This window comes from Ciconia boyciana, chromosome 2, assembly GCF_034638445.1.
Source record: "Ciconia boyciana chromosome 2, ASM3463844v1, whole genome shotgun sequence".
NCBI classification, from domain to species: domain Eukaryota; kingdom Metazoa; phylum Chordata; class Aves; order Ciconiiformes; family Ciconiidae; genus Ciconia; species Ciconia boyciana.
The window spans coordinates 143,281,943-143,856,240 of record NC_132935.1 but is presented as its reverse complement, the minus strand read 5'-3'; the positions used below and the strand labels follow the sequence as shown (position 1 = coordinate 143,856,240).

Here is a 574,298-nt window from a genome sequence, read left to right as displayed (position 1 = left end):
CAGAGTGAACACTACAGTACTATCAGCATATATTCTGTCCACTTTTAATTCAACAAAAAGTTTGGCAAAAGTGAGACTGCTAGGCACAAGTAAGTTTGCCAGGTGGAGACACTCTTCCTCTTCAGTTGTGTTTGTGAGAAAGTGTTACTGTTTAAATGAGAAAAACAGGTGAACCAGTTTGCAATCCTTCAGTTGAAAATATATAACCTTTTTCCAAAGATGCTTATGCCAACACAAGAGGAAAGAGGAAAATAATACATGAGAGGTGAAATCCTGCTTCACTAGAGGTCAGCAGCATAAACTGTTCTGAGTTCAGAGAAGTCAAGATGCATGAGTCGGTGAAGCTGGCAGGATTCACGTTGCTTTCACATTAAATTACATAGCCTTCCCAGATTCCCAAATGGAATGTAGGTATTTTTAAAATTCAAAATATTTAATATCTATTTGTGCCATGCCTGATGTAACAGTAATGTTTTGGTCCTTGAAGTCTGTCTTGTCTTAGGTTTTTTTAAAAATCTCACCCCATTTCTCTATATCGCAGTGCTTGTTTTACTGAGTGTTGATACTATGCTAACAGCTGGGGCCCCGAACTTACACCTTTGTCCAGCTGTACCTTGTACTGTACAAAAGTGTAATTTCTGTCTACTGTGACTTATTGCATTTCCTTACAGTAATAAAGATCAGTGTGAAAGTCCCCCTCAAATCCATACCACCCAATGATCTGAACACTGTGTTTTAATAGTACAGGCAGGTAAATCCAGATGTTGGAAGCTCTGTTGACTTCACAGGTTTAAGGTTGAGTCTACTGCCAGCCACTTCACAGGTCTTTTCTTTTTCCTGTGGATATCAAACACAAGAGGTCTGGCAGGACAGTTCTTCACTTTCCTGTTCCTATGCCCTCCCTTCTTTTTCCCCTTCCTACTGACCAAAAAAAGAAACAATGAAAAGGAAGACAAGGAGTCAACAGACCAATTCTTAGAAAGACTCTGATTTCTGTACTATAAAGAGCTCAATGTCATATTTGATAAACAGGGCAGGTGGCTTTGGAAAAAGTCTACAGGTTCAATACAGCCAAGGAAGGGACATCACTTGGCTAGGGCTGAAGACCCCCAGTGCAACACATGAAAAGTGTATCTTGTACTGAATAATAGTCCTTCAAGAGCTTGCAACCTATTTTGTAAGACAGCAAATACAGAGCGGTAGAGGAAATAATTCACTCAGCAAAGTCAACAGGAGATTAATGGCAGACCTAGATATGGAGCCTTGATCTTCTCACGTGCAGCTGTGTCCTACATGTTTGACTACACAGTCCTGTAGTTTTATGAAATTTAACTTTACCTCAAGAATAGAGTTTGCTGAAATGTCTCTTCACACCAGAGATGTGTCCTCAGTCAAAAGAGAAATCCTCTCGACATCAAGTCTACTTTTGAAACATATTTCTTAGCATTTGTAAGACTTAACATTTAATATGTGTGAATTAATACTCTCAGAAGTAAGGTATTATAGCCTTGATGTCTCAAATGTTATTTGTTACCAACAGAAGAGGTAGATGTGATAAAAATATAATATAAGCCTGTTTGGGGCAGAAAACTGTTAAGTAAATATTTTCACTGTTGATTGCAGGTTTTTGAGGATGGACATTTGCCATTTTGCCAAGGGCAGCAGAATCCCTGTAGTCAAATTTGCACAGTGTAGCTTTCATCCTAATTTTTAAAAGCTTCATTTATTAAGAAGGTGCACAGTGAGCAAATGGAGTTCTGCAATATGATCTTTGGAACAGTCAGCCAACAAATGGCATGTGACCTAAGCTTATAATTTACAGACTCAGTTGCCCAATTTAGGTACGTCCTCTATACATTTGTCATTCAAGACACAAGCAACAGAACTTAAAACCACTTAAGCCACAATAGTAAATTTTAGTGGCGTTTTTTTTCATAAGCTTAAAAACTTTGAATACATACAACTTCAGTAAGTATCTGGGCACCAAGTAAAAAAATACATAATCCAGTTTGTTCAGCACTAACTGCTTGCAGACCTATAAGCATTGTCATTACATAGTATCTCAAATGCGTAATAAAAAATCTTGTTCCATCCAGTGTAGGCCCAGATACAAGACAGCCACTGAGAATGTTCACAGAAACAAATGTTTAAGTAGAACACGGAAGGGCTAGTAAAATGGTTAGAGGAATGGAGAGATGTGTGTACATGGATGGATGAAAAGCGTCAAACACCAGCTCCAAGACTGGCAGCTGCATCGCCGCATTAGGTGAATGCACTATAATGTCCTACAGGTCCTGCCTTTGTATGACCTGTGTTCCTATGAATGCAACTCAGCATGTTACGGATGTCAAAGTGGTCATTGCGTTTTCCAAATTGGAGTCCCGTTCTGTGCTAGGCTATATTTCTGCTATCGTTTTGGGGTTGTATACAGGATGAGCTTCTACAAAAGGCAGAGTGTGGATGGGTACATGCGATATTGTGTATTTTCCCTTTGATGGAAGGAGAACTGTATAGCATATGTGAGTACTAAACATGATACGCATCTTACTTATTTCTGAAGACGGCAGGTATGAAATGGGAGGGGTGTAGCATGCAAGCTGGGAAGAATGAAAATAAGGACTGTGTTGGTTATAGTTGGAGCCATAAAGGTTTCTGTCTTGTTTCTGTTACCAATTACTTCTTTTCCTGTAAAAGCTGCCTGGACATTCCAACAGCTACCTTAGCATTTAATAAATTTATTCACGTATTCAGATGTTTCTTTGGAAGTTAAAAATTATTTGTTAATGAAAACTGAGGTTGATATCAACAGTGCCTGCAGTCAAAGACTTGGGATATGTGCATATCCAAAGTTGCATATGTGCAACTTGTCCAAAGTGTATCCAAATCTTGCGAAGGGCAGCTGAAGTGAGCAGCCCCGCAGAGTGCCTGTGACCACACAACGAAGTGTCACCTTTTGCTGCAGCCACTTCTGGATACCCAGCTCTCTTCCTCCAGGCATAATTCCAGCAAAGGGCCTGGTGTTCCTGGACAGTTTGGCGTTGGCAGGCTCAGCCACACTCCCATCCTGGAGACCGCGTTTCAGAATACGACTGCATGCCCATTAGGTGTATATGTATCCCCCCATAGGAGCAGCTGTGCTCGCAGCTGAGGGATGCCATAGCAAACCTAGGGATGAAAACTGTGAGCAAGTAGAAAATATCCAAATCCCCTTATGCTTCTGTCCCTGCCTTTATTCTCTTTCCAGGCATTAGTCATCCATTTTGTATCAGTCTATGCAGAGAAAAGGCTCCTTTCCCCATCTTCTGCACAGCCAGGCTGCCCCAGACAGGGCTGTCCCATCTACGCTAGCTTTCATCATGGTGGTCTCTCATGGTGGATTTTTTCATGATGGGAAGTTACAGATCGACCAGCCTCTCTCCTCCAGCTCCCCTGCAAGTGGCAAAAGCTCAGCCTCTGCACTGCACATGGGTGGGGAAATGGCCTCCTTGCTGAGGAAGCAGTTTATAACAGGGCACAAAATGGAATTACTGGTGGGGTGGCGGAGGGTATAACACACGGGGGTCGCGGCAGGGCTGCAGAGGTGTAGCACCGGATGAGGCAGGAGGGGCAGGACTGGGGCCTGCAGGCCGCGGCGGGGCAGGGGGCGCGCAGCGGGCCGGGCTCCCGATACCCCGGCGATCGCCACAGCCCGGCGCGCCCCCCGCTGCCCGCCGCCCCGCGGGGGGTGCCGGCAGGCGGACTGGCCCAGCTCGGCGGGCGGGGGGACACCCGCGAGGCCGGTGCGGGCCTGGGCCCCGGCGCCGGGAGGTGGCGCCGCCCCGCTCCCATGGCAACGGCGCGGGGCCGCACTGCTGCCGCGGACGGACGGGCGGGCGGGCACCATGTCCTCCCTGGCCGAGGCCCCCGCCTCACGGGCGCCTTCTCGCTCCCCGGCCCGCTCCCCGGCACTGTCGCCGGGCCCCGGCCCCTCTGGCTGTGGCGGGGAGCGGCGCAGGAACGCCTTGGACGCCGGCGCGGACCTCGGCGCCGTCCAGGTGAGCTTACCCGCAGCCAGGAGTCACCCGCCAGCCCCGCTGCCTGCAGCCGCCGCCGGCCGGGAGGCGCTGCCCTGGCCTGGCCTGGCCTGGCCTGGCCTGGCCTGGCCTGGCTTGGCTTGGCCGCTACGTCGGGCTGAGAACAAGCCCAGGTTTGTGCTCCACACACAGCCTGGATTTACCCGCCCGTGGCTACATTCATGGTGGTTCCACGCAGCACTTTTACATTTTAAGGCTTAAGCACTTTTTAAGCACAGTCTAAAAAAAAAAAAGCTAAAAGTGTGACTTTTCCAGGATACACAGTTAAGATCAGTGGATCTGAATCACGTCATCAGACTACTCGAAGATTCAGACTCAGTAAGTAAGCCTGATACCTCATTATTTCAGTTACACAGGTAGTAATGGGGCTTAGAAAAATGTTTGATACAATTAGTTTAGTGCCCGCCCTAAATAAACCAGATGGCACTGGTGGCTGGGGCTACAGAGCACAAGGCTGAAGTATTTGTTCTGGTATTTGAACACTTTTTCTAAAGATGGACATTGTAATAGAGAATGGTATAAATTATGTTTTTATACTAAAAAAAAGAAAAGAGATATATATATAACCCAGTACGTCCTCACACAGGCACTTGTCCAAAAAAAAAAAAAAAAAGACAAAAGCATGTGCATTTAAAAACTAGACATGTAAAATTTCTAGCTTATCTGGGAGGTTTTGAGTGCTGAAACCTACAGCTGAGAAACAGAAATACATACAGAGTTCCTGAAAGTATGTCAGGAATTTATGTAATTGCCCAAGTTAACTGCTAACATTTCTCCAGGGAGGTGATTTTAAAGGAAGGAGAAATATACAAAACTAGTTTTGAGGAACAAATATGACTACCTAGGCACAGACGAGAGCGTAATCTCATGGACTTCCACAGACTGTTTTTGGTCTCCACAAGAAGATTTTGCAGACTAAATTCACTAATCCATCAATTATTTTTGATCTAAAAACCTAATAATTTATATTCTTAAAACAAGAACTCGATTAAGCATACCACATTTTAAGTTAATGCCCCACAGAGAAGTAGTTCATGTCCTTTTTTTCCCCCTTTTGATACAGAGCTGATAGAATAAAGTTACTGACTGAAGAAAAATGTGCTGGATGATATTGTTTTACTGCTTCTCTAGAGAGTATAAGATACATGATAAAATGCCCTTAGGATTCTGGGCTTGTAGATTCCTGAAACAACTTTTTGGCCTGCCTCAAGTTGCAGTGCTCTTGCCCAGCGTGGAGGTGCTCAGAAGAGCTGGAATGAATGTTGCGTATCACTGACACACCCTGACATATCCTCACTTCAGTTGTTTTAACTTTGAATTTGCAGACTGTTTCCTAGTGGTGGCAGAGCTCCACTCTAAGCCGCTTAGGTCTACATTTTTATGTATTTATGTCACGAGTGACATAGGTTTGGTTTTCTTAGTTGTCTTACACAGAATCCCAAATAATTTAAGAGAAAGAGCCCACACATTTGAACAAAAGATAGAGTTTTTAAAAGCCTCTTCAGTTACAAGAGTGCAGACTCCATACTTAGAAATGAGGCTTGATCAAGGCGCTAATCCTGCTGCAAAGCACTTTCAGAATTTCATTGGGTCTTGTGATTTTTTAATCTGGTTTCCACTTTCATTTAAACTTGAAAGGGGATAAACATAATCATTTAATGTTCTACAGCAAACTGCAATTAAAACCTGCTTTTCATTCTTTTACTTAAGAAAGATTTGGAAAAAGAGCAGCTGAAAACTCTCAAGAAGGTAGTTAAGCGTTTTGAAAACGGGCTTGTATCCTTTTTGCCACTGTAGAATTCTGAAGTCATCGTGTTTTATGTATGATAATACTCTCACTTTTCAGCAAAGCATTTTATGATGTGCTGTGCTTCAACATGGAGAGCAGTGATGGTCCACATATGTTCTCATCATTGGCCTTGTGCGTACATAGCCAAGGCTGGCAGGTTAGCAAGATTCTTGGATGCTAGATTAATTTGCTACAAAATTCAATAGAGGGATCTCACCTGTACGGTGGTTGAAAGTATTCAAAATGTAATTAGTGTACTTTCAACTCAGAATAGACAAGCATAATAATTGTAACTACTTAAGAAGCAGCAGATAAAATAGCAGTGACTTCTAGTGAGGAGACGTTTTAAAGAAAAATAAAGTCAGACTAATTTATCTGAAACTTTTTTCATATTTACAGTACAAATTGAAAGGCTTCCAATAATCAGAAGTACTAGGGAGGGTGAGGGCATATGGAAAAATGTGATTAATTTTGTACAGTTTAGCTAATTGCCACAGAGATTTAAGCTATCACATTAATTCACAATTGAGTTGTGGCTAAGTACTTACAGGCAGTTTCCATGAGTCAGTGGATTGGTAGTAACTTCTCAGTCTCAGTGATCTGTTCAGTTTTGATCTTGTGCCTCTACCCTAAATTAGATAATGTCAACATGTGTTTGGGTCCAGATTTTCAAACTTTAGTTAGTCACTTGGGACTAGAGTAGGAAAGAATTTAAATACCTCAAGGCCGTCTCAGAATTTAGATAGGTAAATCTGACGCTAATGTAAAAACTTTTCATCCTGTATTTTTAGATATTCAGTACTGAACTTCCATTGAGTTCAACTGTTAAGAAAGCTAAATCAGATTTGCAAGAGTTGTACTTCTGTAAAAGTAAGGCTGCTTCGAAAAGCCTAAGTATTGACTCATATGCTTCATTTTAGATATCTAGCTTTGAAAGTATTGGCCTTGTTTGTTCTTGGTTGTGTCTTTGAAGTATGATGAATACAGGTTTCAACTTTTTCTTCTGATTCATAGCAGTACAAACAATCTGATTTCCTTAACTTTAAATTAAAAGCCCCTTAAGGATTTAGCACAAGTAATTGAAATTCTTAACCTGTGTGCGGAAAAAATGAGTGAACAAGAAGCTTTCACTGAGCCTTTATGTGAACTTATTAAATTATGTGGGTAAGTACTTCAGCCCTTCTTTTAGAGATTTAAACACTGCTTATTAACATGTTCATACATTTTCTAAGGCAACTGACATATCCATACAGCATCTATCTACAAGGCATCTATATCTGCAAGGCATCTATTGTATCACCCTTCCTTTTCATGAACTGTGTTTTCCTTGAGTCCAATTTCTGTTGGCATGAAGGAGGGACCCATTTTAGCAGTTCAGTATCTGTAGAGCTACATATTACATCATTCAAAACTGTATTGTAATTGTCCCCAGCTTGCTTGGAAGCAAGATTCCCCAAGGTGTCTTATTGCCTAGCATAAGTTGTTCTGGGACTGCTGGCCTCAAAAGATTCAGCAGCTAAGTCCTGCTGAGGTACGTTTTGCTGTTTCAAACAAGTTCTCTAAGTGAGTTTAAAAACCTGAGGTGACACAAAGACACTTTAATACCTGAAAGTAAGCTTTACAAAATGACAAGCCGTATTGCAGAAGAGAAGGAACCACAACAATTGGAAGATTTTGGATTTATTATTAATTTAAAAACATATTGCATGAAGTTTTGGGCATCTTCATTGTCACACTGTACTTTAAATTATTTGTGGAATAGAATTCAGGTGTTATCCACACTTGTCAGTAGTTTTCTCCTCCTCAATAATTTAATAAAGTTACTTATGGAATGCTTGTAACTACAGTTACTCCTGTATTTAATTATAACTGGAGAGAATAAGGAAGAGAAAAATTATGCCAGACAGAAAACGTGTCGCATAGTAAAGCAGATATTCAAATACATTTTTACATAGCTTCCTCTTGGCTGTTAGGTTTAATAAACATAGAACTTCACAGCTGAATCTTTTCGTTCCCTGAGCACCATCAGCTGTACTGCTTTCCTTTGCTGCCACACAGTGGAGAATGAGAAAATACATCACGAAGTTTCATTTTCTTCGGTGTTTGGCAGAAGCGTGACAAAACTGAAAATAGTGTAGAAAATCGATAAAATGTAGTTGTGAGTAAGACTTGTCATCTCTTTACAGCAGTTCAGCAATAATTGTGGTTTCTGCAATGAATATCTTTTGGAAGATTGCACCCTTGGGTTTTGCTTTAATTTCTGTACTATGAAAGTTCCCCCACAATTCACTACTACTTCATATGACAGAAGCCTATAACTAGAGGGAGGGGCTGTTATTTAAAACTCCCTTTCAGATACTAGAACTCCTGTAGTAAAATTTTCCACTCTTTCATAACTGCTTCTGTTTACTTGTCTTCTTCCCACTTTTTTTCAGTGTCTGTTTTCTTTTTTTCCCCCCATTTATTCCATTATTTGCTCTCGCCTTTGTTTTTCTCTGGCTATGTTTACAGAGGTAAACCTACCAGAAAGCTGATTGTACACTATGAGCTGCAGAGACCTTAGCATAATGTTGTAATGTTTACTGTTAGAGAATTTTTAGCACTTACATGTTTATGTCATATCTGGATATTTTGCAAATGTTATTGAATATTTCTTAATATCCTGTTTTTAAAAATAAATTTCTTGTTGGGCTATTTGGAGTCAGTTTACTGGTTTTATTCTTAGCCATTTCAAGAGGTCTTGCCCAGGGATATGATCCTTTTTTTTCCACCTCTGTACATGTCTATGCATAGGCTAGCTCTGCAATAGCCTGATAGTGCCTAGGTTCCGGGATTTAATCTTCCACATTTAAATGGCATTTGTTTATTCAGTATTTCTTATTGCATCAAATATGAATTATGAAAATATTATCTCTGAATATGTACCACTAATTACTAAAATATAATTGCCAGATTATGGAACTGGACCTTTCAGTGTAGAATCAGCATTGCAAAGAATGTGTTTGTCCTGGGAAAAGTGTCCTTATTTGCAAAAAATGTCAAAGAAGAAGAGAAAAGCTATTGAGCTTTTCTGGTGACTTGATTAAAATGTTCTCCTGCAGTGTTTTAAGCATAGTTGTAATATTTTTTAATTTCATTTTGCAGGTTACCATTTCAAAAAAAGAAATTATCTGATGAAGTAAGCTATTCCGTGGCAGTTTCAAAATCAATTGCACAACTGGGTGAGTGTAAACTGATATGCCACAATAAAATAATTATTATGCCATAATAAAATTAACAGTACTATTAGCATGATTTTCATTTCTTGTTACTTCCTTAGTAAATGTAAGTAATTTCTTTCAATTATTCATTCAGTCCTCTGTGCTTTTTAGTATTAGAAACCATTCTTATTTTGCTGTGCAGCTAACCTGCAGATTAGCTAGCAGAATTACCTATTTGCCAATGTCAGAAGCTACGTGAGATAACTTTATCACTACAGCTGAAGAACTAAACCTGTCTATAGCCTGTTTCATTTAATTTTGCTGTGAGAAATTGGTGTATTACTATAAACACTGAAGCCTGGGATAAGGGGAACATGTATCCTTCCTGCTTTTTTGAAACCCAATGGAAGAAACAAGTGAGAAACAGTTACTCCTGACTCCTAGCTCAAACCTTCGAAACCCAAAAACCTGAGACCTATCACCTACAAAGGCAAAATACAAGTCAGTTTAGTGCCATGCTTTACTAGGAGTAGGAGTTCCTGACTTCAGCCTCCCGCTGCATCTCAGCCATGAGCTTCTATCTTTCAGAAATCTGTTTTAAGAGAGCTGTTGAGGAAAAGGTGTCAAAGTCATGTCTGAATGTCACTGGACCTCTTAGTACCAAAATATCTTTTTACGACCTTGCATGTCACATTTGTGATTTTCAAAGAAAATACTGCAAGCACTGTAGGTCAAAAATGATTCAGAGTAGAGCAGGAGTGATATATCAGCTCACTTAATGATAAGATTTAAATGGTAAAGAGGTAGCACAATCAGCCTGTCACACATGAAAAAAAGATTATCCTTGAAATGGGTGAGAAAAAAATTTTTTTTAGAAGTCTTTATTTTCACAGGTCCAAGTAGATAGCAGAATGGCCTCCTGGTTTCAGACAGTTCCAGATTCTCTTTAGAGTAGCATGTCCAAAAAGACACTAAACTCTAAAAGATTGTTTATATTATCCATGTTAGGCACTGGTAGCTCTCAATGGAATTCCCTTTATCTTGTGGAAAAGGATATCTTTCTGTGCTCCCTTTGTGTCATATCATGTCTGCTAGAAGAAGAATTTTTGACCTGGTAATGATGGCAACAGCCTAGTGTAATAGCTTCCTTCTGAATTCCACAACTTCTGGAATAATATCCAGTCTCTTATAAGGGTCTGTAGCCATAAAGCAGAGGAGGTCACTTTTTGATTAACCTTATGCTACTACTCCAAGACACCTTGGTTCTCTTCAGTGTGGGAGTCCCTATGCCTTGAGTATTTTATAATCAAACTTTGCATGAAATGACAGATTTGTAGGGCGTATGACCAAAGGAAACACTAAGTACCGTAAATAGAAGTGTTAAGATTACTTTCTAAAAAAATTATAAACTTTGTAAATTACATTTTTTTTCTGTTTCTGACAGGTTATTTGATGAGGGTGCCAAGCTGTCAAGTTAGAATCCAAATCTGTAAGTGTGTTGTTAGCTTTTATAATATGGAGCTACCAAGAAAACAGCTTTCAGGTAAAGCACAGTATTTTCAAGTGTCACAAGAAATCAAGTGTTTATGATCCCAGCTACTCTGAAATGGCTGTTTTAATTAGCTATGGATTAATTTTTATTTATAACTATAGTTACTGTATCTCATATATTAAATATATAGCACTGGCAAACATGCAATTGACATGTTTTTCTAGAAATGCATACTCAAAATCTGAAATTAGTTCATCAGTGTACAAGACATTAATTATTACATTTACTGGATTAGGATTAAATGGTATCCGGAAAATGTGAAGTGGTCACAAGTCCTCTGAAACATGGATGATGGAGGAAGAAAGTGTAGTTAGGATCAGAATTGTAGGAATGGAAATGTAATTTTCAACTTCGTATATGTAGCCTGGAGAGAAGCAGCTCTGGTTTCACTTGCGTTGCTTGTGAGGAACAGATCCAAGCCCATCTAAATTTGATTGAGTTCAGATTATATGGACACATTTGAGCATAGGCTTTGAATAAATTGTGTGACTTGTCTCTGCAGAAAGAGGCTGATGATGCCTGCATATGAGCTCAAGCATGATCCTCTGGTGTTATGGATAGGCATGCAAACTGTCATCAGAATCCACTACTATTTATTCCTTTGACCCTTATGATGGTGCCAGAGGCTGTTACCAGGCAAAGTCAGTCATGGATCCCCTCCTAGAGGGGCACAGGATCACGTGCTGTGAGACAGCACTAGATTTATAGGCAGCCAAGCTACAGACGAACGTTGTCACAATGTGGATCCAGAGCGCAGGTGGGGGAGCATGCTGGATGTCAGTGTGCTCCCTTGCTGTGTTCCTACAGCGTGACACTAGTTCCTGTGCCCTCTTGCTAGTTTTCATTATTTTAGGAGGCCTAAAGAAGCTGCAGCTGCAACAGCCCTCACAAGATTCTAGAAATATGAAAGCATATAAATCTGGTTTTACCTTACAAGCAAGACTCAAATCCCGCAAGCAGCTATGTGTGCATTTAGTTGTGTATCTGTAAATAATCCCATCAAGATAGGTGAATATTAAATATCGAGGGATTTTATTCTTCTCCTCCAGATTTAGAAAATAAGATATGTTTTCTCAAAAATGGAGAATGTATTTCAGTCTGATTTTTTTAAGTCAAATTCTACATCTCTAAGCTTATATGTAAATCTTGTGGAAGTTTGATCCTGCAGAGTTCTCTTACCTATGAAGTAATACCAACTTAAAGCCTATCAGAGTTTATGCTTAGTTAAAACTTGTTTCACTGTGTGCATACCTGCATTTATCAATCCTGCATTTCATGTCATTTGATATATAAATTTTTTAAGGTATTTAAGATAAACTTTACTTTCATGAGTTAGCATATATAAATATAAATTTCTTTTCTCAATGCTTCCCCTTTCCCCATAATTCAGTAATGAAATACAGATTTGCATATGCATGGACAAAAGTGAAAGCAGGGACACATTAGAAAGTCAAGATTATAAATCAAAGGTTAGATTCACGTATTTTAAGTAATACAATAACAGAAAGCATTAATTCTTTAGTGAATAGGCTACAGAAGAGAACTAGGTCCTGCACCAACTTATTGTGTGACCTGAAGAAGGTTTTTCACCTCTCTATAACCCTGCTTGTTATTGCATTCTGTAAATTCTAGGAAGGAATTAATTTTTTTATATAGCATTTTAGTCTTCTTGAGGGTAAGTCTGTTGGATATGCTTTAGGCACTTTATTATTTTTTTTCAATTGGTTTTAGGACTAAGGAAATATGATACTTGGTTATCAATCCTTTCTTGAGAAAGGATGAATATTTTGTGAAGTAACCAAAATTCTGAATATTTACTGCATTATAACTAAAGCTATTGTATGTGCAGGTTACCAGCCAACAAGCGCAAACTATAAAATTCAGATGGCTGAATTAGGAGGATTAGCAGAAACTCTCGTTTTGTCACTAGCATTAGTTGAAAATAAACTTACTGAGAAATTGTGGGTACTTAAAGCTCTCCAGCATCTCTCCAGCTCTGGTTAGTACAAACTGTTCTTTCAACAATCTCATTACCTCTGATCTTAGATCATTTGTTCTCTGAACATGCCTAAAACAATTACTGCCCTACAGGGAATTAATTATTCAGATTTTCATAATTTCAGGAGTAAATTGCAGACTTATGATGAAGGCCCAAGCAGCCAGCAGACTCTGTTTGTATCTAAACGGCGTTGATCCCTCAGGACAGCTGGTGTTCCGCTCCTCAGAAATCCTATGGAACCTGTTAGAAAACACCTCAAAAGAAGAAGTTGTTAATCAGCTTAGTAGCTTGGAATGTGTACAGTAAGTGCAGGGAAGCATTTTATGAATTAATACTGTAATTTTGGAGACATATAAAGCATTGCTATTGTGTAGCATTTTGTTTGAAATGAATCGAGAGAAAATACGAACAGGGAAAGGAGGTCTCTCATTAAGTCCTCATTAAGTTTTCAGTATTAACACGTCTGATTCTCCGAAATGGAAGCACTACTGGATCAGACCTCATAGCCAAGCAGCCCATGATTTAGAGCCCTCAGGCATCTGTTTCTGTTTCAGCAAGTTAGATAGCACTGTGGCCTGTGAGATGCCAGGAAATTATATATGATCCAAGAGGTGTCTGCCAGGTAGCTTATAAACTCAGTGGCAAGAGTCCAGCTAAAAGCACACCCAGTCGACTTCAAAACTATTTCATTGTCAAGCCTTTCTTTATTTCATGAACACAGCGATCCACCACTAGTTGTTTCTGTTACAGCACAAGAGGGAGATCAAGGTGCTCTGCTGCACAGTGCAGGAGGTATAGCCCTATCTATTGCTTTGTATGATTGAAAAGTTAATTGCACCATTTTCAAGCTCACATGTTAGGCTCGGTAGGCCGTATTACTGCACTGGTGAAATGCTTATGTTATAAAGTTAGTAGGAAATTCTGTGCTATGATATACAAGGCTTAGTTCTGGATCCTCTGCTGGAGTAAATAAGAGGTTCTCCCTTAGTAAGTTAAACTGCTTTAACTATTTAGAATTAGACCATTTCTTCTCAATAATCTTTCAACAACATCCAATTCCATGCTTGAGTAAATATTATGTCTTTCTATTAATTATTATAACACATAAAGTGGAAGGTGCAATTTGTAATACATGCACCTTGCGTATATGCTTAAATTGGATATCTAGTGGTACACATAAGAATCCATTTCGTAATAAAGTTTTAAGTTATTTCTCTTGCAGTTAAACCCTAAGGCTTTGAAAAGTATGATGCTGAATGAGGATTCATATACCTAGAGCTGTCTAAAATTAGAATATGAAAAGAAAAGGTAAAATGCACTTCACTTTCTTTTAAGTGCTTTGAAAGAAGTGTTTGTAGACCTTCTCATGCATGGTTTCGGGCATTATGATCGTCAGCTACGGAATGACCTCTTGGTGATTGCCACATTACTAGCTGAAAACCCTGCAGCACCTATGATTGTAAGTATTTATAGTTATATTCGAGAGAGTAATAACTTCTCCTTTGCTATTATATACTCAGTATTTTTCCCCATTCGGGTTCTAATATTTGTTCTACTCTGTCTCCAGTGCTTTCCTCTTTCTTAGATTTGCTGAGCAAGAAACCATTTTTCTTTCTGCAATTCCCTTTACCTCAAAGAGACTTCAAATCTGTAGGTCATTAGCCTGGAGTACTAGCGTCAGCCTTATTTAATACTTAGAAAATTACACTAACACCTTTAATGTGCAAAAGTTAACATTAACTCCTGTATTCTTGTACAGATTCTCAGATGTGCCATTCTGTTACAATGAGTTTTGCACTAAATCTCATTTGTTGTTTGAAGATGTAGGAGTACAGGCTATATCCAGATGGCCCAAATTCAACTGAAGTATCTGTGCCTCATAACCAGGGTCCTCCAAAAATCATCTCAGAAGCACTAAATCAGATGCTGAGAAAATAATTACTTAGATCTAGTTAATAAGAGGCACATAAATTCTTTCTAAGAGTAGGTCACATAAATGTAGTTCAGAATGCACTATCATGACTTGCCTAAAAAGTAGATGACTCATTCTTCTGTAATATTCCAGAATTTTTATGAGGAAACTGCAGAGAAGTTAACTTTTTATAGATCTTAATATTCTTTTACTCTCTTGTTTTGCAGTTGAGATTTAGGACTTTAAATGAAGTTGTGACATACATACTGAACAATTAAGCAATCAAATTCCTGTAGGTCTATTGGCTGTTCAGGAATGAATTACTTTCAGGGAATTAATTTCTCACCTTGAGTAGAAGTTTCCCAATTGTCTGTATTACTAAGTAGATTTTATAGTCTGTAATGAAGATTACGGATTTTTCATTCAAGCTTTCCATTTTATCACTAACCATTATGAAATATCTGTTATACTGTTGCAGCAACATATTTGATGTCTAAAACATTCAAATTGTTTATCTGGCTGTAGAAACAAGGCAGTTTTTTCCTTCAAGATAAATAAACAGGACACATATTTTTAATTCCTTATACTACAAGGAAGAAAAATTGTTTCAATGCGAGGAAAAAATGAAAATGTTTTAATTTAGATTCTGTATTCTCAGCTTCCCTGGAGATTTTACTTCACATGTGGAGATAAGGTACAAGGTATAAATATCAGGTAGACAAAAACATTAACATTACCATTGAATCCTGCCTTGTAGATAATACCAGAGAAATTTTCATCAGAATGTTGTCTTTTTTTCTTAATATACTATCCAAGCAACTTCGGAAAACTCAGTCTTGTATTTAACGTAATTCAGAAATCAGCATAGGAATCTCAGCCTCTGAAACGGAAAATCATTTTCTCACCACAAGTAAACTGGAAAATATGTGTAAAGTAAAACTTATAATGGTATTAATTATGATTATCTCTGTGTTAGAACAAAACTGTCTGTTTGGTAATTGCTTACTGGTTTCCATCAGAATTTAGTGCTGCATTAATCAGCAAGGAGAAAACATTAATAAGTTTTAATGTTGTTTTTTATTTAACCACTTTGCAATGGCTTTTTACAGATAATATAGATACCACAGAGACAAAAGCTAATAGGCAATTTAGTTGTGTACTTCAATATTTTCTTTAAAATTACATTTGCCATCTTCTTCTGATTGTTAAAATCATTTGGGCGTATGCTACCTTCCAAAGCTAGGCCAAACAAATCTGAGCCCAGCTTTTTGGGGATGCATCTAAAAAGCTGCTGCAAAACTAATAGAACCGCTTGATTCTGTGGAGATGTCTGGGCAGTGTTCTGTGAGCTCTGCTCCTGTTGGGAGCTGGTGGAAAGCTCTGTGGTGGCTTTGCCTGAGTACTGAGGCCAAGCTAATGTATTTTGTTGCTCAAGAAGAGCAATGTCCTGGTAACCATGGCTTCTAATCACCTCAGAAACAAAGCTCTTTTGCCTCTAGTGTGCTGTGTAGACATGCCCTGGCCTTGGTCCTATCAGTGGTTATATTAGACATAATTGTCATTCTGTTAGCTCTCTAGGAGCTTTGAATTACAAGATTTTATTTTCTGAATTTTGAATATGTAATATTTGTAAATGCATGTTGCTCATACATGCAGTTTTAATGTGCTTACTTGTAAATGCACTGAAGTTGAATATAAATGTATCAGTACGCACAACTGAAGGCACAAAACTGTATGTACTGATGACCCGGATGTATAAACTTACACATGCACAAATGCATTTTAAAAAAACACAACTCTAACAGTACTTTATGGTTTTCTTGTGTGGTAGATTATAGTAGTGAATACATGTGTTTGGGACTTCCACATACAAGTTCAGACTTGTACTGAATGAGACATGGGTTTAACTAATTGTACCCTTAGGACTGTACTTAGTATTGTACAATGTCCAAATGGTTGATCTCTTCTTTGATAAAATTCTGTTTATTCTTCCATAGGATACATTAAAATCTGTGTTCTGAAGAAAAAAGCAAAACTAAAATTAAATCATAAGTCTTAATGTCACTGCAATTTAATTTAATTAATGTACATTTTTTGAATGCCTATTAGGAAAGTGGATTTGCAAAGCTGTTAATAGTACTTGCAACATTTACTGAAGGTAAGAGATTTCATACTGCATAATTACACTATTTTTACTTTTAATGATGACTTTTTGTAACTTATCTGCAATTTCCTTCATAGTTAAAATTCCCAGTCCCTTGGTAAAAGGTCTTAAACTTACCTACTGCTATGAGGACTTCGAGCTGAAGAAGTTACTATTTAATGTAATAGGAGTCTTATCTAAAGACCCATGTGCTGTACAAGTAAGTTGTAACAGAACAGAAGATAAAGTAATCAAAACAAAAAAAAGTCAAAAGAATCACAGGAATATTATTTAGCTGTCCATCTGGCATAGTCCAGTAGACTGAAATCAGTTGTTCTCTAAATCAAGAATTCATACATAGCTTCAGACCAAGTCCTGCTTTTTGAAAGCAGGGTACAGCTTCTATTTTAGAAAAGTTGCAAACCTAGACCATGCTAGGAAAATTATCTGACCAGTGACTGCAAAGCATTATTGAAATACATGTGAAGAACATAATGAAGTTTAACAAACCACAGTCTGTGGGAATGCTACAGAATAAAAACAGAGTTTGTCTGTACTTGTAGCATTCATGACATACTTTCTCAATAAAAAATAATTTTCTTAGTGTAGGACAGATGAAGTTGACTCATTGCTTTAGATTTTTCTTATTTGTATGTGAAACCTGTAAGCTGTCTCTCTTTGTCTTGACTCTGCAGCTTCTCAGTGAAAATGATGTGATGCCAGCTTTGCTTTATTATGTAAAACCAAATCAAAAGCCTGGATTTCATGACTGGTCTGCTGCCCAACATGAAGAATTACAGCTTCATGCAATTGCTATTTTAGCTTCAGTGGCTCCCTTGTTACTAGATAAATATTTGGCGTGCCAAGCAAATACTCTTCTCCTTCTCTTTCTAGAATGGTGTATAGGCCAAGGTCAGTAGGTGCTCATGGCTTTCATATACAGTAACCTCAAAACACAACTCAACTGAACTCACTTTCTTTGACAGGATGGAAAAATGTAGAACTCATGAGGTCAGAATGATTCTTTTTCAATAGGTCACTTAGGAAACTCATCTTTCTAAAAAAAACCGACCATAATATTTTTTTTCTACTGAAGGATAAGCTGGTGCACCATTCCCTGTGTACCACTATACTGATATTCCTTCAGTTGTGCAGGCAGCCACACATCTCTACTGCCTATGTTTTAAGCTAGTCAGATACACTTATTGCGGCAACAAGTCCAACCAGTAATTCCTGCCATGAGGCAGGACGCATTAACTCAAACTCAGAGCTGTGCAGACTAAGACAGCTTCCAGACTAAAGCTGGCTTGTGGCCATCAGCTAAGAGTATGGGCTAAGCAAAAAGATAACTAACTCCACCCAATTTCATGGACTGGTTTTCTGAGGATAGATGGTTTTCATAATAAAATTGATAAGTTTTCCTAGGAAGAATTTTTCATTTGGGTCTAATGGAGATCAAAAGGTTGATATTACATGTCATGCTAGAGAAGATATTTTGAGTTTTGGAGACTGCTCATTAACCTAGTAAGGTTAAAAAAATTGTAACAATTTTAAATGTTCACCAAAATCATGCCTTCCTTATGAATGTAAAAAGTATAGCCCTACATAGAAAGGCTTATTACTAGATGGTTTTAAACAAGAAGCCTTTGTAACATTAAGGGATTTGTTTGTTTGTTCTTAGCTTACACTTATAAGCCTTTTTTTTTTTTCCTGATCACATTATTATTCTGAACATACATGGTCTGCCAAAAAAATTACTCACTATGATTGCTCCACAGATCCTTTCTTTGGTCAAGGTAACAGTTTCCATGGAACAGGTGGTCGTGGCAACAAACTTGCACAAATGCGCTACAGCCTGAGAGTGCTGAGGGCTGTTGTGTCCCTTTATGACGATGCTGTGAACCTTAATTTGTGTGACCAGGGAGCAATTAGCCAGCTACTGGGTAAAGCACAATTTGTATTGCTGTACTTAAATTAGTACATTTCTGTTGATGCTAAGAATGTTCATGCTTTTTTGTGTGCTGTGGTTTTAGTGTGTTACTCCTTTGACTGCTGAAAAACTAAAAAAACCTCAAACAATTAATCCAAGATGTAATTGATTTGATTTTGAATTTTGTTACACTTTAACACACAGAATTGAACAAATTAAGCAAAACAGACTGCTGTAAAAGCCTGGGTGTTTAATTTCAGAGTGAAAGCTGCCCCTTCTCTCTTTATAATACTGCATTTGTTACATCTTATTTTCATTGTGGTAGCCCCTAGGAACTCCAGCCATGAGTCTTGTTCTACCTAAGTCTATTATGGTGTCGCTTTCCAAAACTCCTCTTTAGAGTAGAAGAAAATTAATAACAATGTACTTTTATATGAATAACATTATGAAGAATAAAAGCAGAATAAAACTTCTTAACCACTGCTCCTGCAATTTTAGAGCATTTTCTTGTTCAGTAACACATACCTACTGTTACATTTGGGTTTGAGTTCCAATACACACTGATTTAAGTTCTTTTGTTACAATAATAAAAAGTTTCCAGTACTCTGACAGAGTAATACTGGAAGAAATAAAATAGGTAAGATCCTTTGGAATTCGAAGAGTATGTTCTAATAGAAAGCCTAGAAATAAAAGTTTTTATATCCTCAGTTGAAAGTTGAAGTCCAGTGAAAACTCTGTGGACAAACTTACAGATTTTAGTGAAAGCAAAATTAACACTAAACCTTACATATCAAATTCAAGTAACTTTTCTTACTTTGGGGGAGTTCTGTGTCTGAATGTCCTCTTTCACATAGTGGTTCCAAGGCTGATTTTCTCAGCAGTGCTGGTATTCTATGTCTCTCCCACATTTCCACTATCAGTACAAATGTTTGTGAAGCTGTAGAGTAGAGCAAATCAGTAAGTTCATTGTCTTTTTCTAAGAGTTCCTTAATTCTAAGAGTTCCCTGAATTCATTGCACTGGCACAATACAAGGGGCAGCACAGAGACTGAACAAGGAAGAAGTCAGTGCAAGCTGCTATCATTAACTCTGTCACCAAGCGTAAAGTCCATGAAACTACAGCATCAGAGTGCTGCACTTCTGTAAGCTATTATAAAACACAGGAGATAAAACTGAACAGCATAAGTAGATTCCTTTAAAAATCCCTTGGTGTAAATTTGATTTTTTTTTAAATCGGCAGCTGTAACAGAATTCTGACTTGTGTATAGGACATTCACATGTATAAAATATATTAATTTATAGACATCCTAAAGTATGCAGCAAACAAATCTAAAGAGAAAGAAGATGCCATTCTACTGGAAATCCAAGCTGATATATTATTTATTTTGTCTGCTCTCTGTGAAAATGATCTCCACAGAAAGGTATGTATCTTTCTACCTCATACTGTGCAGAAAATGTCAAAACATGGTATATTTTCATTTTAAAGATACTGCTTTTTTTTTTAATTCAAAAGCAGATGTCAACTGTAGTTCATCGCTAGCAAGTCAGGTCTGATAACTGGTTTCTGTGACAGTGGCAGTTAAAATGCAAAATCACTCAGAAATCCACTAGGAAGTGTCTCACCTATTTAATTGCTAATTTACATGATTTTTAAATTAATATATGGGAGTGTGTTAACAAATGAGATTACCAGTTTGGAAAAAATGAACATCTCTTTTTCTCATGTATATCATAAGGAATATATCCTGCTCTAACAAGTGGGCCAAAGTTATTACAATATAAATATTTAAATTTTTCAATTTCCTTTGTATTTTCTTATATGTAGCTATTTAGTAAATATTATTTAAGAACATATTGCTTTAATTAATGTTTCATCAGGAACTCTTCAGCTATGAAGGAGTGGATATACTTATCCCATTCATTCAGATGGATCCAAAGAAGTTATGTAGTGGATTAGGCCACAATTGTCTCCTCTTCACTGCACTCGACTGCTTGTGGTTAGTAAAGTATTTTAGCAGCAGTAACTCTTAAAAATGTCAAATCTTGTATTTTTTAGGTCTGCAATACTATAGCCTTTCTCTGCACCTATAGGCCTTTCTTCTATTTAAAATGTATAAAAATCCTTCGTACAATTTGACTAATTAAAAATGATACAAAATAAATTGAATGTTCTGCATGTATTCTCTTCTAAATAGGGGTTCAGTATGACAACCTAACTCCCTACACAGCAGTCTAACTCCCCACACAGAGTGACCTCCTGACGTGCAGAGTTACCTAAGACTTTCTAAGAGAGGTGTATGGTTAGAGTCTGTAAATAACTTCAGAGAAGTAAACAGAAGGCAAGAATAGACCAATATTAGCTAAAAATTGTGTAAGCATAAGAAGTGTTTATAAACTGGCTATATTGGGCTAGAAATATTTTAAAGATTGCTATCAATAGAATATGCCAATACATAGGAGGATAACCAAAAGTTAATTTGTTTTAAGGCAGAGGTTGATAAATACATTGAAAACCAAATTATATGTTTGGGAGAAAAGACTGATGGAGGAGATTGCTTCCGTTTCTGTGTTAATGGCCATAAGCGAGGAAACAAGAAAGGAAGCAACAGCAACATGAATGCTGGTTTTATGATCATTTTAAGCTGGGAGAAGCAAACACTGTTGCCAAAAATATGGTCTTGCTTGTCTCACCCCCTTGATTCTGCTGGCAGAAATATTCACACAGCCTTGCAATAAGCCACATCAGGGGCATGATCTAGCGAAATTTCAGCCTCTTTTACTGAGTTAGTTTTAGTTCAAATCCATATTCTAATCCAATTCATTGTGAACCTGCCACATTTCTTGGGCTGCTACAAGGAAGGTGTGCCACCTGCAAGAGAATAAAGAGCAGTCAAGTAGGGTATATTTAGTTAGACAGTGTAAATGAAAAGGCATGTGAAACATGATTTTTCTACTCCCTGAAGGTATGAAGCGTATTGCATACCAAATATATTTATGCAATTCAGTAAAATAAATTAGATGCTTGTAGAATGTTCTAAAGCATAAAAATGTTTCTACATAGTGAAATTATTTCTGTTTAAGGTCCTGTGTCATTGGATGTTACATTGCAGAGGATTATTTTCTTGAAAAACAGGGCATTTTTCTCCTTCTGGATTTGTTGGCAGTAGGTATTTTTATTTTGTTACAGAATTAAAGAGTAGTAAAACAACATGGAAAACTGCATTATTTTTGTTTACAGTATGTCCTATGACTATTATAATAGTCACAAAAAGATCAGTGTATGTAATTCCCTGAGACAGGAAGGTAATCACACACCAGGATGTCAGCTCAGAAATGACTGAATGGATTTTTCTATGTATCTTTTTTAAAAATAAGTATGCTACAGAGGGAGTTTTAAATTTACCAAAAATATACTCTTTTTAAAAAGAAAACTCGAACTATGCTCTTATTTTGGATGACATCTCTGTTTAGAAAAGCACCTCGGCTCTTACTTCATATTGAAGTTAGTAAGAGCAGAGTTATTATACACTTCAAGGCTTTAAAAGTTTTGATGTTTAAAGTTACTTTGTACATGTATTTTGTATGTATAGCTACTTCTGTGGGTCTTGGACATAGAGCTGGCACAGGCATTTCACCTCTCACAAAATAAGCATGCACCTTCCTTGTTTCATTCCCTCCTCATTCTTGCCAGTCGTACTGCCAGCCTCTGATGCCCTTGCAGTGCAAGGCTGCAGGCCCTTCCGTACTCTCAGCTGCTGCTAAAAGATCTGGCCACAAAATAGAACAGGTGCTGTGTGGTACCGCTCAGCCACTGCCTTCAGAGTCTGTTTCTTATAAATCTTGGTAGTAGTACTGTCTCCAGCATGTGAGCCTGGAGGCATGTATACAAAACCTATTATGTAATTCTACACACAGGTATGTGCATCTTACACGATCCTACATTCATTCCCTCATGTTCCTTGATTTATGGAACTTTGCATAGCAGGGTTCCAGAAACTTGAAAGATTTACAAGTTTATACACCAGTTTTATGCAAATAGTTGTGATGAAAAGCTTGCAGTTACTTGATTACATATTACACAATTTATCTATTTTTTGAAGGTAGACATCACTGTGTTTTGAACAGTTTAAAACATTTTTTCCTTTTCCCTTCACCAAGTTGAAGCAAAAGAACCTGTGCAATATAATTCTCGGAATCTTGGCTGAATTTTGTGACAACCCTAAAACCACTTCACACATCAGCACCTGGCGAGGGGAGAAAGATCAAACAGCAGCTAACCTTCTAATACAGTTATGGAGACAGGAGGAGCTGGAGCTAGGAGTCAAACGTGATCGATATGGAAGGATTGTTGGTAAGTTTTATGACGTATGTGAAACTGTGAGCAGTTCCACGGAATAAAGTAAAACAAAGACAGTATTTGCTTTTGCAGTCTGAATCCTGATGAAAGTAAATTACAATATTTATAGCTTTACGCTGTAGTTCTTACCAAACCCAGAATACCTTCTATCTGTTTTGCTTAGAGTCTGGCCACTAGATGGCATTTTCTACATCAGCTGGGAATGAACCAGGTAATGAACAGAACCATGACTACTATCCTGAACAGCTTTTCTAATGCTGCACAGTTAAACTACTTAATTTCTTCCACAAAAAGCATTGTGTTTTGTTATATGTTGTAAAAAGAAGTAAGGAGAGTGCTATGTTCTCGCAAATCTTTAGTCATGCTAACTAATATTTCCTGGCCCAAATTATGTTCAAATTCCTGGTCAAACTATCAAAATTATTTACATAATGTCCACAAAGTAAGGTGGAACTGTCTTCTTTTGGAGGAGGCATCACAGAAAAGAATGTGTCCATAGCTGCCTGCTAAAGATCCTCATACTTCATTACATAGACAGAATTTCTTCTAAGTTTAATAGCTTTGGGAACATACTGCCTCTTCATTCTTCTACTCTGGTTTTGTGTTTTGAAATTATTAGACGTGAAGACACCTATTGCTAGCACCTTCCAGAAACAGCAAGAGGTCATCCCCATGCCTGCCAACTGTCCCAGCTTTGCCATCACGGAAATTTCAGAAAACATACGTGCAAAACTTTATTCATTATTGTGCAAGCTAGGTAAGACAAGTGAATTGCCTTGTCAATGTCATATTTGTCATTAAACTGAACTTGTTCACTGGCAATCAATAAAGTCACTATAAAAAAAAAAAAGGTCAAAGGAAACTTTGAGATGCATCATCAACACTCTTATTAACAGATGCTTGTTCATCCTGTTCTTAAAAGTCCCTATTGATGGGTTTTTCAAGATTTCCCCAGTACTTTGCTGCCCCTACGATTAGGAGTTTTCCTAGAATTAAACCTAAGATTTGCTTGAAATTTTCTGTAATTTGTTTTCCCACACACAATATCTCTTTCACATATTTTAACACTTTTACATTTAATTTTATTTCCCTAGATTAAGAAATACTACTTTCTGCAGATGTTACGCACCGATCTCACTTTCTAGCATAACCTCTAATTATTCGCATTGTTTCTTTCCTGAGTCTTTCCAATTGGTTCACATTCTTCTTGATCTGTAGTGTCCCAAAACTGAACACAGTACTCCAGCAGAAGCCTCACAGCCAAATAGAGCTACATTACTCTACTCATCTTGTAAATAAACATTCTGACATTAATATAACAATTGCTATATTCATAGTGGCATGATATTGTTTGTTCATTTGACTTAGGATCTTGTACAGTCATCTACCGTCCTGGATTTGTACAGATGACTATTCCTACATTTAGAATGTTTTATTTGTCCTTACTGAATTATATTCTGTGGTTTTAGATAATTTTTCAGATTGGCAAGATTAATTTGCATTCTGATCTTTTCCTTCAAAATGCTGCAGTCCCTCCTGATTCTATGTTCTTTGCACACTGAATATGAATACTTATTACACCCTTGTCTAAAAACCTAAAGTGAAGTCAAGATATATGATAAACTCTTCCACATCCATAAGATTTCTTATCTGGCTGTAGACAAAAGCTAGGTCTTAGTTTTTACTTATTCATGTTGGATATAAGTGTTTTCACTGTAACCATTTAGCTGCATACACATTATTTGTTTAATTATTTGTTTCAGTCTTTTTTCAGGAACTGAACTGAACCAATATTATCTGGCTTGTCCTTTTCCCCTTTTAAAAATAGGCATTAAGTTTGTTTTTTCACGTCCATCCTCCACAGGTTCAAAGATGATCAATAATTGTTTTGAGATGGCTTCAACCAGTTCCCTGGATAACCTAGAGAGCCAACTGGTTTGAAAACATCCTTAGTTTCTCTAATAAACTATAGCTAGTTCTTCCTCTGTTGTAACCCAGGTTCTTACTAATTTTTATTAGTGTTAATTATGTTAAAAGTTGGATCACAGCTAAATTCTTTATTAAAGCAAAAAGGCATGAGATTTTGTTCCAGCTTTCTCCTATATTCACACATATGTCTTATGTTAGTTATATACATTGTAATGTCTCCTGTGAAGTACTGAAATGACGTGAAAGTGGATAATTAAAAAATGGAAAGATTTTTATAGTCTTGTCTCAGCATCTTCGTCTTACTGTAGTCATGCTCCATAACAGCCTGTAACATGGTGGTCTAGAAAACCAGTATTAATTGGTCTTTATTTATGGTGTTCGTTAACTTCAAAACATGATGTAATTATACTCTAATAGATAGACACTACATTTCCAGTTACCACACAGATGGTATGATGAAGTCTAGAATGAGATTTGATAGGCTATATAAAGATAGGATTTTTAAAAAAAATCAAGTATAATTAACATTCAGCATGCAAAAAATGAGGCATAGTCTCAGCAACCATACTTCTCTACCTTATTCTTTTACACATATTGTAAACATACTTTTTAAAAGATGGAGTCGTGATGCTCAAGGCATTATGCTGAAGGCTCAAGCCTATGAGATGGAGGACACCCTCATTACACAGCTTTGAAACAAAGTACTGGTCACGCTGTAATATGATTCTCCTGTTGGCTACTTCACAGCTAAAGCAAACTCTGTTTGTGCTGAATTGCATCTTCAGAAACTGGGACCTGTGGACTCAACTGTTTGTCTCCTTTAACAGAATATCAAACCCTTACCACAAAAGCATAGCAAATGCAGTACTATCCTGGCTTTCCAAGTGGTTGGAAGGTCACTGGAGCCACTCATAAGTAAAGAGTTAATATAGAGTGAATTTATTACAGAGAAAACAGGTTTTTTATCACCAAAAGCCTGCTCAGGATTTGAAGAGTGACTGACTGGTATATGTGGATGAAGAATTTGCATGTGATTATATGATAAATAAGATAGTGTCTTTTTTTAGAATGTTATATTTTAAGATAAATTCATCATGCTGTTAATACTGACCTGATTAATATTCTTTTAGGTTTTGAAAATTTACCTGGCTTATCTGCTAAGGATTTTGTCACACTTGCTATCATACGGCATTATATTGACTTTAAAGTGAGTATTGTGGAAGAAAATATTACTACTGTATCTGTGTTTGCAAAAATAGCAAGTATATCTCAGGATACAACAAACAAATAACCCTTCAAAAGCTGTCATCTATGTCACAAGTCACCTATAGTTTCACAGAGAGTGTAAGGCAGTATTTACCATCAAAAGAAACAATCCTACCTCCATCATTGCAGCGCTCCTCAGACTCTTCCTTTGTACTGCTACAAATGTTTGTGACTGCATAGAAAATAAGACTAGAAACCAATGATAGTTAAAAATAACTCAGAAAAAAATAGTTTTAACTCTTTGCCAGCTCAAGAAACAGGAATGCGCCAGGACAGGAGTAAGAAATTGGGGAAGGGCTGGAGAGTAGGACGGCCTCTTTGTGCGTTAAGGTTAGTTTAGGGGAGGATGGTTTGCTATTAAAAATGACATTAAATACACATTCTGATAAAGGTTTTTCTGTGCTTTCCCATCTTTGTCCCCACATGCAGTAGCCATCCATACTGTCAAAAGTTAAGAATGATGTGCCTATAGGAAACAAGAACAGGATAACAAGCTTTGTGGAAGCCATCCTGCTCAAAAGATGCTTCAGTTTATGCCAATTTTCTGCTTAGGAACAAAGTCTGTGAGAGCTTGAAGTGTTCAGAAACTAGCAAGACTCGATCTTTAGTTGATAATTCCAGCTTCCGTTTTTGTGTCATATTGCAGTTTGCTCTGATAATGTGTGCAATTTGAGATTTTAAGAAGCAGCCAGTAGGACACAACACTTCATTCTTGTAATTTGGTATGTTGCAGCTATCTGTATTTCTTCTGAGTTTCCGTAGTTATCACCATTCCTGTTACTGCTCTGTGGAGTCAAGCTTGGGCTTGGGAAGGCTTAGGGAGGATTATCATGAATGAATTTGGCATAGCATTACTGAAGTCTAATCTTGCATAAAAATTCTGGGAAGTGAAACAACAATAAGGAGAGAGATTGTTGCTGTATTATATTTTGAATAATTGGAACTGAAAAAAAGAGACAAATATCAAATAGCGTGGTGTGTGTTTCACACACAGGTTGGAGAAGTTTGGAGTGAACTGCATGCAGAACTAAAAGAAGAATTCAGGCCTGTTGCAACAGATGAGGAAGCCTTGAAAGTTATTTCAGAGATATCAGAGGATACTGGAAGAATGGTTGCTGCTCTGCAGACTGAAGTGCTTGAAAGTCAACATCACCAAGAAATCCAAGAGGAGGAAAAAACGTATACAAAGGTTAGACAATGAGTATTTAATCAAGTAAAGCCCATGTAAAGCTTTTTTGTCAACTTAGATGAAGATTTTCTTATTATATAATGTTGAGAATTCTGTATGTGTACACTGCTTGAAGATATTTTAATCTCTCAGCAGTAAAATTTTAACTTTAAGTTAACCTCAGTTCTTCCAATTTGTATAATTTTGCCAATATTTAGAGAGTAACATGAAAAAATGAAGTAGTATCATCAGTGATGCATCAGCAATGGTGTAATGAGAAATGATCATTATGTTACTATTAGAGTTGCACCTGTGTTCATCTGTAGCAGGTAACAATTTAAAGTACCTATTACAACTATATCTGCTTCTTAAAATGAAACATAAGCCTCTGTTATAAGCTCCCTTGGCTGAATATTCACAAAGCTTCATTACTTCACAAAGTAGGGCTTTGTGCTTCCCAGCGTGCTGAGAGTGAGCTGGTATAGACATTTTCCAGCTTTGGTTATAAGGCAAGCATTTGGCATTTTTGCTTATCTACTGTCTCATCCTCTCCTGCTTTCTGAGAAGTAAGATCAGTTGGTCCAGCTGTCTAAAATCTCATGCTATTGTTTTTGAGGGATTGTCATGCATTATGATGCCTGCACTTTTGTCACCAGAACTGATTCCATCTCTGTTGTTCAGCATTTGAGAGTGAGAACATAGAGAAAGTATTCTTGAAAGAGTTGGGGCTCTTCCAACTGTGTTGGAAGAGGGGAAAATTTGTTTGCAACAGAGAAGGTAAGCCTTTTTTTTTTAAAGGCAGTGCATAAGTGAAAGGACAAGTACCTTAGTACATTATCGTGTCATCTCAAGTGAGAGGGATGAGCTAAGGTAGCCAAAGGGGCATAGGTGAACATACTATCCAAACAGCACAAGGAAAGAGTTCAGGAAAGCTCATGAGAATAGGATTGTGTCACATCTTGTAAATCTCATTTATATGACAGATGCAAGCTATCCATAAGCAGAGAGAAATGGTAAATAAATCTTGGGAAAATTTCTTGACTCGGACATCAAACTATGAGGCATTGAAGGTAAGAAATCTGAGTGATGAAGCAAAATTTACATTCACAGTGTAGTTATAAGAATTGGGAAGTTCCAAACACATTTCTGAATGAATTATGAGGATATTCAAGTAGAAGTTACAGTAAATTTTATATTCACACAGACATAGAAGAATGAACCATAAGATGTATTGGCAAAGCTATGCAATCTTTGATTCTTCTGCTCTTCTATGATTCTATGATTTGCTCTTCTGATTACAGTCACAAATTGGGGATCAACATCATTTATGCACTTGCAATTGGTGTCTCTCTCTCTGCCCGCCCCCCCCCCCCCCGAAACTAAAAGTCTGGTCATTCTTTATTTTTTCTAATACTTCATTCCCTATTTTTAATACGGCAGACATCTTTCAAGATGGGAAATATTTTATGTTGAAAGGAGTTTCTTTTAGCAATATTTGCGCTTTTCCAAAAGAACATAAAAAATATTGGAGTCCTGGTTAGGCGATCAGACTAAGTTGGAGAATGAATGAAATCACACTTAAAATAAATGCTTTGGCAGCTGAATTTAATTTTTCTTCCTTTCCCAAAGGAGACGCAAAAGAGAACAATTTTCTTCATGTGCAAGCACCTCACTGGCCTGTGGTAAAGATCTATGCTAGAATTAGAAATTAAAAAGGGCCAGAAAAAGGATTTGGAGAACTACAGGCTGGTTAGTTTTAACTGAGTCCCTGGAAAGCTGTTTTAGGCATATGAGGGACAAGAAGGTGATTGGAAATGGCTGTCATGGATTTACCAAGGACAAATCATGCCTTGCCAACATGGTTGCCTTTTGTTATAAAATTATTAGCTCTGGAGAAGGAGGAAGATGCATGTGATTTCCCTTGGCTTTAGCAAGGTTTTCAGCACAGTTTTGTGTAGCATCCTTGTAGGCAAATTGGGGAGATATGGACTGGACTACATATAGGTGTTGACCACTACAGCTGGACTACAAGTTGGATGAAAAACTGGCTGGACTGATGGGCTCAAAGGACAGTGGTCAGTGATTAAAGTTTAACTAGCAGTCAGTTTTGAGTGATATTCTTCAGAGTTAATTATGGGGTTGATACTGTCATTACTGAAAATGATACTTATCATTTTCATTCGTTACTTAGATCAGTGTGCAACCTCATCACGTTCATGTGTGACACTGAGCTGGAGGAAGCAATGCATATGCTGGGAGGTAGGGCTGCTATTCAGAAGGACCTTGACAAGCTGGAGGGGAGGTAGGGCTGCTATTCAGAAGGACCTTGACAAGCTGGAGGGATGCGCTAACCAAAAGCTCATGCAGTTCAGGAAGAGAAAATGTGAAGTCATGCATCTGCGATGTATGAAGGTTGTCATGCATCAGAACAGCCTGGGGACTGACTGGCTATGTAGATGTGTACTATGTACGGGGTGACAAGCTGAACATGAGGTAGCACTGTGCTCTTGTGGTGATGAAGGCTAACAGCATATATGACTACATTAGAAAGAATATAGCCCACAGGTCATAGCAAGTGAGTATTCCCTTCTTGCCCTTGTGAAGCCATGTCCGTTCATTGTGTTTTCAGGTCCCCAGTACAAGAGAGAGTCACAAACCAGAGGGAGGGTACTTACAATTAAAGGCCAATAGAATTACCACCTCATTTATTTTGTCATTTTGTTTGTTTATTTTCTAACAAGTGCAAATGATACAATTCATTCTGATTAAAACAATTTTGCCTTTTTTCTAACTATCTTTAGAAAGCAAAAAGGCTTCAGGAAAAATCAATAGAGGCTTCCAGATCTAAATTGAAGACTCAAAATGGAGCAGTCCATTCTACTGATATTAAAGGCCTTGGTACAACAGTAAGTAATCCCTAATGACACTGTTTTATTTTCATTAATGTGCAAGTGGTTTGGGGTTTATTCTGGCTGTATATGTGCTGCTGCTTACTCTTTCTTTAATAATGTTTATGTTGAAAAGCTCCAAGTATGTAAGAAAGAATCTGTATCTCTTGCAAAGCACCACTTCCCCTTCCGACATATCCTCAGACAACAGGTCAGAATGGGATTCAGATCCAATTACTCATAAAAAGTGTGGGCAAGATGGTCCCTATGCCACTTGATACGTACCTCTTGTGGGACAGCCTTTCATGAAAACCTTGCTAAGGTCAAGACCTCCTTCACTTATTGCTGGGTAAATCTTTTAATACGATTAGATTTAAATCCCTAATACGTTGGTAGATGTGTCCTTTGTCAGTAAACGTGTTCCTGACTGTCTGCAGATAAGCCACTTGTTGCATCTGCAGAAAAGATTTTTTTTTCTCATTTCTATCAGTTAACTGAAGTGTGAGAAAATAAAAGCCATTGTTAAGATCTTATTCAGGCATAACAGCATATTTAGATGTTGAGTTTTGACAAGCTGGGGTAAGACGTGGGAGAATCTCCATTCCAGTCACTAACTGCTTTTGAGCTAGCTGGATGATTTCTGTGTAAGCATCACAGCTAAGGAGGATTTTAGGGGGAGGGATAGCTTCTTGGTTGCTTATAAGTTACTCTTACATGTAAGGAGAAGCAAGGAAGAAAAAACATGAGGTGCTGTTTTCAAACTTGCACAAAGGCAAGAGATTGTATTATCATGGGCTCTCTGGCATGAATGAGTAACGACAACTAAGGTGGCTGCATCCTGAAAAAGAAAAGAGGCAGTTCATGTTTAATGTGATGAAGAAAGGAGGAGCTTAATAGGAAGCAAGGGGATGGTCTTAGAATGCTGAACTAGGATTTTTATCAAATTATCTTTGCCCTAAACTTCTGAAAGATATGGAGGGACGCATTATGAATGCAAGATGAAGTGGGCTGGAAAAATTATTTAGTTACATGCATATATCAGTGAGACTGTTAATCAGCAATATTTTGCAGAAAGTATCTGAAAAATTTAGATATAAACATGAGTATTCTAGAAATTGTTAGTAGAGAGAAATGCATTGTAGATTTTATTTTAAAGACTTGGACCTCAAGCCAAGATTATTCATTTCTTTGGAGGGAAAGGATTTAACAAGAAAATATCTTCATGGTTCTATAATCAATATTTCAACAACTGTCAAAAAAAAAAGGAGAAGATTAGTCCATCTTGCAGAATAAGTTAATTAAGAAAGTGAACACATCAGCAACATCAGATAAAATTCCTTGGGTACATTGCTTAGAAGAATTACAAATGACAGATATGGCTGGCAATTTTTTTCACGGAACAATCTTCTTCCCTCCTCTCTGCCAAACACCTTCAGTAGGGAGAGATGAAAATTAAGCTAAAAGATGGTTGTTGCAAACCAGTCAAGATCAAGTGATCAAACATGTGAGCCACATGCACTCAGAGAGCTGCATTGTTTGTTTTAGTAGGTCATGGTTAGAAGATAGAGGTGTCACTCAGGGATTTTTATTCAAAGACCTGAACCTATTCATTATAAAGACTAGTAATGAGACTGGAAAGTATATGTCTCTTTGAGTCTTGGAGTTTTCCTGGAGCAGTAGTTATAGGCAATTGCATTCTGAGAGAAGCAGGGTATGTTCCCTTTTTTTTCTTTGAAGTATTAATGTATAGTGAAATTCTGAGGACAAAATCTGTGGCGAATATTATATACAAATCCAAATAACATTGCAGAACAAACTTCTATTGTAATAAAGGCTTGATTTTCTTTTCCTCTATTTGTAAGATCAGACATGAAAGCAGAAAAGCAGAGTACATAAAGGTACCTGCTGAAAAACCACTCTGTCTTTTCCTTTGTATTGATGGGAACAGTTTGTGAATTTAGTATAAAGGATAGTTTGAGCGGACCTCGGAAACCTCAGCATGCATCTCCACCAGCTGAATAATATTTTTGAAAGACAATTCATGATTTAACTCTCATCTCATTTTAAATGCTAACATGAATGTCAAGCAATGCATTTATTTTCTTTTTCAGATTGGATCTGGTCGCTTAGTAACTGTCGAAAGTACACCTCCTCAATTAATCAGAGGGCCACTGGCTGTAACAGACCTTGCTCTTAGAAAGCCCTCTGTTTGTGAAGGAGCCTTAAAAAAGATCAAAAGAGTTAAAACGTTGGACTCAGTCAAGAAAGATTCAGTACCTGTAGAATAGATAGTGTTCTGAACAGTGCTTTTAATATTTTAGTTAACTGTCTGTCTATTTTATTTACAAGATAAAATCTGTTTGTAATGCTTTGATGAATTGCATAGAACGTCTTGAGAGTAAAATTATATTTTGTCTTAACTAATATAAACATGGGGATGATTTATTAGTAAAGTACCCTGTACAGTATGGTACAAAGGTGTGTTGAGTCTAATAATTTTGTGTGCTAGTGTCAGGTTACCCTGATCCACTATCAGTAGGTCCACTATTTAGATTTCCATCTCTTGTTGACACATTCCACACATTGCAGTTTAAGTATCTCTTTCTTTGAGCAGGGTGATGAACCTTCACATAAACACATTCAGTTCTTCATTTTCCTGGATATCGTACCCATGTGGTTTTTGTCCAAGTCCATTTTGTTTCTTGAATTGCTGCCTTTAGCATCAGGGCTTCTGATTTCTATTCTCTCAGTTTTCATCTAAAGACTCACTAAGAAGCTTGTCTATGCCAACAGTTCCTCTGAGCCTGTTGGAGAGACATGCTGACATGTCCTGCTCCTCATGGGTTTCTCACAGCTCTTGAACTGATCTTATTGTTCTAATTATTTCTTGGGTTATTGCTCATATTGTCTCCAATTAGAACTCATCCTCTTCCACCCTAGCACCTCTAGAATACCAACACAAACTTGTGAGCAGCAGACCTTTTTGTAGATGACTCAACTTCTAAGCTATTGTCTCCTTTCCTAACTTGGGCAAAGCCAGAATTTGCTATATTACAATAGAGCAAGATTCCCTGAGGCTGTTACTTCATTTTAAAACCAGTTGCTATCCAGTGCTATGGCATAAATTGCTGTGACATTGCAAGGGGTTTTGTGACATACAAGCTCTGGCACATAGTCTGTCATTTTTGCCTGTAAGCAGCGTTTTGAGAAAAGTACAAGCTTTCACTTTGTTAAATGCCAACTTGAAAAATGGAAATAAATCTGAGCTAAACAGGTAGAACTTAGTTTCCAACTCCCTTTTTTATTTCCTGAAAGAGGGATAGGGGGAGGTGTGTGTGTATAAGCGTTTCTTTAAAATCTGTTTGTCCTTGTAACAAGACATAGCACTGCTGCCATTAAAAATGAAGGCAGAGGTTTTTGTTTAAAAATTGTCTTGTTAAATTCTATAAAAAGGAGGACCCGAGGAAAATAATGAAATAAAACAAATGAGTCATATGAAATGGTACTTAAACTTTAGAGAAATCTCCACATTTTTAGTTTTCAACAATCAGAAGGTTTTTCTTATGGGCAGCTCTGTTAAACATTACATTGTAGACTAAGACAGTCATCTAGTATTTAAAGCTAGAGAAATTAGATCAAGCTATGCTAATTTAATTTTTGTGCTGGCCCTTTGCTAACTGATAATTTCTAAGTATAATCTGGTTTCATTACGACATTTTTTCCCAAAATTATCTACATAAAGTTTAAGTATGTTTTATTAAACAAGCCTGTACGTATATTTCTTGCCTACCTGCAAGAAAGGTAAGTTAAGGTATATAGAGATTATCTAACTAAAGTCCTCTGTGTCAAGTAAAGTCTTGCTCATTTATTTATGTTTGTATTTCTCTGACAACTCTTCAGCAGCTATGCTGCTTTTTTCTGTTTTAGAGAATGTGACACACTGGGGCCACAAAAAGTATGCTCCATTGTCTTTTCACAATTAAAACCAAACAATAAATATTTGACTAGGAGAACAAAGACTGTGACGTTTAGAGTTTTTTTATGTACTTGCATATATGTGAATGTGTGGGTGACTCACTACTACTGGCAGCAAGGCACTGGCCCATTTTTTCCAAAAAAACAGAGAGGACTCATGTAAGTCCTTCCAGTTTCTAAGCAAAAGCTACAGCAGTACAGTGTAGTCAAGGTATGGATATAAAAGATCTCTTAACTGGAAATCAGTGTATTTTTATGCTTATGTAAAAACCTTAAATCAGGCACAAAGTGAGCCCCACAGCATTCCTCCCCCAACTGCATTGTGCTTCTGCTACAGACACTCCGATGTTGCAGACAAGTAGCTGCAAATGCTCGTTAATTGTAATAAAGACTGGCGGAATTTCCCAAAATGCTTACATTTATACTTAATAAATTAATACTAACACAAGGCTTCACAGCAGCATAGACAGCATCTGATTTTGCCAGCCAGCCATGGACCATGGTCTGGCAGTCAGGGGGAAACCCAAGAAAACTGGGCTTTCTGTTCCTGCTGTAACCCAGGGATGGAAAGAGAGGGAGTGCTGAGTACTGGTGGGGGAAGAGATCATCCCATTCACTATTAATCCCTCTTGTAGAGACCCCAGGAGTAGCCAGGTGGCTTTCCATGGCTGTCATAGACAAAACAGGTATGTCCCCCTGGAATTTGTTTTGCTGCTGCTGCTTATGGTGCTGTGTTCCTGTTGTTCACAATCACTCGCCCCTTTGGCAGACTCCGCAGGGTGACTGTAGCAATAGATTGTTCAAGCATTCTGGAGCCAGTTATGGTAGATGCTAAGCACCTTTGTCTCCTACAGAAAACTAATTAAAGATTCACAGTCTGAGGAAAGATGGAGCTTTTAAAACTGCACAGGATACCTTGCTCCGGCATTCAATTAAAAGATCACTAATATAGGAAGCATTACCTTTAAAATGTTATTATAGTTTTACACTTCTGTAGGTGATGAATAAAATTATTTGTAGGTATGAACAAGGGGAATTTATTTATCTGCTTTATGACAGTTAAAACACTTTATTTGTTGCAAATGCAATACAATACACAGCTTTATAAACTGGATATTGCTGGAACAGATTAGACGATGGCTCTCAAATAGCTGCTCATCATGCTGTATCAATTCCTGAAAGTGGTGGGTTTGGGTGTGTCATGACTCCCTCTCTTTGCTCAAAAGAAAAGGCGTATTTAAAATAGTTTTTGTATCAGGAACTTACAGTGATATTCATGGGTAAGAGAAATTTCTCACTGCTTTTGTACCCTCTCCAGAATACTGTAAGAGAAATATTTTACAAGATGCAGTTCAATATTGTATTTACCTAAATGAACATTTACAAATCTATGAGAATTGTTGGATATTTTACGAACTACATATGAGCTAGGCATTAGGTGGGATGGATTTCTTGTTACTTATGAAGCTTTATATGCTGTTACTGTGTAAGTACTGTTTCCTACAATAATTAAACCCAGTTGGGATCTTATAAAAGGCTAGAACACAACAGGGACTGAACAAGCTGCATTGCCCAAGGAGTAAAGCAGAGAACAGTTAGCATCTCTAAGTGTTCCTATTTGTTCTCAGGCTTTCTGTGCTCAGGAGAAATGGATTAAATAGATGGTTAATCTCCCTGAATTAGCTTACCCATGCTGGATGGTTTCTTATAATGGGAGCAATAGTCAAGCCAGTCTCTCACTCTTTCAAACCCCTTGATGCATGGGTCTCTTCTCCACTGTGATGTTGCCTGCTATGACAGGGATGGATTGTATCACCTTATTTACCTGTATGAATGTGTAAATAAAGAGCAGTCTTGTGTAAAGTACTGATCTTAATGTAATGTAGTAGTGAGTTTGCAAATAACATGCTAATAGACAAGAAAATGACTACTATTCAGACCTTGCTGCATAGAAAAATACTTTAATTAATCTATAGCCAAGACTAAGCAGTGATAAAATACAAAGTTTAGACTGCACAGGACATTACAATGAGCATAATCATTCCCTTTAGCTTGATGTCACACTTCTTTGCAATTCTTAAAAGTAAAGTTGACTGTATGTGCAAGACACTGTATAAAATATGTTTGTTGACATTTTCTCCATTGCTTAAGGTGTAAAAATATATTGGGTTTCCATCAAAATTAACTTTTAAAAAAGAGAATTATTGGAAACGATGAGCCTCTACAAAAATATGACACTGGTTCAGACTTACAAGCTTACCTGAGAGAACAAAGGTGTTGACTCAAAACACAAATGCATTCACACATGCAGTGGGAAGAAGGCAACCTTGGTAGAGTGCAAGACAGGAAAGCAAAAGTGACAATGTGGGAGCTCACGTACTTATCAGTTTAGCAGTGGTTACGTACTTTATACAGAGGGAAAAACAAAAGGTGGAACCATGCCAATGGATTTGTCTAAGCATCTACAGTACATGCTGTGCTTTTGTGCTCCTTCATTTTGATGTTGCCTTGCTGAGGTATCTTCATTTTCTCCCCTTTTGGCCTAAAATGGGTTGGTGAAAGCGGGCCCTGCAAGATTATGAAAGAAAGCTAGTTATTTTCCAAGGAATATGGTTAGGAATGATCTCCAAGTTCAGTCCGGAAACCTAAAACATCTGACTGGGTACATCAGAAAAAAGTCTATTGCCAAGGAGGAAGGAAGCACACAGATCTAGGATTGGTTAATAAGATATAAAGCCAATCACCTATATGATCTCAGTTCCGACTCATCCCAGACCTTGATGACCAGAATTTGTCACTGTTTGATGATTCACACTGACCATGAGATCACATTATGTGTCAATAGTTTTAATGGGAAGAACAGGGTTCAAGCCATCAGGGATTTGAGCTTCCCTTCTCACAGAGGGATGATTCCCCAAAGTTGAGACTGAAGACCAAATACCAGGAAACTTAGTATTGTAATGTCATTTATATGCACACGGTGATAAACAGAGAATGCAGCATCCATTTCCACACACTCCCACATGCGTACCCGACATTTTTTACACTTTGTTAAATATAGACATGAAGTACCGTAACTACTTTTGACTCGCGTATTGTGAAAGTAGCTACCATTGAAAGATGCAAATACTTTTACCAAGTAGAGACAGAAAACTGGAAATTACTATCTTGAGTTGTGTAGACAATCAAGGACGAGGATGGGACAGTGGTTCAGTTTAATGTTAGTACATAACAGACTAACACCATATCCTGTAGTTACCTGCTAAAGTTCTTTGTGAGTATGTGGAAGAATATTTGGGAGATACTAATTGTCTTCTGCCCATTCCATGGGATCTTGAGAGCACACAGTCTACATACATATCCCAGAAGTTCTGGGCTAAATCATTGAAGAGTTCATTGTGCTTGGGCTTAGGTGATTCCTTTAAGAACATCATGAAGTCCCAGAGAGCAATGACCGAATCTGCTACCTTGAGTTTCTTCATTTCCACCAGCCTGTGGGATGACACCTCCCAGCACTGATGGTCAATCTGACCCAGGCTTGGAGGAGTTTCTTTTTGATAGTCTAGATTGGCATAAACCAAATTCAGTATCAATATACAGCCCAGCTGAAGATACCATCTTCTTTTCCATACAAATTCCATACTCCAAGAAGATACCTGAAAGAAAGTGTATAAAAATCACAGTGATTCTGTCATTATGTAGTTCATTCTCACAAAACTTTCAAGGATACCTCAAGAGATGATTTATGCTTTGTGGTTCTGCATAATACTTAATTCTTACAGAACAATATTTCTTATCAAACCATGGAATAAATACCAGTCAATGAACCCTAACACTGGAGCTAGGTTTGCACCTAGAAGTTGTTAATGCTGTTTAGAACATGAAAACCTGAAGCAGAAAGTTTGAAGTGATCGTAGCCTATGTCAGAACTGATCCTTGAGCTCAGGACATCTTCCCTTAAACTCACGTGCTTAGATCATAAGTAATATCAGATTAACAGCAGATGCTGAAAGAATCCTAGTGGTATTCCATTTTAAATTATTGCAAACAAGTAACAGAGTTATAAATAGCCAGTCTTTCATGCAACAGTCCAGCTCGGAAAGGTGGTAATGAAGGAACAGTAAACCGGAGCATTACACTGTATTGGATGAGCGTAGGCAGGTTACAAACTCATTCAGTAGCTGTTGCAAGACCAGAAAAAGGCATATTCCTTTCTGGCTTATGTTAGAAAATTAAGCAAACTTTTGGCAGTTACTGCTAGCATATATGCAAAACACAGAAACTATCTGGAGAACTGGAGATGGAAAGAGTAATAACACAGGAGGCATAATGAGAACTTCAAATGCTACAGAACATGTAGTCATTATTATACATGGATTCCCTCTGGGAAAGCTGCAGTTTTCCTATGATGCATATTCCTTATGCTCAAAGCAGGTTTAGACAGAACATTACTAAAACACCTGATAAATTTTTTTCTCAGTCCTTCTTATCAAGATAAAGTGCACTGGAAGAGGAAAGTAAACATAAAGGGGAAAACAAACCAAAGAAAAGACAAGTTCACACAGGAAGAAGTCTGAAGAAAAAGGTGACAGTCAAGACTCTCGGATAGTGCCCCTTATTTTGGTGTCCTAAATCAATTCTGTGTCAAACAGTTGGTGCCATGCCCATTCCCACAGTTTCCAATCCCCTTGCCAATTCAGAATGAAAAATACAATTTCAAAATGATGTGAGGTTTTGTGCAGATACAAGGCAATGTTTTAGGCAACTGTGCAAATTTTACTGGGAACTTGGCCAGAATTGCAAGTGTGCTCTCCCATTCAGAATATCTTTGGGCACTGGCAATACGAAAAGTTAGTCTATGATGTCTTCAAGGTGTTAACACACTGATGTCCTCTCTGCAACTCCTAGTGATGCAATTAAAGATAGGATAATTCACAGGTAATACAGCATATATATGAGCTAACTATAAGAAGACAGAGTTGAGGTGACACCATGGAGTTCACAGTCATACCAAGCTGGGTCAAGAAACAGGACAGCCTGAAATAGGCCCTTTTGCTGTGGCCTCAGGGTTCTGGGATGATTTTTAGTTTGAATGTGCCATTACACTACTGCAGCCGTCTGAGGTCCCTAAACTCATGTATTCCTTTACCTCACCTTCAGGACTCAAGGGAATGAGACAGACAGATACCCCCCAGCCTACATCCTTTCTAAAACTTCACTTGCTAGCTACATTTCAGCAGGCAGCAGGATTACCTGCCTCAGCATCCCAAGAGCTTATGAATATGCATGAAAGGTTCTCTTCCTTGGGTTGTTAGATGTGCTGGTTTTGACTGGGATTAATTTTCTTCACAGTAGCTAGTATGGGGCTATGTTTTGGATTTGTGCTGGAAACAGTGTTGATAACACAGGGATGTTTTCGTTACTGCTGAGCAGTGCTTACAGAGAGTCAAGGCCTTTTCTGCTTCTCACCCCACCCCACCAGCGAGTAGGCTGGGGGTGCACAAGAAGTTGGGAGGGGGCACGGCTGGGACAGCTGACCCCAGCTGACCAAAGGGCTATTCCATACCATATGGGGTCATGCTCAGCATATAAAGCTGGGGGAAGAAGGAAGGGGGGGACGTTCGAAGTGATGGCATTTGTCTTCCCAAGTAACCATTACGCGTGATGGAGCCCTGCTTTCCTGGAGATGGCTGAACACCTGCCTGCCCATGGGAAGGAGTGAATGAATTCCTTGTTTGGCTTTTCTTGCATGCATGGCTTTTGCTTTACCTATTAAACTGTCTTTCTCTCAACCCACGAGTTTTCTCACTTTTACTCTTCCAATTCTCTCCCCCATCCCACCGGGGGGGAGTGAGCAAGCGGCTGTGTGGAGATTAGTTGCTGGCTGGGGTTAAAACACAATGTTAGAAAACTGGCTCCAGCAAACAAGCAGGGATGGAAATGCTTCTTTTCTCACTTCCACTTCACTAGGCACCAGCATTTAGAGAAAGGACACATCAGCAAATTAGCTTCAAAGTAGGAAAACGGCAGCCAGGAAGCCACCAATATTTTGAGTTGTTTTCATTTCATGTTTTAATCCAGCTAAGAACTAAAATGCTAAGGGTCCATTTGAACACCTCAAACAGGAGCAGGGACCACAACAAGCCTCACAGAGACTTTGAACTAACAACTCCTACTATTCAGTACAAAACATATGAGTTTCACAAAGGCAATAACTAAAGAGCCACAGTAGAAGTTATACTTACAGTGTTTCTGTGATGAGATGAAAAACAGTTGCCTTGAAACAACAGTAGTCAGTCACTTGGAGAAAAAGAAAGAAATTCCTGAATGGGCTGCAAGTGCCCGGCAGCTGCTGGATGCTCCGAGGATGCCGGGATTACACGGCACAGGGACGGCTGCCACTGGCAAAGCAGCAGCAGCAGGATGAACTCAGGTCAGTGGGAAAGGCGGGAGGGAGCCGTGGCTGTGGCAGCCCCACCTCTTTCTGCAGCAGGCACTGCCAGCCCAGCCTGGGCTGGGGTCTCACCTGGAGAGACTGCGTTTGTATGGGTTGGTGGGTGTGTTTGGTGGGGGGGGGAGAGGCAGAGGGCTCTCAGAGGGACAAAAATACAATGGATAGCAAATCTTTCTCCCAATCAGTAACATGAATGCTCTCGCCATTTTGTAAACCCTGGTTTCCATCCGCAATCCTGTCTGCCCACCAGAACATACACCCATCAAAGACATTTCAAAATAATGGAAAACGGATGTACAGCCCAGGATTTATAGGCACAACGTGCATCCACTTTTCCAGTTCCCTTTTTGTAGGAACTCCCTGACTTGAGATCAATTTTACACTATTTTTTAAAACCTCCTGTAACTTGGTTGCCAGGGAGGTTTTCGATGCCATTTTATTAGTACTTGACAACATCTGCTCCAGAGGCTGGTGCTGGCACCCGCGCTGCATGCTGGAGTTCACGTCCCGTGTCTCAGAGCCAGCAGCAGCCCAGCTGTGCCAGTGGTTAAAGACTCTTCTGATGTTTTGTTTCTGGCCAGTTATTTTCTATGCTAAGGAACTAGGCTCACATTTAGAAGAGCTCTGTTTCCTCTGAGAGGGAGAAGCTTATGAAGGAGCTTACTTAGATTTCTAATTATTTCTTCCATACATTTTCTTATGATACACCAGTTGTGATGTCTCATCAGATACTGAATTGTAAGACCAAAAATAAAGAGAGATGGTTTCTTGTTCCAGCTGCTGTGGATTTTCCATGTGTCTATATGTTGTGGGTTAACAAAGCCAGACCTAGTACACTATATAAAATAACTTCTATATCCTGCTAGTAAAATGAGGTTAAAACTACCGTTCTAATTGACAAGGGTGCCAGGGAGCCCAGAGCATTAAAATTTGTAAAAGGCCTTGAGATCCTTTGATGGAAGATGATCTGTTAGTGCAAAGTCTGCTCCTAAGGGCAGACTTCTTTCCATAAATTTTCAATTCTGTTTCTCCCTCAGTCCTTCCAACTCCGCACTCAGCGAGCTGGAGTTCTGGACCCTGTTCTAGGTATCTGTTGTGCCTAATTCAGGACAGGTTGCCCAAAATTGAATTCTATGAGGATGAGAATTATTACAGCTATCTTGTCTTACATAATTAAAGCTTAGATTTCTCAACGTGTACATTCAAATCACCTCTTAGATCACTGAGGAAAATGGACTGGGTCATATTCTGAAACACAGATTAGTTTTGAAAGAACTCCTCATACATTGCATACATGCTTTTTAAACTCTCCAAGGAGACTTTTGCTTTCAAGGAAGGTCATCCGTCTTTCACCTTCAAAGGCACTAGAGTGTATTCAAAGTCTGTCAAAGTAAAACCATCGGCAGCCAACATCATTAAACTCGAAGCATTTTTGCAAATACACTGAAATTCTCTGCTTCTTTCTAACCTGCTGCGGTTCGATGTCATTATAACTCTGTATGTAGCTGCCTCTCTTTATGTCACAAATTCCTACAGCTGGGGATATGCAACAAAATCAGTTATGAAAAATGGCAATGCTATCAATCACGCCTCAGAAATGTTTCAGGATTCCTGTGCCCACTTCTGCACTAAAGGACTGGATCTGAAACACTGAAGTCCCCCACTTCACTGGTGTCTCAGTGCAGCTCATCACTGTGCAAGGGAAGAGGAGTTCGTAGCCTGACAACTACTGCATGAGGGATGTCCCAGCCCTCTTCCTATAACATATAATGGAAGGAAGTTGTTGTACTTTCCCCTTACCTCCTGAAGGCTGGAAATGGCTCTCGCCAAGAGAAAAAGGCTGGGAGTTCCTGTGGCTCAGTGCCAGTGGTACCACAGTGGTACTTAAAAACAAGGGCTCTGAATGTCATTGGTCTGGTGACTGCCTCACCGAAATTACATCTTTGTAAAGGCTGTTCAAAGGTTCACAGCAAATGTCAGATATCTGAGCCACTGGCAAGACTTGGGCTCCCCCACAGCTTTGGTCCTTCTCTTTAAAGACATGAAATCTCAAAAGGCTACTGTTCAAAGTACAAGGAAAATGCTGCATCTGGCACACAGCAGGAAATCACTTCACTCAGCAACACTGGGTCCATGTAGAAATCAAACCCCACTGAATCTATGCACAAAAGCAACAGCTGTCTTCCAGGTTGTGTATATAGTTCGACATCAGAAACTTCCTGCATGAGATGTTGCCTGAAGGAACACGGTCTCCTCTACAGCAGGAGAGGGCTGATGTAACGAAATTGCAGCTGCTCCTTTCTTAAATTCAAGTGTCACCCAACAGCTCAGGACTATAATTTAAACTTTCTTTTTCTGTGCAGTACATTACCACATATGAAAAATAACGTACCCGGAATTGTGATGTCTGAAGCACTTAAGCATGTAAAACTGGTAACAGTCCCAGTTCCAGAGAACCTCCTCTCTCTAAAGGAAGGCATGGCTGATGAGAACATAAGACAAATGTGTAGTAAAATTGGGTCTATTAGAGTTTCACAACATGCTTTGGTGGAACACAACATGACAGGAACAGCCTGTTCTTTCAAGTGGAAATGTAGTAATTTCTGTCATGAAAACAATGTATACAGTACTGAAAGGCAAACACAAACCTGCTCTGAAATGACAACATTCAAAATAACTAGCTATCTCCTGGAAGCCTTTCCAGCTAAGCAATGTAAACACTGCTTCAAAATCTTGTTTCAAAAAAATAAGCCATGTTTGAACCTACACAGCTATATAGAAGAAAACATCTGGAAGACTGGCATGTAGTCACCTTATCTCTGAAACTCTCTGTATCATTGAAAGGAGCTAAAGCTGTATTAGATGTTAATTACTCCTTGACATTCTAAAGCAGCATTCATAACCAAGGAGATGAAAGCGTTAGGAAGGCTGTACAAGGAACCTACCTGTAAGAAAGCTCCTTCATACCCTGAATCAAAATAGCTTTCAGTAAGCTTTCAAGTTAAGAAAAGCTTTTCCTCTTTTTGTTTGCTTTCTGCACTATTAAATTTATTAGTGTGATTAACCTCACAGTGAAACAGCCAAAATTTCAAAGGCATTTAAAGGCGTGTAAAGAAGTGGGTAGTTGCATAGCTGCTTGGCCACTGCATCAATTCCGTCTTGTCATTTCATTCCCACTTAAGGCATCTAGGTGTAGTAGCACAGGATACTGGTGCAAACACAGTGATTTCATTCTACTCCAGCAGCCACTGATGGCAGCTCTCAATCCCTTTTCTTCATCCTACAGATTTATTTTTATCACGCTCTTCTTGCTTTTCCTCATCTAGTTAACAAATTCACTGTTTTTAATCTTAAAATGAGGTATTGCCAGAACACGACTTTAGAAATCAAAATGCTAAGGAACAGATTTTTCTTAGGAAAATCCCTTCAAATAAAAAAATCCCTTTTTTAAAGTGCCACCTCATCAACAATGTTCTCTTAAGAATCTATTTATGTGAAAATTCTTTGATAATATCTGAAAATTCACCTCCCCAAGTAAAAACGGTTCTGAAGGCTGACTTTCATATTTCATTTTCCTTTATGGTATTATGCATCTTTATCAGTCAAGCACTGAGGGAGAATGCCACCTGGAACAAGGATGAACCCATGAATTTAAATTAACAGAGATCAAAATTATCAGTAACTAATAATCCTGCAGGATGTTACATGACAGTTGTAGGATGGAAGCACCATGAAGAAAGACACCGGTCACGTTTATTAGGTAAGTATTGTTATTACAATTTCTATTTCAGAACAGGTAAGGTCAAGGAAAATCAATCTGTGACCATCTTCATAAATCTAATGTACCTGAAAGCTACATAAAAGCTTGGGTTGTAGGTGAAAGCCCTTAAAACTGGAGAGCCTGTCCGCATACTTGGGAAAGCAGATTTTTTTTCAGTTGGTGACCAAATATAAATGGGATTTAGAGAAAAGTTGTGTTGCGTTCTCCAGGAAGATTCAGGAAGATTCAGGAAGAATTCCAAAGATGCAGCATACACCATGTGTAAACCCACAGCCTCCCGCACAGCCATTTCACACAGTAAGTTTGGGATTAATGACAAAAGTGGCTATTTCTGGGATTTTGAGTTTTTTAATTGATAACCAAACTTAGGCAAAATTAAATGTTTCCCTCAAAATTCTTCCAACATTGATAGTTCTTCTATAGCATAAGTTTTGAACTGTTGTACTCCAGCTTATTCTTTTTGTTATTGCAGTTGAGGTACCTCCATCTAGTGGCATTTTATTGTACTGAAGAGTGTGCCCTTGGGATCGATTAAATCTCTTTAAATTTTTTTTTTAAATAAAACTGTAAAAGTAATACATAATTTTTTAGAACATCTGGACCTTGGATATGTTGGTGTAGTTATTTCTTTCAGCTACAAAGACCTTTATGCCAGCTTCCCAGCATTGCAATGAACCACTGTGTGCATGTTCAGAAAGGCAAGGAAAGAAAACTGACTTGCATTTTTTAATTATTTCAACTCTACTTTAAAATAAAGCTATGTTGCTAAAATATTTTAGCTTAATTTTAAAATATTTCCACCAAAGTTACTTCTTCTCTAGACTGAGAAAACCAGCACATCAAGTACGAATTTAAAAAAACTGCTGCTGGAAGCTTTAAAATTGTTGTGGAAAGAGATTTTATGGCTTCTTCTTGTTAGAGTTGATGACAGCGCACTACCTAGTGATTTATATCATGAGAGAAAAGGAACAGAGTGGTAAAACCATCATTTGATGAAGCAGTACCCTTGTGATTTTCAAGCTATCATACAAGTATTTGAAGTACACAGTGAGAACAGAAAGAGCAGGAACTGAAGCATTATTTAGCATGAAACTCAGAATATGCATTGACTACGTATAAACCAGTTTGGAGAGTTTTAAAACGCTATCAGCCTTTTGTATGACTGAACTATAGAGATCTCTGTGACTACACATCTGCACACTCTTACGTAAACAGGATTCACTGAAGATAAAGAATTGATTCACCCTCTGCATCACTGATTAGCAGCATCTGAAGTAAAGAAATAACAGAATGATGTAATACAATCATGCTTGACAGTGAAGTACTCACAGCCCTGTTACTTAAGTTCAAGTACAGCACACCCACTAGTGATCAAACAGCCAACGCAAATCAAAAGGAAAAGATGATAGAATCAGTGCTGCCCTGGCAAAATAGAGTGTCTCTTCAGGTGACCAGATACATTTCTGAAGCAAAGTATTTAGAAAATAAACCATCTAAATATCCTCAAACTTTAGAGTTTTAAATGATTCTGTTCCAGTAATTTTTAGCATCCTGTATGCGTGACCATGTACTTACTGCTATAAAAGGTTCCAGAAAATGCACAATGGCACATTTCAAATGAAATGTTACTTAACTCCCTGCTGGTACGAGCTTGTTGGCATGAGCTTGCTCAGTGCTGAAATAAATCTAGTGTTACGTCAACCCACAACATACATAGGAGACCAGTTTTTCTTTATTTCTCGTTTCTGAGGTTGAGTCGTGGATTGATTGCATGAGTTGAATTAACATTAGTTAGTAGCTCCACTGGCTTCTCTGGACCAGTCTATACATTAACCCGTTGTTGGATTTGACCTCCTGCTGTGTGTTAAGGAAGTTCAGCGCACTGAATGTAAGGCTCTTCTAAGTCGACAAGCTACAGACTCTGCTGCTCTCAACACCCTGCTGCTCTCAACAGTCGTGACGATTCAACAGTACTAAATTCAAACAGTATGCATTGCAAAAGCAGAACAAAGCATGAAAACATGGGGTAATTTGGTATATACTTGTATTGGTATCCAAGGAGAGCTCAGGGCCTATGACTATACTTGAAGAACTTTGCTGATAACCATTCTTGCCATCTGCAACTTCCCCGCGCTTTCTTCATCTCACTTAAAAGTTCTTTTGCTTACCTCCTTTTCTATATAATGGTGACATTGTATGCTTTACTGAAGTCACAGTAGCACAATCTAACTTTTGCACATGTAAGGACTTCTGAACCTTGCCTACTATTCAGATCAGACTGACAAGTCCTTCCCATATTATGAACCATAAATCTGGACAAAATGTTCTGCTATTTGTACTACGAATTGGCATGGTAACACAGAACAGAAAGGTCCTCCTGAATGATAGGGCCTAGTTCCCTGCCGCTACAGAAAGGTCTGTTGTACAATCGCCTCATAAATTTATCAAGCGCCATATTAAAAACAGGTATATTTTTGCTCTCACTAATTCCATGGAAAAGCTGTTTCAGAATTTGATTGCTGCAATGACTAGAAACATTCTTCTAATTTCCTGATATATTTATTAATGAATGGTACATACCTGTTTGTTCTTGTGTCAACATTGCCCTGCAAATTAAATGGTTTTCATCTTTCATGTTTACTTTCCTGATATATTTATAGACAGCCCTCGTATCTCCTCTCTGGTTTTGTTTTATTGAAGTAAACAAGCTGAGCCATCCTAAGATGTGTTTGTACGAAAGGCTCTCAAGCTCTCTGGTGATGCACCTAATCTCCCTCTACCCCTCTTTCAGTTCAACCTTAGCTCAGCTATGAACAATTAATTAGACATTTTCACAGTTCCCCAAATGAGACTTCACCAGGGCCTTAAAGGATGACATAATACCTCCCTACTTTAAATGAACATACATCTCCTGAGATACTCTCTGTACTTACGATGATTCCTAAGTATATATCATTACCAGATTTCATCAGTATGCTCTTACTGATTTTATCAGGGCTACTACAAAAAATATCAAATAAGACCATTCTAAAACCAACCCTTTAGGTCTGACATCTGGTTTTGATGTGGCCTTTTCAACCTTAGTTGTGGCTATCTCACTTCACAATTTCTCTCCTAACCCCCATATTCTCATTCCTTTCCAGGTGACACCATATCAAAAGTTTTACCAATAAGATATTGATACGGCAAATTTGAGGTTTTCCAAAGCTTTGCATGAGCTTGAAACCAGGCTTCGGGGTCTGTGATTGGCCAGGTCACTTTTCTTCTTTTCAAAGATAAGCAATTACAGTCCAGGTTAAGCCCACCTAACTTCAAAGGCTTAACAGAGAGAGATGGGGATCCACAGGGAGCCATTCATGATGTGGCTTGTTCTCTGGAGACACCTCTCACCACTGAGTATAGAGGGAGTCTCAGCCAACATGCCTCTCAGCTAGGAGCCCTCAGCTAAATGCCTCAAGTACAAGGCAAGACCCACGTTTGCTATTTGCCAGTCATCTAACATTCCTAACAGGTCTGTTCAAAAGACTTGCTGCTAGATTTTACGTATTGCCTGTTTCAGAACTGCAGATGTAGTCCCCATGATGTGAAAGCATGACATGGAGTTTTGCACTGTTTGCTGTTGTAATAATTTCTGTTTTGCCATTCACACGATCCATCTTGCCTTTCTCCACGTGGTGAAACTACTTTGGCACTGAGGAAAGGCATACTTCGAATTTGGGGGATTTAACTTAGGCTCACTAGATGACAGTCACATCTTCTCCTGCTCTCCCATTTGTATCACTGAAAAATCTTCTGCTCTAAAAATTCTGTAACAGTATGATACAAGCATGTCCAGTGGTAGAAATTAGAAGTATTTTTAGCTGAAACAGAATATGTAGTTGATTGGTAAAAATAACACGGAACAGCAGAAAAATCAGGTCAATAATATTCAAGAGAGTGAAAAGCTTTTGAATGTATTTTTTCCGTATATGCAGGTGGAAAGAAAAGGTTCATAAAGGGGAGTAAGGCTTTCTAAAAATACTACTAAAAACTCCCATGGAATATGACACTTCAAGACACAGAAAAAAAACATTTCGTACTGTAGTATCTTGTAAAATTGTATTCCGTTGAAGTATGTTATTATTTTATTCATTCGTCAAGATCATCAAAAGCCATCAGGAATAATCATTCTGAATGACAGCCACGCTTCTTCTGTACCTTCTTCTGAATAACCCAGTTGCAAAATAAAGAGTTTGCTTTTTTAAGTCAGAGAGAGAAGTGTGGGTCAGCTGACAAGCACAAGATCAGGAATTTGGATTTTGTATTCATTCTTCCCTGACTTCCTTCAAAAATAGGTTTTTATCCTAATTTATGTCTAAAAATATATAAAATTGAAGGTTTCTTTACCCTAATTAACTAATGACCACGTAGAACTATATATAGGTAGGTTTTTTAAATGTAGGTATTGGCCTAACTTTTATAGTGTACAAAATAAAGCAAAATTACAGCAAACACAAAGACCAAACAATAATACGCAGAAGATTCTAAGTATGTAACTACTATTTTGCATATATTTTGTAAATCCAGTTTCCAAATCTGGTGCCCTAGGCCATGAAGCAACTAAGAAACAAAACTAACAAACAACTAACAAAAACAAATTTACATTCTTAAAAATGGCACTGGACAACTCACATGTTGCAATACATCCTGGATACTGCTTAAATGTTCTGTTGGGCCATTTAGCATGTATATGGCACAACACTTTTCTAAATTGTTTTTTTTATTATGTAACAGATAAAATCCGTTGGTGAACTTATTTTTAGTATTAAATTACTGTAAATGGCAATGATTCTCTTCAGGTAGCTAAGAGCTGCAACTGACAATGTATGACCTTGTGAAAAGGCTGTAAGAAGGAATAGAAGAATATTTACTTTTTCATGAGGATTTGCGCTTTTTAAAAAACAGTGAAAATATGCTCATACTGTCTGAAAAATACTTATCTACAAAATACTTATGAAAGAACTAACTTAGGGGCATTTTTTCACGAATTTTACCCTTCTGACCTTACTAATGTCATGATTAACAAAATAATTTCTCATTTGTGCCCATTTAAGAAAGGCAAAGCACTATAAGCCTTATTAAAACCATGTACTTTGAACACAGTCATCCTTATCCTGACAATTAGCCTCGTTGAAAGGTCACGTCCCAATCTCTTGAGGAAGAGCACATTAGCAGTACGACCAACATACTTTAAAGGGTCCAACCGCACGGGCAAAGCCAACAGTAGATGCTGTATCTAATCAGCATACATCTTCCAGGGAGAACACGCTCCTGGAGATTGCGGATCTTGCCCGGCAGCGCCGGCAGCCGGGGCCCTGCTCTTCCCTCAGGCGCCCCTGCCCACACCTCGGCCCGAAACGCCCTAGCGCCTCTCGGCTTCATGCTCTGGGGACGGGGAGGACTGGAGCGAGGAGCTGACACGCTGCAGCAAACCAGGCGTGCCCCTTGCCGTACCGGCGGCTCCGGGCGGACTGGCCCCGCGGGACCGCCCTCCCCACACCGCGGCGGGGGGACGCCGAGGTGCCACCACCGCCCCGCCCCGCCGGGGGCGGGAAGGGCCGCGCATGCGCACCTACGCGGGACACGGTCCCGCCTCGCCTCTGCCGCGGTTGTCATGGCGGCCGCCGGCGTGAGGGGAATGGCGGGTAGTTGTTCGCCTCCCTCCGCGCTCCCCCGGCCGGCAGCCAGGCCCCCGGGGCCTGGGCGTTCACCCCGCCCACCCTCTTGCCCTGTCCTCTCCACACAGCCCGGTGGAGCCGGGCCCCGCCCACCCCGCGCCTCAGGGGCTGCCGCCGCCGCCCCGCCCCGGCCCGCCTCTCCCGTGCCGCCAGCAGCCGCAGGCCAGGCCCGGGCGGAGGCGGCGGCTCCCGCCATGGTGCGGTGCGGCAGGGCGGTGCTGCGGCAGGTCAGTGCGCCCGGCCCGGGGAGCGGTGGGGACGGGCCCTGCGTGCGTGCAGGCCCACGCAGGCAGGGCTCGGGCGGCGGGAAGGGCTGGCGGGGAGCCGCGGCTCCGCTCCCGGCCCCGCGGCCTCTCCGGGGCCGGCTGGCGGATCGCTCCCTTCCCCCGGGCTGACCCGCGGCCCGCCGGGGCCGCCGCGTTTCCCTGCCTGCACTCCCCAGGCACCGTCTCAGCGAAGCGGGCTCCTCGCAGGAGGCCTGTACGTGCCGGGGCGGAGGCACGGTGCCGGGCAGGGTGCGCAGTGAAGCACCGCGACGGTGGCACGCGTGTCTCCGTGGGCGCCGGGGCCCGGCACAGAGGCAGGGCCTCGCCCCGACCCTCTGCCTGGGGCTCTGCAGGCCGGGCAGGCGTGCCGTGAGGAATCGCTGCCGGGGAAGAAACGTCAAACATTTCTCGTACTAAAAAACATCTTGGAGAGTTACATGTCCGTTTTCTGAATGTGCGTTACTGCCATCAGAGAACAGTTCTATCCAAGCAGTTTTAGCCACCTTGTTTCTAATGACTCCAGAATGAAATAGAAACAGAACGTAATACTGATATGAAACTACTTGTTCTATTAGTATGGCAACTTCATAGACGATTTACGGCTCTATGTGCGAGGAGGAACTGGTGGAATGGGTTATCCTCGTCTAGGTGGGGAAGGAGGGAGAGGCGGTGATGTCTGGTTCGTTGCCCAAGAAAGAACTACCTTAAAGAACATAAAGGATAGATATCCCCAGAAGCGCTTTGTAGCTGGAACAGGAGCCAACAGCAGGTAAGAGTCTGTTTGATGAAAGTTGTTACATACATCTTTTCCAGAAAGAAAGTATCAGCTTAAGTTACTAAGCCTGGTTTAATTTTTCCCAGTGTTAGAGCACTAAAAGGTGAAAAAGGAAAAGATTGTGAAGTTCATGTGCCTCTGGGAATTTCAGTTCTTTGTGATGATGGCAAGCAGATTGGTAAGAACTTTTGCTTTCTTTTAATGTATCTAGTAGATACTGTCATATTTATTGATAGCATCTAGCAGACTTCTAACACTAGGATGTTTTAAGGTTACACATCTCCCAAAATATGTGTGTGTTTTCCTTTGTTTGGACAAAGAGTTGACAAAAAATACACTGTAGAAATTGTTGGAAAAGCAAGGACCCCTTCCAGAAATTAGCAGTAGTTAGTTTTTATCACTATATGCAGCAGAAAGACAATCGCTCTTGCAAACAAGTGTTAAAGGCTGGAAGCCATACTGATCCTCCATGGAATCATTAATGACCTTACATAAATTACAAGTCCATAAACTCAGGTGAGTATCCCTATAACTTTACTGAATTATGACATTGGTTAAAAGATAAAGATCCTTGCTGAATGTCAACATTTCAGGTTATCTAAAATACTTACCTGTTTTTTACTCTTTTTTAAAAGAGTGGTACTTGCTAGTAACCAGGAAGATCTCTTTCAATACAGTGCTCTTGGAATAGCTCTCAATGGTTCCTTTGCAGTTTCTCAGAGTTTTTCTTCTTGTGCTGTTCGGAGTTCAAACTAAGTTCACAAATTACTCTGATTTGGATGTTTAACAAAATTGGATGTATGGCAAGAACTAGTTATGATGTAGGCATGTCAGTGTCTAAAGGTATCCTTGAATTATATACTCAAATGTTGCACTTTTATTTTTTAAATTATTCTAACATTCTAACCCTAAGGGAAATATTATAGCCTGCATCTTAATGAAAAAATATGGAACATCTGAAGAGTTTGCTGTAGCCACATCTCTATCAATGAAGATTTTTCCTTGCATTCTTGAATTAAAGTATTGGAAGCTTCAGAACTACCATCTTGGCCATACTTTGCCTGCCTGTACTTAGTACTTTTCTTGAAGTGACTAAATATATGTCAGAGGGGACTACTGGGGTGTGATTGCTCTCATTTGTTTCCAAAGAAAGAAAAATACCATGACACTGAGTGCACAGCTCTTGCAAGAAAGCATACAGAAAATTCTCTCTTCACTGAAGACAGATTTAAGTGGAAAATCACAACTGAACTTCTGCAGGGGATTGTGCTTTTTCACTAGTGAATTTATTTTCAGGAGAGCTTAATGCAGCAGGAGAGAGATTCCTAGCAGCTCGCGGAGGTCTTGGAGGCTCTTTGGCCACAAACTTTGTGCCTTGCAAAGGTCAGAGGCGAATTGTGCGTCTTGATTTGAAACTTATAGCAGATGTCGGCTTAGTTGGGTAAGTACTGTAGTTTGAGAACTGACATTAGAAAACAAAGTAGTAAATTTCAAATGAGAGTTCAAAGAAATTTGGGAGTTTGGAGGATGAGCGTTACTGTACATTTCTATTGCTTAGATTACTTGCAGTGAAAGGGTTAAATCCCTGACTAAGACATAGACTTGCATTTTTTTAGTTTCACTCACATCCTTGTTCTCTTTTGTCCTCTTCCCCTGCAAAGATAGTTTTGGTTACCTGCTGAGCAGAGTTGATGGTGGGACATTTCCTGTGACTTCTTACCTGATAGGACTAAGCAGGCCTTGAGCAAGCTCGTTAGGCTTCCTAATTAAATCACTGATAACAGGAACTCAGGAGGATTGTGCCAAAGATAAGCACCAAAGAACTAGCTTAAATCGACCCCCTTGTAACATTCTGAGGACTGATGAGCTAACTCAATGACTATATATGGACAAAGGAAGTCCAAAGTTCAACTAGTGGACAACGTGAGGAAGACTATGGAAGACCACCGGGAGGGTGAAAAGACCCTAACCCTAATTTTACCGTGCATGCTTGGACTATGTAAATGAATTCCGGGAACTCATCACCATAAAACTGCCCTTTTCAGGAAACCTGATGAATATGTATGATTTTTCTGTATATGAACTGATGTGTTGTGCTAACCTGGCGGAGCACTTGTGGCAGAGCGATCCCCAGTGCTGCCCAGTGCTGCAATAAAGAATACCTGCTTAATAGTCATCCCGACTATTGAGTCCTGATTTTGGCTTTTTACGGCAACAGCAGTTTGCAAAAATCAGAGTTTAAACCTATTAAAATTAATTTTAAAATTTGGAAAAAATTGGTTATGCTTTTGTGGGTGAAAGGCTTCATGAATCAGGGTAATATATAATTATTAATATTATTGAATTTAGCAATTGCAGTGATTATCAAAATACTATTAGCTAATATTTATGAAGTAAGTAGGAGGTGCAAAACAGAGTCAAGAACACTATCCATATTGCATCTTTGACTTTATGGTACTGGCACAAGTGGATCCTTTCAGTAGTAGTTTTAAAGAGAGTTTCAAATGGTACATAGCCTACTATTCCAAATAAACAGCTTGAAATGTTGGAAGGAAGTAATTAGCAACTAGAACAGTAGGACTTGCATTTCAATGTTGCTGCTTTATAACAATGCAGATTTTTTTTTTTTTTTGAAAAAGCTTTCAACAAACTACAATTGTAAAAGTATTGGTCTACTCAGCATCCACTACCACCCACTCCTGCCCCATGGTCCTTATTAATAAAAATCATAGGAAACATAAAATGATGAGGGGTTTGAGGTGGAAATAGTCTAATAGGTATATATCATTAAAGAATGGAAACTTGAAGACAGCATGGTTTTCTACCTACATTTTTATTTTTTCCGTGTTAGAAATAGTTCTGTTAATATCAGATTTGTCTAAAGTTATATAATTTTCAAGTGGTCTTCAGTAATTACAAGATCAAGAATTTTTTTCTTGTTTTAGAGTGTGTGAAAATATAGGAGTTTTATGACATCAGTGCTTCTTCAATCTTGCATTTTGGCTTGTATTTTAAATTATGGTTTCCCTTTAAAATAGATAAAAATAATCATTATCAGTTAATTAGAGGAGAATATTATTTTCTTGTTGAGGGTATGAATCAGCCTCTGATAGTTTGTGGTTGTACTTTGATCTTTTTGTGTTTGTTGTTTTTACTTCAGTAATGTGCAAGTGGTTTGCTATTAGATTAGGTAAAAAACATATAGACCTGAGAAAGGCCCATCAGGTTTGGGTACAGGTTGTGATGTGTAGTGTAGGTTGCAATTTAAACTTCAAAGAGCATATTGTACCTCAGTGGAAACAAAATACTCACTTGAGGAGATGACCAGAGTAACCTTCCAGAATGTCTTTAAGGCACCTTTCAACATCAGAGCGCATTAAAACTACCTTCATTAGTTTTCCTGTTATAAGAAGAGTCATTATGTCTCTTTCTTTTTCAAGGAAGCCCTGTCTACAACTCCTTTATAAAGCCCTTAATGTAATACTAGTCTTGTTTTTCATTAGCTCATGTTCTTATTAGTTGTCCCTGTTAACAGGTCATGATTCTGTGTGTATTCAAGTGGAGAGTATATAGTTTTCTGTGTGACATGTGCCTTTGTATCTTGTGACCAATATTCAGTTGCCTGTAGGCACAGTCTTGTTCGATCACCGTTGCACTGAAATGTTGTGCTGAATAACTCCCTGTGAATTTGGCTGGAACACAAGTCTTGTGTGGTCTCCCATATGGAGCAGGTGCTATGAATAAGGACTGTAGTCTAATCCTCTGATGTCAGCATTAGCTTCAAGTTTGACATGGATCAAAGCTATTGTGTCATTTACAGCTCAGATTAATGTTTAAAATAAGCATGTGTTATAGTTTAGGTTTTTACATCTACGCATTGAAATGAAAACCTATGTTTTCTGTGAAGAAGCTTTTGTAAATGCTACCGTATCCCTTAAGGAACGTTTTCGTTGTAGTATGCAGGTATAGCTTCCCTCATACAGGGGAAAGGTTACAACAGTCAGGTCTGCACAGACCAGCTCCTAGGGCTTCGCTGGTATTCTTTTTGGTGTACTTGGTAAGAAGCATGTTAGTCCTAATTTCAGGATCCCTCATACAACTTTGTTGCCTTAAACACACGCAAACTGGTCATGTGTGTGTCATATATACAAATTCTCTCTTTTGCTCTTCACCCCATCCTGTACAGATGTATTTACAGAGTTTACATATGCTTTGCTACATTAGCTAAACTGTAGCATAGATACCATTAGTACTTAAATTGTAGAATGTTTAATTAACCATGATTTGTATACCAAAAGACTGTAAATCCAACTGATAAGATGCATTTGCATGACAGGTGTTTAGAACGTAAACGTAGTTTAAAAAATTATCTATAGCATGTGAAGGCTGAATTCAAGTAGACCTGGATGCCTATGCTGTATTTCCATCCAAGTGACTTTGAAAGATTTCCCTTAAATCTGTTACAGTGTATTTACGTACCTCTCCTGCCTGCATCCTTGGGAAGCATTGTTGGATTTAGAAAAATTATTCAGATTTTATTTAAAAAAAAAAAAATCATAACGATCTGGGGTTTGTTGGTTTTCTTGTTTTTTAAGTCTGAGTAAATGAGTCTGCAAAAATGAGTTGATAGCATTGAATTTGACTAAGGTAATATAGTGTATTTGGTAGTAAAATATACAGGAATCACATGTGTCTATTCAATGTATAAATCCTGACTTTCCTTCTAGGTTTCCAAATGCAGGAAAATCATCCTTGTTGAGCAAGATTTCTCATGCCAAACCTGAGATTGCAAATTATGCGTGTAAGTTCATACTCTTATTTTTAGAGCCCTAATATTTCATGAGAGCAAGAAGTCTTTTCTCTGACTTGGTTTGCAGGTTTATTATAAAGAATAGGGGATAACCATGTTGCCTGCTAAATACACTGCACAGATTTTTAATTATAAGTAATACTCTGAAGAGAGACTTGCTATTTCAGTGTCCAGTTCCTTTAGCCACCTCAGTGTTTCATGAGTACACCCTCATAATGCTTCAACCTGTTGATTCAGGGTCTCTTTAACATTTATTTTAGTCTCAGCCCATTTTATTGCATCTGAGATTCTCTGTGGTGTGTAATATCCTCAGTCTACTGAATATGCACCATCAGGTTCCTTTGCATAAACATCTTGTATGCTTTGGAAATAGCTACCACCTGTTCTTGCAACAGGGTAAGATTTTGGTTTTAAATCTGTCCACTGAAAAATGGACAGAAAATTTTTATTATTTTTCTATCAGTAAATGAGAATTAGTTGTGTGATCATTCTTTAATTAAAAAGCAAGAGTACAAGTACTGATAATTTCTACCGACCTTCTTGCGGCACTCCTGATTCTCTACAGCCTTTTTATATTTTTCCTCAGTTTGAAGAGTGCTATCTCACTTTGCCTTTCATTATTTTTCCCTATTTGGAAGCTATTCCATAGTCTGGTTAATCATTTTTGTGTCTGAGACTTCTCTAGCTCCTCTATTCCCTTTTTGAGATGATGGGAACAGAACTGCAGACAGTGCCAAGGTTTGGTGAACCACTGGTTTTTCAAGTGGTCTAATTTTGTTCTTTCTTGTTTTGCTTTTTCTTTATTCCTTTTTCAGTAATTCCTAACATCCCATTTGCCTTTTTTTCTGCTACTGAACATTTGTTTCATTTAAATATGAAGTGAGAAAGTCCTGCAACATTTAAATGTTTTGTAACATTAACATTTTTTAACATGTTTAAAACAGTTTTGTTTTCTTCCCCTCCTCTTTTTTTTTCCCTTGTCATAGTTACAACAATACAGCCTGAACTAGGAAAGATCATGTATGCAGATTATAAGCAGGTTGGTATGAAAGTTCGTTCTGGTTGTTCATTAAAGTTGTATATAATGATTAGTTATGTTGCTTAACATAATTTCAGAAAGAAAAAGGAAACTTGTAGTTTTTTTCATATGTGTATCTATAATGTATACATATAAAATGCAATTCCATGGACCTAATGAGACTTGTGGAGAAAGTACTATCTTTATGAAGTAATAAGAAGAGAGCTTTATAGCCAAATGTGGTAATATGACGTTGAACTGATTTCAATAAATGGCTTCTCATTTTCCTTGTCGCCTTTCTGTGGTTCTAATCCTGCTTTATAATCTTAGACTTGTGAGCTTGTGTATGGAATTGAGATCAGTGCGTCCTAGTATAGTCTTGTTAAGTTTAAGACTTGAAAAAAATTCATTGTTTCAAAGAATAACCTGTTATTTTTATTTAGAAGAGGCAAATTTTCTGCAAGTTGGCTATACAGAGAGCTCTGGAGTGAATGAGTTATTTTCAGAATGGATTTTACAGTGGCAAATTTGTCCAATAGCTGCAGATCTGCAGTAGTGAATGACAGGGAATTTAGTGAATATAACCCAGTTACCATAACTTACTGTTCTGGCTTTCTAGGTTGGCTGCTCTAACTTCCTTTTGTGGTTTGGTTTGGGTTTTGTGTTTTGGTTGGTGGTGTTGTTGTTGTTGGGTTTGTGGCTTGTTTTTTGTTTTTTTTTTTTTTTTTTAATAAAAACCTAAAATAGTATGAAGTGATAGTGATTGCCTGAACAGCCAGGATAGTGCACTACCCAAGAGGTGAGGTACCTGGGTCCAGTTCCTTTCATGGTAGGCTGTAGCTCTGGAGGACTGGTGGAGTTACTGCCACGTTAATTTTTGTGAACCCAATTCCACCCAGCTTCTTTAGGTAAAGTTGTCAGATGATTGTGTGGTCCCTGGAATCCTTTCTACAGTATCCACTGGGGGGAAACCAATGCTAAGTGAGACTCTTACTAATAGATTTTTGGACCCCAAGTTCAAGGTTACAGCAAACATTTTGATTCCTCAAGCTTGAATCTTTGATGTGCTTTTATTTTGTTTTTGAAGTGTATGATACATGCAGTACTGGACTCATCACTTCCAAGATAAAAGGCGAATGCATAAAAGGGTTTCAGATGACTTAACCAGAAAAGCATACTTCTCAGATATGAAAAGACAGAAAGCTCCTCTTCACTTTCAGAAGAAATAATCTTGGGGGCATTCAGTAGCTGATGCTTGAAACCTTCATTTAACACACAGTTTTGTTAAAGGTTGTTAGAGGAAGTAAGTCTAGTTTGTCAGGTTCCCTGTAGAGATGCACACATCTAAGGGAATTTTTTTGTATATTCATTTTATCTGCTAGTTTAGGGTAACTTATCCTAGAAAGCTGTGCTGCAAATAACAGGATTGTTTATAGCCTTTTAAAAAAAACTAACTATCTACTGTGAATCAGGACCTCTTGCTCTTACTGCTGTATCTTTCTCCAGCAGAACTACTCACCCTCTTGGCTTTCTTTTCTACAGTCTGTTTCACGTCATAGCCAATGACCCTTATTGTTGGCTGTTTCTGCAGTTCATGGTTTTTATACTACAGTGTTGGGTGCTATATAGGAACTATATGGACAAAATATCTCTCTTCTAAAATCAAGACAACTAGTGATTGTGATCATAGGGAGCATGTGTGAGTAAGAGGAAGTACTTCAGCTCTCAATATTGCAACTGCTGGAAACAAAACAACATAAGCAATTAAGAGCAATAATTGAGGTGACTGTCCTGTATCACTCAAGGGAGACTGGCTCATTTTTTTTTTTTTTTTGTACAGAACATTGACATTTTTAAGGAAATATGTAGCAATTTGCTTATTTTATCTTAGTACATTATAAAGAAGAAAATACATGCAAGTTACCTGGTGCTGTCTGTCATTACTACTTGGAAAAGAAGAGACATAGAAGTAGAGGATATGAGCATGAGTCTGGATTCAGGTCTTAGTACCAGATCCTGGAAACTAGCAGAAGCATTTACATTTTCTACCAGAATATCTGAACCAAGTGCTGTTTTGAGAGAATATTAGTTTCTTTATGAGCTCTGTAAAAAAAATTATTTGAAAGAGAACTAAAGTTGGGGAAAAAGGTGATGATGATGGTACTACAGCACCTAAACACATCACACCAGGAAGTGGATGTTTCTGTTCTAACTCTCTAGTTATTCTCTCCCTGTTTCAGTTACTCTCTCCCTGTTTCTAGTTACAAGTCTGTTGTTCATCCAGCTGCATCTCATGTCTCTGTAGACAGAAAATTCTGAAGCAAGGCTTCAAATATTTAGGAAATGCATAATGGTTAAAAGTTAGTGTGACACATGAGTGGGAGTGTAACTCACACAGCAGAAAGCCCCCTTCTGCAATAGGTAGCACACTGGAAATTTTATTGTGTGCTGGCTTTGGGCATTGCTTAATTGAATCCATGTGCTGTCTAAATGGGTATTAGATTTGAAGTCCCTACTTTTGCTCTTCCTTGCTTCCCTATCTGTCTTAGCTTTCTGTGAGTTAATTAGTAGATATTGGGGAGGTTTAGTATTCTGCTCTTTTTTGGTCTGTCTCAGCTCTCCTTTACAACTGTGTACAACCCTCTCAACCAGCAGAGAAAATGACAAGATCCCTGTCCATTGTGGCAGTCTTTGCTGGGCTCTCGTTGGAAGCTGATATAATAATCAAAATCTCATTTCAGTTGAAGAGCAGAAGACAAATTCTTGGAGCTTCTCATGCTCAGGGGAACGATGTTAAGTGGATTTGCATTTGGAATAATGATCCTCTGTAGCAACAAGAAACAGACTTTGTTTTCTGTTCCAGTGACAGTTTGAATTCTATACAACCGTGATAGCCTAATCTTCTGCCTTTCAGAGTGTTTTATTCTCAGGTAATAGGTAAATTTTGCAAGATCTCTGCTGAGGTGTTATTACCTTCTATTTTCTACTTTGCAGACAGCTATAAATAAATAGACAGGGGAACATGAAGAGCACAGTGTCTGTGTAATAGTAGCATTTTGTTTAAATCTGCTTTTGATGATAGATTCTAAATGTATTGAAACAGCCAATGCATACTGCCAGAGAACTGATCCCCCGCACAATTCCAAGGAATACACATAGTTGTAAAAGGAGTCTCTCAAAATAGATATTCCTGACATTCCTTTGTCTGGGTTCTTTTTTTTATATGAAATGATAATGGTTGTTGATAGTTTAAAATCACCATTTTTGCTTGTTGGAAATCTTTTGTTTGAAACTTTTGTTTTCCTAGATTTCAGTAGCTGATCTCCCAGGACTGATTGAAGGTGCACATGCAAACAAAGGGATGGGCCACAAATTTCTCAAACATGTAGAAAGAACCAAACAGCTGCTCTTAGTTGTAAGTTAAATAAAATTTACAGCTTATTGAAATCAAAGGCAGTGCAGTAAATAAAATGCGTCTTAATTGCAGTTTAGTTGGAATTTAGGAAATCATTTGTAATTTGCTTTTTTTATGATAAATATAGCTGTAACACTTTTCAGAATGGAACGCTCAAAGGACTGATGATAAATTAAATCCTTAAGTTGAATTTATCATTAAAATTTGCCAATTAATTTAGAGCAGTGAAGTGTTCCAAGCATACTTAAAGCATGGCATGATTCTTTTTTTCTTTCTTTTTTCTGTAAGATCTCCTTAAAGAGGTTTAAAAATCAGACCTTTGAGAAACACTGTATCAGAACCAACCAGTTTGTGCTTCCAGCGTCTATGGTGTTGCTTTGGTGTATAGTTGCCCTCTGTTATTTGCCCAGGAATGAGGGCATGTACGTCGACATTTTGCTGCAAAGTAGTTGATGGAGAGTACCTTGATGCTGTAACATAATTTACGACCACAAAGCTTGTTTTTGTGTCACTTTTTCAGGTTGATATTTCTGGGTTTCAACTATCTATTAAGACTCAGTTCAGAACAGCCTTTGAAACTGTATTGCTTCTAACAAAGGTAAGTTCTCATCTTCCCAATTGACAGTTGTAGTTACGTGTTGAGCCAAGAAAGAGGCTCAGTTTTGATCAAGAACTTTCAAATGTTAGTGTGTCTTCTGGATTTATAATGTAAGGCTAGTTAACAAGCTTAGGATTCTCTGAAATGATGAAATCTTTATTTTTAACTGTCCAGGTGAAACTGCTCTATTTTATGTTGGGCACAACTGTTCCTTCATTAATCTGTGCAGCATATGGAATATTTCTTACAGTCAAGTAAAGGTGAAAAGACACATCATTTTCAGTTCCCCAGTCTGGTAGCATTTTAGGAAGTAGAAATACATGGGTATAGTTAAATCCCTGCCTTGATACCCTTACTGCATAGCCTAATGGAGATGAGACATCAGGCCCCAGCTTTGCGGACATTCAGTATTTCCATCTCTTACCATTGCTTCTGATTAAAATAATACATTTTATGTAATTTCAAGTTTAGCAGCTGTTCTCTCTCTAGCTATATGACTTAAGATGATGAATCTTCTGCATTTCAGCCATTGCTGTTTATTTTTAGCTTATTCATGGTTGCGATTTTATTTCTGATATTAACCATAGTCCATTAAAATGCTTAAGAATCAGAAAACTCTCCAAATAATTTTCTTATATGTTTTACAGATCTGAACTTTTTCTGAAATGTATTTTTTGTTTGTGGATATCAGAAAAACAAAACCAAAATGTCATTCTTTTTACAGGAGGCTGTTTTAGAATCGGCCAGCCTGTTTACCTGAAATACCTGTGTTTTGAGCAAAAAAAACCCCACTGAATTACTGAATATTATTTTCTTCTGTCAGACTGCTTTAATACATCAACCTTGAGCACCTGAGTCAATCTCACAGCTGCCTAGGCATGAAAGACTATTTAGGCACTGAAACAATGAGAGAGGAGATGTAGAATTAAAGTAGCACTTGTTAAACTACAAATACTTATTAAGGCAAATTTACTTGTCTGTTAAGGAACTGGAGCTGTACAAAGAGGAACTTGTAACAAAGCCTGCACTTCTTGCCATTAACAAAATGGATTTGCCTTGTGCAAAGGATAACTTGAATGAACTTATGAAACAACTACAGAATCCTCAAGGTAAATGAACTTTCAACAATTACCTTTGACAAAAGTAGTAATAAGATTTCATCAGGGGTAACTCTGCGTTGGCAAGGAGTTCTCTGAAACTGAAGTCAGCTATTTAAATTTATTATTTGAACATAAGTTTTAAAACCACTTCCTGCATTTAGAGATCTGTTTATATGCATTTGTAGTGCTGGCTTCACTGTTGGGGAGATATTTTAATAAAAGAGAGATATCCTAGAAGATCTTTCCCATCTTTGATATGGAGAGTAAATTTCCAGTCTAGGTATCTCTGATAACAGTAAGCTCCATTGAAGGTCCTCTTACAGGCATTGATGTATATACAATTTATTATGTGACTTTGGCCAGAACACATGAAAATTCTGGACAGGCCTATGCAGGGGTTTACTTCAGTTTTGCTGTTACATTGGGGTGAATTTCTTCCTGTTTCCTGGAGTGTGTAAGAACCAGGAAGTCTTAAAACCATCCATCACCCATGTTCTACAGCTTTGGATTTCTTTGTACTCATCTTAAAGGAAGGGTATAGAATCTTCTTAGGAGGGTGTAAGTATGGTATAACTTCTATGTTAGTGCTTGTCTTCTGAGGCTTTAGCTATTTTCTTAAAGATTAATTAGGCAAATAATACTTCTATATTAATTGCAGTTATGTTTACTGTAATTTATTGAAATTTATTTTCTAAATTTAATGGGATTTTATGGGCTTTGTAGTGATACACTGTTTGGGGGTTGTACTAACTCTTTCAATGTGATTTTTCAGACTTCTTACACTTACTACAGGAAGAAATGATTCCTGCAAGTACACTTGAATTCAAAGATATAATTCCTATATCTACATATACTGGAGAAGGAATTGAGGAACTAAAAGCATGTATAAGAAAATCTGTAGATGAGGAAGCAGAGCAGGAGAATGAAGAATATCGGAAAAAGCAGCTACTACTTTTACAAACTTCAGAAGAAGAACAAATGAATAGAAGCTAGCATTCTTGGCTGGATCCAACACATTTTAATATTTTTAGTATGTACATGAACCCCTTGCTATGCAGACCTTCCATGTAATTTTTGTTCCTTCTACCACCACTGCCCAGTTTTCCTGCCCCCCACCCTCCCCCGTCTCAATTTCTTTTGGCACTTGGGTAGAGCACAGGGGGGAAAAGAGCATGTTTTTCTGATTTATGTTGGCTACTGACTCAACCGAGTAAAGACTAAAGTGCGTGCAACTCAAAGCACTGCTTAACAACTGATGATCCCTGGAGTATTTTTTGTAAAATGGGATTATTAGAAGGAATATAACTGCAGAGGTAGCAAAGGAGCAAGTTCAGCCTCTCTATATCTTTTGCCATGGACATCAGAAGTACCCAGGGAAATTTCTGATGGAGCAATTTTCCAGGGTCTAGTGCTTCTGAGGTGAACCAGTTCTGCTATTTTGAGAGGCACCGGATTGTGGGGTTTTTTTGTTAAAGATCTAAAGGAAAACACAAATGGCTGCAAGGAAGTGACTTGTAGGAGCATGAAAATGCAAGGCTGATGTGTACTGTTTGTTTGGGTTTTTTTTCCATGCCTGCTGGTGTCTGCTGTCATCCTCTTGATCATATAAATCCTGATTCCAAATTCCCAGACTTAATTTTGGAGTCCCTCTTTTCATGGAGTTGTGGGTATATGTTGCTCTTTGAAGAAAATGATGACTGCTTTTCAACGGAGCTATACATTTTTGGGAATAGTTAATGTTGCAGGTTTTGTATTACAAGCAGGCGCACTTACATTTTACTTCTTAAAAAAAAAAATTAGAAGCCCTTTATTGTACAGGGTGTTTTCTACTTCAAAGCTATTAAATGGATTGCGAAGCAAAGTAAGACTGAATACATCAAAGGCTTCTCAACTTGGTCTTGTTTTCTTTTGTAAGTATACTTATCAAACCCTATTTCTAAATTTTGTTAAAGCAGTCACTGGGAAGAAAGCTATGATTTCTCATAATCTAATTATTTTATTATTAGTGTTGGTTCTCATTCTGATTTTCCTCTAATTTTATTGTGTTTGGGGCTAACATGTTTTCACCAAAGCTAAGTATGGGCTGTCAACAATTTTTGATGTTCCATTTATTTCATAGTCAAAATAACTTTCTTTTTTTGGTCAGACTTCTTGAACACTGGTCTTAATCTCACACATAAAGGGGGGGGGAGTTTGAAACAAGAGCCTGCTTGGCTTTATTTCAGCTGTGTCTGAAGAGTTATATGAGCTTCAGCAATGAATGGATAATGAGCAAGTGCAACACTGAGCCACTCTTAAGAGCTGTAGCTTGCAGGGCTAGTACTGGCCTCTGCAGTTCTTGTGGGGTTGACCCAGGCCAGCAGCTAAGCATCCCCACAGCTGCTTGCTCACCAGGACAGGGGAGAATCCAATGAGAAAATGCAAAGTAACTTGTGGGTTAAGGAAAGAAGTTGCTAAAAAAACAACCAACAACAACAACAAAAACGTGCAAAAGCAATCACTTAACCACTACCAGACATACCCAGCTGCTCTCCCAGTGAACGGCTACTTTGGGAAGACCAAACCCCCACTTTTTACTGCTGATGTGATATGGCCTGGGATATCCCCCGCTCCTCCTGACCAGTTTGGCCAGCTGTGCCCAGTTAGCCAGGTGCCGGGCAGCACCTGATGCTGAACCCGGTGCCGTAGGGCGAGTGCTGAGCAGCCGAAAGCAGCAGTGCAAGGCGCGGGGGGGGGAAAGGGATCCCCCGAGGCAAGTTAAACACAGCAAGGGGCTGTATGGTTCCTTCAGGGCCTGAAAATAAATTGCTCCTGAGACTCATCGACAGCTCACGCAGGATTATAAAGAGTAAGTTTTGTTCGATGCCGCATAAAGTGCTGGTGAGTGTAACGGCGCCGGCTCCTACACTGAGGAATGTATTTTAAAGCGGGGCTGCGTGCGAATCGCAGTCCTTAAAAACCGAGCGGCCGGCTCGCCCCCGCGGAAGGGCCGTGAAGGTCGGCCCCGGCCCCGCAGGAACCCCCGGCCCCGACGGAGCCGCCCCTCCCAGCGGACGCCGGCTGCGGCGCGGCGCGGCCCGGCCCCGCCCTTGCGACTCGGCCCCGAGCACTGCCCTGAGGGGGCGCCGCAGGGGACGCTGGGAGTTGTGGTGCGCGCGGGCGGCGCGGGGCTGGCACTGCGGCGGCGCTGGACTACAGCCCCAGAACCCTCCGGGCGTCCCGCGGCCTCCTGAGAGCCTGAGGAGAGGAGCGGAGCGGAGCGGAGCTGCTCCGGCGGGCGGGGAGCGCGGCGGCGATGGTGCCTTTTCTGTGTGCCCCCGCGCCCTGACAGGAGGGTAAGCGGCGAGAGCGGGCGTGTGGTGTTGGGGGTGGACGCGGCTCTGGCTCCATCCCAGCGGCGCCCGGCGGGAGCAGCCCGCGGCCGCCTGGCCCTGAGGAGGGGGCTGCCGGCCCGGCGCGCTGCCGCTGGGGGGGGCTGTGCGCGGGGGCTGCCCGCTTGCGCTCCCCGCTTGCGCTCCGCCCGCCGCCGCCGTTAGGCCGGGGAGAGGGGATGGTTTCTGCGGCCCTGGCCGGTTTACCCGGGCTCCCCTGCAAGTCTCGCTTCGCAGCGCGACCGGTTCCGTGCGCTTTGGTTGGGAGTCCGCTCCCTGTGAGCGGGTATCGGCGGTGCTTGGCGTGTGCCGGGGGCACGCACGGCAGCTGCCGAGCACCTCGGGGGAGTGCGTGTGTGTTTTCTGCTTCAGCGTCGGCTGTGCGTCGTCTGCTTTTTCCAAATCAGTCGGTAAAATAATTACCCGTGCCACAAGTTTTTCTTGAAGCTCTTAATGTATTAGCTAGGAACATTAATTCTAATCCTTTATGTCTGGATTTGATTTTTAATAGGAGTTTTGTAGAACTTGGAACTGTGTGTTTGATTTCTAGAAGAAAAAAATTGACTGGTGGCACTGATTCTGTATCAGTTACTTCCAGTTATCTTGAGGCAGGACAGGTGTTGGTCTTCTGTTTCTGGTGGTCGGTTATCCAAAATTCATAATAATTGTTTAAACTGATAATACTGTTGTGGATAGTTTCAGAAAGCATTTGTTTATAAATTGTACTTACTGTGACCTCCCTCCTGCAGGGCTTTACAGAACAGCGGTGGTTCCCAGACCATGGTCTTCTCAAGGCCATGCAAGGGAACAGAACTGGCTTTACTTGTCACTGGATTATGTCTCTAGTAAATGCCTTTTTTTCTTTTTCTTCTTTGCTTTATTTTTTTAGCTTGTGGGCAGTTAATGATTTACTAGCTTTGACCAGCATCTCTTGTTACAGCAATGTGGATCTTTAGAATAGGAGCCATGGTAAAATCTGTCCCTGAAGTTTTATTAGGACTGATAACTTTTGTGGATCAGATATAAGAGCCTTGAGTATTACACAGCTGTAAAATGCCTGGGGTGTAAGAATCTTGAGTCTAGAATCTAAGGCAAGACAGGGTTTCACCTATCCTGGCCAAAGTGTGCTTGGACTGTTTCCGTTGGACAGCTGGTTCAGAAGTGGCTGAGGTCCCTAGTTGTTCAACACCACCAGTGATAGAGAATAAAATCAGATGGACTAAACAGCTAGAGGAAAAGAAACTCCGTGTCTGCAGAAATGGAGGGCTTTCTGACTTGGCTACTGTAGAATATTCCATACCTGCTCTGTCTCTGTTTATTACAACAGCTGGTGGCCACAGGTTTTCATCATTTAATGGGAGGGACTCCTGGGCTGGGCACAGCTCCCCTTCTGACAGGTTTGTTTGCCAGTACTAATTTTCTACTTAATTACGGTTGTTACTGAACACTGGCTGGTATTTTGGGGTGTGAACCTGTAGAGGGATCTGTATGTTTACTTGGCTTCAGTTGCTGCTAAATACACAGAAAGCTTAAAAATTGCTCGAAATGTTAGTGAATAAAAACAGCTGCTCTGAGCTGTGCAGTAATACTTTTTTGTTTTTGTTGTTCCAAACTCAAAAAAAACCCCAACCCCAAAAAAGCTGCTACTTCTCCTCCAAATGCAGTTTAACATGTTGACACTGATCTCTGCAGCCCTGCATAGTTAGTTTGTCCAAATTGCTGCATTTACTCATAGCAGTCCTGGTTGATTTACCTGGCAGTGGAAATCAGTGAGATACTTGCTTTGATTGTGCCTGCATTTCTGTGTCTTATAGGCAATAACATTCATATTGGAGGACTCTAGACTTGGAAATTGGCTTTCTCATTTAGTGAAAAATTTGAGTTGCATGAGTGTGTGCTGTAATGTGTCTCTCTTACCTAGATGGTTTGATAGAATAATTTCTTCGATGTTGCGCCCTGGGAGACTATGTGCATATAAATGTTATAATATTTCAGGTTTTGATATAGGTCATTTAGAATAAACTCTGTGTCCTTGCACATGTTAGTGCAGCAAACTCAACTTTAGGTTGTAGCTCTTAACAGTCACATAATGACATGCTTGTAGGTCTGACACTGATAGAAAAGCAATTTTCCTATTATGACCTGCAGAGCTGCTCTTGGGACTCAGTGGTGTGGGTCCTAGATGTGAGCGTAAAGAGAATCCACAAGAGGATCCCTTCTCTTCCTCTGGACAAGCTGGACAGCCATTGAAAAGGCACCACCAGTACTTCCTGCCTTTCTCCCTTTTCCTTCAAACCTTTGTGTAGAAGCCAGGAAGGAATAGAGAACCACAAGTATATAAACAGTTCAGAGTCTGTGTTTTGTTCTCTGACACTAAAAAATCATTGCACCTCTTCCTCCTGGCTGTTTAAGCACAGCCTGGAACCTAACACCTGAAATAATCATTTTGTATTACTTTATATAGATTTTTTTGCTAGAAACATAAAATTCAGCATGTGAATATCTCCATGTCGTGGAACACCCATAAGAAAGGGAGTCTTTTGCACCCTTCCTGTCTATTGCATGAAGACAGAGATGAGTAGATAGGAAGAGAACATGCTCTGGGGAAAAATCCTGGGGGAAGAAAAAAAAAAAAGTAGTTTGAGTTTTGAGTTTTAAATAAGAGGAAATTGTAGAAAGGTGATGGAGTTGGCCTAATGTAAACATACCTAAGATTCCTTATTTCTGAATTACAGTGTAAACACTGTTGCTGGAATTGTGTGAAACAAATGTGATGTTGACTCTCTCCTTGTTCTGTTTCTTAGATCCAGTAACACCTTTTTTCCTACTTCTAAAAGTTGCTAAGGTTTCTCTTCATTTGCACATACTGCTGGTAAGTACACTGGATCCATCTTAATTAAGACAACATCTGTTTTGTTACTGTCTTAATCAGGGATCTGTAACTGAATCTATAATTACAGCTATAAAGCTAGCAGTATTTGCAGGATGGGAAAAGTTTCCCCTGATGGGGGGAATCAGGGATAACTTACCTACAAATTCACTTTCCCTTGTTACCCTCTAATGGGAAAATGAGCTATTTTCTATGTCTTTCCCTTCCTACCCCAAGAGAAGCACTAAGGACTCTTTTTTTTTTTTTTAAGCAAACAAAAAAAACCTCAAAAACCAAATACCACCACCAACCAAAAAAACTAAACCAACCCCAAACCAACGAACCCACCCCTAAAAACCAACAAAACCCGACCAAAAAAACCACCCTTGGTGCATCTGCCAGGAATGGCCAGCAAAAACAAGATACGCAGGATAGCCTAAACGTGCCTGGCAACTATAGGATGAACTAGAGACTAAAGTCTTCTGTCCATGTAACTGGTACAGCAGAGGTAATAGAAAAATACAAATTTCCCCATGCTGTCCTAAGTCCTGGCTGCGTAGTTGTTGTAGTTTAACCCCAGTCAGCATCTAAGCACCATGCAGCCACTCACCCTCCCCCCCACCTCCGGTGGGATGGGAGAGAGAATCGGGGCGGGGGAAGTAAAATCTGTGGGTTGAGATAAAGACAGTTTAATAGGACAGCAGAGGAAGAGAAAATAATAGTAATAATAATAATGATAAAAGAATGTACAAAAGAAGTGATGCACAATGCAGTTGCTCACCACCCACTGACTGATGCCCAGCCCATCCCCGAGCTGCGATCGTTGCCCCCCTGGCCAGCTCCCCCCAGTTTCTATACTGAGCATGATGCCATATGGTATGGAATAGCCCTTTGCCCAGTTGGGGTCAGCTGTCCTGGCTGTGCCCCCTCCCAGCTTCTTGTGCCCCTGGCAGAGCATGGGAAGCTGAACAGTCCTTGACCAGTGTAAGCACTACTTAGGAACAACTAAAACATCAGTGTGTTATCAACAATATCATGCTAAATCCAAAACCCAGCACTATAGTAGCTGCTAGGAAGAAAATTAACTCTATCCCAGCTGAAACCAGGACAGTAGTCCTTGCCATAACTGTACTTTGATAATGTAGAAGGAAAGAAAATACCCCATTTTTTTTCTTCCACCCTCTTGTGTTAGAGAATATGGGTGAACCTCACATCACTTCTTGCCCACCCTGCGTTAACTCTGTCCAGATTTTCACCATCTACTGTTGCAAATAAATTTGCAGAAACAGTGGATTTCTGAAAACGGTCAGTCTTGTGCTTATTCCAGCTGCTTCTTATAGAGCTCTGTATTGGAGTACGCCCTGCCTGCATGGAAGCTTTATCCAGGCAAAGGCAGGCTCTTTATGGAAGAGCAAAAGTATCAAGCTTGAAGAGAACAAAATTTGATGCTATATTAGATTTACCCCTCAAGCTCATTTGTTATAGTTCTGTTTCCTTGTAAGTTGGTTGTGTTGACCTTACTGAAGCTGAGGTTAAGCATAATATTAAATCAATTATGGTGGAAATAAGTCTTTGGTCCTCCTACCCAGGGGGTATCCTATTAATGACCTGCTATCTAAAAAGGTTACTGCCATGAGAACAATAGCTTGCCCACGCTCAGCTATTCTTAGCAAAAATATAATGCCATCTTTTTGACGAATAAGGTGCATTTTTAGCATAAATGTGGTTGTCATTATTTCTTTTCAGCAGTGCTTCTTTAAAAGAGTATGATCAGCACTTAAATGGTACCTACGTACCATTGCAATCCTTCAGGGTTAGATGGCATAAAAAGTAAATAAATGCCTAATGCTTTCTTATGAAACAAATTGGGCTTTATTTATTTGTCTATAAATCAATAAAATGCTGGCTAGCTGTATAGCTTGGTAATGCTTGTAGTCTGCTTCCAGTATACATGAACATTCCTTATCTGAAAAGTTCCCTGGGCATATAGTGTTTGCAGGTGTAGAAGGATAGTGAGGGTTCAGATCCTATTTCCTCTTTGGTTGCAACCATGTCTGTAACCTTTCTGAGATACAGATATTCCGTTATTTGTATATGCGTTGGGTAGAACTTCTGGTACCTAAATAATTGTTTTGTGACTTTAGACAAATAAGCACAACGCAGTATAATGATTTGGAAGAAATTTCAGTAGGAGTTTGAGTGAATGGTGCTCAGTGAGAATTTTCAAAGTATCTGCTCTTTTTTAGGTACTATAATTTTTAGTGTCCTGCTTCAAGTACACTCTGGCGTGGGTGTTCAGTGCCTATTATATATTAGGCTTCTTTAAAGTATCTCAAGCACCCAGAGAAGGGATTACTGAAATTGAGGGGTTGTTTGTTTGTTTGGGGTTTTTTTAATTTTTTTTTTTTTTAAAAGACCCATCATTGAGGCTGTTTCCCAGGATCTCTGCAGGCAAGAGGCTATGCTAGGTATGCAGACAGTGGTTATATTGAAAAGGAAGCAGTGTTCTTTAACACTTGCTCTGAAAAGGAAAATGTGAAAGCTGAGAAGCCATCTGCTTTCTGGAATTGTTCGTGTGCTTGGACAGCTGGTTTTGAAAGGCAGAAGTAGTGTGGAAGAACTGTTAATTGCTTTTGAAAAAAATCATAGTAAATTGCTCAACAGCACCTGCTCTACTAGCTTGCAGCTCTCATCAATAACTTGGCCTATGTAAAATGTGGATAACTGCCTACACATGCATTCCTTGTCCAGTCTAATGATGCTGGTTTTAAGCAATTCCCTTTCACTCACGCAGCAGCGTGGTAGGACTGAACACGCACTCTGATGTTACATCGGAGCTAAAGAGAGAGCAGCCAGTTGAGGAGAGGTAAACTTAAATCACGCTCACTCAGTGATTCACCTTCTCCACTCAGACTCTGTAAAAGTCCATGCAGTGACACAAGGTGAAAGGCTGTGTAGAATTTCATGTTAAAGTGTTCCTTTTTGATCTTGAACACAGCGAATTTAGCAGTCTGTCAGCTGAGCAATCATAAGTCTGTGAAATAATCTGAGGTTTCATTAAAGCGTGAACTTGGTAGTGTTACCTCCACATAAGTGTGTAAGGCAAAGAAGGTGCCAGAGAGTTACTGCCTACCAGCTACGACGCAAGTTTACTAACTTGGCATAAGCCAACTGTATTCAGTCCTATGTCCATAAACTTTCACATAGTGATTTTTAAATTTTTTTTTTTTATTTTTAGTTACAGGAAACGACTTCTGTGGGCAAGAATGGGCTGCCGGGATGTTCATGCAGCAACAGTACTGGCCTTCCTCAGTGGAACAGCCTCAGTAGCTGGACTCCTTGCAGCAGTTCTGCTTCCAAACTGGAGGCAAATGAGACTGTACACATTCAACAAGAATGAGAGGAATGTGACCGTTTACACTGGACTCTGGATTAAGTGCGCTCGCTTTGATGGGAGCAGAGACTGTGTGATATATGACCCACAGTGGTACACTGCTGTCGATCAACTGGATTTGCGTGTTCTTCAGTTTGCCCTTCCACTGAGTATGTTAACTGCTGTCTCAGCTCTGTTTCTCTGCTTGATTGGCATGTGTAACACAGCCTTTGTATCGAGCGTGCCAAACATCAAATTGGCTAAATGCCTTGTAAACAGTGCAGGCTGCCATCTCGTGGCTGGCCTCTTGTTCCTGCTTGCGTGTGCCATTTGTCTCACTCCGTCAGTCTGGGTCATTTTTTATAACAATTATCTGAACAGAAAATACGAGCCTGTCTTTAGCTTTGACATCTCTGTATTTATTGCCATTGCCAGTGCTGGTGGTCTGTTTTTCACTTCCGTTCTGCTGTTTCTGTGGTACTGTGCATGTAAAAGCCTACCTTCTCCTTTCTGGCAGCCCCTCTATTCCCATGCCCCTAGCATGCACAGCTATGCCTCTCAGCCGTATTCTGCACGCTCTCGCCTCTCTGCCATAGAAATTGACATTCCTGTTGTGACACATGCATCTTAAGAAGACAGAGTCTTGGAAGCCAAGTTCTTGAGCTCATTCAAACCGTGAAAATCACAGTCTTGATTCTCTCTGCTGCCTTGCACTGAGCATAATCATTTGTAAGGTCAAGTTTCCCAAGGTGCAAAGCAATGGACACCCGAGTTCAGCAAGTCCGTTGCTGTTCTCGTGTTATTTCCTGACCAACTTTTTTTTTTTTTAACTCTCAGCTCACTACAGACAAAATTGCTGCTAATGCTGGGACAGTACACTAACAATAGTATCCATTCATCCTTCTGCTTACTGAGATCAAAGCGGGTCTGAACCTCTTTGCCACTTTGATAAGCTATTATTAGATTCTGATCCCATTGCAAGAGCTACATAGGTGGACCCTTGCACCCATCCGTTATCCAAATGCAGGCAGTGGAACTGGGTGCAGGGGGTTCACTGAGTTTCTTGTTCATCTAGACACACATATTTTAAGATGTGATGTCTGAAAAGGGTATTTGGCAGACTAATTCAGTTCTGTAGCACTGTTCTTCGTTTTCCACTGCATACACAAAAAGCTACCCACTTATGAACTTCTATAATAGAATTAGTGTCAAATTACCCTTTATTTTCAAAGTAGCTATCAGAAGAAATAAAACTGATTTAACTAATAATGTTCTTCTGTACTGTAATAGCATTTTGTGAATTACTGGAGGCTAGAAATTTTTTTGTGAATTTTATTTCTAGTCTGTTTTTTAAGTTAGCAAATTCACTAGATCTATTTTGTGATTAAAACAAAAACCACTTGTATTTAAAATTCTGTTTAGAAGCTTGAATATTTTATTTGAAGGCCGTCTTAAAGATGGATTTTCAAATAGGCTTTAAAGTATTATTCAGTTCTGGAGAGAAATGTCACTCACTGCAAAATGGATTAGGAAAACCATGAAGAATTCTGAAGGCTATGAAAGATTCTTTTGGAACACTGTACACAAGCTGTAACAACATCTCTCTAGGAAGGGGATTATAACCCTGGGGAGAGATTTTTAAATCTAGATTTATTTTTTTTAATGTATATACAAGTAACAATGAGCTTGTGTATTTTTCAGAGTTGATCTTTATGGTTGTTGGACTTTTCATGCTGTAGCTTATTTAATTACTGATTAAGACTTAACCTTTTCAGCCTTGTTCTTCAACACCTTTCACGTTGAGCTATTTTAAAATCCAGTTATTTCCTATGCTGCCACCTCACAACTGGAGAAAGTTTCCCATTCCTATATTCTGTAAGATGAGGTCTTGAATAACTTGTGAACTTCTCCTTGTAGCTCCACAAGGTTGAGGAGGGATTATAAATTCCCAGCCTGGGATGTCTTTAAATTGTTTTTTTCCTTCTAAAATGCAGAGCAGGTCAGCCCTAAGGATCAAAGCTTTTCAGTATGGGCTTTGAAATTACTTGGAAATTTGACGACAGTGAGTTGAAGAGTGTTATAATCAAGGCAAGTATTTGATTTTCTCAGATTTTGGCAAACTGAGATCTTGTGTTTAAGATTTCATTGCAGTAAGGATAGTTATTTTGATTGGTGGCATTCTGGAGCTTAGTGGATATTTGTATTTCATTAATCCCAGAACAAATTTGCTTCGCTAAAAAATCAAATAGAGTTCTTGAATTCCAGTTCTGTAAACTCCTCCGAGGTCCTGAAAGTCAGTTTGTTTCCTTTTCCGTGCATTAGAAATAGGAACAAATGCTGTGCTGAGCAAATCTTGTTCTGTTACAATCTGTGCAATAACAGTGTATTAAGAGAAATCGTTGTGTTTTAGCTGGTAGACCTCGGACTTCAGTGGACTGAGTGAGGAAGCTGATCTCTGTCGTAAATTCCCAGCATAGTCAGTAAAGTGATAGGCCTTTCAGACAGAGTGCTTGATTAGATCACTGTCTAAGGAATTAACACTGTAGATGATAAAGAATACTTAAGGAGATAAGCCTCTAAAGTTACATGAATTTAATACCCTTGTAGGTTTACAAGGTATGATGTTAGATGAAGTATCTTTTTTTTTTTTTTCCATTCTAATCAGGTGATGACTTGTGTGGGATTAGAACATGTATAATGACATGCAAGCCAGCTTTTTTTCTTCAGAATTGAACTTTGCTTTGCAGTTACTCTGGTTGTCCAACCTTAGATCCTATTGCTGTTTCAGCTGCCCATATCCATAGATGATTTGTCAGGTCAAAGCAAAGGGACCGCTGGTTTGTGATTTCATGTCAGCTTGCTTCCCTATCATGCCAGTGTTCTTTCTTCTTTGTGCCTTGCTTAAGTTATGAGTTGGCCAGTAAATGTTAGTTTACAGTCAGCGTCTGGTATGCTTTTTGAGCCTGAATTTACAGCATTTTGATGATTTTAGAGGGATGATGAATACATCTCTCCGTGACTTTAAAAGGAGCTGAATCTTCAGCATCTCCAGAGCAAGAAAGGCAGCCTGGCAAACCAATGTTTTCTTACGAGAGAGTAAATGCAGCCAGTGTTTTGTTCTGTACACTTTAAATAGCAGATGTCTCTGATGGCTCTTTTCTGTTCTGACTTTGATTTTTATGCACTAAACTTTCAATCAGTATTTGCTGCTGCCTAAGCTGATAACTTGTTGCTTTGAAAATTGTGTCTTTTCAAAATCCAAGATGGATCTGAGTTATGAAAAACGGGAATCCAAAAGTTAGTGGATTCCAGCGTAGGTTTTGCTTAAGGTCATCTTTATCAAAAGGACTGTTGCATCATGTTGTATCACTGAAGCACGGCTGGATTTCTTCAAACAGTGCTGTTAATGTAAGTTTCTGCTGGATCCTAAGTGAAATTAAATGGAAGTGCTGTGCTGTGTTTCTCCTTCTTTACAGAAAGAGGTGGCCAACCTGTGACACTTGAGCTGAGTGCCACTCCAGCATTTCTCTTGCTAAGGTTACCATCGTGCCCAGCGGCAGGGCTGGGGAGTGACAGGCCTCCCTGGATCTGGGGAGAACGCCGCCTGTATCCTGCATGTATCTCTGCCAGGGAACAGCCGCTGGAGCGGTTAGCACCCCTGCCTGTGATCAGCTGCTCCTTCCTGGGCACTTTGCTGTGTGCAGGACAGGCACTCTGGGTCTTGAACACAGGAAGATTTTAATTTTCAGTCAAAGGTTGGGTGCTCTGGGATTACGGGAACCTGTATTTTTTCAAGTAGTTCCTGTCCAACTTCTTAAGTTGTGTTTAATTACAGTGTTGGTTCTTTTTATGTGAAACAGAAGATATGTATTTTTAATAAAACATTCTCATACAGATGCAGTTTGTTTTGATTAATTTTGTGGAAAACAGTAACTGCTAGAATATGAAAGACTTTACCTGTTTTGATATTGATCGCCAGACTGTTTCAGATGCCTTAACAGGCTTAAAATGTTGTGTACTCTGCATTTTAACTCCCTAATTTTATAGGACTCCTGCTTTAAACAAAACAAAAAACCCAAACCAACCCTTCTGCCACCTTCTGAAACTTCCCTGTTATTTGTAAGTTCCCTTTATTGTAAGCTAGTCCGACGAAGTACTAGGATTCTTTTTTCCTTTAAAAGGTGGAGAGTGATTTCCCTTAATCTAGAGGGTTCCCTTTCTCTGCCTGTGGCCAGGATGTGGGCTGGGGGCGAGGATCTGGTTCAGCCCCACAGCAGAGCCAAATTATCAGTGTGACATGGAAAAGAGCGCAGTCCTCACCCTGCACCCAAAGCCTTGTCTCTTTCCCTCTGTCAGTTCTGCCCCATTGCTCACCCGTTGCTTCACCAGTGCAACTTGCTAACCCCGCTGAGAACTTCTGTGCTGGGTTAGTTTTTTCCTAGACTGGTAAGATTTGCATTGTGTTAGTGCCACACAAGAAAGGTGGTGGTGGCATTAGCCATCATCCTGCCCTCTTCCCTCTGCTGTGCTGGCTGTGCTGCCAGCTGGAGAATATGTTACAACCTTACATGTGAAAGTTGTTTGGGCATCCCAGGGACTTGTGACAGTCCAGAATGACAGTAATGGTTCGTGATGCTTCGTTTCTGCTCTGTGCTGCTCCTGGCAACTGCAGCTCAGCAGCATTATGGCGACTCAGTACCGAGCCTTTCCGCATTGTTAGGGGGCAAAATACAAACTTTGAGCATTAGAAATGCTGATGCTGTAGTGCAAGTTCACAAAACAGTCTGGATTATTTATGCATAATATGATGAGACTCTGGTAATTCCTCTGTAGATTTCTAGTATTCTAAATTGGCAATCTAGTAAATTGTTTTTTTATCCATTTGGGGAAGTAGTGTTTATATGAACAATTCTCATGGAGTAGGCACAGTATGAAGCAGTTGTTGCCAGTACTACAACTCACTTGAGGGGGTGGAAAAATGATTTTATATTCTCTGCTTCTGTGGGTTCATTTCCTCCTTTGCTGTCACTTTAAGACAGGCCTCCTGTCTCTGAGAGCTGGTATAAACCTAGGGGTTAGTTGGGTGTTGACATAATGTGATGCAGAGAACTCAATTGCTCCCAAAACATGGAAGTGGCTCTCTTCTTTTTTTTTGTATTAAAATTCCTAAAAAATACTACCCCATGTATTTGTGATCGTTGAAAACAAACCTCTTGGCAGATTTTCCCATTTTATTTCACAGGAATTGAGTTCACGTATGTGGTTCAGCAGGTATGTAATGTTACTTATCCCTTCCTGTATCTACTGAGCAGGCAGGTAACACACCTTAGACGCAGCATAAGCTTTTTTGTATGTTTTTTGTTCCACTGCTGCATCAGGATTCATCAAGCTGGACATACAGAGACCTCATCGAAGGATAAGAGGGTGGTTTCTGATTTCAAAACTGCTTTTTATCTGTGTTCCAAACAATTTGCTCATTCAGGAAGTAGGCTGCTAGGGATGGGGGCTTTGTCTTTTGGGTGTAGCAGCTTCAAGGAGATTTAAAGGCTGAGCACAGGGCAGTAGAAACTGTGGTGAGCTGGAGGGTATGAGTGGTTAAGGCTACTTTGAGGAGAGAGACTAGAAAGCTGGACTGCAAGGGCAGGGTGGCTGTCCTAGTTTCTGTTCTAACGAAGAGAAAAATACGTAATTAAAGCTCTAAGTATTTGAATAAGCTTCACTCGGCACCGAAGACTCCCAGAATATAAGCAAACTTTGAAAACACAGCGTATGAGTACTGCCCAAGCAGTATGTGTCCTTGGGAAGCACAGATGTTGACCCAAGTGCTGAGTACCACTTCCCAGCTACATGCTATGCCAGAAGCTGCTGTGTAGCCACCACTGCCAAGGGTGGCATTTTAGCACCAAAGCTTGGCACTCTGTAGTCTCTCTGTAGTCTCACTAGCCTGTATTACAGCACTTCCACCAGTTAGAGGGTGTGTAACCATTGATACTGCACTAGTTTTCTTCCCAAAGCCACAACATATTCATAGACAAATATGTAAGATAATTTACAAATTCACATTGGAGTTTAAGTAAATACTAGCAGTTACGTCAAAAATAAGTGTTTCTTAAAACAGGTCCTGGATGTAGCTTAACGTACTGCAGACACTTTCTGACCTACTATTCAAAAGGCTTCAGCATGTGATTTTTTGGTGGGCTTAAGCAGATGTAAATATTGTCTGCTACCAGAGGATGAAATCCCATCTTCTTGCTCCTTTTGCTATTTATCTTCTTCTCTGCTTATTTAGTTTTCAGCCTCCCGGGTGGCTAATCTGGTCTGCCTCCTAGTCACGAGCTCTACTGCCAACACAACAGAGGCAGCAGGAATATGTCAGTGGAAGTAGAAAGGCAAGATGGCAGCCTTAGGTTGATTCTTCATGAAGCCTTTCTTTGAGTCCTTTGTTTTCTCACTTAATGAGTAATTTACATAAGAAAGACTGTGTTAATTTGAATTATTTTTAAGCTGGGTTGTGTTTATTAATTGTAGAAGTTGTTGAAAAATGCTGCATTTCAAGAAAAACATTGAACGTTTATTAGCAAGGCAAAAAATCATGTTTCAAAATGTTTTGAAGTTTGTTCCCTTTTCTTTCACATCATCCTAATTCACTTAGAAAAAGAAGGTATGGTAAGGAAAAAAGGTAATGAAGCATAAAAGAGAGTTGACTTTTTTATTGAACTTGAAGATTACGCTGCTTTAAACTATGTATGTCTTAAGAAGTCTCAACTGATAATGATATTAATAAGGAAAAGAGCTAATTTTTTAATAGATGAATACTGCCAAATATTAAGATATTTGCATTAGCTTATAGGTTAGATCCGAACGGTTTAGTGTTATCTCCGTTTGAAAACTCAGCATCATGGATGACGACTATTGCACTGTTTTGACTCTTTAATCAAGTCAGCAACAATAAAATGCTCAGGTTCTTTCTACTGCTGTGCTAAGGTGTTCTACAGACAGGTCAAATTTCCTGGTAAAAGTATCACCTCAGGAAGCATCTGACAAGGAATTGTGTGCTCACCAAATAGGCTCAGTGGGAGGGCATATTTTTTTTTACAGTACAGCTGCAGATAAACCAGACTGCACAAATTTGGCTGCCTTCTGTGGCTGCCTATTCTGCTTGATTCAATTATACATCTCCCAGAGAAGGCCTTGAGAATACAAGCCCAGTCATAAAAAAAAAAAAAAAAAATCACCTTTCTGTTCTTTCTTAGGCTTGCGGGGCAGGCACCTTCAGATCTGAGTTGCCATCTGCAGCTCTGACCAAATGCTGTTGACCTCCAAAACTGCAGAGATGAGGACATTTCTCTTGCAAGTAATTGGGAGAGTCAGCCTAACAACTGGGAAAGAGCTGTCTCTGCAAGCTTGGTGGCACATAGGCAGCCCCAACACATGAGGTTTCTGGCATTGCGGCTTAGCAAATGCTGAGTGCTGGATGGGGCTTTCAGCAGTTCTTTTGTCAGCTGCCGCTGGGTTACAGACTTCATCGTTCGTTATGGTACATCAGTTGCAGTTAGTTTGCATGTACACTTTCAAATGCCATGTGGCTGCACCTTAATTAGCCAAGGAGTTATGAGAACCTTGAGAACCACTAATCTTAGCAGCTGATGCCTGTATGCCTCACTTGAGAAGTCATCTGAGAGCTATAATTCTCACAGGCTCTCAGCACTAATCTGCTTAGAGCTCCTGTAGGAGATCTTGAATGCTGGGCAGAACAGAATTTGCTTGGACTAGATTTCAGTACTCACGGTAAGATTCAAACACATCACAGAGACTTGTTGGTTTGAAACACAGGAAAATAACTCAAAACGGTCTTATTAGATAGATAACATGAAAATAACATAATTTGATGAAATATGCCTCTGAGCTGCTTGTGTATGCATACTGAAGTACAAAAAACCCTGCAGCTTTTGAGTTTGACTCTCAAGTCAGCTAAGTAAATTACCATTTCTTGAGAAGAAAGGTTGCCTTTGACAGTCTCTGTCCCTAGAAAATTGTGCTTTTCTTCTAAGACCCTTTCTATGCATCATAGCTGTCTTTGTTTCATGGGCAGCCCCATTCCCAAAAGAATTCCAGGCTCTTCTCCCTGCTTTCCTAGCCTGGGCAAGCCAGTTCTCTGGGTCCAGATTTCCACAGCAGCCCTCCAGCAGGCATCTTTTACAAGACAATGTCTCAGGTGACACCTGCTTTTTTTTTTTTTTTTTTTTTTTGCAGGGCACCAGAGATGGCATGAGTGTCTGTAGAAGCTTCTGTATGGTCTGTCATAGATAACACAGCCCATGACTGAATTCGCTTGAATACTATTGCAAATTAGCAAACTAAAATTGATCATGCTTCCTGGGTTGGTCCTGGAAATTATTCTTTCTCACAGCTATTTTTACAATGTTTTGCATTTCATTTTGCTATTGATAATCATCTACTGTAGCAATTTAACGCATTTTCTTTGGTCTATTTCTGTGCCCAGCTGTCACATCTTTCTCCTAACAGGAATAAACACAAGTTCCTAATGGCTGAAAGCTATTCATTTGTTTTCTTGAGCTCTTAAACTTTCCTATATGGCTTGAAGTGATTATTATATTTCCTGAAAATATTGTCTGTGTCCAAGCACCATGCATTTTGTGTCTCTTGCTGCATAACTGTGACTGAACGTAAGAAGGGAGAATGTAGAGAAGGCAGGACTTCCTCTTCCATTGGCACAAGTATGGAGGAAAACACCAGAAATTTGGACATCAGGGTTAAATTGAAAATCGTCATTCAGTGTGTGATTCAGCAGTAAAGAAATCTGTCACCTGCTGTTTAGAAAGCAATGGTCTGTAAATTGAAACAAAGATTTGATCAGAGTTGTTTTGAAAATGTCTGGTGTGTAAAGGCAGACATTTGTAAAATCCCGAATTCTCGACATCACAGATCCATACCACAAGCAAGGAGATTTGGGCAGGATGCTGTGTCCCATGGAACACTTGTAATACTACTGCTTTGTGAAACAGTAGTTCTCTGCTTTGGATAATACAGCTGAGTCTATCTTGTGAAACTTAGTAACATGGTAATCGACACTAACTTCTCTGTATCTCAACTTCTTCAAAGGAGCAAGATATAAGTAATTGCTACAGTCAAGATTCCACGTTAAGTAATTCTGGGATGTGTGCTGGAATGATACATTCCTATTTTTAAATATGGGAATTTTGTATTGCATATGAAAGAAGAATAGAAGGGATTCCTTTTCTGCAATGGTGTAGAAGTGATACTGCACAAAAATCCTGGAAAATAACTAGATACAGATACAATTTCTTCTTAATTAGCCTGAATTAAGATGATGGAGAGAGGAAGATAGATCAAAGCTACAGCAAGATGTCTTGGTATTAGGATTCTTGAATTACTTCAGTTGATTCAAGGAGCAAATTATATTAGCACTTTATATTGAAAATAATCAGAACAGAGATATGTGAGATGTCAGTACTACAGTGTTTTCAAAGCTATATAGCATTCTGAACCAAATCTGAGTCTGCAGCAGGGGGAAGAAAAGCTGAAGTGATGACAGGCCAGGAAATACACAGTATCAAGAAAAAGATCCAGTGTCCAACTGAAACAGTTTGTTAACTTATATGATATAGATTGTGAAATGCCAGGAGAAAATCTGGTCCCCACACAGTTTAGCAAATGGACTAAATAAGAGCAGCTGTGTGGGTTAATACTTCTCCCATACTTTGGCATTAATCGTTAGCTGATCTTTATCAGTTTTAACAAAAGAAATCTTTCAGAAGTTAGATAAGGCCTGGGAAATAGCAGCCAAAGGACATTTTCTGCCAGTTTGTTAAGCCAATAGCTTCAAGCAAGTGGAGTTATTAATTGCTGGAATGCAACAGGACCCTTCTTTTATTGGGCTGTTCCATTTTGTGACTCTCCTGTTTACCCTACCCCAACTGACTGCAGCTCTACAATGTCTCTCTTGCCCCAGCTATAACTGAGGAGATTTAATAAGGCAAAGCTAATGATAAATACAAAACATGCAATTAATTCTCATTACATTAATTCATTCTAGGGGAAAAAAGCAGAATCTTGGAAACAGACTTCTCTAAAGAGTGACAGCAATTTTAAACAGCAGAAAGCAAAATAGCGTGATCCGTGTGGCATTATAGCCATGTTCCCAGGGAAAGCCTGTGCCTGGTTAAACCACAAGATGAAGGCAACCCGCAGTAAATCACGAGTTGCCTACCTTATTTCACAGCGAAATGAATGCTGTTCAGCACGGTTTTAAATTACAGAGGTGCTGTGGCAAGAGCTGTGGAATTTAAGTTTCATGAGACATATGGATGAAAGTCAAGTCATCCTTTAGTTATAATTGTGGTGTAGCTGGGTCTTAGGGATGTCCCTGTGTGCAAGCTCAGTGCACTAAACTCATTAACTCCCTGGGTGGTCCAGGAACTCCTCAGCTAGTCTCTGCACAGAAGAGACACTCAACTGAGCAAAGACAAAGTGACAGACCCAGCTTCTCACCACCTCCACAACAAAGGATTTGATTAACTCTTGCAGGAGACCTTCAGGTGGGTATTTCAGACAGTCCTGAGGATTCCTCACAGGCAGCTTCTGCTGTGCCAAGACAAATTTCTATGCCTAAATGTATCATTTAACATCCTGGGTGGATAATGTGGCCCTTCCAGAGAGTCCTGGTGGTTTCTGCTGCAGAACTGACCAGATTGAATGCAGATAAGATGCTTGTAAACAGTCTGTAGGAACCATTCCTGTAGATGCAGAAATGGTCATACAGGACAATATTTTTGTACATAGTTAATACAGTAAGATGTTTTAGTTTAAAATAATCTATAGCAATGGATAATGCATGTGCTGAAGTAGTCATGCAGGATCAGTGGCCAGCTGGGATGTGAGAACTGAGCAGAGAAGCGGTTAGGGGAGTCTCGTCTGATCCAGCGACTCAGGTCGCTACCCAAACTGCAACCAACCGGCCTGTTTGGCAGATCTGAACAACACCCTATGCCAAGGTCCCAGTCATTATTTTTCTTAAACAAATATTCTGTCCATTTTTTGTGCAACACTGCTCAGCCAAAAAACAAATCAGCCCTTCCATCCAAGAAACGCTGCATTTAACAATTAGTCTTTGTCTAGATAAGTCCAATGGTTTTCAAAATAAATTAGTTAGCCCTGCTAGAAGTGATCAGCTCAGTACATGTCATATTAGAAAATTCATTGCTGTCCCTTGTTTGAAATATTAGAGAGGACTAAATGTTAACAGCTGTTTATGCATTGCCAGATTTTAACAAAATACAAGTTTTGAAGCACTTGGCTTGTCATTTTGGTCACAGTAGTATTACAATAAATCTAACAATAGAATATAATTCAATTAGACAGTGATTCAGTACTATTAACCATTCTGCAGAACAGTGCGCATAGCAGTGCTATTCACAACTATTCCTTCTAAAAAAAAACCTCACATGTAACATGAGCTGTGAGAGTCAGAAGGCAAAAATTTTCACTATATGCCTTTTTTGATGAGACTAACATTTTTATCTCTCAGTATAGCCACAAGATAATTGAGTAATTATGTAGATACTCTTTGAACAGTATGTTTACTCCCTAAATATTAAGTGTGTGGTCACCTGAGTATTGTGCAATGGCAAACAAAGAAAATCAGCTGCTATTTACCACCACTCTTAGCAGAGATACTGAACTGATCCTGTATATTCCTCTAGGCTCTTTCTTTGCAAGTCAAAAATCACTGTGGGTGCAAATCTTATTTCCATGACAGCAAGGGCCCACATCAATTGAGAAGACTGACTTACTTTAGCTGTCCCAGTAGTATTCAGCTGATCATGCCTGAATTTATTAAGGCCATTTAACAGCCAGTTTAATCTCTGGTTTAATCTCAGGGTTTACTTGAAAGATGAAATTGGGCCATTGTATTTATAGCAAAATTGCAAAACCTTGAATAAAGTATATCATTTCCCCTCTATACTGCATTGTTCTAATCCCTGCAAATATTTGCTATCTGTGTATTCACAGGACTGGAGCTAATCTGTTTATGATACTTACCACTTCTAATTATTAGGATCTCTAGGAGTTCTGTTTCAGTGAAGATTATTTATGGAAGGGTGGTTATTATACAACAGAAGGTGGATATTGACCTGGAAGATCTAATTTTCTTTATTTGACCTTGAGAAATAGCCTGAAGTCATGGCTGCACGTTTTCCTCTATAAAATGGCATTATTAATACTTTGAATTTTAAGAAGATAGTTGTAAGAGCCAATTTATTAAAATCTGAATACACCCTTAAGGATGACTATATAAAGGTGCATATTCTTACTCAGCAGATCTGTTCCCTGTAGGTATTTAATCACAGTTAGTACCCCACTGTAACAAAGTACTAGACCTCACACGTAGCCTCTTGCATGACTTCAGCAAAGCCTTAGTATGAAGCCAACATGCATTTAAGCTGGTCCTGCAACTGAAAAAAAAAAAAAAAAAGGTCCTCCTTCTTACCTGGGATACTAGTCATGTCCTCACAATTCCTCCTCTGCTGTGCCAGCACAAGAATTTGGTCCCCTGCTCAGTGACCCAGCTAGCGTATCACTGATCTAGCTGAAAAACAAACTTTCAGCTGCATCAGTTCACTATAGGACTGCAGAAATGTTTTTGTTCATATACCACAGTGTTTGTTGGATGCAAGAACAAGCATTCAGGGAGAGAAGCACAGACTGCTTTTTGTGGGAACGCTGATCTAAGTACACATCAAATTGCAACCTGAAGATACATTGATGCTCCAGCCAGCCACAAACTAAAACAACCTTTTTGAACAATGTATTGCTGCGGTAAAATGCCTTTTACCAGGGCCTATATTCGTAAGCCCAACACAGCAAAGCAAAAAAGTGACATTCTAATCACTTACATGACTTATCAGCTGAATTATTTATGCATATTGTAATCAGGCAAGCTGGGTAAACTCATTCATGGTGATGAAGTAATACTGTCATTAAGGGAATCAACTGAACACACACAGACTTTGTAACTCATATGTCACCTTTGAGATTGTTAGCACTGGTAATAATGAAAAATAAACCAGCTAAAAAAAGAAGACAAGACTCTGTCAGCCAAATCCACTCTTTGTTCAGCTAGCCAGTGAATGGCTCATTCAGCTGTTCTATCACAAGGGAGGAGCTGGAGCAGAGGTGAGGAAAAGGGACCCTGGCCAGAGCTGCTGCTGAAAATGTACAAGTAGAAACACTGTTAAAAGCCCCAGGCAGAATCTACAGAGCTGGCAGAAAAATTCTTGTTATCATTTGAAATGAATATGGAATTATGATAGAAAAAAGCAAAATCTGTTTAAGTTCTGAGATTTTCTTTTTATTTGTAATCTTAATACATACTGCTTGTTCCAAACCCAGTTTCTTGGTAGATCACTTTTTCATGTCTTCTACACTCCATTTCCTGGGAATTTATGTCTGCTGAGGGAGTGGTTACCTAATCAAGAAAAAAAGTGATTCATTACTGTAGGTATAGCTATTGTGAGAGAATTAACATAGCTGTTCATAAATTATATTAATGTTTTTGTCCCCCAAAGGAATAACAAAGCTAGATCAGAGAAGATGGATGTAACCATACTTCCAAAGAGCTCTTAGCAAATTCTTTTTTTCCATCTCTTCCATAACTCTTTGCTCCAGCTAAAAGATACTTCCTTTAGAATAACCATGCTAGAAGCAAATCAAGGAAAGATCACAAACTCTGGCTTGGAATTTGAGCTGTTTTATAAGTCATTCTTCACTGAACATATAAAACCATCCAAACTAAGATACAAAAAATTAGCTAGAGGACTTCCCCTCTGCCTCAAACATAATTCAGTACATTTAATCAAAATAATGTGGAATACAACATAAGCTTTTGAGAAAAAGAAAATTAATGAGAACAGCTATATAAAGTCATTTCAAGGACACTTTTAGCCTAAAATGGCAGTCAACAACAGATGCCTAAAGAAGAATGTCAGAATAAAGCAATCATATAATGCATCTTCCTTGGCAATTGCACACAGCTTCTGGCAGTGTGGTTCAGGGACTTTCTGAACCAGAGGTGATATCTTGGTATTTAATAACTGTTAGAGACATACTCATGGAAAAAAAAAATCCAATCTTTTTGGACTAATCTAAACTTTTTGTGTCTTTAATATCACAACTTAGCTATACTTTAAGCACTTTATTTTCTTCTAAGTACTTTTGTTTTCAATCTTCCACTTGATAGTTGTGTTCAATGCCCTCTAGGTCTTGTATTACAAAAGGCAGTCATTCCGTGTTCACTTTTTCTGTGCCACTCATGACTTTATACATCTCTGTGGTATGCCTCCTTAGCTATAGTCTATTGAATTATTACTATCTATGTAAACAGTTCCTTATCTTTGCTAGTCTTTGTCACTCATCTGTGTGTCTTTACTATTCCAAGAGCACATCCCAAGAAAAAAAGAAGTGTTTCAGAGCATAAAGATTTATAGACTTGAACACATGGCAACACCTGGTCTTCAGGTGTCCCTGCTCATTGCAGAGGGGTTGGACTAGGTGACCTTTAAAGGTCCCTTCCAACCCAAACTATTCTATGATTCTATGATTCATCCAGCTGAAGAAGGCTGAAGTCGTGAGTCAGTATTGTCCTACATTAAGCTCAGGGAAAAACATCTTGTTTTCCATACGGCCCATACACCCACACTTTGACTTTATTTTTCTAACACTCCCTGAAAACTGAGAGGCAGGGACTCTAGTGCTGCTGGCAAAAATCCAAAGATGATATAGGCAAAATGAAATGTAAATAACTTTTTAATGCACAGGTTGAAACTTCATTTAAGGTAAGAGCACCTTCCAATCAGCCCTTGCTGAAAGTGCCAAATCTCTCACAAAGCCATCCTGGTGCGGTATAGCACTCTATCAGCTTTGAAGGCCAACAGCCTTAGAACCAAGCAACAAGACTCAGCTGTGTTCCCTTTAATTTTATGCACTGGCCTAAGTCGCCAGAGTTACCAGCACTTATCCTAATTCCCTCTGAACTTTCCTGGAGCTACTCATCTCTTACTGTGTGGAATTTTAGGGAGATTAATCTCTGCAGTAAGGTGAATCATGTGTCTAAAGTTAGATAGGATGGCAAGGTCAAGCACTGTGAAGAACATTAATCTTATTCCTCATTAAGGCTCAAGTGCATTTGCAAAAGCATCTCAAACAGCGAAAAGCTGCTCTCCCTATGCCTGCAAACCAATCGCAGTACTTTCAATAACAACAATGATGTCATTACACAAGACTAATAAAAGTGGTCTAAATGCTGCCATGTTTGAGAAGGAAGGTCACAAGTAACTGGAGTCACTGCTGACTGAAACAGTGCCATACTTGGAGGGAGTGTTTGCTTCCTACTTGAAGCAGGGTTGTTCAGCACTAAAAAAACCTGCACCAGTACTTTGGCCATTGATTGCCCAATATCAAACTTCCCATTCCTGAACATGATCACAGAGAGGCTAACAAAGCTCAGCTATAGGATGACTTAATTAAAGCAAGGCTGGCTGTCAAAGCATAGCAAGGTATCTCACTTCATTGGCCATTAAGGACTTGATTCAGCACCTAACCGCAGTCATCTAGCGCCATTGAGATGCCCACAGTTTCCTATGCATCCTTCCCCTGCCATCTCAGAGGGCTTGGGGTCTATTTCTTTCATTCCCGTGTCATACCTTGCAGCCCTATCTGGGTGTTTTGTATACCCCCGGGCACTTCAAAGAGCACTACATGCTTCTGCAAGGCCCTAAGAGGTGGGTCACAGCAGAAAACCAACAGCTCATTAACCTTTTAAAATGGGAAGGTCATGGCAAATTTTCACCTCTGCCTCTGTCTCTTTATTCCTTTCTCTGGCCAGCCCTGACTTGCAGTACCTTTGTTGGCTCTACTGGCTTTGGCAGCCTGCTGGCCATCCTCACTGAAAGTCACCAGCAAGCAGGAGACAGGGCAAGGGATCCTCGCCTCCTCCCTGCCCTCACAGGGACCGGAAGAGTCGACACAGCAAAGATAGGAAAAAAGAGGGTCAAATAAAAAAAAGAATAAGCCTTGAAGGAGGGGGAAAAGGCCTGCTATATCACAGAACTGAGCCTACAAATGACTGTGAGTGACTTGCAGCCATGGCTCGGCCGCTCGCACAGGTGGCCAAAGGGACGCTGACACCACAGGCACACCCAGCGCAGGCCGCCCGCACCGGGAGCTCACGGAAGGTGAAACACCCGGTCCCGGCGCCTGCAGGGCGAGACCCCGGCCTATAAAGCCGGCTCCCCGCTCCGCGCCCTACGGCCGGCCCGCTGTGAGACGCGCTGCCTCCGCCCGCCCCGCCCCCCGCTGGGGGCCGTTGCGCCTGCGCGCGGTCTGTTCCTGGTGCGAGCGCGGCCCCTGCCCAGCGCGGCGATGGAGGCGCCGCGGCTGTGGCTGCTGGGCTTGGCGCTGGTGTGGGGCCGCGCCGGGGTGGGGCTGGCGCACCTCACCGCCACGGCTCCGCCAGCACCGGTGCAGGGTAAGAGAGGGGCGGGGAGCCGTGGGGCAGCGCGGAGCCGTTTCCTTTCTCCTCGCGGAGGGGCTCGTCCGGGGGTGCGGACTGTGGGGCCTTCCCGCGGTGTTTCTCTCTGGAGGGCCGCGCTCTCCCCTGAGCAGGGCTGCGGGGGACACGGCGGGAGGGACGGGCAGAGGCCTCTGCTCGCCCCGAGGCCTGCAGGCGCCGAGCGCCGCCCGGCAGCGCCTTCTGGAGAGTTGGCGGCGCTCGGGGGTTTGCCTTAGTCCTCGTCCCCTGCCTCGGACCGGGCTGGTTCCGTGTGGCGGGAGGGCAGCCGCCCGTGCGGCTTCTGGCTCGGCTGCCCTCCCTCGCCGCTGCTGGGACAGGACAGGCAGCCTGCTCCCGAGGGGCTGGCTCCAAGCTTCCGGCCAAAGGAAGGGGCGATGGCAGGAGGGCTTGTACTGCTGGCTGGCTTGTGGGGCCGTGGGGTTATCAGGAGTTTTGCTGCAAGGAGACGGCAGTCGCCTAGGTTTTCTCTGCCCTGACTGATGATGAGGAATGTGGCTTGGAAGGAGAAGCTGGCGGAGATGCTCTTGCCATCCTGTTTGCTCTGTTGGAATCGTTTATCTCATAGCTGCTTTTGGAAAGCAGTTGGTGAAGCTCGTCCTTAAATTTGGTTGCCATTAGCAGCTGTGACCAGAAAGGTACATGTCGGGTTAGTTTGCATTAAATTAGGGTATCTCAAGTGGATGTTGGCATGTGTTTTTAGAGTCCAATTTGAGGTGTTTCATTTCTTTTATGGAAGGGTCTATATTTGAACAGGAGGTATCCAACTTTGTGAGACAACTAACTTGAGGCAGAAGAGCAAGGGAACTGTCAGTGTTTCTCAGAGGAAAGAATAAAAGGTAGACCTGCTAACAACTGCAAGTTGATCAATGTCTTTCTAGTAGTTCTGAGAAACATAGGTGAAACCAAAGGGTTTGGTTGGAGCCAAAAATTGGGCTGAATTGGTAGTGGAGTTGCTTATGGATTCCCTAGGAAAGAACTTTTCACATACTGTTATTGTTATGTGAGTTTAGCACTTTGCTCATGACACGAAGTTGGGTGTTGATATGGAGGATCATGATACTATGCAGAAAGATGTGGGTGACCTTTAAAGAATAAATATTAGAAATAAGATTCAAGTGAAAAGTAAAAAATGGATTGTTATGCCATATGACTAGTATTATAATTTTAATCTTAAATTAAAATAGTTGGAAAAAAGTAGGGAGGTAGACTTGTTAACTATTAGATGCATACCAGTTACTGAAGTGATGCTTTTGTGAAGAGAGAGATGGCAGTTTTACAGTAGTTCTGCAAGACTGTGGGACCTTGTATGCCATCCTGTTTAAATATTCTGCAGGTTCAGCACCTGTGTTCAACAGAGTTGGACTAGCACAAAGCAGGGCTAGAAAGGTTGTATTTTTCCCTGCTTGAAAAAAATACCTAGAAAAGTATGGCTTTACTTGCTGGAGCAGAAGGAAGGCTGAGGGGGAATAAGAGTACTTGGTTGAAAGTAGGAGGGAAGTACAGTAGGAGGTAGTACAGTAGGAGGGAACAACTATTTAAGTTGAAGAACAGTGTTGTCCTGAGAATTGGGGCAGAGAACACATTAAAATAAACTAGCTATGAAGAAGCTTAGTGTAGGTGTTGAAAGGCTTCTGACTGAGCAGTCTCACTGTTTGTTTTTTTTCCAGTGGAATAGCAAGAGGCCCCCCCCCCCCAAAAAAAAAAGTCACTGATCTTAAGGTTGTATAGCAGTCCTCAGTCCTTATTGTATGCTGGTCTAGAGCACCATATTCCTTTAAAAAAACCCCTAAACATATATCTCTCTGCATATGCTACCTTCATGCACATATACATATTAGAAAGGGGAGAGGGGAAAGCTGTTTTTAAACAAAATAGAGCTTTATTGTCAGTGCTGTTCTGTTTTACCTGTATTTTGTGGAGGAACAGCCTTTGTTCTGTATTTGTGCAGTTATCCTGATCCATGAGTGTGTCTCCTAGAAAGTGAGGTCATACAGATAATTTGTGTATAATTAACTATAGTACAATTCCTGTATGTATGGGCAGAATTCTAGTCATTAAAAAAATAGTGCATGAACAGTGATAGCTTTTTGTTATCTAGTGAGAGTATAATCTGCATACAGCTACAGTTCACTGTGTGCAAGGTGTTGGGAAAAGTTACACCACTTATCAAAGTAATGCTTCCACTGCTTGGTAAACCAGGCTTCGTATGTAAGGATGATTTATCATTTTATTACATGTTAGATGATTAATGCTGATGTTATGTGCCAATATAGAAGGAATGGTTATGCTTGATAAATACTCTTTAAAATACAATGTGGATTATTGTTGGTAGTGGTGCGATGGCTCAAATTTTTTTTCCCCGATAAAGATAATCTAGTAGTCCCTTGACATATTACAATGAGATTGTCAACTTGATATCCTTTTGAATAAAAAAAATTTCAAAGTTGTTTTTGTTTAGTGTGCTGGTACACATACTGCTTTAGCAAGGTGGATTGGTGGGGTTGGTTGTTTGGGTTTTTCTTCTTTTTCAGTTTGAGAGGTGTTTTGTTCTATCCTCTGTTCTTGTGGAGAACACCGTAACTGGTGGGAAATATGAATATCTTTGTAAGTTATGTGACCCAGAGAAATACATAAAGCAGAATGGAAAAAATATATTTTTTTTAATCACTCATGGTAATGTTAATTTTGTAACAGCAGTACATAAAGATGTTTTGATTTTTGAGAAATATGTTGTGGTTATATATTTTGAAGTATTTTTCATTAGGACTCTTCTATACTGTTCTTTAGAATAAACATAAATAGTAGAAGTCTAATTTTTTTTATAATTTAAACCCCAATCTTTTGGTTGTATGTCAATATGTGTTATCTACTATAATATGTTGGTAGGAAGGCAGTTAAAGACGACAAACAGCATGAAAAGCTTGTGAGATTACCTCCTTTGATAAGAATCTAAGGAACATTACATTTCTTCATTTTGCTGTAGATGATTCAGTTACTGAAAATGTAACCTAAACCATGTTTTTAGAAGTCTTTAATGTACTTGCAGACTTCTGACCATACCTTGTTACTTCATGTTCAGAAAGCTGATTTGTTTAGGTGTTTTAAATCTTAAATTGAAAATATAATGAAGTATTTTTATAATAAGCATGGTGGTACTCCATGTGGCATTATTCCATTTGAAAATTTTTGAGTTTAAACTGAGAACTATTTCTAAATCTGCTTTTCATGTTTTTTTTCATGAATTGGTATATGGACCCTACCGCTTAGGCTGTTTCTCAGTTAACTGGTACCAGTACCCATGTTAATTGGCAATGGATAAACTAGTAAGTGTTTTTTTCTAAACCAATATATTAAAGCTAAATATACTGGTACATAAATGCATTTAGTGTAAGAATTAGTACCAGAAAGGTATAATATTGAATTATGAAAAGAGAATATTGAAATATGTAGTTATCCCAAAACATGCCAAGAATTTAGGTCAAATAGATAACTGCTTATGACTAATACACTGTTATTCATTGAAAGTGGAATTGGATTCCTGATTCAGAGAGATTCTGCACTCATATTTATATGATATATGTGGAAATAATTTAGAATGGACTTAGGCTATTTCAGTTGGAAGGGACCTACAATGATGATTGAGTCCAACTGCCTGACCAATTCAGGGCTGACCGAGTTCAAGCATGTCATTAAGGGCATCAAAAGTTAGTTTCATTAAATAATATTAAAAATTATCATAGGAATGACAATAATTGGAAGAAAATCCAGGTTCAGACCAGAAGAGGAAACTTCCTCTCATCTGTCAAGTAGTTCATCTAGGCCAAGACTGTGGCATGTACATGGTCCTGTGGGTGGCAAATTATGTCTACATTGTAGATAAAAAAAGATCAGTGTTAAGATTATAAGCATGCAGTACTTCTAAATGAAAGTCATAGCCTTTGGCTGGAATCCTCTGGGAATGTGAACACCAGTAAATATTTTCTTTTTTTAGGATAGAAGATGTTTTTTAAAATCCAAAGAAAATATTAATTAATGCCTTCCACATCACTTGGATTTTCAAACTTCTGTCAGAGTTCTTGTTGACCTCTGAACAAAATAACTGTGTCCCCTGTGTTTGGAAATATTGTTTAAGTGTTATTTAAAATCATGTTATTTGGAGAGCTTTGTTTTCTTAAACATTTTCCCCAGAAAAAGGTTAATATCTATGGAAGGGGGAGAAACCCTACATGAAGGTCAGCCTTTGCTAGGCTTCAAAAGCTGCAAAACTTGGAATGTTCTCTAAAGGGAAGTGTAAAAGTCTTAGAACTTCAGCAGAGATACAGGGAGGCTCTTGCGGGTTTTTTTTCTCCCGCATTGTCCTTGGACAAAGCAAATTGAAGTTACAAGTAAGCTTAAATTGTTTCCCTAACTATGTCAGAGGTAAAACTTAAATGCTTTGTATCTCTGTTTGCTACAGTTCTTCTGGAATGGAAATATTGAACTTTCATTGCTTTGATCAAAATTGTTGCTTGTATCTAGAAGTAGAAAAAATAAAAAGCTAAATATTGTGTTAAGTGCTTGATGTTACTGAAGAAAAATATATAATCTCTGTGTGTTTTGGTTTTTTTTTCTAGCATGTTCAGAGTTTTCCCAGAGGTCCTGTGAAGAATGTCTGAAAAATGTTTCGGTAAGATTTTTAACATCCTTTTTGACTGATAATTTGGTGATTTTTTTTTTTGGTCTGGATTTTTTTTTCCATTTAATATGAAGTCAGATTGTTGGAGTTGGTTTGGCTGTTTGTTGGGGGTTTTATTTTGTTTTTAATGGTGAATCTAGTCAAACTACCCTTAAGAGGAAGTCTCTGTTCTTATTTAAATGGTAGGGTCAACAGGTGTGCTGCTTCACCTCTGTCACACTCACATGTGACATGCCAGTGTGCTTTTGCTTTGCCAGGGTTGCTCCATGATTTGGTCACTCAAGGTATTTCTCTGCTTTATCTGGAGAGGACGGACAATGTAGAATCCAGGCTTCTAGTTTCAGCGTGTGCTCAGTGCTTTCACAGCGCAGCTGAGTGAGTTGATATTGTTGTTAGATGTTGCTGTGAGTTGATGTTAGACTTGTCCTCATTTTGCAAGCAGCACTTATTTAAATTTCCATCTTATACAAGGGCTAGATAAACTAAATCTTATGTGGCTAAAATGGCTTGTATTTCTTGTATGCTGAATAGGAGAACTGGGAAATTAATGTAAATAAACTAGAGATGCCCCAAGCAATGCATTTAACTGAGACAGACTGTATCAGTGCTTTGTAGATGTTCAGATATGTTGGCCCCGTCCACTGACTGCATCAGACTGTAAGTGCTTAAGACTGCCAGGCTAGATCTCCATTCTGGTAGCAAAGATTTCCAATGAGATTGCAGTAAGGCAGACATTTAAAACAATAGAATTTGTTTCTCTGTTCTTTGTTCAAAACCTTTTTAGCTCCACAATAAGGATAGTGATAAGTATGCAAAGGTGTCTATCCCTGCAGAGCAGAAGAAACTTCCATATTTAAAGTGAGAGATTGTTTTGAATTCTAACTTCCGATGTCACTGAAAAGAAATATTTCATAAGTCTTTAAGTTACATAAGTTACTGCAAAACTTCTTCAGTAGGGAAAATTGAGAAATATCTAAACTTCCCTGTTTTATGCTTGTCTTATGCATCTTTTGTCTTTTTAAATGGAAAAATATTAATTGCCTTGTATTGATGTGGTTATTGTGTGTTGTCAAACCTGTATATTTCTTGTCATAAGCATGTCATTGTGTAAAGAACTCTTCATCTTCAAAGTATAAAGTAGAAAATGGAAACTATGGGTCATTAAAGATGAAATGTTCAGCACTACCACCGGTGTGACTGTCACTTCAAATAAGTGCTGCCACAGATAGATGAGCACAACTTCTGTTAACCTGAGAGCTGTGTGTTCACCTTGTGAGAGAAATAAATCCTTTAGCTATGTTTGTGTACTGAAGACACTAAGAGTTGTAGATACATTATTTTCAGACTCTGTCAAACCAGTGACAGTGTCCAGGCTTGTTCTGGTGACAGAATGATGGATTATTCAAGGCAACTGCTTCAATAGCATCAGTGTTAACCCTGAAGAAAGGAGTTTAGACTTGATTCAGACAATTCGCACATACATTAAAAAAAAGGCTACAGAACAAAGCCATTAGCATTTGCGTAAGCAAAGAATTGCTGAAATTACTTTAACTGCTTCAGTAGAAAAAAAAATCAGGTTTTCATATTGGTGATAACATAGATAGCAGCAGCAGATAAAAATGAAAATTAAACATTTGGTGAATAGATAAAACCAATTCCAAACAAACCCTAAAAGGTAGTAATTTAGTTCAGTTAAATAGAATTATAATTCAAAATGCTCAGATTTTGTTTATCATAATTATAATTGGGTTGGTCTTTTGGGTTGGTCTTTAGAGTTCATGAATACCTATTTTCTTGTGATTTTTATCAATGAGTTTTGAGTGGTAATTTTATAGATATGCTGTTGCATTTCATCTTATTCCTTACAATATGGTACAGTAAAAAATAAGACATAAGGGGTTTGATTAGAGCTGCTGAATCCTGAAATACAATTTACTTTGAAGACATATTTACCGCTATGGCTAGCAGATTACCAGGTGTATTAAAATTTGAGAACTTTATCTGTTACCAGATAATGTGTAAATATCTATTGATTAACCTCTTGAGAGAGTTTTCTCTCCATGTTTCTAACTCCATATGACAGGGTGTAAGACATAATACGTAATGCAAGCACGAGTTAAAGGTAGGACTACATTTTAGAATCTGTGTGCATGTGTAGAGCCTCAGCATTCTGGAGAATTTTCCAAAGTCTCACTTTTAACTTCTGAGTAGTCTACCAACACACTTTTCCCCTCAGCTATTTATTTTTGTCATTCTCATCTTTGTCCTAATAACAAATGTACGGAATCTAAATGCTTGTGGTAAGTGGATTTTAGGCAAGGTAGGCATTAAAAAAAAAGAAGCTTAAGAACAGCTATAGGAAATTATATGATCAATAACTATAGCCAATTTTTTTCTGAAGGAAAGGTGGGGATAACTTGCATACGTCTATCTGATTATAGAGGAAGAAGCATTAATTTTGTGTTTGTAGTTGCTATCTTATCTCTTAATACTGAGAATGTGCTCTTAAAATGAGTGTGGACTGAATTAATGATGTTGCACTTCATTATCCATGTGAGACTACTAAAATAAAGTCAGTGATATCCATCAGAGTGTGAATATGGTTCCTAGCATACTCTGCAAAGGATATATGATTTACCTCTAAATAAAATCTTTTCAGTCTTTGTTTTTAGGTTATATAGATGAGAATCGAAGTTAAGGAAATGTTTCAGCCTTGGGTGTTTAGGCTTTTTTCTTTTTTCTAACTTGATTTTTACAGTTAGCTCAATTTTTAGCATTGGGAATGAGTCAGTTGAAATATTTTCTTACTTCAGCCTCTGTACCAATCAGTAGCTGTACCAGGTATTGCCTTTTGGGCTACACACATTTTTAATAGTTACAGGCAGTAGTCTCCATCAGAGCAATATAGTTGACCTTTTTGTGCTCCTAGTTGTCACCAGCAGTATAGAGTCATTCAGGTTAGAAGACACCTCATGAGACATGTAGTCCAGCCTCCTACTCAAAACAGGGTCAACATTACATTCAAACAAGTGTAACAAAGACTTTTAGTTTGCCCCCTATTAGTCATTACTTTTGAACTGTTAATTCTTATTAAATAATTGATCCAACAAAAATAAACATGTTCTTATCTAACATCCTTGGATTAAAATTAAAATTTAGGAGGGCAGTTTTTTTGCAAAGATTATTCTGCCTTCTCAATTATTTTTGTTGATGTGTCTTTATGGGTGTGTTTGTCTTGTACAGTCTACCAACTACAAAATATGAATAAGCTTTTCTTGTCTCTTTCTTCACTTCTTTCAAGAGAGCAGAATCTACTACAAACAGTTTCCTTTGTATTTAATGTTTTCTAACCCTTTAGAGCAAGGTAACAGACTTTGTGCAATTGAGGATGTATGACAGAGACGTTCTTGATAGTACTGTTAGATAAAGCGGATGAGCTCTTTCTGGAATGAATCCTAAAAAAAACCTGTTCTGTCAAGGATTCCTTTTAGTGTCACCCAAAACTACTTCACTGGTTGAGTTGTGTGGTAAAGGAATTTTGAATGAGTACCTATTTTAACAAATTAAAAACAAAACTTAAGCTTGATGCTTAGCAGTGACATAAAAAGCAGAAATGTTGTGCTGGTATTGTAACTATAATACATGTAAGAAATTTTAAATTTTAAAAATATCCAGATATGTAAGTGTGCACAATTAAGGTACCCAATGTACTTTGCAACACGGATTGGATAAGGCTGTATCTTTTATTACCTTGCAGCAAAACGTCCTGTAGAATTGTAAGGGTTCATTTTTTTTTCTTTCTGTTAATAGTCAAATATAGGGCTGAAGTAAGATTATAAGTGTATTTGTATTCATCAAAGATACCAGGTGTTTTAAAATTCTGAACAGTTGGCTTTCTGGTTTTGTGTTTGTCGTTAATTTCAGTAATTCGAAACCCAAAGCCATTTTATCCTCAAGTATAATACAGAGTAACATACAGAGTACCTCAGTATGTTCCCAAATATTTTCAGGCTAGTTTAAATATTGCCTTTATTACCTATAAGTACAAAATGTACTTATTCACAATTCAGTTTAGGCTTACTTAGGAATTGTACCAGGTTTTATACTGTAGGTTTTATCTGTAGGTTTTATACTACAAAGTACTTTCAATATAACTGTACAGTGCTGTACGCACTTAAGAATTCTGTCTGTGGAGAGGAGCACTAAACTGTAAACTGTTTTTGAAGATCAATAATTTTGGTTTTTTTATTTTTCTTTTGCACAGTGCCTTTGGTGTTACACCAACAACACTTGTATTGATTACCCTGTAAGAAGCATTCTTCCACCATCTTCGTTATGTTCACTCTCAAATGCTCGATGGGGAGTTTGCTGGAGTAGGTACTAATTTTACGTTTGCTGTAGAGAATTATTTATGAGTATGATTAGATTAAAATAAGACTAACACTTACTAGAGCTGTTTCCTGGTAATTTATTTGGAGGGGTGGGAGGAGGAGGCAGTGCTTATGATTTGAAACCATGATCCCTAATCTTACAAAACAGTCATTGCTAAGGGTTCTTTGTGAACAGCCAGGATAGTTATGCTGGTCCAATGGCTTTAAAACATTTACTGTGTAGTGAAGTTCTGTTGATGCTAAAGCCTAGGCTGGGAACCAGTGATGTTGGAATGTTCAGAGTATTTTATGTATGCAGTCAGGATTCACCTGTTTCTTAAACCATACTTCTGAGGTACAAAGAAGTAAGATCACTGCCTGTTGACAAAGGGCAACCATTCTTACCTTTTTAAAAACTTCTTAAAATGTTGGATGATATGCCTACATCCACAGTTTTTCTAGTATATTCCAGTGGCAGCAGTGAACCAATACCACAGGAATGGAGCCACCCAAAAAATCTTGAATGCTGTTTTTGCTTAAACAACTGAAAAGACAGTGTGGTCTGTGGGTACTGAAGGCAATGCAGTTAAGGTTAAAAAGGAAGCTGCAGAGTGCCACTGTAGATTGTAGTGCTGCGTCATTTCATTGTTCTTAGATTTCCGTTTGCTTTGCATTTTGTATTATAAAATACAGTACAGTGCTTATGCTGCCATTGGGGTGAAATCTTTGGAGCTATTTGTGCAATACTGTGTATACAGATCTAGAGTCAGAATAGACTGGAACAGAGAACAAATAAGACATTGGAAAGCTTGTTGTATGAAATAAGACTACATCTTCAGTCCAGCAGAACAAGGCTTGCTGCTTTCTATGTATTTGCTTTCTCAGAACACTGGGAGGCTAAAGGACAAAAACAAGTGGGGATAACTACCAGTGACTATGTTAACTCTAAATTAGAAGAAATTTATCACACTTAAAGCAGTGAGATTGTGGAGTAGTCTTTAAATGAGAGTAGCAGAGGTAGAAGGTGCAGGTTTCTGAACGCTACCACTTCATATAATCTCTGCAGACCGAGGGACTAGATTGGACAGTACAGGAGAACTTTACCAATTCTTTGTCCTTACAAGAAGGGCTCTGTGTTTTGTGAGATAAAGCATTTATGGTTAGACTTTTGGAGTTTTTCTAGAGCTACAGAAGTTATATCATTTCACTGATAAGGCACACTTTTAAGGAAATTGGGCTTTCAATATTATAGTAAATGCTGTTACTATGAACTGTTAAGCAAACTTTTTTCTGGAAGTGTGGTGGGTTGACTCCTGCCAACAGCTAAGTTCCCACACAGCTGCTTGCTCCCTCTCTTCCCTGGCCCCAGTGGGATGGGGGAAGAAAATAGGAAGAACAAAAGCAAGAAAACTCATGGATTGAGATAAAGACAGTTTAATAGGTGAAGGAAAAATGGGGAGAGGGGGGAAAAAAAACCCAAGCAAAGGAAATCACTCTCCATCTCCCATAGGCAGACCGATGCCCAGCCAGTCCCCAGACAATAGTCACCTTGGAAGCCAGATACTCCCTCCACTTTTTTCCTTTACCTCAGGTTTTATTGCTGATCAGGGTATTATATGGTGTGGAATATCCCTTTGGCCAGTTTGGGTCAGGTGTTCTGGCAGTGTCCCCTCCTTACCTCTCTGATCTCTTGCCTACCTCCAGCCCTACTCACTTGGGGGAACAGGGCAGGTGGGGAGAGAAAATCTTTATGCTCTTCAAGCCTCTTCAGTAACAGCCAAAACATTGGTGTGTTATCAGCACTGTTTTAGCCAGAAATCCAAAACACAGCATGATACCAGCTGCTGTGAAGAAAGTTAACTCTGTTCCAGCCACACCCACAATGGAAATGCATTTGTGCTGTGTCCTTTTGCAAAGCAGTGATTACTGGTATCTGTTGATACTAAGTATCAGTGTTCTTGGTGTTTACTCCTGCTGGTGTTCTTGGAAGTTTACTCCTGCTATAGAAATGGCTTCTAGCTTTGGTGCCATTTGTATTTCTAGATTGAAGGCAGCTTAAACAGAGATGGAGCACATTCTCAGTGAGAAAGGTAAAAGTGGAAAAAGAAAAAAAAAAAACCAAAACAACAACCAAAAAATCCACATATGCATTTCCTTAATAGATTTTTTACAAATTATATGCTGCAACATGCCATGGGGACACATTAGTCTTATTGAGACTGTCCCCTTCAAGACACAGCAGGAAAACTAATTACCTTGTGAGTGTGGTGGTGTTTTTCCTTTTTGCAAATAAAATGAAGGGATGAGTTTTGGCTCAGTGTTGCTGAAAATGAAGCTGAATGTTGCAGCTCAAAGTCAAAAACAAATGACTGGCTTCCAGTTACAATTTTTATGGAATAAGACATGTTGACAGATTATTAACCAGCAGTGAAGAAAAAAGAACAGTATAGAAGCAATGTAATACAAAGTAGCTTAATTGTATTGTTTTCATGAATAATAAGCAAATGAAATGGATAGTGGAGACAGGAATGCAGACTGAAAACTGAGAATCTTTTTCTGCACTTTGTTAATAGGTTCAAAATATTTTTTTGCTTCAATTAAATGGCATTTAGAAAAGTAAATATATACTTTAAAAAAATTAAATGGAGATTAAAACCAAAAGTTTTTACTTCAGAATGAAGTATATTTAATTGCTTGTAACTTGTAGGGGAGTAACGGAATGAGAGATGTGGTATGGTAAAATGTGTTACTTTCAAATTTACATGTTCAGGATTTACTTGTGTATTGTAACTAGAAACTATGTATTATAAACTGTACCCAGTAAATTATAACACACAAGCAAAAATGTTTCCTGGGATCTAATCTCTGGCAAGATCTGTTAAGTATATTCCTTGGGCAGATGTGAGTTGGTGAGATCTGTAGAGAAGTAACAGACTCTTTGCCTTGTGCATGTGATCTGAGAGGATAGACCCTCTGAACTTCACTTGCTAAATTTGACTGTCTTATCACCAGTACCCTGAAGCAGTAAAAAGTGCATGTGCAGCTTCTTTGTGTTACTGCAGCAGCATAAAGCTGCTGAATCTGGCAGAGTTCAGAGGGATTTATGTGGGAGAGAGGAGGAGACAACTTCCCTGCCCCCTCCCCATCATGCTTTAAAATAGACAGTGTGGGGTATGTGTGGGGAGAGGTGTTTAGTTTTTATTATCTTTGTTGGTACAACTTCCCTGACTGATTTAATTTTGTCCTTTGTTAGGTCCTTTAAATAAAACTCCTCAAAGTTGTGTCTATAGTGTTGCTTATATCACCCCTGTTTCCTTTCTTCTTGGGCCTCACTCTTTTCCAGGACATCAGGTTTCTGATGCAGCTACAGTTGTTATAGTGTATGCAGTTAAAATAATACACACACCCCCATTTGTTAATCACTCTTTGGATGTAGAAGATTACTCTCTGTGGACATAGAAGATGACTTAGGAAGTTTTATGGAGAGTTTTATATTGGCTCCTTCAAATCCTTTGATATTGTTGTCTTATTTAATTTTAGTCTTTCTCTAACTGCTGCATGTAATGTTTGTACATTGATGCTGCATCTATATGACTTTTTTTGTTTGTGCTGTACATTGGCTAAGATTGTGATTGGGAGGACAGAACTGTGGAATCACACCAGTAGATATATATTATATAAAGTATTACAGGATGGCTTTTAATTATTTGGTATATGTAAAGAGCAATTTTACTTAATGTCTGTTTGGTGTGATTATGCATAGTAGCAAAATTCTAATGTGATATCATGAGTTTTAACTGGGGTAGTTGCACAGAGCTGTGGTTTTGATTTTATTTTTTTTCATACAGAGGTGAAAAAATGCTTGGGAAGGAGGGGAAGAATTATCAGAAAGACAAATGTTAATGCTGGAGTCTAACAAGTTGAATATATTCATATTTTTCAGTAAACTTTGAGGCTTTAATTATTGCCATAGCTGTAGTAGCTGGACTCATTCTGGTGTCCATAGCAGTCTGTTGCTGTTACTGCTGTTACTGCAGAAGGCGTTCCAGGAGGTAAATACATATATTTGTTTCCTTTACTAACTTTGGGTGCTCGTCTTCCCTACCTACCTACAATTTTCACTCTCCAGTATACTAAGAATCTTTTTGTTTGGAAGTAATTTTGGTCATTTTGTTTTATTTGAGACACAACCAAAAAAAGAGGTGTTTATTGACAGGCAGTATGACACTAGAATTGATGCTGGAATGACACTGAAGTGATTGTATTAGTGGTAGCATCACAGAGATGTTCTTTATGTTCTTCTACACTTCTACATTCTACAGTTCCTTATTAAGATTGGACACAAAATATTTCAGTGGCCAAATAAATACTTGCTTCTTGTGATAACAGAACAAATAATTTCCTTCAAGGCAAGCTCATGGTACAGCAAAAACGGACCAAGTGGGTAACAAGTAACTGGAGTGACAATGTCCCACAGCACTTGGTATCCATGCTTCAGAGTTTGCTCTAGGATCTGTCAGCAGACAGTCAGTATCTAAGTGATTAGCTGTCTTTGCTAATGCAACAAAATATTCTAAATGTAAGATGATACTTTTTTGCTCTAAGATATTAAGAGTGACTGGCTTATTTTCAAGTAAAGTAATACTGCGAAAAGTAAGTGTTTTAGATCTTGGAGGACTTGTAAAACTTCTTTTTTTTCTACTGGCTTACTTCTTTAATTGGCTAATATCCTTCAAAGGGAGGGAAATAGTTGATGAGCAGCTAAAATAGGTAAGCCAGTGCTTCCATGGGAACTGATCAGTGCTTATTCCCTAATGAAACACCTGGAAAGCCTTGTTTATTGGGACAGCACAATATGCTTCCTTGTGTCACTCAGCTCAGTTTTCTGGACAGTGTAGCTTCAGCTAGCTCTGTTCCTTTTGTCCTTGAGTGCCACTCATGTGAACAAAATGTGGACCTTATTTCTTGATCTGAAATAATTTCTATACGCAAGTACATGTAATTCATTGTTCTTGTTTGAGGGTTGTTCTTTTAAAGAATATATGTAGCTGTACAGTGTTTAGTGCTGACCTTCAAGCCAGAGAAATATGGTATATCTGTGGCTTTCAAAAAAGGAGAAAACAATTGTAAATAACATGTCATTCCCTTTTCTTTTCCCTGAGGAAGATGCGTGCACCTTTTCTGCTGGTAGATTGGTCTACCAAATCTGTCCTAGTGCAAAAATTGATAACTCTTTAGCCCTGTGCTGATAAGCCCTGAAGATGTATAGAACTGTTTTAGATTTTATGTAAGATCTGCCAACTTCCTCTGCAGAAGAACTGAGTAGGCCCCTGTCGCTGACATGCCAACAAATGAACCTTGATTCCTGTGAAGAGAGAGATTTGTGCCAGACTTCAGTTTTAGTAGCTAAGTCATCAATCAGTACTGTAACATCTAATTCCAAAAATAGAGGGTTAGTTGAGAGTCATCTTATGCCAGAACTCCAAAGGTGTCAAGCTTAATCTTCTGACAGAGGATTTAAAGGCCTTGTCAGTGGGGTCCAGCTTATTTCAGGAGGATTCAGAATGTATTATTACACTGGAGCCTGATATATTACTGGCTTTAAACCCACTGATTCTCAGCAGGAATTCTTTTGCTGTCTGCTCCCTCAGTTTGGGGACTCCTTTTCCACAAAAGAAACTTTTTTTAATGAATTGAAGGAAGGAAAATTTGTAGAAATGTAGTATTAGATCTATTTTACTGACTTCTTACACCTGAGATCTGAGACAATACATGTAACCTTGTTTTGCAGAAGCATCAGTATTCCTTCTGGGAATTTTTAAGCTGTGGGGTTTCAATGTTTAAGAAGCCAGCACTTATATTTGCCTTGAACACAGAGAATACTTAGGTGCATTAATTGCCACATCAGTAATGCAGCTGGCTCACCTGAGTCCATCCCTGCCACAGGAACTATTGGTGCATTGTTTCAGTTCATTATTTTTATCCTGTGTTTGGACTTTAAAAGTCTGGTTCCATGTACTTGAGAGATAACTTTTCATGAAACTATACTAAATAGACTCTCTTGAACTTCTTCTGTTTAACAACCCCTTTTTAAAATTTTTATAATTTCAGACTTTCTGAGTTTTGAAGAAAAACCTCAATTCCTTCAAAGTGTCTAGAAAACAGAAGATATTTAATGCTTCTTTTAATTATAGGGAAGAAATATATTTTCTGAGTCCTATACCAGCATTTTATTGATTTGGTGGGTTTGTATTTTGCAACACCAGTGTGAAGTGAATAACTATTACATAGTTATAAGACAATGGAGTCTTCAATAAACTAGTTTTGCAGAAGGATGCCCAAGAATGGGAGCTTCTAGTCTTCCTGGACATGCTAATATGGGGAATTGATTAGTTTGAAAAAAGGGTCTAACATAGTTTTCCAATAAAAGTGACCTGTTGTATGCATTTCCTGCTGCTAAACTCCCCCAAGATTTTTCTAACTCTTTGTATGGAAACAAAAAAGGAGGAACTAGAGAATTTGTATGTAAAACATTACATGGATTCTGAATTACTGGATTGTATTTAAATGACTAAGATGTTCAAAGACATGGATGGACTGATTGAGCAGATGGAAAAATTGAGTTCAGATTTCCAATTCTGGTATTTTAGAGTTTTGTATCTGTTAAAACATTTGACATGCTATAATTAACCACTGGATGTCACTCTTGCTTAACTTGTACGTTGGTTGCTGCAGATGTGTGGTACTATAACTATCCATTTCTCTATTGGCACATGCGTTAATATTGTAAATATTAATATTGAACATCTTCAGATAGTGCATTCAATTTGAAAAAGGATTAGCACCTGGAAAAGCATGGCAGGTGTCCATTCACTAATCCTGAAGAATTGTCATTAATTCTGTCAGAAGAAAAACCCAGACAAATATTGTTTGGCATTTGATTTAGAGTTCTACAATTCTTATATGGTATATCTGATGGCAAAGTGAAGCTGAGCTTTCTCCAAGGCAGGTCACAAAGCTTAAGTGCATGCATTCAGTAGAGCATATCTGCACATGCACAGCTCGGATGTACTGTGTAGGCTCAGCATTTCCCAGAATCACACAGCTGATGTGCTCAGGTAAATCGTTGCTCATTCCAGAACAGGGAAAGCAGCTGCCAAGACAGTTCATGGAGACTGCTTTCCTGGGGGCAACTTGAGATTGGATAGTGATGGTTGTTGGAAAGATAAATTGTTCTGGCATCAAAGGCTATGAACCATCAATCTTCTTCCAGGGAGCAACAATGGACTTAACTATGCATGTGCAGTATGCTTACTCTAAAATGGGGTGTGACGTGTGAGGGAAATGGCAAGTAGGACTCCTGCTTCTGGAACAGTCTTCAACCTTTTCCTAAGAGACTTTAAATTGTCCTGTGGAGTCTGAAGCGCACAGTGCTACAGTGGGTGAAGCATTTGGGTATTATAAAATGTGAAAGGGTAGTTCTACAAATTTGTCAATTACACTTATTCAGCAATGAAATTTTACATGGCTGTGAAGAAGTATCTCAGTTCAGACTATAAATCCTTTTTGAAAATAAGTCAAATGACTAAACAGGGATTGCCTAGCACTGAAATTGCTTTTTCTTCCTCTTACGCTTTCCTTCCCTCCTTACTTTTCTAGTAGACCAGATGAAGAAGAAGAACGGCTAGCTAGAAAGAGAGAGGAACGAAGACTACAGTCTCTTCAGAGGTAAGTCTTGACACTTTGATATATAGCTATACGCTTCCTGGTGATATAGGAATATTCTGCCCTTCTAAGAAATACACGGAGTACTCAACAGAGGCATTATGGAGTTAGACATGGCAATGTCAGGTTTTTACAAAACGGGGCTTATTGTGAGATTTGCGAACCTGATTAGGAGCCTGTATTTCCATAAGTGAACAGGGAGTGAATAGGTTGATGCTCACTGTGGCAGGTACAAGTGCTCTGTGCCAGCCAAGAGCAAACAGCAGGGATGCGTCTGAAGTCTTGCCTAGTCTCTCCTGGACTGCTGCCTGTCTGTGGCATGAGTTAATGCCTAAGTGAGGCTGGGATTCAGAGGCAAAAATCACTTTTTGAATTCATTTGGTAACTCGTTCTTCTTTTAAAATCTGGCTGGGAAAGGGAGAGAAGTTGATAGTGAGATACCTACTAGAAATCTTGCTCAGGAAATGGAAAACTTTGGCTCAGATCTCACTTTAAACTTAATCCCACATTTCCATCCTTTCTGTTAAAGCTGTAGCACAGTGTAGAAAGAAGTGCAAGAGTCAGCAGTGATACAGTGCTGCTCAGTGAGAACAGCATTCCTTCAGATGTAGGTTTTTATAGCTCAGTTCTCCAGTGACTCTTCATAGTTTTTACATTATTCTTTAGATAAACAGTTTTTATAGGTAGGACAATGATACCTGGTACAAGCCCAGTGTGCCTTTTGAATCATACTTCCTTTCATGGTCTTTATTTTGGAAATTAACAGTGAATTAGCTTCAGCAAGACAACAGGAGGGTCCTAACCAAACTAATGCTAGGCTTGGAGCTGTGCATTCAAACCTGGTGTGGGTTTGAATCCCCATAGGCTGTCAAGGAAATTGATCCTAGGTTTGCCACTTCCTGGTTATGTTCTTTAAATACTCAGCTGCTAAGTAACAGGTAGGAACCTTCACTGCCTTGCTGGTGCCTGCTGTTTTCTCCTGAACTCAGACTCATTGTCAATATGAGCAGGGACTGCAGGGAGCAAGGCATACTTCCAGATGAGGCCACTTGGTGAGCTTTTGCATGAAGACATTAAGTTTCTCTATTACAAATGTGCATAAGAAGACGAGGTAGGTGGGCAAAATGCTTGGTTTGCTCAAACATGTTACGTTTCTGACTGGGCACAAAAGTGAGAACCAGTAAGGTTCTCTTATAGATGTACCACTGTTGCTCATGTCTCTGACTGGCAGGAGCTGAGAGAATTGCTCGTCTTAACTCCATGCAAATGTGTTTTCTGATTCTGAATGGCCAGGTTATATAAACAACTACAGCAACTGTTTGCCCTGAATATGACAATGGTTATGGCTCCGAAGCAGGCATTGTGATATTAGGAAGCAGATTAGATTCTTTTGTAATGGGTTAAATTGATCCTTTGCCTTGTACAAAATTCCTAAACTTGTTGGCAATAGAAAGAATTAGAATAGGATACAATGGGGATGTTTAGCAAGAAAGAATTTTTCAGGACTTGAGTTAGTTCAAAGCTTGGATGGTTAGTTTTGTTTTTGTGACTTTGGGTTTTTCTAGAGTTATTACATATTGGCAGTTTAATATATCTATTTCATATTTCTGCTAGCTGTGTAATACAGTTTAGTAGCTTTTAAACTTACTGAATTGTCTTTGTTCTGCAAAATTTTATTTTTCAGAGTTACTGTTGCAGTAATGTGTATTCTGCATTTGTACTTATTTAGGAAAGTATAAGCTTAAAGGTAACTTTCTGCAGAGGGAAGATGAATTAGATGTCTCGTAGTGTAGCTGAGCTAAAATTACTGTTTTGAAAATATATGTTTTTAAGTGTAATGGTAATTTAACCCTTTAGATTGTGTGTAAAGGCATTCTACTTCTGATGTAACTGCGAGCTGCTGATGGAAACAGCATTCTTACTTTTCTTTCATGCCCAAGGCACAACATTCCTTAGCTTTATGCTATGCCAAATTTATTTTGCAGAGAGCTATTCATGTTTCTGTGGGGTTTTTGAGGTTTTTTTATTGTTGGATGAGTTCAGTGAGCAGTCTCAGCATGTATCCATAAGATTGCTGGGATCCACAGGATGCAAGGACAGCATGAATCCAGGGATGAGAGAAAAGCAAAGAAAGCATTTATTTGGTGACAGAGTAGAAAACAATACTTCCCTTTTCACCATTACAAGGTAGTGTCAAACTTTATCCGAGAAGAGAATGGATGCAAATTTGTTTTCATAAACGTCTTAATTCATGAGCTGAAAGTGTCATACCTGAATGTGCATAGAAGGGTAAGAAATAGGTGGCCAGTTTAGGAACTATGCTCATGCATAGTCGTACCACACAGTTTCTCAGATAAGTGATGTTGAAGACTTGCAGTGGATCAGAAAAAAGGGAAGTTTTCCACCTGTTAATCCACTTCTAACTAGTCATGGCACAATAGGCAGAGTGCTAGTGTGAAGGTGATGCTTCTCCTGTAATGCTTTTGTTCTCTTCTAAAGAGAAGGGATTCCGTGAGGAATATCAACATTTTGTTTTATGTCAAAACCATGTGCCTTGTCATGGTGAAATGTACATCCTTAATATGCTACATTGTTCAGTTAAATCAACACTTATGTTTATAATAAAGCAAAGGCTCATGACCAATGCACAGGGGTTGATTGTGTACCATAACCTTTCCACTGTGACTTGTGTATTGACTTTAAATTCTTGGTACAGTTAATCTGTAGGAAGTCTGATACTTCTGGAGTGTAGGGTTTTCCGTGTGCACACAGAGTAAGCGGTGTTGCACCAGGCAATTAGCAACACAGAGCTAAGACCAATTCCATTCCTGAATTAAGCCTAGGAACAAGGATCACTGGGAGCAGACTGTTCCACCAGAATTATTGCTGCAGCCTTAGAGCAGCAGCCCTCTTTTCTAGCTTGTCTCAGGAGTGTGTCTGTGAAACAGAGAAGCTGTTCTAATTGCAGGAGAGAGCTTAGCAGCAGCCCTGGGGTATTTCCCATGTTCTAAACATGCATACCTATTGTGTGGCTGGGGAGGGATTGGTTGGGTCATGGGGAAAACATGAGGAGTAGGCCACTTCCAGCAACCAGAACACCTCAACCTACCCACTGCTTGCTTCCTGTAAGTCCTTAGGGGGACGAATTGCTGGCTATAGAACAGACTAATATCTCAATGAGCCATTTTTGACCAGCAAACTGCAGAGGAAAACACTGTATTGTGCTGTGTGGTCTTTCCTTTCTACAACTTGTGAAGTTTTCACATAGTTTCTGAAAACAGCTGGATAGATACTCAGATAAATAGTGTGGGAGGAAAACAGGCACAGCATTGACCTTGTCTGTCTTTTTTTTTTCCTGTCACCTTATATTTCTTTTCTGTGGGATACAGCTATCTTGTATATAGCTGTTCAGATCAGTTGGCAATGGAAGGAGAACAGGACTAGCCTGAGCTTCATTTCATGGTTCCATTAGTGAATGGTAAAAACAAAGTAAGGCGACCCAAGTTGCATAGCATGTGATTTTTTTTTTGCAAGCTTCAAGATCCTTGGAGCACCTAGTATTTTCTGGCTTTTCAGGTACACAGCAAAAGTCTGCTTTGTTTAAAATTTGTGTTAAAATTCAGTTTATTACAGATAGTTAGGAAGTACCTTTTGGAATACCTAGATGACTGAGAGTGAAGAGTAAGGGTAATGACATTGGCCCTCTGCTTGTCTTCAAAAGGAAGAAACTAGCTGTCACATCACTGAGAAGGTTGAAAATCACTGATGATATGTAGAGTTTGCACTTAGTGAGGGGCAGGAGGGGAAGGAAACCTGGAATTCAGTTTTTGACTAATGCTGAAGGAAAACAGGTCATACTAAATTGCATAGCTTTAGTCCTTTATTTGACTTCATGTCATCCCTACCATGAAAAATAATTTTTAAACATAGTATCAAGTAGTGAGTCTCTTTCTGTACACTCATTTAACTATTTACAGCTGCAAATGCATGGTACATTTATATATTAGATTTATATAATTTATAAACCGTTATTTATGTGTTGGAAGTTGATAAACCAATGAAAAGCAATGAGATCTTGAATGAGATAAACTGTCGAGTATAATTTGGTAGTGTTACTGGAAAGGGAGGGCAAGGAGGAGGGACAGGGAAAGAGGATTGCAGTTCATTTGTGAAGAACCAAGTATGGAAAACTATGATGTGAATTGTTAGTATTAGGAAAAATACTTTCTCAGCTTACAGCAGTGGGGACAATTTGCATGAAGAGCCAAGAACTTAGTATACAGAAGATGGAGTAATAGCAGTAGTATTAAGAAACAGAACCAACTCTGACTGTAAGGTGACTTCAGTTGATCGTAATGTAAGATGTGAACGGTGCAGCAAGCCACCTCTGGGTGGCTGATTCAGTGACTACCTGTTCAGAATTGCCTGATTCTTCTCAGATATACCTAAGCCTTAGTTACTGTACAAGGATTTAGTCATAGGTGATATGATATAGTTGTGGCTGCCTGTCAAAGTTCAAATGTTTCACAAATATTAATGGTTTTACCCTTCAAACTTAAACAGTGTAAGAATTTTAGATGTTTCGTTTGTTTTGTATAGCCTAGGGAAGTATCCTAAAGTTGTTCTGAGGTTTAAAGCCTACACAGCCTGATTCCCCCCTCCCCCCCTTCTTAGGCAGATACCTAGTGCTTTCTGTGTTCAGGGCAGATTCAGACTGACTGCTGAAGTACTGAGATTTCAGTTGAAACTGCAGCAGTGAGTCTTCATTATTTCAGACAGGGTATGCAAAACAATGAAGAACATGCCATTAGTACTACCAGTAAAAAACCCCTAGTTTCAGGTCCCATAATATCACTTGGAAACTATACAGAAATAAGGACTGGCTTTATTCAGGATAAGGCTGCTTTAAGCAGAATCTATTCTGTTCCTGAGATCCCTTGCCTCATACAATGTCTTCCTCTTATGCAACACAGAAAGCAGGAATCCTGTGGTCACGTTACCATCAGTAGGTAAACTTGGCTCCTCTTCTTCCTGTTCTTTTCAACCTCTCAGTCCTGACTTTCCTCCTCTACATGAATTTAACTTCATCACCCTGATTCCCCAGTTCCTCCTCCTCCTGCAGTTTGGCCAGGTTGCTTTGTTTCCTATGCTGCCTGGGCGGAATAGTGGAAAGGGATATAAGGGAGATAAGTATCTTGGAAATAGTAGTGGAAGGTTTTGAGTCAGTCTTTCTTGGTTTTCTCATCATGCTTTATCTCTGCACGCTTTCCAGAAGTGTAGTTGCAGGGAAAGGTCGGTTCAGCCCTTCAGCTCTGTAGGAAGCAGGATAATTGCTTCTGAGGACACACAGGATCTGATTAGCAGTAGGAATTGTTTGGAGGTGGAATATGCATAGGGCAGATGAGATCTTTGGTGAATTAAGCTGTCAGTGCTTAACAGCTTTCTGCTGAATATGTGCAAATTAGAATCAGGTGAAAGTCACAACTTGTCTAACTGGGTTGAATTTTGATAGGGGCGACAAACAGTGTGGGTTTTTTCATGTTAGAGGAACATTGTTTTGCCAAATTCTATGTCCTTTCCTCAAAATATACGGATCCTGGATCATCCTAGTGAAACAGTTGTGTAGAAGCTTTTTTGTTTGTTTTTAAACTAAGCAAAATAGATGTTCCCTTTGAAATATAGGAACATTATCTGAGGAATGATGGAACAATTTCCATTTAAAATTCCTTCATTTTTCCACCTTCACCTTTGCAAAGGGGAGGAAGGGGAATAAGAAATTGACTTGTCAGACACTTGGTTTATGTGAATAATTAAAGTTTGGCAATATTACATAGTCTTAAACAGTCTTACGATTAGACAACATAGAGGTATCCAATTTTTATATAGCACAATATTTTAATTTATTCTCTGCCTGGATGCCATGCTGGATTTTAGAAACTAGTAGTTTTTACTTACAGTTGCTGTACTGCTTAAAACAGTAATATACCTTGAACTATTATATTGAGTTAGGATTCTGAAACACTGTATTCACAGCTAAATTTTACCGTTGTGCTCCCTGCTGGAAAGCATTAGGGAATCTTCCAATATTGCGCCTTGCTTCTTATGTATAGATGAATACCTCTGTGTCTGTATGTGTACATATATGTGGACACATTATGTATAGAAAAAAACAATTTTTTCTTTATGCTTGCAAATATATCTTATTTTGACATTATTGATTAGTGAGAAGTTATAGGGAATCTTATGGATACATAAAGTGTATACAGAAATATAAGATTATATAACTGATTAATATGTTTTTTTTAAAATTTGTAATTGCATACTAATTTAAAAAATGCTGTCATCTCTTCCAGATGTAATTATCATATTTTGCTTACAGCTCAAAACAGTCTGAATGTTCTTCTGATGCCTTTATTTGTTGCAGGAAACATGAAAGAAAGCTGAAGCATGATGAAATACGTAAGAAGTATGGTATGTGGTAATCTTGTTTTGATACTCAGTATCTAAATTGATTCCTTTTTCCTAATTATTATTAAAATTCACAGCAGAAACAAGCTGCTTTATGAGCAGCAGATGTAATCAAGCCCAGTTTTTCCTACTGATGCATGTCTTCTGTCACCTGAACACCTGATCTCATCACTGTTATGCCTCTGTTCTCTTCCTGCACTGACTTTGCCACTGAGCAAGAGACAATGTGCTGGATGGGGTGTTTGCTTGGGGTGGGCATTTAAATATATTGATTAAAATAAGTAGTTCTTTCTGTCTCATAATAAATAAGAGTACTGATTTGGGGGAGGGGGGTTTTTTTCTTGAACTTGACAAACCAATCTAGTCGAAATTGGCTAGTAGACTTATGGTTATTGAAGGAGGATAGACTGACTAGCAGATAAAGCTTTTTAAATCAAGCTTAAAAAAGAAGGATGGGGGATGCAGCCTAACATAGGGATTAAAATTGTTGGTTTTTCTTTGTTTTTAAGTGGAGCTGTGGTCCAGTAGGAGAAGCATATCGCAAGACTGTAGGACCTGCTGTGTTGTATAGGAGGCTCTTATCTAGGCTTGTCAGTGCTTGCACTTCTCATTTGATTTGTTCATAGGGTTAATAGTACTGTGTATTCAGAGACAGATATGCTAAAACTGTGCTGCACTTTTTATTATGCAAATTGCAGTAATGTCAGAGAAGGTGATTCTAGGGGTCTGAACAGTCACTCAAAACTGTTAATTTTCATCCTCTTGTTAAACTGATTGGCAGAGTCTGGGAATGCCTTCATGAATCTGCAGCCGCCTGCCCTTTGGCTGATGCAGAAGTGATACAGACAATCTCTATAGGGAATTCTCTGCCTGGGGAACATTTGCAAAAGTATGCTCCTTTGCTGGAATGGAGGACAAATTCACTGAAGCTTGAACTGCAGGAGGAAGAATGTTGTAGAAACTAGAAGTAACTTTTGTTAAACATCAGTCATGAACTTCAGTCCTGTGGTATTTTATAGGATAATTGACCCTGTATCCCAACCACAATTCAGTTTCAAGGGGTTGGTTTGAGTGGTTGACAACAATAGTCCAGATTTTAAAAACCAAACAAAATCCAAACAGCATAAAATAACACACAATTTTTGTGTTTGTTTCTCCTTAGAAGAGACCTTAGAGTCAATCTCAACAAATTTGAATCATTGGGATAGATCTGGTGAAGAACTTAAGACAATGGCTATGTCTCCAAAATAACATGCAGCACTCTGTACAGATATACATATAACTTTGCATCTCCTTGAGGCAGTGCAGCAGGTCCTGAATTCAGTATAGCAGTTAGTGTATCAAAGCACTGCACTGGGGTTAAGTGATGTTTCAAAAGGCTGTATTGAGTTATATTCTGCTTGTGAAACTAGTTCACTTGTCTCTGGATAGTCCTACATTTTAGTGAAGACAATTCTCTCTTCAGTGCTTAGCTTTCAGACCTTTGTGGAATGCTTTGTTGGATCTTGTTGGAGTACTTGAGTTTCCTGAGGAATATAACTGTAATTCTGTGCTTCTGGAATACATACAACAAATTCAACAAATCTTGCTTGTAGCTATGCTATGCATACAGTCATATGAGAGCTAATGTTATTTTGCCTCCACTTGAAGCATGTTAGTCTATCAATGACTTAATTAGAAACAAGTTCATACATTCACTGTGTTAATGGAAGGTGTACCTTCTTATAAGGAGTAAGGCATATTCATTTCTTCATGCAGTTAAGTTTTGTAATGCAGATTACCTGCAAAAGATCGTAATTCAACTATAAAACTTAAATTTCAATAGCACACTTCTATAATAAAGTTTATTTATTAACAGGTTTGCTTTATTGCATATTCAAAGATTAATTTATATTATCAGATATATCTATTTGAGGCCTGGATTCTCATAATTCATTTTTGTCCTAAAGAGAAACCTAACTCTTACATGAATAGTTGGCACATACTGAAAGGATGTATGTAACTGAGGAAAAATGAAGGACAAAATATGTATAAATTCTGAAATCCCTAAATATTGTTGCTGATGTATATAGTTTATATTCTGATAATATACAGACAAGTGGTTGTCAAAATAATTCAGGGAGACATAGAGTAAGTCTTGCTATAGCCTTGGATCTTCTGTCTTCATTTTTCACTGTCTAGTAAATACATATGTTAGCATATTAAACATAATCTAATAAAAATTGCTGCAAATAATTATGGAGACAGTAGATGATTTTACGCTCTTACGCACTGCAGAGAGGGTTCTCAGTTAAGTAGGCATGGATGAGCAGCAGAATGACAATGACTTTGTTAACCTGACTCTGTAGATTAAGATGATCATGCCTGAAATTTCAGTATTTGGTTGGCTTTAAGGGAATGCCTTTTCCCATTTTATCCACCAGCTTTCCTTACCCCATTTAAATGGTAATTACACATTTATAATGCATTGCAGGTGTCACTCTAGCCAGAGTCCTTTGGGAGCATTGGAAGCAATAGAGAGCTTTAGCAACCAGGAATACACACTTTGAACTGTTGCTTTGTTGCACAATTTGATAGTATTTTTCATTTGCTCACATATGAATGCAATATGATTACACAAATTATATGTTGACTGTTAGAAAATTTTAAAGTAGAATTCAGAGTACTTTGCAGCTTGTGTAGTATACAAAGGAACTACAATTTAATTGCTGCTGCATTTGCTGCTATTGTATGTTCGGTATAGCATTACTGAGAAGCTGCTTGCTTTATTTTAGGATTTTGCCTGGTATTAGTGGAAGGATTCTATCTCTTCATTTTAACAAAATCATTGCCTTTCATGATTTTGGGCTTTCACACCACTTTGCTTCAGTTCTGCAAAGGTTTTGATCAGCTAATTTAATGATATGTAATCCTATCTCCTTTATTTTATGTGAGACGTTGATTTTTATATTCAGTAGTTTGTCACAGTAAATGTTCCTTCTGTTCAAGATAGATGTTTTATCCTGACCTCCTTTAGTGTTCTGAATGCAAAGCAGGGAAACTTTGTATTGCTATACACTTAAAGCTATTTAGTTTGTATGTTAAGAATAGAGTTGTTAATTTGAGGGTTAAAAATAAAGAGGAAAAGTGTAATAAGGGGTGAAGATACACAGCATATCACAAACTAGTTAATTTTTTTTCAGTGTATATGGTTTCTTCTAAGTATTTCACTTGCTAATTCTATTTTTGGGCAGTGCTGATATGTGATGAGGGTCAGATCTCAATGACTGAGAAGCTGCATAGTTAGCATAGTATATAATATAAATTAATATGCTGGAAAGATATATTAATTTCTTACAATTGCATTGCCATTTCATACATATTAGGAGGCCTCATTAGTTCATACAAGCTAATGAAAGATACTTGACTACTATACCTCTCAAATTTTTGAGTGTTTCTTAAATGCTGCTAAGTAGGTCAAATATTAACCTCAAAATGAAGGTAAATAGAAGATATTAGAAGTTCTTGTAAGTGTTCTGTGTGTCAATATTCAAGTTCAGCAGTAACATGTTAATGGATTTTATTGCAAATAAGACTCCTGAACCTACAAACATCTAGTTTCTCTGAACCTGTAACTGTAAATTACAAGTTGGGTAGTAGCTCTCGTGTCAAATAGGAAACAGTCAAGAGTCAACTCATGTCTGGTTCAAGGCAGCACATGAGCTTTAGTTGAACCAGACATGCTATCCAATTAGCATAGGCTTGCAGCTCCTCTGAGTGTCACAGCTAAGAGCAGCTGTGGCAGCTGACAGGAGCTTTTTGTCATGCTCCTTTTTTTGGTATGTATCTTGATTGCTTTTGTCCACTTACTGGAGCCTGATACAACTTCTTCAGTAAGAATTGGTGCAAGCAATGAGCTGCTGTGTCCTTCTTCTCATTTAATGTAATCTTACGATGTACTTAGAATACTGAGGATAAAAGAAATTTAAACACTGGATGCAGATTTGAGAGCAAGGTCTATCAAATGTTGTAACCTCTGCGGTTATCCTCATTTAGAAGGAGGGCTTGCCGTTTCTCTTGGAGTACCTTCTTTCTGAAGTCATGACCACAAATACTCACACTGGATTGACCCATAGTTCTTAAGGCCTGTTTAGTTCCAGTATTGTACAATAAAACAGATCAGAGAACTTTAAGTTAAACATACTAATGCATGATTGGTGGTAATTCTATCTGTTCATTCCTAAACATAATTCAGTAAAACTAAAGCAAGTACTACTGGGAATGGCATTTGCAATAACAAGTAAAAATGACACATTCACTTGAAATATGGGGTCTAGTTATATAAAATGGCTTTTGGCTGTGTGTTTTGGGGCAGGGGCAGATAAAAGTATATTTGCTCCTCAGAATGGTATAGGACAAGTTTATCAGGAGTCTTACACCATCCTCTGATTAATTTGAAATTGGCACTACTGGATGTAGAACACTGTTTCCATTGGATTTCAGCTGTTTAAGCTGTAAGAGAACAGTGTCTAGTGTTTTACTGTGCTGCTTTCAGACCTATGAAGTGTCAAGTATGCATCTTGAATGAAATATAAGACATAATAAGCACTTGCCAGACTATATAGGGAGAAGTATGCAACATAAGTTAATTTTGTCAGGGAACCTGGTACCACCTCTTGCCACTTCGTGCAAAATTTTTTGAAGTGTGGTGTCTTGATTTCTAAGTGGAACTTAATGAGTGCAGGGAGTTTATGCAATGTCAATTGTAATAAAAACATGTTCATTTCTAGTACTGTTGCTAATTTTCTGTAAATGTTGTGTAGATGTATTTGGAAGGGGTGAAATACAGAGGTACTACAAAAATTTTTGAAAATTGGACTACTCGGTTGTCTTTCAGGTAACTAATATATTTAGGATCCATAGATCCTAGCTGTTGAAGTATTAACATGTCTGGAGGAAGGAGGAGGTGGTCTGGAAATAAAGTAAATGTTTCTTCTCTGTATTTGGATTGGGGTTGTATTAATGCAGGAATGCTACCTGAAGGCACTAAAGGTTGAATGGTAGGCCAAGGATTAGAGCTTTTTTTATTGTGTGTTAACTTGTCAGCTAGAGTAGACTTAGCAAAGAGTTGTAATGTCTGTTTAAATGTGTGAAAGGTAAAATTAAAATTTGAGAAGTAACTGCTATATAGAAGTTTAAAAATATAAAATTCAAGATCTCAAAATGTTCTAGATAATTCTTGACAATGCTGTCATCTAACCATATTCTTATTGCACAAATGCTTAAAAGATTATTTTTTTAAAAGCAATTACAGAAAGGAGTAGTACCTTTGATGCTAGGTACTATACCAGGTAAATAGACTGTATGTCATGTTACCTGGCTGAAGCTTTATAAATGTGACTGGTTTACCCCTTCTTTGACAAGTAAGTGCCATTACTTGAGGGCTGGCTTGAGGGCTGGTTTTGATTTTTTTAACTTTTTACAAATTGACTGCTTGTAATCTTGTCAATTTGAGCAATTACAGGATTTTTTCATACTTACTCCTTAATATTTGCTGTTCCCTATCAGGTAGTTAGTTGCAGTTACTGATATAATAATCACCACTAAGCAGTTGTACTTCTTGATTGACATCTTAAAATAACCTGGTAGTTCAAAAGAAGTGCAACAACTGCAACAAGGTAGACAAAAGTATAGTCTGTCTTCAGTGCCATTAGCTTTTGAGTTTTGGATGGAACAGTTAATGTTCAACATCTGTGCACAGGTGCATGTGAAAAAGAGGTATAGTATGAAAAGGTCTGAGGGGAGTTCTTACAAGATTTGGCAGTGACTAGAGTAATCTTTCTCTTCTGCTATTGTGAATCTGAATATTTGTGAATTGGAGTTGTTTGGCTTGGCTGTCTTCTGTCTCCAAGCAAATGAGGTAGAGAAGAGTCCAGGCCTGCCAGATGTCAGTATAAAAATCTTGGTAGAAAAGATAGCGGTAGTGTTCCTGTTCTTTCACAACAAAAGGTCAGCCTCTGGACTCTTATGGGACTCCTTTATTTTCAGTATGCACTTCTGCCTAGCCCAAATCTGGTGTGTGATTTAAAGTCTCTTTGAAATAATTGCTGTATGGAACAGTGATTGCTCAACTAACCCTTACAGAAGATGGTATGAGTATCCAGACACTCAGCATAATTGGATGGCTTTGCAATACTTTCTGTGGCAGTATTCTGGTAAAGTCATTAAGAATCTTCATGATGGAAACATACTGCGACCTGGATTAAATGATGCTCTTGTTCTGGTCCCCGGAGGTTTTAGTGCATGTAGAAGTTATCTTCATTTGTTCTTAGAGATTATTGTCCTGTTGCAGAAATGCTGTAAGTGGCTGAACGTGACAGACAGTTGTGTATAATCGAAGTAGAACTAAGAGTAGCAGCATCTTACATTTTAGAAGGATGGTGATCTTATAATAACTTGAATTTATAAACTGGCCAGTCTGAATCTGGTCTTCCTGAGCCATCTCTATGCTTAGACTTTTGTAGACGACTCTCTCTCAAATGCATTTTGTAGGGTATACCTCACAATTGAGAAATGGTTTTTCCGTAAGAATTTTTCGTAGAGAAATGTTGTCTCCCTGCTAAATCATGAAATACCTATTCATGATTACAGTCTGAGAAATGAGTGCTTAAGAACACTTTCAATGTATTATTATACTTGAGCATTTGGGTAATAGAGCAACTACTACAAGACAAGAATTGCCTTTTGGTTTTGTTATATGGAGTACCCATTGGAGTGAGGTCAGTAACTCAAGGGTTTTTGTAATACTGGTAAGAAAATGATAAATGCAGTTCTGTTTTGTTTTACAGGTCTTCTCCAGGATTCTGATAATCCATACAGCAGATTTGAGAATGAATAAAGCTGAGCACCTTCCACTAGAGCTGTAACTCCAGAATACAGGAAGATAGTTTGTTTTCATTTGCCATTCAAGCTCTTTTTTTTTTCCCCAAAGGTTTTTTCTTGGTTGTAAAACTAGGAATGGATAAAGACTTCATGAAATACATGTTTCTGTCTTCTTCTACCTATATAGAACTAACTTTTTTATAAATGCTTTTGGTTGTTGAAATGTTTACTGATTTTTTTTTTATGGTGACATTTAAGTGTGAAATACTATCTTTCCTCCTCTTAAAACTGTATTTTATTACTTGATGTAGACAGCTAATGGTTTCACAATCATGAGTTTGAATTCAGTCTTAACTGCCACTTAAACAGTTGTTCCCAGGTTCCTAAATAAATATTTTTCCTTACTGTATCTTTTTTTATAAAAACAAAAGGCAACATGGAAGCATAGCTTCACACAGCAGAAATAACTGATGTAGGTATTGATGAGAAAATACACCAGGCACATTCATCTGTATTCATATGTGAGAACTGGGTGGAGTTTTTTTGCCTCTGAAGAAAGATCTTCAAGAGTGTAATGTCTAAGGGTTGAGAGAGGGGAATATATTTGTTTTTGAAAAATTCAGCTCAGTTGTGGAAATGTTAATATGTACTTTGGATATATCACTGATGTGAAAAAAATTACTTCAGTTAGCAAAATTGGAAGGTCATTCTTGAAATAAAGTTATGTGTGCCTAGATTTAAGAAGAAACATCAGCCTGTGACCACTTTCTTCTGTAAGCTTAATCTATAATTAACACCCCCACACCCCAAAACGTTGTTAAGATTCTGCAGTTTACCAGGGTTGACCCTGGTCAGCAGCTAAGTTTCACCCAGCTGCTTGCTCCCTCCCTCCCTACAGTGGGATGAGGGAGAGATGGGAACAGCAAAAGCAAGAAAACTCTTGGGTTGCGATAAAACTTTAAGTGATGAAAAGGAGGGCGGGGGAACAACTCATGCAAAAGTAATCACTGGACCTCTGTCCACCCTCCCCTCAGTTTTTATTGCTGAGCTTGATGTATGGCCTGGAATATCCCTTTGGCCAGTTCTGGCCAGCTGTCCCACCTGTGTCCCCTCCCAGCTTCTTGCCCTCCCCTGGCCTACTTGCTGGAGCAGGCAGAGTGAGGAAAAATGAAACCTTGATGCTGGGCAAGCAATGCTCAGCAAAACCCAAAGTGCTGGTGTGTTATCAGCACTGTTGTAGCCACAAATCCAAAGCAAAGCATCATACGGGCTGCTATGAAGAAAGTTACCTCCATCCCAGCCAGACCCAGTAGAGTAAGAAAGCAGTATTTTTTATCCTTTTGTTGTTCTTTTGATATTTCCATAATGTGATTTATTTCCTCTTTCTTCTCAGAGGTGTTTCATTGAACACTTTTACTAGCTTACCAGTATGATGCAACAAAGAGCTCTCCCCCAGTCTAATGCAAGTTCCCATTTATTCTGTACACTTTAAATAACCTCCCTTGCTGTATATTATCTATTAAACAAATGTACAGTATTGAAGATGTTAATGTTATTTTTATCAATGTTCCTAAAATAAACACTTCAACATCTTTAATTTGGTTCTGTTTAGTTCTGTTCCGTACAATTTTAAATTAACTTATTTTAAAAGTAGTGATCAAGTATGAGTTTAGGAGAAGGGAAAGGATGCATTTTTGCTTTTGCTGTTTTTCTGACAGAAGAATAAAATCTTAACAGGACATAGGTATGGTGGGAATTAAATCTTGCCTGTGGCTGATGAAGTGAATTGCCATTCCTTCCAGTGCCAAAGAACCTGCCTCTACTTAAGCTTTAGTAACTATCACTTACCGCTGATTTTGGTACAGTGTTCACTGCCATTCTTTCACTGTGTTTATCTCTGTAAACAGTTTCTCTATATACAGTTTCTCAGGAATTTATATTAAAATTTTCCCAGTTCCTGAATCTGTGTTGTAATTAGTGTTAATGGAATAATGGTCCAGTTTCCCTTTTTTCTTTTTTTCCTAACTCATATTTAGCACTTTGTTAGCAGGCACTGTGTTTAATTTCATATGTTTCTTCATCTGTCAGCTGTTGTCAAGTCTGAAGTATTATTCAAATGGCTGTCTTTGAAGAATGATGGTCTGTGATAAAAGTGAGTTGATAGTGTGGAAATAAAACATGCTGATGGTTTTCCCTGGAGATAACTTTTGCAAAAATGATGAAGGTCTGCCTGCTGTCTCACGACCCAAGTGGTGACATTCCTGACTTAATAGAAAAGCATTTTTCTTCAGCACCTGCTACAGTATCTGAAGGGCTGTCACGTATTCTAACAAAAAGGGGGAGGAGGGACAACCTTTCTTACAGTTTCAAAGATAGTGAAGTACTTGGAGAACCAAAATATTTTGAGAATATGGAATGTGTTGCATTGCTGGAGGGTAGTTGTGTTACATTTGAAGAGAAGGTTGAGTGAAATCTGTGCAATCTTACACACCATGTTGGCTTGTCATTCCTACGCCACAGTTGTGGGCATCAAAGGGTAACAACTGTGGTCAAATTTATCTTAACCAGACTTACCATATACTAAGCGCTAACTTTATAGGGTAGGCTATAATTTATACAAAATGTCAAGCTGGACATCTAATACTGTATAATTTTGCTTACACATTTAAAGACAGGACTTAATGAGACTATTGTGAACAGCAGCCTTAAAGCTTAATAGAAAATGCAAAAATCCCCAAACAATCCCCAGACTTTTCAGATTATTTAACCTTTTTTTGCTATGTTCATTGGAGCAATTAATTGGATGGAAAATATCCTTATTTCAATATATTAATTGCGGCCTTCTCTGCTTTCTTGTATGTCACTATTTCTTACTTTTACAGAAATACTGGATTTGGCTTATCAATAGAAAGGTTGCTAGGCTTTGTGTTTCAGTGTAGCCACAGCTGGGAAAACAGCCGTAGAAAGAGGTAGCATTGTATCTTTGGTTCTCAGGTGTGTGCACAAAGGCATTTATCATTGTCAGTATGAGCTTCCCCTCCTCCATGCTTTTTCAACGAAAGAGAGAGAAGGGGTGCAACACATAAACAAAATGAAAGTAGGGAAACAGCATAACCTAAGCCTGAGCGCCATAATATCTCTGCTAATCATCTGGTTTTCTCAGACTTCCCTTGCATTCACATGCTATTCTCTTTCTTCTGTCTTTACGCTTTTTATTTGAGCGGTTTTGGCTTGTTAATTTTAGTAGTGAAGGTATTACTGTCTGAAAAGAAGAGCAATCTCGGAAATGAAAAAGTTAAAATGTGTGTTTATCTTTCCGCAGAACAGAACTTCCAGTACTGAAAACTCAAGTGGGTCAGCTTTAAGAGTAATGTTGCTGGGAGTAATTTATTTATGTAAAGAGAATTTTAGTAGATGGAAGCATGCTCTTGTAACTTATATTAATGCAGGAACATACTTTTTGCCCCTTCTGAAATCTTGGATTTGATTATAAGTCCATTAAGTTTTCTGCACCATGTTTTGCTTAATTGCTGTTTGATTATTAAGTAGGCATATGCAAATACTTTTGAAAAACAGTCAACTTTCTGTCTTTTTTTTTTTCTTACGGTATCTTTGTTTCAGACTCCCATACATAGTTTTCATCACCTATCCTTTCAAAAGATCAGTGTGCCAAACTGCAGTTTCTTATTACACCACGTAAGTGCCTGAGGAGTGGCTCTCAACTGCATGCCAGTGCCTTGCAGCCCTAGGATGTCCCCAGCGGAACTGCTGAACATGCAGTTCTCTAGATTTTTTAGTTGGTCCAGAAAGAAGTGGGAGAGAATCAGCTACCATGCTTTTCTTCCTCTCCTTCTTCTGAGTGTCAGGGGCCAAACAGGAACAGAGAGAAGAGGAAAAAAGACACTTTGAGAGGAAATGATGGGGAGATGATTAGGGCGGGAGTGGGGAAGTCAATAGTCTGGGGAGATGATGAAGGCAGCAATTGCACATGGCTGTGCCCCCAATTTCTGCCTGTCTCTGCGCTTGATCACCTTTGGTTTTGGTGCTGTAATCAGCCAGCGTCTCTGACTGCCCTGTGCTTCAAAGTGTGAATCGGGGAGGTTACGTGGGTGGAGGCTTTTCAAGGCTCACGTGTGCTCTCATCTTTCCTAAGACAGCAGGGCCAAGCTTGCTGTTGGTTGACTGATTTATCCATTCTGTTGGCCTAGTCCTAGAACAGCCACTTGGAGGACAGAGAGGAGGGGACACTTGTTAAAGTAGGTAGAGAGTGGCATTTCATGACTGAAGTATCATTATCTCCAGAATATTCCTAAAGCTGGGATTCTGCTTGGTGACACTTGACAGAATCCTCTGAGATCATTCCCCAAATGCTGCTTCACCCAAAACGTAAAAGAAAGGGTCACGATTCTGATACCCTCAAACAAAATCCAAAACCTATAGATCTTCATTTATTTTGATGGCTTCACATGGTTTATACTCAATCTCTGGCTGAGCAAACACATTTAGTCTTTGTTGTGGCATCATTGAGGCTTTGGACTTGGCATGAGAGGCTCAAATGTTTAAAGGTTTAGAAGTGTGCGTTGGCCCTCAAGCCCAGAGCTCTATTTTGTTAACTCTTTCATGTCCAGGTGGTCTTGTCATGTATCTCTGGTTATGTGAGAGTTCAAATGCATTTATCCTCAACAACACACTTCAGTTATCAAAAAAACAATCTCTGCTTTCTTTTCTGATGCTGAGTTCCTACAACAGATACTAAATGTCAGAGATGAAAACAAAATTCTTTGTTCCACTCTGACTTCGTTGCTGCTTTAACCCATGGCAAAGTGGTGAGGGCTGGGCAATGTGCAAGCAGTGAATGAACCAAACCATCCATGAACGGGGAAGGTTGTGAAGGGAGGCAAAAGGGAATAGAGAGTGGGGAAACAATAGAGCAGTGGTCAAAAAAGGTGTTTACTTTTGCACATCTTTGATGAGACTTGCTTTTGTATTTTGTTATGTCCTGTCATCTTAAATAGAAATCAAAATACACAGCTACATTATATTGCCATATCAAACATTCCCAGGTTGATTCACTTGCTGTATCAATAACCAGGCTTACTTTTTATAGGAAGCCTGGCTGAAAATCACGAACTTTCCTGACCTGACACAGTTTACAAAGAAACTATTTAGTGGTGTCTTACGTGAGCTTCCACAAAGCAGGAAGGGCAGAAGGTAAGTCTAGACCTAGAGAAGACTGCCAGTGGATTTCAGCAGCTTAACAAGTTTATCAGTCTTCTGACTGAATGTCTCGACCATCAGTATGTATTATTAATCAAATGGAGTGACTTTTCTCTTGCTGATATAGCAATTGCTTCTAAACAAGAAAAAGTAATAAGAGGGCAGAGTTTTTGAGCTGTCACTTTGAGTCAAGTGCTTGTGTGGCAGATAAATGGGTAATAGAGTAAGCAAAGTCACTTTGAGAACCATGTAAGCTTGAATCTGTTTGTGTATTAACATGATGAAGTAAGATGCAGGATGAAGATAAAGTTATTTGCAGTCAGTCCAGAGACATGGTTTTTTTCTTTTTTTTAACTTTGACCTTCAGTCCAATCTGTGCAAGGAGCTGTCAAGTACCAGCACAGCAAAAAGCATTAGGAAATGTTTAATTACCCCAAGTTGAGGGGATTTTCATAGCGCTGTTTCTGTCACGGTTCCTGAGCTCACTACATCTCTGACCTGCATCTCAAGGGCAACCTTTCTCATAGCCCTACTTGTCACCTGGCTTGAAATAGAATCAGGCACGTCGTGTTCTCAGACCAGCCCTACTTATTTCCCATGCATCAACTCAGGAGTCACACACACATACCAGTCTTGCCCTCAAGGAGAGTCCTTCAAGCTCCCATTACTTCTTTTCATTACTTCTTTTTTCCTTTGTATGAACTTGGCACTTCTTATAGCCCTGGCAAAACAGGGTTTGCAACTTTTGAAGGTGGTAATCTCCAAGGTGACAATTTTGCCTGTTGTATTCCAGAAGTACAAAAGTTTGCTTTAATGCTGCTCTCTTCTTCCTGTATGTTCTTGAAGTTCCACTAATCTAGAGCACTAAGAGTGAATTCAGATCAGTTAAGCACTGGACAAATGAGGCTGGTATGGAAAAGAGTCAGCATGGCATCTGCAAAGGGAACTCCTGCCTCCCTGACCTCCTGGGTTCTAGGAAGGTGCCAGTGAGCACACAGATAAAATCCATCTAGTGAGTATGATACAGCTGGATTTTCAAAAAGTCTTTGACAATATTGCACACCAGATGTAACTTAAGAACCAAATTTGTCTGAAAACTTGTTAAAGGATAGAGAGCAAATCATTTTTCAGAATGGAAAAGATGAGCCGAAGGGGGTGTGTGATGAGGTCTCCAAGTCTGCTGATGATAATGCAGGACCAGTTGTGAAGATGTCTGTGGCAAGACCTCACAAAACAGAGTAGGTGGGCAGATGAGCCTCCGTGTAGACAAACGTGAAGTAACGCAGCTGAGGAAAAATACCATGTCTATGTGATGCCGAACGTGGGACTGGCACCTGCAGTTCAGGAGAAAGATCCGAGAGTCATTACTGACATTTCCCTGAAATCATATGGTGGCCAAAACAACCCTAACAGAATACGGAGTGTCAGGAAGGGGGTAAAGGGGTGTCAGTTTGTTGCTACGTGAAACTTTTTGCTTTATGAGGAGAGTCTAAAGGGCTGGAGCTCTCCAGACTTGAGGGAGAGAGACTGAGGAGAGAGAGATGAGTGAGGTTTACAGAAATCAAGGCGGTGGATAAGGTGAGCACAGAACTGTAATCCCACATTACCAGAACTAGGACACACTCAATGAAACTAGTAGGAGATCGGTTTAAAACAGATGAAGTCTTTCTGGAGCTAGCTGCTGCTGGGCTATGGAGACAGACAGTATTGGAAGGTTCAAAAATGAATTACACAAACTCCTGGACAGCCAGTTGTCTTTAGTGAAAGAGCTCCTAAAAGGACTTTGCGGACTCTGTGACATCATTAATAAAATTGTGGATCAGGGACAGTATGAGAGGACTGGACTGCAGCGTTTGGATTTTCTCCCTAAAAAGCAATTCCTTTTGCCACTGACTTCTAATTAACTTTCTTTACAAGCACTGAGTAGCTTATTTTAAAAAGCATGTTTTGTGGCAGAGCTGACACTGTTGCCACAGACCAGTGAAGTGCTTTGATGCTTTATTTGAACAGCACACGGCCAGAGCCAGCAGGACAAAGGCTTCCCTCTGCCTCAGCTCATTTTTGGGACGTGGGTTGCTGGTACAGCTATGCTGCTTTCATTGCAGTTACAAAGCAAGAGGAAGCACATGGGCATCTGCATGGCACCATTTTGTCATGGTTGCATTTCTGGGCAAGCTGGTGAAGAGACAGCTCACTCATGCCTCCACACAGATGCAATACCATGTGCAGAGTGGGCTCCTGCCAGAGCTGCTGGTCTGGAAAAGTATTTCCATCCTTCAGTACTCACCAGTGGGGATCAGGTGCCGTGGACTAGGAGGGACAACTTCTTTCTGAGTTTTAGACTCCCACAAGGGTGATTGTCTGTCTGATGGACATTTTGCAAAGATCCAAATGTCAGCACGGCAGTGTCAGCCTCCTGGATGTCCCCAGGCAAGGGGAATACTGGCCAAAGGGGCCTTTGATCTGACCCAGGAGAGAATTTCTTGTATTTCCAAGGCTGCTTCCCATTCCTCTTGTCTGAAACCATTTGTGTGAGAGTTACAGATGATCCCTTCCACTGTACAGACAACCAGAGCTAATCTTAGCCCATGCATGTCAGAACACCACTAACTGGTGAGAAACTCTTCAGAGAGCAGAAGTCAGTGCCTAAGGTCAGGGAGCATTCTGCAACACATAGAAGACTACATAATCTGCTGTAACTTCTACTTTTTTTTCTGCATCATCTTTCCCTTTCCCTGTTTACCACTTATTGCATCTACTTATTTGCTTGCTTGCTTAAGAGACTTGAAGTCTTTCCTGCTGCTGCAAGGACCTCTTATCTCCCATTTGTTCTGAAAGTTTGCTTCAGATCTTGAGAGATCTCCCCTGTCATGATGTGGTGTGATACCTTCACACCTTTTACTTTCTAAGACATTAAGTAATCCTTTCAGTTGGGCTGAACTTGAATTTCCTGACATGTATGTTCAAGAATTTAATCTCTGTTTATACATATGCCATTAATTTCTACAAGCTGTGGCCTTCCACCTCTTCTGCTTTTCCATGGTGTTTCACGCATATTGCTGCACTCTTGTCACATATAACATGGCATGCAGCTTGCCCCATGATACGCAGCTTACTTTTTCCTCCCCCTCTATATTGTTTATGGGCATAAGGTTCATAGTAATCTATCTAGGCTGTGCAAATTGTATGAATTTGTTTGATTTCATCAACTGATTTTATGAGCAGTTGGTGAGAAAAGAGGCAGAGAAGTGTGTAGAAAATCCAGTTCAGAGCTACCTGGTGTAAAGAGTGAGAGGGTTTGATGTCCAGTAAACTCTGCTTCTAGTATGTCTCTCTAAAGCACATAGTGAGGCTGAGGCACTGCTTTTAAATTACTGGGAGTCAGCACTGTCCTACATGTGCTGTTGGTTTGACATTTGAGGCCTCATTTTTGTGGAGGGTTCAAAAACAAAGAGCGTGTGACCAGAAGGCTCAGCAGCGAGGCCAACTGCAGAGCCCGTGCTGGAAACCACTGAGCTCGTACGAGTTGAGCTGATGGAGACGGGGGCCAGAAGAGCTAATGTGTGCGAGGAGCTCTCCCAGCCTGGTGGCAAAGGAGTCTAGCAGACACTGTAATCAAAATAAATATCTTGCCATTTTCAGAGATTTCAGTTTCAATTTGCACTTTTCATTCATTAATAGCATTGGAGGCACTTTCAGAAATCCCCTATCAGGACTAATTTCTTACTTCTTAATGTGCTGTTACACATATGGTAATGGGATTATACCTGAATAACAATTATACCTGAATAACAAAAACACAACGCAGAGTAAAAACATTTAGGAAGATATTTTTAAAAAAAGAGTGACTAAACATCTATCCTGGGGTACTAAAGGCACGACTAGCTGTATGCTCTGATTAGCTCCTGCTTCTGCTGAAGCACACACTTCACTTCAGTGCTCAGCTCTGTCCTTGAAATTAAGGTAATTCACTGGAGACTAAAACTGATTGTAGGTTGATATGGTGAATTTGAGTCAGTGAGGTCAGCTGGACTACGACTTCTAAGGGGAAAATATATCCCATATACCCAAATTAGGCTGAGGTAGTCAGGATCCAACCTCATTTCCAATTTCCCTGTAACCAGAATTGGTATGTAGAGAAATGTAACTGCTATTCCCATCTGTGGGAAAAATAATATTTTTTTAAAAAGTCGTTTGTAAAAATGAACGGATCAACATAGGAATATCTGCATAAAGCAGAACCTCTCAGCCATGATCACTGTTGTCTTTATTAAACATCCATGTTCTAGGAATATCAGAAGCACCAGCTTCATCAGACTGTAATGTGCTTGACCTTGCCAAAATATGTTAATAAATTGTCCCCTACAGCTTATCATGCATACATATGGGCATCTATGTCATTTTAAGAGGGTGTTTAAGGCTCAAACACGGGGCCAGGAAACTGAAAAAGGAGAGTATTCAAGGCTATCCTGGTGCTGAGCTAGTCCCCTCATCAAACGTAGAACATGATGGTTAGCCAAAGCTGCCCAGGCTGATGACATTCCAAAACCGGCAATAAAATGGTTGGATGCGGAAAATCCTCTAGCACAAGGGGGTTTTGCCTCTCAAAACTGAACTAAGAGTAAGGGACGGTATAAACCCCTGTTTCTAGAGAAATTTGGAGAATCCCTTTTTCAGTGGGTTGATTTTTGACCAGCTGCACTTTGTTCAGGAGCTTTGCTCTGGGCGGCAGCGCACTGTGCCGGCCGTGCCTAATTCTCAACTCTGGATTTCATCACTCTGTGTGTGTGTGTAAAAATGTTGCTGTCCTTTTAGCTAATTTCTTTTTACATAACTTGCAATAGTTCCAGTTACTCACCCTGTATTTCTATAAGTGGCATGAAATCCCTAATTGCCCAATTAGAATGTGTAATGATATTGTAAAAATCCCAATTAAACCGAGCAAAGGAATATTTAAAAAAGCTTTTAATAGTAGTCACCAGACATGATAGTAGAAGAGGGAGGATAGATACATGAGGTTTATTACATGCAGATAACATGGTACTTTCGAAATTGAACTTCAAAGGACTATGCCCAGTTTATTAATGTAATTACTTATATGAAAAATTATCAGAATATAATGAATAAATTAAAAATGTTATCTATACAGTATGTTATCAGTCTAGTTCTCAGACTGGAATTAAAACCACAAAGAATTACAAGAATTTAGGCTCTCACTTATTTTCACATTCACATGGCATTTACAATACTTCTAGATCCTTTGTTAAAGTGTGTTATAAATCAGATTTAGATAGAGGAAGATAGAAATCTCTTTCATTTGGAAGAATACACCAATTCAGTAATGTTTTCAGACATATATTGCTGGATTTGGCAACTTAAACACTAGATTCCTCTCTCAGAGAATAAATCAAGAGTTTAGAAACTATTTGTGAGGGGATGGTAAATAAATGAAATCCTTCAACTCCTTTTGCTTGCCTACAGTTCAAGGTAAGTTTTACCATGTATGAACCACGAGGCAGTGTTCTCCTTTCGCCACCGTCTATATTGCTTTGCCTTAAACTATTCCAGGTTCATTAGCATGCCTATTAGTAACAAGCGTGCCCTGGCTGGGCCTTCCTCTCTTCCCGATGTCAGCAGCAGAAGAGGGGAAGGCCGTGTGGTATGTTAGTACAGAGCCTTCAGCTGGCTGAAAACCACTTTAATTTTATTAATTTCCAGCGGAATCAGCTCCTGAAGTGGCTCAGTGAGCAGGCTCACCAGCCCCAGGGCCAGCTGGCGCGGGAGCCGAGCGTGCAGCTGGGCAGGCTGGAGCTGCAGCTGCCTGCACGTGGCCGGGCTTCGCTACCCGGGGCCGAGGCCATGTGAAGAAAAGCACGGTGCTGGTTTAATTTTAATTCACGAGGAAAGATTTTCTTTCAAAAGAAAAGATTTTTTAACTTTGGAAAACGTGGATACATAAACTCTGCAAATACACACAAAGATATCAATCAGGGAAGGTATTTAATGCCCCCAGGCTAGACACCACCAAATCTGGTGATCAGACATCCTATGATGGACTTGGATCTTGAATATGATGGCATTGTTCTACAGTGTTGGTTTTAATCATTGCATTAGTTATTACTTTTTTAAAATGAGTATCACAAGGGAACTGTCATTTGAAGGAGTACATAATTAGGTTAGGATATGAAGCATAAAAAGGAGCCATAAACTTATGTCTTTTATTACAAATTTCATTCCTTACATTCTTTTCAGTACGCCAAACAGATTAAAAAGACTTTAATTTTTTCCTTTTATCTCCTAGTTGCATCACCTGATGAACTCTTATTCTGAAATACACATACATTACTTCAGCCAAATTAAGACAGACAAAAATATACTTAATGAAGGAGCATACTGAAGCATCAAGGAGCATAACTTGGGAATTGCAGAAAGAAACAAAGTATTGGGTGGCTTTTTAATTCATTTTGAACACAGTAAAGCAAGCCTTCTCTTCAAGTCATTTTTGGAAGATCTATGATACAAACCTGTGCTCATTTACTTAATATGAAAGCTGCTCAGCTGGACAGGCGGCTAAATGCAGCCTGAGCTGTTTGTCATTACTGGGACCAATGTTCTTGTTGACATAAAACACAGACCATGAATCAAAACAGCTGAATTCCCTGTTTGAAAAGATAGACGATCTTCAGACAACACTGCACCACAGAAAGCCCTGCTAGGTCACTGGCTATCACTTTCCAAGGCCAACCTCTAATCCTCAGTGTAAAAGGTGAAAAAAAAATAGAGTGATGCTGTGGAATCATCCTGTTTCTAGTAGACAATAAAAAAAGCACATTTAGACACCACCACCCAAAACTCAGGTTGGTTAAATGAGAGAAAATGTCCATCCCTGTACAATATCTGGAGCTGCAGAATCCGATGAACCCGCTGAGAGCAGCAGGAGGTCTGCGTGGTTGCTGTGCCTTGGAGCACACTGGAGAAGGGTCTGGCTTGTAGCCATGGTTGGGCACTACAATGCTGCTGGTTTGAGAGTCCAAAACAATCAAGAATCTAGAGAGAGCCAGCACCAGGAGTATCTCTGTCATGTAGTAAATAAATAGCGAGAAGTTACCTGAGAGGTATATATCACTGCTGAGGAATCATTTTCTTCACTCTGATGCAGCTAACTATTTGCAGCTGAGGATATCTTCCTGTTCCTTGAAGGACCATGTCCTTTGCCTCCTAATCTGTTTCGTCCTGAAGAATGTTCAGAATATACTCCCTTCTCTTCTGCTTGATAGTCTTTTTTCTCTGCTGTTGCTCCAGTACCAAGGAGCATTTTGTGAGGACCTGGGTTATTCTGATTTACTAGCTTTCCATGTTTCCACTTCTTGTAATCCCTAGCAATTGAGAAATAGAGTGTTAAATTTTCATACGATATAAGGTTCTTCTATGGCAAAGTAGCTATCTATGAACTGGAGGAACTAGGTGAAAAGATGGGTCTAAGGCAATAGAGATTTTGTTTCATTTAATTGGGGTGGAGGAATGGGGGCTTAGTGTCACCTCCTTTGGGATGCTTGGAGCACAACATGCAATTATGAGGGCCTTGTTTTTTGAACTCAGGAAGCTGGAATTATCAGGGGCTTTCCTTAGGACTATATAACACACAACCTTTTTTTCTGAAAGATATTTTTCTTAGCAGAGACTCTGTCAAGCGAAGCTTTTGCCAGAAAAAATTACCTTGCAGGGAATTTGTCTTGTGGATTGCTCCTCAGGGACCTTTTTCCCTGGGTATATGCACTTATTTATATTGTGTATTGCTTTTTATAAATCTTAGCGATACATCCATTCTGGATGATCGTAACTGCAAGAGGAATTTCAGAAATATTGTAAATACTTTACCAAGTAATGTGGGATTACTTACTTTCTAAACGCTTACTATAGTAAACTGAATCACACTGAAAGTCCTGTCCATTTGATCACATTTTATAGGTGTCTCCTTATAAAGGAGAAACATAAAATACAAATTCTGGAAAATTCTATACAAGTAAATGAAGTCCTGGTAGAGTACCTTGCAACTGGTGAATTTTTCTTATATAAACTCCGAAATAAAAATGGGAATTAGTCCTGAATCGCCTACTTATTTTCATCAATTAAAGAGTTTAGGTACTTAATTTCAAGCTTGAGGTTAGCTGACATGAATGTATAGTAGGCTTGAAATCCGTGGTTTTAAAATTTGATCTTTAAATTCTCAGTAAGAGAAATAATAAAAATTTATAAACTTTGAATAAAGTTAGTTGCAATATTGCATGTGTTTTGGGATCAATTCATTACTGATGCAAGCAGATGTATCTTGTAATAATCCATGTTTACCTACAGACCAACAACAATAATGAATGTGACAGGTCAGCGAGGTACTAGGACCTCTTAGTATCACAAAATTCTGAAGCCACCGTGCAGTTCTGGCTGGCACCTTTGCAGGGATGGCCCATAGGTCTTCCTCTCTGTGCCAGACTGCCTTCCTTCTGCTCGGATCTCAACCTGCTTCTCTGTTAACTCCTCTTGTGTGTCCAGCCTAACGGTCCCAGTCCACTGCCTTCCTCCTCACGTCATCTTCTCACCCACCCCTCTCTGACTTGCCTCCTTGCCTCCAGCTCTGGTACCTCAAAAATGCATGTTTTGAACAGACTGCTCGGCCCTTTGAGAGCACTCTCCACGCAGCACATCTGCACAACATGTGTTCATGATCCCATTCTTTCATCACCTATGGAGAGCTGTATGTTTTAAGAGGTTCTTCCAAGAGGCAGCGGGATCCCAGTGGGGACTGTTGCTGTGCAGTACTGGTCACCCAGTGCTCAGGCAATGGATAAAATGGACTCTGGGATAGCACGGGCCACCAGCAGTGAAATGAACCAAGGCGCCATTAAATCTTATGCAGATGCTCTCTGCTGTGACTGGTTTCTTGCTAGTTTGTATGAAAGACACTTCATTAAAATAACTTGTGTTGTCACCTGGCTTACAGGTCAGCCACCAAGAGTTTTCACAGCACTGTCCTGACAAGACTGTCACAAGTGCCATAATTAGTTGGTAAGCCTGGAGTCCATCACAAATTTACTACAGTAACCCGGGCTTTTCTCCTCCTAATTTAGCATTTGCTCCATGCATTATTTTAAAAAATACCGAGAGAATTGTCACATCTTATTTTCACAAAGGTCCAGGCTCTTTAAATCTGGCAGCTCCTTCTTGTCCAGTGTGGCTTTTCCTCTTCCTCCATGCAGCTAAAACCCTCTTCATCTCGCAGGCTGGCTGCCACAAGCTCCTAGCCTTCAGTTTTGACAAAGGTTCTTTATCCTGCTTCCAAAACCTGTTTTATAGGTCATCTTTCCAGCTTATCATCCTGAGTATTTCTTTCCTGCTTTCTTTCTGCTGCCTTTCCATCTTCTGCTGCATCAAACACCCCCACCTTTTCTTTCCTTTTAAAACTCCTAATTACATAAATCCATGCACTTCTTAAGTTCTGCTGTGGCACCAACCCCTGCCTCTAATTAGTGTCGCCAGCTCCTCTTCAGTCGAATTTTCCTTAGAATGTCTTTATACTTTCTCCCTAACTCCTGGAAGCAGGGCTTTAAACAAGCACAAAGCCTCTCTTTCATCTTCCCCAAAACCACATCTTTCCTGGGAAATATACTCCATAGTGGCCAATTTGCTGTGCCTTGTGCTTCTGACTCATTTTGCAGATGATGGGTACTACCGTTCTCCTACTATCACGTCTACTGTGACAGTCGTCCACTGTAAATTTTGACTGCAACACTTATGTGACAGAGACTATATCTGCGTGACCTGCATGGATATCACTTCTGTAAGGCCCCTTATCACTATATAAGGCCCCTCAACAGCAACCAGAGCCTATACTGCTACTGCATTCTAAGAGAGACCTGGACTGAGAGATCTGGAGCACTGACTTGTGCTCTATGACTCTATGAAGACCAAATATATTGCAAGCTAGTAGTGAAGGAGAGTACTCAGTTGTGATTTTGTGGTACTTAATTTTGTGCAGTGCTTCGTTACCACAGTGATAGGAACTAAATAAAACTGTAAGATACAGTTTCTGAAACCTTCCTTCAGCGGAGAGTGGCATGTGGGCTGAACTGTTTTTAACTGGCTTAGGTGCTGATTTTGGGATAGAGCTGAGTGGAAAGAACAAGCGATGTTTGAATACATGCCTGACGTCCATCTAGATTTTCACGTTAAGAGGGTAGATCTCCATTTTGACAAAGCAGCCTTTCATGTATAACCCTTGCAAAGGTTTTGTATTATTTTTGAGGGAGAGTTTCTCTCTCCATGGGGAGGTAACATTCCCATTATGCTCTGTCCTACGGAGTCGAGCAGTCCAAAAAGGAACAGCAAGCTCTGAATAAACGGTGTCCATCCAATACGCTGCTTCTCTAACATGCTTCTCTAATATGTCTGGTGTAAATGATAGTCATTGCAAATGACTAAACTAGACAAGAAATGGGGAAAAAAATCCAAAAGCAAATCAACAAAAAGTTGGAGAGATCTTAGCAATAAAGTAGGGTTAATATTTCAAGCTTGTTTTCACGAGATATCAGCATATGGGTTTGTAATTTTACGTGGAGCGCTTAAATATTCACACCCAGAATCAACTGTGTTTGTGTGCCTATGTGTTTTCAAAATCATGGGTTGCCTACGAGACGATCCTTGCTCTAGAGAAATTTCCCCTGGCTGTGTATGCTAAATATCATATTTTCCCAGCCCAATCAGTTGGGCTTTGCATGCACAGAGGCACAGACCTTCAAGGTGTACAAATGGTGCTACAGTTCTGGTGATAGCCAAGGATTTTGGTGCAAAGAAAAGTCATGATGTTACAGTAAACACCCTTCATTCAATATTTATGATAAAATGACGTGATTCACACATGCTTTTTGAGTGCATCTAAATGGATCAGCCTCAGCCCTCCTGCTGTTTCATTTTGCATCATTTTCATCATGAGAGTATTTGTTGAACATTTCAGTGACTTCAAAACATTGGGATCTGATACTACAATGGTTGAGGCCATTATGTTTTAAATCCCATTTTCCCTTTTACTAGACTTTTTCAAGATGGCACAAGAAAATGAGCTCGTTAAAAGGTTTTTCCACTTATTTCACAGGAACAGCATTAAGCATCAATGCTATGTTGCTAGGTAGCCAGGTGATCTTAAACTGGAAAGCATCTCAGCTCATAAATTCCTACAAATCTAATGTATGTATACTTGCCCAGCAGAATCTCTGAGATTACACAATTTATACAGCAGCATAGATTGTAAAAGCTGCAGGTTTATAATCAATACTTACGTTACTTTGTTAGTTTGAAGTATGTAGGTTTGATACATTGTCATTCATGATTTTTTTCCCTCCAGTCTGTATCCTCAGTGTGATTTCCCTCCATCCGTGTGTACTAGGTCTGGCTGGGATGGAGTTAATTCTCTTCATGGCAGCTCGTATGGTGCTGTGTTTTAGATTTGTGACCAAAACGATGCTGACTGATAACACGCTAATGTTTTAGCTGTTGCTGGGCAGTGTTTGTACAGCATCAAGGCCGCCTCTGTTTCTCATGCTGCCCAACCAGTGAATAGATTGGGGGTGCACAAGATGTTGGGAAGGGACACAACCAGGCAGATGACCCAAACTGTCCAAAGGGGTATTCTATGCTATATAACAGCACGCTCAGCAATACAATGGGGAGGAGTGGAGTTTAGGTAGGTTACCCAACTTTTGCTCAGGAACAGGCCGGGCATCACTCTACCCGTGGGAGGTGGTGAGCGATTGCCTTCGCAACACTTGTTTATTGTTTTCGATCTTCTTCCACTTCTCCTTTGCTTATAAAATTATCAAACCACGAGTTTTCTTGCGTTTGCTCCTCCTTTTCTTTTCTATTCTGGGGGTGGGGGACCTGACCAAGCAGCTGTGCAGTGCTCAGCTGCCTGCCGGGGTTCACCCATAACTCTGCATCATGGCCAAACCAGAAAGACCTCACACTTCCCTAGGAATGAAAGCGTACTCGCGTATGCCATGAGGAAGCTGCCTAACAGGGACAGAAACTACAAGCATCAAAGTTAAAGATGCTGTGTTCCACCGTAGACATTTCACCCCTGATGTGATGGTATAAAGTAAGAATGAAACAGAAAACAAGTGACCCCACACGTTAGTACATGAAATAAAGTGACCACGAGAGGGTACCGGAGGCGTAAAACCACGGGTGGTTCAGCGGCTCACCTCTAACCAGCAGCCGGCCATAAGGCACCAGGAAAACCACGCTCCTCCCAGCATGCCTTTGGAACCATGTGGGAGCCCTAAGTCATCCCCTCCTACCCCATGGAGCAGGGTCTGGCAACGGCAGCCAGGCTGGAGAGGCAACACCTGAGCCTGCTTGCCCTCCATTCATCAGCAGGGACGCACGGAATATCAACAGGGGAAATTTCCACAGGTTAATAAAAACTGGGATCTAAGAACAATCACCAATAAGGCAATACACGATACATTAGCTCTGAGAGCTTTCTGGGGGAACAAGTTATGATGTGGATGTAGATTACACAGGTACTATTCTGTTATTGCTGAAGTTTAATTTTTGTCACATGCATTTTGCTAGCAGAGCTTAAAGGTCATGTCCCTAAGGATACAGTACCATTTGTGTTAGCAGAGTCCGGCTTTCTCTTTGGATAACAGTCATCTTGGGTTGAGTATTACTAGAGGACAAGTGAAAGTGAGATTGCGGAGGGAGGGAAAGGAGGGGGGCGTTATGTGGCTTTACATCCATCTTCATCACCGGAGGGTCACGAAAGGATTGCTGTGTTAACAAGCAACACAGCTCCTAGCGCTCGGGTCCCAGACACTGCGGCAGAGAGAGACCTTTTCAAGGTGAGCAGATTGGCCTAATGGAGACCGTCTCCAGCCAGGGAGATTTATGAAGATCTACTTTATAGTGGCAGCAGAAGGCCTGGCAAGACTCTGCTCTCCCCGGAGGAGTTACGCTGACTATTTCGTCCCCCCAGAGAGCCTTGCTGCTCTCCTCGGGCAAGCCACTTGAGGCGAGGGCTTACTCTGCTCACATAACACTCCAAATCAACGGCATTAACTACCTCTTCCACAAACACACACTACTTGTTTATGTGCTCCTAAGGTTTCTGAAATTCAAACACTTGGCCCAGGAATGTAACTTAAGTACGCTGCCTTTCAAGAGCCCCTAAGGAGAAATGTTGGGGGAGACGACAAACACTTGGGTTTAGAGAGAGCTCAGACCACAGAAAATCACTCCGTAAAATCAACAGCAAATGCCCTGAGATCTGGAAAGAGCACAGCTCTGCATTACACCCTGAGCCACCATCTGCACCACGCATCACGGATTTATTTTTTGTCGTCTCATCTTACCCTGCAAGTAATGAATAGGGCAACCGTGGCTGCTTCATCTGCAGCAAGGAGACTGCTGGCACACCCTGTGCTCCAGGCCCACGACTGCACTGCTTGTAGCCTCAAACAATATGTTATTTTACACAATAATGAACAAAATGCCAGCCCTGCTGTCTCCCCTTCTTCAAAAATAACAAAGCCAACCCATACCTCAGTGCGAAACATTTAAATTACAAGGCTCGCTGGCTCGCATGATGCACGGAGGCAAATGTTTCCTGTTGACCAACTTGCAAGTGATATCTTAGCAAATATTTTTCCTGCACTTGATAATCCTTACATTTGCAGAGTGATTCAGCATGACTCAGTGGCAGTGGCAGAGGTCAGGGTTTGTAGTGAATTCTTACCAAAGCCAGGCAAGGACATGCTGGGGCCATAAAGTAACTGCAAGCAGGTTTTTATTTAGGGTCTATCTTTGGGGAGTTGATGTGAGAAAGGATGCTGTAAATAAAGTGCCCGGCTTTTTATAATCCAGATGCCCCATTAAATGCAAACATGCTTGGTAGAGGGTTGTGGAAGAAGGCTGCAAACAGCAATATAATTTAGCATTTTTTCCATGTTAATTTTTTTACGCCATGAATCGCAAGACTTAAACATAAAAACAGAGCTGAAAGCCTGCCCCTACAAGGAAGCAAAACGCCATCATTAGAATAGCTGCTATCTCTGTGGTTTGCTAATTGCGTGCTTCTGCTTTACTGGTTTCCTGAGATGGGTGATGGAAACACAAAGAAAAATAAGAATCACCAGCTTATGAGCTTGATCAAAGCTATGAAAGTGATTCCACATTCCTGAATTAAATGAATTTTCAACACTACTGCCCTTGGAAACAGAAGAGGTTTGGGTGGGAAAGAGAACAAAGAAGGCCTTTAACAGAAATATTTCTGTCAAGTAAAGACCACCGAGGGAAGAATAACACAAATTGCAGCATGCAGTTTGAAGATCTGTGTGCAGCTTCAAGCTTGTCCTTCCTCTAGTGGAGACAGCCTGTGTAACATCTCTGCGGACTGAGGTTGTACAATTTTCAGAAGACAAGGCCTGGGTTTCTCTTGCTGGCACCACACTGATGTCTAATTTAGGCAAAATTTTCATTGATTTAGAAGACCCTGACATATGCTTGTAGATCACTCACAAGCAGCTGCAAAGCCAGATGCTTGTCAGAAATTCTAGTTTGCCTGTTCTTCTGTCAAAGAAAGCTGAACCCACTGCAGTAGCCTGGCAGAGGCTCGTCCTTCACAAGTGATAAAGTCATAGTTTACCTAGAAATAGGGGGAAAAATGGGAATACAGTTCCAAATTGACTAGGTGCTAGCATCTAGGCTAATTCACTAGGTAAGACAGCATCTATCAGTTAGGCATGGTTAATTACAGGTTCCTCAGAAGCTCTCAGAAACGATATCCCTAATTGCTGAAAGCAAGCCGCAGACTGAATTATAGCAGTGTTGGTACAAGTCTCAGCCAGGCAGCAGGGCTGCCCGGCGTAAATGGTATGCACGGAAAGTGCAAAGGGCTCAAATGCTAAACTCAGTTTCAGCTCCTGGACCAGAATATTTTATTTATGATGATGGCATTTTCCCCTCCACTCAGAGGAGGAATGTTCACCAATACTAACGTCAGATTTAAACAAAGATGAAACTATCAACTAGTATTAAGGACTTAAACATCATTTTTTGCAATGACCGAATAAAATATCCTTAAGTGCTTGTGTCCTCCCTCCCTTTCTCCTTCTAGCCCCCTTGTCTGTTTCTTCCTAATTTTTGGTTCTCCTCTTCTTCCCTGCATTGTTCTCTGCAACGTTTCAGTTTCCACCCTTTCTCAATTTCCTTCCATAATATGACATAGCCAACATTAAAAATGCCATTTTAGCTCCTATTTCAAAGATGCTAACAGGGTCAACAGGATTCACACTTCTGAAAGCCTTTTTATCAAACTGTCTGTAGGTTCAGGGGTTGTGCATAAGATATTTTACCCGCATTATTGTACTGCTATGTAGCAGGACGACTCCCCATTATCTCGTACGCCACAAGAGGCACATGCATAAGCACATATAGTAGATTATAGTAGGCAATAGATAGATTTCTACCTTGAGATGCTACGTACTTGCCACCCCGGCTGCATTCTAACAGAAAGGTCCGATCCCAGAGCTTAGAGTTGTAGATGGCTTGAACCCAACTCACCTTGTCTAGACAAATGTGCTTCTAAAATTGAGTTCACAACTCTTAGCTTGGACACCGTCTAATCCCAGTGAATTGCGTTAGCTAGCCTCATTAAAACCCAAGTTCATTTTAACCAGATAACATGCATTAAAATACAATTTGAACCACGCAAACCTGGGCTTTAAAATGTGTTACCTAACATGTATTGTTCTCGAAAAGTACCCACTTTATATTTTAGACTAGACATGGCCATCCATCTTGATGGGTTAAACTGATTTATTTTTCAATAATGTTGGTTCAATTGAGTTAACAAGATCAAAAGCTCCCAACACTCATTATGTTGCAGGCTAACGCACTTGAAGGCATATTATCTGGCTGTGCTTCGAGATGTAAGTGGAGAGGAGCCCAAGTTTCAACTTGAAGGGCTGGGTGCGTACTTAGGCAAGGGCAAGGTGCCTTTTTCCTACCAGCCTCACCACAGCTACTGGGGTAGCATCCCACCCGACGCCCGCCCAGAAATTGGGCCAGGAGGGCGCCTTCTTCCATCGCAAAACCTGCACAACTTGCACGGGCCTTCAAAAGCGGCGGTCCAAAGGGGAGCAGAGGGTTCCCTCGGCCAGGAGCAGACCTCCACCCGCCTCGGCGTGCCCCACGCCGGCGGGCACGGTGACTTCTACCGGCTCGGGTGACAACGAACCCATCCCCAGGCGATGGGGCGCAACAGCTTGGGCCGCCGACACCCCTGGGCGGACGCGCTGCATTCGTTCTCCCCTCCAAACGCTACCACAAGCGTCTTCCGTGCTGGCCCCGTCCTAACAGCTCCCGGCGGGGACTGCCGTACCGCTCTCTCCGCTCGGGACGCGCCCGGAGAGAGCCCGCGTCCCTCGGCCCGGCCCCAGCTCTCCCGCCTCCCCCCTCACGCCCCCGCCGCCGCCGCCGCTTCCTCTCCCGCCCGCCTCACCCCGGCAACGGCCCGTCCCGCCGCCCGGGAAGGGCGGGGCGGGGGCGGCTGTGGCGCGGGCCGGGCCGGGCGGGGGCGCCGGTGGTGCTGCGGGGCTGACGGGAGCCCCGCTCCGCTCCGCTCCGCTCCGCCGCCCACCAGCGCGGGCAGGACTGGCCGCCGCCCCCCGGCCGCGGCGCGGGGCTCCCCTGCCCTCCCAGGCTCCGCCTCCTCCTTTCTCTCAGCGCTCCGTCCCTCCCTCCCTCCCTCCCTCCGCCGGTGCCCGCAGCCCCTCGGCGGACTTTCCCCTCACTCCTCCATCTCTCCTCGGCGCTGCTCTGCCCCCCGCGCCCTCCCCGCCGCGTCTGGCTCTGCCGGGGCAGCCCGGGGAAGGGGGGGCGGGACAGGGCTATGAGCCGGGCGGCGGCGGCGGCGGGGGGCCGAGCAGCAGCAGCAGCAGCCGCCGCGGCGTAGGGCTCCTTCCCCGGGCGGGGCCGGGGCTGTCCCGCTGCGCCCGGCGGCTCCCCGGGACAAGAGGGGAGCCCCGGAGCCGGCGCGGGGGTCTCTCCCCGGGAGCCAGAGGAGCGGGGGCGGCGGCCGGGGAGCGGCGGGGGTCGCCCCCCATGTGTGACATGATCGACTCGCAGTCCGCCGAGAAGATCAGCAGGATGAAAAAGTTGCGGAGAACTTTATCGGAGAGCTTCGGCCGAATAGGTGAGTCCCGCACCCGGACGCCGACGGCGCTGCCCGGCGCCCCGGTGGGGTCCCGGCGGCGGAGGGCGGGGGTGGCTGCGCTGTCGGGCAGCCCCGTGCCCGCCGCCGCCGGGCAGGGGCAGGGGCAGGGGCATGGGCATTGGCGAGGGTGCCCGGCGGTGCCGGGTGAGGGGCTCGCTCGGTGGCTTGTGCGGCGGCGGGGCGGGAGGCTGAGCGCCCAAGGCTGGAAACACCCGCGCCGCCGCCGACCCCGAAAAACGTTTCTCGGGAGGAACGCTCAGGAAAATAATAGCTCTTTCCCAGCAGTGCATGTGCAGCCCAGGCAGTGCTGCATGGGTCTGTAATGGAGTTAGCCCAAAATAGGCTAGAAAAAAACAAACTGTAAATGAGAGTTGGCTAGCACGCCTCCATCGCCAACGAGAAACCTTGGCAAAAAGCAAATGGTTATTTTCGTTTCGTTGCAAGTCTGGTAATTTATTTTTTGTTCGGGCCGCACGTTGTTTTAAGTTGAGGCATGAGATGCTGAAGCAGATAACGGCAGCCCGGTGATGTAGGAGGCCAGACAAAAGAAGTCTGTCTGTCATCTGCTGCGAAGTCTTGTCGTTCTTTCACTGACATAAAGCATCCTGAGGTAGCGTTATCTGAACGCTGCTGCCGAGCATGTTATCTCCTGGTATCACCACATCGCGTTTGGTTTTGACACCAGTTTATTTTGCAGTTGAATTTGTTACCGAGAACAATGCTAAAGAGTTCTGGTGTGCTCGGACTGGTGTTTCTCTTGGTCTTTGGCACACTATGTTGCTTAATTCACCGTTTAAAGCATTATTTCCCACTGACAGCATCAACACGCAGCTGAGCAGGGAGAGAAGGTGCCTTGGAGGAGGTGCGAGGTATCCCCGAGCTGGCTGGGCAGAGCAGCTGGAGGTAGTGCCGGAAGGCCGGGCAGCGGCCGGGATGGGCGAGTGGACGCAGCAGCCCCCGTCCTTGTGGACCCGCTGTAAGGGCCCTTCCACAGCCCACACCCATCGGTTGTCCCACTGGGACATTTTTCCTTACAGTTGGTCTGGCTGGCGGACATGGGTCAGCTTTCAGAGTTGCTTTGTCCCAGTGAGAGGATGTGAAGTGCCCGTTCTGCAGCTGTGAGCTGTGGCATTTGGTTCTCCCTCCATAGCCCTACCAAGGAGGTGCACTAAAGTACGTGGGCATTTACAATTTTTCATGTGTTGCGTGTGCATTCAATGTATTACCTTTAGTTTTTAAGGACTGCAAACTTTAAATGTAGGGTAACGTTTGAAATCAGGTATCTTTTATTGTCCTACTGCAAGATGAAAAAGACTGAGAAAAGCTCATTCATATTTGTAAACCAGGAGTTTCAAGGGTAAATGCCAAGTTTCAATTGTGAAGCAAATGTCAAGTCACGGTTATAAATCTCTCTGTCCCCATATGAAAATAGCTTTTACCTATCATAAGTCTTAAACTTGTAAAATGCATTTAACTTCTTTTGATTAGGAAAAAAAAAAGCAGTGAGGTGTTTGGTCTGTCACATGTCTGTGTGCATGTATATATACACAGAGAGACACTCTTATACAGAACTGTGGAAAGGTTTTACTAATAGTGGAAGTCATTAACAAAGAAAATACTTTGAATTAAGATGCTGCTTTGTTGTAACAGTGACAGTCCCGTTAATGCCTTTTAGGGAGCATGGCCTCTCCGGCTGGTAATTTCTGCATGTTTTAGTTGTCTCTGTTGGATTATCATCTCTTTTTGTCATTTTTCACAAATTAAACCACCTTTTAGTTTCCTTGGGAGCTTTGGCCTGATTTTAGGTACACAGATTGTTATGTCTTCCAGCTCCTCCAGTTCTTTGTGCATGTGCGCAGCAGTGTAGGAGTGTGGTCGGGTGCCTGGTTTGTTTGTTTGTTTGTGGTGGTTGCTTTGTGATTAAAACTGAGCTGCTACCAGCAAGACTGTTCAGTCTTCAGATGCTCAACTGTTTTGACCCTCATTCTGGTAACTGCACTTTGAGCAAAAAAACTTCTAATTTATCAGTATGAGGTTTGAACATAGTCCACTCCCTGATACCCAGAGCCACAGATAAGCCCAAGCAAAGCACGCCTATGTTTAAAAAACTCTTAACTTGCATACCAGGAAATCCTCTGTTAAAACACATGCTGTACTTAACTCTGATATTGAAATGCAGGAGAGAAACCCAAAATCTCATTAGAAGAGGTCTTTCTGGGTATTTGTCACTCTGGTTTTACAGCTCTTTTTGGAAAAGCTGGTTCCTTGGTGAGATTACCGAATTACTAATTTAATATGTGTCTAATCTGGAATTTTGTCAGTCATCCGTTCAGTTGTGATTTATTATCAATAACTATGATGATCTTTTAACTTTCCCTGTTCCGCTGCAATTTACACGTTTTCAAACGTTTAAGGACACAGTATAGCATCATGAGCATAACTATACAAATGATACAAGAGTAACGTGGTGGTTGAGACAATTAGCGAGTCAAACTTCCACGTGCTGCAGTAGGGAACACCTGATGGCTGTTCTTGGAATGGTAAGACACTGCTAGGCCTCCCCCCTGTGTTGGCAGTATCCCAGCTGCCAAATACAATTCTTCCAATACTACAAGACCCCTTCATTTTGATACCAAAGTTTATATTAGCCTGTTGGATAAGAGCGATGGAAATGTATCCTCATTGTCATTGTCAGTGTTTTTTTTTGTTTGTTTGTTTTTTGTTTTTTGTTTTTTTTTCCCTAGGGCTTCCAGGTTAATACTCAATAAACTACATTCAAGACCACCTTCTCCCCACAAAGTAATCCTCTCTATTTGAGAGACTATATCAGTAATGAATTTATAAGGTGATTTTTTTTTTTTTTTTTACATTGTGCCACAGTATGTTAAGCAATTTTTGAACCTATTTTCCCCAGCATCTTTAGAGAAAAGAGGAGGTAGTCTTAAAACCAGCTTAGTTATCCCTGGGGCACAACCGATGATAGCCTCAAGTAGACTTGGCCCATCTTCTTAACTGTGAACTGATGCTTTCCAGCCACTACACCCAGATGAAGATCTGGCTGTATTATACATACTCATCCTGTAAAATTATGATCCAGCCCATAACTGTTAGAGTACCTGGTACTGAGAATGTTTATTTTGCTGAGCTGAAAAATGTGATGTGTGAAATTGTCTATCTCTGAGCCTTCACCCTGAGCATTCCCTTTGTGCTATGTGCAAGTCTGGTAAAGGGCGATACGGCACCACGATGTGTTGAAGGAAATGCGTATGGCCTATGGTGCAAAACTGAAGTTAATATTCTAAAATAGACAGGATGGCTTTTTACTGCAGAAATTATATGCTCACAGTTCTAGAAAAATGAACTATCTTTGCAGCTGAGGCATCCTTTCTCCTGGCAGAAGTTTTCTCAAGGAGTGTCCCTCATAAAATTTAGCTCATCATAAAGGACTTACATTACTAAGAATCTGAAAAATTTACAGAATTCTTTTTATTGATAGGTTGCTGGCAGCCTATCCATTTTTATACAAACATCCAAATTAGTTTAAAAATTCTGATTTCCTTGCTTATATACTGTGTTGTCCTTATAAACAAACACATGATACTGTATGTTAACCAACTTCTTGAGATTCAGTTGACTCACTGTTTATTTTAGCATTTAAACCTTTATTAGGTTTGGTTCTTAGTTTTATGCTTTGATAATTATGTAATTAAAATTAATAATGAGTAATTTTATAAAAGTATCATCATCTTTTAGTTATGTAAAGAGTTCTTGGCTATGCATTTGTTGAAGTTCATATAGTACCAAAATCATATTTGAGATCTCTTCAGCTTACGCCACTTCACTTCTGTTTTCTTATGCAACCTCTTTAGGCAAAAACTAACACCAGGGTAGAAGGGAGGGAAGAAAGAAAGAAAGAAAGAGAGAAACATTGCTGAGGTTGCTCACAATGCACTGAAAGCAGTCTGTGGGCTTCTCAGCATCCCTGGGCTTTGTTACCAGCTCCTCACTAATACAAAGGTTATCTCCACTAATCTCCTCCAATGTACACTCACATAGCTCACATACCTGAGATAATGAGAAGTTCATTTGTAAACAGGTTATTTTTTTTAAGTTCAGCAAAGCTTTTTTTAATGGTTTAAAAAGGAAAGGATTGCACTGATGAGGAAAAAAAACCGGTTCAACTATAATTTGTTGTGTAAAATATGCTAGTTTGATGATTTCTTTTGAAGGTGCTATGTAGTGAATTGGTTGAGAGTGAAATTATTATTAAACAGAATCTGATTAAATGAGTAGCCAGAACTCTCATATTCTTATTTTTGGAGATTCTTAAAAAACCTCTTTTAGTCAAAGGTAGAAGTTAAGGTAAAGACAAGCCAAAAATATGCAGTGGATCACAGATTCCCCATTTCTTGTTGTTCTGTTACGTTGTGAATTTTGTTTGGTTATCTGTTGCTTTGCTATTCCTGGAATGTTTTGGTCATGTGAAAATCTTGTGTTTTGTTAAGGGAGAAAAGCTTGTCAGTGTGACCTAGGTGTGTCATATACTAATTTATAGCTTGTATGTCATTGTGACCTGAAAGGTAAATGAAAAGATTAAAAGTGTGTTCTTAAAACATATTCTACATGTCAGGTTTTTTCTTTCTTTCTCCCCCCCCCCCCTTTTTTTTTTCCTAATGTCCTGACTCATAGTTCTGGATACTTGGGATTGGCAGTCTGAAAACATTTTGTCTGGCCTTCAAAACCATAAAAATGCATTTCATGATAAAAATATACAATGTGTGCCTCAAATCTCCTCAGCAAAATCCCAGTTTGTTTGTTTGTTTGTTTTGTGTTAGTGAGCTGAAATCTAGATGAGTAATTGTAACACAGTAATCTTCAAAGATTTGAGGGAAGACATATTTCATGTCTGAAAGAAATGGGAATTTGAAAGGAAAGGAAGGCTGGACGATCCCTGCTTTTCTGTACAAGGAGAACTGGGATTTGTGCCTTGCTACCCATGGCAGAGCTTGTGGAGCTGCAGCACTTTTTGCAGAGGTGTCCTGCCTCTGTTATGCCTGTCATACAGCTTCTACAGTTTTGTTTTTGTTTTTTTTTTGAAGCTAATAACACTGTTGTTTCTGAAGACAGGGTTTGGAAGAGGTGGTGGTTTAGAAACTACTAGCGATTTGAAGGCAGAAGGAGCATCTAAAAGAGCAAAGAAACTACTGGAGTCTAGATCCTCAACCATGCTAGGCGCCTTAGTTTTTATCTCCTGCAGAAATAAATGCATTTTAAGTGTAAGAAACATTATACTGCTGAAGTGATGAAGAGGGAGCCTTCTGGGGCAGCACTGCACGAACTGTATGGTCATTCAGGTGACCTCCCTCAAATTGCAAACCTTCATGATTTAAACTGAAAAGAAATAGTGCATCGATGCAATGGTTTGTCTTATTTTAACTCTTCAAGAGAAGTAAACGAAGAGCACTTTCAGGTCAAGTACACAGTCCCTGGTTGGTCAGGTTGTGGTGTACAGAGAAAAGCAACCAGACTTGTACCTTCAGACTGACACAGTTCAATGGAGATTGGGAGACATTAATTTTCTTTACGTTTCAATAAAGATAGCCAGTATGCTAAAGGAAAAATTTTCATCAGCCTAATCTTTGCTACTACTTCAGAACTATTCATGTCTATTTTCTTGCTTTACTAGCTCACGATTTCTGCACTGTTTTCCTCTTCCGTGTTTGTTGATTAATTGCTAGTTAACAGTGTAAGAAAGACAGAAATCTCTTCTGCTTTACTGTAAGTCATATTGTAAAAAAAAAAAAAAAAAAAAGAAAAAAGCATGCTACAATGCATACTATTTCATAAAGGTTTAGTACGTGACAAACTGAATACATGGTTAGGTATTTATTGTACTTTTCCCTTTTGAAGTTCAGTCAGGCTCTCCATAAAGTGTTTTCACGCTCACTAGGAATTAAAAAAAACTCAACTTGCGAACTCTTATTTTCTTTAACCTGAGAGGATAATATTTTTCATAAATATGTAAATTTACTTGCTGGAAACACACTGTGCAGTCCTACATTCCATTTACAGATTCAGATTTTGAGTATAAAATTGTTATTCATGCCAGCCTGTTCTTTCCTATTTTAACAGGAAAATGTTGCTCTGTTTTTCTCTTTTCTGGTGTTAGTTACTTTGTGCTCACTGAAATGCAGTACAGATAACTATTTCTTTTTTTGTTTTATTTTAAAGCCTTGAAGAAAGAAGATAGCAGCTTTGATGAGGTAGGTTAAATATCTTTGTACCTTATGTAGTCCAGGTATACCTTAGTATTTCTCACTAGTGCTAAAAGAAACTCATAGATAGTAGTGTTATGATGTGCATATGTGTTAATACATGCATATTGCTCAAACATATTTTCATTTTCCAAATGACAACCAGATAAATTTGTTGGTCAAAGGCTCTGAATGGAATGCTTGGATTTTTTTGGAACGTAATAAAACTAAATGTTGTATGAAAAGTGGTCATTTAAAAATGTTCTGTGCAGAGAAATGTTGCATGTGGAGAAAATACTTTATAGAACTTTACCCATGGGAGTTCTCATAATTGTAGGTCTGTACTGTAACAGACAGTGGAAAAAAACATCACTCTTGAGAGAACACCTTATGTAAAGTGCTGCTGTATTGGCTTCTTGCTGAATATGTCAACTGAGATAAATGCTTCTTACGAAATAAAAAAAAACCCCAACGCCATAAAACCAGCAGCTGGCTGTATTGGTAAAACTGATACTTGATTATTCAGTGTAATCAGTTTGGGGTCCTGACCTATGTGTGATATGATATGTGTGTTAATTTGTAAAATATGCTGCTCATCATTTGTGCTTGCCTTTACTTATGGTAGGCTTTGAGAGGTTCAAGTCAGTGCGAGCTGTCCTGCAGTGCACGTTTACACAGGAAGAGGTGTAGGTCTTGGTGTGATGAGTTGTCATATTGTAGTCAATGCTTGGCTTGCCTCTGCCACCATAGCTGGAAGCAAATGGTAATATTTTCATGTGTTGATGTTACGCTTCTGGCATTTCTGTGTTTTCTTCTTCATTGCATGCTGTAAGCTTAAATTCTTGGCTGATTACAGTGAGATAGCTGCTGTGTAATGCCAGATTCTAGAATAAATAAATGATGATGTAATGTCCTTGATACTGGATCAAATCAGACTTCATCTCTTTCTAAACAGATCGCACTGAATTTTACACCCCTCTGCTCAAATTCAGTAACAGTGGTATAAATGTTTTGCGCTTTTCTGATGTGTGTTGCAGAGACCTCTGACTCGGCTCAACCCCTCTCAGGTCTGGAGTGAAGGTCCTGGGGTTGGACTCTGTGTTCAGGAACTCTTGTCGGATCACGCAGTGGTCCTGACTATTGTATTTCTCTTATAACACTGGTAGAACTTGATTCCTGCCTAAAAGTTACACTTGTGCGAATACGTGGTTGGTAGACTCTGAACGCTTGTTTTACAAGTCTGGTCTGTTTTTGTCCAGTACTTTCTTCTGAAGGCTGCAGTGGTATATCTGTGCTATAACCTACCCAGTAAATACCTGGTATTAAATCTGATACAGAATTTGAAAGAATCTATAAAAAAATGCTGTCTTATGAAGATGGCATTTTTTCTGTCCCCTCCCCATCCCCAGGATTGTTTATCTACAGGTTGTATGCATTTTCTTTAACCCTGGCTTTCTATTTGAACAGGAGACAACTTGAGCAAATTTTTATTTAAATTCAGGGGGGTTGGGGAAAAAATAATCTTTCAAATATGCTTTTAATGGAGTCTGGCAGATTGTTGATGTGAGTTACTGCAGACGTAGCAAGAGAAGGCTAGTGGGAAGGGTACACAAAAGAATTTTCTTCCATCTCCTGTAAATAGGGAAGAGCTTGATGTGACATTAGCATCAGTCGGTTCCATAGTTTTAGGTGACACTTCTTAGAAGAAAGAAAAGTGTGCTGAGATTTTATGTTGTCCTTGTTATCTCTTCAAACTCAACACTGTGGTTCTTGGCAATTATCTAGCCTAAAGTGTGAATTGGAGAATGGGCTGTACCGCGTATCACTTAATTCCTTTCTTTTCAAACATCCTTCAAATCAGAAGATAAAAATGGCTTTAGTAACAATAGTGTACCTGAGTGTAATGACACGTACTTCTAAGGGAGAGAATATCTGCGAGCAGAGGAGTGGGCACATTTGTTGGTCTCGGAAGGCTATTGTGAAAAACACTAGTAAGACCATACCATGATATAAAAGGAAGACAATCTAGTCTTCTGGCTAGTATACGTAGTATTGATATACCAGGGATGCAGTTACGAAGAGAGTTGTGATGATAGTAAGTGGGAATATCAGATGAGAAGGAGAGAGAGGAGGTAGTTGTCCAAGCACTGTTTTACTTCAACTTTGTAGATCTCCTACTACGAAAAATGATATAGTCAAATATTGAAACATAAATTGCATTTAACAAGCCGCACGTTCTCCCTGTACAGTTAGTGAAAAGATACTCCTTCTCCTTTCATGGTGCTGAAAGATGCCTGTGTCTCCCCTTTGCTGGACGGAGGTAGGCCTGTGAAGTAGGGATTGAACAAGTAGCAATGAACTTGCGGGTAAGGGCTCTGCGCTCCTAATACCTCAATAGAGAAGGAGGACTGATGTGTTTTAGCCTGTAAGCTGTGACCAGGACACCAGTAGCAGAAGCTGGCCAGCAGGGACCTGAAATCTCTGAGGGGGGAGGGAAAGTGGGATGAAGAGGAAGGCTACCTTTCTAAAGCCGCAAGGTTTGGGTTTGCAGCCCAGTCAGTTGTCAGGTTATTCTGCACATTGTAGGTGCTACGTCAGGAGCTTACTTGTTTGTCCTTCAGGAATTGAGGCGGAAAAATTGAGCTGTTCAGTGGATGTTACTCTACCTACTTTACACTTGCACGCAGTAGCTCAGAAATGTACAGCACTGCAGGAAGTCGTCCTTTGAAGAGAAACGACTAAAAATTAAGATATCAAACATGACAGGCAAGTGTATCACATAATTGCTTTCTGTGGGTTATGAAATTAATCCCTCTAGTAAGTTAGGACCAAAACAATCATGAACAGCAAGGCCTGTGAATAAGTTGCATGTCAGAAAATAGTTTTAGTTGTTCTAGAAGTGCTTCAGGGATCTTTGTGGTGCATTTAGTCCTGCCCATAAGCTCAGAGCACAACAATAGTGTGAAGGAGTAGCATGGGATTTGTCACTTTTTTTGTACCTGCTGTTGTGTTCCTTTGATTAAATTTTGAATGAAAAAACTATTTTCTGTAGGTGCTGCTGGCCTTTACTTTAGTCCATGAGAATACTTGAATTAATCCATTTAAAACCATTGATAGCCTTTTTACCTTACTAAGATGACATCTTCCAGAGACTCAGGTGAATAAAGGAGTAGGATACAGACTGCTTTTTGTATAGTCTTTCATTCAAAGCAGCAAAGTAATAGTGTGCTGCCTTTTTTTTTTTTTTTTTTTTAAATTTTAGCCTTTTTCTTTTTGTTATACCAATGTTTACTGGTCACATTGTGGGAACTGGAACATGGGCCTGCTCCAGAACATACTGAAATCAGCAGGAAGATTCTCAGTGTTTTCAATGGTTTGTGGATTGGTTTCTTCTATCATGAAATATCATAATTTGGGGGGGTGTGGGTGTTTGTATGCAGCCTGTTCTTGCCTGTTTTCAAAGTTAATTTGAGTGGGAGAGAGTAAGGCATCTTCTTGTGTCCTGAAATGTTGTTACCTGCTCTCTGAAGTGGGCAAACTGAAAAAAAAAAAAAGTTGCCTTCCTTTTCAAAGCAACCTAAATTTCACTCTCTGAGTGTAGGTTCTGGCACAGAAAGCATCTGCTTCATTCTTCTAGGCAAAGCACTGATTACCTACTCTGGATACCAAGATAGAAGATAAACACCTCTGAGGAGCAGCATTACATGCAAAGAGAGGTCTATAAACAAATGTTTGGCCCTTGAGTGAACGTTTTATTTGTGCTCTGGTAGTTTTTTCTCTGCCAAAGTTTAGAGTAATGACTTCCAACTATGCAAGATTGCTTTCATGTCTGTGGACTGTTAGTGTAACAAGAGCTATAGAATTTGTCCACTCTGCCTTATAATGGTGGAACTGTTTTCTTTTTCACTGAAATTAATGTGATCAAGGCCAGTAACGTGTGGCTGAATTGCAGCATATTTGTTGGAATGACAGCCAGTGTTGATGTTGTGACTAACCTCATCGCAAGGCTGGTAACCTGTTCCTTTGGTTATCTGCTTGCTGTTATGATTTATTCCTAGATTATTGTCAGTGAGTCTCGAGCTGTTGGTTCTTGTCCTGTTGTTAGTGGTTTCTCTAAGCACCTAAATCATGGTTTAACACCTTCAGTCATATGTGTGCACACTAAATAAATTAATATCAATGTCATAATGAAATCAAACAAAAATAATCTTAAGACTCAAAATCAATAAGAATTGCTGTAATTACTGCTTCTTATATGCTGAGTTGTATTGCTGCTGTTTAGCTATGTTTTAGTGTTAATTTTGCCCAATATCCAGAGCACCTTTTTCTTTAAGGCCACCTTCCTTAGGAAATTAGGATATTGTGATTGTGCCTGCTGCATATGTAATACTTTCTGACTCCACCCAGTAACTTCGAAGCTGTCCGACGCTAGACGCCTAGATGCTTGGTGAAAAAGCATGTGAGCTGGCTGAGGGATAGAGATAAGAATCTCCTCTGATGGAAAAGCTGGAATGCAAGTTCTTGTGAATATAGGAGAATCTGGTTGGAGGTGTTATGAATACTCTGACCTCAGCAAAATCCTTAATACTCATCTACTCCTTACTACATCTAGTGTCTCCAACTCTGAGGAAGCCAAATTTCATTTATTTCGCTCATGGAACAACTTCTGTGTGTTTGAAGTGGAAGTGTGTGAAAGGGGAGGGAGTTTTGCCAAGTCACTTCTTCATTCTGTAATGTGCTTGCTCTCACAGTCTCTCTCTCTCTAAAAAAAAAAACAAACCCAAAACAAAAAGGATACTCCCTCTGTGGGACATTGCCATGAAAAATGTCTTGATTTAAAGGACACCCGTCTCTGAACCAGAACTCTTGTGTAGAGAATATTTTGAATTTGAAGAGTTAAAGGGAAGGGTGTAGTTGGAAAAAAAGTAGAGCTCTGTGAAGAATGAACAAGAGGAATTTGAATGCCATAACGCAGGAGGCATATAATACGCTAAATAACATTTGTGCATTTTTTTAAAGTTGTATTTATAGTAAGTAGCTTGAGAGAGAAGTGCATGTAGGAAGCATAGATACGGAACTATATCTTTACCTTCTCCTCCTGTGGGAGAGGATCTGGATTATGGGAGATGGAGGAGAGAGAAATGTAGCTCTCTTGAGACTCGGTGTTACTTTTTGCAGGATCTTGGAATAAACGTTGACTGTTTCACTCCTGGGAGACTTAAAAGGGTGGGGCTGGTGTGTGGCAGACTTAGGGAAGAGCCTGTGACCCAAAGGATTTTGGAAGCCTGCTTGTCCCTCCTTCTTGGGTGTGGTAATTCTTTAGTGATCTAGATACAGTAAAATCATTACAAGCCATGGCTGAGCTGTCTGCTTTTTCATGACTTGGTTTATATTTAGGAAGCAGGAGACTGGTGACTACTGAACTGCTTTGTGTTGTGACGTGTGATATGTTGTGATGGAGAATTTCCAGATAAATGGTTAGAATAAGTGCTATATGGGTAATGTTTATAAATGGTCTGAATACCTTTGGGGTGGGGGTGTTACCAGTGCTGAGAACTTGGGTTTGACTTAGGCTGTGTGATGACTTTGATGCAGTTCTCATCTGCTTAATGCTGGGACAGCCAGGTAGTGTGTGGTTATCAGTTGGTGTGACTGAAGGCTGATGGGAAAGAGATGTAGGAAGTAATGTTAGAAAATTAAAAAAGCCTAAAACTGAATCTGGAAAACAAACATAGAAATATGGGTGTCAAAGCAGTTTCTAAATAATACCAGGGAACTGGGTCAGAAAATCTTTATCTGGTGGTTTAAGTTACTCTGCCAAATGTGTGCAAAGGTAGTTGAAGTGTCTTGAGAAATGGGTCCGTTCAGATGTATGTCACAAAGCAAATGAGAGGAAACATAATTCCAGGCAGAAGATAACAACTCAATATTGGAAGCTGCTGCTTGTGAAGTGTTACTTGAGACATGACACAGGCAAATTTTTTGGGGGGGAAAGAGGGAGGTAAAAGCTCAGTAATGTCATCTGATGCCTCCTGTGGGAGGCCCATCTTCATTCATGTGATTCTCAGATTCAGGTCTTTCTGTGTCGGAAAAGGTCTTTCTGTATCGGAAAGAGATTTTTCCAGTCTGCCACCTTTGGGAGGGAGAATGGGTGGGGATGATGTTGTCTCATGAGCTTTTCCATTACAGAGGAGATTTCCCGGGAGATGGTTTGGTGGGATTGTGTTCCTACTACTCCTGACTCCACTTCTTCCTCCCCCCAGTACTGTTCACTTCCACTACTGAGGAATGGTGTTGGTCCAGTGGTTCCCTAGCAGCAGATGGCTTACACACCAGCTTGCCCTGCAGATTTACTGGTCTCTGCTGCCATGTGCCATGTCTTTGAGGCCATTCCAACAAACTACGAATCTGAATTGTGTCACTGGTTCTTAGGGCTGGTGTGTGATGCAAATGTGTGTGTGTTTGTAGCAGAATAGTGCCAGCACTTCAGGTCTTACAGAGCCATTCTCAGCTGCTTAAAGGGAATAATTGTTTCCTCTAGATGAGTACCGATAATATTAGCAAATGTGCTTCAAGTGAGTGTGGAAGAGAGCAAATATTGCCATTCTGCTGGAGAGTGGCAGCTTCTTATTGGATCAGCTGTGGGACAGATGTGCCTTTCATTGGTCTGTAAAAATGCTGGTTTGTGAAACTTCTGCTGGCTTAAAAAAACCCCCAAAAAACCCTTGGACAGCCTCGCTTAATTTCTCAGAGAATTACCAGTATTTATATGGCGACTAGGGATTCCTGTCACTTTGCTGTGCTGTGTTGCACGTGGAAGAAAGTCAGGTTCTGGAAGACGTTGAGGCACTTCAGAACCAGGTCTAGGTGACCACAATGCAAACTAGTAAGTAACTGAGAGGTGGCAGGAAAGCCACCAAGAAAAACTGACTGTGGAATGGCTGCTGTGTTCTGTCTGGTTTCAAGGCTTTGAAGAAAAATTGGAGATCGCGTGGAAGGTTTTGAGATCTACTTGGCAGTGATATTTGCTCATTCAGAACAGGAATTGTTCTTAATGTTGGGAGATAAACCTGGGCTTTAGGAGACCAAAATTTGGGAACCTTTCTGTTGTGTTCAGGGAAGAGTTTTCATCTCAGAAACTGCTTACTCCCCTTCTCTGCTTTCCCTTCTCCTATGGACACTGAATGGAAGAAGAGTTCATGTTACTAGTTAATATGTATGTGTCCTTTGCTTAATTTTTCTGTGAAAATGTGTGGAGCAAAGGAGCAGAACTTGGTCTGAATCCACGTCCGCAGCAGTGACTTGTGAGGATCTGGCCAAAACACTGACATATATAAAAGCTCTTACCTCAGTTCAGGTCTGCAGGCAAATGTTTTAGCTGTCAGAGAAGCATTGCAAAATGAAGATTAATTTCCAGGCCTACTTCTCTCACTTGTGCATGCGTATTTTTGTGTTGAATGTTTCTGTTGATCAGATGGGAGGATATATGCATTCCAGAGATGTGGAGTCTGAATGCAAGCTATTATTATTTTGATGAAGTATGCTTACGTGTAAATCCTGCTGTTTATTTTCTTGGGATATATGGGATATAGTAATTTATTGGTAGATTAAATAAAGTAGAGTAACAAAACAGTGTACGTTACATATGGGGTAAGTAGCTTCTTGTTCTTGGCCTTGCTGGGCAATCTCCTGGTTGTGAGGCCATAAATAATCCTGTGACTTCCCTGATGGGTCTGTCTCTTCCATCTTCTTTGTACTTATACGTTATTGCCTTTTTTTTTTCTTTCTTTCTTCCAAGCCACAGTACTAACAGACATATGACTATATTTAAATCTTCTTCTCATGAAAGGATCTAAATGAAAATGATTTCTGTCTACTTTTTAGTTTTCCTGAGAAATTCTGCATGTATGATGCCTTGTCTGCTGTATCTCACAATATCACTGACAACTGTATATTTGCAGGATCCCATCCACAGTAACCAAGGTTCTGAGTCAACTGACATCTCTTGCTATTTATTTGGAAGGGACAAGAAAAGGAGATTGCAGGCTATGACTAGTTTATTTAAGCAAAATGGATTTTATATGCACAAAACAATCTCATTTTGATGATATTAAGGCCTAAAGAAATTGTCATTGCCTTACACCTGTTTCTCTGTGTATTCTGGAATTTGTTTATCCCTTTTCCCTTCCAGCAAAGCTTTCTACTTTGATGCCAGTTGAGTCATAGTCCTGCTAGTACTTCTTTTGTTGTTTTCAGGTACGGCAATTCTCCTTATCAAGTTTGAAAATTCAAACTTGAGTATTACAGGTTATTTAAATGTGAAATATTGGCAGTGATTTAATAACTAAAAATAAGAGTGAATGCTGCTGAAAACTTAATGACAAATGATGGAGGCAAGGCCACTGAGAGAGCACATAGTGCATTATCACCAATTCCAAGTAACAACTGGAATTATTTGTGTTTGAGCTCTCCTGAGGTAGTTACTTAATCTGAATTAAGTTTCTCTGTAGGATCCAGGTGTTCACCTTTTTCAGTGTTGAGAAATGAAAGCAAAGCTACTAGCTGTAGAAGTTATTTGCTGCTGTGCTGGCCCAGGAAAACAAGTGGTTTACAGTATTTTTCCTGCTGTCACATGCTCAGCAGGGCTTTTCTTTGTATGTATGTGAACTTTTCCTTAGCCTGATAGCTCACATATGCAAAAAGATGTTCTTCCATACATACATGTTTGAGGACTTCTCCTGTTTCTTTTAGTGAGAGTAAAATGAATGTCTTGTTACCAGTGGATTCTTATTTGTATGTAATCGCACTCAGCGCTATTTTGCTTTAATGGATCTTTGTCTTCCTTTTCTTCCACTAGAACTACACATTCAGACTCAGGCATGGGTTGTGGCCATGGTGATCCTGAAACTGTACCTGAGGCTGGCTTCATGCTGTTCTTGAACTTGTTTTCTGAGTCCCATCTTGAAAATTCAAGTCTGAAGGAATTTGTCTGAGGTCACTTGCTGTGATTAGTAAGGTCAGATATGCCCTTCAGCTTTGAAATCTGGAAGACTTTCTGTTATCCCAAGTATGTTGCAAGAAGTAGTGCAGAGGCTAGGATGCATATTTTGGTTCATAATATTTTTCTTAACACCCTCTCAGCTGAAGCATTTTTCCTCGCTGTATTGTTAGGCGGTTACAGAAAGCAGTTAGAAGGAGAACGTATTGAAATTCATATAGAGCTCAATCAGTGTCCCCTTCTTTTTATCTCTCTCTCTATTAACATGCAGTGATTATTGCTTTCTGACAAAGAAGCAAGATTTTCACATGCTATTTCTTTGGAAGTCCTTTTGTTCTTTTTTTGTTTTGTTTTTGGAAACCAGCCACATACACGACCCCCCGTCTCCCCATGGGACTGGTTTATCTAACCTCTTCTGTATCTTTTGGAATTAGTCGTCCTCTTATTATAACAGTTTCTGTTTTCATTTTGGTTATTTCCTTTTACCCAGTATGATGACAAAAACTGCATCATAGTCCAAATGCAGTGTCAGTATCTGTCGGCTGACTCATAAGACATGCATAAAGTTATTTGATTTCTTCTTTTTTTTTCTTGTTTTGTGCCTGGTTTTGTTTGTAGCTTAGTCTCAGTGTAAGTATCGATATTCACCATTTATCTTCTGTTTGTCTTGTTCTTAAGCTGGTGTTGCTTCCTTGTCTCTGGTGACAAGGATGCTGCTGAAGTCCTTGCCAGTTGTTGAGGCAGCTCAGGGGGTATGGAGTGCAGCCGGGGTGGGAGCTCATGTCCTGAGTGGAGTGGGCAGGGAGAGAAGGGAGCACCTGCGTGCTGGCTGGGGCTGCGGGGCTGTCAGACACTGGCAGAAGCGATGGAAAGTGTGGTTTGGTGGCTTTTGTTTATTTATTGACCTTCTAAACAGCCAGACTTATTAAATGATCTCCAACCTGCTCTGCTTTGCTGATGCCAATGGCTGATGCAGTTTTACAGTTAAAATAGCAATCTGTGCTTGCTCAGAAAAAGTTAGGTTTTTAGCTTATCCATGCGAAGAATGATGCCGGTTCCATTTGTCAGATTCATTATCATCCTTGGCTTGTTTAGATGTGGGAAGTCTCTCATGACTGTAGGTTTGCTCAGTTTGGAGGGAAAAAAATTGTTTTGTTTTTTAAAAAAAAAAAGGGGGGGGGGGCAAACAAAAAAAGCTATGATTTATCTTGGCTACTCATGCACAGAGAGGAACCAGATAGAAACCGGATGTTTGTTACAGGCATCTCCTGCTGACCTTGGAGATGCACAGAATTCCAGAAATCAGAGGACAGCATCTGGAGAAATACTTGAGGGGTTTTTTTTTAGTTAATTAGTTATTAGTGTAGTATGGCTCAGTTAAATGTGATGTGTCTGGCCATCATCAAATCATGACAGAAGCTCAGAGAAGATGAAGGGTATGCCTAATTTGCTTGCCCTTCAAAAAGGCATGACGCAGCACTTCAAGACTTTTTCTGTTCAAATCAGTAAGAAAATGGTATTTTTATCTTTGAAAGTAAGTTTGCAGTAACTAAGCAGTTATGAGTTAGACTAAGTACGTATATTTTTTATATCTCAAGAACAGGCCTTTCTGTGGTGTGGAGAGAATGCGTAGTCATGGACACTTTGTGTGGACATTAAGACAATGGGTTCAAACTATGAGCTTTAACAAAGTGTTGATATTCAACAAAATGCTATTTCAAAAGTAAAAAAAAATCTAAGTTACTGTTATGAGAAAAAGTTCTAGCATATTTGAACAAATACTGTCAGGGAACCTGGGACTCTTTTTCTGAAAGTTCTGTCTTCTGCATTAATTTCAGCAAAGTTCTAATTGAGATGCTCTGGTAGGTTTATTGCCAGCACTAATTATTTCCTTCTGCCAGAAGTGGGGTGGAAATGATGTAGATTTTTACAGTCAAAGTGATGTTGCATTTTGGTGTCACCAGTTAAGCTTCAGAGAGGACATCTATGTGAATTTATGCCCGTAGAACCTGGCAGAGCTCATGAGTATGTTTCATACTCACTGATGAGGAGATGAGCCCAAGAGGTGATTTCAAGAGGCTGCTGGGGTTCAGTGGTGATGCAAGACTTGGGAGCAGATGTTCTACTGTGAATGGATCCTCATCTTGGAAACCTGTGTGAATTGGGTTTATTGCATTGTTAAAGTTTGGAAGAATGCCATGGCTATCTTCCTTGCTCAGTTTCTATCTCTTGTGAAAAATGTAGAGAGAAGGCCTCTTGGAGAGGAAGACAAAATACGGATAATGTAATTCTTTTTTCTTTTGCCAAAGAATATAGATGGAATTGGAGATATTCAGTGGGAATCTATTAATTATACTCTGAGGTGGCTTCTTAGCTGCCTTCAGAATTTCAAATGTAGATATCAAATCAGGCAGAAGTTAGACTGAACTTTCATGAGTCGCAACCTCACTGTTTTACCACAGGACCATATAACTTGCATTCATGGTCTGTCAGTAATGGTGTGAGCCGCTCTGAGAGACAACAACATCCAGAGTAAATCCCGTGTCATCCAGCACAGCCTTTAACTGGGTACAAGATGAAATTCTGCCTGGGAGCAAAAAAGGAGACTCAGTCTCTAAGTCTGAGTTTCTCCCCTCCCTACTCTTCAACTAAGTTAGTTTCAAAAGCAAGAGGCTCTGATGAAGTAACCTATAGATGGAAACCACCTGTGTTTATGAACCTCTAAAAGAACTACATGCTTCCAACAGAAATAAAGCTTCTTTCCCCTGGAATTATTCCTTTGTAGCAAACTTGTGCAGACATTTTGGGGCTCCTGATTGATTTATCTGGAAAGAGGAAACGTTTGCTGCCAAAAGCATGAGAGTAAAAGTAAGCTTTGTCAAATGAAGGAAATTCTGCACAATGCCTTGAGTTTTCCCTTTTTAAAGGACACTAGTAAAGTTGGGGGAAGGACAGTGTTAGAGAAAAGTGAATAACTTTCTTCATTTTTGTGTCTTGATTATAGTAGCGTTTTTAGGCGGTAGGGTGGGAGGGGAGATACTGATTTTCACACGTGATTCTTCGTCCATCAACCTAGGGGAAGGGGAAGTATCCTATCACAATTATTACCTGCTGTGTGTGTTTGTTTTCCTTGGTTTTCTCATTTAGTTGTTCTTTAGATATGTTTCAACCTCTTCTTAGATACACATCATGTGGAGATGTATGGAGCAAGTCCAGGCTAGTTGAAACCTCTCAATTCTTGATCTAAAGTGTGGCCTTTAAATGTTTCTTATGGTGAATTGCTCTGCTTACGGGCTTGCTCCTGAAATGTTTCCAGTTCTGGAATTGGCGTTAGCATTAAGAAATATCCTGTGGAAAAAATAGCTGGGGAACCAGAGTCTAACCAGAATTACTCATTTCATCTTACTGGCTGTCAACAGGACTCCTAGTTGTCATTCTGGCTTTAACACTTTGGGGTCTAACCCTTGATTTCTAGGAAAGAGTCTGTGAGTTGATGATGATAATAGGGCTGTATTCTGTATTCTGAAAAGGCTGTGTTGTACCTATAACTTTTTTTACTTATGCATAAACCTGCCATCAACATCAACAAAGCACAGCTGAATGGCCTCTATTTTTGAAAGTGTGGCATACCTTTATTTCAGTTTTCTGTCTGAGACTGGCACATGGTCACATATTTTACCCCTTACACGATCACATATTTTACCCCTTTTTTACACAAAGTTTACCCTTTACTTTAAGGGGTAAACCGCCTTATATTAAACTTGCATTTGTGTGGAATTGCCCCTTACATGCTCTTACTGTGAGTAGCTGGCATTTTGTGATAGCAAGACGGCATGCATCCTGCAAACTCGTTCATGAAGCTCTGTCCTGACCACCAAACTTCTTCAACAGAAGAGTTCAAAAGATTGTGCTCATTATGCTAAAAAATGGTACTCTTCACCTCCTGCTTGATCAAACTTGGGGATGCTTTAAAACTGGGCCATAATTAATTGTGCAGTAAAAGAATTATTATTAATTTATGTTTTTAAGAGAAGGGACTAAATTGTGTTCACTCTCGCTGCACAGTTTTGGAAAATAAAAATACACATTAATAAACAACATGTCTGTAATTAATTAATGATCCCCTGGAGAGGGTTTGCTCCCAAACTAGCTAATTACTGTGTAAAATACTAAAAAATTAATCCCAAAACACATAATGAAAAATCAGCTATGGGGTGAATTGTGGTTATTGAAACAGATTTTTTTTTTTTTTTTCCTTAATGGTGTCGCGGATGGAGTGAGCGTGCACTTCACTCGTAAGAGAGAAGTAAAAATATAGTTTATTGATACAAAATAGGGAGTTAACAAAGTTCAATGCGACAGTGTTTTAACAAGATTCGATGGCGAGGCACACTTGATTATTTACTGCATAGAGGACAGGGTCAGACAAAACTGTCAGGGAGACCCTCCCGTTGAGTCATGAGGTTCGGAAAGGATCCCCTTGCTTTCTAAACTCCTTCTCAGAGAGGAGTCTAGGTGCGGCTAGATCCAGTCCTAGTCCCAGACTTGGTCAACGGTTTATATCTAAAGGATTATATGTGCGCAGTCAATCCTTTATATCACTTAGCTAAGATTTCAAAGTTTAGCATGCTGTTAGTCACTTACCGAGGATCTGTTGCGGCAAGGAATCTCTCAACCTCGAGGAGTAACCTTGAGAGGCGTCCCTGCTCAAGGGGAGATCCTGGCGTGCAGCCCGCTGCCGTGCAGGAGAGCTCAAAGGGCCCTGGGCTGTCCACTATTTAAGGAGTAAGATGATTGACTTATGGTCATATTTGCATATCAGCAAGAGGTTTAGATCCTTGCTTCAAAGCAGCCAATGGCTACTTTGTTGCCATTTGTCCTCAAGGTCCAGGATAACTGGATGCAGCTATCAGGATGACTCCCACTGATGGTTACTGCTTGTGCAGGGAGCTGGGGAGCTGGGGGGGGGGGAGCACACCGCCACAAATGGCTAAAGTTAACAACTGAGACAAGTGATGAAATGCAAAACAAAACTCCAGTGTTGAGGTGCATTTTGGCATTTCTAATTAATGAGCTCTGTGCTGTGCCACTAAAAAGATCATGAAGCTCTCACTAGAATTAGTGTGAGCTATAAACCTATTGTTTACTTGGGATTGATTTGAAAAAGAGTATTGTTTACTTTTTTTTTAATTACTTATGGAAGATCTAGACAGGGCCTAAATATTAGAGTCTTCAAATTCACCATTCCCTACCTTTTCTGTTATCCCTCTTTAATCTTCTGCTGTGTCTGTTATTTTTCTCCCTTTTCAGATAGACTTCTAGATCTCTTGAATTTGATCACAAAAATACATTTCAGAAACTTACTGTTCTGTTAACCTACATGGGATCAGCAGTTTAAGTACCTTTTAATAAACAGGTCACCATGTGTTTCTCAGTTGAATTCATATTATTGGTAACTGAAGTAGATTTTAGTATTTGGTTCCTAAATTCTTAGTAAAGTTTTTGCAAAGCATGAAATGCACTCTGCTTTGTGCACAGAGTGCCTCACTGGCTTCCAGGGAAATACATGAACATGTCAAAAATTTGAGTACTTGTAGAATCAAAGCCTTGATTTATAAAATAATACTTAATAGGAAAAATGGCACAAGCTAGTAATTTTCTTGTTGAAAACAATGGTTATTGCTCAGGTAAATATTAGCAACATTGATTGATTGCTGACAGGAGGTGTAGAAGTGATTAACATGACAATGCACAAATCACGTCATAAATATTTGTGTCCCTTGCAACTGCAGCAGGCATATAAACTAGACTTTCAGGTTTCTAGTTTTTTGGAAGAAAAAAGGTGAGTTACAGAAAACTTGGGAGAGAAAATTAAAATTCTTCCATACTTAAGTTTTCCTTATGAAGTCTCTGTGTAATGCTGCTTCAGCCCAACTGATAGCTATTTCTTTTATACATTTAAGTGAAGCTTTGATGCATGTATAGGTACCTGCACCCATCCCTTTCCTTCCCTGCTCCTAAATCCTGTTATGTTATGCTTTAATATGAACAGATGAATTCTTCTTTAGGCTTCTTCTCAGAAAATGAGTTTTCTAACTCACTCTGCATAAGTCTTTGACTATATATAATATTTAAAAAATGGCTGGTTTTAAGTAAATGTATGTTTAAGAAGTCACTAAGGACATCAGAAATATTGATAGCATGACCTTCAATCTTTAAAGTTAATGAGTTAGAAACACAAATCTACTTTTCAAACAAGTGAAAATTTGGTATTGGTTCTAAGCCTATTCAAACCAGTTTTATCTAAAAATGAATGCAAGTACAGAATAAATTAATTGCTGTTTCTAAAATGATATATTCAAACTACAGATAGCCATGTTGGGCAGGTGAGGTCTTTACTTGCTCATTTAATCCTGTCTTTATCTGTTACACGTATTGTATATGAACTTTACCATCTTTATTGATATAAATTATTTCCCTCATGTTAACCAATGTGATTTGGGAGGGGAAGCTAGCAGTTGCATTGCTAGCATATTCTCAGCTTTTATAGATAGGAGACATGCCGCCCTGCTCCTTCTCTGGTTTTAACTTGAGGATTTGAAGGGGTTGGGGAGGTGACAGCAGAGGGAGTCAAGGATGTTTCTTCCTTTGTATGCCTTGACAGAAGGGGTCACCACTTTGTTCTTTGCTCTCTCTTTCTCTGGTAATCTGTCAAGGTGCCTTTTGGACTCCCTCTTGGAAAGGCTTTGCTAGAAGTGGAGAACCCAAGTAGAGCGGTTATGGGGATATGGAACAGCTGTGTTGTAAGGAGAAATCCAATAGACTAGGATTGTTAAGCCTGGAAAAGACCACTGAGGGGTAATATGACAGATAGGCAAAACTATGAATGATGTGGATGAGGTGAGTAAAAAAAAAATTAATTGGATAAAGGGAAGTTTTCTGTGGAGAGCTTGACTGAACTGATCTCATTGCCTCATGTTGCTGTCTCTGCCTTCCTTCAGTAAAGGTGCTCCAGGGCTGGTTCTGAAGGTAAAAACCTTTGCAGAACTTGGGGTGAGGACGATTTTTTCCCAAGATTTGTGAGAGCGAAGCATGTCTGGGCAACAGAGCAGATGTTGGAGTAGGGGACAAATGAAAAACATCTGGAGGTGACTCTGACTGCAAGGGTATGTGCACTCTCTCAACAGAAACCACAGAGCTTATCTATTGAGTGTCAAGGAAGGTGTACCAGGCTGAGTGATTTCATCCAGTATTGGCATTCTTACTGGCAGTTTGGGTTTTATTTCTCAGAGCTAGGGACATGTAAAAATCGCAATGGCATGGTAACGTTTCTTAGGGATAATTTTGTTAAACAATACTACTTCTGCTGGCAAAACTCCAGGCATAGTCACAGCTTTGTATTGGTTTATCTTTTGCAGTTCATGTTTTATCTTACTCAGATGGCTGGCATAAATGAAGAAGAGAAAATAATTCTTTTTGCTGAAATGAGTTGTCTCTTAGAAATCTACCTAATCTCTAGAGCTGCTGGCAAATCCATTGTAGAATAGCCTGGAGCCAAGAAAGGGGAATAAGTGAAGAAAAACTGGAGTATAGTGAAGGCATCTGGGTGTTTTCAAGGGAGGGGAAGATGTCTTATTACTTAGGATTCAAAATGTGACTTCATTCTCTAGAGAGTTTACAAACTTCACAAAAACACTAATGAAAAGCAACTGTTTTATTACAAAGTTGTCTTCTTTCTGCCTTCTTAATAATTCTTAAATACTTTAAAATAACTTACAACTTAAACTATTTTCCTCCAGCTCCTGTTAACATTTAGTTTCTATTTCCATTCCTAGTTGGAATAGTTTCACCTTACAACTTGGGTTTCCTGTGCAGTATTTTCAAATGGGACCACAGGGACTTGTTGCTTTAATTTGTTTGTATTCTATTTCCTTCAAGCTTGGATATCTCTGTGGGCATTTTTCTTGTGTATGTGTGCATGTGCTTTTTTGCTTAACACCAGGGAAGAGTTGTGAGTAAAGGCTCCTTTGCTGTAGAAGTGTAGTAAGTCTTACTCTTTGAGCTGGGAAATAAACATTTTATCTATCCTTCAAAGTACGGAGATTTCAGATGCTTTTTCTTGTCTGTAACAGGATCAAAAACCTCCTCTATCCTTTTCTTAAAGAAGATCCAGACCACTGTAGAAAAGCTGAAAGTGTTTCAGCATGCGTATCTTACAGCCCAGCTGAGTTTTGTGATCACCAGATAATATTCTGCCTTATGGATATGAGGAGGCAGATCTAGCTGCGATTTTGGTCCTGAAAAATCCTTTCTTAATGGCAACTCTCCTGAAACCATTATGCTTCTGCAAAAAAGTGGAAAATCTTTGTCCAGCCTAATTTTCTGTATTTTTCTATTTCTTGACTTGAGACATAATAATGCTTTATATTTAATAAAGATTACGTATAAGTGTTGACCTCTCTCTTACTGTTGTGCTTATCATCTGTATTTCAAAATCTTTTGTGCAGAAGAGTTCAATTATCTTGTTTGTAGCTCTCACAGTAATATACCACAGGCTACTGTATATGTCAATTTAGTTTTTGTACTATGTATGTCTAATTTTGTGGAATCGCTTTCATTTCCTCTTCTCTTTATGTTGGTTCTTATGCTTCAGAGTACTGCTTGTATCGAATTAGCAGTTTTGTTTTTTTTTTTCAAATGGGAGTATTAGTTTTTATTTTCACTCTGTAGTGTTAGTTTTTGCAGTGTTGGTGCTGTTTGCACTGCTATTGTTAAGGGTCTGGCAGCCCTGCCATTAATTTCAGCATTTGCATAAGTTCATAAGTATGCAATAAAATAGCTCTGTGTAGGGAAGTGGCATACAAAAATTTCATCTGAAAGGAAATAATAGAATAATTTAGGTTGGAAGGGACCTCAGTAGGTCATTTTGTCTAGTCTCCTAATTGAATAATTTAGAAAAAATCCTGTAGAAAATACGTAGAAAACAAGGGAGGCTGGAGGAGTTGTAGTTCTGCTCTGAATGTAAAGAAATACAGAAGCCCAAAATACAGGCAGAGATTCACTTTATAAGCGGTCTTTTATTTTTTTTTCTTCTTCCACAAAAAAGGGGGGCAGGGGAGAATAAGATGTGCATTTCTGTTGGCATGCAGCCTCTTTCCACAAAAACTTTACCATTTACAGTAGTTGCCCATAGTTACATGACACTGGAGCAGAACTACAGTTACAATATTATTGGGAAGAAGTACTAGACTTGCTCTGTTTTGTCTCTGGTTGTTTAATTACTAAAATTTATTTTAAGTACTTGCAGCACTTCCTGAAGGTGCTCTGCACAACAGCTTTCATTCAGAGAGATACGTTTCTCTGTAAACAGGAGATCTGAACCCTAGAAGATGGGATGCTGAAAGTACTTGACAATACAGAATCTCTTTTTGTTCTTAAGTATGACCACAGTACCTTGCAGGTATGTGTTAAACACTTCATTTTCATATTTGGATTTTGAGAATATAGTACTTCTGCTATTTCATTTCAGCAAATTATGAGTCTTTAAACTGATGGAGAATATGAACTGTTGTCCGTAACAGACACATATTTTAAGCAGCATAATAACTTCACATTGCACATCTATTTACATTATAGCTTTTTAGAGGAGACCTGATGTGATGGGTTTACGCCAGCCAGCAACTAAGCACCCACCAACTGTTTGCTCCCTCCCCCTTGCAGTGTGATGGGGGAGAGAATTGGAAGAGCAAAAGTGAGAAGAACTCGTGGGTTGAGATAAAGACAGTTTAGTAAGTGAAGGGAAGGAAAAAAAATAACAAACCCAAGTGATGCAAAGACAATCACTTGCCACCTCCCACAGGTAGAGCGATACCCAGCCAATCTCTGAGCAACGGCTACCTTGGAAAGATCAACCCCCCAGTTTTTATTGCTGAGCATGATGTTATGTGTCCCAGAATATCCCTTTGGGCAGTTGAGGTCAGCTGTCCTGGCTGTGTCCCCTCCCAACCTCTCGCCCACCCTCAGCCTACTCATCGTGGGGGCAGTGTGGAAAGCGGAGGTCTTGAGGCTGTGCAAGCACTGCTCAGCAGCAGCTGAAACATTGGTGTGTTCCCAACACCGTTTTGGTCGCAAATGCAAACAGCAGCGCCATATGGGCTCCTGTGAAGAAAATTAACTCCATCCAGCCAGAGGCAGCACGGCCTACCTTGTTTTCCAGCTTACGTTGCTACAAATGGCAGCATTTAAATGGTTTGGAAGGGCATTAACCTTGACTATGCAGGACTCTGGAGGCTGGAGTTCCTGCTCTGACAGCTCTAAGGGCACCACGTTTCCCAGAACAGCTGGATTTTATGAAGGAAATGTTTTCTGCTGTTAAGTGAATAATGCTATCCAATGGTGTTAAGTGTCTGGTGGCACCTGAAAACTTCTGCTAATAACTGCTGTTTCTTAATATATTTTATATTAAATTTAAAAGGAAAAGGGTATAACTTCACTAATGTCATGACAGATGTTGTGTGTATGAATTTTTATATCCTGATCACACTTCCGTAGCGAGTTTCATGGTGTGACTTGAAAAGTTATTTGACGTTATCTTTGTGTACCTTTCTTTGTTGGCATGAGTGCTATGTTGTAACTCTAAAGCTTTGTGGATTTCATTGCTGGGAGAGGGCAGCCTGGAGCTCTGGAGCAAAGGTCTCGGGACACTGAAAACATGGGGAAACAGCATCCTAGTTCCCTCTCATTTGTCTACCAAAGCCACATTGTCAAGGACCTCTGTAGTTGTTTACAGATCAAAAGAGAAACAATTGACCTGTTCATGCCTTCTAGCATAATGGTATCTCATATCTGTACTGTCATCTGCCTGTTTTCCCAGTAGATTTTAATGTGCAGAATGACTTGCATTTAAGAGAGAATAATTAGAGAACATAGAGTCTTAGAGTCTTGCACACAGCTATTGATATGGAGACTGTGGTAAAGGGGAAAAGAATATTGTGTAGAAATATCTGTCGAAGGCATAGAAGAAAGAAAGAATGGTGACTGGAAGTGAGTACACCCCATCTTTTGTTAATGTAAGTGTTGAGGAGAGAATGGGGAAAGCCACAGATATCTTCAGATACCTGTTGAAGGATCAGTTCCTTACGAGCTAGGTTAGAGGGGTTAGTGATGGTCAAATTGGCAAATAGAAACTTTTCAAATTGGCAAATAGAAAAGAGTCATTTGGGGAGATAGACTGCCTCCACTTCAGACAATGAACTGAAATACAAGGAGATGAAGTAATTTAAACGGAACCTAGGTTTGATTTAGTCTATGGAAATATAATCTGTTTCTTGAAAATAAGTCTTTCGGATGAAGTGAACCAGAATTTTATTACCCTCAAGGTAAAAAGTGGGAAAAAGAGAGGAAGTTAGGAATGGTTCTGCGAGTGCACATAAGAAAAAAATATCTTGAAAAGTGATGAAGTACTTCAGAAATGTCATTTGATCTAGGAATGGGGTTTTTGCCATGAAGCTCTGAATGTGGCATAACAACATCAACACTCCAGCTACTAGGGCGAATGAGTCCTTGAATTGTTTTAACTTTGCGAGTCTTGTAGTTTGGGAGCTGCACTTGACAGGAGACAGATTTCTGTTCAGTGCACTAGGAAGAAGAGCAGGAATTCCTGTGTCTTTATATAGCATCTCATTTCACATACATTTCAACATTTACTATTCAAATAATAGTGAAGTGAAAAATAGCTCCCATTAATTAATGAGAAAGAAACGTTGACTGTATTTGAAGGACCTTTGCCCAGAAGGAAATGTAAACAAATTTTAAAACCTGCGTGAATAATCAGAAATCCATGTGTTAAAGCTGCATGTAAGCCCTTGTAGCAGGGCTGTTTTTGTAGGTTCGTTGGCATCTTTATTTAGTAATGTATAGATAGTACAGGTGTGAGTAGGCATCCGAATGAGTTAATGTTGGGGTGCGTAAGGGCACTGAGGGAAAAAAAGACATCTTGGCTCTTAGAAACTAAATCTAAACCAATGTGGAGCTGTCTAATAGGGCAGGAAAGGCTGACTTCCCTTTCAAGATCAAAACAAAAGTTGAGAAGGGGACATGTGTTAGTGGTTTCCAGGCAGTTTCGGTGTCCAGTATTATAGAAAAAGGTCTTCATAGACAAAGAGCTGGAAAAGTTTATCAGTGTTCAAGATGTGATGTTAGGAAGGAGTTAACTAACTTATTGCAGGTAGGTTAGTATATGAATGTAGGCTATAAATGACATCAGCACTTTGACCGATCATCGATGCTGTCTGTGTTTTCTTAGATCATTTTGTCAATATAAATAGAAAGTGCTTTCATTAGTTTTTTTGGGGTGAGATTCAGGCAAAAGAGAGTGACAGTATTTCACTTTACCAGTCTCATTTCCTACCAGTTGTGGTCCTGAGAGCTTGTTTCTGGTAGATCTGGTGAGGGAAGGCAGTGAATTTGGGTTTCTGAACTCTTTCTAGCTTAAAGTGCTTCATGCAGAAGGATGTAGTTTTCTATTTTACTCCCACCAGTAGCTTTTGTATTCAGAAAGCAAGAAATGGGAAGAAAGGAACTAAATAGTTACAAAATGGAGATTTTTAAAGTGATACATAAAATTCTTCTTGAAAGATTTTACTGTTTCTTTTCTCATAGGTTTTAGGTAGCAGTCTTACAGATAAACACTGCTTCTTTAATGTTTTTGTGAATGTGTTACAAAGTTTTTTCTGATTACGTTTTAAGGTTGATTACTCTCTTCAAGCTTTCATCATTCATCAAAAAGCATGAATTTTCTTGTCCAACACTTTTCATGTGCTAACGTCTCCCTGGTGGTTTTTTTGTTTTGTTGTTGTTTTTTGATCAAAGAATACAGGTGATTTTGTGAATTGTCGTACTTTAAAAATACAAGATGAAACCAAAGCTTGCTAAGATTGTGTGGACAATATGCCAGTGAAATGGATGGGTAGTCTGCTTGTTCTCACTCTTTTTTCCCCTTTAAGCACAAATACCTATCTTTTTTAAACTGAGGAGGCAGACTGGAGCAATTTTCCCTCACTGGAAAGTACACAGAATATAGTGGTTATGTATTTTTGAGGGCAGTAGGGGTGGGACAGATTCTTGCTGAGTGGAAGTGGGAGTCCCAAGATGTTGGTTTCTTTTTCTTTCTCCCCCCAGCTCTTCTTCTGGGGAATGTCAGCCATCTGAAGTGAACTCTGTATGCTCAGAAAGTAAAACATTTGCCGAAGTAGTTCTGCAAACTGTACAAATAAACTCTACTTGGCAGAAAGATGCCAGAGAAAATGTACGATTGGGAATATTTACTGTCACTTCGTACAGTTTTGTAGTGTTAGCAAGACCCTTCTAGGAAGTATGAATGCTTTGCTTTTCTATGTAAAGACTCTGTTTTGTGTTACTAAGCGATCATGCATGGGAAAGAGAATGAGTAAGACACTATCACTTATTTCTCCCATCAGGGAGCAATACTTTGATGCATTAAGCAGGTTGTCCTATAGCTGCACTCAGCATGTTGGAAAACAAATAGGAAGAAGCCGCCTTTCCAGCACAGAAGGCAGAAAGTAGAGTGAGAGGAATGAGGGGAAAAAAAAAAAAAAAGGTGTCTAGCCTGGCAGTCTTGCCAGAGTAAGAGAATCAGCGGGGAATGCTGGAGAATGTGGGGAAAAACTTGGAAGCTGAGGTACTAGTTGGGAATGTGTAGAGAGGCTTTTAATAGCGTGTCTCTTAAGGTTTTTCCTTTCTGAATCGTGTCATATCATTCATGGAGAAGTCTGTGAGGAAAAATATCCTCCAACCTTTTGTGGTTTACATGTGAATGGAGGCAGCTGGTGGGAGTGATGCCAGAGGTTGCTGTTCTGCTGTCCAAAGCAATTGCCTCTGAACTGCTTGCAAGGATTGAGCAAAATGGAGCTGGTATTGCTTTATGAAAAGAAGGTGCTCTGAAAAAGGTGTTCTTGTGATTCTGTTGTGAGTCTCGCAAGCAAATTGGTGCCTTCTTTTGAAGACTAAAGAAAAGTATTGAGACTATGTTATTAAGGGAAGTGGAATTAAACCAGGTATCTTTCCTAATAAAACAATAGTTGATGTGTCACATTCACGATACATGCATGTTGTTCTGAAGGCTGTCCAAGTCTGTGGTGTGGGTCGTAGGTTGTAAGGTTGTATGCAGTGCCATCCCCCCCCAGATCAAGCTAATCAAATGATCTGCCTCTCATTCTGATTTGGAGCGTAATGCATTCAAGCAGCATTGAGATGCACACTCTGTTTTGGCAAGGCCACTTATTGTCTCTACCAGTCATTGCTAGGAAAAGTAGTTTATGTTGATGCTAGATTTCCAATCCCATGCCCCCTGAGCTGTCTTCAGTTGATTAGATAACTAATTGGTGCAGAAAAACGGTGCTGAGACCCTTGCTGCATAGCACCGTGAGCATCTTTAGAAGTGGAGGAGAATCCAGTATGTAATCCTAAACAAACCGCTCGTTGCTGGATCTGTGTCAGCCCATAGCAGCTGCTGGTTTTGAACTTGGGAACATTTAGACTTGATTGATTAACTACTAAAATGGTGTTCACAGTAGGATTGGGATGTGTATTAAGCACGAGATAGGAACACATTACAAATCTATGCAGCTGCAAACTAGTGTCTGATCTAAGCGGGGTTGAGATGAATGGGATATACTCCAAATGAGATTAAGTGAAGCATCCCTTTTCTAATAACTGCACAGTTGAGTCATTCATAGGTGTTTGATAAACTTGTGGTTAGAGCTGTAAGATATAAGACCCTCTAAGATAACTGTTTGGCAGGATCTAAATGTCAGTGTGGAAATGTGATGGGTTACAGTCCATGCACATGCATACCTTTGCATCCTTAGTTTGTCTGCATCTATGCAGTGTCAGCTGTTGCCACAGCTTCGGAAGCATTCGACTAATTATAAGTCCAGATAATTCTTTGTTCTTGTATTTCACTGCCACAGTACTCATACAATGTTAGAAGGTACTTTCTGCCATTGAGAAGTCTGTAATAGCAGCCAGCGAAGTAAATTACTTCGTTGGCTGAAGAGGCAAAGGCTTTCAAACAGAAGTCCTGCCTTCAAACCTGGGCAACAAATGCTCCATACATGCCAGATGCATGTTGTTTGTGCTTTCCTTCTCAGATGTGGTAATTTAAAATTTAATCATGTGAAGGATTGTATTTATTTTACTCATGTGTTACTAATCTGTGTAATTTAACAGCAAGTAGGGACATAAACTTCATTAAGATCCAGATGATAAAAAAAATTGGCTGAGGTCCCTCTTCTCATTCTAATAATACTGAAAGCAAAAAGTGGCACCGGGAAACACAAAACTACCATTACAAAAGCTGTTATTTTTTGCTGATTACTGCTTTATAACCTGGGGTGATGATGCAGTGGTATTAGAAATGTCTTCCATTTCTGCAGTTTGTGTCCCTCAGTGCTTGTCTACTATGTATTTAGTTTGATTTATTTGGTTTGTTTGTTTGTACTGGCACTTAGGATAAAAATTAGTCCTTAGGATGGCCATGTGCCTTTTCCCTGCTGGTTGAAGCAGAGCAGCCTGCCGGGGCTGCGGTAGGTGCGTACCTCTTCTGCAGCGGGGGCAGGAGGTCGAAGAAGCTGGTTGCATTCTTTAAATCTTCATAGAAATGAGAAAACCCTGTTTTTTAGGTATAGTCTTGTACTTTCTTTTTGTGCCAGGTGTAATCCATTCAGAAAATTCCCCAAAACTATACGGTGTTTGGATTTGGTGGTATTTGTTTGAACTTTTTGGCAGTTTTATAGTTATTAAAATACTTTTAATATAGTGTTAGTTTGAATGAATCGATAAAATTTCATTCCAGATGCTTTTATCAGATAATTGGGGAGGAGGATTAAAAGAAACTAATGTTACCTGCTTGTTTCAACACTTAAGTGTTTTTAAGCTGAGTCTTAAATTCTTTATATTTTTTGACAAAATAATTTGGTTACCTTAGAGCGTCTCTGCACCACAGTAGTTCAAAGTACAGTATTTCTTACTGTGAAGTCTATCTTGTAATAGTGTGGAAATTCAAAATGTATTTACAGCTGATAAATATTTTGTGTGTATCTTTTATCCTTTAAGATTGGTGTCAGGTACTGTAACTACATTATATTAAAGTGATATTGATTATTCTTGGACATAGTGGTTCAGTGGGCTATTTTTCTTATGCTGCTGTTAAATTTGAGGATAAGATTTCTCATCAAAAAGTACAATCAAAATTTGTTTCTCATTTTTAGTTATCCCAGACTTATTTCTGCCAAATTTGTGCCCAGCATGTATAACAGATATATCTTTGTTTTCGTTCTTCAGTGTGTTACACATTTTGACTATTTAGATAGGAGATCTCAGTGAGAATAAATAAATAAATGCATATACACACATGTAGTAAAGCCTACTATGGGTGTAGATGTACAGTACCTGTGAATACCTAAGATACCACCACTGGCACAGAAAACTTTTTTAAAAAAAAAACACCTCAAAACCCAAAAAGTTACCATACATTAGTGTAAAAATCAGGTTCTCATGGTTTAAGTCACAATTACAGAAATATGTAGCTGCCTGTGTTCGGTACAAATGAATGCATTAATTTTGGGGAGCTGGCTACACAGACTCTAAGGAGAAAATGTGCTAATCTGTTTTGGAGAAATTATTCTGCTTCTTATTTTTAATAAGTAGTACCTGATACATAAAAAGCATTGTGTTTGTTTGTCATAATGAAACACTTTATTTTTTTTAAATAGGGGTAAAGGGTATGTGAGAATGCAAATAAAAGAAGTGGAAGTTGGTATGAAAATGAGGACACTTTAATTTGCTTTATGTTTATAAGTAGCGGAAACTGCCTTATCAGCAGGAAAAGAATAAAAGGCAAAGGAATGAAGAGGCCTGGAAAGTTTTTGACATAAGGGCAATTTATGGAAATAATTTTTTATGCACCGAACAGGTTCCTGTTTGTGTAAGTTCATAGTCCTTTTTTCTAAGCTTAATTTTATATAATTTTATGCCCTCTAATACTTGTTTTGAAATCAGACTTGAAAATAACTACAACACCATGGATCACCACCACCCCAGGGCAAAACTCACTCCAAAGCATGAAGCAGGTGAAACCAGGGGGCTGAGAGCTTGGGTTGCTGCCATCCGAGGGAAGGGACCAAAACTAACAACCACCCCTGGAAGTTCTTGACACAATTTCTCTCAATATTTACAACTTCTTGAAAGTGGGTTTGCCAGTCTTACAGGGAGTCTCCTAGCCTGAGGAGTTTAGGCTTGGATATCCTCAGGTGTCAAACTACCTGAATTCATCTGGTTCCACATTTGGATAACGGCTTTTGAGAGCATGAAATGTATTAGCAACAAGCACGTATTTAATGCCTCAAGGAGATAAAGCTGAAACCCCTCCAGTATGCGTACATCTGTATTTTTTTCTTTTCTTTTCTGTACAGGTAGGTGAGGCTGAAGTTGCTTAGATTGGAACTGAAGTGTAAAAGCTAAACAACAACAGCATGTCTAATGGGGATCGTCTGTCACACATGCTTTGAGGAAATTATTTAGCCCAACCAGTTTAAGATTTCTAGCTCTAGAAGTCAGGTTTTGAGCTGTTGCATCCACGTTCAGTAACTGATATTTTTTTCTTTGTCTGGGCAAGAATGTTTGATTTGCTTTCTGGTTTACTGCAGCAGGTTTTTTAGTATATAAATCCCTTTAAAAATAACTATGCAAGGGAGGTCTCTTTTCTGGCAGTTGCTTTTTTTGGGAAGGATGAATGAATTTTAAAAGTATATCAAGTCCACAATTTAATGAATTAGCATATTTTAAAAGCTTTAGTATGGAAAACAGATATCAAGTTGTCTGTATTCATTGTCAGTAAAGGCTATTCAAATGAACTGGGATGGTATTTGATGTATACCAGCTATTGCCAGGAGTCGGTGATTTGTCATTCAATGCATTACTATAGGGTGGTAAGATAGATTTTTTGCATGAGAGTGACATTTTCTTTATTATAAAATTATTTTTCCTATTGACATAATAGAGCCCTGAAAATCGGTGTCATGCATATGTATTTGGCTGACTGTGTGTGAGTTTAATGTGAATTAAAATTTACACTGTGACTGAGAAAGCTGGAAAATTCTTAGTTATGTCTCCAGTGTACACTGATGTAATTAGTTAAGTATGGCTTTTTGATGTTTGAAAGTCTGATATGCAAGTGGGGTATATTATACTGTGGGAACTGCCTTTAAAAACAAAAGAATTAGGCATAGAAATCTCTTGTTGAAAATGAATGCTTTCGTTTCTGTTTTATAAAATAGTTGTAGTCTCTGGGGCAGTTCTTTCTTCCTGCTTATATACCCTTTGGATTTAAAATGTTGTCATGGCAGTAATTTGTAGGCAAAAGGGCCGTTTTGTTTCTGTAGGGTATTTTTTTGTACATTCTGCTCTTGATTGTGCAAGTCTCTTAAAAAAAAAAAAAGACAACTAATTTGTGGAGAATGTGAGACACAGCATGGGTTAAAGCATTTGACAACCTATTTGATTAAGCTGTTTTTGGCAGGATTAGTCATATGGCAGCATTTGATGACCAGACTTTTGATTAGTAGTCGTGTTTCAGCAAAGCTTGTTTGAGAAGGACATCAACATTGTATGGCTCTGGACCCTGCAAACTTCCTAGTGGTCAGCCTCTCTGGAGTCATGAACATATCCTGAATTTTGCACTGAAGATTTAGCCAAGTTTATTCAGTTTTGTTACTAGGATCTTTAATGTTGAGTATCCCCTTTTTTTGAAAGGGCTCCTTTGCATTAAATTTCGTGGTCACAACCTCCCTTCATGTTTTGTTACATTAGGTGCTTTAAAGTATTAAACTTCACGAAGACAGCTAGGTAATAAAAATAGAGTAAATAAGTCAGAAGAAAATTTAAAAGGCTGTTTAACTCTTCATCTGATTTAAAACAAACTGAAACAGTTCTTTTGATGAATCAACTTTCACTTGTACTGGGCTTCTTTAGGGCAGTGGAACTATCATGTGTGAGAAGTTAAGTGGCTTCAAGTTGGAGGACATTAAATTAAAACATGGGCAAGCAAATGAGTTCTCTTTGAGTTTTGTTTTTGATATTGAAGGCTCCTGCTACAAAATAGAGGCCTTCATTTCTTTACTCCTAAGGGGATGGCTGCTTAAAGTCAATGCTTCTGTTAACTTTGTTGTCCACAGCGAACATTATCTTCTGTTTTACAAATTGCCTTAAAGTCTTCATTTTCATGTGTAAAGCTGTTCCTTCTGTGTTTAGTACCAGCAAGAGGCTGAAGGAAAATACACCTCTCTCTGTCTGCGTTCAATACAGGAGAATCAAGTTCAGCAAATAATATTTGAAGACCATTGTATATGGTGTGTGAAACCAGAAGAGAGAGATCAATACTGAGCAAGCTATTTCCTACAAAATATTTTTACATATATAATTCAAGTGGATGTGGAATACATAATTCTCCATTCCCATACAGAAGTAGGGAGAATTGCTGCCTACACAGTAATTCTGAGAACCAGTTGTGTCATGATCAGCAGCATCATATTCATGTAAAATATATATATATGTATGTATAAATATATATATGTATGTGTAAATATATGTGTATATACACATGGCTAGCTTATCTACCAGATGACCCTTAAAACCTGAAGTTACTGCAGCTGGATAAAAGATTTTCAAAATTGTAAAGGAAACTGGGACCCTCAATTTTTTTTTTCTCCATGATATGTTGGGAAGTATAAAGATGTCCTATTCCTAACTGTTATGCTGTAATTTGAGAGTTAGCAAATGACACAGAGACAGTAACTCGTGATCAACAAACCTCCCCTTGCCCTCAGCCTCACTTGGTGCTGGTAGGAAGCAACAGCTGGATTTTAAATGTTTTTGTACAAATAGGGAAACTAGAAAAGCTTACTTTCCCTTAATGGTCACTCTGGATACGAGGGTGATGCTGTAAAATTGTGATTAGTGGGTATGTGAAAGGCTCTGCTGGTCCTTTCCTACTCTAGTGGAAAAAATCTTTCTCCTTCTCTCAAATTTTTATATTTTTGGTACAAAATATTTTGATGTGGCAAAATATAATATAATTGGTACTGCCGGTAATTATTTTTGCAAGTATATTTTAGGAGTACAGTGGGCCTAAATGCTTTTGGAAAAACTCTTAGTTTCCAATAGTTGTGTCCCACCCAAAACTGATTCCAGAACTGTGCTCTGGGAGTCTCTACTGCCTGAAGATGTGGCTGAGGTTGTAAGAGGAGATAAAACAGCTACTGTTTCATTCATTAAGTGTCTTCCCTTGACTATGTATACAAAATAAATTTTAGCAGTATACTGGATAAAGAAAGATAGTGTAGATAAAACAAATGTGTGAAAAACTGTCTTGCTTACTGTGACTGAATTAACTATTGGTGCAGCAGTTCTTCGTAATGTCTTTTAGTGCAAATTAATTAACGCAAGTAAAATATACCTTCTAACACAAGATTTGCCAGTATATTTTCAGCTGCCTTGTTTTTTTTCCAGTTTTGTAAAACAATGCAGCATTCTTTCTCTGCCAGCAGGAAGTGTGTATCTATTGCTTCATGAAATGGGAGCAGGTTGAGATCTCATAATAAACAGCTCCAAGTATTTATTAAATCATGTTAGATAACTGCAGGATGCATTATTTAATACCACACATAATTTTATATATATTAAAGTGACTGAACCAATATGTCTTAGGCGCATCTTGCTCTGTTTCTGTCTCTCTGTCCTTTCATCCCCACACAAATCCTAATTCTCTCACTCCCCTTTCAAAATGCCCTTTGTTTCCCCCTCTCTCTCTGCACATCTGGTTGTCCTGCTCTTCTCCCTTCCCCCCTACAGCTTGATAGTCTCATTTTTAAAGCTTTGTTCCACAAAGTACATAATTAAACAGTAAGACACGACAGGGCATGAATATTGTTGTATTAATTGAGCGGGGGGGGGGAGAGGGAAACCAAAGGAAAACTACAGAGAAACACTACCAGCTGGCACTCCATGGGTATATAATTTGCAATTCATTTAGGAGAAAGCTTGTCCGTGGGGTGGAATTTTCATTGGAAAGTGATGGCCAAACCCATGCACCAACTGGATGCTTCTCAGACAGAGAGCTTTGCTTTGCGCTGGGGCAGCGTTACTGCTGCAGCTCTTGCTTGTTAGACCTGCTCTGATCTCTGCTGCTGGCCTGTCGTGACCGGAGGGGCTCTACAGCCAAAAACCTATTAACTACTCTACGGAGATAGATGGCTTCTTTTGAAGGACGGGCTATTGCAGTGCAAGTGACATTTTTCTGCTGAAAAGCAGGTGTTAATAATATCATTCTGTAGTTAGCCAAAGTGACTGTAACATCTGTCTGGGCGCTAGTAATTGCAACATCCATTTCCACTTGAAAATGAGCAAAGAAAATACTAATGAGTGGTTGGCAAGGGCCTGCCAGTGTGAAGTCTCCACTGCCTGTTAGTCCAAGTGGCATACAGTAAAACTGCATCTCTGAGGAGGAGGAAAGAGGGCAAATAAAAACTCTCTCTCGGCAAAAGAGCAAGTTGGTAGCAGTCACGGTGGTAAGAGCTGGAAGTGGCCGCACGCACAGAACAACCAGCTCCACTGCTCTAAAACAGGAACTGCTCTTTATTTTCCTGTAAATTTAATGGTATTTTAGTAATTTATGCACTCCAAAATGGAGAAGTAAAAGCTTTAGTGACTTTTGTGCCATTGGGTTAGGTCAGACTGGAAACTTCTAAAAGAAAAATTCTGAATTAATCCCATTCTTATCCCTAGTTTCACACACTTGCTGTGCTTTTTCATTTCAAATACAATCCTGAGCTGGAGTGAAGCTATAGAACATGCCTACAGATATTTGAAGCAACAAGGCTTCTGTATGTAAATGTCACTGAGAATTAAACATGTAGTTTAACTTTATCCGGTGTGTGAGTGTGAGCATAATAATACATTGCTGTCATAGCCTGAAATAGTACAAAATGTTGAGGGCCAAAGATGCACTTCGTGGCAGCTAATAAACTACAGAGCATTTTGTCTGCTTTCTCAGGCTTTCCTTCCCCTCAGCTGGTTACTAGCTTCCAAAAGATGTCCTAGCACTGGTCTTGAGTGGTTCAAGAAATACAGAGAAGTTATTCAAGAAGTCACTGATTTATGGCATGGCAAATTGCTTCCTCTTCTTCTGTATATTTGTAAGTCAGATATAAGACATGAAAACATATAGGTGATCTTGGCTGTTTTCTTGGGGGGTCCTTCTTTCTGTTTATATATGAAGTAGCAGGCAAATATTCAGCCCTACATGTAGTTGAATTACATGGATGCTGTGCAGCATGTCTATGTATATATGAATTTTGCATCCTATATTAAATTAATGTATTTGTATATGATTAACAAAGTTCTGGCCACTAGTTTTGATGCTGAACAGCTTTTTTTGTTTGAGAAATCAGTTTTTAATGTGTGGGGTTTTTTAAAACAAGTTATGATACCAGCGCATCAGAACCATAGTAGGACCAAAATTCTTGTGGGCAGTCATACTGTTCAGAAGAAATTCCAGGCAAAACATTCCACCTTCTTCTTAGTAATTATCCTGGGCCGGAATAGGAACTGGGACCCACTGCATTTTTATGCCTTTTTTCTGGCCACTGGAAAAGACAGCCTTGTTCTAATTTTGTATATAAACCAAACATAATCCTATTAACTCCATATTCCTCCTATCGACCACGTTGCTTCAAGTAGTGATTTTTACCTTCCAGAATTCCCTAAATTATACTGATTTATTTTGCCTTCTGTCTTGTAGGGAGAGGAATACTTTTGCCTTTCGTACCCATGTCTAGGGGCCACAGCTTGTGTGCTTTAAGGTGTATGTGCTCGCACTTGATGTGCTTGTTCTTATTCCTCGTGAGCTGGGCTTCATTCACTTTTCAGGTTTGTAGAGGCTAGTGATTGACGGATGTGGGCAGTGCCTGCTGATGTTACTGAGAATTGAACGTGGATGGATGTGGGCAGTGCCTGCTGATGTTACTGAGAATTGAACGTGGATGTATGTGGGCAGAATGTGGATCTGCTTTGAAAAATGTTGAAGTGAATTTGTTAATTTATTCATCCTGTATTATACTAGAGCAGTTTGAGAGGGTTGTCTTGGTCTCTTAGGAGAAATTCCCTCACAAAGATAAATGAATAAATAATGAAAACTCATTGAGTCATCTTTTCAGTTACAGCAAAAAAAAAAGAACTTAGGGTATTTCTTTTATCCTATTCTCCTTACAATGTTACGGTGTAGCAAACGAGGAGGAGGAAAAAACATTTTTCTCTTCATTTTATGGTGTTTCTTCTGTCTAGGTTCTGTCACTGCTGCTTTATAAAGTATCTTTCTTCCACATTTGCATCCAAATTGAGCTAGACCTTTCTGAATCAGGGTATTTTTTTAAAATCTTAATATTTATTTTTTTCCCCAAAGGTTTAATTATGTCCACAGCACCATCAAGGGAATGGATACTATGGGTTTTGACTGAAATTTTCATAGAACAGAGAGGGAACAAGATGCCTTCAGCTGCTTTTGTGGCTTCTGCTGTACAATGAACTTGCAGAGCCCTGCATATCAATCTGTCTTCCAATTAAGTGTACCTAAACCTTGTGAGGCTCTTGCTGCAGCTTTTGTTTTTTGTCGCAATAGTTCCAGTTTCCCCCTTAAGACTTTGTTTTTCACCACACTTAGGTGAGGATACCTTATTATTCTCACCTGTATAAAGGAGAGTACACCAGGCATCTTAGGAGACTGCATGACTCCTTATTACTGTAAGTAACTGAAAATCAAATTGTTAGATATTTGTCCTTCAACTTCTGGTAACTTTCCTTCTCATGTCCTCCTTTCCTTCCAGTGCTTTGCCACAGGAAGGAAATCAAACTGGGGAATGCCAAACTGGCCAGATGCCAGTTTGATTTCTGTCATGTTTTCCATGTTTTGGCTCACCTGTTCTGAATATGTATAGGAATTCAATAGTTTTACTTTATTCTCCCTTTACAGTTTTAAATGCTATATCCTAGGCTTTGCAGCTTCTCCTTTATAATGGAGTATTAAAATATCTTTTCACTTTAATATAGTCTTGGCTTGGATCAGGAAGGTTCCTGTCCAGATTTCCCCACGGGTAGTAATGGATAGCTTGCCCTGGTCTCTGACTACAGGAAAAAAAAATACATTCTTGCTCTGCTTTTGTTGTTTCTTCCTTATTGCCATAAGAATAATTTCTTAAGTTTTTTATATGGTGGCGCTTCTTTTTTTTCAAATGGTAGTGACAACGGAAGCTCTTTCTGCCCAGTTGTCTCTTGTGGTTCATTTAGTTCTAGTTCTCACCTCACAATTTTCATATATTTAGTGTTTTGTGTATGGTTTTTTATTTATTACACAATAGGGAAACATTTCTTGTTTGAGAACATGATCTTCACTGAAATCATAAAATCAAGAAACCCAAACTCCAATTATTTATGCTAGTAGTAAAATGGCTAGAATTGGTCATTCTGTTGCAGTATCCTTTAGTGCGTAAAAGATTTTGGTGAGCAAGAAGGGTTTCAAAGACCAGTAGTAAATAATGAAATATTACTGGGACTGCAAAAACCTATGGCAAGCTATGGCAAAATTGACTGCATGGGGATTGGATATGGAAGGATAACTGTTCAAAATAGTAATAAATATTTAAATGTTTGAAGTTAAAGATGGAATGAATCATAAAGTCAATATAAATTCTACAACTAGAGAGAATTCTTACCTGTCTAGACAATCTGAATTAAAAACAATGTTTTTCCCAAATTATTGGTTTTGGACGTACCAGTGCAGCGTTAACCCCAAGTTAACGGACAATTGCTGCATGGGGATTAGATCTTAAGTGCCCTGTGCATCTCTTTTCTGGGCTGACAGGTCTGTCCTCTAACTCGAACATGATGCCCTACAATAGGAAAATACATTGTGGGAATGCCATATGCAGTTGTAGCAGAAAGTATAACTCTCATAAGAAATCCAGCCCATGGAAGGACGGGTGGGGGGAAAAAAAGTAGAGCAAGTGGAGCACGACATTGTCCTATCTAAATAGAAATATTTTTGGAATGAAGACTAAAAAGGCTTTAATGTTCTTCATTTTTTTTTCAACTGAGAAGCCTCTTTTTCATAAGAACAGGACAATTTAGAAAAAATCTGCAACCAGTTTTCATTAAAAAAGGATTTGACTGGAATTGTTTTCTTCTTTTGTGTGTGTGTTTGTGGGGTGAGGTTGGTTGAGGTTGGCTGTTATATTTGTTTTTGTTTTGTTTTTTTTCTCAACCACCAAGGAAGAATAGTAAAGTTCTGGAGTCAGTTTTCTAACAATATTGTAAAATATTCACTATTTTTAAAAGGTTTAAAAACTGCTTGAGATGAACAGTTGTCAGAAATGGTTTCAATTTAGGCAGTTCTGCCCTGGAAATGTCCTGCTTTCTAAGATGTTTTAAGGACCAATGTAGATGCTTTCAAACCAATGGAAAAAACCGAAGGTCCTGCAAGTCTCCAAAGCTGTGAACTATTCCCAGTGCACATAACTTCACAGTAATGTAGCGGGCAGAAATTTATTCCTGATCTCAGCTGGTTATAAGTCTGTGCCCTGAAGCATGAAGATTGAGGTTCTTGCAATTTTTAGTCTAGTTACAGAGGCTATTAATCATTATGTTCAATCCCTTCTTGAATATTGCTAAGCTCTTTGTTCAATATGTTCTGAGCTATTGAACCTCACAGGTCAATTACACAGTGTTTATAAAGCTAATTCTAGATTTTGACCAAGAGTGAAAACATAACCCTCAGTGGCACCAGGTATTGCTTTTAAGTCAACTGTTGTTTCTAACATTACATAGGTGAGGGGAAAAAACCAACAGCAAACTGATAAGATATTTAGACTTCACAGAGAGGGAAAGACAGCTAAATGCAGATGAACTTTTGAGATTTCTGGAATCTTATCTCTGGTTCTGTTCAGATTTCTCAATTGTAATTTTGGGGTTAATGTTAACTCTTAACAGATGATTGACCTCCCATGTCGCAATGAGTGGTTTACTCCAGCGGATGGATGTCTGCTACTGCTGCAGTGCTGGGATTTGATTCCCTCCATCTGGAGTAGAGCGATGCTCAGCGTGTTTACATAGTGTGAAATTTCATTCCTCATTCCCCAAAAGGCAAGGCATCTGAACATGGTGGGCCCAGATAGAGACCTGGGACATGATTCCCCTGTTTTTCTTTCTTTTTCTTTTTCCTCAGATCAGTGGTAATTTCACTAGCCTAATTCTGGTGATGTAACTAAAAAAAAAATATTAAAAAAAAAAACCCAAACCAAAACAAAATGCCAAAACACCCAATGAAAACAACTGGACCTGAGTATTTTGTTATATATTCTGAAAATGCCAGGAAATCATGGTTACTGTTAGGATAGCTGTCAATTTATAAAAGGACATCAGTCCCAGCCAATTCTGCGGACTTGGGAAAAGACCATCTGGAGGAGAAACGGAGCATATCCAATGACTGCAGAAGAGAATCATCACCGGTATCATACTCAATTAATGCAAATGCTCAGCTGCCGAACTGCTGCATAAAAAGCTGACACAACAGCACCTTGATTTTTCCGTGGGGAAAATTTTAATAAAACATCACCCTATTCTGGGAATGAAAATTGCCTAGCATTAAGAGCATAGGCCAAAAGTTATATGTTTCTTTCTCTTCTAGGAAGTGTAGTAGCTGGCTAATTTGTATGCTATAAAATGAAAACTTTCTCATGAGCCTGCCAGTAGTGTTACATGCATTTCATCATGGTGGGATGAATAGCCTGGGAAGGTTCCTCCCCAAATTAAAGGTACTTCTTTTAGAAGATATTTTTCCAGCTTGAACAGGCAAATATTACATTCCTTCTTTTGAAATGCTGAATGTTGAGCATCTCTGAATCAGTACTTCCACTTGTGGGAAGGGACCTTCCCCTTCTCTGCATTCATTTACCCTGACTGGCCTCTGCAGTGAGGCTGTTTGGGAACTGGCCGCTTTCTGTTCGTTATGTAGGAAGGATACCAGACTTACAAATGCTTTCATTTGTAGATACTAAAACATTTTACAAATTCAAGAATAAGTTGTACATCACATTTTAACTAAGCAGGGATTACTGTAATTGCTTTGTGATTTTCTAAGCAAGTTAAATGTATTTATTCAAGTGACCGAGAAACAATGTGTGGTTTTTTTCCTGCTAGTCTCCAAATCTCATTTAGAAATCTTTCAGATATGAGTAGACAAGTTGGACTGAGTAGTCCAGTTAGTATCATCGCCGTACTCAATACTGTGTCCTTTCAGCTTCTCAATCAGCGAGTTACCTGGAAGTCCTTTACTGCAGAGATGGTATTTTCAGCAGTAGAAAGAATCCTATGGAACTGTAGGATAATTCAGGTCAGAAGGGACCTGAGGAAGTCTCTTGTCCAACCACCTGCCCAAAGCAGGGTCAGCTATGAAATTAGACCATGCTACTCAGAGATTTATCCAGTCGTATCTTGAAAGCCTCCAAGGATGGAGACTGCACAACCTCTCTGGATAACCTGTTCCACTCCTTGACTGTCAACAGGGTGAAAAAGTTTCTCCTTATGTCCTGTCTGAATCTCCTCTTTCAATTTATGCTTGTTTCTTTTCCTCCTACCATACGCTATCATAAAGAGCTCTTGTCTGTCTTCTCATAACCTCCTCATAGATGCTGGGGAGTTGCTACTAGATTCCCCTGAAAATGTCCCTTCCCCAGGCTGAGCAAACCTTGGACCCTCAGCCCCTCTTCACAGGACAAGTTCTCTAACCCCCAACCATCTTGGGTGCCCTCTGTTGAACTCTGGGTTTGTCCGTGCCTGTCTGGTACCGAAGGGCCCCAAACTGGCCTCAGTAATCCAGATGTGGTCTAATGAGTGCTGAGCAGAGGGGGCTGATCACTTCCCTGGATGCAGTACCTGTGGTCCTGTTCCAGCTGTTGGCTCCCACTACTGCTGGGGTCTTGGGGGCTCTTGTGCAGCTGCTGTCTGCTACCTTCCCCAGGGCAGTGTCTGCAGAGCTGCCCCCGTGCAGTCATCCCCAGCATGTGTTATTGCAGGGAGGGGACTTTATTCCCAGATGCTGGACTTTTTGTATGTCCTTGTTGAACTGTATGAAGTTTCTATCAGGCCATTTCATCCAGCCTGTACAGGTCTTTCTGGATGGCAGCTGTGACCTACCAACATCCCCACCCCATCAACTGCAAACCTGGTAAGAGCGCATCGTCTCCTGCAGGTTGTTGATAGGGATATTAAAGAGGACATGTCCCCGGGTGGACCCCTGCAGTACTTAATTTGTTACCAGCCTCCAGGTAGAGTACAACCCATTGACCGCTACCCTCTGGCACAATTAGCTAAGCTTTTTTTTTTTTAACCCAACTAGTTGTCCACTCACCCAGAGTGTAACATCTTAATGTGAATACAGAAATGCTGTGGGAGACTGTCAAAAGCCTTATTAAAGTCAGTGATGTTCATCACTCTTATGTTGTCCAGAAATCCAGTTGTTTTATCAGAGAAGGCAATTCAGTTGGTCAGGCAAGATTTACCCCTGCTAAATCCATGCAGACTGTTCCCAGTCACCACCACTTTCATGTGCCTGGAAATGTGCTCCAAGAGTATTTGCTCCACGATTTTCCCAAAGGACCTAAGTGAGGGTGACTAGTCTGTAGTTCCCTGATTGTCCTTTCAGTCTTTTTCCAAAGCTGGGTACAACATTTGCCTTTCTCTGGTCATCAGGGACCTTTCGCAATCTCCATTCCTAAGGGATTGTTACGTCACCCAAAGTCTACTTCAGGCAGATTTCAGTATTTAGTTGTCTAGTTTGCAAGCCTGAATTCTTACTTCAGGCTGTCTGAAAATACTTGAAAGAGAAAAAATGTCCTTTCACTGTTTGTTCTAGAATTGAAAATATTTTTAATTTCTTTCATGTGTGTGTTCTTCCCCCTGATATTCTGTTCCCTATAGAAAATGAAGTTTATGGTTATTATGGGTGGTTTCAAATACAGTGAAGGCATTTACAAGTCTATAATACAGTTGATGGTCTGCTTATGCATCTAACCACTTCATTACCTGAAAAATTCAGAAATTGTTGTGCAGCACAACTCAGTCTTTTTTCTATAGCCAGAGTTTGTCAGAGGCGCTGTGGTTGCCATGACCTGTTTAGATGAGGATGCTGAGTGCTAATGCAGGATCACAGTGCCAAGGAAAATTGTGGGGTTTGGCGTTTGATAGCACTCCCTGTTCTCGTCCTTGGAGGGGAGGTTGGGAAAAAGGGTGGTAGCTTTATTTTTGGTGGAGAGATGCTGTTACATAAATACCCAATATCAAAGGTGTATATACGTTTGAAAATAATTGTGTGTGCTGGATTTTTTCATCACTGTCTGATCTCTGTCTAACATCACCTGGATCTTGAGCACCAGTAGCTAGTGTTCTGACAGAGCTTATTGCGAAGCGTGAATCAGAGCTCTTAATGTTTTGTTTGTTTGAAAGAGCAACCTAGATAGCATCTACGTCTGCCCAGCTGTTTTCTTGACTCTGAGCATTACTCATTTGGCTGAACACTTGTTTCACTGACCCTTTTGCTCTTAATAGACTCTGGACAGGATCCTGGAATGCCTGAGCAAATACTGTGGAGATCTTAATCTGTGTTTTGACTAATACGAGCAGTGACCTTCAGGTATCCCAGAAAAGGCTCTTTGAGTATTGTACCGAAACTGAACCATTGGCATTTTAGGTAAGGAGTATGCAAGACACAAGGATTTGTCATTACACAAATCATTCCCATCTCTGCTTCGCCTGGGAAGGGTGTCTCTGTCGCCATTTGCCCATGGCTGGTCTGATCTGATGGTCGATCTGATGACCAGCTGCACTGACCATGCAGGTGGCCTCACGGTGGTGGTACAGAGAAGCAGCGCTGCTCAGGGAGATGTGGGCTGCCTCCGTGCACACTGGCTCACCCCAACCCACCCTTGGGTGCTTTGTGCTCAGAACCACCTTTTTGTGCCTCTGATATGTACCACTAACAGTTGTGTACGTGTGGAATAAAAGAAAAATACGAAATCTATTAAATATGTAGCCTTATTTTTATGTAGCCTATTTTGTGGTGTGCATGCATACTGTGTCCTTATATCTGCCAACTAGTATTGTATTGCAACCAAATAAATGATGTGATTAATGTGCAATACAGATATAAACACTGACACCCATAGTGGTGGGTAGTGTGCTGTACATGTGTAGTAGGGCCTTATATACAGATATTCAGCTAATAATACATTGGATTAATACTTGTTTTCCTGTGCCTACTTAGAGAATAAGTAAATTATTATAGAGTATTTGATGATACTGATTTGCTGGGATAAATGAAATATTATAGAAGGGCAATTGGAAATTAGGTCATTAACTAAGCTTTTTATTGGACAGTCTTCTTAAAATACTGCCTGCAGTGTGGTTGATGCAAAAATGAACCATTGTTTCACAATGCTGTATCCTACAAAAACTATTTCAAGAAAGGTCTGTGAAGAAAATTGGAGACATTTTGAAGGAAAGTATCTTTTTTTTTTCTATTGCGTAAAAACCTTTTAGATTGAATTAATCCTAATCAGTCAAATATTTTGCCTTGCAGGCAGTATTTTATTTGCTAACATTTATTTAGCAAAAGGCTAATTTCTTTAAAGGCTATGTGTCAGTAAAAAGCATACTTTTCTTCTTCAGTTCTCAGTTATGTGATAGAAACTATTAAAGTCTTCAGAGTGCCTTTTGTTTAAGGGTTTGTGGTGTGTCATACTCAGCTTTTTCTTAGTGACTAGGGAATGGTTTAATGTGTTAATTTTGATGTATGAATGTGGAAAATCTCCAGGCCTTTTATATGAGAAGTTTCTTTGCTGCTTGTATTTTGTGGCCACAGTCACTTACTGGGTTGTTTTCATGCAGTTCCTGGGGTTAAAACATTTATGGCATCCACAGCAAAGCCCTTGTGCTTGCTGAATCCACTTAAATCAAATTCTCAAAAGCTACAGAACGTAGTATAACAAATAGTTCCTTGAAGAATCAACTTTAAATGTATACATGAAGGAAAGAAGTTAAATGTTCCTGGGTTTTCCCTTCTCTTTCCCAGAAAAATCATGGAAAAACAGGTGTCTACAATTTCTAACCTAAAGGTGAAATTTCCTTACAGGGTAGTTTTCTGTGCCTGATGACAGTTTTTTCTACCAGTCTGCAGGCCTTAAACCCAGGCTGGCTTTTGTCTAATGGCTGTTAATGTCACCTGTAGGTGAGTTAGGCCATTTTGAAGTCTTGAGTCTTGCAGATAAAGAGGGTTCATACATATGGTACTGAGCTTTGGTTTCTCTGATACAATACTGCAGCATCTTTCTCCAAATGGAACAAGGAAATTGGTGTTGGGTTTGGTTTAGGATAAAGCCTTTTTATCCCTGCTTTACTTTAAACCCCACAGTCTTAGCTTCAGAGGTCTCCAGAACATGATTGCATCTGTCTATCTCTGTTCTCCTTGCCAGAAGTGTTGCCTTCCTTTTTTAAAAATTTTTAATTTTTTTTTATTTTTGGCATTTTTACCTTCTCTGCTTGTGTCCCTTTAGCTTTCCCTCAGTAAACATCTGCTAAAATTGCTTCAACCCTTTTTAATCTATCCTGCTTTTTTTGCTAGTTTTACTGCCGTCCCTCTCCCCGTGTGTTTGACTCTGTGTTACAGAGCGACGCAGACCACTCGTCACATGTTGGTCCATTTAAGTAAACAACTGTTCCCAGTTTGCTATGGTTTCCCTATGGCACGCTGTATCAAATGGGGGGTCTCGATAATGTGTTTCTGAGCGAGAGACTAGATTAGCTACTTGAATCAGTGATTTGGAAGGTAAGTGAGTGTCAGGTCTTTGTAAAATTGGTATCTGCTCTGCACACAGGAACAGCTTAAACCACTGGGATGCCAGCCATTTGAGTGGGTAAAATGAAAGCAGAGGGTTTTGACTGCGCCAGCTGTGCGACGGGGAAGCAGCTGGAGTGCTGCCGGAGAGCAGTTGGCAGCGCTGAGCAGTGACAGAGGGGCTTCGGAGTCAGATAGGAATATAAACACTTGTCTAGCTGAAATGATTAGAGGAAGTATTTCTATACCTCCATTATTAACTGATTATGAAAAATGGAGCTAATGTTTTATCCGTAAGCTCTGATATGACAAATAGACTCATGAAGAATGTAGCTTATTTAGGACTGCAGTGAAATCAGTGGAGCGAAGCAGATTTTCTCTGTATGTTTGGTGGAGGGAGGTGGGAATGTCATCGAAACATGCCATCAAAAAGTATTTTGTGTATGTTCTTACACAACTAAACTAACAAGCATTATGCAAATAGATAGGGTGGTAGAAAAGCATTTTAAAGACAAGTCAGCAAAAAAAAAAATTGTAAATTTTACTTTTTTATAATGTTATTTTAGACCTTTAAAGCACTATGATCTAAAATAGTTTTAACTGGAAAAAAAATTGCAAAGTTTAACTGGGCGGGGAGGAAGAAATACCTTTCTGCTGAAGTTTCAAGTCAAACTGCTAACCTCTTGAACGCTGAATCAGCTTTTGACAGTAATAGTTATTTGTGCAGAAATAAATTTTTCAACAAATATTTTCTTAATTCAATAACTAGTTTATTCAGAGACTGCAAGCTAGTTGGAAGCTGAAAATCAGGATACTTTGTTCTCATCTTCAGTGTATCTGCGAAAATGAGCCTGAAGTGGTGACACATACCAGTTTTCCAATCACAAAAAAAAAGCAATGAGAAACCTTCCTGATTTATAATAACTGCAGACAATAATGTACTTGTTGAAACACAAAAATAAGTTTTATCTTTTTTCTTGTCTACCAGTTAAAATGGTTTTATTTACTGAAAAATTTTAAATCATGGTGTTAATGTGTTTTAGTTCCAGTTTCCTTTTAAATGCTGCTTAAAACAAATTATATGGAAATAATTTTTATTTTCTATTTACTAGACCTCATTTAGATCTTTCCTAATACTAAAATGTAAATTAGAATTTGAATACATATGTAATTTCTGAAGCTCATCGTCACGTATTTCTTGCCTGGAAGTAATTGTGAATTTAATATAACAATTCTAGTTAGTAAAAAACAGATCATTTAATGATTACCAACTGCTAATGTGTAACCATTTAAGGAAAATAATTTCATACAAACTTATAACAAGTTCTAAAATAAGTTTTTCAACTTGATTAAAATGGATGATCAAAGCTTATTTTCAACGCAAATAATAAGTAGGACAAAATTCTATATCTGTCAGTGGCTTTTATTCTTGAAGGCAAAAAATCCTGTCATTAGTGGCCCATAAAAGATCCAGGCATAGAGATTGTGGGGCTAAATCTTAAATCTAACAATGTGCTGTAAATAAAGGCATAGTTGAGGACCCACAGCTCATCTAAGGAGCCAACAGCTGATGTGTCTGAGAACAGATTTTCATTTGGGGGGTAATTCTCTTTTTGTAGTGCATAGTAAAGAAAACACTTTTAATTATGTTCATTCAGTGCTGCCATTTCTCAACAGTCATGTACTTATTGCAAAATGTTTTCTTGTGACGACCTTTTCTGTTTCTTACATAACTGTGTCTGATCTATGTTTCTGTTTGTGTAAAAACAAGAAACCCTACATAAATCGAAGCAATTTAAAAAAAAAAACAAACAAAAAAAAACCCACGAAAAAAATCCCTAAGAACTGAGTCTACTGTGCAGGTTACATAAAATCTACTGATAAGTAAAATAATGACTTTTACAGTTGTGAGGGAGGTGAAACAAAGCCTGGAGTCATGTGCAATGACTTTCCTATTTGTCTTCTGAAACCTCATTACACTTTGCAAATCTATTGCCTGTATTAATGCTGATCCACTAATGCTAATTCTGGGGAGCTAAATGCAATATATTTCTGCTGCTTTCTGACTGTCGTCAGTAACCATGAAGATATTACTTATATCCATATTTGTCAGTGCATTGTTTGGGGCCTTTTATTTGTCGTTGCTACTCATCAAGGCTAAGCTAAATTTTTGGTGACTTAAATCCAAGCAATGTTGATGTTCTAGTGAAAATTTTGGGAGAAAGGGCAGTGTTAGTTCCTCTGAGAGCAGACAGAAAAAAGCTTTTTTTCATAGTATGTTTAACACGAAATATGATAGAGGGAAGAATTAAAGTTGACTGATTTAAATTTGAATGATTGTTTGGTGTAGGTTTGTAATGACTAAGCAAAGTAGACCATACTTTAGCACTGCCAACCCTAAAACTGCTTCACAAGTATTTAGGTAACACACTGTCAGTGCAAAATGTGCAATGACCAAGCATTTCCATAATGTGATTACTTTTCACATTAAGCTGAGTGAATTACAGCACATTTTCTCTGAAGTGCGTGCTGTAGTTGTGGCATGGAGTGAATTCTAGAGCTTTTAAAGTATTGCAAGTGTTCTGTAGTCATGGCTGCTTTGCAATCAGTTCAGCACTTATTAATAAGTTAATTATATAATATAATTATTAATTTATACAATATTTTATAGTATATATAATAACTTATGTAATAACTTAAGTTCAGCACTTATATAATAACTTAAGTTCAGCACTTATTAAGAAACATAATTTATTTTTTAAAGGGAATGTTATGATAGAGGCATATCTTAATAGATTACAGTGAGTGAAAGAAATTATGTTTTCGAAAGGAAGAGGTGAACAAAGGGAGTAAAGATGGCGTGTTTATGGTATTGTGCATAATGCCTTAAATCTAATTTTATTTCATGTCTTTAATACTAATTGTTGATGCTAATGTTAAGCCAAGGTAATAGTTTAATAGCAAACTTTAAAACCCTAAGGTTGTTCTATTGAGTGGAAGACATTAAAGTGACATTGAAGGAAGTGCTCTCATTGGAGTTTGCCAACCTGATAGGAGATTAAAATTTGTATAAAAGGCCAGGACTAAATGAATAAATCAGATTTCGCAGTACTTCTAACCTCAGAACCAAGCTGTATTCAAATATCATTTCTTCTGGCAGAGAAAGTGCCGTGATGCTTTTGGCAAGTTATTAAACATCTGAGCCTTAATTTTCCATCTGAGGGAGAAGGAAATTATTATCTTTCTCAGTGCGTATTGAAGATACATTTCTTCATACATCTTGAAGATATTCAGATGTTACAGTACTAGGGAGGGAGGATGGCCTTGGAAATACAACGATGAAGTCAGACAAATTTATTCAGTATTGCTTCCCTTTGCCCTTGTAACACAAAGCAGTTCTAGTCTGTCTAATGTGGTTTTTGGATTGGTATGGTTTTTTTAGCCTTTTGGTCAAAAACAATGAAATGAACCTCTGCTAAGACTGAAGTTTGGCACCTTCTTGCGGAAGAGCACTTTATTTCTGATGTTTTAAGTGTAAGGGCCTTCATGCGGCAGTCTAAGGAAAATGTCTACTAGGAAATAGCTAACTTAGTTCTGCTATTAAGATATTTTATTATGGTAAAACCACATTTTGCAGTGCAAATTAACAGTAACTGTGTACCATCCTACCATTTCCCTATCTTCTATGATAAAAGAAATGAGGAATCTGTTTTAATTGTTTACTTTAAGAACAAGGGGTGTAGTCATAATATTTTCTTATTAATATGTTAGTTGAACTGATGCCAAGCTTATGTTAACATCTTGGTTTGGATTTACATGCATTAAAGTATGCCAGTTGTATGTAACGTGTGAGTCAAGGAATGCTTGTGTGCTTTGGATTTATATTTTCGTGTGTGGTTTTTTTTTTTTTTCACTGTGTATGTGTATCAGTTGTTCTGTTAAGTGTATCTTTTTCATTCATGCATTGGCCTTTATTAACTTTATTCTTGCATAATAAAGTGGGGGGTTTTATTTTGTGGCTTTCTTTTCTTGGATGTATTTTTAAAAACCTTCTGGTAAGTTTTTTGTTCTAGCACTAATATACAGGTTTCACAGTGCATCATATGGAAATGGGTTCATGCCTTTAATTGGTATTCATTTTTATTACTTTGACTTGAGATTTTGGTTAAAGAACAGCTGTTTGATAAGGGCAGGCTTAATGTTGTTTATATTACCTGGGTTTGAAATGAAAAGCAGCAATTAAAAAATGTAAATGAATATTTCTGGAAAGTGACCCCAGGGATGCACTTGATGTATGTTGTTTGCCACAGCTGATGTGATGGTAGCATATTATGCAGTTTAATATTCAATGATATTTTGTCCCCTGCCTTCTCAAAAGTTGAGCTTTAGGGGAATACAGTTGGCAGAGTAAGAATAGACTGAAGTATTAATTTAGCGCAAGCAAATCCAAAACCCCTTGAAATTTGAGATCGTATCAAACAATGCACCAACTTTGAAACCTGTATTGTCTTTCCCAGAGTTGCACAAAGACTGGTACATGCTCTCACCTAGTAACCTCTTGTACTCCAAGTCTTGTGAAAGAGCCTCTCTAACTTCTTCATTTGCATTGAAATGGCTTGGGAAATGGCAGCGCTCAGGCCTGGCATAATCCTTGGAATTAGGTGGCTTCAAAGGCCGTTTTGTTTGTTTTATGATAGACACCTGCTATGAGCAGGGAAGAATAAGGATAGGATAATGATAGTCTAACTATTCAGGTACGGGACAAGAATTTATTTCAGATCTCTGTAAATACTACTGGCAGCCTTTGCTGGTAATCATCATATTAAACAGTCCTCAGTGAGCCAACATTATTAAGCTACACTTTTCAGAGATAGATTTGAATTGCTTGACTGCCAATTGCTAGCTGTTTTTTTAAAATACACGGTCAGTAAGTAGGCCTATCAAAAAATCATTGTGCGAGTCAGTGCTTGTTTGAAGCAGAAATACACCAGCCTAGAAACGAGTGTGGACTTTGAGGGAGGAGATGGAGGGCATCCTTTATTCTGAATAAAAATGCGAATTATTCTGCTTGCTCTCTCTCCTCGTTCATGAAGGAGTACAAGTGCAGCCCAGAGTCACGGTGACTACATGGCGAGGCAGGAAGAGCTGGGCTTCTCCTCTCCTGATAGCACGTGCGATCTGTGGAGTCAGGCTGTTTGCTGCATCGCTTTGTAGATGCCACTTTCCTGAAAAGTTCAGCAGGTGTAAGAATGATCAGTAATTGTAGAAATTACACATCCTTATTACATCAAGAAATTACCTCACTTAAAGTTCGGCAAGGGGCAGTCTTCATTCCAAAAAGGATTTTTCCTCTGCTTTCGTCATTTTATCCAAGTTTTCCCAAACTTGGTACCCTGAGAAAACCCTTAATGACTGCATATTAGAGATTTGTTAAAGCATAGCTAAAACCTTCTAGGACTTCATGTTGTAGGAGCATACTGCAACTCCTTATAGGATCTGTGATAGCTTGCCTGCGCATATGCTGAAGCATGAAAAGGGACAAAGTCAGAGTGCTGCTGTGACATATCCCCTCAGGTTTCAGGTGATGATCTGAGGCACCTGGAGAACGTGAGAGCAAGGATGCTATTTTTTCCCTGAGTGTATTTAGTGCTTCTAATATATGCAGAAAAAGGAGCCTAACAACAAATTTGGAGGGTTTGGGAAGGCATTGGAAAAGGACGTTGGTGTGTATGGGCATATATGGAGGGTAAGAGCGTAAGAGTGGGTATGGAGGGCTAGGAGCAAAGGCGGTATCAGAAGCCGTTTTAGGGGGAATGGGCAAGAGTTTAGGAGTGTGGGGGAAGATCATCTCTCATACTTGGAGCACAGGGTCCTTTTGGGAATTCAAGTCTTCCTGCGGAGTCCTCAGTCTCCCTGTCCTGTTTCAGCAAATAGGTGTGAAACTCACTGATACACATGCCCTACACACAGCTGATCAATTTTGGGATGGAAGCTATTACTGTTGTCACTGTTTAAACTTAATTACAGAAGTCTGTGATCTAGTCTTCCCGTTAACAATATAGCTACAGATGAATCTGTACGAGAGAGATCTGTATCATCAGGTATTTTAGAGGAAGGAGTGGTATTATATACAGTGAATTTGAACCAAAATGTCCTGTTAAAATTTAGCTTTGGCTGCGAATACTGTTTCCTTGCACTTATTTTACTCATTTTTTATAGTGGGGTTTTAGTGTTGCCAGTCCTGACAACTTAACTGCACGTCTCATAACCTTTGTTCTTGTTCTGAAATGTTTAGAATTTGGCATTTATGTGACAATCTTCTTAGCATTTCAGAAGTAATTAAGAAATGAAATCAATATGTATACTGAAGACCTCCTTGAAATTGCATTGGGGATGTTGAGTGTGTCCTGTAAACTACTATAAAACTTTTTACTTTTTCTCTTCTTTTGAGCAAGTAGGGCAACAGGACCCAGGGGGGCTTGACACATGAATTATTCTTGTGCTGCTGGTACTGGCCTTCAGAGAAATTGAGAAAGGTGGAGTCCCCCTTCCCAGGGCTGTGAAAACTGTGATAAAACCAATTAGCCATCTGTGCATGTATTGTAATTGGTAGTTCGTGCTGTCATGGGCAGTTAAAGAACAACCAGCCCTTTGTGTGTTTATCTCTCAACGTACTGGTTGCACTGAGGTTAATGAGACTCCCCAGGAATATAAACACCTCAGATATAAGCGTAGAGTATGAGGTGTATATTTTTATTGTAACATTTCAAATAGAAACTATTTATTTGGGAAGTGTCAAATCTGTGGTTGGCATCTGAAATTCAAAAGCAGCCATAAGACTTTTTCAAATGATCTTATGCTTGGTTTTTTATATTGCTGTGGCTTCAGTGGAATCTTAAATGGAATTCTTCTTGTCTGAATTTTTATTGCCTAAGTAATCGTATCTGTTAGTACTCAGCCTTTTTACATTTTAAATTATTTCCATAACCTTTTCTGAGGACAGACAGATATCCTATTAGACATACGAGCCCTCAATATTATAAGCTCTAAAAGCATTGCAGGATTTTTGTCGTCAGTCATTTTTGTCAAAATTGTGTCAGGCAGCAGCCATAATGTTATGCTGGAGTACCTCTCGTGTATATGTTCTCTCAAAGGCATCCAATTCTGCTGGGAATCATACCTCAAAAGAGTTGTTCTGCATTTACATTTCTGAGGCCTTCAAACCTTTCCTCAGTGAAACTTTAAGTTGCAGTTTGTCCTTGAAACGCTCTAGGGGAAACATAATTTATATGTTTTGATGCTTCTCCTGTTCTAGACCTCTTTTTCCACTTACCATTCTTAATTAAATGCAGTATTGGTTTTTATTGTAAAACTTTTGTTTTGCTCCTGATCCTGTAAAAGGTTTTGTAAACAGAGGGTTTTATCCAATAAAACGGGGATCTACACATAGAATCATAGAATATCTCAAGTTGGAAGGGACCCATAAGGATCATTGAGTCCAACTCCCTGCTCCTCACAGGACTACCTAAAACTAAACCATATGACTAAGAGCATCGTTCAGATGCTCCTGGAACTCTTGACAGGCTTGGTGCCGTGACCACTTCCCTGGGGAGCCGGTTCCAGTGATCAACCACCCTCTCAGTGAAGAACCTTTCCCTAATGTCCAGTCTGAGCTTCCCCTGACGCAGCTTCATACCATTTCCTTGTGTCTTATCGCTGGTCATGTACATTTATTTGTAGGCTGGGTTGTTTTTCCTTTGGGTAACACCTTAAAAGCTGAGTAAAGATTGCCTAATGTTACATGGGAGGCATATTGTTACTCATTGGCACTATGTGAGGCAGGCACAACCTGGCTGAAGATGGAATGCTTTATTTGAATATCAGACACTAGATAGCATGAGAGAAACAATTATGTAAAGTTACAGTAATTACATTGTTCAGACTGCAAACTAAAACTAAATTTTCCAGAAAGAAAAGATATATTATGGCTGAGAGCACATAACTAAAATGATAAGTGCATGTCTTGCTACAAGTTTCCTTCTTGGCTTTTTCTTTTTAATAGTTAGTATCACTACAGTTTTCTTAATCGGTTCTCCTCTCAACTGTTCTGCTTCCGAATCCCCCCACTGAAACAGAAGGCAAGGAAAGGTGGGGTTTCCTCCCTCTTTCACTTGAATAGGTGGCCAACTTCGCCATGGACGCTCATCTCACTTCTTTGTCAAGAAAGAATCTAGTAGAGTGGAGTCCTATTTTAATGATTAGGTTGCTAGGGTAATATTCATTTTATTTTTAAGTTTTAATTAAGAAGGTATCTTACTAATTGGAAGAGCAACAGAACGATCAAGTATCAGTGATTCTAATTTATAAGAAGTCTCGTAACATCCAGAATGTGAACAAATTGTGTTCACTGCTGCATAATTTTGTCCATGAACCATATAGCTTGTGCTGCCTCATTTTTTGAGAGTTTATTGTTTCTTTCTAGAAAAGAATGTAAGATTTCTCTTAAGAAAATATCTGAAACAATATCTTATTATCATTTTAACTGCATGTAGTCATGGGACCTCTTAGATTATGAGGATGACTGATTTAAGGGGTTTTGGCTTTGTTTTATGGTACAGTAAGAATTCTTTTCATAGTAATCTTCTGCTAAATCAGTCAGAAATTAAATATAGTACCATGTTTGTTTTTTCCCACAGAAGATTTTGCAAGTGGGTTTGTGTGAGTTCTCAAGAAGGAAGTAAGTGTCTGAGCACCAAGGCAACCATACTTCAGGAGAGATGCATGGCTGCATCATTCTTCTCCTGCAAAATAGTTTGGTATGTGCAGACTTTAGATACCTTCTGGAATGGCCAAAACAAAAATAGTGAAATATTAAAGCAATGTTTGTATATATCATACATACCAATGTATTTATCAATGGTAAATTGATATATGATGACTTTTTGATATATGATGACTAACTTGTACAAGTGTTTTTTTTTTCCTTGGTGTTTGGAAGCAAACAACCCCCCACCTCCCCACCCCCAATCCTACAGTGAGCTCTCATGCAAAACTCTAAATGTTCAGTATTTTGTAGACTTTCTGGCTTGAAGCACTTGAAACAGTGCTGTAAATCCTGCAGTGGTGATTTAAGTGGAAGAAGATATCCATTGTCAACCTTCAACCTGTCAGTTCTATGGAATCATTCACCCGTTTTGTCGTAGGCCTTAATTTCTTTCTCTTTCCTCATGTGGTAGAGAGTCTTCAACTTGATACAAGAGAGAGAGATATAAGCTAGATAGATTAATCAATGTATTTTTTCCGTGTCATTTAACCAAGAGAAGTTTCATTTTCATTTGAATTTGTTAGACTGAAACAGTGTGTTTCCTTTAAAATTTCCTGTTGAAATTCAGGAAATTACTGGATATCTGAAACAAGGTAATGGAAATTCTCCTCCTCCCCCCCCACTCCCCCATTAGTATTTTGCTCCTTTTTTAATTATTAAAACCTTTGAGGCTTCTTGGATTTTCTTGATAGGCCACATATTTGCTCTTGAACTGAATAGAACAAATCTGTTGATGTATAAATCTGCTCCAGCCCTCTGTAGCCACTGTGTGCTCCATCACATGAAAATCCATGTTGTTCTACTTCACAAGAAGATGGTAGGGCAGAATATCTCCAGGGAGTCTATTTAAGAACATAGTCTAATTGTGTCCTGCTCCAGAGATGCTGAAAGAGGTAGTCTGAGGAGGAAAAAATGTTTAGGTGGAATTTTCTGTGAGAATGGGTGCTCTGTGGACACGTAAGCTGCAGTAGCTGTGCTACCACTAACTGTATTTTGTAGAGGTAGCTTTTGTAGTACAAGGAAGAGGCCTTTTTCTCTTGTCCTTTCTGAAGTTTTCTGTCTTCAGCAGCTCACTCCTCCTGAGATGCTTTCTATTTCTCACCTAAGATGTCCTGGGAAAATAGATAAGCTGCTCAACATGCATTAAAGCTTTATCAACTTCTGGACTGAAGTGCCCTTCAGTGAGAATACCCAGGTGAATGTAACCCTCTCGTCTGAATTACTGAGATAAAACAGGAAAGAAAAGCAGTCTGCAAGGAGCTAGTGACCCAAACGGTAAAAGGCTTTATAGGTCAAAACAAACGCTTTGTATTTAACCAAAGGACAGATAAATATTAGTGCAATGCCTGCAGTTCTAATGTTTGTTTCCTGTGAGCACTTGACTCAGCATTGCATCAGGTAGAGGTTTGACATGCCTTTTTGATGTACATCATTCTGTGCCAGTTTAAATAGTAAAGAACAAAGCTATGGAGGACTGCAGTGAAACTCTTGTCCCTTAGGTAGTGTAGCCTTCTAGACAAATATAGCTGGAAGGAGGGGAGATGTTTCTCATAGCTGCTTCTCATATTTGATCATGAGAACCAACAATATTCCTAAATCAGGTATTACTTGAGTGTTTCTATTTAATTTTTTGTTAGCAACTTCTTTAATCTCAAAGCACACTATCTAACTTACTGTTTTGCTATAATCAGATTTGCCAATCATTGTTATTTGCATGATGCTTATACATTTGTCACATCTGTTGTGTATACCATACAGAACAGATAAAATATCCAATTTTGAGACTTACAGGGGAATGGCAACTAACCCTCCAGGCAGAAGACAAAGACATGGACGAGGGATGATGAATTGGCACATTTAAAAAAGCTATTGTTAGTTGAACTACCAAAAGTTGCCCAGGGATTTTGCAGTATAGACTATTTGGATGGTAAAATGATAATGGCATTTCATGCTGATATGTACAAACTGATGCATATGAAGAACTTAACTGCAGCTATGCATGTGTATTGGTGAGTCTAAACAAATTATTCTGGATAAGAATTCCAGGGTCATTGGATAATAGGTTGAAGATAGTGACTCAGTGTTCAGCAGTAGTCTAAAAAACAAGTAAACCATCAGAAAACAATAGGAAAAGAAAGGAGAACAAAACCAAAGCTGCCATGAAGTTATTGGAGAAATACTTTTTGTGTAAATATAATATCAAATATTATCCATCATATAACAAAAATAGCACAGAAGATGACACAGAGGGAGAAGACAAGAATGATAAGTTGGAAGTGCAATATAGCTTTCACTGACTTGAAGGTAATAGATTAAGACCCGTTAGAATGTAAAACGGAATTGAGGGAGGATGAGATAGTAACCTGTAAGATTGTAAGCTGAATTTATGCTGGTGAAGAGGGAATAATTGCATAACATTTCTTTAGTGGCTTTGTAGTTCCTGCATAGTGAGAAATAATCAGAGATTTTTTTTGGTTTGGTTTTAAAGAGACTGAATGGTTTCTAACTGCACAGTGTTGTGTAACTCTCTACCACCTGGAGGGCAAAGATATGAGTTTATATGAACCCACATGATGAGTTTGTGGGTTCATTTTCTATAGATTATTGTAATAAACATGCTTTTATAGCATCTTGTATTTCTCAGTGACTTCCTGTGACAAAGAGCAGAACCTTAGATACCTGTCAGTGGTACTTCCCACAGAGTGTGCCATGGTTCCTGGGCTGGTGGTTCTTCTGCCACTTGTCACAACTCCACGGCAAACATTGTGAAGAGTAAAAATATAACCAGGTTGTTCACCAGTTAAAAGGAAATAAGCTTGTGAGGAGCCTGGAATAATTGCTGAAATTATGTGATGCCACAAAACACCATATTTAGGATTAAATGTCATTGTTGTGAGGTTCTTTTATTAACAGTTGCAGTTATCTCTGAAAACAGAACCAATCAGATGGTTCCTTATAGCAACTGCCTGGAGAAGATGTCTTGTGAGATTCCCTCTCCCGCTTCAGGTCTGATATTTGGATACCAAATTTCAGGAAGGCCAGAACTTAGGGAAATTGTTTTGCCAGGATTCGACTGGAGACGTATGCAGTTGAACCTCATTTAACGCACAGTTATGTAAACCTCTTGAGTTCACTAATTTGGGGTACTTCAAGGTCCCACGTGAGAGAATGAAGACAAGAATAATTGTGACACTCCCTCAGTTCCCTCTTACTGTGAATGCCAGTGAAAGAAGATCTCTAACTTCTCACTTGGTTTCTAGGTCAGTACTTCATTAGCTTTTTTAAAGCACAGTCTTTGCTCTTCTGCAGATACTTCATCAACCTCCTTCAATGCCAGAAGTGTCATCCTTACTTAATGGAGCAGTTATATTCACCTCAACAGTCATCATTGTCTTTCATTGAGAATATACAGGATAAATTAAATTTTAAAGTAGATTAAATTTTGGGCTTCAAGTCAATCCAAGAACACCTTCTCAAGCTGTCTGACATCCTGTAAAAGCAGTTTCTATGTGTACTGTAGAGGCCACAGAGGAAGCTCTCAAGAGTTCTGATTAATCTTCTGAAAATAATCTATATGAGGCCTAAGGTAGTTGGCCATATCACCTCACTTTTGGGGTGCCTTCAGAGTTTCATCATTTCATAGTCTAGATTGGCTTAAAGCTATCAAGTGCTAGGACGTTTATTTCGATATAGCTTCTGCCCTTTCCACAGAGAACATGAGGGTCTTGGCCTGTGGAACTTGAATTCATAGATCACATGATCTTTTGCTGTGATCCTCAGTGGATTTTTCACCAGAAATTTTGATTATCCTTATTAATGAAGCCTGTAAGGGAGGAATAGAGGCAGCTGAACAGTGCCGGTGAGCTGAAGTCTTTCACTTGTGTGTTGGTAGTTCAATTCCAGTGCAAGAGTTGTCAACGTTTATTCCCATCTGAAGGTCGTTGCTTTTCTGTTCTCATAACATGAATTCATGATTTGCATTGTGTGGCAAACACAACAGATGGCAAAAGCCTTAAAGACTGAAATTGCGGCTCAAAGGAACTACGCTTAGTGAAGAAGAGTAGAATAGATACGGATTTTTCAAAGTGGATACTGTAAACATGCAACTTATTCTAGCTTCTTATCCACATCATAGGAATGTGGAGGTTGATTTGGCTTTACTTTTTTTTTTAACCACAATAGCCTGCATTTTGTCCATAAATCTTTTTTTAGTTAGAAAACCTGAGATTTTTTTTCCATTGCAGTGTGGAAAGACATCAGGTGAAATTAAAAAACACCAAACCAACAAAGCCTTTCATGTGAGTATCTCAAAGTGAAAACGAAGGGAAGCTAAAATCCAGTGCTTTCAAATAAGAATTTCAGTGCATGACATATTTAAACTTGAGAAGGAGATGAAGGTGAACTCATCTTTTTGTGTTAAGTTTTAATTCATTTATAGAAAGCTTTCTTCTCCTAGCTATAATGCTATGGATGACTGAAATGGGATATCACTGAGTTTCGTCCCTGTATGAGATCAGCTGTAGCAATATATGTAACTCAAAAATGAAACGTTTTCAGGGATTCTTCCCTGGGGATTATATTGGTGGATATTAAAAAGCTATTGTTAATTCTTTATAACTCTCCCTAAAGAAAAACTTTGTAAACTGTGTCTCTAGTATTCATCATTAAAATTTGTGTCATAGAAATATTACTATCCTTTCCTGAGTAGCTAGGGGTTTTTTTGTTTTTTTTTTTTGTATTGCAAATATAAGAATTGTCAGCTATGTGGTTTTAGGAATTGTATGTCATAGTAGATAAGTTAATTTAATTAAAGCTACTCCACTAAGCCATTTTACTGATTGTTATCATCTTCCAGACAGAGTGTATACACTTGAATTTATACTGCTTGAGTTCTTTGTGGTGTTTTTGAAAAATGATTGACTGAGATGTTGATTTAAATGTCCTTTTTTTTTTTTTTTTCCCTGAGTAGTCTAGGTTGTGGTGCTTTGTATGCAATATATTAGTAACATTAAGACTTAGCACCTGAACATGAGGTTATGTGTATGTACAGGTTCATCATAAGTCTTAGGAACTATGGTGCATTTTTTGTCTAGAATTTTATTAATGTATTGCAAAGATACCTCCATTTTTGTAGTGAAACGTTGCTACTATTGACAACACACGTAACTGTATGATGCTGAAGATGAGTGACTCTGCTATCACTTACTGTCTTTCAGTTGGGAATGAGGAATTTAGGCAAACAAGATGCAGATTATTTTACCTGACAATTGGTATAGGCCTTATACTCTTTCCAGATAGGCATTTTTTTGCAGCATAATTTTAATATATGGTAAAGGCATGACCACAGTACTAGCTGAGATAGAATTCTGTCTGTGTGTAATAGCTGGGTTTGTTTTTGCAAGTATGAGCAAGATATGGGTGGGAGAAGACTATTTAGTTATTTTTATATAGCAAGGCATGCTTTATTATTGCAGGGTAAGGTATATCAGAGCCCTCTTTTGTGTCTAACGATGCCCACCCCCAGTGGAAAAACCTACAGATCTGCTCTGTTCTTCGAAGTAGAATAATTATGAAATTCCATACTTTGACTAAGCTCTGCATCTGCTATCTGTATATATCAACTGCTGATCACACTGCAGGTCTGACTGCCTCGGGCCTTTCCATTTCCTCTCTTTAAGTACTTTTGGCTAATAATTAGAGGCTAACAGAATTCTTTAGGACAGGCGTTATACAATACCTTTAACTAAGAGCTTAAAAAAAAGGAAGAAAAAAGTGAGCTTGAAAAATAGTATTCGACTTCCCTAAGAGGAAATCCTAATTCAAGCACAAAGACCAAATTCAAGTTCATGTCATAGATACATTGCACCAATATGTTTTAGTCTGGATTATTTTATTTGTATGAGGTCTTTGCCCGCATAGCAAGAAACACAGAAGTATCAATAAGAAATAAGACAATCTCAGTGGAACTGTATTAGTGTTCACAGGAAAATGTGGGTTTCCTAGGAATGTTGGAGTTAGGTTTTCCTGTCGCACAGAAGGAATATAATTGTCCAAAGTCATTGGATTAACCTTTTATATGCAAAGAATGCTTTCACTGAGTTGCAAATGTATCTGGACTGATTTGAAGTATTTTTTAGATGTGCAAAATCATTACACAGTGTTCTTCATGTGGTTGTTGTCCCCTTTGAACTTGCACTTTAAGCATTCTTTATAATGAAAAGTATATTTGGCATCAGTCCCTAAAACCATAAAATCTCTTTTTTGGTCTTAAAAGTTGCAAAAATAATTGGCACTGTTTCACATTGCATTTTATTTCAGACAGTGACTTTTTAAGTGAGGTCCCACCATACCAGATAATGCATATGGTGTAGCTCAAATATTGGTATTGTGAAGCAAGTTTAACAGCATGTTGTACTTCCAGTAACTTGTCATGCATTCAATTGTGCAATATTATCCACTTGCCATCTTAAGGTAAAAGTTATTTTCTTTTCATTCAACCATTTTTGTCACTGCTGGGTTGTTTTATTAAGGTCAGGTCTTGTGTACTCTATGTATTCTAACTTCAGACTAAACCCAAACTTACCAGTTTAGGGAAGGGGTTGTATTTTGTGATCGGCTGTGATAGAATCATAGAATCATTAAGGTTGGAAAAGACCTCTAGGATCATCTAGTCCAACCATCAACCCAACACCTCCATGCCTACTAAACCATGTCCTAAAGTGCCACATCTTTTGAACTCCTTCAGTGATGATGACTCCACCACCTCTCTGGGCAGCCTGTTCCAATGCTTGACCACCCTTTCAGTAAAGAAATTTTTCCTAATATCCAATCTAAACCTCTCCTGACGCAACTTGAGGCCATTTCCTCTCATCCTATCGCTTGTTACCTGGGAGAAGAGACCAACACCCAGCTCTCTACAACCTCCTTTCAGGTAGTTGTAGAGAGCGATAAGGTCTCCCCTCAGCCTTCGCTTCTCCAGACTAAACAACCCCAGTTCTGTCAGCCGCTCCTCATAAGGCTTGTTCTCCAGACCCTTCACCAGCTTTGTTGCCCTTCTCTGGACACGCTCCAGCAACTCAATGTCTCTCTTGTAGTGAGGGGCCCAAAACTGAACACAGTATTCGAGGTGCAGCCTCACCAGTGCTGAGTACAGGTGGGCAATCGCTTCCCTATTCCTGCTGGCCACTCTATTTTTGATACAAGCCAGGATGCTATTGGCCTTCTTGCCCACCTGGGCACACTGCCGGCTCATGTTCAGCTGGCTATCGACCAACACTCCCAGGTCCTTTTCTGCTGGGCAGCTTTCCAGCCACTCTTCCCCAAGCCTGTAGCGTTGCATGGGGTTGTTGTGACTGAAGTGCAGGACCTTGCACTTGGCCTTGTTAAACCTCATACAGCTGGCCTCAGCCCACTGATCCAGCCTGTCCAGATCCCTCTGCAGAGCCTTCCTACCCTTAAACAGATCAACACTCGCGCGCAACTTGGTGTCATCTGCAAACTTACTGAGGGTGCACTCAATCCCCTCATCCAGATCACTGATAAAGATATTAAACAAGACTGGCCCCAAAACTGAGCCCTGGGGAACACCCCTTGTGACTGGCTGCCAAATGGATTTAATTCCATTCACCACAACTCTCTGGGCTTGGCCATCCAGCCAGTTTTTTACCCAGTGAAGAGTACACCCGCCTAAGCCATGAGCCGCCAGCTTCTCTAGGAGAATGCTGTGGGAGACAGTGTCCCAGGCTTTACTCAAGTCCAGGTAGATAACATCCACAGCCTTTCCCTCATCCACTAGGTGGGTCACCTGGTCATAGAAGGAGATCAGGTTGGTCAAGCAGGACCTGCCTTTCATGAACCCATGCTGGCTGGGCCTGGTCCCCTGGTTGGCCTGCACATGCCTGTTGAGCACACTCAAGATGAACCGCTCCATAATTTTCCCCGGTACCGAGGTCAGGCTGACAGGCCTGTAGTTCCCTGGGTCCTCCTTCTGGCCCTTCTTGTAGATGGGCGTCATGCTGGCAAGGCTCCAGTCGTCTGGGACCTCCCCTGTTAACCAGGACTGCTGATAAATGATGGAGAGTGGCTTGGGAAGCTCCTCCACCAGCTCCCTCAGTACTCTTGGGTGGATCCCATCCAGCCCCATAGACTTGTGAGTGTCCTGGTGGCGTAGCAGGTCGTTAACTGCTTCCTCCTGGATTATGGGGGGTTTATTCTGCTCTCCATCCCTGTCTTCCAGCTCAGGGGGCTGAATTCCCTGTGGATAACTGGTCTGAGTATAAAAGACTGAGGCAAAGAAGGCATTAAGTACCTCAGCCTTTTCCTCATCCTTGGTGGTGATGTTCCCCCCTGCATCCGATAAAGGAGGGAGATTCTCCTTGGATCTCTTTTTCTTGTTAATGTATTTGTAAAAACATTTTTATTATCTCTTACAACAGTGGCCAGATTGCGTTCTAGCTGGGCTTTTGCCTTTCTAATTTTCTCTCTGCATCACTTGACAAGATCCCTGTACTCTTCTTGAGTTGCCTGTCCCTTCTTCCAAAAGCGGTAAACTCTCCTTTTTTTCCTGAGTTCCAGCCAAAGCTCCCTGTTCAACCAGGCCGGTCGTCTTCCCCGCTGGGTCGTCTTACGGCACATGGGGACGGCCTTCTCCTGCACCTTTAAGACTTCCTTCTTGAAGAATGCCCAGCCTTCCTGGACCCCTTTGCCCTTCAGGACTGTCTGCCAAGGGACTCTCTCAACCAGTGTCCTGAACAGGCCAAAGTCTGCCCTCTGGAATTTCATGGTAGTGGTTTTGCTCACCCTCCTCCTTACTTCGCCATGAATCAAGAACTCTATCATATCATAGTCGCTAGGCCCAAGATGGCCTCCAACCACCACATCTCCCACCAGTCATTCTCTGTTTGTAAACGGCAGGTCAAGCGAGGCACCTCCCCTGGTAGGCTCACTCACCAGCTGTGTCAGGAAGTTATCTTCCACACATTCCAGGAACCTCCTAGACTGTTTCCTCTCTGCTGTGTTGTATTTCCAGCAGACATCTGGTAAGTTGAAGTCCCCCACGAGAACAAGGGCTAGCGATTGTGAGACTCCTGCCAGCTGCTTATAGAATGCTTCATCTGCCTCTTCATCCTGGTTGAGTGGTCTATACCAGACACCGAGCAGGATATCTGCCTCGTTGGCCTTCCCTCTCATCTTTACCCATAAGCACTCGACCTTATCATCATAATCGCTGAGTTCTGCACAATCGAAACACTCCCTAACATACAGAGCCACCCCACCACCTCTCCTTCCTTGCCTATCCCTTCTGAAGAGCTTATAGCCATCCATGGCAGCACTCCAGCCGTGACAGTCATCCCACCACGTTTCTGTGATGGTGACTAAGCCATAGCTATCCTGCTGCACAATAGCTTCCAGCTCCTCCTGTTTGTTGCCCATGCTGCGTGCAGTGGTGCAGATGCACTTGAGCTGGGCTATTGATTTCACTCCCAACAGTGGCATGCCACCCTTAGGCCCCTCTCTAGTGAGCCTGGTTATGTCCCTTTCCCCCTTCGAACCTAGTTTAAAGCCCTCTCGATGAGCCCCACCAACTCATGAGTGAGAATCCTTTTTTCCCTTTGAGATAGCTGAACTCTGTCCGTTGCCAGCAGGCCCGGTGCCGTGTAAGCATCCCATGATCAAAAAACAAAAAATTCCACCAATGGCACCAGCCTCTGAGCCACATGTTGAGCAGGTGAGTTTCCCTGTTCCTTTCGGTATTCTTCCCTGCCACTGATGGGATTGAGGAAAACACTACCTGTGCTCCTGATACAGCAGGGAACTGAACTGGACTTGGACGGGTGTTGTCCCATCCAGCCCCCTGTTTCTCAATACAGCTTGTTAAACAAATTAAATCAATTTTTATGACTTATCAGTGGCTTATAAAGTGTCTGGCTAGAAGTCCAAATGACTTTCACAAGTGAGTAAATTTTTGAAAGTGTGAAGTATGTTTGCTCTTTCCTTGTATATTCAATCTGTGGTTATCAAAAAGGAAAGGCATGTGTTGAGCAGTGGCTCTCCTTAGTCATGCACTTTCTTCTGTGAGGAGAAAATGGGCTCATACGGACGTATGGTACTTGTACAAATTACTGCATGTGGTTATTATTTCTTGGAGAAGGGAGAACAGTTAGCCGCCTTTGTCACTTGCTTCCTCTCTCCACTCCTCTCCCTTGGATGAGTTAATATAGACTAATGGAAACAGGACATTACTTACAAGTTCCATTTGAACAGTATATAGTATGACCACACAGAACACAAGGTAACTGCTGGCATTCTTTTCATTATGCCGTATTAATAAATGATGGTTTGCATGTTTAGTTAATTGACCATCAGAGCTGTGACATTGTGTAATCTCTCTGTTTTAAGTATGGTAACTTGCAGATGACTGTATATCTGTTATCTTGAAAAGCTCCAAAGGTGCCTCCTTATATTTTGGAGTCTGCCCTGGGATGAAAGCAGTGGCATGGCAGAGTACAGATAATGTGAAGCTGGTACTTGCAGCTGGTTTCCACGCAGAGTTGTCAAACCTAAACCCATAGGTATTTGACTTTTTTTTTTTTTTTAAATTGTATTGAAGCTTCTTTAGTTCAGCTACTCTCCCACCCCCTTGGAAAACAAACCAGTCCCATGGTACAGGGGGCTCTGTGTGGTCCATCAATTCCAGTCATAATTCTAGATGGCCTTTGCCTGCCAGCCAGGTTTCTCAATCCTGTCTGTGGCAATTCTCAATCCAATCATGGGCAGCAGCAGAGCATGTATTTGCGTTCCAGCCAAGTTGTGTTCAACCGCAGCCTGCAAATGGGGTTGGGAGTAGGGGAAGGAATGGGGCTAGCACAGGGGGAAGGAGGGGATAAGAATAGTAGGGAGTCAAGCAGAAATGCTGGGAAGCCTGCATGGACGAACAAGGAGTTCCTAACAAGACACAAAGGTAAAAATGAAGTATACAGAAGGTGGAAGTGGGGACAGGTAACTGGGAAGGAATAGAGACATCTTCCAAGCATGCAGAGATGCAGTTAGGAAAGCCAAAGCCCAACTGGAATTGAATCTGTTGAGGGATGTCAAAGACAACAAGAAGGGCTTTAATGCAATAAATGCAGAATTTTTTTTTTTAATACAGTAAAAATAATTAACTTTAAAATATGGGAGGATTTGGCTTCTTTGAGTTAGATCCCATTACTTTGTTGGCTGTTTGGCTTGCTTTCTGTCTCCGTGCCGTGGCCCAACACCTTGCTTGCTTCTGGAATGCATTTCCCCATTTCTCTGGCTTGCCTGCTGTGTTCCCTTTCCCTGTGGTGGTCCACCACTTTTCCCTTAACATGGTGCCTGTCTTTTGGCACATATTGGTCTCGGCAGGTGCTTACTTACTACCTTTTTTTTTTTTTCTGAGGATCCTTCTGTCCTGTTCTCCCTCATCCTCAGACAAATTTGATGTTGACAGAATACAGACAAGAAATGTAAATGTTTTGAATGTATTTTCTCATCATTTCAACTGGAAGGTTTTTTTCATGTTTTCTTCGGACCCCCATGCTTGAGATGCCAGAGAAGAAAATTATGGCGTAGAGAGTAGAAGTTGTCTTTTTTTCAGGAGAAGTGAAGCCTTCTATGTGCTTAAAAACCAAGCTAAGAAACTGAGTAGTCTTCTGCAATATGCCCCTGTGACTAAGGTTGGGAAATAGATGAGGGGAAAAATTAGCAAGTGCTACTTAATTTTGGGAGCATCTTATGGAATTTGCTCATGCCATTCAAGTTTTATCGTCACTGAGGCCACTGATGCTAGATTCAGCTGTGAGCCTTGAGTCAAGAAGTATTTAAGCGTGTGTTTAAGTCTTGGTGACTGTGGTGGGACTTGAGCAAATGTGCGGAGTTGAAGCACGACATGCTTTCTTCAAAGTGGGACTCTACGGGGGAGCCTGCTTCCAATGGTCTTGTGACGTGGGTCACTGGAGCTGCCTGGGGCATGAGCCAGGGCTCTGTTTTGCCTGCTAGTTCATTGCACCTCCTTGTTACATACAAATAAAAAATATTTCTGGGTGTTCAGGATGTCATCTCAGTTGAGCTGCGTTCTTTCTCTCCTGAAGGTTTCACTTATGTATATGTTACTGTCCCCTGTCCTAGCATAGTCTGTCCAGCACTCCCCCAACCCTGGGAGGTTTCTGGGGAGCCAGGAGCCATCTGAAGCACAGGCCAGCAGGGGCTGCTGTAGGAGTAGGAGATGGAGAAGATTTGCTGCCTCCCTTTTGGAGAAGCCCTCCTTGAGGGTTTGTTCCTGCTGCCCTCTCTTCCCTCGCACCACACCCAAGCTCGCTTGGGCTCAGCAGTGGCTTCCCAGCACGGAGTAGGTGTCTGTCGCTTACTCAGAGCTTTGCATATTTTGTACGTTCATAAATTAAATACTACGTTTCATCCTTACCATGCTAGAATTAACTTCAGAGTTCGTATTTTGGCTCAATACATTTTTAAATGCTTTTTCATACTTATTGTTTCTGTAAAAGTGGATCGTAGCATTCATAGTGCTTATTTCCAGATGCCCTTAGATTATGGCTTTAATATCATTTGTCACTCAAGCACTTGCTGGTTTCCTTCAGTTCTGGGACATAATTGAATTGGGGATGATTAGTTGCATCCTCTTGATTGAATGTTGAGTTTTTTTCCTTAATTCCTATGAAATCACCATTAGCTATTTTGGCTGCATTTCTGTGTTGAGTTGAGGCAGTGCTACATTGTAAATCAATACCTTTTCAAAAAGACTGCTGCAAATTGCCTAGATAGCATATGCATGGTTACTTCGGCTGCAATGCTGCTGCAGAGCCTGGATACTCTGCCTTTCTGGGAACTCCACAGGCAAGTCCATCATATATTTAAAATAAAAAACCTTTTTAGAAAGAGTATGGTATTGCTGGTGAAATTTAGACAGAGAAATATTGTACCCTCGGTGCTCATCTGTACCTTTTATATTTTACTCCACTGGGATTACCCTGTCTTGAGGGATTTCTTTGTTTTCTGCTTTAGATTTCCCCCTTTCTTAGCTGTAGTACAGCCGTACCATTTCAGCTTGCTAGTGCAGAAAGATGTTGTGAATTCAGTTGCTGAATGAGCCCAGCCTGACTGCAAACACTAGCATTGCTAGAGAGATGCCAAAGAGTTGCAGGTGAATCTAACCTGATCTGGGCAACAGCAAAACGGTAAGATGGGGCTTGTTTAAATCTCTGAGATTAATTGGGTGCTGGGGCTTCCCGTTTCAACCTGAAGCCTAGTTATCACATGCTTCCAACTTGAGCAGGATTCATTCTGTGCATGTCAGGGTGGGTTTTCTCGGGAATGGTTAAAATCGAGGCAGAGGGAGGCGGTGGGAAACTGGGAACGCCACATGAGACCTCTCGGCAGCCACCCTGGTGAGAGTCCCCGGCAGCACTGCCTGCGGTTTGTAAATATCAAGGAAAAGGTAGGGGAAGGCTTAAAAGCGATGCTTTTCTTGGTACAGCTTTGTATTTCTCTCTCTGGCAGCCTTATTTATTATTGTATTAAGAGGATAGTATGGCAATTTTTTCCGATATATGCTTGGCTGAACGGCCTCTGGGATGAGTGAGTGAAGGACATGATCAGCCACTTTTTCATCTCTGCTAACAAGTCTGTGCATCTTGTTGGATCCGAATAAATGTCTTTATCAGTTACAGATTTTCTTGGTGGTGGAAGAGAAAATTAACATGATCCTTTATAAATACATGCTATATAATGGACATCAGAATATCTTTTTGCCTTGCTAACCTCTGTGATTATTTAATTTCTCTTGCATGCTGTCTTTATTTAATAAAACAAAAAGCGAGGTAGTCATTTTAAGTAGTCATTCTTGAATGCTTATGTAGGAGTGTGTTGGCAGTGGTTTGGATCTTAGTGGAATATTTCAACGTATGAAAGCTTAGAGCAGCAGTGTGTTCAGGGAAAGAGAGGATGAAAAAAGCAGCAGTTATCATTAGTACAAGGCAGAAAGATTAAAATGTGGCCATTGTATGGAATAATTTGAAATATTTTTGATGACTTAACTGACAGCTAGTGTGTTTCAGTTGTAGATCAAGCCATAGATTAATCTCAACAGAATTCCAGTGGAATTGAACAAAAAAAAATTTTCACCATATGTTCTATCATTTAAAGAAAACCAGCTGTGGTAGTAATGGTAGAGTGATGAAATATGGTTTTTGCTATTACTAGTTAAGGGTAAAAGCAGAGGGTTTTATTTCTAGAGGAGCGTGTTTATACTTTATGCAGTATGTGAATTATACTCCAAGAAGAGATCAGTTGTATATCAATGGGAGATCAAGTAACTAGTTTGACAGCGATTCATGTTTGTTTTTTCTCTACTTGACAATTAAGGGGTTTTTCTTCTTAGTCACTGAATACTGTTAAAGGGGGAAGATTCAGTCCTGTCTCAATTATTTTCTGAATGTTTCATTATTATTTTGTTGGAGTTCCTTATTTAAAAAAAAATCTTTTCTAAATGTGTGACACTATGTACTGCAATGTAAGTGATGTTAAGTGGGCTGTTTCACACTGTATACAAACTTAATTTGCATAGTTTTGTCTCAGAAAGTAGAGATGCTTTTTTTCTTTGTCAAGAATAACCTTGAATGTTTCTATTACAGTAATTATTTTATCTGCAAGCATTTTTTATGGAAGTTTTCCTTTGCTTATACTGTCTTACCTATTAATAAATTGCAAACCTGCAGTGCATTTGCTGTTGTCTAATACACAGAAGTAATCCAGTCATTTGTGCTTGCTCTCATGTTGTACAAGGAATGAAAGTCCAGAAACTCTTAGGCACATGGGATTTTTTTAAAGCAAATTTTAAATTAGAGTATTTCTTAGTGATATTTTTTCATCTACGTATATATGTGAAAGTTGTTGCTTCCACCAGCTTTCTTCTCCCAAGTTTTTTTTCTCCCCAAATGTAAAGCCATCAGCTCTGTTCACTGTGTTACTACTGTCTCTGGGGTTCGCCCATTTTAGTTTTCTGAGCTTAAGAAATCAATAATGTTTTGGACATTTTTATTGATAAATAGTATTCCCTATGCTAAAATTTAGTTAAACACAGATCCCAAATTAATTGGGGGGGAAAAATAACATATAATGTGGAAAACGTGACCAAAAGTTAAGAATGCAGATGGGAAACATAAGAAATACATAGTTTAATAGGCTGTTAGTGCTGAGCGCTCTATGAGGATTACGATCTTCTCTGTGTGGATCAGTTTCGTAGTGAGGTGGCTGCCGGTCACAGCAGGAGATAAGAGCTTAGGTGAGGAGACTGTTTGCCACAGTCTCCTTCATGTCTCTGACTCCAGATAGGAAGAACTTCAAAAAGCTGGAGGTGAGCAGACTAAAAATGATCAACGTCACACCTTAGCGCAAAGGAGGTTAGCCAGCCTTTGGAAATCCTGTGGCAAAAAGGGTCAGCTAATTCTCTTTTTAGCTATTTTGCTATATAAATTGTAAACAAAATTAAACACCCCCCCCCCCCCCCCCCAACCAAACCCACACACTGTTTTAACATTTTTCTCCTCACACTGTAAGCTCGGGTGGGCTATTTAAAAAGTTGACCTCTGAGTAGGTACTCTGTCTCAGGCAGGCAGTTCTTGTTTCTCCCACAGACAAGAAAATGGATGGTACCATTAAAAGGGCCTGCGACTAGGCCGCAGTGCAAGTATGCCTAGTTGGTCCCAAGGGATAGCTGGCGTGGGCACTGCGAGAATAAGTCACACAGCTCTGCTGGGCTCCAGCTGCCAGACGTAAGAGATTATTTTGTCCTTTGAGGGAAATTGTTGCACAGTGCCAGCTACCACCGAGCTTTTGCCTCATGCAGGTTTCGGTATGCTGTCCTGGCCTGACCTGTGTGGTCAGTAGGAATTTGCTGGGGTGAGAGCTTGTGCAAATGCTTGGCCTGGGTCAGGTGAGGCTTCAGGCTGTCGTGTTTGGTGACTTCTCTATAAATGTGGGAGCAGATGTGCCCCTTAAAGCTCACAGGAGCTGCCAAGCAGATCCAGACAGCTTTGTTGGAGTTATTTCCCTTTGAAGTCCTAGCAAAATATTCAGCTGTCAGGTGGTGCTATATATGGTTTGTACATTTAGTTTGATAATACTAGTGTTAAAATTTTCCTAAATGTTTCAGGTATTGATACAACGATAATGACAGCTTACAAACAATGTTGAAATGAAGGAGAGTATCCTAGCAAGTATTAACTGAAACAACGGAGAGACTGTGAGATACCTATACTCCAAAGCCTATTTCTGAACTAAAGAAAAATGTAGCTGATGTTCTTAAATCGAGAAGAGCAGGTTAAATATTATTTTCTGAGTTTGAGTTCCCTTAGGTAGGTCCAGACTAGCTTCCAACATCTTTGATTAGGTTTCTCTTTTGATACCATGGCAGGAAGGTACATGAATGGAAAGTTGTCTAGTTAAGGAACAGACTCTTAAGGACTTTATTTTTTTAAGTCCTACTATCACAACGTTAATGTCAGAACAACTTCTCCCAGCAGCTGCTCTGTCGGTCATAAAGTGCTGTTTCTATGTACATGATGACTTCTGGGTTTTTGTATAGTTTCATAAATACCTTTCTGTGACCACTTTTTGCTTTTGAGATAAGTTTATTGTATATTGTCAGATTTATTGATTATATGCATCTCTTTCATGTGTGGTGTATTTTTCACTGATATCTTTCGTTCCATTCCGGAATATAAGCCTACATATAATTCTGGATTTCACAACTTAGCAAAAAGCAAGTAGTGAAATAGCAATTTAGCATAGTGCTGGGTGTTGAATTTAGGGGGATGATTTTGTATTATAAGATTTTTGAATCAACAGCATAAACAGATCATTTTGCCTCTGTAAAATTAACTTTTGGGCTTTTCCCCATATTGCTGGTGAACTGAAGTAGTATTGTCATCTTGTTCTTTTGTTTATCGTATTCCTGGGTGGATGGGCTTTTTCTGAAGTTCCTGTATCAGTTCTGGACTGGCCCACAGAGGACGCAGAAGCAGGCAGTTTTATTTGTTAATTGTCTTACACTATGATACTGTGCTAGTCAGAAATGGTGTGAAAAGTGTGGGTGGAGAGTTTTGTTTTGTTTTGCAAAAATTTTTAGAATTTATTATTAGAATTTGGGTAAGTTAATGCTATGGTAGAACTTGCTACTCATCCTGCTCACTAGGAGATCTGTTGCAGCTTCTGATTGAAAAAGATTTGTGATAAACTTCAGCTAGACATTATGTAAATGTAAAGTAATCTAAGCTAGTAGCAAACATCATATCAGCAAGCTTTTGACCCAGTCTGTATCATTCTATCCTGGAAATTGTATAGAATTCATGTTAGTTGTATTTCAGTTTTGCTGTGTAGGATGTTTATAATTTTAATATTAAATTGTATACAACTTACCTGAAGAGGAAAATGCCAAATGTTGCCAAGTGAGCAGTGAGGAAATAAAACCACTAGAAAAAAAACATAATGCCTGTTTATGTATTGTGAAAGCTCAGCTGCATTTAATTCATTTCTGATGCTTTTCAGTCTACAGGCTTAGTACATTTGAGTATGTTCTCTCTCAGTTTATTATATCTTTGTGTAAGTGCAAAGAAAATGTATTTAAACCTGTAGAGAATATGTGTAAAATATGCTTGCCCAGACTTCACTGTAAATAGTGGGTTTTCTAATGAACAAATGGGTTCCGTTGATAAATATCGGCTATAGAAATGTTATTTTAATGTTGTGTGGAAGAGTTGTCTCAAAGTTCTACAATTTAATGATGGGGGTGGTTGTTTTTGCTGCTGCCTGGGAAAGCAGTCGAACCACCACCCATAACTTTCAAGTTGTCAAAGAATTCCCTGTATTTGGCAAATTAGTCCAGATACATAAAATTATATAATTATAAAATGTGATTATACTGCTGGTAGGCAGCCGTGCAGGAAAAGCCATGCAAAATATCTACAGTCAGTCTCAGTTTTGTGAAATGTTTTCATGAGAAACTTAATGTACTGTAAGGATGGAGAACTTCTCACTGATGTTCTAGCTTTAACGACAGATGTGATTTTTGACCAATTTGGTTCTCAGGATTTGTTGTTCGTCAAAAGTGATTCAAGATGAACTCACAGCTTTGGAGGTGCAAATTGCCACCAACTGCAGAAGGCTTGGCTGTTTTGTACTGTTATAGCTTTTTCTTTAGAATTGATTTGAGCACAGTCATGTCTACTGCAGCACATGTTTTTGCTTGAACACATCAAAGCAGCAGCAGTGATTTTCACTTCTCTGTTGAAATACCTAGTTTTTTGAAAATTGAGCATTATCTGTATGCTGTTCAGAGAATTCGTCTTATAAAATTACAGTCATCCTTCTTATGATGAACTCTTCTCACTATCAGTTTGAAACCTCTCCATTTTAAGTTTTATGTGTCTTTGCATGAAAAGATATACTGGAACGTTCTTCATATTCTGAATAACTTTAGATGCTATAATTTTCATTATGCCCCCCTGACAAAATTCTGAGTTATGGACCATGGTATGTTTGCAGAGGTTCTGCCATTTTTTTCCAGCATAGCACATTATATACTGAGAAGTAAGTTTCATTATACTTCCTTACACCTTTTTGCTTTGAAAGTTATTGTGCTACTGCAAGTCTGACAAACCTGCAGTAGCTGCTAGAAAATTCCTTTAAGACTTTTCATTCAAGTTTTATAGAATTCTGTAACCAGGTCATTTATCTGAGTAAAAAAAAAAGAAAAAAGAACAAGTTAAAAGAAAGAAGTCAGGTGCATATGAGATCCAAACACAGATGAGGACTCTCTTCATTTAATTGTTTGTGAAGCTGAACTTGTCATCCTTGTCTGAACTCTCAATCTTTTTTTCATAAAAAACAACAGCAGAAAGGTCGTGGATGGCTGTTACTAAGATTTCTGGGAGACTGAGCTGGAATATAGGTTATTCAAATCTTTGAAGAGTACTTGCACAAGAGAATAATGACAAAGTTGAAGCTCTTTTTCTATCTATACCTTTATACTGTGCTGATTTGATGGAGGATACCTTGTCAAATTCAGTGGTTTGGAAGTAATATGTAAAGGAGCAGATCTAAAATCGCTCAGAGAGCTTGTCTTTCCTTGTGACATTGATCTGCCTTGGAAGCTGCATTTCTCAAGCTGTAGGGTTGTTGACCTCAGGGATGAAGCACCTAAGAGCCAGAGAGATTTCTCTCTTGGTACTAGTAAACTTTGAAATACATTAGCAGAATGAAATTAAGAACTCTCATTACCTAGGTTTTCCTCTAGCTTTTGCTAAAGGTAGTAAAAAAGGAACTTTGGAAGAGAAGGGAGGAAAGGAAAGAAGAAAAAATGCAGAAAAGAGGGAAGGGAATGAAGTAAGTTTTTGTGGTTTCTTAATGAAGGAATTGGTCTGAATGAAGGAAGAAGAGACAAACTGACTTAGCATTCTAATCTTGAATTATTTCTTGGGAAGCACTTTTTAAGCGTCTGCTGAAGATAATGTGAGAATCCCATTGATTTGTAAAGGACAGTACAGCATGCTGTTTCAGTGCAATGAAGGTTGTTGTCATACCTGACAGAAGATGGCTGTAAAACCTTGCCACCTGCAAATGCATATATTTTGCAAAGATGATTGTGTAACCTGTCCCCTTCCTCTGTTCTTCTTATAAGAAAGGTGGTCTTCAGCATTGGTTGGTTTTGAGTTCTTAAACTATCTTTGTCTGACTTTTCAGTCTGAAGCAAACTCTCTGGTTCATTGTAATTGTAAATTGAGTTTTTATCTCGTCATATCTCATTGCTTTCATCTGACTTCAGGCTCACCAGATAAAAGAATTTAGTTGACTTCGTAGCTGAATAGTTGGGCTTAAGTCTTATACTATCAGTTGCACAACCAGATCTGACCAATAGCAGTATTTTTGTTGCAGTTGCTGCTTGTAGAACAATTCTTGTTTTAATTTGCATCAGAAGTACTTGATGATACCTGTGAAAGAATCAAGAGACTTGCTAGGGATAGGCAAAGGAGCCTCAAGGAACTAGGTAGAACCTATTTTCAAGGCATGGAGTTGTTTACCATTTATTTTCTTAAAAACCTTACTGACAGCCTCAAAATTTAGCAAGAATAGACATTTTGCTGTCAAGTCTCTCAAGATTTCTCACACTTGAACGTGGTAGTGGGAAGACTTACTGCATTTATGGATACGCCTTTGATAACTTCATGATCGGGGGGAGTGTTGGAGGATAGAATAAAATTATAAACCTGTAAACTCAGAAAGACTTAATGTTCGTACAAAACTACTAATAATGCACTTATGGAAAAAAAAACTGTATAAACTTGTACTGGCACATGTAGCCATCTGTTGGAACAGGAGGCTGATATGGGGAAGAGATTGAAAATATTTTTTTAATCTTTATTTTTAAATGCTGTTCATATGGTTACAGAGGAGGATAGACAACAGATACAAATGGGTAACTAAGTAAAAGAGTATAGAAACCACCTGTCACAATTTCATGGGAGAGCGTTTATGTTCAGAAACTTTCTCCACTGCTCTGCTGGTTACCAAGGAGTTGTTGGCTCGTGCCTGGCGCTGGAAGCTGCCTCTCCCACGCCGACACCTCTGCTGATCCGCTCCTGCATCCTCCTGCTTGGTTTATTGGAGGAACGACTCTCCTGCTTTTGGATGCAGCGAGTCTTGAACCAGGTTAATGGAAGCAGCAGCCTGGTTGTAATTGCAGGAGAAGCTTGAATGCCTATTATATACCACTTTGTGGCAAAACTGAGCATCGCACAAGTAAAAGGAGAATTTATTTGCTAGGCTTTAATGCTAACACAGTTATTGTATTTTGGGGCATAAGTACAGAAATAGAGCAAAACCCGCCTTTAGATCAGCTCCGCTGAGTTTCTGTCTCTTTTCATATATGTCACAGGCTGTCAGGACTTCTGCATGACCTTTAGCTGAGACCCTGTCCTTAGGTGACTCCTCCTGATGACGGTTGTTGCAGAGCAGGATTTTGTTTTGAGGACATATGTAGGCTTTTATATATCTAAAGTCTAATCTGTGTTCTCTTCAAAATCAGACCTTTTTTCCCTGCGTGGAGAGGAACATCAACTTTAATGGACTGAAAACTCACTTTTTTGAAGTTAAACTGTGCTATAAACAGAAAAAAATACTAATTTTAGAAGCGCTCAGCTCCACCTTGCCATGTTCAAGAGACATACAATCATGTGCAGTAACTCCTGACTCCCAGGATTGTGCTTGATTCAGTAATTATGCTAATTTTTAGGTATTAATTTAGCAGAATAAATATCTGCTATATTGCAGGTTGGGTAGGGTACGGGGGAGAAGGAGAGGAAGGAGTTGTGTAAGCACTGCCCGTAATAACTTCCAGCATAATACTTTATTTTTCCTTGATTCAGGTATTTAAACTTCTTTTCAGATTTGTATGATCTTGGGATTCCTACTTCAGGTCTGATCAGTTGGCCTTTCTGTGAAAGTGACTTGTTTCTCAGTTGGCAATTGAGCACAGACATTTAATCTGCTCATTGAGTTCAGTGTTTCAGACAAACAGAGAGAATTAATGTCAGAGCTTCCAGTTCAAAAATTCTTCCATCTGGCACTTCAGTGACCTTTTTATATTTGCCTTCTTCCATATGACAAAGACAGTTGGTTTAACATCAGCTTCGACTTCAGAAATAAAACGACTATTTTGAGAGAGTGCCTTTGAGATGGGCTGTGGGAGATGTATGAGTAATTTTGTGCTAGGTACAGCAAGGAGCATACCATATCCCCGGATACCATTTTCAGTCTCCAAGCTCTGTTTTCAGTTGCATTTCCTAGTTCGTAGCTAGCATTGCTAGCAATCTCTGCGTCCAAATAAAGTTAAACAAATACTGCCCAAGAATATGAATTATAGTTCTGGGACACAGTTGAGCCTGTTACCCCCAGAGGTTACCACAGAGAAACGACAGGCCATCAGGACAGGAAAAGAAATGTGTCTTATTTTACAATCATTTTTTCCTCACATCTTCTTTCCTTGTGTGACCATTACTCTATTTCTTGTCCTTTGTTTTTTCTCCCTTTATTTTTCTATCTTACTCAAGTTCTCTCGCTGCTCTTTTTAGCTGTGCCCATCAAATGTTCAAACCAAAGAGCTGGTGCTGGTGATTACAAGGAAGGGTGAGTGTTGAAGGACCTCCTTCAGGTTTGGGCCTGATTGTGCTGGTAGTTCCAGTATGAACTCACTGGTGATGTTGTGCAGCATTACATGCTCTACTTCCCCTTTCACAATTTTATTCGCTCCCTTATCTCGTCACTTGTTCTTCCTTGATCTTTTCCCGTATTGTAGCTTTCTCACCAACTGAAATCTCTTCTCGACCTGTTCATGTTTCTGCTTGTGGGTGCAGCACTCTTTTGCTGACCCTCTCTTCTCAGGGACAATGGAAAGTGCTACCAGCTGGGCCGAGAAGCAGCAGACAAGACCTGTGGTTATAAAAAGAAAGAGCCGCCCTACTGCTTTGTTCTCCAAAGAGAGTGATTCTCCAGGCAGTTGCATTTTTATTTTGAACAAAGCTGCTTATAATACTCCAGAATGTTCCCAAATTGTGTTTTATAAGTAGCAAATGTCAAATTCCAGTGCTGCCAGAATCTGCAGATGACTTGTGTAGTTCTCAATTGCCATGGTACCAAGGCACGATAGAAAATAACATGCTTATGAAAGATAATGAAAACTCATATCCAGATAGGATTTTTTTCAGTGAAAATTAATGCTGGCCTTATGCTCTCAGCAATTCAGCTGTTGGGTTAGTAGTCACTTGGCTATTTATGATTTTTTCTTACATCTGTCAGCTAAATGCAAGTGCTAAATCTTATTCTCTGTAATAATGAGATTGTTGTGCTACCTTCCAGAGGGCTTTGGCTCTACAAATTAGAATCTGTATCTTCGTAAGATTTCGCTTAAAAAAGCCCAAGTGCTTTACAAAATTAATTAGTGCTCCCACTTTCTGCTTGTGATAGGGGCAGGATCGCTATTATAAACAGAAAAATGGAATTGTGGAGAGGTTAAGTGACTTCCTTGCCCCAAGTCACTCAATATTTTATTTATTTTTGCATCATGGTGCTAGGTCTTGGATTTCCCTATACTGTGTCCTTTCATACTACTTCTCTTGGAACAGTACAAATGGGCAATTCAGGTGTTTTGTTCTGATTTTTCGGTAAGAATTTTGGATGTTTGCTCTGGTATTTACCTAACTGACCGCTTTTTCCCAGGATGTACACAGTAGCAATGACCAATACAGAATAGTAGATGAATGACAATTTTTAAATATTTTACATAAGTCTGTAGGTATTGGATGACCATAGTAACATTTCTAGGATGTTACATGCAGGAATTAACAACCAGGTATAATACATCTTCCTAAAAGATGTGATGAGCTTCAGAGTAGTATGTCTTTACACTATACAAACATTTTTAGGTTTTTTTTCTTCTGTGTGGTAGGATGTCTGGTCTGTCGTGCCAAAGGTGATTGTTCTTTGTTATTGAGGATGTCTTTATTCATATGAATAAATTCCGCTGATATGGGACAGCCTATCTTTTATGAAGTACCCTAACAGGTAATTAATTCAGGGGACATTCATGACTGTTTTAAAATTCATGAACCATAAGGACTATAAATTACTTATATGTTTTAACTGATCACTCTTGCTCTTTAAATGATATATTACTTTAAGCAGTAAATGAGTTAATCCAGCACCCTTTAATTCTAAGAATCCTGTTTGTTTGGGACTTCTTAATTTTGCTGACAGTGATGAAGTGAAAAAAATTTTGCATTGAAACTGTATCACAATAACTAAATCTGATAAACCATTTTTTTTACATGAATCCCAAATGCAGATTAAAGAGTATTGTTTGAAATTATATAAGGTGATTCAAAGAGACATCTTTGTTTAGAAATGGTTCCATGAATGGTTATACTGATTTTTATTTATTTAATGGGGTTTATTATAGACTTTATGCACGGAACAAAAATACAGTTCTTATTATTTCAGTCTCTTAACTTCAGCAGTAATCTTTATGGGAAAAATCTGGCTATTTGCAGACATTATGACTTGAGATATGATAAATACTGTGATGTTAGGGTGGGGGCTGTAGGAAACTGTAGCCCAGTGATTCTTACTGATGTAATGATGACTAAGTTTGTTTATCCTAGAGCGGTCTTGGGATCTTCTCAAATTGATTGTGAGACTGAGTAGGAAGAGAGGGGAAAAAAGACTGTCCAAGCTGTTTTGTTGTCTGTCATGCATTGTCTTCTGATTCTGATCAGCAACTAGGAAAGTTGCAAAGTATAAACTGTGTTATGCTTTTTTGTGGTTCTAAGATTAGGAATTTTGAAGTGCCCTTTCTGACGTTCTGGGTGTGTGGTAATAGTTCTTTTACTTTAAATAAATAAAAACACACGGAGAAACACTAAAATAACTTCTCATACCAAACTGCACTAAATTTTATGGGGCTGCTTTTTTGCTTTACGTTGCCAGAATCTGTGGTAGCTCAAGTAATGCTGGAATTGAGATGAATATTCTGTTTTTCTAGAAAAATCTTCCCATTGCTATTTCTTTGAAAAGTAGAGAAGAGCTCTTCAGGCAACTGTGAAGTGGCTGTTTGTGCTGTAGGTTTTAAGCGGCAAAATGACTTCTGTCTCATCATCTCTCTTTTTGTCTTACCTTTAGTTGAGACTGAGTAAATAATTGTGACCAAATTTAAAAAGTGGATTTATTTCAGTCATGAGGGTGTGGAGCATGGATGAGATACCAGTGGCTGCTCTGGTGACTACTTAGTGTATTGGCATACTGTTTGGCAGCAGAGTGTGAAACAACTTGGGGAAATACAATTGTATATTTAACATTAATGATCCTTATGTGAGAAATGTAATGGGCAGGGTGTTCATGGAGAGGTGCTTCTGTTGGACCACACCTGGGCTGACAGGCATCTTTTCTCCATGGCTGGGGTCAGGGACTTTCAACTACTAATACTTTTACCTCGCTGGGTAGGAACAGTCATTGCTATTTTCAGATTAAATCCTTTCCCACAAGGACACCAAGTCCCTGGACAATTTCCGAGTGCTGCTTTGGAAGTGCTTTTCCAAACAGTAACTTCAAACACAAAAAATGAGTTTCTGTAGAACCACTCTGTTCTCTGTGGAGAAGAGCAAGACTCCTTCCAAAGGGAGATTGGGTGTTGGAGTCTAGTTTAGGTTGTCCAGGACTTTCATCTTGGAACCGAAGCAGGGACTTGGGGGATGAATGTCCTACATGTAAAGTTCTCTGCTGTGAATACCATACATACCATTGCCATTGTTTTGTTTTACCTTTTTTCTGTGTAGGAAATATATATATATAGTCATCTGCCCCTTGTCCCTGCCCCTCTGCTGCTGTTTTTGCCAACATCTGTTTTTCAGCATGCTTCTCCGAGGTACCGCTGTTGGGATTCCTGCCAGGTGGGAACTTAGGTGGCAGAAAGCAGCCGTACCCTCTCTTATGTTTCATGTCTGAGGTCACCTAACATGCTCAAAGTCAGAGGTGGTGAATCGGCCGGTGACTTCATTGAGCCTTTACTCTCTGATACAAGGTTTGGAAGGACAGTAATGTCTACTTGAACGATCCTTACGTGGCAGAGTTTTTTGGCATATTGCCTGTTCCACTTGTAATAATCTATAGTTGTTAAATCTATTGAGTTGATTGGCCTATTTTTAAATCCTGTTTCCTATAAAGATGAGAGAAAGCATAAACAAAGGTCCCATTCCTCTGCTCCCCATAGTTACGAGATCTGCTGGCAGGAATACCTCTTCTGAAAGTGATAACTGTGATTTCATTGTACCACTTTTAAAAGCTAAATAGTTTCTGAAATAGTTTATACTTCTGAAAGTTATGCTTTGAATGTAGTTTGTGATGGGAGAAGTACCAAATCATGGCAGTAACTCTTGAAGGGGAAAGAATCAGTTAAAGTGTTGACATACCTTAATGTTTACTTCTATGATGACTTTTGTTAAAGAAACAGTAACTAAAACTGCTTAATGACTCATGCTGTTTGCTAGACCAAAGTTTCTTTAAACGGATATCCCATTCATACTGAAAAGTTCTTGCCTCCTTTTTCTCTTGATTGCATTTTATAAAGCATAATTGTCATCTTGTGTGTGACAAACCAAAAGATCACCTGTACTGTCTCTACATAGATTTGGGGAAAGTACTTGTAATAGTTACAGTGCCATTGATCACATCTTCATGTAGCACCAGTTTTAGACTGTGGTGGCATTTACAGCATCTCACTGAGTGTCTGGACTCCACTGTTTTAAGTACAGCATTACATTGATTTAAAGAGCAAGGGCAAGAAGGGGTGATGAATCACATAGATTGACTTCCTATATGTCATGAGCTCTTACAATTATTTAACTTTGTTTTTTATTCTGGTAATGTAGCTAAAGCAGATATTCAACAAAATCATCCAGTTTTGAGGCTGCACTGGCAAGAGATAGTTCCACTACTTTCTGGATTGTCATCTTCATTGGAGTGTATGAGGGTTGTTCTGCGTGTAGCGTTGGTAAAAGAGTAGTCCTCACTCTGAAGAACCTATGGCTGTGACAAATACTATGCTTTAACTGGAAAATGGTCCTTACTCTCTTACGCAAAAAGAAAACTGGAAATAAGAGGGTAGGTTAGGCTTCTCCTGACTACCAGCAAGGAACTACCAGGTGGTAGACAGTGGTTTGCAGGTCTAAGAGCTTCTGATGCTAGGTATTCGTATATATCATTTGAGAGGCTGAAATTTATAAGAATTACTTTTGTTATGCAGTACAAGGGAAAAATGATACTTAAAAGGCTGAATTAGTGTAACAGAAAAATTCAAACCTGTACTTTTCCTAAAAGCAATCTGGTCATGCTGGTGAAATCTAAGATCATTTGTATGCACAGGAAGATCTCAAAAATGTGTTATGCATCAGTCTTGCTCAGTACACTGTTGCTTTTTTGCATGATAAATCACTGTAGAATAAGTTCTACTGTTAGCTGGAGCACAGGAGTGGCAGGTCAGCATGCCCGCTGCCCAGGGGCAAAAGCAAAGCTATTGTGGTAGCTTAGCTCTTGCTGATGGAGGGAAACCTGAAATTACCAATGAGTTTACTACAACCTTAAGATGCATAATTTTGAAGTTATACCCAGTGCTCAGTACTGATGTTTTAGACCTGCTGCTTTCAGATTTGACAGAGCAGAGTTTCAGCGTGAAGTTGGACTTGGCCTATCAATGACAGAATGTAAAACAACTGCTTAAATATTGTTTCTCTTCAGAGTTGTATAGGGAGGGTAGACAGATTGGAAATGTGTACCCATCAACAACAGCGTAAGCTCAGCTCTGTGGGCTTCACAGTGTGCTGTGGTCAGCGGCCACTTGGAGAGACTTTTATTTCTGCTAGGGAACTATTGATATAGGTGAGAGAGAAGTGATGAATGAAACCCCTTGCCAGTGCTGGCAGAAGCGCTGCAGTTGCAGAGCGGGCAGAGGAACGTGGGGAGGGGCCTCTGCTTTTGCACTTCTCTGCGGTCTTCAGACTTTTCCATTAGTGACACTGGTGTTCAGCTTGTGCATCCACTGAGGTGTTTGACTTCTGAGCAGAGGCGTAGTTGGTGTACATCTTGGTTTTAGTCATTTGCAAGTTTGAAGTTGGCTATTAGAAGATGATTGTGGGGATTTTTATCCTACTCCAGATTCAGTCAAGTGACCTGAAGGTGAAAGTGTCCCCTTTTAATATCTAATTCCAAACTATTACTGCTTCCAGTAGAAATGATCAATAGTAACAGATGTCTTGCATTTTTTTTTTTTTTTTTTTGATGCCATGCTTACTTGGCCCATGTTAGAGCTAAACATGGAGATTTTCCAGTGGAAAAAGAAACTAGAAGCAGCACTCATGGCATTACTGTCTATAATATGTTTATAGCTGTGGATTCCAAACATTTTAACCAGCTGCAGGTGGCCTTTGGTAATTTGAAAGGATGACAAGTACAGCTTTTGAACATTTCCTCCCTATCTCCTGCCCCTGTTTTCTAGATCACAGGATTCCATAGGCTGAGAAATACTTACTGATTTATTTGCATCCATGTTGATTAAGCAAAATGGAAGCGCTGCTATGTTAAGAGTAATTTCAGTTTACATTACGTTAAAACATCTTTGTTGGTAGCAAGCGTCGCAAGAACACGGATCTGGAGAGAATAGTGGGAAGTACGTGGGTGCATGTCTGTGCATATAAGTTGTTTTAGGGAAAAGAAGCCAATTAATTTTACAAGAAGGCTAATTAAAAATTCTTTGTGCAGCAGCTCTTTATCTTTTCTCTCTGAAGTAATATATCTTTTCTCTCTGAAGTAATAGACCAAAATTACATAATTGCCTTAATTTTGGCCTGAGAGGGAATTATCATTCGGAATTAAGGGATGCTGTTCCTTTTCTCAGTTAAAACTTGGTTAATTTTTAGTCTTGGAGAAACCATTTTAATGAGAAGAAAAGTGAACCCTTGTGAAGCCTGGTTTCTAATGCTAGTAACATCCTTCATTAGAGTTGACCTGGTGGATGATTGTTTGTCCAGATGGTACTGAGCAGGAAATGTACTTTAAATTTTTAATGTACAAAAGAAATCTTTGATCTACTGTTACAGTGCATCACCAAAACCACAAAACATAAAAAACACAAGGTATAGTCACCCAGTATTTCTATAAACAATTGAAATAAGTTGGATTTCAAGGCACAGAATTCCTCCGGGGAAATGGCAAAGAATAATTTATTGGAGAAGTTTGTATTGGAGACACTTTGGGTTATGGGGGAAGAGTCCTGATTAAATGGTAATGGTAAATATTTATTTTTGTTTTTTTCATGTTAACTATTTTACAACAGCAAATTTTCAGAAATGCTTAGATTGTAGGTGCTTGAATGGAACATTATGCTTCTTTGTATGTATTTCAACAGTACGGTTGACAGCAAATTAACACTGTGTATCCTTAAATACTTGAGAATATAATGGAAAAAGTACATTGTAGATTCTTGTGATTTAAGGAGCCTCTTGGGTCTGCTTGCCTCACACTTCATAGCTTTTCCCTGCAGCCTGAAAGCTAAAATTATTTATTTTCTTCTCAAGTAAAAGTTGAGTCTCTTATGGGTGAAAACAGAAGCTGAGGCCTCAAATACAACCCCCCACCAACTGTGTGATTTAAAAAAATGTCTTATACGTTGGAATGTATTAAAATTAAAACCATAAATGTACATGACTGGAGTATCCAAACTCGCTGTTCTGCTCATTTAGTTCTTTTGACCTAGCAATAGTGTATTTTGGTAGCTTAAGCAGCAAGTTGCAGTCTTCGGGGCTTGGCAGGGTCATACTTCACAGTAACAAGGAATTGAACTTCTGTGCTTTAGTGTGCCATTGAGCTGCAGTCTCACGTTTCAGTGCCTGGGAATTGATTTACTGATTTGATTTTCTGAGACATATGGTGGTAATAATAATAACAACACTCTATAAGCATTATTTAAAAATACAGTAATATACCGGTATTGGATCTTTGGCAGGCCAGCCCTAAAGTGCCCACACAGACTACCATCATTTATTTAAGTTTAGTCTCATCCAGTTTTAAACAGATGGAAATCAATACTGTTTGTGGATATCAGTGGCTAGATTGGAGAAAGAAGTGAAGTGGCATTTTTGCTAAGAACACATTGTACGAGAAAACACATGTATGATTTTATGTATGTTCCTCTTTCATCTTTCTTTGTCAGGATCTTTTAGTACACTGTACAAAGACAGGCTTTTTATTGTTATGACTGTGGTGTGTGTGTCCTATGTAAAATGCATGTGCTGTTTGTAATTTTAATGTAGAAATAGAAGATGAATGCTTATGAAGTCCAGTGCCTTTTTTGATGCTGGCTGAGGTATGGATTGACATGGACTTTAAGCCTGTTAGAGTCAATAAATGCTGTTTTTTCCTTTCAGATATGTGTCACAAAGATGTCTACACGGAACTGCCAGGGAATGGATTCAGTGATCAAACCTCTGGATACAATTCCTGAGGATAAAAAAGTCCGGGTTCAGAGGACGCAGAGTAGTTTTGATCCATTTGAGAAACCAACTAATCAAGTGAAGAGGGTTCATTCAGAGAACAACGCTTGCATTAACTTCAAAACTTCATCTGCAGGGAAGGAATCACCTAAAGTCAGGCGGCACTCCAGCCCCAGCTCTGTAAGTCCACAGTCCTGACACCTGCACCCATACCAAACGGTGAAATTAATAACAGCAAATGTTTTCTTGCTTAAGAAGGAATTGATTACTTGGAAACCAAACAAAAAGCTCATGGCTGCTATTAAAGGTGTTTCCCATGTATATTTGTAGTGTTACGTGTAACATAGAATAAGAAAATAAACTTGAAAAATAATATATTTTGAAATTCCTCTCAGATATTAGCTAGGGTATCTTACGGGATTTCTAAGCATTTTCCTGTCCTGATCCTGGTATGGCATTACAGCTGCTATAATGTTTGTGTTGCAAATTTTGTAGAGGGTCGCTTATTTCCGAGGAGGAATTCTTTCCCATGAAGTTTAGGAAACCACATGAATTGCCTTTTTGACTTTCAGATTTACGTTTTAGAGAAAGAAATCAGAGTTGACAGATATTGTTTACATTTTTAAATTCTCTTTTTAAAATCAAGTAGTAAAAATAACATTTATTTCCATGTCAAACTGTGTGTGTGTGAGAGAGAAGAGAGAGAAACAACTGAGAAGGGTTTGGCGATACATCATTGTTGTTTTGTTCTCAAGTATTTTGAAAGAAACTAGATAAATAAAATGTCATATCTTTTATGAATAATGCCCAGAACAGATTTCCCCCCCAAAGACCTTCAGAATTATTGAAAAACTATTTCTGTTATGCTTTGGCAAGAAAAATCCATAATAATGTGACCTTTGAGTTGAAGACTACAGATCTAAGCAGAATGGATGTAACACTTCAAATCTTAGTTGGCGTAAAATAATTCAAAAGGTGGATTGCCTTTTCTTTGTTCTTTTCTTTCTTTTTTGTTTTGCTCTATCTTCTGGACGTCTTCTGTCCTCCCTACAGAAGTCTGACTGAATTCTGTCAAACTTCTAAGAAGAAATGACAGAGATTCATTTTCTGTAGATGAGCTTTGTTTAACTCATGTGAATTCAACGGATGTCATGCCTCAAGAGGACTGTCCTTTTTAGAAAAGGTTACATTTTAAAATGTAACCATCTGTAGCAAAAAGAAATTTGCTTTTTCATAATCGCCTGGCATTATATAGCTGCTGCCAAAGATGTCTTCGATGTGTTCCAGATGAGTTCATAACAAGGAGTTCTTACCATAAAACTTTTACAATCATTAAGGATGGATGGAACGGTTTGCACCGTGTTTACGTGTGCATGATGCCTGATTATTGTTTGGCACCACACCTGTCAATTTAAATGACTTTTTTTGAAAGTCTTTCCTTAAGTTTTTTTGTGGTACTAACTCTCCCCATCTCTGCTGTTCTTATCTCATTCCTCTTAGAAACTATTACTAATTTCTGTTAATGCCTTATGTACTACTTTTCTATTAAAACTGAAGGGTTTTATTTCCTTTGCTTCCCAAATTTTGAAGCAGACTTTTTTTGAGACTGCGTTATTGGCAACTTGTTCTTTTCCAGAGGGCTGGTACTCTACTGCGTCCATGCAATCTCCTATGATCCCAGTATTTTCTTATGTAAATGATGTTAATGCTTCATCTTCCAGTATGCTGCTGGTTAGAGCTCTAGCTAAATGTACGCTTTTGGTAATCTTCTCCTACGCTGACTCACACAGACTTGCTGGGGACGTCTCGTGTTAAAGTAGGTGCATAGGAATTTCCTGAAATACAGTTCTCATTTCTCAACTTACTGTAATTCTCCCTGATTTTTATAGCTCTCTTCAGTGAACTCAGTTCTTCCTTCTGCTTGGAGGCATTATTGGTTATTTTTGACTCTTCCTCACAAGGAGTGATCCGAAGAGCACCTGGCAAGGAATAAGTTGTGGAATAATGTCAATGGTCATGTCAATGAAGCGGAAGAGCAGAACTTCACAGCAAGAGGTGGTGGTAGCCCTCTGCTGATCGCAGGTCACACCTGGTCCTGCCTGGCAGACCTAAGTTCAGATGTGCAAGGCAGAGATACGATCAAGCCGCCCCCCTTCCCCCAGAGACTGAATACATTGCCTCAGGCAGGAGATGTTCCGATGCCCATTTCATTGAGCATATGTCTATGTGGTTAGTTGCAGGAATTTGTCATTCTCTGGTTTTGAATTACACTTGAAGGGTTTTGAGTTTCTTTTTTTTTCCTAGTCCTGATGTTGTATAGCAGATGCCCTTGCTACTTCCTCTTCTGATCATTACTTCTTTTTCTCCCTTGTCAGAGGACTGCTACATATTCTCCCGTATTGAGTTATAACTTGATTCTCTGGAAATTCGTCTGCTGTATAGATTATACCAGTCTGAATGTGCATTTTGGTTTCTGTAAATGTTCTTGAGCATGCTATGCCCTCTGGGTCACACTGACTACAGTTGTGTAGTTGTGTTTCTGTTTTGGCTCTGCTTTTGGTAAGCTTTATTTTAAGATACTCTGATAGATTTATGGTACCTTCAATTTGCATTTTCTACGCTTGATTAGTAGAGGAACTGAATTAGAGATAGGCTTCCGTTTAGTCTCTTCCCTTTCATCTTTTAAAGTCCTCTGTAGCCATCAGGTGGGGAAGTGATGTCTTACAGAAGGTACATGGATGGGGCTTGCAGTCTCTATATCACTGCCTCTGCTCAGGTGAAAGTTCTTTATTTGTCTCAGAAATAACATTTTTCAATACGCGACCTGAAAGACCTTGTTTATAATGCCCTGGGGCATTAACTTCTTTTTTGATCAGTTTCAGAAGCTTTATCAGCTCTCTGCTTCAGTGTTTGGTGAAGATCACCAAATAATACTCACAGGTAGCATGTTACCCATTTTGTGTTTTCCATACCTTCAAAATGCTCTGCACCTTGTGATGAGAAAGATGACACACACACAGGTTGGGGGAAGCTGGAACTCCGTGTTCCCGCCCACAGATTGTCACTTGGAAAAGAGATCACTTGCTCTTGAACATGAAGTAATTTTCTGCAGTTAATGTTGCACTTCGTTGCAACCCGGTAGAAATCCTGTGTTGTTAATTAGTGCAGTAGCATACAGACAGAAGGTAGCATATTATTTTTTTGTTCTTATAAGACAAACTTAATTTTTACACTTAGAGTCTTTCCACCTGACATTTATATACTCATTATGTAAAACAGTCACATTGCACTGCATTTTCTTTCCCCCTTCTTTTAAACATAAGAAAACACCTATGAGTGTGATTTCCAAACTGTTTAAGCTGATTGAAATTGGATGTTATTATGGAATGAAATTTCCAGCAGAACAGACTTATCCTTTTATCACATCAGAATAATGGATAATATTCACCTTGGAGGTAGTGAAATAGGTGTTTGCCTACGTGTGCATCACCTGTTGGGCACTGTTAGAAGGAGGGAACTTGGCTCGACAAACCTTTGCTCTGATCCAGCCCAAAACAATATATATGTGTATATATACATGTATATATATTATAAATGTGTAGCTATAGTTGTGTGTACTTATCTATTTGTCTATATCTATCTTTCTAAAAATCTTTTGCTGAGTCTTTTGCCTACCAAGGGAAGAAACTTGCTTTTCTTTTCTCCCTAACTGAAGAAACAGTAAAACTACAAAATAAACTGGACAAAATAAAAAAAGCACAACTCAAAACCAAACACATGCCACTCTTCCCAAAATAACACTGGCTTTGGAAGATGATCTGACTCTAATTCTCTGAAAGTTGTATTTGAGATCCATGCTCTTCAGGCATGTGGCCTTATTTATTTTTCTCCAGTGCAAGGTGAAGTTTTATTGTATTCAGTGTACACATTTTATACACTAAAATAGTACTTTTGCACAGTATGTAAATAGAATATTGCAAGTTTTATAAGCTAGCCATCTGGTCAAGATTTATTTATGTAATGATACACATCAGTTTGTTCTCTTTGAAAGGCTCAAGATCCATGGCAATGAATTCAAATGTCATGCTAAGGTATATGTACTACCTTTCAGTTACTTTTTAAACACTAAATGCAGCAAAACACTAATCTTCTACCAACTCACATAAATGTAAAAAATTAATTCAGATAAAAATAATTCGATAAGCAATGCTTTACTGCATTGACTCTGCACTCTTTTTGGCAGAGCAGTCTCTCTTCTGTTTCTGTAACTTCTGTTAATTTTCAGTCCTGTTATATGCAACTTTCCTCCAAAAAAGTGCAAGCAAAAAGCATGGACTGATCCTATTAACTTGTAAATCGGCTGCATAAGAAATCTAACTTTAAAGCGGACACTAAAGTCAGATTTTTGGCTAAAAGTTAGGCATCATTTCTGTCTGTCTAAACACTTGGTGTGCTGTTCTCGCCTGTCTTCCTCTTCAGGTGTATGCAACCTTCTCCAGTTTTAGGAACCTATTAATTACTAGGGTAACTGCATCCTTCCTGGTCGATACTTTTTATTGAGGTAGAATAATTTCAGAGTTCAGTGTAGAGAGCAGATTTTTCTTTTCTGGCACAAGGGAAGCTTTAATAATCATTGACCTGGAGGATACTCTCTAGATGATAAGGCAGATAAAATGTGGCAGTTGGTCCAGCTCCTGTGCTTTAATAGTCTGGAGAACAAGTAAACATCTTTAAAAACGGCATCCTGCCCTTTTACAAAGAACTCTATGGTTGCTCCTGCTCAGGTTGCTCTTAATTTATGGCTATGTGTTAAAGGGTTAGAAAGATGCCAGCAACAGGATGGGATCAGATAGAGTTACAGCTCAGATTATTGCTTGGTTTGGATTCTTGAACATCTTTGTATCCCTTGAACATTGCCCTGGAAAACAGTCCAACTTGCAAGGTTTAAAAAAGAAAGAAAAAAATGTGATCAAATTGACCTGTTACTGTACATAAGATGAAACCTTAAGAAAGGGGACTAATTACTGTGAAACTTGCATAGGATTTTGTAAAAGAAGCTTTACCATTGTGTCAAAGAAGACAAAATACAGATAGGTTAAAAAAAAAAACAACAAAGTTCAGTTCTTGTGATTTAATCTCAGTTAGGCCTCTTGGCCTACCTTTTACTTTCAAGTCTTTCTAGCAATGAATTTCTTTCTTTGGAGACATATAATGAAACAGACCTTTAGTTTTGATTCTCAATAATTTACAGTGGTACTGTGAACATAGTATTTTTCCCTTGAGGATAATTTTATATTGAAGTTTAATATCCTGCAGTTTAAAAAAAAAAAAAAGGTCTATTTAAAACTTAGGCTCGGGAGTGTGCTGGTTAAGTGTGACATTCACAAGCTGTTTTGCAGTTATGAAAACTGCATGAGAACATAACCCACACAGCTTCTATAAGAATAGTCAGGTGATTGTCAGTGTAATTTTCCATTAAAGCTTTCTTTACGACATAGATTTTGAAAATTTCCGAGAAAGAGAGGTATTCACATGGCAATGTAGTGCAAGGACTCATACTGCAAGATCTTGGATTAAACCTGTTATCCCTCCTGCAGTCTATATCAATGAAATGGCTATTTGAAATGAACTGGTCAGAAGAGACAGTTTCCTCTCATTTCTTTTTCTCTCTGTTATTTTTAATACTCTCATGTCAGTTTGAAATACTAGCTTCTTCTATTTCTGTATTCAACATTTTGGCATACTCTTTCTATCCTTGTTACTATGATCTGTATTTCCTTAACCAGAGGGGAAAAAATATCTAATATTGGTTACTGTAAGCTGTCCTGCTAAAGATGCTCACTCCTTGTGCTCAGTAGTGCTCTTAGACTAATCTTGCACTGGGAAAAATGTAGGCTAATAAGAAGAAAACTACCTTAATAGAAATTATTTTCAAGGAAAGTGAAGCATAAAGGCAAACAATTAAAACTCCCGGTGGGTTTCTGAAGGGAAAGACGTGCACTATTCTGCACTCCAGTTGCCAATGTCCTCTTGGGGATAACATGATCCACCGCAACCTGTGCCTTCACAGTGACTTGGGACTATGTTCAGTTATTCAGAGGCATGAGGACCTTCACTCCCTTCTGTTTTAGTAATTCTTCTATCTTTCCTATTTGAGTTCTCTGGAAGATTTCTCCCTAGCATGAAAATTCACTTTTCAGTGATTTTCCAGTGGTATCAATTTCTTGCTGACTGGTTGTTTACTGCCTATTTAACTTTTTGTCCATTAAATAGTTCAAGCTTGGTCACACATACACCTGTGTTTTATTTTTTTCTTAGCTTTGAAAGTTCTTTTTTTGTAGCAAACATAAAGCTCTAACACTGAGCAATAGGCTTCTTTATGCCGAAGTAGTCCCACTGATGTTCAGTATATACAAGTCTGTGTGGCTATAGGGAGGAGGTCTCCTTTTGGCTAATATCCAACAAATCATGATAAAATTTTCATAGAAAATATTTGAAGGCTTTAATTAACTAAACAAAAATTTTACACATTCAGTAAACAACCAGTTTTTAGACATGGCAAAGATTGTCCATTTATCACAGTCACATTACATCATGACGTATTTTGGTCGAGAACCGGATCAATATGAACCGGCAGTGTGTCCAGGTGGCCAAGAAGGCCAATGGCATCCTGGCTTGTATCAGGAACAGTGTGGCCAGCAGGACTAGGGAAGTGATTGCCCACCTGTACTGGGCACTGGTGAGGCTGCACCTCGAATACTGTGTTCAGTTTTGGGAGAGACATTTAGGGTGCTGGACTACAAGAGAGACATTGAGGTGCTGGAGCATGTCCAGAGAGGGGCAACGAAGCTGGTGAAGGGTCTGGAGCACAAATCTGATGAGGAGCAGCTGAGGGAACTGGGGTTGTTTAGCCTGGAGAAAAGGAGGCTCAGGGGAGACCTTATTGCTCTCTACAACTACCTGAAAGGAGGTTGCAGTGAGGTGGGGGTCGGTCTCTTCTCCCAGGTAACAAGCGATAGGGCAAGAGGAGATGGCCTCAAGTTGCGCCAGGGGAGGTTCAGACTGGATATTAGGAAATTTTACTTCACTGAAAGGGTTATCAAGCATTGGAAAAGGCTGCCCAGAGAAGTGGTGGAGTCACCATCCCTGGAAGTATTTAAAAGACGTTTGGATGAGGTGCTTAGGGACATGGTTTAGTGGTGGACTTGTCAGTGCTAGGTTAATGGTTGGACTTGATGATCTTAAAGGTCTTTTCCAACCTAAACAATTCTATGATTCTATGTCAGTGTTTTAGAGGGTTAAAAAGCAGTAAGGAGGAGTAAGAAAGGCAAATTAATAGTGGTAGAAGCATTGTAATGTTAGATGTTCAAAAAGTAGCTTTGAACAAACATTTATCAAAATATGTTAATTCAGCTAAAATTAGCTAAAATTAGCTGAATTTCAACTAAAATTAGTACTCTTTTCTGTTGTGAAATCTTGTCTGGGTCAAATTGGAGGATTGCACCAGCTTTCTAAAACATAGGGGAACTTCTTGTGAGTCTGCTGCTTGTGAGATATGTCGGTGGCTGATGCAAGCACTGTACAACTGACGTGCTATGGATATGTCTCACTCGCTATGTGTATTTCAGTCAATCACATCCTAGGCAGAATATGGGACTCTTGTGACTCAAAAAACACAAATCTCTGTGTATATGTATTCCAATATATTTTACCAGAAGGAATAAAATACTTTAAAAGAAGAAATTATACTTAAAAGTGAATTTTCTGCATTTGATTTTAATATTAGCATTTGTTAAAAAAAAAAAAAGGTACCATAATCTTGCTGTAACAAGGCATATTTTTTTAACAGAAATGGTTGAAAAAGATAAACTAATGTGGAGAAATCTGAATAACAAAATTCATAGCCATGAAGCTGAAAAAATAACTATATGAAAGGGAAAGTGTAATAATAAAGTAGGCTGAAATGGTTACAATTTTCATCAGTCACATGGAACCTCATATTATTTAGATCCCTTCCATAGCCCTTTATTTAGATCCCTTTAAGCTTAAAACTTAAGTTTTGGAAAGTTTCGTATTTTTGCATTATCCCAGTCAGTCTTCACCTCCTTTATAATCCAGAAATAAAAGGAAAGGTGAGAAGTGTGTGAACTTCTTACCTTTATGAGCAATTTGTGATTATAAGTTTGAATTAATGTGTGAGGCTCCATTTAAAAAAAATTTGAGAAAATTCTGGGGAAATGGTAAATTTGTTCCTTCATTTTCTAAAGTAATTGCATGTGCTCAGTGAGATCTGTCTTGGTGTTTCATTAAGAAATGTCATGCAAATTAGTTTGCAAAGTCTTCTGCTGCCTCAGAATTTATTTAAATTTTTTTGGTAAAATCCTCTGAAGTGCTTTTCTACACCAGATACCTTCAAAAATTGTAAGCCTTTTAAGATTACAAATGCAAGGAAAAATAATGTCCATTTTCACAAAGGGAGATCTAGTAGTGTGTGAGAACATGGGCAATCCCATGTAGTGATCCAATTGGAATAGAGCTGAGCTCCACTGTGGAGGTGCTGTAGCCAGGAAAGAGGAGGATATCAGCCACGTGGTTTTACTGCATATGGGACAGGCGGTAGCAACGGAGTTGCTGGTTGTTTTCTGGTTGTTTCTGGCTTGCTCCTACCTAGCATGAGCAGGCACCGGACAAGAGATTCAGGCTGCCTGGGGAGGGTGGCAGGTCAGCAGCTGAGCCCTGGGGCACTGCGTGGAGTTGCCCCTGAGGACAAGAGAGTTGCAACCAGCACCTCTTTTGTACAATCAGGAGTGAACTCTCCTCCTGGTCCCGCCAATGCAAGCTTTTAGCGTGTTGCTCGTTCTCAGTGAGGATGCAGCAGCTTCCAGGAGGAGAATGAGTCAAAAGGCATGACCTTAAATCTGTGCTTCTGGCAGCTGGAGTATAGAGAAATGAGACTGAGGTTGTAGGAATAATTACTGTTGATGATTTACTGTGTGGTAATGGATTAAAGGCAGCCTGTTTCCTATCAAGATCTTAATGCATTACAAGTTGTTGTGACCTTTATATTATGGTTTCCAGTGGTATAAAATAAAAGTGAATCTCAGTGTGAAAATAGAAATGGGTGTGAAACACATGTATAAAGTCTGTCCTTTTTCTTCCTTGCCCTATGAGGAAACCAACAGTGAACCATTTACTGTTAACTGGGGCAGCATTTCTACTCCAAACAAAGCTGCTCACTGTGTGTTCACTGCAGCCTGCAATTTGAGAAATACTTTGCTATCCCTCTTCATTATATGGGAGACACTTAAACATCTAAACACTTTTTTTCTACAGTTTTGTAATATTGCATTAGTCCATAATTGGATACTTTAAATGAAAAAGCTACTTGAATAAATATTTTAGTCACATCTATTAGTGACATCTGTAATAAAACTTTGATTAAAAAAAAAAAAAAATTTGTTTCTAACCAGGCAGAATGCCTTTTTAAGCACAGATTGGGAGCTGAGAATATTACTGCCTTATCTATAATGAAGTGGTCCAAATAATGTAACAGGAAAGAGATCTGAGGTTTCCCATATGACATATTTTCCTCAGTCTATTCATATTTAGGAATTGGATAGCAAAATAGTAGGTCGTTCTGTGTATTGGAGGGAGATGAAAGGGCTCAATTTTGCAAACATACCTGTGTATATCCTGATACCATTCAATAGAAAGCTGGGATTTTAGTCTCAAAAAAGCAGTGTATATGCCAAAGTGCCAGAATTATATCTTAGGACAAATGTAGAATTGTTGAGTAAAGAGAATTTTTGTATTTTCTGGCTAATGGTTAAATGAGTGTAGCGGACAGGTATGAGGTACCAAGTCATCTTACCTGGCATGCTCTTGTCTGTTTAAATAGAAGTAATTTTTGGGCTCAGTTGTTTTAAAAGTTTTGACCATGGTTTTAAAGGAATTTACACACAGATGTGTCCTGCACTGTAATGTTTGTCTCCTTTCAAAAAACCTAAAGCTTGAGTACACTTTATAAATCAGGCGTAAGATCCTAAATGTGAGCGTACACTGTGTGCAGCTGTGCATGGCTTAGAGTCTCCCAGTTGAATTCAACCCTAAACATGCTGGATTTGCTTGGCTACTTTTGTTTGTAACGTTATAACCACAGTACTAACGAATCAGGCCCTGCATCTGATTTGAGCATCAGTGCTCACCCTCCAAAATTTCTGCTCTATACTCTTTTGGTTGGTTTATGTACAGGACATCTGAGCACTGCAGCCTGAAATATAAGTACATAATGCTAAGGGCAGCTGCAGGTCAGTTTTTTGCAGTGTCCTTCTGGTCTTGGAGGGAAAATAAAAAGCCCTTTCCTTCCAGACAACTGGAAGGTGAGGAAATTTGGGAAAATGGGATACACTTCAAAAAACTCAAACATTTTCCAAGAAGTTCATCAGAAAGTTGTGTACAAAAATGCTTATCTGCAATGCTTCCAAGTACTTCTTTTTGTACAAGTTAGATATTATATTGCATCCTTTGGAATACCATTGTTTCATAGAATAAAAATCTAGAAAAGTAATTTATACAATACTATTCCTCATAATCTCTCTCTCTCTCTCCCTCTCTGTGAATTTTTTAATATAATCTTTCCAAATGAATCATTTTCATGTCAGGTGAATTTCTGGTTTTGCAGCGCTGTGGTGTTCTCTGTTAGGAGTGGGGCAAGTACCAGTCTGTTGCAAAGGCCAGCTGAGCTATTGGGCCCTTTGAGCAAGAATCAGTGCTTAGCTTGGTTCAGTTGTAGACCTCTCACTTAGGCTGCAGATATTAAGGCTACAGGATTTTATTCAACTATGCTGCATGTACCTGCTACTAAAAGTACAGTGTAATTATAACCATAATCTGAGGACTGTAAATATAATTCAGAAACAAGGTACTCTCTTTAAATGTGCTTTCCTGTAGTATTTTGACCGCGATCTGAACAATGGTTGATGTAGTGGGGTGGGCTTTAGTCTAAAAAATAATTTAAAAAAAGCAGCTCTTTTAATCTGATTTTGTAGGGCAGATTAAGACTGCTTAGATCTCTTAACGAAGATAAGCTGTTTTAGTTGTTACTGATCTTTTTCCCTGTATGAAGTGATATATGTAAAAAATAAACCAGCAATGTCTCTTTGATTAAGAACAAAATCCTTTTGATAATTCCAGTGATGTAAGTATATGGTTGATATCGGCAACCACCATCTGGGGTGTTGAGTGATGTTTGTTTGAGTAGACCATTATATTGTTTCATTAGCTCTGCTGTTAATTTTTTTTTTTTTATTGTTGGCTGCTGAAAACCTGCAGGTTATGAATTTTGATAATGACATTTGCTCTCTAAAGGCTGAATCAAAGCAGTTAATGTTGCGGGTGCAATATATGCTGAAAGGTCATCTTTTTTTGTTTTGTTTAGCCTACAAGCCCCAAGTTTGGAAAAGCAGACTCATATGAAAAACTGGAAAAACTGGGGGAAGGTTCCTATGCTACAGTATACAAAGGGAAAAGCAAGTAAGTGGTGGTTTTTTTCATTTAGTTTTGTGTGTAAAAGAAGATAACCAGAAGGTATTAACTGATGTTGCTGCACTTGTACATAGATCCCTATGAATGAATGCAGACTGCTACTGACTGCCATGTGCTCTAGTGAAAGAGGCTGAGACCGTATTGCATAGGTAACATATTACCTTCACATCAGAACAAGATGAGATCCCATTTTGTTAATCTGATGTTTTGTTTGTACTTCAATGTTGTACTACTTTCTCAATATGCATACCAAATTAAATGTAAGATATTTAATCTTTAGGGGTAAGAGTACAATATACTGTCAAGTAGATTTCTCTGATGTTCTGAGAGCAGTGCTGAGTATATGCAATGAGTTTGTTAGGCTTTTGTTTGTCATTATTAAAAAGCTTGGATAAAATAACATGAAGGGAATGAACGTAATTTTGGACTGCTGTAAGTTGAGTTTGTTTACAAAAGTTTATTTACAATCGTTGCAACTACTCCACCTCAAAATAATCTACTGTATACATGTCAAATATTTATTGTTTTCAGCCACTTTAACATTCTTTGTTGCAACTTTATCATCCCCAATGCTCTAAGTGCTTCTATATCATATAAAATAACTCAGTAAACACACTTAAAATATACTTCTTGAGCTAATGCTTCAGTTGAGATTTAGCTTTCATCAAGCAGAGTGTCTTCTGCAAGTTCATATATTTAATCGAGTTTTCGTAATCAAATTTTTAATAATAATAAAGCAGTTCTGAGAGAGGGATTTGGTATGTGCAATATCTTTATTTAAAAACTTTGTCTAGTGAATGATAGATGAGGCAACTTATCATTCTCAGCAGAGATAATATCATGACAGTCATGGGACAGAATAACTACTGAAACAAGGAAATACATGTTAACATTTTCCAGGGTCATTAAGTTAGGTAGGTACTGAAAATTATTTTTTTCACTGAGTTTTTGTAATAAATCAGAATGAGGGGTGTCCTCATCTCTCAGTAGCTTTGAGATTGATGAGCATAATGACAGCCAATATGAATAAAAACATGTTCTAAATGTAAAAGAAGTATTTACACATCTGCCATGCCGGTGCATGTATCGTCTTTCACTGGCAGCTTTCTTCAAGAAAATGCAGTCAAATGTATTGTTAATGGTTCAGTTATGCATCACCATAAGTTCCAGACATTATACATATGTAAGGTTTTTACTGGGTTCTATGTAATATGAGAAAACCATATAGATTTCAGCTTGTGCCTTATTACTAAAACCCTTTAAAAATCACAGCACGTATCTGGTGATAGTTACCCCATATGCCTTGGCTTTCAAAAAGATTGAATTAAGGCAACAGGGCTGCTAGATGTCCCGTCAATCAGTGGAACAGACTGAAAGTTAAAAACAAAGCAAAGCGCTTCCCTGAAGCTATTTCATTCAGAGGTGGTTTGTGAACATGTTACGAAATGTAGATTGGTTGGAAATATTCATTTGTTTTAGTAGAGCTAACTGCAGATCTGTAAGAAATACTTCAATGATTTTAATGGTAGCTGAATAATAAGTTGAAATTACTGGGCTCTCTGCATTCTCCATTATAAATAGCAAGCTCTGAATAAGTAGTGTGAATTATAACAGTTATATATAACTTCATTCTGCTGCTTCTTAACATCTTTTGCGAGGTCTTTGAAATGATTGTGAAAAAATTGTGTGTAACTACAGTGTGGATAAGGATGCATATGTAGAGAATATTCCTAATGTTATAGTAATATTCCTTCACCTGCTTAATTTTGTTTGGCTTACTTTTTTTCCCGCTGAGAATCGAATAATTCCCATATTACATAGCACAGTCCAGATTCAGCACCTCCAATCCAGACTTCTGTTTCTTGAACTAGGGAAACAGTTGAACTCCTTCACAGGAGGAGGAGGTTATTCCTTAAGAGCAAGGGAACACCACAGGGACTATCTGCTATTTCTGAAGGAGTTGTTGGTTGAGGTAATGTGGCCCTGTTACCTCTTCTGTCCCCATGAGAAGCTGAGTATCTGGCACAGATGATATCCCCAAAGAAGAGAGAGCATCACTGCTATGACATAGTATTGGGGAAGACAGATGGACGGGGGGGGTGAATGGATGGGCCAGCGTTGGCTCCGGCCATTCCATGAGAGCCTATGCTGCTGCTTTTCTGGCAGATTGACTCTGACTGTTTATAGCTTTATATCTAAAAAGATACAGGAATAGATAGAGAAATTTTTTTTCTAGCACCTGATGTTGGTACATAGGGTGAGACTATGATACGCATCACTGTGTTCCCCTGGCTACAGGCTCAGTGGGAAGAAAAATGAGCAAAACGGGTCAGAAGAGGACTGTTTGTTTTGGCATGTGCCCAGTTTTGACTGCTGAAGGGTTAAGCCCTCATGGCACACCGCAGAACGTAGACATGATGTGTATTTGGAAAAGCTGGTAATACTTGCACAACAAGTGCATTTTGGTCAAAATGTTTGAGAATCCCTAATTCTCAACCAACTCTAATGCTTGGCTTTCTTATTTTGCCAAAATGTTTCTGAGATGTGTCCTTAACTGTAGTGGAAGATGGAGAATTTAAGACCAGATTGAGCTGGTTTGAATGACACTTTGTACTCAGAATTATTGTGCTTAATATTTATGACCAGCTGCACGTGGTGAGTAGTGGGGTTTGTTTTTTTTTAAAAAATGCATTACCTGAGATGTATTTCATCCTTTTAAATTATTTCCCCTGCTGATCATAACGATGGAATAAAAAATTGAGGACCCTAGCTTACTATTTGAAAAGACTAAAAGATACATACCTGCCTCCAAAGACACCAAATCATCCATTTCTTTCCTAAAATTTAAAGTAATGTGTGCAGTAAGTTGCTTTCAGGGCAAGCCTGGCTTTTTACAACTTGGAGCAGGCTCAGTGGTACCAAGCCCTTGCCTCCCTATCAAACCCATTACTTTTCTGTCTATTTGAGTATTTGTGGCAGTATCCCAGGAAAGTGAAATGAAGTGGGCTAATTCCTCCTACTGGATGATGGATTTCTCTTTTTGTAGTCAGATAAAAATGATTCCCTGGAGTGAGGAAGCAGCAGAGTGAACAGGACTGTGTTATTGGGGAAAGTGAAGCAGTATTCTCTTAGGCTGGGCTTTTTTGTTTATTGGAGAAATAGCCAAGCAGCCATTTGTTTCTGGCTGATGGTTGTATCAATAGGCAAATACGTTTGATTTCACGTGTTGCACATCAGGCATGCATAATGAAACTCATCTTGGCATGTTGATTCTCTGCTTTCGTTCAGGTTAGATTCTCACATGTTACTTTGTTGTATAAAATCCCAAGAGGCTGCTTACTGCATGAAATTCAGATCACTTTGAACTGATTTCTGCTTTTTTAATGTAAAATTTTTGAGAAGTAGGCCTAGTAATTTACTGATAATACTGTAAAAAATGATGCAAGTTCAATTGACTAACACAGTGAACATTTGACATGCAATAGGTGCAAGGCAGTAGGTGCCTTTTGAAGTCTTGTATAATTTTATTTTGTGGTTGAGCTGAAGTGCTGTCTGTGTGTATCGACACGTGTATCTTCCTGCTGCCAGTGACCTTCTTCCCTCCTTGATTGTAAATGTACCTGAACGTACAGCAATGGGATCTGGCTTGATCTGTGGTACATAAATGTTGATGTGAGTTATGAGAGTCTGGAGATGATGCTGGTGACAGCACGGGGGAGCTGCTGCCAACCAGAGCCCCTTGCGAAGCAGTGTGGAGGCCTTGCATCCCCGCACTGGGAACTCTGCATATTGCACTTAAGGGAAAAACCTGTGCTTTTGGCAATATTATGAGTTGGCATGGTTTCTCTCCTCTCCTCCCACTGTGTTCAATTGCCCTTCAAGGCAAAGAATTAAAAAAGATTACCTCGGTTAAAGTAATGTGATCTGTGACTGCTGCTTGCACAGCATGTGTCTCTGTTTTGAGAGGCAAGCGAATGGTATCTCCACTGCTTCTGCACTGCTGTGATCTTGATCTCCTTCTTGTTTGTCCATGTGATTTTTAGTGTACCTTTACTTTTTTTGGCACCTTTGCTAAGTTGCATGTGCTCAAAGTATTGCAAAAATGTGTAGAATTTGTAACAGAGAGCTCAATCAACATGTTTTTGTCTAATTTCCCTGCCACAAAATTACATCATTTCAACTCATCCCTAATAAAATCCTTGTCCTAATAAATTCTGATCCCTATTCCTTTTAAGTATTAATATGAGAAACTGGCAGAGTACTGAGCAGAGCACAGTAGAAGTTGATGCTGTCAACGAGAGCTCGAAGGCTGCAGGGGTGTAGGGCAGTCCTTCAGTCGAGGTACCTCTCCTATTTCTGTTTGAAATCTGAATTTTTTGTGTTCAAGGTGATTCCAACATGTACCCAAAGATAAAAGGTATTTTTTCAGGTAGCTAGGGCTTTTTACATTTATCTCCATCAAAAGCAATACCTTTTACTATTCACCTGAAACTCAATACCGAGTTTATGGTATAAAGAGCGGATCTTAGAGAGAAATTGTGCTTAGGAGGGCAGGCACCATGCTCTGCATCAGCTGTGGTTTCCATGCGATGTTATTCTTGGGGCATCAGGGAATATTTGAATGATCAGTGGGAACTACCTGTATTTGTTGTTGGCATGATGTATTGTAGTATGCATTACAAATATATAGCAGACCATCATATATATATGTTTGCGGATGGCTGCTCACAAGAAAAAGGATGACTTAAGTATTTTGATTTTTATGATGCTGAAACCTTCACTGAGGATGACTGACAGGGCTAATTGCTGTTCTGACTTTTTTTTTAAGTTGCAGAATTTCTTTTACTTGTCATGAAACCTCCGTGACTCTTGCATTGTCTTTTCTTTTGTTTTATGTGGAATCTATGCAAGTGCCATAGGCTTCGGATGGCCTGAAGAACTTGCCATGGTTTTGTCTGTCATGCTGTCGCTTTTTAGTCATTCTCCTAGCTTTACTCCATGCCATGTGAGGTGTTGCGTTCACATGCTCCCTGATGTTTCATGTGCAACAGTCCAGTTCACAGATAATATTTTCTTCATGTTTTGGCCAATTTATTTAGACTGAATATTTCAAAATTGCTCTGGTTCATGTTGCCTTAGTTACCTAAACTTTCTGAACCTTTTATTTCTTGCAAATTGTGTGAAAACAGTGTTCATCTACAAATTAAACTCTTTTCATCTGAGGATACCAGATGGCTGGAAAATGAATATATATTCATGGATTTTGAAAAGGCACTTTATGGTTACCTACTAGAGCTTCCCAATTTTTTTTTTCATCTTTTTCCCCCCCTCTTTTTTTTAACTGATGTGCTTAACTGATTTTTGTAGGCTGCTTTTTACTATACATTTTAAAGTCATGACATGAGTTTATAAAGTGTGTAGATACATAGATGCTTTTAAAAAAATCTCTAGCATTGTAAATCTTTAATAAAAACAATAACTTCAAGTTGAATTAGGTGCAAAACTAATGATAAATAGATGTTGAACTAAACACCAAATGGTGGAAAAAATTATTAAAGTGGTGTAAGTACTAAAATAAGTTACTAAGGTTCGAACTAGAAGATGAATCATTGATTATATTGATCACTTACTGAGCAAATTTCTCAGTATTTAAAAGAAATATTGGGAGATTTTTCCTCTATTGTTGTATATATAAAGAGAACATTACACTATATATGCTGTGCTTCAACCTGCAAAGCAGTTTACAGGGGTGACTTAGCATTATTATCTCTCATGGCAGGGTGCGAAACTGAGGAAAGAAAATCTATTGTATTACTTACCCAGGATTGCACAGGAAAATGTGATAGAAAAACTAGGATAGAACATAGTTATATTGAATACAAGTGCTAAAAGTTATTGGATAGTAATTTATTGGCACTGACACATATATGCATGATTGGAATGATAGAGCAAACGCTAAAGTAATTTGCCAACTAAATGCCATTATGCACCAATGTATTTTCCAGTTAGTTGTGAAATGGCATCTCTCAGAAGATCCCCTGTGACTGTCTGCATGCAGAGTTGTAAGAGGCCACTTTACTGTTGTGGTTTAGCCCCAGTCGGCAACTAAGCACCACACAGCCGCTTGCTCACTCCCCCCTGGTGGGATGGGGGAGACAATTGGAAGAGTAAAAGTGAGAAAACTCGTGGGTTGAGATAAAGACACTTTAATAGGTACAGCAAAAGCCGCGCACGCAAGCAAAGCCAAACAAGGAATTCATTCACTGCTTCCCATGGGCAGGCAGGTGTTCAGCCATCTCCAGGAAAGCAGGGCTCCATCACGCGTAATGGTTACTTGGGAAGACAAAACGCCATCACTCCGAATGTCCCTCCCCTTCCTCTTTCTTCCCCAGCTTTATATACTGAGCATGACGTCATATGGTATGGAATAGCCCTTTGGTCAGTTGGGGTCAGCTGTCCCAGCCGTGTCCCCTCCCAACTTCTTGTGCACCCCCAGCCTACTCGCTGGTGGGGTGGTGTGAGAAGCAGAAAAGGCCTTGACTCTGTGTAAGCACTGCTCAGCAGTAGCGAAAACATCCCTGTGTTATCAACACTGTTTTCAGCACAAATCCAAAACATAGCCCCTTACTAGCTACTATAAAGAAAATTAACTCTACCCAGCCAAAACCAGCACAATCCTTCATCTCTTTCGGAACTCTTTGATCTTCTATTTTTCAGCCCTAATAAACATCACCATTGTGAAGTATCTTTAATCCACTGGCTTCTTCTAAGACAAGGTAACTTTTGATGGTGGGAGTCAAAAAGATGATGGGAACCAAAAAGAGAAATTGAGGGGCTGTATTAGTCCCTTGAGTATTTGTACCATAGAGCTTTAGCAGGACTGTGAGTGGTTTTTGTAAACTACAAACGTAAGTCCTTTTCAGTAAGAGAAATATAATATAAACCATGTTTACACTGAACTGTCTTTTATGATAATGATTAAAAGCAGTGTTTCCCTCAATGTGGAATTAGTTACTCGTTGGTAGAATAATCAGAGGGGACTAAACCTACAGTGAATTTGCCTCTGTCATGTTTCTTCAAATGAAAATTCTGGCAGAGCCTGGTTTCATTAGGCCAGCATGGTCTGTTTGGAGTTTTAGACGTCTGTTTGTGACACTAATATCACTACAGAGTAGATCTAATTAGATATTCTCAGGGTTTGATCATCATCAAACTTGATCATCAAACTTTGAACTTGTTGTGTAAATGAATATTTAACAATTGAAAGTTACTTTTTTTCATAGAAATTAGTTTTTTGAATTGTGTATCACAAGTAAGAACATTTTCCCAATACCATCTACTGATTTTTCTTCGCAGAAATGTTCCCAGGCTTAGCACTTGCTTGTGTTATGAACTCAGCTTCAACTCCAGCCAGTGGTAAAACTGTGTATTAAATAAAGAGATTGAAATCAGAGTGGCAGATTTTATGTGAATTGACTCTTTTAAATTTGTTATGTTTAGAACATTTATGGCGTCTAAATATAACTGAAGAACTTGAGAAAATAGTGTTATTGTACTCTTTTGTTCTCTGCATGGCATCGTCAGCATTATCCCCAGTGAAGCCAGTAAGTCACTTTACATTCATCAGTATTATATGTTCTTAATGATGCATTAAAGCATTAAATAATTTCTAATCTTCTCTACTTTCTCATAAATGGTCATTTTTATAAATGTATTTATTTTGGTAATGCTGATATGTGCTGTTTTATAAAAGGCAAAATGACACATTATATTAGCATTTTTTGTAATATCTGGCTCATTTGTATTTTTTATAATATGCAGGCTTTTACTATGTGCCACATAAAACAATTTGGACTCATTTTTCTTTTGCCTACATTGCATATAAAATCAGTGTCATGGTTTAGCCCCAGACGGCAACTAAGCACCACGCAGCCGCTCTCTCACTTCCCCCCCCCCCCCCCCCAGTGGGATGGGGAAGAGAATCGGAAGAGTAAAAGTGAGAACACTCGTGGGTTGAGATAAGGACAGTTTAATAGGGAAAGCAAAAGCTGTGCGCGTGAGCAAAGCGAAGCAAGGAATTAATTCACTACTTCCCATGGACAGGCAGGTGTTCAGCCATCTCCAGGAAAGCAGGGCTCCCTCACGCGTAATGGTTACTTGGGAAGACAAACACCATCACTCCGAATGTCCCCCCCTTCCTTCTGCTTCCCCAGCTTTATATACTGAGCATGATGTCATATGGTATGGAATAGCCCTTTGGTCAGTTTGGATCAACAATCCTGGCTGTGTCCCCTCCCAGCTTCTTGGGCACCTGGCAGAGCATGGGGAGCTGAAAAAAGTCCTTGACCAGTGTAAATACCGCTTAGCAACAGCCAAAACATCAGCGTGTTATCAATATTATTCTCATACTAAAACCCAAAACACAGCACTACACCAGCCACTAGGAAGGAAATCAACTCTACCCCAGCCGAAACCAGGACAATCAGGAATTTATTAGAAGAGATTATGTAACATTAAAATGCTGAATTACCATAAATTGGAAAACTGTCCATCAGCTGCTGCTGGTTTGCCTAAAGTAAAGTAGTTTTGTGTGATAATTAGAGAGGCTTCAGGACTTCTGTCCTTTCTCTGAAGATTTTTGGATGAGAGAAGGAGAGAGCGAGTTAGTTTAGGAAGGAGGACAGCTTGTAAGTTAGAAAATAGGAATTTTATAATCAATATTGTCCTTAATAGAAACTAATGAGGCAGTTGACAGGATGGACATAAGATGGTAAGTGAAATCCTTGACCTACTTAAGTGTATTGTTTTGAGAAGCTGTGAAATTGTTTACTTTGGACAGTGAGCAAGAGGGGTGGTTTAATGAATCCTAGATATTAACAGGGGCAGCAGTGTTGCCTTTTCGCTGTCTAAAAGGCTTTCCCCCTGTCAGTTTTTCTACTTGTATTTGAAAATAATGAAAATACTGAGTATGCTTTGAAAGTTGTGGAAGACAAATGTGAAGTAATATCTGGGAGGAATTGTGCTAACCTTATCTGATTGCTACCGAAGACTGCAAAGACAAGTTCTGTTAGGTTGCAGAGGTAATTTTCTCCAGGTCTCTCTTTTTCAATGTTGTTTCTAAGGAAATTGCCACATTATCTTGGCATGTCATCACAAGATTCAGGGCATAATTTCATGACATAGCTGGCTTGATCCCATAGCTTGTTTCTTGTCAAGAGGTGGTCCCAATTCTTCTTCTCATATATTTTCTAGTGGTTTTTGCTTTTAAAATGTGAAAAATGATTTATCATTTTAAAAAATATGATTTAGTTTTTTGGAAAGGCCAGTCTTCTCCTATTTAAGCTCCCTAAGCAGTCTCACTGTAGGGTCTAGCAGGAATGACAGCAAATACAAGGCAGCAGCAGGAGTGTGTGGCTGGGGTTTAGCAAGGGGAAGGCTATACCCTAAGGTAGCCCTTAGCTCATCTGTGCAGCATCATCTAACTGCATCCTGAGATTGCATCAGTGGGAGAATAGTTAAAGGATGTGAATATACACACCCATCTCTCTTAATTGATGATACTTCATCATTTCTCACATCTGCAGATTTATACACTCCTGCTTATAGAAAATGGGCTGAAAAAAAGGTTTTAATGACTGAATAGTAAATGAGAATAAGGAGGCTGTTTTATTCTAGAAGTTATAGATTGATATATTGGAGATAAATAAAACTAAAGGGGAGAATGAAATCCCAGAGGAACGCTACTTGAGATTAGTTTGATCATTTCGATAGTATTAAGAGTAGCTATGATGTCTATCAAGATGATGACAGGTACCAGTGACAAAGTGGCAGTGATAACTAAATAGCACAGCCCACCTACTGTGTTTAATTGTGGATTCTTCAAAATCAGTTCCATACTGTTGCTGTTTGTGTTATTTATTACTCTTAATGAATCAATGGAATGTAGAACTTCAGATTAAAAAGAACATAGTCTACACAATGTTGCATGCTATTCGCCTGTCTCTCTGGCAAGAGACTTCACATTCCTATTTCCTTAGTACCTCCTTGATCTGCTTTTTTCCGTTGTATTCTGCATTGCCTTCTCTGAACACAGCATCTGTCCTGTTCTTGATCTGCAAAATGATCTTGCTTTTCCTATTTAAATTCCTCCTGCACAGTTATTTTATCTATTGTAAAATAATCATGTTATCCAGGTGTCTAACTTATTTATATGTACATGATAGATAGGGTGGTGTGTTGATGGAGGAATTGAAAACTACACGTGTATGAACTACATGTCTGCCATCAGTCTTTCTACTTCTGCTTTTAACATGGTTTGTTCTCCTGTCTGTGCATGACACATTAAGTCACCTGGGGCAAGGCTTATCTTCTTTTGATGCCAGAAGTCCTGTTTAAATCTAAACAAAAATATATGTAAGGACAAATCCAGATAATCCAGTAGGGTTAAGCTGATAATTACCTTTCAACAGTGACTAGCAGCCTGAGACTTGAACTGGTGCCAGTCTGAAGTATTATGAGTAGTTGGAAGGTGATGAATAAACCATCTTTTGATAACCAGGTTTTCTTAAGTTGCTCAGAGTCATTATGCAATACTGTGTATAGGGCTAATGAGATTCTGGCAATTGTAAAAGAGTAATCAGAAGAAACAAGATGGTAGCCATCCTGTCACTGAAGTCATCTGACTACGAAAATTAAAAGCCTGAGGGAGAAGATGAATTCAGACTTGGTAGGTGTTTGTATCATCTTGCTTAGAAAAATGAATGCATCTTCTAGGGCCCAGTACAACAGGGAATTGCCTCCATGACTACAGGAGTGTGAAAGCTTCCTTGGGCTTTGTGGCTGTAAAGGCTAATTTTGCTTTTACAGAAAGAAATTGCAATAATAATAATAATAATAACAATAGTAATAGTAATATTTTTTTTGCAACTGCATTATGCCTTTTTGGTTATCTGTGCTCACTGTTGCTTGTCATACATGGGGAGTCTGTTAAAGTTTCAGAGTATGAGTTTGTTCTTGAGGAGGGTAATCGATACCAGTTTTTATCTTTCATTCAGTTTTTGTGAGATTTAATTTGGATAAGCTGAACCAACTGGATTTTTTTGCAAGGCCTTGAGTGTGATTCACGTGTGGTAAAATTTTGAATGCTAGAAGTGAAACCAGCCAAATAGATTTGAAACTAGAGTGACCTGTTGTGAAGTTTTGTCCCTTGGAGCAGAAAATTTTTTTATCTTATAAATGAGAGTCATTATAATTTAACACTAGCGTGAGCCATGTAGTCAAGAATGTATCTTAGAACAATCCTGCCCTAACAGGAAATCGCCAGAATGACCTAAAAAATATTTCCCATCTCAAACTTCCATAGCTTTTTGAGGGTGATAATTATGGGTGTGATGCAGTGGGAAGGAGGCAATTGGTATAAATATGGATATACTGCAAGTGGGGTGATTGATGAAAATAATATGCCTTTTTCTTTGAACAATTTGATCAAATAAAGGACAGATACTTTAAAACCATATTTTACAATGTGATACTTCTTAACAAAGCTTCAGTTTAGTGCTGTGATAGAAAGAAAACAGACTGACTCACAGAAAACTGAGATCATTTCTTGGATTGCATCTGAGTGTGAAAATATAAAGGACATTATGGAAGCTATGAAGTGTTTCTTACAGTGCTATAAATGAATCACTGGCATTGACAGGAAGAAATTGAATAAGTACATGATGGGAAATAACTTCTATTATGAGAAATACTGTTTCTGCTTTAATTTTGTTTTTTATTTCTCCTTCCCCTTCCCTCTTTCCCTTTCAGGGTAAATGGAAAGCTAGTGGCATTGAAGGTGATTAGATTACAAGAAGAGGAAGGAACCCCATTTACCGCTATCAGGGAAGGTATGCACTCACATTTAATGATTATACATGGGGTTTTTTTGTAATTACATCGCACTTCTTATTTCTGTGCCATGCTATAGTGAATAGCTTGAGAATTCAAATTATATGGTTATGTTCTCAGTAGGAAGAAACTTTGGTGCTTCAAAACCAAAGTCTCTGGTGTGGGAGTTCTTGTTAAAGAATGCAGCTCTGCCTCTGCTTTGGCTCCTGTTAGATTTACTATACAAATGAGTACTTAAGGTGGGTGTGAGAAGTCACTCTGGAAGATGAGGGAACTGTGTAAGTCTCACTTCTTGCCTGCAGGCAGCACCTAAGATGAAGATAGATGTAATTTTTCATATACCTGCACATGAAGCAAAGAAAAGCATTTCTTGATGAAGGCAATCAGAAGATCAGGGAGCAAAAATACAGGCATCTTAGAAGCTGTGTGTAGTCTGGGACTAGCTTTTGTTTGTTTTTCCTTCCCCATGGACTCTTAACTTGCATGGCTTGAGAATGACTCTTATCTAGTGCGCTCGGAGATGCCTGTCATGCTTTCTGCTCTGGTCCTTTATCCTTCCTTGTCAGTCTTTTGTGGTCCCTAGTGACAGCTGCTTTATCTGACCCTGTCTGTGTCAAGCTCCTTTGCAGAAATTGCTGGATGTGCCTTCTCTGCGTGGGCCTCCTCTGGTAGAAGGTACTAAAAATGAGCCTTGGTAGAGAAATAATAAACAGTTTACCATCACACCACTGATTCAGACTCAGCTGAAGCTGGTAGTGAACTAAAGAGATGAGACTGTTGCAGCTTTTGAGGGACCTTTTAAAATGGTGCTATCTCGGCATGATTCCCTAGGTGGGATGAGCCAGGGAGGTACCAGAACATCAGCCCTCACAGGGTCCACGGCGTGGGCCTGCGTGGAAGGTGCGTGGCTTCATGGCCATCGCAGCCACAGTCCCAGCAGCTGCAGCTTCCTTGTCCCTCGCTCCTGCCTATGTTCCTGCAGCCATCCATATGCCATATGTCTGTCTGTACAATAAGCCTGTTTGGGGGTGGACTGGGCAAAAAAAAAATCCATGTTGTGTGTGATTGACACCCTGAAGATAGAAACCTTTAAAGTGCTGTGGATTTCCACCCCAAGGTTGTGCATTTTAAAGGGGGCTCTTTCACAAAGGAGGGAAAACCGTGGGTGGCCAATTTATGAAGGAATTTCAGCAGTTCTTCTGTACTGCTTTGTTTGACTAATAATTATTGAACGATCTGACACTTTTATTCATAATGATACATATTTTATCTGTGAGCTGCCTGTCCCCACAGCTGTGCTGCGATAACGAGGTGTGCAGAGGGTTATGAATACAGCTTTCAGTATTTGTAATGCCGAGTTTGAGGTGTAACAGCCTGTATTTCAAATATGTTTATTGTTCTCCAGGTTTTTAGTTGATGTGGTACTGACTTAATAAGAAAATAGTAGATATGGCTTTCTTGCGCCTTTTTAGTGACACTTAAAAGGTTTTTTAATGTGAGCTTGGTCTAGATGAAAGTTTATAGCATTATAACTGTCAAATACAGTATAATGTGTTTTCCTTCATAAATAGCTTGTTGTGTGAGCTCAGTATAAATAAGTGTTCGTTAGGAGCAAGAACAGAGATTTTTCCACTTGATTTTTTTTTTTTAAATTACAAAGGCACACTTGCATGAAAATACTTTTCACACTGTCATTGGAGAAGTTTTCCTTTAGCTGTGACTACAGCACTGTGGTTGAAGCCAGTTAAAATTCTCGTACTTTAATATTAGTAGAACAAAGCTCTTGTCTAGAAAAGCTCTTAAAGTTATTAATTAATAGATATTTTCTTAAGTATGCAGTGTTTCACTGATTTTGATAGGACTATATGCATCCATTGTATTTCTAAGTATTCATCTAGGCTGGGACTAGATCCAAAGAGTATTAGGCTAATGAGAGGGGTTTTTCTTGACTTTTGTAGACTCTTGATTAGGTGGTGTCAAACTTGGTTAATAATAACTTGGTTAGGTGGGGTCAGATTATAGGTTGTTTGTGGGGTTTTTTTGGTAAATGGAATCCTGTCTCCTGGGTAGTGGAACTTCATTCGGGTCTGTAGGAGCTATTAGCAGAAATACAGCCTTTGTATGTTTTACGTCATGTAGAAGTAAGACATACATAATGTGTAAGATGGGAAAGGGAAAAATCTGTATCTGGTTAGGCTTTGGCTTTTCTGTTGTTTGTTTTGATTTTGTCAGAAACAAATATTAGGGCCAGAAAAGTAAGGAAGGCTGTATTACAAATGTAACTTTCAGAAGGTAATCTCAGTGATGTGCCAGACCTGTATTATTTGACAGTAATGCTACAGCGGTGGAATTCACTATCAGGACCTGAGGAAGCTGTTGCTTTCCTCTTAGCAGCATCTAATCTGTCATGGACATGCTGGCTTCTGTAATGCAGCTGTGGCTGATCTCTGCTACATGGGTGGGAAAAAAAAAAGAAAAGAAAAAAGAAATGCTTGTATAAGCTCTTGAAGTTATCTGGTAAGTTTGAGACAGAAAAACAGTAAGAATGGGAAACTGTGTTAAGCAGATTTTTCTTGATCTCTGTTGGCTGTCTTGAGGGCTCCAGCCCTATAATTTAGACTGGGACAGTTAGAACAAGGACAAATACCACTGAAGATGAGATCAACTTCTAATTTCAGTTATCTGAGGAGTAGTGTTGCCCTAATCAAAAAATGCATGTATGGTATCATGAGCCAGAGGTCTGTTGGAGCACATTTCTTTCCAAAGTCTTTCATAATGGAGAAACCAGGCAGGTTTTGACCTTGACTTATTCCTTATTTTCTAATTTGCCATCAGTGCAAGGGCAAATTCAGGCAGAAGTCTAGTTATTTGTCAATTAAAACTACTGTAAGTAAATCATCTAACATTTCTCATGGCTCCTTGGATAAAGCAGTTAGAGAAAATAGTATTCCTGCACTGTGCTCCTAATGGGGATACTGTGTGATGTTAATTAGGGGAAGTTACAAGCTGAAATCTTAAGCAGTGGTCATGCTGAGGGAATTTTGTAGCTGTCTGTGTACAGGGAAGTGTATTGTTACTGTTGTGACAGCAGCAGAATGAAGCTCAAAGAAAAACAAAGCTGCAAAGAAAAAAGATTAAGAGAAGTAGGAAAATATGGGATGTAAAGATGGAATATGTGACTGCGGAAACAAGCACTAACTTGGTTGAAACAAAAAATGGAAGGAAAAGCAAAAAAAAAAAAAAAAAATCCCCCAGTAAAGCTGCATAAGAAAAATCTTAGTGTTAATAACTGGGGGAGGCTTAGCTGAAACTTTGATTAAAGCTTATAAAGTAATTCTACTTTTACAGCAGATGTGGGTTCGTGTCTTCTACCATTTATCAGTTACATAGGTTTGAATGAAAGTAGGTAAATGTGGCTTATTTATCAGTGCTGCTCAGCTCTCTATTGAATTTCTAGAACAAAATTTAGAAGTAGCCTGTGCTAAATGTTCTTTCAACTTGGTCTGAGTCAGTTTTACCAACTTATTGATGTTTTCATTTAGTGGCATGCAGTTTACAGGATGTTTCACTCTGAATTTAACTCCCTTAGTCTGGGATAATCTAATTTACCTTTGAAGAGCCTAAGAAAAAGGAAAAAAAAAAAGGAAAAAAAAGAGAAAAAAGTGCAACTGATCGGATGCATATACCTGAGTGGGTAAAACCTATATGATTTTCTGATTACATATATATCAGTGGTGCAGGCCGCCATATTACTGTTCTATTCTAAATGTGCCTGCAACTGTGATATCTGAGACAATATGGAGTCTGAAAGTCATTTACACACTATTTTCTCATTTAAACTAAATACAGTAAAATACAGATTAGCAAATGATTTTTCTGTGTTAGTGTAGTTGTGGTTTAGTCTTTTACTGTAACTCTCATTACCAGCTGTTCAGAGATGTTTCAGCATCAGACTTGAAGTGTTATTAAATCCACTGCAGCCAGCAGAAAAGTTCACTGACCTTAACTTTAATCTCAGATATTTCATTCCCCTAATTTCCTGTAATATCATACGTTCATCTAGGCTAAATACTGAACTGTGCAATAGATTCTAATTCTGGAAACAGCTTGATTTATGATTCTGTAGTTATCTTGTTTGATTTGTGAGTAATAATATTCCTTATATCCAGCATGACAAAGATTTGTTTTTTGGATATGTTATGTAGACAAACATCCCTTGGTTTTATTGCTACCTTGCTTGTGAGGTTAACTTGCTTACTGTGTTCCTGTCTTGGGCAGTAAAATTAATTCTTCCCCATCCTAATTGTGAAAACTGTTTTGTATTTGTTTTTCATTTTCCACCCTTGGAAATATTGCTGCTCCTTTGGTCTGCTTAATTTGATTTACTATTAGTAATAAAACTCTATTCTAGTGTTTTAGGATATGGTAATGTTTCATTTCCCATGGGCCTAGATGATGTTTCAAAGCATCATCCAAACCAGGCATGTTTTATAGGTATTTTTGTACTTTGCCATTTAAATGCCATGATTAGACAATTTCTAGTTTATTTCTCTTTTTATTATTTTTTGTATTTACATCTTGTTATTAATATGTATTTGTACCTATTTGTGTTTCACATTTAAAAATGTTCAAGTCAGAGACTGTCTCTACATCTTCTGTTTGACAGTTGTCCAGATAATAATTTTCCATCTACTCCAGTGTCGAAGGCTGTTACCTTAATGCCGCGTACAGATAGCAGTGTGGAAAAATAGCACATAAATGCTTTGGAAACAGCCAGCTGTCTTGCATTATAAAGCTACAAAGAACACAGGATTTGCTTAATTAATTTCTTTAACTTAAATTTTTAAAAAGCAGTTCAGCATGCATACTGAATAAATTTGTTTTGTTTCTTGTGGGAGAAAACTTAATGCATTCGAGTGCCAGTATAGAGCAGGGAGGAGACATACTTAATTCCTGGCCACAAAACATCTTCAAAAGTTTTCAAAGTTTCAGGCCTCTTCCATCCAGATCTCACTGTGTGGTAGGAGGGAAGAAGAGAAACAAAACATGAAAACCTTAAAGAGTCTTTAAGAAAGAAACGTGAGTCTGCCTTTATGCCCCAGACTGGGCAAACTTTCTGAGGTTGGGAGGTTTTCTGAGGCCTCCCCTTTTGAAGTTGTCAGGCTGGAGGGGATAAATCTTCACAAAACTTTTATTTGTGGAAAATCGAAGCAGAGTAACTGCTAAGAAAAAAGTACAGGGAAGATCAGCAGTTTGTCAAGAGAGAGCTCTTACCTAAGTGAATGTGTAATTTATCGCTCGGTGTTCCTAATGGGTGCACAATGGAAAATACTGCTTGTAGTAACAATACTGCAAGTGATGTAAAGCAGCTGTGCTTCTGTATTATCCAAGAGAAATAGCACAGCCTGTACCCATACCATCTAAGGAAGGGCTACAGAAAATTATATTTTTACTCAATAGATGTAATTCTTGTGACCTCATATTGAATTATGACCTGAGTTACGGCACGCACTTCCCAGCTCAGTGATTTTTGACTGATATATAGCATAATGATCTTTACAACTTTAAGTCAACAGATGACCTCATGGCACTAGTTAGATGAGTCACGGTGATAAGCCTCCTATTCATTGTGTTACAGTAGGTCTGGAAGGTTGTATGCTGTAGGTCAAGGGCACAGTGAAACAATATCTGCCTATTTTTTTAAGAGTCATTGTTGGTTGATCTACTGGTAGAAGGTAAACATGAAAACTGCAATGGGAATCCTGTCTTCGTCTGCCAGTAAAGAGTAAATTATTCTTTTTTTTGGAAGTTAAATCATCCTCTTACAAAAAATAAACCTATTCTTCCTATTATGCAGGGGTTTTTAATTTTTTTTTTAAATTAAGGAAGCTTGACAGCTGCTTTCTTTTGAGAGACAGGAGTTTGGAGGTCTTTCACATTTCCTTCACGAAGTCCAGTCAAGAAATTTGAATTTCCATAACTGAAATGCCTAAAAGCTTCATATGTGTCTGGCTCAACAAGCCTCAGGGAACTTCAAGAGATTACGTTTAAGGTTATGGAGATGTAACTATTCTGAGCATGCATGTCACATGAGTTACTATAGGGGTTTTGTGTCTTTATGTTTTTAGAGTCTGAGGATAAGTTCACTCTCCCCAAAAGCCACATTGCTTTGGAGCATTTAAGTAAAAAAAGAAAAGGACAGTAGCTTGGCTGTAGCTTGGGGAACTTTTTCATTGCCTACAGAGTTGGCAGAGCTGGTGCCTACTACAGGCTAAATAGCTACAGCTCAATTAATTGTAAAGTCCCTGCAAAGCCAATGCAGCTTGTAGTCATAACAGCTTTGTTTTTCAGTGTTGTTAAAAATAAAACACACAAGTCAAGAACCTCTGGGACACTTTGTCACTGGCTATTTAAGGTCAAGAAGTATTCAAAAGTAAAGAAACTCCAGCAATTTTAATTACTCTGTCTGGTCTCTTTCTGTTATGGGCATCCTGCAGCCTTACCCAAACTGTATACTTCCTCAAGAAAAAAGGGGAATACAGGATTTCCAAATTAAGACAGGTTGGGCTTCAAAAACCACAGTACATTTGGAAAAGGATGTTCCTGGGACCTTTCTTATGAAATGAAATCAGCTTTTAAAATTTCCAAAACTTTTGGATGTTACTTATTATTAAATACACTGTCATGTAGAGAAGTGTATGTTCATTCTTACTGAACATTAATAATAGAAAAATTACTTTTAATTTCTGGATTTTTTATGACTGAACATTTTTTTGATAGCTCAGATTTTCAACCGTATTTCATTTGTGCTTTCTCCTGCATGTGCGTTTGTGTGCATTTGCGTATGTCTGAGAGAAGCATGTTAGATCCTCGGTGACGTGGAGCTTCAAAGCAGCAGGAGGTTTCATCTTTATTCTGCTTTCCCTCCTGCTGTTCTCCCCAGCCATGACTGGCTGCTGATTTTTTTTACTGACATATTCATTTGCCTTGCTCTGAAAGCAGTTGGACTGACTGGCTGAAACAGGTGAACTGAATTTCTGGTCATCTCAGATGAACATGGGAGAGCTGATAGTTTTCCAATCTCAGATACAGTGCGAGTGGTTACTGTGATGTTGTTATATCTTGTTTTTCAGTGTATCCAAATTGTGCTATGCTCCTTCCCCACTTCTTTTTGGTGTACTAAACGAAGGCTTCTGTCCATGTAGGGTGCTCAGAAATGGTAGAGATTGATAAAGTCTGTCCTGCTTGTTTCTTTGTTCCTTGCTATTCATAGGCTGAGCATAGCCTTTCCTTTTTTTTATTCCTTTTTTTTTTTTTCTTTTTACCATCTAACACATTATTTAACACATTCTCACAATTATAAAACCTTCAGGAGAGCTGAGATTACATAAATGCAACATAAAAGATGGTGTTTCCCTTTGAGAATCGTGATATAAATTTTAAACTCTATAATGAACTCCCATCATGTGGGAAAAGTGTCATGCTTTTCTGAAAAGTACAAATGAAAAGTCCAAATTATCCAGCTTCATAGAGCTAAATCTGTTCCACAGAATATTCTGTCCCCTCTGTCCTCTTCCCATTCCCCCTCCAATATTTTATCTGTAGCCTGCTGAGATGGAACACGGCTATATCAATTGAATCTTCATTCAGTACTTTTGATGTGCAAGCTGTGATCTTCTTCTGGCTTTTGTTCTTGGGCACAGTTCAAGCAAGAAAAGAATGGGGTGACACTTGGAGGATTTTTTAATTATTATTATTATTAATTTTTAATATCATAATTTCTCTATCAGGAATCCTTTCCTCATCCTTGTTATCAGTTAGCTTAATCGTAGACCTTTCAGACTCTGCCCTGCTTCCACTGAAGAAGTTGTCTGTGCATCTTCAGTATTCACATGGAAGGTGTTGGATAAGGGATCTCGTGCTAGTTCCAGTGCTAGAAGGTTACAAATCCATTAGTTCAGGGGTGCTATTGAATCCTTCTCAGTAAGGCATTTGCCTACAGTTGCCTCTGACCTAAGTTTCAGGGCTCTCTGACTTGGCTTTTGGCCTTGCTGGGGCCTTCTGCTTTGAGCAGTTTTCTTCTGCTCAAAAAACATTTCTTCTCTTCCCTATTTAATGCAGGAGTCAGAACTGTTGCCTTACAGATTTGTCTGGTCTTCTGCTCTCACTGTCCCTCATAGTATGATGGGAAGGGTAGAAAAAAAGATGGCAATTACAGAATATGGAGGATATAAGGAGGGTGGCAATCCTGTCTTCATATATAACTACAATACGTAACTGTAAGTCATACTGAACCCTTATGCAGCCCTCATGGCTTTCTTGTTTGAGTGGAAGTTGGTGAGGGTCAGTCTTTTTATGCTGTATGCAAATTTAACATCCTCTTATAGCACATGTTACCACCATAAAATGTAGAGCTAAGTTAATCCTGCTCCAATTAGCATTGGTTTTTACCCTGTGACCACGTCCCAGTTGGAGCGGATTGAACTGCTGATACAGATCCTAGCTAGTTGTTAATATGAATGGAGATGCTAGCAAGTGATGGCATCTCAGCTTGAATTGCTTAGAGACCCTAAGGGAGATGTCTTCCAAGTGCCAATACCTTCTGTGGCCACCTGGTGAAATAAAACTTTGATATCACTGGTGCTGAGGCAAAGAAATGTCTCCTGAACCTAGCCAGTTCTTCAAATTGTTTTTTCTTTGTTCCATCTCCCTTTTGTGAAAGGAATAATCTTAGCAACAGTACCATTTAGCCTTGTGATTAAAGTGGTGGCTTAAATCTGCACAGAGACATTTGTCTTTGTCAAGACCTCTGAGTGCTTTGTGCTTTGTATGTGTTTTTCCACTGCTGTGTCCTGTGTTTTGAAAATATCAGAGCAAGGTGGCAACTCAGTGTTTGAACTGGTTCAGTTAGCTTGAGTTTTCTCCTTAGCCTTTTGTACCTGTTAAACGAGTAGGTGACTGTTGTATCTCAGCAGAACTGGTTTCAACTTTGGGTAAGTGCAAAATAAGGACGTGAGAAGGTTGTCTGGTTTCCTGGTGTTAAATCTCTCCCCCCTTGAAGGAAATATATCACTACATGTATGGAAGGAAGTGTGTGGGCATGTATATATATTGTGTGTGCATGTGTCTCTTGTATGTCTTAAAGACTTGACATAGAAAGCCGATTAACCCTGTCCCCCAAACAACCAAATCCTTTGCGAAGAGTTACGTACTGGCTTTGATCAACCCAGAGTATGTCTAATGTGAGTTGGATGTGTACCCACATCTAGATAAAGACAAAATGCTTCCCATGAAAGATGTCAATTTTTGTCAGAAGTTATGTCTGAGACATGTGGCAATCTTCTTGCTACTAACTACAGTCATCATTCATAAACACATCATCAGAACAGTTTTTTGTTTTTAACACAGAAAGTTTGTGAATGAATTATCCTAATTCTCCTGATGTGTGTAATTTATTTAGAAATATGGTATGAAACAGTCCTGGTTCTTCAGCCACGAGTATAACAATGAAGACATGCACGTGCTACTGCTGGATCCACAACGGTGCCTTTGTTTTCAATGCTTTTGTCTCCATCCACAGCACAATAACTACTTTTTTTTTTCCTTTGAATAAAACCCAACTAGTTTATTGCAAATTTGTAACTTCTTTATAAGCAGGCCCTAAAATTAAGCACCATTAGTCCCTTCCAGACACAAGATACCATTCTGTCTTAATATCTATATGAATCACTCTTATATGAAAGGGAGAAAGATTCTTATTTGCAAATGATGGGGCTGTGCCTTCAGAAGAGGCTTGCTAGTTGAGAAGATGGGCAGCCTGAAAGAGGATGAGGCCGCTGCAGTATTTTGCTCTGCTGCCTTTTATTGCCATCTTTTGTGGTAATGATTCAATTCTTCCTTAAATATGTTGTCTATTCAGGGAAGTGAAAAATCCCAGTACGGTAAAATGCTATGTTTAGATCACTTTACTTTGCTTAAGATATTAAACATGAATTGTTTCTAAACTTAAGAATACTAGGGAAATATTTTCAGTAGCCTACATCTTTGTACTGGCATGAAATATGACAGCAGCCACTGTAATCAATAAGAAGCATGCACTAATACCTTCCTCACAGGAAGAAAAACATCAGTTATAATCAAAACAGTGGAAAAAGTGTTAGCAAATACATCTTATATTGAAATTATATATATGAGGGGAAAAAAAGACATTCTTTCTTTTCCTCCCTTGTTTTTGTTTTCTTTTTCTTCACAGGATGCTTTTTTTTTTTGGTCTAAACTGCTGCTGGATGCTGTAGGCACAGTTGTCTGGGTCAGGCCATTCCTTTGGGAGACAGTGCTGCTCCTTTTCTTCTCTTGTATTTTTCCATAGGCTGAAGATTGTGTTGCAAACATTTTTGTTCAATTTTTCAGTTTTTGCTGAGAGAGGTGGGAGATTTATCATTCAGGAATTATATAGAGCTGAAATACATGCTTCATAATGGGATCTCTTCTTGCAGCATGGGTGGAGTTACTGCTTTCAGGCTTTATAATCAATATGAGGAGAGTAGCATTTCAAAATTAGAAATTGACCTTTACTGTCTTCTTCAGAGCAATGAAAATGAATATCCACATTATTTTACTTTGGAATGTTCCTCCCGAGTAAGCAATACAGAAGAAGAAGCTGATAATGTATCGCATTTTTCTGCTGAGTTGAAGGGGAACTGGATGGTTGAGAGACTGGTAATAGGATATCGTAACCTTCCACCTCTGACCCATTTATTAAAATACAAGCCATGACAGTGGAGTCTAAAAGTCATCGCGATGGAATATACAGGTGTAGAATCTGGAACTGTGTATTTCTGAATTTTTACCATCTGGGCCCCTTGTCACAAACTTCCACAGCTTCTCAGCTGGCAGCAGGTTTAGCTGGAGCTAAGTGAAAAGTGAACTAAGAACAAAATGAATGGAGGAAGCCTTGTAAATAAGGATATATTAGCTGTGCTAAACTTGGTGATTTGTATCCTTACTGATCTGATATAGCTTGTTTGTCCTCCTTGTTTTGTGAAGCTTGATTCAGAGTTCCCTTAATCAGTGCAGAAGTGGTACCAACTAGTTTTCTTTGACTGTTACTTTGGGATGTTACGAAGGGGTTAATGTGAATAAGGATGCTGTGGATTTTGCCTTAAGAAGATGCTCAAAGCTTGCACTGTCAATGAGAGCTAATTTTAAGTATTTAATGTTTTGCTCTGGATCTCCTGTGTAAGATTCCTAACACCCTTTTTGTGTCTATGGATAACTTAAGCTGAGAACTGGTTATGTGAAGCCCATCTTAGTTGTACAGCTCAGGTAATTATATAACAAATATCCACGGGTTTTATTTAGTCTTAATTATCACCTGGTTTTCCCTGAGCAGAAGCAATCAAGAAAGCCAAGAAGGTGGTAGGAATCTTGGTGTACCACCATGCTAGCTTCGCAGACAGGGTGATGGCAGTGCCAGTGTGGCTGGCTGCCATCTGAAAACATCCTCCCTTCCCTCATATCTCTTAAAACTTGAGAGGACAAAGTAACTGAAGTTACTGTGATAGGGTAAATACAACTGACTGGAAAAAAAAATCGAAACTGTACTTGCAAAGTAAAAAGAAAAGCTGTTAAGTCAATATATTTTGAAGTTCTAGTTTGGAAGCAGTCAAATTGACCTACTTTTATGTGGTCCAAATATTTCCAAAATTTTATAACTGGGAAAAAAAATAATTTACTCTACTTTTTACACATTTTGCCCTCAAATGGCAGAATAACACACACACATGCATACACACTCACTTCCTTTCCCCCTATTTCTTTGAAATCCAGGGTGCCCACTTGCTCTTTTGTGTGCTGTCAGGGCTCGAAAAATTTGTTTAATACTGGCAAGAACATTTTCATACAAACATTCACTGGATAGTGTGAGGTTTTTATTAAGAAAATGAGAAGACACAAACCCCAGACACTTAGCACATTAAATTCTGGACAAGATAAAAATTTGCTTTTGATGTTTCATTTCTGGTTTTCTCAGTGTAGCAGTGCCTACATTGCCACCGCTAGGAAACTGCCAGTTCCTGAAGGGGCATCTAACTCAAAACAAAACCCAGCAGGTCGTAGGCCCATTGTCAAAAAGCTGTAACGAACTTTCACACTTTTCTAGGTTGCTTTATCTCAATGTATTTGTGGTCCTAAAAGATATTTTTCAATTTGCAATTACGTGTTTCTCAGAAAGTCTTGGTTATAAAGCTGACATGGTTGAAATACTGGCTTTGCTTCAAGATTTCTAACAGAATTAACATTTGAATCACTTGAGACCCTATTCACAAAGCAGAGGACTATTTGCATAATCAAAAATGCTTTATTTTGCATGCCAGTGGAGAAGCTAAGGATTGTAGCTGCAGCTCACAAACAAAACTCAAGTGATAGGTATTGATGTGTGTCTGTATGCTGCTGCCTTGCTTGCACAAATAAGCACAAATCTTTATAAAGGCAAAATAAAAGATTTTGGAGCAATGTATAGTCTCCATTCAAAGCCTGATTAAACAAGCTTTGCTTAAGTTATCAGTGTAAGGATTAGATGGACTTCCCACTCTACCAAATGTGGATGAGAGTTGGGGGCACTTTTACAGCTGGATTGTTGCGAGAGAATGGATGTCTTTCTAAAAATATGCTCAGTAAAAATCTATGAGCTTCAGAATTGCTCCTTCTATTGAGGAGGTCGAACTAAATAACCTATAAGAGTATATATGTGTGGATAATGGATTCAAGACTTTCTTAACACCTTTCTGTTGGATTTCTGCCAGTACTCTAAGAGGCTTATGAATTGCATTAATAACCTTCCCATCTCACCATCAGCCCATGCATTCCTGTTTTTCATCCATTTTTATGTCTGTGGACAAGAAGGTAGAATGTCACATTCAAAGAATTTGTTTCATTGTACGTGAATAACTCCTGATCAGAGTTCAAAAGCATGAAGCAACTTCTAACCTCTCTGAGGCAATAGGAAACTGCTGGTCCTTAAAAAAATCCTTAGGTATCAGGGGATTTTATTCCTTTCCTTTTTTCTAGAATGAACTTCTGTTATGTTGTTTCTGTTAAATCAAGTGCTTTAGTGAAGTTTAGATGATGGAAGTTTTAGTTCCACGAAGAAATTTGGGTTATAATTACTGCAACTTAAGATTATTTGACCTTAAAAAGGCATATGATGTGATCCAGCATTTTACTTGCTAATGTATGTCAACTAATTGAATAAAAAAAATCATTGAGGCATAATATTAAATTTTTAAACAAATTTTGTGACATTTTCAAGTCTTAATTGACTTCCTTTTAGATGGATTGATTTTTTAATTTTTTTTTTTTTTAGTAAGGGACTTGGAGCTTTCGTTATTGGTGCTATTTAGTTCTAATTAAATTCCTTTATTTAAAAATATACTAATTAAAAGCTTGAGGTTTAAATAAAAAAAGCAAATGAGGTTTAAATGAAAAACATCTTGGATAATAGATATGCTTCTGAAAAGAGAATCTGTTTTTGAGCCTTCAGTATCACAGTATGAGCTTTTATTCTGGTGTGTGTGTGTTTGTTTGTTTACTTTAAATTATACCTCTGGAGTAAAAGTATTTCTCAGATGCATCTAGGTCTGGAAATTAGAATAGAGATTGCATTAATCTCTATTCTTAGGATTTTAGGTTTCAAAATACTTAAGAGTCTAAGCACACCATTAAGAAGAATATGTCCTTTTCTGTACATAGCTTTGGAGCTGTCAGCAAAAAGGTGGGTTTTACTCTGTTTCATACATCCAAGTTCTTTGCAGAGTTTGCTTTTTTTATGGTTGACTGAAGTGCATAAATTTAAAGTAGTTTAGTTTCTCATTCATTTGTTTTAATTACAGAGGCCATTAACCTTGTAAAATCATTGACAGAATTTTAAACCTACATCTTTGAGAATTATGTAAACATGTTTATAAAAGTTCCTCAAGTGAAATGAAAGCCAAACTTACAAAAGGACTAGGTTTTATTAATGGCACTTGTTAAAGCCCAACAACCTGTTGGAAAAACACCTGCAGATAATTATACACTCCTTCATGGCAGTGACACCACCACAGTTCCTATGATGTGTAGCACTCATTGTGTAGTTAAGGTTAAAGATACCTTCAAGATACGGATACCCAACCGTAGTTTCTTCTCAAATAAATGGTAGTTCTTAATATTTTAAATGTAGCTTATTGTGGTCACAGAGAACTTTGGGAGAGGGATGTGTTTTACTGCCTCAGACCAGGTTTGTTTATCTGTGGAGATCTTGTCTGTTTGTTTTGAATGTTATCAGCTTGTCATATGCAAGCATCCTAACCAGCTGGGGGAGAGGTATTTTGATGGGCCTGTTGAAGTCTGTGATCTGTCATCACTGGGATACTGAGTCCTAATTAGAAATAAATGAGTAGTGTTCCTGTGCCTGTTTCATGGATTGATCTTTCCTTTTTCTGTTTGGGAACATTTCTGTTCTGCTTTCAAGGGCTGGTGCTATTTGAAATACTGAATGTGGGAATTCAGGGAGGATGTTTAGCCTTGTGAGTGTTAGCACTTTGGCTGCCACTATTTTAATATCCATATCTGAACTGGAATGTGCTCTTAGACTTTCGGATGTAATCAGTTCTTGATTTTTAGCTAAAGCTTTCTGGCATGTGTTGGAACGGGGGTTTAGTATTCCTCATTTAATAAGTTCTTTCAGACATGCAGTTTACTGTTGCAGAGTGTCTGCTGTAGCATACACACTGACTAGTCATGCTGATGGAGGAAAGAAATTCATTAGCATCTATGGGTACTTGCTTCTGTCCTAATTTCTGTGACCTTTTTCAGATCAGACTGTGTTCCCTTGCCAGAAAAACTCAGCCCACAGAATTTGGTGGCTTTGTTGAAGTCATTCTTTGATTTACTTGGGATGAGGCGATGATGAGCAGCAAATCACTAGTAAAGAGCTCGAAGGACTTTGTAGTGGCTGAGCTGTGTTTTCCTGCATATTAAGTTGTTCTCACTTTAGTTGTAGAGACTAAAAATGTATTTGACCTTTTGCAGTATCTCAAAATAGTTGCAGATGAGCTTGCTTCAAGAGTTGCTTGGAAAAGGCTTATGTAGAGCAACATGTGTTCCAAAGACTTTTGGAGGTTCAGAAACTGCTTTAAGCAGTGATGGTTTTGTTATATTCCCAAGCCTTGGTCTTATGGGCATACCATTGTTGCTTGCACTGGAAACATTCAGCTTCCGTGCAGTTGCACAGCACTGAGGAATCTTGTGTCAGTGTTGAGCAGATTTTTTTTTTGATTCAGCTGGTGAGATGATAGAGTCTCGTCTTTGACCATGCAATACGGGTACATTTATAAAGAGATTATATCCAGTAGCTCTGTGATGTTCAGCAATATACTGGTATGCTGAGTAGTCTAGTCCAATCTGTGCTTGGTCAAATCTAATTAGGAGCTAAAGTTTTATTTCCTCACTTGATGTTTGTAAATACAAAGGAGCTCATCAGTTAGAGTTACTGCTACACTTATTGATTCAGCCACACAACCTATTAGTATTTTATTTGCTTTAATCTTTCTCATTAAAAATGGAAGTTACAGAGAAATACAGTGGTCTAGGCATGTTGTAGTTCTCATTCTAGATCCTGCTGCTTGCTAAGGTGCCCTACTTGTATTCTGTTCCATTTCTCATCAGGAACAAAACCCTTCATGCCTCATGTGTTGGGTTAGCAAGTCACTTTTGTGTTCAGCCATAACAATAAACAAGACATATTTAAAGAGACCCACTAAAGAATTGTCTTTATCTCAGGGGTTGTATACTCTCTGGGATGATGAACCTTGGTCTAAGCTCTGGGGTTTTGGTTTGTTGGCTTGTCCTGAGCTTGTGAATGGCATTCAAGTCTCCTTGTGAAACTCGCTTTTCACATGGCAAATTTTGTTGCAAAAGTGTCTACCCCCTTCCCCTTTGTGTTTAGTTGTGGGGTTTTGGTTTTTGTTTTGTTTTGTTTTTTTTTCCTGATATTGACAGAGTTAAAAACTCTGCATGCGTTATCCATGTGGTTTTGTTCCCTTTTCCCTCCTGTTTTCCCTCTAGCGTCCTTTCTCCCCTTTCTACTGTGCTTGGACAGCCTGGAAGAAGACTGCCCCACTGAAACGCTTAGCAGTGTCCATGCCTAGGCAGTGGTACAGAGGAGAACTAGGAGAGAAGTGATGTCAAAAGCTGGTGGTTAAGAATAGACGTTGGTGTGAGGATCTTGGGAAGAGGATTACCACTACAACAGTGGGTCTGGAAGAATGCGAATTACAGGGGCCATTCAAAGCAGCACAAGGTGTAGAAAGCAGTAACAGGAAGATGGGAAGGGTTGGTGACTTTGACTGGCCTCAGCCAGAAGCCTGTGGGATGGAGATGGGGAGTCTGCTTGGACAGGGCTAGTGTTTCCCACCCTTTTTGTCATTGGTGGGGTTGAAGAGAGAGGGGAGCAGAAATGCAGCAAGGGACTTGGAGATGTGTTCAGCTAAGAACAGGTTTTGGACTGTGATTTTGGGGAAACTGTCAGAAGAGTTTTGCCACTGAGATTGTCCCATCTATAACTGATATTGGATTCCAAACTTCTTGGCTCAAACTTCTTCTGCTTCTGCCAAATATCTGAATGTTTAAGCTTGCTCAGGGAGGATGGATTCTCTGGGAGATTTTAGCTGCTAAAGTGCAGCTTTAAAGTATGATTTTCTACTGACTAGATGTAAACTTTGACAAATTGGACAGATTTTTCACAGAAACGAGAAAAAGCATGTCCTTGACCTAAAGGGTAACTTTTGAAGGCCGCCTTTCAATGCATGAGATCTGAGAACTGTTTGAAGAAAAGGTCACCAACATTAAAGAGCGTATTTGTTCTCTCATCCTCTCTTGGAAAAGGCTGACCTATTTTGACTGGAACAAACACTGTTTGACATGAACTGTAAAAGATGAGGACATTTGTTTAAAGTTTGGCAAGGCAATAGTGTCACCTTACAGGAACTGTAACTTTAAGAGGCAGTGCTATCAATTTTGCCACTGTCATTGTTAATTACTATGATTCTATAAAAATAATTTTATCTGGAAAAGCAAACAGTAAATTGCCATAATTATAATTGATGCATGATACGACAGGATGGAAGAACTGAGTATATTTTCAAGGGGGCTGGGAAGTGATGTTTTATATCTGTATGTAGTAGACAGACAAGCTGTTGGCTGTTGAGTTGGCCTTTTAAAAAAAAAAAAAAAATTTCTTACCACCTGTGGTGTTAATGGGTTATGCTGGCAGATCCCTTTAATGTATTCTCTCACATTTCTTGGGTGTGTTTTAATTATGTTGTTGCTCAGAATGCCTTCCAATATGGATTTAGATCCATAGTTTGGTTGGTGTCATGCATCTACACAGGTAATGGTGAATCTGTACTTGAAAATTATGGGGATGTTTTTAGTATAAGTGGGAGGATAGAAATGACTGGCTTACCTCAACTAGGTCTCTTCTAAGCATCACTTAACTTTCGCATCACCCTGTCACTATCAGCTGTGGCTGTCAACTCTGTGAAGCTGAGACATTCCTTCAGCCCGTCTTTTCTGTTCTAGCACCTCTCCTGCTTTCTCTGAGGGCCAGCTGCTTTTTAAAGAAACATACAGGGCTTACCATCTTTTGCTTAAAGGAAAATTTTTGTCCTTTAAAATGCAAATTTCAAAGTTGAGCAATGTCCACAAGGTTTAAATAAGCACATGCTGCTCTAGACACTGACATGGTAATACAGATCTTCACTGTAATTTAAAGGTAAATTTGTAAAGTTTGCAGTCATCCTGATTTAGATTCAGTTGTATTCCATGGTGAATGAAGCAAAAATCCTGTGGATCTGTTGTATGGTTTTCTGTTACCTCCCAATTGCTTGTACCTTAAATTCAGTTAACATTGTTGATGAGTGCTGCAAGACTAAATGACAATCAAGTGACAGGGTGAGAACCGAGACAGTACCCAGAGACCACAGAGCAAAGGCAGAAGGAGGACAGCTTATCTGTTCCTTGTGAGCTAATAGGGCCTTTAGATGTGAAAAGTACACTTAAACCATATTTTCAATGATGTGATTGCAAAGTGGATGACCAGCAGTGTTGACACCAAAGTGCTTTGCTGTTGGTGATACAGCATCGCTGGCAGTTTCTGATACAATCTCTTTCACCTGATTTAGCCTGGAAAAAAAATTCATCTTCACTTGAATTATCACTGGGTTTTGCTGCTGTAGTGTCTGCCAGCTTGCTTCATCCCTTTATCGCTTTTTTTTTCATGTTGGAAATTACAAGTTGGAAGTTTACAAGTTACTTGAGCGAATCTTACCATTTTGTAGTTTGTGTGCTTAGCATATTTTTGGATGGGAAATAAAAATTTAATACAAATCTTGTAATAGACTTTGAAGAGATCTAGCCAGAATTAAGGTTATTTCCTGACCTTAAAAATGTTTTTTAAATGTTCTAGATATTATTAATATTCTAATTATGCTTAAAAGTCTAGTAGTTCATTATTTTGAGTTGCTTTTCAGTGTAAGTTACACTGTGAGTGGATGTCCTTCACTTTATTATGAGATCCTTGTTCTCCCCTACCCACTCCACGTCGTTCTCTTTTCAGTTACCGAAGAGTATGCCTTATTTTAACTGTGATTGATTTTGTTTACTAAAATATTTGTAAAAGTAGGTATTTGCTAGCTTTCTATGGAGGCTGCCTTTCTTTAACCCCTAAATCATTCCACAAGAGACAAAGCGATGCCATGTTCATTCCAGCATTATTTTCCAGCTGTGGATGAAGAGGCATGTTGAGCCCCACCCACCCAGACTAAGAAAATTGACATGATCCTTTAAAGGCTCCTGTCTCACTCCCTCTTTGAAAAATAGGAAGACATATGCCACAAGCCCGTTTTTTTTCTGCTGCCTAAAGTGTATGCTGACAAATCTGGCTGCTTTTCATGCAGTGTTTTTGCTGGAGGAAATGGCCCACTGAGAAATACAGCAAAAGTAATTTTTTTTTTAAAAACAGCTTTTCTGTAGAATTCCTCATTTGTAAGTAGTAGTTAAAGTATGCTGGTAGGCAACTGGGTTTCATGTTAATGCAATTACATTCTTTCCTAGGATGCCTTTCTGTCTTCTGTGTACAAAAAATTTATTCATTGCAGGTACATACGGTTAAGTGATTTCTTGTCGTATTGATGCACTGTGAAAAGTGAGTAGCAGCACTTGCACTGACTTCAGCAGGCCACGAGTTTCAGTACTGGTACTCAGTTATTTACTCCCTCGTTTAGACAGTGTAATACTAATATTGCAGGTATACTGTTTACAGCAGAGGATCTTTATTACAGTTGCAAAGTCAATCATTCAGAAGTAGTCAGAATTAAGTTTACCTGTGAAAACTTAATTTGGTCCCTGTACTTGTAGTGTTCATTCCTTAATTACATAACAGCACCATGTTTGCTCCTGCTGTGTGATCTCTGCCTGTGTTGGATGATGAACCATTAATTTAATTCTGTGTTCTTGATAGGTGGCTCTAGCTATATGCACCTACTGTGCGTTATTAAAACACAGATGGTTTTGAGATTTTCTAGAACACTCGTCACTGTACTCTGACTACTTAAATATTTGTTCATCTTCTCAGCACCCCACTTGCTGAGAGTCCTTTTGAATGATGATTTTGAGATGACTTTCAAAGTACTTGCATAGCATTGGGTAATATCAGTGCACAGTATCGCCTGGGGTTTTGTAATAATTGTGTACACTCTGTGGTTGTGATAAGTGTGAATGAAGATCAGACATTGAAATGTCCAGAAAATGAGGAACATGGTGATGATACCATCTTGAGTGACTTAATGTGATGCTCAGCCAATGGTAGGGGTAAGGGTAAAGATCACATTGATTTTCTTCTGACTTGATCCTGATGGACTTTTCAGCCTCTCTGATGGATGGGCAAGGTCCTTCCCCTGAAGCTGGACAATAAAGCTGGATCAAGTTCATATCTTGGCCTGTATAAAAATAAAATTTAAGCAACCACTTCTTCCATCTGTGAAAAAAATGAAAGAGCTGGAAACAGTTCATGGGTACAAGCACACAAGTTGGTCACTGCAGGATAAGTTAGGCTGTGAACTTACAGGTTGTCAAAGTGTGAGATAAATGCAAGATAGATACAAAGCAGCTGTGCACTGAAAGCTTGTACCCTGGCTTATCTCACAGTAGTGACTTCAGGAATGTGTATCTTGGAGAAGCTGAGTTAGTGTTGCAGAAGCCCCTATAATTATAGTCCGTCTTTGCTTTGAGCACTTGGCCTGGCATTCTTTATTTTAATTTGGATTTTTGTTTATGTAATTTTCTAAGTGTTTGAAAAAGAAAGTGGAAATCCATATTCCATTTTCCAGTGTTGCCTCTGCACTCCAATGTTACATCATGTTTGCAAGCTCTCATATGGACATGTCCTGCTTGAACTGAAATGCTAGCTGGTAACCTATGACAACTGGTAGCTGTCATAGGTTGCTTCTGTCTGTAAACGGAAATTGGAGGAGAACGAGGAAAACTGCCAGGCATTTTCATTGATTCCTGCTGAAAGCAGTGGGTTGGTAATCTGTGGGAATCTTGGATTCTGATATGGGCGTCAGTGGAGAATATGTGCTAGTGTCTGTAGGCTCTTGTCTACTTCCCCCTAAGTGTGAGTGCTTGCCCACCTCATGCTCTGCGTCCTGTCCCTTTTCTGTCTTGTCTACACACTCTCACTTTCCACTTCCTGCATTTTTCTACCTGTGAAGGCTGTTTGGTTGTCCTCTGGCTTTTCTTTCTCTTTACCCAGCCGTCCTAGCTTCCACTTTGAATCACAGCCCCTCATGCCGTCTCCCCTTTTCTGTGTTCCTCCTTCCTTGCTCACTGCTGATACTCAGTCTGACCCAAAGAGGTGATTTCAAAAGCTTCTAACTTGACCAAATTTAGAGGATTTTCATGGAGATGGTAAAATGTGTATTCCTATTTTAAAGGCCTCTGTATTTCCGTATTTTGAGTCTCTACTCCAAAACATGGGGTTTAGAGGTTTTTTTTTTCAAGGGGAAAGTTACTCAGTGGGTTACGGAAGTTGTTACTAAAGCCTGTTTTTGGGAGATGGGAGGAACTGTTTAGACTGAACACAGTTCCAAAGATCTCATCCTAAGGTAGACAGATATTTATATGAAAATTGTGTCTGAAATTCAGCAAGATGACAAGACTAATAACAATCAGTGACAGTTTTATTAGTAGATTGTGCTATAGTCCCAGCCATGCTACGTGTGCATAAAAAAATAGTAGAAAGGCTCCTGCTTTCACATGCTACCTGCATCGTAGAGTTGTTTTCTGTACACACTGACATATTTTTGGTTTACACAGTTTCCTCCTCTTGAATACTGAAATGGACAGTGAAGGCAAGATATGACTGGCTGCTACAAGATATGAGTAGCATATTACAGTCTTTTTCCATGAGAATCTGGCTTTAATAGGATGATGTCTCATTATTTTTAACCTCTGTCTGTACTTGTGTCTGAAGAGCATTGGGAACAATACACAATGCATAAATTTATACCTAGAACATAATGAAAGAGACATTCATTTCGTATGGCAGCAGTCTTCTGTGTATCTGTTAGAATAATATAGTGTGGTGCTTTTCGCAGCTTATTTGATCAGTCCTTCCAATGCTTTGTTCCAGTTCAATAGGCAAAGAGATTTCAGCAGGTTTGTGACTTGCCTTTTGCTTAAGGGACTATAGCCATAGTGAGAAGAACCTCTGAAGGTGCCTATGTGTTGTTACACATACTCTTTTTCTGTATTTCTTATTTAATACATACTACACTTTCAAGTAGGAGCAGCAAGTAGAAATTTCACAAATAAAAAAAGTACATGGTTAAAAGTTCAATCCACTCATGTCAGCCTGAATTTCGGCCTGAGGAGGTAGATGCAGCTAATGTGATCCATGTAGTCCCTCCAGCAAAGCAAAGTTGAAGGGCTTGCAAATCCTTTCTTGCAAGGATGTGAGGCACTGTGCGCTTCCTTAATGCCAGACTGCCATTTTTTTTTTACTTAATGAAAACTAGAATAAGGGCCATTTGTTAAATCTGGAAGAGACTGTCATGAGGTTGGAAGTGGCTGTAAAGAAGGTAATTCAGCTAAGCCTACGTAACAGACCATTGGAATGATTTGATGCTTTTTCTGTTCATCCTGTAGCTCACGGATTCTTTTGAAATTTGTTAAGGAACTTCCTCCTAGAAATCTTTCAAAGCTGAACAGTGACCTATATATCTTTATTGCATTGTGTCCACTAAGATCAGAATGGAAGCTGACCGATTCTGTGCATTTATAGGTGTGCAGCTCTAAAGTCAATTACTTGGGATTATAAATAATGATCACTCTGCAGAGTATATCCTGTGGCGAGATGATGGGAAGTCTGTGGTCAGTGTGGTCTTACCTAGGATGTATAGTTTTCACTGAATTGAATTTTGTCATATTAGGGTTGTAGGAAAGCAAAGCTATTTGCTCATTTCAGACAGATGAACTGGAAAATAGCAAAGTGTAGATTTGGGGACTGCATATCTGAGGAGTAAATTTCTGGGCATTTATTACTGCAAAACCAACAGAGTGCTGAATTCCTGTCTCTGTGCTAGAATTGTAAGTAACGTTTTGCACACAGAAAGTCCTGCTGTGTGGGAAGTGGATGAGAAGCATAAGGGACATTGCACTCGGAGGCCAAATTTTAAAAATTGCTATAGAAAATGTGTAGATAGAAACATAAGTTGCTGGGAAGGGAAGCAGAACTTCTGTAGTTTGTGCAGGCAATAAGACGCAGTTGAGTATGTTTGTTCAGAAGACAGGATGAGGGAAAAAAACCATGAATGTTTTCTCACTGAAGATACCTTTTCCAGGAGAGCTCAAAGTGAAGAGACTGAGCCCAACTGTTTATGAGAGGAAGTTGGCACTCTGTCAGGGAGCACCATTGTGTCTGCAGAGTGTGACAAGCCGCAGAATTTTACAGATACATTGTTTGGCTCTGAAGCACAACAAATTACTTGCTTTCACAAATTTGTGTTACTGACTGGCAGGTGTGTGCTTTGGTGTCTCAGGAATTAAACAGGGCAGCAAAGGTGCACAGTAACATTAACAATATTAGATGGGTGCAAACTGCCATGATGTGCTGTCTTCAAGAGTAAAATTGTCCCAACAAGAGATGTCCTCCTAGAGTGACAGTGAGAAAGGGTGAACACTGCATGTGAGGAGTAGCATGGGAAATGGTAAGCGCTGACGCATGGTAGCCCCAGAGGACACCTCAACTACTATATACTGAGCAAAGGAGGCATTTTCATAGCTATACTTTTTAGAAAAATGACAGGAATATCACAGCCTTTGCATATAGTAGGGAATCAGAGAGAGTATCAGCAGCAGTTGTACATTACGGTGAATGTGAGCAGTATGAGGTTGAGTTCTTCTGCTACTGCTGAGAAAAGCTTCCAGGTCACTGAAATATCAGACAATTTGGAAATCATGGGTGATTCTTCTATCTAGGGCCACAGTGGAGATCTGTGATTTTTCACAAAGTGAGAACAAGATGATAGTCAGGAATTGCAAGACTGAATTCATTGTGGTAGGATGATCCGAGGACCATAATTAATGTTCAAGCTTAATGTACTTGCCATGTCTGAAAGTACCATCTTTGCTAGTGCTGCTAGTGAAAAGTTCATCTTCCTGCATGTGGCCTGGGAGTTGACAGTAATAGTTACTGTTGTTGATTTTGACATACAGCTGTGAAATGTTACTTTATGGGCATGCTGGAATAGCCTTTTTCAAAACACTCCAAGTCTTCTAGAGGTAAGTCAAGGCTGATCTAAAAGTCACAAGACTTTGTTAATGGAGTGTCAGGCTTGAGCTGATGCTGTAAACCCTGCAGGGAGCAAAGCACTGATTTACTGATGCTACTCAGGTTTTGGATAAGAGTTGGCTGCAGTCCATCTGGCTTGACTTGCTCGTGGACTGAGGATACTTAAGAACTCAGCTCATCTGGGAACAGCAAAAAGCTTCTTGACCAACACAAGCAATAAGGCAGCTTGCCAGGAGCTCGTAATACATGAGAGCATCCCCTTGTTGGAGGAGAAGTCTGTGATGGTTATTCAAGCAAATACAATGTGTTTCCTTTAGGTATGCAAATATGGTTATTAGCCCTTGATGGAGAAGTGCTGAGTGTTGGTACTTTTAGTGGCTCAGGTCATTAACTTATGTACAAGTCACAGAAATTATCATCTTGGATGTCATTAATTATTGAAGTATGTCACCGATTCCTCTGCCCTGTTTTTTACTGCTAGAATTTGCTGTAAGAGAATGCACAAACACAGATGACAGAACAAGCACCTGCCCGTTCAAACGCATATAATATTTTGTCCAAATTGCTTTAAAAAAGCATTTTAGCATTATTCGCTGCTATGCCTCCTCAAAACTCTCTGGGGAAATGAATTAAAAGTGCTGCCATCTGTTTATCTTACATTTAATACTGAGAGTAAAAAAAGAGTGCCAGCAGTTTTGAAGCAGCATTATATGATTTTGTTTTTAAAAATACATGCTAAGGATACAGTGAGTGCTAGTACATTGGTCCCAGTTTTGTGAGTTGTTGCAATGCTTTTTCAACAACATTTTAGTCTTTTTATCTTAAAAGAAAACAACGTGTGAAATCTGTGGGTGATAATCACTGGATGGAGATGGCATTCTCTGGGAGAATTATTTTGTTCTAGAAGTAACACCGGGCACAGCAGCACCTGAGTTCTCGCTGAGCTCCAGCAGCAGCTGCATTGGCAGCTTCAAAGGTGAAGTCAGGCTTGTCTCAGACTGATGCTGGTAGATTCCCTGGATGCTTTTTCATTCTCTTGGATGTGAATTTCTGGGTTTTGCCTTTGAATTAGTGGAGTTCATCCAAAGTTCTATCCCCTTCGAGCAAAAAGTTGCCTAAAAGAGGAGGTGTATGGGTCGTTTGTTCTGAAAAGGGATGTTTCTGGAAAAAAACACACTGAGCACCATCAGTTCATATTTCATTTTGTTTTTAAAGTACTCTGTGGAGGAAGAAACAGCTTTCCTATTTCAGACAGCTTTTTTTCTTGTTTTATTATTGCCTTTTCCCCCCTGTTTTTGAGCAACAAAGCAGTGTTTACACAAAGACAGGCAATCTTACCAGTAAGAGTCCTGATGGAAGAGCACACAGGGTGATTCTCTTACTTTCACCAGTTATGCTTGGTTTCTCACAATATAAATTGATAGTGGAATTGCTTCTTATTTCCGCAGTGTAAAATTAGTGCAATTAAAGATGATTTTGCTCTCTGTGCTATATTATTTACTGCATTTCACTTGGACTAATGGAGAAGACAGAAATCTCACCCTTCAGGTGATGTTTTGTGGTTCTTGTAATATATGGCAGATATTGAATATTGAGGCTGTAAAAGCAGAGAATTGGATATTAGAGAAGATAAATAAGAGTGGGGGAGGGGACTGAAGAGGAAAGACAGTATTTGCAAAGACCTTGGGGTAAGCTGCTTTCAATGTGCTGTTTAAGCTTTAGTAACCCATATACCGATTTTAGCAACAAAGTAATGGACAACTAGAGGAATTAAAGGCCTCAGGTGATGATCTGAACAGCAAAAGCTGACAGAGGTCATAAATACTGTTACAGTTTGACACAGGCTCTCCTAGGAGGCAGTTTTTAGGTTCCCAGTCTCTCTGCATGTATGGTCATTTGACAAGGTTTGAGGGAAGAGCTGGTAAAAGCAGGTGAACTCTTCTCGGGGTTCCCCCAGGTTAAAAGTTCTTGTTTCTGGTAGAAGGTACCTTTCAGAACAGTTGTTCTTATTATCTGTTGTTTGTGTCCATACCTTTTTCAGCAGCAATTTTTTATTGTTGTCCTTTAAAAAAATACAACATATCCAAATCTTTGTGAGCTTTTACTCCAAGAAATTCTCCAAATTCTGAGATGAGGATCCTATTGGCTTTTCAATTGAGAAAAAAGCTTCTTCTTAATTTGTGGAATGTTAAAAGTTACTAGAGATGCACTGATCAAATGTTTAAAAAGAATAATTGTAATTGCAATAGCTGATTTACAGCTCAGTGGCAACCTATTCAGAGCATAGGAAAGATTCTTCTGTGCTGACTCTGAATAGCATGAGTTGTGGAGTGCAGGCCAAAGCAAGCTCATTTGAAACATATCTTCTCACCTCTTCAGCCAGGTTGAAGGGTTGCCTCATTCCTGGTCATGGAGCTTGCTTGCAGGTTTGCAATCCTGTCACCGGCATATCTGTGATATACTTGCTTTGAAGCTAGTGTATAGTATTTTCTCCTTTGCTATCTACCTTCTCTCTAGCGTGAACTCCAAAGTTTTGCTGCTGAGGATGCTTGTAGAGGAACACTGATTCAGGCAGATGCCATGTTGCTATTGTGTTGCTTCTTAGAGTGATCAGCTTGTCAGATCTATCTCTTAAAGACCAGTATGACAGATGATGTGTGCTTACCCTAATTCAAAGCCAGATGACCCGTGGAGTTAACCTCAGCCTGATGGAGCACCCTCAATAGGACAACAAGGGGTAATAGGGCCATGGAAGCTCCCTAGCTTCCATCTTGCACAGTAGTGGAGTGAGACACATGTTTGGTGTTTCATTATTTTCTTTGACAAAAGAAGAAGTCTGACAGAAGAAAGTTCTACGTTACTCAGTACAGAAATATGCCACTCATTTGCATGCCTTTGTATCTATTATTTACTTTGCTGTAGTGACTGATAGTCCTGCTCATGTATGCATGAGATGACAAGGCACCAACGACAGAATGACATTGGTGACAACGCATGGCTTGTCAGCATATATTGCTAAAATATGCCATGTCTTGTGGAACATTAAATATGTGATATGGTATGAACGTTAAATATGTATTATGGCGTAAAAGAAATATAGTGGAGGAGATCACCTGAAAGTTCACTAGATAAGTCTTTATTTGTCAGTTGTCTGAAAACATGAGCTAGTGCCATTAAAAAAGAAATACAGTGAGAAAATACCATGTATTTATTCTCATGAGCTAATACAAATTATTCCATCAAACCTGTGTTATGTTTGAGAGAAAGGAGAGTTATCGCTTAAAACACTATTCTTAGGATAATGTTGCACTTTGTTTAGAAAGCAGCTGTGTTATGTTGAATAGGAAAGATGATGTTTTGAAAAGACACGCTTGACTTTTATCTGAAACAAAAAGTTATCTTTGAGTATAGAAGCGAACTTGGTGTCTGGTTGATCAGATGTGAGTGATTGATTCAGTTAGAGGAGGCTGTGTAAGGAAAGCAACTCCAGCCACAGCTCATTTTTGCTTCAAAGTGAGGCTGAGTTTGAGCAACAAGGTGGAGAAAATAACACTGAATGGGAAGGCATGATCTTTAAACACACTGAATGTGTGGAACTCATGGACATAGAAGGTACTAAAGAACAATTACTGATTGTCAGGTTATGAAACCCAGTTGTCAAAAAAATCATCCAAGTCACTAAAAAAAAAGCCAATCAGTGTAAAATATTTGGATCCTTTTTAAGATAACATGTATGTTTTGCTTTTCAGCTTCTCTTTTGAAAGGACTGAAACATGCTAACATTGTGCTGCTTCATGACATCATTCACACCAAGGAGACCTTGACACTTGTGTTTGAATATGTGGTGAGTAAAGTAGCTAATGTTCTGGGTATGGTCCAGAGTGTGTTGAATTTGATGGAAAAGCTCTCTTTACCATCAGTGATCCATAGGATCAGGCCAAAATAACCCTTTACTTTTTCCAGGAGAGTGGAATCTGTAAGAGATGATGCTTTGTAGTGGAGTGGGCTGAAAGTGGAAGGCTGGGCTAGACCAGATTTAGAGATGGAGAAGTGGCTACTAGGGCTCTTGAAGGACCTTATACTGTTCAGTTGACTTTTCGAACTGGTTCCTTACTCTGCTTTCTAGTTATAGTTTGTTTATTAGAGCAGTTTCTTTACTGATGTGATTGAGTAACTTTAAAATAGGTGAGGATAATGGAGGTAAGAAGAACAGGACTGAAATGTTTAACAGGTAGTTCCTTCATCAAAAGCATGTAACAAGTTTAAATGGCTTTTGTTGTGACTGGCTGGTGCATAGTGTCTTTTTATAAGTAGTGTCAGTAAAAAAGAAGTCTGGCGCACACAATTTAGAATTTTGGATTATTATTTTTTTGACATGACTAGTGTTTTACCTGCTAATTAAAACTTCAATTTACATAGTACACAGTGTAATGATCTAATTGTATTTAGAGTATTACTTTCCAAAGTCTTGGGCTTGGCCTCCTAATTAATCTTTTTAGTTTTTCTAAGGGAAACATATGGCATTTATGTAGAACTACTTCAGCATTTAGCTGTGGAATTATGCAGTGTACCATCATAATTAACTAACCAGTTTTCACAGATGGGTCCAAGAACATGTAATTTAAAAGAAACAAATGAGTTTAGAGAAGGTTAGATTTTCAGTATAATATCTGTTATTGTGTTGTAGTCAGTAAGAGACTGCATTTATAAAGTACACTGATTACTAGTTTTACTCTTAGTACATCCCTGCTTAAGACAGATGGAATTGTTTTGTGTGTTTCTCGGAAACATGCCTTAATTTTTACATGATAGTGCACACATCTTGTCCAGAGGAGCCATTCACCTTGTCTGTTTACATAGAAATGCTACAGTGTAATAATGTGGGTATTCAGCTACAGCAGCCTGCAGAGCAGTTGCATGCAGTACATATTTTTTTACCTCAGGTATAGGAACATTAGTGAAAATTTAATTCCTTTTCTTAAAATCGGTGATTCTTCTGCTCCTGACTTATACACTGAATTAGCATAGGAAAAGCCTTGATATTTAATTTTATGTAATGGTCAGTGTAGACTTATTTGCATAACTTTACATGAATACAGTCCCTTTTATCAGTGGCTGTATTTAGCTCTATTCATCAGAACTGGTTGAGAAATGAGATATATAGAATATGTTTCTCCCGAAAACACATGTGTTTGCCTATTTATACTAATCTCAAATTTCTGGATTTTACATCCAGTAGTGGTGTTTACAAATTCTGGCTCCCAGCCATATGTTATGTTGCTGTCCATGATAAGCACGGACACAGACTAAGCTTCATGCAGCAGCTACTTCTGGATTCACTCAGCTCTTTGTTTTTCAACAGGGTGCTGTTGGGATCAACCTTACTGGTGGTTGCACCTTTTTGTTCCCATGGTATTTGGTAGCTATTGAAACTGTTTCAGGATCTCATTTAGTAATGGTTTCTAGCAACTGATCCAAGTAGTATTTTAGTATTTTGGCTGGTAGGCAGAGTCTCTGAAGGTCGTGTTCAGGAATAAGGGGAAGGATGCTTTGTTCTCTCCAACCAGCCTAATGACTGTATTGTAAAGACATTGTAACTTGCTCCTGTGCCTTGAGATGACAGAATTGCTTAACAAAAGTCTGTGTTCATTGTTAGGTAATGTAAGGTTATAGGCTGATCAAATAGCTAATGCTATCTGATAATGCTTACTGCTTGAGAATGCTCGTGTAACCTGAATTGAATTCTTGTGGGTGTGCAAGATACAGGTTTTAATTGCATGATCACAATGACCTTTTTTGTTCTTTTTGTCAAAGGCCTCTCATTCAGCGCATAATATGAATGTGCAGAGGCAAAAGTTACAGTTGCCCATTTAAATCTACAAATTTTGGCTGGTTGACTATGCAATCTAGCTGTGTAATTGGCGTTACTGAGCTCTGTATCTGTTATGTCTGGTTTTTTGGGTTGTTTGGTTGGTTTTGGTTTTGGTTTTTTTTACCACCTGTACATGGTTTAGCTCAATAATATGAGTGATTTGTACTGCAATCAGTGTAAATATTTGTGTGATTACATGGTGGCATACATTTTTGAATGACTGAGGCCTAGCAAACCTAAAAGGGGTTGAATTTGATTTCCTTCATAAAATTACGTCGTGGAACTGATACACTATTGCAATTAATCACTATTGGCCATTTCAAACATAGTAAAAACCATTTGAGTGAGATGTCATGATTAAATTAGGGATGAACAGTTAGTGATCCAAGAGTTCTCAGAAAATGGAAACTTTGGGTTGCTAGGTTAGTGATGATTCCATTGGGAAATTAATACTGATGAAACGTCTGAGGTTATCAGAGGTGTTCAATTTCAGCATTGACCCTGAAAGAGTAGAATGAAATTTAATTTCATGTAGCACCTTTCATTGCAAAATACATTGCAGTAATAAGTTAAAAGCTGAAAGCAGAATAGCCTCTGAAAGGAAACATGGCAGTTATTAAATTCTCTGGGTACCTCAAATTAGAATTTTTTTTGATATGGAAGTCTGTCAGATGAAAACATGACAGAGCTTTTTAACTTTAACCTTGGTGGTCCCCAGAAGCAAGAAAAGTCAATCTTTAAAAATTCTGTCTGACAGTTGAAGATCAGGAGAAGTTCATTCTCCATATAAACATTTTGGTGGTGAATATGAAGCTGTCACGTCTGTGGAAGAAGAGAAGGGGGGCTTGCTCCTTTTGAATGAAAGAACTTAATTGAAAATAGTTTAGTATATACAGTACCTTATTAGTAGGGCATAATTTATTTGTATGCTTTGGTAACTCTTACATCAGCTATGATTATTGTTGGCCATTCAAGTGTACCGAAAAGGGAGCTGAGAGCTCAGTTTTATCACTGGATGACTGAGAGCCGTTGCTTGATACCTGCGGAGTTTTGAGGATGAGCTGCTTGGAATCACCTCTACAAAACCTGAAGGGCTGATAGTCTTTCATGTATGAATGGTAGAGAAAATGGTTTCCATATAGTTAACTGGGTTTTGCTAAACAAGAACTGAAAACAAAATGTGAAATTTTTACACATTTTGCATACGGTATCTGAGACTGCAATGACTTCCAAAGGAAAAAGGTCAGCTCAGCTTTACAGTTCAATGGAGGAGTATGACTGCTCACATAAGTTTTGTTTCCCTCCTCTCCAGTCTCTGTTTAGGTGTTAGTTTATGTGACCTTGTGGGTATGCCAGCTGTGGTGCAAATGTCACTGATATAGCCAACTTTGCCCAAGGAAATTAGGAATTTTACAGGTGAGATCTCAGACATATTGAGAGATCTTTGAAGATGGGTTCACATCTGTTTGTTCTAAAATGATTGCTAGCTGCTACCATTGGCTTCTTCACTTTTTTATTTAAAAGGAAGATGACTGTATTTAGAAACACTTAATTGCTGAAAGGCAATCCTAACCAATACATATTGCTACAGGCTTGGTAGAATGATAATGAGGTTTTTAGTATTATGCATAATTATGTAAGTATATTATTATCAATAAATGAACCAGCAACTTGTCCTATTCCTGGCATATAAAAGTGAGCTTGTATAGCAATACTTTACATTACGCTTTCAATATTTATGAACTAGATTTGAAACAAGAACAGATACATTTATAATTGGAAGTATGAGTAATGAGTAATATTATTTCTGCCTCAACAGTGAAAAAGCTCCAGACTAATCTAATAGTGTAATTTAAATCCAAGCATTTTCAATTACCTTGCCTACTTTAATCTTTGTGCATGTTTTTCCTTCTTAAAAATTACTTTCCATTAAAGAAGAAAGTTTAATTCTCACTGCTTCATTACAGCAGCTAAAATAGGTTGTTATACAATGAGTTGGCTTAATAAAGTTCATTAGTTACATTTTCCTCCCATTTCCTCTAAGAAAAAAATAGTTGTGAGTTTCTCATTTTAATGCTGATTGGAAATTGAGATATATACTGTTTATCAGAATTAAGAGTTACAGAGCTGGAGTTTCAAAACCTGAGATTTTGAGTTTGTAATGGGACATCTTAGAAAAGTATTATGCAAGGAAATGGTCAGCACTCATTACCTAAAAGGATCAAAAATTTTTGCATTGAAAATTTTTAATTTCTTATAACGTTGATAATTTGGATCAAACACTATTATTGGTTTTCTGGTTTTATTTATTTTATTAGGGAACATGTGTTGAAACTAAAGGTAGGATGGCATTGCTCATTTGTGAAAACAGACAAAAAAAAGCCATATTATTTTAGTGGATGAGAGAGCAGGGAAAATCAGTAGAGTCCCAGAGCTGCTTTTGAGCTCTGATCACTAGGATCATTCAGCAGTGCTTAATACCTAGAGGAAATTAGGGAAACTGGGCACGAGAAGGAAGAAGGGGTCTTCTAATCCCTGATTGAGAGTGAAACTTGTTTGGAGGCTACATTACCTTATTTTGATGTGAGAGTGAAACAATGGGCAATTTTCTTCCCATTTGAGGTCAAGGTGCTTGTCCAGCCACAGTAAGCAAGGACTGAAAGCTAGTGAAGCTCTGCAACAAGCCAGATGCCTCCTGCCACCCTCTTGGCAGACACCCCTGCTTGCCGTGAATGTGCTTCATCCACCCTGGGAAGGAGTGGAGCCGTTGAGTGCTATGGGAGCAGTTGAGTTTAGTAGTTTCCATTTGCCTTGACCGGAGAAGGAGCCATTCCTTTGGTGGTTTAACCCCTGCCTCATGCCCCAGGCTTGGCCCAAGTGCTACTTAAATTGCAGTCAAAAAGACGACAGAACAAGGCTGAGAGGAAGCACAGAGAAAGGAAATCCGCTACTGTTGAGAAGAGGCAGTAAGGGAATACTGCTCTTGGGAAAGCCTTGTTTTTCAAGTTTTAATGAGCAGATCAGAGACAGGAGCTGCTAATGTCCAAGTATAGGTTGGAAATGCAAACAAAGTCAGCTTTGGGAGGTAGGAATTCAGAAGGGATTTCAGAAGGAAATTGCGTGGTGCTTTGCTGAGAAGTAAGACTGTGCCAGACATGGGAATCAGCAGGAACGAAGGAATGAAAAATTGTATTTAAATTCAAATAAAAATATTCCTGCTAGGGTAAGAAGTTTACACAGGTCTAGTGAGAGGGGGAAAGATGTTACTCAGTTTGCCTCATCATCCTGACTTTGCAGGATCTCACAAAGGTTGTGTAGACTTCATACAGAGGGTGCATACTGATGAATAGATGTGTTAATAAGATTAATCAAGATTTACAATCTAACAGATTGGGAGGGTGTGTGTATCTGAATGTCTATTCTTTGTACAATTTACTAATTTTATTTTATAACCATGCCAAATATTGGTTAGATTTGTAGTGTGCTTTGCACCATTTAATAATTAGCATCTATTATTTATTCTCCTTTTTATTAAGTATGAATAATTGTATTCAGTGTAAGTATTTAAAAGAAACCACAACAAAATCAAAGCATAAAAACCATCCAGAGTTGAGCTGACAGATGGAACACTGGAAATCATGTGAGGTATTCTACCTACTGACAGATCTCAATTAGTTTTTTCCTAAATTACAGATAAAAATTTCAAACATCATTGTAGTCCATCAAAAGCACATACATGTAGTAAGATGCATATGCCAGTGATAACACTCTACTCAATACAGGTAAGGCCACCACCCGAAATGGTAAATTTGTACACACAAGGAAAACATGAATCAACTGGAGACCTGAGGGGGGAAAAAACCAAGAATGAGCAAACGTCTAGAGTAAAGGCTTCTGAGGAAAAGTCAAAGTAAGTAGGGCTGTTTAGAGTTGGGGAAAAAAGGATGAGGTGGTTACAAACCTTTAAATAAATCATAGAGAAAGACAGTGACCTATTGCCATGTCAGTGGTAAAAAGAATACAAAAGAAAATCTGAAATTGCAGTAAAAAAGAGAAAGATTAAACTATAGGAATGCCTCTTTAATGGTAATGATAGTAAAGCACTGAAGAAGCTACTATGGGGTGATGGTTTCTCTAATACTGGCAGTCTTTAAGAATAGTTTAGACAAATAATCAGCAGAATGACATGTCATTGAAGTAGATATAGGTAAGTTAATTATTTTTTCTTTTTGAGATCCTTTCTATGTGTATCTTTCTGCATCTTAATTTTTATCAGTTAAATATGAATACTTGTAGTCTTTCAGTGAAGTTAATACACTGTTACTTTCCTGTATCGGGAACTGAAGAAAAAATGTCAATTGATTTTACTACTTTAAACGAAATTAAAAAAAAAAAAATCCTTCTAGTTTTAGTGCTTCATTTTTTTCTATAGTAATTGATTATTTCTGTGTTATAGATTTCTGGACAGTTCTACCATCAGTAATATTCTGGTGGCATCCCACACATTCCTTATCTTTTAATTTCAGTAATAAACTGGCATTGTCCAAGTCCCTCTGAGGTGAAACCTGACAGTATCTCAACTTGCACTAGAGACTGTTCAATCTAATTAAGCTTTTTTCTCGGGCTCTTTAATAATGTGGATTGTAACTGCTGTTTAATTCCTCTTAAAATGAGAAGCTCTGATTTATTCAGTGCAGATTGAAAAAACAAACAAACAAACAAACCAACAAACCAAACAGGAACCCAAAAACTGGCTGTTTGGAGAGTGGTAATTGCCATAATTCTAAATCTTAAAAATAGATTTTTTCCTTCCTGAACTAGCAGTATGCAGCTTTGTACTAATTTAATCACATTGATAAAAAATACATCTATGGAAACTTTAAAAACAGAAACTTGGGGTGAGCAATTCTGGCAAAATAATAATAATAAAAATCCTGGAGTCAGAATGAAGAGATCAGTAATTGAAGATATCTTTATAATATGTTTGTAGTTTTATGATATAAAAAATAATTAACGAATGGTGAATAAGAGGAATCAAGAATCAAGCTTGAGTAATAAACAGAGCCAACACTTGAAAGTTAAAAAGGCCTATTCATTTTTTCTTATTTTATTACTTTGAGTAAAGAGGATATAATCCATGGAAGCATCATTTTTCTTTTGTGTGCCTTGCAGTCTGAACTGCAATTTTCCCCATAAAATTTTTATTAATCTTACGATCAAGCATGGACAGTTAGGATTAGGAGGCATGGCAGAGAACAGTCAGCCAGTGTGAAGAGAGGTCTACCGTAGGATGCCAAAGCTTTTAGAGAAAGTATTTGCGCTGCTTTTTTCCTGCCCTGAAGATGGCATTTTTTTTGTATCCCAGCACACCACCATAGCAAAGGCTCTTGTGCCAGCTCAGCTTGTGTAGATATGTCTATACCATCTGCGGACAGTACTGTCCCAGTATTAGTGTGTAGTGTGGCTGTATGTGGATTGTCAGCCTCCCTGCCGTGTATGTGTTCTGCTTATGTGGTCCTGGAGTGAGTACTCTCACCATGAACTTAGGGCTATCTGCCATGCTCTAACAAGAAACTTTTTGTATCTTAATTTTTTTTTTTTTTTTGTATATGTGGATATAGTGGATATAATGGTCAGTGCTGTGAAAACCTAATGACTTAGCAAATTAAAGAAAAAGTGCACACGCACATCTGTGTGGCACATGTATTACAACTTGCTTGGCTTGTAAAAATTGTCCCAACCCTGTTGACTTTGGGGACTATAAGTCCATCAGTTTACACAAGCTGATGATCTGCTGCTAGGTTTTGATCATAATAAACAGGAATTCCTACTGATTTTTGAGATGTCATTCCTTTGTTAAAATAATCTCACTAAATTGTTTACTGTTTCTTTAACCTGATTTACTAAAAAAACAAAGCTGATGCAATTATTAAGGTGGCCAGAGAATAAGGAAGAGGATAAACTGGCATCTTTAGAAAACTATTTTGCTGAAGATCTCTTGGTTCATTTAGCAATTCTTTCCGCAGCAGTGTGTGTCTCACTCATCAGAGTCTCAGATCTGATTGTTCTCTGAGAACAGAGACTTTGTGTCAATAAATAAATATATCTTTTCTAATAGCAACAAAAAAATCAGACAACTGTTCATTCCCTTTTCTCTCTGGGATTTTTAGGTAGGTTTGTATATGTATTATGTACTCCCCCACTGCCCAGCCTCCTTTTCTATGTAGTATTGTTCATGTTTTTGGAAGTATATTTATCTTTGTTGACAGCGTGAGAGAAATCCAAGGCACTAGAAACATCTGTTAGCAAAATTGTTTTCATTAAAGGTGTCTTGTGGGGTGGTTTTTTTTCTTTCTTGAATCCCTAATATATATCTTTCTCCTGCTGGTCAGCCTAGCTGGTGCTGTTGCCTTCTGCTCTTTTTCTGGAAGTTGCTTAGGTATCACCCAGAGATAGCTTGTAGGGTATTTTTTTGTTAGCATGGCTAACACTGCGCCGTCTCATAGGGGGAAAGGCCTGAATTATAAAAAGCCATAGAAATACTTGAAAATTAGAGTCTATTACACTTTTGAAAATACCAGCAACATGAAATTAGTTTAAACCATGGTGCAATAATCTGCAGAGCGCTTAGGTTGGAGGATACATGCCATTTAAATAGATTTAACTTTTCTTTGTTCGCCTGTCACTTCAAATATTCCTACTGCCTGTGCTTTTATTGGTAAATTATATTATCGGTTTAAGAATTTGTTGGTGACAAAAGGGAAAGTATTTTAGTCAGGAAAACTGCTAGAGCATAAATAATGTGTGCTCTCCTTTGAATAGAGAAGAATGGCTCGCAACAATCTCGCTGCCTCAGTGGAGCAGCACAATCTGTCTACTGCATGATGGCATCGCCAGCAGCCAAATACTCCCGTTTTTGTTTTAATGGAAGGGTTCTTTCACATTGCTGGTTTTACATGATGGGAATGCGGTTGGAAATGCTTCCTGTTCCATTCACAAGCCCCAGGCTCTCCATGCATTTCAGCTTCAAAAATGACAGCTGAAACCAATTAGGCAGAATTATGGGACAGCTAAGTCACATGGAGATTTATCATGACCGAGGAAGAGGAGGGAAAGGGAATGTATTGCATGGGAAGTAGAAGTGACTAATTTAATTAGAAGAGAATGACAGTCACATTATTATTATGGAAAAGGGCTGGCAAAGTAGAGCTCATTTCATGTCACCGGCCGTGCCTTTGAAAGGAGACGTCCTGCCCTTTGAACACGTTTGTGTTTGGTAGCAGAGTCTCCGATTTCTGAGCAAGACAGTTGAGCAAAATAGTTGATGTTAAAGTGAAGCACTGAGCGTATCTGAGGACATTCGTAGCTTGTGGTTTACTCATCTATTCATAATTGGAATTCCTTCTTCAAGGGGAGAAGGGAGGAGTCTGAACCATCAACATTTGTCTCCTTTTTTTTCTGTTTGCATACTCTCTCTCTTCCGGAAGTAGGATGCAATGTATATAAACCTTGCTTCAGCTGTATAAATATCAGCCTGGATTCTTTTCCCTTCAGCAAATGCTTATACGCAGTATGCTCACAAACATAAACACACATGTGTCTACTAACATAAACCAGAGTCTTGCTGAATAGAAATGACCTTCATACACTTATACACTGCCACAAGTTTAAAGCAAAACCCCAATTCATTTCTTCATGTGAGCCTGGACACAATATTTTGTAAGGTAAAAAACTTTTTGTGGTATTGGCATGGTAGTTAATGGTGTGGGGGAGGAGTGAAAAACATTACAGGGAGAGTCTGAGCATGCATTTTTCTTTTTTCCCTCCCCCCCCCCCCCCTTTTTTTTTGTACTATGGGTTTTTTTCTTGTTCCTTGACCCAAGCTTGATTTTGCTTAATCCTTGTACAACTTTGTTGATTTTTATTTAGACTCTGAGCAGTTATGTTGGATAAGTAACTTAATTTTTCCCTCATTTTCATGTACCTGTAGGAGTTGTGATACTTGTCTCCATCATAGTAAGGAAAATATTTGAAATTCACTGAAGTCCGGGTCAAAAATGGGCATTGGTGGATGTGCTTCTGCATACAGTTTGGAAACAGGAGAATGGTTCAACTAGCATAGCTGAGCATGAGTTTTCTATTCCCTGTTCTAGGAGGCATTGTGCGGTCTCTGATCTAACCAGAACTCGTGCCATCTACACCAGGAAGGGTCAGGGGTTTCCTAGTGGAGGTCTAGTTACTTAAGATGTACACTGAGGAAAGGGTTTGTGTTTTGATTTGCTGAGAGAAGGTAGCACAAAGGCTTCACAGAGCCTTCTCAAGGATGTGTAGCTGTGTGTGCCAGAACCCTGAAGTCAAGTCACAGCCCTGGAGCGGTGATCTTCTGGCACGATTTAGTAAAATACAATTATTTGAAGAACTAAGATGCCAAAGTCTGCCTCACATTGCCTTATTTATTTTTAATTTCAGCCAAAATGGCCAAGATATCTTAAACCTGTAGCTGGAGGACCCTTATTGTAAATATTCAAGCCTTACAGCGTGGGCTTGGAATTTGGAGAATGGGTAGCCTTTGTGCTATAAGTGGCATGGAGCTATTATTTTGAAAATTGCCCCAAATTTGGTCAAGTGATAGGCTTCAGAAACATTGTCATTTGTCCTTAAGAACTATGTCTTTGAAGATTCCCCCTCTCCTCTCAAAGACTTGGCTTTAGTCTTTCATTTCAAATATTGTAGACTGCATCCCCAGAGGAAGTGAAATTGTTTCTGGGGGAGACAGTAGTGGGAGGAGAGATCAAATTGTTCACTTAAAGCATAACAGATTTTGCACAAAACATTGTTGTGTTAGTGAGGTGGCAAAGTCAAGTTCTTAAAATTAGAGGATGCCAAGATAAAGATGGCCTATGCAATCTCCTTTTGCCCTCCTTGTGGAAGCGCCTGTTGTACAGCTCTGCAGAGGACAGTGTGGTGAAGGCACATGGTGGTTGTTGAACTTTTCACATTTTTTGTGGATGTTGGAACTAGGGTGTCTTCTGACGTTCCTGCCTCATTCAAAGTATCGTTTCAAGACAAGGCAGTTAATACTGCTGTAGAGAACTGGGTTCCATCCCTGCTATACTGGGAATCGTCATTACCATCACAAATTACTGTCATCGCAATTCAGATATGACCGGCTTCTGATATTAAGCATGAGATTCTCGGTCTCCCTTGCAAAAGCATTATACGCTCACAGCTGTAACTGAAGTCAGTCAAAACACAGAAGGCGAAATAGTGCCAAATACTGTGAAAACCAAACAAATACAAAACCAAAGTGCTTTAAATAGAGTTGCCCAAATCAGTGATACTTAAGTCTTTTTTCTCTTTGCTTCAATTCCCTACCTGATAAAAGGGAATAATGCCACATCTCCCCTGGATTGCTATGAAATTATTTTATGTTTGTGAAGCGTGTGAATAGCGTAGCAATAAGCAGGGCAGGAGAGCCTGTGAGATTAATATTTCTGCTTTCAAAGTAGTAAATAAGCCAGAGACTGCAAGCTGCGTGAGAATGGGAAAAAAACCCCAAAACATAAAAACAGTACAGCTGTTCTGTAATCAAGTACCTCCTATTCTGTTCAGTGAGTATGTCTAATTCTGTGAGGGGAAAGGAGTATGTGATCACATTACACGTTTCAAAAGTTACCGTAATGTACATTTATTGGGCAAACAAATAAAAGGTTGGATAAACCCCATTAATTGTGGACTTCCCTAGCTTTTGAGTTCTTCACTATGGAAACTTGATTTATCTCTATTTATTCTTTTAGTGTAGCTGTTTTGAGCAGATGAGTGCTAATAGATTACTTGTACATATAGGTGTGGGTAAACTGGTAGAGCGTTAAGAGCAGGAATTAATGGGATTTTGAAGTTAAGCTAAAATATCATATGTTCTGTCAGCATGGGATTACTTGTGGTGATTTATGTGTATTGGGGATTAACAGCATGGCTGATAAAGTTGTTAAAAGCTAGCTTGAAGCAGAATTGGTCTAGCCAGGTCCACCTGGGATCAGGATGTGTGTGACGGATATTTGCAATTACTTGGAAGTCTCTGTACTGCATTCCCAGTGTATCCTGCTTCCCTGTGAGGTGTCCTCACCCTCTGAGACAGTGGAGAAAGGACTGTAAAAGGTGTGTTGGTTGGTTTGTTTCTTGTCTTCCTACCTTGTTTCAGCATAGTTTTCTGTTATTGCCAATATGTAATTGTATCTTGAATTTTCCTTTAGACTATATATTTTATTAGATCAAGGTGGTAACCACAGCAAAGACGCTAGTGTCAGAGTATGGCGTGCGGTATCTGCAGCCACTGTTGCACTTGGGAAAGCATGTTGCCTTCTACCTTGAAATATAGCATGAAGAAAAAGACTCCATCTATACGGTACCGATTTCATGGAATACCATTAGAAAACGGCTTTCATCCAGTTTGCTCTCTGTTTTCTTTTTAATACTTTCCTGAAACTTGCATTCATGTTGTCTTCCTCAATGTCAGTTGAGCACATGAGCACTGGAGCAAACACTTGCCTGCCAAAAGGGAAAACAGGTTTAGAAATAGCTGTCCCTGCAGCGCTGTCAGCTTGCCTGGCTATACTAATATTTAATTCAATGTGCATTGAGTACCTTGGGAAAAGAAGAGCAGCTGATGCTGCCTTTGCTTTATCACTACCTTCTTTTTTTTTTTTTTTTTTTTAAAGTGAGGAACAATGTACTGTAACTTTATAAGTTGCTTTCCCAGTTGGTACCATAGTGTTTAGTTGCTTTTATCAGAAGAACTCTAACTTAGTTTTATGAGGGCAAATTCTTGAAAGATTTGAACAGAAAAGACTTTCCATTTCTGCTTACTGTCTGAATGAAGATCTGGTAGAGGTTTCTCTGTGTCTGTAGCATGTTTGTGGGGAAAAAAATAGATGCCAAAAGACTGCTGCACAATTGACTCTGTAAGGTTCCCAGGATTCTGTAGAAATTGCTGCTTACATTGAATTTTAGGTAGATGCAAGCAATTGGTTTTTGAAGGAGAGAACTACTGATGCAGAAGGTTATACCAGGCTACCAGTCGTCCTAGTCCTTGGGGTAGGAAGAAGAGGCGAATGATGCATAACACAAACAGGATCATTGTTGATGTTCATGTATGGAGGAAATGCATCCAAATAATAACTGAAATATAAGTGGAATAAAATGGGGTTATCCTCACAATTCATTACAAGTATATTGGAAATAAAAATATGACTTATTGCTATTCCTAATGACTCTGAAGAGGATGTTCTTAGAAAGCTTTTAGTGAATAGAAAGGTGCAGCTAGTGGGCAGCTGGGGTGCTGGGGCTTCAGGGATGGGACCTGCAGAAGCAGCATTGTGTTTGTCTTCCTCTAAGTCTTCGACTGACTACGTGCAAATTGTAGAAATCAGTAGAAGGTGAAGGAGGCAGTAAGTTTCCCCGCCTGCCAGGTTATCTGTCACCCACAAAGGCTGGAAGGCTGAACTGCGGGGAGATAATAAACCTCCTCCTTCAGGCAGCCCACGCGAGGGAGCATGCCACGCTCGGGGGCTGTGACGGGTGCGTCTGAGGCACTGTGACAGGGATGGGACGACACTGCCCTGTTCACCCTGCTGGGCTTTCTAAAGTGACATTTCAGGCTTTTCTTTAAAATTCTCCCAAGCACTGCAGATGCTATCACTGTTCAAAGGTTTGTATTTAAGTTAAAGAGAGCGTGTTATTCCACCAGGCTGGTATTTCTCTTCAATAACAGATAACCCATTAAAATGGGGGGAATCCCCCAAACTTCTTATTTGACACCATCCATCACCTGTAGTAACGGTATTTCAGCTGATATTTTGCCAGAGGCAGACTCTTGTGCGGGGTTAGTACTCAAAAACTGTTAGTTTTTCCAAACAAATGAGAAGGCTAGCAGATGACTTTGCTCAAGTGTGTTTCCTTGGTGTTGATACAGTAAACCAAGACAAAACTGGGTGATGCATAGTGAAGGATGACTGGTCCATGTTTGGCGTGGCTTACTGATACAGTCCCAGAAAACTAACTGGGAGAGTAGAAGAGGAATAAGTACTTGAAGTGGATAAAGATTTTACAGAAACTAGGAAGAAGTCTTTAAGCTAAACATAGACTTTATGCAAAATGCACTTCACTGACAGTAACTATTAACTGGTAGAGGTGTATTTTTAAATTTTCTTTGTAAATGCATTCACTGATGTGTTAACTATTAATTGAAGTATTTCTTGCTGTAGCTTGTGTTTTGGAAGAAGCTCTGTTGTGTTGTATTTAGTGTGCTTTGCCTGTTTGAGCGTGCCCTCTGCCCTTGTGATACTCACACTGTTCATTTTGGGACTCAAGCGATTTCCTGCAGTCGGGGCACTTGCTCTCTTGAAGCTGGGTAAGAATTCCTGAAAAAAGGTGTGCTAGTGCACAACCTAATCAACCAGTGCATCTTATGTCATTGCAATGTTAATTCTACACGCACAGCGTGTTTTCGTAGCTTATGATTTCAGAAGAGAAGATTATACAGAACAGTTGTGGCTAGCATGAATTTTGTGTCTTGGAAGATGTGAACTTTCCTATATATCCATATAATTCTGCAAAAGAGCACCAGAGAATGGCTCCTGGACTCGGAAACGCACAGAGAAACCATTCTGCTATGTCAAAGGCAGCTTTTGTCCAAAACTCTCACCTTGAAAACTGCCTATATTTAGTTGGGCTGTATGTGAGGCAGGTATTGCCAAGTAGCTTTTCAAGGAATGCGGGATGATTTTTGCCAGATGTGTTCAGAAAACAGATGTGGAAGGCAGAATCAGTCTCTGAGTTTTTTGGTGGTTAATCTAGTGCATATTTTTGCTTTGTTTATTCTGAACATAATTCCAGAAGCTGAGTTGTGCAAGCAAATCAGAGAAGCAACATGCCACTTCACTGAAAGCATGCTGCTGACTGGTAGGAAAGTGAAGAAATGCAAGAGAAAAATTCAGAGAAAATAGTCTTTCCATAGTAAAAGCAATAAATACTAATTAATTAAAAATAATATTAATCTATACATTGCAAGTTTGCTTATTTTCTGAAGAGATTTTATTGTATATTTGCGGGGAATGTAGACAACTATGAAGTGAAAACTTAAAGTTTTGAGTCTTCAGTGAAGCTGTTTTCTAAAGTAGAAATGGGTTAGACTTGTACATATTATGCTGTACATGTGCATAATATGTGCTTCTTTTTGAGCTGGAAAGTATCATTCAGTACTCTGATATGCAATGCCTTTCAGATTTATTTTCTAAACCATTAAGCCATCTTAATCTAGAATCACCATAAAATTAGACTTAAAAAGCAATGTTTTAATGTGAATAATCAGAGTAGCATTTGAGGTTCTCCCTTTAGGTTCTTCCTCTTCCCTCCAGATATTACTTTTATGGTGTTGATGGTGATATTATCTTTACAAGGTATAAAATGATACTAAAATTCAAGTAATTAATTTACCATATACAGGATGTTAAGAAAAAAAAATAATTTACATTTGGTGAATGTTCATATCAGTCAAGTTACCAAGGTTGTTAAGTAAAATGGAGTGTAAAGGTACAAGTGTGTGTGTGCACGTATGGCTGAAAAATCTCCTTATTCTCCATTTGTTCTGTCCACTCCTAAGTAGAAGGATATTTATTGCTGCTGTTGTACAGATATTAATACCCTTTTTTCCATCTGACTTTCTTTTAGCACACTGATTTATGTCAGTACATGGACAAACACCCTGGAGGGCTTCATCCAGAAAATGTGAAGGTAAGAGTCAAAAAGAGCACACATTCAAAGCAAACGCAGCTACAGTAACTTTGTGTGAAATGCCATGTCTGTTGTGTCATAGAAACTGATTATTAGCTAAAGGGAAAATGATTGGCATATGAACTATAGTTTTAAATATTTTTTCTTTAAAAATAATTAAAAATGCAAGTATTTGAACATCCCCACAAAAGAACTTGTGAAGTCTGTAAAATTGATTCAGAGACAGAATATATGAGTAAATACTGTTACAATGTTGGTAACCCCTCCCCTCCATTTAAACATTTGCTCTTAAGACAAGACAATACTGCCCTAAAACTCCTGAGTAAACTTGCTTTAGGCTGTCAGTGCTAGATCTTCGGTGAGGTAAGTCGTTGTAGATTCACCGAGTTTGAGGGAACTGTAATGAATTATATTAGCTGAATGTACTGCTTTTTATATGAGCATATAATATCTTCCCTAATCTTTTTGCTCACTTATTTTGATGAAGTATTTTCATAGCTGATCTCACTTTTTAAAAAGTTTTCCCTTCTAAGGTAGGTACTGAGAATCATCACGCAGGAAGGAGGGAGTTTATTAGCAGGATTTAATGGAAAGATAGATTGGTAGAGAGTTGATCCAGTTACTTTCTGGGAAGTCAGCCAAATGATTTTAGCATCAAATGGAAGCCAATCAGACATGCAGAATGTGTCATGTGTGTATAGATCACCCAGATGATATTTGTTACACTTGTCTTGCACTTTGACATCAGTCCCATTGTTGTTCTACTTTGGAAGTGTTTAAATCTTCACTTGTCATACTGAGAGCTTTATTCCAGTATTTGGTTTCTTGAAACTGAGAAGTTCATGGAAAAAAATAAATCTCTCTTTCCTGGAAAGCTCAGAAGGCCTGTTTGGTTTAAGAAGAGAAAATATTTAAAAAAGAGGAAATATTTTTTTTTTTTTTTTGCAATAGCTGATCATTGTTGTACATCAGCTAGTTTTATAGTGTAGATTGATTAATTTTCTGTGTTCTTTCACTGAAAAGTGGCATCTACAACATATGAAGTTAGATGAGAACGGCTACCATCTTAAAAAAAAAATCAGAAAAATTATTCCTTACTGCATATATTTGGCCAAACCAAAAAAAAAAATAAAAAAAAATTTGAAAATACATGATGTGTATGCTGCAAGATAGCATTGTTGTAATCTACGACTTTCACTCAGACATTTTGCTAACATGGACAGGGAAAGCCCATGGGTCTCCTCCCAGTGCCAGCTTCACAGTGCCTCTGTGAGTGTGGCACTTCGAAATGGCTGAAGGTGGGTGAGGTGGGACCTGCTTTTCAACCACTAAAACTTTTGAGCTTTCTTCACCGCTCAGTTTCCTAAGCAGAGTATCATGTGCTGAATGTGCTTGTTAAAGCAGTGGTTTTGTGGTTCATTTCCCTGTGTGGATACTTTTACATTCAGCTCTCTGAAGTTTGGGATAAGCTAAGACTGTCTTTGAAAGTTATTTGTGCTGCTTCAGATTTGTAAGACTACTCCAAGGTTGCAGTGCTGTATAGCTCAAGATCTAATACGCAGTAGTCATTGTAGCTGTGATTGTTCCCCACTGAGAAGATGTCGTAATTCACATAATTGAACTTTTTCTTGATCGTATCAGGGCCCAGTGAGCTTGTCTTTGAGGAGGATAGGCATACATGGATAATTGGGCTTGCTAATGTATCACTCCTCTAAATCCTGAGATGCAAGTCTTTTAAAACAGGAGCTGTGGAGGGAACTGCAGCAGCATTATTTCCCTTTCAGATTTTGCTGTATGTATTCCTGTGGCTATCTTTACCATCCAACAACTGTGTTCATCAACACTTCCGAAGCTTATGGGCACATTAGAAATATTGCTTTGAGTAGCCAAGTGTAGAGTTCTGATGTACTGCTAGTTCAAGCTTTTTAAAGTCCAGATGGATTACTAATAAAAAGGAAACTGGGAAAAAAGAGAAAAACCATTGGGAAGATGGAGCAGATGAAACTCCCTTCTACTGTGAGCAATCCCATTAGACAATTAAAATTCTTTTTTTTCTGTTAAATAATATTAATGAAAATGGATTATATGTATTTAGTAGACTCTCTTGCCAGGCCAGCAGCAAAGGGTAGTTTTAATTCATAGCAGTAATTATTAAAACCTAGCATGATGATTTGAGCTCCTACCATTTTAAAACTGAATCAGCCTGCCTGGGGTTTTCAGTTAAATACCTGCTCTCAAGCTATGAGTGAAAAATACCTGCTTAGCCCAACGAGTGATTTCTTCAGCTGGGAGGACAGGAATTGCAGAGAGAAGGGAACCCAGTTATATATGCTAACAACTCCCAGACCTTCACCAGCACGCAAAACTAAAAGCTTGCACTCCTCTATTGTTACAGAGGAGATAAGATGGTTACTACATAATATTGTAATGCTTTGTTGCGCCGTACTCAGTTTGTTGACTTATGTAACTGTGGTTCTGAGACTTTGCCACCTATTTTGGTTTTAGCTTCTGGACAGAGTTGTCTATCTGGAGCTACAGCTGATTTTTAAGGGTTGAGCTGAACCACGTTAATTAGCCTTCTCTCCCTGCCAGCCCCTTCTTGCTAGAGGTCCTTCAGGAATTTCACGTTTAGTCAGACTTTTAGACAGCATTTGTTTAGAATCACTGGTTATGTGATCCCTAAACCCATTTTAAAAAACTTCCAGTTGAGCAATTATATTCCAGTAGCAATAAATTAGTTTTGGCTCTCTGGGGCTAACCTGTGGGATTAAGCCATTAATGCTCTCCCAATATGACAAAAGGCCCCCTGCCTTTTAATTTTGTTCTAGAGGAAAGTATTGCCTGCTGATGGATATTTCTTCCTGGCTTGTTGCCAGTTATTATAAATACAGAACCACGTAATCACACATCTTTCTTTTTCCAAATAATATTATACAGTAGTTCCTGTAAAACAGTACTTTATAGGAATGCAGAAGCAAAGCCATTATTGACTTATGTTTTGGTTTCTATAGAACATCTTCAGCCTGATTATATTTCTGAATTTTCTCCGTATTTACAAGCTAAAGACGATGCTTGTTCCCTCAGGCTTACTTTTAGATGAAGAATCATAAATAGAATAAAATCCAAATTACTTTGATGGACACACATATTGCTGTCCCCTTGGGTGTTGTGTTTGACATTGCCTTTCTTTGTGGTTTCAAATAGGCTATTTGCTGTCACTTAAATATTTTAAACAAAGAGTAAGCAGAATATTATAAGTATGTGAAAGTATAAAGAAGAATGTCTCAATTGGCAGTTGTCGGAGTCTTGGGACAGTATGTTTAAGGAAATGAAAAAATTTGCTTCCTAAAGTATTAGGTTTAGCATTTTTAGTGGTATGTATGTATTCATGCATAATGATTTCAGAATTTTGTAATTCATGTGTGGAGGCCCAAGTCTTACAAATAACATCAGGTTTTCAACCCTTCAAAGAACTTGTCTGTGAGGCTGAGATGTTATTATCATCTAAAGTTGCTTTTAAAGTACCTATCCCTGAGAATGTTAAACCAAGTATCCTGGTGACATAAATGTGGTTAGGTACCTGCAACATCTTTATCAGCTAGAAGGGGAATTGGCAGAAAGAAGTTGTTTCAATCCATAGATTCTCCAAACTCTGTTAGCTCCAAATACACAACTGTATGCATCTTTGGTGACTAACAAGCCTGCATGTCTACCATTTATTTATAACTATATATTAATATACTGTGTACAGTATTATAGTTAGAGATGAGGAGAGAAAAGGTAATTGGTTAGTAAGGCACAGCCTCACTGTTTAGTAAGGCACAGCCTCATCTTCTCTTCTGTAGTTTTGAAGACATCTTTCTCAGTTTTTCCAAAACTGAAGGCAATCAATAAATCTTAAGTACATGGCCCCACATATAATTATGTTTCTGTTGGAAGCTAATGCTGCAGCTTTGTAAATGGTTGGAGCTAGGAGCTGATTTATAGGTGTATTCCGTGTGGTGCTTGCCAAACTCCAAAATGTGGCTGTGGCAAACTGAGGTACAAGACTTGCCCCTGACTCTCCCTGTGCTGTTCCTCCTGGCCCAGACTACTGAAATCTGTACTCCTGGCTTTCTTTCCTACAGCTGTTGCTACATTTAGAGATAGTTCATACTACTTGGACTCTCAGTTGAAACATCTGGATTGCTTCCTACAGCAGGAACTCTAATGGTCACAGCAGCTAACTGACCCTGCCAGTGATTTTTTTTTTATTATGATCTTCATTCTGATTTGTGCTTCTTTCTGTCTGGTACAGGGCCATCTCCACCAGGCTTTTGACTTATCTTCTTGGTTGTCCTGAGCCTTTGTTTGCAGCTGTCCATAAATGGTTCTTGTTTTGTAAATTCATAATTTAATTTTTAAGTATCTTTTTTTGTACATTTCAGCATGTCCTGTGAAAATGTAACTGGTCTTAACTTGTTTTAACCTTTAAAATACCATCTTTATTTTAACCGCATCTTTTACTCCATATTATTACATTCCCAGTAATGCAAGTAAGTTCATCTTTATGTTTTGATGCATTTACTTTATAGTTGAGTCTGTTTTCTGTAACTCCTATTACTGGTGGAACAAGTGGAGCTCAGGCTTGCATCTATCATGCCTGCATTGCTTGTTTGCATTCCTGCCTTAAAAATAAATCTATTAATGAAAGCTGATTTGCTTTTTAATTAGTGATGCTGCATTGAAATAGCTGTAGTCTTTTGGGAAAAGCATCCTCAGTTTTTTCTCTCTGCCTTTTTTCCTCTACTTGCAGTGTTAGAGGTAATATTGATTTGTGTGAGCGTTTGACTTCAAAAAACCATCTTTGACAAAATAAAAAGATATTTGCCTCTGACCCACTATTCCTCGATCCATGCAACACCAGCCTGAATGACAATGGGGTTGTCAACCAGACAAAAACTGTCTCTGTCTCTTAATCACTCTCGAAATCTTTTACTTCAGGCAACTTGGAAGGCTCCTATTGTCTACTGTGACCAGAGGAAGGAGGAGTTTCCAGTTTGTTCTTATTCCATTTAATATTGCTCCTCTGATTTGTTTTCTCCCTGGGCACCTCTTCTCTTCCTAGGGCCAAAAAGTGATAAGAAGAAATGGCAGACCTCTTGATGAACTTTGCATGCAGGGAACAGGAATATTCAGCCTTCTCCCAGGAGCCTTCAAGACTTCAGCTCTTACCCATCTCAATTCTGAGCCTTCCTTGCTCCTAGGAAGCAGGGCACAGCAGTCTTCTATGCATAATTGATGGATATTTTTGAAGCAAAACCTCAACCAACTCTGCCCTACCCTCACCACAACCTTTAAAAATGTGTTTTATCACTGTAATACTGAGTCAGATAAAATAGTTGATTATCAAGGTCACATGTAAGGTATGTGGCAAAGTGTGGAGTAGAATTTGGGTATTAAGTTTCCTAGGACAGCCCAATAATCTGTGTAAAAAATATGCTTAAGTTTCAGCAAAAATCTGTAACTAGTTTCAGTCTTAAAACTTATACAAAAAGAGTTTAAAAGAAATGTAATTAATAGGCGTTATTGAAACATAATAGGATGGTGCAACATTTTTCTGTGCTAAATGCTCAAGAAGAGATCAGTCAACATTATAGCACTCTAAGTGAAAAAAAAAAACAACACAACAAAAATCCCAAATCAGATATGATAAAAAAAATGGATTTATTAAACCAAGGTTTTAATACTGGCCTCCTAAACAAGGTGAAGTGCAAAGTTGAATTGAAAGTGTTGAAATATAGTGAAAGTTATCTGATGTTATCAGAAATCTCTGGCACTTAATCACTTGTGGTGTTCATTTATTCCTCTCCATACTGCAGTACTGTGAACATTGTCTTTAACTAATGATTGCAGCTTTAAAGTTGAATCTGTTTTTGTCAGATGAATAATTTTGGCATTTAATGACTAATGTGAAAATTAATAATCTGAGTCAAAGCCATAGGGCAGTTGTCATCAGATATCTTTTTAAAACGTAAATATTTATCATTGAACTGATTACAGCTTTAGAATAATCTGAAGCGTAAAGGGTATGGAAGCATTAGCGACATGGAAGGATTAGGCAACTCCTGTATCCCAACCACATGAGGCTTACTGCATTTGAAGTGCAGCTGGTTGAACTTTGACAGTAGCAGAGCATTGCGTACTGGCTCTTGCGAAGCATTACCTCCATTCAGTATTAGTAAGATATAAAAACATATGCTTCTTAGTAAAGTATAGTATCTGAAAAGTATGCTAAAAATGCTTTGGTTTTTAGGTTGCAGTTGTGTTATCGATGTAGGCCTCCCTGGTGTGCTTCTGTTTTCTTTCCATCGTGTGATTGTATAAACATCTGTGGCATGGACAAAAGGTTTGTGGTCCCCTTTTTTGTGGGAGATGTGTGTTGAATCACATGGCCAGTCGTGCATCCGTATGTGACAAATGTGTGATTACGTGATGTAGGGGAAGCTGTGGCATGTGAGTGCCTGTGTGTAACTAGAGGTGTCTGACCAAAAGGTTGACTGCCATAGACTTAGGTACACAGGAACTGGGCAATTAAACCATGATAATGCATCCAACTATGATGAATTTTCATGTCTTGTTTCACCTATCATATTGACTCACTGGAGTTTGGAGAAAACACTCTTTTTACTTTAAGGTGGATATATACCATGGTGGTCCTTTTAATTTTATCGGGCATTACTGGAAGCAAATCATGCTTTTGAAATCACACTTTTGAAATCATGCTTTTTTTTAATGTTATGCTTTTGAAAGCTGTCTCCTGCTCACTGAAATTAGTGATGCTGCTGATGTAGAGTTGAATTAAAAATACATTTCAACAGATAAGTGAAGTAGGAAGTGATGCTGTTTAATGTGGTTGAGAAGTTGCTATTTTTCATTCCTCATTCAGCGAACAATCAGGTGTACAGCAGACAGAATAATGTTATGCCAAATTAAGGTTGTCTTTTACACATGGCATTGAGAATTGATTATTTAAATTAGACTTTTTAGTTATCAGACATTAAATATGGCATCAGCATTTCACTCTACTTTATGTCAGTCTTGTCACTTAAAGTAATGATTTGATAATATGCACAACTGTGAACAGTAAATGCAGAATCTTTATCAGTGTGTTAAAATTCATGCTAAAAGAATGTCAGTTTTATATTTACTGCAGTGAGAAATATGTGCAAACTCCAAACTGAAAGGAGTGTGTGCATGCGTAATTTATTGTCTGTATGAGCCGCATAGTTCACATACAGCAAAAAACATGAAGATATTTTAGGGATGAAGAAAACCCTTTTTCCAGTGTCTTTAAAATTGGTGAGGCACCAATTGCCACCCTGACCTAGTTCAGCATGGGAGTGAATTGGTGAAAGGTAGGAAATGAGATTTGATTTAATTGAATTTATTTTTACTTTTGCCATTCAGAAGAAAAAATCTGAAAGTGTCTTCCACTTACTGAACATTAGCAGACAACTATAACTGATTGGAAGGGAGTGTCTTTGTACTCAGTTAATTAAGCACACCTTCCTCATTGCAAATGACTGTAGTAGTATCCAGAGGGAACAAGAAATGATTAAAAGAACATCAAAGAGAATAGAAGTTAACAAATTAACACTTTCCAATCTCTTTCCTTTGCAGTTCTGCTGCAAATAAGTGGAAAAAAATCTGTAGTCTTAGTATCTTTTTTTAAAGTAGTGATACGATGCGCATTCCCAGTGGCTGTATTGTATGCATTTCTGAGTGACATTGTCTTTGGTAAGACTCTCGTGTGAGGAATGCATGAACAAGTTAGAAGCCTTTATAAATGCGTTTTGGAGAGAATTATTTTAAAATTCTTTTGGAGAGAACTCAGTTGGTTCCAGGGAGGTCAGACAGGAGAATCTTTTATTGAGATAAAGCTTATTATGGCTTTATATTCAAATGGCTAACCATTTTTTATTCAGATAGGACCCTTTATTCCTAGGGATGCAAATTCATCTCAAGTCAACACTTTTTTCCTGGAATTTCTTCTTCTGACAATATAATTAAAAAAGTCTACAAAGCTTTGACCTAAAAAGTTCAGTCTTTCCCCAGGACATTGTTAGAAGTGAAAAGTTGGATTTTATCTCGTGGATATTATCCTGGTTGGGAGGAGGGAACAAAATAGCAAACCAACAGTGATAAAAAAGATTGTGCTTTATGAGCTTTTGACACACTAGCAGAAGTCACACAGAGACATTTCTCATTGCTTCTGTGATAATACATATTACCAGGTAGTTTTTTCTTATGTTAATGGTTTAAAACAAGTAGGTCTAAAACTCCCAAAAATCCAGTAAACCCAAACATAACTGAGCATTGTGTTCAGTTGTGTTTATTTCCAAGGCTGTGAGATAGTACTGTGGGGATTTATTACCTCCTTTTGCCTTTGTAAATAGCCAGTAATTCACAGAAGCCTGTAATATCCTCTGGATGGCAGGGAGCAGTATACTGGTTACAAGCATAAGGTGAGGTGTCCTGGGTTGGGTTTCTTTTACTGGTATTTTTAGATTTGATGGCCTATTAAGACTGAATATGATATCAATTGATGCTGAATACACACAAGGGAATTCACATGATTACGTGATAACCAGCTGATGTGCTTTGATACATACAGCAAGCAAGAGCATTTGTGTTATCACTGATGAGTGATAATAAAGCTTGTGCAGTATTGTGTGTTACTTTTTGAAAGTAACTATGCTAATACAGCAATATGAGCTTGCTAAAGGACAAGCAGATTAATCCAGTCTTGCTTTCAGCTTTCTTCTGAACAGATGTGAACTACTGGTCCAGGTTAGCTCAGCTCCCTCTGCAGTCTCTTGCTGCAGAGAGAGCAGAGCCATGAGTTTTGTGCATCTTGTATAGACTAAAAGGTTCCATATAGCTTTCTACTTCTGTATCTAGGGCCAGGTCCTTTATTGCCACCATACAACATGTGGTAAGGGAGCTCAGATGCAGGAAATCATTCAGAAATCCCTCTGTGCCATCAGGGAAAGACAGTTCCTGACTTCAAAAAGCCCTCCACAGGCCTCATTAGTCTGTTCTCTTGGGCAGCATCCTTCTTGTCATTGGGGTCCTTGATGCCTCAGCAGACACTGTGTGGAAATGGTACATTGTCTGGAGAATCTCTCTGTGCATGTTGTGAATTTCTTTCTGCTTTTCACTTACCCCAGTATCCTTTGCCAGAAACTGTCTACCATGTCTGGGAATAGAGAGCAACTATGTGGAGTCATCTGAGCACTTCTACACAGATCACCTGTGCAGGAGCATCCCCCTTTATCATTAGACTCGTCAGAGCTTTCTGAACCTAAGTCAGAAAGTGTTAACTCCCATCAGTCCCACTCATTAGATGTGTTTTGGATGGCCTGTGTCAGTGTTTAGCTTATAAGTTCATTTGGATGAGAAGAGCTCAAAATCCTGTGTGACATTGAGGCCAACAAGATAGTAAACCATTCTGCTGCACATGAGCCATCTTGCAGCTGTTAGATGTGTGCATGTAGTGATCCAGGTTGTACACTCACCCAGGCTCATGAAAAACACCGTGAAAGCAGGGCTGTTCATCCAGGCAGCTGGCAGGTCTCTCAGAAAATGTAATTGGTTTAAACAGGCATTTGGTCAAATGTTGCATGTGGCTCAAGTGGCTATCCAGGCCTTATACTTGAAGGACTATGTAGGTGCTAACCTTTTTGTGTAGTTGAGGGCTTTCTCTTGCAAGTTTTAAGGACTGCTAATATTCTTTTAATATCACAGTCCATAAACCCCAGATTAGCTTTAACCTGCATGCATTTTTCTCACTGACAATGAAAATTATTCATTAAAATATGCTGCTCATTAAAGTGAGAGCTGCATAACTGTTGGGGGAAAAAAGGTATTTTTTTCACGGCTATAATAAACAAGCAAGGCCTGAAGCACAAGTATTAAATTTTTTTTGCTCTGAATGTGAAGTGTTGAGCCTCCTAATGTTAAGCCTTGCTGAAAACCCGACTTCTAGAGACGAATCCCATTCCTGTTTTTGGTCTTTTCCAACTCTTATCACAATGACCCTTGTCACTTTGTGAGTCTTTCATTTTATCACCAAAACCTCTGTTCTTACTAATAAGCTACAAACTACCTGAGTGATGTCCTAGTTTGTTTATTACAAGTTATTTGACACTTATACAGCCTTGTGTATGACCATGCAAAAATTAAAATTACTAACATAAAAGCTCAAGAACCACGAATCTGTATCATTTCTACCCTCACAACCAACCCGTTGAAATGCATTGGAATTTGCCATTGACTCCTTTTAGAGTTGTCCTCTGGTCTGCAGGGCTGCCATCCGGTGGTCTTGGAGAAACGGCAGTTCAGTTGCTTGTTCAAAACCCCTCGCAGAAGCCCCAGGCTGAGGTTTCATAGTGATCAGGATTGAGCAAGGTGGAGGAAGAAGCAAGTAAGATCAGAGTACGACCATGATAGGTGGTATGCCGATTTCAGATCGGGTGTGTGGGTAAGAGGTGATGGTACCTCACCTAGCATTCATTTCCGTCCTTGTGAAGGTAATGCAGATAGTCTTGAAGGGGAATGGGTTTCTTGGAGAGGGCTTTCCTCAGAGACAGGGGAGGGAACTTGACTGTGAGACGGCAGAAGTGTTTCCTGAGGCATCATGAACGGTTCTTTCCAATTCGTCTTTTATTTTTGTGGAGTGGGGAACCGTTGGGAATGGAGAGCCTCTTTTACTGTTCTGTCTTCCCAAGCAGTCCCAAAGGGCCTGTGGTTTGCAGAATGCTCTACTGCTGTGCATTAGGCTTGTGTTTTCACTTAAACCTTTTCACATTTAATATTACCAAATAAAAACAAAGGTGAAGAGGAAAAGAAAAAACAACAAAACAGTGGCTGAGTTTACCCTGTAATGAATTCAGGGAGTTTTTTTTTCCCCATGTCTTTCATGATGTTCCTCCAAGGAGGAAGCAATTGATACAGTGTATGTGAGTGAATTAATTGACTTTTGTGGAAATACCCGATGAATGCAGCATGTCTACAAGTTTGGAATAAAACTACGTTCCAAAGCTATCCTTGAGAGTTGACATTTATTCTGTTTAGCTGTGAAATTGTTGGGTTTTTTTCTTAGCACTTAGTGTCAAATCACTTGACTCTGCATTAAAGCCAAATGAAAGCCCACATTAATAAATATATTTTGAGTTATAAAGATTACAGTGCTGTAAGATAACATGGTAATTGAAATTTCTTTGCATATTTAAAAATAACGTTTTAAGTTAAATACCATTGATTTAGCCTAGCAAACTGGATATTTTCCTTTTTATTTTAAAAAATATTATTTTGAAGTAATTTAATAGAATTTAACTTATATTTTAAGGCTGTAATTAAAGCTCTTTCTGCTTCCTGCCCTTATTAAAACAGTTTTTGTGTGCCATGAGTTCCATTTTAACTACAGTTCAAAAAGGAATGTGCATGTTACTTATGACTTTCCTGCTATTCTTTCTTTTGTTTCTGTATTTTGCTCTTAGGTTTCCTCAGCACATTGTTAGACCCAACCCTGGCAAGAAGGTGATTGATATGGCTCTTTGTGCCCTGGCTAAATAGCTAAACATACAGTGTATTGTGTCTGCACTCGGGGAAAAAATGAAAAGCAATTAAATTCATTTCAACTTCAGTAACATGACATTTCTGTTTCTTTCATGTCAGCCTTTATTCTCTTCTATAATCAGATTTTGTAACCCTTTTTATAATGTCTCCTCACTTCAGCAGTCACTAAATAGGACGCTTGTGTTGCAAGTTAATTAGAAATTCTCATGTGCCCGGGTTGGCTTTTCCCAAATCTTTGGTGTGGTTTCCACATCTTCTGAGAGAGCATGTTTCACCAGCCACTGAGCTGTGAGGCACGAGGTCCATATCCACTCTTGAATCCTCCGTGTTTGGCTTTGCAAAGGCTTGTTGTGTTCCCATTTGGAAACTGTAGTATTTCTTAAAATATTTCAGGCAATAGGAAGTGTCTGTATATTAGGAGATATTTTTCAAAACTGCAAATAAAACTCCTGGGAAACGATCGTTCACCCTTTGTATTGACAAAATCCATGAGGATAACACTTACAGCCTTTCACAGCAGGTGCCAGTAAGAATTCAGGAGAATCATGGGAGAGAAGATGAAAAGGGGAGGACAAAAGATCTCATCATCCAGCTCTTTGTTCATAATTGTAAATTACAAAAATACACAATATCAATGCTTAGCTCTAGGGAAAGCATTTGTGGAGCCCAGTGAAGGGTTAAAAGAAACATAGGGCATGAGTTAGATTCCTGTCTAAATTTACCTTAAAGGTTATTATAAGTAGGTTTCAAAAGTCATCTTTATGTTCAGTGAGAATTATTATTTCCTAATGAAAAATAGATAAGCAACTGCCATTAAAAAAAACTTTGAAGGAGAAAACCTATCATACTTGCAGATTTCCTTGGGTACACAGGCATTATTGTTATACTATTAGTTTCTTCTTTGTTTTAGCTCCAGTGTCCCATCCCCCAGCCTTATCTCCCCATCCCTATCCACCCTGTACTGTTGTTTCCTATAATTAGTGAAGATACACATCTGTCTTCAGGCTACCACCTAATCTCTAAGGCCATATGGGTAAATGGAGTGTAATTATAATTTGGTAGAAATTGAGCCTTCTGCACATGGTTGTATTGCTCTTGTTATTTTAAAGCAGGCAAACTGAATCTATCATATAGTAGGGCTTGGAGGCTGGGGTTAGTCCTTGCAAAGTACATATTTTTTAGATGGAAATTGTGTTGTGTTAAATTTGGGTGGGAATTACACCAGTTTGGGAGGAATTCTGACACAATGTTACCACAATATGCAAGCACCCTGCATATTGTGAAGAAATCACCTGTGATTATATGCAAAATATTAACAGAGGTCATTTTTTGTCCCCCTCTTTTTCAGTTATTTTTATTTCAGTTGCTGCGAGGACTGTCTTACATCCACCAGCGTTACATTTTGCACAGGGACCTGAAACCACAGAATCTTCTGATCAGTGACACGGGGGAGTTAAAGCTGGCAGACTTTGGTAGGCAAGCAGTTAATTACAAGTCTCTTATAATGTTGTAGGAATGTCAGACAGATGGTTCCATTGATTTCTCTTCCCCCCACCCTATTCCTTAGACACACCTTCTTCATTGTAGATAATTGCACATTTTTCTCCTGAGCGAAGAAATTGATTATGGTCATCAAAATGCTTGATTAAAAGGGAGCAAGTGAAAAACAAGTATATACTCCAGTTCTCACAAGGAAGATAGTGCTGAAAGTATTTCAATTTTATTTACCATGAGACCTCTGAATTAGAATTCAAAGCCTTTAAAAAGAAAAGAAAAAAAAAATAGAGACCTGAGGAAATACAGACTATGAAGAGCACAGTCACTTTATGGAAGCAGCTCTAGGGTTGTGGAGATCTGGATTAACTTTCATAAAATGGTCATTGAAAGAGACTGAAGGACACAAGAATAAATATTCCTTCTAAAGAATAAGGAAACTCGGTTCACCTGGACTGCTTTCAGTATCCATTAGTCCCTTATGGGGAAGCCTTATGTGGAGTATAAAGTCAGGGGAAATTGTCCACTGAAATGTTAGCCTTTTTGACTTTTTTTAGGTTTGTTTTTTTTTTTTTTTTTCTTAATACTTTCTAGTGGCTACACTGGGGCAAGTATTCTTTCGTCTGAAAACTGTTGTGAATGCAGATGTGGAAAATGGCAATATTTTTCTTTAGTGGTTTTTACAAAATGTTGTAGAAATTTCTTTCTTTCCTGTAGGTCAACTTCTCAGCTACTGATTCCAGCAGAACTTCTGAAGTAAGCTGAAAATGTGACCTATCAGCTTTTTTAAAATGTCTTTTATTTTTATGACTGCTATCCACATCAGGCTTCACATTTCATGCAGCACCAGTAATGAAGGAGCCTTATGTGCTTATTGGCAATTTCACTGTTAATGTAGTCCTGGTTTTTTTGTCTTTTAATTAGCGTTACTGCAATTAACAGCTCAGTGTGTATTTGCTATGCTGGGGAAGGGCACAGGACTTCAGGTGGACACAGTCCACAAGAACTTGATTGGCCTTTGGATTGTAAGGCAGTTAGAGAAATAGTATTAGAAACAATTATTATATGGTTTTACATACCATTTTCTGTTGCTGTTTTTCAAAACTTGGAAGATGCCAGAAGCGTTTTAAAGATATGTTTTAAAAAAGCATTCCTGCATGTTGCATTTTACTGTGAGATTTCATCTCTTAAATACATGAAACAAGTGAATCATTAAGTGTTTTTGTAGTGAAATATGAATTAGTCCTCTGTTGAAGGTGCTGTGCTGTTTGAGATGACTGGTTTTGTTGTATCATTTATATGTATAAAACACTTTGAATTTATCTGACTTCCAAGTATCCCCATATTGTAAGTCCTTCAAGAGATTGTGATGATAGTGCCTTAGCTTTGATGAATACTGAAAACTCTGTAGACGATCTTACAAATGTTTCATACAGTGAGGGGGTTTTGCGGGGGCGGGGGGATGGTGTGTGCGGTGTGTGTGTTGCTGAAGCTCTATGGCTTTTGTGGCTGGGGAGAGGGAGGCTGCAAACTTTTCAGCTGTGTTTTTAAGAAAACAAAAAACACCTTTCACCAGCACTGTTAAATGCCTTGCTGGAGGTGTGAACTGATCAATGAAATGTCCAGCTCAGATGTAGGTTGACGCCTCTCTGGTTGTATTGCCTGATGCTGCCATAGAGCAGAAGAAAGGGTGGGAAGTTTGTTTTTGCCCTGCTGTAGTAGGAAATGTAACCATCACTTCTGATGAAATTATTGCCTCATTGTGGCACTAGACTAAATATCCCGGTGGTGACATTAAAGGCAGGATTTTCCCAGCTTTGTGTTGGCGAGAATTTAAGGTTGACCGTTGTGTATTATTTTGAGAGAGACTAGAGATGTGTAAGTACAACCAGAAAGAAATACCCAGTGGTAGGCATATGAATGTGTAATATTGTGGAGAGGATTTTTTTTGTCTTGTAAGTTTGTCCTGACCTAACAGAAACATCTGCATAAACTACTCTTGTACACTGAGAGAAGAGTATATATCTCCATTTATTTTTAAAGCTAGATTTTCTTTCATGGCTCATGACCTTGTAAAATTGAAAACCAGATGGGTTAAATTTATCTTCTGAGAACCAAGATGAAAAATTGGAAGTGATGAGGTTAAAGTCTGAAGGGTCGTGACCTCTTTCACTGGAGGCATGAGAAATGAGAGTTTACAAAAAATCAAGAGCATGGCCGAAGTTTTTCATTTGGCGTTGGGCTTATTTAATCTCCTCAGTGTAGGATATCAAATACTTAAAAGCGGGCTGTAGTGGATCATAGTTCTTGAATAAACAAGGTAAAAGAAAGGCTATTCATGCCTGCCGGTGCATTGCACTGCGGCTGAAGTGGAATCTTTGAATAACCGTGGGCATGTGTTTTTCTACAGCAAGGCTTCCAGACATAGATACTCCACTGTGTGGGAGTGTCTTTTGTTCAGATGAACGGTGGTTTGCTTTTCTGTTCATTGTGCTATAGCTGCTAGGAAATGAACATTTATGAGAAGACTCAGCAGTCAAATGAAAAGGGAGAACAGAACATAGAGGCTTTATCAAATTAAAAATGGATGAGCTATAAAAAATGGCTTTCTTGAGAAGATGTAATAGAGAAGACTACACCTTGAATAATTGTTGCTATGAAAAATAGTCCTTGAACTCCATTCCTGCATTCTTTTTTTCAATCTAATTAAAATTCCAGAGGAAATTAAAGTATATTAGGAATTCTCCTTATGAAACGAAGTGCAAGAATTATTTTTGATCCTGTGGTGTGAATTTGGCTGTCTACGGGTTTGTTTATTTTCCCCCGCACATATGTCTGTCTTGAGTTGACATAAAGTATTATAAACCTTTAATGAGTAATGCCATAAGCAATTACAAACTTAAATGAATAGAGCCTTGTGCTTGATGCTAGTTACCACACAGGCTGGGCTCCATAGCTGTTCCTTAGCCTTTGGTTAGTAATTTCTTCACTTTAACTTTTCTTTGCACTGTATACAGATGCATCTATTTGGCCTTTGGATGTGTATTGACTTAAAAAAAGAAAATCTTTGAACCTTTGTTTAGGAAAGTAATTACACAGTTTTAAAAGCAAGGTATGATTCTAGAATAAATGCATTTATCTTAACTATAAACAGTGTCAAATGGCTGTACGGCAGTGGATAGGAGCATGAACTCAAAGATCGAACACTAAGGATGTCTTTTCTCAAGAGTTAGTTGGGATCAGGTGATTAGTAATCTAAGCAAAATAGTAACCTAAGCAAATATGTGATTTGTATTCATATTGAACATATTATAACCAGTGCCATGTGTCATTTCAGTGATACCTTATTTTCAAAATGTCACTTTGAACCTCTAAGAAATACATACCAAAGACCATAGGAGCAAATATAGATGAAAACACCAGAGGAAGAGACAAGCTCTGCCAGGCATATTATCTATGACTCTGCATGATCGTGTTTCTGAGTGGCCACAGGCAGAAGGCTCTGGGGTGTTGGAAGGGTTTAAATGGTAGCAACAGAAGCTCTGTGAGGGGATTAAGGCATCTGGGAGGAAAATGTGTTGAGGTGAAGGAGGAGGTGGGCAACAATGGGGTGTTGAGGAGGCAAGGGTAAGATACTGGAAGAGGGTGAGGGAGAGAAGCAATACGTGGTTGTGGAAAATGTGGGCCCAGTGCTACGTGGGGCAGGTGATTTAGTCACAGCAGGTGTGACTAAAGGTGTGACAGATAATGCTGAAGTGCTCCATGACTTCCTTGTCTTGGTCTTCATGAATAAGATCTCAAAATAAGGCCTTTGTTCTCAGAGATGGGGTTCAGGGAGGAAACGGGTGAGTGGAAGAGAATTGAGTTAGGGACCTTCTGAGAAATCTTGACCCGTGCAAGTTCATGGATCCAGGCAGGAGGCCTCCTGAGGGTACTGGGAAAGCTGACTGATGTCATTGTCATTCTCTATCATCTTTGAAAGACTGTGTAGACTGGGGGAGGTCCTCAATAACTGGAGAATGGTTAATGCACCCGTTTTCAAGAAGGGCAAGAAGGAAGGTCTGGGGTACTGCAGATTGGTGAACCACCATCCCTAGGAAAATGATGGAGCAAGTCTGCCTGGAATTAATTTCTGTACGTGTGAAGAAAGTGTTTGCCAGTTTTAATAAAGGTAAATCATGTTTGATCCATGGGATTGCCTTCTGTAATGAAATGACTAGCTCTGGAGTCTCCCAGTGCCTAAGAGACAGTTACCGAGAGGATGGTGGTGCATAGCAGGAAGGTGCTCTTTACTGAGGTGCAGTGGGAGAGTGAGGGATAACGGTCATAAGTTGAAACGGAACTGGGTATAAGGATGGAAATGTTCACTATGAGAGTACTTCAGCATTGGAGCGGCCCAGAGAGATGGTGAAATTTCCATTTGCTTCACTGACTGGACAAAGCCTTGAGCGCTCTGGCAGGTTGAACTAGGTGAATTCTCCTTCTTGTGTGATTCTGTGACTCAGTATATACCATACTTTTTTTGTTTTGTTTTGTTTTTTAGTGATTGGGTATTGGCATTTAGCTATTGTGTATGCTGATATAAATCAAGATTGGCTCATCAGTTACGTTTACATCCAGATTATCATACTTAATAAACTCCAGCACGAAGTCCCTAAATAGCTGATAACAATCAAGTAGGAGGTGGGTCCCACATTCCATGTGGGACTTTCCAGGAAGGATTTACTCTTTGTGCCTTGTTTCTTATTCTCTGTCCCAAAACATCCACTAACAGCCTAATATTCTGACTCTTCCAGGGACAATATGGACCTTTAATCTGATCATAGTATGGTTACTCTTACATAGCCTTTAGTTAGAATAATTTTGTGCTTTCTGGGTTGAAAAATACGTAGTTATACTTGTTATTAGAAATTTTCAGATAGAACATTTACATAGCTTTTGAGGGTAGGCACATTGACATCACCTTTCAGTGCATTGAGAAAATCCTCAGGGCACGGGTGTAGAGAACAAAACATTTAAATTGACTAGCATGTGAAGCAGTGGTAGCAGTTCTGAGGCTGTGAGAGAAACTGGCCAAATTACTAGTAGGGCCCTTGTCCTGCTTTATCTGTGAGCTGATCAACCTGCTGCTGGAAATTGTATTTCAGGGGATCGCTTGTTTGTGAAACTTCCATGCAGCCGCCTTTCCCATTTGTCTTTTCTGCTAGGCCTGCAATAGAAGTGAACTGCACAAAGTGGGTGGATGAGAAGTTTGACGACCTGTTTGGTCTCTCTTTTGGATTGTGCAGTTATTGTAAGTGCAAGGACCTCCGGTGTAGTCACATCTTTTAATTTTAATCTTTTAACATTCTTTTTAGTATGTACACTGACCTTCTCACTATGCCATGGCTCCAAGACACAGTGTATGACTATGACTATGCAGGTACCTTAGAGGCAGAAGTGCAAAATATGATTTCAAAGTATGAAACAGCATGTCTAGAAAGTATTGTTAGCTTGACTATAATTTGCAAGGATAGGAAAACTTGCTGATTGATATTATTATTATTATTATTATTATTATTATTACTTGAATAGACATTTCGTCTTCCCTCTTGTTCTCTGCCCTGATTTTTGTTAGTTTTAGTCCTTTAAAACAATCTTCAAACTGCACTAACACCACCACAAATTCTAGCGTTGCAAGGTAAGTGAGAAAGAGCATCAGGAACTTAGTGCTTTAGTGCTTGTTCCTGCAGTCAGAGAGTTGCCTTCTTGTCTGTGGAAGTGGGCTTTGGAGAGAAAAACAGCACGAGAATCTTCATGGAAATGTCTTTGCTTTACTCTCCCAAATAACACTGACCCTGAAGCTTTTCCTGTCAGCGTTTTGTTGTCTTTGGGGATCTCCTTAGATGAGTAAGGAGCTGCAGGAGGTCTGCATTGTGGTGGAAGTCCTGCCTTAAGCTTTCAGAGTTTTGTTAATATAAAGCCCTGTGATGTAGTAAAAGAAAGAATCAAGTAAGTGTGATTGAACCATGCATCCTTCTAGATACACAGGATGATGATAATAATAGATAGCAGGAGCAAAGAGGCTTGAGGTTTGTAATAAAGAGAGTTACACTCAATGGAGTTGCAGTTTAAAACTGCAGCTGAGTATTAAAGAGGATGTTTCCATGAATTTCCATATAACTTTTTCTGTGGGGAGCACGTTGGGGATCTGTCACGAGGGACAAGACTATTGCTGTATAGTTTACTGTTAAAACGATTAAAGCTATGTTGACAACTTGAAAAAAAATTAGTTCTTTTTTCACAGTAAGAATCCCGTAAGGAATTTCTTTATAATGTACCACATAAGATTCATATGAAAGGTTGGATAGCATAAAAGATTGCTTGCCTGTTTTTCTAAAACTGCTATGTTTTTCTGTGTAAATGCTCCACAGAGTATCAGTTCTTGAAGATGATGGTGTAAGGAGTCATTACAGTGCCTGAAGAGCTGGTACTTTATATCGTCAGCGATGCTTGATGACATTGTTTGCAAAACTCCTCCAAGAGCATCTCTAGTTATGTAGGCTGGCTACCTCTGATCTTCCTGGCTTCAGGCAAGCTTGAGGAACAGCGGGCCATGGTGCTGCAGCCGCCTGGCATTCGGGATGAGCTGTAGGACCGTCCTGGGTCACTTCTGAGGCAGCTGACGCACAGCGGGCTCCTGCTGCCTCAACAGCAGGCCTTGTCGAGGCTGTAGAAACAGTGGAAGCTGTCTGGATTTTTATTATCAGAGGCTGCTACGGATAAAGGGAACCAGCTTACCTCAAATGTAGGTCCCCAGACCCCTCTAACACCCTGTCTGAATTGAACAGAGAAAGAAAAAGGCATTTCTTTCCCATATTCCTGTGGGAAGTTGCTGTTACCCTGGGTGCAGCCTGTTCCCCTCTGATAACAGCCTTTGAAATCTGAAGAATTTGTTCTTGTACCCCCCAGGAAGGTCAGTAATGGGTTTCTTTGAGGACTCTAGTTGTATTAAATATCAAGAAACGCAGATGACTTCAGTGACAATGCTGTAAGTCGTAAAAAGGAAATGGGAACCTGGAAAGTGAAACCTGAACTGCTCAAACTTGAGTTAGCTTGCAGGTCTTTTATAAAGACAGTTATTTCTGTAATTAACTGTAAATACAGCATTTTCCCTTGAGAGCAGAAGCTGATAATGCTGTTCACGGTGGCAGCTGGGCTGGAGGCCTGGAGCAGCAGACCAGACTGTGCATTTGTCCTGGCATAACCTCAAACACACACTACCGAGTCAGTGAAAAAAGCCCTTGCCGTCCCTGTTGCTTTCTAGATCCAGGGAAAGGGAGGCCAAAGCTCAGGAGTGGAGCTGATAGGTAGCTAGGGGACCTTCAAGTCCTTTCTCTTGGAGGAAGGATTAAAGTCGTAGGCTGTGAATGCTGTGGGTACTGTGGACCTAGAGACCCATGGCAGGCTGCTGTGTTAGTTATTTGCTTTCCCAGGATGACAGGCTTTCCCTCCACTCCTGATGTTCCTTCTCAGTTTCTTACAGTATAACTGGCTGCTGTCAGGGAGTAGGCGAAGCTGCCTCTTTCCCTTCTCCTCCCAGGAGCAAGGGCTTCACATGCTGTGCTCGTGACCTTCTCTCATCTTGCCCAGAAGATATCTGTGGTGGAGAGGGAGAGAAGATGTGTAGGTGGCAGGAAATCGCAAGCGACAGCAGTACGAATTTGATTTCTGGCATCTGGGTTGAAGAATTCCTCTGTGCTTTGTTTTAGAGCTGAAGACGTAGGATACTGTGATCTAGTGCCATTGCAGATGCTTCTTGCTTCTCATATCTATGTGGTTTGTCGTTCCCATTGTGGACCTCAGTCTAATATTCTTCATAGATCTGATGGTTTTATTGAGGTGTCAGGTAAATCTAAATAAAAAATTGTCATCATGAGAGTCAGTGCAGGAAGAATACCTTATGGACATAAACTGGGTTTGATAGCCTATGGGGAAAGAATAGATTTTACACAGGTTTACTATCTGGAGACAGCACTTTGCAAAAACTGTGATGTTCAGTTTTGTTCAACTAAGACTTTAGCTTCCCTCTACTAATAGTAAATGCAAAGTAGAGCCACACACTGAATTTTTGGCTGTGTCAGTCTTCACTGATTGCTTTTTAACAGTTGAAATTAAAATTCTTTAAATATACCAGCCTTTTCAGCTATTACTAAAGTAGATGCTGTAATTTAAGCCCTTCCCACTGAGAAGCACTGTGTAGGATTATTGGCTGATAAGGAAATTTTTTTTTAATGTTATTTTAAACCATTAAGGAGCTGGAGATTGGTGTGACTCACTAGATAGGTCCCCTGTTAAACACATCTCAGATTACTTAGGGTTCAATCCAGTTTCCCATTGTTACAAGTTAGAGTTATATTGAGCCTTTAAATAGGAAGAAAGCATCTTAATTATCCATTAAGGGCAATAAAGGAAGCTGGTTATGACACCATTAAAACAACTGTGATGAAAAATCTGTTTCAGTGTTTTGTACTTAAGAACAACATGGGATTTAGATGTCATCTGTACTGCAGCTAGCTCAATGCTGACTGTGATCTTGCATTATTACCACAATAATGATTTTTTCGTTGTCTTGTATTCCCCACCAAAGTGTCAACCAGACTGTTATGTGATAATTGCACAAAAATCATGGAGAACTGTGATCTGCTGTCTGTACAAGAGAGATCCATCCATCCAAATGAATCTGTAAATGTACTTAAAATCTGGTCAGTAATGACAAGGGATATTTTAATTGAAAAAAAGCCTTATTCAGTTACGTGACCATGTTCTATCAGTTTTATATGAGAACACTTTCTCTTCCTACACATCTTGCTTCTTTTATAGCATTAGCCTTTTGACAACTGTGGCTGCAAGTCTCTGTATTTAAAACATGGAACTTTCTTTAAAACTTTATTGTTCTGAAGCTTCGTTGCTTGTTTCTGATAGAGCAGTTACGGAGGAAAATGATGACTATGGTCATGGTAAAGTTTTCGAATATAGCCATCCTGGTTGATCCCATAGTACTCTTCATCTTTGCTTTTTTGGTCTGATTATGGTTTTGCTTAAAGTTTCCTTATTTAAGAGAACATACTTATGGAAAATTTTGCCAAATTTTAAAATAATTTTAATTTCATTAATGTGTTAATAGTTATGCAGACTTATTTTACACAGGAAATAATCAGCTATATGGAAATTAAAGGATAACTGGAAAATGGTGTGGATTAAAGAAGAAAGAATTCATCATAAGTCAGAACAAAAATATTGATATGCAAAGAAAAAGATTAACGTGAATAGAGACTGGCAGTTCTTTAAGAGAAATGTGCCATTTAACATGATATGAAATAATTCCATAATTGAGATAGCATTTTAAAAAGGCGGTGGCTCTGTAATTTATAACATAATTTATTTTGCCCCAGACAGTTTAAAACCTTACCTTACTGCAATACAGTCACTTTTTATCTAGGTAATTTTGAATAATTGATGCAGGGTTTTTTCATTCCTTCTGAAGGACATAGTGCTGGATATATTAATATATTTATAGATGCACAATTTGTACTGATGTACATAAAAATCATGCTTGCAGGTCTACCTGCATTAAGATGAGAATTTCCCCTGCAGCAATTGGCCTTCATGATAGGGAGAAGAGGTCAGACAGTGCTTGTCTTAGTAATGCGTAACACTTACCCAGTGATTTACATTTCCAAAGAGCTGTACAAATGTTAACTCCACATAGCCACCTTTATATATGTTACAAATCATCAAACTATAAGACTGAGAGGTCAAGCAAAATGTTGAACGACACAAAGGTACCAATATTAAAAGTGGGAGATCAGGAATCAGTAGCTTTTTATCTGGTTGAGTGGGAACATTAACAACCACTTTGCATGGGGAGGAAATGCTGCTGTATGACTTTTGTGTTACATGGTAGGGCGAATGGCTGGTTAGATCTTCACCTTGGTAAAGGTGCCCAAGCTCTCCTCCGAAGTCAGTTCAGCTTTTCCCACCTTTAGCTTTTATGGCTTATAATATGTCAGATATTATAGCAATTTTTTTCTGTGGTCATTGGCAATAAGGGGAAGGAGACCTTCAGATGTCATCTCTTTTATTCCTACCCACAGCCATGAGCATACTCCTATCCTTCTTATTGCAGCATTTTTTAAGTCACCTGGACATCAAATTTTTTAGTTATATTTGCTCTTGTGGCTATATTTGCTTTTACGGATATTTCATTGCAATGGTCTTTAACTTAGATATTAACTGCAGTGGGTTGATTTGATTATAAAAGCAGATACCAAGTACGAGGCACTAGAAGGGAAAAACGTCGTACTGTCATTACTGATGTTGTTATGGACTCTTCAAGTAGGCTGGAAATTTGATTCAGCTTTGAACTGTCTGTAGACCTTAGGAAAAAAATGAATAAATTTAAAACTTTTTAAAAAAAGGAATAAAAAGAAAAGGCAGTGGCTCACTGAAATGTACTTTATAAACACAAATGCCTCATGTTAGCTTCTTGAAAATTTGTCAATTCTTTGCTCATTCTATCTGTGCTCAGGATTGCCACCAGCTTTGCTGCACAGGTTGCAAGATGTGATGCTAAATGAGATGTGCTCACCTGTACTTACAATTTGCTCATACATGCAAACTTGAAATAGGAAATAGTTTAAATAAAACATGAAATGTGTCAAAGATGCTACTAATATGACAGTAATATTTTGTCTGTGGTCAAAATACTATCAGGGATCCTTTGCTTGCAATCTACAAGTAGTTTTTATCAAGCATTGCATGGAGAAGTACATCCATAGTCCTTAAGTTAAATGAAAGAATAGATAAAAGAATGGCTTGGTTTCTGTACTAACAAATTTTCACTTGTTTTATTCAGTTATGATACGGGGTTCTGCAATTCTACTGACTTAGTAGGCTTACGTCTGTACATAATAGACTAGATTTGGTTATATGGCTCCAGTTTTGCTGTCCTGGCAGTGGCATTTCTGTGTTTCAATACCACTGTAGAGAAAGATGCTTCATGAGGAACATTTGCTTTTTAACTACGTATTTCCAGAATCATACTGTTAAGGCACAGCCTTAATGCTCATCCTATGTAACTTTTTTAAAAACTAAATTGTCTGTTTTCATTTCTTCTTTTTCTGTGACAAAATTATATTAAGAACTGATTAGGTCGCTCTGCAGGAATACAGATGCCTGATTACTGATGCAAAGTCAAATAATCATTTAGACCTAAGCATATTGAAATGTCTCTCACATAAAACTTTCCTTCTAAGATTTGTGATTCAGCTAATTTAAGATGACATATACATTAAATGAGTTTTGCGGAGCAATTCAATTGAACAGGTGAATCTGAGACTCCCAAGATTCCTGTAGTAAGGTGTTGCTTTATAATATTGCTTTGCAGAAGCAACAGTACTTACACAGGTTTTCTTAATGGTTTCACACTTGAAAGCAAAGTGAAAATAATTTTAAAATGTAGTGAAATCTTTAAGTCTTCTATAGTTATTTTGTTCTTTGGTGTATTTCAAAAAGCTTTGAAATAACTGAGAGAATTTTTTTTTGTTAGTTTTGCACCAATGCCTGTACTGTACTGTACTGATGCTTTCAGATCATTTTTCTCTGACTTAAGCCAGAGCAGGCAGATGTGTTTTTAGATGCTCTGGGTGTTAATCTAGTATGTGAACATATGTACTAATGCGATGCGTTCTGGAGTCCAAAACATACTGGAGTTTTTTGGCAGAACAGCCAAGACAGTGTTTTACTTCCTAAGGAAATATGTAAGCTGCAGAGTATAACATTGTAGCAACGACAAAAATCAGCTGAGTATTTGTCTTATCTATAAATAGTCTGGCTCCGGTACTGGAAGCAGCCTGGATTAAACTCCATGATCACTCAAGAGCGGTTTGTGCCAGGCAGGGCAGCCATGGTTCAAAAGATGAGGCTGGATAATAGAACAAATGCAGCTGCGTCCTGCAGTGTAGAAATGTATGCTCAGGTAACACCTTAGCTGGAAAAGCAGGCACATCAAACTTAATTGCATTGGCTGTGCAGTACAGGGGACAGGAGTTGGTGGCTGGCAGTTGCAGAATTGTGCCGTTTATACTTAAGTCAGACCTTGTACTGTAAGAATTGATGGTTTCAATACCCATGTGGCGACAGTTTTTCAAATTCACAAATTCCACTCCTGCAGGGTGATGTCAAATGGCAGTGTGGTTTGATTTATAAATAAAATAGTTGTTAGATCTGCTTTTCAAAAGTACTTTTTGTTTGTAGATGCTAATGTTCAAATACTTGCTTTTCCATGTAGCCCTGTTCCTGTTAAATTAACTATCCTAGACCAGTTCCTGGGATCCAATTTGTTTGTAAATAAATTTGCAGGTACTTGATTAGGCTTTTAGTAGCTGACAATGACTTGAGGTATTCTCTTCATCAAAGCTCTCCAGATATTTTACCTCTGGATGGGAAATGATGGATCAGCAAAATTGTAGTATCCCACTGGAATAAATCACTCCGTAGAATAACATCCCAGTGGTCATGCGACTATCGTTGCCTTTCATCAGTGTTCCAGTGCTCCACAGATTAACTGTGCTGAGTTGTGAACCCCATTAATAGATGGAGTGAGTGGTATGTGTTTGCTGTGGCATCACCTTGTCGCTGCCAGTGTTGTATGGTCAGTTAAGAAACAAAATTACCTGAGTGCAAACAACTGGGATTAGATGTTTGAAAATAAAATTCTTGGTGAAACTTAGCTTCTGTGTTTCTGTTTGGATGACTGTGAATCACTACAGTAGCTCCGAGTTGTGCTTATTTTAACAGTTCTTCAGCTGTCAGATTTAATACAACATTAAACTAGAAGGATTTAAATGGTGCTGCTGCCCTGTATACGATGGGCTTGAATCTGGTATGTGTTCAGTACTCTTAGCACCCGAACAAAAGGGGAGGCAGTTTGTCTGTCTACACGATGATTTTCTAAAAAAGATAAGTCTTGCACAGCACAGAGCAAGCGTATTTATTTCTTTACCAGTATGTCATATTTAGCCTGTCTCATGCAATATGTCAAGTAGCTACTGCACTTTTATCAAGTGAGAAGTTATCAAGGTATCAGTTGATAACGGTTGGTTCTTTTTTGCTTGGACCGCAGATGGAGTCATTCAAAAATGGCTCTTGCAGTCCTGCTTTTAGTTGTACAGATAGGGATCATGGTAAATTGTTAACTTCATACACAATAGCCTGAAGTAATTTGTTAACTTCCGTGGTCAGTGCTTTATGGACTATCATACTTCACCAAATTGAACATCCATAGCTCTCAGTTTGTCTCCATACAACATTTTTCCCCTGGATCACTTTATTTTTTCTTTTCTGAATTCCTTTGGTTTGTTAGGGGAAAATCCTAATGATAGTGAAACATTTATACCTCAAAATGTAGGAAGGTGGTCTGTTGCCTTTCTTGTCTTCAGTAAGTTCATTGCTCATATGTCTTAGAAGTCCACATATATTATTATTATTATTATTATTATTATTATTATTATTATTATTATTTTCTTCTTCTTCTTCTTCTTCTAAACTTGAATTATTTTCCAGTATTGGTCTCATTCATTCATAGTTGCTTCCCAGTTTTCTCTCTTTTCTCAGGGTATATTAAAATATCCTGAGACACATTACCTCTCATTTTCAGTGAAGAATTATTTTCTGCCTGTTTGTCCTTTCTAGAACTTCCTCCCTGCACTCTGCAGATCTTCCCAATTTAAAACCATCTGTTCAGTCATTGTTAACTCTTTGCTTCTAACCTAATAACTTCACTGTGGAATGAGTAATTCTGACATTTTCACTTGCAGCCTTATTAGTGAAGTGGTGTGTTCATGCTGCGACGTTGTTAGGAGTAGAGGACATCATCTTCATACAGATTTTTTGTGAGACAACAAACTGAGGATCATTAAGTAAAAATCCAGAATCTGGAAAGTAAGATTTAAATCAGTCAACTGTTAAGGTATTGTGGGCACGTGTACCATATCCATAATGAATCCAGGTCTTTTCAGTAATGCAGAAGTTATCTTTGATGTGAAATTGCTTGCTGTCCTTGAGTTCTGTTAGCTTTCACGTCTGTGTGAATGTTTACAGTGCTGGTGCAGATTGTTTCTTTTTTTTTCCTGCCCACACTATTTTTCAGCTTCCAGACTAGCAGACGCAGTTGAACATATTCATGCTGACCCAGAAGGCCATGGGAATAGTTATATTTTCCCAGTGTTGAAAATGGAACATACATTTCTTTTGCACTTCCATACCACTTTTTGATTCGAACGGAATTTCTGGTGTGTTTCTTTCTGCTAATAGACAATGAATGAATTTGGCAGTCATGGTACATGTTCAGCATCAGTGGTCTTTTTCAAAATGTGTCAGAAATTTTTTATAAGGATTTTAAAGCAGGGAAATAAACAGCTTTTATAGCTAGGATGGCTTTCAGTCAAATTAATCAAAGGCATCTTTTAATATACAACCAACAGCTGAGCTCTTTCTCATATCCCACTTTTCCACTGCCTATGATCCTTTGGGTGGCTCAGGAGGCAGAAGAAAGAGGTGATGACGAAAGAGATGATGCTGGAGTTGTTGGAAAAAGAAAAACACTTTTCACGAGGGCCAGAGTCATTCTTTCTGATAGCAGAAAAAGTATTTCTGCGTCTCGCCTTTCTGTAACTTGTGTTTGTCAAATTGACAGTTGAGTCCCATTCACAGTCCAGAATAATTATCATCTGTCTTACTGTAAGTGATTGTCTGAAGACATACATGAGATAAGATTTGCAGGGAAAAATAATCTTTTATTCGAACAACTGATACAGCTGGAAAAAACAGGCCAAGAGGCACACATGCCTCTTGCCTTACTTACTGCTCTCTGTCTCTTGAAGACTGACTCCTGCACTCCGGTTTGGAAGACCAGTCAGTGCTCAAATGCGTTTTGGGAATACTAATTTGGGAACCTAATTAGGCTCTCCCTGATAGTGGGTAACTTTTATAAATAAACAGCACTACCATAATCTAGTGGCTATATCAGGACTTAGACATAGGATATTGTAGGTAATTTATCTTATTTGAAAGGAATTTAACTCAGATGCTCTGGTAAAGCTGCATCTTAGCGACAGATGTGTTCAGGTAAACAGCAGAGGGACCTAAAGGCTGCAGGATGCTTTTGATTGCTGAGAACTGACTTCTGGGTCAGAGAGCTGACTGCTTCATTGAAGCAATGTCAGTGTTTCCACCCATTTTACTCCTGTTTTGTTGTCATTCAGGTATTCACTGAATAAATATGCTTCTGTTGGAAAACAAGTAGCTGAGTAAATAGGTTAAGTGAAGTTGACAGTTCATGATCTACAATAGAATACATTAACAGTATTTTAATATCGTTACTGAATCATAGTTATGGTTTTATAAGACATTTACCTCAAACTCTAGGTAATTGTTAAAATAAAAGAGGAGACTAAAAAAGGAAGCACAAAAAGAATCTGAATCAAGGAAAAACAGCAACAAAAACCCCTTATTTTTTTGCAGTATGCCTTACTAGAGGCCTTTTTGATATATCTAAATCAAAGTAGTAAACAGCTCAACACATTTAAGGTATGGAAAGGGAAAGCATGCACATGGTTGGCAAGCCCTTGTTTTTGCAGACGTGACTGGTTTCCTCATTTGCAGAATCATATTCGCTGTGAACAAAGGCTTCCTGACTGTCATATGAACTTGACTAGAAAGCTATCCTGCAGCTAAGGAGATATCAAATATTAATATTTGGGCTTGTGTAGCCAAAGGTGTGTGTATTGAATAGGTCTTGAGTCTGGATATAGCTACAGCCTCTTGTAAAAGCCAAATAAAATTTAAAAGTTACAGTGATAAATCAGTGCAATGTGTTTTGTCAATAACTGATGCTAGGTAAAATCAGATACAACTTCTGAGTCTGAGATAAAAGATAAAGCCAGATGAAGCAGAGAAAATTGTATTTACCAAGGAAGGAAATATCTTCTTACTCTTCTTTTTTTTTTCTTTTTTTTTTTCCTTTCCTTCCCTTCCCAGAGTAAAAGGCAGCAGGAGGTTTTGTGTGTTAAAGATATACATACATAGGCGTAGATAATTCACTCTGTATTTTAAATACAGGGCATTGCAGGGTATCCTGAGCTGTAGTTTAATGAATGAGTTAAAAGCAGGTTGTGGCTTGTGTCTCAGTACAGGTAGATGCTGTTGTGCAAGCCTTGCAGTATGTAATGCATCAGAGCAGTTTCGTCTTTCAGTTTGGATAAATAATGGCCATAGAAGTGCCTGGAGAACATTAAACAGTGTCTGTTCTTACTGTAATTACACACAAGTTCCCCAGTGGGTCTGACGCGACCTGACTTTTAATAACTGGGCCTTATACTTGGCTTCCTTCTCTCAAAATAAGGCTGCAACAGCAGGACACATGTTGGCCTTTTATCTTTCAGAAGACACAGGAACCGGATGGGAGTTCACTGCTTGTCAGGAGGTCCTCCCTCCATCTTCCCAGGCAGAAAAGTGCTCAAGCAGCAATATGTAAATATTGGGTACTCACCTGGTGATCTCTCTATCTTTTGGCTTTTATGCACACTGGCCATTAAGGTTTGAAGTTTTGATGATCCCCCATGAGCTCTGTCTTTTTAAAACAAGATTGTCGCTCTTCCTGTAGTGTAACCATGGAAACAGACAGGGAACCCTTAAAGAAAGTGATAGAACATGCTGTGCTAATTAATCCTACCCTTCAGTTTTCTTTCAGTTGAAGGATGTGGTTAAATAAATTTTGCATGAGTAAGCATATTTGGATGTGCAAAAGGGTATTAAATATATAGCAAATTTTCTTGCAGAAGGATATCTGAAAGAAAACCCTGGTAACTGTCATCTACTTGCATCTGGAGCATCAAAACAAGAAATACAGTATCTTGTTAGTGTTTCACATACATATTTTGATAGCATTATTTTTAAACTGTAAATATATCTGAAAGATGAGGATATTTTTTCATGCCTTAAGTGTGATGAGAGACGTTTGCATTAATTTTGAGTCTTCAAGTGAAAGTGTTCATAATTGCAAATGCCTTCTTTATGCATAGTGTTATTCAGAAAAAGCAAACTTTGCTCCCTCCATGAGAGAAAGCAGCTCCTCTGAGGCATTAGGCTAATTCAGGTCCTTTCAGTTCTGCACAGGGGGAGCGATTGACTGCACAGTGGGACTGCGCCAAATTTTCCTCTGCCAAATTTTAGCCTTTGTGAGTATTTCCCTCGGTTGTTCACTCCTGCTTTCCATTGGGCCATTTAGTTTCCAAAGTAGTGTATTGTGCCCAACTAGGAAACCAGTTGGCCACAACTTAAAACATATGACCTGTACCCATAAACCTCTTAAAGCCGGTGATGCTGTCTGATGCCAATGTATGGCCTCAACTTGCTTTTACAAATTAAGGTTTTGTTTACAACTTTCTCCATTCCAGTAATGATCTTCTTATAACTGAGAAACCAGATGTAGCAGCTAATGTCAAATGAGGCTTTCGTGGTGTTTTGGGAGAGAAGAGCAGATGAAAGAAAAACATTTAGTTGTTCAGCAGGCTGGGATTAGCCCAAAAAGGCCCTCCTTTGAAAACTGGATGGATTTTAGTTAACCTGGAACGGATTAGAGATGGAGGAGATCTAGAAGCAGTGGGCTGAGGAAACAGGATGGGCAGCAGTCCCAGCAGGATGAGAGGACTGGTTCCATGCTGAACAGTCGCACAAGAGGAGGAAAGGTGTGCTTGGGCTGACTATAACACTTGCAAAGCTCCATCCTGGCTAGTAAAGTGGCAGAAACTGGCAGGCAAGCATGGATATTGTATTATTTGCAGTATGATTTCTGGTATGGCAAGCTGGGTACTCATTCCTCCCTACGTGGGAGGTTTCTTGAGTGTGTGGATCAAAGACTTTGTGTCATGGAGACCTGAGTTCATTCTTCACCCCACAAGCTCTAAAGTTTTTTGACAGTTTTCCCCAAGTCACATGATGTTTCTGGCTTCTTAAAAGTGCCTCTTCCCTGCCTGCCTATGCCTTTTCTCCTATCAAAGCTAGGTAGAAGATTAGAGAGGAGATAGTTTGCAACCAAATTCAGTCTTCTTCAGGCAAGACTAAAGGGGAGCTCAGACAGGAAAAGAAGGATAGAGGCATTCACCATCCAGGCTTCTCAAATACTTTCATAATTTTTATTTAGCTTAATAATAGTAGGTCCATATCCACAGATTCAGGGACTACTGTTTCAGTTTAGTCACGTGGGATATAGGTGCTCAGAAACTCACTTGTTAATGTTTCTCTGGGCTGGGAATAAGAACTATTCACCAGTTAGAGCATTTGGTGGTTTCTGATCTCCTAGAAGCAAAAACATTAATCTGGAGGCAGAGGCACTGCAGAGCATGTGATGTGACCTCTCCTCTGGCCTCTTTGGGGCTGTACCTGGCCAACCCTGAGCTGTCTGTGTGAGCCAAGTTATTCATCGAGCTGGTGGCTACGTGCACAAATGTAAAAGAGATGGAGGTCTGAAAACTTAAAAAAAAAAAAGAAAAGGTTATTCATATTTGAAATGTAATTTTTTTTTTAGAAGAAATTCTGGCATATAAGTCAAATTATTCCCCTACACTGGTCTAATTGCTATAATCAGCTGATAATGCAATCTACTGGCAAGATTTGCCATCATTACTATGGAGATATATTCACTGAGATTAACTGTTCTTAAATAGCTTCTCCAGTGTATTAAGAATAAAGGTGCAAAGGACTCTCATCTGCACTCTTATGTGAATTCTCATGTTGCATATTTCTTTCTGAGTGTATGACTTTGGTTTTTGGTTTCTGTAAGGTGTAAGACATGACCTTCTGTTTTAGTAATTTCATTTGTTTTGTGAAAGGGAAATCGGTAGTTCTTTGTTTAGGAAGACACAAAAAAACCCAGTAGCGCATTCTCTTGATTTCCATTACTTGTGCATGTCCAGTGTTCCCACCGAGGGAGCGGATGGTCTCAAGCAGTAACTAGGTGCACATTATTTGGAAAAGGTGTTTGCATGCCTGTGATGGGAACAGTCACCATAGCCCTGAAAATCTTTTTCCATTTCCTGGACGAGAGAGGCTTCTGTATGAGAACTGTTAGAAAAGTATGCTTTCTACTGCTGTTTTTAGCATGTGAAGGTCTCTCCTAAAATCTGTCCAATTTTACATGAGATAGATTCTGGTTGTGCAGTAATGTGAATTATTTTAAATGACTGACAAGCTTAAAAGGCAATTCTTGTAAACAGTATATCTTTAGTAGGCCACAGATTTCATTGAAATTATTTCTGTTTCTGAGATTGGTGCGCTGCCAATATACATTTGTTGAGAGAGAAGAATTTTGCACGTACCATTTTCTGATGTATTACTGCAATATTAATATTTATTTGAATGGCAATGTGTAAGTGTGTCTACTGCTTTCAAATATAAACTTGAATAAGCAGGCTGGGGGTTGCAGTGTAAACTGCAGAAGGTTTCCTTAGGCTCCCCTAAAAGACCAAATCTCATCTGTGGCACTATTTGTTTGGGAGTTTCCTTTTCATTTCCTTTTTCTAAATAACATTGAAATGAAAGACTGTTGATGCCTAAGGATGTGCAGTTAATGGAAATGAAAATCTTTGTTTATTTGTCTTTCATTCAGATATACCACAATGTATCTTTGCATCTCTCCTGGGCCTGTGGTGTCATTATGAAAAGCATATTTTATTATTCCTTCATAATATTCACAGCTCTGTTTAGCCAGGTACTAAATGATAGATGCTACCATGTTCTTTCATTAAGTAACTTATTCCAATACTAGAAGAAGAAAACGCTTGCAACATGCCATCATGTTATGTGATGTGTGCTCATATATCCTTTTAGGATTGTAACTATACAGCAAACTCTTTCTTTGTTTTGTTTGCATTAATTTATTTGTATTTACCCCACAGGTCTTGCAAGAGCTAAATCAGTTCCCAGCCATACGTATTCCAATGAAGTGGTAACCCTATGGTACAGGCCTCCAGATGTCCTTCTGGGATCAACAGAATATTCCACCTGCCTTGACATGTGGTAAGTATAGAATCCTTACACAAGACTCTATGTAGGTGCTTTAGCTCTGAGGTTTTTTTAGATGTGTAAAACAAATAAGTAGTGAGATTAGTGGTACAGGTTAAAAAACTTGTGTGTAGTAATCTGTGTGGTTCACTCAGTATCTCCCTAAAGGAATCCCCTCCTGCCACCCCACTGGTTGGCAGCTGGTGCCTGCTGTTGACACACCAGTAGAAGAGCTATTGGTGCTTTGCAAGAGACTGAGTTGTTGCTTGACTTCTGTAGTGTTAATGTGGTACTTTGATATGATATGATATTTGTTTTGCAGGAGATAGACTTTTACCATGCCCAGCGGTAGCAAGGACAAAACCAGGATTCTCTGGGTGTGAGGATACAGCCTCAGTTCTTAATCTGCTGTACTTGTTAGAAATAAATCAGTGTGTGATACATCACTGAATAGTTTTCTTTCAAACCTACACATTTTATTTAGACCTGCAGGTTTGAAAGAGCGGTTTGATGTGTACAGTATATAGCACCTTGCTCCTTTTTGATAACATCATTTAGTCCTGTGTTGAACAAAGAAGGTGTTTGGGTTTTTGACTGTTAGAAACCAAGGTGGAGGTTCTTTGTTTATCCTGTAGGTTTTGAGGTCACAGGATCTCTGTAATATGTACAAATTCTGTAATTAGTAAGAGCTTCAACTGTGTTAGTAGAAGCAATGCATGTTGATTCAAGAAACAGAAATGTGGAAAAAAATCTTTTTCCTTACAAAGAAAGTCTCATGCTCTGGAAGACGTTAGTTTTTTTTGAATGTGTATTTGACTTTTTAAATCTATACAACTTGTTACATTTGAGGAAAAAAATATACTGAGCAAGTTTCAGAAAAATATAATGTTTTTTGTAGTTTGCTGAAATATCTTTCTTTAATACAGGCAACCTAAATTTAGAATTATGATTATGTTAAAATCTAGAGGTAACTGTAAGATAAGGTTAAAAGGACCTTATGTTTTCATACTGTGGGTGAATAATATTTGTCAAGGTAATCTTGCAGTGTAGTACTGAAACTGATGACCTAGCAGGAATATTTTTTTGCTGAGGAGGGGAACTAAGCGTGACTAGGTTGTGTTTAGTCCTGTAGCTGAGATCAGAGAATGTGGGATGAAAAGCTACATTTTCCTGAAAATCTCATCTCGTTTTTCCCTGTAGCACTGTTAAGTCTTGACTCCTGGGGGCAGGAGTTAGAAGCTGCAGGATTGTTTCATTTGAAGGGGTTACAGAGTATAAATACTAGAATATATAATACATTTAATATAACTGGGCCTTTGGCTGTTGTAGTTCCTTGACCTGTAAGGGTAGGTGAACAAAGAGACAGGAAAGGGAGGGTGAACAAACTTCTCCAAATGTGAATGTTGTGATACTGCAACTGCACCAGAGAGGTAAAGGCAGCATCTTCTGTATCAGCTGTCTGGGTTTTTTTTCAAACCATTCTCCACCTCACAGATCTAAAATAATTTCCCCCTGCATCTCAGCTTCTCATCTATCCTAAACAGTCCTGTTTTCCCAAAGATCAGATTCAACCTGGTGTCTTCACAAACTGTATGCAATCTCTGCATCCCATCTGCTCCCGATGTTTTGCAATCACCTCTTTTCCAAGATACACCTCTGACACTCTCAGCAAGAAGCTCAACTTGCTTGGGGTGAGGCAGGACAACTGCATCAGAGGATGGAAATAGCTGGGAGACATAAATAGTTCTTTTTGCTCATCTTCTTATAGTTCAGTCTACATGTGTTCGGTTCTTGGGAGTCCCACATCTTTGTGTATGTGTGTGCATACATGTCTCAATTTGTAAAGTACAAAGAGAATGAGATAATATATGGAAACGGCTAAAGAAAATCTTAAAATGCTGTAGTAGAGCAAACTGCTCAAAAAGTCCTCTAAAATGCTTTTTTAGTCAAAAGAGACATTGGAAATTTATTTTTTTTTTTACATTTACCAATTTTAAAAAGTGTTGCACTTTGAAATTAAGGGGATTTTCCCTTTTTTTTAAACTGAACAAAGGATTTTAAAATATTTTTGATTCTCACTGAAACTTTTTCCACAAAGAAAAATGGTTCACTGAAAAGTTCAATAGCTTGTCAAAAATGGATCTTTTAACATTCCTCCCAATAATGATTTTAGTAAAAGAGCTATTAAAAAGTCCAGTCAAACTATGAGGTGTTACTGTGATAGAGATCAAATTAAGCCATGCAGCTAATAGAAGCATTTTAAACTTACTATAAATGCAGACTGAACATTTCCTTCATAATCGTATGTTTATATTCAAATTACATGGACAGCAGGGAAGATCAAGAAAGGACTCAAAATGACACTTCAGCAATCCAGGTCATTATTGTGTGTCCTGACAAAAATGATGCAAGAGTATTGGAGAAGAACACAATAATTACATCTTCAATGATATAAATAAATGATGTCCTCTTGCACAGAGGATTTCATATAGGTCTAAAAAAGATCCAGGTGCTCAGGGATAGAGGTGGTGAGTTCTATTTCAAATGAAAAACGACATCATACTGCTCTTGTACTAGATTTGTAGCCCAAAATTTTTGCTGCCCTGTGCAAACTGGAGAAGTATGAAAAGCTTAGAAAAAAGCCCTGGTAATACAGTTTCTTTCACATGGCAGGAATTTATGTGGAGGCTCATCTACTGCCATATCAGAAATCAGATTAGAGCAAATGTATATTATGTGTGACAGAAGAGCTTTAGGTTTTTACTTCTACGCTTTGCTGGGTTTATCTGAGACAGCGCTTCCAGTTTGATTGCGAGAGGTGTAGTTGCATGTTAAGGTCACTTATGCTTATTTGGCACATCTAATCGTGAGCTCTCCTGGAGCACAGGCAGGCTAGGGGCTTTATTTACACAGCGGTTGTATGTAGCTGGGCCATAATTACATTAAAACCACTTAGTGGCTTCCCAGAGTGGGAGGAAGGGAGATGCGGAGAAACCCACCTACCATCAGATTCCAAGATAATTTGGTAATTTGTTATCAAAAGTGTGTTTGTAGCATTAGCATTTTTATGCAATTACTGGCATTATGTCCTTATGGCAGATAGTGTGTGCTCTCCTGTGTCCTTATTGATGATCTACATGGTGACAAAACCAGGCTGCCACTTCACTAAATATTTAAATAATGTTGCGGTAGAAAGCACAGCTGTTTCTTCCATTTAGGGAAAAAAAAAAAAGACACAAGGCCTTTGCTATAGCCATGATAAATGACATTTCATGGCGGTTCCCAAGGAACGGAAAGTGGGGCTCCTACTGAGTAGAAGACCAGCTGCATGAAAAAAAGAGTCCAAATGTTAACCACTGGACAGTGGCTGGGAAGCAGGTGGCAGAGGCTGTGGGCTATTTTTACACTTCATTTGCCAGTGTAGGGCATTACAATAGTAACTAAAAGCTAATGATCCACATGCAATGTTACATTCTCCTGCATTCTTTTTTAAATAGCCACTGGCAATAAAATCATATTAATGAAGACGTACATGCATTAGTGGTGTCAGGCTGGTGATGAAAATCGATGTGGTGGGCTTTGTGATTTACTGCTGACAGCATTTGATACAGAGGCATTGTGTGAATGTATTACACTACCCACGACTGCATCAAAGAGTTGTGATAACCTTTGATATACCTTTTTTTTTCCTCTTGATGAGGGCTTACTAGTAGCTAGGAAAATGGCTTAGCATTGCCTCTGGTGTAACTTGCCCTAATCTGTGAATTTTACAGTCCTTTGAAAGTCAATGCAAGGAAAATAAGCTTCAATACATAAAAGGTTTATGTATTACTAAAACCCATATATAAGTAATACAGAAACATAGGGAAAAAAATCCCCAAATGAACCTATTCTATTTGTTCCTTACAGGAAGAATATAGTATTAGTAAATGAAGCAATTTAAACAGGTTATTAAATCCTTTTTGATTCTGGCAATGCATGTACTGCCACATCTGGCTTGCTTACATCAAGAAGTCACTAGGGATATTTATTTTGAAGTGCAGCTGGATTTAAACTGTGTTTGCTAACAGCTGGTGATATTTTGCATATCCTGTTGTTTTGCTTTTAAAAAAATACACTCTTAGTCACAGTTCAGGTAACCTAAGAAGTTACGGGCCAGGATATATTTTAAATTCACTTTTATTAACTTACATCAGCTATATTTAATGCTGCGGAAGAAATCACTTAAAATTAGGCCAGTCAAACGTTACAAAATTGCTTATTAAATCACTGTTATTTAACTTTGTAACATCTGGATTGATATACATGATTTCAAATCTGATCTTAATTTAGGGAAAGCTCTTCGTATGGAGTTTTTCTATCCTATTATTAGAAAAACAAATGGTGTTTTTCAGGAACACTTTCCACACATAGCCTGCTCCTGGTGCAGATCTGAGTGCTCACTGTAGTTCCATGCATGCTTTCATGAATATTTGACCAATGAAGACCTACAACAGTAATTAAGATATTTATTAAATAAAAATGGAACTTGTCTTAGACACAGGTGCAAGAAATTATGTTTTTACACAGGGGACATTACAAAGGCATCTTTATCCTGTATGTGCTGTAAACAGTTTGCAGTGAGAGAAATCCGAGAGCAGGAGTCCCAGTATGCCCTGAAGAAATACTGCTTGGGGCCCGAGAGAGAAAGCAGCATAGGGTAAATTAGTTCTTTTGCCCTTGATGTTCTTTATGATTATGATTTACACTCCAAAGAAATGCTAATCTGTAGGATTAGGATATTAAGGTGAGGATATTGTGATAACTATCAAGGTATTGTTAATTAAACCTCTTGTTGTCAGTGAGTTCTTCAAAAGTTTTATTAGCTGAATTAGCTTTTGATTGGAAAATTCTCATAGGGTCGGATTCATAGAAACACTACATGTGAGGAAACGGTCTTGGTCTGTAGTTATTGGAAGGGCATTTTAGTTCCTGTCTAAAACCTACTTTTATCCATTTGGAACATCGGATTTACTATCACTTTTCCACTGCTAAAAATATGTTTATGTGTGTCAGGAAAGTACCTTAAAAGGTATCTGGATCCAGAAAAGAAAACCAGGAAGAACATGTTCAACAGGAAAGCATCTCATGGCAAAATGTTGCTCAAGTTTGAAGATTATTTTCTTGAGCTTTTTTTGCATTCTGCTTTTACAGAACAAGTGAGTCTAATAGAAAGACTCTTGCAAAAAGGGATCATGTACATTTTAATCCATCATGAATATTATATTTCTTAATATAGAAACTGAGCATTGCTACAGAGGGTTGGGTCGCAAAACAAATTTCTGGAGCTTTTACTTCTAGGTAGTCAGTGACACAGGCAAGAACATGAGCACTCTATTCACTTATAATTATAATTGCTTCAAGACTGACTGTAAAGAAATACTTTGAACTATCATACTTCCAAGTAAATTATTTTTCATTCATTGCATCTGCTTTCTGCAGAAATTTTAATGTTGTTCTTTGTCATCATGGAAGGGAAATTTTGCTTCTCTCATTACTTCTCATGTGAGAACTGTAATCTGTTTGTCTTATTGCCCCTATTCTTTGATCAGTCTGTATCTCCCATTGTATATTACTTTTCACATATCAAAGTGGAGTGGTCATGAAAGACAAATTCCAACCAAGTTCAGCATCTGTGGATATTCTGGCAGTGTGCCACATAGAATTAAATCAGATGTTGGTCAATTAAGGAGACAAAGTCCCTTGCTTTTCATTCCTTTCCCCCAAAATTTGTTTTCATAGTTCTGTTCATAAGCAGGATCATATAGGAATGTGACTTTTTTTCTGAATAAATCAGATGATAAAAATCTCTGTGCTCTTCCAACATGTTGCATATTACTAGTGGATTTTATGGAAGAGGTTCCAGTATTACCTCCTGGTGACAAATCCATAAAAACCCCAAGTAGTTGGGGTTTGGGGGGGTGGTGTTCTGTTTGGTTGTTTTTTTTTTTTTTTTTAATTCTGATCTATTTAACAGTACAAACTGCATGTAGTTTGGAAAACTTGAATGAAAACTCGACTGTTCCTCTGAACTTCAGAAATCTTACCAGGAGGATTGCTGGAAGCAATTACTTGGTTTTCATAAAATGCCTTCCCCCTCTGAAGCCAAATCCTGCACGCTGAAAACAGGCTTCACGACCAGATAGAAAACCTTATGTGAAGACCCAGCATAGGTCTCCACTGTGAATAACATGCTGAATGTTATCACCTGCACTGAGCCTGGTAGACAGCAGATCTGTTCAGGGCTGGAAGTTCAACAGTTTAAAATATATAGTAAGCATATAGGCTTTCTATAATCTTGATTTAAGTATAAACTAAAACTTGGTTTGGAAACAATTCCTCATTTCAGAGTGTGTCTGTAGTCTCTTTTATGGATCCATCAAAAAAAATTGAATTAACTGAAGAAAACAACCCCAATAATCTTTTCTAGATTATGCCTCACCAAAGAGTTTATGTCGTGTTGTTTGTTTTTTTTTTTTTACAGTATTCATGTACAGGTAGGCTGGAGATTCTTCTTGTTGCAATAAGGATCTTTGTTACACAGAGACAGGAATGTGAATTCTTAAACCAAAAATATAAAACCAACCCACCAGTAAGCAAGTTAATTTTAAGGGAATACCCTCTTGAAATATAAAAGCTGTGCAGAAAAAAAAAAATGCAGTTTCCTGAGGCATCCAACTTCATTTTTACAGGCTCATTTACTATGTCAATTCAAATGCAAGAGTAACTCATTTAGCTGTGCTATTAACTCTTAGTCTATATAAGGCTGTATGGTGACAGCCAGAGTCCCAGGAAATTAAGCGGGACAATAGAAGAGCAATACTAGATCGTATGGCCACATATGGTCTCACCAATACATCCGTAGGTTTAGTCACGCTTCTTGTCATCAGAGGGTAAGTCACCCATTTCAACACTAAATGGCTGTCACTTTTACTTTGCAAGGTTATCCTATGCCGTTCCATTAGAAAAATCTCTGAACGAAGTCACAGCATTTGGCTTATTTATTCAAAATCAGAAGTCCTATAAAGAGGGTAGGAAAATCTGAATCGAATACACTGAAATATGTTAGGCTAATGTTCTTTTGTCACAAATTATTTCTCAAGTGCTGCCTGAAAATGGCTTTGTATGCTGAGTGTGCACAAATGATACATAAATAACATACCTTTGGAGGTGCATGCACATTAAAGCCAAGTTAATTTGTTGTATTTCCTATTTCAAGAAGTAATCTTTGCATCATAGAAGCTAGAGGTGGGAGTGATCTGTGAGATCATCTTATCCACCATACTGTTAATGCAAGTCTGTTCCCTGAAGAATATTCTTAAGTGTTTCAGCTTGTCTAATTTTACACGACTGTAACTGTGGAGCTTCAAGTCCATTGGGAGGCTGGGGTATAGCACAATTGTTAAGTGTATTTCTCTAACACTCACCCTAAAATTTTTATTTCCTAAAGGCATTCTGCTATTTCTAGTTATACTGTCTTGGATCTACCTACAGTTCTGGGAACCATTAAAATCTTAATCAGTTCTTCCCTGTCCTTCATTTTGCATAATTTTAAACACAGAGTCATCACGTTCTCCCTGTCCCTTGTGTTTTCTTGTAGCCAAGAATGACATAGTTCTCTTAATTTTTCCTTACAAACCAGTTCTTCTGGCATAAAAATAATTTTTGCTTTGCTCAAAAATCTCTCCAAGCTGTTTAATAGCTTGTGAGGTCTACAAAAACAAGACTAAATTTCAAGGCCTTGTAGAGGCTTTATGTCTTCTCATGTTCAATGTGTGTGCACTTACAGTTTGGGATTCAGGGATCCTATTATATACTCAGTTTCTACTTGCTGTGAGCCTAAAATTCACTGATACCACTAAGACATCTAAAATACCATCCAGCCATCTTGAATCCTTTATGTGCTGTTATGGCTTTCTGGGTATTTCCTATCAGTTCAATATAATACTTTTTTTAAATTATAATTTTTTTTTAGTATTAATTTAATCTTCTCTTTCTATGGACTTATTCTTCAATGTGCTGAACACCATAACCTTTGAAACCAAGCATAAGCTTAATTTTCAAGCAGGCCAGAGGGAACAGCAGTCCTCCAGCTCAAACCTTGAAGGTTGTTTATGTTTCTCTCCTCAATTATTTTAATAACCTTTGGATTTTTGTATTAGTTGTTTATTTAACTCCAGTACTCTTTCACTCTCATTTCAGCTTGTGACTAAATGGAGTACTAGGTTACACAAGAGTCCAAGACACGTAATAGGATTCTTCTTTCCAAGCAGGAAATTTTTCTTCAGTAGTGTTGTTTGCAGTTCTTACTTGATTTTTGGCTCATACTTGTGTCAGACCTGCTAAAAGTGGAAAATTTTGTAAATACATTATGTGAAACAGTATAAAATTTGGCAAAATCTTCCTGTTGCCTTTACAGCATTTCTCTTCAAACAGCTAGCTGAAGTTTCTCTGCAGATAGCACAACATGCCCTCAAACGATACAGTGGTTTAATCAAATGCCTGTTTTCTGGTTGCAAGAATAGAACTCTAATCCTCTTTTCTTTAGTCTAAATTCAATTGTTATATTTCTCATCTTGAATAAATGGCTTCTGACTGAAATCTTGAATTTTTCCTTGCCTGAGATCCTGATACTGTTTATAAGTATTTGACTAAGATATATTGTGCCTATCTGTGCCTAATGAAGCACTAACAGACTAAATGATGAATGGCAGTTTAATCAATTCAGTTCATTTGGTAACCAGCAGAAGCATATGGAACATAAATTTTAACCTCTCTTTTATAAACACCTGAATTATTCTAAAATTTGATCAGAACTGTGCTTTCTGAAGTTTTCTTCCACTTTTCAATGCCTAAGGAGAAACTTGGCTTAATATATCTATGCTTTGGGACATAGAATTAGAATTAGTGATGTATGTTTAATTTCCTTCTTCAAGAAATTTGAATATTAACTCTCATTATCCTGGAACATAAAATTATTTCATTATTCAGTAGTGGTCAAAGTCTTCAGAGATGAGTAAAGCATGGGTTGTCTGCCAATAATCTTAGTTAAGTGGTATCTATAAATACTTAGCCCCGGCCTTGATGAAAATATGCAATCTATTTTCATTAAGCTGTTTTATTCTAGAACCACTTCCTCACCAATATATGCACACATATCCCTAAAATTAAATCCTACTTTCTGAATGCATCATCACGATGCATAAGCAATTAAAAGGTATGTAATTACTACATTGCAAATAATTTACTTCTAAAAACAAAGTTAAATTAGAGGTTATTGCTGGGATTTTCTGACACAGAAATACAACTCAGTTTCAGGGAGAGATGGTACTGTAGTTAGTTTTGCAAATTCTTGGTTCGTTTTGATGTATGTTTTGGGTTATTGAATTGGCATTTGTTTTGGGTGAAGGGGTTTTTTTGTGTGGTTACTTACACAGACATGGTTATACAGCATACGTAGGTGTTTGCACATGGAAGTTGTAGAAAAATGTATGTAGAAAAATGTAATTGAACAAGCTAAAATATATAATCAAATTCTGCATCCTGTTGGTAGCCAAGGGGGATGTTTTCTCTTAAAATTGTTTTTGCTGAGGGAACAAACAACTCTTGAGCTCTCTTCATCCAGAAAAGATGCAAATGCAAGTTTGTAATTTGTTTTGCTTTTCAGATGCAGGAAGTCCATAGGTTATCTGAAATTTGAGTTAGAATCACAGAAACTTTCCTCAACTTTTGAGAATCCATTCTCTGTGCTGTAGTTAGGATGTATCAGATATTTTTTCTCTCTGATTTCCCAGTACCTCTGCCAGTGGCTTAAGTGAGTGGGATGAGGGGGACTCATGAAGTACCTTTTGTGAGAGACCAGGGACAGGAGCTGTAATGAGGTGGCTGTTGTGGTGGGGAGGGAGCCCATGGCTGGTCAGCCCATTGCAGCACCTCTCAGCCAGAGCTTCTGGGGGATGGGGTCAGCAGCCCCCCAGAGCTATGGGCTTTGAGCTTCCTTCTTTTATGCTGGAAGAGGGGAGAAGAAAGCCCAAGCAAGCCCATCCCAGAAGTCATCCGCATTTGGGCAGTAGCTTAGTTCAGTGGCTGTGAGCAGCCACCTGCCCTTTTCCTTTTTATTTATTTTTTGCCAGATTCTCCTCCCATGCCAAGCCCTTCCAGTGTGCCTCCATGCTGTAGTCCAGTCCCCATTCAGCTTCTCCCAAGGGTACTCTCTCACTGCCATTCCCACATCCCCAGAATTTATTTGGGAGCATGAGTATGCTGCTCGCAAAGCACTCATACAAACAGAGAACAGCTGCTGTGCCTTTATTGGTCTCAACAGCTATCATCCATATTCCTGCTACCTCTACACTTGCGTTCAAACACCTGAGAAGTATTCATATGTATACATTGGTTTTAGCAAATGCACATGCTTGTCCTTTAGCCTGGCGTTGATTTTAAAAAATAAATAAATAATTATTATTTAAATACTGCTGATGGATACAAAAGCATTGTTGCTAGCCATTTAATGTATAAGAAATCTTTCTAATGTTGCATGCTCTCTTTTTTTTTTCCTCTGTAGGGGAGTGGGTTGTATCTTTGTAGAAATGATTCAAGGGGTCGCTGCTTTTCCAGGAATGAAAGACATTCAAGATCAACTTGAAAGGATATTTCTGGTGAGTTCTTTATTGCTGAAGTAATGTGCCTAAGACAACAACAAGGGATTGATTAATAAATGTTCACATATTTCTTTGTGTCAGCAATTAAATTACTGATAGAGCCAAGGATCAGAAGCCTAGCCCACCAGCTAGATACGGTTTACTTGATATATTCTTGAAGATTGTGTAATAAGTTCAGATCCTAATTTTTTCAATTAATATTTTTCAAATAATCTACAGAAAGGTTTTTATACAATTGTGGAAAAAAGCTTTTCAAATGTAAGGCAATGGAAATCCAGCCAGTTTGTCACCCTCACTTTGCAAGTGATCAAAAACAACTCTTGTTGGTGGTCTGTTAATATTATGCTAATATTGTAATGTCAATGGCAAGTATTTTTTGTGAGACAGATATATGAAGGAAAAGTAAGATAGGAAATGAGGTGAGAAACAGAATGGGAAATCAGAAGTCATGCTTACACTCAAGTTCAACAGGAGTCCTTGACTACTACTTCTGAAGCCTGGTTGGGTCCTTCATAAGGTATATGGGTAGCTCATAGGCACTGATGACACATCCACACTGGGAGTGAAAGAAGAGGTAATTTATGTCAAGCATAAACCATCATGTACACATTTTTTCTTTCCAGGGTTGTGTTTTTGGTGTTTGTTTTGTTTTGTTTTTAACTTGCTCTTTCTCCCATTGTGCTCTGGGTTTGGCAGTTCCCTTTCAAAAGGCCCAGGAACAACTTTTCTTGACTCCCTGATAAAGGGTTTAATTTACTTCGATGCCTGCTGGGAGCTGTGCTGTTGTGGAGTGGGTTTATTCAGGGAAGCCACTGCTCACCCACATACTAGCCAAAGTGGCTCCTGGTACTGTGGGGTGTCCATCAGGGAAAGTATCACAAGAGCAGCTTCTTCCCTCAACCTGGCAATCTCTGTTTGCTTCTGACCACAAATTTAGAAGGGAAGCATGACCATACCCTTGCTTTTAAAGCTTATTTTGTTAGTAGCCATTTATTTCAAATGCAGAGGATTTATTTGGGATTCTTTTTTGGCCCATGGGGAGGGAAAGAAAGTCTTTCATAATGTGTTTATAGAACTTACATTCTTCATTTTACTCAGGCTTGCTTGTGCTATATCTCTCTTGTTGGGACATCAGGGAATTTAGCAACTGCTTTTAGGAATGACTCAGAAAAAATATCTCTCTGAAACAAGACCTTATTTGATTGTGATATAAAAATATCTCATTTTCTGTAAAATATTTTGTTATTCTGCCCACTTGGCTAATACCCTGAAAATTCTGTGCTGTGGAAAAATAGCTGTGCCACAACGTACACAAGGAGCAGCAGTTCTGAGCAGTTCCTGTGACATGTCTAATTGCTTTGTTTGTTCGCCAGCTTGTGTATTTTAAGCTAGCAACTTCTGGGCCAGTTTCAGGGTTTTGCTTTCTTAAATTATTATGCTTCTCATTTATTGGGATGAAATTTCCTCCTTATTTATAGAACATGAAATTTTGAAAACAATAAATTCCTCTTTGGGGCTTCATCTCATTTATTGTGGTAAAATTTTAGTGAGTGTTTTTACTATGCAAATTAAGTAGACTTCTAACAGTGGAAATCAGTGCTTCTTTTAATGAGGCCCTTTTGCACTATATCATATGAGATTGTATGATATAGTGCAAAAAGTGATAGTGATAGGTATATCATATAAACCTATTTTTTGTATAGGTTTTGTTTACTTTTGTAAACCTTTTGTATATTCCCATTTTCTTTTCTCTTCCCTATCCTCACAATTATTTTGTGTTAAAATGCCAAGATAAATGCACCCAGGATGAGTTTGGAGGCCTGCAAATTTTTTAAAATTCTGTTTTAAAACTGCAGCTGCAAATATTGAGAACTGTGTTGAAATAACAAGGGATAATTTATTGATACTGTTTCTTTAATTTGATCTTTTACAAACCTTCAAGTAAAAAGATAAAATTTCAGACTGGATAGTTTTATGGTCTGTTGTAAATCAGAGTTAATTTTTAAATCCCAATTAATTAGGCTTTATAATGGAAGTGTCTAGTTACCCTTAGCTAAATAGTTTCAGTGAGTGCCTTCCTAATGTACTCTAAGCATCATTAAGAATTTAAGTTATCTATTTAAAAGTTATAAAACAAAGGATTATTCTTGTTTGGTTTTGTATTTGAACAGAAGGATTAAACTCACTCATTCTCTAGTGGATCATGTATAGTGTGGTAGTTAATAGCGCTGAAGTACAAAATTAATCAGGTTGTTACACCAGATAACTAATACAATTAATTCCCACACACTGAGCACTTACACAGCTGTGAAAGAAACAGATCAACCAATAAAAGCCTATTCCACAAAGTTTTCCCATAGTTCACATTTTCAACATCCAACAGTGATGGTTTTCTTGTAACAAAGGGTATTCTTCTGAAAATGGTGTAAGGTACAGTCCACCTTCACACTAATCCTTTAGTTCTGTAATGCTCTTCTAAAATACACAATTTCCAACAAAAGGTATATTAATGTGTCGTATCTGTTGTCTTTGTTATTAATCATAGCTACACGTCCACAGCACATAAGAGTCCAGGTTGTAGCTTGAGGCTTTTAGGGAATCAGTTACATTGTAGTAGGAAAGTCACAAAATGCTAAGAAATAATAATCAGGAAAAGTGAACAAAAATTTAATGTGAATAACAGTTTAAAATTCTTAAATGGTTGTTTGATTTCCTATTGTATAATTCCCCATTATTATGTAAATGACATTAAAATACATTGTAAGTATGCTGTTTCAGCAATTATCAAGTGGACGTCAAAGAGAGATTCTCTAAATTCTTTTGCATATCTCTACCATTGGCATTCTTCGCATATCTACATAGCAAGAGTAGATGCAACCCAACATACCACATATGTTTCTTCCTCGTTATGATTGATGTTTATTTATGTTTAATAATGGCTTAATTAAGTGATTGTATACAATAGATTAAGAACAGAGATTGATCTTTCAGTTTTAAGAACTTTTCTCTTTAAGCTTGTGTTTCTCAACTTCTATTGTTTTAAACATTTGTGGGTTTTTAAATGGTAATGTACATTGATTCTCTATTTCTGTTACAGCAGCTGTTTTTATAATAAGCATTCTCAGATTCCATTACTGTGACAGGCCTCAATAAAATAGCGAGGGTTTATAAACCAGAATCTGTTCTCAGAATTGGACCAGCACTTAGAGATGTTGATGAATGAGAAAGCTGCAAGTTGTTATTGTCACACTTCGGATCTGATAATATGAATTCTTTTTCCCACCTGTACTTAAAAATGTGAATTATCTCTTTTAAAATAACTGTACTTGCCAAATAAAATGGAAATCACATGTATAAGTAGGTTGCTTTTTCAAAGAGGTTTAACAGTGAATAAAATGTCTAAACGCAGAGGTGATTTGGTTTAATCAGTATACTATTACATCTTTACTCCTAGTTTTTCCCTACATGTTGGAACTGAGGTTACTTTCTGGATAGAACTGCATCATAGAAAATAAGAGAGAAAAGTGTAATTACAGCCTGTAAGAGCTAACCAGTCTTTTGCCTCGAAGTATCAAACTGATGATGTGTCATCATCGTTTCCAGCACAACTGAGAAGATACAGCAAACTGTTCTGCCATTCTCTGAGACAAGCAGCTTGAGGTTTTGTTGCAAGGTGCTAGGTCTGGTGGACCAATAATCTGATACAGTAATCTCAGCATTTCTATTTAGTCTTGTAATACATGCGCAAGACAGGCTGAAGCTTCGATCAAGTACACGTTGAACAGTAAAACCATGGGAATAGGAAAAATATGTGAGGCAATCTGTTGAATCAAAATAAATCTACACAAAATTGCAAAATATCGTCTGGCTTCTGATATGGAATAGCTAAGATCTTTAGCAGTAGTTTATTCCTGTTGATCACTTGTTAGCATACATTTCTCTAGATGCAAACTTTGAGGTTTTCTGTATCAAGGAGAACCTGCCATTGTAAATGAGCTTTAATTATGTCTAGAAGTAAAAGCTGCACCAAATGCCTTCAAGTTAGCCCTTTACCGGGGAGAACTGACAACTCCTTGGATCTGGTGATGATCAGCATGAATTAGTTGAGTGTTAAAGCTGATTACACTGAGAAGCCTGCAGCATGCCTGTGCATACCTTACCCTGAGCCACAATGGAGGTACCAACTTGGTTACAGCTCTGATTTTGATATAAGGATGTGCTTTTATACTTGCTGTTCTTAACAGATTCAAACCAGATCAGAGTTGAATTTCTTGTGCTAGCTTAATTTTTCTTTTGGAGAGATTTTTTTAAGTGGGAAGGTATTTCTGTCTTTTCCACTTTACATGAGGTTTCTGAGAGCCACGATAGACCAAAGTGAATTTTCCTCCCAGGCTCCAAAGCCGTCCCGATAAGGGAATAATCTGTGCGTTGGCTGAACTTTAGTCTTGGTGCCAACTACACTGAAAATTACATTTCACTGCAAGAATAATGTACGAGGAGTTCTCCTGATGCTTTGTAGGTCTCTGCACAGGCAGGACAATGGCATTTAAATGCCATTTTATCTGTAAATGGGCATTCACTCTGCAAACGTGATTGCAGGATGCATGTGCACCGCAGGAGCCTCACGTGGCACAGCAGCAGTGGGAGTTTGCAACCAGAAGCTTCTGTCTTTCCCGACATGCGTATCGCAAAAAGCTGAGGACTCCTCTCTGATATTGGATGCTATTGCTTTGTTGGGTGCCATAATGCACGGTATTAAAAAGTGGTTAAAAGAGAACAATATCCATTCGTTGAGCCCAGCAGCCTGGTATGCCAAAGGGTGACACCAGAAATGCTAAGTTTCTGCATGGAGCTGTACAGCAAAGACTCACGAGAGTTTATGATTTCACATAGCTGTGAAAAATGGCATTTTCCTTTTATATGGGAATGGAAGTATTACTTCTGTTATTGAAGATTTAAAAGGCTAGCAATATTTTTTTATACACACACACACACACACACACACATACATATACATATATATATATGACTACACTCCTGAAGTGTCTTCTGTCATGTAACGCAGGCTAATAGTGTTTCCTCCGCGACTCTAATGTTAACAGGTGTTTGTGAAGCTGTGGAGCTTCTCCCTGTGGTTCTGTATCTGACAGTTTAGTTCATGTCACTGACGTCCTCTAAAGCCTGAAATAATACATTTTAACAGGCCTCACTTTCTTTTAAGCTTATGACAGACCCGAAGGAACCATGCTTTCTGGTACATTGTGTTAATAACATCTTTTGGGAAGCCAGCAATGCTAAACCCAAGGGAGGAGTACTTTTAACTATTGGGTTTTGAAGTTCACCTGTGTAATGAGGTGTTTAGTCAAATTTATTGGTCTTTTATTCCTGTTTCATTATTCAATACATGTTTTTCTGTCACCTGGTAAATACTTTGGCTCTGACAAAGAGCTTGTTCATCTCTGATGGAATAGATGTATTTGTGAGGCTGGACCTGAGCTCAAATTTTATTTTGTGTGGGCATGGTATCTATGGTGCCTTATATGTTGCAGATGATGAATCTGGTTGGAGAAAAAGTCTTCATCTTTGTAAAATAGATAGTTCTTGCTTAGAGGGGGAAAGTTTTCTATAAACAGCTTGTGTTTTCCTCCCATCTCTGTCCATTTTCCTCCCACCAATGACTTCATGAGGAAAACGAGGGGGTTTTTTGAAACTCTAATTAAGTAGAAACCTGGCTGCTGAGTTCTATCTTCTGTAACACAGCATTTAAGTAGAATGAGAGAACTGCAATGTATTATATCCTGCTAATGAATTTACCTCATCTTTGCTTTATTATAACAATAAGCAAAATATTTCACTTCTCTTCAGCACCACTGAAATTCATTAAATAAATAGCAGGCTTCTCTACCTGTGGGTCTTCTCTTTGAAGTTGTTAGCACTTATTCAGTATTTTACTGCAGTTGCCTGCAGGTTTTGCACTGATACCACTTTTACAAGGTCCCTTTCTGGGCTTTATGTCTTATGCCAAACTTCAAATGAAAGTAATTCTAAACTAGGCAAGTATGAGGTGAATTAACCTTTAAAATGGTCTTTAAAAAGCAAAGTAAATATTCTATGTGTTCATGCTTTGTAAGGAATTTTGGATTTTTTAAGAGTTCTTTTTAAGGAGTTTCAGCTCAATTTTAGCTCTCTGACTGCACTATATTATCTTCTGTATCACTGCATGTGTAGTCTTTTTCCCTTATTACAGGGCACAAGGTATTTGATGCTAATTTGTGTTTACCTCTTATAAAGAACGCCTGTCCTCACCATGTCTGAGTAGCCATAGTCTGTGTTGTTCTTTGCCTTATGTCATTAAACCCATATAGTATTGGGCGAATAAACTAGGCCTAGGATTTAAAAATAGCAATCTTATAAAAATGTAGGAAATTTTCTTGAGGAATATTGCCTATGTGTGTCAGGAAAGGAGGCTTCAAAAAATATTGAAGTTATATCTCTTATAACATTTATTTTAGAAAAGGAGACACGTAACCTCCCATTCATCCATGTTTAAAGTCATAAAAATACCCAGCAGTATATGATGGACACTTGCCAGGGGAACTACCAGCTGGTAGCAGGAGGGAAGAGGAGGAGGGGGAAAAAAAAAATGAATGTCTAACCCTATCCTTGACTTTCAAGGGCTGTCTGGATGTCAAGCCAGCCAGTTACCTGATGCACATAGGTGTAATCTTCTGGTTGCCAGAAGATGTTCCTGTCCAGCTGGCTAATTCTGAGCAAAACCCTGAGTGTGACTGGAATTGCAAGAGCTTGGCTTATTATCAGCTTGGTAGCGCAAAACGTGAGGAGTAATTGTCTATCAGAAAAAGAAAACAATTTAAGACATGGTTCAGTGGAAAACAATAGCTTTGTGGTTTTCTTTGGAATCGGAATGTTTCTTTAGTATCTGCCATATTTCAGTTGCTGAATGAGAAATGGGCTATAATTATAAAGAAGCATTGTTTCTTTTCCAGGCTCGCCTCTGGCCTTCGAGAGGGTGGTTATAGGCAAAGCATTGAAAAAAATGTGCTGAGACTCAGCTCGTGTAAATCAGTGCAGCTCTGTTTACTTACACTGGTGTACATCTTTGCACGTACCTTCCTCATTGGCCCCATACACCATAGAAATAGATTTTTTTTCCCCATGTAAAATCTCGCTCTGTACAGGTTGTGTCCACATGTGTTATGGAGCTGTGACTGCAAACATTTTTGCATGCAGGTGACACTGAACAGAAATGCAGTTGCAGTAAATTTGTGCATATTACAAATGGAGCTGAAGCCCATTCTGAACAAAAGCGTTGGTCTCTTATCCAAAAACTTATGCTGCAAGATAATATTGTGCCGTATAAAAGTACAGGCCCATTCATAAACCTGCTCTGATATGCTGGCTTTATTTACTAGGGAAGATGATAAATGATCAGACATCAAATAGTCATATTGCTTTCTCTTTCCATTTCATAAATAAAGGAACAATGTTTAATACACTTGAATCTTCTCTTTTCCCTTTCCTCTTTTACTTGTGTCTGAATTGCACATCACATGCCAAAAGCGGGTTTTCTGAAGAGCATCTTGATTGCCAAAATTGTTGTTTATAATCTGTAGCTCAAGTTCAAACATCCTTAAAGTTGAAAATGTCTAAAAATCAATGTGAGGCAGTTTTAGATTATGATCTTAGAGACAGGTTATGAGAATCTAAGATTGATATGCCTTACCTGTCTGCACATGTTTCTTAAAAGACTTCAGGAATAATAGCTCATTTCTTCTGCCCTCCTAAGGACTGGTAAAAGTATATAGCTTTTTCTGTCATGGTATCTGGGGGAAACGTCCCCTTCAGCCCATGTCAGGTACCATTTGCAATAGGCCTGATCTGAATAAAGGTAGACTTTAATACCTGTTTTAGTGTTTCCTGAATCACTGTCCTAGACTAGGTATTAATTTAGCAAGATGCTGAGCACTTGCCGTAAGATTGAGTGTCTTCAACTATCACTGCCATTTACACAAGCTGCTGATCCTCAGTAACTTTCTATAAGCTAAATGTAAATTTTCAGGTAAGCTTAGTCACTTCAAGAGGTTTCAAGTTTTCAAGGGCTAACATTAATCCACCTTGATTAGGACAGCTGCTTTTCTAGTTCTTTAAATGGCTGTGGTTAAATAATTTAGGAATTTAATTTCACATATGTTGAAAATTTTGTATAATCTTGTCTGAGTTTTAAATATCCATATAAAAATGCTGTCACACAGTTTCTGTGTGTCCACTGTTTGTGTGTTGCCATTACTTATGTGACTTGCACAGAGAAAAGAAAATCAGAAGGAACACATCTCAACTGAATTTTTTTATCCTAATTGGTTTTTTCATTATCACTATCTTTTTATAAAGTAACCAACAGGAAAAAAAGCTGCATTAGTTTGAAACTGCCTTAAAAAGTACTGGACAAAATCAGTATTAATAAGTAGGAAAAGGAAAGAAAAAAGGCTACAGAAATGGAATATATTCTATTTCATAAGAAGATGTCCAAAAAAAGAGGTCTCATACAGGAACTGAGAGTAGGAGAATTACCTGACTAGGATCTTAATGCAGTAGGTATTCTCAACTGTTTGAGTGTGAAATAAATAGAACAAGTTTTGAAGCATACAGTATTATGTTTCATTCTTGTTGCTTTGGTTGTTCCTTCCCCAGTCTTCCGAGTGCTCCATTTCAAATAACTCGGAGGCCGTAGCAAAACTGGATTCCCTAGCTGTCAGTTACAGGAAGAAAAATGTCCTGTGTTCACTATTTGTCTTTAGAGTGCATCTGTATATCACTGTGGAGCAGTATTTCTGGCAATTGAGGTCTGTTTCAGAGTACATTAGAGAGAGCTAATAATATGTTTTGTGAGAACATAATGAGAATTCTTCATGGTGCTTTTTCAAGGCACAACATGATTCAAATGGCCGTGGTGTAAACTCTCAAACCTGTCAGAACAGCATAAGGTAAATTCTTAGCAGAGAGTGTAATATAGTGCAATAGGTATGTTCTGACATAAATATGATTGCCTTGATGATGATTACATCCAGAGGAGAAATCAAAGGAAATTTTTAGGCATCTACTTATTGTGCTGAAAGTTTATGGTTGGATTTCTATATCTTTTGATGGGTGAGAAATCAGTTGACCTTGTCAACTTTCAATTTGATTAAACTTTGCTGTGTCATAAAAAGGAATTTATGTTTTTAGAAAAACATTTGCTCAGTTCCTTTTAAAGTGATTTAAAAATATTCTGCAGTTACTTCCCTTCTTCAAAAGGGAATTATTTGCATTGTAACTCATTTTCATCTTAGAACACATTATATTTGTGGGTTTTTTCCCCTGTGTATCCTGAAGTGTTTTACAATAGCTGATAATTGCGCTTTTCTCCTAAGAGAAAGAAAAGTTGCATAAATTTTGTATCACTGAACTGACCCTTCAGTAAAATCAGAGAGAATGCAGCCAGGGATTTTGCCAATCCCTTAGTTATCCTTCATGTCTCATCTTGGTGTGCATCCATACAACACGCTGCCCTAATTACTTAAAAAGAGGCATTAATAATTTGGATGTTGGAGATCCCGGGCATTTTGGTACAGTCTGCTTTGGTGTGATGACTGAGCTATTTGGTTAATAACATTTCTATGCTGTGGTATGCAGTGCTATGCAGTGGTATTGCTATGCAGTGGTAGCTTCCTACCACTTTTGCTTTATATTATCTTATTCTTGCTAATGCTTTCATGGTTTTGTTGCCTTTGCAGCCTTTTAACTAGCGTAATGATAACATCGTGCTGCTCATCTGCATTCCTCACATAGTCCAAGAGATCAGCTGTGCCTGCACTGTTGAGAGGTTGATTTTTCTCTCTGATAACTTGGATAGTTAGTTACCCTTGTTTCATTGGCGTAACATCTCCCTTTCTACTAATTCAGTGAGATATTTAAAATTTACCTCTGAAATGTTATGATTTGCCTTGTAATAGCAGCATTGCTCATGTTAAAGAATTAATGTACTCATTTTACTGTTCTTGTACCTTGCATCATTTTTCAGCCTTTGTGTCGTCAATATTTCAGGCCATGCATTTCTGCAGACCTCCATGTATTGGGGGTGGGGGATAAGAAACTGTAACTCCAGTCTTTCTCTTCCTCTCCATCATTATTGACTACTAGTGGTACTGAAGCTCTTTGTCATGTGTCTATGCAAATTTTCTTTTCTGTATTTGCATATCCTATTTATTTATCTATCCATTTCCCCCTCTGGTTTGTTTTTGTTTTGTTTTGTTTTTCTGAAAAAGAGTGGACCGTGATATGCAGGTGTTAAGCAGCTCCAATCTTTTGAGGATTTGCCTTCATTCGTTCACACTTCATCATTGAGTGTTTCAGTGCAAGCCCCCTCGATTCCTTTTGGAGCTGTAGGCAGTACGTTCTCCAAATCCTGCCCAGTCCTCACAGCTCCCTCTCCAGTGAGTAGAGAGGAATAGTTCCAGCAGCTCCAGGGAAGTAGTTTCCTTTCGCCCAAAAGTGAGGCTGCAAAGAGCAAGGACTGCCACTGCAGCTGCCCTGCACATGGCTTAGAGCAAGTTTAAATGGAGACAGGAGATGGCTACACCCTAATCCCTCCTGCCTGGTGTTTTTGAGAGCTCAGAAGTCATGGGCAAAGTTACTGAGTGCACTAATGTCAAAGCAAACAAATGGGTTCACTGAAGCTGGGAGTGCAGCTGCCTCTTCCAGTTGAGCAACACCTGCTTTCACCTTCATTTAAATAAGCAAAATGAAAAGTCTTAGGCCACCTGCCAGCTGATTGTTAAAGGCACAGCTGCTAAAGGAGCAATAAATGGTTAAATTGCACAGTTTCCAACTTTCAGAAAATTTGAGCATCTCAAAATTTGGCACTCTTTCAAAACCCACTCCTGATCTCTACATTTTGGCATGTACCTTGTGGCATCAGGAATATTAACCCATCCCTCTTACTGGACTTGCAAGGAAATGGGTAAAGAAGGTGTCAGGAAAATGGGTAGATGCTCTAGCGAGGAATTCACTGGAAACTTCCAAAGGGCTCTGGAGTGAGATGCTAGCTCGCTACACTGCAGTGGAGGATACGGGTTCTGTTCAGCCACAGCCTCCCCATTGATCTTACTGTCTTCTGGATGAGAATGAGTATCTCCCTGGGATTCTGCCCCAACCCCACTTAAAATGTCCTGTCTGCTTTTTATAGTCAGTATCTCTCCATCAGAAGTAGGCTGACATTTCCCCCGTTTATAGGAAAAAAAAATATTTCTGTACTACTTAGAGACTTCAATTTTTCATTCTGCTTGCTTGTTCTGTTCCTATGATTCAGAAGGATAGTCAGAATTATAAAACTCTTGCTTTTTTAGCAGCAAAATACTGCTGTTTGGAATGAATACACCAAGCATCGTGCTGTGGTTTGTTGTGGGACACACACTTGAAACTGAATCACTTGAAATGGATTTTTAGTGATAAGGTTAGACATTTTTTAAAGTGATTTGCTTTGGGAATTCTGATAAGGTTCAGTGCAGGAATCAGCAGGATATTTAGACATCCAGGAAGAGTGCTCTTATATCCACCACATATACCCAACACAATTGGAGCTCATTATCAATGCACTCACTGTTTCAGAAATACTGTAACACCTGGGCCTGCACAGTCTTCAAATGGCAGCATGACTGGCTGCCTTCATTTACTGCAGATTGAACAAATGGTTGCCTAAAAAAAGTTGACAAAATACCTACTGCTTCACTGGGCTCCATGTGGCTGCACAAATCTATTAAAAATTGAGATTATTACAAGATGAAGACCTTAGTTGGCAAAATAAGGAGTTGGCAGACTTCTGAATGATCTGATCTGATTCTAGTATCACACTGTTCTGTGATACTGAGCACTAGGCTTAATATATAGGTCTTAGTATATGTTACCTCCCCAGGATTTTTAGGTGAGGAAAATAATTTTCATGATACTACTTTTGTTTTTTTTCAGACCGTGAGCTCAGCAGCTCAGTTAGCCCAGCTTACAACAGCTTTCCTCTCCACTGCAAATGTATTTCTGTAACGTAAGCGGCACGTGTAATAAGCTTCTATTGTGCTGTGCATATGCTGTTCCTTGTGTGTAAGGAATGGCGAGTCCTGGTGTGGTGTCATAACGAGGCACACTCATTCCTCCGATGTGTTGTGACTGGGCACCAGGCCAGAGACAAAGGGTTTCCAGTATCCGAGAAGTACAGTGTGCTTCACTGCTTTGGAGTGGGGTTTTGCTCTGGGAAAACGTGGTTTGGTTTCTGTGAAAAGCATTGGGTCAGGTCCTGGTGCGGCGGTGATCCTTATCGGGAATGGATGTGATCCCAAATGTGCTGGTTTGTTCAAATACTTGTAGTTAAACAAAGGTATAGTGAAGAAACATAATTTTATTTTAAATAAAAATGTTTTCCTTGCTATTTTTATGATGACTCATAGGAAGGTGCATAAATTTGGTCTGTTAATTATTTAAATAAGCTCTCCAGCTGAATGGCAGCTTGAAGCCCTTAAGTATCCTGATGCAATGGTGTAGCTTTGCCTGTGCCAGTGATATTGGACACTGTGACACTCGGTAGGAATTCGTGTGTGTTAACTGAGCCAGTTTTACGGTCTTCAAAAAGACCATAAAGCCAGCTTTATGATCCAAAAGCAGCATTGCTTTTCTGATAAGCCAGTGTTTCCAAAAAAACCCTGTGTAGTGCATACCTGAAATTCAAATGAGCCAGCTGCTGAGCCAGCACAGCAGGCCTTGTGGAAGTACATTTCATAAAAGCCTCTGACAGGTTTTGGCTTTTTTTTTTTCCTCCCTTTTTAGGTTTAACGAAAAAAGTCAGTAAAAAAACTTGAAATAAATCTTTAAAGAGCATATTTAGGAGAGGACTGTCTGTTTGGGTGGGTTATTCCAAAGGCTTTACAACACAAACAGGATAAGAAATCTGAAATGCAGAGTATATACCTTTCTGTACAGAGTAAATCAGAGCAGATTTTAAAGGATATGTAAACAAGCATGACTTGTGAGCCAGGGGGTCCTTCTGACAGAAAATTGCTGTCTTCCTTCTTCGCAGTGAAGGAAACTGTTCTGTTTGTTCCCAAATGATAAAGAAGAGACCTACCAGCACAGAAATAAGCAGCAGGTGCTTCTTCGCATGTATGAACATCAAGATCTTCCTTGCTGAAATCATTCCCTCTCTATAACCTTATTTGAGAGCTCACAAGCTCTGGCAGTGCCAGAAGAGCAAACTTGCCTCCTTGGAAGAAGGGGAGACAAATCTGTTGAGGTCAGCTGTAGTCTTCTGCATTAGTTTTCTTCCCAGTCTTCTCCTGATCCACAGCTTCGAGGTCTACAAAAGCTTTCAAATTCTCTTCTCTTCTTAGGAAGGATCAGTTTCATCCTGTTAAGGTGTTTTATAGTTTCTGCAGCTCCAAAGCAGATATGAGAGACACTAAGTCTAGTTTAATGTCAGGATTTTTTTATTCTGATGATGGGATTGTTTGGAAGGAGACTCCTCAGCACAGGTGGCTGGGAAAGCTGGAGGGACAGGTTCTCAGTTCTGCTGCTTCTGCTGCTTCAGCCACTTCAGCATGGAGCATCCCTCACAGAGGAGCCCTCTTTTCACTTTGGAGCGAAACAGTGTCTCCTTTTAGCATGTGCTATGCTGTTTAATTAACTTGTAATTTGGCTAAATTGCTGCATGGTTGCAGTGGTTTGAGGGAAAGTGCAGTCTCTGTCAGGAGTTTGCCTTTTTTCCTTTTGCTGCTAATTTCAGATCCTCTCTCTACAGCATAGGCCCCTCTGTTTTCAACATTTGCCAAATCCTGTTTTCTTAGTGTTTTTAGCATTCATCTCATTCACAGAAATGTTTTAGTAAGAATTACTAAATAAAAAACCATTTTTTTCCCCTATGTGAACCTTTATGAAACTTGCAAGTTAGTAAAATAGGGTGTTATGATGAGATGTGCTGATTACCTGTAGGAAGAGGATGCTACAGCCCAGCACAAGTTGTTTCACACTTGCTTTTTTCTCATTGTGAAATTTAGATTAAATGTCTCTGGTTTTGCTTTCTCTCCAATTTAGATTGGATTAGGGACAGAATTAGTTTCTAAAAGTCATCTCATTGACAGAGCTGTTTCTGTGATTCAAAGTGTAGTATGTATTTAGTAGGTCCTTTTCGGAAAAAACAAAACTTTCTCCTAACTGAGTAGTTAAGGAAACTGGCATATTAGACCTCAGTAGTGCTTTGTTGTAAGGCTGGGGATTTAATTTAACGCTGTCCTGATGGTCTGCAGTGCTGGGTCTGTGGTGATGTCTGCTCTGTTCCTCCTTCCCCTCCTCCTCCCAGCTGTTGTGCCCAGCTCGTGCAGAGAGAGTAGGCAGAGTCTGGCTCTGCGAAGGCGGACAAGCGTGTTTATGAAGTCTCCAGTCCCCGTCGTCTTCCTCAGGTTAGCACAGTTGCAGTGGTGTCTCTGCCAGGGTCCCTTAAAAAGGTAGCTGTCGTTACCATGGCTATGAAGAGAACGATGAGTTTGTTTACTTGTGCTGCAAACAGCATGGAAACAGTGTTGGGATAAATTTAACTTTTTGATGCAGGCAGCTACTCAAATATCATTTATATACACAAAGTAAAGTTGGAAAAATCACATATTAAAAAGGTTTCCTGGCGAGACTTCTTTGGGTTTTGCCTCTATGGGGAAAGTATGTTAAGAACAGTTGGGTCCTTTACTGTTTCAAGTACCTCATTTTTCATCCTTGACAGACCTAAAGCACAAATATTAGTTGAACTTGATTTTTTTTTTAATTAATGTGTGTAGTTAAAATTTTGTGGGAATGTTGATAGTAATTTCATGTTTTGCTTCCCTCATCCGCACTGGCACATTACCTAAATGTTTTTGAAGCCAGCTTCATCATAAACCACTCCTTATGCTCAAAGCAAGTGGTTTTATTACCCACGTATAATGGAATGGTGATATTCCACTTGATGGCTGAAAGAGTCAGCATTTTGCTGTAGGTGAACCTCATTCTGTTCTTATTGGTTCTTTTTTCACCTTAGAGAATAAGCCTCAGTAACTTCTGTTTTTTCACAAAACAACATCACTTTATGTACAGCAGAAACAAGCTTATGGGGTTGGTGAGGAGGTGCCTTCTCTCTTTTTTGTTGCTGTTGTGTCCTGTACTTATTGTCTGTGTAGCAGGTACTTCTTAGAGCTCTTGAAAGAATTTAATACCTTGCTTTGTTTTTTTGTTAAGACAATGCTTGTATCATTCACAGAATAATTTGCAAAAGAAGTACGCCAATCAGCTTGTTTTATAACCAGCCTTGTTTTCTCTTAAATCCATGATTCTGGTTTAATGTCCTGAATGAATGCAAATCACATTAAACATATTCTGCTATGCATTACCGTTGTGCATATAAAATGGTGGTTGTTGAATTTCTTTTTCCTTTTACCATGTATCATCACTGCAAGTTTTTTTTATGATTTCGATAGCATTTACAGGGACATAAGGAAGCAAAAATAAAACCCGTTTTATACATAAAACTAAGAATAAGGATTTGAAAGTCTGATTTTCTCTGTAAAGAATTATGGGCTCTTTTTTAACACTTTTGTTCTGAAGAGGAATCATACAAGTTACATTACCTTATTTTCTGTATGCTATTTCGCTGGTATTTTCTTTCTTACCTATATGGGAATAATGAAGGGATGTTTTGATGACAGTTGACTGAAAAAAATACAGAAAGCTTCCTCTTTCCGTATGTAAGAAAAATCATTTTTACTAAAATACAGTTTTCAGGCTCTGAACAAGGCCTTTAGTGTTTTCCACGTGGGAGGAGACTGCCTTGTTCACACAACCTCATTTCAGTTGTTTTAACTTTGAATTGATGTAGATTCCTGGTTTAGGAACTATATGTAATTTTTGCCATTCATTTAATGAAGTAAGGCTTCGATATATTAAATCCCAAGGACAACGAATAGGCATATGGTCTGTATTTTTCATGAATCCAGATAAATATATTGTTGCCATCTTAGCTGATAGACATTGTTTCTGTAGCAAAAAATGAGGTGACTTCTTCATCGCAGCTGGGAACCCTGAAACATCCACAACCTTCCCAAAGTTAAAATGTGTTTGGCCTCAATCTAACAAACGCATAAGTGCATTACACAAACTGATAGATTTATTGTCCCTTATGGAAACTGAACTGCTAAGCTTCTGATGTGAGTAAAAGACTGGTATGGAGGCAATTCCATTTCTGTCTCAATCTTTTGGATATTAAACTTGACACTCAGCTGTCATCCATCGTGCCCAGCAGAGAGTTGAAGGAAGCCTCACTGCAGTTGTCGGTCAGCAGACTCTGAGTCAGCATGCATAATACACAAATAGTTGCTGATTTTTTTTTTAACCCATTATACTAAGACCAAATGCTAAGCTGAAGGATGAAATTCCTCCTTTGGTCTTCACTCCTACACATACTTTGTGCTCACTGACATTATCAGGTGGTAATACAGCACTTTCCCTGATTGTGGAAGATGAGGTTAAGATCTACCTAACAGTGAGTCCTCAGGAGGAGAATGCAGCAATAGTTGGATCATCTGGGCAAATGGCTTAGCACCAGGACAGACTGCAAGAGGGATCAATCACATAAGCTTCTCCTCTTCCAGACTAGATGGGACATTCCACGTTCAGAGGTGACTCTGGGAGTGATGGAGCTGTTGTAGCAAAATCCTGGAACTCGCACTGCTTCTCAAGAGCCAAATCTAAAAAGCAGGAACATATTTCCTCTAACAGAAAGGAAAAGGACTCCTAGGTTTTTGACTAAGTTGAAAGCTTCATTAGACGTGTGTTTTGGGAGAATATAGCAAATCTTTGTTGAAAAACAAAACATCTGAACTTTCCAAATCTCACTCAAAAGAGAGAGATCACTAATTTGGAAGCGGCTCTGCAGTACTTATTCTCTTCCTCTTTTTATTAAGTTCAGTTCCTCAGACAGCTTTAGTCTCCCATGGTACATCACAACCAAGGACTCACTAAATGCAGTATGTTTTACCCAGCAAATAGGAAGACTAGAACAGAAATCTTGATGATCCTTAAAAGGAAAAATAAAATAAGAAAACATTTTTACATACAGCTTGTAACTTTTCCTAGTTAAAATTCTAGGGTATTTTTCAACAAAAATGTCTTTTTATTAACGGGAAAAGAAAAGATTAACTCTCCTGACGTTTTTTTGACTAAACTTTGTTTATTCATCAAGTTGACCTAACGTGATAAAACTTGAAAATTCAGCAAATTGCTTAGCCTGATTTCCATAAATGTTGTCTAAGGAAAGGCAGCTCATTTGCATGCTGATCTTATTTTTCATTCTGTTCTGTTGCTACAAAACCCTGAATAATACCACTGGCTGCATGTTCTTTGTCCTGTTGAAGTCCAAACCACCGCCTTTCTTGAGGATCATCAGATCTAACAAGGGTTAAAGCATTATTTCAGTAATATGCGGCTTTGTATATTCAAAAGTTGTAGTACAAATGGAAATGCTTGTTCTGTATTAATTATGCCAGCAGTTGGGAAAGAGCTGGTGGGAAAGATTTGCACTGCTGCTCATCTCACAAGAGATTCAGATGACTTCTCCGGACAAATTGTTACCCAGAATGACCTTATTACATGGCAGTAATAGGGAATGTTTTTGCATTCGACGCAGAATACAGGACAGCACAACTAATTGTGTTGATAGAGTGGCATAATGCTCACCGTAAAATAATGACTCCTGTGGACACCAAGGAGCACATTAATTAGGGGAATTATGAGTCTTTGTAAAATCAGATGCAAAAAGCAATCAACTTTTTCTCTTGTATTAAAAAATTAAGGCAATGCAATAGACCTTAATGCGTTTGTGTTGCGTTTCCTGGGCAATCTTTCTATATTATGCTTGTATATAGAGATTTGAACAGCAGGTTCTGTTTTCATAACTTTCTGCCAAACCATAACAATGTCAACTGGCAGTAAGGGTATTTGGCCCTCAGTACCCTGATGTATTGTAAATCTGTTATTTTTGTATAAATAGATTTCTCACCATACAAATTAGATTAGAATATGGTCCTGATTTTGAACAGCAAGTTTCAAATGAGAAAGTCATTTTATCTCATTTGTTAGGGACTAAAAGAGCCCAGAGTGTTTTATGTTACAATTATATGTAGTGTGGAACAGCAAAACCCCAGTAGGTTTTCTTTACAGAAACCATAACCATCCTGGCCCCTGAAAAACACTAAATCCATTCCAAATTTGAGAATTGTAGATTATTCTTGTCTTAGTAAGTCAATTAAAAAAATAGGATATCAAACCATGCAAGTTGAATGTTTACCTCACTGAGAAGCAAATTATCAGTAGAGAAAGCAAACAAGTTAGTCTTTCTTTTTTTTTTTTAATAATTCTCAATGGTAAATAAAAGCTTATTTCCAATATTAAGTTGGGGCTTGATTGCTGTGACAGCAGTGGTTATTTTCATGTTTTCGGAACACGAAATGGAAAGAAAAAGTGTTAAAATGTAGAAGAGACAGAACTCCTGGTGGCATGCTTGGGATCAGAAGTGGTGGACCATGAAAGGATAGTCGGGGCTGGGAGGTCACCCATAAAATAACAGGTCCTGGTGTTATGGTGGTTGTCTCAGGCTGCTTTGTCTCCTGTATCTTCCACTTTCCCTGGTCGTCGCTGTAAGGTCAGGCTTGCTCTCCAGCACTGGCTGGGTAACCAGTGGTTTGCTGCAGCCGGTCAGTTAGATGCCTTTCTGTGGTGCCAAGATGTTGCCAGTGGTTTGGTCTGGATAATCACTCTTAAATGCTAAGGGACCATGTTTCGGAGTAAAACCAGAAGACTTGGGTTCTCCCTTCCTCCCCCGCTTTCCTTTTCCATGTTGGTCCCTTGTTTCTCTTTCGTAAGTTGCAAAACAAGGCCGATCTTTCTCCACTGTGGTGTTACATGTGAGCTCCACTTTACTTTGTTTATAGCAGGTGTCAAAACTCATTGCTTTGGGTTGCCTAATCCGACCTCATCAAAATGGGATTGATTGCTCCTTAGAAGTATCACTTGCAAGGTGATGCTTACAAATCACTTTATGTTGACATACCTTTGGGCAGTGACTGTTTCATCTTCTCCAAAACCACAGTTGTTTCACTGCTGCCTTCTGCTTGTTCGTTGATTGATAGTCACATATTGTGAATTTCTGTATTGTGCATGTTAAAAATTGTATGGAAGAAGGATGATCTTTATAGTGTTTGTACAAGGCATTAAAATACAGTGTCTGGATCCTTCCCTGAACTACCAAGTGCCCCTACCTTAAAAATGATAGGCATTTAGATGATAGAAAACCCTATCTGTTTTTAGCCTGACTGCTACCCTTGACAGAAGGTGTAAATACTGTAGGCGGTTTGAATACTCCAATGCACAGAACTTGTTTGTAGCTGGCTCTTAAACACTGTAACAGCAGATGTGCTGGAATATTATTAAAGAAGTGGATTGGAAAAGTAGTGAAACAAAAAAATTGTGAGTCACATAAAAGTCAGTATAAAAGTGATCTCCCATGAAACCCTGTGTTACCGGACACGATGTTACTTTGAAAATCAGAATAATCCGTTTCTTAGCTCCAAGTTCTACATTAAATGGATCTGATACTTATTCTACCTTTCACTGGAAGTTTCAGATTTTTTTAGCTAGTTTTAATATTCATCTGTTCAGTGCCTTAGCTGCCTATGTCTCATCTAAAATAAGAGACGATTAAGAACATACATTTAGGAGGATGTGGCTAATTTTCTTATATTCGTAATGTTTCATGAGAGAATATTCCTTTGATTTGCTAAGAGGGATTGTAAAATTGAGGACCATATTTCTCAATTTAAACTGATGATGCAAGAATCTGTGTTTTTAATCCACGGGCTCCCTCTCCTGGTCAGGGAGGTGCTTGGCACCAGGAGTTTGATTAATATAGAGGCCAGGTGAAAGTTATTTGCAAAGTGATTTAAGAATGACATAGTGTCAACGGTGTCTCCTAACTTCTTTTTCTATGTTTAATTAGAGAATTGTGCTCTCCCTAATAGCAATAATGAAATGAATACGGGTGTTGTGATGAATCAGGGTTGCAGGGCCGGGTTTATCTTACTCAAATGCCAGTTAAGACATATTTCCTAAGGACTGAAAGCAATGTCCTACAAACAATATTTACAAATAAAAACAGTGAACTTGCATATCCAAATAACAACATGAACGTATACTGTCTAATGGAACTGATACTGTCATCTTTGTTTCTCTGACACCTTGGTGCTCTGCTTTCACCTACTGGTCATACTACATCTAAATTGCACTATTTGCTTATTGTATTTGATAGTGGGAAAGATGATCTTTGCATTAATATTCTTAGATTAGAAACAAGTTAGTATTGTAAATTGCTTAACAAACTTGAGGCCCTAGAGTCATAAAGCACACCTTGTAGGTAAGAATTGTATCTGTTTAAGACATCACTTACTTTTGTGTCGAGTTTTTAAGCCAGTTTCTGAATTTTATGAAATAAATTTCTGGCAGAGTCAAAGAGAATTTTTTTGTGTTTTAGCTTCCCAGTCTTGCTTCTAAGAATTTTTTTTAAGCTTGAATTTATCGACATGAACAAATGTTTACATAGTTTAAGAAGTGCAACAAATATTCTAGAGCGGTCCTTCCTTTAATGCTCTTAATGCATATGTATATTGCAGCAGACACAATTAAAAAAAAAAAGCTCTTCAGCTCCAAATGATTGGGAGTAGATGTCTTGTAGTCTGCCCTGAAGTGTCACAAACCTTCACATACTTGGACCACAGATTTTCACACTATGTGCTTGTTTTGTGCTGGTGTAAGTGACCACGGAATATCACAGTGACTCAAGATATGCAGGTCCAAAAGATTTATTCAGAAGATCTGCAGTGCAGGTAGGGGCAGGGCTTGCAGGGGGTTTTGTACATTTATGACAATGTAAAACAAGCACCAGACTGCTGTGAAATGCTTTCCCTTTAGAATATCAGCCTTTTATTCCAGGGCCTGAGTTTATAACAAATACTTAAAACAGTCCCTAGCATTTTCATTCATGTTAGAAATCAAGTGTAAATTTGTAACAAGGAAGATCCCACTTAGTGAAATGTCAAATTCTACAGCTCATTCAGAAATGCATTTGTAGAGCTGCTACTTTAGGTGTTCCTCTTGGCTCCACTTAAAGCAAGCATTGACAGTTATGTCTCACGAAGCAAAAACAGGTTTGGGAGAACTAATTATAGCAGTTCTCTCAGTTTAGTTATTATCTGTGCCAAAGACACGGGGGTGAACTTTTCATGTGAGGAGAGGATATAAGATGCATGTGAGAAGTGTTAAATGCTTTGCTGCTGAAAGTTGGTCTGACTTACACTACAAGAAGGAGGACAGTTGAAGTGAACAGAAACAAAGCATAATGCATGAGTCAATAAAGTCTGTATTTCCTAAAAATTTACTATTTTTATGTATACTACATCCACGTAAAATGACAACTATTTGCTGTGCATTCTTGTTCATGTCATGCTCTTGGTCATCTGCTTCACCATCTGTGCCAATCTTCTATCCTAGCATCTACTAGGTATCTGTTCAGCTTATTTAAGTTTACAGGGATTGAAATTATTTCTGAGCTAAAATATCTAGCCTCTGTAACACCAGCACTCTGAGGTATGCAGGTAGCTTGACACTTGTCAATGGAAAGTAGCTTTAACATGTATTGGTTAAATAGGCAACCTGACAGGAACACGGCACTGTTCATGTGCTTTACGGACTACACTGGTACCTTGAAACCGTGGTAATAATTTAACTTTTTGTACCCTCTTCCTCCTCCCTTCCCCCCAAAATTAAGCCTATTTAAAGTTTAGATTGTAAGGTACATTGAGCTCTTTGGAGGAGTGGCTTTATGCAATGCTATGACTTGTTATGTCTTTTCCATTAAAGCAATGTGTGTTTTTTTTCTTTTTTTTTTTCCTCTTTTTGTGCACAGGTACTCGGAACACCAAACGAAGATACATGGCCTGGAGTCCACTCTTTACCCCATTTCAAACCAGGTAGGTTGAAGTACCAAGTTCATCCAAATTCTCTTCCTGGAAATACAGGACACAGATAATTACATCCCTGTCCACAAGCTTCAAAATGACCTGGTATGCAGTGCATGAACCATAATGCACTTTTTCTAGCTGCTTACTTTCTGTTGTGCTCAGGGTGGGAGTTTTGTTTAATTTCTTTGCTTTCTTTTGCATTTTCTCGTGTTTATTACAGTATGAGCCCTGACCTGCTTGCATTCCTCAGCCACTGGGTACTGTACCTTTCAGATTGCTGGTAGGTTGATTCCAGATCAGTATTACTTTTCCGCAGACCACCCTGAATTTTGAGGAATACTAAAGGAAACTAAAGAGTAGAGAAAAGACTTTGTGAAAACTGAAGTTACTACTAGATAATCTGTTAGTATGTTTCTACAAAGGTTCAGTTTTTTAATGTGTGTTGTACTTGACATTGTCATATTCTACAACCATTCTTGAAAAGCTGTTTCACCATCTGATACCTTTGTGTAAGAGGAAGCAGTTTGTTCCCTAGAGACTAGAAGTACATGGTCAGCTTCATTATGCTATATATGAATGTATATGTGTATATGTAATATAGTCTTGTGAACTTTTGAGTGGGGATCTTAGAAATACTGTTTTTTAAATATCCCAAGCAGGTGAATGAGTAGGAGACATGTTGGCTGGTAGGGGTGGAGAAATACTGGAACTGGTTGTCCAGAGAGGTTTGACATCTCCATCCTATTCAAAACCTGACTGGACAGGGCCTGGGCAGCCTGAACTCGTTGGACCTGCTGTGAGCAGGTTTGGACTAGATGGTAAAGAGAAGATTACTAGATGCTTTCAGATGAAGCACTTAATTGGCTCCCAGTATATTTTACTAGGATGAGTCTTCGGTTTATAACCATATGACTAAAGTCTGGAAGTGCATGACAGAATTGACCCAGGAATCCAATTTCAGATGTTTTTGTCCTTGCAGGCCTAAGGTCTCTCAGTAACTCCTGGGTCTCCTTTACTGCAGATGATAGTCCCTTCAGCTTTTGTCCTAAACTCTGACAACCTGGCATCCTATGTAATTTAAACCCAATTTCCAAGTCACCTTATAGGTTGGACATAAAGAAGATTATTCCGTTTTCATTCCAGCATGTCTTATTCGTCACATCTGCAGGATCATAGTGGCTTCTTTGGGGCAGCAAAGAGGCAGGAGATGGGGCAAAGGAGTTGAAACGGACAAAGAGATTTAGGCAGCTCTCAAAATAAGAGATAGAGAAACAAATACATTGTAGGGGTTACCCTGATAGTAACACAAAGCCTCAAGAAAAGGGGAGGCAGACAGCATTATTGCACATTGCTTTTCAGTCTCTGTCATAGTCCTGCTTTATTGCTGTATAGTGAAATCACTCTCTAGTGCTCTCAAGTGAATTAGTAGAACTTTTTTAACAAGTGCAGTTTTTCACTGAAATACTAAGAATACTACAGTGTTCTTCTCTAAATCAGTGTGTTATTAAGTTTACAAGCTTTTGTGTTTCTCATTCTTGGGATTGATTAAAAGGTGAGCGTATACACAGAATCCTTACAGAAATATAGTCTGTAAGCAGTCCAAAGCAGTCCAAAGACATTGGGTTTTATCCAACAATAGTAAAGAGGAGGAGAAAACCTGGAGATGTCAGTGAGTGCTCTTTGGGTTTGTTCTTGTTTTTATTCTTGTGTGTGATACAGAAAAGTTTTGAACAGTAGATGGCAGCCAAGAAATTTCCTGGTTTCATTTTTCTGTTTGGCTTCCAAGTGTATTAAGGGATGTGGGTTTATTACCACAGAAGAACATCAGGAAATAAATCCACAGTAGGCACTTCATTAAATATAATTTTTATACAGGCATTGTGTTAGACTTGCTTTTATTTTCTCCATCCCAGAGTATGGATTTTGTCAGCTATGCATACATAATATTTATACAAATGCAGAATGGGGACAGGAGGAAAGATGACTGAAAGAGAAGATGGTCACTCGATATTTTCACCATTTCTGCATGGTGTGGTCTTTGTTCTCTCTGATCCTTTCCATGACTGTGAAGTATGTAGATTTGCAAGTCAGAGTAATTACTACTCTCGCTGGCAATTATTTAATCTTTCTAGGGCCTGTTAATGCAAAGTGCTGAGCTCCTTAATTCCTGTACACTATGGAGGTCTAAGAGCACTCCAAAGCAAAAAGCCCTCTTCTGTACACATACTATGTTCTGCACTCCCTTTGTACCACCTATATCCTTCATGGCCTTGGTAAAAGGATTTTTTTTTTGTCTTACAGTTCCTTATTTGCTGATTTTAGAAATTACAGCAATAGAAAGCATAATCTAACTGGACAATCAAAACTTGGCTTACATACCTCAAAACTGAGTAATTGGACTTTATGCTGCTAAAGTGTGGAATGGTTAGAGCAGCAAAACGCATCACCTCTGGGATCATACTAGGGTACCAGCATCTAAAGCATGCTCTGCAGAAAGTGCTCTGACCTATGGCCTGGGCTGGAATTACACTAATTGCTCATGCTGGTAGGGTCATTGGAGCTGTTTGGTCATGGATACCAGGTTCTCTGTTGCTTCTTAAGAAAATGCTTTCCTTCATGCCATTCTGTGCACAGAAGTTTTCTGGCTATGGCAAGGCTGCATGGTCCCCTTCCACAGATGCTCAGCCAGGCATGCTCCCCTCCCTGTTGGTCTGAAATTGTTGTTACACCCTAGAGAAAATTTCCCCAGTGTATGGGACTGAAAGACTCTTCTTTCCCGGCTGACGACTTTGGAGCAAAAATGGTTAATGCTTTAATAATACATTTAAGATGACTTAATCTTTTCCTTTCTTTAGCAGAAGAATGCAGGAGGGAACCTGAAATGTCTTGCCAGATATGAACCAATTCCATTATTCTTTAAGATTTGTGAAATTGCTGCATTTAAATATAGATGATATGGGGTTAAGTAGCTCCTGTGCTTTGCGTGTCTTTGTGAGTTTTAAGACTGATAGCTGCAAACAGTAACTGTGATAAATTGAGAAGTGCAGAGAGCACTGGTGATGAGGATATCAACATCCACTCAGGCAAGGTTTTGATGCTGTAAACTGAGTTGTGTAAGCGTAAAGCAACGGGATTTGAACAGAAAGTATCAGTAATAAATAGTAACTGTAGTTAAAAAAATGCTGGGCACATTAAATGCGTGTGGAGTTGGAAAAACCGTTGAGAGTAGAAACAAAATTCATTGTATTTCTTGTTTGCATACAGGCTTAAACAACTAATTTTAATGCTGTGATTTGCTAGGGCACAGTCCTGTGCTGCAGAGAGCTAATCACAGTTTACTAGGAAAAACATGTCTGAAAAACATGGCATTAGTCTCTTCTCTACTAGAGTGACCAAGGGTCTGATTATTATGGAAAGCAGCCAGTGCATAAACAACGATGATCTCTGACATCTTAATATGCAGGAGCATTTCTGAGGCTGAATAAGAAATGTGTTCCTAAGGCTAGCTGTGGGTGGCTCTACATCATCTAAACCCCTAACCTCAGTGATTTTAACAGGCTGTAATTGTGAAAATAAAACGGTCATAATTTGTTTTGCCATTTAAAAAGTCAGAAAACAACTTTTATTTTATCTGCCTGCTTTGAGATATTTGATTACTTTCCATCTTACAAATACCCTAATTAATATGGGAGATACTTAAAATTAAAAGTTGACCTGGTCTTTGAGCTTTCTCTGTGCCTCAGCCTCGGTCCTCTCAGTTTGCGTTTGCAGATGTATACACATGTGTACACAGACATACATGTCCTGATAAGTAAATTACTTAAGGATGATCTAAATAATCCGTTTGAAAATCCTGAAATACTTCAGGAGTATTTCAGTAACTTCAGGTTACCTCTGTGATGCATTTAGAAGCTGTTATTATTGCTGTAATCTTGAGTCGGTCTGCCTATACTCATGTATCACCAAAGAAACCCAGCCATTCAGAATCACTGTGAAAGTAAGTTATGTGCCCTGAAATAAGAAGGCAGTTCGAGGAAATTATGACAGAGTGTTAGGTGTTGTTTCAATAAAATCTTGAGGTTTCATCCAGCTTGGAAGCTTCATGTTACAAGTTATTGGACAGAGACACTGTAAATGATGAACATGGCCCTCTGACATGTAACTTGGAGAACATGTTTTCACTATTTATTCTTTTGTTACAATACTTCAAAAAGTATGTAGATTTGCTGCACTAAAACAGATCCAACCACTGGTAGTATCACCGGACCAATGTCTCCAGGAACAAAATGAAAGTAGGCGTCTACTGTCTCATCTGCATGAGTGGAGATGGAACAGTATTCCAAAACAATCTGCTTCCCTACTGGACTTGTGTCTGAGTTCCTGATTTTTGTGTGTTATCCTCTCCATCATCATTAAAATTCCTATTTTTCTTAGTCTGGCGTCTTACCTTCCTTTCTCCGCCAGCCATTTTGTCTGGATTCAGAGTCCTGTCCAAATAGTTGAGCAAGATAAGCCTTTCATATCAACACCTACACTTAAGTTTTCATTCTTCCTAAATTCTCAATTAGTGTTTGGGACTGATGCTGCATAACCTCCATCCTGGGAAGTTAAATAGAGATTTATCAGAAGGTACTGTCAGTGAGCAAGGTGGGAGAAGGTAAGATTTGGTCACAATAGAAGATAAATGAAGTGGTGGTGGCCATGAAGAGATGGTAGCCATCGAGGAGAAGTATTAACTTGTTAGGAAGGTGGAGAAAATGTGAGAATGCTTTGTAATGTTCACTGTACCTCAGTTTCCTTACAATACTCTTTCTATGTGACAGAAAGTTAAATATTTAATCCTGGGCTGATGATGTGGGATCCTGAACCTTGCTGTGTTCAAGAAATGATCAGATTAATATAAATATACCTGAGAAGGTGCATTTATGAGACAGGGAAACATCTACTGAGCACTGGTTTTTAAGAGAATCCCTAAAGTCAAGATGAAAAGAATTAAGAGAAAGATACTCTCCTTAAGGAGAAAGCAGAAGACAGAAAGAAACAAGAGAGAGAAAACATCATTCATAGTAAATACTGCATAACACAGAGTCTGTCAGAGATTGACAGATACTTCATGGATTTATTAAAAAAATCCTGAGTCTGTGACTGACAAAACCATGGCAGAGCTGGTGTTCGGACTCAGGAATTCTGCTTTGCTTCCCAGGTGATCAATAAATACAGATTTGGTTTAGAAATATGATCTGCCTACCTGCATCTTAACAGCTGATTGATAGCCAAGTTTTTTCAAAGGTTTAAGTCTTCATTTAGAGTAGGGCTGGGCTGAGAAAATAAACTCCTTTGGCATGAAGCTGTGGAAATACTGTATATGAGGATGCACGGCTTTTCAAACTTTCATAACAGTTTTTCCTATAGAGTTTCACCAAAGCCTGTCAACAATTTGTTACACACTGAATCAATGTCTTGTTTGTTTACATCTACACTGATGCCAGCGAATGTTCCCAGGCGATGTGGGAGTCTCTGCTGTTAAACTGTTAGAGCAGCCTCTGGCATGCCTTTAGCTCATGACAACTAGCACTTCCAAATAATTAATTCCTGGGCATGGTTTGGGAGTTAGTGTGGGCTGGGGACTGCTCCCAGTAAGAAATATGCCTTGCATGTGTTGGAGGATGCAGGTGGAAGGGTGCTGCAGGAGTACGGACACAGGACAGTGGTGGTGTCTCAGCCAGACAACAGTCCCAAGCACGTTCAACTTACTGGTATAGATATAGTCTTCAGGAATTTGAGTACTTGAAGAAAGGAGACAGAGGGATCTGTAAAAGAGAATTAACTTCAGATTTCTCCCCCTCTTCTTTAGTTTTGGCAAAACTGTAATATTTGGTGTTTCCTCAGGTCTCTGGTATCCACAACTCAAGGGAACAGAGTTGTCAGTGTTTTCACCATTCTTTAAACAAAACTGCTTAAAACTGAAAAGTTAATGTAACTACTGTATATGCAAGGGAGCCAGGGTGAGCACTGCTAAAAGGTGGAGACATTTACTATAAAAGCCCAGTGCTTTAGACAATGCTGGCTATTAAAATGACATTTTTAATTCATGCTCAGTAGAGAATGTAGAAAACAGCATCTATCGTTCCTCTTTACACAGCCTCTGCTCTGCTAAAGCAGGTGCTTTTGGGAGGGGGGAGAGGGGGTGGGGATGGAGGGTGGGGAATTGAAGTAATTTTTCTCAAGATGTTTGGCATACAAAAGCAAAGTTTACCTCATGATTATGATAAAATTCCAGTTGTGATTGGACTTTGGTAAAAACTCTAATTGCACATTAGGGCTGTAAATAGTGCTTGAAAATTTTGCTTGTCAGTATGGATGCTTGTCTGTATATCTTTAGCTAACGTATTTAAATATTTTTAGGATTGAATCTTTAATAAAAATAGCATGAGTCTTACATATCACAATATAGTGTTAGTCACTTTAGACTTTTAATTTAAATGTAAAGAAAACCTGTTTAAAGAAATCATGCATTAGACTTTTCAAAGAATTATTGTGATGTTTAAATATTTGCATTTAAGCTAATCACATTTGATTTTAAATAAAGAACATTAATCAAGGAATGCATATTAGCCAGCATGTTTTGATTAACAACATAAAAAACGCCTTGAAGTCAAGCTGCATTTTAAGTTCTTTGGTTTAGACTAGAAGCTGATTATCAGTAGTGCTAAAAAGGAGCTAAAAAATCAAAATGTAGTCTGCTTCTAATTCCTTATGTAGCTTTTCTTGCCTATTCTAGGTCCTTTCAAGGCAACCGTGGCAAAGGTATAATAGTTCATGTGTTTTTCTGACTGATAAAAGAGAAAAAACCCTCATCTTGTTTTATGTTACTTAAAATGCAAGTGCTTATTTTTTCAATTCTCACAGCAGACCAGTAGTTCCTTCAGTGGTCTGCTAATAAGCTCGCTAGTGAGTTCTGCTGAAATTTGCTTCTGTTTGAACCTGCCCTTGATGCAGGGCTGTCAGATGGAGCGTGTTTATCAGGCAGATAATGATGTTTGCAGTGGAGAGCATGTAGGTATATATGTGGGCACACAAATGAGTATGCATATATAACAGTGTCGCTGTAGAGCGGTTGGCTAAAGGAAATAAGAAATAGAAAGAAACAGAAATACTGTCTATTTCTATAAGAAATAGAAATACTGTCATTTCTAAGATCACTTAATATAGTTGGGTGTAATGGATGAGCTTTCTGCCACTGGCTTTTTTCCCCCTAAGTCTTCAAGCTGAGTACAATTTGGGAGCAGTTGTTTTAAGAACGTATTTTTTTTGATGCATCAGGTTTGTCAAATCAACAAGCTCAAGAAATTTACTCCCTCTCTTCCCTCTGCTTGCTCACTTCTTCCATTTTGCAGTTGTTATTCCAAAAGCTTCGTGGATGCTGCTGTTTGTGGGGCACGGTCGTAAAAAACTTCCTTGGCACATGAGGCATTGAGTAAGCTGTGCTGCAAGGTCTGAAGCAAATAGCAACTCAAATCCATTTACTGCCAGAAGAATGTTTGTGTAACTGCACCAGCCAGCATCTGAGTGGGTCGTCTTTAGTGCCCAGCAGAACAGTGAATCTTGGCTCCAAAGCTGGGATTCTGAAGGTGTGGATGTAATATATTAGCCTACTCGTTTTCTATACTCTTTTAAAATCTTAAGAGTAAATGGTATCCTACAGGAAGATCCTGCAATTGGTACTTCTTTCCAGTAAGAAATTATGAGTACTGTATGTTTGCTCTTATTTATGCAGCTCTATGTAGGGATCTCTTTACACAGCTTTTGATTATGAACACGCCACTCAATTAATCAAAATTTGGCTAACTTGGCCTTCTAAGAAGCAAATGGTAAACACTTTTAGGTGCTGTGGGATTTAAACGAAACCAAAAATCTCTTCCTTCTTTTGTTTCACATAAGCAAAAATCACCTTTGACTAGTGAAATACAGCACCCATGTGAAAAGCCAGCTTTTTAACAGTGAGCCATGGTTGCTAGTGAGGATGATGACTGTATATTTGGGATAAAAATGCAGAGGATCAAATTTTGTTTCCCAAATTTGTTCCCAAAAGATTTGCAAATATTTAAGTGTTTGCATAAAGGAAATTAAAATCACACTTTTTACTTTAAATTTCAGATGAGCTGACTGTGACGATCTTCCAGTGTTTTTATTCAAAATAAGCACATTTAATAGTAATCTGAAAAGATTTGAACGCTAGTATATATACTCACTATTTGAACTATAAAAATTCAGAATACATCTGAGAGCAAATCTTGACCTGTAAACATACAGTTTTTAAAGTTTCTTTAATCTCAGCACTGATGAGAGTGAGCAGCTGCCTCAGCAAGATGGTGTGCCTCACGTTCTTGACAGTGGCTTGCATGCGCTGGAGGATGGTTGTGTGGGTGGGTGATGACAGAATCATAGAATTGCTTAGGTTGGAAACGACCTTTAAGATCATCAAGTCCAGCCGTTATCCTAGCACGGCCAAGTCCACCACTACACCATGTCCCTAAGCACCACATCTACACATCTTTTAAATACCTCCAGGGATGGTGACTCAACCACTTCCCTGGGCAGCCTGTTCCAATGCTTAACAACCCTTTCGGTGAAGAAATTTTTCCTACTATCCAATCTAAGCCTGCCCTGGCACAACTTGAGGCCATTTCCTCTTGTCCTGTCACTTGTTACCTGGGAGAAGAGACTGACACCCACCTCGCTACAACCTCCTTTCAGGTAGTTGATGTGAGTGTCTGCATGAAATTCTTGCATGTGCCTGTTTGCCTTTCAGTTCTGAGGGAGGGGTAGTTAAGTTTTCTCTACACGGGGTTTCTTCCACAAGGTTGGACCGAGATTTGGATTGCCTGTGCTGCTGCCTTTTGTAATGTATGTCAGGCAAAGATTTCTTTTTTGGGGGAACATTTGTGGTAATTCTGCAGTATTCCCAGGATCTTGCATACAGTCAAGATCTACTGACTGATATTACTGGTTTTTATGATCAAATCAATGGGAGCATCTGAAAAACAAATACCAAAGCTATATGCTTGAAAGTATCATAAAATATAATTGCATGCAGTGGGTCACAGTCACATATGTATAGCTTTCGATTTGGTTGTATTAAATCCGTCTAGGACTAAAGGACAGAGGCATTCATACAGGTGTGCGAGTCGTTCACTCTGAAAAGTAACTCGGAAGCAAACGTGGGAATGTGATTGTGAGACTGAATTCCAGTTCTGTCATGAATTGGACACAAGCAGGAGTTCCTCAGATAAAAGCTGGGAGGTTAAGTTACATCTTTTTTTGCCTGTGTTGTGACTGCAAGATTGGTGTTTGTAGGTATGTAATATTGTGGTTTCACAGTTCAGGACTTAAAAAACTGGATTATGACGGAGAAGCTCAAGGACAAGATTGTTGTAGCTTCTCAGTTCTGGCAGCTCTGAAATCAAAATCAGCTGGTTTTGTTATTGTATTTTTTATTCTCTAAAGAAGGATTAATTCAGGAAGGTACTAAGAGCTGGTATGTACACGAGGCTGGGCTTAATTACCACAGTAGTCCCATCTAGCTATACTATCCATGAAAGTTAACAAGAATCTGGTTGGAGGCATGACTACAAAATTGTGTAGAAAAATGTGAGCTGTATTTTATTGATATGTGGTGTCTTTCCTTATAAAGAATTTAAAGCAAGGAGCCTCTAATCTGCTTGGAGTAGAGGGGAAAGAGTTGATACCAAAGGTTAGGAGAAGCATGGTCTGCAGTCACACAGAGTATAAATGGAGTTTGAAATTAAGGACTCAGGACTAACATTTGCCTCTCTATAGACAGGGTTTCATCCTATCCATGTTTTCCTCCTAGTTTTCCCTCTCCCTGCCTGATAAATATGATGTGTAAGGTACTTATTTAAAAAGCGGTTTAGAGTAGAGCAGTAGACTGAGTAAAGAAGGAAGTTCCCTCTCAGAAGTTTATTCATTTTGCTTATGTATGTCCCTTATGACAGCATTTACATAACTGGTTCCAGTGTATCATTTTTTCAGTAAAAACTCGTTGGGCATAGTAATAGTTTTTCAGTTTCTTGCAGAACTGAAACAGATCTTTGGACACTAAGGCCTTAAGGCAATTTGGCCAAGTGGTTGACTGTGTTTTCCTCCCACAGTGAAAACAGCTTAAATTGATTAAAGTGAACCTCTGACAATCCAGTCAAGAAAATATGTTGTACATGATACTTCTCAACTGTTTTAAGTGCATGTAGCTCTGTTGAAGTCAGTGTTGCTGTGCCAGTCTGAAGTAGCTCAGTATCTGACCAAAACATATTGCAGAATGACAGATAAAATCAAAATCTGTCTCTCCCCAGGTCTAGGTTAGCTTTTCAGCAATGCTTCAAGTCAGTTCAGTTCTCCTTCCACCCAGCACTTTTCTGCACCAAAATAGGTTAATGTGCAAATCTGCACTTTTTTAGCTGAACTCCCTGGGGGTATCTCGGGCTTGTTGTACAGCACTGTCTAGCTGTATCTTACTTTTCAGTCCTTTGTCATAAATGAATGGACAGTGTTATGGTTGGACTATTTACTTATAAAGTATAGAAAGTCTTTACTTTCTTCCAGTTTTTATGGGTAAGTATCTGCTTGCATATGTGCTTTTAATTCACATTTGTAAATTGAAATTCAAGGGTGAGATCAGGTACTGCTGTGGCCAGTGCAACTTGGCTGTTGACCTTACTGGGGCTCAGGCTTCTCCTCTGGAGAGCAGAAGCTGAATTAGTAAACAACAGGTACAATTTGAATTGTAATGTTGTTCTCCCTTGTAAGTTGGGGTCATATTCTCGATGCCAATACAATGCTTGAACTACTTACAACAGAACATGTAGTTCAGTACTGAGGGTTTTTTTGTACTCTTGGATATTAAAACATAATCAAACATAATCACAGGCACTGGCTCCAGTGCCATGTTACTGGTACTGAACCACGGCTGCATCTAAGCATGATCCTGACTGCTTTGCCCATTTGATTTAAAGACCTGCCTCGGGGCCTTGGCACATCTGTAGTAGATGCATTGCATGCAATGTATAATAGAGATAAAAATAAATTGGCGCTTCCTATAGTTTTAATCTGGATGCCTCTGGTGTGATAAGTTATTTTGTTGTAGTGTGTGCACACAGAAGATTGGAAGGAAATCTCTTCACTTGCTGCTCTCTTTAAGAACGTACCCAGCAACTTCTTTTTTTCTCCTCTTTAACCCTTATGTTCTGCACTTGTTGCAGTATTGAGACTTAACAGAATGGTTAAGAAATGGTGGCATTTTCAACAATAAGACATATCAGAAATTAGTTCAAATATGTTAAGAAATATGCACAAAATAGGCAATGAAAATATTTTATTTGGGGAGATATATTTACGGAGCAATATATTTTCTGTTAGTAAAATGTACCACGTGACCTATAATTTATTTCTTACCATATCCTAATCCTAACAACAAATTAAGGTTTATAACACTGTATAACATAGTTCATAAAAATTCAACCTAATAATTTTAGTGTTTTGAGAACTGTGTAATGGTGGCACATCTGAGAGTTTGCTGAGAGTCATCTCTTTTCTTAGCTAAATATCTTCATTCATCTTATAGTGAAAGTAACACTGGGAAGTCAAGTGGGTCCTACTTTAATGATCACCTACATTAGTCAAATATTTTCCAAGTGCAGAAACTTTTTGTTGATAATGCAAAAAAAAAAAAAAAACCCACGAGAAAACCTTACAAACTTTTGTTTCATATGTTTATCTAAATCCAAAAGCCTCTAACGGTAGGATAATGTAGTTAGCATTTGGGGGTTTTGCTAAGAAAGTTATTGGAGTAAATTCAGATACAATATTACATAAGTGATATTTGTAATTTATACTGGTGCTAAAACTAGTTATAGTCATGAAGCTTCCAGTTTCCAGTACACTTGTCATACATATCTAAAAGGGAATGATTTCATTGCTTTAACTGCATCAGTATGGTCAAAGCAACAAAATTTGTAAATATGAAGTGCCCCTCAGACACAGTTTGCAGGTTCACCACTTAGCAAAAACTTCTGTTAGCGATGTCAATGAGAGTTGAAGTTTCTGCATAAAACTTTTTAGTTAAAGAAAAGAAAAAGGTGTAAGAAACAAAATCATCCACATTGATGCTAGGATTTTGTATGTGCCATAGTTTTTGCATAGTTGTTGCATCTTTAGAACTGACTATGTATGAAGTATATATAACAACTTTAGAACTCATGTAAGTGAAGTACACAAATACAGGAATTTGAACACAACCCCTCGCAACATTTACAGTTGTTTTGCGCAGTAAGATGCATGCATATGTGTATGCATATATATATATAAAATACTGTTGAAACTGTACAATGTGCTTATTAAATGTCACGTTCATGGGTGGAGAGGAAGCAAAATTAATTTTTGAGATTTTATGGAGTATTTTGTAAGTTTAGGACTTCTTCACAGCAATTAATGCCATCACACTAGGGTAGGTGGCCAGGGTGAGTACCAGTCTACATGGTAGGATTTCAGTGCCATGAGGCTTCATGGAAACTGTTATTATATCCTCCAGCTGGATTGCATTTTTTTCCTCCTGAGAGGCACTTAGCTCCTGTTCAAAGGACTAACAGAGTACTGGCTGTTCACTTCTGCAGCAGATTTCATAGCATCTTCCTCTGCCAACTAGAGTCCTATTGCAGAGCAAGCGTCTTCTTGGATATGAGAGGGAAAGTACTTATATATGAACTTAAGAACTTAATGTTTGAGTAAATAAGCTGTCATTGTACTTGTTACTTCTACTCATTATTTATGTGTTCTGTAGAAAATGAACTCTTACGTGGCCATCATGTTTTGTGTGTCCCTGTGTGTCACACAGACCCACACTTACTCTTACACCTTCTGAGAAGCATAAAAACAGGACAGTGAGATCACAGAGAATCGTATTTGTAATGAAGAAAAAAAAATTTTAGATTTCCAGCTTCTTTTTTTCCCCTAGCAGCCAAATACTACTTTAGAAATAATTGTAAAAATTTCCATTTCTGGTGATACCACAGTAAATGAGCTTTATGTCATAATAGTTTGTTTTGGTTTGTTTGGTTTTTTTTAACAAGTTGGGGGGTTGGGGGGTATTTTTGGTTTTGTTTTGTGTTTTTTTTTTTTCCCTCCCTCTTTGTGTGGCAATTCCTTCTATGCTGGTTTTCTTTCCCTGTCTTGGGACTTGAGCTGCAGTAGTTACATAGAAATGATGAAATGATGAAAATTGACAGTAGATAGATATATTTGAAAGAAAATGCTGGTTTTAGTGTAAATAATTGAATGTGCCTCTTCTTTTTTTTACAGAACGGTTTACACAGTACAGCCCTAAAAATCTTAGACAAGCATGGAATAAGTAAGTTGCTTTTTATTAATTACTCTTTTGACTCTTCAAGGATATCATTCATGCCAAGCTGAAGTTATCATAGTTCACTTAAAATGGCTTTATCCTTTTTAATTACAGTATGAATGTGGAATTAACTGAAGTATTATTCTTTCCTGCTTCTGCCAGTCTTGAATGTTTTTGAATTGCCAGTTACCTGTAAATAAGGAGAAACTGTATAGCGTAGTATTTTCTTCTTGGGGATATCAGTTGGCAAGTGTATTGAGCTCATTGGGAGATGCTGTGTTATTGCTTTGGGTCATCAGTTTTGTATTTTGTATTCTCTGTTCCACTATAACAATTAAGAGACTTTTAAAGAATATATTTCTAATCAACTTTGAGTGTTGTTTCCACATAATCATCTCCTGTTGCCAGCTCCATCTGGTCATTGCTGTGAGCTGATGACCATACTGTTGTATATTTTAATTATTATGACTGAAAAAAGTCAATGTGAATTCACTGCCTTTTTTTTTTTCCTTTTAATGTTTCCTGAATTTTATCACGTTTACGTCAGATGGACACTGATATAAAGGTATTGTGCTCAAAATCCAGAAAGGTTGCCTAGTAAGCCAGGAATGCCTAACCAATCATCTGTGTAAAGTTCACTAGAAGATTTCTCAGCACATGAAGAATCTTTGTAGACAGGATATTTGGGCAGCACTGTATCGAGTGATTAACAACTTTTATATTTTGAAGAAAGCATACACAGTTTGAGTTGGATGAGCAGGATAACAGCTATGTCAACAACTTGTCTTGCCAGAAAAATTGTTAGAATTTTTTTTCTAATTGTTAGAATTTGTTAGAATTTTCCACTCTCTTTTGACCAAAGTTTTTTGCAACAAGGTTAAGCCTTTGTTGCACCAGCATTGCTGTTTTCTTTCTGATACTAATTCCAAATTTTACTGTTGGTACGAACTGGCTGTCTTGTTGGTAGTTTACCAGGGAGTTCAAGAGGTAAGTCAGCAGGAGACTGAAGCATCTCTTCCTCCAAGTTCACCACTGAAGTTGAAGTTACAAAATGTTTTGGTGAAAGAGCTTCCTTGTTATAAGGAAAAAAAGTTACCAATAGAGTAGAAGTCCAAATCCTTTTTCAATATCCTAATTTATTAGCAATGGAGTGTGTCTACAGCTTTAAAACTCATAGCATGGCCACTTGCCCAAGATGTGATGAGGTTTATACTCACTTTGCCATTCTGTTATTTATTCTCCATCTGCTCCTTCCCAAACCAATTTGGTCCAGTGTTTTGGACTGAAGCACAAAGGTGTTTTTAATTTAAAAAAAAAACAAACCAAAACTTTTGAAATTGTGTTTAACTGAGGGAGGAGAAATCTCTTAATGTAACAGGATCATAGTTAAAATTAGGTGTTAGTTGTTCAATCTGATACCATCAATGTTCATCCTTTGAGTCAGAACCTGTATTTCTGCAGTGCCAGGTGTCTTTCATGACCCTGTAGCTTGCTCTGCATTACTACTGGGTCCTCCATGGTTAGGGGTAACTTTCTGATTCCTGCACTGAGACACATAAAGCTGGCACTGAAGCTAGTGCAGGCCTTCACAAAGGTTAAGTGTCACCTACCTGAGTTAATTGACTTTCAACAGTCTATAGAAAAGTTCCTGGTTTGTCCAGTTCAGACTGGGAGCCTAATTTGGCGGCTTTCGTGGAAGAGTCCATCTCCCGTTTACTCTAGAGGGAGCAACAGAAAGATTAGCTTCACTTATAGTTGGCTTTTGTGAATATCTCAAACAGTTTTGCCAGTTCTTGTGATGCTTGAAGGCATTTTGCAATGTTTGACTCTACCTCAGTCTTACTGCTTGGAATAATGTAATTCCCTGAAAGTCACAGCTTTCATTTTAAAAAGTAAGTCACTAGAATTGTCTATATTCTGTCCTTTAACAATGAACAAACTTGCAAGTCAATTTTTTCTTTGAAAGTAGTTAATGAAATCCAAAAGCTTGTAAGAAGCAATTATTTTACAACACAGGCAATTAGATCTGGATTGGGAAAGAGGGACAAGGAAACTAATATTGATGTGAATGTGTTTGCTTGGGGGCATATATATGCATAAGTAATGTGACTAGATACTGGCACACTATTCCATCCATTCTGGAGGCATGGACTGAGTGTTTTTCTATATTTTAACAGCAGTTGGACCCAGCAGTATCTCCTGTGTATGAATAAGTACAATAATAGATTTGAATTTTAAAAGTTGCTATCTTATATTTCCTTCAAGAACATTGCATGAAATTTCTGTTTTCATAAAATACAAAAAAAAGAACAAAACCCAGTTTGCTTAAAACAAACCCTCAATCTCTGAGACTTCATAATTGACACAAGTTATGATCACATCACAGGCTATCTCAAGACCACAGCTTTTTAATTTCTAAGAAACCTCTTTAAAAATATTTATACATTTTCAATGCTCTGTGCATAAAGGATTTGCAATTTTTCAGCATAAATGAAGGGACTGAAAGACTGAAAGCAATGACAATACATAGAGTTCAGCGCTTCATATGTGCGGTTCTACTATAATAGGAAATACTCAACGCCTCAAAATTATGTATCATTTATACTTGAAATGTAAAGGATTTTCTCTTTTTCTAGTGTAAATCTTTATCTGTGTGCTTTATTAGAGTGCTGTTGCTTGCACATCTGTAGCTAAGGATGTATAAACATTTCTGTTACAGACATGTCGTGGTTTAACCCCAGTCGGCAACTAAGCACCACACAGCCGCTCGCTCACCCTCCTCCCCTCCCCGGTGGGATGGGGGAGAGAATCGGGGAGAAAAAAAAAGTAAAACCCATGGGTTGAGATAAAGACAGTTTAATAGGACATGTCACCACAAGACTTGCTTTTCAAGGCCCAGGATAGTGTTCCGGGCAGTGGCATGGGGCACAGGATATGTTTCCAGCCATCCGGTGGTTGCTTCCACTGTTGTAAGCACATAGCACTTGCCTTGGCGGGTTTGTGGGAGCGTGATATAATCAATCTGCCAGGCCTCCCCATATATATATTCCAGCCATCGTCCTCCATACCACAGAGGACGCTTGGCTTGTTTGATTGCAGCGCATGTCTCACATTCATGGATAACCTGTGCAATAGTGTCCATGGTCAAGTTCATCCCTCAATCACGAGCCCATCTATATGTTGCATCTCTTCCTTGATGGCCTGAGGTGTCATGGGCCCACCAAGCTATAAATAATTCACCCTTATGTTGCCAGTCCAGATCCACCTGAGCCACTTCAATCTGAGCAGCCTGATCCACCTGCTGGTTGTTTTGATGTTCTTCCATGGCCTGACTCTTGGGTATGTGAGCATCTATGTGACGTACTTTTACAAGCAGGTTCTCTGCCCAGGCAACAGTATTTTGCCACAATGTGGCAGCCCAGATGAGTTTGCCTCTGTGTTGCCAGTTGCTCTGCTTCCATTGCTGCAACCACCCCCACAGGGCATTTGCCACCATCCATGAGTCAGTATAGAGACAGAGCACTGGCCACTTTTCTCATTCAGCAATATCTAAAGCCAGCTGGATAGTTTTCACCTCTGCAAAGTGACTCGATTCCCCTTTTCCTTCAGCAGTTTCCGCAACTTGTCCTATAGGACTCCATACAGCAGCCTTCCACCTCTGATGCTTTCCCACAAGACGACAGGACCCATCAGTGAACAGGGCATATTGCTTCTCATTTTCTGATAGTTTATTGTACAGTGGGACCTCTTTAGCACATGTCACTTCCTCCTCTGGCAATATTCTGAAATCTTTGCCTTCTGGCCAGTCTATGATCGCTTCCAAGATTCCTGGGCAACTGGGGTTTCCTATTCGAGCCCGTTGTGTGATTAGTGCGACCCACTTACTCCGTGTAGCATCAGTTGCATGATGTGTAGAGGGGACCCTCCCTTTGAACATCCAGCCCAGTACCAGCAGCCAGGGTGCCAGGAGGAGCTGTGCTTCCGTACCAACCACTTCCGAAGCAGCTTGAACCCCTTCATATGCTGCTAATATCTCTTTTTCAGCTGGAGTGTAGCAGGCCTCGGATCCTCTGTATCCCCGACTCCAAAACCCTAGGGATTGACCTTCGGTCTCCTCTGGTGCTTTCTGCCAGAAGCTCCAGGTAGGGTCATTCTCCCTGGCTGCAGTATAGAGCACATTCTTTACATCTTGCCCTGCCCGGACTGGCCCAAGGGCTACTGCATGAACTGTCTCCTGTTTAATTTGTTCAAAGGCTTGTTGTTGCTCAGGGCCCCATTTGAAATCGTTCTTCTTCCAGGTCACTTGATAGAGAGGGCTGACCATCAGACTGTAATTTGGAATATGCATTCTCCAAAAACCCACAACGCCTAAGAAAGCTTGGGTTTCCTTTTTGCTAGTTTGTGGAGACATGGCTGTTATTTTGTTAATCACATCCATCGGGGTCTGACGATGCCCATCTTGCCATTTTATTCCTCAAAACTGGATCTCCCATGCAGGTCCCTTGACCTTACTTTGTTTTATGGCAAAACTGGCTTTCAGGAGGATTTGGACTATTTTCTTCCCTTTCTCAAAAACTTCTTCTGCTGTATTGCCCCACACGATGATGTCATAAATATATTGCAGGTGTTCCAGAGCCTCACCCTGTTCCAGTGCAGTCTGGATCAGTCCATGGCAAATGGTAGGGCTGTGTTTCCACCCCGGGGCAGTCGATTCCAGGTGTGCTGGACACCTATCCAAGTGAAAGCAAACTGTGGCCTGCATGCTGCTGCCAAAGGGATTGAGAAAAATGCATTAGCAATATCAGTTGTGGCATACCACTTGGCTGCCTTTGACTCCAGTTCATACTGAAATTCTAGCATGTCCGGCACGGCAGCACTCAGTGGCATCATGACTTCATTCAGGCCACGGTAGTCTACTGTTAGTCTCTGGTCTCCATTAGACTTTCGCACTGGCCATATGGGACTGTTAAAGGGTGAGCAAGTCTTGCTAATCACTCGTTGGCTCTCCAGTTGACGAATCAGTTTATGGATGGGAATCAGGGAGTCTTGGTTGGTGCGTTGTTGCCTTTGGTGCACCGTTGTGGTGGCGATTGGCACCTGTTGTTCTTCGACCCTCAGCAACCCCACAACAGAAGGGTCCTCTGAAAGACTGGGCAAGGTGGACAGCTGTTTAATTTCCTCCATCTCCAAGGCAGCTATACCAAAAGCCCACCAGTACCCTTTTGGGTCCTTGAAATACCCTCTCCTGAGGTAGTCTATGCCAAGGATGCCCGGAGCCTCCGGGCCAGTCACAATGGGGTGCTTTTGCCACTCATTCCCAGTTAGGCTCACTTCAGCTTCCAATACAGTTAGCTGTTGGGATCCCCCTGTCACTCCAGAAATACAGATGGGTTCTGCCCCTATATGGCTTGATGGCATTAGGGTACACTGTGCACCAGTGTCCACTAGAGCCTTATACTCCTGTGGGTCTGATGTGCCAGGCCATCGAATCCACACAGTCCAGTAAACCCGGTTGTCCCTTTCCTCCACTGGGCTGGAGGCAGGGCCCCTCTAGTCCTGGTCATAGTATTCGTTACCCACTTCTTGTATATATGAGTCAAGAGTTCCTTCATTAAAATCAAGGGTAAGATCAGACCTTCTGCTCTGTCTGGGGAACTGTCCACTGGAAACTGGAACAGCAATTTTCCTGGAAGAACCCCCTTGTGTGATTTTTTTTTTTTTTTCTCCTTGTAACTCACATACCCGTGCCTCTAGGGTCAAGGCAGGTTTTCCATCCCACTTCCTCATGTCCTCTCTGTGGTCATGCAGGTGAAACCACAGGGTGCCCTGTGGTGTGTACCCTCTATATGCTGATCCATAGATGCTGGTCCATACAGGTGGGGAGTAGGACCTATCCTCCTTGAGTTGCTGGACCTTCCAGGGCAGTTTCTCCACAGCTGAGACGAGGGAGGAAGAAAGACTTTCTTCATATTGCTGGAGTTGGCCAGCCAGTTCATCCGCCGTTGGTCTCTCCCCGTCCTTCCAGGTCATTACTGCCAATGAGTTGGCATACGACAATGGTGTACTCCGTACAAACTTCTGCCACATGTGTCATGTCCACTTAACTTCATCTGGATCTTTGGATAACTGCTCGTTGTCCAGGTCACTATAAATCACCTCCAGCACGACTAATTCCCTCAGGTACTGGATACCTCTCTCCATGGTGGTCCACTTGCCTGGGCGATATATAACATCTTTCTTGAAGGGATATCTTTCCTTCACACCTGACAGGAGTTACCTCCAGGTGCTGAGGACTTGTGCCCCTTTTCCAATCACTTTGTCAATGCCCCCTTGCCTAGAAAGGGATCCCGGCTGCTTGGCTTCCTTACCCTCTAATTGCAGGCTACAGCTACTGGCCTCATTATCCCAGCATCGGAGCAGCCAGGTGATGATATGTTCGCCTGGATGACGTCTGAAATCCTTTTGCATATGTCTCAGCTCACTCAGGGATAGAGATCGGGTGGTTAACGTCTCTTTTATGAGTTCTTTCTCTCCCTCCAAGGAAGAGGAGGAACCCTTCTGCCAAGTTCTTCCTCGGGGGGAAGCAAGGAATTCTTCCTCTTCCTCCTCCTATTCTCATGATGGCCCTGTTTTAGAGTAGTCTGCCTTCTCACTGCCGGGGCAGTATGCTTCTTCCTCCTGCTCCCTCTTAGGAGAAGCTTCTTCATCCCTTACTAAATGAGCTGACTTTCGCTTCCAAGATTTCTTCTTGTGTATGGGGGCAACTGATACCACCACGGGTTGGTTCTCTGGTTCAGCTGCAGTGCCTGTCGCTGGGGTTGGAATAGCCGCAATGCCTGTTGACGGCATTTGAGTAGCCACAGTGCTTGTCGCCAGGGGTGGAGTAGCCACAGTGCCTGTCGTTGGGGGTTGGAGTAACCACAGTATTCTTAAATAGTTGTTTAACCCTAAGCAAGACCTGACACGCTTTCAGGAAACGTAGCAATAGGACCATACTGGTTTAAACATCCCAAGGTTATTAAAAATTCTAAAGAGCTATTGTAATTAGCCTGGAGAGGAAGGGGAAGATGGAGGAAGGTGTCTCCCCCATATGTTGGCTCTCTGAGGAGAAAAAGTAAAAAGTGTAATTATGAGTAATTTCTGATAGATGGCTTCCGAAATACAGAGGTGATGGCAATGCTGAGTACAAATAAGAGATTGATCTCATGACCAACAATTTGGTTATACCATAAGCCAGTGTTACACAGCAAAGCGATAACCTTAATCCACCTCCCAGAGGTGATAACCAGCACATAAATACTGATAAACAGTATATATGGCGAGTAAGGTGTTACATAACACAACTGAGAACAAGCACAACAACTCTGAGAGCAAATAAATCAACATTATGACTAGCGACTACTAAACTATATATAATGAATGCTTATAACAAATTTGTTTTAACACGCTCTGGTCAGATCTGTCATTATCTCAATCCTTCGAGCCCCACATTGGGTGCCAAAAAGGACTGTCGTGGTTTAGCCCCAGTTGGCGACGAAGCACCACACAGCCGCTTGCTCACCCTCATCCCCCGGTGGGATGGGGGAGAGAATTGGAGAAAAAAAAGTAAAACCCGTGGGTTGAGATAAAGACAGTTTAATAGGAAAGCAGAGAAAAAAAAAATTATAAAAGAATGTACAAAAGAAGTGATGCACAATGCAATTGCTCACCACCCGCTGACTGATGCCCAGCCTGTCCCCGAGCAGCAATCGCTGCCCCCCGGCCAACTCCCCCCAGTTTATATACTGAGCATGATGCCATATGGTATGGAATAGCCCTTTGGCCAGTTGGGGTCAGCTGTCCTGGCTGTGCCCCCTCCCAGCTTCTTGTGCCCCTGGCAGAGCAGGGGAAGCTGAAAAGTCCTTGACCAGTGTAAGCACTGCTTAGCAACAACTAGAACATCAGTGTGTTATCAACATTATTCTCATACTAAATCCAAAACACAGCACTATAGTAGCTGCTAGGAAGAAAATTAACTCTATCCCAGCCGAAACAAGGACAGACATAATATTCCAAAGGGTTTATAATTCAGCTATGAAACTTAACACGTGGACAAACTGTGATTCATTCTAGAAATTTTCTTTATTAGCATGCTTCAAAAAGCAGCAATCTCTAATCTTAAAAAAAATTTTCCTTTTTAACTTCCTGATTTAGTTTGTTGAAGGCTATTGATGATACAAAAATGTCCCATTTGAAATAAAATTGTTTTAAGGGTACTTGGGATAAACATGAGACCTAAGATGTGGAGCAAAACATACAGCCTTTTGTTTTTAAATATGTATTGGTTTTGTTACGGAGTTACTTCCTCTCGACATCTTAGTACCTTTGAAAGCTACACCTTAAAGAACAATGCATATGGTCTTGGAAGGATTTACATGTGTGCTTAAACTTCTCTGAGGTGAAGTCCTGTTACTGCATTTTATAGAGGGGGGATAGAGATACAAAGAAATTAAGGAATTTGTTACACAGAAACTGCCATAGAAACTGTAAAACAGAGCACGACATTGGACTTTGTGCTCCCAAATTGGAAGAGAACAACTTTAATTTTCTAAACACAATGAAGCTTTCACCATGTACTGTTCCGTCTTTCAGGCACAGTCTGGCCCTTTATCGTGTTCATATATATGTTTTGAGATCCTGGCATGGAAGGGTGAGAATATGGGTTTAGAAGTCTTCAAAGAGGCTTACCTCAAAACGTGTATTATAATTAAATTTATATAAGCAGAGGTTACTAGAAGTAAGAATAACACTCTTCCAGCATCTGCAGAGCCAACTTCATGTCTGTAAGGCAGAAGGAACAGAGGCAAAAAACTCCAACTCAAACCTCCCAAAAAGCCACAGATGGTAGATTGGGGGCAAAATAATTGCACCTGACTGACTACACCAGCTTCCACGAGATGTGAATTTTAAAGGCAGAGCCAGACAATGGAACAATGATGGACACAAGCCAGTGGCTCTTTAATTCCCAGTCTAACTGGAAATTAGCTAAAAGTGTGGAATGTAACAGCAATGACAAAGTGAAACCCAGCAGGCTCATTATATAAGAAGTCAGATCCCTAAAATTCTTAAAATAGAATTGGTCAGTATTAGAGGGTACTTTGGGGAAGTGTTTGAGGGAAATAATGTAACAATCACTTACAGTGAATTAACTTCTTTGGAGACTTTAACACTGAATTTCTTCACTGGTTGTCAAACTACCTAAAGATTATAGGGAGAATATTTACTACATAATTTGTGATTTATAAATTTTGTAGAAATGCTTATAATGTTAGGAAATAAAACTTGCATTGACGGTTGCTTCCATCTAGTATGAAGCTTCACCTATATTGCATGACCTAACATATTGTGGAATGTGATTATAAAATACTGGTCTAAAAAGAATTAAGATGTGGTAATCTGATCTTCCTGTAGAGTTCATAATGAATTATATTTTCACCTTTTTTCCTGAACTTTTCTGTTCAATTATCTCTAGACAATAAAAACCAAGAACAGCTCTGCCTTCAGAATGCAGTCCAACCTCTTTCAGTTTGCAAAAGCTTCTCCACAATAATAAACCCTTACAGAAGAATAACAAAAGAGAACTAATTATCCTTGTATATATTTGGTAGGATATAAAAAGCTTTTTCAGATCTTTCTGTCATAATGGGTTGCATTGTGAGAAATTAGTTTGGAAAGAAAAGGTGCAGTTGAAAACAAATTCTGCTCTGCATAAATAGGACTACTACTTCGTAATTCCCCAACATGGCAGTATTTATTATATAAATAACACTTTATTCTCACAGCTGGGAATTTCTTCCTTTAACAAGATGGCCTCTGTACTTGAGACCTCCCTTCCTGAGGTCAGGTTGTTTAAAAGTTGCATTCCAGGATGGACTGGCCTATTTTGGGACTGTTATTCAGTGAAAACTTCGTGAAGAAAGCAAAGCGAGTGAATAGAGATGAGTCCATGTATTTTGAGTCTGCATTTCATTTCAAGCATGACACAGACTATGGAATTGTTTAGAGCTGAGACTTGGGAAGGGGTTTTGGTTTGGGGTTTCTTTGTTTGTTTTTTTGTTTTTAAGAAAATCTTTGCCTTAGTGGGGTTTTGACTAAAGACAAAACTCTCTTCTAATTGTCACTGTTATTCCCTTCACCTCCTGCCCCTTCATCAGCATTGCTCATTGCAGTGTAGTCTGTAGTGCCACTGAAAGAATATTCAAGGTCTCAAGCACAGTAGGAACAAAAAGTTTTAGTGTTGTCATTGCTAAAACCTTTCTGATGGATAAAACTAAGCAATAAGGATTTAAAACTATACCTGTGCAAAAGGTGGATTATATGTGTACGACTGTGTGCAGTTCAAGTATGTGGAGGTTGCACTGGGGCTGTCTCCTCACTTGCGTTTGAGGAGTGATCAGGAATCGTGTTGAGGGGAACAAGGATGGAAACCGGACACAAAATGAGAGGATTTTGTACAAGTATTTGTGATTTAGAGGCATATAAACCTGCCTCTGTCTCCTGATGATTTGCAGTGATACTGCTGTACTGAAAAAAACAGTTTTCATTTCCCTTTTTGTTTCATATTTCCCATAAATACCCCTTTATCAGTCATTATCTTTTGCCTGAGGGACCTCAGGAATCTTATCGAGACAAAACCTATGTTAACGTGTGATACAAACAAGAAGTCATTTACCAGCTAGTAAATTTATTACTTCTCCAGTGTTGGATAGCAGGCGGGTTCACCCCTCAGGTGCAGTAGCCGTGGGCCGTGAACACGCGTTCTCCACTGGGGGAGGCCTGGGGGAGCGCGGCGGCGGGTGGGCATCCGCGGCGGCTCCGCAGCGCTGCCTGCGTGAGGGGGAGCGCTGGAGCCGACACAGCGGGCCCTCTGCACTTGGAGAGACATCAGCGGAGGCCGAGAATTTTTGTTACAAATATTTTCCTAACACTGCTTTTTTGTTTATTTCACTACTTAATGGGGTTTATTAAATTAATTTCAGGGTGGTGGAAGGTGCTTGTTTACACTTCAGTGCCTTTTTTGTGTCTACTACTGTACATTGCACCCACTTAGTACCATTTTATACATTTCTGGCACCATAAAGGGGCTCAGCTGTGAAAGTGCAAAAGGCAAAGTTCTCAGCCCAGCTCAGGAGCGGTTAGTGCTAAGCTGAAATGCACTGCAGGCTTTGTCAGCTTTATGGTGATGATTTATGTGACGCTGATTGAAGCCAATGACTGAGAAAGATCTCTCGAGTTTCTCTATTTATCCTTTGCCAAGATTAAAAATTCTTTACAATTTATATTTGAAAGTTTCCTTCAAATTGGAGCAATTGTAAATTGCTCAAATGTTACAACCTTTATAAGTATGGGGGGAGAATATTCCTAGCAGACTTCATTGTGAGAATGTTTATCTTGACATTCAATTTATTTTTGCTTTATTCTAAATTCCCCCTTTTGTGTTGCTGAGCTTTATGTATTGTGTTACGTCCTCTTGGCTCAGCTGAAAATATTAATAAACCTTCTAAACTGGACCACAAAAGCCTTTGTCCCCTTTTTCAAAGTACTAATAACTCTATGTTGTTTCATTAGTAAAATTACATTGTTACCCTCCTATACCTTTCCCATTCATGACTGCTGTGAAAATTCAGCCCCAATGTACATGGATATTCTTTGTTGTCTTCTGCAATGTCTAATTCAGTTTCTGGCATTGGACTAGAGTTTGTTGGCATCATTATCTCTGAACCTATCCATATTTTGCGTTATTTTTCCCTGGAAGTAATTGTTTGTAGTTCTCTATGCTCTATCTTGTTTGTGGATTTTCTGCCCACGTATCTCACTTCTGTTAGCTTCTTTATACTCATTTTTTGGTCTTCTGTGTTTTTTTCAACATTTAGTTTCAACAAAGAATTGATTCAGTATGCAGTGTATCCCTTAGTCCAGTTCATTAATAAAGATGTTAAATAAAACTGTGACTAACACTAATCCCTCTGGCACACAGCTGGACACTTCCCTTCCAACTCAGTACATTGCCACTCATCATTACCCTTTGCTTATGGTCTGTCAGCCAGTTTTCAGTCTATGAGATAGTGTATCACATCCCAGCTCTTTGGAGTTTGTCCACAGAGCAAGATTTTTTTAGAGAAATTTCATCAAACATTATCTCTTTTTGCTTTGTTCCACCAATGATTAAGTCCAGTTTTAAAAATAATCCATTTATCTGATGCCTTGTTCATTAGTCGTCTCTTCTTTTGATTGCCATTTTGTCTTAGTTTTTTCCTAAAACTAATTTTGCTTCTGTATTATCTATGTTTTGTTTCTGTTGTCTATATTTTGCTGTTGCGTGTCAACATCCAGCAAATATTTGCCAAGATTCTCTTCCTTATTTGAAAACCAGAAAGGAAGTATATGTATATACGTATATTTTTAAGTCTAGTACAATACTTCAGAATGCAGAGCAAAATTAGGTAACGGTACAGTAACTTATCTACAGTAATAAGCCTGTAAAGAGAAACGAGAAAAGAGAACTAACTCTTCTTGTGTAGATTTCCTGGAAAGACTTTTAAAAGGTGCCTTACATTTGTTTGCTATCCTCACTAATTCCTTAAGAATTCCTTAAGATATTGAGACGTATATCAGATAGACATGTTTATTTGGTGTTTCCAGGTATGACTTTTTTTTAGAGTATGTTCTTCATTAACATTTTTGAGTACTTACTGATCAACTCTTTTCAGATGTTTCCAGTTGTTCTTTCCTCCTTATGCATTTCCTCATGCCAACATTTTATTAATTTCTCAGAATTATGCTTTTGGTAGTCTGTTACTCATATGTTGCCATAGTGTCTGTGTTCATTTCTTGGTTTGAAGTCTAATACGTTCTGATCGGAGGCACCAGGCATCATTATATCCTCACATTCCTAATTCTGCCTTCTTGCAGGAGTTCTGTACTGTTAACCTCTCTGCTGATAATGACATTGCTGACAAAATTGAGTCTCTGAGATGTGTTTTAAAAATATTCGTCTGAGGAATTGAAGACATACTGTGAAGGCAGTAATATAAGTGAAGTAGACCTTACTGCTGGGTCTCTCATTATTTGTATGTAGCCATTAAAGGCAAGTGTTTTCCAATATGAGAGCCCAAACGATAGGCACCTGAAGAATTGGGCTGGCATTCAAAAGTGCTTAGTGCTAAGCAACTGCTGTTGTCTTAAGTGGCTTCATATTTTCCACTGCTTTTTGTCACGTATTACAGATAATTTTCTTTAATTCAGAGGTTCCTTTGATTCTCATCTTAGGGTCTCAGAAACATATATAATTTTGGGAGATGGTGCAGACAGGCAATAAGTGTAATAATATGAATAATGCTACTGAGTTTTGTCACCTCTGCAGATAGTTTAAGACAATCTCAAAACCCATCCCGTTTGTCTCTGTTGCCAGCCAAAGACTTACAAACTTAAAGGTTTCTGCAGTGGTACAAACATCACAAAGTATCTTTACCTTACAACAAATACTTATTTTACTGAATTTTATGACGATTTGATGTGGGTTTTCCAGCGTAATTTTGACCATCACCTTTTCTGCGGTAGGATGGTAATCATAGGTATTCAGATATTGCCATTCGTGAGAATCTCCTGTGATCATCTCCCAAAACTCATTGCAATTTTGTCAAGAAAATCTTAATTGCTTCCTTTCCTGCATTTCTGGCTGTGGCGCTTCACGTATCTGCCTTCAGATTTCTTACTTCTTTCCTGCTGTATAGGACAGAGTAACAAGAATTTTTGCTTTTTCATGCAGTTTTTTTGAATTAGTGATGCAGAAGCACACGGCATTGTAGGAGACTAGTGAAAAACAGTGATTAGTTTCAAAACTGGAAGTTATTTGCTAGCCAAACAGTTTTCATAATTAAATTTAGTGATGTCTTTCATTAACTTATTTTAGAAAGTTTGAAGCTATTGTTTGAGAATTTGTGAGATGCTGGCTGCAGGCAGATCATCATGTATATATGTTCAGTGCCTGCTTGACCTGAGTGTCAAAATGGGAAGACAGGAGACAATAATCCTTGCTGATGCATTAAAATGGAGGAGTTAGATTATGTATCTTCAGCAACACACTGTGAGTAACGAGCCTCGGCATAGGGCTGGTGCACCTGTCATTGCTGGAGGGCAAAGAGGCAAGTGGTTCCAAAGGGAACTGACCTTTTTCTTTCAGGCATTGAGTCAATCCCATATCCTAAGGCACACATTCTGCGTTAAAATTATTATAACTCTCCTGGTATTATGCTGAACAACAGACTCTGGTGAGAATCTATGGAAAAAACCCGTAAAATGATGGTGGTGGTGGTTTGTGTATTGTTTTTAATTAAGCCTTTATAGGAAATATATTCTGTAATTTTGAAAGACATCACTAAAACAGTTAGGTTCTTCTCTGATTAAGATAAATTTAATTTAAGTTTAAAATAAATTTTGAAATGTTGTTTGTCTGAATTAGGAGCTCACTGTGTACCAAAATGTAAATGACAGTATTTATCACTAAATGTGATTCACAGAAAAACTGCATCCTTTTAAATAATGTAATGTATAATACAGTGTATATCCACTGTCTGCTACCTCAGCTGAATTTATATCCAGAAGATCTGATTTACAAATAGACAACTTTCTGTTAAATTATTCACATCTCACAATAATTGATCTTACAGAGTTGATCTTATGCTGGAGCATATTTGATCATAAATTCAATGAAAGCAGCCACCATCTTTGTGATGTTTGTCCAGCTAAATCCTTCAGTGAATAAAATAATAAAGATGCCAGCTGTGTTTGTTTTATGATCACTGCTGCAATAGGAGGCTGGATATGCAAACGAATAAAAGTTCTAATTTTTCGTGTTGGATTTATAAACTCAGAATCTTACTGCTAAGAATTGAAATGGAAAAAATAAAATTTTTACTTCTGTCACATTCTCATAAATTTATTGTTTGCTTTTTTTGTTCCTATTGTTTAGGAATCCAGAATAGTTTTAAAATATTGCTGCTGTTTTGACCCAAACTTACAAAATCCAAGGAAATCTAGTAAAAATAGATGAAATTTATGCTTTTCCCTCTGACACCATTGCAAGTTAAGAATGGACCATCATTTTTGCATTGCCTTCTTTGGTTAGATTCTATAGCAATCTTAAAGCTCTGTTTACTGCTGTGTACTGTTAGTGTGCCTCAAACTAATTTCACCACCCTGACATAAAAAATGATGCTCCAGATTATTATTTGCCTTCCTTCAGCATTACAACTTTTGTAGACTAGTGTTATATTCCTTTTATTTCTTTCATATTTGATCCTTAAAGTGCCCTTGAGTCAAGCTTTATTCTGCAACCATGAGAGCATGAATCTTTCCTGAGATGTTGACAGATAGTGTTTGGTGAATATCATTTTTCTGTCAGATACAGCCTATGTCTATGCTGCTAACTAAAGCAGAGCCAGGAACTACCTTCTGGCCCTGAGGCCATGTGGCAGGCCTTAGCTAGAGCTGTACTAAGTAACACTTGGGCGTGCATCTCCTGTGGGCTTTGTGTGGTCCCCATGCAGCTGCAGGTGCAATTATTATTTATGGGGTGTTCAGTATTCGTTTTTTAATTCAAAATTTTCAGAATAACATCAGACCGATGCTGCAGACCATGGGAATTGTATTTTCTAGCATGAGATTGAAGGTTAAATATTGCATGCCCTGCTTGTAGGAGGCTGGTTTGTGCTGCCTTTTGGGAATGGTCCCTGGCATGGGTAGGTCCCTGAACTGTGTCTAGGAGTGGTTTTGGAGAATGCTAATTGGCATGGGCCAAAATAATCCAGGGGGCAGTGTGAACACTCAGTAACTGAGTGGTCAGGCGCTCTACCTAGCCCTGCTTGATTTGGTGATATAGGCTTCAACAGAGAGGTTCTTACTATTCCCTGACCCTTGCATACTTGAGCATATTCCCAGTGAAGTTTCTCCTCTCACTGTAATGCTAGCATCATTTGTCACCTAGGCCTGAAGCCTTAGGGCTGTTTTTGACCTTTTCTTTCCTATCCCGTGCATCCAGACTGCTATATACATTTTACTTTTTTTTTTTTCTTTCCAGCTTTTCCAAGATACTTTTTTTCCTTCCCCAACCAACTCTGTCACTCAGATCTTGATTATCGTAATATACTTCTCATGTCCTCTACTGACCAACACCCTTCTTCAGATCATATAAAAAGCAACCAGTAAATTCAGTTTCTTTTTTTGTGGATTGTTTAGCTCCCCTCCCAACACTGGCTGTTTCACTGCATCGCTTTTGAGCTCCTTCTTACCCATTTCAAAATCCTCCATAATTCTGCGTCTTCCTCTCTTACTTCAAAAGCTGTGTATTTGCTCCTATTCCCTATTCTTATGTCAGTGATCCCTTACTCATATTTAGGCCTTCTCCTGTCCCCTAGATAATTCAGGCAGACTCACAACTGCTGTATTCCTTTCTGGGTATCAGATGGTCTTGTGCCCAGTGCATTTACCAGTTGTTTGTGGTCCTTTTCTCCAGGCTTCTTGTTCTCAGTTTGGAAGCTGCTAGGACTAGTCCTTGCCTTCCTCAAATGCCTGCTTTCACAGAAGCTTTAATGTCCATTTAGGACCTCAAAATGGGTCCCAGATGTTTATTTACCTGTTTGTCCCAATTCAGTGGCAGCGCACATGACCAGATGTGTCACAGAGCTCCGTGGATTCCACAATTCTACATGTGCAAAATCTTTTGAAAATCCACCTGCTTATTTTGGGTCATTAGAAGTGGCCTGAGCTCTACTGGCAGTCAATTTCGAGTGATAGTTGGCTCTTTGGGAAATCTGACCTTTAATGGTCACTATTATAGATAACAAATTTGATTTTAGTTCTTAAATCGCCAATGCTGATTTATGTCTAAATAGCAGTAACTCCCTGCTTAGCTGTCTCTCTTTCATGCTACTTTGACAGTTTGGATTTGCAAAAATAGTTCAGGATTGAGTCCTTCCCTACTGCAAGCCGATTTCTGAGTGTCAGATAGCACTGCATCCTCACACATATGTGAGTACAAGCACTTAAAATCCACATATTTCACTAATTGATAGCTAAAATGTATGGAATTTGTGGTTTGGTCATTCATCTCCAACCTGTTTATAGTTAAAAAGGCATAAACTGTTGTGTTAAATCTGAGCAACTTTTTAAAAAGACACTTCAATACAGGAGCGTGTGGGTATGTAATGTTTCACTTTTTAAAAAAAAATCAGTGCAAAATCATGTTACGTTTTCTCCAAATTGCGTACTAGAGAGACATCACTGTTTTCTCCTTCTACAGTGGTCTCTGTGCCTAAGAAACCCGTGAATAATTACACCAGTTTTTTCCCTGTTCAGGTTCAAAGTCAAATTCAGGCTTCTTTTAACAGATTGGCACAAGCGTATTTGTCTCTTAACAAGTATTACTGCTGTCAGTATCAGGCACTGGATTTTCAGTCTGACAGCTTCTCCCTGATGGAAAATGACCTAATGTTCCCTTTAGAAAGTATCTATCTCCATTAATGTAAAGAGAGTGGTGTGCTAAATCAGGAGGGTGAATCTGGAGAAGGAATGGCACCTTCTGCACTATGATGCTGGTGTGAATGTGATTTCCCATCCCATGATCTCTTCTAATGTCACCTGAACCAAGTACCTCAGGGTCAGGGAGCTGCAACTAGTGCTGTATGATATAAGTCTGTCTAAATATTTAGGTATAATAATACATAATAAAGTATTTTCGACTGCATATATTGAATATATTGCCCATATGCTCTCATTATAACCATCTTGGTCTCCTTCTCTCAATGTTTACTAGTTCTGCATCATTTCCCTGCCATGTCTTAGTTAGGAGTATAGTTGCAAAAAGACCAGGATGCCTACTTGTATGTAATTGCTTAGCCTCATTGGGTTCAGCCAGGCGACTCATATACATAAAGTTAAATACATGCATATGCCTGGAGTCTGTCTTCCTGAGCTTTCTAGGCTTGGGGCATTCTCTCTGTCTCCAAATCTCTATCCACCTTTAATGAGCTGTATAAATAAATACAAAGTACTCCTGTTCGTTCCATATCCATAAAAATACATTTTATTAGCTGAGAGGTATACAATAATAGAAAAGATCAGACCCATCCGATGTTTTAGGGAGCTGTGGGAGGACAGGACAAGTAGCTGCTTCCAAGTGGTTGATGGATCTGAGACCCTGGCAAGACAGATTTGTAGGTTAACTGTGATAAATGATCTTTGCCTTCACTGACTAAAAGCAAGGTCACCCTTCTCAGGGCACTGCCTGCATGCTGCAACCTTGCAGCAAATTCTTGTTGAAGTACTGTGCAAACAGACCAGTTCTTATTTACATGAGAATGAAATTAAGACTTCTCAAACCCAAGATGATAAAATATCAGACAAGAGGGCAGAGATTTATAAGGCAATGCTAATGTTTATTTACTAGAACGTAGTTCTGTCTTTTTGTTGTTGTTGTTTGCGGAAGGCAATAGGTCCAAAAAGACATCTGTTTTTTCTTTCTGTAGTCATTTAATAAGGGAAAATAGAGGAAACTTTGTTTACTGCCCTAGTGGCTGCACCCACTGAGAAATTTGAAATTCAGAGTTTGGTTGTTTTTTCTTTGGAGTATGTTTTGCTTGGATTTCTTTGGAGAGAAACAATCCAGGTTGTCGAGGGTAGTAGGAGGAAAAGCAGAAAGCTTTGTGTGCCAATGGTTTATTTCAACTATTTCTGTCTTTTGGGGTGGGGGGGGTTTATTCCCTCCTTTTCTTTGGCTTATGTCCAGCCAGTGAGGAAATAAATATGTGAAGAAAGAATGCTATGGAATGTTAACTCCGCTGCCGTATTTTCTTCCTTTTATCATGCCCCAAGATTCAGTGAAGTTGATATAAATTCACCATGCCTTCTTTTAAAAAGCATAACAGAACGGCATTCTTCCTTTAAGAGTCAGACTGTAAAAGGTGATTTTCTTTCACTCAGTTTGGTTTAAGCCTGTAAAAAGCATTAAGTGAAAAATCTGATATATTTGTTAGGGCATTTATTGCATTACTAACTTATATTTTCAGTTCTCAGTGAAAGGTTTATAGAGAACATAAACCTTGAAGAGTTTTTGTTCAGGATTAAAGATATATTTTCTCCATTTTCTGGTGAAATAATAGCTCATAAAATGATTGGGTTGTTAGTAATTATTTTTAGCTCTATTTATTTTCCGAGGATATTCTGTTCAACTTGCTGAGGTGCATGAAGAAGGCCTTTAAAAAACACTCTCCTTGATCAGAAGATTCATGCCCTTTAAAGAATTTCAAAATAATCAAAAGCTTCTGGTTAGATGTAGCCATCATGTTGTTGTTCTTCATTAATTACACTTACAGCAAGCAAAGATCTTCCAGTAAACTATAAATCTAGCATATTCAGTAGTAGCCTGTTGTGGTGTAAGTAATACACTGTCTTCCATAATTAATATCTTTAATACTGGGCTAATTGGGATGCTGAAAGCATTAAAATAGCTGACTGGTGGTGGCATGTAAAATCAAAAAGAAGTAATTGCTAAATTCTTTCTAGGGCAAAATGGTAAGGCATGTTCTGATTAAAATTTCTTAGGAAATATTTTTTCTGGGAAATACCTGTATCTGAGAGAAACTGCTGAAAACTGAGTGAAATAATATGAAATACTTCAGGTATTCTTCTTTTAGTTTAAAGAATTAGTTGTGGTTTTAAACAGTAGCAGAACACTGTACCCAGCAGTCATGTTGCCTGGAATATCACAACCTCAGAATTCCCAGGAATTCATGAAGTTATGTGATCATATCACAGAAAGCCACATTCTCAATAGCTTAGAGTATGTTATCACTGGGTATATTTTGTATATTTGCTGTTTAAATAAGCTTGTTTTTCTTCTCTTTAATGTCTGCCGTGCAGACTCCATAGTTCTTACTTCATTTGATGCTCCCGCAGATATTATCCTGGCAAAAAGATACCTGGTATTAAATGTAAACCTTATCCTGTATCAAAATGATATAGAACTAGTGGGGGAAATATCTGCAGTAGTGTCAATGAACAGTATTGGCTGTCTTCATGCCCTAAGCTCTCAGTAGTTGGCACTGGGTTTCTTTGGAAGATTTCATAGCCCAGCATATTTATTCTGAGGCATCAGAGCAAGAGCCAGCCTGGGTGCATGTCAGGCTATAGAAGGACAAAACCCAGGATACTGTTAAGTCTGTTGTAAATTGACTGATTCTCTTTAAGCTTAGCATTTAAAGCTCAAATCAACCAAATTCAATTTTTAAAGGTGTTGTGTTCTGTAAGTGTGTTAATGTTCTGCTTCCTATATGAAACAAAGCTTTCAAGCTGGATATCGCAAGCAGTGTTGTGTTGTAGAACTACAGTAATACATCTGAAATGGACACTAAAACACATCAAATCTAGCGCAGAAAGAGTCAAGGAGAAATAGACTCATATCTAAGTTTTTGTCTTGAGTTACATTCAACGATGACACATACAAATGATTTTATGATCTCGTTGTGACTGAGCTTAGTGGCCATTAATGTGAATTGCCGTGAGGGGCTGGATCACTTCCTTGTCTAGCTTAGGTGTGACCAAACAGAGTCTCTGAAGCCTCACGTGACTCATGAGCAGTTTAAGTAAGTGTCTTAGTTCTTCATTCTGAGAAGTTCAGGAGCTGCAACTATAATTACAGTTTACATAGTGGGCAGTAGATTCTTTTAAAAATTTACCAAGTGTATAAAAATTATATACCTAAAGATAAATCTATATTAATTAAAATAGAAAAAAAACCTAGTTGCCTACATCGTTAGAACCTTCATTTGTTACATTCACTTTTTTTCATGAAATGCTATTCAATTTGGCTGCTTTCCAGCTAACGGCATCTGTGCAACTGTCAAGTGAGAATTAGTTCAGATGGGTCAGGGTTGTTATTACCTTTCTGGAATGCACTAAATGATCTTACGTCCACAGCTTTCCAAACGGGGCTCTGACCTCTTTTACATCTATGTTAACAGCAATACCAAAGAATCAAACGCCGATAATTTTAGCTCTGTGCAATATCAGTGAATAATTATCATTGATTGTCATGGCTTTTGTATTAATAATAAACATTTTGACTACCTTTTCAGTACCTCAACAGATAAGACTGCTGATGCTGTGGTATGGTAATATAATTAAAAGAGATCAAACTACTTTCTAAATTTCCAGAGATAATTTCATACACCTTACAGAAATTGTGATGGTCTGAAGACTGTGGAGCGCAGTGTTGTGCAGCAGTACAGAGCAAGGACAGATGCTGGGAGCAGTATAGCCACATTAGTGCAGGATTTGCCCCAGCCTAGCTCATCAAAGAAGGCTGAGCGGGGTGTTGCACTAATGTGGCAATCTTGCTTCTAGTGAGGTACCGAGCTAGAAGAGTGCGATTGAACTGATGGCCTAGGGAGCCTGGAGACCGTATTTCCCTGCCCTGCATGTGTAGAGAGCTCAGTGTTTCTGCATCTAAACTGCTGCCAGCACCTCAATTTGAGAAGAATAAGAGGGACATCAGGTGTTTGGAGACATGCCTCTCCTAAGGAGCATGCACTACCCAGCACAATGTTAGGACTGCTGTTGGCAGCCCCGTGCAGGTGTGGGGGACAATCCCAACACTGAAATATGGTCCCTGTGCCTGTGTTTGACTGTAGGTTAAATAATGTTTACTGTATAGTTTGGCTTGAAGTACCACTACGCTGTGCTGTAGAGCAAATTCTGTATTTTGTGATTGATCAGCAACAAGTAAAACCCTGCTTCAGTGAGCCTTCAAAAGCTTTTGTCTCTCTTTGTTCATCAGTTTTAGTCCTCAGTACCCTCTGTGTAAAACACTGAGAAAAATGATAACATCTTTACTCCGTTAGATTTTCATCTTGAGGTGCCGTTTTATGCCTTCATCTGTATCAAAAGCTAAAAGCATCGCATCAAAACTTGCGTTCGCTTGTTGCAGTGGTTTCATGATGGCTAAATAATCTCTGCAACAGTTCCGTGGAGGCACACCAGGCACGTTAGGGAAGCAGCTCCTGCATGCTGGAGCTGGCACGTCAGGTCTTTGAAGACGGTAGGTGTTCTCGGCATGGCTGTAACAACAGAAAAGGCTGTTGATATTTAGTAAAAAGGAAATGTTACTTAAGGTAGGCCCTGCTCCGATTTGTGTGCTGCATAGCTGCTGCTAGTAGGGTTGCATGCATACTCAGAGGTGCAAACTATCAAGGCACGTGAGGGCATGTCTGTATCAGCTGGTCAGAAGATCATGAATTTGCAAAGAAAACATTAACTACAATATACGGTGTTGGCACAGTTTTGTGTCAGAACTCAGGAGAGGCCTAAAACCTGGGACAAGGAGGAAAGACTGCCATCTTCAAGCACACTTGGGTGAAAATGGGGAGTACGGCCCTCGTGGTAGTGCGATGGTAGGTGAGATAGCATAGGGACTGTACAAGAGCCCTGTTGTTGAGGGGAGCACGGCATCCTCTGTGAAATGAGCTGCAAGGGTTACCGTATGGCCTGTCTGATTTGCACCAAGACATGACATTTTTTGTTTATCATCTTCTTGCTATTAAACTTTAAACTCTGCTAAATGGTGTGATTGTTCGGGTTGATTGTGGTTTTGTCTTTCAGCACTTCAGGTTGCAAGGGATTACTTAGAATAAAGAGCTGAGATTTCCAAAGGGAATTAGGTGCCTCACTCCCCTAGGCCATGCTATAAATGCCAGTTGAGAAATGAATTAATGATACGCTGCGAGAGTCGTATCTTCACATGGAAAATATGCACAGTAAACGATTTTTGCTTTGGGAAGTATTTACCTCATGCTGTTAGGAGTATATAGACAGCATAGTATCTCCATTTGTTTTAATGCCCATTTGTCTTAATTATTAATGTGAATTTGAGCTGCCTTCTTCATTGCATTTAAAAGCAAATCACCCCAAGTTCAGAAGTTCACTGCACATGCCCAAAACTTTTTTTTCCTCAAGAGCTTAAACCAAACTTCAGTGATCTTAGTCATGTTCTGCTTGACCAAATACTGACCTTCCTCTGCAGTAGAAAGACAATTTAAGCCTGTTTTCTGAAATTAAATCAAATTCTTGTAATCCAATGAGATTTACAACTGCTCAAGTCTAGTCAGATTCATACATGTTTAAAGTGAGACAGGTTCATATGGTGTTTGTTTTTCTTGAGCTAAGGCTGTATATAGCGTTTGGGATTAAGTTGAAAATCAGTGTGTTTCACAAATGTCATCAGAGTAGGTCTGTAAAAATATTCCCAATATTTCTCAAAACAATATCTACATATTACTTAATACTCATTGCCAAAGGTTTCTCTGTATTCTGCTGTACGCCACATTTTCAGAAAGTGTGTATGCTGTCATGGCTAGTAACTATTCCTCAGTGATTAGTGTGACAGTAAGTGAAGCGTGAATATTGAGACTTGCCGTATCATGCATGCCAAGTTCCTATATGGCCCAACTGCTGTGAGACAAAACATGCTATTATGTTTTAGACACAAAGCCATATTGTATGAAATTCCATCCTGTCACATACTAAAGGAGGTGTATTTAAAAATCAACTCTCTTTTTTTCTTTAGTTCTTTTTGTTAACTTTTCTGTATTAGATACTTCACTACTGAACCCCATCAGAAAATTCAGCCTCTGTCCCTATTGAGGAATCATGTTTCAAACTTACATCAGACAAATTGTTAATGTTTTAAGAAGGAGATTGTAAAGAGACGATTGGCAAAAAAAAAAAAAAAAGGAAAAAGGAAAGAAACAAAACCAAACGTTCCAACGTTCCAGACCACTGAGGTTATGCACTAAATGGATTTCTCCAAACAATTCTGATGCAGTAGATGAATTTAAATACATGATCATACAGTGCATTTTTCATAAGTGGAAAAATAGCTTGTCCTTAAACAAAGCAGCGAAATTAGTCATGCATTCCACTAAGGCATCGGTTTTAAGACTGACAACCTTAGGAGCCCACATGCATATGCCTTTTGCAGTGTCCACTCATTTCCAGAAGTGACCTTTGCAGAAGACATGGGTTTTGGAGAAGAATTTTTTCATTGCTGTGAAAAGCTCTGTAAACAAAGCTAGAACTTTGATGTAGAACTTTAAAGATACAGCTGAGCCTAGCTAAAACTGATTATTTCATCCATGAGTTACTTGGATGATCTTCTTCGGCCTGTATTACACAGGAGATGAGACTTGATCATTATGGTCCCTTCTGAGTTTAAAATCTATAAATGCTTGGGAACATAATACTAATAATGTAGCAATTGGAATCCTCAAAGCACTGTAGAAACAACTAACACCCCCCCGCCTTGGCCCAGCACTACTCAGAGTATTATCAGGGCTGGTAAATGTAATAATTATAACAGACTGAACTATTTTTGCAGACTGTGCAATGAATTTAGTCTTTTTTCTGTTTATTGATTATAAAACCGGTCCTAATTTTGACTGATTTATTCACAATTATTTCATTGGTTGATGTGATTATGTTGCAGCCCTAGATATTTTTGTTGGGTTTATATTGTATTAATGTATAATCTGATGATTATTTGATACTTATCTTTGGCTTCTTGATTGATCTCAATAAACCAGTATCTTTTTTGTTTCTAAACTGGGAAGGTGACTTTGGCTTCCTAAGATGTTCCTACTCAAAATATTTTCAGTTTACTTAATATTTTCATATTACTTAATCTGATTTTCTTGCTAAAAAAATCCTTAGCAATATGCCTGGTACGTTGGTGACCATTAATACCGTCAAAATGTTGGCACTACTCTGTTCAAGAGCACAAAGGAACTAGGGTATCATCATCCATAATTTCACTTGCAATTCAGAATTCATTAATGTTTGAATGTTCTTTTCTTTTGCTTTGCCGTACTTAATTAGCATCTTCACTATACCTGTGGATCAGCTAAGGAATGGTACCATTCTTATATTGGAGGGTAATATTTCACTACTGTAAGTGACCTCATTTTTCTGACTTAAGAGTAGCTTTCATTCAAGACAGAGCAAGTTTACTATGGCTCCTAAAAAGGATGCAGCTAGCTCTGTGGGAAAAAAAATACATTGGTGAAATGACTTGCCAGGACCTCTGAACAAATAATTGGTGCAGGTGGGATTAGAACATAAGACAAGCCTCACAGACTCAATATAATCACTGGTCCATGGGAATTTTGGATGTGTAGAAGAATTAATACCAATTCTCCCTGAATATTTACCCCTCCTTTTCCTTTCTTTGTTAAGAATAGCCTTCCTCCTGGTATTTTGCTGTGTTCTGTAATGAACTTTCCTGTAATTTGCAAAAAAGTTGAATGAAACGATTTCTACAGTCTGGTATCTTAAGGAATCTGGAATTAATCCTGTTGTAGAATCTAATTTATAGGCAATGACTGTTTAATTCAAGATGCCTTTATTTTGTCATGAACTGAAAATGAAAATGGAAAACTTATGCCCATCAGAAATACTGAAGTTTAGCATCTGTTTAACCTAGAATAACAATTCCAAATCCTGATCCTGGGAATTCTGTAAGCTTATGGCTGATGAGAAATAGTGTCCTGAAGTGGTCAGCACTTCTGGGCAATTCATTCCTGGGTAATTTCTGGACAAATATCCTGCCCATTCTCAAGAAGAGATCAGATAGACACAGTATTCAAAAATTCCTATCTAGCGTATAGTTGCTAGAAATTAAAAAGACAGCCAGTGGCATATTTTTTAATCATGACAAATATCAGCATATCATACATATGCCAGCATATAATTTAGCAGAGATGCTTTTGACTTTTAATTTTATTTTTTTTTCACATTGAGTGTAGTATGGGGATGGACAAAAAGTTGTATCTATGACATTTGTGACTTAAAGTTTTCACTCTAATAACATTTTTTTTTCATTTAGTGTTTTCAGTGTTACCTGCTCTTTGTTGCAGAGATAGTTTCACCTGTGCATACACTGATCCTTATAAATTATGCCATGTCAGCTGAATATTAAGTACGTGAAAATGAAAGAGTAACCCTGTTTAATCCATCTTCCTTGAATGGCTTTCCAGAAAGTCAGCTTGAGCTGAACAAAAATGAACATTTGCATGAAGCATGCTGTGGGATTATTGATTTTCAACGATAACACCATCTTTTTCAAATACTGCGGTATTTCGGACTGCAGTCTACTCTTATCTGTTTTGGGAAACCAATGCATTTTAAAATAGGAGACCTTTTATACACTTTGGCATTTTTACCTGACAAGAGATCTTTACTGAGCAAAGCCATGGTTGAATTTACAAAGTTACCTACTAATAATAGCAACACGATGTCAACAAGATTCAGCACCTCTTTTCCTACTGCATATTACAATAAGTTTGGTGGCTTTGGAAATTTAGGAGGCAGCTGTAGGTTACTAGACCCAAGCCACGTCTTGCAGATTATCATTTTACTCTCTCCCCTCCAAATCTATTATTTTTAGTTTATATTTTCTTATAATATTCCCAATCATATAGCTCCCAGTAAAACAATGAGTTTTCTCAGACTTCCCTAGGTAGCTTATAAAATATACTTCACTTACTTACAATTTAATGTTTGCATTGCATTAACACCTAATGAAGAGTCAGCCCCCTGCCGTGAGAATATATGAAAAAATAAGAAGTCAGTACTTCCCGAAAGACAAATGTCTTTATGAAACATGATGCATATGTTGCGTGTTAAGTGTAATTGGATTTTAAAATTTGATACTTCACAAAGTTGTATGAATACTGCTGTTATTTTAAGCTTGGATTTCATGGGTTTAGATAGCAATAACCATTTGTTTCCAGAGATGTAAATTTTCGGTCTGTCAGTATGCTCAATAAAATGTAAATGGAAGAATCAAAACAGTTGCTTTCAAGACGCTGTTGCTCATGATCCTTTAGCGTACCAGGCAGGGCATAGGTGGTATGCTATATTATATGCTCTGTATTTGTAAAATTGGTATGAATTTTGAGCTATCAATCCAGAAATAATTCATTGACTCCCTAACTGAGGAATATCTTTCCTGGTAGTGCTCCCAAACAGACTTTGTCTTTATCCTGGCTAGTAAGACTTGGTGTTGCAACTGTGCTGACTGCAGATGGAATTAGTAAACAGAATAATGAGATTGTTTTTCAGAAAAAACCTTCTTGTTTGTGTTTCAGGCTGAGCTATGTGAATCACGCAGAAGATCTAGCCTCCAAACTACTCCAGTGTTTCCCAAAGAACAGATTGTCAGCACAGGCAGCCCTGAGCCATGAGTATTTCAGTGATCTGCCCCCACGGCTATGGGAGTTAACTGATAGTGAGTATAACCATCTCCGAATTGATTAAAAACAAAGATGCTAGTTCATACAGATGCATCTATGTATGCTAACCCTCACATGCAGACAGCTTCATGGACATACACAGCCACACACAAAATACGTGAGTGCAATTGTGTAGCTTGAAATTATATAGTTAGCTTGACACAGGAAAAAATGGATTCTTTTTTTTTTTTTTTTTTTTGCTATCTCTGCTCTGCAGTCTGCAGCCCGCTATCTTTGTATTTGATTATGTGTGCAGCCAAGAGAATTATCTGAATTGTCATAAAGCAAAAGGAAAAATACAATTTACATATTTAGTGCTTTTCACTTTATAACATACAGTACTTCTTAACTAGCTGCAGCATACAGGATAAAAATCCAGCCATGTTTGATTCACAGAATCTATATCTGTTATAACAGTAACCTTTAAGAAAGGACTCGGCATTTGGAATTCTGAGAAACACAAAGTAGACAATCAGTTAATTTGCTGAATTAGACTGTGTAAGAAGAGGATGGCAGATGATATTATTAACTAAGAATGCTTTCAGTATTTACATACATCTTTTTGTTTCTTTTATTAAACAAAATGCATTCCAGTTGACTTGGCAAAAATGTGCCTATCATTTATGCTGTCAATTATCTCTTTAATTGTATCTCAGTAATTGTAAATCATGGATAACATACATGTCCATATCTTTTTCCAGTGCTAAAAGCACACTACTATTTATTCTGGGGAAAAATATTATCATGCATGATGTTTTTGATTCAGAGAAGGTTCTGTTATTAAAAATAGGTTTCACAGGGGAGTTACAATCAGCATTTTGCTTTAACTCAGTGTGGTGAAGAGAAGCATGCTTGCATTAGAACAGTGTATGTTATTTCTGCTTTCAAACATACATCCATTAGCAAAAGATCTAAGTCCAATACTTTGAGGCAAAAAGTTGAGATGCAATGATGGCACATGTGTGTATAACTATGGCGGATTTAAAAGTTTGCTTGTAAAAACTGAGCTCCCTTCCTGAATATTAATCCACAATACATCTGTTTACATCAGTGTCAGTGTGAAAACTTTTGTCTTCCAAAAGTTTATCTTTTCTATCCTTGACAGCTGTAGTAGTCACATTTTGAGCTTGTTCTGTGGCCTGGCTGTCCAAGTACCTTACCCCTGAAGAGCACTCTCCCATTTGTAGAATATGAACATTAAAATCAAACTAGCACCATTACTTTTTGTCCATCACCAGCTGCGTCACAGACCGTGTCCTTGCTCTACAAAAAGATTCCCAGTTTCCTCCTCTGCCACGCTAACCCACCACTCAGTTTGCTGAGTGCGGTACTTCATAAGCTGAAAATTCAAAGGATGCAGTGTAAATTAAGGCTGCTGTTGAAAGTCTGTCTTTGCTGAAACTGATGCAAAGAGATTCATTTCTTCAGGACTAATGAAACATCAAGAATGCCAGTTCATTTATCCTTTTCCTACTAAATGGAAAACAAAAATCACTCTGCAGTGGTGACATCTCAATCCTTCTGACTGTATGATTTAGTCTAGCCAGGATTTTGAATTCTGAATTCTGCAGTAGCACTTTTCTGTTAATATGGACTTATTACCCACTTGCCACTTAGTTTATCAGTCAGTGGTTAAATCCAGTTCTATCAGTGAAGTAAATGCCTACACATTATCACTCTGCAGCAGGCTGCCAACAGAGACAGTCTTGTCCTAGTCATTAACAAGCACAATGTATGCAGAACACCAGAGGGGAATTAAAACCACAAAAAATACCTCAGGGTGGTATTTTTAATATGAGAATTTAATTTGTAATTTCACAGATTAAGAATTTTGGCTGCATTAATCCTTTTATCAGCTCACAGCAGGTTATTTGCAGAAGCATAACCATAAGGCGATATTCATTGGCAGAAACACGTCTTTGCATAACGTTAAACATCAGGAGCAGTGAAACCTTTTGAAGGGGGGAGAATAAAGATGAAAAATCATTATATTTTAAAGCAAGGTTCTTCTAAATGCCTCCAGTAAAATTTTGAGTTACAGAAAGACTATTTCTGTGTTTAGTAGATAATCATTATGAAGCATAAATCCAGATGCAAGAAAGGACAATCCCAGTATCAAATACTACAATCATTTCTATTTAGTATGACTTGGATATACTTGTAAACATATTTACAAAACAAAGAAGTCATATACTTTGGAGAGTTGGGAAAATGTTTACTGTGTAGTGAAATTACCAGTTTTTGTGATTCTAGTTCTCTCGGTTAATATCTTACATTGCGTAGGACTTGCTATTGATAGTTAATTAAATATAGGTATAAATACATGGAGACTTTACGCACAATGGAAATGTGTGTGCACGCAAAACCTACTGTCTCCTAATCAACACACCACTGCGATTTTACAAATCTCTGATGTATTCATCATGGAATATGTTTTGTCCAATTTACTCCTAGTGCTGAATTGCAACTTTGGGGATTTAGCACTAAAAACCAAGGAAAGACTCTCAGGTGAGGAGGAAGAAAGAGAGAGAGGGAAAAAAATCAGTCAAATAATTTTATATCAGAAAATACTGTTTCTTTGGAATCACAGTATTTCACAAAAGTATGGTGACTCTGCCTACATTGAAAAAGTCAAGAAGAAGTGTTTCACTTTCTGTTCTTGTTTTGACTTTAGTACTATGAATTTATATTCCATGTAATATTTTACAGGATAACATTTTGAGCTTGTGTTTTATTTTAAAAATGTGTGCAAAATGAGTTTATGTAAGAAGCAAATTTTGATTTTTGATTCAGTTTGGTTTCAAGTCAAAGCATCATTTCAATTGAGTTAGAAGTTCACTTTCCAGATGAGCTCTGTCTACTGTCTAGCCACTTTCAGTTTTTAAAAATATTACATGAAAAAGGTAAGAGCTGTGCAATTCTGCTAAAAAATATTGTCTGGGAATATAATACAGTTGATGAAGAAACATAGCCTCATTCATCTCAGACCTGAGCAATAATGTATAGATTAACTTCTTTTACTAAATAAGTGCACTTGATATTTTCTATTGAAAAAAAAAAATCAGTCCTCCCTCTTTTCTGCTTTCATATTTGAGAGCTCATACTGATTTACTTGCACAGAATATATGCCATTCATAATGTATGTTACCAAGGATAGCAGAATAACAAAGGCAAGTTGAGATGTCAAAAATACAGTGGGAAGGTCTTGTGCATAAAACAATAGCTAGGTCTTTTAATTGCATAAAAATGAAAGAGTAGCTCCAAAAACTTACAGCTATGCTATGCTAGTTGTTAGTGTGAAAACAAAGAAAAGTGTTCCAGCCCTGATCAGTTCGTTAAACAGACAGTCTATTAACATCTTCTCATGCAATCATGCAGTGGCAGCTCTGCGAGGATATTTTTATATGGACATTTGTTCTCAGAAGGTATTAAAAGTCAGTGATTTTTCCCCACCAGTTTGAGGCATCTTAAGTAAAAATGAGTTTTTGTATCATCAATGTGTGAGTCCTTAACCATTTTCAGTTTGATCCCTGTGATTAATATCATCATGTCTACTAATAATTAGTTGCCTGGTGTTATGTGGAAATCTTCAAGGTTTTTCTAGCTCATGCAGAAGGGGATTGCTTTATGTAAAAGCTTTTGGAGTTGTTGGGATATTTTTAACAAGCCTAGTTGTCTTTAATAGTTAACAAAATGAAGTAAAACAAAATATCTCGGTTCTACTGGCATCAGGATTTTGATGATGTAATACATGATATCAAATTATTGAAAAACCTTGCTGCATTTTTCATAGTCTTATTTATTTCTAAATGCTATCAGAGAGGAAATTTTAAAATGGAACATATTAATTATATAGCAGTGTAAGGACAAGCAAACAAACACACACACTCCCTGGGAACAGGTTTTTTAGATTAATGCAACTGAGAATGTTTGCATCATACATCTTCCATCATCATGCATGCAGGTTCTTTCCAGTCAGAATTTTTACAGTGCTTACTTGCATAAATAGGTGGTATATGTAAAAGCTGTATACATTTACTCAGTGTTGTGTTTGCCATCTATATTAACTAATTATTTTTAAATTACTACTTCTGCGGAAAAAATCAAAGTTTCTGAACTGACACTCTTTTTTGCAGTGTCTTCTATTTTTACTGTACCGAATGTAAGATTACAGCCAGAAACTGGAGAAAGCATGAGACTCTTTGGAAAAAACAATAGTTATGGCAAAGGTGTATCAAACAGCAAACATTGAAGAGTACCTATGTTCACAACTGATAATGCAGGTAAGACATGATTATTGGAAGGTATATCTTTGAAAATACTCTTTACTTTAGTTCTCTTTAGAGAAACAAAATATAAAATTCAACTTTCTTAAATTGCTCATGTTCAGGCAGATAATCTGTTTTTGCAGTATAGATGGTTAATATGAGGAGTGAAAGTTCCCGGCCTTGTGTGCAGGATCAGTGTCACTGACAGGTTAAAAGTATTGCATAAGTTGGTGCCAGCAGATTACATGCTAGGTTGCCTTTAATTTGGACTGATATTTTTTTCCTCTGGTAAGACATGGAGAAATAAAATATCTCTTGCCAGTTCTGTTGTTAAACTTTGGGGCAAGGACAAAAAATGATTCATTTAGTATGTTTGGTAGCCTTGATAGCAGAAGGATACTGTTGATGGAGACAGGTGCTGTCATGTTAATGAATTTGGTCTGTCACTGGACCTGCTAGAACTGGTTTTGTTCTTGGATGGCTTTCATTCAATACTCCCATCTTTTTAACCCTAGTTATTCAGCAGTGAAATAGTGTGTAATATGACTTCAGATATTCTAAGAGTAGAACAGAACCTGGGAAGGGCAGGTGAGTAGAGAGGCTACTTACTAACTTAAAGTAAGGGAATGGTGGTTGTTGTATCATAGAATCATAGAATGGTTTGGGTTGGAAGGGACCTTAAAGATCATCTAGTTCCAACCCCCCCTGCCATGGGCAGAGACACCTTCCACTAGACCAGGTTGCTCAAAGCCCCATCCAGCCTGGCCTTTAACACTTCCAGGGGTGGGGCATCCACAACTTCTCTAGGCAACCTGTTGCAGTGCCTCATCACCCTCATAGTGAAGAATTTCTTCTTTATATCTAATCTAAATCTACCCTCTTTCAGTTTAAAGCCATTACTCCTTGTCCTATCACTACATACCCTTGTAAAAAGTCCCCCTCCAGCTTTCTTGTAGGCCCCCTTCAGGTACTGGAAGGCTGCTATAAGGTCTCCCTGGAGCCTTCTCTTCTCCAGGCTGAACAACCCCAACTCTCTTATGTTGGGGGCCCCAGAGGTGAACGTGGTACTTCAGGTGGGGTCTCATGATAGCAGAGTAGAGGGGGAGAATCACCTCCCTCGACCTGCTGGTCACGCTTCTTTTGATGCAGCCCATGATGTGATTGGCTTTCTGGGCTGCAAGAGCACATTGCACCGTCATGTTGAGCTTCTCATCAACCAACACCCCCAAGTCCTTCTCCTCAGGGCTGCTTTCAATCCATTCTCCGCCCAGCCTGTATTTGTGCTTGGGATTGCCCTGACCCATGTGCAGGACCTTGCACTTGGCCTTGCTGAACTTCATGGTTCGCATGGGCCCACCTCTCAAGCCTGTCAAGGTCCCTCTGGATGGCATCCTTTCCCTCCAGCGTGTCAACTGCACCACACAGCTTGGTGTCATCAGCAAACTTGCTGAGGGTGCACTCAATCCCACTGTCCATGTCGCTGACAAAGATGTTAAACAGCGCTGGTCCCAATACTGACCCTTGAGGAATGCCACTCGTCACTGGTCTCCACTTGGACATTGAGCTGTTGACCGCAACTCTTTGAGTGCGACCATCCAGCCAATTCCTTATCCACCAAGTGGTCCATCCGTCAAATCCATGTCTCTCCAATTTAGAAACAAGGATGTTGTGTAGGACAGTGTCAAATGCTTTGCATAAGTCCAGGTAGATGTCAGTTGCTCTTCCCTTATTCACCAACGCTGTAACCCCATCATAGAAGGCCACCAAGTTTGTCAGGCACGATTTGCCCTAAGTAAAGCCATGTTGGCTGTCACTAATCACCTCCTTATTTTCCATGTGCCTTAGCATAGTTTCCAGGAGGATCTGCTCCATGATCTTGCTGGGCACAGAGGTGAGACTGACTGGCCTGTAGTTCCCTAGGTCTTCCTTTTTTCCCTTTTAAAAATGGGGGTTATATTTCTTCTTTTCCAGTCAGTGGGAACTTCACTAGACTGCCGCAACTTCTCAAATATGATGGATAGTGGCTTAGTAACTTCATCCGCCAGTTCCCTCAGGACCCGCAGATGCATCTCATCAGGTCCCATGGACTTGTGCACCTTCAGGTTCCTTAGATGGTCTCGAACCTGATGTTCTACAGTGGGTGGTTCTTCATTCTCCCAGTCCCTGCCTTTGCCTTCTGTGACTTGGGCGGTGTGGCTAGAGTACTTGCCAGTGAAGACTGAGGCAAAAAAGTCATTGAGTACCTCAGCCTTCTCCATATCCTGAGTAACAAGGTCTCCTGTTTCCTTTTGGAGAGGGCCCACATTTTCCATAGTCTTCCTTTTATCACCGAGGTACCTATAGAAGCTTTTCTTGTTGCCCTTGACATCCCTGGCCAGATTTAATTCTATCAGGGCTTTAGCTTTCCTAACCTGATCCTTGGCTGCTTGGACAATTTCTCTGTGTTCCTCCCAGGCTACCTGTCCTTGCTTCCACCCTACGTAGGCTTCTTTTTTGTGTTTGAGTTTGTCCAGGAGCACCTTGTTCATCCATGCAGGCCTCCTGGTGGTTTTGCCTGACTTCCTCTTTGTTGGGATTCATCGCTCCTGAGCTTGGAGGAGGTGATCCTTGAATATTAACCAGCTTTTGTGGGCCCCTCTTCCCTCCAGGGCTTTATCCCATGGTACTCTACCAAGCAGATCCCTGAAGGGGCCAAAGTCTGCTCTCCTGAAGTCCAGCATAGTGAGCTTGCTGTGCACCCTCCTCACTGCCCCAAGGATCTTGAATTCCATTATTTCATGGTCACTACAGCCAAGGCTGCCTTTGAGCTTCACACTCCACACCAGCCCCTCCTTGTTGGTGAGAACAAGGTCCAGCATAGCACCTCTCCTCGTTGGCTCCTCTGTCACTTGGAGAAAAAAGTTATCATCAACGCATTCCAGGAACCTCCCGGATTGCTTATGCCCTACTGTGTTGTCCCTCCAACAGATACTGGGGTGGTTGAAGTCCCCCATGAGAACCAGGTCTTGTGAATGTGAGGCTGCTCCTATATCACAGTGTTAACTCTCTTCTGCCCATATGCCTCACCCCAGTGTTTGTTCAGTGGGATTTACCACTTGACAGACTCTTCCAGATTAGCAGTATTCCCTTATATAGCTGCTTTGCTTATTATGCTTCTCTAGTTTCACACTCACAGTGTTTCACAAAATACCTGAAGTACAGATTCATTTCATTCAAAAACCTAGACCTGCCTCTTTTTTTAAAGTCACAGTTGCTTTTGCAAGTTGAGTCCATTATAAAAGCTTGTTATGGAAGTTCTAGGAGCTGAGATAAATGCACGTGCTGCTTATGTACCTATTGAAAAGTATAGTCTCATATAAATGTAGTTGATATTCTCATTAACTCTATCTTTATCTAAGTCTGATCGTTACAGTATCAGATATAACTTTCTCTAATGAATTATATCTGGTTTTACTGTTGTGTGTTTACGTGCAATTTTTTTTTAACCCTGTAATGTTATGGAGGCTGTTTGTCTGACAGGCAGCAACTACTGAAAAACTGAAATGAATAGATTTTGGTCTTGACAGCCTGCCCCAATTTTTGCACATGCTGTTCGCCAGCAGACGATTTAAGATTTTCTAATGTCAGAAATGAGGCTGCCTCAGAGCAGTCTGTTTACATCTTTATTGACAAGCTAATCCCTACTTTTTCCTGGAGCTGTGTCCCTGCAGACATCTCTTCAGCCTTGTCTGTTCTAACGTGACATATCATCCATCTAAAGTAAATGTAGAATGTGCCCATCTGTGCTAAAGACCTTTTGTGTGGAAGCTTACGTACAGAATCTCATTTCTCATGTACAGAATCTCCTTTCTGTTGCTTACAAACAAATGTAATTTTTCATTTATAAAATATGCAATAGAAAGTTTGTATTTGCAAACAAACATGTAAAATAGCAAAAAAGAGAACCGCTTGATCATTCTTACTGAATATCTATTTAAGCAGATACAGATGACTTTTTAAAATTTTATATGTAAGCAGAAAGAGACAGCCATGTGTACCTTTGACATACATCACTGTACTGTTGTGGCCGCTCAACCACAGCTTTAACACAGAATAGCACCTTTCGTTGTATAAGATCTGGAGGCACTTAAATGTTAAGTTGTGACATGTATACATTATTGATTACAGTTTTCCATTGTGGCTTGGGACTTCGTTGTCTTAGGTGCTTACAGTGCAATAAAAAATGAGTTCCTGGTTGTAGTATTTGACTTGTGATATAAGATGAGGGGCAGCAGATAATACTGGAAGAGTGTTAGTACCAGACAGAAGTCCTCTTACTTGTACAATGTAGAGAGCTGGGGACTGATGAGATTAAACTAGAATAGCAGGGGATGCAGAAGAAATGTGGACTTGGAACCTGGACCTGGGTGAGGAATTGTTAGGATGGGTGGAAACCTTTAAAGGGGTGAGACCACCAAGCAAGAGGAAATAAGAGTCAGTGTGGAGAGTGAAAGGAGTTGGGGAAAAAAGACTGCAGTTTTGATAATGTGAAAAGGGGGTCTGGTGAAGGCTTAATCTGAATAGCAGGTGACTGTGATTTTAAGCAGTAGAGCAGTGACCGGCAAGTAGGATGTTCAATCAGTAAAATGAATGAGGAGCTGAGTCAGTTACTCTAGCAGAAGACTAGAGTTGCAGTAAGTGGGATAGTAGCATTAAGGAAAGGGTATTTATGATGAGATATTAAGTTAAAGTCTCAATTCACAAGGCTCAGGGAAGCAAAAAGATGCATGAAAAGGAAAAAGAAAGATGACAGTAGCTCTCCAAGGCCATGAAGTTAACACGTAAGCGAGACAAGTAGAGTCAGAGGGATGGAGGAAAACAGAACGAGCTGTTAAATTGTCAAAGAGAATGGTCAGATAACATCACAGCTAGTGGGGATAAAGCAAAATTAAAGGGTGCCAATATTGCAAGGAAATAGATCAGATTATGAAAAAAACACAGGCAAACAAATACTTATAGCTTGTCTTCTGGACAAGGCAGGTACATACGTGTTTTACCCATCTTCAATTGACTTTATGGATATATAGAGGTGGTAGGGAAGTTAGGAAGGGCTGGAATTTTGAAGTATTCCAATATCCATTGGGAAGCTGTGAAAGAGAAAAGTTTGTAGATAGTTGCTCTCTAAATCCTCTGACATGTGTGGAGGGGAATGGTTCTATTTTTTATATATTTTATAGATTTTTATACATTTATATGTTGTAAAGGAATTAATTAGAAGACGCACAAAAAACCCAAACAAGGAACCATCTTCAACCACCTCCAGAACCTCGATAGTGCTGAAGGAAATTCCAGTCTTATGTCTTGTGTCTGGTCCTTCCTTCCAAGTGTTCCTAATTTCCTTTTTTCAGGGTAGAATAGAAAATAAAATTGAGAACGCCAACAAAGAAGCTGTGCCAAATCTTGCTGTGATAATTTAAGAAATTACTGCCTCCTGCTGTTCTCTCCACATGCTTGCCAGATGTTACTGCCCTAATAGTGCACCCACTGAATTCAATCCACCTTTCTTTAGGTTTTGTAAAGCAAAGAGACTGGGCTTTGCCCAGGAGTGGCTGAGACATGGGCAAACATGATCATCTGCCAACTTTGGAAGCAACAATTTCTGGCAGGTTGGTGAAGGAGAGGAGCTAAAGGCAGTAACTTTGTAAATGGCTCTATCATCATTTGTTAGAACTTGTCTGCTGCCCTTAGAAATACCTGCAAGGAACAGCTGAAGAAAGTGGTGCATCCCTGAGAATTTCTACTATCTTTGAAATATTGTAGTGCTTCAGCTGCCTGTCTGCAGCATAGCTGCTTACAGATCCAAAAACCTCCCTGAAATAGCAGTAACCTAGGACATGTTTCTGAAAACCTAGATAATCCCTGTCAGACCCAGACTACTAATAAGGTCTTTGTGGACTATACTGTGTCATTGTCATGGGCTCCAAGAGAGAGACAACACGTTATTTCGTGCCCATGGGGAAAGAGCTGACATTTGAAGTTACCAAGGTCAATTTTGAGACTGCTCCCTACTGGAGAAAATTTGCAAATATGTGGTAATGAGCTCCATTTTACACAGAAGAATCTGTCAGCAGTGAATTAGATGGGATCTTTGGAGGAGAAAGGAAAGAAATCTTTTGGCCATATCCGAGCATCTTTAAAGCTTTGTGATAAAGCAAAACATTTTTATTTTGTGCCTGATGGTTTTCACTCATATTTTGTTTCCCCATGGGCAGGAAGCATCTCTGTGGAAGCATTCCCTGCTTCTACATATACTGCTGAGATATATTGTATATTGTATTCACCCATCTCTGCAGATATTTTATTGAGACATGAGTGGACTATAGGAGACTCTAGAGCTGCTTTTTCCTTTGGCCAGTGGAATACATGGCTAGAGCTTTTTCCTCTCTGGAGAAGGATGAGTCAAATTGTAATTGAAAAGACAAGGCATTACCTGATACCAGATAGTACGCAATGTTTTCTCGTGGTGATTTATAATCCCCAGTTCCCATTGGTGGACCAGAGACACGAGATGTGTTTCTGGCCTATTGTCTGCTTCCCAGAGCCGGCAGGGACAGCTTCATTCAGGATGGTAACACCATATGCTTTTAAAGTATTTAACCTGTATTACCATAATGAGATCCCCTGGCTTTCTAAATCTCTTTGACAATTCACTGGAGCAAAACAAAAAGTGGTCTTTATTTGTATTGCTTCACCACACGCACATGCATCTGAGCAATCCTGAATTTCAATTGCAGGATGCTGAATTCTTTCTTCTGTGTCCATTTAAGCCAGCAACTGACACCAGCCCAGCCAATCGAAGGGACGATGGCGTCATTCAGGTCAGCTCAGCTGTGTGAAACAGAATAAAGCTGAATAGATGACAGTTACCACTATAATAGCAAAAGTGCTAGCTTTACTGATTTGGTTGCTTCTGACGAGGGATGTTCAGCAGCACAGAATTGTTATGTAAAATTACCTTTTTCTCTTTGCTAGCTAGAGGTGTGACTGTTGCATCCCCATCCAAATAGTTTCATTTTTGTTCGTCGTCTTCAGTTTTACATTTACAAATTGTGTAAGAATGCCTCTTCAGCACTGCTGTGTGGGAACATAATTTTTGCCTGCTTTGTCCTAGTCGAGCCGCAGGGAAGCTATAGTCCAGCAGTGTACGTGTCCAGCAGTCAGCATTGAAAAGTCATTCTCATTCACTACTCCCCTGCATTTACTCTGTCCTGGGTATCCCAGTGTTGCTGAATCACCATGGAAAACCGTATACTGTGCTTCTAAGTCTTCATCTCTCCAGCTTCAGGGGATAAAACTGTAGTAATTACAGTGGAAAAAGGTCTGCATAAAAGAGAAATTCTGGACTGAGTTACTGTATGTCAGTCAGATTTTGTCATTGTCGATTTAATCAAAAGCTGAGAGTAGCCAGTAGTGCTTTATAGGTGCAAGATCTTGAAATTCAGTGTAAACCTGGCTTGGGAGAGAAAAGCAGAGTTATAAAAGCACAGCAGTTAACAGTTTCATTTTTAAATGCACTTCTTTTTTTTAATAGATGGATTCAAATAGATGTGTACAAACAGTCATTGTGCTGCTGCAGTTGAAAAGATGGAGGCGTAAGCGCTGAAGATGGGAGGTTTAAATTTCTCTTGCATCTTTTAGTGCCAGACAATGTCTATACATGAGTGTTGAGGGTCAGTTTAATTATTTAACTAATACTGGATTTGCATAAATTGGCTTTCGTGAAAAGGCTAATAAGATGCAGTTGTGGCAGCTGAAAGCAATTTGGGTTTGAGTCCAGTAGTGACAGTACTAAACAGAGTTGAAATTGTAACATCAATTTTGTAAAATGTTAAATTAGTATTAAGCTGTGAAAGATAACTGCAAGATCCAAGATATTTTTTGGCTCTCTAATACTTTTAGTGCCATTATTTTCGTATGTTAACAACATAATGGTTTTATGAGACTGTTCCAGCTGTGCTTTACTTAATATCAAAGAATAAGATCACCACACTGATAGAATATGCCCTAAATTTAACACACAAGGGAAAAACTCCAGGCATTGGACTACATTCCTTTCCTGATATCTAAGAATTTATTATCTTGTTCCTATTAGTGTAAAATGAGAGTTATAGACTGAATTTTGCCCTCTGTTCAGCCATAAAGAAAAGCCCACTGTATTCAGTAAACTCTGTGCAGAGGGTGAAATGGACTGAGCAAATAGCTGGCCAGTGCAAGGCTGTCTTCATATAAACCCCCTGTCTCCTTTAAGCAACACACGATGACTGAGGATGGAGCAACCATCCCTACAGAAGTCCATCAGGTCCCCCAGTATGCCACAGTAAAGGGAACCCGCCACCTGATCAGGGAGTTGGACTTGAAAATCTGTTCAATGGTGTTCCTGTGTCAGTACGGTAATAGCTCGCCTTGTCTGTTGTCATGTGAAATGCACTGTCACTTAATTGCACTCAGTATAAGTAGTGGAATATGCAGTCTCGTGCCTTTCATGATAAAAAGCCTTGTTCAGAGTTGGTAACGTAATGCATAGGGGTATGGAAAGTGAATCAGCGAAGGCTGCCTCGTGGTCTCACTAAGTGAGCTGAACACCGGTGATGAGAGCCTGTCCAATCTGTAGGCTGAAAGACCAGGACAGCATCTATGCCTGGAAATAAGTAGATGGAAATAAATAAGCATGAACAGCATTTCTAAAATCATGGATGGGATTCTGGGAGGACAGGTCCTTTGGGAGTTTCTTTAGGGATGAAGGAAGAAGAGGAAAAGAAAGGAAGCAGGACAGAGAGAGGAGGACTTCACATTTATTATTACCTACTGTGCTTGGTAGGACAAGTATTTCAAACCTCCATGGCTAGGAGAGATTGATGTCTTCCTTGCAGTTATATACTCCATGTTATTATGTGTGAAATTAGTGGCTACATACTTACTGGCATGATTTTTTTTTTAAGTTGCAATGTTTCATGGCCAAATCAGCTGCAGAGCTGGCAGAAGAAAAAGGAAGCATTACTACTATTATGGATGAACTTTTGCCAAGGGACGATATCATATTTTCTTGTACCATTGCATAGTCTGGAGCCTATTTTCAGTTCATTTCTAATGCATGATAACTTGCCTTCAGCGCTGTGAAGATTCATTTTCAAATAATTTTTAGTGTAGAGGTTTTTAATTTAACAGTCACTTATGCTGTAGGAAAGATATTAGTGATATTTCCATGAATGCACGTGCTCAGTTACAGAGCTGTTTATCTGTCTTTCCAGTTTGTTTGTTCTTAAATATAGGAGATGGAAGGTGGAATCCTCTGTGCCATAAGTGCACTGTATTGTATTATTAATATTAGGATAGCAAGCGATTCCCACTAGATGGTCTTTGTGGTCCACTGATGCTTTAAGAAGTGTCTGGGCATGAAAGGCAGTTTGAGTTGCAGTGGGCTGGTAGTCTGGGATGACATTTGAATGCGGAGAGGACAATGTATAAATGACAATGACTGGGAGGGAGGCAAAAGCGAGTCTAAACTCTCTGTATTCTCCCATGGACAGTCACCTCTCCTTTAGGATTATTTCCTCACGTGACTCCTCAGTTAGGCTTTGTCTAAGAGGAAAAGTGGAACCACTGAAGGGGAGAAACTGAGGTTTCCAGACAAAGCAGAGGCTTCCAGTGCTGACACATAGGCCGTAACCCAGAGAGACAGCAAAGCTAATGAGAGGCATCGCCTCTCGGGCATCATTTGCAACATTCAGAATTAACAAAACATTTTACTTTCAGACAAATTGTAAACAAAAAATGAATTTTAGTAATGCCATATACCAAAATTGTTTCGGTGGAGAGCGAGCTTTGCGTTGCTATTTTGAGCCTGTAGTTTACATTGCCTGATTCTCTACGAAACAAAGAAATCAAACCAACCACTGCAAAATTGGCTCTGAAGGCAACAGCCATTAAAGTAAATGTGCTCTGAATACTCCTAGTTGTGGAGAGATTCTTGCCTAAAAATGCAGCAATAGTTTACAACTCAGTTAATAAAAATACATTAATTTATTCTGCCCATAAGCTGGGGTGAGCGTGGATAAGTTTCCCACATGCTCCTGTTGTTAAATTGCTATGAAAAGTCTGAAGAGGAAAACCCCCAAAATTCAGGAAAAAATACTAAGTTCTTCAATAAAAATATATAATATAGAAGAATAACATTGAAACAGTATCTTCAGATCTTTTAAGAAGTGGAAACAGAATTGGGTATTTCCAGAATTTTGTGGTCCTGTTATAAATGATTAATGTTGTTTTGGAGCATATATGTATTTTGAATTAATAATTATGGGTGATCATTCTCTGCCATTAGTACCTAGCTATTAATTCTGTACAGCCATTTCTGTAACTGTCTTTTGACATTAATATGAGGACTGATTGTGCATTATATTTTCTGGTATGTATATTGCAACAATACAGTCACAGCATGTAATATCATGGTATAAGCCCTTTTATTTAAGTTTTCTCCCTGAAATTTTTATTGTACAATTGCTTTTAATACCTCTCTTGTTCAGTATGTGCATTGCATGTGTATTAAAATCTAGTTAGCTTACAGTCCATCTGCCAAGTTTGATTAAGAACAAAACTAGTTATCCAAAGGCAAAGAAAATCTACACAATTAAATCTGTCCTTGTGTGCTTGAAAGATTCAGCAGTAAGTAATCTGTCACATCATAAAATGAACAAAATCAAAACAACTGAGTCATTATCATGACTCTGCTTGGTTTCAGCCCACAGAGCCACATCTAGACTATGTAGATACTGTATTTGTTGTTTTATGTATGGGTGTGCAGACACTTGTAAATACAGAGGTGTAAATGTTGCCAGCATTTAAATTAGGTTAAAAATGCTATTTATGGCTTGCATCAACAACAAAAAAATATTCATAATCATCCCTAGGTGAAGACACTCATTTAACGAGCTTACAGCTCCTAATTAATTCTGTAAAGAACGCCATTTGGCAGAGCAGAATTACAAGGTTTGCATATCGATGGTGGCAGGGAAAAATATATCTGTTTTGTATTTGTATGGTAAAATTAACTTGTGTTCTTCAGAAAATGGCACATCTCAGAGGTATTGCTCTCAAAATGATCTTGGGGTGGAAAGAAATCAGTAATTACAGCACCAGGCATTCAGTTCTGTCCTAATTTTCCCACCAGTTTTTCAATGTTTCAGCTGCCTCAGAGACTTAAAGTACTCTCATTAGGTAGCTGCAGAAGCTGCCTGCTTGCCTACTCCATCACTCTCTCGCTAGCGTTCTCTCTCGCTCCCCCTCTCTTGCTCTCCCCTTTTTTTCTCCCTCCTGCCTTGGGAGTGACTGTGAAGATCATTTGCTGGCATGATTGGCAGGTTAGAGGATTCGATCAGATGAGTTCCTCTTAGTGCAGGTCAAAAAGGCTAGTTAGCAGGAGCTGTCGAAAAATGCCAGCAGCATTCGAAATGGGAAATGTCATGACTTCGAGGCAGGGGGTGCCACCTGGAACAGAAAGCCCCCAGCTCATTAGCAAGTTACAGGATGCAAGCTTAACTGGAGGGAGCAGAGGAGGAAAGATAATACCCAATAGGGAAAATTATTGTGAAGTGGAATTGATTTCATGTATAATTTGTTTATCACTAGAGGGGACAAATGCTGTCCTCCTGACATGTGCGGAGGAGTGTGGACTATGAATGAAGCAACTTAGCATAATCTCCAGGTTGAGCTCTGGATTTAAAGAATGGCAAATTCTTTCTTCCCAACTGTGGAAATGATCAGGTCATGTTGTATTAATTAAACCTGACATACTCTCAAATGGTTTATCTGGGTAATTTTAGCAATTTAACAGAATGTGGTAGATATGAGCTGCATTCATTATTAACATGGGGCAGTGTTTTGTTTTCTGGATGCAATGGGGTTGGGATTTTTTTGCAAGCTGCTGTTGTAAAAAGACATGTTTCTGTTGCAAGTTGAATTATAACAGCTCATTTTTAATGCTTAGTCAGACTGCATAAAATCAGAATGCAATTTCAGTTGCATGATATAATTTCATTTCCAGGAAAACCTGCATACCCTTAGAAAGTATGGATTTAAAAATAAATAAAGCGTTTAGGTTTAGTGTATAAAATTTAATCTGAAATGAAGACTACAGGGTCTGCTGTCTGTCATGGACTTAAAGAATGCTTCTATAAAATATCAACATTACAAAATGCTTAGTCTTCTCAGAGACATTCTGTAGTGGTAAAATTGCAGGCAAACTCTTCATCCCAGGCACTTTAGCTAGCCCCTGGCTATTAATGTTGCTAACCATTCATTTGCTTCACTGGTTGGTATTTTAATATAAAAGGCATGTTGCATATCAGTAGAAATGAACTGCATAGATTTTTTTCCCCCATAGTTTTTCTCAGAAATGTTAAGAAAATAAGATGGGATCATGGTACCTTCCGGAGTCTTTTATCGTGGTATCTTTGTGAGGCTTTGAGTCTAGCCCTGCTCCTCCTGAAGACAATGGGAGAATGCCATAGACTTCAATGGGAGTGGGGCTGGCTCCCTTACCAAAACTAACATAGACACAACAATATCATCTCAGGCTGAGTAAATGAGATTTAAAGGCTGCAAGCTGTTCCTGAAGAACTATTTTGCAAACTATATCTCTTCTTGTTAAGGAATTTTGTCTTTTATATATTAAACATGTACTTCTCTCAGAAGTTTGCAGCTCAGGCTTAAGCAGTCTCTTGGTTGAATGCTGAGGAATGTTTGCTTAGTGTTCAGATCCTTGATGATTTTTTTTCAGCTTTCATTTTCTTCCATCCATCAAAGTTTTAAAGTTGGTAATGGAGTAGCCAGGGTTTGCTTCACTGAGTAACCACAGGCTGTTGAATTTCCCTTTCTCCACCTAACGTGAATCAGAATCAGATTTTTTAAAAGGACTTTCTTAGTCAAAATATTTGTACAGGGACTTACAGATGAGTGTTTTCTGTTTTGTATTTCATATAAAAAGCTCAGCATTAACAGTCTGTTAGTTCGCCAAAAAGAAGAGTTACTAAAGCACTGTAAACACAGGCATTCTTTACCTTTCAGATAACTTTTTAGTGCAGAGTTCTTTCAGATAGGCACTGTGAATATTGGCTGCCATAGTCTCTGCTAATGCATGCACAGGCTCAGTCTTTTGCAAAGTTCAATAAAGATAGCAGAATATCGGAATAAAATATCCTCTATGGAGACCCCATGGAAGAATTTTTCCCACCTTGGGTAGCTCTCCAGATGCCCAACTACTATTTACGTAAAAAAATGGAAATTAGTTTGAAAAGTTCAGAAGGTGTCTGTAACTCAATGTCTGCTCTGGTGCTTTGTTTGGGGAAGTGATACACATTTAAATTATTTGAATGGAGTTTGAAAATTAGACTTCTATTGGGAAAAGAGAGTAAGCTGTCTGGGAAATCTCCAAGTCCGTTAGCTCAATGGAGTAAAGACAAGGATCAGTAAGCACTGGACAGACCTGCTAGACTTTAACCCTGAGATATATTTGAAGGACCTGTGGTGGCTATAGTGTCTATCTGCATCTGGCAGCAGCTGCTTGGACGCGAGCAGAAGGATGTTTTGGCTAGGAAGTCAGGCAAGTGCAGATAGGCTCTTTCCTAGGACTGTGTGTGACACAGGTTAGTGACCTGTATGTGTCCTAGGTTCATGACCAAAATCACTCAGAATGAGAAAAAAATAGTTAAACAACTAATATTTCCCACATACCTACCTTTTCTGGTGAGTAAAAGAAGAAACAGAAGAAAGAACTTAACCATTACTCCTCATTTCTTTTTTTTAAACAGACAACTTCTGGTTTTTCAAAACTGACTCAGTGTTTTCGTAGCTTCTAGGAACTTCATAATCCAAATGAAGAATAGTAGCCAGGAAGGAATTAGTAAATGCCTTACTGTCCCTCAAACTCATTATTCCTGCAGTTGTGTGTCATTCACTCAAATCCTGACTTTTCTATCCTAAATGAATCCTGTTTTGTTCCTTGACTTTCTAGGAAAGATCAGGGAGGAGCAGTGAGTGGGAGAATCACATATTCATCATCTAATTTGTACAATTTTTCTTTTCTCCCCCACATTTCTGAGAAATCGCTGGAACTTGCTAGTGTGCATTCTGCGAAGTTCTCCGTTTTTGTGAATCACTTTTCAGCCGGGAAGAAGCTCTAACATATGGTCCATATTCCATGTCAGTGACTCCTTTTATCATTACTTGTGTGTAAAAACACTTGCTGTATGAATTGCCTGTGTCTTTTTTGGGGGGGGTGGATGTGTAGAGAGTGTTGGAAAAATCCAGCGAGGCCCGAGGTCATCTAAACAACTCTATGTAACATGAGCAGCTGTTGATGAAATGCGGTTCAATCAGTAACATTTCAACTTTTGTTTTATGTATTATATTTCAAATTAAATAGGGCAGTATAAAACAATCCATAAGTTGAACCTAGGATTGGGCCATGTAATTTTGTGTGTGTGTGTGTCTGTAGTCCTTGACTTTGATATCATTCACTTTTTAATCTTCTTTTCCATCTGTGGTGTTAACTGTGGGCTGCAGTAAACTGATCTCTCTCTCTGAAAATCCTTTTCTAAGACTTTGCCTCACCACTTTTTTTTCTTTCCTTTTTTTTTATTTACTAAGTCCTACCCCTACATTAAATATCCCACAAGTTATTTACATATATTACTAAATCTTTAAGGAGATATGTTTAGATAGATTGAGGCACATTGAAGATTTCTTGACCTGACCCTGTCAAAATCCTTGACCAGGAACTTTATGCATAATTCTTGATTTTGATTTTCTTAGCAGATGGAGCATTGCTTTTGGATCATTAACCCTTGCCATATTTCCTCAGAGAACTTAAAAGCTGAGACTTTCTGAATTTTCAAGTCCTGGACTTGTTCTCTTGTGTAGGCTGTACTCCCTCACTCCCCAAAATCATCCCCAAACCTCACAGTTTTCTGGAAAACTATTGTACCAGCTTGTGTGATATTGAAAGTAGGAGCGTCACTAATAAGTCACAGCATTGCTTATGTTACCAGATGGCAGGATGTAGTCATCTCTCCTTCTGCCAGACTCCTAAATGCAGGGTAGAGAAACTGCAGCACACCTGGGGATTTAGAAAGATGTTTGAAATGTGCCTCAGTGGAGCAGAGTGATTTAGAAATCTAATTCCCTTTCTGTGAGTTACTGTGGAAGGCAGAGAGTAAACACAACTCAGTCTGAATGCATGGGTCCTTGAAGAAGCATAAGAGGTAGAAGAATCTCCAGCTGCAGGAGAGTAGGAAGCAATGCTGCTCAAGAGCAGCTGGAACACTGCGGGCAAAAAAGCAGGAGCTCCACCAGGTGAAACCTGCAAAGCTTCTTATCTATTTGGTGTTTCTCATGTATTTTATTTGCATGAAAACAAGCATAGTTTCTTGCTAACATTGCGAAAGCATCAAAATTTTCAGCTCCTATCGATTGAGAGAAGCTTTTACTGGATGTGCCAAATTTCTGTTGTTAGTCCACTGTGTGTTGTGATCATGATAACGTACAGAAGTTGAACAAACAACACCCCCCCTAAACCTCCTCCCCTAAGAAAACAAAAATCCCAGACCATGATGATAAAATAGTTGGTCATCTTGATTTGAATACCATATGCAATTACTTTCCATTAAGATTTCCAGCAGCAGCTTGTCAGCTTGGCTCTTGGTGTGTTTTTGCCTGCCATTACAAACCACATTGATCCACACATTTGGTATAGTCTAGAAATAAAGGGAGGGGAAAAGGATTTTAGAAGCATTTTACCCAGCTTACTCTTTAAGATTCATTCTTTGAAAGTTGGTTGTACTCTAGTGTTTGAAGAAAAAAAAAATTGCAAAATCTTTTTATTCTGAACTATTCTACAAGTTTAAAGCAAATGTAGTATAAGGGTATGTGCTAACGGTAGGTGGATGCTACTAAAAAGTGAAACCAGAATCATTAATACGTGAACATAAGTAAAATTACTTGTCCCATGATCTTGTTCTCTGAAGCTTTGCCCTCTCTCTCCCTTATCTCTTTCTTCGTTTATTAACTTTATTTCTTATATTATGCCTGAAACCTAGAACGTAAATTCTGTAGATCACGGATTTTACTCACGTTGTTCTTGGAAGGTCTACCACATTTTGTAGCACTGGAAAAATGCTGTATAATAATAAGGAACCTCAGTCCTGTGTTTGGCTCTTTTAGCACAGTTCCTGAATTTGCAATGTTAACACCCCCCAACACACACACAGCCCCCAGCGCTATCGTGCATTCTTTGCAAAACCTGGTGATTTCTTTCCTCTTGGTGCACATCCAAGTGGAAAGGAGATTGGAATGTGAAGAGATTTAGCTTTGTCGTCACTTGCTTTTGTACATGGACTATGCACATTTATGATGGATAGGTATCCTGTAAGTCCCAAACTTTCCGAAAGGCAACAGAATTCCAACAGACGCAAAATCGGTAAGTAAACGGAGAGTGCTGTCAGCCCTTCCTTCATTTAACCTAAACCAGAAAACAGATAAGGGCAGACATGAGGTCACATTTTGCCTTTTAAGGTAAATAATCTGTGTCAGCTTCCCAAGGCTTTCCATCTCAACAGCAATAAACATGGTCTGTATATAGGGCTGGATCCATCATACCTTATTCCTGTGAGAACCCCCACTGCACGTGGTGGGACTCGGTCTGTGCGTGTGTTGTGGGGAGGGGGGATGAGTAGTGTGTAAAGTGCATTACATCTGCATAACTTTTGAAGATTTTAGGTTGGTCAAATACATATATTCTGGTGCTAATGGAAACAGAGATCACTTATCACCATATCTAAGGAATTAGAAATGTATATTCATGACTCCTTGTTACCCAAATAGGATGTCCATCATTCTGTATTAATGACATAGCTTTATTCTACTAATTTCATTTTTCTTTGTTTTACCCAGCTGAATAGCTCAGTGCTGCCATGGGGTCCTCTATCGTATGGCAGACTTTGCCTTTTGAACTGCCTACATCACAGTTTTCTGCAGCTCCCTATCTCCACCGTCATTCCTTTTCTTTACTCTAAATGTTTCCAGGGAGGAGGAGGAGAAAGAAAGAAAAGATTTTTTTTTTTTTTTTTTTTTTTAAAGGAGGGGGGGAGAAAAGAGACTGTGGAAAAATAAAAGTTGAAAAGAAAACCAGAATGAATGCTTCACTTGTTGGCTTTTAGCACAATTACCATACCTTAGGAAATATGCAGGGAATAGTTAATTATGACTAAATGAGGTCCTTTTAGAGTTCATGGCAGGCCCCAGCATCCAACTGTCAGTGTTGTGAAAGATATTGAATTGGAAGGCTGGTCTCCCTGTCAGCCGGTAGGATGGTCTGCTGGAGTAAAATAGACAGTGAAAAGATAGCTGGGTTAGAGTAGCCTCAGCAAGGGAAACACGTATAGCATTTGCATACTTCTCCTGCAAAGGGGGTTTAATCTGAAGAAAGGAGGAGATTTCGGTATTGTCAGCCAAGGCTTTGTTCAGGGTGAAGAGCAGAAGGAAATCTGATGAAGGGGCCTTTCTGAAGCCCTTGCTCACAGACTGGAGGCTGTTCTAGTAAAGTTATGTACTTTGGGATTGTTTACACACTGTTGTCTGTTTGAAGATCTTCTAAACCAAAAGACTCAAAGTATTCCTCTTTGCTAACACAAAAGCAGGGAATTCATGTGGTAAAAATGACTTACACTGCAAAACTGAACAAGTTCTTTTCATTATCTGCACAAAATACCCTAAAGTTCCTCTTTTGGTGTAGACAAAGTTCCCTGATACTTCTCAGCCGATCTCATATATCACAAAATGTTTTCAGACTAGGAGAAAAACAGGAGAATTATGTTCTCAAAGTTGAGAGAGCAGAAAAATCAGATACCCTTCAGGCTTAAGGCAGCCAAATTCTTGCTGCCTCCTCCAAAACAGTTCTTTGTTAAGCAAATAGACAGTTTCTTGCCAACTAAAAACAGTGTTTTAAAATTTAGTTGGGATAAAGGATTGTGCCTCTACTAAAATCTCTTCTGCACTTTGTAATTTTTTTCCTAACCTGAGAGATGAGCCAGAAGCCTCAAACTAAACCTCTTTTGTAGATAATCTGTAGCAGCCCCAGTCCATTTCTAGAACTTTTCCAGATAAAATAAGTGATTTGTGTTTCAAAACCAAAACCTATTTAAAAGTGTTGGCAAGCAAATTAGTCGTCCTTGGAATGACTGTCCACTTACAGTGTATACTACCACCATCCAAGGTTTTCACATGGGCGAAAGTGCATCATCTCAGGGACAATTTAGGGACAAAACAGGCCATCTAACAGTGTAGCACCTGAAATAGATGGCTTTTGCTTTTTGTTGCTGTAATTTTTGTGTGATTGCCCTAGTCTTAATGATTTTAGATAATATTTAATTATTTATGTGGATCACAGTAAAGATCACATTACTTGTGGAAATAGTTTATGTAATATTATAAAATTTGTTCTATAAATATATCTGTACATACTTAGTTAGCTCATTTTCTCGTCAGCTTTGTAGCTATTAGTCATTGTAAAGCAACGTATGTTTCCCTGTCATGCTTTATGATTGTAAGGGACAGCAAAGTCCTTGCCTGAATATAGCTTGAATTTTCTATAATAAAAATGAGTACTAACTTTAAGGCTTGGCCAAATTCTGGGGAAGAACATGAATCAATTTCTAAGATACTGAAGAATATGAGGTTGGCTATATCTGTATGGATGTATTTGTGTTCACTCTGCAGTTGTTTAGTAGTTAAAATTAAGGAAAAAAATTACAATCCTTTTAATATTAATAAATGACTACACATGCGATGAAATTTGGCTCTCAGTTGTACACGCTTGTGACTTGTTTGGGGTTTTTTTTTTAGCCTCAGATGCTTCCTTATGCTCACTCAGAGATGGACATTGGTGTTTCAGCTTAGTTTTTGTTCAGCTATGGTAAATGTGAATAATTAAATACTTATTCATCTGTTAGCCTTGTTTGCTCCCACATGGTTGTTATAAAACCTCACAGAAACACCAGGCAGAAGCAAGTCTGCGAGGGATGGGCTATAGAGCACCAGGGCACCTCCGGTCTTCAGAGTGTTGATGCAACTCAAGTGCCAGAAAGGGGAGGTGGTTGATGGAAAATGTGCTGTATCCAGTTGCTTGCTGAGCATTATCTGCTGTCTGGACTCAAGAAAAGCCTGAATGAGTTTCAGCATCTCCCTTTCTCTTTCACCCTAGAGAAAACTGGAAGGGGAGATCAAATTTTGTCCAAAATGGGAGCTGCACTGAGGCATCAGCTGGTACTCAACATGCAGTTCACACCTTCTTTTATTAGTTTAATTTATGCCTTAAATTGTTTACATTTTTGCAACTCATGTGAGTAGTAGAAAATAAGGTATGGTGTGTTACGAGAGTTATTTATCAAATGGTATTTACTGCTGGGAAGCATAGCAGTGCTATTCATAAAGTAGTTTTTGACTGCCTACAGAGACAAATAGAGAGCTTGAATCCAACCTGGGTATAATGCAGTATGCAATTTCATAACAGTTACTTTTATATTAACTCATAAGTTTTTATTGCTTCATAAGAAAATGATAACATCCTCCTATGATTCTTACCTCCTCAAGGAAATAAACTCATGTGACTTTCTCACATGCTGGCCATCTTTGTGCAGCCTTCACTGGTTATAAAGAACTCATACTCCAAAACACAGTGTTGGGAAAACAAAGGACAGACCGTGGCAGTAATAAACATGTCATTTAAACCTTACAGGAAAATGAATGTAGTTTATTCAAACATCCCTTCTAAAGAATAGCTAATGATAATTTTTTAGTAACACAAAGAGGGAGATCTTCTAATGCTCCCATTCCTGGGCTCTGTTCCCACTGAAGGCAGCAGGAGCTGCACATACAGATCTAGAGGGCTTGCATCTCGAATAGCAGCTAATATGGAGTTGAACAGTTTTAAAAAATAGGAACCCGGCTCGCTCTAACACTTAAAGTCTGCATGTAGTGAAGTAATGTTTTCACTTTTCATCTCTTCCTTTTTCTTTCACGGTAACGGTGCAGTCTCCAATTAGAAATTACCCTTTGTTAGCGGTAGTCAACGGCGCCTCGTCCTGGTTTGCGTTTTTCCTGTGAGAAGCGTGTCAGAATTTGGGGGAACTAAATATACTCCTTTGTTGGCGAGCTTGTCAAGCACCGCGCTGTGTTCGCTTTCCCACCAGGAAGGTCAGGCCGCTGGGGGGCCGCTCTATTTTCTGAAATGATCCCTACTGTCTGTCCATGCTGTCTGACAGATTGAAACAGTTGTCTGTGTCACTGCTTTCAATGCTTTTTAAATGCCTCACTTTCCATGAAAGACATAAAATATGTAGGCAATGGGGGGAAAAAAATGTAAAAGGAACTATACTTTTGCCTGTGTAAAGAAGTATTGGGTTTTCTTTTCTGAAGTAAACTTAATTTTGTTTCAAATATGTTTATAAGCTGACTCAGGGAAAAAAAAGAGTTGATCTGGAAGAATGGGTAAGTCACAGCTTACATATTCTATTTCTGAAACCTCATTTTAAAGTGAGGGTAATAAAAATATTAAACACACACTCATTCAGTAGCTGAAGTGAAATAGTAAGTTTTCTTTGTTCACTTATATTTCAGTTTAATATATTTTGATCTGAGGTATGTATAAAGCCTGAAGAAATTGGTACTGTGCTGAGCCTTCAATACTCTCTAGATAATTGAACTAATTAAATCTTTACCAACATTAACACAACTCCAGCATTCCTTGGACAGTGGTTAATTATTGCATGAACATGGCAAGCTTAAACTAAACAGATGAAAATAGAGTCCTGTGGAATGGGTTTTGAGTTTATTCTTTATTCATCTTTTGATAAGGTTTAATTAAAACTGCCTCTCTCCATTGTGGTGAGAATGAATGTGCTTGTTTTCTTAGTGAAAGCCAAATTATTCACTTCAGCCATGGTTCAATAATCAAAGCCTTTGCAAAGTTTTGGGTTATATTGTAGCTGTGGAGATATAATTGCTGCAATTCTCTATGAAGGCTTTATCTTTTTATTACATTTTCTTTTATTTTTTTCATTTATTTAGAAAGAAAATTAGAGCATCCATTTTCTGATTCACTATTTTAATGTGCTTTAAGCAGGGCATTTTTGTAAACAGGGAGTGAGCTGTTGAAAATAAAATTTAAAATAAAATATTTTTTTTATAACCAGAATGCAAAAATTCTTTTAAAAACAAATCTAAATTCTAGTCTTGTAGAGTGATACACAAAGTAAAATTTAAGCATATATCAAAAGCTATCCTTATCAACTGTTGGATATTAATAAAGGAATGGTCATTTCTTTTTATGACAGTAACAGTAGGGCGGTTGTGGTGACTCACCATGCTTGTACAGTGGCTAATTACTCACTGGGCAAGAATTGTTGAAAGAAGCACTGCCAGCTCATAATGTTAGAAGATGCAATTTTGTAAAGTTGCAAGAGCTACCTAACCGTGTGTATGAAGTGCAAACTGCAGCACCAGTGATACGATGGAGAAAACAAGTCCTTGGAAATCGTGTGAAATTTTGAGCGAGAGCAATGGGGTACAACTGAAGGAAAATGAGAAGAGCTTGTGACCAGGTATGCATGCATGGAGACTGCTATCGTGTGTGTTGCCATGGACTTGCCTTGCCTTAGAAAGCTGTAAGCGGTAGAATTGGGCTTCAACTTTTAAGTATAAGCTCTTCTTGCAAATCCATGTACATTCATTGAGAAATGACGCAGCAGGTAGGAAATGGATCAGTGTTCGTTTAAAAAAAAGTTTACCACTCTCCTTTCATACAGTTCTGCAGGTGACTTAGATGGGCCACCGAAAGGTCATCAAAAGAGTTGCACAATTTTATTTGTATTCTGGTTGCTCATTCTGGTGTGTTTTGGAATGATGTCCTGGCAGAACCTTGGTTTCCTGTCAGACTTCTGCTTTCCCATTTATGAAATATTAATTTCACTTTCTGTGATTTATGATGAGCAACTATGACATTGTTCTGTCTTGGGCTCGTGTTGTCATGAGGCGATTCCAGGCTGGCACAGTGGTCTTGATTTAAGGGAAGAAAAAGTGTTTGCTTCGGGGTTTTTTTATTTCATAAGTTGTTTCTCTTACAGTGAATTTCACTGGGTAATGAAAAATTTAAGACTATGAGTCAAACCGTGTGTCAAAGGAGAAAATAACTTGAGCAGGGAGTCTCTTGAACCATGGAGTTGGACTTAACTGGTAGCTCTTCCTCCTTTTGAGTGATAGTCAGTAGCATGCTTCGTGCATGTCAAGTGAATCCAGAGCTATTTGGAGTCACTGGCCAAAGGATCATCTGCTGGGAAGCTGTAGTCAGATCTACAGAAATGCATTACCCATGCTTTTTGTCATGAAGCGATAGCATTTGTGTCCCAGCTGACCTCTGTAAAGATTCTGTAAGTGCAGCCATTTTTTTAGGTTTTACACGGAAGTCAAGATTTGCTCTACTCTCTTTCTTGAGGTATGGGAATGTACCTCGGTCTGGAAGAGGGGGAACACTATGCGTTAGCTTTGCCTTGAGTGCGTGCATATGGTCAGTCCTATTCTAATGGTGAAAATTGTATTCTACTTTCTACTGCTGACAGAGTAGCAAAGTCATTAGAAATCCCTCCAAAATATGTTAAATTAGGTCATCTCTGAGACTAGACATTTCCTTTCAGTTTTTTTCTAAATACACCTTTCCTGTTTTGTGAAATTTATCTTTATTTGGCATAAAGAAAATAGATATGGCAGAACTGTTATTTTATCTGAGTTCCTTTCTGCTACGTTTTGTCTTTTAAAGCACTAGAAGTCTGTTTTTCTAGGAAATAGATTTCTTAATTATTTTAAGGGCTTTAATGTATTTTTGCATGAATTTCACTCTGTTAAAGGTTCTGTATGTTTATTGCATGTAGAGATTTTCCAGCATTTCTACAATTAGGCTGTGGTTCCACAGTCATTGAGACGGGGTCTGTGCAATCCTGCTTTCCCAGTAGCACAAACTTGATCTCGATCACGAATGGACACCTGATCTCATTTATGGAGAGTACAGTGGCTCCATGCTGGTTACTGGGGAATCACCATAAAGCCTGCTGGTTCAAGGTTAACCCATCAGATTTTTTTTTATCAGATTTGAAACAACAGAGTTAGGTTGTACTGGGTCAGCATGATTTTCACTCGGTCATAGGAGCTTTAAAGATGGATTTGTAGCCTTGTCACATGTACTTCTGTCAATCAGATTTTCCTGAACTCTTAACTGAAAAATTATCTTCTAATACTTGGTTACATTAAAATAATTTTGCTGGGTAATTTATTTTTAAATTGTGATAATAATCTTGAATCAGATAGGAAAAAACTGATGTCCTGGAAATAAGAAAGGGTTTCTGGCTGTGGTTGCTGAAAAAACTGCTTGCTCAAGAGATCGTAATCTAATCTGAGTGGATTGAAAGGTTTGAAAATGTCTTCTTTAAAAGTGAAGAGATTGTTGCATGTTAATTATTTATTAATTCATATGGGTTAATACCCATTAGCATTTTTTAATATGGCCTATATTGCACTCTGACAGCTTTGCATATCATCCCTACAGATGCCTTAATTTAGTGAGATTCTTAAGCACTTGGCTAATACCAGGCATACACCAAAATGTGTGTAAATGTGTTTATTAAGATGCTTCCCAGCCCTCCCCCAGTAGCCATTAGGTAAAGTGTGCCTTCTGAGGTGCAAGAGGACAGACTGGACTATCATGACTTTTGACTGCATTAATTCATTTTCACATAATGTGATTTTTTTTTTTTTCAAATTATGAGACTCCTTCATGTTTCTTAGAATTGCTATGTAAGCAAGAATAATTCTGCTCGCTTCCTTGCTTTTTTATTTGGCATAAAATCTACAGGAGTGCAAAAAGGTGATTTCCCTAAAAGCAGGCCATGTATAATTTACAGGACTACCGCAAAGAAATCCTAATGACTTACACAGATATGACTATTATTAACTTGCCTCCAGCCACAACATTTACATGGTAATAAGTCGTCATCTTTATGCTATCAACTACTACTTGATCCAATTCAATCTCATGTTTTCTTTTCTTTATAGTTACTATGTCATGATGATCAGTCCTTGTATCTGCTGTCAACTTTGTTATTCGTTCTTCTTAGGAGGTTCTTCATGATCTGCAGAATGTGGCTGGTCACTTGCTTCAAAAGCTTGAGTAAAAACAGAATACACAAGCGTACCTCTGATATTAACTCATTACGAAGGGTCACAATTAGAAAGATATCCACTCCATTGCCTCTAGTCTTTATTATTGCAGATATTCCAGTCTTTACCTCTGAGTATATCTGATGGGCAGCCGACCAGTAAGATAATCCTAAAAAGCTTTCGAATTCAAGATGCTTCAGGTAAGTTTGGGGTTTTTCCCCCAGAAAATACCTAGAATGCTTGGTACTCAGACTGAGGAGTAGCCTTGCCAGTTATCCACAGAGCATTGCTGGAAAAGGGGAAAAAAAAAAAAAGAAAACCATGTAACAGAAAGATCCCATTCAAGTGAAGATGCATTCATTCATGGAAGAGCTGGGTAGTTCAAAATGAGCTGGCGTGTGGGAACTAACATGATAACATGCAGCTATCTCTGATTACCATCACCCATCACAAAGGGGCAGAATCTATTAGAGATAAGCAAATATAATGAGAGAAAAAGGCATAGAAAGGAAAATGACCTTGTGATAAACTCGGATGCAGAGTAGGTCTTACCAAAGGAACAGGGCAAAACAGCCTCTCAAATTCAGAAGCAGAGAAGGCATGTGTCCGACATACTGTGGAGGGTGCTTGACAGAGGACTTCTTAAAAGACAAGACTGCATAGTTTACTGTCACATGAGACTTACTGTGCAGGTTTGTCTGAGTGATTTGGAATTAAAGGGGTTCAAAAGAATGATTCTCTGAGTATAGATGTTCAAGAACTATGTGTTCAACTGTGTTCTTGAACACATCTTGAAAACGTTCACTAATTTTTCACTGGTCCTCAAGCCAAGAACTGACACCCCCCATCCCCCACCAAATCTGCAGATATCATTTTCTTAATGAAAGGAATCCAGAAGTGGGAGTTAAACCTTTCCATGTTCCTTTGGGTTTTATACAATCTTTCATCATCCCAAGGAAATCGAGTACTCTAAGTGAAGAATCAAATCTCAAAGCACTGCACGAGTAAATGAAATCTCTTTTGCACACTAGGGACCTTTTCATCATAGTTTTGTGTTTCAGGGGATTTCACAACCTTTACTTGAGGGAAACAAATATTCAAATCCCAGTTAGACCAGAATAGAGGAAACATGCCAGGTTCAATTACCACTGGAGTTATCAGCCTATGAGATTTTTTCCATTTGTATTTTCTCCATCTTTTTCATGAAGTTCTGCGTAAGCTGTTCCTGGGATGTGGGAGAACAGAAAGGGAGTGACCACTTTGAAACTAATCAGAAGAAGGGATCTGCTAGAAGTCTCAGAAAGTGCTAGAGTCCTGAGCAGCATGTTTCAGGTGAAGTCTAACACTGATGGTTTTTAAAATCTTCATTCCTATGGATTTTCTGGATGTGAAAACCCACCTGCATGTACAGATATATATCGTTAATCTTTTTTGAAGACAGTGAATTTGCAAGAACCATTTCCCTATTTTTTTATTATTATTTTGGATTAGATGAAATCTATGAAAAGCATAGTCTACCACTTCATGTTGAATGTCATTCACACTCAAAGAATAAGAGGAGACAATTTATTATCCATTAAAAACAAAATCAAATGAGCAGAAAAGACTTTTGAGATATTTTATATATATAGAAATGCCGCATGAGAAGTGGTGACATCCCTGGATAGGTAACATCTATGGATGATGATGATGATGGCCAAAGAACAAATTAGGCAGTATGGACTGTATTTGCTGTGGTGCCTCTGTTGTTTGGAGCTGGTGCAATGTAACAGTATTTCACTCGCTGTGGCACAGACTACGGATTTTCTGGCTATTTGCAGCTCTGTGTAATCTGCTGACTGCATGTGGTATGTGGATAGCTTTGACATTTTCAAATAAGTAGTATTCTAGATTCTGTGTAGCTTCGGGGGCTTCTGACATATTTTATCTATTTCTTTGTCCTTGGAGATTGATAGATGGGAATGTGATTAGCTCCCATGCTTATTAGCTCTCATGCTAAACCTGCCCCCAGTCTCTGACATTTTTGGAATACCCTGTCTACAAGATGTTGCAGCCAACTGTAGTGTATTGTGTCCTTGTTTCTGAGGTATACTGTGTCCTTGTTTCTGAGGTACTGCTAAGTACTGTGGTATTGGTTATCCTGTTTCCTTTCTTCTTCTTTGCTATCTACTGTGGCTTCCTCTGGTAGGTGAGGTGGACTTTTTCTTGATCTCGAGCTCTGTCTCTGTACATGAAGAGAAATGCATTGGGAGAAAAAGTTGACAGTTGCTGAAAATTGCAAAGAATGTTTCTAAGAATTTTTTTCGCCTTTGCTGCATATAATGGGGCTCTGATTTTTACTAAAATAATACAAGGGTTGAATTAAATCACTGATATTGCCTGCTTTAAAGGGGTAAAAAAAGTCATCTCAGTAAATCAGCTGTGCAGCACAGCTGGGGGTTAGACCCAGTCTCCAGTTGTGTAAGAAATGGGAGTTCTGATTCTTCTCACACTTACTGCAGGACGGGGAGGAAAAACTCCACTGAAGTCAGTGAAGTTGCACCAGTTTAAAAATAACATGAGGTGAGAAAAGAGTCAAGCCCCAGGGTGTTTCAAAGCTATGTGCTGAATCACTGAATCATAGAAAATAGGGCAGGAAGAGCCTCGAGAGGTCATCTAGTCTATCCGGCCTTCCCCAAGGCAGGATCAGCTGTATCTGTGTCATTCTGACAGATGTTTGAGTAACCTGTTTTTAAAAACATCCAATAATAGCGATTCCACCACCTCCCCCGGGCAGCCTGTTCCAGAGCTTTGCTATCCTTACTGTTAGACATCAAGAAAGTCTTTCCAAGCTTGGCTGCTCCTGCTGCAGTTTGAGTCCATAGTTACTTCTCCTATTTATCACAGACATGGAGAACAGCTGGGTTTGCAAAAGCCATTTTAAATATATAAACACTTCAGTCTTCTGTAGATTATAAAGTAACTTTTTTTTTTTTTCAGTCTTGGTAAAGTATTTTGGCTTTTGAACTCTGTAGGACAGAGGTGAAGGACGGAGGGTTTGTTTGGGATTTAGGAGAGAAAGATAGACTGAGAATTGAAGTTACACACGAAGAGGCAAACTCCCACCCAGCAGTGAGATGCATGACTTTCTTTGGACAATTGAGGGCATGCTCTTCCAGTAGAAGCAATAGTTTAACAATATAGATCTATAGTAAAGTCACCATTTTCAAGGGTGTTTATATCAGGAGAGAATTTGACCTTAGGGCTTTTAGCAAACAACTTGAATAGGGTGAAATGGTCTGTAGGATTATATTCAACACTGTTCTGTGATGGCTGTCCTCCAGATCAAGGTCATTGTTTCGTATTAGTATTATTAAGCGACAGTGATTCTCCACCAAAAGTGTACAGGCATATGAAGTTCAACTCGCATTGTAACATAGCTGCTCTAGAAATAGGTTCACATCTGTCACTATTTGGCTTATTGCAAGAATAATTCCTGGGAGTAAGAGTCTTTGATGGTACATGGTGATGGTTCTTTTCAAATACAGGAGAAAAATATTATTTCAGACAAATGTTTGATTATGCAAAAATAAGGGTTTTAAAATATAGGTATGGGCTTTATTTCTATTATCAAATTATCCTGATTTATCATCAGGCTTCATGTTAGGGATTGTTACCCTGCCATCAAAAAAGTGTATGGGGTAAAGCTTGCTTAGTAAAACTGGTAGCAGTGTGTAGTGACCACCTTTGCATTACCAATAACTTAGGTATGTTTGGATCTACCTTCAGGCTTTTCAGCATGGTTCAGGAAAATGGGTTGTCTAGTGTATGCTACTAAGCTAAACACTTGTTGGAAATGGGTGAGAGTAACAACTGTGTTGTGGAGCAGATTGGCCCTGATTCTCAAGCTAAAATATACCAGCTTAGCCCCGTGCCTTTATCTAATACTCCTTCCTACTAATTAATGCAGTGAAAATACCATCCAGAAAATTTAGCAGTTTAAACCTGTCACTTAAGTTTACTCTCTGCTTAATGTAAAATTATGTCATTTTTTTAAAAGGAATAGTAAACCTTTTGAACGTCAAACGGATTGTACTACCAAGATACATCAGCACAGGCTGTACAGATTGCTTTGTTGTGCCTGGTCTAATGTAAGCTAGCATTCAAAGGACAGTATTAACCACTAGGTTTTCTTGATTTTTATTAAAAAGCAGGATCAAGAGCATATTTTTTGCAAACTGCACATCATTATAATGAAAATAAGCTTACAGCTTGGAAGAGACTTTGTAATTCTCCACTGTTATGTCCATTTTGCTCCGTGTGCTTTTTTCTTCTTGTTGACCCTAGCATACAACTCTGTAATGAAAAAAATTGATTGACTCTTAGAGTAGGGGATTGCAATGTTGTGATTTCACGCTCAGTTGTTGGCTAACAAGGCTCTGTAGTTTTTATTTAGAGAGGCCCAGTTGCAAAAAAAATGAAGAATTGTGTTAGTCCCAGCTGCCAAGGTTACAGAGCAAGGGGCTTAGAGGGCTCCGGGGTTCCAGGCGAGAGAGGGATTGTCTCTGCCCAGCAGGTAAGGGATAGAGCTAGACAGAAGCTGTTGTGCACAAGATGCTGACTGACCCCAGCAATTCATAAATCCAAAAAATTACAGCATACTCTGCTTATCAGTAAATGGAGCAGACACTCAGCTGTGTAATTAACCCTTTGAATGTTATGGCCATGATGCAGCCAGCTCGTTTGAAAGGTGCATACGCTTTTCTGAGTGCCTCCCTCGTAATGTCCTGGGGGTATCTTGGGTACTCAAGGTACTCACACACTACTGGCAGTCTGTTATATGTTATATGTAAATACTTAAAGTATTTCATATATCCATTCTAAGGATTGCTTTTTCCTTGTTTTTACATTTCATGATTAATTGTCTATAATACATCTTTCCATGTGTCACCTAAAACTTATACTGAATTCTCTGAGCTGGTTTAGCTGCTTTGGGTAGAGATTGTGGAATATATGAAAGGAAAGTAGCCCAGATGCCCAGCCCTTACATGGCTCAGTTTCAGTCAGATCTCTGATTTTAATTGATTAAAACCTGCCCTAAAAAGTCAGCTGTCAAAGTTGCCCAGCAATTCTGAGTTTTCATTTTATCTCCTCATAGGCTTTGCATGAGGCATAAAGTTATAAGATGAAGATAGTTTTATACACTTAACCTATTTATCTTATAGTTTTATTAGTGTTCTGTTTTAATAATTTGCTTTTTAATAAAGCCCTGTGTGACTAATCCTCAAATTGTAAATACAAATTTGGAAGGCCATCGAATTCTGCCTCTGCATACCACCACAAAAATCACTGCAGCTTTAAAAAACAGTAGGAAAACAGCAGACAGCTACTGCAGTGATGCCAAGCCAAGATGGAATAAGCAGACCCATATAAAATGGTTCATATTTGTCTTTTTTTTTTTTTTAATGGAGCTAACTTCTGACTTAACCCTCTTTTTTTCTTAATATCTGTAAAACAACAGCCTTATCAAGGTATGCCACTTACTGTCTGTCATCAGGCAAACTTGTATATAGCGAGTGCATTTTTCCCCTGACCTGAGTTCATCCCTAAAAAGAATTCCACAGAATTATTCAAAAGACACTCGCAAGGTTTCTTTGTGCACAATCCTTCAGTCTAAGCAACAGCTAAACTGTTAACTATGGAGCCAGTGGGAATATAGGAAAGCATGGATTTGCTCCTTCGGTCCATCACTGCTGCATGGAAGGAATTCTGCAGGCACCTGGACTATGTGTCCAAAGATACTTTTGCGTGAAAAAGCTCCTCTTGGTGTTTGCTTTGCCCCAGCTCCCCATGAGGAATTACTGTCCTCTGATTCTGCATTCCCTGTGCATCTCCTTGTGTAGCTGTATATTACTAATCATGGCAAACCAAGAATATCCATTAACTTAAGCCAATATTCATATACATACATTGTCTTCTCTTGTGGACTTTGTGAGGTTCGGTAATCTTGGCTAAATTTAGTGGACAATATAACCAGTGTTTTCTCTTTCAGACTTAAGATTAATGTCTTTATTTTTAATACACCTTGGTACTGTATTTTCTCCCACAACTGCTAACACTCACTCTGCCTTTACCTTCCAGATGTCATTTGGTGTTACCCAGATGCTATTTTCCTATAAGACCACTCTATCAAGATGCTGCTTTCTCATGCTATTTGGGTCCAATTCTGACATTTAAAAAAGTACGTTTAGTGCAGCACGCTTCCCCCACCTCCCCGGGGTATCTGATCTATCATGTGTACTTACTTGCTTGTATTTCATTATCACCTACTATTCACATTTGCATTTATAAATCATGTGTGAAACTCATTTGCAAATCTGCAGGCATTTTTCTTCTGCAATATCCTATACTGTAGTTAATATCCTTTAACATAAACTAAGCTACCCTTTTATTGCACTGCTTAATATCACAGTTATAGGAGATTTCCAGGGTGTGATTTTTTTCTTTTGAAGGCCTGCAAAACTGTGTGAATATTTTTAAGACCATTCTTAGAAATCTGGAAAAAATGGCTGTATTTTATTACAGTAAATGCTTGCCACATTCTGCTTTTGAAAGTAAAGCTACTTTTAAAAAGTATACATGCGTAGCAGAAGTTCTTATGACCACAGACATTTCCATTTGTTTTATATGTCACTTAAATTCAGCTGAAAGAATTTTTAAAAAATACTTGCTTGGAAAGTTTTGCATCATTACTGATATTTTTCAGGTCAAGTTCAAACCTTTATGCAAAATTTTTCAAGCGCTAGAATGTATTGCTTACGCTATCGGATAAATAACTACCTAGTAAGCTGAACAGAAACATCAGGCAGTATGTTATTTCTGATCCTGTGTTGCACAGCGTATTGTTTTCCTTTTAATTAAATTGTTCCGTGGTGTTCTACCCTTAAGATTGTGTGCTTGCATTTCATTATCACTTGTTATTCAAACTTGCATCTCATTTGAAATTTGCAAACCTGGCAGGTTTTTTCCTACCTTTGTTATAAATTATTACTTCATTTCCCATATCATCTGTTAAGAGTGCAGCCTATTTTTAATGGTGTTTTCTCATGTGTAATGTTTCTCCAGCTCTGCATTCAGTCAACTTCGACTTCATTTCCCCCTACAAAGCTTGCTGGATCTCCATGATTTTATTGCCTTTGATTTACTTTCCTTATGCAGCTTCCACCCTGATTTGCTGTTTTCCTCCTGCTGCTATAGAGCACTTCTGTTAAAAACTCCTCCTTCTGGTTCAAAATAAATGAAAAGGAAGGAAGTAATATGAGATTTATGGAGTGAAAAGTACACTGGTTTGTTTAAGAGGGGGCAAAAGTGTAGTTGGTTCCTGTCAGCAAAGAAAGAAGCTTCTAGCACATAGTAAGTTTTTATTTTATCCACCCTAAAAAGGCTAAGAAATCTGTACAGCTTGTAGCAATCTGTACAGCTGGTAACCAAACTAGGTACCATGTATTCAGCTTCCTATTAAATAATAATAATTATTATCTGCTTACAGAATGTGTAGGAAACTATCAGCCTCTGCCATTCTGCCATTAAGCTACACAGTAAATTGCTTTGATATTTGGATTGCTTGGTTCCTTCCCCAGTTGCCTGGGATGAGAGTGGAAGTTGGTCCCATTATTTTTCTCAATCCTGCCCTCCGTTCCCGCCATGTATGTTTATGGATACTTAAAAGTACCCACGGAGAGATGGAGGAACAGCAGAAACCAAGACTGAATAGAAGCTGCAGGAATTTCAAAAGAAGTCCCTGAGTGCTATTTCACCCTTCAAATACTGTTTCTTTGTACAAGATAAAAACTGTCTTGTGTGAAACTATCCTCAATCCATTTGCATTCTGGCTTTGCCAGTTTTTAAATCCAGCTGTGAAGTGTGCGACTTGAATGCATGCCCGTGTACACATAGCTTTAAATATTCATTCTGAATTTACCATGCTGTGTTTTTACAGCCCCACTGCAGGCCCCTGTGGAAAGACCACCATAGGAGCTAGCTGCAAGGGAGAGGGCTGGGGTGGGGGCTGTGTATGCCGATTTAGCCCTCTTTCAGCATTGCTCCTGGGGGCTTGAGCTGCCCTGAAGCCCCTGACAGAGCCTAAAGCTCTCCTCCCATTGCCCTTTCAGAGGGAAACCCATGGGGGTAACAACAGGCAGATCCACTCTCTTCCGCTAAGAGGAAAGTGCATTTTACATCTTCCAGGGCCAGCTTTGCTCAACCTGGTGTCATGAGTAGAGCACGGAGGCAGGCATCTTTACAGAGGTAAGCCTTGACCAACCAGCTAAAAAGTGTGTGGTAGAGAGAGTTGTCCTTCTGTTGAACTGAGGAGGAGTCAAATCCACAATGTAGGAGTTCATGCCAAATGTTGTCTGCCCGTATACCAAGGAGCTGTGCTCCATGGGATCATCTTTTGCAGAGCCTTGGAGGCAGATTGGGCGATAGGTAGGAGGTGAGGAGAAATAATGGGTTTGCAGCTGTATGGACCAACCAGCAATTCTTCATTTCCTACAGGGTGGAAAGCAGAAGAAGGAAACGCTCATCTCCAGAACAGTGTGGTCCTCAGCTGTGCCAGTTGCTATGCGTAAGCCTGGCACAGGGAGTGAGAGCGGACTTGTATCTTTTCACGGAATCACAGAATCGTATAGGTTGGAAAAGACCTTTAAGATCATCGAGTCCAACCGTAAACCTAACACTACCAAGACCACCACTATACCATGTCCCTAAGCACTTCATCCAAACGTCTTTTAAATACTTCCAGGGATGGCGACTCAACCACTTCCCTGGGCAGCCTGTTCCAATGCTTGGTAACCCTTTCAGTGAAGTAAAATTTCCTAATATCCAGTCTAAACCTCCCCTGGCGCAACTTGAGGCCATTTCCTCTCGTCCTATCACTTGTTACCTGGGAGAAGAGACCAACACCCACCTCTCTACAACCTCCTTTCAGGTAGTTGTAGAGAGCAATAAGGTCTCCCCTCAGCCTTCTTTCCTCCAGGCTAAAGAACCCCAGTTCCCTCAGGCGCTCCTCATCAGACTTGTGCTCCAGACCCTTCACCAGCTTCGGTGCCCTTCTCTGGACACGCTCCAGCACCTCAATGTCTTTCTTGTAGTGAGGGGCCCAAAACTGAACACAGTATTCAAGGTGTGGCCTCACCAGTGCTGAGTACAGGGGCACGATCACTTCCCTAGTCCTGCCGGCCATGCTATTTTTGATACAAGCCAGGATGCCATTGGCTTTCTTGGCCACCTGGGCACACTGCTGGCTCATATTCAGGCGGCTGTCAGCCAACATGCCCAGGTCCTTTTCCACCAGGCAGCTTTCCAGCCACTCTTTCCCAAGCCTGTAGCGTTGCATGGGGTTGTTGTGGCCCAAGTGCAGGACCTTGCACTTAGCCTTGTTGAACCCCATACAATTGACCTCGGCCCATCGATCCAGCCTGTCCAGGTCCCTCTGCAGAGCCTTCCTACCCTCAAGCAGATCAACACTCCTGCCCAACTTAGTGTCATCTGCAAACTTACTGAGGGTCCACTTGATCCCTTCGTCCAGATCATTGATAAAGATATTAAACAGAACTGGCCTCAACACAGAGCCCTGGGGAACACCACTTGTGACTGGCCACCAACTGGATTTAACTCCATTCACCACCACTCTTCGGGCCCAGCCATCCAGCCAGTTTTTTACCCAGTGAAGAGTACGCCTGTCCAAGCCATGAGCAGACAGTTTCTCCAGGAGAATGCTGTGGGAAACCATGTCGAAGGCTTTACTGAAGTCTAGATAGACAACATCCACAGCCTGTCCCTCATCCACTAGGTGGGTCACCTTGTCATAGAAGGAGATCAGGTTGGTTAAGCAGGACCTGCCTTTCCTGAACCCATGCTGGCTGGGCTTGAATCCTTGGTTATCCTCTACATGCCGTGTGATGGCACTCAGGATGATCTGCTCCATCAGCTTCCCCGGTACCGAGGTCAGGCTGACAGGTCTGTAGTTCCCCGGGTCCTCCTTCCGGCCCTTCTTGAAGATGGGCATCACATTTGCTAATCTCCAGTCACCTGGGACCTCCCCAGTTAGCCAGGACTGCTGGTAAATGATGGAAAGGGGCTTGGTGAGCACATCTGCCAGTTCCTTCAGTACTCTCGGGTGGATCTCATCAGGCCCCATAGACTTGTGAATGTCTAAGTGGTGCAGCAGGTCACTAACCATTTCCCCCTGGATTATGGGGGCTCCATTCTGGTCCCCGTCCCTATCTTCCAACTCCGGGGGCTGGGTACCCAGAGAACAATTGGCCCTGCTATTAAAGACTGAGGCAAAGAAGGCATTAAGTACCTCAGCCTTTTCCTCATCCTTGGTCACTGTGTTCCCTCCCTCATCTACTAGGGGCTGGAGATTCTCCTTAGCTCTCCTTTTGCTGCTAATGTATTTGAAGAAGTAATTTTTGTTGTCTTTTACAGCAGCAGCCAGATTGAGCTCTAGCTCAGCTTTGGCCCTTCTAATTTTCTCCCTGCACAGCCTTGCTACACCTTTGTAGTCCTCCTGAGTTGCCTGCCCCTTCTTCCAGAGGTCATAGACTCTCCTCTTTTTCCTGAGTTCGAGCCAGAGCTCTCTAGTCAGCCAGGCCGGTCTTCTTCCCCGCCGGCTCGTCTTTCGGCACCTGGGGACAGCCTGCTCTTGTGCCTTTAGGACTTCCTCCTTAAAGAATGTCCAGCCTTCCTGGACTCCTTTGCCCTTTAGGGCTGCCTCCCAGGGGACTCTGTCGACCAGTCTCCTAAACAGGCCGAAGTCTGCCCTCCGGAAGTCTAAGGTGGCAGTTCTGCTGACCACCCTCGCCGCTTCTCCACGTATCAAAAACTCTATCATTTCATGATCACTCTGCCCAAGATGGCCTCCAACCATCACATGGCTCACAAGTCCTTCTCTGTTCGTGAACAAGAGGTCCAGCGGGGCACCTTCCCTAGTTGGCTCACTCACCAGCTGTGTCAGGAAGTTATCTGCCACACACTCCAGGAACTTCCTGGACTGTTTCCTCTCTGCTATACTGTATTTCCAGCAGACATCTGGTAGGTTGAAGTCCCCCACAAGAACAAGGGCTAGCGATCGTGATGCTTCTCCCAGCTGCTTATAGAATAGTTCATCTGCCTCCTCATCCTGGTTGGGTGGTCTGTAACAGACTCCCACCACAATATCTGCCTTGTTGGCCTTCCCCCTGATTCTTACCCATAGACACTCCACCCTATCGTCACCATCATCAAGCTCTAAACTATCCAAACACTCCCTAACATACAGGGCTACCCCACCACCTCTCCTGCCTCGCCTGTCCCTCCTGAAGAGTTTATAGCCATCCATCGCCGCACTCCAGTTGTGCGAGTCACAACTGTGCGAGTCACGGTCTTTTCTGGTTATACATGCTCAGTCCTCTTTCATTTGGCTTACAATTTAGTTATTAGTTTTTTTTCTGTTAAAAAATACTTTTTGGGAGAAGTATTCTTCATTAGGTCTTTAAGTGGCACAGGAACTCAAGATGAAAAGAAAGATTTAATAAATTGTCATTTTTAGGAGAGGACAAATCTTTAGCCTTAACACAGAAAAAGGCACATGGTAGAACTATTTATTATAGCAAATACATCTAATTTTAAAATGACAAAGTAGATGGATAAAACCTGTCTGTGTAGAACCAGATTGTAAAGATTAAGTATTTAAACGCACACCTCAGGACTGCCAATAAAAATGGCAGTCACATTGCTTGTTGGTGTCCTTATCCGTTTAAGGGAAATGCTTGTATATAGTGTTAAAGTCTGTGAACACTTTATTTAATATTCAGCAAACATTATGTGTTGGCAGTAGAAACAACATATTATAGGCTTGTGGTTTGAATTATGTTACAGTGCAACACTGATCTTGCAGTCATTTGGCTATGGAGATAGCTCTCTCAAATGAAAAACAGCACAATTTTTTGACAAATATTATCTGGCACCTTTACATTGCTGTTAACTGAAAACATAAAATACTTGCTCAGGTGTCAGGTTCACTGAAAAATGTAGACTAGCATTATGGATGGTATCACGAGAAGAAATAGATGGGAATTTAGGACTCTCTCTCAGTTTCTCAAGTATTTTTTCCTGTCGGGAAGCTCCTGGAATTAAATAGTGGGTTTTTCCTTCATCACTTAATCTCTACTACTGTAACTGTGAGGAGCCTGGGCATGATGAGAATTTAACATGATCTGTCATCCAGAGCTATCTTTAACTCGGAGGCTCTTCCATATATAGGAACATTTGCCTCAACCATTCTCATCCTGCTGTCCTCATAAGTGAGAGTATTTTTTGGGGTGGGAGGAGAGGAGGTATAATGGGAGAAAATATGTATAAAAAGCTTCTTTCCCAGCTTTGCCATATAAGTAAAAGAATTGACTTAAACTTTGTACGCTACTTCTGAGGCTTGATTCTGTCTCCAGCTTTCAATATTTCATGTTATTGAGAGTGTGGCTAATTGTGCAGGCACCTCTGCGTGGTGGTACTCTTCCAGCATTCCCAGGTGGGGAGATGCTGTGGGTGCGGTTTGGGTCTTCTACCTACACTGGAAAGCATCAGCCAGTGAGATAAATACCGAAAGGACTGCATTGCATCTGTGATAATGAAGGGCAATAGTTGGACATCTAAGGAGACTAGTTACACACAAGTGGGCAATGTTTAATTACTATTGACAGATTTTCTTTGCTGACAAACTTAGAGGCTGTCACAGACAATCAGAACAATTTTCATTGTTTGTATAATGCTGTAAGATGAGCGTTTTTATCTACTCTGGTAAATGCACATTCTTTTCGTAAAGTATTGTGTTTTACTGCAGAGAAATGCAGTTTGTAGGACATGTATTGATACTGAATCAAATCCCAGGATTAGGTATTTCCTAGTCATTATTATCAAAGAGTTAATGAGCTGCAGCTCAAAAAGCATTGGAAGTTCAGGATTAGTATCAAAATGTATACAATTAAACATGAAATTTAATGTAAGAATACCTGTAGATAACTACACTACAACTTCAAAATAATGTTCTAGGCTTAAGAACTACATTTCTCAAAAAGTAACTAAGTGAGCTCACCAGGCAGGTGGATTACCCGAGTACTTGCATAGTCTCAGGGTCTCACGGTTAACTGCCTCCCAAACTAGAGTTTTCAAAGCTCCTACAAACATGAAAACATCCATATTGAGGCAGACTGAAAGTCCATCGAGATGAATATTTTGTCCCTGACAGTTGCCATTGGCAAACAGTAGGGCGGAGAGCAGAAGACGACACAAATATATAACACTGTCTTCCCGGTCTGCCTCCCAAGAAATCTTTGGTGTAGAAACTACCAAAGATTGAATCTGGAGTTTTCTAGCAGATCACATAACCACTCCTACATCCTCTTCCAAGCCAACCTGTTTCTATTTCTTGTCTTCCTCTGATCCACTTAACACTCTGGGCTAAGCTTTTCCCCAGTACTTCCAATTCTGTAGGGAAGAAACACATGCTTTTGAGAATAAAACCATTTGTGGATAATTTTTTTTCCCCTAAAAAAACTTAGGATAGTAGCATAAAATAGAACAAAACCAACAGTACTGAGTGTTCATACCTATCATAGGTATAGGGAAAGTCCCCGAAAACACCTGAAATTTCATGTGAAATAGTGACACGCTTTCACTGCTTTTCTGTAGGATCTGTATAATTACTGTTTTCTGATGCTTTTTGTCTGTGTTAAACAAGAGAAAAGAAGTTCCTCTGGCCACACTTTCTCCTGTACCGAAATAAAATGAGTAAAGTTTGTAAAACACGCCAAAACCTTTCTCACCGCAGTCCTGGCTGGTGATCCACAGCTGGGGGTGTGAAAAACAAAACAGAGGCGAAAGGCACTCCAACCTGCCACTGATACATGTACAATGAAGAAAATATTTTTATTTAAAAGGCAGACAGCTGAGCAGCAGTTATTTGATCCATGCTGCATGAGGGACACTGGGGAAAAGGGTATTTTTGTGATCGCTCTTCAATGATTCCCGTGAAGCTTCATGGCTACAGCTCCAGCAGAAACCGGAACTGTAGTAACAGCACTGCAATAGGCCAGAGTTATGTTGCAAGCATTTTTGGAGTTGTACTTCACATTCACATCCAGTTTGATTGCTTCCAGACCCAAGACATTTAGTTTGTTTTAGAAAAACAGTAATAATAAAAATAACCAAAAAGCTTTATCTAGCTGAAAAGAACTTCCACGCTGAATAGCACATATTTATAAATGTGAACTTGCATTCTGTGGACTTAAATTAAACAGTTCCTTTGTTTTGGAAGTATTATTCCCATTGCTGTCACCAGCATTTGTTTTGTGACAGTGCAAAAGGGACAGTGAACTGTGCTAAGAAATCCTCTTCTCTCCAGGGGCTGAGAGTAAGTACCTTTGCGTAAGACTTGTGTGCAGAGATGCACGCGCACACCGAGAGGGGTGGACAGAGCTTTCAGATGTATTCAGCCTTCAGAGAATCTATTGCATTTATACGATTTCATCTGCCTAAAGTGTATGGGTGAAAATGGAAATGTGCTTGTGTTTGTATACTTAAGAAAAAAAGCTAATTATATATGTATGTGATGTGTAAATATGAAATATTTGGTCACATGGTATTTCAGTGCTCTCTTTGCATAACCTACCTTTTTTTGTTGCCTTGCCATTTCTGAATTACAGTACCATCCATGTTCCTGTCGATAACTCCTCTAGCTCTCATCCTGCCACTATCCTGACCAGGCAATGTGAACTCAAATGTAGAAGAAAATGAAATAACTCCCAAATACTCTAAAGTAGCAGCTGTTGAGGGTGGGGGGTTTTTAAGGATGGTGACTTGAGTTCTATACATACTAGTATTTCCTACCCATATAGTTGAAAGCAAATGATAAGTCCATTTCAAAATGTGGAAATTCCACTTACCAGTTGCTAGTTCTTGAGAACGTGAAGTGTTTGACCTCAAATCTGAGGTATTTTTGCATACATAGAATTGCCATTTCTGGTCCCAGACTGAATTATTTAGAAGCCATGTCTCGCACTGTCAGCCTGCAGAGCAGCTCTGTCACTGCAAGACTTTCTTTTCCTTACTGACTCTCCCAGACATGCTGCAGTATTTCTTACCAAAGTAGAAGAGCAGATAGGGAGACCAGTGGGAAGCAGAAGATGACAATACAAAGGGAAACAAAAAAAGAAGGGAAACATGAAGACTGCAGTTCTTTGTTATTGTTTAGTAATGTTTAAGGATTTTCCCGAAAAACTTCTACATGCGTGCAAATGTTATCAACATCATTAGAAAGAATATAAAATAAAAGGTTTCTCTTTTCTCCTCGTGTAACCAGTACATGTAGAATTTTAACCAGATCCACATCTATTCATTTTGTAAAAAAATGTAAGGAGCATAAAGAACTTTTCAAATCTATTACAAAGATTAAGATTGCTGTGAAAATATTCTGCTACGTGCCTGAATTATTGCATATATTGTAAAGGGAAGGAAAGACTGTTTGGCAGCTAGAGATTATTTTGTTAACGGCTGTATCTCTGTTTTGAAAGCCTGAATATGTTTGTCCTGAAGATCTCAGTGGGCCTGGCCTATATGTGCATAAGTATACAATTTAGTTTTATTTATTTTGAAATGAAACAAGTGCATAAATTCCAGGCTCACGTGGAGATTCCTAATCAGCAATTCTCTCTGTAATTTTAGAAAAGAAATCATGAGAGCTTTGTGTAAGAAAACAATGTGCCAAATAATGAAATCATTATGAGCTAATTGTGAGCTAACTACTTCAAGCTAGCTACTGTTTGCCCTACTCCTCTAATATGGGTTAATAATTATATATGAAATTATGTTACCAGCATACCATAATAATTATGACCAGGACATTTGTAACGTAGAATTATTGAAGAGTTCTCAGTCTTCCAACTCTGTAGCCTAAAATGGGAGCCTTGCACAGGGCTGTGCTCTGAATCATCGCTTTGGTCGCTTGTTAAGTGGAGCTTGTAGTGGTGCGTGTTGTTAATGACAGTGTTTCGGATGTAATTATCATGCTTATGGGATGACTCTCAGGGCCTGCTGGTCTGCATGTATTGATTATCTAGTTGGCTGACCTATCCAGTGGAAAAATCACTACGCCCCACAGAAAAAAAGGAAAATAGTCATTTGTCGTATGCCCAGTAAAGTTGCAGAAGGAATTATGGAAGCTTGGAATTCAGGTATGCAGACTTGGGGCTGTCTCTGCGTGTCACTTCTCCTTAGCTCCCGCTGTGCCGTACAGGCTGTAGGAAACTGATCTCTAGCCTGAGAATAATGCGAGAAGAAGGAACTGATGGGAGAAAAATATGTACTGTACTACGGTTTTCCAATAGAGGATGTGGGAGAGAGGATTTCAAAGTGAAATGGATGACAGAATTTCTCATAATTCTGGTGAAAAACTTTTTTTTGGATATGTTTGTCTTATGACTCTTTGCCCCTTCCACTTTCTCTGGAACTTTTCTTTCCCAAGGAAGATTAGTCCTTAGGATGGATTGACGTTGATTAAAAAAAAAAAAAGGCGAAAACCTATTCTTACATGAAAATAAGATAGCATTTGCAGATTTTTTTTTAATCTTTTTTTTTGTCAAGGCTGTGGCTTAGAAGAGCAGTCACAGGGCTGAAAGCCGTAAGAAACTTTCCACTTTCTCTTATTTCTGCCACCAACTGTCCTTAATCCTTTTCATTTATTCAGGCATCTACAAAGATAATTCACTTGAGATTGAGAAACCATTTGTAAAGCAGGTGAAGTATTATTCCATGGGTAGACTAAGACAGGCAGCACTTGTGTGATACTTTCTGATCCTAGGTACGTCAGTTAAGGTAGCGGGTGCTTTGGTGTTCCCACCTGTGGGAGGGGAGCATTGGTGCTTGGGCAGTAATGATGGCTGTAAAAAGCTGCCTGGGCAGGGGGCTGTACCTGGGTCAGTGGTGGTAGAGCTGAGGGGAGACGTTGGCACTGCTGGGAGTATTTGTCTGCGTTTATTCTTCAGTTCAATCTTGCCAACTCTTGCTTGTCCAGTGTAGGGGGAAGCCTTTCCCGGGGAAGCTTTTCCCAGGAAAGCAGGAAGAAACGGTCTAGCATCAAAGCTTCCTGCTTAAAATAAAACAAAACTGGAGAAACCCAAAGACACAAAACCCCTTCACGCTGAGCTCTAGTGGCTCAGAAACCTCTCAACGCCTCAGGTGTATTTGAGCCAGTGGTTAAGACGACAGGGCTTCAGTGTGGGAAGAGGCGAAGTGGAGGAGGATGCCTGCAAGTGAATGGAGGATGTGTGTGTCCAGGAAGGTTGGGTAACGACTGGGCGAGGGCAGGATGGTAATCTGCTGTGAAAAATAACTGCAAATGCATGTGTAAGTGAATGCCAGGCATGAAGGGTTTTGTGATGAAGAGATTAAAGGGCTTACTGTGCAAGTGGGTGTTGGTATTTATGGTAAGGAGAAAGGGAGGTTTGTAATTTACTTCTGCTTAAGGTGGTAACTTTTTTTTTTTTGACAACTTTGCAACCTTTGCCAGGGTCAGCAATTCTTAAAGTGGTACCCATGCCCGTGATGGATGCTCCACAGAACCGGATTAAACTTCAGAACTTTTCAGAGGAAGTTTGAAGGTCACAGAGTCCTGTTGGTTCAGATATTTGGGAGGCTTTAGTCTAAATCATACCATTTCGGCAGCTTATACTTCACAACTGTGCAGTTTGCAATCAAGATGCTTTCTCAGTGTTTTATTCTTTGCACCTACATTTCATATTTTCTATTGCTGCAAGTGATTACCAGTAATTGTAAAATTGTGGAAACTATTTTGAAACAGCATAAAATTGTTATAGTGTCATCAACTTTTTAACTTTGCAGACAGATGTGGTTTGATAAAACCTTATTGTCTGAATACCTCTACCAGCTTTCAGCTTGCACAAGATTGCCAGAAGTACAAGACATCATTTACTGTCTAGTCATCTCATTTGTTCCATATTTCAGCCAAAATAAATTCTCTGTTGCCCTACCCATTTCCTTCTTTCCTCATGCAAGATGTCAGCTCTGTATCTTTTTTTTTTGCCAGGGAGCATAGTTTTGTTCATCTGGTTGCAGCACCCTAACAATGAGAATTACGAATATCCAGATTCTGTGGATTGTCTCCAACATGACAGATAGATAGGGCATTCGATACCCTGTAACTGTCCTCTGAAACAGGCAGGTTTGAAGGTGATTTGTGTCTACCCACGAATCAGAACTACGTGTTTTCTACCTATCTATCCTAATTTTAGGGTTATCTTAAGATGATAAAGCTACTGATTTCATAAAAGTGAAGTTTAATGAGGAGATACTAATAAGCATTTTATGGGAAACTATTGACATATGTATACAAGGACATACATTTATGTATATTAGTGTGTAGGATTCAGGAAATGTGAACATCTGGTTTCTCTTAATAGTCTCTTCTACTGTTTAATTAACAATAATTATTTTGATCTTCGTAGTGTCTGACCTGAAGAATTCATGAAATGTAGTTCTCTCTCAGTCAACACATCTCCACTGTGTATACAGATTCGACACGTCTTTGTGAACTTAGTAAATCCATCTGTTTGAAAGGACAATGTGAAATTCTGTGTTAAACTGTGGTCTGCTACACACATGTCCATTCTCCTTTTATTTTCTTTGAACACAGAACACAGTAAAATGTATTGTACGGCGTACCAGTTTGATATCACTTTGATAGACATGATGTGACCTTATATACAGACTCCAATGTACTCTAATCCGTGGTCTCCCAGCTCCCACTCTGCAGGATTTCTGCGATGTTGATGGAACCCTGTGATTTTGCAGAGCAGCTGCAGTGACCCCTCGCCCTGCTCACTGCTGCTGACAGCTGCCTACCATGTGTAGAGGAAACCTCACAGACTAAAATCTCCCTCATAAAGCAAAGATCTTTAGATAAACATGCAGGTCTGATCATGCTACTACTTTAAAAATAAATAGTTTAAACCCGGAACTTTTTGTGTGGTGCTAAAAGAGCGGTAGCTAAATATTCAAGGCATTCTGCCTGGTAAAAATAATGGATATGTGACACAGCGTCTCCTTTTAAAAAAAGAAAGAAGAAAAGTTCAGTATAAGCAATGGATGGCATCCTAAGCGTAAATAATCTGCATAAGAAATTAGTTAATCTGTCTGTTAGGACGGGTTTGACTCGCTAAACAAGGCTCATCAGGTTCTTCTGGTTTATGTTTAAGAGTAGTGTCGTAACTACCTGAAGTCAGAAAAACGTAGCCATCCAATAATTCATGTATCAAATGGGAAAGGCTGATTTCACCTGAATTTTAACTTTTACTCACATGGTAGATTTACTTCTGTCAGGATTTTTATTTAGGAAAAAATAAAATGGAATGGAAGCAAGAGTTTAAAATACAACTGAAGAACAAAGTTGGGTGTGATTTTTTTTTTTAAATACTAAAACTTTAAATCATTATTAGGTAAAAACAGGTTGGCATTGTACTTCTTAAGGCATTTCATTCACATACAGTACCAAAAGTTATATCATTGCTAATGTTTTCCTGCTGAGCTACCGTCATCGTTTGTCTTGCTGTCATAGTATTACATTGATGTGCCTTCCCCATTTCGGTAGAGGTCATTATCCTGGTGCCTGGTTGTGTTCCCTCTGCTGAGCAGGTTAACTGCTTGAGGTCTTTTATCTAGATAAATGTTTTACCAGCGCTTTTGCTCCATGATGACACAAACTGTTCCTCAGAGGTCAAATCCAGATGAATTAGCAATGCTGTGATGGCATGTTCCCTGTACGTTCACGCACTCATTCAGACCCATGGGAGTAAAGTATCAGCTTTGTGAAAGAAATAAAAATAGTGATTAAAGTGTCCTTTTTTTTCAAGATTTGCTTCTCCCAAGTAAGTACTTGTCTGTTGTCTTCATTTAGTATTTTTAAATGTCACTGTAACACTGGGTTGTCAAAAGAATGCCATTTTACAATGAATTTTGAAAACTGTATGGTAATCATAGTAGCCAATTCTCACAAATAAAATGTGTGTATAATGAGCACAATTCACAGTTCACACATTTTGGATGTGTTAGCTCATTCTATCAATATCTTCCCTTAAAATTGTAGCTTTGAGACTATTAGCTATTCCCTGGGCATTTTTTTGTAGTTTCTTTCTGTGCATGAGTGATAATCAAGAGGCCAAATAACAAGTGAGAAAATGCCCTGAAGCTTGCTCAGCTGGGCTAAGATTTGACAACATCTAGGTGATATGGGTCCTCCACAGGCAGATAACAACATTAAAACAAGATGTAAGAGCCTGTTAAAATGCATTTTTAGGGTACCAAAGCTTTCAAGAGATAAAGTAGAAGTTCATTTTAATGTTCATTTCAACGACTTCGTGTTGAGTGTAATATAAATGTGTACTTTTAACAGTAAAAAAAAAAAAAAAGTGGGAAAAGGAAGAAAACTTTGGTGTTTGGAACTAACTTTTATACTATCAATTTTAGGTAAAAAGGTCTAACAAGTACATATTACTTATGTTCAGGGTTTTAGTAGATTCTGTCAGCCTTGCCCCAACCAGAAAAAGATGTGTACAAGAGCTAATCCTCTGCATCTCTTCATAGGAATTTGAGGGTATTCCTTGATTTGTGAAATAGTATTTGATACAACCTTGCTGAACAAAAGTGATGAGCACTGTAATTTGTCATGCAAAGAAAAGTCTCTTTTCATCTCCTATTCATACAAACTTCAGTTTAGGAATGTAGCTGAACAAATATTTAGCTTTAGGGATGTGATTAAGACCTACTGAAGCAAATGAAGTTTCTGGAGGTGCCAGTGTGGGGAATAGGAATTCTTCTCTCAATCTGGACTACATTTCCTTTAAAATTTAAAACTTTTAAGCTTAGAACGACAGAGGCAGGATCGAGGTCACTTGCTTTCCCAAAGATCTAAAGGTATCAATGTGTAGTAGGATTTCAGTATTTATTGCTTTAGCTGCAAGTATTTAATTTATGTTGAAAATACTAATACACAAATTTAATGCAGTAATTCCCATCTCTTCCTGTCTCTCACTGGGAAAACCACATTGACTTCAAATAAGCTCTGTGTGGGTACCGGTGTCTTTGCATGGAGTCCCTTAAAGGGTCAGGGCTACAGTCTTCATATGGTAGTAAAAAAATGAAGTTCAGTTTTATCCATGTTTGTGCATAAAAGCAGAAATATATATATATATCAAGGTATGTCTTGTTGCTTCATAACTTACAACAAAGTGCACCTCTGAGCTTTGGAGCCAGTGCTTACTGATCGTGGGCGATGGCTGCAGTTGTGTTAGGAGTACATCTGCTGCACAGAGAATCTGAGAGAACATGCTGTTTGTGTGAGCAATATTTTCATTTTTTGTTGGTTAGGGTGGTTGGGGTTTTTGGCCTTTTTTTTAAGTAGATCTTCTGTAGTAGTACATACAAACAAGATTTTTGAAGACTTCTTGTGTACGAAAGCACTGGGAGCCAGAGTGAAAAGAAATTGTTCTTCAGTCTGAGTTACGATTTAGGCCTGGCAAAGACTTAGTTCTTTGGACCGGTTTCACTCTGGAGTGGAGGGAGATTTTCAGGTGAATAAGAACTGATTCAATTAGTGCTTAAACTAATGAGTGATGTCTTTTCACTGTCTGCTGTCTGCACTGGGGATTAAACTCAGTCTGCCAGGAAGGATACGGGACACATCTGAACTACTGAGGCCATAAGGACGCAGCGAGGGTATAGACAACTGGCATTTTTGTTTTTCAGTTAGGGCAATTAGTTGCATTAGCTTAATCACGTCCATGTAACTGGGTTCTTGCAAGGAAATTTTCTGCTCTGGTACTAAAAAATTATCAAAGACTGTCACTAGAATTTGATTTTTGTTTGTTGTATGAGTTCATTTAGAGTATGCCAGCGGCTGCGGCAGCCAGTGAACCTAAATAAATGTCTGTTTGATATCTATTTAGCAGCAGGCTCCATTTTTTCAGCACTGTCTCCATGTATCCTTTCAATCTAGTTCTTGTCTTTGACTTTTCATATTTTATATATTTAACCCCTTGATGCAGATATTTTGCATTAAGTGCTTTAGAAATCCTGATTTACTGCCTCAAGGGATTAACCAGAATTCCAGTATTCTTGCTTTATCTACATTCATTTATACAGCCCATTTATTTCTAATAAATACATTGGCCAGATCATATTTCTCTGCAAACTCTAAGCCCTGAAAATAAATTTATGCAGTGACATAATGAAAATAATAAAAACTGTCTTGCATATTGCTCTTATTGTTGCTTTAAATATCAGCTTCCAAAGGCACAGTGGGTTTATATTCTCCAAGTAAACACCACCTTTGAGATTCACACTGCAAAGCTCTAATTTTTAGTTGACTTCTAAGAGGATTTAATCAAACTACAGGATATATGATTCAAAGCAAAAAATCTAATTAAGAAAAATCTTTTTCTGTAGGCAAAGAGCAGCTTGTTTTCATTAATTTTATGAAGAATGTTGTTTTTCTTGGCTGAAAACTTAAACTCATGGGACAAAGGAAGATTTATGGGGTGATCCACAAAATCACACAGGTTTTGTGTTGCAGTGCTGTTTTTGCAGTGACCACTAGAGTCCCTATAGCTGAAGGTTTATCAGTGTTTCTTTTTATAAATCTCTATTTTCAGAAAGGGCTTTTATTCAGAGATTAGCTTTGAGCTAAATATATGCACACAAAGTCTCAGTGTATATGTAGTGTGGTAAGCATGTATATTTTAATGTAAACAATTTATAATACTTTAAGAGCTCTTACATTACAAGGAAAAACGAAACTGAAGTAAGGATGGCTATTTAGACCTCCCATTCATATACTGCGTGTGCTTCTTTGTCGTTATGCTTTATTTATATGTATGGCAAACTCTCCAGCAGTTGCTGAAAGCCTCTAGAATAGAAGACCAGAGACGTGATGTCTCTTGCCCTAATCCTTCAAGGTGTCAACACCACTTGTGAGGTGCTTGGGCCAAAGATCTGTGCATTGTATAAAGTTTTCACTTTTGTGATCATTAGAGTGGAGGTACGGAGCCCGAGATGAGGCTGGGTTATTGGGCGTCTGTTTGGCTTATTTCTCCCTTCTGAGTTTTGACCCCTTAGGTTTGAAGTTCAAATTCAGCTTTAACTTTGACACACATATTTTTAAACCAAGTAATATCTTTTTTTAGTTGACTGTATCAAGTGAAATACCTTTTGTATCTTTAAAAATTTCTCTTTAAGAAGATCAGTAGTTCACGAACAGTAATGAAACAAGTATCGTAACAGAATGCTCTTTCATTCCCCCTTATGTCAGCAAGAGTGTCTACTTGTTTAATATTGTAGTAAACAGCAAAGTTCATGGTTCAGTGCTCAAGCCTCTGAACTGTCTCCCCAACTGTTTCTGGCTGCCAGTCTTTTACTTACTCAACAGGAAACTAATTTAATTAGTACAAAGAACAGGCCAGTACAGATGCCTGCATGAAATTCGTTCAGTTTTTAGAAGGCATATGCTAAAGTCCCTACATTAGATGGAAAAACAGAGATCATAAAATTTACACAATGGAATATCTGTTATCCTGTATTATCAAAGGTTGCTGTCTCAAATTAAGTTACTGTGGTCTTGCAACATCAAACCAGACAAAATATTTCAGTTGAAAGACATAGAAGCTGATAGTAAATTTGAGCCAGGCTTATGTTTCATATTACAAATCTCTTCATCCTATTTGTGACTAACTGTGAAGATGTACCATTAGTTCTTAGCAACATTGTCTTCTCCTAAAGTCTGCTTCAAGAACTTCATTAAAGTGGCAAACTCAAACAGTAGTTAGGAAATACAAAAATTAAGGTTTCAAATTTAATTTTCTCCACGTGTGGTTTATGCATTCATCTACAGTCTTCATTTACAGGATCATTTACTATTACTTCTTTGGGACCTCAAATCGCTTTTTTACAGGATAATGGATTGCGAACACAGATGGATAGTTAATGTTTCTTTTCATCTTCATCATTCAGTGTTTGATCCTATGCATTATGGCTACAGTATCCATAGCCTGCACCAGATACGGAATCATTGATTTCCATGGAGGCTTTTCGTGATGCATTGTATCTTAGTTCCTTGCCAGCATTGGGAAGCCACCTTCACAGTACCTCCATGAGCTGAGATGGTACAGAGGTGTCCATTTTACACACTAGGAGCTGAGGCACCGGTATTAAAATGGCAATTGTTAAAAATAAATCAATTTTTCTTGCCTGATTTCTCAGAGCGCCTAGCATCTTTTAGTGTTTAATATGTTCAGATTGGATTTCATTTTGCATTGACCTCAGTTGGAGCAGTGAATGCTCAGTGTATCAGCAGCCCAAGCCAGGAACCATCTTGGATTATACAGAAAATGAGAGCTGCCAAGCGAATTCCTGTTAGGAAAAAAAAAAAAAAAAAAAGGTTAATATAACTTCTCTAGCATCATGTAGGAGCTCTCATAAAACTTTTCTAGCATCAGGTAGGAGCTATGGCAGAAGCAGGACTCAAATGCAACTTTCTAGGCATTCAGCTACTGAAGCTTTCTTACTTTTTCTCGTCTCCTGCTCAACTTACTTGAGGCCTTCCAACTTCCACAATAAAGGAATCAAGGGTCTTATTTTCAATAAAACTCTTTGTCTTACAAAAGCAGCATATAGTTTGAGCAGTGAATGTGGCAAGAGTCTCATGTGGGGCAAGAAAATAATCACATGTTAAAGACTACTACAGATGTAGAAGGGATTAGATGCAATATTGCACAAGCATTTTTAAGTCCTTTCAAGGGTTGTAATTTTCTAAATTTTCAGAAACTGAGGAAGTGAAAGAAAAAAGTTTCCGTGTATGGAATCATACTGATGCCTTCTTTCACCTTCATCAAGATGTGTTGTCAGTGGGATTCATACCTTTCAACCCTCAGTGTGAGGCCAGTAGGTAGCAGTAGGAGGTGATTATCTTCTATGTCAGGCTGACACAAGAGAAAACACGGTGCACTGTGCAAACAAGCTTACCTGCTGTTTGTTGGACAGGAGATAATGCTGTGTGACCCAGGAATAATAGGTCCTACTGCTGCTGGTGAAAAGACGTGTAGCCTCCTGGCTCTACGCTGTTTGCCGTCTGCCCTTTGCCTCTCCATGTCTCCTTCTACCCCTTTTCTTGACAGTCACGTCCCTATTCCCTAACCTGGTGCTTCAGCCTGTTTCCCCTCTCCTTGTCAAAAAGGAGTCAGCCATAGGATTACGCTCAATAGTCCCTGTCCTGATTACTGGGCGTTTGACTCAAAAGGTATTTTTAATATTGCTGTGGTGCTTAACCCCCGCTTATTCCCCTCCCCCCCAAAAAAAGTGGTATTTGCAAGGATGGGAAGAGGAGTCCATCCCGCTCCTTATCTAAGTTAAATGTTATGAAAGTTGTTCTTTCTCTTTCAACATGTTATCCTTCTGTCTGTTTTGTTTGCCTGCCTGTCCTAGTCAAAGATTGAATGACTGAGAACATGGCAAATCCTGGCTTTCTCGTTTAACCACTGTTAATCACTTGACATTGCATTTAGAGCTAGTTTGCACAAGATATGTGAAAAGCAAAGAGCCTCACTTGCATGCTGGCTTAACTGCCGGGAACATTTTCCCCTCCCATCTGCTGCGTTCATTATTATTTAAAAGCAAATCAGGAGCCAGAATTGGATTAGCAGAGTGGGTGGCACCAGTGGAAAACAAGCTCTGTTGGCAGTCACCCTGCCAAGTTCATGTGAAATTGCCCATTTTAGCTGGCAGCTTCAGCTTAGCTTGGTGTGATGACATATGGGCCTGGAGGGTAAGAATCTATTTCCATATTATAGCAGCTTCTGCTGCGAAACCTCATAGTTTGCAGCTGTGTGGTTGCCTGGCTTTGGCTGCAGACTGCCCTCCTGGTCTGCTCTGCGACACTGGGCTCCTTGGTCGTCGTCTCGGCTTTTTCCCGAGGTTCCCTCGGCGGCTCTACCTATGTGTTGATACCTGGTCTGCCCCCAGCTACTCTGTTGGTCTCAAGCCATAAGCGTGTTGAATGGCAAGAAGCAAAACAGGGAAGCTCATAACCCCCTCATCTGTGGAGCCCCCAGAATCAAAGGAGAGAAATCAAGCCCTTGCCTTGAGTCTTAAGGGTCAGTAGTTTCTCAAAACAGTGGAGATATGTATTTTATGTTTGAAAAATAAATAACATAGCGTATATGTTATACGTCAACTCTAAACTCAATCACCTCATAAACAGGCATTTACAAATGAAAAATTAACTTCTTTAAATTAATAAAAGTCCCGTTTCAAATATTAGTGTTCTAAAATTTTCCAGGATATGATTTCAGCGTCCAGTGTTGTCTATTGTTACTTCTGCATAAAGGAAGTTTTGGTGCCTTGCATTGAAATCCATGTGACAGGGATACCACCAACTTAGTCAATTCTGTAAAATAAGCTCAAAGATATTTCAGAAACCAGACTGCCCCTAAGTCCCTCAGCTGTGATTAGTGAGTTAACAATAACATTTCTTATTTCAGAAATCTCTTTTTCATCCTTCACTTACTATATAAGGAAAATAATTAAAATAACTCTATGCAAAGCCCTTTCAAAGCACAAAGTATGTATCTCTCTGAGCTTACAGTACCGTTATTGTCGGTTATTACTTGTAGGGATAAAAATGTTCTGAGGAGGGAGAGTTACAGGCTGTTAACATGCCTTTAAACTATTTATTATAATTTCCAGAATTTCCAGTGCCTTTTTTGATCAGTTTTTTGTTTTTACTTTGGGCACGTTCCGCTGCTAGACCTTACTTTAGAAACTGTTGTTTCAGGGATAGTGAAGGGGGGCAGAGAAACCTCGCTGGTGAGACTGTATGATCCACTTCCGTGCAATGTGAAAAATGGAAGAGTTTATTCCTATTAATCTTTATTATCACAGCCTGTGCGTGGTAACAACCCCGGTCTAATGTAGTTTGACAAAGGTGGACAAAACATGATGCGTGATGCCATTAAAAAACCCCAAGCACTTGTAACGAGATCAGTTGCACCTCCGAAGATGGGAGTTGGTGCGCAGGTCTGCCTCCCTGCCTGTGCCCGTACCTCTCTGCTCACACTGGCGTGCAGAGCTTCTTATGCATGACATGACAGTAGTCATCTTCCTGCTGTTAGTTCAGCGATGATGGGTTGAGAGAAGTGTCAGGAAACGGGCAAATATGTCCCAACCAATGATCAAAATCTAACACTCTTGAATATGTGTGTATTTATCACCAAATGGGTGCAAAATCAGAACATAATGCACCGGTAAGGTGGTTAGATAGTATCATTATTAGTATATCAAACCAAAGGCCTACATTTTGGAAGGATTTCATCCTGTGATGAACTCAATTTATGAAGTCCCCACTGGGGGTGAGTGATGGGATCAGTGCTCAGGCTCCAGTGGCAGCGTCTTTGTCACTGCCTATGCGGAGACCTGAACACATCACTTAGGCACAAAGAAGCAGCTTAATTCTTTGTTCATTCTTTGTAAGTGAGCTGGTTACTCATTTCTTCATCCGTAATTGTTATCATCCTTCATACCTAAATTATATTTTCTTTCTGGATTAAATTAGGAGAAGGCTATAATTTTTTGGAAGGGTCTCATAATCTGAGATAATAGGCGGTGTTTATATTCAAAAGCTTGTATTTAAGGTAAAAAGGGATAATTGTATACAGAAAGTCGCACTATCTGTTTGTAGAGAGCAATGTGATGTTCTCCTGGTGCATCTATTTCACCCTCTTTTGATAATTAGACCCAGACCATGTCTGTTATAGAAATGCTGGGTATCGTTCTGTATTGTTATTATCTGCCTCTTTGTTCTCTTTTCTTTCTATCCTTTTCTGTAACAGTTTTCAGCCTCGTACCTTTGATATTTTTTGTAGAGACTAGCTAAACTTTACATGACTCATAAAATGAATACAAGCTAATCAGGTGGATTGAACTTCAGTCACCATGAACAAATGAGGACTTACTGTAGTGCAGTGCTGTTCAGTAATGCTAGAGAAGTTTCAGTCTGAGAAAAGCCATCGTAAATGAATTTATGTGCCCACCCAGATTTATTTTAATTAAAATCATCCATGAGTCTTGGCTGTTGCTTTGACTACTAAGGACTTACAAATAAGCTTAGTAGACATGTTTGTTTTTTCCGCAGCTGTAAAAATACATATTCTGCTACATGATTGTTTTTTTATCTGATTTATTTAAATAGAGTTAGGTAAAGATGCAGTTTATAGGGAAGGTTAAAGGGTCAAAATCCTATTTAATTAACTTATACCCACTTGGGAAGCAGCCAAGGTAAAAGAATGCAGTGAAAGTAAGCTTCAGATAATATGAAATCTTTGAAAAGGACTAACCACCTTTGGTGAAAGGCTTTCCTGTTCTTAACCTTGTGTCATTTAAACTATTTAAATGAGCTATGCAAAACCTTACTTTTATAATGGAGCTTCAAAAAAAAAAAGATTAAGTATTTCTTGCAGTTACAAGAACACTGATGCTTATGGCAGTGAAAGAAAAGCCTTTAGTACTCCATCTTACCATGATCCCTGTCTTTGCATACCACAAAATGCATGGTATGTTGCACCTGATTTGACATCTACAATTTCTGCCACATGTATGAAGCCTCTCAAGTGTGTGCGACTGCTTTTTAAAAACACATAAGTCTTTCAAAAAACAATTGGCGGGGGAAGCCTCTGTAATATCTGAAGGAGGCCTGATTTTCAAAGGGTGTGGATGCTGCATGGTTTCTAAAAGTTGCGTCTATGAGAAGTACCGCGTGTTGGATTTCCCAAACCATGCGTTATATTTGAACATCTTAGTCATACATGTGGAAAAGGTTCTTACCACAGCCAGAGTGGGAACTCTGAGAAATAAAATAACTGAGCTGCTTTGCGATCTCTTTATATACTAGATAGGATATCCTCATTGCTGTAGTGATGCTCTGTAGAGGTGCCAATTCTGGAGCTTTTTTTCTATTTAATGCCACAGAGACCGCACTGTGGAAATATTTCTGTTTCAGCACTCCATATGGTTTTGTATGTAAAAATGGAACTGGCAGGGAAAAATGCAGCTGGCCTGAAGCTGCCAGTAACTATTTCTAATGTAATAGATTTTCAGCAAGAATCCCAAGTGGGAGCTGTGTAGGTAAGTACCAGCAGAGCCTATAGGGAGTGAGCATGGAGGCAAGCAGTATTCCATATAGACACCATTGCATTTCCTAAACGGGGATTTTTCTCCCCTGCCCCATTCTAGTCTTCAGAACTGTTGGGTTGGGAAACAATTCAGGCTTGAAAAGGTCAACTCCAAAGACTTTCTGATCTCTCTGTCAATACCATTGTATGGCATCCATGGTGTGGGTGGACACATAGCTTAAGAGCTTTATACATAATGGTATTTGGAAATATATTGCAAAATTTAAATACATCTATTACTTAAACTTGCCATTAATTTAATATACTATAATTGTGGGAAAGATCCTTCTGATTCAGCGTGTGAGGTCTGCATTCTGTCTAATTTTATGTGTGCTTAAGGGTTGCAGTGCTATCCTAAAAAATGTATTTTAATTGACATGACCACTTTGGCATGATGCTCAGTCTCTGAAAAGCCACAGCAGCAAATAGAATGTATAACCAGATGGTGCTTAGCTAGAAGGATCTTTGCTATCCAGAATGCGACTGCAATGATGTCTGTTCTGTCAAGCTAAAACAAAGGCATTCATAACTCCACATTCCAGATTAATTAAGAATTCCGTGCTGGTTTGAAAAGTACTCTCCTTTTTGGAAAAAAAACTCTAGGAAAAACACTAACAAAAATAAAAATACAATACAGGTAAGAAATTGATTTTTTTTCATAGTTTACCCATCCCTTTTCCTTCTTCCTTCTCCATCTGAACATTCATTCCCTCTTCTTCAAAGAAGAATTAACAAACATAACTTAATTCCAAACTGCCTGTAGGTACTTTCAGGCTACCACAATGATTTTGGTAGTGATAAACGTACACACTTTGTTTTGTTAATGTTTAGCATTTATCTGTGGGGACTAAGGTAGTTTATAGTGTTGTGATCCCTTGCAGAGGTATCTTTAAATTCCAAGGAATCTTTGTTTCTCTAAGCCAACTAGTGAAGTGGTCCACACCCATCTCAAGACTATCCCATAGCTACTTTGCACTGATTACACTAGAAGCACTACATTTGTTCCAGGAGCACTTATCTCTCAAGAAGTAACTTGGGTAATATTAACAATCACATGTATACAGAATGTCCTATTTTTAAGTACCTGTGGATACTTTAATCTTTGCATGAGGCAGTGCTTAATTTTTGGGAGGAGGTGAATGCTAATGAGTCATCTGGCAGGCATTTAGTCTATCATATGTCATTTTCTCCAGCAGACTTTGCTTTGGGGATAAAAATCATGACAGGGAAAACCAGGAGTAAATTTCCAAATAAGTTATCTGAATTTATTTAGTTGTTGTTATGTTGGGGGGGCGGGGGGGGGGGGGGGGGAATGGTCAGGCACATCATCTCATTTGTCTTTTGAGTTGGTCAGCTGTTGTGCTTCAGGTAGAAGAAATATGCTTAGGTTCAAGTCGACAAATAGTAGTGTTAAATAACAGTAACCATCAGTCCTGAGACTGGCAGTCAATAAGTTTCATTCATGATATCTGGATCGGGGCAGAGCTGCTCTGCTGTCCCTGAACTCTAAGGTTGTATTCTTCATAGCTAGATACAGAACTATAAAGAATGTGAAGCTTTTCTATCCCTTCTAAAGTCTCTGAACTATGGTTAAATATGACTTGAAGCTTCACAAACCGTTAAGCATCTCCTTCATGTGTTGGCAAGCCAACGTATTTTTATTGCTAAAAAATGAAAACCAACCAAAAAAATCCAAGGAACTTTCAGTCAGAGGCATGGGCTCTCAGCCATCTCTTGGTTGCTGATCCCTTGAAACATGTACAGGAGATTATCCTTATTAGGCAATCTTATGGGTATTCCCAGATCTTTTGAGTATGGTTTTCTTCCTTTTTAATTAGCAGGTCGTTATGCGACAACTTCTGTCTGCTCCCCTAAGTGGCCAGCTAAGGCAGATTTCACTGTATTTCTGGATACCTGAAAATAATTAGCCATTTGTGAGTTGGGAAGTGGCTTCAGACTTTAGAAAGTGAAGGTTTGTTATGAGTAATGCACTGGGGAACTGCTGTTGATGAAAAATAAGAATGTAATTCCGTTTTTGTCTTTGCAGGCAAAAATTGCGTGATGAATTTCTGCCTAGCTCTATCCAGGCAATTCCTTCTTGCTCCCTCACCAGTTTCCAATCCCATTAGTTGTGCTGGTGCAAGTATTTATAAGTTTGATATAAACTGGATCACTGAGAAGATCTATGTTAAAAAGAATCCCACTTCCGATACTTTTAGTGATCCAGTGTGCAGGGAGTCCCACAGACAGTTTTATCAGGGCAAGTGACAGGGGCACAAGTTGCAGGGCAGAAATAAGGAGTGAGGTTTGTGGGCAGTGGGAATTACTTAAGCTGGCTCTGCCACAAAGATGAGATGTGGTGGAAGGGCACCACAGCTCAGCTCACTTGCACCCAGTTGCTTGTGGTTGAATCTCCAGTCCCTTGGCTGTTCGGTTTAACAAGCGAGTGCAATGAGGAAATCTCTCACCAGCTCTTCCTGGTGCTCCTTTTCTCCAGAGAGGGGTTCAAACCAGTAATAAACCTGTTAACCAGAGCATTAATGGCTGTATATCATCTTCCAACAAGTATTTCCTTTTCTGAGTTCTATGCAACCGTAACTGATAGGCTCTTTTTTATTTTTTTTCTCTTTCAGATATTTTAATTAAGCTACATACAAATTTTGTTCAGGCATAGCATTTACTTATCTGTTTCAGAGTAGAGAGCTGGTGCTACAGCTGAGATAGGGATCCCATTGTGTCAAACACTGGCAAAAATTGTAGGTTTAGGTTCTCTCATTATAGATCCAGGGAGACAGCATTTCTCCAGTTCACGTTCAGTCAGTTCCTCTTTGGCAGGCTTTTTTGCAAGTTATCAGGGTGAGAAACATAGCAATTCAGACACATCACATTAATCAGAAAAAAAAAAAGAAAAAAAAAAAGAAGGGGGAGGGCTTGTTTGGGTTTCTTGCACATTGGAATCTAGAAAATCTTTGAGTTACATCCTTCAGTTTTTCTATGGATATAATCACAAGTGAAAATTTATGCCTTTATAGGGATTGAATTTCAGAGAAGACAAATCTTTAAGCCATTAAAAATATAAATAACATACTGAATCTTGAAGTCTTTGGTAAAGGAAAAACAAACCAGGAGGGTGTAAGACGTTGTAAGGATTTGGCTGTTTATCAGGTTTGAGAAGTATGTTCTTGCAAACAAGTAGCACTAATATTTTTCTGGTCTTGATGTGTACCAAAATACTCAGCTTGCTTTTTTGTTTTTAATAAGGTTTCTATGGCTTTGCTTGCAAACTATATTGAGCTCAGTAACACTGCTATTTTTGTAGTATCTTCGTCTGAAGTATTAGTTTTCCCAGAGCTCACTCACAGAGGGCTGTGCTTTATTCTTGAAAACTAGAAGACATGTAGTAGATTCAGTCCTGGCCATTTTTCATGTGAAGCCTTATTCAAATGGTAATTGTAAAAGGCTTTGTGGACTTTGTTCTCAACTCAAAGAAAAAACTTCAGCTGTGGGCAGCTAGGGTAGGAAAGAATTTTTGCTGAAAGACTCAGAGAAAACTAATTTGGAAGTTACCACAGCCACTCAAAAGTTAAAGGTATACCTACAAATCAACTGTGAAACCAATCATGTTTTCAAATATCATTGGAAGTGAATATTGTGAATAAAATATATTACAGTGAGGATCAGGACTTGTATTCCTTTTTTTCCTAACAAGACACACTATGAAGGAATTCATTGTAATATTTTGAAGAGACCTGTGTGCAAAGTATGCACGGTTGGTTTGCAATTATTGATATGCATATGTGCTACTTAGCAACTGGTGTATAATTTAAATCTTGGCTCTTCAGAATCAGCCTCCCACACTGGACTCTTAGATGCACATTTACAAAGTCCTAGGTGATGTAGGACTTTCATTTTGGAAGCTTATTGTACATAAAGGTACAATTTGGAAAACTGACAGTCCAAGTAAGAATTCCAACAACTTCCAAAGTTTGTAGCTGTTCTAATATTGCATTTTTGTTAAATGTAACTGTATTTATGTAATTTGAACTATTGGTGGCTCCAGCTAAAATTGGGCACTCATTTTGGGAGACGCTCTCAACCCAGAGGCTGGGATATAAAACAGAGCCCCTGTTACAAAACAGAGGTTACAGGGCGATAAAGTGACTTGCCCACAGTCACATTCAGTAGCAAAGCCAAAATCTTGGTTTCTGCTTTCCAGCCCCATAGCCAGTGTTTATAATTGTGTTACTATTCTAACTTTTTATTTTCTGACTAGTTTACAGTCTTTGTCTAGCACTCATTTCTTCTAGGGTTATTCCCCTCGCACCCACCCTGACACTGCAGTCACCTCCCATATGCAAATCCCTTTATTTGGAGTTGCGGTGCTCTGTTCAGAGGCAAACTCCATCTGTGAAAAATTCTTTGTGGGAAGAGGAATTCTTAAAACAGGAACATGTCCATATGCAATCTGTATTATGATTCATACTATGGAGAAGAATATAGAGCAATTTTCATCACTGAAGATAGAGTCTGGGAAATCCAGTGTGTATAAGAATACCAATGCAGTAACTAAGACACAGGGGGAAAAGAGCAGGAAAAAATTAATCAGTAAATCCTTTGTTACTTATTTGTCAAATGTGGTTTCCTTTTAGTGACTGATAGTAATTACTATAATGTGTAAGTACCCTGTACAGTGCTGCGTCTGTGAAAGAATAACAGCCAACCATTGTCAAGATAATCCAGAGGTGTCATTTAAACATTAAATGAGATTAAATATTGCTAATGAAATGTAAAGTTAATTGGAAAAGATGTGGCCCGTGTGAGGGGAGGAAGGTGAGGATGTTCTCTCTTTATTAAGCTATGCCCCATCCTAGGAAAAAGATTGGAAGTCGCATTCATTGTGTACTTGGCAAAGGAGGTTACATCTGATGTTTTGGCCACACAGGTAACTTGCACATATTTAGCTAAGCCTTCTTTAATTCTTTAGTTATGGCAGCGCAGGATCCTGAGTTGACACCATAAACTGACCATGTCAACACAGGCTTTGGCACAAGCTGAAATTAAATTGTAATAATTCAGCTTCATTCACCTCCTGAAAGTTGCTTTGTAGACACATCACAGAGAAGGAGATATTTTGTTCCAGTGCTATTCTAGAAGTCATGCAAATCCACCATTTTCCTGTGTGTTACAAGGTATTTGAGTTCAGGAATCACATACCAGCCTATAGCAGAAAATATTTTCTTCAAACCCTTCTCAGTTCGTAAAAAAATCATAGTTTTTCTAGTGTCAATTTTTTTTTTCAAATAAATTTTTAATGACAGCCTTAAGTCTTGCCTCTTCTGTGTATTTTGGGGCATGGATAACTAGATAAAACTAAAGCCCAGCAGAAAGCAATTTTAGTAATCTTGTATTTAGCCTTAGTGAACAGTATTCCTCGGGAAACCACAAACAAGGTATAGTCCATCGAAGAAAAGCTTTCAACAAAGCTAGTCTGTATACTGAAATAATCTTTGAACTAACACCTCTGAAGATACACAGAGCAACTTTATAGGCAACAGTCTACTGAGCCTTGTCCATGGGGTAATTCAGAGCCTGAGCTAACAATACTGCAGATCATTTATTTTTCATATATTAGAACAATTGCATTTCTTTTAAATCTCACAGAAGTAAAACTTCCCTGCAAAAGAGAGCACTCTGTACAGTGTGACAATTGCGTATTTTAAAGCATATGTTTATAGAAATGTCTTTATGTATCCATGCTTTCCACACACATTCAGGCTCATACGTACACATTATTTGTATGTTTGCATTTGCGCACATGTATTTTAGACACAGATATAAAATAAGGCGTGTATGCATGTATATATGTGTATATATATTTGAAGGGGAAAAAGAATTTATGAGAGGCTGGCCAGATTTAATTTGTCTGCTTGTATTTAGCACTTAAGGGCTTATATACTCAGTTTGCTCAAAAGAGTGAAGAAGTACTCCTTGCTTATGCCTCAAATCAGAAATGCATGAAGTGCAGCTGCAGAGATAATACATTCTCCCCAAAGGCTTTGGCTGAGCAAATTAGGTGTCAATGGGGTGCCTGCGCAGGCAGTACTCTCTCTAATTAGTCTCTCGAGCCTAGTTGGTGGCGGGTATAAGATGATCTAATCAATTGGTCTGTGTCTGATGGTACGTGTAAAAATCCTAGCAGGCAGAGCTGTCTCCCACAGGTCACTCACCTGCACAGCGGGAACGCTCATTTTCATTTTTCATCTCTTCCATCACATGATGCTGACAGTTGGTTTTAAGAAAATTGAATCCAAAAAATATCTAGTTCATAGGGCATGTAGGTCAAAATAAAGTTGCATTATGGGTATTGGTGGTCCAATTAATTAATATTTATAGCAACGAGTTGCATGTGGATATTATCTGAGTGCAAATAGTATTGATAATGTTTGGTTGGCTTTTTAAAACGAGTTCTCTAACAAAGATAAGAAAAAAGGATGTGGGGGAAAATCACCTGTTAATAGTATCCTTTTTTTGGAGAGGATGAACGGTATCTGTGGTGCGTGCATGTGTGGTGGAGGGAGAAGCAGAAAGAATATATTGTTGATGATCTTAAATACCCCCATGTATTAGAGAATACGGTATCTCCAGTTGTCAGCTCACATTTTTATTTTAAATCTGGCATTGTAGAATGAATACTCTTACAATAATGCTAAATCAGCTGCAGCATATATAGACCTGTACTCTGAGTATGCTTTACATGCTAAGGACTCTGCGGGAGCACAGCTCCGCCCTATGTGATAATTTATACAAAAATTACGAGCACCTAGAGAAGGATGCTGATGTTGCCAAAAGGAGCATGTATTGAATTGGTGCTTTGCATTCTTAAAGAAAAGGACATTCTTTTACTAATTAAAATAAAGAAAAATATTTGGGATTTAGTCACCCTCCTCTGCCTCATGTATTGAGAGCATGATTAATGTTTAAATTACAAGCTTTAGCATCCCTTCCTAGAACCACTGTTACATCAACAGCTACTGCATTCTGAAGTTGGCCTCTGCCATTTTTAAGGTGGGTTAACACCTTATTTTATCCCATTCGGGATCTCGGACAAACAGGATGTATGCAGCAGATGATTTCTCTAGATAACAAACATACAATTGAGTTACTTGATTTAGGTCACTTGATATTTCAAGCACATCATTAACTTGCTTGTAATCTTCTATTAGGTTTAGTAGAGATGTCATGAAAACCAAAAGTACCTGGACCTGTGGTGAAAAAATACAAGTTCATTTTCAAGGCAGTCTGTTACATTTCAGTTTTTGTTGTTGTTTTTTTTTTAAAGGATATCTGAAAGAACCCTATTTTGCTCTTGGGAAATCACAAGTTGTAAATATTCCATTTAACAATTTACGCTTTTATAAGCAAAGCTGTGACCAGAGGCCATAAACACAATCTGCCAAGTCACCAGGCAAAACTTTGATTTGTATGATCAGGAAAATGTATTAAATTCTAAGCAAGCATATTTCTAAAATATATCTTAAAAAATGCAAACATGGAATACTAAGCCATCTGGGAACTGAATGGCAGCACTGTGTAGAGGGCCTTGCCTTGGGTCTTGGTTGTGTGAACAACTGATGTTTCAGTTCAAGAGCCCCACTGAAGAAACAATGCTTTTTTAATAAAAAGATTGGTTCATACCAATCTAAAATTTCATGTTGGTTTTATTGTGGATTTTCTGCTGTGGACAAAAAGACACCCTTCTCTTCCTCCAGTTTAGGGGAGGTGTCTGTTTGATGTGACGCAATGAGTCTCATCTTAAACAAAACCCAAGTGAAGAGAAGGAGGTCTCCTGTCCCACAGCACAGCGATTACAGCGCTCCTCTGCAGAGGGGCATATCCATGTTCGGTTTCTTCCTTTGCCTCAGGATAGGTAGACCTCTGGTCCCCATTGCCCAGGAGAAGGCTGGCACTCCACGAGGGCATTCTGAGGCCAAGGAGAAGGGATTTCACCTGCTGACTCCACTTTGAATCGACACTAAACATTCAGTGAATTAGGGATGCAGACGCAAACGTTATATATTCCCAGTGTACATATTCCTAACCACCAGGCTTGTTCGCTGTGTCAAAGATCACCTAAGGATTTTATACACAGTGGAATTGTCTCGGCAGCCGAAACTGAGGGTTCAGCCTCATAACAACCTGGCCATTAGGGTGCTGGTCCAAGCAGCGGGGGGCTGTCCTGGACGCTGGCTTCCTGAACCGGGCAGGCAGTGCATTTCAACATGGCTTCAGAGAGACTGTGACCACCAGCCATTCCCTGGTTCCACTTGCACTATGTCTTCTAGCTTTCCCCAGCCAGAACCATTGGGGAAATGTGGCATCAAATTACCTTCTTTTCCAGGGAGTTTACTTTTTGATGTAGTCTAAATCTTGAGCCTGTGCAGAAGGTGGGAGGTGGCGTTGCCCACCATACTGTTGCACAGACTCTTGGCTTCACAGGAAACCAGTTACCCCAGCTGCAAGGCTGGCATAGCAGGACCCAGCAAAGCTGGAGCTGGAGTTGTGATCATAAAACTGTCAGCTGCCTTATAGTGAGCCAGAGCAGGAAAACAAGTGGAGTTCAGCAAAAATCTTTGCAATCATCTCCCATGCACATTTATGTAACCTCTACTACTCTTTCTTAGTCCTCTGTGCTCTGCCCTTGGTCTGCATTGGTGCTGGCAGTAGTTGCCAGTTTGCAAAGTTTTTTCTCCCTGTGTTAAATGGTAGCAGCTGTCAGTTTGTTCATTTCTAAGGAAGCTTTTAATGTTCTAGGGCTTGATTCTGGAAGTGCTAAGCTTCTGATGAAGGTATTCCCCATTTCACAGGCTCAGGCCCTGCCCTGGAGAACACGTCATCAGCTTCGCCTACAGAGCCAAACTTGAAGCCAGAAAATGTAGTATTGTCACTGGAAAATTGTAGCACAACCCTGGGAGAAGTGTGATGCTTATCTCCTTTAGAAATTGTCCTGAGGTCCACTGATAGAAAGGAAAAGTTCTGTGTAATTAATGTAATTGCAGTTATTCTCAAATCTGAGCAATGTGGTAACTCCTGGAAAAGCCTCCATCCAGAGGCTTTTCTATCCAGATCATTTTGTTACCTGTCCTAGATGTCCCTACTGCTTATGCCAGTCTCTGGAACTCCAGCAATTTGGGCTTAGCCTGAAATCAGGGCAGCTGTTCTGGATCTGGGCAGATGTGGCTTCCAAACTGCAAGCCCACTGTTCCCAGCTGTAGCATGGGTGGGGGTGGGGGAAAATGTAAGCTCAGCATTGGAAGGAGCGTTGAGAGTCCAGTTGCTTCTTTATAAGGAGGGGCTCCAAAGAGGCCATACCTAAAAGTGTTTTTGAAGACAGGAGAATGTGGAATTTGGGGAATATTGTCAACAGTGTTTCACCACTAAGCCATTGTGAATCTCTGCATGTTCCAAACACTGCTTTTCTTTTTAAGCTTATGAAGGGTAAACTAAATGGGTCAAGTCTAATGTATTCCTTGAAAAAAGATTTGTTAGCACTTCAGTCAAGCTCCTAGACCCTGGGGAAAGTGGAACTTTCATGTGGAATAGACATTCCACACAAACTCCAGAGGCATTTAGGAAACAACCCAAGCAGGACTCAAGAGGTGGTAGACCAAGCTCCAGGAAGGCCCAAGATGTTGCCACGCATCATTAAGATCAGGCTTTTGTTAATCCAGTTCAGGTATTCTGGTGCTTAAAGGGCAGAAGAAGAGCTCTCAAGAACCACGACAGGAACCCTGGAAATTATGAAAGTTAGATGTTGTGTAGAGATTAGGCTGTTTTGATTAAAGCCACAATTAAAATGTTATGCTTGAAACTGCAGTTCAAAACCGATGCCTTGTTTTTCTCCTGCTTTTGAAATGAGGGCTAGACTAGATTCACTGGCACCTGCATCCAGTTTCATTTAAATAGTTTTAGGACATGCTATGCAAACCAGTTCCATGCTCAATGAATATTTCAGCGTTCTTTTTCTTAAGTGCTAAAATTCCTCCATATCCGACTGTCTTCCTGCAACTACATTTTAAAAGTGTAGCAGGTCTGTAGTTACAATCCTTGGTCTTGAAAAACCTTGTAAAACAAATATATTTTGAACTTTAGGAAGCTACAGAATTTCTCAGAAAGTGTCACTTTATTACTTGGCATAGAATTCTACTTGGACATCTATTAAGAGTTAAATATGTTAATTATAAAATCCTTCCAATGGCTCCAGTCGATCTAGCCTTCATTGAGCCTTCACCTGGCTCTTCTTGCAGTTGTTGAGTGCTTTGTTTTAAAGTAATGCTTCCCACATTCTCAGCCTGCCTCCTGTTTTGTGTAAATCTCAAAAACAGCATGGTACCTTCTGGCAAGTCCAGTCACTGCTTTGAGCCTAAACAAACAGGAATCATCAGCAGTGTGAAAGACAATGTTAAGCGAAGCTATCGATATAATGTTTACTTTCTGTATATGAAAGGAGAGGTTTTAGTTATCTGCCTATTAATAGAAAAACACCGAAATAAAGGTGAATATGTGTAAATGAAGTGCAACGAGGAGCTCCATGATCTGGCTGTGTGTGCCGAAGTGTTCATGACATGCCCCGAGGTTGCTCAAATAACTCTTGGGAAGCAAACCTGAGGAGGAGACCTTTTCATAAACTAGTTGCAAGCACTGCTGTGAAGGTGATCGCTAGGGACTCCACGACAAAGGGAGCAAAACGAGCTTGTAAGGCCCTGACACTGTGCCAGCATTTAGCAACCTTCCTTTGCATTGACACGGTGTGACCACCTTTAGAAGAGCCAGCTGTCTATTTACGGCTGCCTATAATTTCCATGGAGAATGTGAGTGCTGATGGCACCTCTGAAGATTAGCACTTGGGGCAGAGATACATGAATATAGATTACTATATCTCTCTTAGGCAACCACCCTGAGAAGATTGGTGGTTTTGAGGTACCAGCTCTAAAAGTGCTTTGGAAGTCTGTCCTTTGCTCTGAGCTGGTGTCTTCATAACTGGCTTTGGACTAACCTATTTTTTACCAAGTAAAAAATCATTAAAACATGCAATATGTGAGGCTTACTATAATTTATATTGTTTCCTTACAGGATAAAATTTACCAGTTTGGAGGAGGGAAAAAAAACCTAATGAGGAGGCCGACACCAGGAAGGAACCACGGCCTGTTTCCTTTCTTTCTCTATGGTGGATTTCATTCAAAAGAAAATTGAAGCTGGCAAGACCCTGTTTTTCCCCTGCAATTTATTTAAAACCTTGCACGCATTTGGATACTTTGTGATTTCAGAGAACTATGTGAAGATTAAGCTTTTGCTTACTGATACATGGCATGTACTCTTTCAGTCTTTTGTGTTTGATTTTGTTTGATTTTCCACTGCAGTGCTGCATCTTTGTAAGGATTTTTATGCTTTCACCAGCAATGTCTTAAATACATTAAGACAACACATTTGGTGTTCACACTTCTTCAGTAACAACTGTACAAAAAAAGCCAACGGTGGCATAAAGGACTGTGTTTTCTTTGAGAGTTGTGCATATTTTGCAACCAATGGGAAGACTATTTCTGTCAGAGCAAGCCCAACTTGTCTGATCGGCTGACAATTACAGCACCTTGCCACTATTCCTGAAGTGTTGTTGGGTTATTTCTTTTTTCATTATCTTCTCAGACCATTCATATCCATTTTAAAAACATGGCAATAATTGCATGTTTACTTCAGTACTCTGAATTTGGTTACTCTGCTTAGGCTATGTAGCATGCCAGTTTTCAAAATAGGCCTGTGAGAAAGACAAAGCAAAAATGATGAGATGTAGGCAGCTGACAGATATACAATGAATTCTTTATGGTTTTTTTTCCCTTTAAGAATATTTCTTTCTTTTTGGGTCTTGGCTAACATCTCTATGTTTTTCCTCACACTATTTACCTTTTGGAATGTTTCCTCGAAAACAGAGATGAAACAGTTCTGTTTAATTCAAGGCAGATACTAAGGTACAGAAAAACTTTTGCTGAACGAGCCATCTAGCTGTGTTACTTTGCCGCATACAAAGCACAGTGGAGAATTTTCCTTATCCCAAACTGTTTGCTGTTCCACACCAAAGCACCTTTCGAGTTATTTTCCATAGGTATTCTGAGCTGATTGGAAGGCACTACCAGATAGTGTGTCTTCAGATAGCTTTTCTGAATGAATCATTCAAATGTAAACTTTGCAAGAAACAAAGTTGTGTGATTTTAGAAAAGGAAGCTCCTGCTTCATTTTGGTTGGGGAGAACATTGTGTTCAGGGGTGTGATAAAACTGCCCTGACCATATACAGTGCTTTGCATTCACAGAGGGCAGGGTATGGTGCAAAAACCACTGTGGAGTTATAGTCCTGCTCGGACAGAAGCGCTTGCTAGGCAATATTATTCTACACATCAATTTGACATCCTTTGCTTGCTGGATGCATTGAATTACATTTTTAACAACTGTGGTAACACTTTGGTTAGCTTTCAGTGTTTAAAAGGAGGGGAAAAGGATTGGTGCTACTGCCATCTTATTAAACTCCAGCAGTGTTTAATAAGAAAAAAACACCCAATAAGGCAAATCCTTGAATGCACAAGTAGCTACGAAAGGCCTCTTAATGAACTAGGATACGAGTCTACACTTTCAAAGAGCTGAACCGTGGAAATATTCTCAATATTTGCACAGCCATTAAAAGACAGTTTTCCCCAATGACATCTCTGTTTCAGGATCTGGTAAAAGCCATCTGAAAGCCACTTTCAGTCGCAATCCTATTTAGAACTTACTACAGTTTTTCCCCTGTGTTTATGAGGGGGGGAAAGTGACCACTGAACTTTTGAATTTATCACACACTGAAACTGCCTTAGACGTGGTTTGTTTGGGTTTCATGTTTCTTTTTTTTGTAAGAGAAAAGTCTTTTATACATTATCTTTGCTACTTAAATCGTGTGCAGTTTGATGATTAAAATTAGCTATTTTTAGAAAAAAAAACTTGCTGCAAAAATCTGAAGAATTTTTGAAAATGTAACAAAGATTTCAATTAGGAATATAAGGGTAGTTTCATAGACGCATCTACTTGGCAGCTTAAATTGGAAGGCAAGCAATTATGCTGCTCAACTAAACATCTGAAGGTTTAATATAGAGAGTAATTCCCCAACTGTTCCCACAAGCCTAGCACATTACTATCCATAGTGACTCATGTACAGTGTTTGCTTAAGGTATGTATGTGTGTGTGTGTATGTGTGTGCACACACACGTGCAGGTGAGATTATCTTCTCTGCCCCATTCCCAATTTTTAAGCAACCACTGAAATAAAGTTGGTCCAAAAATCGTCAAACTCAATTGCCCGAAGGAAGGTGCATAAATATCTAGGTTCCTAAAGAGTAACTTGATTTTCAACAGTAGTGAGGTTATGTCAGCTACCGATCAATTAAGGAGCAACCAGGATCTCTTACTTACGCACCTACTTCCCGGGCACCCCGACTGCCTACAGTGACTTGGGTTTGCTGCTCTGCTGTGGAGGCTCTGGGCCCTGGGGATGTTCTCCCTGCACCAAGGGGACCTGGGCTCAGCAAGCTGGTGCCATTCGTGTGAGCACTGGAAATTATTCTTCTGGAACGTCAAATCTGCTGGGAAACATCAAGTTTTTGGAGCAAGTAGAAGCGTCTTTGTCCAGGGAACTGACGGTACAGCCTTATTTCCCTCTTCCTCCTGCCCTCTCCTTCCAGCAGAGCCCTTCCTGCATGGTTAGCCTGATTGACACTCATCAGTTAGGACCCCCTGACAGCTAGCCCACCTCTCCAGCATCTTGCAGAAGTGGGGTTTTCCCCACAGCTCTTCTCAGTGTTGCGGAATGGACTGTTTAAACCCCATCAGTGCTTTTGAGACAGCTTCAGCAAAGATCAGTAGTGTTACCCTCTTTTTCTCTCATCCTTCGCAAATTGGTTCCTTGCAGAATCTTCAAAGGGACAAGAAGAAGCAGCCTGGCCTTCCAGAGGTGCTGCAGGTGCCGGGAATGTGGTGTTTTGTGCCACCAATAGTAAAAAATGGGCTTAAGTGACCAGTAGTCTCTGGGTCACAGTCCTTGAGAAACTGTGAGACTCGCTCGGAGTCGATAGCCAGCAGCAGCATAACTTCCATTTTCCTACCGCTTGGCTGAGCCCCAGCAGATCCTTCCTGATGATACTGAGAGGATGTGGCTTTGCTGCGAGAGGGGAGAGCATCCACAGGGCAGCAGGTGTAGTAGGCAGATAAAAATGGGAGGGCATATTCTAACTCTGTATGAGATCTAATATTAAGTGAACGGGGAAAGGAAGATGGTGATAGAGATGGTCTGCATGATAGAGAGATTCCTTACAAGTTCAAGTTCACAGAACCTGACTTTGCAAGTCAACCAGCTGGAGATGGCTTAGTCCTCTCTCCTGCTGAGTTCAGATCAGCTCTAATCCACACCCAGCAGGCACCACACCAGTCAGGACACTCCAGTAGTGCCGACATTACATGACTACGGTGCCCCGGATCGGTTGGGTCCTTTTAATTCTCACTATTGTTTTTAATCAGCACCGTGGTTTAGATAAGTTGTCAGTACATGCAACACTGAAAATTCCATCTGCAGTAGACAGAGGCACTGGGGTTTTCACTTTCTCTTTGGCACGCAGGGGTTCTGCACTTCAGACTCCTGGGGAAAGAAGGTAGGATAATAAATTCCCTGTGGGCTGGTGGGTGATGTACACCCCTGTGTGCTCTGTGTCAGTGCACGCAACCAAATGTGTAGTCAATGCTCTGGTATGCTCATATACAAAATATTCATCTGTAAATATTATTGGGTTTGTAATCTTTGTTATATAAAATGTTCAGGCTGTACAGACTGGGGAGCAAAATGCAGACACCCCATATAAACATAATTACGTTGCATTACTGAGCATAACAATACTCTCCCCTACCAGCATTTAGGTGGAGTGACTATATGTTACTGCCTTGCATTTTTCACATAAGCAAAAAATCTAGAAGTAAAGGATGCACTAATAATTCCTATCCCCCAAAATGCATTTCAATGGTGCTGCATACAAAATCCCTGCTTGCCAGCTTCCACATGGATTTTTGTATGGTGCACTAAGAGGTGTTCTTTTTTTAACAAATAAAAAGGGGAGGGCTGGTACATGAAAACAATGTTAATGTAATTAAATATATATATATATATACTTCAGAAGAACAGCATAGTAAGCAGTACAGTAAAATAAATGTCGCATTATTTGTTACACCTTGTAATTTGTCTGTATTATGAAAGATGTAATGGTTTGTTGCTGTAACTGTTGTTTTCTTGTAACATCATATTGAATAAAGCGTAGCAGAACCTCTCTTCTCCTTCGTATATGTGATCTAGACCTAACCTAGGGAATAAAGCCTTTCTTTTACTTTCTGTTCTTCAAAAAATGAACAAGGAAATGGTTGTAAACAACAGATTTTTAAGGAATGAAAAATACTTAGAAGCAGGCAGGCACTAGACAGTAATTAGTTGAAAAGATTAGGCACTGATTCAGTCAAACACATGAGCTTAATCAAAACTACAAGGCAGTGCTAGCTACGCAGGGCAAGGTTCTTCGCGTTTCTGTCTGTACTAGTTAGTAGGTTAATTATTTGGTGTCTCTTTCCATTTTGTTATATGTGTGACAAGGGACATATTTACAGTACACTGGGACTTAATTGAAGTAGTAGAAGGGCTGGTTTTCTGGCCAAAAACCCCCTAGGTCTGATTTAAATATATCATTGTATGGAGAATAAACTCTGGCTTATTGGAAAATCAGGCAAAACATACGATATGCATTTTTCACAACTTTGATATGGGACTGTGATTTACACCTGCTCATACTTGGTTATTTATCTCAATCAGTGAGTGTGTGCTGCTTGGATTCTTAACCTGTTTGTTTATTCGTGCATTATAGCACGAGATAGGCAAGTGCTCACTCGCACTGAATATAATCAATATGTGCCTTAAGTATTTTCTCCTCCTTTCCATTGCTTCTAGCTTTTTTGGTACCAACATCTTGCTAGGACCTATTTTTAGACAATGAAAGTTAAATCGATGCAGCTTGCAGAGACTTGGTTAGAATATTTGACTGAAATGTCAGAATATGCTGTTTTAGGAAATGCAGGAGTCTATAGGAATCTGTTGGTTTTAACATCATTTTGGTCTGGGATGGGGGATGGCTGGAGAGCAAGTACGTGTACTCTCTAGGCTGATGGGGAAGCCACTAGTCTGGAATATGGGTAATGGAGGACCCAAATTCTGGTCTTGGCTCCAGCTGATTAGGAGTAATTGAAGATAAAATGGTCTTCCTTAGAGCTAGCACAATATAGGTGTGATTGTGGGTCTTCAGTGTCCCAGGTTTTATCTGGTAGAATCACGTTCTGGCCCAGTTCTGATGGCAAAAGTCTTCAGGAGAAGAATCCATACTTTTACATCTAGAAAGCTGCTGCAAAATGACATCAGCTGCACCCAGAGGGCATTGCACAAAACCAAACCAAGGAAACACATGCATGTTCATCTGTTTCTGTTTTACCCCCAGTTCTCACTGGCTAGGGCAAATTTAGGAAGGCGTTGCCTTTTCATAGCCTAGATGAATAATTGGTGCTTTCAGCTGAGTATCTGATTTGTTTGGTATTCCTGACTCACTACCTGTGTGGCAACTTTAACCTACAAATCTCTCAGATACAAATGAGGACCACGAATTATTACCTAAAAAGGTTTGTATGTTTGAGCACTGGGTACCAGGAAGGATATTCAGAGTGAGCTTTTAATTATGTAGTATAATCTTTAAAGCCGTCTCCTGACCCCCTTGGCTGCACTCCTAGCCTGTTTAGCCCCAAGGTTTTCTTCCTAAACTAGCCTGGCTGCTACAGCAAAGGAAGAGATGCACTTAACTAGAATAGCAGCCACCCCTCCCCCGAGAAAAGAAAAACCAGAGGGAAGGTGTTGGAGCAACCTTGTGCCACTAGGTTAACACATACAGTTTCTAAATAATGCCTCTCCTTGTAAACCTCTGCAAAGTAAACCCTTCAGCAGCGGAAGGGCTTGCTGCTACCAGTGGGGGGTGGTGTTATGGACATTAGATTTGAGAAGCTTATATAGCACATGGGCAAGGATAAAGGGATACAAATCAGAGAAAAAAACCTGAAGAGATTAAAAAAAAAAAAATCCAGGGCCAAGTATTTACTGTTCATTCCCCTTGTGAGTGGTGTTATATATTGTCTGCAGTGAGTCATGCTGAGAGCGAGCCAGGCACAATAATAGCTGAGAGCAGTCCTGCAGCCCCTTTGTTACTGCCTGTGCCGGCTGATACCGAGTTGGACAAAAAAGTGGTTCCAAAAATGTTCTTTTTTTTCTTTTCTCCTGTTTCCCAAAGGGCCCGGTAGTGATTGTTGGGGCTGTACTACCTTGAAAGAACTGCTAAACTAAAATCAAGCATATTTTTAAATTAATTTTCCAAGGACCGATACAGTGATTCACATAAAAGACGTCACAGCTTTAAGTGCTATACAAGATACTGCAGTGCTATATACCCTAGTAAAGACTTGAAGCCTAAGGAGATTTATGATATCATAGAAACATTTCAACCTCACCTTTCAGCTAGAATTAGGACTACAGAGTAGGTTTCAAAAGGGTAGGTGTTCATCTTACAATCCAGCTAATTATAATAGTTTGCCCCCAGCTTCCACCTGAGATATTCATGCATTAATGAAATGAGCTGTACACACAGCCCTGGGATATACCGTATAGATGTAAAGAGCCGTATTTTGTAGAAGGAAAAAAAGAAAAACCCACCCCAAAAACCAAGGCACAGATTCAGTTCTCTATTTTCAAAGCTCTGCATGGGCACAAGCACCCAAGAGAGTATTTCACTTGGTGTTTGGTGAAGACTGAGCATTCAAGATACTTTTTTAGAATAGTTTATCACAACAGCAAAGAAGTGTAACATCAGTGTTCAAAACAAGTTGTGTTTCACTGCATGGACAGATGGAAAGATACCGATACAGGACATGACAAAGTGTTGTGGTCTAATAGGACTGCGGAGAGTTGATCGTTAACCAAATGCCCGGCATCATGTCAGTGTGGAGCAGGAGAAATTGCATGTACCGTCATGTCGGCTTCGCTGGGAAATACTGTAAACATGAACTGCCACTTGGCTGCATCAGGAGACATAGATAAAACTGTCAAACTCTTCAGAGACCGTCTCAGGTGTTCTTCTATATCCCTATTTTTTTTCACAACACGCATACAGGAAAGCAGAAGAGATTTTCTGCTTGGGAGGTAGTGCTCTACAGAAATAGCCCCTTTCATATAGGTGGTTAACATTTTATAGATACTTCTCTCCCAGCATGCTGTTCTGGCCCATTACATGTAATAAATGCAAACCACTATAGCCCTAACATGCCCTTTTTATGTACATTGCTGGCTGCTACAAGTGCTTGTCTATCTGCTGAGCACTCAGAAAGCAGCCCAGCGCAGGGTATTTTGGAACACAACTGCCTCTTTGGTGAGGATGTGAATCACGGAAGACCTGCACTTCTGCTCTCCCACATCCACTAGGTCCTTTCCAGAAATGCCTGTTTGCATCTGGGCAGCGTCCGTGTTTTCACTGCCGGCTGTTTAGCTTGCACTTGTGCGTGCAGAGTGACTAATCTGGAATAGCAGGAACCTGTAATTTTGGGAGCAGCTCCATTAGCGGTCAGAGGTACCCCGCTCTTCTGCCAGTCCAGAGACAGCAGCAAGTGAGCTCTCTTTGGCAGAGCGAGGTTTCGCTGCTCCGTAGCTCCAGCCGCTCTTCTGAGCTCTGCTCGAACACAACATCTGTCGGTGCAGCAGGACTGGAGGTGGAGGAAGCAGGAGAGAGGGCACAAGACAGAGATGCATGTGCAGTCTGGGGGGAGGCCATGAACCTGGCAGTGGTTAGGAAATGGTCACAGGAAAGTTCCCTTCTTTTAGAAATCTCTTGAATGTTCACCCTACCGCTAGCTGGGCCCTTCTTTTAGAACTCCCACATGAGAAAGGGACATTTGGGTATCCTCCCAAAGCCTTCCCCCAAGCAATTGTAATTTAGATTTAGGACAACTGATTGATCAAAGGAAAGGGGAGAGTCTCAGAGGGTTTCAGATGAGCCCTTACAAGTCCCTAAATATGAGGAAGCGTGCTATAAGCTCACCACCTGTAATAACACGGAGCTTTGAACACCCCACTGTGTTTCTGCAGCGTTAGCCAGTGGGGTTTCCTATGCCAGCGCTGCCTAAGTAAACGATACCCAGTTTTTGGGAGAGGAGGCTTGTGACAAACCCCAGCTCAGCAGCAGTGCCAGGTGGGCTGGAGGAGATGCCACCTTAACCAGGGAAAGAAAGGAGCCGGGGCCTGGAAATGACATTGCCTCTTACTGGAGGCCTGATGACAAATGGGTGCTAAAGCGGCTTTGCCCCCTGCCATCAGGACTCTTGGCTGCTCCTTATTAGTGCGGTGACAGTCACTGTGCATAAATAAAAACATCGGTGGCTCACTCGGTATTCTCTCATCCCCTCCACCTGACGGGAGTGTGCAGGTATACGGCAACTTCATGGCGAGAAACCTGCAGTGCCCTTCAAAACACTGAGCCCGGTGAATTCCCACACCTGCGACTGGGGCCGCAGAGCTCGCTTCACACCAAAATATTTTGACTGCAGGAATCTGTCTGGGAGGAGAATGTGCCAGGAACGAACAAGGAGCACATTTACGTTTGCTGGCCTTGCTGAACAGCACTTCAGATGCCCCGTTTTGCACAAACACACGTTTCTCAGCAGCTCTGCTGGCGCATGCCCAGAGGCGTGGGCGCCGCGTCGCCGCGGAGGGGCCGCAGACACGATGGGTCACGCAGCACGTGAAGGGCGGCCAACGGCAAAGAAGGGACCTTAAACTGAAGCACCATTCAACGGCTGTCCCACAGAAAACGGGAGCTCCGACGTGCCGGAGGACGCCGTCCCTCCCACCACCGAGGCCCTGCTAGCGTGCCCGCTTCCCGGTAGCTGCCGTGAGCGGCGCGGCGGCTCCCCGCGACGCCTGCGGGCCGGGCGGCGCCGCCACCGCTCGCCGGGGGGCGCCATGGGCCGGGGCCGCCCGCGCCGCGCTCGCTGCCCGCGGGCGCGGCTGCCGGGGGCGGGAAAGGGCCGGGGCCGGGGCCGGGGCCGGGGTCGGGTCTGCCCTGGCTGTGAAAGGGGGAACTCTGGCACCAACGTGAGGGAAAAATAACACCGGAGTATCCGTGCGGAGCGGGAGGAGGAGCTCTAAATCCCGAGTTAGCCAGGGTGCGGCCTGCCGCTGGGTTTGGCACGGTGGAGGAGCTGTGTTGCTGTGAAATTCAGGGATTTTGGAAGGTTCGAGCTTTTCACAGAATTTTTTCGAATGTTTTACGAAATGCCGCTGTGAATGGGGGTTCTGCTTCCCTCAGCCATGGCTCCGGACTGGCATCGGATGGCACGGCATTGTCAGGCAGAGCGGATGCTGGGTGTAGGTTGCTGGGACAAGCCAGGCCCCGCGCTCCCCTCACAGCGTCCTCTTCCCCAGAGCACATCTTTGAGGCGTCCTGAACTGCGAGTACAGCCTGGCCGCCAGCACCTGCAGCTGCCAGCCAGCATCCTGCCCTGCTGCTGGCGGCTATGGGGGATGCCCAACCCCTCCTCTTTTCCACATCCATCCAAATACTGTCACCTGCCAGGGTTTCCACCAACTCAACACGTTTGAAGGCACTTCGCTACGACCCGGCAGTTCATGTGCAACACCTTCAGTCCTGTTTACTGTATTGCCTTAGATCTCTCGTCTGCCCTCAGATACATCCATGCAGCAGCCGGTGCAGTAACGGGGGTTTGTGCTGGTGTGTGAATACCTGAAGATGGAATTGGACTCCATGCCATCTGTAACACACAGTATCAAGCTCACACTTGCCCCAGACCCTGATCTTTTATTAATTTCTTCCATACAGAGAAGAAAAAAAATTGCAACCAAGTTCTTCTAAAGAACTCTCTGGAGCCTGAGTTAGAGAAATGGCCTTAGGTGGATTTTTTTTTTAACTTGGACATTTACTACAAAGAGAAAAAGAAAAGGTGCTGTTTAATCTCTCTTCTCATGTGATCCTCAGTCTCTACCTGATTTATTTTCTCCACAGATGATCTCCTTTGTTCTCTGGTAGTAGTCACCTAAACAAGTGATTACAGATGAAAGATCAGCCTGCAATGCTCCTAGCTGCAGGATGCAATGCGGGGAAAAAAATGAAGAACTCCACACTGGTTATTTTTCTGACATGCCTCCCCATCCTACATTGTCCCAACAGAGAAATTGCTGTGGTAGCACACACGCTTTTTTCTTTTGAGGTGTCCCTCAGCACTTCCCCAAATTTCCCAGACCTCCCTGCACTTTCTTTCAATTAAATTGCTTTTCTTTTAACTTAATTTGGGACTGTTTAATTAGAGCTGGTTGGAAGTTTTTCCCAACAAAGCAAGGTTATTCAGCACCTTTGAAAACCACTGATTTATCAGGAGAGAAAGACTTATCTTTCAATTAGCTTCCTTCACCTGTGGGTTGCCAGGAGCTCAGGTTTCTCAGCTCAGTGACAGGTTTCCATTTGAATGACTGTGAGGCTGGAGACCTCGGATTCTTGCCTCTTGGCCATAGAGCTGGGAGCCAACGCTGGGATCCTCCAGTGTGTGCAGCTATGGGGCAGTGCAGATGCCAGAAATTGGTATGATTACTTTAGTTTCAAGACATCATGAGCTTATGTCATGAAACTGGCCAGACTGCTATCCCCAGATATTTCAATATTTCACATTTTTTGACACAGTAGTTCAACTCCATGAACATGTTAATGGTTTTGCTTTTAGTTTGGAATGAAGCATTTCTAGAAAGCATTTCCCCATGAAAGAAGGAATAACTGATCATCATTAGCAATGAAACCTATCATCAAAAGGGGATAACAAGCTTCACTGGCTGGAGAAGACAATAGGTAAATTCAGGCTACAGCTAAGATGTATTCTTTCTAAAGAAAATAATGACTCAATAGATCATCTTACCACTTATGCAGGAGAGGTCTGGTTTTAATGCAGTTTGAAATCAATTGGAATCATGGCAATCCTGAAGTAAATGAGTATTTTTTTTGCATTGATTTCAGTAGCGTTAGGACTTTATCTGGGATGACTTGCTAAGATAGACACTTCAGTTTAAACACAAATTGGAGCTTGAGGCTAGATTCCACTTTGTGAATGTCGATGGCTTAGGCAAGCAGGAACTCACACTTGATAGCCTTATAATTTGTTACTTATATAAGAGGTTGCAACGGCTACATGATTTACCAGTGGATAAATTTAGATTTCCTCCTGTTTTAACATATTTGCAGATGTTACTGGTACCATTGCTTCAGGTTCCTCTTTTTCACCCTTATGTGATGACCGGTTGTTTTTTTTTCTACTATGAATACAGATATATGTATTTCTGAGAAAAAGAAATGTGATTGTCTAAGCAACACAGTTTGGAAAAAGGGAGCCAACCTCTTCCCTATGCCCAGTATTACATCATTTGAAACAGCACACTATCTCAAGATCTTCTAAGGACAGAAACTGCATCATACAGGAAAGACTGAAATCTTTATTTCCAGTAGCGTAAAGGTCCCATTTGCAGTCTTGGAAAAATCAACTGTTATTAGGCTTAAAACCTATTCTCATTACAGCAGTAAATGCTATCTATTGTAGCCTCAGTACGCAAGGAAAAAATGCCATCTGCAGAAGGACATTATTTTATAAAAACATATCTATTTCTGTTAATTGTTCCTCTAAGAAAGCTTTAATTGAAAAGACATTGAAGTAGAACGTAGCTGACTGTATGGAGGCTAAAATGAGGTAATTCACATTTTATTTTGTTTGGACTCAAAATTGGTTGCAACCTTTGCTTTCTGCTGTGATTTGTCTCTAATCAGCATTCCCACTGTTCTAGAAATTTATTTGAATTCTACGTTGATACAGGAGATGCATATAAACAGATCTCACCTCCCCTCTTGTGAGGGCAATTCATGCAAAATAAGTTTAGGGGCTCTGGGATTTAACATTTACTGACTTTTGTCTGTGGGAACTGGAGTGCCACTTTGCACATCGTGAACATTGTGAATTACCTGCCTTAAGGGGGATTGTTAGCACATGAATCAAAAGTGGCTGACTAATGTAGAACATCTCAAACAAAAGGATTAGAAAATAGCTGAGATGCACCAAGATGCATTTTAATTCAGCTGAAGTGAAATTAGGTGCTTTTTAGTCTAATACGGCTCTTAAGTATAATGTTGAACAGTGACTGTGAAAATAGGAAGATCTGGGTACCCTCATTTTGCTACAGAGAAGATGCCATCTATTTATTTTCCCTTTAAAAGCAGTCTACTTCCTTTACCCATGGTAATGGTGCTTGCTCAGTCATATGTGCTTCATTCATAAAGGAAGAGCACTGTATTCCTCCACGCCACAAAGACCATAGTGATTCTCCTTTGATTATGTGGGTAACACTCTGGAGAATGAGACGATTATGCACACATATTTTCCTGTATTTTTATATTGAAAAATAAGGGTTTTTTCAGATGGTCCAGAGTTACTTTCTCCTCCCACTAAGAAACCTTTGCAGCAGCAGCCTCAGTGTGATGTTCATCCTTGAGAATCCTGCTACAAAGACACCCATGCCTGAGCTCAGCTCCAGTTGTCTGGGACGTGGGATCTTGCAAACACTGCGTCTCATCACTTCCAAACTTTCAGGGAAAGTTTAAAGCATCAGTGGGCTAAACGCTATTCTGCTTGGTGACAAATGGAGAAGACTGATTTCATCTGGTGTAAGGTAAAAACCAGGCAGGTCTGCAGGGTGTCTCCTACTGTGGCCTCACCTGGCACACTGATCTGCTCCGTTTGCTGAATTCTCCCTTTGGGTGTAAAGATGATGCATGGCCTAACATGCTGTCTCCCTCCATCTCCAAACCAGACACCATGGGAGTCCGAGACAGACGAAATTCATTGGTGTTGGCCAATTCTGATCCTGCTGAAATGGGAGCTTAATTCAGTGGGATCAGAATTTGGCCCTTAGGCAGTGAAGGTGCAGTGTTTACTGAGAAGAGGGTTTCTTTGATGATAACTTTCTAAAGAGCGCAGAGAAAGCAAACTACTGCTGGACAGAGTAAGTGCGGCCATTTACTCTGGGCAACAGCTTTTGGAACTAGGAAGTTGAGCAACCAGGCTAATGTTCTCAGCAAAGGACTAGCAATACTTACTTATTTTAACTAGAGCTGCATGCTGGTCCTGTTTGGAGGAAAGCTGTGCTGGCAATGTTTAAAAAAAAAAAAGGAAAAAATATTTTTTGATTGACATGAAACTATATTTTTTCAGACTGTATGGCAAACGGGGAAGGCTTTTTTCAGGTTGAATAAAGTATTTCACACTGATTTGGGACATTTCTAAAGGACATGAAAGCAATGTGAAAATAAACTCATGCGGGGTGACTGGAGCAATATTAACAAAACTGAGGAGGGGAGATCCCCTTTTGCACCCAGCAGTGCAAACTTTCACTCTTTAGGGGGGAGACTCCAACTGCTCAGAAATCCCCAGGTTTTCCTCTCAGAAAAATGTCCTAAATGCCAGGCTCTAAGGTTGGCTGCCCAAACTATGCCTCACAGGCAGATCAAATGAAACTCCTGCGATGGACACTGCCTGAGAAAGTAGCTCTGCTGAATTCAAGGCTGCTGGGCAGTTTGTATGCCGTGGGGAGGGACAGGTAAAACAGCAGCAGCTGTGGTGGTGAGCACTGCCTCGTGTCCCTGTTCTGCCACTAGCCCAGCCCTGCTGCCTGTTTTCTGAGATGTGGAGCTCCTGACCACTTGAAGGTGTTGGTGCTTGGGGTGAAGAAAATTCACTGTGGCAGCTATAGAGGATACAGAGGAGCCTCTCGAATGCTGCTGTGGCCAACCTCACTTAACTCATGAACATTCACTGGGTAAGAAAACAGGTGAGAATTATGGTGTGGTCTGGTCTCTAGGACACTCATCTGAATTTTCCAGACTCTGCTTCCAAGCATCTTCAAAGGGAAAACTGAAGGTATCCCACCAGAATCAGTATCACTGTGAAAGAGGTAGGAGGCCCATGATTTTAAGACCTAGCTTTAAATCAGTTAGAAAAAGGAGTGGATATTTGCCTCCAGTCTCACAAAATTTAGTTGGTATGGCATAAGGATGCTCTTTTCACATTTTCTGTTGTTTCAGAAATTGTTTTCAAGTCAGCTTGTAAGTCTTGCCTGAAAAGTCAAAGCAAAAAACTATTGCAAAAACACCAAAATAATCCCTACCACATTTTATTTCAGGTGAAACTGTTGACTGAATTTGACTTGACATTACAAGTGTTTGCATTTTTCTGTGACTAAGTGATTCCTTACACTCCCTGCGCTCAGCTCTAGCTTGAGCTCTGCTGTTATTTCACCCTCCTTGTATTCTGCTTTGGGAGCATCTAAGATAACTGCTCAGTCACTGAGCCGCAGCCTCCTCCGCAGGGATGGGCGGATGCCCTAGCTTTGTGCTTGCATCGACTTTTCCAGCAAACTGGTTTCCGTGATAAACACCTGAGGCGCTAAAGAAATATGGCTTCAGTCCTCCCCTTCCAAAAGCCTCATCAAACAACTGTTGCCAATATATATGCTACCCTAGCAGACATTTCATTCGCTCTATAATCTGTGGAAAACGTAAGAATTGATCTCTCAGCAGTGTTGCTAAAAGCTGCAGTCACTTTGCTTTGTTTTCACTTGGAGAGTATAAATGTCTTTTTGGCAGATTTGATTTCTGGGCTGCTCCTGGCTGAAAACACTATCATCAGCATTGACTTCCCTCATGGCCTGTCACAGGCAAGCCATCCTGTGATCGAACAGCAGCCTGCAACTATCAATATCCATTATTGGACTTTGTAGCTGGTGTGCACTGCACTGGGCTGGAGGCAGATCTTTCTCTTCAAAATGTAGGGCTTGTGGGTACAGACCTTGGGCACATTTTGAGCCACGAAGCAATGAAGCCGCACTGTTCGCTTGCACCCTGGCACTCTCCGCCTCCACTGAGATGTCACGTCTTGCTGGAGGATTTTTACGTGTAAATCTGGGCTGCCCTGTGGCTCCCCTTCCTCTCCTCTCCTGCCAACCTGGCTTCTTATTAAAGCTCCTGCTGAAAGTGTGAACTCAGCTGGAGGGGGGTCTGTCTCCTTCTCCAACTTGCTACAGACCGCACATCTCAAAGCACAAGAGAAGCGGGTGATTTGGCCCCTGCCCTCTTCCAACAGCTACAGCTTCAGGGAACCACAGGAGGTGTTTCCAGCTCTGCTGCCTGTACTCCTCATCTGACAAATGAGCAGGTTTTCTGCCTCGCTCCCAGTGCTGCCTCTTTGTCCGAACTACCACCCGTGGGCCCTCCTTTTGTCATCATCTGTTGTTAGCTGTTCCTCTGTGACTGTAGGTTCCCCTGAAAGTGAAGTGGCAGCTTCCTTCTGTGGGGCAACTTTGCCACATGGAGACCCACAGCGGGGCAGCTCTGCTCCCGTGAATGCCCCCGAGAACTCAGCTGCCACTGCACAGGGCTCTCGGGAGACCAAGCCCACGTCTATGCTGTGGGTCTTGGGAGCACTCAACACCTTCCAGGGCTTTCTGTGTGCCACGGCTGCATCCTGCCTCATCAAAATGGCCTTAATTCTCAGCACAAAAGTCCTCCAGCCCAGTACCAAGTCTGCCTGTCCTCCAACCCCATACCCAGCAGCCAGTTCCTGGGGAAGGGTATGTGAATAAAGAAAGCCCATAGCAGTATCTCTTCTAAGTAGTCTCCTAGCTCTCAACAGTGTCCAGCTGAAGTAGGGGCCTGCCAGGGGATGGTGAATGCCGTTTTACTGCGCCATGAGATAGCAGCCTGGGCAAAATGGCCAGAAGGAGCCATAGCAAACTGACTAGAGCATGCCTGTCCCTCTGTGCCAAAGCCATACCTAGCCCTGCTGAAGACACTGCTTGGCTTGAACACTATCTCCTCCGTGTCCTTTACATCCAGATGTCTGAAGGGTAGAAGCTGCTTCCTGTGCAATGTAGTGCTGTGCTCTTGAAAGAAACCTGGAACTGTTCTTCATATTTATTAGATCATCTTTAATTTGGGACATCAGTGAGAGTTTCTGTGTGTTCTTTAGTTGCCTTCCTCCAACAGCTTCTACCCATGTATATGAATTCTAGTTCCCTGCTTTCCCAGGCTGTAGCACACATGTGCCTCCTTATGTAGTGCCATCAGTGGATATACTTAATGAGCAGATTCTTTCTGTTGATTTGTGCTGGATATTTCTAATTGCCAAAGTCTCTTCTTAGTGGTCTTTAATTGTCTGTTTTGTATGGTCACACTGCAGATCAGACAAACCCATATCACACTGTAGACTGGGCATCAGGCTGGAGATCATGCAAAGACACAAACATGCTGAGAGAAAAATGAGCTGTCGCCCTTGCATATTTGAACTTTTGATATACCTGTCGTCCTGTGTTGCAGGTCTTCATGGCAGGAATATTTCTAAATCCCACAGGCCTGGTTCTCTGTTTTGCTCTATCCGTTGTAAAGCAAGAACATGTTAGCCCCAAGCTATATAAATAAAAGTGGGAAAATAGAAGCAAGCCCTATGTTTTTAAATACTCACGTGTATCTCTGTCATAATAATGACTTCTTTAGAGTCAAAAGGATCTTCCTCTTTATCCAGCTGCTGTGTTAGCTTTTATCTCAATTTATAGGTAGAGTTTTGCATTACTCTGTTTGTGAGCCTACTGCTTCAGCAAGGCCCAAATAGTTGTTGATCATCTGGGTTTTGTTATCACAGGGTTACACTAGAAGAAGGTATTTTCCCTTCATTCTCTGCTGCTTTTTTTCCCCTTCGTTTCTTTCAAAACACATGCACCGCTATCCTTCCTGTGCTATTGCCTGTACCTCTGCCTCACCCTTGCATGTATGTTGTTTTCTGAAAAGCCAGGTTAGAAAAGTCCTTCTCTAGCAGCAAGTGAACTTGGAAATACTGAGTTATGCTGCACACTGTATCTCCCCACTGCAATTCATTCTGCTCTAAAATGAGAGCAAACCTGCTCAGATCCTGGCTGGGCTCGGGGTTATTGAGATCCTCAGGAACAGTAAGTTTCTTAAGTGCCAGCCCTGGACCTCTGGTGAATGAGCAAACCTACTCTGTGCCTGGAGTCCAGCGGGAGAGTAGTAACACTGAGCTGTTTTTGCAATAAGGCTAGCACTGGAACTGGCTGCCCGGGGCTGGAAGTGCTCAGGGAAGGTGTGTGTAACCCTCTTTGGGCTTTATCACTCAGCTGAGATTTTCAGCAAGATGGAGAAGAGGCAAAATCAATTTATCAGCTGTGGAATTCCCTATTGAGGATGAGATGTGTTGAATCCCCATTGCTGGGGAGATTAAGGAACTGGTGAGCATCTGTGTATAAACTAGATATATTAACCTGCTTAGCACAGCTGATTTCTTGAGATCCTTTCCAGCCCTGTTTTCTGTGATTGAATCTGGGAAAACAGCCGCCTGTTTAAACTATGCAAGGAAGTGTATGGGGAACATTAAGAGGCATGGCTGCTGCTTGAGATGCTTCTAATGATTGCTTTGTAAGTCACACACTTTTGTGACTGAACTCAGAAACAAGCTGCATCTTAAAAAAACCAAAAAAAACCCACAAAACCCTTGGCCCATAAAGCAGGAGCATGCAGTGTCTGTTGTTAGAGATGAGTCCCAATGCCACAATCTGGTTTTCAAAGCAAAGTACTAGCTCTACCCATCCTTCGCTTGGATGAAGATACTGCTTGTGAAATTGGAGTGAGGATCAGAAGCCAAAAAACGTAGGTGTTTGGGCTTAGGATTTTAACTCTAACCTATCAGTACTGATTGCTTTTACAGACATTGTATTAATGTTGAGGAAAAGAGGAGTAGAGTATAGCAGATGAAAAGAGTGACTCCTCTTCCAAACACACACACACTCCTGTTATAAAAGCATATTATGGTAAGATATTTCTGCTTAGGGTTGATTTACTGAAATGAGATTTTCATTTTAAGTGTCACAGACACTTGTAGTGTATTTTGTGCTGGTTTGGGTTTATTTTCCCGGTTGCCATTCATTTCATGACATTGCCTGGGACTTGGAGACGCAGCCAGACAGATCTGCTGAACACATGAATACTAAGGAAGTGGTTTCCCTAGTAACAATAACCACGTAACAGCTCGCACAACTTCCTGCCCTTCCTTACGGGATTTGTTTGTTTGTGTGTTTCTCACTCGGTCAGATGGAGGAGACACCAAAATTGGAGCTGGACAAAATGCATCCAGGATGAGCTTACTGGAAGCGGGGAGAGTAGAAAAAATGACTGCTGAATTTACAAGTGGTGTCATTACAGAGTTTGGCTTTGTTTTGGTTTATGGGAGTAATCCAGGGACATGCTCATAGCTGCCTCTGAGCATGGACTGAACAGACTCTAGTACAACTCAAGATTCTTATTTCAGAACATTTTTTACAGATGCTTTTTTTTTTTTTTTACAAATGAAACTATTCTCATAATGGATTAATTGCAGCTTGGAGACAGTAATCAATTAATGGAAAGCAGAGTGGGGGAACAAATATATACATGAAGTATGCAATCTCAGTGCAGGACTTACTGCTAGCACTTTAGAGAAGGTCAATTAAGCAGCATTTGGGAACATGGATGGATATGTTTCTAGGTTCAGACTGCTAGTCGGGGGTTTTCTGGCTGGCACGCTCTTGCTATCAAAGAAGAGGGGAGATTTATTCTCTAATATATTGTAAAGTATTCCTCAAAGAAAGTAGCTATACCGCTGTTCAGGTAGGGGATCTTGGTAGGCATGTTATGTATGATCATTAAATTGGATTATCTTTTTAGTCTTCTAATCAACCAGTCTATTTACAGCTCACTTGAAGCCAGGTGGAGCAATTTGCAGCACTAATCCCAGGTATTAAATCTGCTTCTTCAGGCACTGAAAAGCTGAATTCCTGGATTTCATAGCCATTGTTCATATATGTATATTAATTGTTGTGGCCACTTTTGTGTCATTTTTTTATATGAAAAAATAAAAGTTCGTATTACCTGTCAGCTCTCTGTAAAGCTGTGTCTTACTTAAGATGGGTCTGTTCCTGAGCAAGCTGAAATGATTTTATCTGTTGCTAGAAGGAAAAACTGATAAGGGCCAAACTGCAATCAGCTGTGAGTTTACTGTTAAGATAATAACATGAACAGACACTGTGCAGAGATCAGCCATGCTTTGCTTTTTCAAGATCTTTGACCACAATGAAGTCATGACATTATCTCAAAGCCAACACATGTAACTCTAGTCATACAGATATTTACAGCTAAAAATGATAAGCTTGATCCTGAGAGATGCTGGATACACCCATCCTTGCTGCTTTTAACGGCAGTTCTGGGTGTTCAGAGCCTTTGGATCAGACTAAGATCATCTCAACAAATCACAGTGAGGGAGACAGGGAGGAAATGGCTATCAGAAAACCAAAGACAGGCTAAGATTTTATCCTTATCAGACCAAGATGATGTGGCTCAGAGCAAAAGACCGATTCTTTTCCCAGGCTGTATCAAGTATCAAGACTGGCCAATGCACTTTAGTTCAGGACAACCACATTTGTAATTAGCACTTACACTCTCCCAGCATGTATAACTCCCACTATCACAACATTATCTTCTCATCGCAGATAGCATATTTTAAGCTAGGCATTTTAAGCAGTTGTATTAGGGTCTTCTCCTGTAAAGCAGCTGTGTTGGAATCCTTATCAACCAAAACCAATGTCAGACCTGTGTGCAATATGATCCTGGCAGAGAACAACACTGTTTCGTGCTCTCGAGATCATTGACAGTAATGAAATTATGTTGTTGTCTTCCAAGTTGAACATACATTAAGTCCAGTCACGTGAGAGGACATTACTTTCTTAGATTAGTAAGAAAGCAACAATTAGTAAAATCTACCTTTTGATTTTACAATTTCCCTGAAGGTAGAGTCTTCCAAATTATTGTACACTTTACAGAGTTTATTTCTTTGTTTCTGTTTGCAAAATAAACTTTGTTACTAATAATGAATAATTAAATAAATCCAGTGGGTTTACGTGTCTGATGACATGTGCACATCAGCAACAATCCTATAAATGCATATGCAGATGTGAGCATGAATTCAGATGAGTACGGGAGCATGGCTCTATTCAATTCTGAAAATAGTAATCCAGCTCCTAATGATGTAAATGGTTTGCTATGCTGATTTAGGCCAGTATATTCTCTGTCTTCTAACGGTACATCAATGGACCTAAAGACTGTAAGTTGCCAAAGTTGAATCAGATGTGTAATAGAAAATTTGAAACATTTACCATTTTGTTCAATATCAAAACATTCCTGTTTTCACAGTGGTGCAATGTGGGTCTTACAGTGTAACAGGAGCTATGAATAATTTGAAAATGTGTGATATCTTTTGTATATCACAGATACTTCTCTCATGGATAAGGAACTTTCCACCATAGGAAGACTTTTATATGACTCCCGCTTGTTTACTGTAAAGAGAGAGGTGTTGCATCTGCCTATGTCAGTTCTCCAGTGTATTGAGGTCAGCTTCCATTCTCCTTGGCTTTGATGCCTGCCTGTATAAATACAAATTCCATTTCCATCCATTTATTTTTCTAATCAAGGGTTTTTCATGCAAAAGAAGATCTGAGGTGACTGTGTTTTCCATTATGCAAAACATGCCATTATGATAATATCTTCAGGACAGTCTTATAAAGGTGCCCTGCCCAAAGAAATCACAAATGAGAGCAGTGAAATAGTAGACAAATCCTGCATAATTTGCCCTCTCATTTAACATTCAGGCCACAGAGTTCACCCTAATTTGCCATACACATTTCCTCTGACATTCTAAATCTGTACGCATGGTAAAAATAAGAATTGGCAGCTTTCACTGAATAGACTTCTGTTAAGTGCTTATCAAAAGAAGAGGAAGAAAGGGGTTGTAAAATGCAGTCATATTTAGTACATCCTTCGCTTTCTTTTGCTTTCTCCGCTAAACTCACACTTAGTAAAATCTACAGTCAATGAAATTTACCTTTTGAGCTCAAGTTGTTTCCATTCAGAACAAAGTAAAAAATACGCCAGCAAAGAAAACCTGGTATTTCTTAGAAATTCTCTTTTCTTTCTTATGCCAAATCCCAAGGGGCAGGGCTCCACAGAAAGGGGAGTTTATTTTCTAAATCCTTTGAACACAAAGCTCTTACATTTTCTAGGACAAGATGTTTTCCTAGACAATCTCAATATTGTACCTTTGTATTAATACTTTTGTCATAAAGGTGAATACGCGCACGTATTTTATTGTATATATTTAATTTCCATTAGATGTCATTTCAGTTATTCAGATATGAATTGGCTTACAAGCAGACTCCTGTGAAGTCTTGTGTCTGAGTCTTGGCAAGCAAATCATATTTCTGCAGTTTCTGTGTATTTTATTTGTCTGTTCTCTCTTCTTACTGTGCAGTTTTGTGTGTTGTATGTGCATGTGTGCTAAATACGTAGGACAATGAATCTACACTGACTTCTTTGTTTTGCAAAACTTCTGAATTTGTGGGGTTTCTACAAGTTTTTAATGGTGATACTTGTTTCTGACTATTTCTATAGCCAGACAACTAACTTTTAGGGCTGTAGAAAACTTAGGCATTTTAATTATCATCCAAAACAGGTAAATGATCCTTTTTTCTCTAGCTGTTCTAGAGTGTCCTTCCACATCTGGGGAACAGTATGCCATTGCTAGTCATTCCTATTCAGGGATTATTCCACTATTAAACAGAGCTTAATTTAATGCAATGTCCAGTCATGAACTTGATATGAGCTTTTAGGCCTTGAATGCATTTCTTTTTTCTTTTTTTTTTGTGTCATGTATTGGTGTGGTCTGGTGTATCATCATCATTATAATCTTTTTAATTAAAGTCAATCCCTTGCCTTGATTTCGTGACTCAGTCTCTGATCTTTTCAAATGTTTTCCATTTCTACCTACAATCTTTTGAAGAGCTTCTTCTCAACCACCTCCAGTCTTTTGCAATTTTATCTCCTTTAGTGGAGCTGTTTTCAGTCCATGAAGTAATAATAAATTTGAAAAAAACCCATATGGATATTAGATGTAATATAGATATTATCATTATTGATCCATAATCTCATCAGCTACTGTGCAGCATTTGTGACTAAGGTACATGACTGTTTTAATTCATCTTTACTCATCCATTGATGCTGAGCTGACTGATGCTGATGTGAATAGAATGGATAAGTGTGGGACTAGACTTCTCTGTAACTTCCCTTATGTTGCATGTCAGCACAGTATGCACTCTTCCTTCTCCAAGATGCAGCCATTTCATCTTCTTGGAACTAGTTTTAAGTTCAAGTCTACAAAACCAGTTTTCCAAGGTGGCAAATAATGCTTTCATTAAATCAGACATATTTGCCAGTGCTGCCATATCATTTACATTTACTGAAAAGCTTTGCTATATATCTTTCAAAATTATGCTCTCCAAGCCATCTGTGCTGGTTTTGGCTAGGATAGAGTTAATTTTCTTCCTAGTAGCTGGTATAGTGCTGTGGTTTGGATTTTAGTATGAGAATAATATTGATAACACGGTGATGTCTTAGTTGTTGCTAAGCAGTGCTTACACTGGTCAAGGACTTTTCAGTCCCATGCTCTGCCAGGGGCACAAGAAGTTGGGAGGGGGCACAGCTGGGACAGCTGACCCCAACTGGCCAAAGGGCTATTCCATACCATATGGCGTCAGGCTCAGTATAGAAACTGGGGAAGAAGAAGGAAGGGGGACATTCGGAGTGATGCCATTTGTCTTCCCAAGTAACCATTACGCGTGATGGAGCCCTGCTTTCCTGGAGATGGCTGAACACCTGCCTGCCCATGGGAAATAGTGAATGAATTCCTTGTTTTGCTTTGCTTGCGTGCGCGGCTTTTGCTTTACCTATTAAACTGTCTTTAGCTCAACTCACGAGTTTTCTCACTTTTACTCTTCTAATTCTCTCCCCATCCCACAGTGGGGGAATGAGCGAGCAGCTGTGTGGGGATTAGTTACCGGCCGGGGTTAAACCATGACACCATCTAACAGCAACATTCAGCTTCATGATCAGTGATTCCATGTCCCCTACTCCCAAATCAAACTTTGACTTACCCAATTGCTTGATTTTTCTACCATTTCTTACTGCGCTACAGGAGTCTCAATATGCACCTTTTATAATTAGAGTTATCTGAAACTCCACATGATATCCTCACCCTCTATATTGTATCCGCTCAAACCAAGTCAGTTGTTTTCCTCCAAAAGCTTTAGCCCACCTTTATTACTCCCCTCCCATCAGTTGTCAAGAGTGATAATTCGATCAATACAGCTTGCATCTGCTGTGAAGTCACACCGTTTCTGGCCCTCTGCTTCCTCTGAAACTGGCCGTAATCTGTTAGTAATTATGTTCAGGATTATTTTTTTCCACCAGTGACTAATGTTAAACTTCTGTAATTATCTGGATTGGCAGGATCTTCCTTTCTTTAAAGCTGGTACAGGTATTGCCTTTAGCTGCTTACCTGCCACTTCCTTGTGTTCCTGTACATCCGTGTATCTGGTTTTTGGCTGCTTTGTTGGCACTTGCACTGGCAGCCTTCAACAGCTCGGCCATTACACTGTCTGTTTCTGCAGCTATTCCACTTCTGACTACTTCACTGCCCTTCTTGCTTTTCTTCATCTGCAAACATAAGTAGAACCAATATATCAAACAACATAGCTACCAGGACCTTTCAAGTCAGTGATGTCAATGTATTTTGTACTTTATTAAAAAAAACCATGATCAGGATTATTGGACCAAGCCCCAGTTTATCACATCTGTATGCATGGCTAATATATCCATATTTATGTTCTGTTTTTGAGATCTGATTTCTTCAAAATGGTCCCCAAACCAAGTTTCCATCTTCGTGGGACATAAGGAGATAGCTTCTGAAAACCATCCCATGTGCATTAACATGCATTGTTATGCAGCCAGATTTAAAATTCTTGGTTGGAGCAGGCAGTTGTATGAAGCCTGAAGGCCAACACAGGCCATCAGGTCTGCTCTGTGGATCTCCATGGTTTAGCAAGAAATGTTTGGATGGGAGCTTGCTGCATCCATTGCCTCTCCTGCCATCACTGCTGCCATAGCCACTGCTTCTCTCCTGCTGTCGGTGTTCCAAACAGCGAGCCAGCACGGCGTTGGTCAGATATGGCTAGCAAAATGCTCACAGCACTATCTGCTCTCTCTTCTCCCCAGTGGTTCTGACCTTAATTGAATTTGGATGGAGAAACTGTGCCCCTATCAGCTACCAGGGCATAACAGGTTTCTGTGCAGCTGCTGATCTGTGGTAACTGCTCATTCTTAGCTTGTGGCAAGTGCAAAGGAAACAGGGGTATGAAACCGTAAAAACTTCTCCATCCTACAGGTTGCGACTCCAAAGTCGTGCTGTGGTCACACAGACAAAAACAGAAGCACTTCTGTCTGCAGTCCTGGGCATCCAACTCCAGGCAGATGCTCACTGCAAGAGCTTTTCAGGTACCATCGTATTTTTACTAATTCTTCTTGACTTTTTTTACACACTCTTCCTAACTGCCACACTGTCCAAAGCCAGTAAAACAGCCAGGTTTTCTGAGCCAAACTGGGGAGAAGCTCTGGCAAACTCAGTCTCATGGAACCGCTGTGCCTGCTCAGAACCGGGCATCTTCTGCCCAGGTCAGTTCAAACACTGCCTATTCCCCATGCAGGAATGCAGCAGAACTGTGAGGTGAAGCACAGATGAGAGGACATATTCTGCCTCCATTGCTGGACGAATTTGAAGAGTAGCCCTGCAAGAGAGCATATTCTACCTGCTCAGTACCAAGGGGATCAAGTACCACAGTATATTCCCTGGAGGAAATGGTTGCAGTTTCTTGGCTATGAGCATGTGAACAGGGCTGTGCTTTCTGTTTCACTGTCAAGACTATTATCTGTAAAACTGTACATTCCTTTAATTAAACAGCAAAGAATGTGTTTGCTTAATCCTACTTTCTATTGCAAAAACATACGATAGTGGAAATGATGGATTCTGGTGTCTGCCAGCTCCCTGATATCCTTACGTGTTTTAGAATCTAGGCAATTAGAGCATTCATGTGGTAATTCCACCATTATACTTTTCACATTAATATGATAATTTCTTCTGAATTGTTTAGTCAAATTAATTGCATTGAGCCTTATTTCAGGTATACCAAGCATCCTTCCAAAGAGAGTTATTAAACTACTAATTTTTATCTCACTTAAGAATTGCCTTAATAACAACATTCAGGAAAGCTGGTTCATGATCTGATATGGTGATAGCTCCAATTTTTATATGTGTTGTGTTGTCAGGCAGCTTGTGAGATAATAGGAAAGATCTACTCTTGGCTAGGGAGAGGATGAGATGTGAAGTTTTCTCTGCTGGAGTGCATATGCCTTCAGACATCAAAGCTTTTAAAATTTTCCATAGAGCAGAATGGAAATGGGACATTTTATCACCTGGGGTGCTGCCTGCTCCCTATTGCTTTGCCTGCCCAGCAGCTCCCCAGGGCGGGAGCAAAAGCAGTTCAGATCAGAGGCCAGAAGTGGGGGCATACTCCTGGCTATGGCTGTGGGCATCCACTGACAGTAGATAGATGCCAGGACAAAAAATAAATGATAACTGTTTTTCTTGGGAACTTTATAATGACAACAAACCTCAATAAAGAAGCTCTATCCTGGGCAATTATAAACCAAGCACCCGCAGGAGATGTTTCTTCACTCTTTAAAGGCTCTGACATTCAACTCGGATCTATCTTTTCCTCCAGCATGGCACGGAAATAAACTGTAATCGTGTAGCACTGTCAGTCTATATTATAAAGACTCTCTTGTTATAAGATAGGATAAATGTCTGGTTACAAAATGGGAATCTCCTAAAATACACACCCAATTTCTTCTTCATTAGTCTACAGCAACATGAGAAAGCTACGCATGATGCGTTCAGAGGCAGACGCTACATAGGCTGCACAGAACTGGCCAGCGAGCAGCAGTGAGAAAGACACGGCTGTCTCCTGGGAATGCAGAAGGGGTCTCTGAACAATGTCAGATATGAACAATGTCAGATATGAATTTGGAAGGGTGACATTTTTATTTATTTTTATTGGGTGATTATCCACTTGTGAGAAATACAGGCCAAGGGTCTGGGAAAACTAATTATGTCTGGAATTTATCTTGATAAAATATAAAGGCAGATTATGTTCCTTGGGTCAAAAGCTGTTAGCATAAGTATGAGATTATGAGTTCCTTGGTTCTTTACTGCTTTAAGAAAAGAGAGAGGATTTTTAAAGAAAAAACAAGAGTAGTGAAATAATGACTATGTGCATGCAGAGAGAATTTGTTGATTAGGCTGGTAGGTACTTCTACAAAATATTATTTTTGCTGATTTTAGGTGTCATGACCATTACCTCAGCCAAAAGGCTGTTATCAAAATCTCTGTAGTAAATAACCCTCCCCATGGTTTGTCTTCTTGTTTCTAAAAGATCATCTGATTCTCTTGGACTGTTGAGCTCAAGAAAAATGGAAAAAAGTGGTAGATGATCCTTTTAAAGGCAAAGTACATGCTGAAGGAAAACTCATTTTTATGTGCTGTCAGTGGCAGCCAAAGTACCACTTCCTATATACAGGCCAAAGGAAGAGGAGGTGAAATATTTGGGTACTGTCGTGGTTTAGCCCCAGCCTGCAACTAAGCACCACGCAGCTGCTCGCTCACTCCCCCCTGGTGGGATGGGGGAGAGAATCGGAAGAGCAAAAGTGAGAAAACTCGAGGGTTGAGATAAAGACAGTTTAATAGGTAAAGCAAAAGCCGCGCACGCAAGCAAAGCAAAGCAAGGAATTCCTTCACTACTTGCTTTGGTTGCGGTTTCTCATGGTTGCGGTTGCAGTTCTGGTTGCAGTTCTCTTTGGTTGCGTAGCTTTCTCATGTTGCTGTAGACTAATGAAGAAGAAATTGGGTATGTATTTTAGGAGATTCCCATTTTGTAACCAGACATTTATCCTATCTTATAACAAGAGAGTCTTTATAATATAGACTGACAGTGCTACACGATTACAGTTTATTTCCGTGCCATGCTGGAGGAAAAGATAGATCCGAGTTGAACGTCAGAGCCTTTAAAGAGTGAAGAAACATCTCCTGCGGGTGCTTGGTTTATAATTGCCCAGGACAGAGCTTCTTTATTGAGGTTTGTTGTCATTATAAAGTTCCCAAGAAAAACAGTTATCATTTATTTTTTGTCCTGGCATCTATCTACTGTCAGTGGATGCCCACATGGGCAGGCAGGTGTTCAGCCATCTCCAGGAAAGCAGGGTTCCATCACGCGTGATGGTTACTTGGGAAGACAAATGCCATCACTCCAAATGTCCCCCCCTTCCTTCTTCCCCAGCTTTATATACTGAGCATGACGTCATGTGGTATGGAATAGCCCTTTGGTCAGTTGGGGTCAGCTGTCCCAGCTGTGTCCCCTCCCAGCTTCTTCTGCACCTGGCAGAGCATGGGAAGCTGAAAAGTCCTTGACTAGTGCAGCAACAACTAAAACATCTCTGTATTATCAACACTGTTTTCAGCACAAATCCAAAACATAGCCCCACACCAGCCACTATAAAGAAAATTAACTCTATCTCAGCTGAAACCAGGACAGGTACACACTAAAGGCTGTATACCCATGAAAATTCCACTTCAAATCCCAGCCAAATCTTCTCTGACTGGCTTGAGATATAAATAATCACCCAACACTAATCAGCAAAGTTAAAATGTTGGGTTTTTTTTTTCAATCTTGTTTTTAATTGAGCAATTCCATATCCAAGTTTCTTGCCCAATAGTTACTCCAGATATTTCAAAATGTAGTTTAGATTTGAATCCTGAAGATGACAATCTCAGCCTACAGTTGAGTTGTCAGGTTGGTGATCATCATCGCTGACCATCTGCCTCTGGTCAAATTTCTTTTATTGAGCCCTTTTTCATTTATTCCTGGAGGATTTGCTGCACAGTATGACAAATACCCGTCTGTCAGTGGCGTGTTCTCAACTTCATCGGTTAGGCTTGTTGAGGTGCAGTTAGGACTCTCTGTTTCCTATCCACAACATAAAAGGGATAGAGTTTGTGTCTCCTCTTGCACCATTTAATCTTTACCCACAGCTGCTGCTTCTCCCATGAAGAGACCTGCTCTATAGTGTGAGTAGTGGCACTGGGAGATCCAGTCACACTAGATGTATCACAGCTGATCCAGCTTGTAAATTAAGTCCATGTGCCCGGTCCAGAGTCCCCTCACAGCAACAGAGTACGGCCCCTTCAAAAACAGTGGTTTGCAACCCACATCGGTAGAGATGGCAAGACTGCTATGTACCACTGTCCTTGGGGTTTCCCTTCCTATCAACTGAGAATGTGTGTGCTGCTTACGTGGTCTGATGTGTATTTAAATTGCTATTGACAATGGCATGCTGAGAGAGACATTTATTAGTTAGAGCATAAAGGGGAGGTATGGAGAGGAAACTGGCGACAAAGGAAGTAAGTAAATAAATATAAACATGCTCAGTCAGAACATTCATCTGTCATATTGATTGCTTTTAAGATAAGGGAATAGATATTAAGCAGCTTGTATGCTACTATGAGAGAATACAGTTTAAGGTGATAGCCTGGCCACAGACTAATACTGTGACTTGAACTAAATCCACTGTAGAGTCCTGCCAGTCATAGCAGGGGGGAGGTGATAAATGATGGCCTCAAGTCCTGTTGCCCCTCTTTGCAGGGGACTGAGTCAGCATCAAGGTGACTCAAGGCCTTTTCTACTCCCAGGTCCCTCAGCCTGGTGCATCCCTTTGCAGTACTGGAAGGAATAAAAGAAGAGGGATTTCTTCCCACATTTTTCACCTCAGCAGTTGGTCCAGCTGTGTCTAGATTTTTTTTTTTCAGGTCAGAATAACTAATGATTAAATTTGCTTTGTGAAGGTGCAGTTCAAGCTGCAGCTTCATGATTGCTTGACGCCCATCAAAGCTGGGGCTGTTGCCGCCAGAGGCCATCCCCTCCTCTCCCATCTTTCAGCTGATGCCTTCCCTTTCCCCTCTGCTGGCAGTAGCACCCCTGCAGCATTGCCAAGAGCTGGAGAAGGGAACTGATGCAACTGGAAGTGTAGTGGGTTTTGCTGGTAAGCTTTCAGCTGGGGCAGCGCACCGCTCCGCTTCTCCCCGCTGCCCCACGGGTGTTGCTGCACGCAGCAGGAGTGGGAGAAATGGCCGGGAGTGGGAGGAAGTGTGGGACCATCTCCCTCAGGGGGCTTAAACAACTGTGATTCACAGCCCTCCACAGCTTTCCAGGGAGGAAAAATAGGCCTCAGGAAAAAGAAATGTGTGTGCCAGCTTTAGGTTAAATTCCCTTTTCTATCACAGACTTCCTACCTGACTTTGAACAGGTCATTTTAATCTCTTTCTGCCTTAGATTTCCCTCTCCAAAATGAAGACAGAGCAGTACTTTTATCTTTCAGAAGAAACACATTAGAGATTTTGAGGTGCTGAGGTGCCCAGGTACTCTGGGAATAGGGGCACAGAAAGACTTTTGATAGGTCTGCAAATATTTTTACAGTGCTTCTGCCTCAAGCTTCCCTTTTTAATTGCCTTAATTGTAGACAGCATTTGTACTGCACAGCTAAGTTCTTTGTAGCTTAATATTTTGTAAGTATCCACACTTTTGGCAAATCATTGGTGTATCTGAATTCCAGATAATACAATTCAAGGTATAAAGATGAGATATATGGCAAAAGATGGAAGGGGTTTTTCAGGCTTTAAAAACGTTTTCACTGTGTTTCAATTTTCAGTAACTTTCAGTGGCGTCACTCAACAACAGAGTGAGCAAGCACTCCATGGTGAAAACAGCAGCTGTGGTCTATTTTACATGCAGTTACCTTTCAATCAGTCGTTCCATAGCATTACTCACCCCATCCGAACCTCAGCTTGATCTGAGATCAATGCAAGCTCATCAGACCTGACATTGACATTGTCATCTTTTTTCCAACAGAGCTAATGTATGGTTTCATTTGTGACCAGACCCATCACTTACAGGGCTTCAGACTAAAACTTGCTTTAATACAGAGCAGACAGAGTGGTGGTTTGGACCACAACCGTTTTTCCAGAAATGGATGATAGCACTGCATCAATACTGTCGCTGTGGTCCTCTTCCTAGTCTAAAAAGATCTGCTCACAGAGTAATATTTGAAATGTTTATCCCTAGAAAAAATATACTTGATGTAGCCATAACAAGTGGTAGAATATCCTTTTTGCCTCAGAATTTGAGATTAGAATGTCTATATTTACAGCTAAAGGAGGATACCACTAGAAATAAATATTTACTAAGGTGGTGATACTATTACAAGGGTAGATCTTCATTCAAGAAGAAAAAGTCAGTCTTGTATTTACAAAACTCAAATGAGAGATTACAGACTCGTTATTCTGGGATACCTCTGTCCAACTCTGGCAATCTGATTTTAAAGGGCTGATTACCAGAAAGCACAGGCACCAGCACTTTCTACATGTAAGGTCCCTGAAAGATGCTGAGACCAGGGGTATTCAAAGTCATTGGTCTGAAACTGCATCTCTACATTTTCTCTCCAGCTTTACCACATACTCTTTTTTTGACCTTGGCAACACACTTCATTTCTCCACGTTTAAGTTCCTGCATTTAGAAAATGGGGATTAAGGACACAGATGCAAAGCTGCTCTAAGTTTATTGATATTTGCAGCTTTCAGAGCTCTAATGGGTGGCATTGTACAAAGGCAGAGAGTTCTTTACATTTTACTGAAGTGATTCATTTTTCAGCTGGGCACAATGTTGTAGTGCAAATCTTCAATGAGTGCGGCTTGCCAATTTGAAGAAACAACTGATTTAACTAAATGGTTTTTCAAAGACATGTAGAGAACTTGGTACAACCCCATCACGGAGATAAATTTATATCAGGCTGAGTGCCTTGTATTGATTAAGCTTATGTCAGCAAGGAATCAACTTGCTAATTCCATGAAAGGCACTTTTAAACTGAAATAAGAGTGTCTACACAGGGGGTTAGTTTTATATCGGCACTTTTTTCCCAAATAAGACGAGCCTTTAAGCCCCATATCCCTAGTGCTGTGCATTTCAAAAGAAAAAAAAAAAAAAGTAAGAGAAGTGGCATAGTAGGCATGGCAAAACCAATTAGGTTTAAGATACGTCCTGTCCTTGGCACTCTGAGTGCTACATTGGCTCAGAATTAGGCTTGCTATGATTTGAAGCATCTTTAAGTCTGCTGCTATTTAACACATTATGGGGGAACACAGTTTTGTCACTTTTTTAGTGGCTGAAATGATGCTGACTGGTATATCCCAGAGATGTGGGTTCAAGGCTGTGGTTTCATGGCAGCCTAACTTCTACTGCAGATCAACTCCAACTATGAAATCTTTGTATCATGCAACCTGGAAGCCACAAATACATCATTTGTAAGAAGGAGGGAAAAGTGCCTCCCAATGCAGTTCAGTAAACCCTTTTGCTTGCTGTGGCAGTGGTGTAGACAAAGTTTAGGACGAGCTGCTGCTAGCCCTTCTCTGACAAAAGGAGGACCCAGACCTCCAACTCTTGTCATCACATAGGTACTTGGAAGGATATATGTGTAGGCACAGTGCACTGTATTGCCAACTTTTAAGCAAATATTTAAATCAGAGTCTGCATTTTTAAAAAATCATGATGTAGTCAAAGAAGAAGCTATAGAATTGTAAAAAAGTATATAAATAGAAATATAAAATTTCAGTGGCTTTGCAGAAATACTTTGTCCATCTGTCTATAACAAATGGCAGAGCAACAGACAATGTCCAAAAGAATCAGCAAAGTGCTTCCTGAATTTTAACAACGATTTCAACATTAATTGATAACAACACATAAGAGCCAGAAGGTAGACATCCCTTCTTTTCCCTTCCCATCCCTTTCTATTGCTTTCTATTCAGTGTTCATATTTTTATGTATATCCTTCCTCATGAATTAAAGAGCTTCCAAAGTTGAAGAGTAAACAAGAAGTCCTTGTCTCCTTCACTTTCCTGGTAGAGTATGTAAAGATGGAATTTCCCTTGCTTTCCAAGAGTGTGACTGGACCTTGCTTCCAATGGTGTGACTACCACTGAGAGTCGAAGTGGGAAAAAGAGGTGTTTTCCTCTGAAAATACAGAAGTACATAAGCATGCCAGAATCTTCTGGATGTTACAGATTTAGACAGCCAGCTGTTGCAACAGCTGTGTCTCCCGCTTATGGGCTGATTCCTGCCAAGCAGACTTGAGGGTGTTACTGCAGTGGTATACTGCTGTCACGGGGCTGTGGCTGCTGAGACCAGCCATCCCTGACATGACTTGGATCAGTCCAGTGGAAGACTTTGAGATAAGGAAGAAAACCTTGATAGACTCTGTGTTTGGCATGCAGCCAGCTGAAGGGAACAGAAGACCTGGGACACTGAGATGATGTGGCTTGTCCTGCTGGTCTTCAGTGCTGGGAGCTCCACAATAGTTTTCTTAATGTCAGCAATACCATATGAAAGTACACAGAATTACAGTAACCATCCCTGCAGATGGTAAATGTGTCGCTTTCCACAGATAAGTCCAAATCCAGTAAAAATTACACAATCTTGTTAGTCACTACGGAAAACAGAGACGTCACAAAATCCAGAAGCAAAGAGTCCAGATGCACACTGATGTCCAATAGCTTAATGTTCTGACAGGGAAACTAGGGGAGGAGAGGCTTGAACACTTTGCAGTTGGGCTATATGTTGTGATTGCATATGTGAGCTGTACAGAATGACCACCAACACAACAGGGAATGAAACTTCATTATCCTTAAGGTAACATTCACTACTATGAACTTTGAGATTTTTCTGAAATGCTTCTTTTTCTCCTCCTTGAAGACTGTGGGATCAGGCTACGGATGGTTTATCCGGTGCCCATGTGAGATATCCGATACACTGCTAGAGGTGCCGCAGTGTCGAGCAGGGGAAATGCTAACTAGGAAAGTCAGCTGCAGAACTGGGGGAAGGTCTAGAACACTAATCCTGTCTATCCTTAAGACAATTCATTTCACACAACCAGCCCAAAGTTTCTGAAAAGAATTGACTTCAAAATACAGCTGACCCCTCCTATATGAAGAAGAATGTATTTAGGGGAGAAGTGCTTACAAGCAGATCCTAGTGGCGCATTCCTTTCGGTCTTGCTGGGCAGTTTGCCTCTGTTTACACTGGTTAAATATTTAAAGCTATCTTTCCAAAGTAAAGCAAAAGCCCAAAAGGTATTTTCTACAGTGAAAGTTGAGATTGTCCTTCAATACGCACCAAGCCACATTCCATGGAGAAAGGCAGATGCAGGCTGCGAATTACTCCCTGCTCTGGTCTCATCCTGCTCACTCTCTAGTAACATTCATGGAAAATACATGCACACCTAAAAGACACAGAAAAACAACTTTCCTCCACTCTATCCCCCCACCTCACACATATACCTTTTCAATTTGTGTATCTTGAAATACTAATGCAGAAAATGTGATCTGAATCTCATTTACATCAGTGGAAATGGTGAGTAATTTCACTAAAAGGAATGTACTTAAAGCACGGCAAAAGCAGTGTGCGACCAGAAGTAGAAGCTCATCACGTAATTTCTCCTTGCATCACAGCCTTGTGAAGCTCTACTCGCTTCCCTTGCATCTGTGAAATCAGCAGGTCTACTCCTGGGAGTAAGGATTGCCGGCTTAGGCCCTTAAATCAGCCTCTCTGTGTTTGAAGAACAAGAGAGAGGCTGTTTTCAGGCACTGTATGTAACTGTAGAAGAACTCACTCAAGAAAGGGAAATAAAAAGAGAGTAAAAATGTTCGCATTCTCTCTGAACAAAATGAGCTGTGATCTGCAATTGCCCTTTTAAGAGTTGTGACTTTTTCTTGTTCTCTGGAAAACTTCTGGCAGCAGCAGCCAGGCTGCAGCCCCTGCGCCTCTCACCCCGGCGCAGAACATGTCAGAGAAGGCAGGCAACATACGGCTTTAATTTGCAAGGGATCATCTAAATTTCTTCTGAAGAGAAAAGAAAACCAAATCAAATCTCCACATACTCAATCTATCTTGAATAAACAGCATTAAGGGAAAAATGCTGTGGGTATTGGGAGGAAGAAACTCTTTGTAGTCCGCTTTGACTGCGCATACCATTTCTCCTTGTGCCTCTTTAAAGCATATAAAATCACTGTAATGGGGGGCTGACTTACACGAGTGCTAGTCAAAGATTGCTCTTTATTCCTAGCCCATGCTACACGGTAGGACTTTGGGTTACAATAGGTGTCACACAGCAGGAGTAAATTACCACTGACTTCAGTGGCTGGAGCTGCTTTTCCATTCTATTTCTCTTATTCCCACAACCCCCAAATACAAATAAAAGAACATTTTTTACCTAAATTGACAATCACAGATTAATACAGCCTATTAATAAAAGGCACATATAAAGGCATCTGGGATGAATTTGAGGGTAAAATGACCTGGGCCACCTGATGGTAAGAGAATTAGTTGGTATCTTGTCAAATGCCTGTTAATAACAACTGCCTCCGCACCGAGATGACTTTCTGAGCACTTGGCTGTACAGCCTTGAGACCCTTTGCGGCAGTAAGTATTCTGGCTGCTGACTGCACCATCGCCTAGGGTTCATGTTCAGCTCCTACTGATTTTCTTTGCCAATCGCTGCACGTGTTTGTTATTTTTGTCAGCACAGGCATACTTCCAAGAGTCTTCTAGATGTTCCAAGAAATAGTCAATGTCCAAGGTAGGCTTTTAAATTTTAAGGATTTTGTTCTTCTGGCAAGACTAAATCCATGAGATGCTGTGGCCCATGGCGCTGGGGCAGATGGCTATGTCATTGGCACGTTGCAAAGTGAAAAATATCTTACCATGCAACTGTAAAAGCTGCTTGGGATACTTGTCTAGATAATTTCTCTCCAGAATTTTGGTCTGTAGATCTATGTGTCAACTTCTAGGGTCAAACAACTTAGTTTAAGGAGTTTGTATTACCTGGATTAAGGATTTTATCACCAGAAATACATGGTAGCTTTAATATAGCAATGTAAGGGGGTATGCTATTTCATCTTACAATTTCAGATGTATGACACTGTAATCACCTCTCTTTCATTTCACTGCATTTGCACTTTTCATACCGATTCTTCAGCAAGCATCCTTGTCTATGCATCATGAGGACTTGTGATGTGTACTGCCAAAATGAGACCCACCTGAGCTGTGGACCTGTACTGTCTCATTTAGAACCCCCTAGGTCACTCCGAGAGACTTCATGAATGTAGTATACACATTGCTGCCCATCACAGATTACATACTTGAACCCTTCTCTCTACCAAGCTATCAAAAATCCTTTCTTTCCACCCAGAACTAACACCCCTGCCCCCCCCCAACATTAACTGTTCTTATCAGCCAAGATTCATGCTCAACAGGAGACAAAAATTAAACTTGTCACACTGTATTATGATGATCATACTTTTAACCTCTTATTTAAATTATGAAATCTTGAAACAGCTAAAAAGCTAATTATCTGAGCATAACTTTTGCTTTCATTTGGTGGACAAACATACATTTATGTTATCATCTGTGTTTAGATTTTATTCATTTGCATGATCACTAGCCTTACTACAAATATCGTTTGTGCTTATATTGCATTCTTTGTATGTAACATAGGCCTGTGAGATAAAGCTGAATAACTTCCTGTAGAGAAACAAGTTTTCCTTAAATGCTGTGGAAAGGAAGCATTCACTCTATCCTATTTCTGCCAGCCACTTAGAAGAAAACAGGAAAATACTCCAACTCCTTTTTGCCTTGTTTCTTTCAAAAATTAAAATTTAGATACCTTTTTGGCCAAAGATTTGTGTCGTTCCTACGCCCTGTAAAACCAGTACAAAACAGTACAACACAGCCCCTGAGGACAGCAGCATAGTGAGGATGCTACCGGGACATAAACAACGTAAGAGGACAAAACTTGGTACTCTTCCCACGTGCCAGAGCCCTCATTTCCCCTACTGTCTACTGTAACAAGTAACAACAGCGCATTGTAAAAACTGAAATTTCTTTTAAGGTATGATTTTAATGCCCAAATTCTGGTTTCTCTTTAGAATAGAAGACTGTATTTCCATGGGAAGGAGAAATAAGAGTGCCTGTGCTTTAAGAAAGACACTATTTGTCTGTGTAAGAACATGATTACCATTGTACTGACCCAAGCAAACCTGGCATCCAGTTCAGTCACCTTTCTCCAACAGTCACCCGAGGTGGAGACCTAAGGAATCATTAAAAGAACAAGGGAGACACACAGTGATAGTCTCCTGTGGATATGATGTGCAGTACTAGGGTCGTATGAAGAAGTAGTATCTTTTATTAGACCAAGGCATATTGGTGGAAAAATTAGACAAACTTTTGGCCATACAAACGTTTCTTCAGGTTAGAAACACCAGCTGCAGCTCCCAGTTAAGAACAATGGCTTAACATTTACTAAGCTATTTATTAATTTAAGCCATCTCTGAAAGGAAGAAGATGGCAGCTGTAGAATAGAGAGGACATTAATGATGTTAATGATGCAGAGGATGTTAAGGATGGGAGAAAGAGTGGCATTTATTAGCTAGAGCAAAAAGGAGAGGCTATTACCTTACAATCTGTTGATTCGGAGAGAGGTGAGCGGGGGGATGGAAGCAGAGGGAAATTATAATCTACTATCAGACCGGCATCTCTACTGAGTCCCTGGTTTTGGGTGTTGGGCAGAGTTAGGAAACCTAGTTCCCATGCTCACTTCAATGGGACAAGTTCTGTAGTTTCCCTAAGGATCAGGACTCAAAGATCAGAGGGACAATGTCCTGTTTTGTCAGAAACTCTCCCTCACCGACAGCACAGTGTTTTGGTCTATAAAGACCGTCTCTGGGAGTTCATGCTGGTGCTGAGTGGTCGTTTTCAGCAGCAAAACTACCAGGAAGGCAGCTGTGCACAGGATGAAGTATGTTACAGTCCTGAAACTGCAAATGTAAGATCGGAGGATGCTGATAGTTTGATGGCAGGGGGTGTTCATTGCTGTAGTAGCGGATGGGCATCAACACACCTTAAATTTTCTTGCTCAGACACAGTTTAAACTGATCTGGTGTTTTGGACCACAGAGAATTACGCTTATAATGATGAGTTTTGTGATTTGGGGTGCTTGAAATGTAGGACAAGTGCTTCTGGGAAGATTCCTTCCACACAGGATTTTCTGTTATGTGAAAAATCATTAAACAGTTAAAACCAGCAAGTCCTAGGAACTTTCCTGAACTTACCAGCTCTCAGCCCTTGTTCTTTGCCTCACAACACCCCATCCCTTCCCATTTCCACTTTTTCTTTCTGAGCTGGTCTCACTGATACATCCCTATCTAAGCTCTAAGCTGTTGTTCGCAAGTTGTGTTTAGCTCTGGTAGATACTGCTTCAGAACCAAAAAAATAGCTTGTTAACCCAGAAATTCATCTGCTTTTCCTTCTATACCAGTTGGTCTGAAAAAAGCTATTACCTACATGTACAAACCTTGTCCTGTATACACTGATCTTTCTCCTAGAACAATCTTCTGGCTTGTTGCACACACCAACTTAGAGCAGCGACTTTTCAGCATTTTTTAGTTTGAGAAGTGAGTATTTCCTGAATATTTCAAATGCAGATCCCCGTAGCTAGAATTTCAGCCAACTGATGATGGACTTAGGCACCTTAATTACCTTTCCTGGATTGTGTGATGCATCCCCAGGTGTGAAGACCACAGGCAGAAAGCCATGGAGGCTTCCCAAGACTAGTTAGAAATTCGCACCCATTTTCTATGAGAAAAAGCATGTATAATACTTGTTCCTATCTAAAGATCCAGTGTTCAATTGTTTTAGGATGAATAGGAAAACAATACTGTCATTTAGGGCTGAATATAAATTAGGTTTTGTCCTAGAAAGGAGTTAGCATTTTAATTTCTGGTGTAGAGCTGAAGAGGAAAATCTGCAGCTTAAAACTGTAAATACAATATGCAAGGAATCAAACTTTTTTCAGCAGAAGATGGAAAAAGACATCATTTGTGCATATCATTTTTGAGCTACGGTCCTCTGAGAAGAGAGTTCTTGACAGAACTCAATGAACCTCAGTAAATGAGGACATCAGCAATCGACATATTTAAGGTTGTGCAGTTTCTAAACATGATCCCGCTCCAGCAGTCGTTACACAGCATAGATCTTGCTGTTAATTAGTTTGAATGTGGGACAGCACTGCTGGGAGAAAGAAAGTGGCCTAAATAGCACGGTCCAAATTTTATCTGTAGCTATCCAAGAAATATGGATGTCTTTTATTAACCCTTGTCACCTGTGACAGCTAGAAATAAATGCTGGGCTTGCCTTATTCCTAATGGATTTTTGCAACTCATTAGCGTATAAAGTGGAAAGGGTGGGAGCATGCTGCAGAGAAGGAAGACAGCTGGCTGGAGAAGTTTCACGCCCGGTTCAGCTCTGAATGGCGGCATTAACTGTCAGACAAATATGAGGACATTCACGTCCAGGACACAGAGGCTCGGTTACTGAATGTTTGGAGAAGGTGGCAGGATTCTCCTCGTCCTCTTCTCCAGGAGCACCATTTATTATTCTTATTGAATTCCAGCGAGTACAGTAAATCCCCCATTCAGTCGCCATCATTCTTCCGGACTATGCATTTCGGAAGAGCCAACAGGACCTCCATTCTGCGCGAGCAACGGGGCTTTAGACGCGCACAAAGAAATGGCCACTGTTGGCGGTCACTGCGTGCCCGTTCACCCCCTCCCCAGAATATAGTGAACATAAAAAACCTGACGGGAGGTATTTGCAAGTCCCGCAGCATTCATCTTGAATTAAGCTGGACTAGCTGCCCACGGGGCAGAGGGACGAAGGGGAAAGGGAAAGCCCTGTCGTGATTATTTTGGTATCTCAGGCTGCTGCTGTAGACAGGATAGGAGGAAGACGCACACGAAACACCGGCAGTAACTCGGTGGCGAGATCCTTGGAGCGGCTCAGGGAGGCGAGTTTTGGCCGCTCGCACATCACCGGTTGCGCGTGTGCGATGTGAACGTCGCGGTCTCTGCTTTCCAACTGCCGCCGCTCCTGCCCGCGCCCAAAGTTACCACAATAAGCCTCCCGTCTAGATTTCAGCCCAGCAAAGGCGCTCCCCGATCGTGCGCTGCTCCCTGCAGCAGACCCCGGACAACAGCGCTGCCCCCCACCCCTGCCCCTCGCCGTTTGGCAGATACCGACCCCCCCCCGCCCCGGTCCCTGCCGCGCTGCGAGCGGAGCCGAAATTCGCGCAGCTGCCTTTCCGCCGGGGGGGACGCCGAGTGCGATGGGCCCCGGACCCCGCCGAGGCGCGCAGTTCAACGGCCCCAACTATCGTCATCGCCGGGCAACCCAAAAACACCCCCCGGGACAGCCCCGACCGGCACCCGGCGCCTCCGCGGGGCAGCCGCCGCCGTCCAGCCGAGCGTCCCGGCGGGCCCTGCCCCTCCGCGCTGCCGACCGACAAGGCGCGGCCCCCCGCACCCCCGGCCACCCCACCCCCCGGCGCCGCACGGGGCCGCCCCCCCTCCCCCCGCGGCGGGCCCCCCCTCCCCCCGCGCCCCCCCCGCCGCCACAGCCTTTGTGCGCGGCGCGGGGCAGCCCCGCGCCCGCCTGCGCCCGCCCCCGGGTGAGGCGTTGGGAGACGGTCCCTTACGCAGGAAAGTTCAGCGTCGGTTTCAAGGCTCCTCCCTCCCGGCGCAAGGCAGACTGCGGGGCGCCTGGAAACCGGTCGGAGGGAGCGCGGCGCGGCGCGGCGAGGGGCGCGGGCTCGAGGGGCCGGCACAAATGGTCAGGCGGCGGCGGCGGCGGCGGAGGCGGCGGCGGTAGTCGGAGGCGCGGCGGGCGCTGCCGCCGGTGCGGGCAGAGCTGCGCGCCGCGGCCGCGCGAGTGGCGGCCGGGGCTGCCCCGTCCCTGCCCGCCGCTCCCTTCATGAGTCGCAAGTTCGGGCCGGGAGGAGCAGCGGCGGCGGCGGCGGCGGCGGCGGGGCGGCGGGAGCCCGGCTGGGCAGGCGGCACCGACTGAGCATGGCCGAGCGGCGCGGGCCGGCGGCGAGCGGCGGCGGGGAAGTTGGCGGCGGGCGGCGGGCGGGCGGCGGCGGCCGGTGCCCGCGGCTGCCGCCGCCGCTGCTGCTGCTGCTGCTGTGGGCGGCGGCGCTGCCGGCCGGGGGCCAGCCGCCGGCGCCGCAGTACAACGGCGAGCGGGGCATCTCCATCCCGGACCACGGCTACTGCCAGCCCATCTCCATCCCGCTCTGCACCGACATCGCCTACAACCAGACCATCATGCCCAACCTGCTGGGCCACACCAACCAGGAGGACGCGGGGCTGGAGGTGCACCAGTTCTACCCGCTGGTGAAGGTGCAGTGCTCGGCCGAGCTCAAGTTCTTCCTCTGCTCCATGTACGCCCCGGTGTGCACCGTGCTGGAGCAGGCCCTGCCGCCCTGCCGCTCCCTCTGTGAGCGGGCCCGCCAGGGCTGCGAGGCCCTCATGAACAAGTTCGGCTTCCAGTGGCCCGACACGCTGCGCTGCGAGAAGTTCCCGGTGCACGGGGCCGGCGAGCTCTGCGTGGGGCAAAACGCCTCGGAGCGCGGCACCCCCACGCCTGCCCTGCGCCCCGAGAGCTGGACCAGCAACCCCCACCGCGGGGGCACCGGCGGCGGCCCCGGGGGCTCGGGGCCCGGCGAGCCCCGCGGGCGCTTCTCCTGCCCGCGGGCGCTGAAGGTGCCCTCCTACCTGAACTACCGCTTCCTGGGGGAGAAGGACTGCGGGGCACCCTGCGAGCCCGGCCGCCTCTACGGGCTCATGTACTTCGGGCCTGAGGAGCTGCGCTTCTCCCGCACCTGGATTGGCATCTGGTCGGTGCTCTGCTGTGCCTCCACCCTCTTCACCGTCCTCACCTACCTGGTGGACATGAAGCGGTTCAGCTACCCTGAGCGGCCCATCATCTTCCTCTCGGGCTGCTACACGGCGGTGGCCGTGGCCTACATCGCCGGCTTCCTCCTGGAGGAGAGGGTGGTCTGCAACGAGCGCTTCGCCGAGGACGGCTCCCGCACCGTGGCGCAGGGCACGAAGCGGGAGGGCTGCACCATCCTCTTCATGATGCTCTACTTCTTCGGCATGGCCAGCTCCATCTGGTGGGTCATCCTCTCCCTCACCTGGTTCCTGGCTGCCGGCATGAAGTGGGGCCATGAGGCCATCGAGGCCAACTCCCAGTACTTCCACCTGGCTGCCTGGGCTGTGCCGGCCATCAAGACCATCACCATCCTGGCCCTGGGGCAGGTGGACGGGGACGTCCTCAGCGGCGTCTGCTTTGTGGGCATCAACAATGTGGATGCCCTGCGGGGCTTCGTGCTGGCCCCCTTGTTCGTCTACCTGTTCATCGGCACCTCCTTCCTGCTGGCCGGCTTCGTGTCCCTCTTCAGGATCCGGACCATCATGAAGCATGATGGCACCAAGACGGAAAAGCTGGAGAAGCTGATGGTGAGGATAGGCATCTTCAGTGTCCTCTACACAGTGCCGGCCACCATCGTCATTGCCTGCTATTTTTACGAGCAAGCTTTTAGGGAACAGTGGGAGAGGAGCTGGGTCACGCAGAGCTGTAAGAGCTATGCCATCCCCTGCCCCAACAACCACAGCAGCCACCACCCGCCCATGAGCCCCGACTTCACTGTCTTCATGATCAAGTATCTCATGACCTTAATTGTGGGCATCACCTCGGGCTTCTGGATCTGGTCTGGGAAAACCCTGAACTCCTGGAGGAAGTTTTACACCAGGCTCACCAACAGTAAGCAGGGCGAGACCACCGTCTGAGACCCCCGCCTGCTGGGCCAGGGGGATGGCGGGCGGCCGGAGGACCGGGGCTCTGCCTTGGGAAGCAGCTCCTTATCCAGCCTGGGCAAACTTTGGGGACCGCGAGTCGCTTGCGCAGGCGGCGGGGAGCGGAGGACGAGCCAGGTGGGGACCCCTGCGCCTGGGAGCGCCCGGCTCTGCCCTCCCCGCTCCTCTCAGGCTGTCTCCTGTAGGAACTGAACGTACTGTCAGGTTGGGGGAGAGGGATGTAAATAGCCTCTGTAAGATTTTGTAAGTATATTTGTATTTAAATTACAAAAATCTCACTTTTTTTAATTATTTAGGACACTTTTAACCCGTTTGCGGATTTTGCTTCCTCGCCCCCCCCCTTTTTTTTAATTTAAAAAAAAAAAAAGGCGTTGGATTTTTATTTGGTAGGGCAGGATGGGGAGAACTGCCGGTAAGAGCAACCAAAACAAACCCCTTTCTTCTCCCCCACACAGGTTTTGTAATGGCTTTGCTTGGAGTTTCAGTTGCATGAGCAGCGGGGCCCGGAGCGAGGCTGCTGCCGCTGCCGGGGGCGCCTCCTGACGCGGGCTGGGCCCCGGCCCCGGGCCCGGCCTGCCGGCGGAATGTGGCGGTGGAGGTGGGGCTGGGGAGGAGCGCCGCTTCCCGCCTCGGCGCCGGCCCCGTGTGGGGGAGGACGGACCGCCGCCTGGCCCCGTAGCGGGGAGGACAGACAGCCGCCCGGCCGTGGCGCGGGGACGGCGCTTCACCTCGCCTGGGCCGGCCGCAGCGGAGCCGAGCCCCGCTGAGCCGGGCGGGACCCGCCAGAGCCTTTTTGGGGGTAGAAACAAGATCCAGTCCCGCCCGGCGGTGTGCCCGGCCTTTCGCAGGAGGGAGAGCCTCTCCGCCGTGCCCGGGTGCCCGGGGCTAGGGGCATGGGCTGCCGGCTGCCCTCTTCCAGTGTTATAAAATTTACTTAAATGCGCCACACAGTTCAAGAGGAGTTGGCCCGTTTTGTTCTCGGAGTTGAGGTTTAACACCGTCTGCACCTGTAGCGCGTCCGATGGCTTAGGAGGTGGCTGGGGACACAGGCACACCGAACTTCCCCCTTGTGTTTTTTCTAAGCCCGCTGCCCGGCGGGGAGCTCGCAGCGGCGGCGGAGCGGGGCCGGGGCCGGGGCCGGGGCCGGGGCTCTGCGGGGCGGCCTGCGGCTGCTCCCGCCGCCTCCTGCCCGCTCCCCTCCCTGCCGGGCGGCTGGCTGGGGTCAGCAGCGTCAGGGGGTGCGGGCTCAGTAAAAAGAGCTTCCTCGGAATAAAACGCAGCATTCAGATGTTTGGGTTTTTTTCTTAATTATATCCATAAGCTGGCTCTTCATTTGGGAAACACTGGAGCTATTGCCATTCCCCTGAATTTTAATCCATTACGCATTATGAGGGTGTGATGATTTTTGCCGGTAGTAAAAACAAAGGAAGGGGAAACAGAAAACCAGAATGTTTAAGCACTCTGGTGGGATGTGAGACCTCTGCTGTCTTTTTTTCCCTCTTTTTTTCGGTACGGTAATAACATGGCATACTGCAAAGGTAGGATACCGTGTGTGCAGTATATCTACTACCTTGTATGCTCCTGGGTGTGTGGGATTGTGCTTCTTAATACAAAAAAAAAAAGGTTAGAAATGAAATTGTAACTTTCGACAGATGCGTTTGCATATTTAGTCCTCTATATGAAAAACAGCAGAATGCTTCTCTCCTGATTGTATTGTTTTCAACTTTTTTTATATTACAAATGCCTGTATTTAGGTTCATAAACATATCTATGGCTACCATACCCTGAAATGCAAAATTATTTGAATTTGGTATGCATTTATTTCTGTTCATTATCACAAGATCATCTATATTTATAGAGGAATAGAAATTTATATATATTAAATACCATATTTTTAATTTCTCTGAAATAAATTGAGGTTTTGTACAAAACTGTCTTGTCCCTTTACGTATTCCTCCGACTAACTCAAATACTGTGTGAAAGCAGTGTATATACTACAAGATGTGTGGGATTCCTTTTTTCTTTTCTTATGTTGAGTTCACAGTAACAAGCTGGAATTCAGTGTAGGAATTCATTGTGCATTTTGGTTTTTATCTCTGGGCCGGTCTAGATTAATCCTTCAAAAGAAGTAATGTAAACTGTTCAAGATCTCTGACAGGGTATGGTCGGTGGTGTGAAATCCAAAAAGAGATCTGCTATATGGCAGGAGAAGAAAGAAGCTCACCAGTTCTTTTTTTTTTTTTTTTTGTTAAAGAAAAGGGTTCTCTCAACTTAGCCTTTCTTCTCCCTTTCCTATTAAAATAAAAAAAAAAAGATTTTCTCACTGCTCAAAATGACACTCAGACTATGTTGCAATATTGTCAGAATATTTAAATAAGTAAAATAGCTTTGTTTTCCTGAATTTGGAATGTTTGGTAAATCCACAGCTAAACGATATGTTCATGGAAGCATTTCAGCTTTATGGAAAGTACACGCATTCTTAAACCTTTCAACACCACACATCCTTTTTTTTCTGTTTTTTTTTCCTAATTTATTTTTTGAAGTGCCATTCTATAAGCATGGGTTTGTTAGGAAAGACTGGCTAATTATGAGACTTGATTTCTGATTTCCAGTGTTATAAGCTAGTACAGCATTTCATGCTGTAGATCTGGAGGAAGATGTAAATGATTTTTGGCTCATTTACTTTTTTCAAATCCTGATGTGTAAACAGCCATAGAGGAGTAAGGGAAGCTTAACAAAATTTCTCTAATGAAGTGAGACAAGAGGGCAGGGTTTTTTTCGTTATTTTAAAATTTGTTTTACATAAACGTAGTTCCTGCTTTCTCACATATTTTGCACATTTTTCTCAAGTCGTGTCCCCCCCCTTTTTGGGGATATTTTAGCATTTAAAATTGTACTGGTCAGCACTCAGCTAATGACCTGAAGTACAAGCCATTCAATTTCAGTTGCTATGGAATTCTTTTTGGTCAGTGTATAATTACATTTGAGCTGTTTTGACTGATCTGTTTTCTTGCAGCTGAATGTATGTGATTTATTTATGCATGGGAGAACACATTTATTTGTAATAGACACTTTGTATTTATGGTAGGGATGGGAGGACCAATTTTTTAAAAATACTTTTTAAAGATGAGTAATGGAATTGTTGTTTCTACATGAAGTAAAATGTTGTCACAATTTGCAGTTCATGATTTGCAGCAGACACGGGTCCCCCTCAGTTCTTTGGGATTTTTTTCATCGATTGCAGAGCTGAAGCTCCATGTTCAATTTCATTATTTTAATAAATATACTAGAGAGCACAATATGATAATTTAAAAATAATTTAAAAGAGCAACCCCCTGCTTTTTTGTTTGCTAGCTTTTGCGAACTTTCACAGGGCAGTAATTTGCAAAGGTCACAGTTGTTACTGAATGCTGCGTTGCTATCTGTATGACTCACCTACCTTTTTATACTTTTATTTCTCAACACATAATGGTATTTGAGACTCTTTATTAATATGACACAAAGGTGTCTTTTGCATGGGTATCTTGCAGTCATCACTGATGTTTTACCTCACTGTTAAAAACAAATCTATCCATTGCTCCGGGGAATTTAGATAGGATTTTTTACAACACAGTCTGTACAATTGATGTGCCATGTTTACCAGGGAAAGTATCACTGTATACAAAGAAGCAGTGTTGCCCAGTTCTCTTGTCCCTGACAAGAGGGATAATACAAGAACAAGACTGTGGTATAACAAAGTTTGTTGGGCTAGAAGTACTTGTTAAGGCATTCCTTAGTCAACAGCTTTGCTTTCTCTCATGGGATATATTTATAGCCTGAAATGAAGGGGCACTCAGAATCCCCATTCCCCTGAAGAGGGCTGTAGCCTGGAGAGCTGGGGATGCTGATTTACTGTTCATCCTTCAGTAACAGTAATGCTCTTTAATGTAGTGGCAAATTTGTGGTATTGGAATGAAATTATATGCTGTTTCCATAACAAATCCTATTGGGAAGAAGAAGGATTTCTGGTTTGTTCATATAGCAATGCCCCAGATTTCTGGTATACGCATATACTTTTAGAAGTGTTGGGTTTTTTTAATTGAGTGGCAAGGCTGCAATCTAGTGGGCCTGAATTCTGCCCTCTGGATGATGCCCACCCTTCTGCTGCCATCCCAGTGCTTGCTGTTGGGCACGCGTACAATTGCAGGTGGTGCTGAGGATCCCTTTCATTTAAATGGACAGTATTTGCATTTTTTGTATTATTCGAAGGGATGATAATTAGGCATGAGAAGAGGCTGTTGTATATGTACAGTATGAGTATTTTTCAAAATGGGCTATGGGCTCATACCTCATGAGTCTTTTGCCACTCACAGTCACAAGAGACAACTTCCAGACCAACACGGGGATCGTTTTGAAAAGGTGTGCACCCTGCAGCTGACCAGAGAAAGCAACCACGGGTTTGGTGTGACATGTGTAGTTTAAAATTATTGAGGGTACTCTTGCGAAACGTGTGTGTTTGTGTGACATAACTCCTCCATCCCAGTGCTGCACGGCCTCAGAAGGAGCTTCAGCTAGCCCAACTCGATGACAGCTGCAGAGGTGGTAAGTAAGAGGTTAAATGCTTACCTATAAAAATAAGGAAACTGAGGTAAGGCTCTGTTTTCATCACAAATTGACCCTCTAGTGCTCAAACACTGGAATTGCATTAGATTTGATAGATGTTTCCAGTGACAGCACTACAGGACTGTGTGGCAATACTGTGCAAAATCACTTCTGAATATCAGCTCCCCCTTCCTAATTCTCTTAGATTTCTATTGGTTGGTGTTTGCACTTGTTGAACCCAGAGCATCGTTGCTCTGCATGTTATGCAAACTTAGAGTGAATGGATCATGGATTCTGAATTCAAATGTTGATTTAAAAATGCAAGTCCTTTAGCTGCTTGGTCCCATTAGAAGTGAGAGTTGCTCTCGGGTCCATAGCTGTGGGAGTTTCTCATATTTGTAAATCTTTTGCCTCTGTTGTTCATCAGTTGAGCTGGAAGGCTTAGGCAATGATTCATGCTCATAGAGAAAAGGAACTTTGTTTTTCTTGCTTTGGACTGAACCCCTTGCTGCCTGTGTGTTTACAGCACAGAAGTGTCACCAGAGAAATGCTTTGTTCTGAAGCTCCTGATCAGTTTTGAAATAGCAGTACCATAATTTTAGAAATGGGTTAGCGGGTTTAGGAAGCAAGGCTTGGTGACTTAATGCTGAGGCTTTGCTTTTCACAGTTTAGTTTTTACAAGTCTCCAAGCATTTTAAGATGTGAAATAGCTGCTTAAGGACAAACTAAGCACGCCAGGATTAGGTCCTGGACATATTGCAAGTATTATGAGCCCCATATTCATTTGAGAGTAGCCCGGTGACAGTATTAAAGCAGACTAGGTAATACTATGCCCTATAAGAAAAAAGAAAGGCATAATTGCATTTACTTGCCAACTGAAATTCACTCTGCACCTTTACTTAGTCATTTGAGGTCACTAAATGGAGAAGCAAATATCATCTGTCATATGGGAGAGATTTCAGTGAATTAGCAAAATAGACCTTAATAAGCAATATATAATTGCAAGTGCAACATTTTCCAGATAAAAGCAATACCACTTTGATAGTTTAGTTGTAGACAATGCTTTCAAAAAATTTAAATGCTTTAAAAAAACATGCCGATTTTGTAGGCTCTGACAACTGTGTTTCAGATCTCAACTTGTGTTTAGTCTAAACTTCCAGTGTAACCACATCAGAGAGTCTTCCAGGCATGAGGTCATGCCCTTGTTTGCATTCAAATCGGCAGCATTAAGTTGCTTATCTTGAGGTTGAATAAATAAACTCTAGTCTTCTACTCAGCCAACACTTAATGAAGACCCACATTCAGCCACCGACCTCGCGTGAAATGCTGCTGGGTTGAGATCCCCCAAGCCTTGTCCAAGTATCCCAAGGCTTTGTTGCAGTGCGTGAAAGTAATGGACGTGATTGAACCGCACTAAGGCGGAAACCTGGCGATAACCATTAAACTCTGGTGTAACCATGCTGTGTTGGGAGGCTTGTGTCACAAAAAGTATTTTTGATGGACTGTCTTAGAAATAACTTCTTCAGAAATATCGAAGCGATAGACTTTTATTTGCAATTAGCTGTCTTTTGGACAGTTGCATTATTAATGATCTGCAATGTTTAATAAGGTGTTATCCTAGGCTAACATATAAGGCTACCCTATTTCACTAGTGCAGCACGGTAGGTGGAACTTGTCCACATTATAATATCACCAGGATCCCTTTGGGTGAGGGAGAACAGTATTTTTGTCTAGTTCTTGTATAACTTGGCTAATATAAATTGCTTGCTAGAGCACAAATTTAAAAGTCATTTATCATGAGATAGTTTGATGACAAAGATCACAAGAAAAATGAAAGTGGCCTGTATCCCTCAGGTGGGGTGTCTTGATGTTGTTTTCTTGCATACCCATTTGTATAATTCAGACATTTTATAACTGTTTTACATTCTGTGACTCAGTGCTAATCTCATTGCTGTGTTTAGGAGAGACTAACAGTATGACTCACTGTTGTATGCTGTATGACTTGTCCTGTTGTCTTGTTTGTGTTAATTACTATTGCTTTGTTACTGGTAACTTGTTTGACCTCCACTGCCACGCTCAGAGTAGTACAGAAGTTAAGGACAGGACTGGTAGCCACAGGAGTGTGCAGTCCATTGGAGCAGGACGAGGGCATGTCAGTCCCCCCTGGCAGCTTGCCCACCACCAGTTCAACGCCTGCTGCTGCATCTTGGGCGCTGGGCCGTCACCCTCCCTCAGAGATAACGTCTGCAGTCTTCTGCAAACTCCGTGGATGTCCTGCTGGCAGCAGCACTACTGGGGCTGTGCTGAATTGGCTCATTTTCCTGGCTGCCTGGGCAATGTGCTGGCTCTTTTGTTTTTCCCCCACCTACCTAGGGTGGAGGCTATCCTGGCTGCTCTTAATCCCTGCATTTGATGGAGGAAGTTACGGGCAGTATGTGCCATTACAACATCCCCGGCCGACCTTCTGTGGCTCATATTCTGCTGCTCGCTTGCCCATGCCCTCTCGGATAACCTCCCTGGAAGTTGCCTCGCTCTAACCATTGCCAGAATATAACTAATTCAGATCCCAGTTTATTCTTGAGGACTCACCGTGCAGCATTCATCGTGTTCATCACAAAATCATTGCTGTCCAAATAGAGAAGTGACTTCTCTCAAGTTCTTTGACAGTTTCTTTATTCATGACAATTTACTGTTAAATACAAGCACAAATACTATCCCCAAGGAGCTGATCGTGAGTTAATACTGAGAGTATAGTGTGAGCAAGAATGGATTTTCCACTTGTTCAAATTCAAATATTACTGTGCATTATGATAAATCTGCTCTATGTAAAATTGAGAAGAAAAAGGTGCAATCACACCTTCATGATTACTTGCAGGAAAATGAGTGTTTCATATATAGCCTACTCATGTACAAACGCATCTAAAGGGACAATAAAATAATTTAAAAAAAAAGCCCACGCAAAACCTCAAGGTGGGCTTCTCAGAATATTTATATAAACAAAAAAAATTGCAGGATGAACAGCTCATCACAAAGTCAGATTTTGCTATGTATGACTCCTGTTAACTTTTCAGTACTTCTTTGTCTATAATGGTGAAAGCTTCACTTTTATTTTCTGTGAACAGGGAGGGGAATTAGTCACTTCTTAGCATGAAGCCCTCTGTTAAAAGACTGCAAGTTGTTTACTTATTTACTTCTTAATTTAAAAAAAATCTAATTCTGAGGGAAGTGAAAGAAAATTTTGCAACATGCTCAAGGGGTTGGCATTTTGTAGGATTGGGCACTTCACTGTTACTGACATTAATGGAAGCAAATGGTGCTCAGCTGCAAGGGTAAGAAAATGGGATCTGACCAATTCCAGTTAGGAGCTGCAACTGGGATGACTGTAACGTGGTGTCTGAACGTAGTCTCCACTTGCTGACACAAAGGCAACGATTTGCAGTTCCCGAGTGGTGGAGTGTACCAGCCTTAAGCCCGCGCGTGACAACAAACGGAGACCACCGTGACAAACACTGCTAGACCTGGCACCCTTGGCATTGTGCTGGGGCTGCTGTCCCCTGCTGCTGAGGACATGGGGGGAAAGAGATGGAAATGGGGGCCTGGGAAGGCAGGAGGCTGTGGTGTGTGGGCGAGGAGAGGTCAGAGGGGCAGGAGGAGGAGGAGGGACTGCTAGGGGAAGGCAGTAGGAGATGGTTGTCTGCATGGGCCAGGTTTGAGACGATGAACTGGGAACTGTGGCCGTGCAGGATTGGTGCCTCCCCTGCCAAGGGTAGCTGAAGGCCAGCATAACTCGGACATGGGAAGGGGATGGCTTCCCAGAGCGTGCAGAAACCGTGGGGAGGTCCTCCACCACGTGTCCCAGAGTCATGGAAAACGGAGGCAAGGAGACAGCTTTGGCCTGGTTGTTTTGGAATCACAAGAAGACAAGATCCTCTTCGTTGCTTCACGGAAGAGGGACAAGCAGAGTGGGCTGCAAAGCTGGGGCTGCGGGTGGTGGTGGGCCAGGGAGCAGGGCAAGGTGAGGAGCCCAACCAGAGCCAGCTCTCTCTAGATGGCAACCACAGGGTTTCTGCCAGGATCCTGTTTTCCACTCCAAGATTAAAAATCTCCCCTCAGGGGAGAATGAAAAGGAAATTGTGCGGTAGGCTTTGCTATGTTTCCAGCTGACTTTTTCCATAGAAGTGGGCAGTTGGGCCCAGTGTTTCTTAAGATATCTTTACAGTAAGAGTAAAATCCCAGTTCTGCTGAAGGCAATAGCGAGCCTCCCGTTGGCCTCAGGAGGGCTGTAATTTCATCTTGGCTTCAAGATGCATTAGGAAGTGCATGGAGATCCTGGGGACAGAAAAAGGGAAAGTCAAAAATAAAGATTTCTCATCCCAGAGCTGTTCATAGTGCTTAGTTCATTTCATCAGGCTTCAAAATATTTTCAGTGTTTTTCTGATCCTGTTTAGTACGAGTATATAGATACTATCCAGGGGCAGACATTATCTAAGCACCTGTGACTTCAGTACCTCACTCCTCTGTTTTGTCAAAAAAAAAAGAGATCAAGATTAGTTTCTCAAAAATTATCAGTTACAGAATACTTGTTTTGATTTTAGGGTCCTTTTTTTAAAAAAAAAAGTTGTAATCTCTATTTGAAATGGGGCTACTTTTACTTCTATGGGTGCTGACAATCTGAATGTCTAGCAGGTATTTCTACTATCATTCGTTTTTCCAATTCTTTGTAAAAGTCCCATTTTATACTTTCTCAGAAGTGTTTTTTCTCACAGCAGTTCTGGAAATAGCTTTTCTTTGCAGCCAGTGAGAGGATGTGTACCATCCGTGAAGGCAGCCTGGAGAGCAGGCACAGGCAAACTGCAAAACAACATAACTTGTGGAATTAACACTTCACGTTGACACCCATTAAAAATATTCGGAGATTGACTCAGCCTGCCCATGTTGCACAAATAACGTGCTTGGCTCTGAATGATTCAAGATCTTATCTGCTCTCAGTGCAAGTTCAGCGTGGAGGGCCTGATCCTATTCTCATTAACCTCCAGAGGAGTTTTGTTGCTCACTTCAAAGAGAATTACATCAGCAGCATTTGCAGTGAAGCACACACGGTTCCTGTATCATTTCCCTTTTTTCTTTATCTTTTTTTTTTTTTTTAATTATATTCCAAACTATAGCAAAAGAAAAAAAGGCTAGGAAGCAGTCGAAATAGATCTGCTGTCTGTTGAGCAGTGTTGTTGCACGAGAGCTCTGTTTATTTGGAGTTCTTAAGTGCAAAAAATTGAGAGTAGAAACCAGCGAGAGTTGAGATTATTAAGGCTTTGGTTATATTTGTAGCTGAGTCCCCTCAATTCCCATCCGCCCCATGACGGGAGCCTTGGTATTTCCCCATGACAGGGTCCATGGTATTTCTTTGCACTTTGCACAACTATTTGCAAAGAACTGGAGCTGAACTATTGCATTCAGGCCCTGGTAATGTATCCATGTAGACAGCAGTGCCTAGGGTGGTCACTGCAAACGGCTCCGCTAAGCCCCGGGGAAGGTAACTGCATTCCTTCTTTGTTTTCCCTGTGCATAGCTTTTGAAAAGGAGGAGGCACGTATGGAGGAGGGATGGGATGGAGCAACCATTGGGGATTTTGTTTGTTTTTCTGTTTCTTCCAGGCTGTCAGATTAAATAGCAGAATGAGTTCACCCATATTTTGCCTTTTTAGTTTTATTGTTCTGTAGAAGAAAAGCCTTGTGACTGTACAAATACACTGGTTCCTGTTGGGGAGGGAGCAGCAAGTGTGTCGCTCAGCCATTCAACATACTTCATGTGTTTTAAAAACCTTCTTTGTGCTGGAAGAGCATGGCACCCCAAATGCATCGCCCACCGTGGTGTGCACCAGCAAAGTATGCCCCTGGTTCCAGAAGAACCATCCCTGCCCGTGGAGGCCCAGAGGGACTCCGTGCCTCTACTGTCCCCTTTCCCCCATCTCCAGGCCATAACCACAAGCACCTGCCTTGGTTTGGATGTTTACCTCTGCTGCATGTTTGTCCCTGAGGAAGTCATACAAGATCATCTTCCGCTGCTACCTGGCACCCAATGGTAACGAGATGGTGACAAACTTAGATAGTTACTCCTGTTGTCTGCCAAACTCAAACCTTTAGACTTCAGTTTAAAGGGTCTTGTATCTCCATTTCCTGTTCTTTGAATCTTACTTACCTGGTTTCAAACCTATGAAGTCATCCACTGTGGGGGATGCTCTGTGCTGTCCCGAGGGAGTAAACATGAACCAGCTCGCTTCTAGTCTTTGAGGGTTTTTTCCCCCCTGCCCTACTGTTGCCCTGTTTGATTCTCAGTCAGCCTTGCCAGCTCCTCGCCATGCCAGAAGACGGTTTCCTTACCCCCGTGCTGCAAACACCCTCTTCCCTCCTGGCTGTGGGCAGGCATCCCTCCAAGCTGTTTCCTTCTCACTTTGGCAAGTCTTCTAACACAAGAATTGGAGCAAATGACATGTGGGGACATGAACCTCTGCTTTTTTCTCCACCATAACTACCTCAGCCACTGGAAACTTTGCCATTTTCTGGTGGGTCCCGATGAGTGTCACCATCTCAGCCTGTATCACTCTCCACAAGTATTCATTGAAATGCAATGGGAATCTTGAGTCTGCAGTTCAAGTCTTAGAGTGCCCAGTGGGACTTAAAGTTTGGGTCCACATGTCTGCTCTAAGGCCGAGAGAGTGGGAATAGGACTAAAATTTTCTGTATTGCCCTTGTGTATCTGGATAAATAGGTTATTCTGAGGATGTGTCCTCTCTTTTTTCACAAAAGAACTACTAAGCATCTTAGGTTTCTCATAATGCAAAATGGGATGAAGACTGAAATTGTAAAGTTTCAGAGGACAGGTAGGTGACCGGTTTCCAAAGCATTAGTAGGTGGCCTCTTTTCAAAGCATCATGATAAGTGCCTGGTGCTTGGCTCTTTAGTTTGGCCCTTGCACCCTGTGCTGTCTTCTTTCTGGTGTCAGGAGAACCCAAAAACCTTTCTGAAATCCACTGGTGAATTTTGACATGGTTAATATGGAAACAAGCACACAGTTTTAACAGTAAAACTGCTGAATGAGAGAAACATCCAAAGGTTTTGGTGGAAGCTCTGTTACTTGGAGCCTTTAAATCCAAATGAGCTATCTTCCCAAAAGATAAGCTCTTACACACCATCAAATTATTACATTTGATGCAGCTATTACTGATACAATTCTGTGGCTTGTTTGAGGTGAAAGAACAGGTTAAATAATTCTAAATGTTACTTCTGGACTTAAACTCTATCTGTCAATGGCAGCTGGAGGAGTTCGCCTGAGCCTTCTCCAGGCATCCTGCAGTGAGTGCATTGCCTGGCATTTGGAAATTGCTCGGATCATTCTGCTCCAAGTTCCTCTGGTTGTCATCATCAGGGAGGTCCGTGGGGAGTCCCAGAGAGCACCTGAACAAGTGGTGTGAAGACTGGGGGAGCAGCATGCCTGCCAGAAGCCCTGCTGCTCCGCAGGTAGGCGAGAATGCTGCAAGTGTGAGCAGACACGAGCCCTGCCCTGCCACCGCTCTGCCCCTCCGGAGTGAAAAGGATGGAAGACGTAAAGGAGGACAGCACATAAACGTGACAATAGCTCGTTAAGAAAGCCTTGATGTTCTTCTGTCGTGTTCCTCCTGGAAAAGAATGATTTTAGATAATCACAAAAACATGTCCTGTGGCAAAAACCAGTCCCTACCACCTCTGAGTCTGTTTAGAAGATGACATGCTTTTGGCAAGTGCTTCAATAGCCACTGAAATGCCCAGTGCATGTTAACAATCTAACCAATAAGTTACAGGTTCCTATTTTTTTTATTCATTGAAGAACATTGACAAAACTGCAAACACATGTTTCTGCTGCTAAAGCTTAGTCTTATCACAGTTTGAAAATGTGGAAAATCAATTACATGCTTTGAATTACTCCCTTTATTGCTATAAAAGAATTTCTTCGTTCTTTCAGGGTAGTGTACACTTGGTAACATCTACCGCTAACAGGCTGTTAGGACTTTCTGCTAAATTAATACACTACAAGTAAACTAAACAGAAGGCTGGTGGAATGCTAAACATCCACTTTCTCCTCTGTTGTGGCTGTGCTGCAGCTTGGGAACCCTCAGCCTTGTTGCTACAACATCTGGACAACATTTGGGGCTGTCTCTCAAGTGCACGGGTGTGCACCTCCGGTGAATTTTAACTTTCAACATCTCTCTGCCTCTAATCTATATTTAATGTTTCATGACTAGTAGTCAAAGAAACTTCAGCTAAATATCAGGTTGGAATGAAAATGATCCTTGGGAAAACACTCATTTTCAGCATTCGCCGGCAAAGTATCTGTGACAGAGACATTCCCTGGAGATTTGTAGCCCATTCTCTCACAGTAATAATAATTAAGACTCGTGATTACTGTGCCCACATAATCAAAGATCGCTTCATAAAATGTACTCCCTAAAGGGATGAATTCCCTGCTCCTAACTGGATGTCAGTCAGAGGGATCAGCACCCCCAGGGATCTGGAGTCTTTGCTTGCCCTTTTCATTACCGTGTTGTTAGCATTGTGTTACTTCATATTCTTCTCAATGCAAATGAGTAGGTAATCGTGTGTAAATCGTGCCCTCCAGAAGGCACATGTGGTGAGTTTTTTTCCCCAAATCTACCACAGGGATTTCTCACATGGAACATAATTACATCTCTGCCATATGGGCTCATTTATATTCTATTACAGGTTAAGCTAATACGACTCAGAAATATGCTAAAAATACCTCAAAGTATTTTGAGCACTGTCAAAACACTTGTCATTTCTTGCTTGCCTGTTTGATTGTGAATGACTTCATATTTATTTAGAGATCCACAGTGCCAAGTAACTTCAGAAAAACAAAATCAGGCCAGTTCTGTGTTGCCCGTTCTCCAAAAAATACTTTAAATTCTCTCCCATGACATCCTCTTTCAGTAATAGCGAATAGATCGCTGAACAATGAAACTGAAAAGCCTCTAAGACAGATTTACCTGCAGCAACACCTCTGTGGGTTTTAGGCTTCCCAGGAGGAAAGGAGCATGCGTTTCAGTTGTGCAGCTTTGTCATGATTAGGCTAGATCAGGTCTGCGTTTGATGTAATTACTTTGTCCTGACAAAGCTATACTTGCACTTTAGCCATAACAAAAGTACAAACCTCTCTACCCACGGAAGAAGGGCTACTGTGGAAATAACTGTTGCCTAAAAAATGATGGTAAGATAAGAATAGGTCAGTGGTGAGTACTGTAAATAAATACTTTAAAAATGAAGCAACTAAAGGTTATATAACATTGTTTTCACAATTGTGGTGCTACATAATAATATGTTGTTTTCCAATTCCAGTGGAAATGTTTAATTTCACTGTAACATTTTCTTTGACAAGATTTTTTTGGTTATTATTATTTCACTGATTTCTAAAACTAATACCACTAACATCTCTGGATAAAACCTGGGTCCACCACAATCGATCCTCATTTTATTCTTTTTATTCATAAAATCAGTATTTCACCCTTTGAAATTTGATCAGGTTTCCTTTATTCCACTAGCTAAGGAGGAAACATGTAGAAAGTAATACCCAGGTAGGAGGATTAGGCCAAAGAATGGGAGAGGACCGCACTGGACCTGCACATGATACTTCAGATGATACATTGCAAAAGCAGCGACTGGCCTTAGTTCCAAGGAGACGTTTACTAGAAATTGGACCAGGGTTTTGAAAACAGCAGCTGTGTGTTTCCTATAACCGGGAGATAAAATTCAGTCCCGGTCTATAAAGCCCTTTGAGGTTTTCAGTGATGAAAAACTCTATGTAGGTATAAAATCAATTCTATAACTATGAAATAAATTCTGGTTCCTTTCTAGAATTGATTAATATTTTTCAGAGTATTGTTTTGTTTTCTGTTTTTATTGTATCATAGAATAATCAATATTTTAGATTATTCAGCATTTGAACACCAAGCCCAACCTTTCCTGAATGCTTTTTGCATGTTTTCAGAGAACAATAATTATTGCTAACAAATTGTGCTCAGACATTTGTGCAACAAAGTAAGGAAGCAACTAACATTAAGTGTATGAAAAGTCCCCTTGAAATCAGGCACTTAAGTATTTTTCTGAATCAAAGCCTAGAAGCTACGATGTCTCTAATTATGCAATTGCATCAAACTCACAGGAGAGAGTTTCTTTGGAGTTTACCTAGTTCTTAAAAGACACCTTTCAAAATCAGCTGAAACAACAGAGTTTTGATCAGAGCTGTGCACTGGTCATTGCTGAATAAGGAGAGCAGTCTGTTCAACTGTGTGTTCAGTGTAGAAGGGAAAAAAATTCAGGCCAGCTACGAGTTTATTACCCAAGAAAAGTATTTTTCCAGCCTTCGTTATTCCTGAAGCACTGTAAGGGACACTACAGTGATTTCATACATCAGGGAGACATAAAAAAAAGAGTGGTCTCCTGGGCTGTGGAACAAAGAAAAACAAACTTCAAATCTCAGAGCTAACTCCATTAAATAATGTTTTAATTCAGCTGTCATAGACATTTGATTAAAGAACCTGCTATACAATTTCTTTTGCAGTTTCTATAGCCCTGATCGCATAAAAGCGTCCCATGCCCTTGGAAAAACAACCTCCCCCTTTTGCGTACAAAAGGGAGTCTTTTACTCAACATCTTCACAGCTTGCTTCCTTTTTCTTCAGGCAAGGTTTTTCATTTTCATTCCACAATTTCATTTAATATAAAAGCACGGTCATTGTGGATGCTGCACTGAAAGACAGCTGTACGCCTGTCCTGGTTTTACACTCTTCCCCGGGCATCCAGCACTGCATATTGCTGCAGTCGGGTCAGAGTGGTGGCATGAGCTGATGGCTGTCCTGACGTCCCCACGTCACACCAGAGCATGGGCAGAGGCAGCAGAGAGGGGCAGGCTGAACAGGTAACAGTATTCTCAAATATTGAAGACAACAACCTTTCCAAGAGAAAGGATGACTGTTAATGTGCCGTCCTAGAGATGTCCTTTATTAATTGCATGCTGGAGGTGGCAATTTGGTGATATTTGCATTGCATATTTATCAGCCATATGTCGGCACGTCAATATTTTCCTCTAGATGGTGGGCGGACGTGGATTTCAAGCAGAAATAGCTAGCTGGAGCTGCACTTGTATGCTCAGTTGTGCATTCTGGGTGAGGCGTTTATTTGTGGTCGGCACCTGGATGGAAAGTTCTGGTCTGTGCTGGAAGTGGGTGCATTTCATCATGCGCACGGTTTGCAGAAATAGCTAAATCAAGTGCCTTTGTATGAAAATTTGATTCTTCATGTCCACACTGATGTTTTAAATCAATCATTCCTGGATATACAAATCATCTCATGATGAAGTTTGGACCTTCTTTGTCATTTGATGGATAAATGTGAAATTGTTTTGCTGTCTAACATGATCTACTCCCTGCTAATACCCAACTCTCTGAAACCCTTTGTAAATAATTATAGTTAGCATCATCCATTTGGCTAACACGCAGTGTCTGCTTTCCAAATCTGTGTAGATGAGAATCTGTTTTAATACCTGTACAAATCAATTAAATGTATTTTGTGCACTGTTCACTGCATGCCAAATTGGGTGGGAGAGCAGAAACACTTAGCAGGGGAATCAGACTTCACATAAAGGTGCATTAGATAAGCCTTGCATTGTGAGTGGGGGAGGAGGTGAAATTTAGCATGTAATTCCCTCATCTACAGACAGATTGAAAAAATGGCTTCCAGAAACAAAAATATAGGGCAGGATTGTGGAGCCCTTGCTCATGTTGCTGAACAGTTTCTCACTGGATTTATCCCACTGAAACTTAATAATATCACCTCCAGGGTGGCTGAAAGGATGCAGAGTTTCTTGCGAGGCACTTAGATGCTTTGTCTACTGCAGAACACAGGCAGCATATCTTCAAACCTCCTCGTGGGGCCGGACTTCTGACTTCTCTTTGCAGTTTCTGATTGCCATCAGAAACAGCAAATGTAGGGAAGCTGCAATGTAGGTTAGAAGCCTGTAAATCTCCAAACTGCCTGGTGGTAAAACCAACGGGTGTTCTGATGCGGCTGATGGGTTCTGCAAGAGGGGCCAGGTTCAGTCTTCAAGCCTGTATATCCCAGCTTTCAAGCCTTTATCTTAGACTGCATGAATTTTGTCATTTGCAAAATTAAGCCTTCTTCAAGCAAAATTTATCTAGCTAACCTCCATTTTCCCCCTCATGCCTATCCTCCCATAGATAATGTGTAGTTGCACTGGGAAAATTTAAAGTTGACTGTGACTGAAATGCTTTTTACTCCCGATTAAAATCCATAATTAAGCAGTGATACAGATGGATTCAATAATAAATTGCTAAACACATTTCAAAATATGGGGCAGAAGGCTGAAAATCTGTGCCAAGGAAACTGTTGTAAGGCTGAGTATATATCAAATAAGTGCTCCTAACATTTTGCAGCATAAAACATATATAGAATTGATCGTTTTTGTCAGAGAGAAGATGGATTGATTCATCCTGATTTTACAATAGTATTCCTGGTTGCAGGTACCTGAGGACAGTTTGGTTTTAGAAACAGCAGTATATCCTTTGTTCACTTGGTTTCTCACTGGTGAAAAAGATATAATTTTCCTCCTCATATCGTATGTAGAATTCTTGTTAAAATACTCCACGCTATAAAATTGCTTGGGGAGGACAGAATACCAAGCAAAAGTGAGTAAGTATTTTAAGATCCTCCCTCTCAAAAAGGAACATTATGTGCCTGTACCCTTCTAGTTCTTTTGGAGAAGAATTTTCTGGGTAATGCAGAAAAAGGACAGGCAGGGACTCCTGCTGCTGCACCAGCCAGAGCTACCGATTCCTGCCATGACCTTGCTTTGGGTCTGTGATCTGCAAAACGGGGCAATGAGGATGTAAATGTGAACCAGTATTGAGTGGCGTTGTATTATCGCACTGAAAGTATTTAACATACACGGTAAAAAATAACAACTGTGGTAATAAGGAGGAAGCTTGCAGACCATGTCCTGCTGGCAGCATGTGGGCAGGACTGTCCCCAGCCCCGCATGGCCGTGCCGGTGGGTGCTGGAGGAGCAGCAGAAGTGCCCGCCTGCCTGGTGTCTCACCCGGAGCAGGCACACGGCTGGCCCCGCTCACGTCTCCTGCGGGTGAAGAAGCTACGGGTGGCTATGTTGTCCGACGTGAAATTCACACTCACTTTATTTAACTCTTTTAAACTCAATGACATGACCACTTAGGGCCTGATTCTGCGGATCCTCTACTGATTCTTTCACACATGCGAGAGCTGTCCTGCTGACATGAGTAGGTTGCCAGTACCAGCATGTTTTATTTAGAGTGTGAGGTGCAAGGCCTTTCTTTTTAAAGTATATTGCTCTCTTGCTTTCTGGGCTCCAACTCAGTTGCTAAATGTGTTATTTTTTTGACAAGGGATGTCATTGAATGGGATTTCTTTCACTTTCTGAAAAGTAATAAAAGCTCGTCCTACTCCCATCAGTTCATCATTGCACGTGTGACACAGATGGGTTTTGCATAGGCAAACCCAAGCTTACTTGCTTTTGAAAAGCTTGGCTACCTTTCTTCCTCTTTATAGTTGCGAATAGTTTACTTGCCACCAACAGCCTGCATACTGCTGGCTTAAATTCAGCACTGTAAAAATCTCATAAAAAATGAAAATACCCATCTTTATTCAGTGTTCTCAGTAAATTTCTGCAAAGCCTGTTGTAGCTGAAAATATATTATTGATTTTTAAAAACATGGTGGGAAACCAATCACATTTTGGAGATACTTAGAAAGTCACCTTATGTTATGTCATGTTTAAAATGAGAAAGTCTGAAGGGCTGACTGTCTACCCCTCTGAAACTATAATCATGAGTGCTGTTAGTCACTTGAGTTTTTACATTTGATTCTCTTTCCCTAAACATTTTGGACATTTTTAATGCCACTGTAAGTACACTCCAAGGTTTTTAAATTAAAGATAAACGTACCAGAATTCTGTCAATTGATTGAGATTTTTCATTACAGGCATGGTCTGATTTTCCTCTAGTTTGTATCCTGCATGGCTATTTGCACCAAAGAAAAGAAGTTGTAAATAGTGTAAAATCAAATGCATTTTTACTGCACTCTTGTTTAGCAATAATGCTGCATAAAATGCAAGGTAGCACAGCATTCAAGATGTACATGCATTTACCAGGAATTATCAAATATTAATGCTACTGGAATTCAGTAAAGGATTCAGTAAAGAGCAAAGGATTACAGAAACAATGTCATACCTTCATTTCTTGGGAAGGAATAATAGTTCTGATGTTGTAGCTCATGGTTCAGAAGCCAACTTCATATTGGTCACCAAGCCCTCAGATGACAATGACCTCCATCACTGCTCGTGTGAGCTGGATTTGACCCGGTGACCTAGAGGCTGAAATACATTTCCTTTTATTTTGCATGTCATTTGCTAATAGATATTCTTTTTTCTTCTATTCAAGGTCTTACATGCTACCCACCACTGTAGCTGAATGCTTTCATTTTAATGCTTTCAAGGGGACAGAAAGTAACATGACGCACATGTCATTCCCAGTTTTGCTTTCTCTTAATGTACATACATTTCTGGAAGGTTAGAGACTCTACGCTTTACTTTTTCTTTATTCTATTTTTTTCCTTTTTTCTTTTTACTAATGGAAGTGGATTAAGGACCTTGTCAAATGCATAGGGCAGTTTAAATGATGTCCGCAGCATTGGCTCTGCTTCCTGGAGAACTCTCTGTCTTGCACAAAAGACATTATTGCTTGTTACAGAGGGATCCTTCATGCCAAAGTAACTCAGTAGTCAAGTACATTCCTTGGCTCCACAAATTTTTTAGGCTATTTAATGGGAGCATGAATCTGAAGAGGAGCTCTGTAGGAAGCCAATGTAGTGAGTGGTCACACTTAAAGTTTTCAAAACAATTCATGTCGCTGATGGGGAAGAAGGGAGCTGCAAGTTACAGTTTCTGTAGGCTGTCATTTTCTTGATGGATAGATTTGAAGCACTGTAATTTTTCATATATGTAATTCCTGCATAGTCACAAGTGCATTTTACGCAGCCTTTCTGTTTCTCATGCATGAGTCAAAATTAGTGCCCAGCTCTATGCATTCAACTGCACTGAGGTGCACAAGTTGAACTCAGGTTAGAATTCAGCCCTGTGAGTTTTGTGCTGTCTGCATTAATATGAGGTTAATGGATGAAAGTGTGCACTTTGGCTATTATTACCTATTTAGAAAAAAAAATATGCATAAGTTTTAGCTTTTGGGTAAATTCACAGTGGAAAGAGAATACCCCTTAGGATCTTCTACTGCAAATGATATTTGAGGGGTTTAATGCTAGTTAAAGGTCTGTGGTACAGTGACCTCATTTGCATATAATTATGCAAAGGGCAGAGACTTTCAGAGGGAGATGGGGCATGTATGTGTACAGTGCATTACGGGATGTGATGTGTAGGGAGAAATATTATGGGGAGCCCAAGGCAAAAGCTGAGACTGTGACCCCACTGATTTATGGCTGTCTCAAAACAGAGCTGGACAAGAAAAGCTGCACTCTGAGTCATCCTGACTGCACTTCAGGGCATGATGTGCTGAACTGACTACTGATGGCGTGTTTTGATTTTGAGGATTTCGAGGGTGGGTAGTGATGGAGATAATCCAAATAGGGGCAGGAGAAAGTTGGGTGTGTATTTTATGCTGCATCATGGGTGTATACGTACCCTGTGGTCCTGTCTTCCTGGTGGATGAAACAACCCCAGTACCACCCAGCAGTGGGGATGGTTCTAACTGGTTGGCAGTAGGTGCCCAGCACTGTCATATTATCAGCAATTCCCACAAGACTGAATTTTCCTATTTGACAGAATATATTGCTTATATATTCCTGACTAGATTGCTTCCATTTCTTGTCAAAGGGGAACATGAAAAAAAAAAAAAAATTTAAAAGAAGTTGCTGGTCAGCAAAGAGGAGGAAACCATCTTGCTTGGTACTATTCTGCATCTGCACTGAAACACAAGACAGCAGCTGCCTCGGAGCTGCCCCCATGGCAGGGAAAGAGATTCATCTACATTTAAAGATTCAGTGCACAGAAAATGGAATGACGACATCTCCTCTCATTTCCATGCCCAACGACACGCACTCCAACAGACAGCTATGCTTCCTCTACAATATCTCTTTATTTTCCTTTATCTCTGCTTTTCTACCCCCTTCCTTCCTAAAGCCCTTCTTTGAGCTTTATTTTTTCTTGTGTTTAATTTGGAACTTATGTTCTTCAGTGCCCAAATCCTTCTCCCTTTGTCTCTCATCAGAGCCTTCATTGCTTTACATCCGCTGGGAAGAACTGATCCAGTTATCTCCCAAATTACATTTCAAGCGCCTGCAAGCCTGAGTTCACAGATAAACTGGAGAGCACCCCAACTGATATAAATATGGAACATAGCCTTTTCTGCTCTGTTCAGCAGTAGATGATGATTACCCAATTTTACTACAGCATCAGTTGCTACCAGAAGGAACAGCATGCCCTGACATAATTCCCAATATTCAGTCATTATGTGGTGATTGTTATTGTCTATTATTTTATAATAGACAATTATTTTGTCTATTATTATTAATAAATAATGGACAATAAGGTTAGGGTAGCAGTTAGCACTCTCAGAGCTCGATGCCTCCTGTCCAAACAGAGAAGATGGTTTCACTCACAGGTTTAACTCCAGCCGGCAACTAAGCCCCATGCAGCCGCTCGCTCACTCCCCCGCAGTGGGATGGGGCAGAGAATCAGAAGGGTAAAAGTGAGAAAACTCGTGGGTTGAGATAAAGACAGTTTAATAGGTAAAGCAAAAGCCATGCACACAAGCAAAGCAAAACAAGGAATTCATTCGCTCCTTCCCATGGGCAGGCAGGTGTTCAGCCATCTCCAGGAAAGCAGGGCTCCATCACGCGTAACGGTTACTTGGGAAGACAAACGCCATCACTCTGAACATCCCCCCCTTCCCAGCTTTGTATGCTGAGCATGATGTCATATGGTATGGAATAGCCCTTTGGTCAGCTGGGGTCAGCTGTCCCAGCCGTGTCCCCTCCCAGCTTCTTGTGCACCCCCAGCCTACTCGCTGGTGGGGTGGGGTGAGAAGCAGAAAAGGCCTTGACTCTCTGTAAGCACTGCTCAGCAATAACGAAAACATCCCTTTGTTATCAACACTGTTTTCAGCACAAATCCAAAACATAGCCCCATACTAGCTACTATGGAGAAAATTAACTCTATCCCAGCCAAAACCAGCACACAGGGGAAATGGTTATTGATGCAATGAGTCACAGCAGTGCCTTGTTATAATTTCTGCAGGCTCCGTCTTTCTGGCTGCAGAAGGCAGAAACCCCTCTTGTTTGATTTGTTTTGTTTGGAGTGTAACAAGCTCCCTCTCGGTCAGACCTACACTCTCTTTATACCTTTGCATCTGATTTGAGATCAGTGAATGTAGCCATGCATCCCTTCCTGGAAGAGAGATATATTTTCCTTAAGCAGCAAAGTCAGTATTTTTCAGCACAATGCTGACTATCTAATTTCCACTCAATAGAAGTTTTAGGGTAAGTATGAAGCAGCCATGTCCCTGGACGGTGATGTTCTCCACTCAGCTGAAGCAACACTTCTTCAACGGTTTCAGATATCTCCATTTTACTGTCATCATGAGTTTTGTAGACTTGGACAAGACTGCTAGCACCCTAATAGTCCTGCAGAGCTACTTAGGGATAAGCTGCCAAAGAACATCTTACTGCATTCATGTAATGGTGTGTACATTTGGTTGACTTGATCTCACATAATCCATCAAATTCTTCATGAATAGAAAAGGTTGAATCAGCCTTATTGATAGAAATTACATTCCCACTGTCGTCTCCCTGATAAGTCGACCACTTTGCTGCTGAGGGGTTCATATTTCTTTGTTTTACAAGGCACTTGGTAAAATTGCTCTTCCTGGGAAAGTAGCGGTTTAAGACCAGCGGTTAGAGAGAGCATCCAGTCAGGGGTTGTGCTTGGTGTTTGCTTTTGCTTTGCTGCTTATATTACACCTCCTGCTTTATTACAGGAGGCAGGAAAGAGTGACAGAAGGAAAAAAATTAGGGGAACAGTTAAAAGGATGTGAAGCTCATCTTCCTGTAAATGCACCGTATTGGGGAGGAGATTGTTTATTTGTTTTCAGTTTTTCAAAAGGAAAAGGTAAAACTCTGGAGTACATTTTTCAAAGGTGGCCCTAAGCTCAAAGCCAGATGTAGACACTCTCCAGCTGCCAGGCACTGAAGTGGCTGTTTCTCACCATCAGACAGGTAAGCGCAGGAACAAGTTTGCAGAGGCAGACTGCAGGATCTCCTTAACCAAGCCTGCTAAGGACCGCTGAGACAAACATCCGCCAGGCAGGGGTGAGCATCAGCAGCCTTGCTTTGGAGCTGGACCAGATCACCTCTCCCCGTCTCTTCTGTGGTTCTGTGGTAGCGAGACTCCAGAGATCACACCTCTGCTTGCAATTAGGATAATTCAATTAATATTGCTCCCCTCAATTCCCATGGCCACTTTTGCATTCCTCACTTCATCCCTAGCCTTAGAATGCCTGCTGTAATTAACTGGCTGCCATTGACATGTTTTATGTTAGAAAATGCAGTCTTGGTAGTGAGAAAAGTGGTTCCTGCCAACACTGAATTTTTATCAAAATAATGAAAGCCATTCTGTAAACAAATCCCCAGTTGCAGGTACTGTGAGTAAGGATTTTTCCATGTGAGATGAGAAGGCTTCAGGGAGCCTCCTGGACAACATGAAGGTCAGTGCTTGGATGCTGCCCGGCCCTTGGCAGCCTCAGCAGCCCGGGGTAGCACACTCTGGCTTCATACCTGCCTCTTCCCCAGCAGAGATGGGAACAGCTCTTTGAGCAGAAAATGGTACCAGAAGTCAAATGCTCTGTACTGACACCCATACACTCACACCTAGGAAATATTTGAATCATGCTAACTTAGGCAGAGGCTCAGGTAGAAGTCAGGTAGGGTGAAGTGGCTTAAATACTCTTTCCTCTTCTGGGGTTGTAGAGGCTCCCATGCAGCTTCAGGTCAGTGTGATTTATCTTGTCCTTGCTGGATTGCCCCGCGGGCTGCTCAGCATCTCTGTGCACTCTTGTGCCCAAACGCTGTCCCACCATGAGGTCCCTGCACAGTTCCAGCGCTGGAGAGTCTCAGGAGATCCTCTGGGGCTGGTGCACGGCTGTCCCTGTGCCACCTGCCCAGACAGCCCTGCCTTTCTACAGTCAAGGTTTTTTCAAGCCCTTTTACATTTCTCCAGCCCTTTTATCCAGCAGAAGAAGACTGAAGCTGGGTTTTATCCCCAGCTGTGCCATTGACCTGCCAGGTGACAAAAGATGCTCTGATGGGAGGGCTCAACTTTGGCCCATCTGTCATTTAAATGACAATGATGCAGATTGTTTCTAAACTATGGTCATGTGGCAATATTAATCTCCAGTTATCAGACCAGTTTATTCAGTCCCTTTTCCCTTCCTCAGCACTAGCGCTTCCCACCTCTGCCCGTTTCCGCTGGCACCTTTTGCGCACCCCGGGTGGCGGGAGAGCCACTGGGCAAGCCCCGTCCCCCACCCTGAGCCGAGCACAGTGGGGCACCCGCCTCATGGAGGCCTCGAGGAACTACTGTAATGCAAATCATATTTTTCCTCCCCTCTCCTTCTCACCTTTTATTAGCAGGAAGGATGATGGTGGCACAGAGACCGTCCCACTCGGAAATAAAACAGCAGCGTAGATTTGCTCAGAAAGGAAGAGTAATTGACCCATGCAGAAATGTTTACAAATGTAGAGTGCGAGTTGAAAGAGAAGGAAAACAGCAGACTTGGGGTGGTTGGGTTTGTTTTGCTGTTCAAAACTGTGAACTCGTGTCTCCGTGCAGCCTGCGCTCCAGCCTGAGCTCCGTGCCTGATTGCACGGGATGGTGTTTGAAGGACCGCATTGCCCCATTTCTGGGAAGCCAGGTTATTAACAGAGTACTCTTCGTGGCTGAAATCCACTCTTTCCTACCTTTCCTGTTGCTTCTTTACTGTCCCCATCTACTTCTTGCCTAGCTTTCATCTTTCACCTGGTCTTCCCCAGGAAATAACCTGTTTGTTTTCTGTGAAAGCGTTACCCGAGGAAAAAGAGCAGAACTTCTGCGCCTTTTGGTGTGATTTAGCTGAACTATTCATCGCGACTGAACAGAAATTGGCCTTTTTGGAGAAGAATGATTTTTCGTATGTGACAACCTTTTTAATATGTTGCAAATGTATTTCTCAATATGATTTTAAAGCCATTTAGCGTGGCTTTGCTGGCTGTTTTTCAGAAAAAAATGCTATTCAGTGTTGAGAGGGAGAGTTATATTTCCTGATCTGATATTTTTCAGTCTTCATCACAAGCTGTGATTTTTCTAACTGAAAATTCTAAAGAATTTTAACTATTTGGACAGTGTTTAATATATGCCATGGACAGATGGTATGATGAAATGAAATCAGTATAAAGAGCAAAATCAGCAGAAATTGAATCGGCTCCTAGTTTTGTGACATATCTCTCAGCCACACCTCATTGTCAGATGCGCAAAGTCTGTTTCCTAAATCAGAATAAATAAATGAAATGAGCTCTGTACCTTCCATATTATTCACATCTTACTAGTCTGATTTATTGAGATTAAAGTTTAAATTGCTTGGATGAAATTACTCAGATTCAATTACTGCTCAGTAAAACTTTGGGATAGCGGTGGTTTCTTTGTTCGGGGTTTACACAGCATAATGAGGTCCTGCACCGTATCCTGGGGTCTTTGAAGCCCAGAGCTATTGCTAGGAAATTTTAAGTGAATGTTAAATGTTGTGAATCTGCTTCTCCACCCCCTAGGCGAGCTACTTCTTCTGTGGCTTTCTCACTCTTGTTTTTTTCCTGACTTATCACAGATAAGCTGTGAGCACCCCGCTGTGTCATGACCTCGATGGTAGAAGACATACCTTGTTTGTATGGAGGGCAGCAACATCTGGGCAGTGGCCAGTGGTTTCTTTGATACTTGTCTGCCTGCCTTCTCGTCACCGATTTCCAAAGAAGCCATCACCTGCTGCCGAGCACAACCCTCACCCTGCTTCAGCCTGACCACTTAAAAAAATGTCTTCCCACGGGGAAGAAGATTCACGTGAGGATTTCTCCGGAGTGGGACTCAGGATGACCCTTCAACCAGACCCTCACGCCTGCATTTTATGCTACCACACCGGGCTGAAGACTTCAAAGCATGCTCAACCCTTTTCCTGTATTCCCTGCCATGTCTTATTTTTGACCTTTCCCCTGAGAGATAGGTCCACTAGTGAAGAGAAGATAATTCAGCTCATTTGGTCTTTTGAGACTCCCACTAAGGGAAAGAATAACAATTCAGCAGCAGCTTTACTGATCTGCATAGAAAATTCAGGCTCCTTTTTTGCTGACCCTACTGGCTTGCCATATACAGCTGTAAAACTTTATGCTCGTAATCCAGAAAGGCAGCTGGAATTTTCAGCCATAGGCTGTCAAATGTCATGTTCATACCACACTGGATTAAATGATAATAGCAGAATAATTCTTTTAATAAGATATTTAAGACATATTGAAATAGAAGCTTTTGTGAAACAAATGCAGAGGAATTTTACAGCATGAGAGCAAGAACAGACACTGAATTTTGCAGCTGTGTTTTTTTAGAAAGGTTGTTATTGGTAATTCAGCAGATCTGTCCTGGTAGTGTTACACACGCACTCATGACCTCAGGTCTTAGAGAAAGACCACCAGGCCATTCATCTGGAAACTGAGCACGCTGAAAATCTGCCACTTCATGATGCCCTTACAGTGGGGCATCGCTCGTCTTTCTCTCTTTTGCATAGCTGCCCAGCCTATGCGAAAAGTAAAATTATTAGATTATAAAAGTAAAATTATTAGATATCTTATATTATAGTAATAAATAAATATAACTAACTAACTAACTAAAATTATCATGGACTGAAAAGGACCATTTAGATCACTGAGCCCAGCCTCCTGTTACTGCATTTGACCATTCGATAGATGTTCAGCCACAAAGGAGCCACAAAAATCTTGCCAGCTCCCTATGACAACTTGCAGATCTATAGCAAAAGGCCCAAACACACTGGTATACATCAGAGACACAGCTGGGGGGATCAAGGGTTTCACTGCTGATTTCAGTTTTCATTAGCAGTTATGCTGTTAGTTAGTGATAACAATTATAACACACTATGTCCTACAGAGAAAGGTAGATAACACTTGATCATCCCCACTAGTCTGATTTTGGGGAAAATCTCTTTAAACCCCAGATCTGGCAGGTCATATGTATAATCTTCTGGGCACACCTCAAAGGCACCCGAGAGATTTATATTACAATAGAAGCACCAATGTAGCCTGTCCTGTCTCTAGTTGAGACTTATCCCTCGTACTTCAGATGAGAGCGAAAAAAATCACAGAAGTCATTTGTGGGAAGAAAGGAAATTAAAGGTCTCTATAAAGGCGAAGAAAAATCTGAGGCATTAGATTGTATAGCTGTGGTGCAAATGAACACAATGAACAAATGCCTCCTTCTTTTGCAGACAAACGGACTCATCACAAGTTCAAACTTCTGATACCAGGATCTCCTCCTTAGCCTACCACGCAAAAAGCTGTAAGGCTCCATTTTACAGCTGATGAGGACCTTTGCTTCTCCTGGGCAGCTGGGAGTTCAGCTTGTCTCTGCTCATCAGTTTGAAAATATGCTCCATAGCCTATGAGTCTGTTTTGCATTTTACTTGTTATAAGCTTAAGCAGAAGGAATTCTTTCTCTCTTTCACTCATTATACAGGACAGACACTGTATAACTTTCATGCCTTCAGCAGAATTTTCTTTCCTTCTTCAGTTTTTTTTTCAAAATGTGTTATGTTCCCAAGTGGGAGCACATACCTGGCTGGTTAAACTGCATGGAAACAGACTGTCACCTGTTTTATTTAGTGATCTGCTTCTATAAATGTAGACACATTCACACTGGAGGACGTCAGAAGCAGCTTAGCTGGTAAGAGGTAGCCTGTGCCCATAAGGATGCATGTTGAACAATATCCAGCTGTTATTATTCACACACACAATGAACACAGTTGGATGCGATGCTCAGGAGCACGTCTCTTCCTGTCTTTGAATCAGAACAAGATGTTTGCTGACCTTGGCACGAGTGACCTTTGGTCCCTAATCAGGAGAATATCTTCCCTGCACATTCCCTGCACAAGCTGAGAAATAGGCACACTCATTGGCCACAAGCATAATAATTTTAATTCAAATGTTTTGCTTTGATTGCAAGTAAGAGCTATGCATATGTAGGCAGATACAAATATTTCCTCCTTTTGGATGTCCCTAATACAGTTTATAGATTTAGAAAAAAATTGGACTTTTAATAATCTCTAGCCCAATGTAATTAGCTTGGATTCTTATAACATGCTGTGTCTTTAGAAATGCTGTAACAATCTATGGAGGAATATTTTTTCAATATTTTTTCATAATGCTGTGCATAAAACAAAACTAAATTTGAGCATTTTCCTCAGTGACTGTTAATAAAGGATGGAAGAGCCCAGTGTTTACATAATAACTTACAGCTGTTGAGAAGCTATTTTAGTCAGTGCATACACCAAGTTTACAGTTACTGGCTCCAAATACCTGTGGTCTAGCCACTTACTTCAGTCTGCTGATTATTTAGCTGAAATAATCTACCCGTAGCTCCTCCTTTGGCTCCCTCCACCCCAACAAGAACCAAACGCAGAGCCATTTAAAGAAACCCGAACCCGACTTCTGGATACATCCATGACCCCCAGCTGGAGTCCCCCAGCTGGAGTCTCCCCATCGCTTTTCCCCACAGGTTTGGGCTGGCTGTGGCGAGGGTGGCTGTCACAGTGTGTTCAGACCCACTGGGGTTAGGGGGGATGTCACCAGCAAAGCCACCATTGGCTTTGCTCAATATCTGAGTTAGTCTAGTTCCTGAAACTGAGCATATCTTTCTAATGAGCCCCACAGATTAATTTATATGCTTATTTCTCCCAATTATTATTATTTCTGATTTTTTTTTGGAGAAGGTTCACTGTTCACTTGGTCTAGGATTTCACTAAGGCTTTTTTTGATCCAATTCTTTTAATGAGCGTTGGAACCAATCTAGGAAACCACAGTAGAAGGTAAATCCCTTTTAAACAAAAAATAATACAGTTGAGTTATCTGCTGCCTCTGCTGGGGTTAGTAGGGTTGTTATGCTTTTGTATACGAATTGCTTTGGGATAATAATGTTTTCTACTTGCTTATACATTTTTCATCCGGCGAATCAGGCTAAAAGGTTGTATCATACAGATCTGTAACCGTAGCTGCTTTCCTGTCCTGTAGCTGCAAGGGAAAGATGAGATACATTTTCATACTTGGAGAAAAAGTGTCAGAGTTAGAAAGGAAAAATGGTATGAAAGTGCAAAGCCTTGGATATAAGTAGCTAGCCCCTAAAGCAGGTGCTAACAAGACCTTCTTGACAACCACTGAGTTTTGTGCATAGCAGAGGAAAAGTTACAGCTGAAAGAAAAGAAACAGGCAAGGAATAGCATTGTACTGTATCTGACTGGGATTATAGCAGCTGAATGAGTCATTGTTATAAAATATGGGCAGCAGAGTGTCCTTTCATGTCTCTCGACGCAGATTGAATGCAGTCCTGACCAAGATGACAAAATTCATTTTGATTGAATAGTTGTCCATATTTTTAAATGAAATGCATGTGGGGCTATTAGCTCAGCTCCCCGTCGAAGGCGGCTGCACCGCAGCCCTGCCATATGTTTGGCAGTGTTTGAAGCACCTGGCATTTTCCAGAACAGACAGACACATTTGAATGGGGATAAATATTAAACCATCTCACAGCTTTCTCTTCCAACTCCAGGGCAGGTATTTTTTACATTAAAAAAAATACATAACAATATAAAAGGTTAAGCAAAAATTTATGTACATAAAGTGTTTTATAAAAACAGAAAGGGAGAGGAGGACAGGACTGGCAGGGATCCCGGGCTCCTCCCGTGTCTGAGGAGGACAGGATGGGCAGTGACACAGACTTCTGTCTTTGTCTGAAGGAGACACTGGACTTCAAGGTCCGAAATACAAATAATAAATTGTGCTTTTATTATGGATTTATCACATTATTATTAAAGCTAATATGAAATTTCTCAGCCTGGAACAATCCCTCCCACAAGCCCCACCCCTACCAAATTTTCTTCTCTTTAACATCATTAAGAAACTGATATACTTAGCTGCCTGCATGCTGAGAAGGTCAGTCATGTCCTTTGGCTGAAAAATGAGCAAGTTATTTTTCCATTGAATAAGGCTTAAATCTTTAGTGATCCATGAGTCTGGATTTCAACCAAACAGGAATATTGCGTGTCCGTGTGCTTCTCCTGGGCCAATTTTTTTAAAGTGTTACCACAGATTTATGGTATGTTTTGTGGTTGAAGAGCTATTGACATGATTACGCAGGGCACTGTTAGAGTGGTCTAGATTACCTCCACCACTGAAAGGTGAACTCAGACGGGAATAGGTGAAAGCAAAGACTAGGACAATAACCAGAGAACGGAGAACCCATCACATGACAGAAGTTAAAAGGACTTTACTAGTTTTATGTAGCAGAGGAAAGTCTTAGAGAAGATATTGTTTATTTCTCTAAGCATGTCTCCAGGAGAAAAAGGACCTTTCTTTTGAAGGGCAATGTGGCACAAGGATGTAAAACAGATGTGAATACGTTCATGTTGGACACAAAAAGGACTAGCAATGAAAGGAGTGAGAGTCTCAGCTGGACTTCTAGGAAGTTACTGGTGTCTGTAACCACAGTTTGAAGCTAATTTTTGATAACTGTATTCATAAAGTGTGGTGCTACGGTTGTCTACAACAGCAGGTAAATGACCTTGATGAGAAAAAAAAAAAAGGTTTTCTAAAAATTTTATCAATGTTCCTAAGACCAAAAATGTCTTCCAAAATAGATTGATGAGGAGTACTGAGGATTTCACAATACACTTTCTAGCTGGAAATAGTGCAGCATTACTTCTTTTCTTTTTGGTACAGTGTAAAGGTGGAAATGAGTTGAGTGCTTGTGTTGTTTCACTGATTCTAAGGATCATTTTCAGATCCCACTTGTATCATTCTTCTGCCTACACCTGCTTCCACAAACATCTCAGTGGGTGGACTCCATCTAAGAAGTCCTTGTGCTTCTGCCAGGATTTGTCTCCCATTCCAGCTCCCCACCTTTTAAAGAAATTCTAAGTAGTATATAGCAATAATGATACAGAAAAGACGCCATCCCTGGAACATAGTATTTTCTGTCAGTGTTTTATTAGCTAAAAAGTGGATGACCAGCTCTGTAAGAAGATGGTTGCTGTTTATTTTTCTAGATTGTTATTATGACTGTGCTGATTTTTTTTTTATAACATTAATTCCTGGTCATCCATGTCCTATACAGTGTTGAAGTACAAATGAGCAAAAAATACAGCCAGTTTTTCTACCATATTTTTAACATAAAATAGGCAAAGTGTAATAAACTCAAAGGAAAATCTGCTAAAATGAAGGAGCTCCAAATCATCACAACTGTACTGACCATTTTTTGGTCCAGCTGTGCGCTGATGTGCGTTACCACGGGAAGATGAGCATTGCCCACCTTGCTCACCGTGCCTCTCACTGGAGAGCCTGCAGGAAGTCTGAAAGAGCAGGACCAGAAAAGCATAGGGGTAACTGCATACCCATTTACTAGTACCAAGCACTACTAGAACTCCATAAAAATGAAAACAAAACAAGAATATGATTATGTCATACATATACATCTCTACAAATCAATATGTTTCATTCATAAGAGGAGCTTCAACCTCCGTGCAATTACACTGCTCACTGCACTAAAAAGGCTGTTCCACTAACAGAGGCCAAGCAAGGTCGTTATCTGCATTACTTAACAACAATTTCCACAAAGACTTGTAGGACATGTGACATTTTACAAGCTTCCAAGTGTTTAAAAAATAAAATGAAATAGCCTTTTCACCCATATATATTATTTTGCTTGCTGTTTAGAAAGTGTAATAACAGCAGCCTCAGACTGTTATTTTATTGTCCTTATGGTACCAAAGAAGAAATATATCATTTGAAAACAAACCAAAATAAAAACAGCATGAAGGAGGAATTGCTGAGGCTGGTAGCCTGTAATTAGAGCTACCATCTGTGTTGAGGTTCCAGGAAAACAAATGCATGCCACACTGACCCATCGGCTCTGCTTAGGCTCCAAGCTTTAGCTGTATGGGCCCTGAATTTTTTGTATACTTCATATCTCACCTGGAAGGGACAATCATCATATCATATGGTATCATATGCATATATCAGATCATGGTTGCTAACTCCATAGCTGCTCTACATGCCTAATAATGCATCATAATACAGGTATTGTTTCATAGTACAATAAATTACTAATGCATTTAACTGAAGATTTTCACCATTTTTTTTGAATCAGTAGCTTTAAAGGAATTCAGAGGAGGTTTAGAAATATTCGTACATTCTTGATACAGTTTACGGGTTTCTTTGTTTCTGCTTACAGTCCTTTAAAGGACTAGGGAGAGAAGTGCTTCATTGTTTTGACTCAAGTTTTTTTGGTTTATAAAGCAAAATGCTGATAAAGGCTGTGAACTGCTCCAGTAATTGTATGTAAGGTCTCAGATACCATCTCTGGCTTGAGCATTTGTGATTCCTGCTTCCTGGATTGGCTCGCTGCTTCTCCCTGGCCGCAGCACCGCTTTAGCCTTGTTGTGCTATAGTTAAATTGCTATCTGGGCATGTTTGTATCGTTACATGGGCATGGTGACCTTTGGTAGTAAATCATTTTGACTGGTCCAGATTGGGTTGAATTGCAAGGAGCAAACAAATGCATGTTTGTTTTCAATTTAAGAGACACACCAATTTAGATCAATTTAAAGTTTGGTTGCAGGAAAACATTCTGAACTTTGTGTTTATATTTCATCAACCCAACTTGGATATATCTAGAGTGTGGAATTTGTTTATTATACACATAAATATACATATATTATTTATTTATATGCATTTATATGTTTATATATGTATGTGTATAGTGATACACATGCACAAATAGATGTGCATTACATACATGGTAATAATATAGCTCCATCATTATGGAAACATGGAGACTGGGATTCATCTCACCTATATTTACCCATCAAAAAGTTGACATCTATTCTAAGCCTGTCATGTAGGTCCCTCTGAAATCTATGGAGGGAGACAGCCAGTTCCAGAGGGTGATCTATACTCATCTATTCAGAATGGGAGATACCTGTCTCTCCCCATTGCCTGCAGAGAAAGCCTACATGACTAATTCAGAGCAAACACATAACTTTCAGAATGCTAAAGTTAGGGACAGGAAACCCAAACCAACTGTGTTCTCAGAAGAACTCTCTTTTGTGGAGCTGACTGATCTAGATTCATGCACCACTTCTGGTTCCTACTCTTGTTTTTTGTGGTGGTAATAATAGTGGTGCTGCATACCACCAAGTTAGGAAAGATGTTTTCCACTTCAAATCAGAAGGATTTATCATCTTTTTTTTTTTTTTTTTTTAATGGTTATGGTAATGATTAAAGTGAAGAGGAAATTGTTCATGTTGCCAATTAATCTTTTATTTTGTTTTTTAATTTTCTCCTTAAAAATGTCTTTGAAGCAGATAATTGTATAAATGTGACTTGATCACTGAAATCACTGGGTGGACTTTGAAATCATGAGGGAAGAAGGAAAAGGGAGGAGAAGAATTCATGAGATCTACAGTAAAGAGAATTATTAATCTGCAGAAATATGTGCCTCTTACTACTGGCTCTGCGAAAAACTGATTTCACATGTTATAATGTGCCTTCTAAAACTGAAAAAATAAGAATGGGTGTGGAAACCTACATTTGTACAGCGTATGAACACTTTGATCTCTTAAGAAGGCAGATGTAGAATAAAATGTAAATTAGATTTGGAAAAAATGCAAACCCATGAGAGAAACAAAATTAAAGACCAAAATTCATGTCTCCTGGTTTAATGGTGAGACTTGGCAATAACATCTCTGGGCGCTTCTGAAAGGAAAACTCAGATGCTTGGCTCAATATACAGCACAGAAATTGCCTCGAATATAAATTTTATCTCTGCCTTTCCAGTACATTTTGAGAGCCAAATTCCAGCACTGTCTGAGAGAATGTTAATATTTCTCTACAGTGATGGTTTGAATCAATAGTTCATCCTATAAGCAAGGAAAATCATTGTGATGAAGTTCTTTGCTTAAATAAAACAAGTAAAAGTGGAGAACATGCTGTGTCTAATGCAGGCTAGTTCTTGAGCTACTGTAAAATAGCATGCAGTGCTTTGCAAAATTTGGAGGACATGGTAAGTGTACTAAAAGGAGTGATAACTGCTCTGTGACGCACAACAGCACTTTTGGAGATAGTAATAAACTGGTAAAAAACTTGTTAACCAAGTTAGTAGCATTTTGCTGCTATCTAAGACGATAGGGTTTAGGACCATAGTAATTTGCAAAGCTAATCTAGTTCAGTGATCCGCAGGCTGTGACCTTTGACAACCCTCCTGGTGATCGGAAGAATAGAGCATCTGGACGTCAGGAAGATAAGAAGGTTGGGAAGGCAGCTGGGTCTGCAAGAAAAAGCAACCAAACCCCATCCTGTGAGGTTAGTAAATATGCCTTTTGTTTAGGTAGATGACGGATAAGTTGGATGTATTAACATCTAATTTTCAAAAGCTGCTGTTGAGTTAATACACTTCAGTTTTAGAGGCCAACATAAGAAATTCTGTGCCAATTTTCATAGCTTCAAAGTGCTATTGGTTTCTAAATTAGATAAACAGAGCTTCCAAAAATTATGTCAACTATGTGTCAAGTTGGCATAAAAAAAAGAGAAACACCCTATGTCAGTGTCATTTAAATAAACAAGTTAGCAGCTAGTCATAAAGGCCGTGAAGGGAGTAATTCAGAAGAATGTGAGTTCCTGACTCCAGAATTCCAGTTCTCTGACCCAAACAACAGCACTCCCACACACTGGGGAATGTACGTACGAAATAAGTATGGGAGTGCCAAAGCTGGAAAGCTGTATCACAAAAGGCCAAAGACACAGGAAACTTCAGATTTGGATCTGCATCTGAAATTCACCACTTTGGTCTCTTTCTAAAATTAAATGCGACTCCCTTGAGTTTTGGGGACAGCTCAGCATCATACTGCAGTCATGAGTCAATGAGGAGAGGCAGAAATGAAATGGCAATAGACTCCCAAGATGGCAAGAGGGGAGGTGCTGGAGTTAAGAAAATGCTGCTGAAGACAGGGATTGTTTTGAAGGAACTAGATGCAAAAGAGAACTTGGAGAGACCTGGGAGGGGATGAATAAAGTGGAAGGAACTTATGTCTCATGATGGCTCTCATATGCCATCAAAACTTAGCTCAGCTTAAATGATTAAGGCAGGTTTGGCACAGAACTGCTTCAAATAAAAATATGGAAAATGAATCCTGCCTTTAAGTTTGCAGAAACAAGTCCCAGGGATCATTCAGATATCAGTCTCATTTTGTAACCAAGTCCCTCTATTCTAAAAACACAGATACCCCTCAGTCTCCCCAGGGAGATAAATTTCCTCTTTTAGTCTAGTTTCAGTCTCAGGGAAAAACAGATAGAGATACGAACTGCAAGTTGTTTATATGAACAACCTCATGCCCAAACCTTTAAAGCTTTATCCATCACTGGTGATATACAGTCTGAAACAAAACACATAACAGGAAACAATTATTGACATTTATCTCTGCTTTAGTATACTGATTTCACTGAGCTAATAATAATAATAATGATGATGAGAAACTTCAAAAGATTTATGGAGCCCAAATACTTGTTTCTTTTTTCTAACCTCTTTAATGTGTCTTTGCCATTTTTGGAAGCCATCATTTCTGTGAAAATTCTTTATTAAAGGGTTTGATGACTTTGGTAATGATCTTGGGATGAATATAATGAATGAGCTAGAAAAATCTTTAGGTTATATTAAGGTTGGGGATTACTTGAGGAATATTTGAAAAAGAAGCAAGCCTTCCCCTTGTTATTACTAAGTGTGTCCAACATGGTAGCATGAAAGATGCATCTCACTGTAAGAGCAACCATCAGATGAAGTACTCTGGTTGCAGCTGTGGTTGTAATGGGGAGTGGCACACCCTCCAAAGACAGAAAAAAAAAATCAAAGAAAAGAGCATCCCAAAATCTTTTAAAGGTCAGATGTGGATTCAGGTTTGCAGCTGGAAGCCAAACCTAGAAGGACATCAGCATGGAGAATGGGAATTTTCCATTTGGGACCTACAGTTTACAGCAGATCCCTTTCTCTGTAAAGCAACTACAAAAAAAACTTGACCTGAACACTAAAGAGACAGGGAAGATCCAGATCTGAAGTTTATTTGCCTCATTTCTGATCTCCTGATAGAGGGACAACCCTTACAAGTGCAGTTCACCAGATGGTCTGGAGCCAGTGCTATGCCTTCTTCCTCTCTTTTTCCTTTCCCTCTTATTTTCTTTCCATTCAAGACTGGCTTGAAAGAGATATGATGCTTGCTGTGAAAACAGTCTATCCCATCAGACTTCTTAACAAATTTTCTTCCATGATTTATGGTCAAGGAAAGGAGTTTGAAAACTTTCAGAAAAACAACCTCCTTAGTCCTTCCGTCAGTGCTTTTGGAAGGCTTCTGATGGAAAAACTAGAACCTTGAGAAAAAATAAAGAAAAATTACAGGAAATGGTTTGCTTTAGAATGAAAACAGAGAAAAGGATGGAATAATGTCTAAAAAGATGTTATTACTGATTTACTTTAATGCTGCATTTACTGTTTCATTTCAGTGATTTAAACCACTTTCAACAATGACTAGTATTCCCAGTGAAATTATTAGGTATTTCTAGTGCATTTATTCTGTAACTAAACTTTACAATGTTATGGCAACTATAATTCCAATATACTGTGGGCCAAATTTACTGTTAGCATTTAATACTTCACTGCATGTATTACATTACCATGAATGCATGTACGGGGATGTCATGTACATTTTCAAGCTTTTCATCTAGAAATATGAATTTCTTCTGTATTAGAGCTCTAGATACCAACTGTTTCAGACCTATATGGATAACCGTTCTTTTGGTTTACAAGGCAACACTGTCAATGCTTTCCAGTTTCCTTTTTTTTCTATTTCATAGAGAAACTGTCAGGCAAAATTACTTTTTCCTTTATGGGTAGCAAACCTCTCTCTACAGCAGTGTCCTGTTTATCATTTAATTTTTTAAAAGTATATTTATGTATTTTCTACACACACGTAGCAGTAATTGGTGTATTCCTCATCATTAAAGCAAAAAAAGTAACTACTACATATATTTCAATTATTCCTCAAATTTTCTATTTTCAAAAAATGAATGAAGAAAATTTGTTTTTTGAAAATGAGTATTTCATATCCTTAGCATACATAAGAACTCCAGGTCCCCCTCAGTGCCACTGTAGTTTATTTAGAAAGTTAGCTGTTCATCTTTTTATACTTCAGGAGTCTTACAGCTCTCTTCAAATGCTATGTCACTACCAATTCCTTTCACCAGTACCCAATTGCCATAAAATTTGGAAAAAAACCCTAGTTATACGCTAGATATTCAGCCAAGACTGAATATGTTTTATGTGATCAAGCAAGAACAGTTCTAATGATTCAAAGAGAGGAGAACAGTGGTTTCTTATGTTACAGAGTGCATGAGAAACTTAACTAAAGGACTGAAGGAAACATCACACAGAGGACTTCCCATACAATTCGTTGATAGAATGACTGGGGCTTGTGGCAATAGAGTTGCTGTTGAGTAGAAGCGAGGCAACGAACAGATTTTCAAACTATTCAAAACTTACAACCAAGCAGGATGGTCTTCACAGAAGTCAAATGGCAAACAGTCTACACAATTGAGGTATAGCTTGAATATTACGGAAAGCTTTTATTCCTTTTGAATTAGTACATTTTGGTTGAGAGAGAGTGAAAGGTGTTATTGCAGGGGAAAAACAGAGTCAGGACTGCACTGCTTGTTCCATGGGACAGTATTTTTCTCCCTACAAAAAAAATCTAGATCTTGCTTCTGCTATGTAAAGGTCAAGCAGTGTCACCGAGGATTCTCAGCCATCAGAATTACCCCCAACATGTGCCACAGGGTCGCTCTCTGTCAGTATAGTATTTGATGTGAAAGATTTATCTTTCTCATTTTTTTATCCTGAACTGACTGGTATATTATGGATCAAGCAACTGATACCAATCATTTGTGTGGTGTCATGAAACATCCACTTGACAGTTCACAGTTTCCCACTTAGTCAAGCTGCTCTGTCATGTAAGCGGTGAAGAAAATGCTTTGGCAGTTTCAAAAACCTAAGTCTAAGCAAGCTTATATAGTGATAGCATTTAAAAATATGTGTCCTATTCACATGTCATTCATTCTTTTCACGTTTATTCCTAAGAGAGATCCTGCATTAAATATACACAAAGCTTGAGCTATATAACCTTTTCCAAGACCAGCTTTCGCAGCCCTGTCTGGATGTTTTCTGCGTGGGTACCAAGTCCTCAGGTTCACAAGTAATTGGCAGTCTTTCATGCCAATGTTCGTGATTCCTAGATTAAACTCTCAGTTGTTTGTCACAATACATGTTTCTCATTTAGATTAGTCTCATCAAATTCTGCAGATGGAAGCTGCAGGGTATTTGCACATATTCTGAGGAATACAAGGAAGGATTTTTATTGTTTCTATAAGGTTTCTCCTCTTCATTCTTCAGTCCGTTATACATTTTGCTTAATGGTAAAGTGACAGTTGCTGAACCAGGTTTTTAAAATGCATGTCTATCTGTCAGTTCCAATGCGTCTCACAGCAGCATGCATTAACTTATCATGCTTGAAAGTACAAAAAGATTATGCTGCGGTGAAATGTTAACAAGGTCATATCATATACACACTAGCTCGTTGCACTTTTCTTCCTTTCATTGCTCCTGTTAGGCATTATTCCATGTCATGCATAAATAATGTTGCTCTAGAGAGAAAGTCAGTGTACTTTATATTACTGGTGCTACTATGCTATTGAGACAGGCTGAACTTCTGGAGTGAATGTCAGAACATGTCACTTGCTAAATTATTGGTACCTAGCCATCAAAGACAAGTATAGCGGATGAATACGTGCATTCATGAATAGAAGATTACTTTCTGCTTTGGATCGCCACAGCAGTAACCATATTGAGGTAGTTTTCATATAAATGAGGTTTGGAAAATAATTGTCCGGCATCGCGCATCTGACTTTCCTGGACTTTTGTGGAGTCTGTCAGACTGCACTGGGTGAGGCATGTGAAAGCTCAGAAGAGCAGCACAAGAGGGCAATTTGTGCACTAATGAAATATTTCACAAACAGAAAGTCTCAGCTACTGAAAACCCTGACAGAGATCCAGAGGTAAATAATTTTCCCTTGATACAATTCTGCAGTGCTGTGGTGAGCGTGCCAGTACATCTGCTGAAAGACCTCAGCTCCTCCCTACACTCCTCTGCACCCAAATATCACCAGCAGCAGGCTTGGACCTCCACGGAGTCCTAGCTCCAGGATTTTCGGCTGATATGATTGGGTCTCTCTCAACCTGAGATCTGTCTGTGTGGGCTGTCTAGGCCTGCCGCCTGCTTCCCACCCCTTTTTATTCCCTCCAGATGGAAAACTGTGATTTTTAGGCTAGATATTCCTGGCAGGTGTTGTGGTGAGAGGCCTGCTTCAGTCTTTGTCCCCCAAGATAAATTACCACCCACATGCTAATTTCAGGTTTAATTGTAAGTAAATCTAATATGATCCACGAGCATTTGCTTGAGGGTCTGACACAGAATTTCTTTGCTGGTGTGTTTTTTCACATCTACATATATGTAGCAGTAAATTTCATTTTGGCCAAGCCTAGGTCAAGCCAAAGTTCTCTATAGCAAATACTTTATTTCCATGGGTAACAAACAGCAACAATGGTCAATTACAAATGGAGTCATAGAGGTCTGTGTGGGGTGAAGGGGAAGATGTACATTTTATTGTTAGTGGAGAACAAAAGCATGTACTATATTATTATGGTTGATCTCACAAATGCTGCTTGGTTATTTCAGCTTTAATGAATGTTTTGCATAAGTAGACAGTCATTTTAGTTTACTCAATCATTCTGAGAAAGGAGAAAGAAAATCTAATGCAAAAGATAGGTTCAAACTAATGGCAAGATTAATCTGGTTAAGGTAAAGAGTTGCAGGTCATGCAGGTTCCCCATCACAAACACAGCTGCATCCAGTCCTACAGTCCCTGAACTTGCTGTTATCACTCTCCAGCAATCTCTGCTATTATAGGCAAGAAAAATTAAAAGGTGACTTCCTGCAATAGAGATGAGTCAATTTGGTGATGTAACTTGTACAGTGTTTGGTGATCTTTATAATGAACTTTGACTCTATGCTTATAAAAACATGAGGCTTTAATAAATCTACAAGATAAATAACACAGACGTGAATAGATATGTAGAGAAAGAGCGTTCTAATGTCATTCTTCTCTGTTAGGCTGCTAGCAATAGCTGATATTTATGGCGCTCAGTTCAAACAAGAAAATCTCGGTTTCTGGCTCTTGGAAGATGGAAACTCTTGGGTTAGAAGAGTGTGGGATAGGTTCTCTGGGTGAGGCTTCCTCCCATAGGATTTGATTTCTTCCCTGAGACCATGAGGTAAAGCTGTTTTAAACTCAGGATTTGTATTTCATTGTAAATCCTGCATTTCAAATGAGGCTTTGCTGTAATATAGCAGGAAAAGTAGAAAATCTTCATGTAAAGATCATTCTGAAAAATGTGTTGTTTTGGGGAAAAGTGAGTAGTTCTCTGTTTTTCTAAAATAAAACAGAGAAGCAACTGCTCAGATCGCTAATGGAGCCCTTTGGGAGCTGGGGTAAGCCAGAGAGCAGGCAATGAAGCAGGTATTTCAGCAATCAAAGACCCCCAGCTCAGGACAAACTGACAGTCAACCCATTGAGATGAGGGCTCAGAGGAGAAGCATCCACACTTTTCCTGCTTGCCCTGGATCTCCTCATTGATGCAAAGCAGAGTCACGATGGGCTTAATCAGGAGCTGCAGTTTTGGGGGATTTCTCGTGTCTCATGAGCAGCCTTATGGTGGGACTGCAGTAGGAGTAAAGCCCTGAAAGCCCAGGAGTACCTGGGATGAAGGATTTTGCATGAAAAAGAAGCCGAGCCACATATTGAAGTTTGTCCTTCAAGCAAACCATGAGACAATTTGAGAAGAAGCCAGACAAATTTCTGATGCACCCTGGACTTTATTTTACTGCAAATTCTTCTCAGCTGACTACTTTCCACAAAACTATTCAGCTTAGTTGGAGCTATTATTTTCAGATCAAAAAAGTTTCATCAGAAAATTCCAGACCAGCTCTACCACTGAGTCTATTTGGATTGCGTTACTCGGGGTCTGTCTCAATAAAAGCAGACTATTAAATTTCACTTTAGTTTATAGTTTCTAACATGGGTGTTCAGAAAATGAAACTTCTGCCCGTAGTACAATTCCAGTTTCAACATTTGTTTCATCTTGGAATGCGATATTTAAAAATATGAACAAATTGGTTTGATTTTGTTTGCATTTATGTCATCAAGATATCAGAAATGGATTTTCATTTGCCTGTGAAATTGTATGGATTTTGAAAAAATTTCCCCTAGAAAAATGTCACAGGCTATTTTTTCTTGTTTCTAATTTAATCAGTTTCTGCTCCTCAGAGACTGCTAAGATGAATCCATACTTTCAAATCAGGAAAGGTTATTCCTCCGGTGAATTATCTATGAATAATGGAAGTTAAATAATTATGAATTTGTGCCCTACGTCTTCTACCCATCCTTTCTGCCTGAGCTTTTCAAATTTCCAGCTGAACTTCTCCCATGAAGCAGTCATGGTGGCCCGACTATTTTTTTTTCTTTTTGGATGGGAAAGAGCACAGCCGGGTCCTTCGAAACAAGTTAAATGGGAGGAGGAGATGTATGAACCTGAAATTTCTCAGGACACCCTGCATCCTGCAAAGTGAATCAGTGACCACAGGAAAAACTTCATGGGGCAACTGGACTCATCAAAAATAATGGCAGATGCAGACATGTACCATCACCATAATATGCTGATCAGGAATGGAAATCTGCTGTGTGCACTGTCACTTTTTACTCAGTCTTTGTGGCTTCATTAAGTTTTTCTTGTATGTAACTTGCCACTCCATGCCAGTTTTAAACCACAGGCCATTACTCCCTTGTTTTGTAGACTGTCATTTTACTTGACAAATTAAAGACTAATAGTGCTTGCCATTTCTGTACTATGACTAATGCCTTTGGACTTGGACTTCCAGATAGCCTCGGCCAAAGTATACCGGTTTCTGTAGTCTCTACAGTGAAGAGGACTATTAGCAGAAAGCAAAATTTCAGCTCTTTGACAGGGAAGGAGGAATTCAACACATAGTCTGATATATTTATGACTTCAAGAAAGCAACAAAACAGGGGAAGGTTTATTTTTCATGGTGAAGGTGATGTTTGGTCACTGCTGAATACTTTTCATGTATTTTTAATAGTTAAAATTCAATATTCACTGAAGGATCAAAGCACAACAGGCCCAATATTACTCTCAGATGTATATGTTTGGCTCGTACTTTTCTGGGATCATCTGAAATTCGAGGCACAGCCTTTTGCATTGGGAACTTCATAAGCTGGTGAAAGAGCGGAGCTGCTGCTCCACCTGGCAGCGATGCCCCTGCGGGTGCTTGCTCAGCGCACGACCCTATGCCAGCGGTGCCACTGGGCTCACGTGCAGCTCCCAAAGAGGCAGGCGGGAGAGAGGAATGGGTCTTAAACCTGTCTTTCTTGGGTATTTAGTTGCTTAATGCTGCCCCAGGTCCACAAGTCTTCATGCTTGCTCCTCAGCTTCTGCAGAAGCAGCTCCCCCTCATTCTTGCACTTTCCACTCCCTCTCACCTTTTTATCTGACAGCTTCACTTTTATCAGTAAAATCCCACAGTACAATCCTGGTGGTACCAAGCACTGGGGTGTCTTACCCCCCACCAAGCTCTGTCAGGGGCAGCAAGCGAGCCCACCTGGTCCTGCCATGCCCCACGGGGGACCTGTGCCACGGCAGACACTTGTGCACCCAATATCCCATGGACCTTTCCGTACCCAGCACATTCACCCCGCAGGGGCTGCAGGGCTCTCTGTTTGCAGGGCTAGATGCTGCTTTTCCTGTGAGGTGAAGCCAGTTCATCCATAAGGCCCTGTGTTGGCCACGTGGGCTGCACAGATGGAGCTGCCATTTGTAAATCCATCTGGACCGTTGCCACATTAACACAGCGATACTTAACTGTTAAAGAGAGCAAAGCCTGACTTTGAAGTCTGTCAACTGGGGCATTCATCTGGGGTAAAAGAGACAGAAATTTCAGTTCTCCATCTTCCAATGCATATTTAAGTGTATTTTAATTCCATTACAAGTATTTGTTGGAACATGGCTGACTCCAGATTTTCCTCTCCACTGTAAGCACTGGAATATAAAGTCATCGCAAAAGTAACTTCCTCTCTAGGTCAAAATAATTTTTAATTTCTCCATGCACAGTGGGGCAGCAAGAGCAATTTTCAACACGTTTATCCCAGACTAACATGATGGCCAAGTCACTTGCTTGCACAGATCTTGATTCACATCCCTTCAGGCAGAAAAGAAAATTGAATGTGATTTCCCCACATTCTAGGTCAATGTGCTAAACCTATGGCTGTGAACTGAAAGCAGGTATCCGCACCATGTTTAGGGAAAGAATAAATTACATGTCCAGAAACTGGAGAGACTAAAGCTGAAAATGCAGAGATTTTGCCTCTCTGGTTTCCCTTTGGACCTTGGGTGTCTCCTTGGTATATTGCCTTTGATTAATCGCACTGTGAGATGCCCATCAGTGTCCCCATGTCGTAGAGACAGTGAATGCCCTCAGTTCAGGGCTGCAAGTCCTAGTGCCAGGGAGGTGCTAACATTACATGCAAAAGTCTTGTAGCATCCACATTCCCTCCATGATGCTCTTCATGAGTTAGGTTGGGTGAGCAAGTACAGAATCTATTTTTCACCTGCAAATTTTGAAGTCTACCTAAAAGCGTGGGCTGAGATACCCAAAGCTCCAATTTGAAGGGGGCAACCAGTGGCGGGTGCGTGGCTGGTGGCAGGCTGCTCTCTGCCAGCAGCAGCAGCAAGGCAGGAGCCGAGTGGCAGGGAAGCATGCGTCCTGCAACAGTAGCCCTGAGGCCAACCTTGCAGACAAAGTTTGGGAGTGATATGTGAATAACAGAGCATGGAAATAAAACTAGTGCAAATGTTGAGCGAACATCTGGCATGGGTGCTTTCAAACCATCATCTGTACTTCATTCTGCTTGCCGGCACACATCATTAACTTTTAATGTAAAGAGCAAACAAATGTGTTTGTCAGCAGGATGATTATCCTCCATACATTTTTTTTCATCTCTGAACATGTTAATTATGGTTTCCCCTAATATACTTCATTAACGTTAGGTTTCTAAGCAAATATTTTTGTAACTTAGAGAAGGTCATGAGGACAGTTTGATTTTTTTCCAAGCTTTCAAAGGTTTTGTGTTTGTTACACTGAAATGTTTATGCGTGCCTTGCTGCGCTATCACCATTCCCAAATGTTCCCAAGGTGTTACTCTTCCCCACCCCTCTTCCCCAATTTCACAATAAGCCTACTATTCTGGATTCTGTGCAAAGCAGCTGGCAAAAACCATCTCCCGGATGAGGACAGTATTTATTGTATTGGGAATGAAAATCATTGCAGGGCCAAGAGGACATGCAGAAAATTGCAGTAATTTCGGGACTGATTCAAATCAGTTTATTTCATCACCAATATGAGAAATTAATTTTTCCAACCTCTGTCTTCTTCTGATCTCACCATCACAACCATCAGTGTGCAAACACACTCCCAGGAGATACCAAACTTCAGCTATTATCAGCTGAGATCAGAAGAAACTTTTGAATGCTGGCTGTTCTGAAGACAAGACACTGACTCAATTTGACCTAGGGAATCACATGCACAATCCTGTTCTAGAAAGTAAACGAAGTGTGTACCTAAGCACCAGAAAAATTGAATGGAAATGAAACAATCCACTACATTTTTGTGTTTGGAGCTAGAGTCACCCTGAATATACATCACAGGAGCTAAGTGGGCTGTAGCTCTTCTCCAAGACTGCTAGCACCCTTCAGAGCAATATGTGCAACTCTGAAGTAGCAGTAAGTAGGCAATACCCACAATGAAGCTTTTATTTCTGATACTGACTAGTTCTGGAAGTCTGCAATGAGGGAATGGTTTATAAGGAATTCTATATTTTTAGAAGCCATCATTATAAAATACTAAACTAGAGTTCCGATATCAAATAAAAGATTTTCTCCAACATAGAAAGTCATATTAAAAAGATTAACATAGGTCTATACAAAAGTGAAAAGAAAAAAATGTTACTTTTCAGTCCTTCATGCTCCCTGAATGAATCAAATAATGCTTAATAAATTCCTGCAATACAGAGCAATTTTAACACATTCAAGGGTTAACAAAAAACTTTTCGGTCAGGGTGGGCCTCTAACATACTAAAGAAATTCTTCGTGTACTTGGACTCCAACAAGCCATGAAATATTTAAACACAAAAAGCTATTTCCCCAGTTACATGGCAACATTGCAGCTTTAAATATTAAAAACAATAGTGCTCTAGTATTCTAAGCAAGTACAAGAGTTCATTGGCACCAGATATCTCTCGTCTTCTCTTGCTGGAGTGCTAGAAAAGATACTTTATTATAAAAACAAAGAGAGACTACTAAGGAATGCACACTCCCCAGATTCCTTCCTATCAGAATATGGAGAAAAGAAATATCTTGCTGATTTATCTAGCTAGGTATTTATATAGCAGCATTCTTGAGAGTATCTGGATTCATGGAGTGAGTAATGCAAGAGGGACCATTTGTTTGTTATGGGAATAAGGTACCTAATGTGAGATAGACAGGAAAGATCCCCTGTGAGTGTGTATCACCATAGCTTAAGTAAATAGCAGCAATGATAATTTTCCAAAACATAGTGAAAAGGCAGAAAATATATACTGAAAGCTCTTTGCTCTCAGGTCAACAAGTGACATAAAAATATGCCAAAAGCTAGGAGTAATAGCTGGAGAGAAATTAATCTATGCAACTGTGATTATGTGTCCTGTTTATACGATAATCTCGCTATCCCCAATCAGGTGGGGCAGATATTGTGGTAAATCAATTTGGAGGCCAAAGGCCAGAATTAAATATCTTAGGATACGCCTGTTACTGAGCTCAAGCAGAGAACCTTCAGAGGCAAGCGCAGCAGCACAGCTGTTAATACATGACTCCTGGCTTTCCATTTCACCTAAAGTCTAACTCAAATTCTAGTTGTATATTGCCTGCTTGTTGGGTTTTGTGGTCTCTGCAGCAGCTCTCCCAGTGATGTATTCTCTGCATCAGTTTGAATCTTCTGCCCACCACAGTTCTCATCTTTTACTCTTTCCTCTTCCACGTCTCTCCTTCCCTCACTCCCTTTACGTTAGCTGCTTCTCCTAATTGTTTCCTCATACACTTCCCTTCAGTCTCCCCTCACAGCCTGCACCATAAGCGATCCCTTAAACAAACCAGTGACAAAAATGAAGAAAAATGCCATAAAGCACAGGTCTGCCCTGCAATAAGACTGTACAAAACCTGCAGTTTTGCTCAGCACATTTGCTCCCTGCCTGTACTCGTTGCCATATTGGTGACTTAGTGACAGAAATGTTTTCCTGCTCTTTGCTTGTGCTAGCCCTGCAGAGCAGCACGGCTGAGGAAGGCAGTTTAACTCCTTTTGTGTGTTGCCAGCAGACTCGTTTTTTGTACTCTAGTTGTGTGCACAGATGCTGGGACTAAGTGGGGAGTGGGCTAGCCGAGGAGCCATGTGCACCAAGGTCCCGTTTGGTAGGACTGGCCCATAGGGTGGTCAGCCATGGATGGTGGTCAACATGACAAGGAAATAATATAATTTGAAAGGACAAGTCCAGGGGCCATTATAGTACTCATGCGTGGCATTCCTTTGCTTACATCTTATTACTGTGACTGATCTTTAAAAGAATAAAGTTGACCCTTTTGTTAGGCACCCTCGATGGGTCTCCGTGGGCGAGTATGGGCAAATGCAAGTTACTCTGCCTCTGGCCCAAAAAAAACATTGGCTCCAGATTCATATAGTCAGATAAGTCCAGCACTGTGCCCTAGTTAAATGTATATTTGTGCAGTTTCTGGGCCAGGGCCAGTTCACCTTTGCCCAGCTCTGCAGCCAGGAGGAGGTAATGCACATCTGCCTGCCCCTGTGCATCCCAAAAGAGTTTAAATGCCCAGCATGGGAGAAGGGGTAGTGAGGGCATGGGAAGATCCTGCCATGCTCCCTTCACCCATGTGAAACCACAGGTGCTCCCAGCACTGGTGCAGGGCTCTTCCTCCTGCTGCTGATCCCCATGTGTCAAGTTACAGCAGCTCCCAACACTGGTCCTCTGTAACAGGGTCCGGGAATACCTATTAGTGCTCAAGGATGCTTAAGGCTTTTCATTATAATACTTAAGATAAAAGGTGCTATCTACTGTAAATGCAAAGTCTAACCTGTGAAATCAGCAAAAAGTTTCCAGTGCTTAAGAAAAAATAAATTAGAAACTGAACTTGAGTTTTTCCTTCCAGCTTTGCCTGGAACAGGTCTCGTTTGTCAATGAACACTACATAATCACTTCACTGCAGCTTCCAGACTTTCCTCGTACAGGAATAAAAGTGCAGCATGCACCTATCTATAACACTGCAAGATATGAGAGCACAGCCAGTTTGGGAATATTGTTAGCTAGGCCTCATTAATAAAATAAGGCTAATGATTTATTCATATCCAGGACAATAAGAGGACAATGTAGAGCAGTTACATTAATGGTAAGTAGATGCTTTGGGGGAAAAATGTGAACACTAATGGAAATTGGTTCTGTCTGTCTCAGTGTTTTGTATAAAACAGCGTGGGTGATTTTTCTGACCAAATCAGTACATTAGGGACACAGAATTCCCTATTCTACATGTTAAGATAGGAACTAGGAAATTATTCAGATTAATATAAGAATATATTATCACTTCAGTGCTTGAGTAACTCTCTCAATCTCATTTCCCCACATGCAATCTTTTATTCTATCTTTTCACCCTCATTTTCCAGAAGCCTTGAACTTGCTGCTGTAATTATGAATGCAGACATCATTGCTGTGAAAATAACGCTCTGAAAACGGTCTGTGAAGACATTATTTGAAATGGTTACTATTTAAAGCTCACTTAGCTGTACTTCTGCTGTGCAAAATTATGTAACGTGTGCCCTTCCAGAACAGTGCTGTAACTTTTTTAAACTAGTGGTAGAAAATTTTTTGCAATAGTGTGGATTTTCTGCTCAGAAAGCAGATTATGTGAGCTGTGCTCTTCTCCCCCCCCCAAATCCATGTGCCGATCATCAAGTAAAGTTGTGGAGGTTCTTTAGTCACCTTCATGGTTATTTGGTGTCTAAATAGTGGCTATATTTTGTTTGAGTTACTGTTGGTGGGATTCAGCAGTATCAGACTCCTAACCTGGGGTAAAGTCACTCCAGTTCAGAGCAAGTGCCATGCTGCCTGTGTCCTGTTCACAGCTCTCCCAGTACCAGCCAAGAGCCACTGAGAGCCACAAGCCCCAGTTTTTTCAGTTGTTTTGCTGTACCAGATGTGCTGCAAACAGCTGACCTACATACTCTCTCGTGTGAAATCTGGAACAGAAGAGAGAGTTGAAAGCTGTCAAGGTCCCATGAGATCCCATGAGCAAGCGCTGGTGACCTGAAGGGTGGCAGATGTCCACACGCGTGCCCTCGCCACCTCGTCGGTTTGAGCTGAAGCACTTTGTTACTGGGCTGCAGCATGACCACGAATGTGGCTAGTTGCAGCATATTATCTGATAAGCCCTATCTCATCACTTAATTTTGAACTTGCATCTATGTTTAAATAAAAAAGAAGAAAATGCAAAGAAGAGATAAATGATGCACTATCAATGACAGTGTTATATGACCTAGAAGTCTCCTATAGTAATCCCACTGATTAAAAAAGTGGTTATTTTTTCCTCCATATACCAGTCCTCTGTTACTAATACTTTGACTGTATCTGTACTAGTGAATGAAATGGAAGAGGGCCAAGCAGCTGGGTCCAAGACCTAGTAACTTAGTGCTGCTTGTGTCCACACACCTGAACTCTGTTTTCCTCAAACAGGAGGGCCTCTTTTGTTGCGCCTGCTAGGAATAGTCTTTGGCCCCTCTTACAGCCCTAAACTGTGGCCAAGCACTGTCTGGAGAGGCACATTTGGCAACAAAGGTGCTAGTAATTACCCAGTACAGGGGATGGCATGGCAGGGCTCTAGTGTGGCCCTTGTCATGCCTAGTTAACTGGCATCCACGTAGTCCTTAACATTTGCAACCTCTCTTCTGCTATGGGACAACGTTTCAAGGCAACTATGAACTTCTGACTAGGCTTCGACTGCTCTATTTCCCAGGAAAGCAGGTTCACTTTCAGACCCTAGCTCCTGCAGGCAAACAATACCTGTCAGAATAATCTTCACCAAAGGCAGAGGAACCGAGATTTCCCTGGGTTATGGCAGCAGACACATTAAACACACTTCTCAGGTGAAATCCTGGAAGGAAATGTATTGCTGCAACGTTCATCTCCACGGCAGGTAACATGTAACCCCCCATGGCAAGCTGAACACCTCGTCCCCTCAGCAGGGCACGGGCAGGGTGGGAGCCATGAAGGCCAGCAGATGAAGTGAGAAATGCCAAAGGAAGGGTAGAGCAAGCTACTCTGGACTGTAAGTTATGTAACCTAACATCATATGGCCTGGCTTCTCTGGGCAATTCTGATTTTTTCGCCCCATGCTTTTTGCCTCCACTTTTTCTTATTTCTAATGCTGTGTCATTCAGAGCTGCATTGGTTGATGCACGAGTTTAATACTTAAAAAACCCCACAACTATGTAGGTAGTCTAGGGAAAAAAAAGAGAGAAGGTGGAAATGCACACTAGCATAACTGTCAGTTTCAGAAAAATCAGATGATTTGCGGGGGGGGGGAGAAAGGAGTTTGTTCCTTTTTAAAAGAAAATATTTTACAGAGAATAAAGCAGAAGGTCAAATCACATTCTTTGACCAATTCCAGTGCTTTGTACTGGGATAGAGGAACTGTCAAAGTAGCTTAAACCACCATTGTTCTTTCTTTTAAGACTATTATTTCTCCTCTAGGTTTGATAATGTAGTCCACAAAATTTAGATCCAAAATCTGTATTTCACAATATTATTGTACTCTGTACATTAGGTTTTGGGTTAAACCCATTAATAATTACTGTTATTGCTCAAGCTATAAAAACAGATTTTTCTTTTATACAAAGGGTCTGCCTCTGATCTCATTCTTGATTTATATACACATAAATCAGTGATGGATTGAGCCTCCGTTGAACTGGAGAAGTGGGAGAGCTGCGTGCAATGCCAGTCAGAGAGCAGAGGGAAAAGAAAAGATGTTAAATTGCTCTTGTGGCTGCCCTGTAAATCTGTCCTGTAAATTATTGCATCAAAGTCCCAGGAAGCTGCAGTGGTCAGAATCTAGTCTCGAGCCTGTGGCGAGGTCTAGCAAATCATCCTGTAATGCCCGGGATGAGTGAGTGCTCTACGGGCTTTTGAATTGCCCATAATTCACCTCCTGGACAGGTTAATACTACTTCTTTTTTAAAACCCAGACAGGGCCACAGGCACAAAGATCTGTCTTCTACCCTGTGTTATCTTCTCTCTGTTGCAAGGCACAGGAACAGCCTGCACTGCTCTCCCTTCTGGTGGCTCTTCCCAAAGGGTTTTTGGGCCCCATTTTCTCACTCATGATCTTGCTATCAAAGACATCTAATTTCTATTGAATGTTTTGGCAGATCTGCTACTCCAAAGCTTCCCCCAAGCAGTCTGACTGCAATGGATCGAGAACTCAGTCTCGTGCAGGTGCTGTGCATCTTTGTATGTCATACGCTGGAGAAATTCATTACTGGGGGATACCTTTCTAGCCTCAATGCCATCTCCTTCAGAAGGTTTCTGCTCGCTGTTATGCCCAGAGAGATAAACTGATCTTGTTTCTTGATGTTTGTACAGTCTGTGATGGTGTTGATGTTTCAGAATGCTTCTTTGCCACAAATGGTGTGAGTCCTGCTCACCAAATGCTTTTTTTTGCTTTGTCTGCCTCTTTCTATAGATTTCTGGAGAACATCAGTAACTTAATGTCACCAGGCAAGTCTAGGTCTTCCCAGCACTTGACCTTCCAGCCATTAGGGTTTATGTTGCTTGTGCAGTCTCCCTTATATGTTTACTTCATAGCTTATTTTCTGCAGCCAGAAATAGGCACAGAAACAAGAAATGGGTTACTCTTAGCAGATAAACACTGATTTCCACTTATAAATCAAGCAGGGCTCCTCACTAAAATGTCAGAAATTTTATAATAGGGCAGAAAAACAAGGCCAAGAAATTTGCTTTAATTTTTATAACACTACAGAATTTTAAAAGAGCTTGGGAGAACTGTCATCAGCAGTCATCTCAGAATGGCTACACTGGCAGTGGTGTAAATTTCAGGGCTTTGTTTTACGCCTCTTGTATGCAGTTTTTAAGATGGCTGCAGCCAGTTTTGGACATGCAGAAGTTTATTATAAATAATAGCATTTAAAAAAAGAGTCAGTGCCTTTAATGCAGCAATTAAATATCCACATTGTAGAAAACACACCTACATCCGTAATTATTTTCAACCACAAAACTGTTTCTGCAATTTCCTTGGAAAAAAAACCCCAGATATTTCATTTCACAACCAGTCTGTTAGTGTTACTTTTTGATGATTTTAATGAACTAACTTAATGGTCTTTATTAACAGTTCTCTTCATTATGGTTTAAAAAATAAATGTATGTGCATGGTGCATCATATAAGGCAAATTCAGTAAAGACTCATCAACATTTGAATGTACTTACAAAGCAAATTATGCAAGATTACTGCAGAGGAAAGCAGAAAGGTAGCAACATAAGAAATCTGAATATGAAAGCATCAAATTCAGATAAATTGGGCGATTTCAAAATGGTCAAAACTGTACTGCGCCCAACCGTACAGGACGAATATCTCTCTTTCTCACCCCTCTACCCTCCCCTGACTTCAAGGCAATGGTACCCAGGAAAGTCAGGACTGAAGCTGTTATTTAAAGTTCAGTAACTATGCTGTGCCTTACTGTCAAGTCATCAGTCCTCCTCATCTGCTAGTTATCTGCAATTACAAATAACTAGGAGGTATTTCTATATGGTGGGCAAGGAAAAGGCCAAATTTCCCTTTACTGCTTTGGGCACATCACATCACTGGTGGGTCCTCTTGTATCCTATGGAGGACCATGGGGGAGGTATACAATGTCTATCTGTCTCACTGTGCAGTAGAGTTACCTCCTCACCCTTCTGCGTTAGAGGCTGCAAGAATTTCGACCCAAAGCCACGGACTTTCTGCCAGCACCGCAATCCTCACACGGTATCTGGATAAGCTGATCTAAATACCAGAGCCTGTCCCTCAGTATAAATAGAACTGCCACAGCAGATCAGTTTTATTTATGTCAAATTAAACAAAACTCTGCTCTTTGGCTGAGAGTTAATGACTTTCAGCCAAAAGCAAGTTCTTACCTCTGAGTTACATAAACCCCCTAAGTAGGCCATTTATGATACAAATACTAACAGACATGTGGCTTCTATGCAGTGGTGCTTCCAGGTACTGCTAGCAGAAAGATCGGCTAAATATCACAGGAATGACAAAATGATGCTCGATGGTGGATATGAGCCCCTTACAAAGCTCTGCGAGGAGATACCAGACAGAAGGCTGAAGCTAGGAGACATTTATTTTTAGGCTCTTGGTTTTTAAGGAGAGCAAAGGAACCGAGAGGGGAAAACAGTGTCAACAGTTCACACAGACTTGCTTTTCATGTTTGGGAGAAGCCGAGCTAGACTGAAACTATAACTATGATGGGATTTAAGAGTAGGCACAATAAAGGCAGCCACATTCTATACCTGTAACAAGGAAGGTCACTTCTAGGAGGTTTTGATGTAGTGAAACTTGAAAAATATATTCATTTTTGCCCAAAGGCAGAGGCTGGCATGGCAGCTTGGGGACCACAATGGTAATTGTTCCTAAGAGGAAAAAGAAAATGTTCCATAAAGTTCCAATTGCCTTTAAAAGAGAGAAACATTTGAAGGACTCTTCAGTGCTGTTCCAGGTTCAGCAGAAGGAAACCTCTCATGTAGGACTGTTTTCATCCATAGGTATTGCCGTAGTCAACACAAATTGCTGGAGAGGGGAATAGGTCGGGGTGGAGGGAGGTGTTACTACGACAGCAAACCGAAACCAGAATAAACAGAACTTAAAACCCAAAAAGTACAATTTTTCTGTAGAACTCTGAGCAGTTTTAAATGCAAAGAGGGGAAAAAAGGGGAGAAGTGGCAAAGAGGCATCGGGAGGAATTTTTTTCCAGGAGGTTGGTGTCTATCAGTTATTTTGTTGCATTGTTGATTAATGTAATTGAAGTATATATAACTGAAACAGAAAAGGAAATAAGGCTTCTTCAGGGACCCATTAATTTCTTAAGGATAAAGTGTTTGAAGGTTCAAAGGCTTTGTTAAAGCTTATTTTAAATTTAAAATTTCCATTGCCAAGGGATTGATTACCATTCTTGCTTTAGCTTTGTCAAACAATAAGTTGATCCCAATCCTTTCAAAGTTTTATGATGCGGTACATACTATATTCTGGTAATTGTAAAAAAGAGGTGACTGTCTTCTATACTCAAGGACAGCTATTTCACAAAAGGTCTGCAAATGTTCTTTCAAATGTTTGAAATCTTGGAAACTTGTATCCACTATTACATGTCACAGTATTTTGAGGTATCATAACTATTTTTGAATATTTCTTCTCACTGGGAAAATTACGTAACATCAAAAAAGTCAGTATTTTGGGGTATGTGGAGTACTGGATAATAACGTAATTTCAAGCCATTTAATAGAAATTACGTCATCCTGAAAAAAGCTCTTGTGGCAGGCTGAGACTCCTGTTTTTCTGCTAAACTCTGTTTTTTTAATGTGACCTCATCACCCTGACTCATTTCTCTCTCCTCTAACTGACATCTAGGTCTGTATGTGTCCTGGAGCAGGAACAGACTTTTCTCTTACAGTGACTACTACAGTGGGACTCTCATTTTCAGTTGCAGCTCTGCGGCATTCCCATCATAGCAATAAATAAAGGGATACTTTATTTTTCTTATTTTCAGAATAAACTGGCAAACAGGATCAATTCAGGCTTATTTATATACACACACAAACAGAAACACTTAGAAGACTTCTTCACATAAAAAATGTAGCCAATTAAATAATTATTTTTGGTTTTCAGAATTTTGGTCTTTCAAAGAAAATTCAGATACTTGCTTTCAAATAAATTTTTTTGTTATTTCAGGTTAAAGCTAATTGCTCATTGAAAAAATAATGTTTCATTAAAAACAAAACAAACTTGTCAAAACCAAGATGATTTGGATTTGTTATTTCTATTATGGTAGTAACTAAAGACCTCAACCATATTTCCAAGTCAAATCAAAATGATTTATTCAGTATCTTACACCTCACTCAGTAGGACTACAGTTCACTCTACCATGGAGTAATTTCCAAAGCTTTAGAGTGCATTAAAGGAGGCTCTTTCAAAATAAAAGTACATTTGGAGCCTTGGTTGCATTTTTTAACCAGAAGAAAATATTGCTGTTTACTCTTAATTTTCTACTCTCCAAATGTTCTAAAATGGAGCTGTTATTAAAGATGGTGAGATGAGATTGGCCTGAGCTGCAAAATGTGTTTCTGCACTCCAATTTTGGATGGATATCATGTGTTCTGGCTCTCTTATCTGACATGGATGAATTGGTTTTTCAAGGCAGGAGGAGATGAGGACACCAAGGGAGCCAATGACATAAAATGTTGGCAATTCTCAAGATTTTATTATGAGTCTTAAAATGTTTGATATTTTTCTTAAAGCTCATCTGTGGAAAGAAGCTATTAATGGCAGCCTGAGGTCCCATTTGAGGAAAAAACTGTAGGCTTCATGATTGCAATCACTGGCATGACTCTCAAAACTCGAACCCAAAAGGCAAATAAAAAGCATCAGAATATACCATTTTGAAACAAGAAGATTTTAAGGCTCTCTCCTGAATTTAGACAATCAGTTCACAATATCTTTCGTGCCAGTGATAGTAGCATCTGACAAAGCAGCACCGTACGCATGGATTGGAGATGGAGAGAGCAGTGGGGCCAGCGGTGCCAGCTGAGGAGCCAGCGAAGGACCCCCAAGATACCCACCACCAGCAGCTCCTCTCACCACCTCCATGTACCAGCAGCACTTTTATGCTTTTATATTTTGGAGTTTTTTTCCAGCCAGACGGGCTAGAAACTGTTATTTAAGCCGCCGCAAGCTCAGAGCCTGAGGAAGGCAATGTACCTGCATGTATTCTCTGGGAAGCCTCCCTGTCATACAGAGGTGGAGGGAGGCAAGCGTAAGTCTTTTAAGATGCATTAAATAGGCAAAGTCACTGTTTACAGTCAAAAGCTGCTTTTTAAGATTTTATGAGTTCTTTATTTAAAGACAAGCAAACAAATTCAGGTCACCTCTTTATCCTGCTTAATTTAGGAAGGCAACTCTTCAAGCAGATTTTCCTCCTGTATTTTTCCTGCTGGAATCACCATCATCTTGTGCACTGAATCAGGAAAAAAGAGAAAGTGGGAAAGGCTGAACTCGGTTCATCTGATATTTTAGTGAATCTGTCACGGCAGGGTATCCCACAGTGCTTTCCAATCCCCCAGCTCCATTGCAAGACAAACATCTCACCTGATGACTCTCACAGAAAGCCACACAGCAGGTTAAAGGGGGAAATTATTCTTTTCACCTATAGAAAAAAATTTAAAACCCCATCACAGGCTGTGTGTTGTGCTCAAGTTTTCTCCATTTTTCCTCAAAAATAGCCACGTATCATCAAGTTCGCTGGGATAAGTTATAGCTGGTCTCCAAAGCATAGCCCCCACCTCACTGGGGAGTCAATGACTGTCTTGACGAATTGCTCATCTACCCTGTTAGCCTTCTATAGTGAAGATCATTTGCGTGGGTTGCTATGTCCATAGTGACAAATCTACATTACAGAGGATTACAAATAATACCTCCTTGCCATAGGCAGCTTAGGGTATAAACCAAGTGAATACACACAACGTCAGCATAGCAACAGGCTGAGAGGAAATTTGAGAGGAGGGAACAGAAGGAAATACTCTTCCTGGAAAGTATGTTTCACAAATAGAGCAAACAATGTATTTCTCTAATTCCTCATGAATCTTCCAGGTTAACTCTGATGCTAGTGAGGCTGCTGGTGAAGCAAGTTAACAAGAACACAGGAAAAATGTGTTGTGTATTTGGAATTTCAAGGAAACAAAACCAGTGGACTTTTGGCCAGGTGCAATTTACTGTTTAAACGCCTCTGCTGACTTTCACAGCAAAATTAAACTGATACGCGCTCATACGACTGTTAGCTTGGTGAATCAGCATGGGTTTGGGAGCATGAGCTCATTTCTGTTTTGCCTCAAACCTCCAAAATAAGGTTTATAAGTTGAATACTTGCAGAGTCTGAGCTCGATGGCTCCTTTCGGGTGGCAAGAGGTGAGGGAGGGTCTGCGAGAGCAGGGCGGAGGGCAGAGGAGACACGCACGGACAGCAGGGAGAAGCAGGCAGGGTGCAGCTGTACCGTATACACACATATACACACAGCAGTGCAGCTGCAGCTACACGTGAGCTTACGCCGATGCTTTTCTTTCTGCACTAAACAGCACGTAAGCCTTGTGTCTGTAATTACCAGCTAGAGCTGTATGATCTCTGGGTATCAGCACCAGCAGATCAATGTTTGCTCTGGGTTTGACTATGCCCAGATACAGGGAAGCCACGCAGGGGAGGGACGGGGGGAACCTCCGGTCCTTACATGTGCTCGTGCATGTCATGGAGCCGAGTGTGTCCGGAAACAAGGGCTGTATTTGCAGTGTAGTGCTTGGAGAAAGTGACTCTCTGAAAGTGGGCCCGTGGGAAGGAGTTGGGGATGAGAGAAGACAGAGTCCTGCAGGGTCGATGAAGAAGCACCAGCTCCTCTCTGACAGCAAAGCACGGGGACACATGGTTAACTTAAAGCACAAGCTGGGACTCACTGATGCGAATTGTCTTATGTAGTGCAACTTCTTCCTTGAGTTATACAGCTGTGTGCTGCCTGTCACAATATAAAGCCCAAACTGTCCCTTTTTATACAACACCTGTTCTCATGCAAATAATGAAGTCCAGGAATAGCAGAACTGAAATATTTATTGTCCCCCTTAGTAAAAAATAAAAAGCTTTCAGAGGAATCTTAAATCCCAAAATGAGTACCCATGCTCACTTCAGTTAATAGATGTTTTCCAGAACCTGAACATACCTGCCGTCATAGCAACCCTCGTGCTTTTCAGGTAGCTGGACCTGATGGATGCTGCTTGCTACAGCATGTGGTGGATGGAAATACACAAAAGCCCTCATCTGTTTTATTGCTAAGTCTGCGTTTACAGCTTGAATCTCTTCATTTGGCACTGAACACAAAAAGGGACAACTCACAATTATATTCTAGTGGCTCAATGATAGTAGAAGTAATGTCTAGGTGATGCCAGTGGTAAGATGACGATGTCTTCAACCACCCCAGCCACACCTGGAAGAGGTTGTCTGTCTGCTCTTCTTTCCCATAGCGCAGGTGTCAGTGCTCTTACCCAGATTGCAGGAAACCAAGACACAGGTTCCTTTCTGAGCAGATTTAAACCCATACTGCAAGAGATTCCCTACCCTTTTGGTGGGGGCCTTCTTTCCTTCTAAAAATTGCACATTAACTAGGTAAAAGAGAGAGAAGAATTCTATATCCCAATGTTCCCAGGCCCAGTGTGCCGCCTGTAACTGTGCTATTTATGTTAGATATCCATCAAAGTGGAGCTGGAATCCAAGTCTCCAGCAGCCAGGATCTACCTGTGAAGCTCTAGAGCCTTTCTCAAATTTGTGCCTGTATTCTGGCCTGATGCAAAGCTATCCCTCCTCGTAGATTATCAGAGGGACAAAACGATAAGGCAGCTTTGGTGGCATAGGTGCTAGGATTCAAATCACCCTCAAACAGAAGAAGAACCCAGAACTTGGGTTTTCTGAGTCGCCGCTAACCACTGAACGGGTGGATTAGGTGCCCAGCATGGGAACTACTCACATCGCATGCACACCCTGCTGTGGATGTAGTCCTTTACGTTAAGGTAGTCCTTACATATTGGTGTTTTATAAGTTTGCTAAAACAGCACCAGCTGTGACATATACTAGTCTAAGCATTTTAATGACTTTTGGCTAAACCTTCATAGCTAATAGTTAAATTGCCAAATGCTCCATAAAACAAATATGCAAACAATTTGCTAGTTAATCAGCTGTCATAAATGGACGTACGCAGCTGCTGAGATATATAATTGCTGTTTCATCAGGGTTGGTACTTTATTTACATAATTCCCTTACTGATTTTAACATAGATTTTTTTTTTCAGAGAAACACAGAGAGCAAGAAATGCTAACATAATGTCTCATTAAATGCAGCATGTTAAAGAGAGAGTTCTGGTCACAGCTGGTGCATAACAATAGTGATTTCCTTTGATGTATTTTTAAAAATAATTGAAATTTGTATATCTGCATATTTATATATATGCATATATGTGCATGCATTGTTATATACTTATACAAAATATTTGTATGTAGAATAGGCATACAAATGTTTGTGTTAACATATTCAAATTAAGATCTGTTAAAAGTGCAGAAAATGCGTCTTTTATGCAAGTGAGAAAGATAAAACATGAGCAATAAAATATAAATCAGCATTTTTTTCTTTGATTCTGTTCAGTATTTTTGATTAAAGAGAATATCAGCTGCAGATAGAATCCAAGCCATACAAATTAATATGTTTTCTGGAAAAGCATATTAAGTGGTTTAGTGGGTGGGTTTTTGTTGTTTTTGGTTTGGATTTTTCCCCCAGAAAACTCCCAATTAAAAATGGAATAATACACTTTACTAGTGTTCTCTAGTGAAAGTGTTAGAAAAAAGTGATTGATAGCTTTCTGATTTTATGTCTCCTTTTTAAAGCTCTGGAGAGCTGATGAAGCCTCGAAAGCCTCGAAAACTTTAATGCTAAAATGATAGCTACTACAATTGTAGAAATAACACTAGCGAGGAGAGTATCTGCAATACCCAGGGCTGCTTTCCTTGAAATGTTCTTTTATTTGAATAGAAGCCCACACAAACTGACTGGATATTGACAGTATTTGTACCAGAGAAGCAAGGTGTGGAGAGTAAGAAAATATAGCCTGTGGTTGATACGTTTTTTTTTATTTTTAAAGTTTGGTTTGCCTGCATTCGCTCTCTTTTCTATGCTCTGTTTTTCCAGATCCAGGTATGAAAGCTGGAAACAGGTTCTAGAAAAAGACCCCTCATTACTTTGGGTGTTACATTCATGCCTTTGGGAAACAGTTTAAGCTCTCTCCTTTGTACACTATGCAATAAGGAAGCTGCAAAATGTCTGGACTCTCTGAATTTAGCAGTAGGGTTGTCTGACTTGGTAAATGCCAGCTTTTGCGTGGGTCTAGACTTTGGGGATATTTACAAGGAAGATATTTACATTCCTCTATTTTGCCTCTTCACTGACATTTTGTCCTGATTCTTGAATTCCCTCTGCAATAACAAAATATTAAATTAGCTTCAGAACAATGCTGGAAGAAAACCATTGGAAAACGTGGTTTATTTTACCAAACAGTAGAGCCAATAGCTCTGCTTTTTTTCTTCCCTTGCCAAAGCTTTTTGATTTTCATCAGAAAGAGCTGTCTTTCAAACGGGAGGTGAAAGGAGTCTGCAGTTCCCAACTGCTCTTCACTTCTTAGGTAGAAAACTTAATTTCAGCTGAAGCTGATTTCTGTACATCTACCAAAAAAATGGATGGAGATCATCAATGTTTCACTGGCTTTCAGTCATTATAACCTGACCTGAATTCAAAAAAGTTGAATAGAGGGTAAAGGGTTCTGTATGCTACTCTGGTATACTCACATACCTAACTTTAACGTGCCGATCTCTAAATTATGTGCCTGTAAGGCCAAACATTCGGCACTACAAAACAATGCCAGAGTTGGATCAGTTTGACTTTAATCTGGCCTCTCTGAAAATATTCCTCATGACAGTCTTTAACAGTATGATTGTTAGGCTTCCCATTAGGTCTACAACTCTACTTACTTTCTGCTGTTCCTGTTCCAGGCCCCATGTATTTGTATTCCTGAAAATTTAGGAGGGTTTTGTGCCACCTCTCTCCTTTGATCTCATGAAAATGTCACCTCTCCCTACAAAAACTTGGGGACCATTTTATATGATCATTAACATTATGATAGCATTTTATGTATGAAAAAAAGCAGCTCTTTGTGACTTCATTTGCAATGGAAAGCATTTGCCATTCATGGCAACCTTGACATGGAAAATGAGAACCATAGACTGAAACCATCCTGCAGCCCCTTGTGTGATCCAGGACACATTTTCCATGTCTGGATGAAGCAACCCTTCACAACCCCTCATCCACTCATCAGCTTTCATGCTATGAGCAATGCCCATCCTCTGCTCTGAATGAGTCGGGGTGCCCATAGAAAAATGAGCATGTAGTCACTTCTTTTGGAGCCCTATCCTCTTACACGGCTACCAGGAGACCAAAGGCAGGTGCATCACACAACCTGAGTCTAGCATTTTCTATCTTCAGTGCTTGACTTTGCAATCTTGGTGTTCTTTTAATAGTAGTCTAATTTAATTTCTTCCCTTTTTAAAAAAGGCAAAGCTGAAAATGTCCAAGTCATTGTCCAGGCCATCTCAGGAGGGATAAAAACTCCAGGTGTCTGGTAGTGGGTGACTTGAAGCAACCAATGGCAATAGTGTGCTGTTTGAGCTATCTCCTGAAAGGACTGCCATGCTGTTTTTATCAGTGGTTTCGCAGGTATTTGCTGATAGCAGACTGTTGAGGCTCAGGTCTCGGGTCCTGTGCCGGGGAAAGTGTCTTACAGACTAGCGCTCCCCTTTCATCCTTCCCCCCCATTTATCTATGGCACCTTTGCTGCCGTCTCCTGCCACTTGTCTTCTTCCTCTTCTGCTTCTGCCTCTCATTAGTCAGAAGTGATACAGGCAGCAGCTGGAGTCATGGGAAGGACTTCTTTATCGAGTATGCTCTCACACGCTGCGGCTTTAAAGTTGCAGAGCTGGCAGTTGGAGCAGTTTGCATTGCTGAGCTTCCCAGTCCCCATCTGAACTAGTCCCTCCTGGGCCCACATGGACAAAACAATATTTTTTTTCTCTCCCCCAACCTCATTCTTGGGAGCCAGGAGAATTACTTTTGCTGAAAGTTTCTCCTAGAATATCAGCCAGAGCCAGACACCCAGCATGATTTTCTTCAGTGCTTAAAGATGGTTAAAAAGTAAAAGTTCCAAGCAGCTGCAAATAAGATCTTCTGCCATCTCTAACAAAAGTTTGAGAGAGTGAAGGCGCATCTCTCCTGATCTGTCCAAGTTACCGGGTACTGAGGGATTGATTGACTACCAGACTATTACAAAGTAAGTCCTCAATATAAGGCATGCGCTCATGGATGTGGTCTTGCAGACAAAATGTTCTAATTTTTATTTTTCTTCGTAAGGCAATGATTTAGTTCCTTTCCGTTTGTCAACCAGTAATATGGACTTGAACCTTTGAGTCCTAGCTCTTTTATTTTTTTTCTTAAGCCAGTGGGTCAAACTCTGTCCTTTAATGCACCCACCAAGTCCCACTAATGTCAGCTTTCCTTCAGAGGATGAAATAATATGATTTAGTCCCAGAAAGCAGACCTCAAAGTCAGAGGCTTTTATAAGCACGCTTCTTAGACCAAAGGCTTTAGCAGGTGGATTCTAAGGATTTTATTATGAGGAGCTTGACATGGAGTGGAAACTCTGAGCCATGAGGATGTGCCCTTTCTCTCGGCCAGGCTGTCATCAGATGTGGTGGATGCTGAGCTACAGGTCTCTGCCTTTGTTCCAGCTGATGGCTGTTCACCTGCTACCAAGCAGGCTATGAAACAAAAATCTTTCAGCAAATATCTTTTAAAGTAAATGTTTTTTCTAGAATTAAACTGTGGGTGAGGTAAGTAATACTAAGAAAAGTGTATTCAGGATAACACAAATTTAAATACCTGTAGGGTATTTAAGTGTTTATATATGGTAATGAGGGAAATGACTACTTTATAATCAAACCCATACGCTCCATTGCATTCTTGCATACTAGACTGTTGCCTAAATGAAGAAAAAATAACTTTAAAAAAATGCAGTGGGCTACTATCCATTTATAG

The 574,298-nt window shown here is 39.8% G+C and overlaps 7 protein-coding genes across 16 annotated transcripts; 6 read left to right on the top strand and 1 right to left on the bottom strand.

Annotated features, from left to right (window-relative positions):
* Positions 1 to 2,532: 2,532 nt before the first annotated feature.
* On the top strand, positions 2,533 to 32,493 carry CFAP69 (cilia and flagella associated protein 69). Its single transcript, XM_072851624.1, has 24 exons — positions 2,533 to 2,567; positions 3,626 to 4,034; positions 4,329 to 4,391; positions 5,784 to 5,849; positions 6,917 to 7,026; positions 9,007 to 9,083; positions 10,507 to 10,605; positions 12,464 to 12,613; positions 12,738 to 12,915; positions 13,949 to 14,072; positions 16,635 to 16,683; positions 16,767 to 16,888; positions 17,364 to 17,580; positions 18,447 to 18,611; positions 19,900 to 20,018; positions 20,476 to 20,594; positions 21,679 to 21,760; positions 22,756 to 22,948; positions 23,574 to 23,711; positions 26,014 to 26,090; positions 27,144 to 27,338; positions 28,301 to 28,387; positions 30,119 to 30,223; positions 32,317 to 32,493. Exons 1-24 carry the CDS (start codon positions 2,533 to 2,535, stop codon positions 32,491 to 32,493), a joined length of 3,156 nt encoding a protein of 1,051 aa, XP_072707725.1.
* A 4,923-nt stretch (positions 32,494 to 37,416) lies between these two features.
* On the bottom strand, positions 37,417 to 37,821 carry FAM237B (family with sequence similarity 237 member B). Its single transcript, XM_072851623.1, has one exon. The coding sequence runs from the start codon at positions 37,819 to 37,821 to the stop codon at positions 37,417 to 37,419; it is 405 nt and encodes a 134-aa protein (XP_072707724.1).
* A 12,227-nt stretch (positions 37,822 to 50,048) lies between these two features.
* Positions 50,049 to 64,115, top strand: GTPBP10 (GTP binding protein 10). Its single transcript, XM_072854303.1, has 10 exons — positions 50,049 to 50,359; positions 50,974 to 51,167; positions 51,260 to 51,351; positions 52,470 to 52,614; positions 55,901 to 55,974; positions 56,970 to 57,022; positions 60,309 to 60,416; positions 60,937 to 61,014; positions 62,000 to 62,123; positions 62,887 to 64,115. Exons 1-10 carry the CDS (start codon positions 50,069 to 50,071, stop codon positions 63,105 to 63,107), a joined length of 1,380 nt encoding a protein of 459 aa, XP_072710404.1. The 5' UTR covers positions 50,049 to 50,068; the 3' UTR covers positions 63,108 to 64,115.
* A 1,124-nt stretch (positions 64,116 to 65,239) lies between these two features.
* CLDN12 (claudin 12) lies at positions 65,240 to 75,611 on the top strand. Of its 6 annotated transcripts, XM_072854300.1 has the most exons (5): positions 65,241 to 65,449; positions 66,813 to 66,882; positions 68,290 to 68,357; positions 70,770 to 70,822; positions 71,593 to 75,611. In XM_072854300.1, exon 5 carries the CDS (start codon positions 71,621 to 71,623, stop codon positions 72,356 to 72,358), a length of 738 nt encoding a protein of 245 aa, XP_072710401.1. In that variant the 5' UTR covers positions 65,241 to 65,449; positions 66,813 to 66,882; positions 68,290 to 68,357; positions 70,770 to 70,822; positions 71,593 to 71,620; the 3' UTR covers positions 72,359 to 75,611. The 6 variants fall into 6 exon arrangements, 5 of the variants coding, with proteins under 5 accessions (XP_072710403.1, XP_072710401.1, XP_072710400.1 ...); XM_072854299.1 differs by lacking the exon at positions 66,813 to 66,882; XM_072854301.1 differs by lacking the exon at positions 70,770 to 70,822.
* A 12,523-nt stretch (positions 75,612 to 88,134) lies between these two features.
* PTTG1IP2 (PTTG1IP family member 2) lies at positions 88,135 to 120,035 on the top strand. Of its 2 annotated transcripts, none has more exons than XM_072854297.1 (7): positions 88,135 to 88,294; positions 92,953 to 93,005; positions 97,279 to 97,387; positions 101,328 to 101,436; positions 105,047 to 105,112; positions 111,534 to 111,580; positions 118,405 to 120,035. In XM_072854297.1, exons 1-7 carry the CDS (start codon positions 88,189 to 88,191, stop codon positions 118,452 to 118,454), a joined length of 540 nt encoding a protein of 179 aa, XP_072710398.1. In that variant the 5' UTR covers positions 88,135 to 88,188; the 3' UTR covers positions 118,455 to 120,035. The 2 variants fall into 2 exon arrangements, with proteins under 2 accessions (XP_072710398.1, XP_072710397.1); XM_072854296.1 differs by having other exon boundaries at positions 105,044 to 105,112.
* A 20,227-nt stretch (positions 120,036 to 140,262) lies between these two features.
* On the top strand, positions 140,263 to 494,783 carry CDK14 (cyclin dependent kinase 14). 4 transcript variants are annotated; one of them, XR_012041197.1, is made up of 16 exons: positions 140,263 to 140,900; positions 147,153 to 147,184; positions 227,071 to 227,316; positions 238,574 to 238,668; positions 250,489 to 250,568; positions 278,209 to 278,303; positions 294,060 to 294,122; positions 307,093 to 307,216; positions 327,236 to 327,356; positions 337,945 to 338,038; positions 360,114 to 360,177; positions 373,540 to 373,588; positions 400,816 to 400,955; positions 405,096 to 405,242; positions 494,426 to 494,535; positions 494,745 to 494,783. XR_012041197.1 is itself a non-coding variant. In XM_072854293.1 (15 exons), the coding sequence occupies exons 1-14, from the start codon at positions 140,810 to 140,812 to the stop codon at positions 405,209 to 405,211; spliced, it is 1,410 nt and encodes a 469-aa protein (XP_072710394.1). In that variant the 5' UTR covers positions 140,263 to 140,809; the 3' UTR covers positions 405,212 to 405,242; positions 469,955 to 474,210. The 4 variants fall into 4 exon arrangements, 3 of the variants coding, with proteins under 3 accessions (XP_072710394.1, XP_072710396.1, XP_072710395.1); XM_072854293.1 differs by lacking the exons at positions 494,426 to 494,535; positions 494,745 to 494,783 and adding an exon at positions 469,955 to 474,210; XM_072854295.1 differs by lacking the exons at positions 494,426 to 494,535; positions 494,745 to 494,783 and adding an exon at positions 448,061 to 448,619.
* Positions 494,784 to 509,781: 14,998 nt separating this feature from the next.
* Positions 509,782 to 513,884, top strand: FZD1 (frizzled class receptor 1). The gene has a single exon (XM_072854292.1). It carries the CDS (start codon positions 510,149 to 510,151, stop codon positions 511,931 to 511,933), a length of 1,785 nt encoding a protein of 594 aa, XP_072710393.1. The 5' UTR covers positions 509,782 to 510,148; the 3' UTR covers positions 511,934 to 513,884.
* The last annotated feature ends 60,414 nt before the right edge of the window (positions 513,885 to 574,298 follow it).

Coding starts and splice junctions, on each gene's coding strand:
- FZD1 (XM_072854292.1), top strand. CDS start 510,149: ATGGCCGAGCGGCGCGGGCCGGCGGCGAGCGGCGGCGGGGAAGTTGGC.
- CFAP69 (XM_072851624.1), top strand. CDS start 2,533: ATGATACGCATCTTACTTATTTCTGAAGACGGCAG. Junction 7,027..9,006: donor GAACTTATTAAATTATGTGG/GTAAGTACTTCA, acceptor TTCATTTTGCAG/GTTACCATTTCAAAAAAAGA. Junction 28,388..30,118: donor CAAACTATGAGGCATTGAAG/GTAAGAAATCTG, acceptor AACTATCTTTAG/AAAGCAAAAAGGCTTCAGGA.
- PTTG1IP2 (XM_072854296.1), top strand. CDS start 88,189: ATGGAGGCGCCGCGGCTGTGGCTGCTGGGCTTGGCGCTGGTGTGGGGC. Junction 93,006..97,278: donor AATGTCTGAAAAATGTTTCG/GTAAGATTTTTA, acceptor TCTTTTGCACAG/TGCCTTTGGTGTTACACCAA. Junction 105,113..111,533: donor AGACTACAGTCTCTTCAGAG/GTAAGTCTTGAC, acceptor TATTTGTTGCAG/GAAACATGAAAGAAAGCTGA.
- CLDN12 (XM_072854302.1), top strand. CDS start 71,621: ATGGGCTGCCGGGATGTTCATGCAGCAACAGTACTGGCCTTCCTCAGT.
- FAM237B (XM_072851623.1), bottom strand. CDS start 37,821: ATGGAATTTGTATGGAAAAGAAGATGGTATCTTCAGCTGGGCTGTATA.
- CDK14 (XM_072854293.1), top strand. CDS start 140,810: ATGTGTGACATGATCGACTCGCAGTCCGCCGAGAAGATCAGCAGGATG. Junction 227,317..238,573: donor GGCACTCCAGCCCCAGCTCT/GTAAGTCCACAG, acceptor TGTTTTGTTTAG/CCTACAAGCCCCAAGTTTGG. Junction 278,304..294,059: donor CACTTGTGTTTGAATATGTG/GTGAGTAAAGTA, acceptor ACTTTCTTTTAG/CACACTGATTTATGTCAGTA.
- GTPBP10 (XM_072854303.1), top strand. CDS start 50,069: ATGGCGGCCGCCGGCGTGAGGGGAATGGCGGGTAGTTGTTCGCCTCCC. Junction 52,615..55,900: donor GCAGATGTCGGCTTAGTTGG/GTAAGTACTGTA, acceptor CTTTCCTTCTAG/GTTTCCAAATGCAGGAAAAT. Junction 57,023..60,308: donor TGTATGCAGATTATAAGCAG/GTTGGTATGAAA, acceptor TTGTTTTCCTAG/ATTTCAGTAGCTGATCTCCC.